This window comes from Labrus bergylta, chromosome 13 (genome assembly GCF_963930695.1).
Source record: "Labrus bergylta chromosome 13, fLabBer1.1, whole genome shotgun sequence".
NCBI lineage: Eukaryota > Metazoa > Chordata > Actinopteri > Labriformes > Labridae > Labrus > Labrus bergylta.
In genome coordinates this window covers 24395267-24971982 of record NC_089207.1, presented here as the reverse complement: position 1 = coordinate 24971982, position 576716 = coordinate 24395267, and the positions used below count along the sequence as shown (strand labels likewise).

General features: G+C 39.2%; 2 protein-coding genes across 6 annotated transcripts; both read left to right on the top strand.

The window, feature by feature from the left end:
- Positions 1-213733: 213733 nt before the first annotated feature.
- ikzf2 (IKAROS family zinc finger 2) lies at positions 213734-240874 on the top strand. Of its 4 annotated transcripts, none has more exons than XM_020635692.3 (9): positions 213738-214144; positions 215395-215478; positions 216676-216722; positions 222971-223072; positions 227253-227444; positions 229355-229522; positions 233874-234011; positions 234614-234745; positions 235599-240874. In XM_020635692.3, the coding sequence occupies exons 3-9, from the start codon at positions 216695-216697 to the stop codon at positions 236384-236386; spliced, it is 1548 nt and encodes a 515-aa protein (XP_020491348.2). In that variant the 5' UTR covers positions 213738-214144; positions 215395-215478; positions 216676-216694; the 3' UTR covers positions 236387-240874. The 4 variants fall into 4 exon arrangements, with proteins under 4 accessions (XP_029133520.2, XP_020491348.2, XP_065818452.1 ...); XM_065962380.1 differs by lacking the exon at positions 213738-214144 and adding an exon at positions 214280-215211; XM_029277687.2 differs by lacking the exon at positions 229355-229522 and having other exon boundaries at positions 213734-214144.
- Positions 240875-256595: 15721 nt separating this feature from the next.
- On the top strand, positions 256596-574097 carry erbb4b (erb-b2 receptor tyrosine kinase 4b). 2 transcript variants are annotated; one of them, XM_065962193.1, is made up of 28 exons: positions 256596-256980; positions 404667-404818; positions 435768-435954; positions 458891-459022; positions 463215-463280; positions 468970-469088; positions 470662-470803; positions 472086-472199; positions 472625-472751; positions 473503-473576; positions 478629-478719; positions 482125-482324; positions 489848-489980; positions 493790-493883; positions 501911-502065; positions 504094-504138; positions 506801-506933; positions 509732-509854; positions 512533-512631; positions 518345-518527; positions 553300-553455; positions 556579-556654; positions 558583-558729; positions 560626-560723; positions 561290-561460; positions 565359-565608; positions 566364-566492; positions 566656-574097. In XM_065962193.1, the coding sequence occupies exons 1-28, from the start codon at positions 256902-256904 to the stop codon at positions 567321-567323; spliced, it is 4143 nt and encodes a 1380-aa protein (XP_065818265.1). In that variant the 5' UTR covers positions 256596-256901; the 3' UTR covers positions 567324-574097. The 2 variants fall into 2 exon arrangements, with proteins under 2 accessions (XP_065818265.1, XP_065818264.1); XM_065962192.1 differs by having other exon boundaries at positions 518342-518527.
- Positions 574098-576716: the final 2619 nt, after the last annotated feature.

Below are 576716 nucleotides of genomic sequence, written 5' to 3'. Positions count from 1 at the left end.
CTCAACGGAAAGCAGACATTGATTATTGAGCATGTATCTTTCTTTTAGTAGTCATAATGCTTGTTTTTTCAGGTATTTTTAAAACTGCGCGCTTGGTTGTTGATGATGTACTGTGTGTACTGTACTGGACAGGTTTACATAGTAAATACAGAATCACATATGCTCATTTGAAGTTCAGTAAATACATCTGTTGGAACCTTACCATGGTTAAGCATGTTTAAGTTTAAAGGGATACTTCACCCATTTGCATTAAGCTTTGTGTCATTAGAAACCTGGTAGAATTTTTGAATGGTCGTGCATCCCGCCCTCATTTTCCCCTGAGATGGGAAATCTTTGTATTTCTGAGTCTGAAAAGGAGCTTCCAGTGACGCAAAATGACGATTTTTGCGTCACTGTTCCGGTTAGCCGGGTGAAACTACAACGCTAGTTCCTCATATTTTCGACCACTGAAGCTACAGACCAATCACAGATCAGTGGGTGGGAACTCACTCCCAGAATCGAAACTTAAAGTCCGCCATATTGCTTGCTATGCTAACAGGCTCTATCGAGAAAGCTGCCGGCCGCTAACGCTGCTGGCCGCTGACGCTGGGGCCACTCTCCGGGACACAAGACCGGCCTGTCGGCAGCAACTGTCTCGCGGCTATATTGCTATATTGCTGGCCGCCCGGGCCGGCTCTAGCTGGGGTGGACTGGTAGTGTTGGTGCTCTCACTGTTTGCCTTTGGACACAGACATAGAGTCTGTTTTCTGACAGGAATTTCCAAGATTAGAATTCCTTCTGGAAGAAATTTCTGAATCTGTTGAGGAAATGTCCGTATGTGTTGAAGTAAATATGTCTGTAAATGTTTTTATTATGATATTTCTACTGCTATATTGTATATTTTGGAGAAACTGTAACGATTTAATTTCCATCTGGGATTAATAAAGTATTTCTGATTCTGATTCGGACCTTAGTGGGAGTGGCTTGCGGTGCTGTGCATTCTGGGATTAGGTGTCTTTCATCCACATGAGCCAAAAATACACTTTCTGCCTTTTCTCAGCCAAGAAGACACCAACTTTAAAATGTATTTCACATTTCTACTACATATATGACCCAATGTCAATACAGATTCATGTTTCAACGGGTGAAGTATCCCTTTAAGCCATGGAAGGTGAGTGATGTGTGCACCATCTAGGTGATTATGAATGCTACATTTCATCGCCTGGTAACTGCTAGGAAAGAGAAGCTGTATCATTGGTCTGTCTTTTGTTTATGTTTATGTTTATTTCATGCATCAATTGATTTTTTCATTCCAGAGGTGCATTAAACACTGTTATTAAACTCATACAAGATTACTTTTCGTGCCTATAAACCAACCCACAATGCTGAGAGACGCACAAATGAGCACAAAACAAATGAATTGCTCAGCCCACACTGTGATTGCACTGAAGATGTGCTTGATTTGGCAGCCTGCAGTAAGTCTTTTCTTTTTGCAGGTCATAGGTTGTGAATCACATCTTTGACTTCTGAGTTTGTTTTTACTGAAATTAAAACTTTGTTTAAAGAGTTGTTTTGCTAAAAAAAAAAAAAAAGCTTTGCAAATAACTTTGAAACAAATGTACATTTTTATTAACTTACCAAGTATTTACTGTCTGAGTAATTTGGTAAAAATGTTATTTCTTATTCAAGTGAAATGCAGTAATATGAGATCAAGGGTTTCAAGGTTTATGTTTTTAATTGTATGTCTCTATCTGCTACAGAGGCTGAGAAGTAAAGCTGTTCATAAATGTTAAAATGTTAAATAGGCCGCCTCAGATCTGAATGGGTTAAAGATCCTATAAGATCCTATACTTTTGGTTTGCATTGAAGAAAGAACAATTTTCCAAAGCAAGCAAAGTGTATAATGCATAGGTTGAAGGTTCAGGGATTAATCACATAACAAAAGATGCTATCACAAAAATATATATTGATAGGATTAGCAATTCAACTTTGGTATTCCTGATATCTCCAGTGTTGTCTTTAAAGAGACAAGGTAAAGTTCAATACATTATATAAAACAGAAAGTGTTGCAGCACGTTCACTGCTAAGAAATGGAAATAATCAGCTGTCATTTAAACTTGACTTAGAGTCCAGCAGTTAATGGTGATTAAAGCTCTGATAAAATATCAACAGTTATATAAGTCAAGTATTCCAACAGAATGAAAAATTGATGTTTGGTCCTATTTGTCATTGTTTGTTTGTGTTTTTAGGCGAGGTAGGATTGGGGAACTGAGGACTGGCGCTGGGTACTTAACAGCCATAGCCTCAAGCTAAGCACTAAATGGATGGTCTACAAGGTAGCCTGCCAGGCAGCCACTTATAATAAATGGTCTTGAAGGCTGTTTACAATGCCAGCTTCCTTATTAATGAAATATACTTTAGTAGGTAGTCTGTTGGCACGTCTATTGTCTCCATATTGATTTGACCTTTGACCTTATTGTGAAGCTGCATGAACTGCACAATGCTCTAGTCAGTCAGTCATTGGCAATCGGTTCTCAGTATTGTATATTAACATAAAAACGTTTTTCTGCCAACATTTTTGAACAATTATTTACAATAGTAATAATCATTCTTTGCTTTTTTCAAGAGGAGTTGCTGTATTACCAGGTAGTCGTCAGGGGGTGCGATGGGGGTGAAGAAAGTTGAAGGTAAAGTGGGGGTAGAACAAATAAAAAATGAACCTAACATTATTTGAACAATAACATTTTAATAAATGTGTGTTTAGATGTTAATAATCACTGTAATATCTACGTGTTCTTTTTCGATGCCAACATCTTAATTAAAAGAAAAATGACAGAAACCACTCAAGCCAATTAGAATTGAGCAACTCCCATGTTATACTAGTATATCAGAAAGTTTAAATAAATGAATAAAAGAGAGAAGTACTACTATACCTGTTCATTATATTAAAGACCGAAACTAAAAAATATTATAATTTAAAAAATATGTTGAATTAAATGAATGACAAACACATTCATGAACTTGTTAAAAAAATTAGAAACTACATGAAAAAGTTGCTGTTTTATATATACTCTATATATTTGCCAATGTAAAGTACCAAGAGTTTCTAAAATTTTGCAAGGGGGGGGGGGGGGCGGCCTGTCAGGGGCTAATGCTAAGGAGGTCCTTGGCATGGCAAAGGCTGTTAACCCCTGACCTTGGAAACAATTTTTTCTTAACACTGTTTTACTAAATTACTCAGACAGTAAATACTTGGTAAGTTAATAAGCCTCTGTAGCAGATAGAGACATACAATTAAAAACATAAACCTTGAAACCCTTGATCTCATATTACTGCATTTCACTTGAATAAAAAATAACATTTTTACCAAATTACTCAGACAGTAAATACTTGGTAAGTTAATAAAAATGTACATTTGTTTCAAAGTTATTTGCAAAGCTTTTTTTTTTTTTTTTTTTAGCAAAACAGCTCTTTAAACAAAGTTTTAATTTCAGTAAAAACAAACTCAGAAGTCAAAGATGTGATTCACAACCTATTTGTTTTGTGCTCATTTGTGTGATTGTGTGTGTGAGTGTGAGTGTGAGTGTGTGTGTGTGTGTGTGTGTGTGTGTGTGTGTGTGTGTGTGTGTGTGTGTGTGGATATATTGATTGTTATAGTTTATTTATCGACGTTTTATTTCTATGTGATGTTTTAAGTTTGACCTGCCAGGGGGCTGCAGATGTAAGCTAGCTCTAAGCTAACTCTGGTACAATGCACCAAATGACAACATTTATGTTTAGTATTGTACATGGTCCCCAAAATTAAAATTAAATAAATAAAAATAAAGGTAGAAGCACGCCAGCATGTCATTCTGTCTCTTTACATGCAAATGTTATATCCCATCTTAAACTAAATGGCAGTAAAATGGTGATAACCAATAAAGTTAACTTTAGGTAAGCTTTGTAACAATAAACACTTTATTTTTGTACATTTAAGAGTAAAAATATTGTAATTATTGCTCAATGTCTGTTGTCAACACACGCATTGACCCACCTGACCTGCAACCATTAGGAAACCAGTTGCAAAAAAATGCAGTCTGTCTTTTGAATCTGGAGGAAAACCAATGAATATTTACTGTCCATTTTCTCTGTCAATCATGTTGAAAACACAATCTCTATCTGTTAACTTCTACGAAAACAATGTGTGTGTGTGTGTGTGTGTGTGTGTGTGTGAGAGAGAGAGAGAGACAGTGTGTGTTAAAATAATGAGATGTCTTCATGTAGTTGAAGTGGATTCTCTCCAAGTGTGAATAAATTATGATCCACTGTTGATTGGATTTCTGTCAAGAGATTGAACAGGAAATGAAAGCCTTTTTGCATTGGGAGGGTTACAGTAGGAGAGAAAATTGCATGCTGTGATTAATGGTTTTGTGCAATTTATGCAGCCATTTTCTGGCTTACGAATGCAGGAAGTAAACAAGGCGTTGGTGAAGACAGCTAATCCTCTGCATCATTCAGTCCTTGGTTTCCGTCTGAAAGGGTCAATGATTGACTCTGATTTAGACTGTTCCCAGTTCAGAGGAAATGAACAGATGCCAATCACACTCTCAGTTCTGTCAGCAGGACTGCCCGACTATGAATGGATGGTGCAAAATGCCTCCTTTATACCAGGCCAGAGTTATAATTACATGCAACCTTAAGTGTCGTGGCAAAAAATGCACTCCAACTGAGTGAGCTGTTATATTTTATTACAGGAAAAATATATTTAATGTGCCAGTTCAAAAGGCTGTCTAATATGTTACAGATTTATAAGAGCTGCAGATACAGCTGCACTACCTTTGTGTTCATTCACCAAATGTCCCCTCTTGTATTATGTATCTTTGCTGAAGCTTACATTAGCTTTGTTAAGTCATTACTTAAAGTTACAACAGCTTTGGCTTCATCTGTGATTTATAGTAAATATTCTGGAAATCCCAAGTGAAGCTGTTCTAGATCTCCTTGGCCTGTCCCATGTAACATTCACCTCTTGATGCAACAATCATTTTTTTTTAAATTCATCCAGCACTGAGGGTCAAGTTGCTTTGTCCTTCAATACTTCTGCTAACTTTTCAACACTGAGTTATTTCAATGTTTACAACACAGAGAGGCTACTCGTTATTCAGAAACTGGATTTATGCAGAACTTACTCATTACCTATCACCTTTTTGAACTGATACTGGATCTCACACACATGCATTTGCAGACTTAGTAGCATCATTAGATGATTTATCTATGCATACCATGGTAACTTTATGTCCCAAGGAGCTGTGGGAAGAACTGATGGCTGAATACTCTCTTTAAGAGGAACATAAAGTGTCTAATGTAAACACAACACATGCAACAATTAGATGTAGATGTCTCCCTTTCTGTTGTGTCACTGATGTCATGATAACACAAACGAGCTGTTTAGAAGATGCTTAGGGTGATTTCACATTAGTGACCCGGGTCCTGACCCCAAAGTCCAGTATATTTCATCAGTGTGAACAGAAATGTACTGTACTCGAGTCTGCTTGAAGAGGGGGTCTCTGGCACAATTTATTTTACTGGCCGCGGGAGATGTGAATTCAACAGTGCTCAGACAATTGACCACTATGATGTCATTCTAAATGGCTCCTGTCGCTCCAAAAACAGTTGTATTAAAGAAAGCACGGGCCCATTTTGTCCTCTGAGGTGCACGGTACATGTGGAAGTAGTAAGGGGGTCCTTTTTGGCGTCTCAGAAATAACATATAAGCAGGATTGACTCGGCCCGTGATTGGTTGCCATGTTGGCTTCTTCTACTTTCTGCTTCTTGGTGGATTTGCAAACCAACTGTGTGCGTTCTGCCGCCTGCTGTGTTGGACTGTGTACATCCACAAGTGATCTCAGGTATGGAACCATGTTACTAATGTGAATGCAGTCCAGCGGAGGAGAGGGAAGCGGGGAGCAAATAAAAAACGCCCTTAGTGTTTAATGACACATCGTGTGTAGGCCTCTGCAAGGCACACTTAATGTCAGTTGACTAATCCTTCACATTGCCCTTTGGAGACGCATTCTAGAAAAACAACACATAGTAAGTAACTTGTCACCAGCTGGCTGTTATCCAATGATGATATACTGCTGAGGAGCAACAGTCAATTTTTGGTGGCTTCCAGTCCTGCAAAAGATTATTTAGATAAGAGACGAAGGACTGCAGGCCCATGACTGTCTTTTTGAGTGTACTGTTCAGTGGTTACAATCCAACAAGCAACTTGAGATGGAGAATGCTGTAGGAGTCAACAAGGGGGCTATTAAGTGCAGTCAACCACAGTGTATGGATTGATCAAAAGCTAAATTGTCAGATGATGGCAATTGCTTCTGAGATTGCATTACAGTTAACATGTTCTGCCTCTTTCTCTTTCCATATGGACTGTTTCCCTGCATAAAAGGTCCATGTTCACTAGCCATCCACCAGCTTTTTCAAAGTGCTTTGGCAAAGGCACTATCCCGACAACAAAACCCTTGTCCCAACAGATTCTGTCTTCCAAAGCAGGATTTGTTTCTAGAGATTACAAAGTAAGAAATAAATTCTTATACTCAAGACACCTTATCATGTGACATGCTTCCATCATGCTGCATAGCAAAGCTTAGGCTACCAGGATTACTGCAATGCAGTCACTGCAAAGAGGGACAGATGTGAGCTTCCTAGATAGATATGGAGAATGCTCCTTCATTTGTTCAATTGAAAATCCCAGCCTGTCTGTGTTGCAGCATCAAATGGAGCATGATCAGCATGTCCTTTCCAGAGCATGACTCAGGATGATGATGCAGTCAAGGTAGAAGTGAACTGTCATAACAGCGTCCCTGGAACATTTGCTACAGGGCAAAGGGGCTTAGCTGTATAAATATATATCATATTAAATGGCCTACAAGGAACTCGCTGAGTAACAAGATATACGCATTTTTTCAAATCAACTGCAGCCATGAAAATGAGTTTCTCAGTATCATATCATGTTTTAAATTACCACACATGTATTAGATATATAAGGCTGTTAAAGACATTTTTATGTGAGGACAGAGGTATGTGTACATATGAAAACACCTTGTATGTTTAGTGTCAAAGTCACTTTGTGCTATCAGGCAGCATCACTGCAGAGAGCGAGAAGTGGACTTCATACAGTCCTGATTAGAAGTCTCATCACTGTGTGTCTACTGCTCCATCCTACTGTGATTTTTTTTTTTTTACTGGAGATCTTTGTACTCAAAGCTTTCCCATGTTTTGTATTCTGGTCCTGCCAAAAGCAACTCATACATACATTATACTGAGGCTATCGTGGGCATACTTATTTGTATGAATAAAAATACTGAGCCCAAGGTTCTTCAAAGTTCTCCTTTCAGTTCATGATGAAAAAAATGACATGCATCATCAGGAAACTAAGAGTGCTTCAAAGTTAGTTATTTCTTATATTTTAGGTGCAGTCAGAAACTAAATCTAAAAAGACAATTAAAAACAGGCAACAAATTCAGAATTGCTTAACTTCTTAACAGCACTTATAGAAGTAGTAGGGTAACATTTGATAGAATCTGAAATGTGCATCATTTATATGAAGTCATTTTTAACCTCCAAAGTTTTGAAGACTTTTCCAGACCTACCAACCAAAGATCTGCTACACCTTACTAAATGCATTAAAGCCTACCATCCAGGGGCGTCATGCAAGCCAGAATTCTGGGGGATGAGGCTAAGATAGAGTGGGTCAAGGAGTCCTTGAAAAATCCAGTCCCCCCAGTTTGAATGGGCATGAAGCCACTGCTACCATCCTCTAGTCCTCAAAATATGTTTAAACTCTCACAGGGTAAAACTCCAGATTATCTGAATCATCTACCTGACTAGTTCCAACCAGCCTTGTTCTGTCCTAATGTAGAATACGTCCTCATTGAAACACGTAATGTGGGGAGCTTAATAATGGTGAACTAAGGATGAAATTGCTGTCATGTCTGTTTACAAAAGCATTTCACATTTTAATGTTATCAGATGACCAATTGAGAGATGAGGAAATTATACACAGTTTTGTATATTATCATTGGCCCAATTTAATAACACAGATAAGGTAAACAAAGAAAAAAAACCCTAAGAAAATCCAAAGATTATACAACCAATAACAAAGCCCAAAACACACAAGACTTTAAAATGCCCTTTACAGATGTTAAGGTTAAACTGTAGGGTATGTATAAAAGCAGTTAAGTTTAATAAAACAAGATTATTTTGATCATTTTGATCTGTGCATCAATACTAAATGAGACAACAAGAGAGAATCTTTTTGTATCTGATACCTCTGAGAGTTGATTATTTACTTCTAGTTTGTGTTCAGGCCCGCCTGATGCTCCATCTCAGTTGGTTTGTGATGAAAGTAGAAAAATCTCTCATTTTCTTTTGGGTTAGGATATTTCCTTTTGACTTATTTATAAATATGTATAGTGGTTTGGAGTTTTTTGTTGTCAAAACTTGGAGAACAATGTTTCACAGTTGTTTTTATATTCATATTTCAGGATGGCAATCTGGGGGGAATCCTCCAAAGCCTTACAACAGCACCAGCTGTTTCATCAAGGCCCCAAAAGTCACACATTGTTTACAGGCAATTCACAAAGCCATTCTGAGTGGCAAAGCCAGCAAATGCAGAAGGATCTGTATTCAAAATATTGAACAAACCAGGTTTTGTGACTATGACTATGACCTCAAGCACGCCTACATAACTCAAAGTAATCATTTCAGTCCATACCATTATCTGTCCTTTAACCTAATGACATTTTGCATGGTATATGTACATGCATATAAAGATTAAACATACTTTGAGAACAGGTAAAACAACACCGCTTCATTGAAACCCTATTGTTTTAATCCTATTAAGTACTGTTTGCCAGTTTATTAATGTAATATTTTAATACAGGTAATAGTCCACGTGATTAATTTAGAATAAACAGGACTTATACTAAACCCTGTATTTTCTTAGAACCCTATTTCATAAACAACAAAATTAGGATGACACACACAGACACAAACAGTCCATCTCTGATTTCATTCTCAATTAATTAGAATACAGCTTTTCATCACGCTTAATTGTTTAATTTAAGATGTTTTAATTTCAAACTAATTTTCTGTCTCTCATACTGACTCATGCGCAAACACAAGTTCATGCACACACCAGCCATCACCATGTATGTTGTGCAACACAAAAGGGCCTGTCAATTTATGATTTTCTTTGTCAAATTCTGATTGGAAGGCCGTGCAGAATTTGCAGGAGATGATTGGATTTGCATTCATATTTGATATTATAATATCAAACTTCCTAGACCGACAGAGTCTAGGAAGGCCAAAGCCACCATACAGTAGTGTAGTACCGTATAGAATAGCATTGCATAGCATAGCATAGTAAAGTATTGTAGTCTAGACCTCCAAACTTCTGTTGGAGGTTAGGTACTGGCAGATTCTGACTTTTTTAAGAGGATTTATTTTAGAAGGTTATGATCTGCTTGTGGGCAAAAACAACTTAAGACTTTCTTAATTTCCTTAGTATGTCTCTGATGAATCAACTATCCACTCTGCAGCAATTTAGGATTGATTGATTAAAAGGCCTGGGAAACCAAGGGTACAGGTTGTGTCTCAATATCTCTAAAACTCAGAAATATTTTAACCCTGCTGGGCTGAATAAACATATTTTCGATCTAAATATGTGTCAAAGTGCGGTGAGGATAAGTAACAATGGCAGTTGTTTTACGTTTTGTTTTTTTCAATTGGGGGCCTGGATGAGAGGAATAAAGAAGGGCGGCATTCAGTTCTCACATCATTGTGATTATTTAAGTGGCCCCAAGTTGTTCTCACACAAGTGAGTGTTGTGAGACAAAACTAGATTTGAAACATATGTCCTCTTTATCGTTGATGTTTCTACCAGTGTTGAAATACTGGTCCAACCATGTCAGCGTAACTTGGAGGAATCCCTTTTAATGCTTATACCTTTCAGGGCTCTGCTTGTGTATTCAGCCTCACCTCACCTATAAAAGCCTGCTAAGCCATCTGTTGATGTAGTGATGTTTTGTGTAGACACTGCAGCACTTTGTTTTCCCCGCTATTTTGAAATCCTTGGAAATCTTTAACAGCAGCCATGAGTATTGGGAAAACCAAACATAGAGAGGGATACGAAGGCAAAGTTAAAAGCCCCATCTCGAGTTTAGAATTCACCTTTTGTGTTATTCATGTCAACGAGGCCTTCACATGTTGGAGGTTAGTTACTGGCAGATTCTGACTCTTCAAGAGGATTTATTTTACGAGGTTATGATCTGCTTGTGGGCAAAAACAGCTTAAATATTTCTTCCTTTTCCTTAGTCTGTCTCTGATGAATCAACTATCCACTCCGCAGCAATTTAGGGTGGATTGATTAAATGGCCTTGGACACCAGGGGTACAAGTTGTGTCTCAATATCTCTAAAACTCAGAAATGTTTTAATAGTCTGGGCTACATACAAACATTTTCAGATGTTCAGAAGAGGAATACAGAAGGGAGTCTTTGGGTTGTTTTATTATTGTCAATATTTAAGTAGACCAATGTTGTCCAAAAATATTACATTTCTCTTTAGTGCTGGAGGCAATAACAGATAAATAATAAAAGTACAAAACTAAACCAGAAACTCATGACAGCTTGTTGCCATGAACCTGGGTCCAACTGCTTCCATTTTTATTTTGAATCCTACACTTTCAATAGAATAGTTTTATTGATAAAATAAGTATTATTTTTCCAATATTAAGCTAGTCACAGTAGGTGGCTGCTCACCAGTGACTTGTCGCCCAGTGTTTGCTCATGACCTGCTCTATACTATAAAGTTTCATGAGAATACTTTTTCAAAACAAATTTGATTTATTTATGAAAATTTGAATTTAAATTGTCTTCATTGTCTGATTTGAAGTACCCACTGATTTACTGCAGAGTCGCAGCTGAGGAACATGCAACAAACAAACAACATTTTCCCATGCTTTTACCTGTTCACCCAGCCATAGGAATGTTTTTTCAAAGCTCAGGAGGGCAGCATATCAAATTCCTAAGGGTCACTGCCCCTGCATTTAAACGCAAGAGGAATGCCACAGCCTTTTTTCCCTTTGTTTGCTCTGCTATGTTTGTGCAATTTTCCCCCCATGGTGGCCCACATGTTTGTTGCCCTTATCTCCTGTGGCCAGGCCACTGCTTACAGGCAGACCTCTAGGGGAAAATATAGTTGACCTTAGTCGTGTACGCACTTGAGAGACCTGTGCGGCATGTCAGGTCTCCGAACCCACAGGCTACGTCTTGACTTTGCTAAAGACACGACTGATAATCACAAATCCTTCATCAGGGGGTTTAAATATCAAAATAAAGTTGGGAGTTTCCCTACAAAAAACAAATTAACCTTTAAGGTACACGATACAATGGAATGAAATGGATGGTTAAGAGTTCAGCCCATTGAATTTAGTTAGAGCCTCTTTACTTGCCATTGGAATAATAATAGCAAACACAAGCCAATTAATTCTAAGTAGCACTAATGGACATAGTTAAAAACATTTGCATGTCAAATCTGCAGCTTCCAAAAAATCCATTTATACAATATTATAAACATACATGTCCACTGATTGGTGGGATGGCAGGGGTGCTGGTGGGGGGGGGGGGGGGGGGGTTGGTTGCTTTCACAAAACAATTCAAGGCACTGGCCTTTTTCCAAACCATTGCCCAAACCCTCTAATGAGCCCCATAACAGCACAACAAGGATATTCAAAGCAACGCCTTTCTCCCAGCCTTGGCTTTGACATTTGATTTCATTGGGATTTTTGATTTGTATGCAAATGAAATAAATGTTTAATACCAAAACATTGGCACTGCATGGAGATTAATAACAGCTTTGCAGTACATTGGCTGATGATTTATTTCCCCCCTGTCCTCTGGGGTCTGCCCAGCTCCTGTTTGCCAATGAGTTTATTGGTCCGGCTCAGCAAACTGGGATTTCCATGAAAATGTGACACCGCCATTTCCGCATTAACTGTTAATACCTAACAAAGGCTGTGCTTGGACTGATGTCGGCATTGTATATTTAAATCACTGGGGACAAGTAGTCTATGCAGATGTCTAAATAAAGGTTTGGTGGTGCTATGTTGGAGCATTTTGTTAAAAAAAGAAACAAGCTGCATTCATGTAGCCGTGTTATAAGATCCCCTTTGGAATGTGTCTTTTAGAAAATATTTTGAAGCAACTCTTTACAGAGTTTTGCTGTGACAATCTCCTCCTCCATTTGTCTGTGCAGGGGGAAAAAATCCACCACTACTGTGTGAGATATTCTTTTTGTGCAGCACAATGATAGTTTGACAAAGAAAAAACCAATTACTTTGCAATCGGTGAGACACTGCAGGGAGTGTTACAGAATATTTTCAGAGGCGTTTCAGTCTTTTTAAACTTTAGTCCATATTCATTGTCCATTTACCAATACCCCTGTTCAATATTTCTTTTTTTACAGCATCTCTTTTGTTATTGCAAAGCTTGGGAGATAGGTGGTCGTCATTCTTTGTGTTCGCCGGGAGTTAAGGTATTCCTCAGGGGAAAAAAAGTCTGTATTAATTGGCTGTGAAATTAACAGTGCATGAAACAAAGTCAATATATTAGGTTGGCCCAGAGTAACAGGATTTTTTTGTTTTGTTTTGTTATCTTCCTGAACAACAGTGCGATGCAAAAAATAATAAATCACCTTGTAATAGAACCTGCTACCAAATCCCTTGCACATTCCTTTCTTCATTCTGTAGTGCAATACGTCAGACATACAGAACACAATATGGTGAACAATGGTGATCTCATAGTTTCTTTATTCGACGTGCTATTCTTGAATGGATAATGACCTTAAATGAGCTTCCTTAAAACATGTAACGAACTGAGTATATACTACACCTCACTCGCAACTTACAACTGACAAGAGACTTTGGATGTCTTTCTGCTGCTAATTCTTCCTGCCTTTTGTTTCCAGTTGTATCTGTCGTGTTTCTGAAACCGCTGTGCCTCGTCTTTAATTACCAAGTCTGTAAAGTCGTGAGGATTTTATTATTCATGAAAAAGCCAATTAGGCCTTTAACAATAGACTTCATGCAAGCAACATGATAGTGCATATCATACTGAATAATTCTGAAATGATTTAAAAGAAAATGTTGATCATTTTGGACACATTTTTCATATCTGTTTTAACTTTGAGGTTATTACCGTGCAGCTTACTTGATTTTAAATGTAGAAAATGGAAATATCACTTGTGAAACAAAGACAATACATACTTTTGTAGGAGGTTCTGTATTGGAGTCTGATGTGGATCAGATTGCTCTGAGAAGGCTGATAATCTTTTCATTACTAAACATAATAATATAGGCTACATACATTTGACAACAACAGATAAGACACAAAAAGCAATAAAGAGGTTTATGTTTTCAGTTGGCCTTTTGTGAGTAGAGAACAAACAATTTCAGTAAGTGAACACTCAACACTGCAGTTTCTCTCTGATCTTGGTCTCTTGGGAGTGGAGCCCTATTATAAGATTTACTGACTGGAAACCCGTAGAAGGTTGTCTCAGGATCTGCTGTCTGACACGACTTCCATTCTCGCCACTGAAATGGTCAAAGATTAAGGCAGTGAAGGACGAGAGAGTATGACACTGTAGGATTGTAGTAAGCAGAGCCTTGTGTACGCTGACCAATGGGAACTCACTCTGTCCTCAGAGAGTTGGCATTGCAGTGCTATAATCCTGAATGCATCAATCCTCAAATTTGGCTAGATTCAAGAAACAGGTTGGAGTAAAGGGAGGTAGTTTGGGAAAATACAGCTGCTCTGCTCAGCTTAGTTGTACAAGAACTGCAAAGTTTGTTGGACTTAGATACTAGTAAACATTATCAAAACGTAGCATTGCCACTATATGATCTCATTTTAGATGACCAGAACTGAACTGTTTCTTGTAAGGCTATTCCAGTGAAGACTTAAAGGAAATGGAATTGAAGCAAAACAAACATTAATCAAAATCAGTGTTCCTGAACTATGCAAACCCTTTACCTGAGGACACCGCGTCAAAGGGCCTGAATGATATGAATGAGCTTTTCTGGAAGACAGCTGCCCTGCAGCTTAGTCATCAAACACTCTAACGAAAAAAAATTTAGTCAACTACTCCACACAGTCACTCCCCAAACGTTAAGTCCATGGTTCACCTTAATAGCCCCCTGCTCGGGCAGATACTGTGCAAATTGCCTTGCTTAAATGATTAATGGAGAAGCTCTGTGTTGAGGTGAAGACTGAAACATGTGGGATCCAATTTAGCAAGGAAAATATGAAAACACTGAGGTCCCATTGGAGAAAACTACATTTTTTTCACTTGCAAGGCTAGCTTTGAGGATTTTCAGATGTTCATAAAGCAACCTCTGACTGATCAGCTAATTGACTCATCTGGCATTCACATGTAATGTCCTTTGACAGCGACAAACTTGTTGTGCCACCTCCACCAGATAATGCACAGGGGGCCTGTCAGTGTGTCCCATATAAACTCAGAAAGTCAGAATTTATGACAAAGTTAAGTTTCTTTTCTGATTCGACCAAAGCAGCAAGAATTCAGTAGAATAACAGGAAACTGTCTTTTACATGTTACCTTTGTTTGTTTCTTTTAACTTCAGCCCGGTGTTGTATTTTTGACAGCAAAAAAAACAATTGATAAAAATGGAAAAGGGTATGCTGAGAAAAACAAAAAAAACATATAAAAACTAAAGAAATAGAAACAAAGCATTCAGGAATAAAGAAAATAATTAAGGTAGATCACTTGTCAAGAACAGCCACAATGTTGTTGAGCAGGTATGGATAGAAGTTCCCTTCAAATTTCACTCAATCAATTTTTAATATGGTGCTAATTCACAAGAAAAGTGATCTCATGAAACTTTCCACACAGAGCTGGTTTATTTTATTTATCTTGAACTAACATTAACATTAGTTAAACAATATAAGCTTAAAAAAGGGGGGTCAGAGATACCAAGGGTCAAACTAAACTATATCCATCCAGCAGAGCTTCCTAAAGCAAGCTGCACCTGTAAGAGACTCAGATGCCGCAAACAAACATGTGTCACTCTTCTAGTGCCAGAAAACAACATAGCAAAGCATCTTCACAGTTGTGTTCGAACTGCGCATTTTGCATTATGAACTTAGCACATTTGTTTACTGCGTAACAACCCGTTTGCAGTTGACGTGGAAGAAGCTGCTGCAGAAATCCAAATGAACCAGAAAGAACTTCAAAGTAATGGCATGGTCAAGGTAAAGGATGACTGTGTGGACACTGCACAGTTCCCATGCTTTATCCTCGAAGCAATGCCCCAACTCCACCTACAACCTACTTGAATGCTCTTCATGTCTGAAAACATGTTTTCTCTCTAATGAAGATGAGCCAAATCTCACACAAGAGCGGTCTCTCTTCTGCACACCTTCACTTAATCCTGAGATCTTGAACAGCTTTTGCTGTTTTTGATTACCTATCATAGAACATTACAATAAAAATGTGTCATAACACATCTAAAACATGTTCAATTTCAGTATGTTGTGTAATAATTGTTGGCCGTTGTTTGGCCCTCAGAGTGTTGTTGCTTACATTCAAGTAGACTGCACTGCTACATGCCATTAGTAATTGCCCTCTGGAAAGACAGCCATGACCTCCTTTCCAGAAACTGTTCAGCAAACAAAGATCCAGGTATTTTTGATATAATCAAATATCAATAAAATACATCCTAAAATCAGCACCCCTTAGAGGCTGTTGAAGAACAGAAAGTCTGCATTTCAAGAAGTCAACAATAGTTTATTTTAACCATTAATTGTTTGACAATAGTAACCCAGTGTTTTATTACTCAACCAGGACAATGACGTGCCCCTAAATTCAATTATCCTAAGAGAGATTATAGCTTACAATGGTATATAAGATGCAGTCTGTTTTACTGAGGGTCTCCCAGAGGGAAAAAAAGGTTCATACCAGGTCTCCTGCATGATGAATTCCATTGTGTTCAGTCCACAACATGCAGTTTCTGTGCAGCTTTGTTGCTCTCTCTATAACATCTGTTTTCACAATAGGGGAGTTTGCAATCCTACTAGCTGCCGGTCCGCTATGTAGGTGAACTCCAAGCCTAGGTAACATTGATAGTTGTGAAGTATGGACTGACAGTCCGTGACCAATTTGAAGTCATGATGGGGCATGTCTCAGCATTTTACACTAGTTTATTGGTTGCACTGATAAACAGGACACAGGCAACTTTTTAGATGAAAAAAGGTATCATTGAAGTTGTAGTCGGTCGTCTCTCATCTGGAAGGTCAAGGGTTTGATTCCCAGCTCCTGCAACTGTCCGATGTGTCCCTGGACAAGACACTTAACCCTAAGTTGCTCCCGTTGCTTCGTCATTAGCGTGTGAATGTGTATGAATGGCTTAGCTACTACTGATGGACACTTTACAAAGCGATCACTGCCATCAGTGTGTGAATGGGCAGGTGTGACCTGAAGTGTAAAAGTGCTTTGAGAAGTCAACAGACTGGAAAAGCGCTATACAAGCTCAAGTCCATTTACCATTTATCAGTATATGCTAAATTCTTGAAAAATGTAAATACCCTGCTCATTTCCCAATCCCTATTTACAACAGTTTATTAGCCAAGGACATAATTGTGGTTGATGATGGTCCCGCTTACCTTGACAAAGTTATTTAACCAAAAAAAATATTTTTTGTTTAATCTGAAAAAGTGATGCCTAAATTAAACCACAGACTTTCACCACCACATTATACTTCTTTTTTCCCGGAAGGCAAACAGCTTCATGCTTTTGATAGTGTGTCAGATCGGATAATACAAAAATCTGCTATTCCGCAGGTTACTGACAAACAAATTATTATTAATTTGATGGACTTGTTGCTTTTCATATTAATCCAAATACAAGTTATATTTTACCTGCAGGGCATGCCTTGCATGTTGATGATGGAGTTTTTGAAATGTATCCATGCTTGCTTTTAGAAAATAAAAAGCCTTAGAAACTCCAGCAACAACTTTTTTCTGAACACTAAGGAAGGACCAAAACTTTTTTTCAAACCTCTTTGTGCTGTAGATCCTAGGGTATATTACATTTGTATTCCTCCATCATATTTCAAGAGTTGGGGTGATGTCTCTCATCAAGTAGCTGTCAACCCCCGCTGTCCTCGACACCTCCATTTCTGCAGTTACAAGAGGGCAGACTCTGACCATTACCCCTTTTTATGTGCGTGCCTGAGCTCCACTGTGAGGGCTTTGTAACTGCTGACATTCCTCTCCAGCAGAGGTTTTTATCTCACAGACACAAGCTGTCAGCACAGTCGTCTCTGGTCGCACTGTTCTCTCCAGCGCAGCAGTGGCCAGTAGTATGTATGTTCTCAAACTATAGATACATAGACATTATTGTGTGGACAGTAAAAGAAACCAGAGAACCCCATATTTAGTCTGTGTAAAGCCTATTCCACACCACAAACTCATGATGAAGGTTATTCCACTGTTTATGATAATAACATTGAATAAGCTTAAAATGGAAAAGGTCTGACTCTCTTATTAAAGGAGTGGAAACTGGCACAGTGAAAATTATTTACTATTTTGATGGGTAATGCATACAATTTTCCAAAAAATAATCTAGGTTATTATTTTGTATCCTTATCTTTTTGCCACTACAGGATGTCTGCCTTAAAGCTGCAAATAACATGAGAATCAGACTTTAGGCTTCTTCCTGTAGTGAAAGACTTTCCATTTTGAAAAGGACAACACTGTTTACAATGTCATTGGGACCCTTGGGATCCATTGGGAAATACTGTCCTGATCATTAGCTGTCAAAAATGTGAGTAGAAGCAGATTTTAAAGGAACTGCCCCTTAAAAAGGACTTGTCAAACCTGGTAAATCATTTGATGTGCTCAAGGCCCCAAACAGCCTTCTTACTAGGAGACTGGACCGATCACTTACATTGGGAAAGTCGTTCTCTAGACACACACTCTCTCTTTCCTTAAGAACAACTACTCTTACAACTCACGCTATGGCAAAATTAGAAATCTAAAAAAATATTCAGGGGCCCATCAAATACTGACAAAACTTTGTTCAATACCTAAGGAAAAGGTTCTTAGTAAAAGTAGATCATGAGGAAAAGAAACAGCAGCAAAAAAAAAAAAAAAAACTGAAAAAAATGTTGTTAACATAAGAAAAATATATAGAAAATAAAAATCTTATATTTATTTATTGTAAATACATTCTTATGGCCCCCCTGCATTATCCCTAGGACCCATATGGGGTTGCCACACTTTGAGAATCATTTTTCTAGACCAGGGGTTCTCAAACTTTCAGCTAACGACCCACAAAAAAATGGTGCACAATATTTTGGACCCCCAGTGTGCCTGGAGGTGATTAAGGCATACACACTAGCACCGCACTAATAGGCCTATCCAAACACTGTTACACAAAGGAACTACACAAAAGAATACAACAGCACAAAAAATAATTTAGAATAAGAGAGCTAAAAGACTTTAAATGTTACATGGACTTGTATAGCTTGTATAGCGCTTTTCTAGTCTTCTGACTACTACCTTCAGAAGTAACTAATCCCATTGAAGTGAAAAGATCTTGGAACGATCTTTCACAGTGAACCAGTTATGTTTTCATTCAGGGATGTTGTGTTGAAACTGTTGGAAGGTCTATTGACTCCATGTGAATGCTATTAAGCACATGCTGCGCGATCTGAAGGGTCTGTGCTGAGACGTCACATTAAGACAAATACTGTACATCTCAGCAAATCAGGAAAACCATGCACTGTGCACCATGTCCCAACTGTATCATGTAGGCCTAATCACTATTAGATTGCATTTAATATGACTGAGGGTAACCACTGAAAATACGCTCTTATCATCACCAGTAGCATAATCATCATCAGAATCATCATAGTCGTCGTTATCATCAAAACCATTATCATCAGTATGCACGGGCTCTATCAAAATAAAACAATAAAATTGTACTCAGTATCAGATAGTAATCCATCACAGACTGCTGAAAAAGACTTAAGCCATCACCTGCACTTATCAACAAAATGTATTTAAACAACACTCTCACCCACTCAGATAGCTTGTTAGAGGAGCTCAGAAATAGACAATGCTCAAGGCTAGGAAGAAGTGTTACTGCTGATGTCAGACATGGATGTGTTTCAGTGCATGCAATGTCTTCCTCTGCACTTGTAATTATGGAAGTGCGTGTGTATTTGTGTCTGTGTCTCTGTGTGTGAGTGTGTATGGGTGTTGTGGTCGGGAGAAAGGTTTTTTTTTTCTTCCTTGGGTTGGTAATCACAGGATAATGAGTGGCTGGCTACATCAGCTATGATTTTCTGCTCCTGCCAGGAGCCCTTTGGGAAGCTGTTGTGATTCACCATTGAACAATAGGAGATGGAGGATTTAGAGACATGGACTGCCTCACACAAACAAAGGGAGCAATCAACCCTGAGTCACAGGTCGCAGTTATGGGAGTCTCAGGTGATGAAACTACTTTAAGTCCCATTACAACTTTTCCTTTCGGCTTCTCATTTTAAAACAATGGGAAGTTTCTCAAAGTGTAATTGAAAATACGAAAGCATCTCATTCCATTTTGTTTTAATTGAAAGGGAATTTTTTTTTGCATCCTAAGGCTATATTAAACAGGGAACAGGTTGTTGCAACCTGTGTCTGAGGGGGATTTGCAGTTGTGTTGATCAATAGCGGTGCTTGAGATTAGGTTTCCCTTTCTTGCTTCTTTTTTCATCCCTACTCCTGTTTAACAATAAAAGGAATGAACAGAAAGGTGACAATACACCGCAAACACAAGCAGCAATATTGTCCTGATGTTTTGTGTTGAGTGAACTACCACAGTCAACTAGGCACTAATGGTTGTTTATCCAGCCTTACAGACATATTTTCTCACAAAATACACTCAAATCATTGAAACAGGATTAATCACACAATTAATTTAATCTAATAAAAATGAATTGTGGGTATAAATTGTGTTCTGGTTTCTGTCTGTAGAAAAAGTACTATTATCTACCGATGGCTCTGATTGGTTTGCAGGAACATTGTCACCCCCCAATTTCCGGGGGTCTGTGCACCCTACATTCTGTTAGTGTCGCGCTCTAATCAATACATGTGTTTCCACAGCATGCACAGTGGTCTGTCTCTATTTTGGCTATAGAGCCTGCTGTAGCCACACATCAAGCTGAACAGAGTAGATCTACCCGCACAGAGCAATCCGGTCAATTACAAAATAAAAACACAATTTACAGACTACGATCGTATATTCCATCACTTTGAATTCATTAAGTCCAAACAAGCACCAAATAAATAGCAAATCAAGCTTGGAACTTGGAAAGACAAAGCAACATGTTGTATACACGTTGTTCTGTTTATTTCTGCGCGATCTTGTAGTTCTCCTGTGATCTCATGAACCTGTGAGTATAACAGTGTCTGACTGCGTTGCTCTGCACTCACGCTCCAGAAACAGATCCAGTGGGGTAGGGCGGAGCAATACCATGGCCCTGACGGAACGCAGTGTGCACAGACTATGTGGAAAATACGAGTTAGTTAAACTAAAGTGCTCAGTCTTAAGGTGTGCAACAGTTTCCTTAAAGAGAGTCACACAGTGCACCCTGAAACATTACTTACACTGAGGTTTCAATTTGGTTCATGAGGAAACACACAGGTAAAGAATACATTGCACGTAATACAAGCATGGATCCCAAAAGCTAAAGATTTAGCTTTATATCGAACACAAGGAAGAGATATCTGCATGCAAGTGCAGCTAAAAATCCCCTTCTAAATGTCGCCTTTCAACTTGAACTCCTTCAATCGCTTCTAAAATAGCTAGTCGGATGTTAAACGATGGCGACACATGGAAAAGGAAGTCTTTGTGAGAAGCTCTGTATTACCAACTGCTGGCAAAAACCAGCTGCCCCGGAAAGTTGTGCTTCACTCCCAGAGGCTATTTCCTTGCAGACAATTGCTGATGGGTCATGAGGTTTCTGCCTGTCATTTTTACTTGCTGTGAAAACTGCTTGGTGATGATGGATTCATGTTTGGTCTCTGTACATAAAATGAGGGTATAGTTAGACCTTCTCTATATGTGTAATGTCATGAGAAAATACCTGTTTTGATTTGAATTGATTGATTGCTATGGAATGTTCTGCTGGTCTCTCATTGCATGCTCTCAGAATGAAAGGTTAAAAGTAATTTCATGCCTTAAAAGATCAATAATTAAACATTTGCATAATAACTATAGGAATCAGAAGCCAAACTCTCGAGTAAATCAATAACCAATAACTGGCACTTTTACATTTTGGACCCATCAGTTGGACTGCACAAGTGCTAAGAGAAAGTGAATCACCGACATCTTATTTGAGATGGTCTCACACAGCTTTTTGTAGACCACACCATATACTTTGGATTTTTAAATATTCTGAACTCTTGGAGAAAACTAACATGGTTTAAAAACAAATGAACAAAAAAAATGGAAAAACTCTTCAATCAGCCAACTGGTGAAAACACTGCTTCTCGTTTTCCATGGTACAAACATGTCCTTCACAGGCTATTGTGACTGAAGGTAATGAAAGTAAAAAAAAAAAAGATCAATGCCATCAATGATGAATTCCAACTAGTGGTCGATAGAAGCATCCTAGATTTCTTTCACAAACAAAAAACACTCACACACACACACACACATAAAAACAATACAATCATGGTGCCAGACATACCTTCATCCTAAAACTGCTTGGCATTTTTGTTGGGAAAAAATAAAATAAATAAATACATAAGAGAAGACAGAAATGTCAACAAAGCAGCTCCATTTATCAGATCATGTGTAATTTAAACTGCACTGACATTTCCTCAGCTGCCTTTTAAGATCCACAGAGGCGCCAGTCATCTATTGCAGCTGTTTGTTCTACTCATTTCCAAGCTGGGTCCGAGATGTCTGGGAACATCAAAGAGGTGTTTGGATTAAAGTCTGGTGATCAGAACTACGAGGGGCTGCATACAAACCACAGTAGACGGTGGTGAAATCACACAGAATTGCCAGTGAAGAGAAGAAGAGGCTTTGGAAAAACACACAGGCGCACAGATTGAGCGGAGGAGAGTGAGTGTGACTGTGTTGCTAAAATTACAAATCTGCCGAACATATGAAAAAAGTCTTTCATCTTTGTAATATTCTCAACAAAGACACAGCATGAATACTTAAGTAATTAAATTTTCATTTTTTTTTTTTCAACATAAACAGCCCTTTACTGAAATGAGAAGTCACAGCCTGGGAGTAGATGTATTTGTGCCTACAGCTACAAAATGGCACTCTTTGTAACCACCTTGGTGTGCAGTGATGGATATGTGAGAAATGCCACGAAGGCAACATCAAAGATGAATCCCCTCCCAAAGCCCATGAGTCCTGGGCACCTGAAGATCTCTTGTGTGTTAAATCCTGCAGGTCTAGCAACTTTATGAGCAGCTTTCCCTCTGTAATACTAAACTCAGTCCACACTGAGCTATCGTGGTGTTGTGCAACATGCAGCCTCAGGGAAAGGATCTGCAGTGATATGGTCCAAAAGTCTTTCAAACCTGCTGCAGTGTTTGAGCAGTGTGAAAATATTTCATTCTATTAAGGCTTGAATTAAAACTTTTCACTAAAAAAACCCGCTGTGGGATAAAAAAGAAGAAGTATAGATTGGTATACTTTGTCGTGGTTTATATTGCTCTCTAAGCTTGTTGCTGCCATACCCCTCTATTCAATAACTATATTTGACTTTATCGGTAACACACTCAATCTCTGCCATCATTGGGTATATCTGCTTCCAGTACCTCCGATGCAGGAGCTTTTTTATTACTATTTATAGAAGCAATTTGATTGCCCATATAGATCCAATCATTTCCACCACTGCTTCAGCAACCCTCAGCCGGACACAATCGATCTTTTCTCAAAACACTTTGCATGAGCCACTTGATGCAGTTTCATATATGATTCTCCTCCATGGTATGGATTTAATTTCCCCAAAATCGGGTAAGGAAAATTGTCCCTCCCACAGATTTCCATCATAGAAGCCCTAAATAATGATTTCATTTTGATTGTGGATAATGGTATAGGTCTTATGCTTTGTGTGTAGGTTTTAGGTTATTTAAGTTCAGCAAATGACTGTATCATTATTTGCAGCCACATGATGTTGAGGCACTCGGTGAAAATCTCTGGGATCTTAGACAGGTTCTCCCTTTTCATTTAAATGTAGTTATTTTGATTTCTCCATAACCCAAAATCAAGTTCAGATTGCCTCACAGAGAATTATGTTTGCTTTTATTCAACTTCATGTTCCATAAAGTAATTGTTCTCATGGAATCGTATTTCTCTATATGCAGATGATACAGGATTGTACCTCACATGTTGTTTACATTACAATTTTACTCTAATTTAGAATAATACAATAAAAAACAGACTAGAAAGCTTTAGCAGTTACACCAAATCCGAGATCCTTCTTTACATCGCTTAACCAAAAGCATGTAATATTGGTGTAACATTTGTTCCCATTTTAAATTCGAAAACATTTTAATATTTAATATTTCAGAATGTTTTACTTTTAGTAGCCACACTTGGTAATATGGTAATTTTTTATCACTATACATATCCTAGTGTAAGGCAGTTTTCATAAGTGAAGTGCTCATTTGACAAAAAGTCAATGAAAAACTCTGGTTTTTAACTAAAATTAAAAGGTGGTGATGATAATTAAATTAGTTGTCTTATTATTTATGTAAAGATATGATTAGCAGATTGATAACACTATTTTAATTTTGTCACTTCCCACAAAGCTTAAGCAAATTATGCTAATGAGACCATCTTGCCAACATGCAGGTATTATTAATAAAATGGCATTCTATTTTGACATTATTCATTGCAATTGTACTGCTCATATATATATGATACATCTTTGCAGAGCCTGAAAAAATTTGTATTGACACATTTTCTTCTAACTAAATTGAATGCACAGTCAGCCGCTGAGTGGGGTGCTACCTGTATATTGCAGCACCTTTCAAATTCCAAAACTGCGAGACACACCATGGTTGTACAGCTGACTCCAGTCTCTTCCAGAAGCAGCTGACATGTTTAACTCAAGACAGTGTTACTTACTGTAAGACACAGTGTGACTGCACTCATTACAGCAGCATGCATCTGTCACTGCTCCGACTGTGTTGTCATCTGAAGCTGCTGCTCTCAGAAATGAAGCACCATTAGAATATGCTCTTTTGTAGCTTGCTGCCTTTAGGTGCCACTGTAACCTTCCTTACCCAGTGGCATTTGCAGTATCTGGGTTATTAGTGATGAACTGAACATGATGTGAATTTTGATATTTCAGCCTCCTACAGCAGTGTCTTTCTTTGCTCTGAGCTGGATAATTGAGCAAATTGTCACAAGTATTCAAGACTTTTATAATTTAATGGGGATTAACCTCTTTTTTTCTCCACTGTATTCTCCTAAGTAATGGTTTTCATGTAACAATAGGTAGCTTTTCATATTCTAATGTAATTATTACAAATTCAGACAAAAAAATCATCATATGAAACAGCCTTCTAAATCTTTGTAGACATTTAAACTTAATTAATAATGGAATTTTTTGGCTGTTTTGCAAACATTTTAGAAGAATAAAAAGTATCAACATGAACAGCAGAGTCCTACATAGTAGACCAGAGGACAAGGTGATAGTTCAATGACCCTGTTTCCTATGCCATCACCATGAGTAAACAATGAGCAAGCAAACAAATGCATATATTCAGTGACTTTCCAGTTCCTTGATAAGCATTCTCCACATGTAAAAATAGCAACCATGCTTATGTGCAGAGACTTGTGTAGGCATCACATTGGAATAAATGATTCAAAAGTTTAAACTGTCACTGAACATCCTTTCAATTTCAAAACAAATTGGTGCAGAGCTTTGCTAGAGAAAGCACAGTCCTCTTTTTTTCTGTTGCAATGAGCCTTGAGGCTTAAAACTTTGCTGTTTTTATTCCTTTGTGTTGATATGACAGCGCTCGCCAATCATCTATGTTGTGTTTATTCTTTTGGCATTTCCCCAAGTGTCTATATGTATCTTACTGTAAAAGCAGCATCTGTTACATTGTCTTCTCTGTTATGTTTGTTGCCATCCACTTCTGTTGTTGTGTCAAACAGTTCAGGGGGGGGGGGGGGGGAGCCTCCCTGAGGAGACAGTGATATGTTGAAGAACATCCAACCTCCCTTTTGCCTATTACAAAAATGTAAAGGTGGGCGGCTTCTATTTCTCTGAATATACGTAAGTGTGGGTGTGGATTTTGAACTATGGTGCAACGTTTGAGATGACAAACCCATCCCAATTTCTACCTCGCACACTCAGCACAAGAAATGAAGCCATCATGGAATAAAGGCAGACACCCTGCATAAAATCAGGCTTTCCCAAGAGTCCTCAGATATACTTTAAGAGTCAGTATCAATGCTAACCTAAAAAAAAAAAGAATCCTGGCTTGCTGCAGAATAAAATTTCCTACATGCCTTTTAGCCTAATTGCTGAAACAAGCTGTTGAGACTGACTGTTTATATCAGAAAGTTAGTATGTACCAAAGTTGGCTCAGGTAACTGTTCCTTAAGCTCATAGTTGGCTCTATGAATGTTGCCTTTAGCTGTTCTTAATACAGTGCTGTGTTTCTCTATTTGAATATTGAGTAATTTATGAATTTTAAGTAAACTTTATGAGTGAGCGTGCCCTGTTTTCTTGCAAGGGATTAAAAAATGACTCCAATGATCCAGCAGGAAGCTTTGGAAAGTAGCAAATGTTCCTAATTGGGATAGCAGCCGTATGTGTTCTCAGCAGGACACAACTATTAAAACTAAAGTGCTCATTCTGAAACGTGTGCAACAGTTTACTTAAAGAGAATCACACAGTGCACCCTTACTTTGTTTACACTGAGTTTTCAATCTGGTTTATGAGGAAACACAAACCCTGTAAGTACATTTGACATTTGGTCTGCTGCCAACTTGTACACTGCCTGTAGCACGCGTATACAGCCATGCCTTTAACATTACAGGATTAGGTGAGCCATGTGACACATGTCATCACACAAAGTTATGTAGTATATAGTATCCAAGATGATGGTAAGACTTCAAGCAACCAGCAACTCCTTCTCTAGCTTGGCATGCAAATCAGTTTTATATTTAAAATACAGTACACCGATAACATGAGCTCTGACATAGAAGTCATTTATTATTTATACTGTCATGCTAATAAGGCTTTGTGCACTCGTATCCGTGAGTAAGAAGCCAAGTTCTGATTTATTTTTATTTTCTTTGTTTAGTTTGACATGGACAGTGTACAGCCTATTATCTGTACCAGAGTTAGCTGTACGCTAATTTATATCTGTAGTCCATGGGCAGGAGACGGAGGCAATGTGTCTGTTAAGAAACAAAACATACACTAAAAACATCTACACAGCAATGTGTACATAACGACTGTACAATGGTATTAAATCAATCAACTGTTAAATTCACTAATGATATTAAAACAGTAATAGGCTATGTGCACTTCCCTTTTTAAAAAAAACTACACAACAAAAACAGCTGTACCACAACATCTCCAAAGCAACACCTCAACAATACCATAATATCACATCAATACACTACAGCATTATCAAACAGAGTTCATGAAACTTCATGTGTGTTCATGTGTGATGAGGACATGATTGAATTGATATGAGCTGTGATTTCATTTTAGAATTAAATTCAGCAAAGCTATAACACGCTCTGATTTTACTCGGTATGCAGTTCCAAACATTTGCAGCTCTGATTGAAACAGCTGATTAACCAAACTCAGAATATCTGTGCAGTATAATCCCCTAGGCTGGAGGTCCTAAATAATCTTCCTCTATCTGTAAGCAGTGATATTAACTCTTTTAGTGGGGAAGGAGCCAGACCATTACACTAGACAAGCATCAGCAAGACCCACAAAATGTTCAAAGTTTAGGAGGTTATACCTCCTGAATGATGTTAGAGTAGTGGTAACTTGTTGGCTTTTTGTCCAGTGCCTTGAGTATTTGCTTGCACAGTGTTTGATGAGGGGTGAGTTTTGTTTAGGTTCTGTTTCAAAAGTCAAGATGGCGTCAATAAGGTGGCTTGAGTAATGGTCACTTTCAGTGAATTGAAAATAGACTGCATGTTTTACTAACCTAGCGGTCATGAAGGTTATGATGTGATGAGGATTAATATGAGATAAAAATGTACAATACTTAACTAATAAGTATGCATGTATCCTATGTAGTAGCCTACATTACTGTACTCTTCATCAATGGTACTTAGAACTTTGATTTGTTTGTAATCTTTCTCAGACCTGATCTATAAATGAAGCTCTAGTGTAAATTCAGTCAGTAAGACTTCTTCATTGCCTTCAGGATCGGATCTTTTTCAATTTAATCCCTTTTTGCATGCTCTCTTATCGAGCTGTCATTGGATAATCAGCTGTCTCGTCAGCAGTACTCATCTAACCAACTGCATGGCATTCCTCCCTCGTTGTCAGCCTATCATTGCTCTGCTCCCCTTTTAAATCTGACTCTCTCTCTGCCTCGGTTCCTTCATGCTGATGTTTTGTACGCCCCTCCACCGCCCCATCACCGCCTGTCTCTGCAGAATCATCATCCATCAATTCTCATCAAGTCATCGGCTTCACCACCACCAGTGTCTGGACTCCATGGGGGGATTTATTCTGTCGACGCTTATAATTATCATTCTCCAAACACATCAACCGACCCATAAAGTCCAAGTGCCAAACACCTTCTGTCAATTCACATTTCCATGTTATCTATTGTAATAAATACTTTTTTTTAATTCACTTGATTGTATGTATTCACTCATGATTGTACTGTGTATAGCACTTTCTTACTCAGAAACTTCAAATTATGACAAGCACCTAGTGTACTTTTTAAATATTTTTGTCTTCCTGATTGCTGCCAACTGCTTGGGTGCTCTTTCATGTGCAGCACCTCTCTCTGACATCTCTCCATTAGTGAATGTCCATAGGATCCTGTTTATGCATGTGTGTATTTTAGTCTATGTGTGTGTGTAGCATGGCTCAATATCAAAGTGGAGAAGTAATTTCCCCTCGTGGGATTAATAAAGGATATCTTCTGCCACTTCATTGCTTTAATTGAAAACAGCAACTATTGCTAAAAATGACCAACGCTAGCTCGATTTCAATGAAAATAGCCTGACATGAACAGCCAACACAACTGTACAAAAAAGCAGAGTTTAAAGATCACTGTCAAAATAGCACTGATATCTTAAAACTACATCATGTAGCCTGATTCCACCTGCAACTCCCTGCCAGCTGTTGTCATCTCATGCAGGCAGTTGGCAGTGTTTATGTGATTGTGATTGTTTTGCTGGGAGCAGCAGGGGCAGAAATGAGAATGTGCACATCTTTAATTCAGAGCAGATGGAATCTAAATGGATGTGCCACGGACTGTACCAGGTCACTTTGCAACTCTCAGTTGTAGTGTTTGGTTTATTCAATTAGCTGACTCCTCTGAGTCTCTATACAACCTGGTGTGGCGTCTGTAACTCTATTTCAGTCTACTACAGCAGATCACACAGCGTGCATTCACTATAAAAAAAAAGACAACTTGTTATATAAAAAAATGTGCTACACAATATTTCCAGTGCATTACAACAGTGCCTTCTCAACAGTGGTATCCTTTGTTGATGATGAATATATACGGATACTTAAAACAAAAAGTAGGCTCTCATTCCAAAGCGTAACACTAAAGTAAACTCAATTAAGTTTTGTTATTTTGCTAATATTATTCACTGAGTGTCCTCTGCCTTTGATGTACAGTTTGGCTGAGGCTGGTGATTGATTGCTGCAGATGTCCCTCCTAAACCAAACATCAGAACATCACATCAAATGTTAATAAAAATGCTAAAATAGGAATATTTTAATTGTTCAGCTAATGTTAAATGAGTTCATCACGCCTCCAAGCTATTTTTTTCCATTAGAAATTCAGTCATAAGGCTAATTAACTACAAAAACTTTAATTTCAGTTAATTCTCTATGGTTGGGAAATAAAGTACATGTTGGGCGAGAGATGGAAATCATTGTGTTTAAGCCATCTGCCATTAAGTTTTTTTTCTCTCTGAAGAATCACCACCACCAACAAAGCATGGCAGGCTTTTGCTTTTTGTTAGAATTTATTTTTTGTTGGATTACAGCCTATGAGAATGGTCTGACTGGATAGAAGGTACTACAGATAGGAAAAACACACCTGAACTTTTTGGAAACTTCGATAACAGCACAATGAAGTTTGACATTACTATTTAAAGGGTGAGAAAAAAAAAATATAATGACAACAAGGTGAATAAAATCAACTAAAAAATAGTGGAAGTACACTATTACTGACATGTATACATTATTAACATTATTAGGTGAAAAATTGGTTAGGTTTTTCCCCCGATTTGTCTTATTCAAAATGTCATGGGTTTTTTTAGGTCATAAATCAGTCCTATGTGATTTGTCTTATATATGTTTATAAATGACCCTCTTTTTTTTTTACAGCTGTGTACCGTGTTTCTCTTTCAGAGCTCATACATTTAAAAAGTGCATTTCATTGCTGCTCTTTTCATCTGACCTGATTCCAGGCTTAATAATAAAACAGTACTGTCTTGCTTCTCCAAACATTTCCTACCCATAAATCTAATTAGAACAAACATCCACCATTGCTAAATTTATTCACCAGCCCTGGAGCTAGCTCCCGCCTGCATGCGGAATGCAAAGAAATATCTCGGCTGCCAATGGGGGAAGGTTGGAGAGCTGAGGTCAGCAGCTTTAGTGGAGCTCAACTCTAGCCTGAAAGTTCTCTGGAAGCTGGTCTGCAGCCTGTAGGGACCGTCATAGAGTGCTTAGAGAGGTGGTCACTTAGGGATTGCCCTCATTGCGGGAGTGAAGAATGAGAGCATCTGGGAGACTTCTGCTGTGCATGAGTTATGCAAAAGGAGAAATGAGGGTATAAGTCCTGCTAGCAAGTAGTGGTGGATCCTTTAAATTAAGAATCCTGCTGCTAAGAAGGTCAAGTTATTTCCATCAAAGAGAACTTGAAGTTCCACAGCGATAACAACCCACTCATTGTACATTATCACGATTTTTACATGACTGTTTACATCTGGAATCAATCATTTTGGAAATTATGTTAGGGTTTTTTTTTTTGCCGAAGATTTCTGCCTCTTAATAAAAGGACGTTATTTATTGCCACTGTAACTTTGCGAAATGTTGTTCAGTGCTGTGCTCATGATGGATTAACGTAGGGTCTTTGTAATGTAGCAATGAGTAAGTTCTTTTACCTGCTTTTTGTTAAGTGTCTCGAGATAACATTTGTTGTGAATTGGCGCTATACCAAAAAAGATTGATTGATTGATTGATTAATGTGTAGAGGTTTCTCTATGTTGAAGGCTATATAACCTTTTGACTTGTGTCTCTTTAAGTTTCAAGTTCTCTTCCTTCATCTTCACTGTTTTTTATCATAGTGAACATGGAGACACTGACTCAAGCAGAGTTTTTGTTTTTGTCGTCTTTAGACGAATCCAGCGACTACTTTGTGTTCCACTAATTCATGTAGCTGCCATTGATTGTCAGGTTATAGATGAAAAGATGGCTATCCCTAGTTAAAAATGAAGGTACCTTAATCAGGCGATCTTAAAGAGCCCATATTATGCCCTTTTTGGGGTTCGTATATTTAATCTATGTACCTACTTTTGTACGTTCACAATAGCTAAAATCTGAAAAAAGTGTCTGTTTTCATGTACTGCTCCTCCTTTCTCCCTCTACACTCTGAGTCAGTCAGCTACGCTCTGCTGTGCCCACGCTGTCTGCTCTGATTGGTCTGCCAATCCGCTCAGTCGTTATTGGTCAGTTGCTCAGCACACTTATCGGAAATTTCAACATGAGCTGCAGAGCTTGCCACAACGAGCCAATGGGCTTAGATCAGTGATCTCACACTGACAATGACGCCGCACTGACAATTTTTTATCAAGGGGGGCTAGAACCGAGCGTTACATGCAGCTAATGCTACAGCTAACAGGAGGAGGTAGGAGAAGCCACGTTTCCGCGGACTTTGAATTTTTGCACATAGATGTGCCTAAACATGCACAGGACACTTGGAAAACACACTAAAGGGCATATAAAACCAGAAAAAGCATAAGATGGGACCTTTAACATTATTATGATTTTACACATTAGACTTCAGTTATAGCAGCCATAAAGGAGAAGTGTGGAACAAAATTGATCAATCCGCACCTTATTTGTGATGAAGCGCTGTGTCATATGACGTTACTATACTATCTAATTTGCTTACTGAATTAACAGCTACATATGTGTAAGGCACCTCACAGATCTATATTTCGATCGGAGCTAAGTGTATGGTGTAAGCTGAAAAGGAAATATGATTTGCAGAGGCGGAAGAAATATATACAGTATGTCCAACAGTTTCAAGTAAAGGTAATGTCTTCTTTCTAGACTATTAGAAGTGTTTGCAAAGGGAAAAGAATTTGTAGGCTGTACCGAAATACCCAGAATATAAGAAAGACTGTTAACATGAAAAGTTTGTCAGTCATCCATGCTGTTCTATACTTTGTCTGACCTCGGCCGAATAAACGGATAATCCACAGTCTGTCTCACGATTACATCATTGAATAGTTACAGAAGAAACACCCCCACCTAACAACTGGGCTGTAATGATTGAAGGCAGCTATTGTGTGATTATGTAGCGTATTGGTAAGAAAAACTTCATTGAAACTTTTGTACAGACAAGATCAATATAACAAAGAATACAGTCTTCTTTTTGTTTTGAAATGTCTTGAGATAACAGTTGTTATGATCACCTGGTGATGAAAACAAAATGCCATCTACAAGTCACTCATAGAGAACCAAATGAAATTGATAATTACTGATCCATTATAATGGTAAAATAAGTATTATATTCTTGGTCCAATGAAAAACACCTTTGTCATCTGCATGGCCAGTAAATCTACAGTATGTAAATGGTCTGGTCTCCATCAGGGGAACTCCTCATGAAATAAAGGCTTTTGTATGGTGCCCCTCCTTTTTTTTTAATCCAAAGTTTCAGTTTGTCCCGACTGTTAGCTAATTAAAACTCCACAGGCTCTTTCCAATGTATTTTACATTGTTGTTAGAGGTAAAGTTACATAGAATTTAATTGGAAGTAGAAGATGGTTTACTTCTTAGTGAAGCTTGCATTCAAATGCACAGATGGCTAGAAACAGCAGATCTCGGAATGCTGTAATCGACCAATCAGAATCACTTATTTTGCACTGCCATGTAATAAGATAATTAAAGGTAAGGTAAACCTTTATTTATCCCACAACGGGGAGATGTTAAGTGTTACAGCAGCAAAGAGCAAGAATAGGCATAATAAAGACCTATGATGTATTCACATCCATTCTAATCTCATCAGACCTTTGATTATTAGAGGGGCAATTAGTGAACATGCTGGATGAACAAAAAGTCCTTACATCACTGTGCATAAATATTAAGTAATGTAATGCAACTCTTTCAAGAAGCTGCATGGTTCAGCAAAGGAGTATTTAAAGCAAAAGTAGAGTATAAAAAATAGAGAAGCACACAGATCTGTCCTATATAAAACTCAGTATACTTCAAAATTGAACTATCTTCATTGGTCCAGACCAAATGTGTCCGGCTTCGAGCTGCTCATTACATTAGCTTTAAAAATGTATTTTCATGGAAAATTGAAATCATACATTTTTGATAGTTCTCTCAATTCTCTGGACTACTCTCTCTTGATCCTGTGCCAAATAAAATCCGTTTCTATGTTTTCATCATCAGATGGTCAAAATGACTTTGACATGAACACACAAGCCAGAGCAGAGTCTCTGTACGCCCGCTGGACATCAGTCTGCACAGCTGGCCATGAGAGGAAGCTAAGCTAACAGCCTGCCTGTGACTCAAGGACACGTGCTTATCATTATACTTGAGGGATCATTGCACTCATTTAGCATGATGTCATCATGTCAGGACACATTACCCATTTAACTTACATTATATTAGGGGGAAATCTATCAAGATACTTCCTTCTATGTTGTAAAGAGAGAAGTTTCAAATCTAAAACGTGGTAAAAAATCAAACGAAAAAAAAAACGAAATCTCTTTTTCTTATTGAAAAATTAGGTGAAACTCTTGGATTGGCTCCTGAGAGGAGGACACTAAATAATGCATGGGCCATTTTGCACAAGCAATCAATCATGCAAACACATTTATGAAACAAATGTGCCGTTGGAATTTGTGCACAGCCACAGATGGTGCATGTCATTGATCAGTGGATTCAGTACCAAAGTAAAGCCATTTATAATTACATCATTGATTTATAGCTTGCATATGCCATTATCCTCTTGACTTTTTAACGTTCAAACTGTGCTGTTTGTCATTTAAACAATAATAAGCTTGATGTTTAAAGCTTGCAAGGGTTTAAGATCTGATGAGGAGTGATAGAGGCAAATGTGGAGCCTGGTGGTCGAATCATTTCTCTCATTAAGAAAGGTCAAAGCATAATCTTTGATAAATCTAAAGAGGGACGAGTCCCTTGAGGTCTGTCCAGAATCCAGTGTGCTCTATTACACTACCAGACAAGAGGATGTCAGAGATAACTGAGAGTATACGTATACATCAGAAACACACATACTGTACAATAAAAGTTGTTTGGATGTCATATCTGTTTGATCTTAGTGCATGGGACATTCATTGCAACTTTGACCCGAGCAGTTTGGTCAAAGTAGGTTAGGCAAATTACAATTTTAGTGCTGAATGTGCTATAAATGCATGTTGAAAACTTTGCAATTTCCGATGCCATTGGCATTCATCTGAGGACAATATGGCCTCTGGAAGCCATGGAAAACCTATTGTGGCTTCGGATTTAGTTAGCGATAAAGGACTTTCTGCCAAATATTCCTTTTCCATGAATTGCCATGGTTTACATTCTGACTAGCAACATGAGAAGCCAGAGTAAGTGTGGGAGTAAGTGGTGTTTTAATAATATCTATGTGCAGAATTTTTAGTTGCACTTGCATGAGGGGTTCTGTTTAAAGGCATCAGGTTAATCATTGTTCATTGTGACCATCATTGTTAGATAATTGCTAATGGGCTTCAGGATTTTTATTATGTTCCATCCCTGTGGCTCACCACACTGCATGTTTTCTTGCATTCAGCCAAACCCTGCTGAAAATGCTACTGAACTTAATTGCCTGGACAACAAACAAAACTATGACACTTCCTAAAAAAAAGAAAAAAATCAATCCTGAACAGACAGATTCTGTATCATTATTCAGAATGCATCAATACAATTCTCAACGTTTCCTTGGAGTTTTTGTGCTTTCACAGGTTCCTGTGGCTCGTTGTTGTGGACCACCTCCCGTCTCAGACATGCATTTTAGTGCTTTTCAACCCTTGAACTTCCATTTCTTCTTCAAAGAAGCTACCTCGGTCTCTCCTCCATGACACATTAAATCCTGTGCTGCTTTTCAAACGGGTCGGCAGAGCATCTGATTTGATTTCACGTTATTGGAGCCACCCTGACTCCACCTAGTCATATTGTATTCCAACTTCCAATAATGTATTCCTCCTGCTCAGGCTGCTTCCCTGCAAAACCACATTGCACCATGCAGCAAAGGGAGATCACTTCCACCTGAAGGTCAACAGTATTGTAATTATTAGATGATCAAAACTGCACATTTATATTATAGCACTTGCAGTTCCAGCAAATTGTAGATCAAAAAGGTCTGGGTAAAGCAACAAGAAATAGGACTTATTGAAAGGCCTCCATTAAAGTCAATACAGAGCACTTGCAATCAAGGATGATTTCTTCCACGTCTGTCGACAGGAGGGTGGCTGAGCAGCAAATAATCTGTCCTGCTGCTGTTGAATTCTAGTTAAACAAATAAGACTACAATTTACATCAACAAATTTCTACTCCTGAAATATAGCCTGCCTCTCATTCAGTGAATGTAGATCTTCTACTCAGTTTCTTTGAACATAAGTGGTACCTAATGTCCAGGTCCATAGAAAGGTGTGATTTATTGTATGAGCTGGATTTGGCACGATTAAAGTCTTATTATTAACTACAATTCATCATGGAAACCAGGGGTATAGCAGCGAACAAAGAAAATCTAGAAGTTGTAGGGGTAGGACATGAGCACTGCAACATATGCCTTGGTCCCCCATTTCAATCTGAAAATTCCAGTTAATGCTATGCACTAGGGGTTTGCATCTCTCCTATACAAAATGATTCAATTCAACCACGGGATGATTCATTTAAATTATAGCAACATTTGGTGTGATTTGACATGATACAAATTTCTAACTCAATCCAAAGTATTTTTTGTACTTTGACTGAAAAAAGTAATAATTCCCAGTGTATCATTTAAGAATAAACATGTTCTTTTCAAAGAGAATGTACCATGCTTACATTATGACCATGCCCCGGTGTCTCACTTTGACAGGTAGCTGGGGGAAGAAATACATTGAGCATAATGTGTGGGAGGGAGTGCAGACCTGGATGAGGTTGTTTAGGTAAGGAGGAGCTGTTTTTGTGGCTGTTTTTTAAAAGAGCAGCAGGGTTTAAAATTGATGCGAGCATTAACTGGGAGCAAGTGTAGGGAGATGAACAGTGGAGTGACGTGTGCTCTTTTGGGTAGATCGAAGACCAGTCATGCTGCTGCGTTTTGTATCATCTGCAAGGGTTTGATAGTGCATGTAGGAAGACCTGCCAGTAGGGAGGTGCAATAGTCAATGCGTCATATCACAAGAGCCTGTAACAGGAGCTGTGTAGCATGTTCTGACAGGTAAGGTCTGATCTTCCTGATGTTGTACAGGGCAAACCAACTTGAAAGAACAATCGAAGCAACTTGAACCTTAAAAGTTAGCTGTTCATCAAGCATGACACTCAGGTTCCAGGCAGACTTTGTGGGCATGAGTTTGGTTTTACCAAGCTGGATATTGATCTCTGGTTGGGGACTGACTGGGATGACAAGAAGCTCAGTCTTTGAAAGGATTAGTTGAAGGTGGGTGTTCATTCATCCATTTAGAGATATCAGCAAGGCATGACGAGATTCTTGCTGAAACTGTAACATTGTCTGGCAGGAATAACAGGAAGAGCTGGGTATCGTCATTATAGTATGAGAAGCCTTGAGAGCGGATTATTGCACCAAGAGAGGTGGTGTATGTGGAGAAGGGGACCGAGCATCGACCCTTGGGGCACCCCAGTGGATAAACTGTGCCCTTCGGACACCTCTCTGTTCCACCACCCTCTAAAAGATCTCACTGAGAGGTAGGACAAACAGCAGAGGGCAGATCCTGAGATGGCAAGTTCAGAGAATGTGGATAGGAGGATTTGACGGTTAACAGTGTGAAAGGCAGCAGAGTGGTCTAGCAGCAATAGAACTGAGGACTGACCCACAGCTCTAGCCAATCCTAGCTATTCTGTTACTGACAGAAGTTCAGCCTCAGTAGAGGGGCCCCGCTTAAAGCCTGACTGATTTGTACTTACAAAAGTAATAGATGTATCGAAATGTCTGCATGATGTGATTCAATAATACGATGATTCGATAATAATATAGCTACTATCATTAACTTGCAGTAATCTTAGCTGACACATTATAAAAAGAGACAAATAATCAGAATCAAATTCAACATTACTTACACTTAAACATCTGTCGCTTACCTCGAAGCTTGTAACCCCCTATTCTGAGAGAGAGCAATGAGTGATAAGTTCTGTTTCTTCACTCGCCTGATGGGTTGGTAAAATAGCTTTGATTGGCTGGATCTTCATTCAGTCAGTCTTACTTACAAATTGTTTATTTTATCATTGACTCCTTCAGTAAACAGTTGGAGGAATGGTATTATGTTTCAATGCAAGTATGGGTGAATAATTTTAAATTGCCTTAATGCTTAAATGTGCTTAATAAATAAACTTGACTTGACTGTTGCAGCAACTCTAATATCCACAGGTGGAACCATTCTGAGTTTATTAATCAATTAAGGTAAAATGTTAGTGTTAATGCATCAAATGGAGTTGGATTCTTACTGTCAAGTGTATTCTCAAACCTCTTTGACACTTACTTAATGGTGACCGTTTCTTTTTTCAATGCCACTACAACATATATAGAGACCATTTTACAAAAGCCTCAAGGAGAAATACTTTACACCAGCAACTGAGGCAAGCAGGGAAGTGAATAAAGCAGCAAAAGGCTGCTTAACAGGAACAATATGAATTTCTCACCCACTTGCCTACTACAGTCACACATTGGCTCACCCTGACTTCACAAGGACTTTCTCACTGGGTGTATGAATTTGGCCATTTTGCATTCAAACGTGTAACCCACCTAGCTGCAGATTTTTTGGGGTGCAGTGCATGTTTAGATGTAACCTCTTATCAAGCAACTTTCTAATGCTAACATATATTTGGTTCGTGACATTCAGATATTACAAATAGTGTTTCTTATTATGATTTTAATTTTTCCAGTTTGATAATCATTATGTTTCTATTAAACCGATTATGATACAGGGTGTAATTTAGTCAAAGTTGCATTGTATTCTATTTGGCTTGCTCTGTCACACTGGTTGTTGCCCTTTCATTTTCTGATAATCTTAGATGATTGCTGTGCTAATCACTCTGTAATCACAAGCTTTGGCTGACACAGAATCCAAATGCCCCAATAAACAGGCCTCTTAAGACTGTGTGGTTTTGGTGTATGCTGACATAAGGTGCTGAAATGTCCCATTGTTTTGATCTGCGGACTCTTTGGATGCTGTGTTGTCAAGAGAAAGTGACCAGCGTGATATAGACAATCTTTATTTGCACCTGTGCATGTCTGTGGAACTGTGCTAGTATTTAGATCTAATCTCCACTTTGCACTTTACAACAAAGAAACACTTTACTCTTTTTGCATCTTCTAACACGTGCCTTGTGTGAGTTGTAAACATCTCTTTAAAAGTGCAAAGCAGTTTCCAGGTACAGCAAAAGTACAGATGAAGCAGAGAAACTTCAGCAAACTACTTTTGGCTGTTGATCTAACCAACAACCTCTGTGGTCTCATAGCCACATGTTAGAAAACGCTGTGTTTAAGACACCAAAACTCTAACACAGGGTATTTAATAGGGATGTAATGGTATTGTCCAAGAGTCTCCATACTGTTGTGGACAGTGGCCCTTTAATGTGGTCATGGGCCCCTAGACTATTATTTTTGAGGGGCCAAAATGACTCATTATGCTTTACCAGAAAAAGGTAAATTTTTGTGTAAAAGTATTCTAGGTACGTTACATGGCTGCACACTCCAGCCACACTGGCATACAGGTACACATTTAGTATGTGCCACAGAAAAAATGCAATTTGAAGTGCATCTGCAGCCATCTTTTTACTACAGTATATGGAACAATTCTAACGTCTTTTAAGATGCACAATTAAACAATTAGTAGATCAGATCAGAATAAAACTAAGCCAATAAAAATAAAACACAATAAATAATGCAGCCATGCAACCATAGCACAAGCAATCATTTACCTTTACAGGGGTTTCTTACGTTGTTTTCCTGGCAGAGAAGTCCTCAATGGGGCTGGTAAAATCTAGTTTGTACAGAATCTCACTTTTCACTGGACATCAGAGACAGATGCTTCAGTCTGGTTTGGCCCACTGTGGCTCTCATTCACTAGTCCCAGAAGAAAGCTGTTAAGGTATGTAGCTCAAGACCCTGTTATTCAGGATGTTGCCGGCAGTCTGGGAGATTTGGTGAAAGAAAAAAACAAATCACAAAAGTCCAGAAAAATTCGTTCCGAGCTCCAACTGACTCCAAAAAGCAACAAAATACTTAAGAAAACAGCAGCTAACACAAGGGGTTTTCCATCTGACTGACAAAGAGGTTGTGAGGACTAAAGAACAGCTTGAAATACTTCTTGGAATAATCAACCGGCTATCTGGTCAATCAGATGCTAAGTTATTCGTCTGCTGTTACAATTTCTTTGACTATTATTATTTTTAGGGGGCAAGATAAAATCTAAAAAAGGTCAATTTAAACTAAAACTTTCAGCAAAAACATCTAAACTGCTATTCTCAGTGGCTCTCGCACTAGATGATTATTTCTCAAACAGTATAAATGAACATCCACTCTACATTCAATTTCAGGCTTTGTACCAGGGAATGACAACACTCTCTCCAAAGGTTCTCTGAGAGTGCTCTCAAACATTGCCTGTAAAAACTTGAACAAGGTTTCGAGACTAAGTAGAATAAAACATGAAGTGCTACAACTTTTTTTCATTTGAAACAAAGTAAGAAGGCAACACAAATCAGCAGCTGGAGCCTAAGAATGGGTTCAATGTGATCAAACTGTATGAAGCCCTTTTCTTTTTGAACAAAATAATTTCCTTCCTTGTGCTAGATACATAACAATAAACACAACAAATGGAAAACTTTGACTGCTGCTAGTGCTTATAAAACGACTTAGTATGTCAAAGTTACTCCTTCAAAATGTATATTAGTCATTTAGTTTCAAGTATAAGTTAGTTCCATGAGATTCTCATCCTATTAAATTGGGATCAGTTATGGTTCAGGAATTTACTATAGGGCAATACATACTATAAAAAAGCAGTACTGATGATTGTACTGTAATTGTACTAATTGTTTGTTGTGATATGCATAATAAGCCACTATTACTATTCACATCCTCTCCCTCTGCACAATTAAAAGGTTTACCTGGACTTTAAAAATGCTTACCAAGATGTTGCAAACATGGATTAACCATTGCATGTCCAGAGCTAGATTCTATCTGTCAGGGTAGCTGCCTCAGTGTTTTTGTCTGTCAGACTAAAGAAGCTAAGAAAGCTTGTGGAACGCAGTGGATTCATTTCTTGCTCAACTCGATCTTCAGAACATGAGTAAACCCAAAGCGGGTTACCTCAAATAACTGTTCTCGTCATCACTCAGCCCATTGTCATCGTTGCCTGTTCCTTCATAAGTTAGGACAGCGGATAGAGACAGGAAACATGGGGAGATTGGGCAGAACATGCAGCAGAAGGCAAAGGGTCACATATATATAAAAGGGATGTGTGCACTCTCATGACTCCTAAGATGGGAATTTTGAGATGGGCCCTTACCGCAAAAAGTGTAAACAACACCATATTTAATGGACCAACACAAGAGGCCGTGTGACTTTTATACAGAGAACATATAAAGAGTTTTAAGGGTTTATCAGATAACACAAAAATATGTATGAAATAATGAAGTTAACATTACAAAGTTTTACCTTGCACATGCCTGCATGTATTTCACTGGCTAATGCAAGCTGACATTGTCCAACAACCCTGCAGTTTCTTGTATCTGCATCCACACTGTGCCGACACAGTGTTAGAAAGAATGAATGAAAAGTCTGCAATCATTTTAATCAAGCGTTAATGTATTTTTGAACACGGCCGTTGAATTTTGAGGCAATGACACAGAGAGGCGAGTAGAGCTCTACTTGACAGCGATGGAGGATTAATTATGTAATTATCTTCAAGCGTACTGAAATCTCCAGGCATAATTACAAAGACCCTTCATTTTTTTTCCTCTGCCAGTTTTTTTTCCAACAGCCATTCGAAGTCTCCTTGTTTTCCAAAAGATAGGATGACATATGGCTGGAGTTGAACATTTCATTTTTTGGAAAAACACCAAGTGAGCCTTTGCAGAGTCTTAATGGAAATGGGATAGGCCTGCAATTCAAGGCTAAACTTAGCGTCAGACCATTACAATGCTGAGTCACTGTTAGTTATGAAAGATAACACACAATGGGTTTTATTCTGGCCAGAGTACAAGAAGTTAATTTAAAGTGCCTGTTGTGCACTATTCTTTTTCTTTTTTTCAATTAGTTTCCAGAATGATTCCAGCATCAAAGCCCTTGATTTAACTTTGGTAACAAGTCAACCTCGTTCTCAGACTTCTCTTATCAATTCAGCAGGGGTTGGGGGTGAAGAAACAAAACACACAACTTGTGTGAGCTCAGTATTTGCAGGAAAGCCAGCTACCTACTCATTAATTCCCATTCTCTTTCATCCCACAAGCTCTGGGCCTTGTTTCTCTTGTCAGTCTCTGCCCTCTGGCAGTCCGTACCTGCTGTGCTGATGCTGACGTTTCTTTGGAGTGAGAGGCTGCACTCATCTCTCTCTGAGAGCGCTGAGGGTCGAGATTGTGCAGAGAAAACACAGGGAAAAGGTTGAGAATGAATAGCTTGTTGGAAAATAAGCATGTCGTATTGGTTTATTCCAATTTCAAGGTCTAAAAGATATCTACTGAATTAAATAATAAGACGACCTTACTATATCATCATACAATAAGGAAACATGCTAGGTCAAAGTGCTGGCTTCTCTGTCAACAACACAGCAGCCAGTATGTTCTCCTTCTAAGTTTTGATTCCGTTGCGGAATTGTTTGTTTTTGTTTTGACCAGAGAGGTAGGCGTCACCCGCACACGGCCTTTTGACGACCCTCAGTTTGCCAGACAAATGGCAAACCAACAGGTGTTGCAAGCGATGGAAGGGGGCAAGCAAAGTGGTTCAGATATAATTGATTCAACCTGACCTTAAAAGCCTCTGCAATTTTCTAAGAATCTCCACGATCAGAAACATGGTAAAGATAGGATAAATAATGGAGATGCTTTTGAAAAATGGAGAGAGGTTAGAACACAGAATGGTTTCAACACTGATGATGAGCTGGCTAAACACTGAAGCTTCAGTGTACGAGACATAGCAACCTGCATGAGCATCGGCACTAAGGAGGAAGGGCCAGGGGGAGACAGCTCTCTACAATGTTTTGAATTTGGACTGCAGTACCTATTTTAAACGCTAGGTTAGGAGTTACACAAAGGTCCTTTAAACAAAGATATTTAAGAGAAAATTAAACTGATCAGGGTTTACCATAATAAATGAGGAGGCTTATTTGAAATGAGTGCCATTTACAGGATTTATTTGAGGGCTTTTTATGCCTTGATTGTAGAGATAGGACAGTGGATAGAGTCTGGAATCAGGGACAGAAAGGGGAATGACATGTGGAAAAGGAGCCTTAGGTCAGATTTAAACACGGGCTGCCCTCTTTGGGGACTACAGCCTCAGTACATACGCCCTAACCAATCTGAAACCGACACCCACCATTCAATACATTTAGTTCAGTAATATTGTTCATATAATATTGTTGCATGCATGTCATTGACCATGGCTTCTGTTCATTATATCTTTCCTGCCAATTATAACAAACACTGCTCTGTAAAAAATATAAAACAAGAAACCAGGTACAGTGGTTTGTTCAAGATGTTTGTAGGATTTGTTTCCCCAATTGAAAGAAAAATGATATAGACTTCAGAGTTGCAGTGATGTTTTTAACATCTTGAAACAGTAGCATATTGGTCTTGGGATTTTCAATGTTCCTCTCCAAGAAAATAATCATCAAATAGGTGTTATGTATGTCAGCCGTGCCTCATACTTCTCAGCTTTATTTAAAAAAAGGATAACTTTGTCAGAGGTGATATATAGTTTTCCGTTCTCTTCCCTCACCTATAGGGTGGTGGTGGGCCATCAATTACCCGACAGTAGATGTAGAAGGTCAAAGGCTGGTACAGCAATGACCCACAATTATGGAGAAGAATGTGATCTTTGTCCCTGCCCTGCTCTACGGACTATGTTACAAAGCATTCACTTCATTCTTCTGCAAATGCTGTCCTTCACAGTCGTCACCTGCCCTTCACTAATTAGGACCGAACATTCTCATTCTGAGTGCTGTTTCAACTTGTCTCCGCTGTGGCAAGGTCACTGTCACTCACCTGCTGACTATGAAGACATTTACAACACTAAAGACACATTTAGTATTACAGGAAAAGTACTTCCATTAGATACCTGATTGACAGATTGAATATCAAACATTAATGAGATATGAGCAGTATCGTTCTGAGATGATTGTCACAATGCTCTTGATATATATTAGACCCCATTTTAACTCCCACCCCTATACCTAACTCTTCCTCTGATCGTATTGTATTTTTCCTTCCACTCCTGCACCCTGCATTCTAAGAGGGGCTAAATACCACACGGACAGGCAGATCTCGTTTTAATAATTTTTTTAGTATATTTGTCCAGCATCATGTTAAAGTCAGTATAAGTGAAAACAGCCTGCAAATAAACCTGAGCAATATGTTTACCTTGCAGCATATTTCATGTTGAGCATTTGTTCTTGCTTTTTGCTGCAGGTTTATTTATTTTTTTTCACTGACAGCTCCTTCTGCATGTGTTTTTTGAATTTGCATCATAACTACATATGCAACACGTCCCCTCTTCTGGATATCATCGTTGTAAAAAGCCAACATAGAATATGATCTGATCCCTGATTATGGAGCTTGTTATGACCTTCAAAAGAAGCATATTTGGAGAAACGTGCAAAATGTGGCTATTGGGGAAGTGACACAATAGCACATGGTCTTCATATTTAAGCAAAAGCCGAGGTGGGAGATGGAAGATAAATGGATGACACGTCTGATCCTCTGTAGACAAAGCAATCAGCATAGCAAGGAGATCTGATCGTGGGCTTGCCAATGCTCACAAAACCAGTTTAATGAAGACTTGTGCAAAGATTAAGAATCTGTCTTTGGTAAATTGTTAATTTCACACACAAATGCACCGTCATGTGGCACTCTCAAATTTGAGGTGGGATTTGAGCTTATTCGTCATGAAACATAATCACTTGGACAAACAACGTGATAACGAACATCAAATCTCCTCATTTTGAACAACAAATATCTCGTTAGTGAGTATTACTGATGCCAAATCACATTTTCTGTAAGCTAAAATATTTCTCCACAAATACTGACCAGATCTGGAGGCTGTCCTGGAGTTTAAAAGTTTTGACTTTTTATTAAAAAATACATTCGCTGCATTTGCTCTTTTGGTTTCTGTCTGTTTTTGTGGTGCTGAATGGAGAGCTCCAATAAAATGCTAATTCTGTTGATGTTGCTGTTGCATGTAAAGTCTGTTGTGCTGTTAGCACAGGTTTAATACTTCACATATGCATAATAGCCAGTTTTTTACGACGCCAGCAAAATCTACGACCAAATTGTTCATCAAACCCTGTTTTATTGTCGAATTAGTCGATGCTAATTGCTAAAAAAAAACTGCTACCAGGGGGTGTTATTTATTAACAACTCTGACCTTCAAGACAATTTATCTGCTTTTAATGGAGGTGAGAGAGCCTGACATCAAAGCCCTAGCAGTGGGTGTCTGATGATGAAAGCGAGGCTGATATACACATGCTATTTGATGTATCATTTTAAAATCGGAGCAGTGCTGTGAATTCAAACCGTGTCAGAACCCACTCAGGATGTTGTGCTCATAATGGCGTCCATTTGCGAGTTCTTGCTCCTGCTGTTATTTAAAACTCACGAGCTCAGGAGGAACCAAATGAAATGTCAGAGGACTCACATTCACATTCAAACCATTTCTTTGATAAGGAGAGCCCTTCCCTCAGAATTACCCAATAAATTAAAACGCTTTTGAATAATCCTCCACAGAGCTGTCCCCAAGAGGTTCTTTATGATCCTCTAAAAGTCATCACTCTCCCCTACAAACTCCAGTTCTCTCAGTCATCCATCAGTCAGACTCCATCAGACATATTTGTCAGCAGATAATGAAAGCTCCTAAAAGATTGTCAGTGGAATTTGACAGACATGCAATTATATACAGCTTTCCCCTGTTTTTTTGTGTTATTCTGTACCCATATTTCAGTTCTGAATTGTGTAAAGGCGGAAATACTTGGCCAATAAAACACAATACAATAAAAATCTAAAAATGTATTTTATTATCCGGACAAAATTCAAACCTCCCTCCTCTAAGATATGGCTGTCCTTTTAGTGTGAAGGGATTTGTGTGAAAATACCTCAGAGGTAGGCTGGTTCCCTTCCGTTCACTCTCTCTGCAGTGAGCTGCCTCTACTGCATGAATAAGTGGATGAATGAAACATCACACCCATGCACACCCAACACCGAAAACTAAACATACACTCCAGAAGATATGCGGGGCAGAATATTACCACTGCATTTGTTTTCCTGTTGGTTTGATTTTGACTAACACTTGACATTTTTATTAATAACACTATCAAATTGATGGACTTGGTAAATGGATTTAAGTGCTTTTTTACACCGCAGGTCACACCTCCCTATTCACACCACATTCACACACTGATGCCAGAGGCTGCTTTGGAAAGTGACTGTCAGAAGAAACTAATCCCATTCATACACATGCATACACCGCTGACAAAGCAGCGGGGCCAAGTTGGGGTTAAGTGTCTTGCCCAATGACACATCAGACATGTGGCTGCAGGAGCTAGGGCTAGAACCCCCAGACCTTTAGGTTGAGAGACTCTACCACTCATCCAAAGCCGCCCCTGATTGATCCAATGGTGTGAATCTGCCTTACTCTAGCTGCTACTACTATAAAACAGCCGTACATCTTTTATCATTCTAATAAATGTTAATGTGAGTTTAAGAGCTTCTTGACATCAACAAAATATATAATTAACATTTTCGGTCATCCACATTGCGTCATCATGATAGTTGCTAATGGGTTAGGGTTAGGGTTTAGGGTTAGGGTTAGGGGTTACTTTGTTGTTACTGCTAATTCTACACATAATTTTACTATGATTACTAAAATTGTAGCCCTTACATCTATTTGTTCTGTTAAACTTTTGATTACAGCATCTTGTTTGTATGTTAGAAGTCTTCAGCACTCCTGACCCACATTTTTGTACTTCTGATTTGTCTTGTGCAGATCCCATCACTCCAAAGTCAAATACAGAAGCTTGGTCCTGAGATAACCTTCTGTTGTGACTGAGTGCTATTTTAAAAAATGGAGTTATTGGTTGGTCAGTGGCAGTACACTTGACACAGTAGGTACACTTCTAGCAAATTTCCTTGGTGAATGATTCTGGCATTTTTCTTTTTCTTCTGTTTTCTCTCTGATGCATTGCTCAACCTTTTTCCTTTCATGCACTTTATAATTCATGCATTAAGATTTTATTTCGCTCTCTGTGTTGGGTTTCCATTTGTTTTTGTCTTCCCCTTGACCATTTACATAACATTGAAACATACAGTTGAAGGTTAAAGGGGACAATGAATACCACCGCACCTACCTTACAGCGCAGGTAACATCAGGTAACAGGGAGGCTGTAACCTTTCACTGTTCCAAACATCAAGTGGGACATGCTACAAGGCACCTTGATGATTGGTTGCCTTGGACAGCCTTTTGTAATGTCTGTATTGTGCTGTTCTCGACGATATAATATAAGTGACATTAAAAAAAAAAAAAGCATGGCTGCCTTGCAAATACGGTGTACCAGTCAATCAGGAATTGACGATAGTTGCCAGTCTGGTATCCAAGACAATGATGCTCAATAATTTCATATGAATCATTTTATTTAAAGTAAACTTTGAAAAGCCTGGATGCATCAACCTACTCACAAAGTGAAAACGATTTTTATCTGTGGTTTAAATGGATAAGTGAATCTAACTTCGTATCAAAGAAGCCTTGATAAAAATAAAAAAATCCATATCTCTAACTGTGTAACCATGAAAACGCCTGCATGCAGTATCTGTAAAAAAAACATGATCGTATGAGTGCAGAAATTCAACTAGTGTTTTGTGTGCAACAGGAGTGTTTGCTGTCTGTTAGAAATGTTTGCCTGCTATGCTAATTCACAGTGTGGGAGTGCAGCAGGTGTGAAGATGGTGGGCAAATATGTTCTTCATTTATTTTCTCATTGTCAAGCAAGCAGCCTACAGCTCACACAGCTTTGTTTACCTTTGTAGTCACCACAGATGGAAGGAGGAGTGTGTCGGTGTATGAATATTAACTGTCGAGATGGAAAGTAATTCTGTGGATAGACAGTGAAAAATACTGCTGATGCAAAATATCATGTATTGCTTAAGTTACAAACAACATGACATTGCACAACAGAAATATGAACTTATTATTTCATCCTGTTTTGTACTGGATGTATTTGTAAACGTAGGCACATTTTAACGAAAGCCTTAAGCCTCATCCATTGTATGGCTAGTTAATGTGTTACTGTTGAAGTCCTTAGTTGAGAGCAAGAAATGGTGCTTTTAGATGACAGGGAATCCGTCCCTATGCCCCCCTAATGCACCATCTGTTCCCACTACTTTACTGCGCATTCAAGTGAAAGGCAAAAAGAAGGAGGCTGCAGAAAATGATGATCTAATTGAATTGGAACAGTACAGTGATTCTCTTTCTTAAAAACACTGTTGCTTTAATGTCATAATTCAGTATCATGAATCAGATTGCAGCCACCTCCTGGATGATCAGTATGTGTAACTTGCAGTTTCTGAGCAGCGGGGTTTCTTTATGTTCCGAGAGTCCCCTGGAGTATTACTAATGGTTTTGAAGATTCTTTTTCATCTCTTAATTTTCTTTTAACACATTGTTTCTCAAGTAAGGGATTACATTATTATTTTATGTTTAATGCCAGAAGACATGTTTTTTTTCTGATCTTTAGTATTGAGTTTGATGAGATAATAGGTGATTACACAAAAATAATGTTTTTTATTGCTCTCAGATTGATGTCTCATTTCTTCAAAGCTGTATCTGAACACAGGGCTTTCTTTGACATTTTGAAATACTTAGATTTAACAGCATGACGTAAATTCTTGATTTACACCATCAAGTGAGCATGCAAGTGATTACAATCCATTGTGAAAGGTTCCCTGTATTAGGTAGGAAGTGGATGGAATTTCTTTTGTAGGTATAAGTCCAGGCTGCCCCCCTAAAAGACTGCAGTCCCCAAGCTTGTCTGCACAAGCCATTTGTCTTCTGATAAAACAGCCACACAATTGCAAAATCGATAGAGGCTATCAAATGCATTCAATCAGACCTTTGTGGCACTGAAGGCAACCAATATGTCGGCATTTCCTTACTTTGAATTTACTTGCTTTCTCTTATCATTAGGTGGGTTTGCGTCACATGTTTTGTGCTGCATTGTAACATTAGTACTTTTGAGTTAGATATGTAAGCTAATTGGTAAATTGACATGAGCTTGTATAGCGCTCTGCTAGTTGTCTCACTACTCAAAGCAGTTTTTACACGGCAGGTCACATTCACCCATTTACACACTGATAGCAGAGGCTGCTATGTGAAGAGTCCATCAGTGTTAGCAGGATTATTACCACATTCATACACATTCACACACCGCTGATGCAGGAGCAGCAAGGGGTTTGAACCCCCAACCTTCTGTTTGAGAGAAAACCAACTCTACCACTGATCCACAGCCGCCCTAAGGCTGAGAAAAATTGCAAAAGGGAATGGAAGATTCTCTGAAAGCCAGTATAGCTCTTAACATCTGATGCTTAAGAGAGTCATAATCCCAGAGTCAGATATGAAACATTAATTAAACATTTAAATTAGAGTTTTTAAGATCATGTAAAAGATTTGTTCGGATAAAGGGAAGCTTATTTTTCATCTACATTCACCATTACACTTTTTGGTGCCATTCAGACAGAATCTATAGCTTCCTCAAAACAACATTCACAAAGCAATTTTTCCTGTTTTAAACTGTGCATGTTTTTCCTTCATGGTAACTTTCTGTCAGACTTCTTTGCTCTGGCCCTTGGTGCAATGCAGCATTTTTTGTTATGTTACCGCGACCTGTCTGATGGTGGATTGGTGTGAAATCATGGCAGGGATGTCTATCACTTAATTCCCTGGGGTTGGCATGCAGTCTTCCTCTTTGTGAGCATGCATAATAACAAAAAAATGAACAAAAGAAAAGCTCCACAGTGCCCTTAGTGGTCAAAACTTATTACGAATTGTCTGTCCAGGCTCTGTTCATCTCCTTGAATGGTGACATGCTCCAGATGTTTTCAAGCTGAGAAAGAGAGAAATAATTAAACAACCCATTAAGATTTTATAGTGCTAAATTTGATGTCTCCCTATGTTAACAGACAACGTTCTGCTCATAACATGTGCAGTATGTTACTTCATATTAACCTGCCTCAACTGGGCTCTCCATCACAGTTAAGCAAATACTGTGAGAAAATGTCTTTAAACAGCATTAATAAAATCTGAAAAACAGCACAATGACTTGAAGCCCTTAGGAATGAAATGTTGCCAACGTTATGAAACATTCTGAGAAAGTATAAAGGACAATGGAAATCAGACAAAAATATATAATATCTCTATGATACGATGCAACACGATTAGATATACGATACGATGCACTTTTTTGTCCCCTTAGGGACATTTTTCTCAGATTCTAGCTCTTCACACATATGGCTCTACAGTAGAATCAATAAATAAGAACAATAAAAAGAAACAACAATCCACACATTATCAAATAGGCACATACCAATCAAATCTACAAACAAAATACTGCACAAGATCCATATGAAACACAACATTAATCAAACAGAAAGAGAAAAACAGATAAGAACTCCATGACGCTTTGGCCCAATCTAAACAGCTTAAAGAAACATTCAGAATTTAATGGAGATGGGCACAAAGAAGCGCCCAGAAACCTAGGACCTGTACATCTCTAGCAAGAATAGCGGCTATAATAATATATAATAATAATATAATATTTGCAGTATCCTGTTTTTGATGCTCAGCGATTTCCTTCATTAAATACTTAGGTTTTATATGCAACAGATTGTTACAGAAATTGACCTTCAATGTGAGATCATTTATATCGCAGCTGACATTTTATTTTAAGAATATCTTTGAACCTGTTTCCTCTGGATAATCAAAATAAATGTTGGCAAGTCAGCATAATCAATACAGAGTATTCTGAATGTCTCACTGTATTACAGTGGATGAATTATTGTGGACTCTTCTATGTATCCTGTGATAACTAGCTCAATGCAAACCCTTTCAAATGAAAATATGTATACTGTATATTTAGTTAAGAGCAAAGTGAGAGAAACAGAAACACAAAGTGTTGATAGAGGCAGATTTAATGACTAACATGGAGGAGAGAAATTAGATTTTGGCTCTGCGTCCAACTGGCACATTTCCCTGACTGATCCTTTCCTAACCTGCTGCCAACCAATCGATTATAAATGTTTGATCAATTGTAATGGAGTGAAACCATTAAGGGAGACAGCAGTCCGAACCCGGACGAGCAGTCCGCTGTTTAGCCTCTGGCTAGATTGAATTTTGTATTAAGCAAATTAAGTCCTGTAAACACATTACTTTATAAGTTAGCAGTGCACACACTCTGGATTTCTTATTAAGAAACCAGAAGGTACAGACCAAAACCACTGAGATGTGTAATTAACTCAGGTCTTTCATTCAAGGCCTCCAACCTCAAAAACAGGAAATTAAAAAAAAAAGGGCATTTCTGGAAAGGTAACTTTGAAATACTATTTAAAAATTGGAAAATCAAGCCAATAATCCACCTGGATCCTTTTCTAATAAATGTTCACTAACATTTCATGAAAAAAAGAAATTATATTCCACTTGCTGAGCTCAATGTATTCATGCATTGATTGAAAGCCTGTCTTTGTTTCGATGGCTTTTGGGTCTATCGTCAAGCAATGATGAGAACATCTATGTTTGAATGACATCATGAAATTAGACTGTGACGTCAGCAAACACAGGCCGTCTGAGCAACAGTTGAATCAATAAGTGTTACTGTACACCTCATCCAAAATGCCCTGAAGTACAATTGCATCTTTCATTAGGCCAATGTACGTTCTCTAGGATTGACAATACTAAAAAATAAAAACTGTCTGCATTTATAGCGCAGGGTTGAGAGAGAGGTGAAGAAATCAGTTTTCCTTCTGATTGCTGCCCTTGGTGGCTGCAGGAGAGACATTCAGGATAAGCAGCTAATCTGGGAGCCAATCTGTGCCTCGGCTTTCTTTATGTGATTTGAATTCTCAGCATGGCAGTGGTGAAGGTGAAAATGATTGGGGAACCATTACTGTGTCCCCGTGTCGCTGCGCCAAAGAACTGACGGAGCAGGAGGACACCAGGTCAGGATAATTACAGACATATTGCGCAGAGATAATGCTTTTTTATCAGACATCCGTCAGCAATAGAGGGTTTCTGCCTCTGAACTGTGGACATATGGCTGTTAAGGAGGGGATAGTTTTTCATATTTCATTCTTCAAAGCTATATTTTTTTCTAAATGAGCAGCATGGTAATGTGAACACTCCTGGCACGGTAAGCCTACCAATTTCTAAATTTAATCATTGCTGCCTGGCGGTGTGTGCATGGGCCACAAAGACACACACACACCTACACTTATACACACACACACACACACACACACACACACACACACACACACACACACACACACACACACACACACACACACACACACACACGCACACACTGCAGAGTGAGTCTTCAGCTTGGGGGAGACTTCTCCCTTCACTCACTTTCACGGCAGGGAGTCCCGTTTTTCAAAGTTAAAGGAGGATTGAACACAGGCTCAATGCTGGTCTCACACTCTGACTTGAACGTGTGCGCCTTAAGGAGCAGCTCCCCGCTGAAGGATCTAGAACAAATTGTCAATAAACATAAACATGATGACCCTGATGAAGGCCACGAGCCAAAACGCGTCAGTCTAAATTGTTAATAAAGTTAATCTTCTTACTACAAGTGCTGCTGGAGCATTTTGACCTATAACATAAACATGTCAAGACTGAGCAGTCCTCACTATTGTATTCATGGGTGCAAAGTGTTTAATGACCAAATTAACGAAATTTCCTCTCTGAATTAATAAAGTATTTTTGATTCTCATTCGGACACACACACAAACACACGTGGTTCTATGTATATCTCTGTGTCTGTGTCGGAAAGAAAATTGATTTACTCTTATTTATTGTCTATGAATATCTATTTTTGTTTTGTATTAACGTGTGTGTGTGTGTGTGTGTTTATATCTCTCCTATTCTTTATTCTTCTTATTAATTTGTATTTTTCATTACATTTCATTCAATTCTGAACTCATGATTTAAAAGATGTTTTTTTAAAGCTTAATGAGTATGACTTGTAAATTGCACACAATGAAAAAGATCTTGAAAATAAAGACGATATTTAAATGCTCTGTTTTTTGCCTTGTTATGAATTTATTCATAAAGAAATAAAAAAAAAATCAAATAACAAATTGGGCTTTTTTAACCCTCAGACACACTAGTGGGTCAAAAATGACCCAGTGACATTGTTTTCTTGTAATATCTTTATAATTGTAAGTTGCTGTAATTTCATATTCCAGGTATTCTTCAAAAAGCATGTTTCTGATATCATCTAATTTTTAATTGTTCTTTTAGGCTGCACTGTGGTGGAGTGGTTAGCACTGTTGCCTCACGGTGAGGAGGTTCCTGGTTCGACAGGGCCTCTCTTTGTGGTTTGCATGTTCTCCCCTCTGCATGCGTGGGTTCCCTCTGGGTACTCCGTCTTCCCCCCCACGGTCCAAAGACATATGAGTGTTGCTGGTTTCCTGTTTCTTAATGCCAGCCCTGTGATTGACAGGCGAACAGTCCAGCTGGGGTTAGCTCCAGCCCCTCCGCAACCCAGAACGGCAAAAAGTGGAATGGATGGATTTTTCTTTTATACATTTTAAGAAATTGTAGTTTTTGTACTACTTCCCCCAGCTTTCACAAGTTGGTCAAAAATAACCCGTATGCATTTCTTATAGAATATGATGAGAACCTTTGATTCTTATCAACTGTGTGTATCAGGGAGATTTTTACTGTCCACCACAAAGACAATATCAAGAAGTGTGAACCCTCAGGAAGATCACTGTACTCTGCAAGGTTGGATACATGTCAGTATTATCTATTTGATGTAATCAAGTTGATATAGTTCAACATTACAACATTGACGTATGTGACTTTCAACATTAATTTAGTATATCTTATCTTGTATCGTTTAGTATTTGAAAACAAATGACCAAGCACATGAATAATGAAATAATTCTAGTTAAATTGTGAGGAGAAATACTGTAGTGCTTTCAGCAGCAAAGCCGTTGTACCCAGAGGACAAGTCTGACATCTTTTCCTTGGAGAATGATTGAGTGCATTATTGGTTCTGAGATGTCTGAAATAAAACATCTTGAACCTTTGTATATTGCACTGATGTTAGTGGCATTGTTGATATTGGCACCAAGCTTATACACAAGGTTTTCTGATATTAAACGAAGACCTTGAAGTAAATTGTTTTATTCGCTTGTATATTTTCAAATACATTCAGAGGAGCATCCAAGTAAAGCAAGCAAATCACATCCTGACAATTTTAAGCAATGATATCTTCTGAAAAAGTTGCATCATGTCCCAGTTTAATGCCCTTAGAAGGCAAGTAAAAATCTGGGGTCCTAAGCTCCCCCTCATTTTCTTATGATACTTCATTGGTTGTTATATAACCTCAGCTCCGTTATGAAGGACTCCATACTCAGCAAAATGCACATGTGACACAATTCCCCCGGGCATTATTACACGGCTCCGTATCAATCTGAATCATGTTTTTGGATATTGGATAACACTTAATGTCTCAAGTTCAATACCAAGACAAAGTGCTGTTAGCACAAAGTGCTGTTAGCACAAAGTGCTTTTGCACGGTGTAAAATAATGAGCTCTTATTTCAGGGACTTGGAAAGTTTGTTTGTTGGGGACTGATGACTGACTTCTATTCAGGACAGCAAACTAATGTTAAAGACTGACTTTAAAGTTGTATCTATTCTTTTCTTGATTTTTGCTGTAGTTAAATGCAGAGTCCATTAGAAATATTAAGAGTCTAAAAGTCTAAAAAAAGTTTTTTTATGAGGAGAAGCACATTATGACCATGTTTAATATGGGGTTTTGCTGAATCATTTGAGATCATTGCCTGTCTGTAGGGCTGATATGGATTGTGGGTGATAATACGTGATCTGATCTGATATTAAAAGATATAATCATTCTATCTTTATGTTTATTTTTTAACTTGACAGAGTCAGGCAGAGTATTAGGGTCATGTTTAAAAAAAATAAATCTACAATTTTGAGATTAAAGTCCTAAAGTCACAAGAATTAAGTCATTAATTAGGATATTAAATTCCTAAATCGAGTTAAAGTAAGCTATGGTTTAAAGTATTATTCTGAAAGGTTGTATCAGAAAAGAAGCCATCCTCCGGCATGAAAATGATGAAAGGGGAACCCTCAAAGCCATTTCTCTGCCACAGAAGAGAGAATTTCCATCAAATCAGTGAGGCCCTTTCTTTGGAAAAGCCCCAGTTTCTTACAGTATCTTTTCAGAGTCCTGATGTGATGCTGATGTGCCAAAAAGAGTCAGTATCTCCTTATTTGTGAAACCTATAATCAAGTATAACTTCACAAGATGCTTCATGTTCCTCAGTATCGAACAGGCAGCTGCTGTTCTTCTGATACAAAGACTAAAATTATGACTTTATTCTCATAAATGTATTACTTTATTTTTGTAATTTCATGACTTTTTACTCGTAAATTTATTACTTTATTCTCATAAATTCAGTACTTTATTATCGTAAATGTATGACTTTTTACACTGTTTTTTTCCTCCTTAATGTGGCCCTACTACTTTGTACAACAGCAAATATTGTGTCAAACTTTTTTTTAACTAGCAGGAATTAAACAAGAAATCACATTTGAAGAGACATAAGGTTGATGTGCAGTTTTCTTTTGTTTCAATTTGAATTCCAATAAAAGAGATGCTTGAATACTAATGACTGAAAACACAAACAAAGATCTATGTTAACCAAGTCAATTATACATAAGAAAGATAAACTACAAATGCAAGTAGGGAAAAAAAGGCATGTTTTCACACATTTTCACTGCACCTACACATCATTAACAAAGACAAATAAACAAGATAAACAGCAGCCAAATCAGACACATTCTGCTATCTAGAAAAAAACAACTACTTACAGAAAACACAATAAATCAAAAGAAAGCAGACGCAAGTCATAGCGCGCATATAGTGGAGCACAACAGATGGTGCCAGGGGTCAATAACAGTTAAGCAATCCAGACACATGTGGAGCACTGAATTCATTATCCACTCATGGTATTTATCATTGTTTTAATGCTGCACATGCATACATCATTTGAGTAATATATGTTTTTGTCTGCATGTGTTTGAGGTGATAAAAAGCACCAGGTACACCTTCATTTTAAATATAATTAGTACTTAAATTTATAGTCCCTTCCAGACACATCCCTTATGAACCAATTAAAATAAACTGTTACCTGACTGTGATAAAGTAAATAGAAGGGAATAAGATGCTTTGAATACAGATCAAAGAGTAGATTTGCAAAGGAAGTCTCTAACTTATTGTTACTTATTGTCAACCACCACCATGTCCAGTGCACACAAAGACACACACTCAGTGCACACAGTCCACACAGTTGGGCTGTTCCTTTTATAAATCTTCACTCATTAATCATTTAGGGGAAGCAATTTGTGGAGCACCTGTCCCAAGCAGAAGGCCATTAGGGTTTTCGATGGAAGGAGCAGTGTGGGTCTAATGGCTTTTCAGTGGAACTTATTGGAAGACATATTGGATACTGTGCTACACATAGCCACTAGCTTTAAGAAAGTGGGTGCTGAGGCAAATCTCATAGTTTTAAATGCTGCAGTAAGTACAAAGATAAGTGGTCTTTAGCCCTCCATTTGCATAGAAATCATGGATGCAATTAGGTAATTGGTTATTTTCTTCTTACATCTATCTATCTCTATCCATCCATCCATCTGTCCCTCCATCCATTCATCCTTCCATCCGTCCGTCCATCCATCCATCCTTCCATCCATCCGTCCACCCACCCATCCATCTGTCCATCCATCCGTTCATCCATCCATCCATCCGTCCATCCATTCATCTGTCCATCCATCCATTCAGCCATCCATCCATCCATCCATCCATCCATCTGTCCATCCATTCATTCATCCATCCATCCATTCAGCCATCCATCCATCTGTCCATCCATCCATTCAGCCATCCATCCATCCATCCTTCCATCCATTCAGCCATCCATCCATTCAGCCATCCATCCATCCATCCATCTGTCCATCCATCCATTCAGCCATCCATCCATCCATCCAGCCATCTGTCCATCCATCCATCCAGTCATCTGTCCATCCATCCATTCAGCCATCCATCTATCCATCCATCCATCCATCCATCCATCCATCCATCCATCCATCCATCCGTTCATCCATCCATCCATCCATCCATCCATCCATCCATCCATCCATCCGTTCATCCATCCATCCGTTCATCCATCCATCCATCCATCCATCTGTCCATCCATCCATTCAGCCATCCATCTGTCCATCCATCCATCCATCCATCCATCCATCCATCTGTCCATTCATCCATCCATCCATCCATCCATCCATCTGTCCATCCATCCATTCAGCCATCCATCTGTCCATCCATCCATCCATCCATCCATCCATCCATCCGTCCATCCATCCATCCATCCATCCATCCATCCATCCGTCCATCCATCCATCCATCCATCCATCCATCCGTCCATCCATCCAGTCCCTATTAACAACTACAGGGCTTCTGAAGCCAATGCCAGGGTTAAATTGACTAAAGGTGGAGACACTGAAAGCAGGCGGATTCATTTGAATTTTTGAATTTTATATTTATTAATCCCTGAGGGGAAATTCCAGTTTATACTCTGTCATTGATAGACATGGTTTTCACACTCATAGGTCCGAATCACACACATGCACAAACAGGACCTGTGGACATGGATTCGTGAAGAGATGTCAGAGTGGGGCTGCTACACACTGCTACGCTGGGAGAAGTCATGGCCACCTCTTTATGGCATCCAAAAATAAAAATCTTTTTTGAAAGATAAAACCAACATTTAGATATAGATAAAAAAATTCAGATGTATCCATTTCAATTTGTCAGTGACAATTCGGAAAACATGATCAGAGGGAGCACCTGTTCAGTCACCCATGATGGATGCTCTTTTTGTGTACTGAACACAACAAGCAACAACTCTTCACAGGCCAAAGCACTGCTCCTGGACCTCATCAGGTGAAGGACATTTTGTCAATAATTGAAAAAATGTGCTTGCTATTCATTGCCTGGAATACAATGACCACATTACTTTGCCCAGATTCTCATTAACTATTCAGTCTGCATCCTCAGAGGATTATCCACCTGGAGCAGTTGTCTGTCACTCTGGCTGCATTGCAAAGCCGAGGGGAAGCCCTGGGGAAAGCTCCGGCCCTGCTTCACTGTTCACCGTACAGTATCAGCCTGAGCAAGGACAAGACCCATCAATATTAGTCTGTCATCTTATCTGATAGAGACAAGCCCAGTGCTGAATCACCATGCTCGAGAATGGGCTCCATGTTTTATAATGCACTTCATTTCACTCTCTATGAATATGAATGGCGCCTATGCTGCCCAACTTCAGAAACTTTTCTTCTACTTTGCGAAAGAAAAAAAAATTGATTTGACTGCAGCAAAAAAATAAACAAATACAGCAAAAGTTTGTAAAATGGAAAAGGCAATAAAGTTAAATTATGTATTCAATAATACATAATAATATTCAATAATAATATACTGTGTAGGTTGGTAAGGTTCTGTCTTATTTCACCTTTTCTAGAGAATAGGTTTTGTTGGCTGATTGCACAGTCTTACAGGCTGAATATGATATAATCCTTGACCTGTAACTGGTAGACTTCCGCTTCATATTGATTAGTGAGAAAGATGCCGTGTCACATTGATCCATTTATGGTTGACCACCGTTTATTCTGCTAAACAGATAGAAAAAGGGAGCCTCCATGTTAACTCTGCTGCCAGCTCCTGCTCCATTAAAATGGATATTCAAAACATTCCTTGGTCTAATGTCCCATAAGAATCACTCATGAAATGACCATTTCCAATGCCAATTCAAAGAAACTAATGCATTGTCATTTTCGGAAAGACTGTACAAAACTGAAGAAATCCAACAAACTGTTAAAAGTACTGACTTTTACATGATTTTATTGATTTAAAAAGACTATATATCTTTTCCTTAGAGAAATATGCAGCTACTTCCATAGCAATGGTTAATTTTGGAGCCTTTATAAAATCAGTCTTAGAAGATATAATTCACATTTACTAGAACATTCTCCCTGATTTTGTGAGTAAATGTGTTTTATAAAAACAGTACAGCAAAATATACATATGACCCTGTAACACACATTCATCCTCGACCCTTGTTAACTCTACATGTTGAACAAAAGGTGCACTAAGGTGCAATTACTGTACTTTCATTTAAGTCCAGATATGAGTCGTAACATAAATAGCATACTAGAACAAAAAAGTTGCAGCTCTATCCCGATTCCATGATTAAAAGCATCTGTCCCCAGCTTCTCACCCCCCCCCCCCCATTAAGAAATGTGCCTGACAGTAAGATGGAGGAGTTGCCCTGAACGCCCAACTTTGTTAAAGTCAGGCCCATCACCAGCCGTATGTCTCCTTTCTCGTTAAGCACTATTAATTGCCCACACATGTAGCATGCAGCGTTGTTTATTAATTCACATCCTGCGCCCATTAGGTCCCATCAAGCATCTGTAGATAAATAACCAACCATTTGACAGCTCAGTTGTCTAATGGGAGACATTCCTATATTTGGCTCCTGTTACAAACAAGTCTGGGATATAAAAGTTACATATCTAATTTATCAAGCCACAACAGATCAGGGAACTACAGTAATCGATCATGCTTCAATAAATAATTATTTACACTGAAAATGTGTTTCGTACACAAAATGCAAAACCTATCAAACAACAATACATGCATGCCGGGAGTATGACTTCAGAGAGTCATAAATAGCAGCAGATGAGTAGAAGAAGAAGATATTCTTTATTAATCCCGTGAGGGGAAATTAAATGTTTGTATGTTTAAATGTTCTTTGTTGTTGAGACATGCTTGGCACACAGAGGCTCAAATACACACACAAACAGGTCCTGTGGACATTCACTAATGGAGAGATGTCAGAGAAAGAGGTTTGCCCAAAAGTGAGTGCTTCTTAGCTGGTGGGGGTTAATTCTAACAGGCTTGTTGACTGGAATAATGTGATTTGCATAAAACATATCAATTTCTACAGTTAGTTACATACAGTACACACTAAAACTGTGGTGCAAAAATATGGAGCCTAGGTTCACCTTTGTGTGTATAATCTACACTAACTCAATCAATCAACCAATCTGTATTTGTTTAGGGCCAATTCATAACAAAGGTTATCGCATGGCACTATAATAGAGCAGGTGAAAGACCTTTCTCTTTGTTATGTCATTTACATAGACCACACATTCATCAATCATGAGCACAGCACTAAGCAACACTTAGAAAAGTTACAGTGGCAAGGAAAAACTACCTTTAAGAGGCAGAAACCTCAAGAAAAAACTCGACTCATGTTGAACAACCATGTGGCGACATTATGATGGGCTTAAAAAGTTTGGATAGAGATGCAAGAAGAAGAAATAGGATAGGGACAAACAGAGCAACAACAATAATAAATAAGATAGATTTATAGCTACAATGTCAGTAATAATGGTAAAGGTGTGTGTAGTATTAGCAGTACAACAGCTTTGGATGATAATAGAGTAATCTGTCTAAATCTAACATTAGCAACTGTAAAGGTGATGAAACAGGGTGTCCACCAGTGTTATGTGTATTACTATGCTACCTTACGCTGACATTAAACACTTCTTGCTTGTATTGGTTGCCATATTTTGTTTCAGAAATTTGCGTTTAGAGCAAATTGAACTTTGTATTCTAACATCTAACTAAAACAAGGATCGATTGAACAGATTGTTGTTGATTGTAGACCCTTTCATACAGATCCCATTTACTTCAGAAATAATAATAAGATTGGTTGGAAAACAAATAAGAAAACAATAAGAGATATCAATGGGAATATAAGTCCATCGCTCAGCTGTGTTTTAAAGGGTCATTGAGTTATGTTAATGATGCATAAGAATACGTTGACAAAGAAATAAGACATTAGAAACATCTTGACTAAACCAGGCTGTCGTTATGAGCACATAGCTTGGTTTACTAAGAGTGTTTGAAGATGGATTACGCGGAGAGGCCAGCATTCAAGCAACACTTGGTGTCATGATGGTGCTCATTGTGCCCATCAAACAGAGCTTTTACTCCACCATTGGGTTCTGTCATGTATCTGTGTTTAGCTTTAGTGGTCGAAGCAGGGTTAAAAGCCTGCATTATCTGAAAGCACTGATAATAAATATACAATGGGTCTCCTGTGATCCTTTTTTATATTCAATCACCGGTATTATTCATTCAATATCCCTAACCGGTTTAGCAGGGCTGGCTTCCATTGCATTAGGCTGTGTAAAATGGTAAATGAAAACAAGCCCATTCTTCCTGTAATGCACTGCAAGCCTGGCCACTCAATTTGACAGTTCCATCATTTTAAAAATTGCAACAAGGTCCACTTTATAACCCCTGCTGCAGGAGCAATTTCACTCGTAATGATGGTAGGGCAATTTGGCCATCCATCCACTCCGCAAGAGAAAATAAACAAGGGCTGCCAAAAGTGAGCGTGCATCAAATGAAGACAAAGACAGCAGCACTGCAGATTCGGGAGGATGATCTTTTTGTTTATGCAAACTCTACCTGACAATAATACTAAAATGATAAAAGACCTTTAGCAGTTATTGAACAGAATGTTTTGATTGCGTATGATTGGTAAAACTTTAGACCTAATCTTAATTAGCCATCAGAACAGAACTTGTACATTTTGATGAGGTGCCAAACACATCACAGTGCTATAGTTGGTTGTTTTGTGTGCTGGCAGGTATGTATCAATGTGTGGTATCACATGTTCACCATGTGTCTCCATGTGTATCACATGTTATGGTGCAGGGCTAGCTAAATACATCCGTTAGATCAGTGGTGCTCAACTGGTCTAGCCTAAGGACCCACCACAAACTCCTTAATGAGAAATCAAGACACCATTTCTGGATATTTTATAACCAATCATCTTTATTTGATGAGCAACTATTGCAGTTTGAACCTCAGTTCTGTCATAAAAGACAGTAGAAAGAGAGCACTAGATACTTTTTGACATAGTTTTGATTCCAGGCACACATCTTTGAAAAAGGCTCCATGACCCACTTTTGGGTCCCAACCCACCAGTTGAGAACTGCTGCCTTTAGATGATCTATACAGTGTGGTGTGGGTGTTATCCAAATGTACAAGCTCAAGCTATTGTTAGCTCCTTGTTTCTAAAAATCAAACATATGTTAAGTTGTTGGAAAAATCTTCCGGCAATATTTATATGGTTAAATGTTGAAGAAAAAAACATTATAACAAACTTACTCAATAGTACATTGAACTTTTTTCCTGACTTTTTGTCGGGCACTTCACCGACACTGTCGTAAAATTATAAAAGTAACAACTGTTTTACTTCTAAATAAAGAAAAGGAAATATATTTAAGTATCATTTAGTTGGGCATTTGTCAAACACAATTTATTTAACCCATTATGATCGGCCCAAGTTTGTGAAATCTGTATGAAAATTGTGCAATAAATAATGAATAAGGGTTTAAAATACAAACATATAGCCTGACCCCTCTTTCCAATTTTTTTTTAAATTTAGTATTCATGAAATCTGACAGGCTCCACTGCAACACAATTATAGAGACAACTTTCACTGTGATAAAAGAAAATTTTCTTGTACTAGAAAGAGGCAGAACAACATAAAAATGGTTGCCATCAATGCAAATTCTTCATGAAAAAGTAGGCTATCAATGTGACAAGGTTTTTCTGACCACGTTTTTTTCTCGCAGGCTTACAAAAATAGCTATTGAGTCTGTCACTTTCAATGAGAAAGTCATGTGGCCCTAGGCTCCAACATACAGCTACTCATCATCTTTCTACAGTTTGACTGCAGAACCCTGACCTTAAATTCATATGAGAAATGTATTCTTATCCAATAGTCCCTATACAACATTGAAAGAATGCATACTTCACAGTCAAGTCATGGTCATAGTTTTTTTTACTGCATTTTATTTTTCCAAAGACTTGGCTTAATGAGCAGTTTTAGTTGTGCATTTTAGCTGGTATGTATTTCTAACACTACCTAACATATTAACAGGGATATGTTTGGTAGTAGAAGGACCTGGGTCCACCTAGCGCTGGTGTCCTTTTATAATTGTTTTCAATGAATAGAGAGCTTTCGCAGCAGCAGTGCCCAGCGTCCTTTTTTCTGTGCGGCTGTTCCGCATCTTTAGGTTAAGGCAAATATTAGGTTAGTAAACAATTTATTAAGCTACGCAGATTAGTTTATTGGAGAGCGTCTGAGGCATAACGCTAGTGACGTGCGGCCGTTCCGAGTGCTCAAGTTGAAAATCTTTCAACTATTCACCTCCATGCATTTTACATTAAAGATGAGGTGTAACAGAGACACAACAGTCCCCCCTTGAATAGGCAATACCAACAGAGCAAAAAGTTGTTCAAAATTTCGAAGCCTTGGGGGCGATTTCACATTACATTGTTTTGTGTGCCAGAGCACCAATCCCAAGTTACTAAATGCTAATTAAATTTTGTTACCAACAGGGGCAATATGTTATCAAGGTTACAAAGTGGGGCCTATTTTGTACAATTTCTTAATAAAACGTTACAGTTGTCTATGACTAAGTGTAAACAACACTTAGTCAACTGCCACACAGATCTCTTTTAAGGTACAGTAATACTAATGTCAGCATGCTAATGACTTCAATGTTGACATGTTTTGTTTGCATTAGCCTGTTAATATATATTTTTTATTTAGCACGACTACAGCTTTATTTGTAAGAATAGCATTTTTGTGGGAGATGAGATTACAAATTAGATTGGCCCATTTTTTTTATTTAGATCTGCTGGTTATATAAGAAATTGTTTTTTTGGAATCATCAAAGTCAATAGATTTATTGTCGGGGAATTATAATACACAATAGACTTTGATGTCCACTTGCTGATAAGATGCTCAGCAATCAGTAATACGAATATATACATACTGAGGAGGGACCAGGGCAATGTAAGAGACAGAAGGATGAATGTTGGCATATCAATACTGCATGCTGCATGTATGATTTATGTGCTCTTTGTCTTTCCAGAGCTGCCCTCTGAAGATGGGTGTGTGCTGCTTATTGTTTGTGGCAATAGAGAACAAACCATACGACATATTTTTGTAGGCCAACCCGGAAGTAGCATCGCCATGGGGTCTAACGAGAATTTGCCTGTGGGATTTTTGCATTGGATTTTGGATCATTGCAGAAAATAATCTCTGTGCATGTTTCTGAAGCGTAGACGTTTTGTTCAGCAGTATAATCTTCACAAATGAACACCATTTTTATGATGTTTGAAGCGTTAATGCAGCTGACAGAAGTAAAAAGCTAATGTTATGCTACAAGCGAACTACACCACGGTCGGATGATTGTGACGTCGCTAGCGTTATGCCTCAGACGATCTCCAATAAACTAATCCGCGGAACTAAATAAATTGTTTACTAATCTAATATTTGCCTTAACCTAAAGATTAAACCTACATGAGACATCTCCGACTAGTGAGAGAGTTCCCGGCCTCTGTGTCCGGCGTGATGACGTTTAATGTCCCCGACAACCACTGTAGTCTCATTTAGCCACTTGTTAGCAACCGCCTTTTTAAAGACGCATAAAAACTTCAAAATTCACAAGTGGGGGTATTACCTAACGTAGTTTATGTGATCGAACAAAACGCCAACATCTCTTAAGCTTGTGTTAACCACAGACTTTATTTCAGGCGTCTAACCACAAACACATTCATAATCCCCATTGACTATTAGACGTTAGACCCCATGGCTCTCAAATGCTAACTTACTTCTGGGTTTTAGGACTCATTCCTGTGGCGCTCTTATGATAGCAATAGAAGCATCAAGAACATAGAAAAATGCCCTCTACCAAATACAGACATATATAACTTTTTTGAATGAAATTGTAGAAAGTTAGATGAACTAAACAAAATAAGTAATGAGATAAGTTGGGGAAAGTGCAAACAAGCGATCATAAATTAATCTACTGGGGAACACACATGCAGGTGATTCCTGAACAAGCTAACATAACAAACTCCTATTCAGGAAACCATTGCCATCTTTATATCCTCTTTGAGTGTTTGCTGCATGAAACAACTTTGATTAAGTTTTTAAACTTGGCATGGTTTTTCTTTTTTGTTTTTAAGCTCCTTGAACCATACAAAAAGAAAAAAAGAAACGCCATGACTGAGGATGAGATGTGTCTAAAAAACATGCAGCTATGGAAATTACCCCTTTATTACAGACTGAGTGAAGAACTGACTTAGATTAATGGCAGACATTATAGACAGGGAAGCTGAATGTTCATTTGCTGACCAACATCTTGCCCTTAGCACGGCTCATTCATTATAGTTAGAGAGACTACCGACTCTAATTATGATAAACAACCAGTAATTGAACGTGGTCTGTTGTCATTGCCGTTACGCCATATTGTCTGTCTAATAATATATAAAATCACACTTACACCAAAAAATGCAGTTGAAATATTGAAGGAAAAGCTGTTGGATGACCTGATTTTGTTTAAGGTCAAAGGACTGACCAATAGAAGTGCTGATGTGACTCCAGCAGTTTTTACAGCGATGTAATTCCATGTTGAAATGATGACTCGATAAAAAGTCCTCAAAAAGTCAACTTCATCCCTGCAAACAGGGGGGGTATTGTCCTCAGTGAGGTAGGATATTTCACCCCCTTTTTATGGGCTCAAGAGGCATTTGAAACAGGGCAGAATTGTTAACTCTAGTTTCTAGCATCTAGCTTTTGAGCTACCGGGCAATCAATTTCCTTATATGCTGCAACAGCTTTGGGCCTCATCCTACACCGTTTTAAGGAAAATGGAATGAGGCTTTACCCAGGTCGATGGAAACTACAAAAGACTTAATTCCGAGGCTTTTTGTCTATAGGTTTGCTCTCTTTAATTTTTTAGGAATCGTGGGAAGCTGTATTAAGCTGTAAATGAATGGGGAAAAGGCTCAAATGATCAGGTACGACGTGACTCCCTGTGCCTAGCACATATTTAAAATAATGCCTAACATACCTTACTCTCCCTGCTAGGGACAAAGGAAATAGAACACATATTCTAAAAAAATTATCTTCATTGGCATCCAGTTAAGAACAGAATCAAATTCTAATTAAAACCGCAAGCGGTGATAAAGGGCCCTCGCACCCCTATGCATGTCAGGGTGTGCTGCGACCGCGGGAGTGCAGCAGCAGCGGAACGTGGCTAAGCAGCAATCCGTGCAGTCCAATTTGTGTAAAAGTCGTTCTATGGTATGCTGAAATCGGCAGCGTAATGAAGATCCCAGAAAATGTTGACGTAGAGCAGTTCAGACTGGCACTGTCATGATAGCTATGAAATATGGAGCAAATTGAGCATTGTGTAGTACTTATTCCTTGCAGTAGGAGGCGCTATGGTTAAAGTTGACTATTGTTATGTCAGTGTGTTCAGAGGCCAACCCTGATCATACATGTGTAATTTGAAGTAGATCAGACAAAGTGTATAGGATGTAGTACTTACTCCTCGCAGGAGGGGGCACTATGGTTAAAGTTGACTATTGTTATGTCAATGTTTTCAGAGGCCAACCCTGATTATACCTGTGTAATTTGAGGCAGATCAGACAAAGTATATGAGAGTTACAGTCACTTCCTGTTTGACAGTGAATGATGCATCCGTATGGCGAGAGCGTTGGACGTAGGTGTTTGAGCTTGAAAGTGTTGTATGGCCAAGGTGTTTGAATGGTCCCCACCAATTCTGAGCGAGAAATGAGCTACCTTGTAGCAATGGCTAATGCTAACTGAGAAGCAGTAACTTCTTGTTATCAACAGGTGGCGCTGTGACCAAGCAAAAAATTTAAATCATGGCTGTGTTCAGGGCAGGCCCCGTATCATGTATAATAAATCTTAATATGATTGAACACTGCATGGCAGAGATATAACCATTTACTTTTTTGACAAGTAGTCAAAATACACATCAAACTTTGAACGCACGCCACGGCCATTGATGAAATAACGTGCAGAGCACAACGAGATATGCTGAGCCTGTCTAGAACGCACTGACACTGAGTTTGCGCCGATCAGATGAGCGCCCTCGGGCAAGATCCTTCAGATGGGAAGGCTGAAATCACAATTTTGGGCCATTATTGTGAAATTCAATTTTAATTTGTGGACTTCCTGTTGGGTTTTTAGAGACGCTGCAAGAAGATTTTTTGTCCGTCCTGACAAGCTTAATATGCGTAACAATTTTCATGAATGTACATGAAAAAACCCTCTATGGGAAGGCCATTTTAAAAATTTGAAGGGGGCGCCACTGAGCCATTAAGCCACGGCCACTTACTTAAACGATATGAAGTTTCGGGTCTGTACGACGATGTTAAGCCCGTAAAAAAACTACTTCCTGTTTGATGGCGAACAACGCGTCTGTAAAGAAACAGCTTTTCACGCAGGACTTTGTGCTTGTAAAGGTTGTATGGCCAAGATCTTTGGATGGTCAACAACAATTTTGAGGGAGATACAAGCAACTGTGTAACAATGGCTAGTGCAAAGGAAACAGTGCTCAGACGGAGTGACCTCCTGTTGTCAACAGGTGACGCTGTGACTAATTAAAGAAATTCAATCATGGATGTGTTCAGGGCGAACTCTTTGTCATGCATGATTTTTTTGGTGATGATTGAACACTGCACAGTAGACTTATAAGCATTTACTGTTTTGGCGCGATGCGAAAAACAACATCAAACTTTGACGTCACACCACGGCCACGCCTTATTTCGAAACCTTGTGATTTGAGCACAACTTTTATTCTTCAACTTGTCTACTTTCATTTGACACCAAACTTGAATTGATCAGATAAATGCTCTCAGGCAGATGCTTTCAAACAGGTACCCTGTAAACGGTGAAAATACAGACTTTTTAGACATTCAAAAAGAATGGACTTCCAGTTGAAATTAGACAATGACTTCCACTGACTTTTTTGTAGGTCTCAGCCTGCTCTAACATGTAAAAAAAATTAATGTATGTAGGCAAAAAAACCTATTCGTAAAAATCAAAAGGGGGCACCGTCGAGCTCATTTGCAAACTTCATTCATGAAAACGCCAAAATATAAAAATTTTCGCCGGACCCGATGACCGTGCAAATTTTGGTGAGTTTTCGGGCACGTAAAGTAGCGGAATAAAAATAAAAATAATAATCATTTGCATTCCAAGAGGGTCCTACTCACTTGTCAGTGCTTCGGGCCCTAAATATTACTTACAAATAATGCTTACAAAGCATTAAATGGAATGGCACCACACTATTTTTCTGACCTGCTCACTGACTACATCCCAATCAGATCCCTCAGATCAGCAGGTACGGGTTTGCTGAATTGACCTAAAGTCCAAACAAAATCTTGTGATGGTGCATTGAGTCACCATGGTGCCGTTTTATGGAACAAACTGCTTGCTGACCTGAGGTCTGTAGAAACTTTAAGTTCTATTAAGAGCGGTCTTAGCGTGCCTTTGGCTGCCAGTTTATCTTTGTGTGTGTGTGTGTGTCTGTCTGTGTGTGTGTGTGTGTGTGTGTGTGTGTGTGTGTGTGTGTGTGTGTGTGTGTGCGTGCGTGCGTGCGTGCGTGTGTGTGTCTATGTCTGTCTGTGTGTGTCTGTGTGTGTGCGTGTGTGCGTGTCTGCGTGTGTGTGTGTGCGTGTGTGTGTGTGTGTGTGTATGGTTGGTGTTCAGTCCCTGTGTGCACTCCAGGAACAGGTGTCGTATGGGATGGTGAATGCTCCTTTTATAAATGTTTTCTGGATTTAAAATGTGCTTTTGAATATATTTGTTCAATTTTTTAATCAGTGTGTAGTATGTTTGTTTATTTTTGACTTCTGTAACGCACATTGAGTCTACATTTGTATGAAATGTGCTATACAAATAAAATTGCATTACTGCATGAATTACTAAAAATATTGTAGTTGATTTTGTTGTTATTCCCTCAGTCTTTTTGTGGTTGTAAAATCCAATTACCAAAGCAACCACACCTCAGGTAGGCTTGGCTAAACTTTGCATATGCCAACTGCATTCAATTATTGAGTTTGAGCTGAGTTAGTAGGGAATTTATAATATGATTGTCACAGAACTGAACTTTTAGAATTCTATTCCATAAAAAGTAAATGACTCCCAACAAAGCGAGGGCCGATACATGACTTTGACATTCAAACTTAACTTTAAATTAGAGAACCTTTACTTTCTCTGTGTGCTTTGATAAGATCCTGTCTTTGGGTGTAAATGCATTCAACTGAAGTCCTGTCCAATGTTTAACTTTCACTAAATGAAGGAAGTCCTGAAGTTTGCATTGTGAGAAGCTCTGTACTCAACGGTACTGAATTTTTGAGTTGAAGGTTTGTGTCTGTAACTCTGCAGAATGAGTATAGCCGAGGTGAATAGAGGTTGGAAATGTTATCCTGTATGAGAAGTGTTTAACTGAGAGAAAAAAAACACAAAAAACAGTTTCTATTAAGGGCGATCTTAAAGCCCCCCCATACATTAACAGTTATATCCTGGGCAGAGGTAATGCTAGCTTAGCATATACGGGTGAGGGAGTGAAGGTCAAGGAGTAAAGTATCATTTGACTTGTAATGTTTAAATTCTGGTCACATACAGGTACTGAGTGTTTAAATATGTATTGTCTGAGCACATTTTCAAAGTCTGTTAGCTCAACCATACAATAATAGTCCTTAAGCTATGTGCTTGCACGAAAACAGCCCACTTATTTAAAAGAAAAAGACTACATGAACACTTGTTTTTCGAATCATTTTTTCATGTGGTGTTCTCCAATACCTAACCGTTGACCAAGACGTTGTCAAGACCGTTAAATTGCTCAGAAAGAGCTCAGAAATATTATCTCTGATAAAAAATAAAGAATCTGCAAAATGTCAGCAGTGAAAATGTGCAGGCATTGAAATGTCAATACAATACACAGACATTAGCTTCAAGCTATTGTTGAATGTTTCTTACACAACAAACCTATAAATGAGGTCATACAATCACAATTAAGGCAGTAAAAACGATGATATACTGTTATCATGGCTAATAATAAAAAAGAAACAGAATGATAAAATAAATCACTCTTGTACGCTGTTGAAATACACCCATCCACGAGTCTCACTAACACACTCTTCTTTGTTGCCATAAATATATTGCCCCTTCCTGCATTAGCACTAAATTGCTGATGCAGATTAGATGTATATGGAGACGATTAATCAGAGACAGGGTTGCATAAACAAGCAGAATATCAAACAGGGATCAAATTGCTGAGTCAAAAAACCTCTGATTAATGAATTAGGATTATGCAGTCTTGTCAGTTTATTCTGCACAAATAAGCCATTACAATGTTGCCTTAAAATAGATCTGCACAAGTGGTGTGCATGAGTTATGAATTGAAGTTGAGTTGTAGCCCTTTTTGCACGCCTTGCCAAGCTGTTCCATGTTCCTGCTGGTTGAATGAGAAACAGTCCTCTCTATGCCATTTCCAGAGCCGTGCCCTTTTTCTGATTACAAATGCGACGTGCTCGCCCTTTACTGGATGAAGACACACCAAGGACATGTGTAGGGTAAGTATCTTGGCTTCTCCACCAACAACATGCAGGCAAGCTAACAGATCTCAAGGACAGCAGCTTGCATGTTGCAGTGTTTTCAGATAAAGGGGATGGAGAGTTTATGGATGGATGTACTATTGAATCAACTGATGCAATTAAGCAAATAGAGGTCTGGACATAGAGTTTATTCTGAGTTCATCCTTCTAATGCAACTGAGCAGCTTATAGAATAAAGTAAAACAAAAAAAACTACACTAAATGAGTTCTTCGTTTCTTTCTTTTGCCCTTGAGCACCAGTATTTAACCAAAAACAAACTGCTGTTTGGCAACACCTTCGCTATTCTGAAGCCTCCGTTCTCCTCCAGCAGCACACCTACAACCCTTCTTCACTTCATATCGCACATTCTGCCTTTAAATAAAAATGAGATAGGCATAGTTTACATAGTTTACTTTAGTTTGTTCTTACAATTGGCGTTCCAAGGTCAAATAACATGCATATCACTTGTTCTTTCCCTGTATTATATGAATTCAAGATACAAGGACTAATGAATAATACAAAGAAAGCTGTTAAAAAGTCAGACAAAGCCCAGGGTTGAGTCCAAGGACATTTAGACAATACACAATTTAAAATGTGAATCGAACCAAAGTGCTAAAAAACAAACTAAGAAAACGTTGAATGTGTGCATGTTTTTTGTAATCATCTCTGGTTCACTTTGTGTAAGTGATTTTCAGGAGAAAAGGGAAAAAAAAACCTCTTTGCATCATTACACAGGATGGCTTTAAGTAAATATGTTCGGCCAATGCAAAGGATTGAATCAGTCTGCTGCGGTAAATGGCTGTCCACCAATGAGTCTATTTCTGGCTGACTTATCTGAACTGTGCCTAATACTGAAGGAGAGTTCATGCTGCAACAGCCCAAACGATTCTCCTATAAGAAGACACCTGCTGCAAATTCAGAAATTATGCACAAGTCAACTCATGCAAAAGTGTTACGTGCCGTAGTTTTGTGTGTTTGTGTTTTCTCTCTCTCCTGTGTGTGCTCCCCAGGTGTTGCTCCTCAGCCACACCTGTGGCTAATTACTAATCAGGGGCAAACTATAAAGAGCAGGAGAGAGGAGGCTCCCAGTGGGTTGTTGGGCTGTGTGTGTGTTTGATGTTGAGAAATTTAGTGTGATCCTTCTGTGGAAGGCTTGTGTTCTGATTAAGGCCTCATTGTTTATATTGTGATTGTTTTGGATTGTGTTTGAGATAGATTGGCTTCTCTTTTGTTTGGTGTTTTTTAGAAGAAGCTTGTTTTGTGTTGCACATTTTGCTTTAGTTTGTTAATAAATCCGTTTTAAACTCTGCTTATATTTTCTCAATTTCTTTTCCCTGGGTTACAATTTATTGTTACTCCCCCCGTCCCCTAGCCATCTTGGGGAACGTAACAAAAAGTCCAACACAAATTCAATGACAGGAACCAGCAGAAAATTGGAAAAAAAAAACTGTCATATTTAGTGTATTTTATGTTGAATTTGCATAGTTTTTTATTTGCAGTGGGATTGCTTTATTTACTCATTTAAGAGTTTTTCATCTGGTTTTCCTGTCTTCTACAGAAACACTAAATGAAGAGTACAAACAAACCTCCAGCGTAAAAGAGCATGGGCAGAGTATCTTCTCGACTAGATAAATAAATGAAAAAAAAAATGCACATCATCTTGTCTCTGAACATGAGTTCTGACATAGTCCTGTCAGGAAAACTTTTCATCTGCAAATGCGGATTGTTGAATAATTAATCTTTATGGAATTTTCAGCACATTTTTGCCTAATGGAAATTGTTTGGGCCTTTGCAGCGTGAATGCACTTGTTGGCCACCGTATGTCAGCCATCGTCTGTAAATAATAATACAATCTATACAGGCGCTATATGTAAATGCTCATGAGATACCTCTTTTATGTATTTGGCACTGTACAAATTAACATCTAGTTATTGAAAATTTCCTTTCAATCAGCCCCGTATTAAGGCCCAACATTACTAAGCTAAGATTTTAAGCTAAGATACATTTGTGAACAGCTGTTCCCTCCATTGCTATAAGCAATTAGGTCTTAAATAACTTTTGGTCTCATTCCAAAGACCTTCAGATGTTGGTGAAATGAGTTTTCATCATAAAGTAACATCATATTAGGATCATTTTGATCCAATTTGAGTTGACGGTAAACTTCCAGCACGCTGGCAGGTGAGCTCACCTCTAAGTACACATTGTTTCAGATGAGCACGGGCCTTGATTTGTGTGTCAGGAAAAGAGAAGTAAAGAAGACTAATGTTTTAAGTCACCAAGGAAATCCATTGATTTATAACAGGATAAAATGAAAAGCCCCCTGATTTATAATTACAGCGTGCTCCAAAAGGTGAGCAGCTGTCAGATCGCATTTGATTTTGTAAGCATTCCTCCTCCATTATTAGGTGTGATGATTAAAGCAGGAGGAGAGCCGGGGCCGTGAGGTGAAACTTCAAAAAGGTTTGATGTGGCTATATGAAGCCGAGACACAAGTCACGCACAGTTTATTGCCTTGTTGAGTTGCATTATTCATTTTTTTTTTTTTATGTGGCAGGGCTGGGTCTTATAAAAGGATAATGATTGAGCTGTATCCACTTAGAATGTTTTTAATTCATGAGTGTAAGATGTTTCAAGTGAACACATCAGGGTGAAAAAAATGTCACATGTGACTGCCATGCTAAACTCTGTGAGGGTAAAATTAATAAATAAAAACACATGTGGCCATTTTGATAGCTCGTCCAATAACACGTCATAGAACAAGACCACATTTTTTCTGAGGTTAAAATACTTTAGAAAAACATTGTTATTTTTAAAAGCCATACAGATATTGAAAATATATTGTTCATGGTTAAATAATGGCCCAGGTTTTTTTACAACCATTTTGATCTGTAAAGAGTATTTTTCCCGTACTGGAATGATGTCAAAAACATTCTCTTAACTAACAAGATTTGTATCTTTTTTGACTTTATTTGCAACACCCACTTTCCATTTTGCCCTTTCCTTCATAATTACTGGTAAGGTGGGACTTTCACTCCATAGGGATATCAAATTCTGGCCATTATCAATCAATCAATCAATCAATCAATCAATCAATCAATCAATCAATCAGTCAATCAATTAATATTGATTTTTTTATAATAGCAATTCATGACAAATGTTACCTCAAGACACTTTACAAAGAGCAGGTCTACACCTTACTCTTTGTTATATGATTTACAAAACTAGCATTAATCCACCATGAGCAAGGCACTAAGCAACATTTAGCAAAATAATAGCGACCAGGAAGAATTGACTTTTAGCAGGCAGAAACCTCGAGCAGCATCAGACTCATTACACAAACCATCTTTACACACATCAACTGTATATACAGGTCCCAACCATGCAGCTTTAAGAAATATTTTAAACAGAAATCCCATGTCCTATCATCCATGGTGTTCTTTCTTTTAACTTACATAATCTTTTTTAATTTCATACTACTGATTAAAGGTCTCAAGAGTAATAAAAACTCACTCTTGGGATGATGTTAAAATGTCCTTTTCCCTCCTATTTGTGGTTTTTTTAACTACCCTGCACCTACCCCACCCTCTTTCAGATCTAACTGGCCACCACCAGGATGTTCTCAATGCCTTTTTAGTACATGGTAGAATTAATGCAATTTTTCTGGAAATATTTAGCTATCTAAACATTCCAATATGCCTGCAGACTGTCACTGACATCTGTATAATGTTGCAGTGTTTGCTCTGATGGCACAGTGAACAGAAAGTGATGACATTGTACTCCGGAAAGGGTTAAATTCAGATTCATGGAGTCATGTTATCTTATCTGGCAGGTGTGTCACTTCTCTCGGGCACCAAATCAGTTTCTCTGCCTCAAGAAACCATTTCAGGTTTTTGCACAGCTAAATTGATCCATCTGAGAAATTGTTAAGTAGAGCATTGTCCCTGGCTGCAGACACCATTGGGAAATCACAGGATTGTCCTCAGCAATGACATGAATGACGGCTCCGGCAGCCACAAAGAGAGTTTTAATCAGGCATGATGACAGGGGGGGGAGATGAAGGTGCATGGAACAGAATACAGAGGCAACAATGTGTAAAAAAAATCATGACAATGATACTGATATAATGTTTATTCTGGACAATCACTGATTTGAGGATAGCAAATAGTTTCAGTGCACACTCATCTCAGGGAGGAGGGAGTACTGTTGATGCTATTTCTCTGTACGACAACGTTATTTATTTGTTCACTGAGGGATATAATTAGAAAAGAGGAAAAGGCTCCCTTGGGGTCTTTTTGACTATTTATTTTGGGAGTCACTCTTTGGTTACTTCAGGCAAAAAAAATAGATAAAAAACAATATTTCATGATGACAACTGCAAACTGTTGCTCTGTGAGGCAAAGTCTCGAAGACAACTTCTGTGCCGTACTTTGTTTTCTCGACCTTAACTTTACCCAAACAGTCAGCCTCTTGTAGAAGAGGGTGGATAACATCAGATTAAAGCTAAATTTGTACATGTATATTACATCAAACCTCAGCTTTACTCCTAAAACCTACAGAATAAAAGTTCAGTCGTTGGTGAATCTTTCAACAAAACATTAACAAAAAAACTTAGTCAATGGTATGAAATAGCAGGGGATCATGGGAGTTGCTGTCTTAATTATTTAACAAACTACATTGCAGAACATTATGTGACAAGACTATGTCGGAATTCATGTTAGCAGACCGTAAAACGTGTGTATGTTTTATTCACATTGCATTGAGTCGAGTAAATAGTCTTCCAACCCTCTTTTATGCTGGCGGCTGGATTCTTCTCAACATCTGGTGTATCTAATGGTCCCGTGAAAGACAGACAACCAGATGAAATCCAATGATACATGATGAAATGAACTCTTTGGGTATGAAAACTTTTGGAACAACCTGACTACACAATTCAACTAAATATTTAACATTGGTCTGGTTATTTTATATATTTTAACATGAACATGTTACAAATTATACTTTGTTTCATTAGGCTTTTTTCAGCCTAATGAAAAGCAGGAAATGTAACACAACAACACTTGGGGCTAGGCTTTTCTCTGATAATAAAATGCAGTGTTAAAGTTGGATTGAGTAATTTCTTGAACATTGTTATTATTATTTCAGACCAACATGAACAACTGGAGGACTTGATTTTGAAGATGAAGTAGGAACTTTATACTGTTGTATAATTTATTATGGTGTGCATTTAGAGGTTGTGAGTGATTTTCTGAAGATATAATTAAGAGTTGGCAATAGTTAAAGGTTTTATAGTAATTCATATTACTTTTACAATTACAACCTCCGTGCAAGCTCTAACAAAGGCAAACCATCCAACAATCCAAATGTCAAAGCAATTTTACATTTAGCCTCTCTCCCTTTTTTTGAAATGCAACATTTTCATGAGTGGATTGATTTGTTTTCGCAATACTTTTCACTGAACAACATCTTTTAGAACCCTCAGTAAAAGCTTCTTCTTTTGTGTGTGGAGGTAGTTTTATGTGGGCTCCCTCCATGTAGTTCAGCTCGATCTATTCAGTCAAGTATAACCTGAATTATGTCAGTTTGAGTGTCATGTCAGTTTAAAGTTTTCTGCATATGGTGCACTTTCTTTCAATCCCATACATTTCCAACTGACTGTATACTTACTGAAATAATTTTTGGTCTTCATGAATTCAGGATTAAAACAACGGTATGACAAATGCTTAAATATTGCCAGACATATTTCATGTCATTAAATATAAAAGTTGTCTGCTCATGAGAATACACTAGTGACTTTTTCCTGTAAAGCAATTTAATTCTGATGTTCTTCATGTTTTTTAAATAGCTATCAACAATTCATCCAGATAAACTTAACCACCCCCCAAATAAAATGTAATGTTTTGTTTAAAATCTCTCATGCAACTAGTCCTTTTTCTAAGGTTTATTTTTTTGATCATTGAATGCAAAAAGTGTTTAAATTGATCTAAAATAAAATCATCCAAGTTAGATAATCTTTTTTTTCCAATAAGACTCAGAAACATTAAGCCATGTTGTAAGGACTTAGGAAAGTATTGGAAAAAGACCCCTGAAATGATGTATAAAAAAGACCAAAATAGCATCTAATGGATCATTCTATTACATAGATTTGTGCAATACATGCACAAAGTTGGTCTGTGACTCTTTTGTGCCATTGTTCCAGGTTATCATTTGTCATTCAGTCAGACAATTCACGTTTTCAGCAGCAAAACATATTTTGAGTTTGATGGCTCTGACCTCTTCATGCAGATTGTTTTACATGCAAAAATGTGTGGAATGATGAGATATCTTCAACTCCACTTGTCAGAACATGAAGGTGAATGCTGGGGAGGTGGAGGGGAAAATAAGAGCACAGTACTGGTTAATGGCGGCACTGGGACTGACAGAGCAAAGGGAGACACCACAAATCTTGCTGCTTGAAAATACTTGAGTTTATTAGATAATCATGGAGAATGACGCATTTCAAGTGGGAAATCAGTGCAGCTCGAGTTGCCTGCATTAACTAAAGCTCACAGACATAATTCTGTTTGCGTTTAGTTGCCAACTCTCAAGAAGGTCTCCCATAAGTTAGGCCTTTGAGGGCACACATCAGACAATCGTAGAGTATGGAAAACTTCAAGCTGGAGATTGCAAGGAGCACATTTTTCCGAGAGATTGATTAGCAACCCTAGATTAGTTTGAACTAGCTAACGAGCTTAGCAGCCAACTGCTACTTCAAAGGTGAAGTTATTCTTATTGGTTTTAGCTTCCAGAGTCATTTTGGTCTGTTGCTGTTGAACACACTCCTTGGAAATGAAAACGAACCATTATGTTCAGCACAAATTTAAATAGTCTTTTTGGTCTGCAGATCAAGTCATAACTTGGTTTACTATGCTAAAATGTCAAAGGGGCATGGAAAAATGTATTTGTGACGATTTGACCAACAACCAACCCTGTGAGTCGGCCAAGGCAGGTAAAGTATGGCTTCTGATTGCTGGTACTATATATTTATTACATGTTGACAGGGGTAGATCCAGACTTTTTTTTGACTGAGGTGGTTCAAAGTATCATTTATATCTCCACTATAACATATACTTTAACTTCCAACATTGCACAAGTCAAATATGTTATATTATTGTGTATAATTTTAAAAAGTAACACAACAGAGCGGCAACTTTTATATCTTAACTTAATTCTTTAAGGACTCGAAGTGAACGTGTACGGCAACAGTCACCCTTTAAAGATCAAACAACAGTAAAAGCATTCATACAAAGACCAGCAGTATTTTGCAACACAACCCAAACACTCGATTTTAACACCACTGAGAAGGCAAAAAGTCAATGAATCACAGTTTATGAATTTAGGGTGGCTGATTTGAAGGGTGGCACCTGGCCTTCCCCTTGGATCCACCACTACATGTTTAGGCCCACATTTAGCTAGTGCACATTAAAGGCAAAATGCCCTGACCAAACAACCGCTGATTTTACTAGTGCTATCTGTGCTGTGACATTTAGTATCAGGTCAATTCTGTTTATTACCATAGATAAACTTTCTGCTATATGGCCCACTGGAGCTGCATAATCTGTGTCAGTGGTGCATCCATTGCTTATCAGGTGTTTAATCCAGCATACAGGTCACATTTGGTAATCTTTCTGATCTACTGCCTCGTCTGTCATTGCACATGCAGGAGATGTAACTTTTTGTTAAGAGGTCCTGATTACTCAGAAAATTCTTTACACATGTGTATGTCTTGAAAATCTAAATGTAGCCTAATAGAAACTTTTTTATGTATTACCTGTTCGCAAACAAGTCTTTCACCTTCAGTTTTCTTACCCTCTGAAGGTCCACTGTTCTCTGGTTAGTGACATTTCGTTTGTTTGACCCATCAGGACTTTCCATTCACGGTCTATTGATTCTATCGCCAATGAGAGCTTTGGTAAGTACTATTAGTAGTAGTACTTTCTTTCTCTACCCTCGGTGGCTGCATGACCATGATGCAGATGTTCAAGTTGAAAAAAATACATAACAACAGGCTCGTCTCTTTAAGGAGTCAGGAGCATATGAGGTCAGCTGACTTGAGGCGGCTAAAGTGAAGTCGATTATAAATAATAACATTAACATAAACCAAATTTCATAGAAGTTAAATGATCAGTTCCTAATTTTTCAAGGAAAGCTCCATGTTAACTTTTTTTAAAAATGAATTAACATCGAGAATGAACTGTTAACGGATTAATGGATGTGTAACCAGCTCGGATTATCTTGTTCTTTCAAAGATCATATCTGTAATTTCTTGATTGGATTTGATCAATAATTGACTTGAGGATAAACATAGCATTGTTCTATTCATGTGCATGGCAGAGTCCAGGGAAACTATTCAAATAATGCATTTCATGCTTAGGGAGATCCAGTCTTTTTAGCATTGTAAAATATTAATGCAGTTCTTATTGTTGGGACTATTCAGGGAAGAAGTGGGTATAATGGACAGATGGAAATTTTCACAAGGTAGCTTAAAGTTCACAGTTGAGAATGTTTCACACAACGGTAGAAGATATAGATGTCACAGCTGCGACAACCATGACAGCAAATAGCTTATCCCTGGTAAGTCTCCAAAGGGACAAAGAGAGGTGAGATACAAGCGGCTAAAGGAAATCTCTGTGTGAAGCTTAAGCCTTAGAAACTGATGTCCTTATAACTGTTCGTCTGTCCCACACAGTCAGACTGAGTCAGAAACCATGGAAAGCGGCTTACAGCTATTGTTGTGCTCTCAACTGTTAAAGGTTGTACGAAAGCCTAGCACAAGGAACGCTGGAATGATGCCATGCTTTCCATGTCTGTTCCGCTGAATAAGCCTGAAGTGTAACACATGAAGGTTTGATGTTGGCATTTAAAGTGAAGAGCAGGGTTTGACTGTTACATGTCTCAGTGCTGTTTTCTCATACGGAAACAATTATTTAGAAAGGTTCCTTGTCTCAGTGAGATGTTTTCACTTTTGAATGAGCTCCTTTTGACACTCCTATTCAATGCAGTACAACAATTTGACACATTGACAGTGCTAACAAAGGCAAAACTTACATCATTCTGCTCTGTAGGAGTGTGTTTGTGTGTATGTGTTTGCTTTTGTCAAGTATGTGGACCAAATAAATCTGGATCTAGAAAGGGAATTTATTTTAGATGTGAAACTACTCAACAAACTGAAGCTAAAGTCAATTGATAATAATGTAACATTAAACAATGCATTAGAGCAGAAAGCTTAATAATGTTGCTCTGCATATATACATGGCATCCCATGGAGTGATAGGCATGACAAACATCAGACAGGCTGTACATGATCCATCTTAGTTATACAGCAAGTAGTTGTCTATTTAAGCTTGGAGTAATGGCAGCAGCTTGAGGCAATTGTGTTATTCTGTCAAATATGTTAATTTACTCTTACACTATTACAACTCTTGAAAGGCCTATACATACAATACGCCAACACATTCATTTCAGAGTGTTTGCTACAGTGTCATTTATTGTCAATGACCTAAGATGAGCATTTTATGAAGATTTTATAGTAATTGACCTTGTTTGATGACACAGACTAGCTTTACAGTTATGATTTGATAAGCAAAAAAACATGTTTTGCTTATATGAAAGGGAACAGTACACTGAATTGAGTATTCAATCTGTATCAAACATTAGCCAATCTAACCATTAAGTCTTTGACATATATATAATATTATATAATGTATATTCAATTCAACTTAAACATAAAAGCGCTTATTGGTTGGCTTACCTCTCCTCTTTTTACATATATTTTTTGGGGGGGGCATTTTTGTCTTTATTGGACAGGACAGCTAAAGAGATCTGGAAATGTTGGAAATAGATAGTGGGGGATGACATGCAGCAAAGGACTGATGTCGGATTCAAGCCCACATCTGCTACGACAAGGACTATAGGGTCTGTACATTATTTGATTGTCTTTTTACCTCTTTTTATTAGTTTTTCATCCATCTTTATTTTATTGTTATTTTATTATATAATTATTGGTGTGCATAAGTCTCTCAATGATTTTTCAAACTACCTTTGTCAATCATTTTTTCTTCACTTTTGTAAAGCACATTGAACTGCAATTGTATTTGTCTGAAACGTGCTATATAAATAAAGTTTGACTGACTGATTGATTGAACAGTGGTCTTCATTATTCAACTCTAAATGACACCAATATGGCAAGACAGTAGAGAACAGCGTTCACTTTGTCTTTGTTGGATTGTGTAGGCACTTTACAATTGATCACCCTCTGTGATCACAACAACTACAGCATGCTAAAGCTGCACGAGTCACTGTCACACTTATCCATCTCGAAACTATGACAGATAGGAACTTATGTTCACAACAAAGCAAGGAGACATACAAAAGTAAGTAAAATGTTACACATGTAAACATAATAATTGAAGTGCAGTGGATGACAGTAAAATGCTAATTATATCTTATTGTAAACGTATCCTGCAAAGACAAAATAATTCGGTGGTTGCAGCAATATACAAAATCCAACACATTGTAGTGTAACAGAACAGTTGGAATCATCAGTAGGAATCATCGTATCCAAACGAGAGGAGCGATTTTGAAATTGGGAGTTCAACAAGCTAACACGAGAGCCGATGGCTGACTGGAAACTTTTCTGATGCTCCGTGAGGTGCCAGACTCCTCCGTAGACCGGGTCGTGCTGGGTCCTCTTGGCATGAGATGTGTTCCTCCTGCTCGTGTAGCGCAGCACAGAGAGGGTCTGAGCCAGCTGGTTCCATCCCATGTCCAGTTTTCACTAGCAGAACAGAACTAGACAGATATATGGACCCAAAAATGCGGTCTCACATGCAGAGCAATATGCGATAAAAACAGTTTATTTTAACATTCCAGGTCGGTACACTGGTAATCAAAATAGCAGAGCAAAGAAATCCAAAAAGGGGCAGGCAAAGGCAGAGGTCAAGAAGGGACGCAATGGTCAAACACAAACTAAACTCACGAGAAAGAATGCTGGAACGAGGTGACACGAGGGAACACACAACGAAGTGGCAACATGAGGGAGGACACACAAGGCTTGAATACACAGACAATCAGGGGATAACGAGACACAGGTGAGCACAATCAAGGTGGGGAGTAGAAGGTGGGAAAACACAGAGAACAGGATGTGAAACACAGAGACAGGGGTAAGTCCAAAATAAAACAGGAAATAACAATAATGACGGTGTCAGTACTGTACATCTAAACACACATAATAAATAAGTGTGATAAACTCAAGTTGTAAAAATAGCACCTTATGATAAACTGTCTTGACCAAAAACCAAACGACATTGCTTACAGTGAGATTATAGTAGGTGATACACGGCCACTTGATTAGCTGATCATTTGGCGAAACAACTGTAGGGTTACAGAATATGATGCAAAGAAACAAAGCGTTATTTGAATCAAGAAATGGTACATTTTGCTGACATTTTAAATTATTATAGACCAATTCTGGACTTAAAATGGCTGAGATTGGGAAGCTAAATGAGTTAGCCAGTTTGTAGATATTTGTATTATGTGTTAGCATCAAGCGAACCAACTAAGATGTACATTTCAGTCCATCCGTAAGAAATACTCCTCCCCAAGATGAATACAGTAAAGCAGCCACTGAACCGTGGTGTATAGCTGGTAAGCTAACTAAAACTTGCTAGGCTTTCTGGTCAGTCATAGCTTCTTTGTAGTGTTCTGAAAAGCCATACACTGAGTTCCCACCTTCATCAATAATTGCACAACATTTTTAAGACAAACTAAAGCTAAGCTTGGTTACTCATGGGACAAAAAGTTCACATCCATTTTTGTGTTTTACGGTCTGCAAACCATTGCTCTCTTGTGGAGCAGTTTTACTCTCACAGAGGAGGTAACAAGAAATGAAAGCTAATGTGCTTCAACAGCTTTCTAAATTTAAGACTCTCCGGTTCGCAGAGTTCACCACTGTGGAATTCCAATGGAATTGAAAATTTGCTTTTCTATGTCATTGTACACACAGTATTTAGGGCAATTCTTTTTGACTCTGGAACCGAGGTAAACAATAACACACTAAAACTGTCCATTCCTGTCTGAATAGATTTGACTTTGCTGTTGTATGTTATGGATAATGTATAAAAATGAATCTAGTGGTAGATATTTTGTCATTAGTTTTAAAGACATTCTATAGATGAAAGAACGGTTTAATTGCAGCTTGAAAATAAAGTAATTGTGGGGGTACCACTGTTGCATCATACAGGACTGGGATCTATCTGAATAATAATTTAACACTATTTTTTTTTACTGCAGCAGCAGTTCTGGAGGATATATGTTTTTTGTGCTCCAGTTAAAGCTCATATTTTCAGTCCCGTATAGTTTTTTTCCATACCATAAATAACATTATGTTCCCCCTCTCTGCACACAGACACACACACACACACGCACACACACACGCACACGCACACACACAAACACACACACTCCCTCAGTGTTTCACCACAAAGAAACTGAGCAATAGAGCCAAAGGGACTAACTGTCAGAGGAGTCTCCTACATGCATCAATGCAACCTGATGGGCCAGAACCTACATTTTTTTTTCACGCAGGCCTGGCTGGGAGGAAACACTTTCAGATCAGCTTCTGACTGTCCATCTCAGTTAGCAAACGTTCTTGCTAAGCGAGCGGGAGAGTGACAAATTAATTGGTTCACCCAGGTAGAGCAGAGATTGGCATATTACTACAATCAAATCAATGTTTGGACTAACAGAACACAGCGTCTTCAAACAGGCTTTTCAATCAAACGAGCACATTGAAGCAGGCATATATAGTGCTGCCTATTGCATGCACACACTCAAACCAAATCACACAGACTTATTTAGAATAAAGACACGTGTAAAGCAAACAAACATTGGACTCCATGCCCATATCCTTTTCATTCAGAATGCAACCAACTGTTCCAAACTCCCATCTGTTTTCCCTGTATTAGTCTGTTTACAATGTACATGCTTTGAAGAGTATATGCAAGAGTAATTCATCCATGGTCTGATGGTCACCAAGGCCCCAGGCTCCATTCCTATGAGACCACTCTCTTATTTGATGCACACTCATCCTGCTTGTCATTACATCTGGGTACATACAGTGTATTTTTCCTCACTGTCTCATGTGATGTGTGTGCCAGGAATAGGAGCATGAATACATTATTGATGCTGGACCCTATTCTGTATTTAGTTATCAGCCAAGCTTGATAATGCTGCTGTCTATTCAAGTTTTCCAGAGGCCTAAACTGCAGAGGCTGGGTACATTAAGTAACAAAAACTGCAGTAAAAAAAGGGGATTTTTTTTTTTCAAGACAGTGCTTTTGTCCCGTGCAGCCTGTTTGAGAGGCACATTGTTGTCTTCAGTGAAATACCAGAAGTCACACAAAAAAAAATATTTTTTGCATTAAACTTCTTCATAGTATAGGTTTGCATTAATATGGTTGGGACTATATGTATATTTTTCCAAAGCCAGAGGCACTCTGAAATGAAAAGCTTTTAGAAAAATCCTAAATGCTATGGAACATTTGCATAATTGTCTTGCTTGTTCTGAGAACAGCATAGATTAGACTGGCTTTGAAAGATGGACCTTTTCTCAGTTGGAGGAATTTGCAGAGCAAAGTGGGTTACTTGGAGATTTCCCTGAATACAGTGTCCATTGGATAAACAGCCTCCCAACCAAAGACCTTTCACACAAGGTTACTGGGTTTAATATTTTTAGTGTGTGATTGTTTTCATGTTAGTGCTTGCTCACATTTTCCTGGATTAACAAAAATTTTCTATGAACAAACGTCATCAATGATTGTTATTAAATTCACTGAAGAGGTAAAAATACATACATTTACATAAATCACACTTTATATGCTCACTTCTTCACTTAATATTGAAAAAAAACTAACACATATGACTTTTATGATAATAATTTTTTTTTTTCTTCAGTTTGAAAAACTGAAGCGCACAACATGAATTGTGTCAATTTTCTTGTCTTTAAAGATCTCCCTTATCCCTTCACTCCAGATTCCCATGATACACTGGATCTCAACTTCATTCAACTGACAGTCGGGCTAAGTATGGGATTCCTCTTCAAATATTTTAGCAGGATTCATATATTTTTGAGATCATCTTTGCAAAGAAACCAGAACTAGTCCCACCTTCACTAGTGGGTGTAATGATGCATGTTTCAAAGGACTTATAGATTTATGACCTGCAGTATAATCATCCTTTGAGGAAGTGTTCATCACAGTCAGATGCTCATTAGAACTTATTTATACATATGGATATGCGTTTCTATTCTTGGTAATGTACAAATTAAAAATGTTTGTAACTAACTATGACAAGGCTGATATAAAAATTGTCTGTAAATGAAACAAAATGAAGCTTTTTCTAGCTATTAAAAGAGACACCTTTGGTGAAAAAGTTTTTTTTTGTTTCATGACGATTACTGATTCACTAAGATAGTAGAGTAGTAGTAATAGTAGTACAGTAGTATTCATAATAGTAGCAATTAGCAATTTTCCACTTCCACAAAACAAATGAACCTGTTTTTTTAAGTGAAAGTCTCTGACTTAAATGCAGTTTCTGACTAATTTGTTGAAATATTTTGTAACATTAAATGTATGTATTATGTACAGTGTTTTCTAGCTTAACATACTGGAAGGGCTACGAGAGCATCAGGTGGTAAAATAGTAATGTTAGTTTTAAGAATAACATGATAACTTTTTTTAGCATTTCTTTATGGCCATTTTTCAGTATGGTTTTTGTTTCTTTGCTGAAATATCTTTTTTTTTACACCTAAGTGCTGTTAACTCTAACAGCCTGACTGAAGTAGGTGGCCCGTTGTGTCAAAAGAGGACAGCCCATAGACTGTAAATATTAATGGACAAAGCCTGAGTGACGTCAGCTATCTGTTACAGCAGAGCGTTCATCTGCAGCAGCCACCATGTTGGAAATGCTGTCTCAGCCTAACTTTCAGTCAACGTAACGACAGGCTGGAGTGCTGGAGCTGAGGCGGGTTTAAAGCCTACTGATGAAGCATTCGCCACCTGTCATTCATGTCAGCTATTCGCCGAGCTATGGATAACACTTATCGTTCATAAAAATCAAAACGGAGCCATTTAAAAAAAAATCTCATCCCCCGTGCTGTGTGTTTTTCAAGACTGGAGGTTGCCGCTTGGCACAGCCTCCTCTGAGAGTCTGAATCAGAAAGCCAGGGTTAACAAAGAAAGCTGTTACGTTCTTCGCAATACCTTTTATCTCCCTGTAGGACAGCCTTTAGCACTAATGCTCTTCTAAAATTAAATTGGACTGTTCTAAGCATCATTCAATCGAGATTCCCTGTTCATGAAATACACGTTTGTCACATTTGATTGTCAGTAACATGGGTATAAAAAAAGAACTCAAATGAAATAACCTCCAAACTCTCATGTTAAAGGGCAATGATAGTAGTAATAAACACATTCCCACACGTTTCATGTGTGGTCTTTGCGACAGCTCTTGAATAAAATATTAATAACTACATGTATATACAGCGCTGTGCATTTTTAAATACTTCTGTGCAGTAAGCAGAACTAAGGAGGCTGTTCAAAGTCATTGCTTATTCAGCAGAGTGTGAAGAGGTTGGATAAACAACTTTCTATTACCACCTTTAAAGAGCTAGACAAAGACAATGGCCATTTCCATAATCATCAGAATTGTCACTGGCTGCTGGCTTTTCAAATTATGATGGATTTTCATCTGGGTCTGAATAATTGACTGAGAGTGACTCTTTTTGGTTCGATGAGTTTGAAATATGATGACTACACATGGGCATTACTGAGAAAACCCTGCCTCCTATCTTCCTTAATTTTTTTTTTATTACACATGATAAGATGTGACAAGAGGTCTTTTTATCAGTTTAAATAATTTCCACAAGAGTATCGACTTTCAGAGCAGAACTTTGCAGAATAATACCCTCCAATGGAATCTGCAAAATATACAAGACAGATGGAAAATAACATTGTGAGATACAACTCTTTTTACTTGTCTCCAAAGGCAGCCACATCACATCCATCACCTGCAACACTTGGCACCTTTTTTTAAGGAGTAATACATCTTGGTTAGCACTCCCTGCAGCTTGGAAACATTTGCTCTCATTCTGGTTCAGCTCCAAGTGCATCCAAAGTCCCCTCCAGACAGACCCCAACACCTGATGAGGCAGAAGGGGGGCAGCATAGCTACATAGTGGGTCAGTGTCCAGAGCGCTGGTGCAGAGCATTAATTGCTGAATCAGAGTGTATAGCTCTGGTCTCTGCAGTGGCAGTAATTGGAAGAGGAAGCCTGCTGACAAGGCAGTTGGAACTTTGTTGAGGGGGTAATGGCTGGATAACTCAACCAGACATCAGGAGGAATAACCACCTTAAGGAGATTCTACATGTGGGTAAAACTGGAGTCAAGTTTTGTGCTGACTGGTCAGTGTGATAAAGACTCACTGAGATTCTGCTGTTCATAGTTAGAGCTGGGATTTTTCAACCTATGATTGGAATAAATGTTGAAATGAGGTCGAGATTGGAATGTTGTTAGTGCTCTTTGTAAGTGATGTTCATTTTATATGATTTTCATTGAGTTAAGATAAGATATCAGAGCATAAATCTTGTTATAAAGACAACAGTTTACAATTCTCTTGCAAGTATATTCAAAGTGGCAACAGATGTTAATGGATTTAAGAAACAACACATGCAGCTGCTCTTAACAGATATTTCCAAAGACATTAAAACAAACTGAATGTATTACACGCTATGCTTAGACAAAGTGTGGGGTTTAAATTTCAATTTTTTTTGCCCTAATGTATGATGAACTGGGAAGTGTTCCACAGCAGCTTTTGCAACTAACCCCCCAAAAATGAAACAAGCTAGCAGGGTGGATCCAACATTTAGCCATCATTGTGTAAAGTACATACTCTTTGCAAAGGTAAAACCAATCCATCTTGCTAAAAATGACAGTGACTGCTGAATTGTTTTGTTTTACCTGGAAGTCATCATATCACTCAATCAATCAATCAAGCTTTGAGCAGCTTTCATACAAAACTAATGCAATTCAAAGTGTTTTACAGCGACTGAAAATCAAGAAGAAACATAGAATAGTGACAAAACATGGTAGAAATAAAAATTGATTTAGAAGTAGAAGTTTAGAAGTATGCATCCTGGCATGTTAAAAAGACAATTATTTATGGATTGTATGTACGCTCTTTCTCCTTGAAGGACTAAGGTTGTAAAAGGGAATTTACTATTTTTACTCTTTTACTCTGAAAGCCGTGACAATAGTCATTTCTTAATCTGTGTTGTTGATTGGGTTTTACTACTTCTTCAAAGTGCTATTGAGGCATGTTTCATGACTTCATGTCTTAGAGAATTATACTGAATTGTATGCTGTCATTTAAAGTATAATATAATAGCTCTCCCCACTTCCAACTGACATTTAGCTACCATTTTAGCCAAATACAACCTGTATCTGTTTCTATTTAAACACTTAAGTGTGCAATAAATTAATTTACAATCAATCCAAAATGACATGGATACTTAAAATCTGCTAAATATAATTTCAATTTGACTTAAATTTACTGCACATTCCTAAAGTATATTGTATAAACTACCATTAGTGATGAGAGAACAGGTACGAAGAAAAGATCCAAATGCAGATGGTACAGGCAGGGTGATTGTATACACAGATTTATTGTCCATACAAAAGCTTTTGGCAGGTTTTAGCAGGCTGGCAGGTAAATTGGTAAAAGGAAAGAGATAAATGGGCAGGCAGTCAGGTCCAAGAAACTAAAACACGGGAAGCAAAAATCTAAGGGATGAAGCATAACAAAGAGGCACATAGCAGTTTCAAACCAACTTGCAAATGTATTGAGGAAATGGTAGATGTGGAGGGAGGCTGATGAGTGAGGTGGATACAGGTGGAAAGGTGTTGCAAAGACTGTTGAGTAACTGCATGGATGACTGTTATCTGGATCAGGTGTATGTGTGGGAAAAGGAGGGAAAGTAGAAGGGCATCTGGTGGACAGGTAGAGAACTGCAGCTAGAACAGGAAATGGCTCAGACCACAAACCTTTGGGCAATTAGGTTCCAGAGTTGAGATGATTTCAGGGATTAAGGATTGTCTTTCTCTTACAATTTAAAAAATGGCAGTTGAAATCATGCTAGAATGTGAAATACATGCAATGTGAGAATAAGATAATAATAATTTTAGAAATGTTTTTAAGTTGTCAGGCATGAGTTTGTTTGTTTTTATTAAGCCCAAGGCAAATAACTAGCATTTTATGACATTTTATGACACAGTGATACATTAAGCCCTGAGGTGCAGTAAAAAGAAAAAAAGTGTGGTCTTGGATGGATCGCCTTGGGCGCTTGTCCTATCCTAGATGACAGTTTCTTTCATAATGCACAAGGGACTATATGTGGCATCAACCAATATTTTACATACTCACATACAGTGGACATGTGCTAAGGCTAAGGATAGTTCAGGGCTTGTGCCTTTTTCTATACATAGGTTTTGGGGTTCAGTGGTGGCAGCTGAGGAAGAAGGAGGCAGAGAACTCAAAAGTTACAGGGCACATGCAGTCCAAGGCACCAAAATTAAATGAAAATAAACTATATGAAACATTCAAACAAAAAGGTCTATGAAAAATGTATGTTGTCAATTAATCTTGGTGTGTGCATGATGTGTTATATAATTTAATGTTCAGGTAGCAACTATTGGGTTATGGAGGGACGCGTTGCTAGGGGTTCTTTGCTCAGTTGCAGGATAAATGACAGGTGGGTTTTGACTATTTGTTCTGCTGCCATGATGGTTTTCCCGAGGGCAGGGTTGTTTCTGGCAGGTGATAGATACTTGAGGGCTATTGTTTGGTTGTCTTTGTGTAATGGTTTGTATACCAGATATGGAATGGGTGTAGTGGTGGATGTAGAGTTGAAGTCTATATGCCAGTTTCAGTGCTTTGTTTTGTATAAGCTGCAGGTGTTGAGGTTGATGGTCGGAGATGGTGATCCAGGCTGGGAAGGAGTATTCAAACGGTGGATGGATGTATGAAAGGTAGACTTTGATAGCTGTGGAGGGTGGTGTGCCATGCTTTCCGCGGATGGCTTTGAGATGGTTAAGTCTGTTGTTTGCTGTTTTTTTCCAGGTTATTGACTTGTTTGGCCCATCTCATGTTGTTTTTAAATGATATGCAGAGAAATCTTGCGTTCTTACTGATGTTTATCATCTGGTTGTGTAATGTGAGGTTGATGTGATTGAACTGCAGGTGTTGGATTTTGGTGAAGTTGACACATTGGGTTTTGATGGGGTTGAGGGTGATTCTCCAGAGGTTTGACCATTCTTCGATTTCTGTGATACATTGTTGAAGTTTGAAGTTGAAGTGGCAAGCTGTTGGGCTTTGGATTTGGACCAGTAACAAAGATCATTTGCAAACTGTGAAACTCTGGCTGTGGTGGTTGGGGGATAGTAGATGTCGGATGGATTGGGTGGGTTTTGGGAGTCTCAGGTTATTATTGTTGATTAATCTGTAGATGAGTCCATTATGCCATAGTTGGTTAACATGTTTTTCAATGTCAAAGAATATTGTCATGGTTATTTGTTTTATATTGAAATGTCTGTATATTTCTACTGAGAGTCTGAGAATGTTGTCTGTGGTGGTTCTGTCATTCCTGAAGCCAGCTTGGTGTATTGCGATGAGTCCTAGTGATATGATATTGTGAGACGGCAGGTGAGTATTCTTTCAAAGAGTTTTCCAATGTGGCTGAGGAGACTGATGAGTAGCTTATGGTTGTGAGGGTCTTTGCCAGGTTTATGGATCATTGTAACAATTGCTGCTTTCCAGGGTGATGGAAAGTGTCCAGTGGTGAGGCAGGTGGTGGAGAGCTGTCCAAGGTACTGAAGGTAAGATAACTGGGGCTTGTTTTATTAGTGTGGTGTCAATGCTGACTTCTCTGCATGCTTTATTTATCATTTTTTTAAGGTGCAGTTGTGCTTCTTGGGTTGTGACTGGTTTGTGAGGGTATGGTGCTCTGCAATGGGATTGTCTGTGTAGGTTTGTTTTGTGTCATGTTTTGATATTTCATTATCAACAAGGTTTTTCCAGGTGCTGTCAAAGTTTGGGTTATTTGTTCATGAGTGTATATTTTCCAGGTGGTTGCAGATGAGTGTGGCCTTTTCTTTATTGTTGCTGAAGATGGTGCCTGTGAATTTGAAAGGTGGTGTGTTTTGGTTGTTTTCTGTATTTCCGTTTATGCTCTTGATATTTTGCCAGAATGTCCTGGGGTTTGTGTCTTCGTCTAGTCTGTAAAATTGGTTCCATGTTTTCTGTCGGTGAAGGGCCAGTAAGGTTTTCATGGTGCTTTGTAGTCTGTTTATTTCTGTCTTGGTGTGGGGTGATCTGGATTGGTGAGATGGAGGAGATGGGGTGGTAATCACTGTGTAATGATTTTGTGGGTATGGTTTCTTCTTTGGCTTGGGTGAGTAAGTGGCTGAGGAGTGTTGCATGTTGATCCAGGTTCTGGGGAGTGGGAATTGGGGTGATATGCTTGAGTTTTTCTTCTATGACTGATCTGTAGGTGTCCCAGTTTGCTGCTCTGTAGTTGTATTTTGTCTTTGTGATAGATTGTACATGGTAGGAGAAAGTGGTGAGAATTGGTAGGTTGTCACTGGGGAGATTGTGGTGGAGAAACCTCTGGAGTCTTGTTGCCAGGTTGGGGGTGCATATCATGAGGTCCAGAATGTCTGTGTTGACGGTCTGAGGTAAGTGGGTTCATTTGAGTTGATTATTGATACAATTGTGTCCTGTAGAATCTGTCTGAGTGTTGTTCCGTTGTGTTTGATTTGCTGCAGTGAAAGTCTGTGTGTTTGGCATTGAGGTCGCCCATTATCAGAAAGTGGCTGGGGTTGGAAGTGGCTTTGAGCAGAGGGTTTTATTCCAGGGGGACAGTAAATGCTGTGTGATGGGATGATGTGGATGGATTTTGATTTGTATTGCAACATATTTGTTTCCGTTGAGTTCCTGTGATGAAAGACCAAAATCTGTTTGACTATATTCTATGCGAATTTTTTATTAAGATGGCGACATGTGCGTGTGTGTGTCTGTAATATATACATATATATATATATAAATATATATATATATATATATATATATATTACTGCCTTATCAAGTCTGGAGACACCTGCAGTTTTCTGAGAGGTCCTCATCAATCACAATGCAGGATCAAGGAGACCTTTCTCTCTCAGCCTTTTACAGTTTGTTGATTTTCACATGTGGTCCAATCTGTTTGTGACTGACACAAAGACGTGTTCACATTTGTGAAGATAAATTATCTGTGTTGTTTTGAAATGCTGATGCAGATATTTGGAACATAAAGAAAGGTATTGACTTTTTTCAGCTCCGTCTTCTCTCGACATAAGATTACTTGTTGATGTGTGTGTTTGATTGGGTGAATGCGCTGAAGAGATCTGCATGTATCTGTATTATATTTGTGGGATTACTTTTTGCTGTAGAAGTTTACTGATATGCTAGAGTTAGGGAAGGAAGTATTAAAGTGCTAAGTGTAATGATATGATCTCGATATGCAGATAAAAAAATGAAGAATCTGTACCAGGGTAACATGACTTTTGTAAAATAAGTGTTACGTTTGCAGTCCAACGGCAATATGAAGGATTTATTTCATGTTCCATATTCATTTCTCTGAATAGACAGGTTGAGCTTCATCCAAATGCAGAACAAGAGAGCCAATATCTTGGCCCAACAGTGCACAGTTCTATTGTGCGGCCACCGTCTGGGAATCTTTTTGACACAGCGTTTGGCACTGACAGCCTCTCTAGCATTATGTAGTGTAAGTGAATTAAACTAATGCACCCATCTACTTTCTGTTGTTGGACAGTATTTATTAGTCTGATCTTCATCCATAAGTCTTATTCGGTGTCACAACTCCATCTTTTATGCTGCTGCTGCTGCTGTGAGTGAAAAAGGCAAGTAAGGTGCAATAACAGCTCACTGCATGTGTGATCAACAGATACGTGTAACCTATCATCGTTAAAGTGTAGGCAAAGCGCTGCCCTGCCGTTGTGAACGTCTCGACCTGTTATTTTTTTACTCCGTCGTCATTCAATATTTATTACAGGTCTATCTTGGGCAGGGAAATTGTTCTCTTCCTCTTTAATTCCTGAGTTTAAAGCACATTTCATCCAACATAAAAAAGTCTGGTTTTATTTTCCATAAAATACCTACTTTAATACCTTCATATTAGAATGACATACAAGTAAAAACAGAGGCAAAAATTACTAAAAAAAATGGATCCATTAAAACAATGTAAACCAAGCTTTTTCCCTTGATGCATTGTAGTCTCCATCCCATTGTCTCTGTTGGGGAAAGATCACAGAGACTCAATTCAGTGAAAGTATCCCTTTTAGACAAGTGCACAGGAGCTGATGCAAGCACTGATAACCAACATGGATGTTCAGTATCTAGCAACAGCTGACTTAACCGTATATACCGTATGGCTTCAATTTGTCATAGGAGTCCATGTGCCAAAGAGCATTAGGCCCTTTAGTGTTGTACTTCCTGCGCCTGGAACGTTGTGGCTGCGCTCTCCTACGTTCCTCACCTTGAGGATCGATAAGTCGATAAGTCTTTCTACATGCAATATCAAACCCCTGCAGATGATACAAAATGCAGCTGGTCTTCAACCTTCCTAAAAGATCACATGTCACTGTGCTGTTCATCTCCTTACACTGGCTCCCAGTTATTGCTCGCATCAAATTTAAAACTCTGCTGCGAAAAAAAACGGCTCCTCCTTACTTTAACTCTCTCATCCAGGTCTTCCACTACACTCTGCTAATGAAAGGCGTCTGATTCAACCTTCACAACAGGGTCCAAAGACGCTGACCAGACTTTTCTCCTCTGTCGCCCCCCGGTGGTGGAATGAACTTCCAAACTCCATTCGATCTGCAGAGTCCCTCTGCACCTTTAAGAAAAAGATAAAGACCCAGCTCTTTCATGAATACCTACTAACTTAATGATGATGGTCTTTTATATTATTGATGATGATGATGGTTGTGACGATGGTTTTTGTTTGATAATGACGACTTATAAGATGGTTTCTATACTGATTAGAGCTCTCAAGAACTGCCGTCAATGTTGTGCTTTGCCTCTGGTCACTTCCTGTCAGCACCTGTGTGTCCAATCGGACTCAAAGCTGATCGTTTGCTCTTACTGACATTGTTCCCTTTTTTCTAGATCCTTGCTTGTGTTGTACTTACTCTCTGATGTACGTCGCTTTGGATAAAAGTGTCTGCTAAGTGAATTGTAGAATTGTAGAAGTTTGATGATCTGTCGTATAGTGTCCTGCTGTACCACAAATCCCATTTGAATTGCCCGTAGATGTAACCAGCGATACCCATGCATCTGTCCATTGTGTTGTAGTTCCTGAAGTACAAAAGCTATCGCATCATTTAAATCAGTGTGTTGTTTTCTTCCAATTCACAACGTCTCTTCAAAGTCTGCATGCTTATAAAAAGAAATTCTCAATCTGATTGCAAAGTTCAATTTGATTAAGTCGTCCACTGCATACAAAATGTATTGCAAGCAGTGGCGTAGTGTGATAGACCGATCCAGTGCTGAATCCAAAGTGAATCGAAATGGTTCCATGACCAGAAAACATTTTTTCAGAGTTTTTTTTCTCACAAATTTTTGACTTTATAATCTCAGAGAATATTCAAGTTTCATATGGTTGAGCATAAAAGATTTGAAAACAAAAAAATCAGAATTTATTAAATACAAAGTTTTATAGATTTTTATGGCAATGGCAACTCGGAGAAGTATTTTTTCACGGAGCAGAAATGGAACAGTTAATTGATCTGGTTGTGTAGCGTTCTCCTCTACTACACCACTGGATTTAATCTGGTATGCCCCCCCCCTCCCATTACCCACAACTATCCATGTATTTCTCCTTTGTTGGCAAATAATTGGATGTGAACAATTGATTTGGCAATAAAATGAATGGAAACATTAGTGCATAACTTCTGTACCGCATTCTTCTTTTCAGCTAACCTCTTTATGTAGAAAAACATTTGAAAGCTAACTGACTTTACCCTAATGGATTCTCTATGGAACCTGTATATGTCTTACAGGTGCCTATAGAGCCACATTTGTTGTAGCACTATGAGTTATTGTTGAATAATGATGTTTTCATATCTTTATTCTTTTATAGCATTTCTTGTCATGTACTTCTGAAGGACAGAGGGAGCAAAGCCTTCTCCTGCTTTTATAAATAGCTCCTTAACAAGCATCCCCCTCTGCAATGCAAGGTTAATACTCCCTGTCAGCAGCTCAAAGACAGGCCCTCTTGATTAAGATTGATTCTTATTGTTCTTTCTTATCAAGCCCCATTGTGTGACTACAGACATTTGAGGAACTGCTGCTGTGTTTTCCTACTTGGGACTACAACAGTCCTTGGAGAGAGATCAAGAGGTGCACCTACTGCGAGGAAAGCAACTACAAAGAAGAAAAAAGTTGTATCGCATCTACATCTTGATAAAGTTGTTTCAAACCAGGGGTTAGAGTAATGAGAAACTGCAGTGTTACTGCATTTTGATTGGCACTTTGACCTGGCAGGTTTGTTAATCGTCACAGATTCTTTCCGATTATAATCAGTCACTCGCGCCTCCTGCCGAGGTGATGGCAGATTTATGGAAATAAGGGCATCATAATCCTGCTCAGGTTGTGTCGGCATATTGTGAGCACACAGCTCCACAACCCAATGGTAATTGCCTCTTGCAATCTTCTTAATCTTGCTTGACATACCAGCAAATCCACGGGTCCCTGTTGTCTTTTAGCACTGACCTTGGCTTGGTGTCAAAGTTTTGGGGCGTTCTCACTCTGAACGTGGAAGGCATAAGGTTTTGGACTTAAGATTCCATGTGCATTACCCTGGCTTTTCTGTTGAATTTCTGAATAAAACTCTACATGCACAAGAAGACAGTTCAGTACTGCCAAAACCCCCAAAAAGTCTTTCTGAGAAGGACATTTAAGGTGGACACATATGACCTCAGAACCAGTCTGATGCTCAAACTGGGAGATGAATGAAATCAAAGGGAGGGGCTTAAATGTGAGTGCTCAAAAGGCAGACTAATTACCCTAAAACACTGATAACACTCAAATCCTCTTTTCCTGGAGGCTGTTCATTTATGAACTCTACATAATTGACCATAATTATAAAATTGCCTTAGATGTTTGGTGTAGGAAACGACAGTATTTGCCATAATATTGACTTATGATGGCGTGTTAGAAAATGTGCGTTTTTTGCAATACAAATGTTAATCAAGTGAATGCTTTATGGTAGCTCTAAGCACAAAAAACAATATTATATTCAAGGATGTTTTTTAATACATTAAAACAGTTCTGTTCATATAAGTTCCTCCCAGTGCCTTTATAAAGGTTCAGCTCGTATAATTAGAATATTGTGAAAAAGTTCATGTTTTTTTGTAATTTAATTCAAAAAGTGAAAGTTTCATGTAATCTAGATTAAAATAACAAAATGTGAAATATTCCATATTTTGTTCTTTTAATCTTGATGATTACAGTTTACATATCATGAAAATCAAAAATCCAGGATCTCAAAAGACCATCGCTTAAAAAAAAATTAGAATACTGAAATGTCAGCTCTTCTGAAAAGTATGTTCATTTATGCACTCAATACTTGGCCGGGGCTCATTTTGGATGAATTACTGCAGCAATGCGGCATGGCATGGAGGCAATCAGCCTGTGGCACTGCTGAGGTGTAATTGAAGCACCAGGTTGCTTTGACAGCGGCCTTAAGCTCGTCTGTTATGTTGGGTCTGGTGTCTATCTTCTTTCTCTTGACCCATAGATTCTCTTTAGGTGAATTTAAACCAGAGTTTATCAGACATAGGTCCATGTGCAAGCTGATGCACTGTACATGTTTATTGAGAGGTATAGCATACTACACTCCCACAAGGATTTCCGCATAGCTGTCAGGTCATACTTTTGCAGAGAACAAATTCCCTTGTGTGCTGTGCAGAAAGGTTTGCCACACAGAGAATGGCTCAGCAGGCGGAGATGTAAGTATAAATTCACGCAATTGTAAATTATGCAGCATAGTCATTAATGTCTGTTATTGATGTTGCCCTCACGAAGCCTTAGCAGCAAGCTCGCCATCTCTTCTGCTTCTGTTGTTTTGCTGTGCATACATGGCGTGAAAACATCTTTATATACTGCATGGGAGGACTTTCTCTAGTTGGCTGGACAATGGAGAGCCTCACATTAGTTTTTTGTCAGAATTCATTCAGATTGAATTTAACATTCGGCTAGCACGCAATCGATTTGTGTCTAAAAGTGAATATGTCTTGCAACCTTTAGTGAATGACCTTGCTGCTGAGGAAGATTTGAATCCTGCTTAACAGCAACAACAACAAAAAAAACACCAGTGTGGTATACTGTAAATGGCCATGTCTGCCTTTAAACACATTCCTATGGGTGACTATATCAAACATATGAAGGGTGCCTCAATAAAAAGGGTGACATTCACAAATGTACATGGATAAAACAAAGTATTTAAAAATCTTTAATTATTATTATTATTATTTTTTTAAAGATTTATTTTTGGGCTTTTTGTGCCTTTAATGGAAATATAGGACAGTGAATAGAGTTGGAAATCAGGAGGAGAGAGTAGGGAATGACATGTGGAAAAGGAGCCACAGGCTGGACTCGAACCTGAGCCGCACGCTTGGAAGACTACATCCTTCATACATGGGGCGCACATACTAACCACTGAGCCACCAGTACCTGTTAAATGTATTTTTTAAGAGCATTTTGAGTTGTTTTTTGGAACCAGAGGGACAGTCAGCCATTACGCTTCATTGAAGTTTTCAGTTGAAAAGTGTTTCCTGCAGACATAACAGCTTGTCTTTCAATCTGAAGTTCTACAAGAAGCACATGAGCAATAGCAATGGAATGTGCACCACTTAGTTCACCTGTGGAAAACACAGTCCAACATTGGTCTTCACTACCAACTTGTATTTGTTTTCTGCAGACAGTTTGTGTAACTACTACCTTCAGACTGTGAATTACCTTTAGGCCTGACTGGTGTCTTCTTACATTATGCCATATCCTCCTTTTAAACCCCTGCAGACACATTTGATGTGACCTTGAACATGAACTTGAGAAGGCCTTACCTGAACAACATTATTATTCAGGTAAAAAAAGATCATCAGTTTGTTGAACCTGATGACATAAACTCCTACCTACCTCCAGTCACGACTCATTCAAGCATTAAGAAAAAAAGATTTTCACTCCATTCTGGGCACTCCTGCAAGCCTTCAACATAAAGGTCAGATGTACAAGCAAATGTTCTTACCATCATGTCATCACCTTCGTATTCCACATCCCTAATGTTCACTTTCTAACAGTTTGTATGTTATATCTGAATACTGCCCACACCTAAGGAAGCCCTGAGTTTTCCTATTGGCTCAGTCTTACACTGGTGACAGGGCTCAAATGTGTACATACTACCAAACGCAAATGGGCAATTTTACTGCTAACCCAACTTGGTGCATGATTATTATCTCTGACTAAGGCTTCTAATTAGTGATACTGATTCTCTCGGGTCATTCTCAGAGGCATACATTGTATATTTTCCTAACACAGGACCATCGGAAATTAACAATTCAACATGTTTATTTGCTTTATATTGACCTTCTTGATGATGTCAGAACTTGTAATTGCTGTGTATTAAATGGATATATTTAAGATAAATAGAAAAAAAAGATATGCACGTCCCTCAAGCTCCCGTCTGAAGGATTTATTGATTAGTGATGTTTTTTTCTCCTAATCGTCACTCATCAAAAATTCACATTATCCTTTATATTTAAGATAAGAAATCTGATTTATGCAGGCCTCGCTTGTATTTTCCAGGAGTTTCAAGTTTGTAATACATTTATACAAACACAGTTGTAATAGCATTTTACACCCTTACACCACCCAGCTGAACACAAAGAGCTGATGAAAAAATTAACCCAACATGCTTTTTCATCACAGATGTGTGGTCGTGTTGCAAAAGGTTGACAGCGCCAAAGAACCTCGTGTATCTTTATAACATGTTGGGGGGAGTGGGGTGGGGTGGGGGTGTGTGTGTGTGTGTGGGGGGGGTGCAGTCTCTCATCTATGACTCAATTACAAGAAGACAACAAAGGAGCTCTAGGATCAGTTTTGTCTGGATTCCACATGGCAATCATATTTGCTGCTTGTAAATTGAATTAGAGGACAGGGATGGGAGCAGGTAAAAGGCAGGCACAAGAGGGCTCTTTGCTCGTCAAGACTAATTGTGTCTCTGAGTGTCACAAAGGCTTGAATAGAGAGAAAGAGCACTGCTGTAATCAGGGGCCTATGTGCTTGTTCATCAGCCCAGAACCTTTCTGCACCATTGGCTTCTTTCACTGAGCCCATGACAACAGAAGAAACAACAGAAAGCTGAGAACATTTTTGACCCTATAGCTGTGACATGCAGTATTTTTTTTAGGCAGTGTATGATCAGGAAACTGTCAGATATTATATGTTAAATGTGTACCTGAGAAATGTATCTTAATAGTATACTGATTGTACCCATTAACTGCTGTAAACATTACAGCCTTTACAATATGCACTTCATGAAGGTAAAATGTGTCACCCTGGGGTCATTGATTTATCTCAATGCTCTAGGACTAGAGCCCACCATTGGAAATGGTGCACGATTGCCTAAATAGAGTATGCTGCAGAGACAACCTCAAGTTCTGAGAAATGAAGCCAATGCAAAAGTGACAAAAAACTGCAGGTCCTTAAGTGGCCACTGAAGACTGGCTCCAAAAGCAAATAAATCTCCTTTAAGATCCATGATAAAATAACCAATGAATTATGCATGTTAACAGGGTGGTACAAACGTTTTTTTGATTTCAGTAGCTCATCCATCCATTAATAACAACTGTATAGGACCTGGAGTTTCATATAACTTCCTTAATTAAGTAACAGTAAAGGATAGAGTAATGATGTATCATGAGGACGTGATCACATTAAGTGAAAGTTTGATGCCCTATATCAACTTTTGGCTTGCTTTTTTGGTTAACTGTACTAACTGGCAAGTCTAGAAGTATTCTTTAATTATATTTAATATCATTTTATTAATTTTTCACCACTAATTAGCAGAAATGCTGCACTTACAAACCCTGACAAAACAGCTTTCTTTCCATGTTTATTATAAACCAATATACAGTACAATATGTGGTGGCTCTCGCATTGGTGTCAATATTTGTATTGGCTTTTATCTTATAGGTATTACAGCAGGCCGTAATAATGTGAAGACTGGTTAATTTTCCCACTTGAGATTTGGCCGAGCTTAGTCTTATAATAAACAGAGATAGCTGACTGCAACTGTAGCTTAAGCCACTGCTCAATACATTTCACCCATGTCATGTGAAAGCCTAGGACTCTATAAACGTATGTATTTTATTTTGTTGTTGTAATCGCTCTGTTTATTGTGTCATTGAGTTTACTGTGTGGTTCTCATCTCGGGACCTTGGCATAATGCCTTGACACAGCTATCTCATCACACTACATGGTTGTTGTCCTATAGGCTGAAAAAGTGTTTTAATCAATGACCCCACATTTGACCATACGTATCCTCATAGTACTTAAGAGATCAGTGACGAAACCCTCTTTTCTTACTTCACACTGGGATGGCTGTCTGGGTGGCTACAATCATCAATGCTGTAAAATATACAACAGCAAAGCACAAGGATTTAAAAGCACGGTATTGCTGCTACTACAGAATCATCTCGTTTAATATATGACAAAAGAGACTTCATCTCATTTTTTATACGAGAAAGGGAATATTTGATTTCTTCTCACCATGAAGTGAAACAAAATATCCATTATGTTTGTATCTGGGGGCTTAAGATATGAATTGCTGTGCCTCTAGCAATTGACTGCTTTTATTTTTAGAATTGCTATTTATGCTGCTTGTCTTGCTTCATTGGTTAGTACAGGGTAGGAGAAGAGCTCAGGATGAACTCTCAACAAGGACACAAACTGTAAAATGTACGCACTGGACCGTGGAGTGAACCTGCGTTATGTCATAGCCTAACCCAGTTGGATAAGTTAGGTACAGGGCCTCTGCATCTGTGTTGGTTAAACTGACTTTTTGCTCTTTCTCTTTATGGTTAAAGAACTCTGTCAACTCTGTGCCACTGTCATTCTGTGCACCTGATTTCCTATCTTTGCCTTCTGTGTATGCGAAATCATGCCTTTTAGCAGAGAATTATGAAATTGAAAATAAATCCTGTGTTGTTGGTGTTACAGATTTAAGAATGAAGCCACGCCCACTCTCGGTGCAACCCATTTATTTCCTGTAGGAAATATGAAAATACATTTCAGATCAGGAGCTTTCTCATCACGTACTGACTACTACTTCTGCTCTACCGGTGTCAGCTACTGATGCTCAGTCAAGTGTACAGCTTAGAGCGCCCTCTACTGGCGAAGCTGAGTTAAGCAGCAGTAACATCACCCATATGAAGCACATGCACTCAGAATACCCTGCGATAAAATATTAATACCGGTTAGTGAAACAGTAGTTTACTTATGTTTTCAGAGTTTAGCTTTCACTCAGATCAAGATTTAAAGGGGGGCAACTATTTAGTCTTTTCAAACACACAGTGCCACATTGGCAACACAAATACACCCAGCTTAAAGCCATACATAGATTTTTCCATCTGTATTGACAAGGAATGCAACATTTCTCCATGTAATATTGAGCCGTTCGGCAAATCATCCACTGTTCAAAATGCGTTTTTTACGGTTTTGGGTACAATAAAGCTTCAATGCAACGTATTTTGTCTCTGCATTGGCTCAGTTTGTGTATACCTCTGAGTCAATTGACAAATGAAGCCAATGCATTAGTTGGAAGGAAGTTTGGTTTGTAAAGAGGATTAAAACCCGCCTCAGCTCCAGCTCTATGTCTTTCGTTAGGTGGACTGAAATATGACAATATTTCCAGCATGGCGGCTGCTGCTGATGAGCCTGATGTCATTCAGGCTTCGTCCATTAACATTTACAGTCTATGCTCTGAGTCCATGGGCTGGGATTAGGACCTCCCCCCCAAAACAAAACTGTGACAAAAAAACAAAAAATGAGGAAGTATTGAACCGTAGGCTGACTGTATTGCTGCACCCCTAGTATTTACCCATGTATATATACAGCAGTGTCACTACAATATAAAGGTGATATCTCCAGTAAACAAGCCCCAGCCATATCATCTAATGATTCTCTGCTTCTAGAGTACATTTGATATGAAACAAACCTGTGGAACTGACCATAGAGGTCAGTGCATTAATGTGCATGCAATTCCCCTGGCAACTCAAATGACTAACTAGGTAGCAATAATTGCATTAGATTCAGTGAAGACTGGTGAGGCAGGCAGAAGTGCAGTCAGATATGAGCAAAATATGTCAAAACATTCAATCTGACATCCGTAACAAAATACTGGAACAGAGAAATACTAAGGCCATGTGATATAATGATATCAAGTTAAGAATAAAAAAATTATTGATGAAGTAGTCAAAATTCAACTCAACAGCGTATCTCTGCAGGATTATGACCTGTCTTTGATTTTCATTTTAAGTCCTCATTTTCTCTTATCTCATTCAATAGCATGAGTGATCTAAAAGATGAGTCTTGTGCAGCAAATTTAAATTTTCCCGATAATTTACAAGGTGTTGGTGTTAGCAAGTTGGTAGAGAAACAAAAGAACATTGTGTAAATAACTACTTACATTTTATTGTAGGAGATTCTGTTTCTGAAAGACTTTTACTTCTCTCGTGTAAGGAGGCCCTTCTCCTTCAAAGTCGAGTAACACAGCGGAGCATGACTTTGATATCTGATATAATTACATACGACACATGCCTGGACTAGAAAGATACCTTCCACTGAGAGCTTTCCAATAATCCTGCTGTGTTTCACTGAATCTGGTGTTATTTGTTAATATGACAACCTCATTCCGCTTTTGACATTAAGTATGTTTTCTTTTTTTTACCAGGTAAAACAATAAAGCAAGATATTCCCGTGGATGGAGCTTAATGAAGTAAAATGTATCTGAATCCCTAGATAGTAGCAAATGGGGAATGTACAGTATTTGTCTTTGAGGGATTAAATTCAAAATGATGAAATACAGAGGAAAACAAACAAGCTGTGTGACCTCAGCGAGAGTGACAAAGTTTCCTGAGGGACCGCGCTTTCTGATCTGCTTCTCTGTATTCTTCACAGTGTGAAAAGCCTTTTATGATTTTCCCCTGTTCCATTTCTCTGTTCTAAATTCTGCTTTACCACACCATCAACAGTTTATTCACAGTATTCTCCAGTTCAGTAATCCAATATAGTGATATCCTCAGATGTTCGGAAAAACAAGAATAGAAGATTGTGTCAAGAAAAAGTAATTTGCAATCATTTTAAAGATGCAGTGTCTCTAACAATTTTAAGTATCTATTTGTAATCGACAGCCGTTTTTAAATATGCACTCCGGAAAATATCTAGATCATTTCAGGAGGACCACTCCGGAGATTCTCCTGCCCTGGCTGTTCACATAATGCACCTCACAGCGGGGGGGCTATCACTGTCAGGGTTTGAGTCAAAAAGTTTAAAATCTGACTGAACAACAAATGGCCCAGTCCAAGATTTATTTTTTATTTTTTAGAATACTAACACATAAACTGCAATATATTCATGTATGGACTTGGTGCTGCCTTATTTGGATGTCAGCGTCAAAGCCAACTAAATGAATGGAAAGCAGTATTAGCATAGGTGACATGGGTGATTGTGAGTGTGAAAATTGATTCATAATTTACAAAAATGTATATATTTTTTTTTGGGCTAATCAGTCACTCCCTACTAAGTGCTAAGGCTAGCTCTTTAACTCAGTAGAATGCCACATAGAGCCACAAGAAATGCAGTCAGTCTCACAGATGACTGGAGTAGATCCTGAAGTATGTACTAATTCATATATAGACTTTGAATCCATGGATCAATTAATCCAGAATTATTTTGAATTGAAAATTGATTCTGAATCACATCGTGACCCCAATAATCGAAATCCAATCAAATTGCGAGACACCCAAAGATTCCCAGCCCTACGAGGTAGTGATCACAGACTATCCTTGTAGAATGGTGATCAAACAGCAGATGACTTCACATTAGGTAATGAAACATATCTAGCAAGGTTTAACCTTTTCAGCAGAAGTGGTCATTCATGGATGCTGGAGCTTGGGATAGAATATAATGTTACTCCCAAGTCTCCCCTAGTGTTTATTTCCTGTAGGATTGTCTGAATGAATGAAGCAAATGCTTCTACTTTACACAGGTGAACACACAGGTTCCTTCATCTCAAACTGTTGTGTGAAGACCAGACTTGGTGGTGGAGGGCTGAATGTTTGTGTTTAGCTGCTAACCCAGGTTACCTCTTTACATGATTCTGCCCTCACTTCTCTCCAGTTCTTCTCACTTTTGAACTTTCAGCTCTCTTCTTTCCAATTGCTATTGATTTCACTACTTTGTTCTCGTGTCTCACTGTTCTCTCTCTCCCTCATTTAGTTGAGCATTGTACTTAATCTAAATCCTCTCGATCTCTCCCCTCTCCTTGTTGACTTGATTCACCCTCAGCTGACACTAGACTTCCTTCTTCACTTCAAACACAGTTCTGGAATTTTCTAGTGTAGGGATTGAGAACTCATTATCATGAGCTGTATTCAGACTTCCGTTTTAAGACCTGATATTTACTGTGATGTTTCTCCTTCAATAAGATCATAATCCCAACTCTGTGCCAGCTTCAGAAGTAGTAACACATTTGTTAGAGGGGTGAGATGGGATTGGCAGAGCAAGGGGGAGGAAACAGCTATGTGTGAGTCTGCCGTTGCGGAATCAATATGAATGTCTTAATGCCTAATGACGACTGAGCTTCGTTATGGTGCTGTTTTATGTTTTATCTACTGCGTCAAAGGTCACAGAAACATACGATAAAAGGAAAAAATGTTGACGCCATGCCCTCCCTGCCCTGAAGTTTTATACTCTAATTGTCTAAAGTTTGGATCCTCCCGAGGTCATGCCTCTCCCTGTCCATGTGATGCTGCATTGTTGGAATCTTGAAGCAGCGAGCACTTCATTCATGACAGTAGAATGATACATAGAGACGAGGGCAGACCTTCTCTGAAGACACAGAGACAGATACAGACTCTTCAAGATGATGCAGGAGAGCATCAATGACAACTCTGGTGAAATTTGTATTCTTTATGTCAAATTATTTCAGAGGACATACAACTTTTTAATATACTGTTTTAAATTTCAAAAACAAAAATTTGTTCAATTTAAACAGTCAGACTGTTTTGTAATATCAGTTTGATGCTTTGGTTGTACTTAATACTCACACTTTTTTAAATCTTAGGCGTATAAATATTTCAGAAAGTTGATGGATTCTCTACATTAATCATTTAAAGTATTGCAAATGTATGTTAAAAGTTCATACTTTTGTATGATAATACATCATGTGGTTACTTTCCAAATGTAGTATAGTATTTCAACATCTATTTATCTCTCGAAATGAATGTCCCAGAGCTTATTGTTACAAATATTAGGCGATCATTTACAAGTAGTGAGCTGTGCTCATTTCTTATCAATGATGTAAAAACTCTGCAGACTAGGAAGAAGACCCCTACGAGGAATAGAAGCTTTCTGTTTTACAGGAAAGTCCAAGCCTGTCCCTGCTGGGTTCAGGGTTTACATGCTATGGCTTCATGTGTGTGAGTAGCACCGGTGAGATCAATCTTTCAGTAAAAATGCTTTGATTTATAGATGCTGGTATTTAGATAAATCAACAAATGTTCTGATTAGACACATAATTCACTGTAATATTTAAGTTTGAAGGGGAGGGGGCACATCACATGTCATGCAAAAATTAAAGCACAAGTGTCTGCTACTTTCACGATTACTTGTTCACAAGTTGATCAGTGACTAAAGTCCTTAAACCCCCTTCTAGGGTTATTTATTGCTTTATTGCTCTATTAAAGAAAATTAAAGCGATTTACGTATGAATCCCGTACAAACAAAAGCACTAGCATTGTAAACACAACATGACCTCTGGTTTAAGATACAGTTCAAACCATTTGTTCTTGTTTCTTTTTTACTTGTGATTTATTTATTTATTTAATACATTATAATGCATTTAATATAATACCAGACAGATTATGTTTTGAAAGTGTAAGATATTGTTTACAGAAGCGCATTGAGCTGGTAAAAACAACATTTACAACATAATTGGACTGAAAAGCATCAAGTAAGCCACTGGGCCGCTCCTGTGCCCAAGTGTTTCTGTAGTGAGAGCTCGGAGCTGGAGTTCTGGTTCACCTCTGGAGGCTTTATGTACGTCACAGGACAAAACAACAGCAAACAGAAGCTGATGAATGGAGTGGATCTCTGCCTGCCGCTGTGGGCCATGATCGACATCTATGGAAACACCTGCTCCATCTTTCTCCTGGGTAAGTTCACAAGTGCATAACAATGAGTGTGTGTCTGCTGCTAGGCTGGTCTTTCTTTATCTTGTGCACTGCAATCCGACAATTAAGGTTATTAATATCTCAACTTTTTGCTACAGGCTCTAAGAAAGTGACATGGTCAATGACAAAAAACTCCTGTCCTGCACCTGAACAAGACAAACCTTGACATCATGAGCCATAATGGAAACAACGATGAAGCCATCTCTTTTCTGGAAGTGGAAGACCAATAGTCCGGGAGCCAGGTCCCTCCTTCAGGATGATTTTTGCTACCTTATTTTTGACAATTATTTTTAGTAAGCCCATTCCTTGGGCCATCACAAGTTGAAAACAACCACTCCCAACTCGGGGTCAGTCCTGGGGGGCCAAAAACCCTCTTTTTGAAGAATGCTTCAGTCAAGATCATGTAAAGTCACAAATTACCTTTTTAAAATTGCACAGAGTATCCTGAAATATTGGGGAAAGTAGCAAAACAAAATTCTGGTACTTTCTGCCATTACATTTTAAGTTATCATCAAAAACTCACAAAAAGACAATAAAAATAGCTTCTGCTGCACAAAATCTAATGGAATATGATTGTTTTAAGCACTTCATTGTAAAAGGCAATTGTACCAAAATAACAACTGCAACTTCTGGGACTCTTGCATCAAGCGTCAAGCTGACATTTGAGGAACTGCAGTTTTTTACTCTTCATTGGCACATTGGCTTCATTTTAAAACACTGGAGGTTGATGCTTGACCCTAGCCTGCAAAGACATGAGAAGTTTTGAAGTTCACCTAAAGACAGATATTTAACACAGCGTAGGGTACAATCTAAAATATTAACCTTGAAGTTGAATTAGAAAATCCGATGCTGATGGATGGATGTCAAGCCAAAGGGAATCGAATTTCCCTCTACCTCTCAAATCAGAAGAGACTAGCTCATGTGATGAATGGTGACATTTATTTGATTTTGGGCGATATTACAGTAGGTAGTGTCAGGAAATATAAATGGATATATTTCACAATCATATTTTACCAGAAGGCTGATACTCTTTTGTGGATGTGCAGCAAAGGTGGAAGGGAAGAATTGGATTATAGAGGGGGGGAAAAGATTGTTGGATATTGCTCAAACATTAACTGTGTGAAAGTATCACATCCACCAAAAGGTGCTATGCGAAATGCAAGGATTTCTTTCTTCATAAAGTATTTGATCTAGAGTTTGAGTTTTCTTTAAATGTAAAGTGGTTTATTTGAATCCAAAAATATCAACAGTGAAGATCAGATCCCCTAAATTGATACAATATTTCGATTTCACCTCCAAACTGACCAGTTTTCAATCTGGTTCTATCAATAAGAATAATGCGTGGTTCAACACTTTCCATTCATTCTCTGCATTTAAGAATGAGTGGCACTTCCATTGCGGTGCGTTTCACCACTGGGGTTAAAGCCACTTCATCTGTCAAAGAAAGTGATGGCAGACACAGTCAATCTGCAAGGAAAGGTTTTGAATGTTTTTTCTGTTTTTCCTCCATTTAATGAATGCTCTCTGTGTATGTGGAGGCTGGGACACATGGATTAACCTTGTATGTTACTGTGTAACTTTATTCATTGGTTTTCAGAAAACCTGTTCTTCATTGTTGTATTATAGAGAATATTTCTGATTTTTCCTCTGATTTCCTAACTTTCTGATTTACAGGGTTTAATAGTGGACATATTGTTTGACATTACATGTTAATAATAATAATAATAATAATAATCAACTTTATTTATAAAGCACTTCTGAGAACCAACGTCACAAAGTGCTTTACAGCATGAAGAAATAAAAAAATCAAACAATAAAATCCTCGACCATCAAAATAAAACCAATGTAGCAATAAAACAATAAACCAGAGACCATGAAATAGAAACAACCAAGACAAAGAGTGGCTAAAGCTGACAGTAAAATAAATAACAAATTAAACACATGGCTTAAACAAGGATTTCAGAGAGGCCTTTTGATCAAAATAAGTCTATAAAAGAGATTTAAAAAAAACTACTGTTGTAATTAGTCTGAGATCGTCAGGCAGGTTGTTCCACAGTCGAGGAGCCTGAGCAGCAAATGCTTGGACTCCTTTGGTTTTGAAGTTGGAGGTTTAAACAGTGAGGAGGTTCCTGCCTGAGGATCTCAGGTTGCACACTGGATAACGGTTCCGATATATATTCTGGGGCCAGACCGTGAAGTGCCTTTTAAGTAAGAAGCAAAACCTTAAAGTCAATCCTAAAATAAATGGGTAACCAGTGTAAGGTCATTAAAACAGGAGTAATATGTTTTCTCTTCTCTTTCAGCAGCTGAATTTTGCACAATTTGGAGATGACAGATTAACTTTTGGTGTATATCTGTCAAAAGAACATTACAATAATCTAATTCCTGAGGTGGTAATAGCATGACTGGACAACTTGGTATGTAGATCTCTCAAAAAGTCAGATTGCTATCAAAGGTCACACACAGATTTATGATGTGTTGCTTCACATTATGTTCATATCAGAAAGTGTGTTCATCAACAACACACACTTGTTGTTCTACTTATACAGTAAAAGTTAGAGTTCAGCTGCTGAAAGAGTTTTGGATTGTGCATTTATCATCCTCACCCACCTGCCCTAATGCCAAGTCATTCAAGTTGACTTGACATTTACATGATGAATGCAGAGGCCAAACATTTGTTTGTCTAAAAACACTCTGAATCCTAAAATCCTATCCTAAAATTGCATTTACCAAAACACATTTCATACTCACCAAATAAAGTCATAATATATTATTTGCAAAAACATGAACTTACAATGAACTGTAAACTTTAAAGCTCAGGACACAACATGATTCTCTGTGTGTCTGTCTTACCTCAGTCTTTTAGCCTTGGTGGAGGAAAACACAGATGTGACATCTGATTTGTTATCAGCGTACCAGAAAGGAGACAGGTCCATCAGCATGTTTGTTCTCTTAGGACATTACAGCAATGACTTAATGAGTACTCCGGTCTTCCCACCCTCCCCCCTAGCCTCACTGAGTCTACAAACCCTGTAGACTCATGTCAATAACATCAGCCCTGTGTAAGTTATCCTTTAATCTCCAGCTTTCTAAAGATTAATATCACGGAATGCATCTTCTGTCCATTGCTTCTGATATGTGTTGGTTCAAATAAACATGGACAACCCTGTAAAGTGTTTCAGTATAGGGTAAAGGCCCTATAGGATCCTCTAACACAGCACCTTTGGAGAGGCAGCTTTCAGTTTTATGCCCAGAGCAATTAGCTTTAGGATCTGAGTGCAGCTGGAAGTCTTAACCCCACTTTTTGCCTAGCTTTACATTAAAGTTCATTTAAAGACATCATTTATTTTTTTTATTCTACTATGAACCAGAACCTTGACTCCAAGGCTACTAAACACACAGTGGATTCAGAACTTCCTGGTCATTCCCTGCCCGTCTACATGTATCCTGCCTCTTCTTTCAGTCCTCAACCTCACCTGTTAGCTCCCTGCCAGCTCGCTCAAGCCTTCCACACTGCCTTCATCTCTATTGTTAGAAAACAGCCTACTCACAACTAACCACTCCATTCAGTTAGACTCCAGTTTGTGTGCCTGCAAACTTTATATCCTAACCCACCTAGTATTCCACCTACCTGTACTGCCCTCACCTGTTGATAGGTGGCCAACTGTTTTGATCAAACACTCTCTGAATTCATTAAACTAACTGTGAACCAGTGACAGAGCTGCCCTGAAGTCAAACAGTGGTCATCCTTTGATCAGACTCCTCTTGCTTTCACAGATGGTGCCATAGAGTCCCAAAAGGAAGGTTTGGTGTCCATGGCTGCCGACATTGATGGCTCTTTCAAAGGTTCAGTGCCAAAATCCAAGCTGGGGAGCTGGACAGCACAGTTACCCAACACCAAAGATAAAGTATAATACATTTTGTATAAATACTGTTAGGTTTACCCGCACTTCATTATGGTTAATAGATAGCTCTTATGGATTTGATGCCAGAGTTTGGAATATGTGACTTCCAAACTTGCAGCTGAACATATGGAAGACTTTCCATGGTTAATCACAATCATTTGTCTCTGTCTGCTTGATGACTCCCTTCATCTCTAATCGACGTATTTATGAGTTAACACACATTTTCGAGGCAGTGGGCCATGGAACTTATGATCCATAACTGCAATCTGTACAGATTCTTCATAAGTTGGGGTATGCGAGGGCATCAAAGGGTTATAAAATCAATTAAAAGTTGTGAATCAAAATGCAAAAGTGTGCAATTTAAAAGGTAAGATCCGCTGTACAGTATGTGCTTAATAAAATATCTTTCCTGTTGTTGTCTTTAATTATATAACTCCTCAACCTCAACAGACAGGTTTTAGACTATAGACGTTGTGGATAGTGATTTGTTCGAAATATTTTGGGCAAAGTCTTTGTCTTCAACTCTTCGATTGAACTTTTTCTTTGGGAAATGGCCATGAAATGAGAAAGAAAACCACATATTTCACTAGGTTCTCCCCACATTTTGGCTGCAATTCAACACTGATCTCATGAAAATTCCAGTAAAGTGAGATAAAACTGACTATCAAGACGGCAATGGATGAAAATGAACAACCTTTCATTTCTCCTCTCTGCTGGTTTTGTAAAAATCCGCCTGCCTGTTCTGCCACAAAAAAAAAAAAATCAAGGTGTTTCAAAAAGCCTTGAAAGCTCCCAAATCCTCTCAAATAAAAGCTTGACGCAGCTTACTGGAATTACTGACTGCTACTTGTGAACAATGCATTGTTGTATGGCTACAGGAACACTGTATGTATGCATATGGTAAATGGACTTAATGGCGCTTGTATCCCTCTAGCACGTATAGAGTGATTCTTTATTTAGTTTCAGCTTTCAACATTTTTTATGATTAAAAAAGACGTACATTCAAATGTTAAACAGTAGAAATATTGTTTTGCTGAAACTACAGTTAACAAGTGAACATGTTCATCCCCACAGGCCAAGTGACACCGCGCCTAAATAGCATCTCACAGCGGACACTCGCTTTCCACACTGCATGTTCAGTATTTACTTCTCTGCTTTGTGAATTTTAGTTTCACCTGCAAATGACATGCAGTGCTTTTGTATTGAAGGTGGACAAATGGAAGTGTGGGGCTTTTTATTGACGAGCTCAAACCACAACACTCAAAAGGCTGGTTACTAGATGGCTCACAGTGAGCCAGATGAAGTTTTTGCATGTGTCACAGCACAACATTCAAACACAGGTATGGATATTTTCTTAATGTCTACTATCTCGTGGAATCGGGCGCTACTCAAATAAGAAACAATTAAATCAAGCTGGTTTTGTCGCTGCTGCTTGCTCGCTTCACATGCTGTTAGGACATGGTGGGAGTCAGAGATATATTCAAGATATTTCAATGCTTCAGGCAAAGAAGCCTGTCAAGGCCCTGAACTCAATTTTGAGTTTAACATCTCCACGATACAGGAACTGCATTTCCTACAAGGGGTGAATGGACATGCTGTTTCAGCTGTATTGCTGTGACAAAAACAGGCTGTGCTCCTTTCTACTGCTTCCTCACTTCTTTAACTGAAGTAGTAAAGTGTGAGAAGGAGAGAGACAGAGAGAAATCCGATGGAAACACATGGAGAGTGATCAGATGGAAACATAAAAAGGACGGCAGTTAGCGTAGGATGCATTGAATGAGTAGCTCGATGGAGATGGCGCCAGTGGCTGGAAAACTTTCAACTATCACCCCAGGGCCAAACATGATAAATTCAAGACAAACTGATTTTTTTTCACTTCTGGGTGGACTATGAACACATTAGTGAAAGCTACCTGCATAGAGCTCCACATCAACATAAATAGTCATAGCACAGCAGAAGAAAATGTGTTTAATAGTTTCTTTTTACAGAAGTACTCTGGAGAGATAGAGGCAAGAGACATTAAGGGACAATAGTGTATGAGGCTGCTTGCTGCAAGTTGCTGTGTGCATCTTGAACACGACGAAAGTAATGTTGGTTTTAGAGTCCTATCCTATCAGAGAACCTTTAGCCAAGGTACAACAAAGAATGCCACAGGTCCTTTCTAACTTTGGCCACCAAACTGTTTAACTCCTCCTTGTTCTGCAGGAGGAGCACCATAGCATGACTTATATTTAATTTCACATCTATATTATGTTCAATGTCATGTGCAATATTCATATTCAATAGCAGTTACAGTGTGCAAATACTGATCCACAACGGTTCCCAGCACGGGCTGAAATTTCCATTCACCACTGTCTTGATGCGGTTTGCCTGAAACATTTTGTAATCCTAACTCAAACCCTAAACCTTTTGTTTAATGGGGATTCATTATTGATGCATGTTCTAATTCCAAAGTCGTCATAGCTCTCATAACCTGTCCTAACAGCGCGTGATGCATGCGAGCGCCAGCGACGAAATCGGCTGCTTTTACCCCGATGCCCCATTTCCATATTCTGACAACGAGGAATGTGGGGGATTCTACAAAACTGATACTCGCTTTTCTCACTCAACAGAGCTTGTTAGCTTGTTGTACAAAGGGGAGATAATGGTGAATAAATAGTATACACCTCCATGAATGAAATGTTCAGCTCTGACTTGCCTCAACAACACCGGAGAAAAACGTTTTTTCTTTTTTTCTCAACGTGAACAATTCATTGACGAGCCTCTGTGTTGTGATTTGAGTCAACAGCTCCTAAATGCAAAGCACCACAGATCAACCTTCAATACAAAAGCACTAGACATCATTCTGTTTGCAAGGGGAAACTGAAATTCACAGAGCAAAGAATTTTATATTTAATGTATGCAGTGTGGACAGCCAGCTCGGATCATGCGCGATGCAACGCAATATAAAACGCTCGCATGCTGTTAGGACAGGAGGAGGGCTCTCATTTCAGTTAGACAAACACACATTTTGGAACACTTCAGGGAAAGTCATTAGATTTAAGGCCAATAGAATGACATTTAGAGGGTTGTCTGTTGTTTTAAATGCCAAAACTGGTAATATCTGACATGAACAGACTGTATGGATTAAAGATTTTTTTTTGTATGCATTTAAATCTTGTGCACTTTCCAACCTGCGAGCACAGAGTTGTGTAAGATGCTGGTTTTCATTTTTCTATGTACAGTATGCTTCTTGGGTGATTACAAACATCACATCAACCAGACAACAGCAACATTGAATGTAGATGCTGGAAAAGCTTTTTGTGTCATCAAAATGTATTAAATATAAAGCTTATAGTAGGTAATCTTCTGTCAAATGTGGTGGTTAAAGTGAAACAACTTCCCAGTGCTGAAACAAGAGATTTAAAATATCTAAGAAAAGGTCAAACAAAATGTAAACATCCACAGTCTCAACAGATGTCCGTGCACATTTGACAAAAAACATTACTAGAGACAGAGAGAGCGAGAGAGAGAGAGAGAGAGAGAGAGAGAGAGAGAGAGAAAGTAAAACACTGGGGGAAAAAAAAGGGGGGGGGGGTACTGTAGCTGATTGACAGCATGAAAACTTGTTTATCTTCGGTGTGCAGATGTGACTGCTGTGGCACCAGAGGGGCTGCTGTTCTGTAATGCTGGTCAGGTATACGCTCCATTTCCTAACCTGTCAGCATGGACAAGCTAAACACAGGGCTTTTTGACATCGGCATTTTACATCGCTCATTCTCACTGACAACTCCAATCGAAAGGAGCCTTGACATGGTGTCATTCCCAGTTGCCCCCCCCCGGCAACCTATGTGCTGTGCTTACAGTTTGAGAGGGAGATCAGTGCCGTCTATGACAGTTCTGTTTCTCCCAGGTATGCAGAGGAAAATGTCACGTTTGGCATCCACGCCACGAGCAGAAATGGTTCTTGCTTCAGATTGTTTTTTGATGTGCGATGAGATCACCCTTTGAATTCAGAGGTTGTTTTTTTTTTCTTCTGACAGCAGAAGGTCACAGTGTATGATGATTTTGCATGGGAGAATAAGAAAGACAATTTGGAAGTTGATTTTCTTCAAATGTGTGTTTTTTCCCCGGACTGTAGAAAGCATTTATACCAATATTTGGACATTAGGAAAATAATACTTTATAAATGCACACCCTCATAGCTAAATGCTAACCATGAAGCCAGAACTGACTGAACATAGTGATTATAGGAAAAGCTGAAAGTGGACTGTTGTCACAGGATTAAAGCCCATGTGATTGGTAGTAATCTGTGCGAGAGTGAGTTAAAGACATAGATAAGGGATTAGACCATAGACTGTCTAAAATGGACAACATGACAGATAAAGCCAAAACATTTGGAGCTTCCACTTCTGAATGGACGCAGTATAGGTAGAAAGCAGCCTCCTTCATGTTAACAGATGGCACGGCATGGGTCAAACTATGAAATGATATACGTCAAATACATTTTACTTAAACAGTTTCTATCAAACTATGTTCTTTCTGTTTTTCTATGGCTGTATTTCATCTGTCCACCTTTACCAGGTTTGTGCTTGTTTTGACATGTTGATGCATTGGGTCGATATTTTTGGTGTATAGTATGCATACGTGAGCATCACTGAGGCAGAAACAATGGTACATTGGGAAATAAAGCTTCTGTATTGTATATCTCAAGATAACAATTCAATTTTGGGTATAATAAGTAAAGCCAAAGGAGGGCCTCCAATGCACATGCGCACAATGCCCTGGTGGGTGAGTCAGCTTGTCTTAGAGGTTGTCAGGGAGAGAGGTTTTTTAGTAACAGGGTTTTATCACCTCTATTCAGTTCCTCACAACAAAGCACTCTGGCAATTTGAGTTCTAATGCACCTTTGGAAAAACAATTACTGTGGGTCCACTGTTATCAGCACAGTATGAAATTTTAGAAGAGCATTCAAAGGGTTACAGCTGGTTTGCAGCTAAATAGGACCAAATAGTTGAGGCCAATTTATTTTATTTTATTTTTTACAGCAGTAGCTTGCACTTTTTCTTAGTGGTAAAATGGTTTAAGGTAAGGTATGTTCATGAAAGGGGACCACGTGTGACATAGGACGTTGTACTACTAAAATGTGCAGCACTGCCCCAATTTAATGTAATTTTATAATTATAAATAAATAAATAAAAATTATACATATGATATATTATTAGCTCTTAATCATATTTTATATCGATTAATTGTGTATTGAATGTTTGCGTGTATACCTACCCAGCGACCAGGGTTGCCAGGTCTGTTTGACAAAGCAAGCCTAATAGCCAATCAAATCAGCCCAAAACAAGCCCAACAGCTAACAAAACCAGCCAAAAAACCATCCAAATACCACATATCAAAATAAGCCCATACAACCTATGTCACAACCTTCTGTGTGTGTCTGTGTGAGTACATGTGTATTTTGTTGTGGGACATATTCCATATTGTGGTACGTTTCTTGATTTGGTTGGATTTTTGCATTAATAAAGTAGTTTATTTCGTTTGTTGATATGTATTATTCATTTACATCAACTGCTGGAATGAAAACTAGATGGAATCTAAAAATCATCTAAATCCAGTGCAGTGCATCTCCTGTCGTTCATTGAGATTAATGTATATTTTTTAACACGGTCCCTGACAAGCTAAACAATAAACTAACAAACTAATAAGGTCACAAGCATCAATGCACATGCAATTCTATTTATTTCTTTTGTATTCAATAATGTTGAACTGCTGTGAGTTTGATACAATACCGCAACACTTAGAAAAGATTATGTTCATGTGTTGAGTACAATTGTACCTTACAAACCCAAGTTGAAGCAACAAACTTTCTATAACTATCTTGTATATGCTTGGCATATAAAACCTTGTCTACAAGGTCTACAGTGTATTCAGAAATGAAAAGAGTACAATAATATGTACTGAAAACACTTTTCACTTGAATACATGTCACTCAAGTGAAAGAACCTCTCTGAACTACAAGAGCATTTTAAAACAGTATAGCATTTCTATGTTCTACTTAAAATCATATGTTGAATAATTGCAGAGTGAATTAGTTTGATTATATATGAGGCAAGAAGTTGTCAAGGCTTCTTAAAGCAATGCTTCAGATGCCAATGTAGACACTAGTTCAACAACATTAAGACAGTTCCTTACTTTCAGACAAAAACTAAATCTAATTTCTAAAGGTGTTGGCAACTTTGCAACTTCATGTACAAATAGCCAAACTGTCCTTCAAGAAAGTTGGGACAAAACAAAGCTCAAAAACAAAACTGACAATCTACAGTATAAAAGGAGTATGCAATTGTAAACCACATACGCAAAATAACTTGATGATATCTAAGAGCAACAACAATAAATCCCTGGTTACTAGTCGTGTACTTACAAATGACATATCAACTCAGATGGGGCTGAAGCCACCAGGAACCAAATTATAAAGAGATAACACTTTTTACAAGTGGTAGCACACCAACACAAAACATGTAATGCATTGCTCTGTATTGCAGTAGTTGTTGAAGTTCTTTTCCGTACAGTTACAACATATTGCTGCACTCAAATGTCTGAAGAACATTCTGCGAGTCTAGGGCACTCAAAAGTTCTCCACAATATGCCCTGAGTGAAACAAATCTGCTGGATCATTTAGCGTCCGTCCCCCCTTTCCTCTTAAATTTAATAACTTTAGAGGAGGATGAGGGTCTAGAGTCACATAGGTAATCATCTTCCAAACAGCTGAAAGGCCTTACACATCCCACTAATTTTGAAAGCTCCAAAGTGAATACAGAAACCACCTGGAGGATAAACAATCTCAGATTTCCATTTAGCCAGACCCAGCATGCATCTGTTGGTTACTGGTTGGATTGTTGTATATGAGCATGCTTGCTGGCGAGTGCATCAAATCAGTGATTTACCAGATAAAACGCTTTGTTTCATGCACTGTGTGCTATAGACTGTGTGTCCAGTGTGTAGGCATTTACAGTAGTGATGCATGCTGGATAATTTATAAAGGTGTAACTGGGGTACGCAGGCTCTATGATGACAACAGCTACTGATGACACTTCTGACTGAATGAATGCTAACAACACTTTCTTACCTTGGCATGCCAATAAAGGAATCTAGTACTGCTAGCGTTACAGCCACATGCACTGTCCCTTGTGTAAACTAGTCTGTGGTTTAAAAAGGATTCCTAACAGAAGCTGTTGATAACCGTTTATACATTCTAATTCCTTTTTTGTTGTAATTTTGGCATGCCAAACATTGGGAAACACAATTTCACATGCACGAAGAAATAAAAGGGTGACTATGATCAAGTATGCAAAACATCTGCAGACAGAACATATAATGACACGTTCGACTCCAGGCAGCCTGTCTCCAGAAAGTTATCTTTAGTTGTTTTATGTACGGTTTATGCTTTGTTGAACTAGACTGCTGGTTTTGTCATATGTGAAACACAAGTTTGTGTTGAACTATTATTTTACCCAGATTTCCAAATTGCTGTGGTCTACAACCTGAACACCCCACACTTCTACAGTATTTGGCCTAAATACATAATGTGGTGGCTGGCTATAATATTCTCCACTGTTAATGTTCGTAAAAAATGTTTTACTGATTACTGTAAAAAATATATACTAAAAACTGACCTGGGACAGTGGGGGTCTCCAGTCTCGAAAACCTTTATTTTGGAGTCGCGGACTGAAAACTTGGGGAACCCCTGCACTAGCTCATGCATCAGCTCACTGAAAATGAAAAACGTCCCGCATAAGTGGACTCCAAAGGGTGTTGGGGGAAGCATAAGGAGCAAGGAGGCCTTTTCAGTGGGAAGAGAAACTAGGCAGCTGGGAACATTTCAATGAACATTCAGAATGGGATCCATCTGGGCGTCCTAGGAGGCCGAAAGTGGCTAGAGGAAGCAAATGGTCCCGAGGCCCCCGGCGATTAGCTGGAGCATTTCCCGGAAAGAAAGGAAGATAAAAGATGTGAGAGAGGCAGAGGGAGAGGAAATCGGCTCGCTCAGACTCAGGCATTAGTTTAGACTGTTTTGGAAAAGAAACCTGGGGGGAGACTCATCTGTTCAAAATTTCTTCAAGCTTCACCACCTCATTGTTTTATTTGTATTTGGATGTTGTTTTTATTTCCACTTGAGAGAGCAGCAAGTAGACAATGCAGTGTGGGACTTAGCAAAGGAAGGGGAAAGCCTCTTCTTCACTGTCATGCAATTTTTAGAAGTGCAAATAAATACATCTGTCGCTAGTAATGAAAAATGGCAACAGAATAAGGAACCTTTCTGAGAGTTTGACAATATGAGGACAGTCTTTTATAAGTCCCTTTTGTCTTGAATTAAAAAATGATTGAGACTCTATAAATTTACCGAATCTACCCATGGCTGAAATATGATACAAATTCTAGCACTATTACAAACAATGAAAGAATATGTATAATATTTAAACAAGAAAAGGACAATTGGCTCTGCCCCATGATTATTGTTATTTCAAGCAATGACAATTTACTATATTCAAATTGAGCCTGTCATTGTCCCTATGATATCACACAGGGGGTTGGAAGCACTCTTTTTACTGCACTGCTTTGATTCAGGTTTGAAAACTACACAAACAGGAATCTGCTTTTGGCTTAACATTTTTTTTTTCATTTTGTTATTATCAAAAGCCGGAGCAAGATAAAAAAAAATTGTATTGCATTATTTTATTTTAATTTTGATTTGAAAAACAACATTTGAACTTCCAACTCTTCACATTGAGTCAGAGGAGAATAGCTGAAATTTTGAATTTCGTGGCTTTTCATAAATTAAGAGAAGTAAGTTTTTTAATCACAATAATTAGTATTTAAAGAAACCTCATTAATTTACCAACATGAGATGAACCCTGGCACATCAACACATTAATGTCACAGTAACTTTCCCAAATAGTTCATTTATGTTGTGCTTTTGGAGGCTCCATCGAAAAGCTTGCAATAAACGTACACAAATAAAATAATCAATTTACATAGATAAGATTGGAGGGAGGGCCGGTGTTTGCAGATAAGCTGCATAGAGGTAATGGCTACATGATATGGTATATTAGGGCACATTCAAGGAGTTAATTTCTAGCTAACGTGTTAATGGACACCATTTTTGCACTGAAGGCATCTTATCAAGTGAACCAGCAGTTGACAGGTAAAGAGTTTGGCTTGTGTCACTGCTCTGTCTGTGCAGAATAGTTTTGTGTGATTAAAAGAGATTCATCTAATAACCCGGGGAAGAGTGTCGTCTTTGGAGGATTGAAGAGATTCTGATGTGATGAGGCGTGCTTGCTAGCTCTCTCTCCCTCCAGCTCCCTCTCTCTATTGAAAAGGCAATGGATCATTAGACAGGGTGTGGGAGACCAGTGCTAGATTGTCAAATTGGATTTCATTACATTTTCTTAAGCCTTAATTAGATTGGGGTCTAAGAGACTGATGCCATTTTGAATAATGGAGTGATTATGACAGGAAATTTGTTAGTGTAGAGGAGATATATTAACAGTTTATTGCAAGGTGGAGCTTTACCAAAATATGAGTTGTAAAAAAGTAGTAGTAAAGTGAAACTGTCAGAGCAGTTGATCACAGTAGTTAAAAGATGAAGGACGCAAATGTTTGGTTTGACAATCATGAGTCAATTGCAACGTGACAATATTTCCTTGGTTTCAATCTCATTTCGAGGAAGCTGATGGAAAATCTATTTTACAAAGCACACTATGGTGCATTGCACGGCCCATATATACTGCATTCTGAAGACGCTATACGCGCAGCAGCAGATGAAATAAAGCAGGGGAACCAGTAGTCTGCATTTCACAGGCTGAAATTGTTTCATGGACAATGAAGCAGCGGTTTTTATGACCGGGGAGACTGGGATGAAAAATTCAATGCCGGTTGGCTTGGAGTCCTCTTGGAGGGCAGGGGGTCCGTGTAGAATATACTGCCCTCCTGAGAACCCACATGCTGTATAAGATGGTATACAACCTACTGATAGAAGAGGCCATATATATAACCCTGGGAACAGCAGATTAGAAGTCACTCCAGGATGAATTTTCACAAGAATTTTCTCTTTCCTCTTGAGGACGAAGCACCCTGGAGACAGTGAGGATAAAGAGCTTCCTTGGAAGGAAAATCTGGACAATGACAGAGTGCCTATTAAACTAGATAAGCGCAAAGGTCTTGCTACACATTACACAGAGAGATACTGTGCCAAAGCTTTATGACTAAACCGCTTCAACAAATATGACAGAGTTATGCCTTCTTTCTTAACTAAGACACTTGGACAATTTACAAAGACAACTTTTAACAGCAATCAAATCATTATAGTGGATACTCATATAAATAGCTATTTGGCTTCACAGACTGTATCACCAAAGCAACAAATTGTCCTCAGTGGTCGCTTATCTTGTCCACTTTTGGTTCTGCTTGAAATAACAGAATGTGTCAAAACATGATACCGGGATATCAGGGAGCAAGGCTTGTTCGGTCAGGCAGAAATATGAATCCAAACATGGCCAAAAACAGCAATCCCTCACACTGATTTGATATGAGCCATGCAGGATTTATCCTGTTATTGCAGGATTTGTATCAGGGTTTGCATTTCTATTCCATTTCCTTGAACATCTATGGTCTTTTATTCTGTGAAATGAAACAGAGAGGGGATGAGAGGCACAATGGTGAAAGGAATTTTTGGTTTAATAATAGACAAAATCATAGAATTTGCTGTGTGTTTTTTTACAGTATGCTTCATTCCCGAAATGCAGGGAGAGGAGAAGAAATTGGAAAGTCTCGTTAAAATCCACAAAAATAACCAGAGTTGAATCAAAAGATTAATGATGCCATGTAAACACTCACCAATCTAAGCTTCCCGAATTGTAGAGGTGTATCAAAAGAACACTACACTACATTACATTACTACTGTATAAGGAGAGGCTGTAATTGAATTAATCATATATGTATGGAAAGCCAAACTAATCTTTCTGGATTTGTTCAATAGCTGGTCTCTGGAGTACGAAGAATTGTCCTGAGAAACTGTTCACCCTGAAGGTCACTGATGCCACGTTCTGTGACATGACAACAAAATAGAAAAGTCCCATGCTGTGTTCTAGATTGGACTGCACAGCTGGCAAAGAGGTGAGGTGGCAAATTGTTAGTTCACCTTAGATACCTTGAGCGTCAGTTCTCACTCCACAAACTTTACTTTGAGAGATTTAACATATCACAACAGGAAGAGACAATCTGGAAAAGGTCTAAGATGATCAAATGAACACTGTCTTACTTGAAAGGTAGTTAACATTTGCATGTCTCCTTCTTGGTACGTTTAATATTAATGTATTTATGATGTAATTTCCTGTGTTATTTTGTCATTTCTTGCATTGTGTGTCTTGTTTTACATGCTGTCTTTGTCTGCTTTCCTGCCTTAAATTTTTTCACCTGTTTCTTGTTAAGCATGGCCCACCCTAAAATACTTTAAAAGTCTTAACAGATTTTGAAATAGTGAAGAGACTTCACACATGATGAAAAGAAAAGATTGAATAGTTTTGTTCCTATAGTGTGTGGTGTACTGCTCTTGTAACATCCTTGCTCTCCACACACTAACAGAGAGTCCTGACTCTCGAAACTCGAAATTTCGCAAAATGTCTTACAGTCAAAAGTTACTTTAGAGGTTGTGCTTGTGCCACTCCCCCCCTTAGGCTACCCGCTTGGAAGACTATAGCCTCCGAACCCAGGGCAGACTCAATAGCTTGGCTATCAGTAACACAACTCAAACCTCAGGAAAATCTGACAAGATAATCTTTAGAAGGATTAAAAAATTGGGGCTTTTCTTAGGATTGTCAGAAGTGGGATATCTGGCCCAAAAAAATGACCCAATTATCTTGTGTACCCCACGTTAGTTTCCCAGGTGTCGCATACCCAGCCTGTATTTAGACACAGGAAGTAGTTTCAACCATGTGTAACATGTAGTGCCCTATTAGGATAGGCGCATGGCACAGAGCAGTCGCTGGTGAAGTGTCACAAAATCTGGCTGCAAAAAGACTTGTGGGGCATAAAGAGGTTGGAGAATGTCTCTCGATTGTGCTCGATTAGGCAAACAAAACAACTTCTGGGAGCTGTAGAAACCCACCAAAGCTCTCAGAGGAGAATCAGGTGTGGGATGAGGTGGCAGTTAACGTTTCATCGTGTTCTGGCATCCCCAGAAGGGCCACAGAGTTCTGTAATAGGTATAATAATGTCAGGAGACAGAGAAAACAAAAGCTTGCAGCTTACAGGAAACATCAGGTGGAAACAGGTGGACGACTTGCAAGGACAAAAACTGATTACCTCCAATGAGGACATCGCTGCCTTCACTCACCGTAACGATAGCATTGAGGGATTTGGAAGGCCAGAGATGTGCATTCAGCAATCAATCAAAGTGAACCTTCAAATAATGAGGTCTCATTGTAGTTTACTGAGAACCCACAAAAGCAAACCTTTACTTAGTAAAATTAGCAACTTTTTTTAGGTGAACCAAAATATTTTAATGAGCCAAACGACTAATAATCATATCAGTGTGATTGTATTTGTGCACAGAAAAACCAGAGGCAGCCACAAGACCAAGACTGTAAGAGGTGGACGTAGGCCACAAGGACACATAGTGCAAGAACCAGGTCAAGAGAGATAATCTTCAAGTAAGAGGACAACCTGTTCCTAAATGTCTAACAGACTGGATTCTGAACATGGCAGAGGAAGTTGGGTGGACTCAGGCGGCGTGTGTGCCACCTGAAAATTGCCTGAGCTGCATGGCGGTTTTGCTGCGGCCCCTGAAACGGATGGTCTAGGCAGGGAGGAGCGCCCGGTTCCATCTGCTCCGCTTTTGGCCACCAGCTCTCCTGCATCCACATGATGCACAACATGCTGCTAGTGAAGCTCCCTCTGCCCTGCCTGATTGTGCCTGCTATATTTATTTCATTGGGATATCTAAAACGCACGGCGATGTTATGGAAAACACAAAATGGCACAAAGATTATTCCAATCTTATAAGGGCTGATTTAAAACAAATCTGGCAACATAAATAATCAATTAATTATCCTCATAAACTTTTAAAACTTTTGCCATTGACTGTGACAAATGCTGTTTGAGAGCAGATCATCCAGGTAAGTTATCCATCTGCTGGACAGCCATCTCCTATACAAGCAATGTATCACTCAGCAGCATTGATAGACACCCAGTTGCCCTTACCATGAATACAAAAACTGTTGGGAGTCAGTGAAGTGACAGTATTGTGTGTTCAAAATCTGAATTTGGAATTTCTGTGCCCTGATCCTACTGTAAGATCTTAAAAAAAGGATCTTGAGACTGAAGTGTCAGTAGTCAAAGCTAAGATGTCCCATATTGGTGACAGTTTAGTCACAGGAAGACTGAACGCTGAAACAACAGGCTACAGCGGAATAGGATGAAGGCAGCTATGCACAAAACAGATGGAGCTTATAGTCTTGCTTTTTTTAGGCTGTATTGTGGGGAAAAGCTACTTTCTAAAAGCGCCCCTTTTACTTGATAATGTGGTAACACAAACCTGTGCTCCTGTCCCCTATTTTTGCAAAACTATAGTTTTACAATTACATCAGCCTGTCATGCTTAGGGAGACAACAGCAATATATAATGCCATTGTTGAGACATAAAATAACACCCCTGAGCAACATTAGATGGCCAAAGATCCAGAAGCACACCTGCTTCTTACAGAACATAGTGTGGTGAATTTATCCACAGTGATGTTCAAGAAATCAGAAATGTCCCCTTGTCTCCCTGAACATTGATAAGGGAACAAGCCAGACAAACAAAAAGTTACTGGTCCAAGAGGATGCATGTTAAAAACATAATGGTAACAACTGAATCTCTCTTCAATGGCTCTGATGCACTTGTTGAAAGGACGACATTCCCATAGCATAAAATGGTCATTCTCATTGACTCATCTGTTGTTATGAGGGGATCTAAAGATGACTTGGAGAAGACGATCTGACATCACTGCTCCTCAACTCCTCAGCACTGTTGATGACTAATGTCACCACCTTCATACTGCCAGCAAAAAGATTCTGTGATACTTTTGAGCTCTGAGTTAAGGCATTCAGACCACAGATGGTCATCCTCTGAGACATGTGCGGCATACTCTAATTCTGGCCATTTCTCATGGCCAGAGTGATCTCCCACACAGGTTGCTTTTAGTCTACAATGTCAGTCTGACACATTGAGCATGTGAGATGCATTGGTCACTTTTCCTTATTGCACAATGGAACAAGAGTACATACAAGAGCACTCTCTGTGCCTAGCTACAAAAGCAGGGTTTACAGAGGGCAGGCAGGCAGGACTCGAATAAGGAGTCGTGGAAGGAGTTAAAGAACAGTTACAGGAACTTCACATACAAGGGCAAGATGAGAAAAAGTAATGAGAGGAAAAAACTATTACATGGGAAGGAAGAAAGTGTAAAAAAAAAAGAAAAAAAAATGAGAAAAAACCTCCTTGAACAGCTTTTCTATTAGGCCAAATTGTAAAGATGTCAAAAATGGCCAAGCTGCCCTTTTGATTAATCTTTCAGTCACAAGCAAGTTGCATGTTGCACATTCAAATCTTGAAGTCACATTTTTAAACCAAAACAAAGAGATTAAAATCTTAAGTAAGACATGTTTCAAAGTATTTGGATGGACTACATGCTGCAGAATTTGGCTGAAGAAACCCGACATCGTTGACTCACCTGCTCATATAAGGGTACAGCTGCAACCTTTTTATTCCTGCCAACTCTGCTGATTAATCACTGCTTGCTAATAATTTAGCTCTGCTTAGTCTTAATCACAATTATCTCACTTGACATTTCAGCAGGGGGCAATGATAGTGGTATTCTCTAAATTCCTTGTGGAATTTTGAAACCAGAAATGACCATTTTCGGACGAGGGGTTGGAGTAGGAGAGGAGGGAGGGCTTTGTAAAATGGAAATTATCAAAACTATTATTATTTAGTCTATATTCAGAGCTTATATTCATGTCTGATACAGTGTTTCCATATTCATGAAAATCTATTTGTGGTAGTAGCTGGTAGCTTACTAGAGTTGTTAGACGAGAGCAACTGTGAGTAGGAGTCTCTACAGACCTTGAGCACTTCATATGTGGTCATAAGTAGCATAAAGATAATGCTTTTATTCCAAATTAAGGACATATCTCTTTTCTCATTTCTCTCTTTTACCTCTTATCTCCTTGCTCTTTTATCTTTTTAAGGTTTTCGTTCCTTCGTTTGAATCTTTTAATTTTAAGTGTTTTAATCTTTAATTTCTTGGTGGTTTTACAGTGTTTTATTCCCCCTCTTCTTTAAATGCCTTACTGGTTTTAAATAGTTTTATTTCCTTTTCATTTCTATCATTTGTGGAACTCCCACTGTTTTGTTTCTAATCATTAATCATTGTCTTCCTCACATTTCTCTGTTTTATTTTAATATTTCTTGTTATTTTTATTATATAGACAGTTTTGGCAGTTGGCTGTTCAACATAAATCTGGTTCTGCTCGAGGTTTCTGCCTGCCAAATTAAGTTTTTCCTTGCTGCTATTACTTAGTGATAGCTCATGATGGATTAATGTTGGGTCTTTGTAGGTAATATAACAAAGAGTCAGGTCTTTTACCTGCTCTTTTGTTAAGTGTCTTGAGATAACATTTGTTGTGAATTTCTGCTATAAAGATTGACTGATAGATTTTTTTATTCATTTACTGGTGCATTTGTTTTCTGGATTATTCTGACTTGGCTTCTTTTTTCTTTTTTTTAGTTTATACTATTTATTTTTTCTGTGCCAGTTTGTACTACCACATTTGAGAAAAACACAAAGGCGAGGACCTGAAGAGGAAGTCAATGATGGTTATCAATGAAAAAAGGAAAAACAAAAGACTGAGTCCATGAGAAACTGTGAAACTGTGTCCATGAAGTGAAAGCACAAAATCCAAAGAAAAAACAACAAAGCCCACCAATTTTTAAAAAAACAGCACAAGTAGAGCCACAAGCAAATCCACAAGGTTTGATGACAAACTTTGCAAAAGAAGAAACACAAGAGACTAAATGCACACTGGGTAATCAAAAGAGGAGTGAATAAAAAGACACAAGTGATTACAAAATAGCTGGATCCCTCCAAGTCCAGAAGTGACCAAACAAGGGTAATGAAAGACAAAATAGACAGTAATAATATCATACCTGTATAACCAAATATATGAAATGCTAAACCGAACGAGAATAACTTGTAACAAAAATATAAATCACTCTGATCTCTCATTTAATATAAGCTGGTTAGTAATATAGAAATTAACCATTCCCCAGTTTAAATGAAGAGGGATATGATTTTAACACGTTTATTTTTGGTAGGTAGGGTATTCAGATAGATAGGCTTTACTATCTATCCGGCTTAATGTAGCAAGTTAATTGATTTGCAGTTTTTGGCACTTACACATTTGCCTTTATTTTCAATCCTGGATATTTCAGCATAGTTTGAAGAACATTTTACCATCTAAGTAGCCAGCAAGACTTAACAAAAGCAGCATATAACTACAATATTGAAAAAATTCCTTTTTGACACTCATGATCATTTATTTTTCATCTTACTTTGCCTTCTGTACATTTCTTTTCTTACCCAAGTGATTGAGCCATAAATTAACCTTGAACGGAGCAAAGAATCCCCCATCAAAGTGAAATGATTTATTTTCAAATTTCCAGTTGAGTGTGAAAATGGAGACCCACATACACATGGCCTTTTTAATTTAGTGGCTGAGTGTAATGATAAGCAAGCAGGAGGGCTCTCTCCCTGCGATAAACTAAAGACTTTATTTATTGCACCCCAGAGAAGAGAGAAGTATTAATTTCACACTCTGGCTCACAACTCCCCCGTAGGAGCAGATTATATATTTGTTATATTGAGGAGGCGTCTCTGAGTCAGAACAGAAGACAATTACACCCTGGCTTGGCAATGAATGAATCTGTGTCAATACGAAAGGTCATGCCCTCGGTAAGTCAGTCTTTCTGATTAATGGAAACTCTATATTCAGGAATTCAAAGGTAAGGATTCGACCTCAGATCCAAAGTACAACCGAGATCCGCTCGTACAAATAACAATACATGCTGTAAAAAAGCGTATAAGCACATTAAAGCCTGACGTGTCGCAGATTACAACGAGCATGTCCACTTTGCTTTTCCTCCCTTTCCTCCAAACACTGCATGACAGCCTTCACTGATTCTAATTTTCAGCATCGAGCTTGTTTACTTTCTCCGATTGTGATTGCAGTCATCAGTCATTTGCTACTGTGACCATTTCTTTTTTTTTTTCAAGCACTGTGGACTTAATTATCAGTACAACAGGGGGCCTCCCTCCCTCTCCCTCAGTGCAGTTGTTTCACTGTGGTGTGACAACCCATTGCCCTCACAGCGGCAATAAATTGATTTTGTTACATGTTTGGTGGAGGTTCTCGTCAAACATAAAAAAAAGGGTGGGAATATATATAAGCGTACTCTGCTGTTTTCTGATCACTAGCATTTATTTTACTAAAAATTGCTTTTCCATTAACCTCACATCTGGGCTTACATCCAAATATATTCTGTGTCATGGTGTTTGAATAAAAAATGTTCACTATGGTATTGGAAAATCTCTAACTGAAGTGTTTTATTATTGTCCACATTCACATTCTAATTATTTACTTTAATGGCTTGGTTTAAGTTTAAATTTACCAATACTATCAAACTTGGGAAATGTTACTTTTACCATGGGCCTATTGTAACCTTAAAGGACCAATACTTATTGTAAGACATTAAGGAAACATGATATGTTGAAGTGTTGGCTTCCCTGTCAACAATGCAGCAGCCAGTACGTCCTCCTTCTAAGTTAAGATATAGGTCTGTAATGCTATGTAATCGTTTTGACCAGAGAAGGGAGGTGATTTTGATGCACCCCCACAAGGCTGTATTGGATGACCCTTGGTTTGCCATGCAAACGGAAAACCAATGGAGCGGTGGAAGCTTTCAAGCAAACTCGTTCAGTTATATCTGATTCTACACAACCTAAAAAGCCTCAGCATTTTCTAAAAAGAACCAAGACCAGAAACGTAGTAAAACCTGGATAAATATTGGAAATGCTTTTGCAAAATGGAGAGAGTTTGGAGTGCAGAGAGGTTTCAAGACTGATGCAGAGCTGGCTAAACACTGAAGCTTCCTTGTCCCTGACATGGCAACCTGTGTGTGCATCAACTCTAATGAGGTGGTGGCAGGTTGCCAATGTTTTGAATTTGGACTGCAGTACCCATTTTAGGTTACAATTCACTTAGCAGATGCTTTTATCCAAAGCGACATACATCAGAGAATAAGTACTACATTAATCCAGTCATACACTGCCACCAATGCAGCGGGAGCAATGCAGGGTTATGTGTTTTCAGACATGTTGCCCAACTGGGGATTGAACCCTTGCCCTTTCAGTTGAAAGGCGATGACTCTACCAACTGAGCCACAGCCGCCCCACTTTCAGACACTAAAAGTCTGAGTAACATATTGCACCTTTAATGTTCACAAAATAGAGTACACATTAATTTTGTGTTGCATTTTTGTTAAGAAGAGCAGAGTAGAGGAGGAATGTCAAGATTAAGCGTAACAAAGACTAACACAGTTGTCCTTGAACTTTCCATAACTGTGAGTGTCTGCTTCAATCTTGCACATGAATCTGTTCTGCGGTGGACTGTACCCACCTGAGGGATCTTTGCTGTTTTATTGGTAAGCTAAACTTGTGCTTTAGTATAAGCAGAAGGGGTGGGACAAGAGTTCTGCAGCTCTACCAGCCAGATGCCTTCTGTGCATGTCCTGGCTCCAAATGATGTTACAAGCTCATATATCCATGCTCGTCCCTGGGGGTATTTTGGCTTAAACTTTATGCAACAGGAGGAGATGGAGATGTGTTGTCAGTATTTATGCAGTCAAGGCTGTGTCACTTAAGAAATTAGACCCATGTGAACATGTACACAGATATTACAGCCAAAAAAACAATTTATACAAATAAAACAGGCTCCTTTCGATTTTGGTCCCATCAGGAGCCCAATTTAATTATTCTGATCAATTAGCAGAACCATACAAACCGTAACAATGGTATATGGTAATTAGAAACACTGATTTAAAATGTTACCCATTGCCAAGACATGGGGAAAATGGAATGATTGAATAATAATAATTGTCTCATAATCACATGAGACAAACAAAAAACAGCATGACTCCGGGGTCTGCAGGTACCCCAGTTGGTAGAATGTGGGTAAATGTGTCCCCCAGTGGATAGAAAAAAGCTGAAAACAACGAGATGGAGATTAAGTGATGCTGCCAATGTAATAGTTCTGTCATGATCTTAAATTGAGTCTCAGTGAAAGCTGTTTGATGTGTTTTCAGCTTGAACACCTGCAGCAAATGGAGCCAGGTTTTGAGATACAGTAATCCACTTTGCTCAAGGTAGCTTGCACTCAGGGGAACATCATCCGGGAATCACCCGACCATCACTTCATCATCCTGCCTGAACTACACTAGTCGGATGGCAGTCATTCGGCTTTAACGACCAGTGAAAACGACTGCAATAGTACAAGTAATCCAGAGGTAGTGACTGAGAAGATTGAGCTAATTAAAATAACGGGCGGTGTGAGTTCATGTACCAGACATTTTTCTCTTATGAACCTTTTGATAGATTAACATAGAATTACAATGTCTTCACATTCAACAGACAAAAGAATAACCTTTAATGAGATCTGGTACTGTCAAGTTAGGATAATAGAACTTCAGTGTGCCTTTTTGTTCATTTTCTGTTCCTTGAGTTAATTGTGATTTAATAAAAACTTTTTTTTAACATGCTACAGAATAATAATCTTCAAATTACTTTACAAAAAAGAGATTTTATTGTAACTCTACAAGTCAAAAAGTAGTTTTATTTATGTACTTTAACAAACACTGTGCTATTAACTCTAGTCTTTATCTATTTTGCAACATCCAAATAAAGAGGACACATTGTTCCAACTGTTAAATAATGAGATTCACTTTGTAGTAGAGTGATATAACCAGGATGATCTTCCAAAATGAAAAATGTATCTATCTGAATCTTACATGAATTTTGTAATTAAAGGTCACATATTATATTCCTTCCACACCTAGCTGTAGGAGTGTCACCAACCTGGGGGAGGGGTTCCTTCCCTTAGTGATGTCACAAAGGGAACATTTCCAAACCGCCTGTTTTGGCATACATTTTTTTTAAAGTGGAGCAGTCAAAAGACAGAGAAGCTGAATTCTTCTCATAATTGGGGGGTTTGTAGACAGGCTAGGAAAACATATCAGTGTTAGAAAACCATGGTTCAGTGTATTTACCATTATACATGACCTTAAAGATATAAAAAATATATATATTAAACGTACAATATGTTGAATTTTTACATTAAATATCTAAATTAATAAAAAGTTGACTAAACCTGTGTTATTTTGTTGTTGAGTACTTACATTACCTCAAATATTTCCAACGGTAATCAAAGCCAAAGAAATCCTTTATTTTATAGTTGTAACGGGTAGTGACTTGAAGTGGCCGCCACCACGACAGACACGACTTGTGTATTGTTGCCGTGGAAACACCTGATGTTAAGTCAAAGACCGCTGCATAAGGAAGCGGGAATTGCTATTGAGAATTTACACACTGTGCGTTTAAATCAAATTGTGAAACTTAATATGAAACCGGAATGAAAAATCAAGTTAATTGCAGTTGAACACAAGAAACGATAACATATTATACATTACACATTTTTCATTGCCCAGCCATCCAGCTCCTCCATTTCATGTAGAAAACTGCAGGAAAGAGTGATAGTTTTGATATTTGTGTTGCTTCCTAAAGGTCAATGATTCAGACGGAGATATTTAATAGTCCTTATCATGATCAGTGAATTGAACCAGATTCAAATGAGCACAGTCTCAGAATGAAAAATGAAGCCAGATCCCTGGAAAAGGTCAGGCTGATGTATGTTTTTTGTAGAATGCAAGAAGTAACCAACAGTGACAAGAAACAGCCATTAACAGAGAAAAAAAAAAAAAAAGCATCGCTCACTTCAAGCCACTTCAGTAAATGTTGGAGATACATTTTGGATACTTTTGGGTGCTTAAAACTAAGGTAAGTGCAAACAAACTTTTTAACTTTTTAAAATTTAAAAAACAGGCTGCTACTTCAGAAGTGAAAACCTTGTCACCGTAACTTAAGGTCTGTAGGGGCACCCAAAGAAAAAGGTCCATTATTAAAATAAGAGCTTAGTGTTGCGTCAGTTGGCTAAGGATTTAAGTTAGCTGTGACCTCGGCCTGATAAGTTAGTAAGTTACAGGAGGAGAAGCCACCACCACCCTGTGCTCACATCCCTCACACTTGGGAGAGGCATCTCGTATAACTACTAGCTGCAAGACTAAGATCTGCAGCTCAGTAGCAGTTACTGTATATGTCCAGCAGAAACCATTTCTCAACCAAGTTGTATGATATTTTTTTTTGCTCATGGTTTAAAGTTGTGTTCATGCACAGTTAACAGTGGGGCATTTCCAACAGAGACATTGTGCTTCAGAGGCATCTATTGCTATAACATGTGATCATAATATCACTGCCTCCCTTCTATCTCTCTTAGGCATTTTTTTGTTTGTTACTGACTAACATATTGTGCTATAAACAAAACATGTCAAAGTAAAAAAAAAATCACATGTTGTTAACGATACATTTGTGTTGAATCTAACAAGTGCTGATGATCTCACAATTTAATGTATCGCTTTTACTTTCACATCACATTTAATCACCTCAATTGTTGTCATCATTTTCTGTTACTTCCACCCCTAAGGCCCCTTTTCTGAAATTATAAATGAACATTTTGTTTTGTGATTGAAAAATGATGAATGAAAGACAATGAGAATGATTAAAAACGGCTCTTTATTCAAGAGTGTTCACTGAATGGACCTCAAATTACTCAAATCACTTATTATTTTATAACTAATTTTTTTATTTACATGCATTATCATAACCTAAGTTTATATAATTTAATTTATAATTAATTCTGTTATTGACTTCCACCCATAATTATTTGCTGCCAAATGCTCATATCTGTGGTGACAGGAGGTGGAAGACCCATCAAATAGGCATGCCTGCAGTTGCCATACTTTCATATGCCCTCAGAGAATCCATTGACGATTATTTTTTGTCAAACAAAATCATCTGACCGGTGGAGGTCAGATGAGCTGGCCATGATGGGCCTTGTGCTCCTGTACACTTCAAGTCAATGATGCGCTTTTATATATAACCCTAACCCATGGGAGCGACAGTATCCCAGTCTGTAGAGACTTGGGTTGGGAGGATTGCCAATTCAGAGCTTGGTGTGGACAAAACCTAGAAATTGGTCTGGTAGCTGGAGAGTTTCCAGTTCACTTATTTGACATAGCAGAGGGGGCCTTTTGCAAGACACTTAACCACAAAATGCTCCGGTTGCTTCGTCTGCGGTGTATGAATGGGATTAGTTACTTCCAATCCAAGTCCATTTAACATTTACACACGTACTGTATCAATAATGTTGCTGCAACAATTGACTCTCATGACACTGATAAATAATATTGTCTTTAGTGACTCTACACTTTGTCTGACACAGATATAAACACCATTTGAAAGATCTAGCACCAGCAATGTCAGGATAATCTAACCCATCTGTTAGTCAACAAAAGTGGGGTCAGAAATCAAGAAAGACCACTTGAAATCAATCTTCAACCCGTTGTGCTGCCTTACCAGCCCCCAAACTGCAATTGCTGTGATGCACAAGTTCCATCAGTCTCCAGTGGAATGGAAAAAGGGCCACATGTTGTTAAAGAAATGGACTAAGACGGGGCTGTCAGGCGTCCTGAGGAGGGAGTCACTCTTCTTATTACCCAGGTAGGGGGGCCTCGGCCCATCTGGCAGGAGACCTGACTTTAAGCCACCACAGCTTTTTCAAGTCCTCTCTCTCTCTCTCTTTATCTCTCTCTCTTATCGTACGCCCCCTTCTCTCTTTTTCACCTCTGTCTCTTTCCATCTTTCCCATGGCAATTGATCTCCTTCTCTTGTCTTTTTTCCCTGCAGCTGCCACTGCCCCGCGATGAGGGTATGTTTAATTAGAGCCGGTGATGAATGGTCTCCTGTCCTGACTCGGAAAAGAAGCATACGGTTGAAACAGAAACAGAGTCGGACTGACAGTCTTCAACATCATGATTAAAGCAGAATATTATACTGTTCAGGCTAGAGCATATTCACAGTCTGTGATAATATCCAACTACAGAAAAATAAGTATGTGCATTGGGTCTGATAGATGTTGAGTGAGTCAGTGACAAACACCTAATTAAATCATTTTCAGTGCTGAATCTAAGAAACAGAACCCAAAACAAATCTCAGCATCCATTGAGATAAAAAAAAAACATGGACTTGTTTTTTTGCATCCTCAGACATTCATGCAGAGTTTATTTTTACGTACAAGGATACGGTCAGTTTTTGCAATAGTTATAATAAGCCCAGGGTTGTGAATGAAAGGCAACTATTTTGTCTTAAAATGCTTCCTCATCGACTCAAGCAACAGCTTGTATTTGTTCCAACTCGAGGGGGTCTCAGACAGTATAGCTTAGCCGGCCATTCAGATTTCAAAGACCAAAGAGGAAAGATTGGAATAAGACTTAGTGTGTAAATCTGCAGCAGCCCATTCTGCTGTTAACAGGAGGCCGCTGCAACAAACATTTCACATCTTATTCTATCTGACTTCGATTACAGCCACAGGACTGCAATGTGCCCTGAAGGGTTGTTCTTAGGTGACCTCAGCAAATCTCTAGTGACTTAATAATCCACAGAGAGACCGGATCCATCTGGAGATGTGACTCCCGTAAAACCAAACAAGCCAGGGACGACATCTGATGTTTATATCTTAATTTCACATCAACTCTTTACTTTTGTGTTAAAGAGTAAACATGCCCACAGATATCTGTGTAGAATGGTGCTGCTGTGCCTTATTGGTCCTGTCAATTCACAGGATATAGTCTGGGCCTGTTTATGTTCCGACATGATTTTAGTATAGTCAAAAAGGATCTAATCTGAAAATATCTGAATCACTTTAAAGAGAACATATTGTGAATAATCCACTTTTACAGTGTTTTTGAACATATATTTGGGTAACTTGAGTGTCTACCGACCCACAAAATGTGAAATAAACTCATCCAGTCCTTTGTTTGTGGTCTGCATAAGTCTTACAACACAGAGAAAAAATGCTCTGTTTCAAATTTGCTCTCCTTGTGATGTCACAGTGGGATTCTGATTAAAAAAATACCCTCCACTCCCCTGGTATCTCCACCCATGGACTCCACCCCCAGCCTGGAACAAAACTTTTGCGCAGGTCTGCCATTTATATTCTAGCTAGCGAAGGAGTGATGTCTACTGGTCAAATTCAGGGGGGACTCATTGCATTTAAAGAGACACACACACCAAAACGGAGCGTTCTGAGAGAGCTGGTTTATACAGGGTCACAAGCCTCCTCTGGTGCTTGATTCATGATATATTTTGACCAAAGCACAGCACAGATGTTTCATTTAGACGACAGGGGACTGTCTTAAAACCAGGAAAAGGGGTATAATATGTCCTCTTTAAAATACTCAAATAGTACAAAGAAGAGAATAGTCATTTGAGCTGTATTCATTTTAATTTTTATCCCTTGATGTTCAGTTCTGCTGACATTTAATTATTTGAACTTGCCATGCTACTGTTTGAATGTAAGACATTCTCATGTTGAACAGCTTACCTATACCATTTTCTACTGTTAGGTTTTGATGTACATTTCCCTACACCCAACGACTTCTCTCCTAGCAGCCATTCTTAAGGGAGGGAATGTAGCTGTGTGTTCTGTGTCACACTGGTGTGGCTTCTGTAGTGCCTTCAGACCAGAAAATGGCATACATATTCAGATTTTTTTATCCCTTAACTGTTTTGAGAAATGTGTTTAAGTGTGGTCAGAATTGCAGGGAAGGCTTTAAATACATAACACTTGTTGGAAGTACTTGCTACCCTTCTTCCAAACTATGCAAAACAGATATACATTCCTTTTTATTTTCCTTATCCAATATGAATCTATTGACATTTCAAAACTGAATTACTGTTTTTAAATTTGTTTAAGACCAGCATGCTCATAGACATGAAAAAACAAAGCTATTTTAGGACAATGTCTCTTTTACCCTTTAGATTGGTTTCTTGCAGTTGCTAACTTGCACAAAGTTTACAAGAATAAGACCTTCAAAGTATTTTGAAGACACTGTTAAATGTCAGCAGATGCTTCTTTGTGCCCAAACAAAAACAAAAAGAGCAAACAGTGGCCGCTGTTAATATTTTTCCGCTCAATACACCTCGATTGAAATTCAAATGCCTCATTTGTATGCGGTCAAACAACATCTAAATTCATCTCACTGCCATTTAAACAAACCCTGCCTTTCAAATACAAGCAAGTTTATGAGCAGGTTAACGCTACAGCAGCTGGGGGCCCGGCTGAAGGATGAGTGAACGGCCGTAGAGAGCATCACTCAAGCACCTAGAGACTGCACACATTTTCTAAGCCAATCCTAAAACAACCTCTCTGCCTAAACTCTAGACACTGCTGCACAAGAACAAATTTGACAATTATCATTTGAAGTGTTTGTTCCAAAATGTATGTATTCCATAAATTAAGTTAATGAGACTCAATGAGAAACACATTCACAGAGGTGATGTTTTAGTGATTTCTAGATTCTCCTTATGAGAAAACGATGAGTTACGGATGCTATTTGTCCAAAAGTGATTGCACAGATGCTCTTTATCTCTGAGGTTCTATATGCATTACTGTCACACAATACAAACTAGATTAAAACACAACATGAAAGAGAGTTTCTAACACAAAGGAGACATATAGAGCTATTGTCTGCTCTCTTCACAAACAGCTACATATGTGCTTATTTCTACAATCAATTGAAATCCACAGAGTGTCTCTCAGCCTGCGTCTGACAGCTGGCAGTGACAAAGAAGAGGCCAAGTTCAACAGCAACACAAACAAACATTTTAAGCAGATTTGCAATGTGTGTTTTTTTTAGTTTCATCAATTTTTACGCTGGAATGTGCATGTAGCATCTGCAGCTGTCAACTCAGCTTTAAATGTGGTGCTTCATATACATTTCAACATTACAACGTAAATGTTTGCATACTTCAGTCTGACACTGTTAATGTGCAGAGTGTGACGATAAAAGACTTGTAGTTTGTTAAAAGTTTAAAGCACGGTCATTTGAGGACTGCTGTAGTGTTTAAATCAGGGAGGGGCTAGAGGATCAAAACCATACAATCGTTGATGAAGCTGGCTAAAACTCTGACATGCTTGTTTCTATTTCACATTGTTATTTTTAAATATTATTTTATTTAACTGCTAGAGTTAATCCATGATCGACAAAAATTGACTGATATAGCTAAGTAAGATGTCCATTGTGTGAATGTGTGTGTGTGTGTGTGCGTGTGTGTGTGTGTGTGTTTGTGTGTGTGTGTGCGTGCGTGCGTGCGTGTGTGTGTGTGTCTGTGTGCGTGTGTGTGTGCGGGTGTGTGTGTGCGTGTGCGTGTGTGTGTGTGTCTGTGTGCGTGTGTGTGTGCGTGTGTGTGTGTGCGTGCGAGACCCTGCTAGTTTATTGGATATCTTGAAGCTGTGTAATTGAGACTTGCATTATGTTGCACTGTTTACTCTGAAGTTACTTTTTATTTGAATGCATTTTGTGGTTATTGAGTTGGTTTAAACTTTCCATCCATCCTTTATCTATACCTTTCAGGGTCGTGGGGGCTGGAGCCGATCCCAGCTGTCATTGGACGAGAGGTGGGTAACACCCTGAACTGGTCGGCAGTCAATCACAGGGCTGACATATAGAGACACACAACCAGCCACACTCACATTCACACCTACATGCAATGTGCCATTTAACCTAACAAACAAGTCTTTGTACAGTTGGAGATAACCCCTGCATGCACAGAAAGAACATGTACAACTGTACATACAAATGGCCCTGTCCAACGGAGATTCAAACCGGGAACCCTTGCACTGTAAGGCAACAACGCTAATCACTGCACAGTTGTGCAGACCTAGTTTAAGCTTTATTCATTTCAATTGTTTTGCCTAAATATGATACAAAGAAAATATAAAGTTTCAGGTCAATTAATTTTCTATTATTGCAGCTGAAATTTGGTGCGTACGTTCTACTCTACAACTGTTTGCACTTTAACATTAGCTTGTCCAATAAATTTGATGACGTCCCACTATATGAGAGAAATATAGAGAAATATTCTTTTAGAGCAAATCAAACGCTCGCTCATCTACAACAAAAGGAATGTAAACAGTGCTTTTCAACATGATACTTATCTTATCTACACGTATCTATAATAATCACCACACTTCACTTCTTGAAGTTTCTTGAGAGCTTCATGACATACATGGGGACTAACTATTCATCATCCTCTCTTCAGTGACCAAACCACTCCTCTATGGCAGATTTCTAACCTGCCTATGCAGGAACCTTATACAGTGCATCAGTGTCACTCTTGGTTATGCTTGTGCACTTCAAAAACATGGGTTGTTTATCATGCCATGACCTTTACAGTAATATGCAAATTCCCTACAAACTTTACAAAAATGGGTAGAAGATATGAAAGCAAATATTTGGTTTCTATTTGTGAGAGTGCTACACATTGAAAACCTTTAAATAGCGTATCAGTTACAGCCACATTGCTGTTTAACACATGACATGTTCAAGGTTCAGCTGCTAAGTATGTTGTGTGTCATATAAAGATAGCATATATCTATTCATGACAGAGAAGCATCTCATTCCTCATTCATCTCCTCTCTCTCCTTACACACTGCACAGTCACACACAGATGTGCACAAGTCTTACTCCTGGGGTGATAGGAATTAATGGTCAAGCCTGGGAGCCTGAGCGAGGACAGGCCTTGAAGATTTACTCCTCCTCTCTCTGCCATAATTCTCTGCCTCTCTCGGCGTCCTCTGGTGCCGTGGTGATGAAGGCATGATGAGAGGAAGCCTCTTTTTCATCTCCCTCCCATCAGCAGAGTGTTGCCTCCAGCTTTTTTCAGCTGCCATAAAGCCTGCCTCTGCATTCCTTGGCTGGACTCGACTGCTGACTACTGATTTATTCACAAGCTAAGATGTTGCGCCATTAAATGGTATTGACTTCCAGTATATTACAGCATGGTGATATGGCCTTTATTTGAAAAGCAGAGCAGACATAAATTAACTTTGCATTCTATGACCTGCCAGTTTCTACATTACTTGAATTTACATGAGCAATCATCTAAGATTATAATTTTAAGTGAAAATGTTGCAGAAAAAAACAAGTGTGTAAAGTTAAATGTTTGTGCGGTTTATCCAATTCTTTGTATTTCCAAGATAAGGAAAAATTCTAATTTTCAGTTTTTAATTTCACAACCTCAGACGTACATTTTTACAATTGCAGACGTAAACATGTCTATAAAAATGGAAACATTAGCAAGACCTGTTAAATGTAAAAAATGTTTCGTTCTATGATTTAAAAAAATTAGTATGAGGTAGAAAATAATGACACAATTTTGGCTACACACCATGTTACTTTAGGCTGCAATTAGAAACCACCAGTGTTGAAAAATGAAGCACATGCGGGAGTGCAAAAACTGTGCTTCCTTGAGTGTTCACTGAAGGCTGGCTCCAAAACCAAAAGCTTGGCTGTGTTTGTGTAGTTGTCACTTTTAGGGATTTTCTTCAAGCAAAAAACAGACAAATAATATGGATCTGTGTTTTTACTGTATGGCTGACCAAGAAGTCTGGGTGCCAGCTTTTTCTATGATTGGAAATGATGTATTACTGTATTGACACATTTACATTTTAACTGCTTTTTTTGTTGGCAGGGATTACACAGTCCCCTTGTTGCTACTGTAATCTCATCTAAGGTAACCTGATACCTGTGGTTCACCTGTCGAACAACAGATTCCAGTGAGCGATTAGCGTGTCCACATTCAGTCTGAATGAACAACTGCAGTCAGCTGTTAAGGATAGAAACTGATTCTCTGGGAAAAAATGAATGTTAACTAGCTCATATGTCAGTGATAAATGCACTGTTGTATTCTGTTGAGCTTTCAGAGCTTTGTTGTGGTTCCTTCCAGCTCCACCCTCTCCTCCAGATACAGTCACTAGCTCCAGAAATCCAATATGGCGACACCAAATCCAACACTGGCTTCATAAACACAGTTGAGAAACCATTGGGTGATGTTATTGGGTGGCTATACATTATTTTTAGAGCCTATGTTTGTGTCAAGGCGGAACTGTTCATATTTTTGTTGCATCTGACGACTGTTTCTCAGGTATAACCCAGCCTCCCTCCTTGTCCTTCTCATTGACAAGAAGGTTATTTGGATGCATTGTTGGAGTCTGACAGCTGTCTGCTCCCTGACACCTTTCGCCATGCTGCTCTTCCAGAGGTACCCAAAGGTGCAGAGGATTTGGTCTGCACATCTGTCTTTCAGGGAAAATTGAGATGTTTTTTCCAGCAGATGAAATGTGTATGATGTTAGCAACCCAGTGGGAGTTGTAGTGATAGACACACACACACACAGGTGTATGACAGGAGTCGTCTGAGGCTTCGCTATTTGTTGTAAAGTGACAACTTTTCAGTTCTGATTGAGCTGATTTTCATGTTTCAAAAGTGCACCTAACTGTATTGTTTTTTTTGTTCAGTGTTATATAATAGATCCCTTAGTATCCTTTGAAATAATTCCCTTTAAGTTTAAAGAACTCGATTTGTGCGAGTGGTGAAAACAAGCTTTTTGAATAATGTGAATAAGTGGTCCTGAGGGATGTCAGAGGTGCAGGGTTAAGAACAAGGATTCAAATAAAGGTGTATAAAATACTGTGTCCAATGAATCCACAGGATTTATTCATGCTGCTCGACATCGTATTGATCTAGAAGTCAAACTACGATTTTATATATGTGTACACAGCTCTTATTTATTATACAAGACCATTAGTCCTGTACTTCATGTATTTATCCAAGAAGAACCTTTTAATTCATGTTGCAAAAGGAGGTCAAAAATGTTCGATTGATTTCAAGGTTTGACTTTGAACGCGACTCATGCCTGGCTACTAAATTTGATTTTAAATAAAGGTCTGTATTTCCATTAGTCTTCAAAAAGTTTTGCCATTCTTGGTGTATTGACTGACTTATCAAGGAGATTCCTTGTTCATGCACTGAATCATTGCAGCATTCAGAAGTTGTGAGTGAACGTCAAGTGCGGCCTGTCGAAGCTGAAACAACTTTTTGTATCTTTCAGCATTTGTTTCTGTTCTGAAGCGTTTTGAGAGATGTATACAATTGCGGTTAAAAAAACAAAACAGGTAGGTCGAGGCCCTCCTTAGATCATTTAAATGCTGGGCATGTTTGTACATTTCATCCTTTGGTGTGTCGTTTTTTCTTACGTTTCATTGCAAATTCAAAATTATTAAAATAGTATTTTTTTAAAAAGCAATCACCAAAAAGTCAAGGTCACGTGAATAAGTTTAAGTATGTTCCAACCTAAAACAGAAAGAGATGATCCAACACAATGACAAGCCAGCATGCACAAAACAAAATGATCTAACGTTTTACTCACATTCTGAGACTTTTTCATTTACAGATAATCATGAGCAGTAACATTTTAACAGTAAGGATCGTGCATGGCTATAAGATTGCTTTATTCAACGTTATTAAGATTTTTCCAACTTTTTGCAATTGTATTAAGACAATCTTCATAGCAAAAGAAGAAGCGTTGGTATCCATTCTTAAAATGTATTAATCATTAACACTAACAAGGCATTTTAGTGTGCTTAACCGAAAAGAGGGGGGGTTCTCATATTTAAATTTTGCCCTGCATTCTTTGTAAGCTTGCATGTACCAATGATGCATTTCTTGGTGTAAACTAATTGCAACCACTGCTAGATATTTCCTACAACTGAAACGCTCATTAGCTAACTCTAACTGCTGAATATTTTGCTGAATTTCCTCAAAAGCAATGTTGAGCCATAGTATGAAAGGTCATATAACCAATGCACTGAAAAACACAATCTATTGGCATTTAAATATAAGGATTTATGGTTTACCTATGTCAAGTGTAGAGTATCTAACCAACATTCCAATAGCTGCCTACTATCATCTCAGCAGAGAAAGGGGCCCACTGGGTGAGCTAGACGCTTGAGGTAATGGCAGCTTTGGATGGTTTCATGATTGTAAGGATTTTCTGCAGAGAGTCAGTAAAATAATACTTCTTGCAAACGATACAGTGTAACACAAGTGAAACATTGTCCTTGTTAAACAGCATGTGTCATGTTATGTATTAGAAGGTCTGTGTTTGTTTGCCCAATAGCTTTTCCTCAGTGTGGGAATGAAGACCTAATGCTTTTCTAACAGATTGCTGTGAACCAATTTTGGCACACCATGAAAGTAAGTATTTTGATTCCCTGTTACTTAACTTAAAACACATAAAATTGCCAGTCAGCGCTACAAGGCCTCTCTGAGAGCTAACCTTGCTCTCAGCTGGCTCAGCTAATATACATCTTATTTCTATTAGTCCTGGGAAACTTGGGCAGTGTTTTAAAGAAGGGGGGAATTGTGATGCTTTCAGCAACTCATCACCCTGAGATGCCCAATAATCCATGTTGTTTATCCAAAGAGTACTTTTGGCACAGCGTCCCACTGAGTTGCAAGGCTAATGCAAGAGCTGCAGCATAATTCTGCAGGCTGATATGTTTTGCCCTTTTATTTTCTTTCTCCCTTGTGGTGTAAATTACCCAGCTATGCTAATGTGTTTACCTTTGGAAGCATACATTGTTGGCATAGAAGCACAAGTCAAAAATATCCACAACAACTCATTTAAGCTTTTACACATTGCACAGAGTCGGGAACCCTGCATTCAATTTGTATTAATTAACTTGATTTACAAAGATGAACACATTGTAAGTATAATTGTTTTCCTTTTAGTGAAAATGGCATGATAATGAGTGTCAAGATGTAATGATTTCTTTGGATTTACAGCTGGAGGTACTTTGGGAGATGATGTTTTCTCCTGGTACAGGAGGCACTAACATGCATACAATTAGCAGAAGGACACCCTTTCTGTGCTTGCAGATCAATGAAGAGAAAAATGTATGGGTTTGTTTTTGGAATTGTTTGAACCGAACTCCATTTTCAAAGCAAAAACTCTGTCTTTCAAGAAATGGTACAAAGTAAACATTTGATAGGAATTGAGAAGAGGTCGTGATAGCTGACTACTTATTTTACTACCATTTGCACAGCCTCCATAAAATATGTGTAGCTGAGATGTAGACAGGGGATAAGACTAAATAAGTGTAAATAACTTCATCCTACTTCTTTTCAAACAGGCGTTCTACATTTTCAATTGTAAAGTTGAACAGATGTGCCATATATCAGTGGAGATTCTAGAGTCAGCTGGGGCCCTATAGGCCAAAATTTACAAGGGGCCCCTCCAACCAGCATTCATCAAAATTATGTCAAAATGATCTGACACCAACAAAATGTGAAATGAAAACAAAATTACAGACTTTATATATCAGCATTCTTTTCCAAATATAGATATATAAAAAAGTAAAATCCTTAATGTTCACGACTGTCGTTTAAACTTTGTCAGACCTGGGGGGCCCCTACTGGCCTTGGGCCCTGAGCGGTTGTCTGCCTTGTCTGTTGACAAGCAGTGCCCCTGCCATATATATGCATGCTGGGTAAAACTGTACTTTGGCGCACACGTAATCACTTGCATTTTGAATTGCTTGCCCATATTTATTATTATATTTATTATATTATTTTTTTTGCCCCCTAAATGGTAAATAGACTTGAGCTTATATAACGCTTTTCTAGTCTTCCGACTACTCAAAGCGCTTTTACACCGCAGGTCAGACCCACCCATTCACACCCTTTCACACATTGATGGTAGTGATCGCTATGTAGTATCATCAGAAGTAACTAATCCCATTCATACACCGCCACTGAAGCAGTGAGAGCAATTCAGGGTTAGGTGTCTTGCCCAAGGACACATCGGACATGTTGCCCAGGTGGGGATTGAACCCTTGACCTTCTGGTTGAGAAGCAACGACTCTACCAACTGAGCCACAGCCGCCCTACACCCCCTACACTGTACTACATTAGTCCTTTTTTATTAATAAACACAATATGTATCAGTATTATCATATTTAGACCTGGCACCACTTATTATCAAATGTAAACAAACTGTTGTGGTATCCTTGGCAGGAAACACAAATTAGATTTATGTTGATGAGTAATATGCCCCAGTGCATACCACGCTTATGCTCCCAGAGATGCTTAGACATTTTCTAAATCAGCACATTTTTTTTTTCTTTTTTTGGCTCTTTCTTACAGGATGAAGAAAAAACCCTGTAATGGTATTCATTTATGAATATTCAAGTCAGAGCTCTAGAAATAAAACCAATACACAAAAAAATAGAGTAAAAAGACGCACCCAACAGTTTCATTCCAGATTCACTTTTAGGCTCCTTACTTTCCACCAGACTATTTTATCAGCCACTTGTTCTGTGCTTGCTCAAAGCTACTCAATGGACATTACTTTTGAGTGCAATCACTGCAATATTTAGAGTTTTGTTGAGGCCCTTGAGTGCTACCGCGCTGCCAAGAAAATAAGCCAGGGGACACAGTGGCATTATATGTGCGAAGGTCAGCTTGTTAACCAAAGTAATTGGATTTTGCAATCCTCTCTGGGTGATGTGAGTATATAGCCGGCTTTTCCGCACAATCTTTTCCCTGACTCCAATTCTGGTATTGATTTGTCTTTCATTTGGATTCAGAGTGAAGACGACGGCAGGCATCAGTCAGACTCTGGATGTCATACAGCATGTGATTAATCAGCATCTATTGTTCAATTCCATGAATAATAAATTAAATAAATAAAAATCCCCTCTCCTCTGAAAGAACATCTTGCAATCACAGACAAATCTCAGTTGATTTTACATTCATTATTGGATATTAAGGTTACTTCATAATCTAACATTAGAGCTTGGTACTTGTTCTAGAAGGTGCAGATATCTTCTGTGGGCTTTGTTAGATTAGTGCTCCTACAGTAATGTTTTTCTTGCAAATATCGATTGTACTGTTACGAATAAGATAGGACAATGGAGTTGACTTTGATGTGCTCAGCTGTCAACTTTGTAAACTCCAACTCTGCACTGGGCAGGGTTTTAAGAGACCTCAAATTAAAGATCCTGGAAGAAGCAGGGAGGGTGAACATGAGCAATAAATCTGCAGACAAGGACATGCAAGTACATCTCTACTGGCAGAACCCTGCAGCAGGCCTGGCCATATGGACCTTCTCTGCCATTCATCCTGCTTTTTTACATGCATTGTTGGTCAGTGGGTGGGACTGCTTCTTCGCCTGTATCCTTCCCAGTTGCAAAACCATATATCTATTGAAATGATTCTTTCATATTAGCTTTTCACACACAAAACCTCCAACAATGTGAGCATGGGATCCAGAACATTGTTTGTCTCCAAAACTTGGCTGTACCATGTTGATTGTTTTTTTTGGCTTACTGATCCGACAGAGCAGAAGATCACGGAGGAGGCCTCTGCACGACCTTGCAAAAGACTGGCAATCCTTTTAGCTGGGTTCATTATTGTTGGAGCATAAATTAAAGAAAATGAACTTAACAGAATTTGCATTTCACTTTAAGTTTCCTTTCTCCATACATTAACCAGTGAGAAATAAATTGATATATGTTTAAGGCTTACATAAGTCATTGCACCTGCAGAGGAAATTGTGAAGATATTTTTTTAAATTAGTTTGAAAGACTCAACAGTAAGACCTTCCCACATGTTTTAAAGTTGGCTGAAAGGTAGATTAAATCTGTTCCAGCCAGAAAGGAAAGTGATGGAATGGCTGGAGAGGAAATATCAATAATTCACAACGATGAAATGTGAAAAGTTAGAGCCATGGCCTGCGAGAGAAAGAAAGAGAGAGAGAGAGAGAGAGGGAGTATAAATGTTGCTCTTGGCTGTTTTGTGTGACTTCGGAGAACTATCTATCAAACAGCTAAATAAAACTGCTGTGTGAACAGCACAATAACGACTAAGAGAGAGAGAAATGACAGTTTGAACTTTGGGTCAAATGTCTTGTCTCCTACTGATCCATAAATGTCATAGAACAAACACTGCTGTTAATATGCTGTTGTATTATTTGACTAATTTTAGAAGCAAAGCTTGTTCAATTGGGGGTCACAGCAGTGACACCCTACTGATCTTGTTCTATTATTATTTTTCTTTGTCTAATTTTCACCATCTATAACTATGGGTAGCAAAATCTGCAAGACCTACCAAATGACACTCATTGATCTCATGGTGGTACTGCAATATTCAAGTGAATGTTCCAGAAATGTTCTGTCATTATTCTAATTTCTTAATTGCACCTGGTCCCTCACATCAAATATGTTTTGTCTAAATTGTTTTTAAGACTATTTTTGTCAATAAAGCTTGGCTATTGATTCCAAAAAAGACAGTATTTATTTCAAGAATAATAACTCGTTTGAGATCATAAGCTATACAAACTTTGTTCTCAAACGATGCAAAAATGAAATATGAAAATAAAATGTACTGCTACTTGTAGTAAAAAAAAAACATGTCAAAGATGTCAAGAAAGTCCCAGTCTCCTTGGCTCCTGATCATAGCCACTCCTAAGAGGCAATACTTGTGTTATTGGATTTGATATTGTCAGGGGCGTGTCCAGAGGGGTGACCAGGGGTGGCATGGGCCCCCCTTGAAATCTGATTGGCCACCCAGGTGCCAACCCTAAATGCAAATCTATGATGGGCTATTTACCTAATCAGAGGCGGGACTTAAGTACATATTAACTATTCTGGCTGTTTGCAGGCAGCACGTCGTTTTCCGTAATGCAGTATGTCTTTTCGTTTGTACTTTCTGGTGTAAATTAATACTTTTAATTCTTTGCTTTTTTCACAAGAATTTCCAAGAACAAAACCTGTGCACAACTTGCAATGGATTTACTTTTCTATAAGGTATTTTTGCAAGTTTGACAGCTCACAATCATGCAAACCTTTACTTTACTTTAAATTTTGACTTTGCACATGCATCTTTGTTTTAAATTAGGGTTCTGTGCATGCAAGGGTCATAGTGAGCTAAACGAGAATATAAATAGACCAAATGCCAAAGCACTGATATTTATTTACTTGAGACAGTCTTTTAGCTAGAAAGCAATGAGAAACCACTACATGTCTTAATCTAATGTTATAGTACTGCAATTGTGCAGAGAGGCTTGCATTTTCACCCATACTCACATTTTGGAGCAATTTGGGGCTCAGTGTCCTTTGCTCCAGGCCAATCAAGAAGCAGGGAATGAAACCCTCCATTTACTGGCCTATACCTGCCCTACAAAGTGAGCTACAGCCTCCAGGGGCTGGATTAAGCCACCAGAGCACGCCACATCCCCCCCGGGCACTAATGAGCAATGAGCACCTTATGAGCCACATTGCTCATGTGCTGTTTTTAAATGTTGCCCTGCAACACATTTTGTGCTGAATGCCATGCTTGTAAGAGATGAACTTAACACAAACTTGAACATAATGTCAACATGATTAAATATTTAAAGGTATTAAAGAAGATTTAGCATCCAGCCCTTTACAGAGACAGTGTGTCAGAGTTGTTTTAAAAAAGCTAGAACAACCTCAGGCCCCTTCAACTGTTATTGAGCTTTAAGTATTCATATTATCCAGCAAATTGGCAACTTATAAAACCATAAACAAAAACATTGCCCTGCATCGAAGGTCTTTTGATCCTCTTGGGATCTTTGACACAGAGGCATCTGGCTGCTTAAGCCCTGATGAAAATGGAGCCTTTCACGAACCGAAACAACTAAACATTCAGACGTTTTACTGTAATCTTCATATTGAACCGAACCCCCTTCAGAATCACTTAAATTGAGGTAATTGTACAAATCTAAGAACAGGGGTCTTACGATTTTAAAGGATTAGTCACGGATCATTGTGTCCGCATGTCCTCTAACTAAAGCTGCGTTTAAAGTACTCTTAAAATGATATCAGCCGTACTGTACCTTTAAGGCAGGCCTACCTTCCAAGAAAGAAGGAATGTATGAATATGTTTCACAGATCAGGAGTACTCTAATAAAGGGTTCTTGAGCCATAATGTCAGACTTCTCATGCAACTTTAACTGACTCCCTCCTGCACACAGAAACATTACACACTCAGAAAAAGGTTCATCCAGTAGCTTTTTTCACAGTGAACATCAAAGACGTTTACCTTTGCCTATTAGGATAAGAAAGCAGCTCTGCCAGCTCTGCAGAAGACCAGACTTTCTTTATATGAAGGTTGTTTTGACTGTTTTTTTTCTCCCATATTTGCTTTAGTTGTATGACATAATATCAATACATTTAAAATAATAGAAGCTGAAGTCTAACCCAGGCTCCATGCTTTAAACCCCCAGGACTCCAGGCTCTCCTCTTTTACAAATCCCAGTTAAACCCCAGGCTCCAACACAGTCGTCTACACCACACATAAAAAAAGAAGAAGCATCTTTCTGTAGCGAGCAGAGAGCCACTCATCTGGGTTTTAAACTGGTCCATAAGCACATGCAGTTTGTAATGCTCTACACCAGTAAAGTCTTTGTCATTTACTTGTTGTTGTTTGAGTATTGACAGGATCTATGTTATAAATCCTCCCAATAGACCTGTCTGAAGCCAATATAAGCCTGCTCACCAAACTAAACCAATTATTGTATTTTTTGTACCAGTTTAAGAATTATGTGATCATCATGTGTTATTCATTGTAAATACTTTGCTTTTTAAAAACAAATTTAAAAAACAGCATCACAGTTAGGCCAAATAAATCTAATTTGGCTTCCTCCAACGAACTACAGTATCTTAAAGGCTTACTATGCGACTCTCACAAAAGATTTTCAGATAAACAAATGCTCTCTTCCAACCTTCACCCCCCCCCACCCACCCAAAAAAAGAAAATAGATCATTTTAAGGATATTTGTTGTTTTAACGATCATAATCACTGATGAAGACAGTCATATCTACACTATTCATCTCTGCTCTTCTAAAATCTACACAGGGGTCTCGGGAGCACTCTGCGACCTCAGCTAGTGCCAGTGGCAAAAATAATAAAAGGTGGCATGTGGTACCCTTTGTTCATATTAAAAAGACCCCAGCAGTGCAGTGGGCACCAGCACTGCTCCTAGAGAGTCACAACCTTAAATATAAGATACCTCCTTTTACTAGAACATTGAAATCAAATAATCTGCTCATTTACAAACTTAAGCTTGTGAGGGCTTCATAATAATTGAACAATTAGACTCATGATTTATTTTATTTTTTTAAGCAACTCCAGCTTAAACTGACAGAACCCTTTACTGCATTGCGAAACCTTGAGAGAGCCAAAACAGCAGTGGTTCAGGGTTCTGACTTCACGAGATAAGGAGGCACTCTGCCCAAAGCACTCAGACTGCTGTGAAATGCTGTGGACAGTACACAACGCTCTACAGGTCTTAGTGGGAAAAAAAGGAGTGTTGTTGGCAAGCACCAAACCCTTGCAGCAGAGAATATCTTTCTTCATAATGGCTTTTAAATAAGAGCATTAATGCACAGCAAGTGTCGATACATGCATACAGTCACCCACACATGCAAATGTATTAGGGTATGATTTATCAAATGCTTTACACTGCTGGGTTCCTAGCTCACTTTGGTTTACAAGGCACAAGTAACCTAATGAAGACAGGGAGAGGATTAAAAATATAAATGGACTCTATATAACTCGAGGGTGGTTATTTAAACAATTACATAAATATTTGATCAGCAGGTCAAACACTACTACGAGTCCGCCACAGATTTACCTTGCAGCCTCCTAATGGGAAGACATAAATATAAACTGATGCAAAGTGAAATATCAATATTTTTCTCAATTAAATATTTTTTTGGGGGTACTTTTCCTTAATTATATACATTGAATAATATTCTTATCTTAACAATCCAGGGGCTGAATCAACTACAGTGAACAAATATATGACCACAAAGATGCCCGATCAGCAGTTTCAGACTTAATTCTATAGCCTTTCAGGATTATAGCATTTGATATGGATGGGGTGTAATGTGTAACTTTATGTCTAATAATAAAGAAAAAGTAATGACTGCTATATAAGTGCTTCCTATTCCTCTTCGTTGAAGGTACACTTGTGTTTCACTCCCAGTGCCTCCCAACCTATGAGTAAAGAGATTCCTGAGTGAATATAAGAATCATATAAGTCTTTGTCTTTTATTTGTAAGATAATTGTTTTGCTGTTTATGTTATTTATTCTGTAAAAATTGGAAGTATAGTGACCACAAGGTTGAAGGGATTTCAACAGGAATGAAGCCTGACTGATACATTAAAATGAAAGGAAAACTCATATTGTGTGTCCACAATATAAAGAGTAAAAACCAAGACTCAAAAGGTAAATCAAAGGAAGCGAAAAAAGCTGTGGGGGAAGAAAAAAAAAAAAACATCACAGCAAGCTGCTGCAACAACAATTATGCCAATCAATGTGTCTTTTTATTTCTTTCCTTGGTACAAACCATTTTCTCTCTTTTCTTATTTTTTTTTTTGATTGAAAAGAGAAAAGAAAAAAAGCACTAAAGAGTTCTGGGCTCTGTCTTACGAGGCACAGGTGGCCCGACTCAGCCTGATGACCCAGCTGGCAGCTGGATGGTTAATCTGGGCATTTGAAAGGGTACTCGGGAAACCTTCAGACCTCTACTTCTGACTATACAGTATTTCTTTACATTTGCCACTGATTCTCTGCGTGTAGTAAAAAGTCCACATTTATAATAATGTAGATCATGTTAGTGATTTGTAAAAAGTTATGAGTAGAATGTGTTTGATTTTTTGAAGCATATCTGGCAGTTGGGCACACTGACCTACAGTATAGCCAACCTTTACTGTCTAAATAAGTCATGTGCATGATTGTGTCTTTTTCACATAACCTATAACCTGTCCCAATGTTCTACCCATGGCCCATTTGAACTTCATCCAGGTCCAGGATCTTTTTTTAAAGCAAGGATAGCATATGTGATTAGTAAGGGTTGATGATGAAGCAACTCAGGTTCAATACAGATAACAACTACATCGATCAATGCTGAATGTACAAAACGGTTGCTGTTTTTGTTAGAGGGCTCAGCACTGGTACAAAGACCTCGCTGTGTTCAGGGTTGTGTTCTTGTTTAAATTGCAGCAGTTTTAATACTCAATACAAACACTGCTTAGACATCAGCTCTCAGAAACTCTAAACATGGACAAAAATGTACTTTTGTTACCTTTGTAACAATTGGACCGAGCTCGTGCAGTGGTTGTTAACCTCACCCTTTGACAAACAGCAACATATAGAACTAAAGAACTGGTTGTGTCCTCTAAACATTAGCAAAACATGTAAATACTTTTTCATGGTTCTTCTTTTACAAGCAATGATTCATGCAAAGTTTTGCAACTTTATGTTGCTCCTTAAATTTGAGTTGACTGTTTTGCTCTAATAAAAACAAATAGTCAACTCATAGGGCACAGAAGAGATAGGCAGTTGCCCAGGGCGCCACAGTCTTCAATTTTTGAATGTAGAGCTGCATACAGTATGGTGTCAAATAAAAGCATACTATCAGATTAACACATCCTCTGCTCTGCTCACAAGCACCACTCGCCGTCTCTCACTCTCTCAACCGCCTAACACAGTTTGAAGAAGGAGCAGAGACGACGGTGCATTCAGGTACATGATGATCTCTAAATATTATGAAAGGTGAGGGTAGGAAGTTAGTCTCTAAAGTAACTTCACATTAAAGTTTGAATGATAACTTGATGCACATTTTCACTTTGAATCATGCATTCGGTTTCAGCCAACCAATATTGATTCCATTGAATTCTTGTTTTTTATACAGAAAGAGAGATAACAGTGTATGATGGAAAGAGAGACTATATGTCGATAACAGGTGAGCTTAGTATGAAATGTATCTGAAAATGCGTATCGTGAGTTTCTATGAGTGAAGATATAACCTATAAATGTATAAAATATACAAACACACTGTGTTGCAGAAAACACATTTCTAACACTGAGTATAATTTCTTAACCTTTCTGAGTTAATGCTGGGTGGTGCCAAATCAAAACCTCACCAATATGGCAAGAGCCCACCCTGGTTTTGTTATTCTGATCATCTTCCCATTACTAGAAAACTTGTATGCTTTTCACTAAGTGTTTCTGTGCTTTCCATACTAAGTCTCTTTCCCACTTCCTGGTTCTTGGCAATGATGATGTAAGAGACAAGAGACAGGAAAAAAAAAACCAAGGCCAGAGGAGCTGAAGCTGTGAAATTTATATATTTCACAAGTTACTTGTGACTGATGGATGGCTGGATGGATGGATCTTGGTTTATTGTGTTAATATGGAATAATTGGTGCGGAGGTGCAGCTCAGATGATAAAATATCAGTATTAACTCTCCACTCATTCACTGCAGGTGTATTTTGTGATTCCCCCAAAGAAGAGGGAGAGAGGATCAGAGGAAGTAAAGCGTGATGAATAGTCCCGCTTATCTTTAAATTTCCAGGTTTTTCTGGCATGCATCCTGTAAAGTGATTGCCCAGCACATGCTGACCTCAGCACCTCAGCAACATCCTCAGCACCCAAGGACCCTGTTCTGTTTCCGAGCATTGATAATCTTATTTCTTTTAAAAAAATCATACAACCATCATAGATGAACACATGCTGATCACTTTTTATATTCTTAAACTGAATGTCTAAATAATCACAGACTATCAAATGTGAATCAAACACTTGGATTTAAACTACATTCAAATTCAATTCAGACCTAAATAATGAGGAGTGGCCGCAGCTCAGAGGTAGAACAAGTCTTTGACCTAACTGAAGGTAAGAGATATGTTGCATATGTTGAGGATGGGGAAGTAGCTGAACTGTGAGCTCTTTCAATGGAACAGCCACCAACATTGTCTTGTATGTGACTGATTTTAATAATTATGAACGATGCATGGCATTGTTCTTAGAGTACGAATAAGTGTGTCAATAGATATAAGTATATATAGTGTAAGGCACTTAGTAACAGGAAGTGAAGTCCATTTACCATTCAGTTTCTTAAAATCCAAAAATGTAAAGTATTATTCAAAGACCACATCAGAAAATGTGGTTGAAATATACTGTATTTATCGTCTTAAGTTTCTTAATATTTCAACAAGTCCCATAGGATAGGTAAATGAATACTGCTCGGTGCAAGGACAGAAAATGCTTTGAAGGAAAGATCATTGATATCAAAGAGAATGAAATATGCATTGCAGTCGTATTGTACAGAATATACACATAACTAATTATTGTCCTGTTTCCCCTCATCTTCATTATTAAAAGAAGATGTTGCATCAATGTTGATAACGGCTGATTTCCTTACAGCACAGCAAACATTTTATACCCTGCAGTGTTTCATGAAACACACTTGTCAGACTCTGTAGAAACGCAACAAATTCACAACCCCCATGCACTTTATTTTGTTTGCTTTATATTTATTTTGATCCGAATCCCCCCCCCCCCACCCCCCCAAGCGCCAGTCGTGCTGTTTAAACGCCATCTGCATGCCGCCGCTTAATTACTGTCTGCATTCCCGTCGAGATCGTCTGCTTGAAATGCAGAGGCACGACATGCATATCACACTAATGCGGGGTTTTATGAAAGATGGGGGAGGAGAGTAATAGTAGCCTGTGTGGCATTTCATCTGTCACATATTGTAGGTGTCAAGCTGTGCTGTGTACAAGAATGGGATGCTGCGTTAAACGCTGAGCAAATCTCATTGCGGGGAAAGTGTTGAAGCTCATAATCCCCCTCAATAATCTCCAAGGAAGGCTGACAACAGGTGTTGGCTGTGCTACTGCTTGATAATCATCCGAAGACATACAGCTTCACATTAAGCTTTTCCTTTTTACGAGCATTATTTTCACTCAGAGGGGATGAATGTTCCCTCTTTTTTCAATGTTGACCGTGCAGAAATGAGATTAGCATTCTTGTTAAACATGGGACCTGACAAGATATCAAAAAAAGATTCGAAGCAGTTTTGAAGAAAAGCAGAGGAAAGTAAACGCAATTAAGTGTTAATTTACTTCCTCTTACAAAAGACATCCTGCTGAGATTTCATATTGAACCATCATGGTTTTGTTTACACATCATTATGTACCTTATTCACGACAAATTGTTTAGTTTGTCATTTTTGTTGATGTCCACATGGGGATTTGTTTCTTGCATAATATCTCACGAGCCAGTGATGTGGATTTCCTTGTTGTTGATATGTTTGATGATGAAGGAATTTGCTGTTGGGACTGACTTGCTTTCAAAGAGTATAATTTTTATTAACAAGCAGCATCTCCAGGCTCGCCATGGTTCGACCTGAGAGAGACCCAGCCAAAAATGATCTCCCCTGAACATACAGAGACAATCGCCTATATGCACCTAAACATCTGCTTTTCGTCATGGGTCATAAAAACCATCATGTAACACGTCCATATTTGGCAATTCCCTTACACAACACCTTAAGGTAAACATTCAATTTGAGGGGACTCCTAAATCTCCCTCAGCTACAAATTCTCTCCAGATGTATACGTTATAAACTTAAAGGAGCAGTATATTATCTCTGTCCTAGTAACGTCAGACACTTCACCAGACAACATAAATAAGACATATGTACACAGACCTCATGCTGTGGAGGGTGTTTATATTGTCTTAAAACAGATTTCTGTATTACAATTCAAAAAAACAATTTAAAAACTGTAACTATTTCGACTTTGAACAATTTATACACTCAGTCCAACAATAAGCCTTTGCACAGCCTCGTGAAGGCTTTGACTCTCCTTTCCTGTTTTAGTGATGCTCTTCTACCTTTAGGAGACCTTTACTGCCACCAGGTGATGATATGCATCACTGCCCTCTGCAATCAGCACACATTCTGCATCACCTCTGTGCAAGCTGGAAACTATTAAGGCTTCTCTTTTTCCACTTTTCTTATCCACTCTTTAACTATAGTTTCTATATGGTCTAATCACTATGTGTTCCCTATGCAGGTGCAAATGTTACCTTGTAAAACTTGTTATAAGAGACACTCTGCATATACATTTGTCTCTTTTATTTAGAATATTTTTTCTTTCATAATGTCACAACATAGCAAACACTTGTTTTTGTAATTCCTGAAAATGTCTACGCTTTGAGAGTGAGACAATAGCACTACATGCAAAAGGGCAGTCAAGCCATTGTGTTCAGTGAGGCCGCTGAGACCCTGCTGGTGCCCAGGCAGAGGACGCTGGCCAATAAATGTTCTCTAACAAAGTTTATCCTGGCTCAACTTTTTCTCCCCATGCAGAGCATTCTCATTCTGTGTGAGCCACTCAAATGTGCGCTTCTGTTCACCGTGGGTGGAGTACTGTCTAATGGAAAAAAGCATTGCATTGTGTCAATTCAACCTTTAAGAATGCTCTTATTATTGCAGAAATGAAATTGAATACATGTAAAATAGTATAGCTTGGCTGTGAACTGTCTTAGTATCTGATAAACCTTCAAAAGAGTCAAAAGCAAACTGAACTTTTTGGATTGCACTTTTTGTTCATAATGTAACATGCCCAACTTTGCCTTATTTCTTTTGACTGCAGTGCTATTTTTGGACGACGCATCTAGCCTCAAACATACATACATGATCAAATCATTGAATTCATACTTACTTGCCAGTTTTGACTGACTTGAGGGAGGTTCTTAATGAATCAGCTTTGTTGTAAAAGTTAAGTGAGGACAGCAACATTTCCGACTTCCTCCTCTGAAGTCAAATGTAAAGTAGGGCAGAGATTCATGAATTATGGAGTAAACCGCTTTGAGAGAAGACTCAAATGTGATTTAAATGTAAGTGTGAAATCTAAAGAAGTTTATATGTGTGTGTGTTTGTGTGTGTGTGCTCTCAGTGAGGCATTCCACACAACACTTTGAATGCCATTCAAAACACACTTTCTCTTAGAGCTAAGGCTTAAATCACTACTGGCTTATAAATACAGACATGCGACTAAATGCATTTGTTTCAAACTGGTTCCCATTAGACTGCATGTTGTATATATAGGTCAACATAAAAGTGAATCAGGGGTAAAGGGTTTCAAACAAGTAGTTGACTGTTTTTAGTGAGAATGTGAGTTGTACAAACTTTATTTTGTTCTCATCTCTTACCCCTACATACTTTATTAATCCCTGAGAGGGAATTCTGGATTCATACTTTGTTATTGACAGACATGTTTTTCCCACATATAAGCAGGAATTAGACACATGCACAAACAGGACCTGTGGACATGCATTAATGGAGAGATACCAGAGTGGCGCTGCTACAGAGGGAGTGCGCCTGAGCTGTTGGGGGTCCTCTACTTTGCCCAAGGGCACCTCAGAACTCTCAAGCAACCAGACCAACTTCCATGGTTTTTAGTCAGTACAGGGACTTGAACTGTCCCTCATGTTCCCAACCCAAGTCCCTACACACTAAGCTACTGCTGCCCCTATCATAATTTAGTCTAAATAGCAAGAGTGGGCTAAACAAGGAATTGATGTTTCATGCAAGTACATGTGTCTTGTTTTGTTGAGTGTGTCAACAGAAAGTATCTTAACACAGATTCTGCATACATTTGCATTGGCTGTTTGCAGGAAATCACTCCTGGGAGATCATAAAGGATGGAACAAAATATGCCATGATGCAATACCAAACCATTTAAGGTCATTTAGCCTTAATAAATGTCTAAGGACAGATATCTGCATGGAAGTGCAGATATCTGTCCTTCGAGGTCATCTCACAACACCAACTCTATTCTTGTTAAAATTCTTAATTTGACTTTACACAATGCAAACCACAGAAAAGGAAGTCTTGGCTGGAAGTCCTAAATTGCAGACTGTTAGATATAAACAAACCAAAGTGTAACCCAGGGTTACTAGTGCCGTTATCTTCTCACTTTTATTATTTAAATATTGAAAATAGTGTAATAAATTGATTTAACTTGTAACAAAACAGTTATTATTAATTAGACAATTAAACTAAAATGATCTGTAAAACGTCAGCTTTAATATAACAAAAGTGCTTTGATAAATACTGTTTTGTGTATTAAATGCTAATAAACATATGTAATCGGTCAAACCACCTGGTTACGCGTTCCAAAGAGCACCGTTCGTTTAACTAAACCCTTGGTAAGTCAAATTTAATTTAAGACTTGATAGTAATGTGTGTGAGCGAAATAAATGCTAACGTTAGCTACCGCTAGTTAGCTTGTTAGTTTGTTAGCTCGTGAAAGGAGCGTGCGGCTTTGATGTGTTGTGACTGGAGGTGGTAGGCAGTGAGAGGCTCATCGCTGGTTTTGGCGGTGGACTTGCTATTGTTTGTAGTCTGATGTTGTAGTATGTTCAAGTGGCGCTGATCACAAAAAATGAATTGTTTACATATGGTTATGAATGAGAGTACAAGCGCTGTAATCTAATGATCAAGCTAACTGTGTTAAATATAGGTTAATCTGAATAAGATGACAAATGATTTGGTGTTAAATTTGTTTATTGAAAAGAATGTGACATACAGTGTGTTTTACATTGTATTTCATCTGAGTCCTCTGTCATAGATGACAAACGCTGTTGATATTTAATGTATAATTTAAAGTTCAAGCATTAATTAGGCTTTTAACTGTTTTTGTCAAGGCCGGGTTTTTTTTGTGAGTTGGAGAAGAAAAATTCCATGATCCTTGTTTGTCTGCAACCTGCTCATCCTCCCTGGAGTGCTGTGGTTGTTTGCAGTCTGGCGAGCCATCCATCCATTTTCAAACCCTGAAATGAAGGAACAGTTTATTTTCCCAACTACGTTGGTGGTCGGACTATAAATTTTGATATAGTGGTTTAAACAACCATAAGGACCCAAGTACATCTTTGTTGTTTGTTTTTTTATTATTATTGTTGTCCATCTTGTGATTTGGGGATCTAGAAATATTTGGGGTTACAGTGATAAGTTTCCTTAATGCCATTGTAGAACGAATTTAAGTTTCAAAATAAAAGTCCTGGTTTCAAAATAAAAGATCTAAAATAGTAAATCAACTAACCCCCATAATATTTAAAACATTAATCAAAACAAACTAGTATTAAGAAGGTCTAAACATGATAATAAAACCAAAAGTACCATAAAGTAAACAGCTTTAAACTAAGTAATAGGACCAGGACCCCCAAAAAGATCAAAACAAAGGTTTTACTGTTTTCATATTGTTTTCATATTGTCTAATGTTTGTCTGTGTTGTGAGAGGAAAACATATTCTAACTGGTAAACCAACTAAAGTGGAAAAAAGAGAATAAATGTTCTAAATTGTACTAACCTTTCAATTGATCCCACGTCTGTGTCTTGTTTCACCTGTGTCTGGTTGGTATTCATTTTCTCCTGAGCGAACCTAACTTCTGATGCGCTGGTCCAAGCTGAAATTCCTCTCATTGGCAGTATAGAGGTTTGATTGAAGTTTATACTTTATTCATGTCTGTGCTCAGTATCCAAAATACGGAACCTTGGGTATATATAAAGGCTATATTTTCATCAGACAATAGCAAATGGTATGTGAAGTTGGCCGACAAATGGTCTTTTCCAGTTATAAATAAAACATGCTATATATGTCGGACATAAAGCTGCCCCCCTTCTGGCGATAAAAGGGGATATATTTTAAGGGAGAGAGATGGATATCATTAGAAGATGTCACAACAGACAAAAAAAACCCAAAAACTCTTGCACAAATAATTAAGCTGAATTCTGCAACCACAGAACTAACAGGGTGCACCCAGACAAGTCATTTTCTCTTCTATAACAAACCAGAAAGGCTTTAACTTTTGCATTAATTAATTTTTGAGAAGACATTGCACAGAGGAAACAGAAAAACAATGACTCTGCTTCTTAAGCCTTGGAATAGATTTGCTCAATTCTATCTCTGTCTCTGCGAAACTATGTTCATATACTTAATTATACAACTTTAGTTGTGCCAATTAAACCTTGAAAGTAATATCAAAGAGTACATAGAATCATGATAACTTTAGTACCATGGCTACCGACGCTTGTCTTGACCCATTCAAAGTCATATAATGTAAAGCTGTAACGTGGTATGTTGTGACTGTTTCATATATTCTCTGGTATGGTTTCACCATGTTTGAATCAATGGCTTTTTTACATTTCTGGTATAAAGCATAGGTGACATTTACATTATGCAAATGAAGAATAAGATTAGGCAACATGTAGCACTGCATAATGCAACATCATGTACAGTTATCATTGCCTTACTGTAAACCTTTTCAACATGTTATAGTTTGCGCAAAAACATCTATTGGGTTTGCAAAGCAATCAGATTTTCAAACAAATGAGGGAGACTCAACTTTTTCACTCTTGAACTGCCTCCAAGCAAGAAGCCATTTGTGAAATGGAAATCTTTTCCCTCTTCCTCTGTGTTGTATAATCTTTCCTTTCTCTATAGGGCTCCATCTGTGGCTGTGAAAAGGCCTCCAGTCTGTTCAATTGGACCCATTGTGTTTATATTTCCTGGTCACATCTGCCAAACAAGCCTTGTCAGCTGCCACTTGGACCCGTCCAATTACTTTCCAATTTGAGTGCAGAGGGATAGATGGAATGAAACGCAGATGGATTGACAGGCTGGATGGATCTGAAAATGAAACATGTTATAAGGATTATAGTTGTATGTGAATAATTGTTAAAGTAGCACTTAGGGCAGATCGAGTATAAGAGCAATGACATGGTAGTTTAAGGGGGAATATCAGGAAGCCTGAAAACCTATTTTGATCAATCTCTCTTGCTCAGTCACATTTATATAATGAAGATATATATGCAGTGTCTTACTGCTTGATCAAGTGCTGACTATAAGAAAGGTAACTTATACCTGCCCTCACCATAAATCTGATTATTAAGCTTTGCTACATGCTAGCAGATTGTCCTCGCATGTATGCAAGCCTCATCCGACGATTTATGGAGGCCAAGGCAATCCGTCTCGGAGACACACGTTTGCTTTCACTCTGTCTGCTTCATCAATCACAATGCAACACCAAGGACGTCCTGTTTTCTGTGACATCTGCTTTCTGCCAGACTCAAATTGACTGACACAGCATAGAGGTTTATTACCTTCTCTGCCTTTGTGCACGTTGGATGATCTACATGGTACTTTGCTCTGTGTGATCTTTGTTCCATATCCTTACTGGAATATGTATGAAAGATGATCATGTCAGGATACATTTGAGTTGTAAAGCTATGTATTTATAAACTTGCTCTTTATTTTGGGTTAAACTGTTCGTTTTTTTCAGCAAGCAGACACAACCATCGACTGTATAAAGAATGGACAGCATAAGAGCTCCCAAGAAAGTGAGTCCAAAATATTTAGAGCTCCCCCTGCTGACTGGATTCAGTACACGTCATAAACTCATCCTTCTAACTACACCTCAAATAATGTTTGTTCTCAAACATGGTTTTTGTCCTCTTAGTTAGTTCTTATCATGCTGGCTTATGTACAAGTTCAGTTTTAATTAGTCTAAAATAAATCGGGTGTAACGTCACGATTGACAGCGTTGTTGACAAAAGCAATATTTGAAACATTCTTCAATGGATCATCAGCATAGAGGAGGAGAAGGATTAGGAACAGGAAACGTAACAAACACAAAAACACAAGAGTCATTGAACTTTCCATAACTGTGAGTGTGTCTGTTGAAAGGCAACAGAAGAATCAGTAGGAAAAAAGGGGTATTGACTGGTTGCTCAACGTGGTCAAAGAAGATGAGAAAATGTGTGTGTGGGGCTCTTGGAAAACAGTGGTAAGCGATGTACACACACAAAAGGGGGCTGTAAAACACAAGAATCTATTGACCTGACCTGACCTGACCTGAACTGAGCTGACCTGAGGGGTCTTGGCCATTTTATCGTTAAATTTAATGTGTGCTCTGGTTTTTGGAAGGGATGATTTGTAATTGATATATGTCTCCACCAGCCAAATCCTTTCGGCACACATCTTGTCTCCAAAATGATGTCTAGTCTAATATCATCACCTGTTATTCATATATATGTATTTATATTTACAATATATTGTCTATGGACACATGTTAGGATTTTCCATGGAGTAAATTTCCAGTGTACAGAAAACTAAGGATTATTGGGTTTGATGCTTTACATATACTGGCATTGTACCCTGCTGACTTGAGCCACATCAATAAGTCTTTGTGCAGTCCATTCTCTCCTTACAGTACTGTTTATATCTTAATTTCTCTTACTCATGAAATGAATGTGTTAGATTCTCCTTATTATTGAGTGATTATATATAGTGTTGTGGAGATGTGAGTACAGTACACTAATACAGTTTTATTAACCTTACAGTTTTTTCTACATTATGCAACAAATCTGTTGAGGGTACGCCCTTGGCTAATTCATAATCTATGAATGTTAATCAGCCCACAGAGATGCAAGTCAGAGGCATTAACTGAAATAAGCTCAACACAAAACACTGCATAAAGCAAATAAAAATAGATACATAATAAAAGTTTGGATTTCTGTTAACCAGGGGCACATTGGATTTTGTTGTCTGCATTTCAACCCTTAAAAAGCTTAGTATGAATATTGATGGACTCGCCTCAATGATAAGCTCCCACGGCCCATAAAGGGATTGCAGCAGGCCCGGTTCTGGACTGCATTAAGGGGGGCACTAAGTAATGTTGACTGGTTATTTACTGCCAGACTTCAAGAACCCTTACTGGGGTACTCTATGAGTGGACTGTGAGCTATAACATGCATGGTTATAAGTTATCTAAATCTAAAGCCGTAGAATCAAAAAATACATAAGCGCATTATGTATTCATTCTGAAACCCATCACCCACACACCCACCTCCAAGGGAGGAAAACTTAATTTATATCTAATCATAAATTCTTACATGGTCTGGTTTAATTAGAGAGAGAGGAATAAAAGCACAGTGAGTTATTGAACACTAACACAGACGTGGCTAACAAGCTGATCGCTACCGATTGTGAGCAAAGTAGGGTAAGCAACTGAGTGGCGATGAAGTTACTAATCTACCCACTGTGTACAGATTCATATTACCCAAACAAAATAAACTAAATTTGAGTATTTCATTGTGGCATGTTTATGATGTTAAAATCGACAAGGTCAAAAGAAAATATTTTTCAGTTATTAGATTTGAATTTTGGGATGATGCATGATCATTTGGTGGGGCAGTCACAGCATTTCAGGGGGGCATTCCCCACCCTGCCCATGCCTAGAGCCGGCCCATGCAGAAGTATGTTATCTTTTTACAAACATCAATGATTTTGACAGGCCAGGACAGCTAATGCACGACATGCAGATGAATATATTCATAACTGTTTGCATAAAATATTGTCTCAACATTAGAAATAATTACTTGTTCTATCAATCATTACAGTAAGATATATGAAAATGTTTTTCATGAAACATTATAATAAATAATGTATGAATCACTCGCAGAGTGTTTCAAAGGTATTTTGCTGTTACTGTTGTTTGGATTCACTCATGAGAAAAGATGGAAAAAAATAAACTGTAGTTCTTATTTACTTTAGAGTTCTAGATGAATGATTTAGTGCCTTGGCAGAGAAGACATCTTATATGCTGTCTTTTGTAAGAACTTCTGAGTTTTTGTGTGTGCGACTGTGTATCTAACTGTGTGTGTGTGTGTGTGTGTGTGTGTGTGTGTGTGTGTGTGTGTGTGTGTGTGTGTGTGTGTGTGTGTGTGTGTGTGTGTGTGTGTGTGTGTGTATGTGAATGAATGACTGAGGGAGTGAGTGCGCATGCTTGTAATGAAAACGGTGCGGCTCTTGTAGTTCCATATGGCATGACTTAAAAAGACTTTGGGACATGCCGGGTTCATCAATAACCATTGGCCTCATGAAAAGTTAATTCATTCAGGGCTTGAGAACAGACACTATTTTCCCTGTAGGAAACATGTTGATGTAAGACATCCTCTAAAATCATCCACTCACTCTTGCTCTGACACTGCTAAAATATAGAGAAGAGAGACGGAAAGAGAAATTCCCCAAATTGCATGTCTAGACTAAGATACAGTGAAAAAGCAGAAATAAAAATATTTCCTTTTTATTATGTATCCATGACCTCTGTAACGCTATGAAAGTGCATATGATGTATTAAGTGGTGTTTTGCCATTGTTTTAATGTTAAAATTATTAATATATTAGAAGTACCACATTCTCAATCTCTAACAAACGGTTTCAGCTTAAACTTAAAACTGCATCAAGTCATGCATTGTAAATCAGCATAATTTATCATGAAGGGAAAAGTTCAATTGAACAGTCCGGCTGCCTTATCACTAAGTTATTATTATTATTTGTATTATTGCAAACTGAAAATGAAAGATAGCAAGCTGGGCTAATGGATATTTATGACACAAACGTAAAATTAGAAACTGCAATCTGAGGAGCCATTGGATAAGTCAGGAAAGATAGAACAATTGTTTAAAAGGTGTGTAGTGGATTTTTCACAAACATCTGTCTCACACTCTCATTGTGTTTGAAACTATTTGAAGAAAATACCTTGTGATAATTCTGTTGTATGGTTATTGAAGTAACAGTCATGATATAAAATAAGAATACATCGTATTTTTTACTTTTTTGGAAACATCCAGCCCTACTTTTTTGTTGCTATCACAATAGATTACAGAAAGCCCAAGAAGTCATGAGACGTCATCTGCTACTCTATTGTGTGGAGTTCCTCAAGGTTTGGTTCTTGGACCAATACTATTCTCTGTGTACATCCTTCCTTTTGGTAATTTGTTCTGTCATTTTTATATGATGTTATGCTGATGATACTGTCCTATCTTAATAATTGTTTAGCCACTATCCTAGAGTATCCATTTTGATCCTGACAAAAGTAGAATTTTAATAATAGGACTAAATAACTTTACTGCTTCAGTTGATCAGTTTTTTGGCCTACTTGATGTCACATCTTCTGCTCCTTGTTCTTTGAACTAATTACAATAAGACCAGATGAGCCAGTGCCACTGTACACTTTAAGTGTGATTTTAAATGGCAAGCACATTTAGCTGTAGATGTTCTGCCTGATATACTTATGTTTGCGGTCAATCTTGACAAATACTTTCTACTTTACTTTGTTATTTGATGTATTTTTCTAGTCATGTATCTTGTAAAGTATTAGTATGTATGGCATATTTTTAACTCATACTGTAATATTTGTATGTATATCATTGTTTGCCAGTTAACAGTGTTGATCCATGTCTTGGCCAGGACATCCTTGAAAGGCATGAGATTTTCCTAGTTAAAAAAAAGTCACATAAAAAATGAATAGAACAATCTCTGTATCTTCTGGGACCACTACATGTCGTGTGACCATTACATCACTAAATGTGTCCATTCTATTTTACTGCAACTTAAAGAAATTGCAAAAATCAGATCAACATTATCTCAAATATAGCTCGTAACACTCTTGCTTTTTCCTTTTTGTAATTTCCTCTATACTTGTCTGGTCTGAACATATATACATTGTTTACAATGAGTTTGAAATGCATCTGCCTGATTATTAACTCATCAGTCATATGCCTCCCCTATTCTTTCATCCCTCTACTGGCTTCCAGTAAAATTATGAATAAACTACAAGATCTTGAACTTAATATCATCTCTCACAAGAACTGCTGAATCTTTGGACAGCTTCAAAAGGCTTCTAAAATCTGTTCAGTATTGACAAACCTCACTTTCTTGTAACTCTTCATCCCTGTCTTATGATTGGTTTGTTTAAGGTTGTTTAACATAATGATTAATTCCTTTTGAGTGTTTTAAAGGTGCTTAAAATAAAGATTTACTTCCTCACCTTCTTCCACGGTCAAACAAGAAGAAAGGTAGAGGATAAAAAAACGTATCAGCAAAAAACTCAGTGGCTAATACCATACTCTGTCTTTGCAATGTTTTAAAGAGGCCAGCTCTAGAAGGTTAATCCAAAGTCAGGGAGCCTATAGAGTTCTTGAGGCTTATTCACATTTGGACTCGTTTTGATCTATACAAGCCAAAGTCCCTTGCAAAAGGACCTTGCTGTGACTTTGCTCAAAAGCTTCACAGAAGTAGATTTGGGCCATTTTGACTTTTTCTAGCCCTAGCGGTGAAGTACAGGTTAATTCATTTTTCTATCTTACCATTTGAGCTGGCTCCCCACAATGGCAAAACACAGTTGAGGTCAGCAGGATACAATTTGTATTACTATCAGCACAGAGGAAAGAGTTTAAATTCTGCAGGCCTGGATGCACGCATTTTTCCATAAGTGTTGAAAAAAGCCCGGAGGCAACTCATGTAAAATGCACAAAGGCCACATCATTTTCCAGGTATGACAGCACTGAATAAAACATCAATAAATATGATGATTAGGAGGCAAGAATACAGTGTTGCCTATTCGGTCAAGGAAGTTTACTATTTCTGATAAATAAGGACCTTGGCAAACAACTGAAAGTTTAATTTAGGTTATTAGATATAATCCCCCTGGGGAATGCTTCACTGGAAAGCTTGAATTTTGTAGATAGCAAGCTTGTCGGTCACTAATTTGCGCACAACATCCCAGGAGCATACAAATTGAGCTACTAGTAAAATAATCATTATATATTCTACGCAAGAAAGCAAAATGACTGTGTGTTTTGTGTTGTCTTGAATACAGAGCGTTTTTTTTAAAGGAATCCTTTCAAACAACAGAAGAACTCTAAAATTAGAGATGTGATCGGCAGGTACATTACTCCTCATTGTAGGATCAGACTGGGCACAAACTTGTGGAGCAAGAAACTCTTTACACATAAATCTGTTGTTACACTTGTCTCCCATCACTTCCTTATCTCTGACCAATGTGACCTGCAACCAGGTCGGGCTCCACTCTGCTGCCTATCACATTGCTTCATTGCATATTCAACACCTACACTATCCTGTTTTTGCTGTCACTGCACTTTGTTGGTTTTCAACTCCTCTTCTCCACTGTTTACTTGCACTGTTGTGGCCTATCAGAGGTTTGGAATGATCTCAAAAGCCCTGCAGTTAATGATTCTGCCACTTGTGTGGATCCAGGGCCCCGAGACAGTGCCAGATCAACATCAGTCGGCCTCCCAAACATGTTAAATAAATGCATGAGTCTTTCCACTTCAGCGTCAGGTGTCAACTGGTGCCAACTGAATTGCTTGTGCAGGATCAGTGGGGGTAGGGTGGGTGGGTGGGTGGAGGGGGGGCAACCCCTTAAACATCACATCATATACAAACCTTTTCCTCTACTCTTCCAGAAAAAAGAAAAAGATGGTATGGCAAAACTGTCAACAAACTTTCTTTATATACCTTCCCTGTAGCAATCACTCACTTCTATTTTGATATGCTTGTCCATGGTGGATTTGGGTGATTGCTGGGTTGAAAGCTGCACATTCCATATTCTGTCTCATATGAGAAAGTGACACGCCAATCCTCTGATCTTGGCAGTTTAAATTCAGACCATGATGCCATCCCTCAGACCACAAGGGAAATTAATAAATGATTAAAGTCTAGTGGAGTCAAGGGAGGGATGGTAAGGAGGAATAATGCTGTATTGGTGAATGATGCTATCTGACTGCACTCAGGGTTATGTCTCTTTCTGCTGGTGTGTGCTTAGAGTAGACAATGCCTGGAAGCTGTCTTGTTGACAGGTGTCTTATTTGATAAAAAGTACACTTTTAAGGATTCTGATGACATTATGAAGCTCTTTTAAATCACTTTCAAAATGTTCTGGGAAAAAAAAAAGGATTTTGGAACGCAGGTAGTGCTTTCTCTTCCAAAGTTAACTTTATTTTTCTACTGGTTTTGTAGTCACAAAAAAGCAAGGTTTCTCTAGAACTCCAGCATTTTAATATGAGACGTACAGAAATTCAACTGTGAATCTGTGTGGGAGGAATGAAATGGTTTCTGGTGGCAGAATATTATCTTCAACCTGCAGAAAGAAAAAAAAACAGCACACTGTTCAGCTCCCAATGGCAATTTCATTTAAACAGGGCAACATTTCAATCCACAAGATCTTTAGCCAGGTAATAGATATGTAAACACACAGCCAGAACAAAGCCCGAATTACAGCCTTTTTTTCGCTTTCACACCAAGAATGCATGCATATGAATAGATAATAAATATTCACACAAACACCAGCTATCATGTGTGCTACCTTGTGCCAAAAAAATGTCTATGGTGCATGTTGTAAAAACAACAAAGCAGACAATTAGGATCAATTAATTGTTCTTATTTTTTGTGTTTAGCATTTTCCAGTCTTATTAATCACACAGTTTTCTAAATGTCCTTCAGCCTTTCTGCCAACCACTCATTGTGTCTTATTTGACCTTCCATTTTCCCTCTGTCTGCCTTTTGTTCTCAGAATGTTTCAACCTTTGCCCGGAACCATTACGTGTAAACTGTGTACCAGCCAAGCAGTCATAGTTATCTGACTGATTTGCTAACACAATTTAGCAAATAACCTTGTTGGTCTCATCATTGCTTTGCTGTATTGTATAACCGATTGCCGGCATTGTCAAGACCGGCTTTCTCTTTTGGACTTTCTCACCCATCCTAAATGCAAATCTGCCTTACAAACATTTTCGTTGTCCAAGTCCAATTCAGTGATCCTTAAGATGTTTATCACTGCATAACTGCTAATAAGAATGTAGGACGCTAGTGATCTCAGTATTACATATAATCCAAACCATAAGGAAGAAGTATAACACTTGTAAGACTGTAAATTTGCAAAATGATGATTATAAATATGTTTGAAAGACTAGTATTTATTTAGGTTTTTATTCATTGTTGTGTAATGAATGTTTTTTTTCAGTATTTCTGTTTTGTTGTAAGGCTTTTGATGGAGAGTGGTAGAACAAAGAATTCTTGTCTTGTTTTTTTTCTCATTCAGTGACTGGAGGCTTTTATCATGTTGAAAGGCCCTGATCATGCTTTCACAGGCACAAATAGATCAATAATGCTATTTACTAGTCAGACCAATCCATTAGCCACTACTGCGCAAAGAAAAGCCTTGTGGAGAATGAAATCCTCAAAAGAGATGCTGATGGCTCAAAGCCACTGTTTGAATTACAATCGTCTATTCAATAAGGACGACATACAGCCGTGTTTTCCCATTTGATGAACTTTTCGGGGTATGACTAGGTTGCAACAACAGGTGCCATCTTCATTGAAAATGTTCCCCCTAATTCATATTAGTCTGTTCTCTGTCTCTCAACAAATCAGTGCAGGTCTAATGATTTGTTTCTGGGAAGTTGCTCTTTAAGTCCAGCTGAAAATGATGACCTGAGACTGCTGACTGTTAGAAAATATGATGTGACACCACAGATGAGCTCTGCCTCACTTCAAAACAGCAGCCAGTCCTTTGGGAGGGCTGGGGTTTTTTTTTGCTGCAGAGGCCTGCACACACTTCACAGCTAGAAAAGCCTTTTATCAGTCACTCAGGCTGCCTTTGAGAACGGGGGCATTTTGTGTAGGTTCTTTCAGGCCTGAAACAAACTGGAAGTTAGCATGAAGTACTGTCCTCTACAACAGAATGCTCACTGTAGCTCAGCCACGCCGGTGCCATTCACCGGAGGCACCACCCGTGAGAGCATTTTATTCTTGACCTACTTTGAACTCTCACACTATGGGACTGCCTGTGGACAGTCCTATTTTTACCTTCTCATTCTAAATATACCGTGAGTGTTCGTGCCAACTGAGTTTCCAAATCTCTTTCCTTTTGTGCAAAACAAACAGGATGGCAATAATATGTAAGTTACTCCACATTTTAAGGGCACAGGAACAAGGACGGTGACATCCTGGAGGTGCTTTTGGCACAGAAAGCCAATTGCCTCTGTTCAGAGAATCTCTGTATGAACAATATGGGTGAAAACAGTATGTATTTTCATTGAATTCATTGGAACTTTTTTGCTTCATTACAAAAATGATCCACGATATAAACAATGTGAGTTCAACCCAAGTGACACCACTATAATGATGAAATCATTATAAAATGTCTCCTATCCCAGTGTCTCTACCACACGGATGTTTTTTTTTTTCTTTCTTTTTAATTGCAAGACTTGACCTGGAAATTTCTATTAACAACATAAAATGTTTTTAATGACACTTGATAAAATTGAGCCATTCACGGGTAAAATGTATCTGGGTGCATTCTGTGTGTCGCTGTCATGACCTTGTTGAGCCACACCAAAGGTGCACTTTATATCTCAGCTGAACCAACAGAATGGAATTACCAAAACTCAAGGAATTCAGCTCAAGGTTATACCTCACAGAAATAAAGTTAGTCTTGAGTTACATTTCAAAAATGGTTACAGTGTAAAAAATGACCTTCGGTTTCTAATCGTTTTCTAATATCTCTAATTAAATGTAGTCACTCCAGTGAACTGGAGGACTCGAAATGTTTAAGAGATGCAGTTATAAATTAAATATTACTCAGAAACCAGTTACGCCTGACTTAGACACTGACCTTGTTAAATTTGAATTGGAGAGGATTTTACCTCTCAGTGACCTGGTGATCTCTTATTCATACAGGGGTGATTCAACCAGAGCTAAGCCCTTTCCTCTTAAGTTCTTTATAGCTGATGATGAACTTTGGACAACTTCTTCTCCTGAACAGAAAGTACAGAGCGCTGGCATTGATGAGGCCCCTTGGAGTATTACTGTGTGTTGAACCATGTGTGAGATGCTGGGGCTGGTGCTAAAATACTAGCATGTGTATCAGAATGTGGCAATGCATGCAGAATTACAGTTTGCTTTTCTTTTATTTGTATGGTTCATCAGCTTGAACATTCTGACATGGTGTTAATGTAACACCCCATAAAGCTATGAAAACTGATGAAAATTCACGGATTGGGCAAAAACACACACATATCTTCATTCACAAGTTATGCATACCAATGCAGAATCTAATGGTGGATGACTGGATTTTGGTATTTAAGGTGTTCTAGTATTGGTTTGTAGAAGGAGTATCATAATCTAGCACTTCAGTGGCTTCATGCTATACGCAGTAAACCAATTTGTGTGGAGAGAAAACGGACAAGAACACAAATTGAGGAAAGGCAATCCTACTGGCAGCCATCAAACACAGATTTATCTTTAATAAATGTCTGGGGGGAGGGAGGGGGAGGCAAAGTCCAAGATTTGCAAGTGTAACTAACCATCACCACTTAGATGTTTTTGTCAACACAAATTCCAGTCTTGCTTCGTTCTTAAGTTCATCGGCAGACTGTTAAATAAAAGGCAAAACACTGAAACGGACGTACACCAGGAAGCCCTGAAATGTTGGTCGTAGCTCCAAGGGTAGAAACCATCATCAGATAATATCAGATGGATTCTGAGATTGCTTTCACACATTCGAAATCCAGACAATTACCAGATACTTTCCTGACATGCAGGTCATGAGAGTTTCTAGACTTGCCCTATTAAACACATCCCAGACACACTGGGAGATTGGCATCACATGACATCACAACTAAAAACATGTAAGGGCATTTTCTCACTTCTAATATTAGCAGAAAAACTAATATATGAAACTTAGGGGGTAAGAAAAGAGTCCATAGCAAGAACTACGCTCAATGTGAAAAATATCATTAAAAACACCTCTTTTTCATACTCAATGTGAATGATCCTGACTATTTCCTATATTGGGTTCTCTCAATCCCTCACCAAGTCTCCTTGAAGTTTAAATGAACAGATGAAAACATTTGCATTCACATATGCAGCAAAAAAAAAGAAAAAAGAAAAACAGTCGGAAGTTTCTTTAGAGTTTAGTGGGTCTTAAGTATCTTGGTTAGGCCTCTAGAACACTTTCTTTTACTCCTTGGTACACATTGTGCCAGTCTCTAAAACTCTGCTAGAGAAATTGGGCAAATCTTTATAAGTAAACTCCCTGATCTGATGTTTTGATGACAGTGGTGGGAAGCCTTGATGTACAATTCTGTTAAGTAAGTGAATGTGAAGTCTGCAGAATATAGACTGTATGTTTCATCCTCACCAAACCACATTGTGACTACTGAAACATTTTAATTTATCTACACCAATTTATTTACAATTATCCTTAGCCCCATTGCTTTCTAAACACAGGCTGGCAACAGTGTTTTCATTTCTATAATAGGCTTTAAAGCATGAATATGTCCTTGATTTTGTTACTGCAATGCAGTAAATCCTGCTTTTCAAGCTTGCAGAATATAATAGTCATGAAATCTCCCTGCAATTTGGTATTTTCATATGGTTGAATGCCTGCCTCTAAAAGAGGTTTGCTCTGATAGACAGTCAGGTTGCCTGCTTGGACAGATTTCATCAAATATTCATCAAATCTTGAATATGAATTTCAAATTTCAGAATAAAGACATAAGTCAGTCCAGTAAACTGTAGGGAGAACAGGAGCTGTGGTCTATCGCGGAAATACTTTTGCTTCCTTCATGGCCAGCAGCATAGGCTCAACATAGTTTTCAAAGGTGAGCTATGGTGGCACTCTAAAGAGACCAGTATAAAAGTTATGGCGTTATAAAGCATTCCTAGACATAGTAAAACTAAAGAAAATATGATTACCCTTGAAGCCTGGATGTGCTGTAGATCTTCTTGCCCTCTGCCTTCCTGTGCTTACTGACTTTTCCTCTCTCTGGGTTTTTTAATAGTAACATCAATCAAATGAATGAATGAGAAAGTATTAATTATATATCTGACATCTCTGCATTTTTAGACAAATCATAGTGAAATTCTCTGACGTGTATTGTTTTTTCCCCGTTACCTAGCAGCCATACATAAATTGATTACAAATGCAGCATTTTCTACTTGATGAGTCCCTTTTCTGATTCATGTCCCTGCTGTAATCCAATCATTTTTTTAAACGCAGAAATGAAGTCCACATCTATCACTATAGCAACACAAAGGCAGGAAATTATAGCAATCTCATCCTCAACAGAAGTGAAGTATGCTCTAAGCCAAGTCTGCCCTTATTGAAACATTGAATTAGATTTAATGCTTTTGGAATTTCAAATACGTTTAATTTTCTCAACAGGATCACACTTAAAACTGGACATGATTAATTTCTTTAACACATATGTATACGCTACTTTGTTATTGCCAAAGTAAGCTTTTGCATATTTAGATACGTCAGAGTGAAGAAGAAACGGAAAAATAATAACCAGTCCAACTTAATACCCTGAGGTGCAGCTTGCAACAACAGACGCCTGGACTGAGACAAAAAAAAAAACATCTCCACAAGATTATTTGGCTGCTACAATAACACACATATATTCACATACACTTATGAGCTGTCAAGAGAGGGAGCAGTTAAAGACATAAGCATGATGACGACAATAAGTTGGAATGTTCAGAAAACATTATTTCCTTCCTACCTGATATTGAAATAAAGATAATCTTAAACCTGAACTTGTTAATCAGCCAACACTGTACAGTGCGGATTCCAGTGGGATAAACATACAATACATATATTACTAAACTTCTGCTTCACTCATCTTGTGTGGCATAACTAGTGCTACACTTTGCAACTACAGCCTTCTGATTACATTCTAGTTTTACAGCTTTGAAACATGTATCTCAGTTATCAACATTTGCAAGTTTAAAGTCTTAAATCATGCTATCTGATTTGTGAACTGACTTAAATAACAATCAATTCAACATCTTAGGTATTGGAGGTCTTTGGGGTACATCTATCTGAGTATCAGAACTAGAACAACTTAAGAACCGAAATACATCAACTTTGATATCATTTAGTGAAATGTACTGTTACTTTCCTCTGCAGCATATTCATCATCACATGACCAAACTCTGCACTCTGCTTCTGAATTGCTCATATTAGGAAGGGTTTTATCAGACAGCAATGGATGCAGATGTACGCTTCAACCTACACTGATGAACCCACACACACATGCACACACATACATAGACTTCTTACTCTCTGGAAAAGCAGTAGGAGTTTCTTCTTCTCAGACTGCAGTTAAACAAAACACAAGTATTCCCCGCCATTGATATGTATGTATTTTAAGCAAAAAGAGCTGCGCTTTGGGGAGCATATGAATCCAAGAGTTAAACAGAACACAGCCCACGGTGCAAATATTGGTAAAATAAATATTAAGCAGAATAAGAACAGAAGAAGAAACAAAATGTAGTTTGTGGCTATTGGTGCCACAGCGAGGCTGAGTTTCAAATCTGTGCCTTATACAATTGTATTTCAGATTATCTTTATCTTGAATTAAACAGTATAAATATTACAGGTGGGGGGAAATCGATACAGCATAATATTGCAATATTTCAAACTTTTATATATAAATTCATGGTCTCAAAGTATAAAAAGATGGAAAGCTTTTATGACATAAGAGAACAGTTGCAGAACTTAAGTCCTTGCTAAGTACAGCTATGATTCCCTCACTGACAGGTCACAGATTCTCATCCGCTCCGCCTTGAACACATACAGACACTTGATTTCTCTCTGATGTCTGTTGGGTTTTATGGAGAAATAACTGTCTTTATGGCCCCAAATCTCCTATCAGCAGCTCAGTGAATTAATAAGAACAGTCTGAATGAGTCTGAAATTCCTCTGATATTGCAGCCATTAAGTGCTGGTAATGATGACATTGATGAGTGTCAGATTAATGGAAGTCTCTAAGGAAGACTGTTTACCCATCCAAAGTCACAATGTTTGGTGGGCTCTAAAAAAAATGTTTACAAATGAAAAACCTCTGACATGCATATTGTCATCTATCCCTTAAAATGCCTTTAAGATTGTTAAGTTGGTTTGGGTTAAAATGATTTGACACAAAGAGTTGTGGCTGTGACAGTAATGACCAGACATAAGCACATCCTGCCCTCATTAGGAGGATCAATAGATTGAAACCACATGGGCCGAGATGAAACTTCATCACTCTCACTCCTGTCTTCTTAATTTTGCAAAGGCCACGACCCTTTGAGTCTGCCTTTAGAGCATTAAATGACTACATCAGTGTTTTGTTTATTCTTAAATCTGCACAAAAGGTAGCAGAAATTCCTTCAGGATTTGAGTGAGCGAGTGTAGTTTCTGTGTCATTTTATAGCTGCTATCCCCTTTCATTTGTATAGCAAGCCCTTCAAACAGGGCGAGTGTTTTTCACACCATTATATACCGTATTATTGGCTGTAAATCGACTCAACTGAAAGGGATATTCTACAACTATCAGTTGTGTTTTGTCATAAAGAATGCAGGCTTGACTGGTGTTCCTTTCTGTTTGGAGCTTTAGGCACTGTCTCCACCAGGGCCGGCCCGTGGCATAGGCAATAAATGCTAGGGGCGCCGGCCAACCATAGGGGGCACCGCTAGAAGACTATTCATGTGTTAAGTATTACTAGTTTTATGCACTTGTCTTTTGAGTATTTATGTCTGCATTCAGAGAAGTCCTCACTGAATAGATATTTGTTCATGGTGTAGGCGGGGTTGTAAGGCTTAGGAAAACGTTTTAGATAAGCTGAAAAACTATGCTGATGTTTTTGTTCAGGGATTGAATGTCTAATTGGCACCAGCTGCAATCTTCCCTAGGGCACCAAGTTGGTCAAGGCCAGGTGTGGTCTCCACCTAGTGTTTTTTTTTTTTTTTTTCCAGGCAGAAAAGCGCTGGCTGTGTGCTCGGGAGCACAATTGCCCTCAGAATAAAAGTGCTGCACATCCCTCGTGTCTCTATGACAACATTCTGTTCAGAACCACCGCTATATGGCCGACACCGTTGCTTATCACTGCATGTTTTATATTTGAGATCACTTTTGTCCCGATCAGACAAGGAGCAATGAGGACTTTGGTACAATACATGATCCATAGCAGGCATAAATATGGAGAATATCTCATATTTTTATAAGACCGCCAGTGACATCAACAGTGCCTTTCTGAAAAGTTGGAAGATTATGGCGGCACCAAAAAGGAGGCTCAATAAAAAAGAAGCTGGGCGCTATGCTTCTTGTCCTGGTGGCCGCCTGCTGCTTGCGAACGCTTTCTACCCATTCTTTATTAAAAAAATGCTAGGTGGCATTTATTTATGCAAAAAAAAAAAAAAATCTGTTCTGTATTAAGGACGTAAAAAGGGACTCTGTTATAGACAGAACTTGGAACTGAATGTGTTTGCAGACATTCATATCACTGACATGATATATCCTTTGGTGATCCTCTGACCTCACAGACTGTAAGCACGAGTACAAGCTAAAAAAAGATGTTGACCAAGGTAAACATACCTGCTAAGTTTTGTCACAGTGACTACGTCAGCTGCTAATGTTAGCAGCTAAAAGACACTGGAATGACCGATTGGTCATTAGTCTTTTATTTTCACTTCAAACAACCCCAATTATGAACTGTATTTATCTTCTTTTTATCCTACCTACATTTTAATGAATGTCAATCTTCTTGAATAAATATTTCAATATTCATGCACAATCATGAATAAGCTACTATACCTATTGCAGTACAAACTGGATGTGTTCTCATCAGTTTCTGAGAGTTGCCTTACTGATGTCTTATATTTTCAACTTCAACTCTCAATTATACATGCAGAGGAAATAGTTTCTAGGCAATGAACATAACATAATTAGATCTGGATGAGAGATACTTTAAGGCTACCACTGAGCCTCTAGCTGCTATTTTTATCACTGCATAAGATAATGAGTGAAAAAGTGAATAGCGGTGTCAATGCAGGCAGGAGAGAGGGAATGAATGAGCAGACGGATGAATGGGTAAGAACATTAGGCAGGCTATGAATCAGTGAATGTGCTGCTCTGAATGAGTGAGAAGGAGCAATTGATGGAGTCAGGGTGGGACTGAGTGAGTGACTAACAGTGCAAAGGAGACATTAAATGAGTGAGTAGATGGATGAGTGAATGAGTATAAGGGGAGGGGAGGCAGTTCTGATATATGTGTGTGAGTTGAACTCTTGTCTGGCTGACTCATCCACTGGATTCAATGAATCGCTGGATGAATAAAACCACATGTAGATCACAATCTCTCCATAAAAAACAACAACCTTAAGGAATCGAGTTTGTTCCTCGCAGCTCCAGAATGAACAGAGCTTCATTCAGTCTTGTTCACAGTCTGCTCTTGGCATGTGTCATGGAGTCCAACTAATTCTGCCTGAAATGATTCTGAGGAAACTGAAAGTAATATTGCTCCCAAAAAGGGTATAGCAGGGATTTGCGGGTAACAGCAGTGTCCAGCTGTCCAGGCACGGCTGCCAATATAATTTTAATGCAAATGGATCCCCATAAATGACTGAGACAATAAAAGCTTATGCGGATATAGGTGACAGAATACTGAAAGAAGGCAAAGTGTCACCAGGAGAGATGGGCCTTTACTTTTTCTTGGCCAAGGGGCAAATTTATACAGAGCCATTAAATTGTATTTCGGGGTTGGAAGGGAAAAAAAGTAAGGTTTTTGTATTGATTTAAAGAGGAGGAATGGTGGAGAATGTTAAGGGACATTCCTCGCTCTGTGATGTGCTCCATATCTCTTACCCCCCATCTCTCTTTTGCCCTTAATGCACTCTCATTTTACATTAGCTGTTGCTCAGAAAAGCTCCAGTTGTAGCATTAAAAAGCAGACATCATCTGTGGCATGGGGAAACATTTAATTGGGTACATGATGTATGTAGCGTGCATGTCATGAAAATGCACTTAAAGAAATTATATTCCATTAGGAGTAGTTAGCTGACTAACTTGGGGATATGCTGGAGAAACCAGTTGGCCTTGACCTTATTCATTGTCTTATTACTAAATCAGTTGTGCAGTCCAATGTGGATAGATCAAGATCGCTCCAGCATTTTTTAATAGTATTAAGCTTTCATAGGCTCATTCCTCACTGTAATCTGAAATGTTCACATTGCCGAGCTTCACACAACCTGTCAGCTGATGTTAGGACAATACTCCAACTGACGGACATTTTGAATTCTCTCTGTGCCCATAGCTTAACTTGCCCCTGTGACCATCTCTAGTCTGAGGCTTCAAATATTAACCTACCCCACACACAATCTCCTTGGAGACCAAAAAAAGGAAGGCCGCGTCAGCTGAACATTCATCATGATCAAAGTGAAACTTGTGTATCCTTACAATACCCTTTCTCTGACACACAGCTTCAACATTCCCTCTGTTCATCTACACCCAATCCCACACTTTGTCCTTTCTTACAGAGCGCAACCTCAGAGGAGAAGCTCACAAGGCAAGGGTTGGATGTCTAACGCAATTAACCCAAAGAGCATTCAACTCTTTACGTTCTCCTTTCATCTATCTTCACAGAGAGATTTCTGCAATCCTTCTCATGCAAGCTGTCACCCTCCTTTCCGTCTTTGTCCTTCGGGAGAGATTCGATCATGTCTTGGATTGGTTAAAGCAGAGTCTGAGATGTAGACGTTGAATATTATTATGCCAGCGTAACCTTTAAAACATAGAAGGTGATAGATAGCACATGACTAGGGGACGCAAGGTGTGAACAGCTTCTCCAAAAGGGTGCAAAAAGGGACTTGGAGCATTCCAAATCCCTGTGGACCCCTACATGGACCTTGACAGTTCAAACAAACAATGGGCCGTTTTAACTTTAAGTTGTAAAATGCAACTTGATACACAACAATGATAAACATCAAGGTATACATTGGCCCAATTTATTTTTCCTCCCAGTGGTATCCATGGTAAACAAAGCCGCCGATATTTCTAACTGCATGAGTGGTCAATGAAGACGAGCAAAACGAGGGAGGAAAAAGGCTACAGAAAAAAAAGAATGGGACAGCATGGGCTACTGAATACAATCTGACTATATCTGCCAAAATAGAATATGGCTTATGAGAAGCATCTGGATAATGAGTTGGCTAGCAGAGGTGCTAAGTTTGTATAAACCATTATATACTGTCAATAAAAAAAAATTAAAATGCTAAACCCAGTTGTTGTAGCTTACATTCATGTTGTTAGAGCACCAACATTAAGACATGCATTCTCAAATTGTATTTTTCCCATATGTAAGGGTTTTGCATACTTAATATTTCACATAATAATAGAAATATCAATAGGCCTACTAATTGAAATAAAGAAAAGGCTAGGCAGGCTGAAGGCTAGCTTGTTGAGTGCTGTATAGCTTGTTTACTGACAGTATGGACAGCTGGTGAGCCCATTTTGCTAGTTAGTTTTACTGGATGGATAAATGGTTGTATTGCGGGTTCAATCTGTTGCTTGGAAAACCATCTAGGTTGTTATTGTGCTTACTCGTAACCTTTTTGTTTTGAAATTGGCCTGCTGAATGGGTCCATTACTGCTTGTTGGCTAGCTACCATGATGATGGAATTCTGTGTTTTTTATTTGACTGGCTATGAAAATGATGAAATAAATGCTTAAGCTACCTAAAAGATAACTTGTAAGATAGGTTAAAGGGATTGCAGACTATTGAAACAGTTTTACATGTTTATTTTGCTAGCTGGCTGATTGGGTGTCTGCAAGGCTAATGAGGTTAATTGCTCTGTTGGACAATGGGTACTCTGCAGTTTTAAATGGAGGAAGCAGTGGACTTTGGTCGAAGCCCAGAATAAAAATGTCACATATAAATAGTTTATGATGTTTTGTCACATACTGTAATTAGACTTTGAGGAGTTTTTGAAATGTCCTTTCTTTTCTATATTTCCACTCATCTTTGTTCTTTACTTTTCTTCATTTTCACAAAAGCTCGCTTTAGACATTTGAGGCATTCCATTTTCTAAGAGATATTATGTACAGTATATCTGTCATTATACAGGAATTTCCCTGTCGGCACACTTCACAGACACAAGTGTCTGATTTTACTTTCAAGCCAGCTTTGCTGAATCATGCAAGGATCCCCTTGCACCGTTAAATATTAAGATGAGAGCTTTTTAGGGTAGGGTTTCTTAAGGTAGATATGTATGCTGCTATGTACTTTTATGTGTGCTTCTCCTTTTTCGCATTGTGTTTACTCATGTCTGTATGCTTCCATGTACCGACTCTATAAACTGTGACCTCAAATTTCGCAATAAAGTATTGTATTGTATTAATTTTAAACTGCATGATAAAAGTAAATGCATATAATCCAAAATGGAGAGGCCAAATAATTGAATGATTTGGTGACGTATGAAATATGTTAGCCTTCCAATACAAAAGGTACACATATAGCTTCCATGTTGGCTCAACTTGGAAGAAAGGATAGGATGTGTTGCTTTTTTCTGGTTTTAGGAATGTTACAATGATGGATGTCAGCTAGAATGTTCAAGCAGTATTTGTCAGAGAATATTCCAAATTTTAAAATGTACCATTACATTTTTCATGATTCACAGATATTTTTTTAATTACCTAAAGCATTAAGAGTTGAAAGGAAAGGTACTTTTAGATGTGACAAATATTTATATGGTCTTGACTGAGGTTTGTTTTGTTATTATATTATTCAATGTTTTTTTTCATACATTTATTTGTGCTCAGCTGATAGATGTATGCCTTCAAGCCCATTAGCCTGTGAATAGTTTCAGGGAGGAGCATTGTATGTTCCCATTTAGGTAAATGTCAGAGATCTGCGGTTATTCCAAGAATGCCTTCATGGTTCATGCATTCCAGAGAGAACACCAGCAGCTTCCTCCATGAGCACTGACGTTAGTTTGATTGAGTGCGTCACAGCTCCTTGCATGGTTCTGAATGGATGCAATGCCATTTACTTACTCGATGATCTTTCACGTCGTGTGTATATTAGATCTTTGTTGGGACAAAATGCCACTGCATTTCTGAAATATAACAGACCAGGTTTTTTTGTAAGGTGTACTGGAGGTCTTTTGAAGATGTTTATTTTTTCTTGGAAACGTAACCATGTGTAAATCAGTGATCAATGGAAGCTTCCATCCATCCATTAACTATACTGCTTGACCTGTTTGGGGTCGCAGGGGTCTGAGCCTAGCTGTCATTATTCAAGAAGAGAGGTAGACCCTTGACTGGTTGCTAGTAAATTAAATGGAAACATGGCAATGATAATTGGACTGTACTTGCATTGGTGTTTTATCCTTTATGTAAAGGATGTGTCATAGCTTTCAGTGTTTTCATTAGTCATACACAAGTGCAACAAACCTTCTACAGTCTCACAGGATTTGGCACTCTGAGATAACGGTTAGATTCTCTGCCCGAGTCCAGTCTCCCTCGGTTTGGACAAGAACAAAATTTTCACAAACAAAATACCGTTAAACAAGAGTTCAAAATATGTTATCCATCCCTTAAAATGTAGAGAAGGATCTGAGTGACAACCATGACAGGCACTGAGTTTGTGTCAAACAAGAAGCTTACGGTGTTGGTACAAGTTCTTATTCCAATGATGTCATGCATAATTTTACAGGGTTTAGAAGCAGCCTTCTCCACTCTGAATACCCGAACCCCATCCAGACATCCCAGTAGGATGAGCCAAGTTTCCGTCTCTTTCTCTGCCACACAGGGATTCTCAATTCATCTGTGGAAAATTGGCAGAGTTTTCACTTGGTGAGAGTGGTGAAGTCCTATTTCCTTCCTGGCATGCATTGAAAGGAGAAGTGCAGGGCCTTCAGAGATTTGCTCAACTGTCTCATAAAAAGATCATTTCTTGATGGTATTATGAAGGATATAGAGGCAACAACTCCACACAACAAAAAGATTTAGCATCATCTGTCTGCTGGCACACAAGGGGCTTCACGCTGGAAGTCAAGCCTATAGACGATAGTATTTAACCATTCTCTGGGTGAATACTTGATTCATGGTGCCAATTAATTCCTGAATATAGACTACTTCTAATAATTCTAGTGAAACTTCTCGTTCCGGTCTTTGTAGCAGCTGGTAAGGATGAAAATTATACACCGAGTAGAGACCTTATTAGCCGCACACTCTGTGAAAAAAAGTATAGAGACTACGACACAAACTATTAAATAATTGCTTCTAATTCTAATACTTTGGATGATATCAGCAATTCAAATGGGTATCCTAAATCAAGCCTTAACTGTATTTATAACATTTCTGCTGTAACTTTAATTTACAAAAGTTCTTTAGAAGATGTGGGCGATACCCAAGCTCTAAAGCTTGTTCCACTTCAGTGAATCACTGTTTCAATGCAAAATGTCAGAGCTTGTATGACAGATAGAATGTCATTTCTGAAAGCCCATTATTAACCAGCATTATGGAGGAATTCATAGTAGTGCACTTTGGCGCCCACCTTAGGTCTCTGAGGGCAACTGCACTGTAATAAAACACACAAAGTACTGTTATGCTCAAAATAAAACAAATAACATTTTCATCTGATCACAAGTCGTAATGTAATAAAAGGTATCACGATTGTGAGTTGCAGAAACAACCCATTGTGACAATGAACTGTTGATTGAGTAGTAACAACACAGTATAGTTTTTATTTCATGAGACACAGGCCTTTTCATTTTTTTCCCACATGTTTGACTAAATCTATAAATCTCAGGGAAGTATAATGGTGCTTCACTCTGTCATTAAAAGGGGAAGCTTTTATTTTATAAGATAACCCATTTTGTTGGCCAGGTTTGAAGCCCCAAAACTTCAAATCTTTTTAAGGCATGAATAGAAGGATAGCCGCAAAGCTGTATGAGGCTTCATCAGCCCATCACTATCTATACAGTGTAAGTACAGGTTATGTGGATTTCTTCATCTGACATCCCATTTGCTCTTCAACTTTCTACGTCAGACTGTGACTGACCCTAAACATCATAATGGCCCATTGTTTGCTGTATACAAACTGCATACAATGTTACTGACTTTAAAACTTGTGTTAACCAATTGCCTCATAGCCAAGATAAATTATTGTATGAGCTGAGTGGAAGTTTTTCGTGCGGCCAAGTTGTATCAAAGATCATTTACTAGATCAATGTTTCTTTTGCAGTTGAACCTTATGTGATATTTATGGCACACACACATTACATACGTTTTTTTTAATCCATGGTATCAACAGATTAATGCCCCCCAAGGTGTCCTTAATTAAATCTTTGTTATCAATTATTTCCTTACAATAGACATCTTATTTGTTGACATCTATTACATTTTGGAATGTCTTAAACTTTGGGAACATGTTGGGTTAGTATTATCAAAGATGCCACAGTAAACCATTGACTTTGACTATTCTAATGACATAATGCACACCCATTACTTATTCTTCATTTGGTTATTTGTCCATCTTATGAAAAGTATTATCATTGCATGATAGAAAAGAAGTAATGACCCCTTTCATAACTAATGTGCATTAATATTCAGAAATTAATGAATCCTCTGAAGAAAACACAGAACAACTAGAGCTATCCTGTGGCTGTCCATTTAGCCAGAAGTGTGAGGCTGTTTTTATCCTCTTTCAATGCAACGTACGCTATGATATTAGCTTCTCTGACTACTGACTATAGTAATTTTGTTGAAGTGGTCAACTAAAAGGCTTTAATGGAAGATAATCTGTGCCGCAAGCTCCACTGAGAAGCATCCTCACTACTGAACAGAATAAAGATAATTGGAAAGTGCTTAAAAAAATGTGTAAAAATACATTCATAGGTCACCCAAGGAATAAGAAATATTTCATCTTTAAATTTTGAATGTATGGGCAAACATGACATCTCCTTTAGGATTTAATATGCAAGTAGTGGTATGCATATTGAGCACATATACAATATCGCAAAACACCAAATTAATATTCAAAAAGGGAAATTCCTTCAGTGTGCTTTTAGTGATACTTTCAGAGTTCTACCCCAACATACAAGAGATGTCATGGCCCTTACTTAAGGTGTTTGGCAGGATTGCTTTGAAAAACAAAAAATGTAAAGGATTTAAAGTACAAATTCACTTATAATAGCTCATTTTCAAATCATAATCCAACAGGTAGGGGATGTGTTTTCTGCAGTTTCACCAGTGATAGGTTTGAGAGTATATTTAAATATTGTCTTTAATTGCTTGAAAGACAGATTGTTGGCTAGCCAATATGTCAACTTGCCATATCAATAGCTGGTCACGGTCATGTATATGAAAATAAATAAATAAAATAAACCAATTTGAATCTGGTCTTCATTGACCTATCCCTGTGGTCTTGTGGTTTGGCAAGGTTATGTTGCAGTGAGGCATGTAAAATTAAGATCATGTGCATTTTAACTGCAGTCCATCAGCAGGGACCCTTTAATGGTGTCTGCTATCAATCAATCAAACATATTTAGAGCTTTTTAACAGGAGTAGTTTTGTGAGGTTGAAATCTTCTGTCATTTTGGTATACTTTGGGGGTGAAGAGTTCCATCCTAAAAAAAAAACATGTTGTTCAAGGCTACATTAATCTGATAGGCAGGAAACCATGGAGTGCTTTTCTATGATTACTGGGTTGATTGGCATTGAAATGGAAGGTCCTACTGGACAAAAATACACAGCAGTAGAAGTCAAATTGTGAAATCCTGACTGGATAAGCTGGAAAACAGAACAATTACAGATGCTTTTGTCAAGGGCTGAATGATCAAATGTTTGATTATTATATGCTTAGGCCTTCATCAGATTTCAATTTTGGATTTTTTGGGTTACATGGGCACGACAACTACCATAATTAAAATATGAAGGCTTTGTCCATTCCTCTGGTGGAATACAGTACCGTTGTAGAACAGTACTGGAGATGTCCTGTTGGTAATGACTAAAGAAGACTATAGACAGTCATCTGTCTCTCTCTACAATGTATATCTTTTAGTTACTTTTATATTTAGTTCAAAGGTCTTCTTTTTGTAGAGATTTAGTCTTTTTAATGCCAGGGCTCACTGCCAATATGAAACTGATCCACCAAATTAAGTTTTCCTCTTTTCACTACTTTGTGAGAGTACTGTCACTTCATCTTTGCCAAGCAGCACACATGAAAATTGTTATTGGTTCAAAGAATTCAAACAAACCCAGAGCAGTTTTCCCAAAGCGTAAAATGATCAGCCAGATCCTGATCCAGTACTGGCACAATGCTGGAAGAGTAAAAAAGTTTTGTTTTGTTTCCTCTCTTGTTCCTCCTTCTGAATCTGCTACACCTCTTTTCTTCTCCTTTCCTGTACTGTCTCCAGTGACAAGATATTTTAATTTAAAGGTCTGATATGATTATATTAAATCATAAAATTACCCTACTATCATCAGACATTAAGAAAATGCCCCTCAGCTTGCCAGGAAAATGGCAAACCAACAGATGTTGCAGCAATGAAAGCAGTCAAGTAACTGGTTCAGATATAACTGATTTTACCTGACCTAAAAAGCCTAGGCATTTAGCTTATAAACTCCACTACCAGAAACTTGGTAAAACTAGGATAAATCTTGGTTATGCTTTTGAATAATGGAGAGAGGTTAAAGCTCAGAAAGGTTTCTATAGAGCTGGCTAAACACTGAAGCTGCCGTGACCCAAACAGATTTCATCATTTAAGGAAATGAATAGAAGTTGTTCTTTCCAAAAACGCAGTACAAACCATACAAAAATGTTTTCTGCATGGAATGATGCTGTAGACGATATGTTTCCTCCCACTGTGATTAAACCTAGATCGTTTTTATTCTTCCCATTGTTTGATTGCAACCACGGCATAAAACAAAAATCGTTCTTATGAGATATAGGCTTGTGTTTTTGTATGGGGAATAGATATTAGATTGAGTGCTGATAATACTGATAGATATGTGTGATGTTTAAGGATCGTTGATGAACTTATCATATCGGACCGGGCCATATAATGTGTTGCTCTTGGGGGGAAATTTCTACAATTTCTTCAGTCCTACATATGTCTTGAGTGACATAATAGTTTCTCCCCTGTCATTTCAAACCTCTATGACTGTGTCTCTAACAAACGGAAACAAGATTATCACTGATCATAAAGGTCTTGAGAATCACCATCAAATATAATGTGAAAGCAGTGTGGTGTGTTTCCATTGTTGCTGACGCAGTCAACCCATCAGTGATTCTCAGTAATTTTGGGACAGGACATGATGACGCACTTATCTAAAGGCTACTCTACCTGCTGTTTAGTTTAGTCACTCATTAAAAAAGTGTTTTATTGATTAGAGGCTGGAAAAATGCTTTTCAACCTTTCACATCTAAATATCAAGTGAGTGTCATAGAGGTCACATTGCATTCATGAGTCATGCCAGTTATATTTTGTATTATTGTGAAACTTAAGAACATGTTTCTGTTGTTGTGGGTTTTACATTAAAGATTATACAGAGCACAGTCTTATTCTGAAAGCATGGAGGTCTAATAATCTTCACCTTTTGTTCCAGCTTGTGGTGCCAGTCAAAAGGTAGGCAGTGAGCAGTGTGACTCCATATCAGACAGAAAGAAAAGAAACTGAGCAGACACATCTTTTTGGACACGGCTTGAATATTAATAAAAGAAAACAGTAGGCTCTTCAATAATCTCAGAAATCTTTTGTTTTTCAAACTGAGCCTTACAGTAAGAAAGATTGTTTTCACCTCAAAGCAGCCAAGGCAATGTGTTACATTGTGTGGAACAAGGAATGCACAGTTATACACCTGAGTTAAAGCTCCTGTGAGGAACTTCTGCTTTGTGTTGATTTTGGTGCCCCCTCAGGACAAACAAAACGTCTTATCTCTTTGCTGATCTTTTTTACATGTGCTGATAATGTTTCCTTACAAAATAACAAATCTATGCTTTCTCTTAATGGTCAAATGTATCAATAATTTGGAATCTTTGATGTCTTAATGAGGCGCACTCACTAACTACGAGGCTTCCAGCTCCTCTCATCTGGTCTTTCCTGTTGCTGTCCAGCCTGGACTTTCACACCGGGGATGAGACAGCTGAGTGAAAATTCTGTCAGGGCTGACCCGGGATACATGGAGCTAGTGCAAAGTGTAAGACGAACTGAGCCGTCTGCAAACCCACCCCCCCTTAACTCGACATTGGTCATCTAAATTTGGACAGTCGAGAGGTTGGAGTTAAGGGGGGAGACACGATTGTTCCCTGTGTTCCAATACACCCGAGACCAAATTAATCCGGTTTGACTTTAGAGAAGACAGTTGCTTGGTGGTTTTGTCATGTTTGGCTTCAGGGATCTCGGGGTTGCTCTTACTGAAGGTCTCTCGAGACGGGGAAGTGAATTCATTATCAGACCACATAACAATAAACGCCGCCGGAGCAGAATCTCCAAGGAGACCATGCCCCACTGTCTACTGTGCAAAACCACAACTTTGTAACATGTACAAAAACCCTCTGAGCTTTGGGAAATAGGTGTGATGTACCAATAGCTCTGTTATAATAGCAGAAAAACTAACAGTCAAACTATACAGCTTTCCCATCTAAAAATATTAAAATATCCCATGATTACTATTAATTAAGTTGTTCCTGCTTTTTTAAAGACTTTTCTTTAATATGCATCGCGTTGTAGTCATTGCATTTGTTTTGGACACTTGCTGCTGCTTTTGAGTTTATACTGTTTCATAATTTGATGTTAATTTTTCCTAATGTATGTTGTTTCATCTATTGCAGGCCAATCTACAGCTATTCATCTGAAACAATATTTCCCATAATGCAAAAATGTCAGACAATTATGACATAAGCCTTACATGAGATGTCCTTATTGAACTTTAACCCCTAAATGTACAAATGCTATGTGGGGTACACACTAGAAGATTTTAAGCTCTATCCCCTTTTCACAAGAAATGATAGCCAATTGGGAAGCAATCTGACAGAAGAGGGAAGCACTACAACATTGCAACCAACACCAGCAAATCATTTTCTTACTCTCCTCCAGCAACGTTACTTTTACTGTCCGTGTACATGTCTTGTCTTTGTTAATATTTTTTCTGTGTGAATTTATAGTTAAAAGTGGCCCAAAAACGATTAACTAATTCCCCCTGCCCATGTTATGTCATGTTTGTTTACTCTAAAGTCAGGTTTGACAGCAAGAGCTTTTGTGAGATTTCCAGTTTCTAGAGTGTGGCCTCTGGTTGTTCATGAATTGAATTTGGTGTGCTGATTTGTTCTCCACAAACTATAGGAAGTCAACTGTTTATTCTATCATTATGTGTCATCATGTGTGGGGTCTCTTACATTTTCAACATCTGTTATAGGTCTAATATTAGGTAGCACTGACACTAGGCAATCCTGAGCATGCTTTTCCCTTGAAAGTTCAGTTCTTTTGAGTAGTGTATGTGCTCCATTCTGTACTCATTACACACTTTCTTGGCCCTGGCACGGTTCAATGAGGTTTGCTTCAGCACGGTACAGTTACTCATGCAGGAGCACAAGTGCGGGTACACAACGTGGACATGAAGTACTGTATAATCGATCCCAGCCTCCATTGTTGAGAAATTCCGAATTGGTTTGGCTGGATCTGACATTGAAATAAGCCACGAAGTCTGTAAAGTAGTTGTCATGTTCTCTGTGTTGTTCTCTGATTTGTGGACACAGACCCGACAGCACGGCTGTGACGTTTCTTGCCAAAAAAATCCACTCTGACCCTATATTTTAACATGCCTTTAAACCGCTCTTTCATACCTGCTCGGAAGAGGCTATTTCTGTGTCTGTAGCTTTAAATGCAAATTAACTGTGCTTGACCACGCCCCTCTATAAGGGCTTGTGTGGCTTGGGCTTTCTTGCTCCATGCCCAATTGTTTACGGTGAGAAGGCAGACTCAGAGGGCAGAACAAACACCTATCTGTGAAAGTGTCACCCATCTGGGGGAGGGCTTTGTGATGTCACAAAGGGAAAATCTCCAAACGGCCTGTTTGAGTGCACATTTTCAGAACACTGGAGCAGGCCAAAGACAAAAAGGATGGAATTTTCTCATAATTTGGGGGTTAATCGACAGTCTAGTAACACTTATTCGTGTTTAGAAAACCATGTTGAAATGTATTTTGTAATATGTGACCTTTAAGATAAGTGTGGGCCCGGTGTTTACTGAGAGCAAACTTCACATTTATGTTGTTCAGAAGAAAGCCTGTTCATCATCATTAAGCGATTTAATATGGCTGTCTATTTATTCAATGCATAATGTCTCCTTTTACCCTCTTCCACAGGCTCAAGGAGCCACATGGTACAACAATAAATTGGAAGAACTGCAGTGAGATGGGAAAAAAACACTTGGCAAGGCATTAAAAATACATTAATTATGATGAGACCAGTACAGGACTTTTAATGCGCACATCACAGACTAAAACTTTCACTGAATAAAATCAGATGCTGCCCAAGTGGAAGTGTATTCCTGCCTGCCAGCTGATTATGGGGTTTTCATACCAAAACATTTTCTCAGCTGTTTCTGGTTTGGCTCCAACAGCAGTGAGTCTTTGCCTTTCAAATTCAGTGAGTTGGTCTCCAGTTAGTTTTGAGGCCGAAGAAAACTTGTGCAGAAGCAATAAATAGCCAGGGGGCAAAAATTCAGCTACATAAACTGGACAACTTCACAAGCCTCCAACTCCCCCGCCCCCCAAAAAATCATTAAAGAGACCATGTCATTCACGCTTTATTTTTTCTAAAAGGCACTGTCTTCAAAGAGAAGATAAGAGAGCAAGTTATTCAACTGAGCCTGAACCTAAGTCACTAGGTTTTTAATTTTATGTTTGCTTTAGTGATCTGATGTGACAACTTGAGCTTTGAGGATTCTTGTGTGTTTTCTTATTAATGCTATAAAGTAGTGGTGCATTACTTCAGACAAGTTTAGACTTCTGGTTTTCCAGCAGACTTGGTGCTGCTGTTTCTTTTTTTTGTGTGCCTTGCATTACTTGGTATCTAAAGTCTCTGCAGAGGAAAACAACACTGCTGGCCTCTGTCCTCAGCCTTTTCGGTCTTCAACCAGTCGTGAAGAAATGCTAAATAAAAAAAAAAGGGATTTTCTCCAGTCTGACTGAGCTGACCACTATCTCCTGGAACATGGCGGTAGGGTCATGCACAGAACTTTTCATCTATATTTCTGGTTATCAGTCAAAGCAGGAATCAGCAGATGTTCAAGCCCCCACCACACACTGCTAACCTAATATCATTTTAGCCATTTAGCATGAGTCATGGATTGTAGGGGAGAAAAAAAGATGCATGAATTATTGAAGCGAGGCCAGGCTCTGTTTTGCACACACAAGCAAATCCAACATATGTTTTAGAAAAGGAGGGCAAAAGATAAAAGAAATCATGGAACAGAAGTTTTTTATTTTAGTTATGGGGCTCTTAGGAGGATGGTAATGATGGTTGATTGGTCAGTCTGTAGTTTGGTCCATAGGGGAATATTTCATAAACTATTAAAGGGTTTGCTATTACATCTGGTACAGAGATTCAGAGGTTTCATCGTAATTCTGGGCTCTCCTGCTTAGCGTTTCTCACTCAACACTATTGGATGATCTGATTTTGTAGAGATATTTTGGATGAACAATAATGAATTTTGCTTAAAACAAAAGCCACCAAGATCAAATACACCATTCTAACCCTCTAATACTGTATCCAAACATGTGAGATGGATTAGCAAAACCGTTTACACAGACTTTTATTATTCCCAGACAGCAATCCTTGCCTCCTCTGAGAAGCATTAAAGGGATTGTTACTTTCATTAGAGATGATTCTGAACCAGCATGAACCATGCTCGAATGGAAGTGCCCTGAATTTAGAAAAGAAAACAACCAGCACCTGCAAGGCAGAAACAATACAAAGAAAATGTTTTCAGATCAGTGGATGTGATTTATCATCTGTATGTATTTCTGGCAATGATTTGCACACTCTTCCAACATAAATCAAACATGTTCACTCATATAGAACAATATCTCTTCAAGTCAACTATATACTAGGATCCTGTGATGGACACAGCCACACAATAGAAGATTGTAGGCCGCAACACGCATATCAACAATCACATGTTTTTATTTGCTGTCATTTAACAAGCATAACTCAGGCTATTAGTTTGGTGTAGCATTTGTTAATCAGAGTTTTGATTTAAGAACTGACAGTGAATTTATTTTGTCATTGTTTGCTGACTTGATTAAGTTGTATTTATTCCTCCTTTAGTTGAAGCACATGTAATCTCCTGGTTGAATTGCTGTTCCTTTGTGTTAACCTTTTGTTAGGGCTGTTTGTTAAGTTCATATTCTGTTCAGTTCACACTATTTTCTAGTAACATAATGTTATTTTGACCTATTTTAATAAGTCTTGTACTTATATATTTTGGCAGATTTACTATTTTGCTTTTGGTAAATATCATTTTTGAATACAGAAGCCTGATTTTTGAAATTTTAACCTGTGTTTCTCTTGCCTTGGTCCAAGATAAATCCCAACTAAAAAGGTGTTGACAATTTTGTATTGTATTCAAATAGAGACATAAGAAATTGTCAGCTACATTCTTATAAAAGTAGTGGAAATATTTTCAGTGGTCTGGTCAAGAATTCTCATGCTATTTACAGGATCAGGAGTTTGTGGCCCTTGAATGAGAAAATCATTGTTACTGCTCCTATTGAAATGTACATTGCCATCATTTCCTGCTCACCAGGGTGTTACCTGGAGGATTTTATTGTGGAACTGGACATGCTACTCTCAGAAATATCTGACAATGGAATACCATTGATTGTCATGGGAGACATAAACATCCACACTGATAAAGCCCAGGCAACAGACTTCCTAGCTCTCCTTTCCTCATTTGACCTCAAGCAGGTCCCAACTCCTCCTAACCACAAAGCAGGCAATACTCTTGATTTGATTCTGACTCAGAACTGCTCGGCAGAAAACCTGACTGTCACCCCTTTGCATCTATCAGACCACTTTTTCATTTAATTCGGGAACTTCCTCAGGCAACGCCACAAATGGTTTCATACCATCGAAACATTCGATCCCTTAAACCAACTCAGCTGTCTAACGAGGTCTTGGCTGCTGCCCATAAGGATTTTGCCACATTCTCTACAGACGAGGCTACAGACACACTCTGTTCCACACCAGCCTCATCTCTGAACAAACTCTGCCCTCTGGTGTCCAAACCTGCTCGCAGAACCTTCACTAGTCCATGGCTCACTGAAGTCATCAGAGAGCAAAGGGCAGGGCTCAGGGGCAGCAGGGAGAAAGTGGCAAAAATCCAAAGAGTCCACTGACCTCAGTGACTTTAAGCAAAGTCTTGCTTCATTTTCATTGAGCCTAAAAACGGCACAGACTACATATTATTAGAACAAGATCTGCAATGCCACATATTCAACAAAAATGTTTTCTGCTTTTAACTCACTACACCACCTACCTCCTCCTCCATCCTCCACTCTGCTCACACCAGACATGCTCCTCATATTTTACAGAAAAGGTTGCAACCATCAGTAACTGGTTTTCTGAGCCTGACCAACTCAGCCCAAAGGCACCAACCAAAAGTGCCTGACTCACCTCATCTTCCCCTCTTACTGAGGAGGAAGTCTCTAAGCGTATGCTAGACCCTCGGCCCACCACGTGTTCTCATTGACCCAATATCATCAAGCCTCTTGCAGACAATTTCCTCTACACTTAATGATGCACTTATGCATATCATCAACTCCTCTCTGTCAACGGGTGTGTTCCCCACTGCATTCAAGCAAGCATAAAAAGCCACACTGAACCCAGCTCCGGTTGAAATCTACAGACTGGATAATTTCTGCCCTTTCTGTTAAAAATACTCCAGCGCACTTTAATCAAGTCTCTGAGTTTCTTTACAGAAAGGACCTGTTAAACCCTAATCAGTCGGGCTTCAAGCAGGGCCACTCTACTGAGACTGCACTACTGTCAGTAAGATAATCGCTTCGAGTGGCTAGAACGGCGAGTTAGTCCTCAGTTCTATTGATGGTAGACCTGTCTGCTCCTCCTATCCACACTCTCTGAACTTGCCATCTCAGGATCTGCCCTCTGCTGTTTGTCCTCCCTCTCAGTGAGATCTTTTAGAGAGTGGTGGAACGGAGAGGTGTCCGAAGGGCACAGTTTATCCACAGGGGTGCCCCAAGGGCTGATGCTCGGTCCCCTTCTCTTCTCCACATACACCACCTCACATGGTGCAATAATCCGCTCTCATGGCTTCTGATACCACTGCTATGCTGACAATACCCAGCTCTTCCTGTCATTCCCACCAGACGATGTTACAGTCTCAGCAAGAATCACGTCATGCCTTGATGATATCTCTAAATGAATGAATGAACACCCACCTTCAACTTAACCTTTCCAAGACTGAGCTCCTTGTCATCCCAGCCAGTCCCTCCATGCAACCACAGAGCAATATCAAGCCTGGTACAACCAGACTCATGCCAACAAAGTCTGCCCGGTACCTGGGTGTCATGATTGACATGTTTAACAGAACCTGCACTTTGAAGTGCCAGTGATTTGGGAGCGGGATTATATGTACAATATATATCTATATCTATATATATATAGATATAGATATATATAAGATCCTGCCCCTGACTGACAAAGACCCTAATGACCTCTAGTCTCTTTCATTGTTTTTCTCTCTTTGTTATCTTTTTCACAACCACTATGCTTTCTTTGTAATCTTGTTTTATAAATGATTAATTTTACTAATCCAAGATCACAGCAATAACAATAAACAACTTTCTCCCTTTTAAATTTCTATTCACACAATACGATGGATTCTGCTAAAGTTCTTGTATTTGATGAGGGAATATCATACCACCTTTTTTTTTTTACATTGAACATAATAAAACAGAAGTGGTTCACTGTTGCATAATGTTTTCAGAGGGCAACCTTACATCTCTTTTAGGCTCGAATCTTGCACTGTTTGCTGTAAATGAGAAACAGTTTTCCTTTTTCTCCTCACTGGGTAATTCTCACAGTCAGTGTGAGGTCATTCATTCTGAGATGCTGGACCAATTTTGCCCCCTACTGACACATTTTAAACATGCTCATCTGCTCGTTGCATTTTATCCTCCACAAGCCTGCCTTAAAACCAAATATGTATATATTTCTTTATTTAAAAACTAGCCAAAAGTATTTTTTTATATTTCTTGGTTCATGACAACATTTTTATACAACCCCATTTAGAAGTGTATATGTCCTTAAGGGTCATCCACTAGACTGAAAACGTGGAGATGATTACACCAACAAGGTCATCATCCTAAAGTTCACCCTGAATATTTGTCAGTGCAGCTGGCCTTGAGGAGAATTAAGGAAGAATTACTTACATCAGGGTTCACACTCGTGTCATAAAAGACATTATTGGTGAGCTGTGTTCACTATAAAAGAAAGTTACCTCAATAAATTGTATAGCAGGTATACTGTGGCTTGATATTTTAGAGTTTAGACATATTTCACACCAACTGCCACATTTTCTGCTCCATATCCTTGGTGTTAGACTGCAACATTTTAAGAGTACATGTCCTAGTCCTGTGTCTGTTGTTTTTCATGACTTTAGCCATGAAAACAACACATGAAGCACCAGGTCCAGGAAGAGCACGACAACAGCGATGCATCATGTGCTAACAACCTGGACAGAGGAGATGACTCTGCCACAACCTGGTCCTAACAGTGATCTATCTTCTCTACCAGCTTTGACAGGAGTCATGATCAAGGAGTAAAGAGTCTATATGGGGCCTTTAGGGACTTTAAGTATAAAGCGGGGGAGGGGTGACTGAAGACTCTTACTGGTCGGGTAAGAGTTATGTAATGATTTACTGATTGGGTTATATTTCTGTTTTATTGTAATGGGGCCCTCAGTCTCACCCAGCAATAAAAGTATATATACTATTATTGTCCTACTGTTTCAGAGGCTTTAAGCAGCCAGTAAGGACAAAACCACTAAACAAACACTGAGTAGTTAATGCAGAAATATCAGCTTTAATTACAAACAAATAAGTATAAGTCACATCCTCCATTATGGCTTTAAATGTAGTTTAGAAGAACTATCTAACATGCAAGTCTAGTGGGGTTTCTTAAAGAAAAAGTTTCCCAGAGTTACACAATGATATAGGTCTTAAATGAGCTATTACATATTTTTTTAAAAGCTCACATGAGCTACGCAGGCAGAAACAATAATTTTCTTTAAGAATGAGCACCTCTATAATGTCCATAAATAGTTCATTGTCTTACAGCAAGCTTTCTCAAACTTGTTCTGCATGGATCTGATGTTTATTCAAGATTAAAGGTCTGAAAAGATTGATACTAATGACACAACATCCAATTAACTCACTCTTATCTTATAAGCAAGATGCAGTCAAGCTCAATGCATCTTCACCTCACCTCAGGTAGACTGGCGTTGTTGCTAATTAATTTACATCACATTTCTTGTCCTTTTGCCAGCGTGAAACTGAGGTGAACACAACTCAGACATAACACCGTTTATATTTGTAGAAATTGGGAAGAAGGAGATAAAAAAGGGAAAGTGTATGTGGCAGTGGTTTAGAAACTAGTTGCAAAGACATTGAGGAGCTCTGAGACTTATTGAAAAGGAGGATAATATATGACCTTTCATAGACTGACTGGGTCGGTAAACCAGGTTTACTTGCAGTCATGTCTGGAACAAAACTTTATTCCTGACTTTGAGAAGCCCTGCCTCATAGTGAAAGAATACTGATAGCACTGATACATATTCTAGAGCAGCATGTATAAGAAGCAAGCTCTACAGAAATATCTTCACTGTATATTTGATATGAGACTCAAAAACATGAGGAAACAATTTGTTTGGATAATGCTTAATGGCAAAGTTTGAATGACAATACATTGATGAAACTATATGTAAGCTTTAAAAGATAAGTTAATTCAAGCATTTGAGTTTAAGTTTTATATAGGTTTACAACATTTCTACTGGAACTCTTACACATTTAAGATTATACATTTATTATTTTAACATTTACATGTTAGAATATTTAAGACGCATTTTGTATCAGTAACATTACTGATAGGATTGTACTTTTGTGGGTTAAAGCTTTAAGCTTTCCTTAAGCTCAGCCATAGCCTCGGGTTGGTTAGTTTGCTGACATGTAATGAGCAACAAGGAAGTGTTGTTGTGTTGTTGTTAAACAGATACAAATTGGATGACCGGGCAGTGCTACCAAAAAACCGATCTGTCTCCATCATGGTGTTTCTCCTTAGAAGAGTGATCCAACCACCATGCATATCCCACATTAAATGCAAAAAAAAAAGACTTAAATAGATAAAGAATATTTTCCATTATTTAGGAAAAAAAGGAAGCAACTATTTATGCTTCTGGCTATCACAGTAGCAGTTATTGTACTTGTACTCTGTTTCAATAATGCAAACGAAAAATACCTTTCCCCTTCTTTAAAGGCTTTATATGCGGCGAATCCAGCAGATGTCGCCCTTGAGCACCAGCATAAAAACCAAAACAACTCGCGGTGCATTGTGGGTTAGCATGCTAATGCAATCTTTATTATGCTCGTATCTTCACACTGCATGTAAATTTACCCGAAATAAGCGTGATCTAGAAACACAGTTAAGCAGTGAGTACAGTATGTTATTCTTCTTTTCTCTAGTCCCTCAATTAAACAACTTTTATACATGAGGGGAGGAGTCTGCCGGCCAGGCAACAAACAAAAAAGATGACTCAGAAAACTCTGAAAGCATCACAGACAGTGGGACTCGGATGTTACACCCATTGTAGACAGTCATGACTCACAGAGTTATTTTCAGAGGATATACTTAATTTCTATTATATTTAAGTGTGAAAAATCGCATATAAAGCCTTTAAGCCAGCATTCCTCTGTTAAACATTTGTTTATCTTTAATAAAGCCTTAGCTGAGTATTTTTTACATCAAATTAACTGTATATTCTCTTCCTGTAAAGCGTTTTGAACGTCTGATGACTCATCCTGCACTCAGGGGTATTTACTAATTTCTGGACCAACTAAATAGCTTTTTTGAGGCTCACAATCCAATCACATTCCTCTCAAAATGATGTCCCGCCTTCTATCTTGAGATTGGTTCTTTCCCATTTCAGTTGGAAATACGTCACTACTTACTAATTACATACGCTCAAAGTTCTGTTTCATGGGGACTTTAAACGATTATTTGGCCTGAAAAGATGCAACATGAAGTGTGCAGTTTTACAACAGAAGGGTCGTAACTTGTGACATACTTGTGAACTTTTGGAATAAAGTCCTTCTGAAAAGATACATGGGAAGAGAAAGAAAAAAAAAGGCGTCGAAAACTAGAATTACAAGATGTACTTCTATAGCTTATCATCTTAAGCCCTTTATAACCCATTGTTCAGGCCAGAAGTATCTCAAGACAATGTACAAGTTCCCAGCAGTCAGTGCTGATAATAATAGAAATCTTCAAGAAATACCATCCAGTGAAGAATAATAGCACTGCTGTAGGAAATAACAGTGATTATCTTTCCTGTTACAATAGTCCCCCTTGGACCTTTTTTTGCTCTTAAGGGGTCAGTCCCTCTCGTGGTTTTTCCTAATTGACCCTTACACTCTACCAGGCTTTACCATCAATAACATCGTCCAGTCGCTCCCTCCATCCTGCTCATCTACTCATCTTCTCCTTTCAACTGTCAGGAGGTGATAAGAGTCGCTCCTCACTCGCTCTCCTCCAGATTGACAGGCTGACACCATCTCTAAGGTCAACCAGGCTAATTGGTTTGTGCACATCTTAGATGGACCATTAGGCCTCACAACTGATAAACTAAAAACATTCCCCTCCTCTCTCTCTTTTCTCTGTCTCTCTTCTCTTTTGCTCTCTCCCTCCCTCACTCTCTCTATGAGGGCGGCTGATGGAGGCAGTGATAGTGGTAAAGCGAGAAGTAATAACATCCAGTGCAATCTGTTGCTCCCATATAGCACCACAGAAAACGATTGGCTGTTTAATCTTTGGGTCAATTTTTCTTTTATTTCCTGGTCTAACTGAGGATATAGTGCTGTGGATTGGGGACTGGGGTGTGGATGACTGAGAATTCAAGAAAAGCTGGATTTATACTTGATGCAAGGTGTAAGTCATGTCGCGGTAGGTTCGATTTCTATTTTCGATTGATGGAACCACCACTTCCATGATTATACTGGCCCCAATAAATCGAAGTGTTACTTCACTTTGTGAATTCAAATTACAAGAACCATGAAGCTGGAGTTACAAACAGGGACATTTTTCCTACTGAGCAGGAAACTACTGTCATGGAGCCATCATGTTCTTTGACTTATTATTATGGTAATAGAGGGCTCTGATTGCAATTACAAATGATCTCCTTTGGAGACCACTTTGCTTAATGTTTAAAAATTAGCTGATTACAGGTGGTTTCTTGAACTTTCTGAAGGTTGCCTCCATTATAAAGAGTGATCATGCACTGGAAGCCTGAACAAGAAAAAACAGGTAGCAAATCCTGACCTAGTATCTCTCTTAACCCTACATGTTTTGTTGTCTTAACACAATTGAAGAAAAAGCCTGGTGAGCAGTTCCAGGATTTGTGAGGGTTTTTCTGTAATTGTTGTGGCCTAATATAGCTGATTTATTGAAGCAGATTTTTTGAAAAGTTATAATGCAAGATGTCATGTTTTGAGACTTTTTGGGGTTACTTTTTAATAACACACTGCATCTGGGACAAATGCTCCCAACATAGCTATGTATTGGCTGAGGGAGCTGTTTGTCTTTTGACATTGCTTACTTTCGATGTCCTTGTCAAGACGCCAATTCAAATAAAATCATGGCAACATGGATAGATAACCAAACAAAAAAAAGAGTATCGAGTTCATTCGTATGGATTTGCTGTATATACTCCATAACAACATTATTTTAAGGCCAGATCAGAAGCTCTTAAAAGAGAGTCGATTACACAGGTCTGCTTGACTGCAAACAAAAAGTTTGTCTCTTGAAAGCAGTGTAACAAATATATTGAAGCGACAGTTAATGCAACATTACAGGCCTAAGGAGATCAATATTTTAAATATTAAAGAACCATAGTTTTTGCAGATGGTGATGATACGAGTGGGGGATTGGTCAAAAGTGACCAGCAAAAATGGGCAATGTTGTGCAAAATGTCCATTTATTGGTTGAATTGTGTGGTAAGATGGGTGGAGGATGGTGTAAAAAGTGCATCATAAAATTCCCTGAGTGAACGTTATCTTTATCTTGAGCATAGTGGCTTTAAACAAATTAAGGATGGGCTAATTTTAAAGTAATAGGCAAACATTAACATGAACATTTTTACTGACTTGCTCAAGCTTCTATCATGTGAAAAATGTGGGGGCAGTTTTCAAGGTACTGGATTGTTTATACTGAGATTTAAGGTGCTCATTGTTCCTCTTGTTTTCTTGCATTCCTGTTGGACACTGTTGTACTGATCTTACCATGTTTCTAAAACTCTGCAACTACTTCACCAAGGACATTGCTATCATATTCAACAAACCAAATGATAAACTTACAAAAGAAAAGGGTGACACAGATTTAAGTAACTCCCCAATTTGACTTTAGATCTTTTCCTTCAGGCTGGGTGTGATAGTCGCATACAAAGCAAAGACAACTGCACAGGCATTCCTTCTAGCAAGCAAAGCAGACCCAGTGATGGTTATTATCTTTGACAGGCTGCCACTGACCAATGGTGCCCTATCTTGGGCTGTTTGAGTTGTGCCTGGTGGCAGAACACAAACATCTCTTTCTCGGTGTAGTGTGGGCTAAACAAGTGAAAAGTCCTTCAACCTAATCTGATACACAGCAGATAAACAGAGCATGGGGGGGGGGGGGGGGGGGGGGGGGGGGGGTGGTATTGTGAGGGCGTTCACATTTAACCTGTACAACAGTGAGTGGGCAAATTGCTGAAACAGACAACTCAACAATTAAATATTTGATTTAACAATTAAACACGTACGGTGTAAAGGCAAACACACTGTAATAACTCTTATGATTTGCACTGGAAGAAATACGCTGCAAGTTCAGAAATGATGTACATTTAAATCCACATAATAGTCTGAAACAAATGCAAACCTTCTTCATTAAATCTCATGTAAAGGACTTTCAGTTTGGGCCACTGTAGGCAACATCACAAGTTCATAGTTTTGCAGAGTTATACCAGTTCAATACTGGTGTACCCAAGTATAGTTCTCGCTCTGTTCCATATCAAATACTAATAATACCACTCTCCACCCCTCCCTCCCTTACTCACCCCCTGGTCATCCACCTCAGCCCGTCAGGGAGCTGCAGCCTGTAATTGGGTGTGGAGCCTGAGAGGCCATGTAGTGGACGGCTCAGCGGAGACTGCAAGAGTCAATTACGAGAGCTGACAGAGCTGGGGAGAGAAAGGTACACCAGACACACTGTAGTGATCTGTCTGAGCAGGATAAAGGAGACAGAGGGCTGTGTGCTAATGTGAGACCAACATGTTACATTTCTCACCTTACAGTCACAGTGACAGCTGTGGCCAATTTCTTACTTATGTGCACGGGTTGGAAGGCACAGAGAGAGGAAGAGTTTGAAATATGGGGCCAATTTATGTCGGTGAATCCAATTAGCTCACACTGTTCACTGCCATACTGTTATTAAATAACCCTTTTTTTTTATTACTGCAAACGATATGGCTTCTTGTAAGACAGATTTTAGGGTGGCTGACAGAAGGTAAATATTTAATAGAAGTCAAGACCATAGCGCAGTGCTGTCTTCCCTTGGCTTTCAGTGAAATACGTCCAAGATTTAAAAGTGGCAAAAGTTTTTGACCAAGTTGATTCCAGGAACCAAAAGGTCATTTTGGCCCCCATCACAACTGACAGGATTTAATTCAAGATGTCTTCATTCTCTCGGGAGCTCAGACAGGATGGAGCGGTCACTCTGACATCTTCTTCTCCCTCCTCAATTTAACTTATTTATGATTCTATGTTTCAGTCTCTCTGATAAACTCACAAAGGTTTTCTTCTTCTCATTTGTCTTTCAATTTGTTTTCAAGCATTCTGCTGGACTACATGTGGATATATTATGTTCATCCTATGCAAATGTACTGTGACAGGACAATAGATAGGGCTTGGGCTTTAATCAAATAATAAAAACCATAACTCTGTTTGTTGCTTATTGTCCTTGTGCTAATATAATGTATCAGCTATGTATTTGTTCTAACCAGGCCATAGTTGCCCTTTCTGTATTTATCCAATAAATGTATGAAAGCATTATGAGGCATTGTTCTGACCCTTACATGGAAGAATAAACCGTTTTAATTATCACCTCAGTGCCCTGTAGCTGCACTTGTCATGAAGCCCTATGCTCATGCATACAATGCAAACTTCCTCGAGGTAGTTTAATTGTCGGGTAGATAATTGTCTATTATCAACTTCTCCTCTGTAAGCCTTCATGCTCAACCAGGTGAAAGGAACATCTGTCTGTTTTTTATGGATCGCTGATATGATTGTGGTTACGAGCTGTGTGGAGATCAGCTGTGCAACCTCTTTAGCCTGTAACAGAAAAAAAGAAAACATTTAAATGCTGGGTTTAATAATCATCTGTGTCTCATTGGTTCTTGTTGAAGCTGAACAAATTCTTGAAACATATACATTTTTAAGATCAAGCAGTGTGGTAAGTTGTTTAAAGTTGCAATGTTCTGAGAGCCCTTAAACAAAGATGTCACAAAAAGGGCATGTGCACTTTATCTGGAACATGCTGCAACTTTACAAGTAGCAATTTAAACGATGAACAAAACGTATGAAAGCAAATGTGCAGCTTACAACTAATAAATACAGCAAAGGCACAAGATGCACAGACAAACCTAACCAGAAAACAAAGCAAGAGAAAAATGCTGCATATAAACTTTATGGACGCGATTTCTCACAAAATCAGAGACTTCTTTGCTGTTTTGGAGCACAACATATTTTATTGTTCCATAACCTAAGGTCTGATAAAACAACAAGACGTGGCCAAGTGGATTCAGGAAGATGTGTTGGTTTTTGATGACAGATATAAACATTGGGTTTCTTTATTTGCATTCTGTAGCGGCCTATCCGACTCCATAGAGGGCTAGATGATAATTTAGTTTTCACAGTGAGATGCATTGGATTCGCTTACAGTTGGCTTAGCTTAATAAAGTCAAATAGTGTTTGACAGTCGTTCTAATGTGATAACGGTTAGACAAAGTGAATGTACAGCTGTATATAGGAGTATTGCTTTTCCAGTTAATCTGCCAGAGGAAATGTAAGCGTTGGCATTGATAAGTGTGTGGGTTCATTTTATGTGCATCAAGTTTGTTTAGGAGACGTGCGTAGGAAACAATACAGAAAACACTGAACACCTCCTCTTAACCTATGAGGTTTCCTGCCAATCCTACATTTTGACATATTGAATACTGAAACGCCTCGTGTCATGATTGTAACTCCCCTTTTTAGAGGAGATAGAGATCAGCATGAGATTAGCATGCTGCAGTACATGAATTATCTCTGCAGGATTAAGATTAGTGGAATGTAATGAAAAGATTACCTGAGCACCTGTTTTTTTTCCCCAAACCATTAATGAGATTATCCATGTACAAATCAGTATTTCATTCTTAAACCATCTGAGCTGAGCAGGCAGGTGCAGCACAGAATATATTCATCTTATGAAGCTGAATTTAGCTTACTGTCTGCACTTCATTTTGATATCCTTAGGTATAAAGCCCCCTAAACTAGTGTTGTAGTACTCCAAATCAGTCTTGGTCCCGAGACACATTTTTGGAGGTCTCGGTCTAGTTTCAAAATTGAAAGTATTTGCACTCAGTCTTGTCTCGGTCTGAGACTGGGCGGACTATTTGAGCTATTTTCCACACCATTACTGTGATTAGAAGGAAAACGACTCTTTCCAAAAGAACAAATAATTTTGATCCCCCTGTTATGGCTGCAACTTTACCGGTGTTACGGTCTAAGTGAGTGACACGCCCCCTGCACACAAGATGATTTTTCATAGATATATAGGGTTGGTCTTGACTTGGTCTCAGTCCCTAAATGTATTGGCCTTGTCTCGGTCTTGGGGCGCTCTGGTCTCGTCAATGTCTTGGTCTCGGTTAGTGTGGTCTTGACTACAACTCTACCCTAAACAGACTAAAGGCCCTGACACACCAAGAGAGAGCTCTCCATACTATAGGGCGACGATCGCTCACTGATAACTGGGACCGATGGCCGACGATATCCTTGGTGTGTCAGGGCCTTCGAGTAAAGAATGTACATGTTGAGAAGATAACTTTATATCACTCAAAGGGAGGCCCTGAAGGGGCACTGGTGGCGCTTCAGGGCGGTGCGGTGGTTGGTGCGCGCGCCCCATGTATGGAGGCTGTGGTCCTCAAAGCAGGCGGCCCAGGTTCGAATCCAGCCTGTGGCTCTTTACCCTTATGTAATTCCCTACACTCTCTCCCTGATTTCCAGCTCAATCCACTGTCCTATCTCTCCATTAAAGGCCCAAAAAGCCCAAAAATAAATCTTAAAAAAAAAAGACATCATATCATAATTTCTCACACAGGTTTAAAATATTTGACTATTTTACTTTTTGGTAATATGAAAAAATCAGATTGTGTTGCTAAAATGTTGCTTCTTTGTACATTATCATTTCAGTTCTGTTTCTCTTTGAAAATTAATCCCTTAACTCCCTCCATACCTACACAAACTTGTTGCCTGCATATCACACATTCCCATTTATGTTTGTTCCTGTCTTAGAGATGAACCTATCACGCTGCAAAGCCATTGTGCGTATGCAGGATGTGTCAAGAGAATGTGAGGTTTCACTTCTCATCACAGTATATCTTACAGTTGTCTGGCATAGGGAAAAAAATAGTCCCCCACTGTACGGGAAATGGTGGTCGACAGATTGTAAACGCCCCCACTTGAAAAAGTTTCCAGTATGGTTTCTGTGGTTATTGAATGCGTAAGTGTAAGTGTGATATCTCTGAACACAGACGTGTAGGCATACCATCATCTGGTCTCACCCTGAACCATACCCCTATTACTCCAAGACACCTACATAGACAACACACAAAGTGGTTGAATTGTGGAACTATGATATCCGCATCTGCTGCACGTACACCTGACACCTTTGAAAACAGTCAAAGGTAATGGAAAAGTAACCTTACTGGTTTGGTTTAATCATCTAGCTATTTTTGGCTTTGAGACTTTTGTCATTTCAAAAGATAGAAAAGAGAAACATGCTATGTACTTTACCTTTACAAAGATCAGCATTTAAAAAGTTTAGAATGAACTCTTTGAAAGTATGAAGTGTACTTTCATTCGTCCATACAAATTGACAGTTCAGTGCAAACAGTACAAAGTTTCAGATGTCTGCATCAGCTATACACTCATATTCAGATGGGAAACCATACCCAGAATCAAAAGAAGTTTCTCCTCGGTGACTCCTGGGCTGAACCCTAATGTACTGACGCAACATTTTTCTGCTGGCGGTGTTATTTTCTGGTGATCCCCAGACTTCTCTACGAGCACTATCATAGGGTCAAAATACTGTGGTTCATCACCAAGTTTACTGAACTTAAAACTTTCCCATTTCTTCAGCAGCTCTTTTTGTGAATCAAAATGATGTGCATGCTAAAAGATATAAGCACTAAACTATAGCATGTACAAACTGTCAGTATGAAGTAATGTTAGCATTAACCTTAAAGCAACTGTTTAAAGTACCTAAGTTCAGCCTTACAGAGATGCAAATATGGCTGTAGAGCCACCTTAGACTATGTCATTGTATTCAAATATAATAATAGAGACACATCCCAAATTGCTCCTTGATATTTCACTTTATTTGCATGTTATGATCATTATCAGGCTGCCAGAGCTAGAAGGCTAACCTGGATGTCAACAGTTGTACCTTTTAATCGTAACATGTTGCGTACAATGTGCCATGAGAGTCATATCTAATCGATATCTTGTTACAGTGCACATCTGACAAAAATGGTCCTGAAATAGCAACTACTGTTTGATTGCTAATAGTGGGGCAAAAGAGAATGGAGCACAAGCTTTAAATATTTAACTTAAAGCTTCTGTGAGGAGATTTTTACTGGTTGGGAAACAGACTGGAAATAATACTGACGTCTCTTTATGAACTACAAGAGCAAAAGTGACCACCAGTGACATGATGAGATTTCTTGATGAGCGATACATTTGATTTTTAAGACATCAGGATTGTAATGTTTGGTAATATAACTGAAAATGAGCAAAAAGGTTAAGGTACTACAGGTAGCGCGTAAACTGACACAAACCTAAAGTTCCTCACACGAGCCCTGTGAGAAGGTACGTTATTACAGTCCATGACACTCTTATCTGAGCCAATATCTCACTTGTTTCAGATTTTTTTATAGCATGAGTTACATAGGCTCAAAGTAAACTAAGGGGGTAGAAAATAAATCTCAGGGGGCTTTGACTGTTTTTGGAGATTAAACACATCTCCTGTTAAGCAGTACACATACACCTGCACTGCCAATAACTCCTCTCAATGCATTTACATAATCGTAATATGTTACCCCTTGGTAATTTCCTCATTTAAAGAATTCATTGATGTCATTTAGCCCCACTACACACCAGCAGAGAACTCTGAGGTCGATTGCCACATATGAGCTGTGACCAATCAGATTCACAATGCTGCTGTAATGACATCGCTCATCCCGTGCCCTTCAGCTACTGCAGCTGAATTATGGGAGAGATTTCTCCTCAACCTCATGGAATACATTTCCCTTCCACTCTTAACAAAATCTGATAACTTTGTAGTGGAGGAATTATGGCAAACCCTTGATGGAACAAATGGAAAACATCTCATGTTTGAGTTGGTCTTTTGTTTACATCTCAACAATGGAATAATGTTAAGTTGTGTCATTTTTAAACAATATTAAGATGCAGATTTGTTTAAAAAAATAATAACTTGAACTTGTACACTTTGAGGCTTTTGCAATTTTTCTGGTCTCAAGCCAAAGTCTCTTCCTGCCAGTGCAGTAGAATGTCTTAAAATACTGCAGAACTCTGACACGCTGAAAGGTAATAGTAGAGTGCTGTGCTGCTGGAGGGTCATTAAAGTCCCTGCTCCCTGAGGTGGAAAAGCAGTGATCAACAGAAATGAAATGGTCGTACTGTCATCTGAGAGCGCAGATCAATCCGGGACAAAGTAATGAACACTGCGAGGGCTGCCTGACAAAGAGGTGAAGGGATACTCGGCGGTGGCTGCTCTCCAAGGCCCTGCCGACAAACAAAAAGACGAGTGTGAAAGTGGTCAGGACAAGGAGTGGGCGGACACGCATCGTCATATTTCTAAAAAGTGGAGAGCTTCTTGACCTTGGATGTGATGAACTGTCGGCTAGCTGTATGGTAATTCAGTTTGTTTGCCATGGAAGCCTCTAGCTGGATGTGCTGAGCCTCTGTGGGCTACTGAAGTCATGATTATAAATCCTGGGTAAACATTAAGCATCAAAACACCGTAAGAAATCCAGAGAATTATTGGGGCAGCACTATGAGGTCATGTGTGATTGAAGTCTTGTATAGTTCGGTCAGGTGATATGTCATGTCTACAAAACCCCTTTCACTAATCTGTAAAGGATTCTTCCACAAGGTCAAGGATGACTGACTGATATCTTTTCATGTGTGTGCGCACAAAACACAAATTCACACATTTGGATGCACACATGCACAACAACAACAAACAGCATAGGGGGCGAGAGTGGTGCGGGGGAAGCTCTTCAGGCAGATGTGTGCTCTCTGAATGTTTTCAAAGTCTCTGTATTGCCTCAGTTGCTGTTCTGCAATTTCACAGCTCAGGGTGTACAGACACGGTGAGAATAAATTAAACAGTCTATTGAGCTTACTTTGTCTGCATCCAACTTTAAAATGAATTGCACTCAATGAAAAATGAACCAAAGAGAGTCAAATCAACGTCAAAGAGGTACTCTATTTTATTATCCAGAAGATTGACAGAAGCAGTAAGAACAAGTAATGCTGTGACTATCTGCCTCAACCATGATGTTACTTTCCCTTCTTTATAATCTCAAACTCTTAAATAATTGTCAACAAAGGTTTATTTTATGTTCCAAAGTCAGAAATGTTATTTATACATTTTAGAAAAATCAGGGTTAGAGATTACGTAAAGAGTGTTAGAAGATTCTCTGGCCCAGTTGTTCAAAGTGATCTGAATGGTTGACAGCTATCAGATTGGATCAATTATTAAAATGGGTTGTTCAAAGGAGGACACAGGATTCTGAAATGGGATTAGATCTGGTAGCCCAGCTTCACTGTTTTTATTCCCATTGAAACACCTGGTTTGTGTTGTTCTAAACTTTTGAGTAGGATAAGTACAATGATGCAAAAAAAAAAAAAAAAAAAGAATTATCCTGGTCCAAGCAGAACTGAATTCTGTCTGGATTTTAAAAAAATAAAAGAAATTAAAAATTGAATGTCATCACACAACGCAACATTTGTTCAATGTAGTTCATACTATAGACATGGTTTCATTGTTTGCTCTTGAATTGCTGTATCAGTAGATAGAGTATAGACATTAGGGTTGAAATATAACAAAAAGATTTGCCCCATGCAATCATCCTCTGAAGCAGTGTTTCTTAACTGGTCGGGCATCAGGACCCTTTGCCTACTTTGTGAAAAATCATGACCCAAATTTCTGATATTTTCAACCAATCAAAAATTGTGCAGTTTGAACTTCAGATGGTAGAAAATATGTGACAGGGATTCACAGTTTTTTTTACACAATTGTTTTACAGGCACACATCAGCGACCAAATGAAAGCAGCTCAGTGACCCACTTTTGGAGTCCCTAGCCACTAGTTGAGAACCAATGCTCTCAAGATATTTCAATAATAACCAACTTGATATAATTTAAAGCTCCTGTTTATGAAACAGACTGAAGTAAATACTATTCTTCTGTGTGATCTATAAAAGCAAACCATATCACTAAGAAGACTTGTAATTTTAACATTACATTTGAATGCCTAAAATTGCTGCCACACGGTCAGCGTCAGACAAAGTGATTAACAGCACACTTCTGTAACAGGGAAATAGTTTTTAAAACGATACCACTTGCACTGGGGGACTCTGTATGGTCTGCCAGATGGTAAGAGCTCACATTCAGACTAGATGATGTGAGACTGCATGAGAACAGACTGCTCATACTGGAGGAAGAGGTTTTCAGTTCTCCCCTTAAACTTAATGGCTGTTGGTACCAGACAAGCAAACTTAGATTTTAACTGAACAGAGGGATAACCATATGACCTACCTGAGGATACCAAGAGGTCACTGGCTTCTTTAAAGTTGAAGTTTGTTGGGTATTATCTTAACATGTTCAATAAATTGACTAATAAAAAAACTATAATAAATTAGTGCTCTAAGGCTGAATGCACTCACCACCATAGAACCGTGGCCCACTGCCAAAGTTACATTGTGCTAAAAACAGGAGACCGGGGCGCTCTGTGGAAATGGAAAAGACCCTGTTCTCCCTGTTGAGAGTCAATAGACTATTAGGTCAACTTTGAAACTACTATTTTAAGGTGGAAAAGTTGGATTTGGATCAGGTTGGTCCCATCTATTTTTTGCTTTAAAAAAACAGAACAAAAGTTAAATGGATTACCTGATCTGGACAGTAAACAAGTGGCTTTCCAAATCTGGATCATTCATATCCTTGTTGAACTTTTTGGACAGCAGGACCGAAACCGAAAACAAAAAAAAAGTCCCTTTTGTATTAGGGCCAAGGGCATCCCCTTCACAATCTGAGTGAGGTCCTATTTGTGAACTAAGTGTGAAGCCATGAGCAGGAAGGTTTGTGTGTTAAATGTCATAAGAATCCTGCTCGTCTATAAACGGAGACATATAAAGATGTCTTAGTATAACTTACTGCATTCATATAGATCTAACTGACAATCATTGTTGTTGTCATTGGCATTGTGGATTCAGGTGGAAATTGATGTCTTCATAGAGATGTAGAAAACCTGACCCTGCATCGAATTCCACTTGAATCTGATGTTATATAAACATAAATCACAGCCAGCCTCTGTATACAGTGTGTCGTGTGTTGCTAAAATAACAGATGTAGCCGAGTTGTTATTGTACTGCAGCGGTCTGTTGAGCACTCTACTGTATATCGACCTCTTGCTTTCAGTTAATAGATTCAGTACAAAACCCTGGCAGGGTTTCAGAGGTGTTGGTGTTGTGTGGGGTTGAGCGGCTGTCGGTGACTGGGAATAGTTAGTCAGTCACCCATGCAGGTGTTGCCACTGGGACTAAAGCCTTACGGAGGCGCATGGGATCAGGTAAAGGCAAACATCTTCTTCTCTTCTGCCCAAACAGTTATCAGACAACACATCTTATTCTTATGAACACTTTCAAACAGCTTTTTCTCCTGTGGGAGCAAAATGTGCTCTATATATTGTCTGACAACTTGTCACTTTTATTTACCCTATAAAGAAAGATGGTGATTTAGCCTCTGGATTTTGGGTTTAACCCTTAGATGCATAAGTTGGTCAAAAATAACCTGGTGAAGTTTTCATGCAATGTCTCTGTAGTTATAAGTTGCTATTATTTCACATTCCGTTCATTCCTCAAAAAATATGTTTCTGATGTCACTTCATTTACATTTTTTACTTATCTTTTATACATTTTAAGAAAATGGAGTTTTTGTCTTTCCTACCCAAGCTTCCATAAGTGGGTCAAAAATGACCTTTATGCATTTCTGATGGAATATCATGAGAACCTCTAATTCTTACAAAGAAGAAGAAGACTACAGTTCCAAGTCCTACACCTACTTCTTTAGACAGCTGGATGTGTGAACAACTCTTTAAAAAAAAAAAATGATTTAACCAAAATAGGAAGTTTTGAGTTTCACATATTTGAAATATCATCCCTGATCATCGATTCATGATGAAAAACTTGCTGTTACCCATCTTTTGTCATAGCACAAATTCACACAAGTAAGCATAGTACGGCTACAACTGGGACATAGGAACCAAAACCACATCTGCTGCACCTACTGCCCACCTGAAAGCAGTGGCACAGTTTAGGCCTTGGTACTGTATGAGCCACAGAATAAACATAATTTTTTTTTAATCATTAATGGGCTGCCAAAAAAGCTGGACAAAGAGCAATGAGGGCTTTCAGCATGCAAAATAGCCACTTATTTCAATGCTTTGGCATAAATGTGTGCCATTTGTTAAGATAAGAAAAGTTGTATGTTGGTTCATAACATTAGCTGCAACAAAGGTTTGCAGCACTGTCAAAATATGTCAACGCTGTATGAGTATTCTATGAATTTTTAATGCGTCCAAAGCTCCTTTCTCCTTTGAAATGCTGCACCAGTGTTCAACAAAGTGCACAGAGCCCAGCAGGTAGTTCAGGAAGCCGGGGTGATTAGAGCAATCACAACGAAAAGCATAGCAGGATAAGCTTTGCCTGCTTAGAAAGTCTCAGCAGACACTGAGTAAACATATGATTGTCCAACCTTCATTAGCAACATAACCACTGGCTGCATCTTTAGATATCAGCATTAATAACTGTAAAAGCAGCTCAGATAACGGGCCATCCTCCACACATTATGCAAACACATAGACACATTCAAGCACTGCACCCTTAGCAGGCTGATCTTAACCACCCACCTACACACTGTTTAAAATGTAGGCTCTTAAAGTGTCCCTAAAGGATACTTCAGCTTTTACAACTCAGTAGTCTTATTTATAGCAAATGAATGCTGCAAACAGGTGATGCGTTCTTACATCTAAATGTTTGGGTTTCAGATATGAAGATTTGAAATGCAGTCACTTACCAAAAAGTGTCAAAGCTTTGACAGGATGCAAATGTAATTGATGTGGTGTTCAATTTATTTTCCACTGCAGATCTAAAGAAGAGATACTTTCAGAATATTGCTTGCAGTGTTCAACTCAACTTTTTACCACCAACCAAAGAGGGATAAGTGCTCGCATTGATGTTTACAGTCTTTATAAAGCAGATTTGTCCATGTTTACTTGTGAGTTTTTACAACAACAGTCATTAAATGTTCTGTATAAGCTCTGCACAGCTTAATGGCCTTTTGTGTAGAATAATTCATAGTCCACCAGTGCCCTCTGTCAGCCTGAGCCAGGATATCACATACTCAATGTTCTCATTCTCTAGGTGCATTTAGCTTCTTTATGTTTGAGTAGAGATGTAATTTTTAGGGGGTGTTGAGTTGCACATGACATATAATTGCATTAAGAATGTTCAGGATATTTACAGAGCCATACAATGGGCTATTTGAAAGTGAAAGGGTGCTAAGGCATGCTAACATGGTTGTCAGTTCATGTGTGTGAAACTGAAAACTGATTGTGAGAAAGTAACACTGCTATATGCCTGATGAGTTTATGTATTTACTACTGACCATGCTAGACGTTTTCCCCAGTCGGTAACCGTCCCTTTCAACTTTAGTCACCAACATAAACAAAAAGATGAAAAACTGCAACAAGATGTGGGTTCTGTAAAATGAGCTGGAGTATATTATACTCAGTACAATACGGTACATGTTTTTAAAGCCAAAAATCATGAGTAAACTTAGCAGCAACTAATTAACTCACAAAAATCTCACACAGAGTCAAGAACACTAAAAAAAACAGTCTGTGCTGTTTGATTATAAAGAAGGGATCATTACTCTGATTTAACTGGTTATAAAACGATACTCGTCCTTTTCTTAAGTTGTTGCAAGTGTTCTTTTCATTTGAGGAAAAGTTATATTAAGTATATTACTGATCTGAATGAGTTCTTCTTTGATTACACTTCAAAAGACTTGGCATAAACTAATCAAGAAGGAATTTAATGACAAAAAAAATGTATGACCTCCAATGATAAAATAAACAACACTCATAGATTTGAAAGGACACACGTTTTAGTTTTCTTATAGTTTATTGTAAGGTTCCCTTGAGTCAGTTGTCTTTATATTCTAAAAGGATGAGAATTCAAACATGCAGTATTTAAGGACAATGGTTAACTCTTAGATAACACCATTTTTCAACAGTTTTTTTAACTTGTAACACTTCTGATGGCTTCATGTCTTCAGGTATTTCAGTACTGGACCTCTGGTATAGTTCACTTTGGCTTAATGTTCTACTGACTGTTACACCTAAATAGAAATGAGTCATCATTGAAGTTGTAAGCTATACCTGTTCCTTGTGTATTTCACTTTTCTAACACACTCAGGAGTCCCTTTAATGGGATTTTAGGGCGAAGGGTGTTTCTGCTTGAGCACACAAAGGGGCTGTGTGGATTAGTTCTGTCTCTTACGGAAGTCATCCAATTCCTTTTCCCGGAATGAGAGAAACAGAATTTCTTGAGAAACACGATTTCCCTGGATTTCTCACTCTCTCATGTATAAAAATGGAGATGACTTTTCAGAGATATGAAACGTGCCTAATGCTCGGACAGTGCATTTTGAAGAGAAGAGAACGTGAGGCTCTTATTTTGACACAACTTCAAAAACTTCTCCACGCTTCCTCAGTGTTTCAGATGACAAAAACTTCTCTTTAAAGAAGAATATCTTACCTTATTACGGTGTAGCATGCTCTTCCTTTTTTTTTAAGATTGATTTTTGAGCTTTGTGTGCTTTTATTGTAGAGACAGGACAGTGGACAGAGTTGGAAACTGACGAGAGAGAGAGTAGAGAGTGACATGTGGGAAAATTAACCACAGATTTGAAGCATGGCCTCCCACTTTAAAAGACTACAGCCGCTGTACATGGTGCACGCAACCCTAAGCACTACTAAAGGAGAAATAATACTCCACTGTATCTCTGCCAAGAGGTTTAAAATGTAAGTCAGCAAACTGACACCAGGGGGAACCATTCAGCCACCTAATGAACATTAATAACCTCAGTATAGATAAAATGTTTCTTTATATTATTAATGTATAGCAGACTATTCACAATGATCATAAAGGGACACACTTGCCTGTCATTATATGCTATAGTGCTTTGATGTTATCCCTTTATAGACCACATGAGGAAGCTGTAGTGAAGGCAAGGTGATGTTAAAGAAGTGCAGTGTTACTTTAATTCATTATATTAGCATTCATTTAAAAAATGGCCGTTTATAAGCTAATGAATGTTTCTTTGTTTAGCTGACTAAATCTCCTGTATAATTGAAAGCTAATGTTTATTGATTTAGTAGTCATACTGTACTAGTCTCTCCTCTCTTAACCAGCAGGCCTATTGTCAATAACAAATACTGCAACTGCTACAACACTTCTAAATAGTATTTAGCACACGTTCAGCAACAAATGCCACTGCTAACTACCAGATCTACTGCTTCTATAACAACTGTAATTACAGCAATACTTCAGCCACCTCCATACTACTACTGCTCTACTACAGACTTCCACTTCAAATCAAATGCTGTTTCTTGAAGTGTGAATGGGAATGTGACAGCCACACAATCCACCTGTTGAATTTCATGGAGTAGGATGCTTAAACAAGACTGCAAAAACTTTATTCAATGTATCATCACTTAATGTGACTGTTGGTAATACAAATTCACAGACTCCTCCAGAAAAAAATGTTGTTCACTACTAAAGTCTACAGAAAAGATCAAGTGACATGACTACTGTTGAACCGACATTCAGCAGAGGTCCAAAAGTTGATTATAACTTAATACTATAATACTGATGACTTAATGTTGTGCTAACAGGTTATAGTTAATAGAATAGTCAGTAAAAGGAAGAATAATGACCTCAATGTTGACATGTTTCAAAAATGTGAATTCAAATAAAATGTAATATTGATGCTATAAAGACATTTCAATTTTATAAGAAGAGTCAGAGAAGAAAAATACGCATTAAGATAGCAGACACAGCATGGTATAAGAAAAACTTTATAGTACACTTTTTTAAGTCCAGCCTGTGCAGGGAGATTAAGCAATATCAATAAAAGTCATTGAGTCCAGGATATATTTGTGAACTTCAGCTGTGATTACATTTTTTTTATGTTTGTCCATTCTGCAGGGGTCTGTAAGGCTTCAAGTGACCAAAATCATAGATACAATCACTCACTGATGCCCTGGAGATGTAGTGAACATTGAAATGAACTCATAGTTCTTAATCTTGTTGTATGAAGTATCAAGACTGTACTAAATCACAGGAGCCGAGTACAGTACTGTGCTTTCACTTTGAATGCTCTACAAAATGTTGCTAAAATTATAAAATACTTCACTTGGGTTTTTTTTTGACTGAAGAATTATTTATTTTTACAAGATATTTTGTTTATTTGAAAACCTAAAAGTTTAATAGACAAGTAAAGGATATGAATACTATTTTGTCACTTGACAGTTGATAGTTTTCTCTTTTACTACGCTCATAACAGAAAACATAGAAGAAACTTGTTGTTTTTTCTTCAAATTTACCCTAAAAACATGGCATATGGATGGTGCCCTTTTTTTATTGATATTACAAAAAAAGTGAGTAGGCTATACATTTCCAGTATCCTACAAACGTAACTCACACTATTTGAGACAGCAGTGTATGTTGGAGACAGAGAGATGAAATAGAGTTGGAAGTTGATATGAGTTGAACAGTGCAGCACTCTGCTGCATGAACTGTAGCTGAAAAAAACTGTATTATTGAGTTCTCGACTGTGTTGTTAGGTTCTTGTGTTCCCTGTGTTCTGATGATGGGTTCTTGTGATGTTTGGGTTGAATATATTTATTTTACCGTATGGGTTCTTTAGATGTTCTGGTTATTTTGTTGTTATTTATGTTGTTTTGTGTTCGGGGTTATTTTGCCTTGTTTTTTGGAAGGTGCTATAAATAAATGTATTATTATTATTATTATTATTATTATTATTATTATTAATAATAATATTGATATACTGTATATGAAATTTACTATACAGCGTATAACTTCCTAATTTTCTGGTGATTTTTTATTTATTTTTTTTACCTTTACTTCATCAGGTAATAAAACCAATGCGATCAAGATCTCTTTCACAATGGTGACCGGGCAGCAGCAGCACACGTCCTAATAAACATTACATGATTGAGAAACAGTTCACAAACAACAAGTTAAGAGCAGACAACAATTAAAATGTGCAAATTGGTTATCAGATGAAGTGCAGAAGTTGTGATCACAGATTGGTCTCACGTATTTTTGTCTTTTAAGATGGAGGTAAAGGCTTCAAAGTGAAATAAGATCTGCCAGATTCCTGTCATGATGAGGTATAGGGTGGGGGGTGGGGGGTGGGGGGGCCACCAAATCATAATCTTGTATAGGTGCCAAGCTGGCCCTGGCTGTCCAAAAATTCAATCAACCTCAGAAGAAGAATGGCACAAAAAGGAGCAAACGTCAACAGTCTTTATTATGTGATGTCAGTTACTGCAACAAAACTATAGAATCAAATTCATATATTGGACATTATGGACACACGCTAATAACTTCCAATGAACAGATATATTTGTGCGGCTGCACTGGGTCAGACAACTAGATATTAAGCACCTCCATTAGAGTGTTGGAGCTGTCTGCATGAATTATTCACATATCCACATTTAAACTGCTCGTACAATTAACTGCCAAATATCTCAATGCGCTTACCTTAGAATAAAGTCGGGTATTTATATTCATTGACAATTCATTTTCATTTGCAATATTTGCCATTAGTTACTCACTGGGTACTCCTTGATATGAAACAATACTTTTAAAAAGTTAAGAATGGGTCTTAAAATGAACTATTGTAAGCATGTTGCTGTTTGCCCTCTGCTGGTATGACACTACAGTCACCTTTTAAGACCAATTCAATTATTTCTATACCATATAATTAAATAATTTTTAGCATCATAATGTATCACATTTTCTTCAGAAGGGCCATATTTCTGCAGATTTCAGCTTTCAAGGGTTTATCTAACTTTTAATGTGTTGTCTTTACACACAGTGTCCACCAGAGATGACAGGTTTATTTCTTCACAGTGCGGCTCATAACATATATCTTTGTCCTTAAAGTAATACATTTATTTTTCTCTTTTATGTCATACGCTTGGTATTTATTCATTTTGAAAAAATATATATATTTTGGACATTTTTATACCCTTTAATGTAGATTTTTGAAACTCTATTGATATAGAAATAGTTTTATCCAGTATTAGTCAGGGTTCATTTATTACAAAAGTCATAACAATTTGCATTCTTCACACTAAGTTCGCGGCATGTACAATTAAATCATTATTATAACTATTTATTATTGTAGTTATGTGTCACCAAAGCCAATCTAATAATGAGAAAGCTGCAGAATGTACATTGATGTTATGATGACTCTTTACAGCCTCCACTGTTAACACTTTGTGACGGTCATGCTTTTGTCTCCTCGGGGATTCAACCTGGTTGCAGCTCGGGGAATGGAGAGGCCCCTTGTAACCTAATCGATCGCCGAGCAGAGAGGCAGACTGGGTCCACACTATGTGATCGGTTTCTCTGTGTCAGACTTCCCAGAATAGCAACTCGGCCGTTTTTTTTTTTCTGCTGCTCTGCTGTGGACTGTGGAGGAGATGGAGGAGGAAGTCAGTACAGTGGTGGATTTAACAACTGTTGCTTTTCCTGCTGTTGCTGCTGCTGCTGCGGAACAAAACTAGCTCTCTGTCGGCGCTGCATGGCGCATGTCGGGCTAGAATGAAGTCTATTCCATGCCGAGACATTCAGTCTGGATCAATGTGCAAGTTCATGGGATTACATAAACTCCTACGTGTTTAAGGTAATTAAAAAAAGAGAGCGAGAGAAACACATGTGCATGAATCGGTTTCCTGAATCAACTAACCATTCTGTCGCTGCTTCAGCGCAACCATTCAATATTATTCGACATTTATAGAATTGAGACGCTTCAGAGCGGCTGGAGGCGCATGTCTGCGGCAAAGGCAGACAAGGAGCGTCTGTCTGATGAATGGAGAGCCAGACGGGCTCTGCTGTATAGACTGCGGTGATCGGGTAACCTGTTGAATCGAAGCTGTCAGTCAGCTCAATGCCAACACACAGCCGGCAAAAAAAAATCACTTAACACGAGAAACGCAGCGCATTGTCACAGTAACAACAGAACAAGCGTGTTTAGGTGATGACAAGCCTAATAACTGTGATGTTTTGTTGTCTGACAGGTGAATTTAATTCTGGGTTCACTGTTGTCATCCAAGTGGAGTTCTCGCATCTGTTATGCTTGTGACATTATTTTTAAATTCGGTTATCTAAAGTCATTTTGCACACGTACAAGGAAGTCGTATCAAAAGTAAATCCAGGAAGGGGTCACATTATTTAAATGTTGGAATAATTCATTGTTCTCATGTTGTCTTGGAAGTAGGGTGGTCCCATGCAGCAGCAGTTGAACGGTACTCGGTATTATTCCCAGCTGTCGTGAATAAAAACGCGCGAGGCTCTTGCCCACCAAACCCCGAGTCTCCTCTCCACAAGCAGCGTGTCAACATTTCCTGCCCACGGGTTTACAGTCACTTGCTTGTTGAAAATAGCTTGGCTGCTCCCAGTCGCTATGGCTAATTCCTTAGGAACCGGTGGATCCAGTTTGATCCATCCCTCTCTCTTTCTTTCCATTACCAACTTGTTGAGTCTTCTCCCCCCCTCAGTGTTCCTACTGTAAAGGTGCGTCGTGTTCGCTTTCAGCTAAAACCTTGTGGGACTTTTGAAGAAATGTCTCAAGTTTGAAGCAAGTGCAGCTGCTCGGGACGGTTGGGACGGTATCGGCGTCGTTTTTTGAGAGGGAGGAAAACTCGACGGGACGCGCGCAGAAGAGGTTTTGACGCAAACCAGCAGTCACCTGTAGGACACTATAGATGCGCACCTACATAACTTCCCTCTGCTTTTCAGAGCTTGCTCAAAGAAATTGCAAGTTTCTATTTAGGACTAAAATTTAAAAATACTGTAAAAAGTTGTGTTTTATTTCTGTGGGATACAATTGGACAAACTAGTCCAGTTAATTTAGACTTTTTCGTTTCCTTAAAGGGAGGTGGAGACAACTTAGCACCCCCTACCTCAGTCCTTGACTGAAATCACCGACCCAATTTTGCACAGGGGAGACGCTTTAAGGTAATAATATGAATCTTTTTTTCTATTATTTTTTTCACATTATATCTCGTTTTCCTCTCATGTTTCACTTTAAATTTGTAGTTAATAAAGTATAGCTACCAGTGTCAAACAGAAATAGTAAACTGTGAAGTGGCGGAAGCTTCAGAGGGAGTTGAAATCAAGAAGTCACTGACTTCACAAAATCTTTTTGACATAGTATAGGAGGAGAAAACTGAATAAATGATTCCAATTGGCTGTACGATTCAATTCAAATTCACATTTCCACACTGACACTTTTGAGTTGTAGTTTTGATTTCGTATGACAGTTGTCTTCTGTGATCTGACTCAGTATTTAAATGAACATTTCTTATTGAAATGATCTCTTAATTACAGGAATCATAATGAAAAGTACACTTTAACTTATGCATTGATTTGATCATTAATGGGGGGAGGGAGGAAAAAAAGGATAGTTTGCATTTCTTAAAAATTAGAAGTAGTATACCACTTCTTTACAACTTGCTTACTAACACCGTGATCTTCAATGTGGTCAAGTGTTAAGGAACGCACAGTGTTTAAAACAGAGACATGAGTAGAAGTTATATGCTGAATTTTCAGATTTGTATATAGGCTACCACATCTTTTTGAAATTCATTTTGAAGTCTTATAGCTCTTTGTCTCTGCAGTGAATACGCACATATATTTTTGTCATTTTCCTGCAAGAGGAATAGTTTAGCCTGAACAACCAGCAGTGTGATGAAAGTCAAACGCACTACATGTATAAACTGTGCATATTCTAATATTACTCTGTTTAAGTCAGGAGATGTAGAGAGAACATGAAACTAAAAGTCAACCGTTCAGCCTTTTAAAATAGTTTGTGGGGTTGTTTGCTAAATATATCTGACTACTTCTCTAATATGTAATCAGCACAGAGCAGAGCACATTTAGCTGCCTCACAATCTCTATTATTATTATTATTATTGTTGTTCAAACCAACTATTTGTGTGCAGGGTCATGCTGTTTGTAAAAACTCTATTCAAGGTTAGTTTTGAATTGTTACCGTATATTTGTACTTTTTAATTACTATGACAGAGGTAAGGTCGCAGTCTTTCAGAAGTAGCAACAAAAAAAGTGAGAAACGGACCGGAGGTGAACGTAGAACAAAATGCTACAAAACAGAAATGTAAAAGTCGCTGACATATCTGTTTTTGTTCCCTGCAGATCTCCCAAAGCACTTGAAATGGAGGCTCCTGATGGCCACCGAGCTAGTAAGTGATTTACACACTGCATACAGTGCACACTGACCCCTGCTTTTTAATAGGTTTTAATCTGCATCGTAACATTTGTCTGTGCTTGGTCGTACTGATGAGGGTGATAGCGATGGTTGATGGTTGCAGGGAAGTCTTTTGAAGTGATTGTGTCTTGGATGCTGTTACCTTATTTTGATTTTTACGTCTTTCAACTTTTTGATACAATGCCGTTCAAAAAAAAAAGATAAACTTTAGTTTTGCAAACGCAACACAATTATCATTTAAAGGGATTTTCCCCAAGTGCAGCTTTTCTTTCTCTTCACATCCTGTTGAACGCAACAGACGCAGGAGATACATTTTGTGGTCCTCAAGTGCCCTTTGCTTGTTTCCTCTGGGCAGGATTCCCCCCCACCCCCCCTGTTGTCTCTTGCTTTGTTATGAAGATCTGAAAACAGGTAGCATGTTGATTGGTGACATCATCGGACATTTCAGGTCTCCATTGGGGGTTCTTGCCTAAAAGGAACACTTGGGAGGCGGGGTAGGGGCGGTGGTGGAAGAAGCAATGGAGGCTCTTCATGTGTTGGTCCATCTGTGGGTCGCAATCTGAGGTGATACTTGCTTCCGTTAGCATGAAACATCGGAAAATGATTGCAGAAACAATCATCTTTCCTGAATACAGCAGGTCGAATCGTCACTGCTCTAATATATGTCATCATGTTCATCATATACTGACAAGGCTTTGCTTACTATGAGAGACAAGTAAACAAACGTCATAACTGTTGTAACCGACAGCCAAGCTTTAGAACAGACGTAAACCAACAACTATACTCTCCAACGCTACTAAATCCTAGCGTCTTCACTAACATGCAAACATACCTTAAATTCAAAATCATAAAATGTACAATTACACACCCTTATGTGCACAATCCTTATTTCCTAGAAGCCCCTCTAGCCAATTTGAAATAGAGAGAAAAGTTCAAGCTTGTACAATGAAAACTTCTTACAGTGGTTCCTAGTTTGTCGTGTCTTCTATCTATTGTGCTATTTTTTTGTATCATTGGATGAATTCAATTTTCAATGGGTAGCCAGTGATATTTTTATTAATTTCGCTGAGTTCTGTAGCCGTAACATGCAGGCAGGAAAAACTGAAAGGAAACCAAACCAAGTGTTATTTTAGCTTCTTACAGCTAGATTGAAACGTCTTTCCTATTATTATCATGCAGCTCAAAGTCAAAGTTCTGTGACAATAACTTCAAACATAGAGCACGCATCTGTTCACTTTAGAGGTACATTTTGCACTTTAATGTAACATTATCCAAAATTAGTTATAAAACATATTAAGACATACTGTAGGTGCTAAGTTTCATAGAAACTACATAAATGTTATTCCTTTATGTTGTTGTTAAATGTGAAAAGTTGTCTTGCTACAGGTGGATGATACTGTAGTTGTTTTTTTGCTGGTGTATGTGTGTTATTTCGACAATGCACTTGGAGATGGCGGGTTTGGCAGGTTTCTTGTTTGACCTTGACCACTTGCTTTAAGTCAAATCTGGCATCACAAGTTACCTGTTAGAGAGTTACCTGGAGAAAGTTAACAGAATGAGCTAAAGTTAATTCAGTTTATTGAAGGCTTTTCTGCCACATACAAACACATATACACCAACTGTGTGTTACAAGGCTAAACCAACTCACTATGGACTTTTTTTTTTTTTCGTAGTAAAAATATAGATCCAATAGAAAATTTTCTTTTAAGGTTATATACCATAATATTACTTTAGATCTAATTTGGTAAGGTGACATATATTTTCTACTAGCACCAGGGGCTCACACAAACAAGCACATCTTGTACGTTTCCTGTAAGTTTTTTGATGAAAAATGTTTGAAGTGATCCTGCTCGAGGCGACCGATTTTGGCAATTTTGCTGGTGTGTGTCTTAATGTGACGTTAATGTGCATGGATGATATGGGGTTTCTTTGTTTGAAGTTGACCTCTTGGTTTGAGTCAAATATGGTAACACTGTTGTTAAGTCCAGTTCATGAGCAGAAAAAATAGTTCATGGGTCCAGAGGATGTTAAACGAATGAACTGATGTTAAAGGTTTAGCTTACACACACGTACACACACATATGACCAACTGTGGACCTGAACATGCCATGAGCAAAACTTATTTTCTTGACATTAAAATAAAAATTTAAATTCAATTTTAAGATTTTTAGGCAAAATATAACCTAAAATATGGATTTTAATTGTAATTAGCAAGAGGGGACTCAAAGGCTTGAGCAAGTCACACGTACGTACACACACACACACACACACACACACACACACACGCGTCTTTTTGCTAGCTGTACTGTCCTTACGCTGGCTGTTTGGGTCACATAAACATACAGTTTGATAGTGGCCACAGTTGTGCACGGCAGGGTGTAAATGTATGCATGTGTGTGTATGTTCCACGCACAGCGGAAAATACATGAATTCCAACAGTTGTGTGGGAGAATAATGATGAGTCTCATTCATGGAGATGTTGTGTGTTTGTGACTCACAGTAGTAGTATGAGACATAAAGACTGATGGGTATACCATTGTATATGATTGATGATATTTCTGGTTTCGATTCCTGATTGTCTTTTATCTTTGTTTATAGCTTACACATGAAGAAAAAGTCATGTAACCTTTTTGAAAGCCCAGAGCGACTTTTGTTAATGATCCGACAAAATGCAGTGTGCATAAAAGATCTGTATCAGGATTTGAAAAAATCCTCTTGAATTGACTTACTGTCCTTTTGATATCAACACGCATCACACATCACATTATTGTTGTTCCCACAGGGGCTTGTCATAGCCATGGCACAGGATGTAACACTCGTGAAACACATCACTTTTCTGAAAAAAAGACGTCATTATACTTTATCACATATACTATTTTTTTCTCACGTATTTCATTCCACTCTATAATGTTTTCTCTTTTACATACACAGTCATGCCTTCTCATATGCTCATGGTCTCATAGATACACACAATTCTTGGAGACATTTGACATTTTCAATCTCTGTTCTAAACGCAATTGTTGTTTTATTATTCCTTACTTTGTATTGGTGGCAAGTATCAAAATCTACCAAACATTTAAAATAATCTCACCTCTCCTTTCTATACCATAATGGTGTGCAAATGTCGGGCTTTTGAACAAACTTTTTAATTGGGCTAATTGGAGTTCCAGTGGTATTTTGCACAGGTTTTTACCTCATGGACCTCATGAGCTTGGCTGTCTCACGGTTCTGACATTTTCAAATACAGTTTCCCTAATAGGAAAGACTGTAAATACACATGGTTTTCCAGAAGCAGGTTCACAATTTTAGCACGTAAGAATAACGTTTCGGTATGTTAAAAAAGACGGCAACTGGTTTGCAAAAAGTGATGACACTTCAAACACTTAACTTCACTAAACAACTATTAGTCTACAAAGTTCCCATCATTAAATCAATCCCACTTTCCAAAATGTAGATGTCATCTACCTGGTCAATCAATAAACTGATCAATTTTTGTTTTACACATTGCAACATCACAAAAAAAGTTATCTTATTACGTTTTCAGATAAAGGACTACATAAACTGGTTGTTGGTTGTACATGCTCCATTATAACTTTACTGGAAGCTAATTATGTTCATGACAATAGCATGATGTGGTCAGACTGTTTTTCTAAAAATAAATGCTATGTTGGTATCTTTAAACAGAGTATAGGACACAGCCCCCTCTAGATCGATGTCTAGTTGTGCTAGTCAAGTGACTTAAAAAAAGGCGAACACAGAGTCTGTGTTATCTGACTGAAAAGGTTAGACAAATTAAAATGAATTGCCTGCTTGAGTTATTCTTATACCAGACAAAATACTGCTATTGTAGCCAGTTTCAGAACCACTGGTCTTTCAACATAAAAAAAAGACATGTCTCATTCCTTCAAATTGCATCACCTAACAATTTCTCCATTTGCTTATTTATCCAAATTCTTATTTCATCACATGGAGTTGATTGGTGAAGAGGGCTGTTTCTTTCATCTGAGACCAAACGTAAAAAAAAGACAACATCCATGATTGTTACACATCATAAAGATTCAGTGATTTGCTTTAAAATGCATCACTAGTGCTTCCAATACAAACACTTGTTGTGAATGGATGTTTTGGCATTGTTCTTTCAGTGTAGGATTGTGTTTGCTTGGTCAGTGGTGTGTGTCTTTGCATGCGTATGTCTTAGTGATATGAATCTGTCTCTCTGGAAGGTTCAGGGTTTGACAGGAAAAACCAGCTTCCATACAGAGTGTATCCAGCAAGCCAGAAAGGAGGTTCGTCACTCAGGAAAAGAATCTCATTCAGTTCCTCCCACGCCACAAGGTGCTGCTGTGATATTTTCTGTGTTTCTTCTGTGTATTTCATCCATCACAAGGAGGCAGTTGGAGCTCGACCCTGGTTTAATTTAGATGTATTATCATTAAACACTGTTCCAGGACCTGAATACCATTTATAATTACTTGAGCTATCTTTTGAACAACTTGTAAGACAAGAAATTGTAATGACCCTTATTACATTCCTGAGAGGATGACTGTACTTTCGAAACTGAGTGATTATGTGGCGTCACTGATGAAGTCAGCATTTACTACACCTACAAAGTTTCATGCGCAGACATTTGTTCCTTTCCATTTGCCAGCACATAAAAATGATCCCATTTTGAGGTATAACTCAAAATAGCTTTCCCCCTCATGAGCCTTGACTGTTCAATGTCTGGATATTACTGTTCATACAAGACTGACTCAGCAAATGCGGGACACCAACGCAAAGTAGTCTGGGCAAAGCTAGCATGTTGGGTTTAATACTGAGTATCTCAGGTCCCCGTTTGAGTGTGTAAAAGCAGCCTCTTCATTAGCTGTGCAGGTTTATTTGACGATCATCAGCAACAGAGATGCATAACAGAAATGTGTGTTCTTTCTTTGATGGCCAGGGATTATCTAATGACCAGGGCAGTATGATAACTGACTTTTTTACATGATGTGATCCTGAATCAGCACACATTTATTACTTTTTTTAACCTTCTTCTTTTAGTATTTAATCCCAGACAGCCCAAAACGATCAGTTTGTGATTCATACAGCTTAGCCTTGGTGCTGCTAGGCAGCTGTCAGCATCTGCTACAGTAATGGAAAATCCTTCATGACAAATCTGGGCCACTCCTGTCTCCAGGACAGCAATGCCAAGGGATAGCCAGCGTTGGTTACCTGAGATTTCCTCCAACCCCAGCCGCTGCAACCCGAGCCCAGGCCCAGGGATTGTGTCATGGACAGCGTCTCCCAGTATGCTTCACTCAGTGGGGCCGCCACTACAATGGAACAATACCACTGAAGAGGTTGTCAAACTAAGAGGAGCTGTCACAGCAAAAGGAGATCTGACACAGATTTCTCTTTCATGTATGAGGGGTCATTACAGACATATTCAGCTCAAACAAATTATTACATGGCCTGCCTTGTAGCTGTTTCAGGTGTTGCATGTTGTCCATCCCATTTGATTTTAACAGAAACTTCCTTGGCTACAACTATCGCTTCATCCGATTCAAAAGCATGAGGCTGTCCAATCAAATAATAGCTAATTCTTTCCATTGCCATTAGCTAAAGGCTAACCTTTAATTGTGCTGCTGCTGAATGATGGCTCTCTGTGGTTCCTGAGGGATCTGACACCTGGGTCAGCAGGGGTGTTTGCCTGTTGCCACTGTATTGTTCCAGTGACCCTGACAGGGCTAGGGTGTAAGGGGATAAGGGATTGGTTTACTCTCCCTCTGAGTGGACACAGGGCTATCCATAGCAATGTTTCTGTACAGAATGCTGAGAGGATGCAATCGGATCCACATTTGCTGGACATAAGGATCCCATATACAGTGGGTGAATGGAGGCTGTTTAGTTAGTTGCTGACTGGATTCCATGTGACCATTTATGTCACACATAAGGGGACATTTGAATGTATCATTATTGAGGAGGAAACACAAGGCTACTGTTTGACTTGTGATTTGTTTTGCTGCAAAGAGCATTGTATTCACCACTATTCACATAGAATAAAAGAAAATAGATCATCAATATTTCTCCGGTCAGATATGGAGTGTGTTATATATTTCCTTTTTAATTGTGTTTTTGTGATGGTACACGTAGAAGGACTTCAGCATTGCATCGAATTCAATGTCACACCATAATATCTTGTTCAGCACAATGCCGACTGTTCTGTTTCTGTTTGTCTCCCAGGTAACGGCCAATGTTCTCCTGGTAAGGAGAACTCAAGAATGTCGGGAGAAATGTCAACACCTAATGGACAGACACTTCCTCAGGGTCCTAACTCCCCGAGTGGTGAGTGCTCAATCCATACATACAGATATCCTCAGACTGATAGCTATTGTATTACTACCCACGGTTTCTCCTTTAAACAAAATGTATCTCACTAGATCCGTTTTAAATTGACCTAAAATGCAACACTTTCATGATAACTGACCTCAGAGGAAATAATGGTGACTTTTCCTCCCCCCAAAAAAGCTGAAGGGCTTTCATTGTTAGATATATTTTATGTAAAGATTGGGTTAGTTGCTAAACCAGCTTCCTGCCATCTATGAGAAATGGTTTGTGAGACTGGGGGGCAAGGGGCTAAGCACTTTACATGAAAGCACTTTCAAATGCAGTCCAAATATCAAACAAGCAATGAGTTTACAAAGAATTGATTTCCCGAAAAGGTAATGGAGGATGATGTGAGTAACAGAAGGTTCCATTATGCATGCAAAATATGAGAAAAATATCTGATGTTTGATAACGTTTGATATTTCAATCACCATATGAAGTTTGATAAATACATAAAAAATCCAGTACCCAAAGTCATTCACAAATAATTTCACCACTAAATATTCTGAGGGTAGCTAATAGTCTAATAATAATAAGCTAATTTCTAAAAGCTCCTGTGATGATGTCATATCAGGAATATGGAAAAGACATTTACACTGATGCCAATTTATGACCTACCAAGACAATCAGAAGACATTTCATACAGCAAAGATCTTGATCAAGGTCGCTTGCAGTGGTTAGTTTGCACGCTTCATGTACAGAGGCTACAGTCCACAAAGCAGTCAGTGGATTCAGATCCAACCTGTGGATACTTTGTGGCATGTCATTCCCCACTCTCTTTTCAACTTTATCCACTGTCCTGTCTCTTAATAAAGGCACAAATAGCCTAAAAATAAATATTAAAAATAAGATCTTGATCAGAGAAACACTGAACTGTTTATTTAACATTTATCTCAGGCTTTTGTATGCCTTTATTTTAGAGACAGGACAGTGGATAGAGTCAGAAACTGAGGAGAGATAGAGCAGGGAAATTACATGTGGGATAGGAGACTGGTCAGATTCAAACCTAGGCCATCCTCCTCAAGGACTATAGCCTCCGCACATGCATTAGGCGAGCACACCAACCACCTGGCCACTGGCATCCTTACTTTTTACTGTGGACCGCTTTGTCCACAGGCGGCGCCAACATTGTCACAGAAAGAAAGCTCCTTACTGGAGCTTTAACGTTCATTTGACTGAATCAAAATGTAATTTCAACCAGGGCTCCTTAAATGTGTGAATGCTGAGTAAGAAAGTATTGATTGTTCACATTAAAAAACACATTTATTGGGATGAATTTCGACTTTTACTTTGAATACGGTGGTGAAAATGCCATTAAATGTGCCGCCACGAGTTGCCCTTTGGACAGATTTTGTACATAAAGGCCATATTGCAACTCTTTCTCAGAAGTGTTGCGTGGTTCCTCCTCTCAGCCCTTTTAACCTGATGCCTCAGATTATCTTAAGCAATGTCACTGTGAAGTGGCAAAGTGAGAGAAGGGGGAACTAAGAGAGACGAGGGAGAAAAAGAGAAGCCCGTCTCCCACAGGTTTTGAGAGACAGGTTGGCAGGCGGGGTGAGGATGTTCACAGGGAGATACTCTTCACCGATAAGAGCTGTTGTCATTCTGGAAGTTACCCAACATGGGTTTGCTATTTGAGTGTTGGTTACAAAAGAAGGGCTGCACCACATCATCTGAATGAAACGCCCAGGCCTAAACACAAACTGTACAGCAGTTGTCTTGGTAATGTGCACTGTGTCTTGTGATAAAAGGTAGAGGAGTAGAATTACATCCTTCGGGCATAAAGTGACAGTCTTGGTAGCGATTGTGACAGAATATTTTCTTTATAATGGATTGGTGCTGTTGGTCAACCTCTTCATCAAACGGGATCTTTCACCCTAATGTTAAATTGGTTATAAAAACAGATTGCAGACTAAACTGCGGTGAATCCAGACGAGGTGAATATAACAAAACTGCATCTTGAGAGACAGATGTAAAGATGCTGGAGCTGAATAGCAAGGACGTTCAGGTCTGCTCTGTGTTGCCAGGATACAGCTGACGAAGACAAAGCTCAACTGCATTGTGGGTATTGGGATAAGTGCTTCTTCTCTACAAATTGTGGCATTGGAAACATACTGTACTGCATCTGTCTAAAGAATCTGGTAGGTTGGAAATGATACCTGAATTTCTAAATTTCTTTTACAAGCCTGTGAGTGTTAAGTGCAAGCAGTTCCAAAGGCCTGAGGGGACGCTTGATGGATGCATTCACATGGGAGGCTTTGGTCAAACAATCTCATATGCTCACTCTGTGATTATTACCACTTAATTCCCTAAACTGGATTGTCAGTAAGGGTAGCCTGGAAGGTGTTCAGACTTTTTTCCCCAAGATATCTAAATCCCCTTTTACATCAATTTTAACCCATTAACAAGCCCAAGAGTTGTAAGTGTAAGCAGTCCCACATGCAGGATTATAACCCTGAGTGATTCTTGCAAAATCCGGTTCTGCTCAAGTGGAGGAAGTTACTCCAAGGTGAAGAATCACAGGTTGGTCTTCAAAGGGTTGTATAAAAAAAATAAAACAAAATTCAAGCAAGATAGGCAGTGTATCCCCATGAAAGTCTGCTAATGCAGTTAATAATGGTGCATACAATGGAAACACTAGTTTGTCATAATGTTTTCTGCTAAATCACAACCTGCATTGTGTTAATGGTTAAATCAAGTTGTAGTATTTGTGTAAAAATGGCGGAAAATAGTGCGACTACCTAAACCGTTTGGCTGAATTGTCTGAAACAAGGTTGAACATTTGAGAATTATGTTGACTATTGTGGAACAGATGACTCCAGCTGACTGTTGGTCTGTTGCATATGTATTTCTATCCTCTTGATTTATATGTGTGTGCTAGTTGTGTGATACTAGATGATAATTAGAGTGTCTTATTGCTGCTGACTGTCAGCTAGAGACTGCAGGTGGGGAATACTTTCCTGCCACTACCACACACACACACACACACACACACACACACACACACACAAACGCCCACGCACACAAACAATTATACAATCCCTCACCCTTGTCATCCAGCCGGTCTCCCATTGCCTGTCATGTGTTCTAAGCTACAGGGCCTCTGACACTCCCTTTCTCCCCAGGGACAGCCAGGAACCAGACCAGCCTGTTTCTCTTTCTCTCCCTCTCTCTCTCATGCGTCAGTCCATCCCAATGCAGTCTCCGAGTTACTGGGAGTTAATAGCATGCCCCCCTCTACTAGAGTTGTTCTGATATCAATACTATTATTAAGTTTGCCTCTGACACAGCCTGAAATCATTTAGGACTATCAGCTAATATGATAGCATATGCACCAATACAATACTGTAATATATTAGCCTTGCAAAAAAATAAGTTGTTACACCGGAAAACCAATTATCTCTATCGCTGCAAATCACTAGACAGAGTGTAAAAACGAATTTCCCCTTGTGGGATCAATAAAGTATACATTATTATTATTATTAAATAGTTACCTACACAACAAGTTTGCTACCATGGATGTTTGATGGCTGCCACTTGACACTACAGATTTAGAAGAGGGAAGAGTTTATGCCAGTGAATTTATCACTTGAAAATTAGCAAACAATGACAGTTTAATGGGTAGAACTAATATTGTCAGAATAGAAAGCATTATAGTCCCTCAATTTTTGAAACAGTAGTATTTTTAATAATTTGAATATAGTGGAATTGATCCAGGACTCAGTATCACCACAATGTTTAAAGGTATCAGAAAAACAAAATGGTATGGGAACTCTACCCTCACATGCCCCTTAATGAAACATAATTTTGCACAGCTTTCCCCTAACCCTAACCTATTAGTATTGCATATAAACTCATTTGACCTCCTGCCAACAGAGTTTATCGTCTTCTAACAAAGTTGATCTCAGGTCTTTACAACTCATTTCTACTATTCAGGCTTTCAGACCTCCAACCCTAACCTTTCATCCATTTTATCAAAACCTGAATCACTGGTAGTCCCAGGTTATTTAAATATAATCCATTCATAGTTGCTGTAATGGTTCTTCTTCTAACATAAGTTTCCCTTGAAAACCACCATACTTAGAATTTGACATTCTAAACTGTGCATCTAATGGTTGCTGTTGTTTGTGTTTTACAGAAGTGACAATTAAGCAAGAGGAAGACACAGCGGAGGAGGCTGACAACAGAAGCCCAGCACTTGAAGAAATAGGCCAAACAGGGGAGGAAGGAGACACATTGGAGGAGTCCATGACTGACAGCCCGAACAATCTACAGGATGGATTATCTGAATCAAATGTGTCAGCGGATTCAGGAAGTCGACAACCAAACGGTACTGATGGGTATTATTCCAGATGCCATTAAAAGCATGTTAAGCTTTAAGAAACGATCGGGTATAACTATTTCATTTCTTTTTCACGGACACCCTTTGGGCTTTCATAATCTACACAGGATATTTTGTTTATTTCGTATTCAATCAGGGAGGTATGTTATGTTTGTTGTTTTTTCCCATCTTAAGAGTGATTCAGAGATCATTTGTTTTCCTCGAGAGTGGGTGTGGAGTTCTTTCAGGGTTTATTCTTGTTTGCTTTTTTTTTTGTCCAAGACAATAGCTCAGACCTGGAATTATTATCAGGGAAAAAATATCTTTGGAATCCCCCGCAACCTGTTCCAACTGACGCCATGAGTGCGCTGGCTGTCACAGCGTTAGGATCATATTTCTCTTTTCCAACTGGCTTAAGATCAAAAGATTTACCTTTAGAAGAGAAGACAGCAGTTATTAAAGCCTTTACAATCAGGTGTGTGTTCTGAACTGTCTGGGTTCAGATAATGTAAAATCCATCAGTTACTTTGTGCAAGAAGATGGACACACGTACCGGTGCTTAATTATGGGAACATGTGTAAGATACAGTTTAGGAACTACTTTATTGGACAGTGTATATCCTTAGTTCTCTATGTGTTATAAAATAACTCAGCAGTATACAAACTAGGGATGTGCACCATTACTTGACTAAACATTTAAACCCTAGCCAATTTGCACCAGGATTAATAGCCACTGAAACTATTTATTCATATTTTTGTTAATGTAGGCCCACAAGACTAGTTGAATGTTGTGTCTAAGCTGTAACATAGCCACATGGTAACATAGTAACATCGTAACATAACATGGCTGCAGCTCAGGTTAATGTGCCTGCAGCTCTGTCCACTCTACAACCTGTCTATAAACTAGCACTGTGGACAATTGGCATCTTGTTGCAGCAGCTCAGGTAAACTGGCATAGAACCACTGAACTAGCAATGAATAACCACATTCAAAACAGGCATGTGGACGTCAACCTCCAAGGAGGATGGACGGCTGGTGGTGATGGCGTATAGCCTATGTGAGCAAAACAATTTGACATTATTTGGCAGAGCAATGCAAGTTGCAAAGTGCCACACATTTTAAGATTGTGATGAACTGTTTCAAATGGCAATTAAATAGGCTACATGCAATGTGGTTTGGGCAGTGTTTAGCCATGTTTAACTGGGTTATAATTTGGCTGATTTCTTGGTATTTTCTCACCTTTAGAATGTAGACTGGTCTGAATTTAAATTCATGTTTGATGACCAGCAAAATTACTCGCTAGGAACATCTTTACAAACTATGTCTTTGAAATTACGCAAACATGGGGAAATCTTTCGAGTTCAACTTGGAGAGTAATAGTTTGAGTCAGGCCAGCATCTCAATGCACACTGTGCCAAGGGGGGATCAACATGTGTGTGCTTTTACTACAAATAGGGCTGCTGTCTAAAATACGAAAAATATTACTGAGGTAATTATCATCCAGCCTTTCCCAAAGATGAGTTTTACCTGGGTATCACAACCATATAAATTTACAGTCAATCGGTCCATATTTATTTATTTTCAGAGTATTTTGGAGTATATTTACTCAGTTGAATTTAAAACAGTTTACTCAAAGTTACACTAGATTTCAATTAAGTTTGATACAAAGCCATTGATTTTAGTTAACTATTTAAAGAAAAAGTTGATGTCGTCATAAGTCATGTTAGGACTATATACAGTTTTATTTCTATGATATAAAGGTATATGAAGGTATCTGTTCTTAGTCCTTCTTGCACATGGGGAGACAAACTGTGTTGACAGTGACAGAAACATAAATATGGTCTTGAGGGTTGTTGATGCTTTCTAAAAACATCTTCCACCATGAGTGTGGTATTGACTTCCTGTGTCTGCCTCTATCAGGTGACAGGCCGTTCCAGTGCAACCAGTGTGGTGTCTCGTTCACCCAAAAGGGAAACCTGCTGCGACATATCAAGCTGCACACAGGCGAAAAACCCTTCAAATGCCCTTTTTGCAGCTATGCCTGCCGGCGGCGCGATGCTCTAACTGGTCATCTGCGCACTCATGCTGGTAAGACTCTACATCAACCTTCTTACTTCCTTTTTTTACTCATGCTCTCATGCATCTCAATCATTTTTTTAAATGCCTGATTAGGTTATACTCATAGTCAACCCCAGAATTAAATATAGTTTTACATTTAAAGCTCCTGTTCTGAGTTTTTAGCTGGTTGTGAAACAAACTGAAATGAATACTGATGCCTCTATATGACCTACAAAAGCAAACAAGAACTTCAGGAAGAAGTTCCATGATTTCTATATTGTTATTTTAATACCTAAAGCCACTGCCAGGGGGTAGGTTTTTAGATCAAGTGATTAGCAACACATGGAAGAAACAGATGTATTTTATTTTTTACTTTTCTATGGCAAAGATCTCAATGAGTGATACATTTCACTGTTACTAGAAAGAAGGATGGTATTTATTGTCAGCAAACACTACTTAACATATATAAGATGTACTGCTTTATCCTAAGGGGGGGTCCAAAATCAACTCTGCAGCTTAAAGAAATATCCCTGTTTCATTTTTTCTTTCTGCTTGTGTGTTTGTCTTACATGGTCAAACCCCTTCCACTTCACTCCGTGTCAGTTCTCGATCATGCTTGTCGGCCTCTAACACAAGGAAGGAGCCTTGAATTACGTTTTCTTTGCAAAATAAGATGTGATCTTAAAATAAAAATGTACCCTCAGAAAGACAAACTCACACATATCACCATTTTATGAAAAGCTTGAGCCAGGTTTATGAAAAAAATTGAAAACGACAATCTACAGGGTTTTTTTTAGGTATCTTTAATATTTGAGCTGAACACAGTTTTTGGGAACTAGTTAACTACAGCAGCCACAGTAGCCATGTGACCTGTATGCCCACTCCTCTGGCTGTTGAAACCACATACTACATACTCCTATTGAACGTAGTGTGCTGTATGTCAGGGGTCATCAAATACATTTGAACAAGGACCAGCTTTTTTCTTGAGAGGCACTGTCTAAATGACTAAAACATATTACATTCTCAATTGTGTTGGAGTTGCTTCAATAGATAGGAGTAAAAAGATGCCCTATACACAGTAACTTGTTTTTTCCTCCTTACATTTTTCTGAATTTAATTATATTCTGGGGGTCGGGCGGAAAGCTTCGGAGGGGCAGATTTGGCCACCAGTTTTTTGGTCACTGCTGTATGCACTGCATACTACGTTGGACAGTAGTATGAAGTATGACTGCCAGTTGGTGGCTTTTTTGCAGTAAACCAGGACGCAGAAGTGCAGAAGTAAACAACACCCCTAGCTGATGGCAAACACCACGACAGTGACACATCCACTTACGGTCTAAAATAGGTGAAAAGTGATTCATTTTGATTTGCATGTTTTTGAGAATGAAAAAGAGAATTAATGGTATCTTTGTGTGGTTTGGTCGGATTGGGATTAGCTCCCCGGTTATGATTACCGTTGCTGTCGGTCAATTCAGACTCTGACCTGTGCTTTGCATTGTGGGAAACAGTATGCAGTGATGACTGGTCTGATGCAAACTGTGAATTTTGTCCGAATTAGTACGACACCTGGATATTTTTGGCATACTGCATACTGCATGTACAAATGCGTACATACCACTAGTATAGTAGGCAGTTTCAAGAACAGCCTCTGTCTCATATTCTTTCTTGATAGAAACATTGATAAAGCACTGCGAGTGCTTTGTGGTTTAGTACCAAGGACAAGCTGTTCCATAGTTGCTACTGTCGCTAAGGAGGAAACTATCTGTCTGTTGAGAGACACATGGGGAGAGCTGGCTGTCTCTCTCAACTGTAACCCACTTTCCTATCAGAGTGCTCTCCTCTCGTGTGCGCTTTGAATCAAGGTCAGACAATACTGTCATTTCTGCCTTAAATACCCCCACAAGGGTTACTCATACACTATTCTCTTTTTTAGATAGAGGTAAAGTGTGCTTTTTGGAATCCGCCTGCCTGTCTGTAATCTCGGTTTCACTTTTTTACGTTGTTATTTCTTTATTGTATTTGTTTTTCACTCTACTTTCTCGTGAAATTATTTTATATGCAGGAAATCAGTACTCTGTGTTTTCAGGGGCTCTGAAACTAGTGTGGTGCTCTTTGAGGAAAACAGGTGTAACCAAAAGGTGGTTAATAACCATTAAAGAAAGAGGCCAGGAGAGGGGGGAAATATAAAACAAGCCAGGTAAATAGAAAGGTGAGGTAAATGTTGAATGTCAAATGTTTAAAGATGATATTATCTGATTGATTATAGAGGAAAAATAATGCAGTAAAGGCAACATGTGAGAGGCCAAGGATTTCATATTCTTTCATGAAAAACTGTTAAATTGAACAGGTTCCTTTTTTTTACTAGCCAAATGCGACCATTCAAGTGAATCTTAGCGCTGAGTGTTGATCATTTGCATGTATATGAATAGAAGCTGAAAGGTGGATTCATCGGGTCTATCCAACATCTGCACAAGGCTGTGTGTGGGCGGTTTTATAAATATGAGAAAAGTAATGAAGTCTGTGTAGTGAGTGTGGGTGAGAAAGTGTGTAGATGTGAGTTATTAAGAACAAGAGAGTGCGTATTGATTGACTAATGCCAAATGCTCTGTTTCCAGTGTATCTGGAAATCTGGAATTAAGTCATCTTTCTAAGCAAATTAATATCACCGCCTTGACCCTGCAGATACACTCACACATGCTTTGATTTACTGAAACCACTTTTTGGTCTGTATACTAGGAAACAAATGATAATGAAGCTCAGTTTTGTGTTCTGCTGATAGAATGTCATTTAGAGACCACAGCAACACTGAATGACGGATACAGCAGCAAACGTATTACCATTGTTCTGTGCACATGATTTACTGTAAACAAGTTCCTATCTATGCAAAGTGACCATGCAAACAAGTCAAACATACTGTCACTGCAATGTAACACTACAGCAAATGGAATATTCACTTGTGTTTCAGAAGAACACATAAGAGGTTTGGAAATCTACAACAACAAAATCGTTTTCTGGTGAAGAAAAAGTACTTCAGATCAGTGTGAACTGTAACCTATGAGCGTGTGTGCATGTGTGCATGGATGTGTGTAACAGCCTCTGTGCATCAGACTGAAACGTGTTTGGTTTCTCTGTTCTCACAGTGTTGATCACAGGATCATCTGCACACATCTTCCTCACCTAAAAGCTGTCACCGTTATAGCCATGAATGTCTTACTACATCACTCTGCTAATGCTGTTGTCTGGGTCACATAGGTGGGCTTATGCGGCCTCCAGTTTACTCGCCGAGTCCCTTTATGAGTCATTACATTAGTTTTTTCATAATACTCTGTCAGACCTATTTCCCCACCATGGCCTTGCTGAGTAGTGTTTTCACTTTAAATAATGCGGTATGTTTCAATTACATTTCAAGGCATTTTTAAATCAGCTCATTTAGGTTCATTGTTCAAAAGTAGTGACACAAGAGAGCTTAGCAAATAGTAGATTTTATCTTAAGTTAATGAAACTTGCTCAGTTTTTTGGGGGAAATTTGATGTTTATTTAGTTTAACCCATTCATCTGGAGATTAACTGCTCCTGCAAACTACAGTATACTGTATGGGTGGAAATAATAGAGGAGCTAATGTCTTCATTTTTCCACTGGTTGGGGTAGGAAGGAATGAAATGGAGAACAAATGGCACAATGAATCACAGTACACCTCCACAACAGTTAAACATCCTAGTTGGTTTCCTTCCACCACCTCCATGTAACACTAGTAGTGGAAGAAGCCATGATATCAGAGGCTGGTTTTGTTTCTACTTCTTACTCTTCACAGGATTTACTACTACTACACACTGTGGCAGGTTTCATTATCGCATTTGAGGCTAGAGGCAGCAAAACTTTCATTTTTTTGCAAGTCAACAATCATGTGATGATAGTCTAGTTGATGTTGACTAGTAGCTTATGAAAGTTATCAATAAAACCAAAACCAAAGGGATCCAGCCAAAACATTTATTTGCAAAATGCAATGCTTATGCTGCTGAAAGCAGACAGTTAGCATAGAAAGAAACAGCAGGTTGCAACAGCTGCAATAACGTATGCAACAAAACATGTGGGCTACAACCCCCATGTAAGTGAATGCAAAGAAAAAAAAGTCACACAAAGGAAAGAAAAGAACTCAGGGAAACAAAGCACTTTTTCATACTCACCGTCATAGTACTGCTCAGTCAGTCTTTTAGATTGTCGATTGCGAAAACCAACATCTGGCATAAAGCATCATCACACAGCTTTCAAGTCGACTAGTCGACAAGTCTGTGCAACCCCTATGAGACACTACCCACTCTTTCTGTCTGTACAGCAGTGAATGAAATGAATATGCTCTAATGTAATGTATTTTAATTTTTAGTTGGCAAACCACACAAGTGCAACTACTGTGGCCGGAGCTACAAACAACGCACTTCTCTGGAGGAACATAAAGAGCGCTGCCATAGTTACCTGCAGGGCATCAGTTTGGATCCGACGGCCAACACTGGCCTTTACACAGGTGAATAGTTCAACTGAAACCAGGAAAATTAAGATGGACTCTGGTGTAATTGTAAAAGTTATACAGAAATCCATGAAAAAAAGTAACATGTGTTATTATTAATGGTATACATTTTTGGGGTAAAAAAACACTGCATAGGAGTGGTGGGAGAACATTAGTCTTTAATGTGGGGAGGATGGTTATTAAGACAAAATGCTTACATAAAACAGATTTTTTTCTGTCAATTTATTTTTTTTTACTCTATTTTTTTTATCGTTTTTGCTTTTTCAATCAATGTAGAAAATCTTTGTCCTTCTCTTCTATTCTTTTTTTTATTCATGTTTAATAAAGTTATACCTTTAAAATGTTCTTTAATGAGGCTTTTTTTCGGGATAAATTAGTCAAAGATCAGTGTTTGATATTATTTCAGGAATTTTTACTTTTTAGGTTGGAGAAACGGAGGTTATGGATTAATTTTCAACTTGTTATTTTTTTATATACCAAGTAAAGCAATACAGTATGCTCTATTTATTTTCCAATGTGTGGGAGTTGCTCTTTTCAACAATCTGTCAGTAGCTGCATTCCTGCACTTTCTAAACCCATTGCCTTCTTCTTTCTTTCAGGTGAGGGTCCTAAAGAGCCGAGGCCCATGGCAGAGGCCAACAACCTTGGTAACTTTGATCGACCGCCTGTTATTGAGAGGCTGCAAAACAATGTGGGCAAAAGAAAGAGCACCACACCTCAGAAATTTGTGGGTGGGTATTTAAATATTTTCAATGTTTTTTTACACTATTTGCATCAGTGTCCACTTGGTACAGCCTGATAAATAGCATTTTTGATCTTTATAGTATTCAAGGCCTCTATTGGGATTGTATGTCTCTGAAGCTGATGTAGTGGTTGATTTTAATCTGTTTGTAGTGTTCTGCAATGATGGACTGGCATGCAAGTCACATTCGTTGTTTTGTGTGTAAAACCTCAAATTGAGTTCAACTCATTCAGTATTGGTGTTGATTTACATGATCAAGGTTAAAGAAATAATAATAATACTTGACACTGGAACGTTTGGAAAGAACCCTTGCTAAGATTGCATTACCTTTTGCTTCTGACTCCACTTTTTTTCTAAATTTGGTTTTATTTGCCACACTATTAGAAAAAAAAAAGATGTTGAACAAGCTAGAGCGAGCGGTTGACTGTAAGCAAGGAAATGTTTTTGACTTTGTGGTTAGGTACACCTGTAACGCTGCCATTGCTCTTATTGAGAGAAAACATCTCACCGCATCCCTGTTCTGGAGGGGTTAAACAGTGCAGTAGTAGATGGATGGGGCTTTCCACCGTATTAGACTCGTGCAAGAAGAACGTAATGTACAAAATATGAAAAACAAGCCCCAAATATCAGCAAAATACCTTTGACAGGCTAGAAAGAGTAATGTGTGAAGTCAAGCCAAGCTCACATCTGTGCTTTTGTTTTTTTCATTTCCAGCAAAAAAGCACGGCAGTTTCCTTCCACCCAGCTGTTGATTGATACTTTTTTGTTCTGTGTCTTTTGAAAACCATTTTATCATGTTAAATCAATCAATTCCATCAATTTATAGTGCTTTTTTTCTGCAGGTGAAAAAATGGTACGCTACAGCTACCCTGAACTAGGCTATGAGATGGGTCTTAAGTACGAGAAGCAAGCTGAACTGATGCCGCCCCATATGATGGACCAAGCCATCAGCAATGCCATGACATATCGGGGATCAGACGCCCATCGGCCCATGCTACACCATCCTCTTTCTATGGCAGATGTGGTGCCCATGGTCAACCCTCTCTTCCATCATATCCTTCCCATCAGTCAACGAACAGAGCGTCCAGGAAACTGTGAAACGCTTCCTCCCCAGCCCCACGACTTCCCCAGCCTTCCTACCACTAATGGCCCAACTGCTTTAACGAGACAGGGTAAGCCAAACCATCCAGGGCAAGACGAATCTCCTAACAACAGTGGACTTGACTCTGCTGACTCAGCTCGCAGCAGCCCTCAAGAAAGGCATGGCTACCATGGGGCACCTCAAGGCATCAGGTCTCGAGCCAGTCCAGCAGTGGTTTATCCAGGTGAGCGGGTGGCGGAAGCATCATCCAGAAGCGGGGCAGGGATTGGGCCTAGGATAATGCGAATGCCTGCAGAGAAGCCTATTGGACAGGAAGGAGTGCGGGTGTTCGGACGCGAAGGCCAGGAGTTGCAAGCCTTCCAATGCGAGCACTGTCGGGTGCTCTTCCTTGATCATGTCATGTACACCATCCACATGGGTTGCCATGGATACAGAGATCCTTTAGAGTGCAACATCTGTGGTCACCGCAGCAAAGACCGCTATGAGTTCTCCTCCCACATAGTCCGAGGTGAACACACCTTCCACTAAGAGGATGGAGTGGATTTCAGGGAAGGGCAAAGAAGAAAAGGGGAAATAGCCTGAGATACATCCTTGTCCCCCAGACGTCTAAAAACTGCACAGTTGAATGGCACTGTTTGAAAAGTGTAGCACAATCATAGCATAGACTACTTTTTAAGCTACTTTGTTGTGAATCTGAATCATATGAAGGTACGGGCCAAAGACACATTTTTTACATATTTAATTAAGAATAATGCAGAAGCAGGAAGGTAAGTTTTGTTTTCCTCTAAAATGTTCTTGAAATGTACACCAGAGCAGCTGTCAGATGACTTTTACTGGTTGTCATTTGAGTCCTCTTCACAAATGTCTACTTTTGTGCTTGTTCTGTCATCATGCTTTCCTACAATGTTTTTTTTTTTTTTAAACTTAAAATGAATTCGTAGATATGAAAATATGTTTATGTTTCTGCCTTGTGGGCCCAATGCATTAGATGACGTTTGACATGTTTTCATTCAATCAGACAGAATGCAATGATTAACACTGATGCCAGTAGTGAAGACTTCAGGTATTCACAAATGTTTTTTTTTCTGTTGAAATTTAACCATTTTGGAATCTTTCATGGAAAAAAAAATAAAAAAACAAACTATGAAACTGACCCAACAACCATGGCACATGATTTAGTATCCGTGTTGGTTGTGTCATTGCTGTGGCTCATAATTTTTGTTTGAACAATGGTGTGAAATCATATGGTCATTTGATACAGTGTTTGAACTGTGATTTGGTTTCCATTCGGACTTGACTTCGCATTGCTGTTGCATTGTTGGGATTGTCAAATTGTGTCTATCTGCAGATTGAAAATGTTCAGTCTTACCATCATATACGAGCTTTAGTTCTGCATTAGTTTTACCTTGTCTAACTGCATAATTTGAAATATTTAGCATACAAACATTAATGAAAAGATTGTGGTAATAAACATAAAAAATAGAAAGGGAAGAAAACTCACTCTGTATCCCCACTAATAGATACATCAAATACAATTTCTGAGACTTAAATTCCTGTAGTCTTTAAATACAAGTAAAGATAACTTAAATGCCACGATCAAAAATAGAGTGACGTTCAATTGCAATTAGCTAATAAATGTGTGATTAACAAAAAGCAAAAACTAGATCACAGTTGGACTGTTTGTAGCTCAATAACATTATGGCTTTAATGACTGTTATTGCCTATTCTCAGAAAATAACAATATTACTTTGCAAAAAAATTGCATTTATATTAATTTCTGTTTGTTGCTGTAGTTTAAGTTGAGGTTAGCCAAAAAGCTAATGCTAACTCAGTGGAAAAGCTTCATAGCTAGCTAATGGCAGACAACTACCTCTTTACGACTAGTTAGTGGCATTTTTCTGATGTGATAGCCTTCATCATTTAACCTTTACGGGTATTTTATTGTAGCTTACAAAATTGTTTATATATATATATATAATGAACATAATGAACATTTTTTATTTTCATTGATGTTTACTTTGCCGGAAAAAAAGACGACCCATAATTCAATGAGGCTTTTTTGCTATTGAATAATAGATGAATTAGTTCAAATCATGTTTAAATTGGATTTTAGTTCAGTTTTTGGAGAAGTAAAAAAACAATATTCTGACAATTGTGTCCACACTAAATATAGTATATCCAATGCAAATGTTGTTTTGTCTATTCAAATTGAATTAAGTACAATCATTAATTATACACTTAGATTGTAAAACCTTTCTTTCTCTGTCAATTGAAACTGCATTTGATGCACAAAATGAAAGTATTTTCTCCAAACACATCAGAATCTATTCACTTTGCACTTACAAGGTAGAACTATTGATCATAAAGAAAAACAACAATGAAAGGAAAACAGGGAAGTACACATAATCCAGTCTAATGGTTTCAGAAAGACCTGCCAACTCTAAAAAAGGTCGGCAACAAATGGCCATTTTTTCTCATCTTTTCATTCTATTATAACCTGCCAAGCTAATGCATTGTCCACAGAAATAACGGTCCATTTCTTTGTTTCTCTTTTGTTCTTATAATATCCCAGTGATTCATGGGGGGTGTTGCTTGCAGTCTGGCTACAAAGATGGCCTAAACTTTGAGTATCAGAGTTTGTCTGAAACTGGCAGCACTAAATGGCAAGGGCTACAGTACAGTAATGTATTAACTATGTGTCTGGAGTATGACATGCTATGGCAAAGGAAACAGAAAAGACAGCTGAAGTTACTGCATGGGTTTCTCTTCTGATGAAACTTAAGCAACTTTATTTTCCAGGATTTGTGTCCATATTGACTTTCTGATTAAGGCGAGATAGATGTGTTTTTTGTATCCATGCATGGCAATGGGTTCCTGTTGGCTCCTCATTATTGGTACTTTTTTCATGCTCAGCAAATTCATTGGCCCTAAATATGCACATATCAGGTCAGTCTAAATCATATTTGTATACCCTGACAAATACACAGAAACATTATAAACTACACATAAAGTGCTTATTTTGGTGCTGCTGAAAAAATGGTTTTCAGCAGGGATTCTTGATATCCATTGTGACCTATTGGCATAGATCATCTTGATGGCCTACTGTAGTAAGGTTCGAACCAGTTTACTTATTGTCTGCTTGTCACCAACACCATCATGCACACAAGCACACAAGCACACACACTCTAATCCGTCATATTTCCTCTCTCTGATCTTGCTTTTGCATTGCCATAATGTCATCTATACATGTATGAACCTAATACAGAGGGGGGGGGGGGGGGGGGTCAAGAATGGCACAGTGTGAGGAAGTTTTTCCACAGTACTGCTCTGAAGACACTTCCTTAATCTATAGCATTCCTTCTGAAAACATGCCAAACTCATGTATGCAAAATGTAAATGGGGAGTAGGAGAAAAGACACTTTCCAACTCTGAATCTCTGGTCCAACATTTACAGTAAGTTGAAGGAAAACAGACTTCATTTAAAAGAAGGCTATAGTTGCTGCTTTATGTTTTCTCTCCATTGTCTACCTGTGAAAAGACTCAGAGACTGACTCTGAGAATGTGCATTTTACAGTTGGCCCTGCACTTTATGTGGGTTTTATTTTTTTTATAGCTTTCAGATTGAATTGGAGAAACATTGGGAATCAATATTTAACCATATGAATGCTATTGTTTTCTCTCTTGGAGACATAAAGATTTGACTGTAAGACTTTACTTGTATTTTCTTTCCTATGCTGTAAGCTGTCTGATGAACATGCTTTTTAATGCTAATACTGCTCACAACAAGTTTTGCATTACTTGTGTCTTACTTGCAACATGAACGGTAATTCTCGAAGGTTACTTTTCTTTGTTCAATGTCTCCTTGTGATCAAAAGGCAGCTTCTTCTCTGTTTACATGTCGCTTCATTTAAGCACACCTGCAGCCCAGCATAGCATAAAATCTTACTGTTTGTAAAGTATTGGCATTGGAAGTTGTTTACACCTCACAGCTGTAATATGTACTTTCTACATTCCGCTATAAAGATAGCCCTGTATAAATGATTATTCAAAGCCCTTTATATATGGGTCCTGTAAAAGCCACACATCCTTCTAATTAATGTAATTAAATAGAAGTTATTATGACACAGATTTCATTTCTAATAATCATATTCCAGAACAACACTGTTAAAGACAAAAAAGAAGAATACAATATATTGCAATTGTCAAATTATATGATATGATTCTCAAATTTAAATACTTTTTTTTTTTACTCTTTTTTGTTTCTTCTCCACATTTTATTTGGTAAAACTTTGGGACACAGACTTATATTTTCTTGTACTCACAACTGTGTGACAAGCAGAGCCTTACTTGTTAACAACTTCTTTAAATGACGCAGCCATATGATCAAAACAGAAGTGACACAAAAAGGTCTATTGTCTGCCCTGTCAGGACTTTACTTGAAAATCAAAATGATCACTGTTGTATCACATTACGGGGATTCTTTTTTTACATTTTGAAAATGTCTCTGCTAAATGTCTATTTTTCTGCTGAAATAGTAATGCAAACAGTTTTGTGAACTTTGGTGTGTGTGGTTTTTTTTTTTTGTTTAAGTTTAAAAATGTTTACAGAAAATGTAAAAAAGGCTGGGTCACAGGTGTATTTTTTATGAAATAATATTTGAAAGGTGTATATTTTGGCACTGAATATTGAAATAATCCAGAAATGTGTGCTGGTTGATCAACTCTGATATCGATAAGGACTTTTCTAATGTGAGGGCTCTCAGGTATTTGCATAGCTTGTGTATTTTTATGTCCTAAAGTATGTGATTTATTTATCAATAACAAAAACAAAAAAAGATACACAGTCATTGAACCGTTCATGGCTTAAACCAGTCCAACATTGAATGTGGTGAAGGAAGTTTGCAGATTGTTCAGCTCTGTTTTACACATCAATGACTTTACATGAAGACAAACTGCAGTGAAGAACACAATGTATATTTTTAAGGCATGGGTTTCTCTCATTAAAGAATTGATTTGACTGTCTTGGTTGTTTTTTGAAGTTTGATATTATATATTTCATATGTTACACATTATTTTTAAAAGGTGCACTGTGTAGATTTGGTAGTGAAATTTGAAAGTTGGAGAAGTGAAACAATTCTATGCTATATTTTCTGAACTAAATACACAAAAAAAAATGGGTCCCTGGAACACTGTTTGGAGATAAAAAGCTACCAGGAGAGTTACGGTTTCACTGTCCCCCACCATAACTTCTCACGTAGCATTTTATCTCCAAACAGTTTTTCAGGGACCACATTTTCCTCTGAGGACAGTTTGTGTATCGAGTTATGAACATATACCACAGAATCTGTAATTTTCTCCTACTTGCACATCTCTCTACCAAAACGCCATAGTGCACCTTTAATGGACAAACTTACTAAACTAAGATATTAAGTCCATTCTAACAAAAAATGCCAGAATTTGTGGAAAACATGAAAAGGTTTACAACATGTTTTTGAAGGTAAAAGGACCTGTTTTGGGTGGTGTTACTTTTTTGATACAGTTTAAATGTGAGTTATTAAATGTTATCACTGTGACCATTACAGTATCAACAAAGAGACAAAAAACTGCACTGGTAGAATTTGTCTTCCTTTTTTTGGAGTGGTGAGATAAAATAGCAAAATAGTAACGTGAAGGACAAAACAAGAAGAGAATGAGACAATCGAGGACAAACAGTTTGATTTAAATGTAAGAGAAGAACTCTGAACAAAAAGTGAAGTTTGGCATGTGTGTTTGAATATTTGTGTGCCCACCTGTTTGGATGCCTGTGTTTGTTGGCAACAAGTCATTGTTAGGGGTAGAAAATGTATTCGTATTGGCCCAGTGTCTTGGTAATATACTTGATTTCAGTCTGGATTACTGCCTGCAGAGGATGATTTTTCAATCACCACAGTTTGTCTATATACTCTGATTTAACTTAACACTAAAACTTATCAACTGCTCCATACAATGTCATCTAAATCAGAATCAGAATCAGAATCTGGTTTTATTGCCAAGTACATTTACACATACAAGGAATTTGACTGGGTGTATTGGTGCTAAACAGTTAACAAGGAAATAAAGCAGAACTAGCAACAACTTAAATAATACAGTATAAGAAGCTTTTACAATATATAAAATAGAATTGAAAAATGTAAGATATAAAATATAAAAAAATAAAATTTAAAAATAAAAACACAAAATGTACAAAAGGTGCAATGTAGGAGCTGTGCAGTGGACTATGAGAAAAAATCACACAGTGTATGTAACCTACTCACAGAGTGCATGTAAAGAAAATACATTTAAAGTCCAGTGGGCGTTAATGTAACGTATAAAGAATATGCAGTTATGAAGTCTATTTTTATAGATTCCCAGTACAAGAACCATGACTTGACTTGTGACAGAATAAAATGAGGACTGTCAAACAATTAAAATGTTACAATTACATTAATTGCATTTAATCTCATTTTTAATTTCATGTTTGAAATTCCATTGTTTAGCATTTCAAAATAAACTGTTTCATGCTTTTATTTAGAACTTTTAGCTTTTATTTTTAACCTTAAGCTAAAGGTACTTTATTTCCTGTTTGGATGCAAACCTGATATTATTTTGAAAGAAACTAAAGAACGTCCAGAAGATTGAAGGTAAACGTAACCAGGGAAAAAGGAACTCATTACAGATCTTAAAGTAAATAAAACCAGCTTAGAGAGATGTTAAAAGTATTTTTTTTCACTTCATAAGGTGGATATGACTTTTGACTTGTCAACATAGTGGTCTGGGAGTTTTTTTAAAAGTAAAATTAGATATTCAAACGCACATCAGGGTCAGGCTTTTCCATCATAGGAAAGACTAGAGGGAGACGCTGCTGTGGCTTATACGGTGTGCTTAAAGGGACAAAAGAAAAAAGGGCAAAAATAGCATGGGATTAATGTGATTAAGAAAAATGAATGCGTACATTTCTGGACTTAATCTCATTGTGATTAATGTGTTAACGCTGACAGCCCTAACAAATATATAAATCAGGTAACTTCTGGTTGAAGAGGAGCAGAGTTACACCAAGCTTCTTCTCTAAAGGGACACGTTTGTCCATAAGAAGCTGTAGGAAAATGCATTGTTGTTTATAAAATGTTCTGTCTTTCTATGAACAGTCATTTCTAAAAAATTGTACTATGCAGCCGGAGTTTGATGTAGACAGCTTGATCCTAAGTTTGCAATATAATGACTGCTGTTTGTTCTACTCCAGGCTTTGTCTATGAACAGGTGGGCGCCAGAGCCTTTCAAAGCCTCTAAATGTCAGAGCAGTCTTCTTTACCCCCTTACTACTTTAATCTGTGTATCACACACACACACGCACACACGCATGCTTTCAATGCAAACACACAAAAAAAAATCAAAGCTGCCTGAAGGCGGTAGCAAAAGCGAGAAGTGTAAAGCCTGAGCAGACCCCAAACTGTATCTTTTCATCTTCAGATTCTACTATTTACCTGCATGTCAGTTGATTGTTTGTTCCTTTCCAGATCACATCTCTGTTTGACTCATACTTAAAACACAGGAGTGAAACACCTGCATCTCACTCTGCGGGGTTTCTTCTGGCAGGAAGCCGTTTCTCAGTCATTAAAAACACAAGTTTGAGTACCTTCATTTCTAATAACTGTTCATTTTGAGCAATAATTGTTGAAATTCTTTGATGCAGCTTTTGTCTTTAGTTCAGGAACACGGAATCTTTTATTGAGAATGAAAAAGTCTAATTGACAGTTATGAAGCAGTAGTGTTGTCACTAAGGACACATTAATCCCCATATAGTATAATAGAAGAATGTTTTCTTTGTAGAGAGACATTTCTCTTTGGGGCACAGCAAAGCTTTGGATTGATGTATTGTCCTCTTGCTGAAGGCCAAATGACAACTTTAATCAATAATGTCTGCACTGCAGCTCTGGGTTCAGGTGAGGATATTATTGACTGTGGGCAGTCGTATATACGCAACACATTTAAGGCGGGCAAATGACAGTACCAGTTAAAGATTATTAAAGAAATTATTGTTTTATTCAAAATATAAAACACTCAAAGGAATTCAAAGTTTAATGCATGAAGCGAATGTCTCTTTACCTTCTCCTTAGGAGTGGGACAAATTATCGACACGACAATATTTTGTGGTCCTGATGTGTGTGATACAGTTTTTGAATCACTCGTATCAAATATCCATATTTTGATTTACAATATACCGTGCTGTAAACAGATTTATCTGCCAGTTTGACTCACCACATCACTACTCCATGGCTCCTGACTAAGAGGTACTGATGACAGAAATGAGGGGTAACTTAAATGAAAATTGATTGGCCACAGCAGAAGTTGAGAGCGGGATAAAAAGAGAAGAAGAAATAGAAGATAGCGGGATCATTTGAGACAATGTTAAGAAATAGTGACGTAAGATACCAGGTAAAAGTGACACCAAGTTGCAGTGAATAAATATATTAATCCTGCAATTTTAAGGGGAATTTATTCTTCATCTGATATGTTATTGTGATGTAGATTTGTATTATTGTTTTGCAAATTACCAATTATCCAAAAATAATTGCTGTGTCTTGATATTGTTATCATGGACCCATACCAAGTTTTTTTTCATCCTGAGTTACCCTAAAATTCCCATCCATATTTAGAAGAAGATAATATACTTTATTTATCCAACAAGGGGCAATTCTATTTTACACATGCGTTGAACATGCTACACACACACAGGCTGAAATACACACACATGCACAAACATGATCCTATGGACATGTACGAATGGAGAGATGGAGTCAGAGTGAGGGGGCTCTTGAGCTGGTGGGGGTCTGGTGCCTTGCTCAAGGGCTGCTAGTCGCATTTCCAGACTTGGTCCACACTGGGATTTGAGCTGGTGACCCTCTGATTCCCAACCCAGGTCCCTGCAGACTGAACTACTGCTGCCCCATTAAGAGCTCAATAATGAATGTTAGCAGGATTTAAGTTGACTGACCTGTGTTGTTCCTCAAATTCAGACTTTCTTTACAATTCAGAAATTTGAATTTGAATTTCATTGCAATCCAGAAATAAATGGAGGAGGATTATAAAAACCCCTCATATCTCGCACGTGTCATATATATTGTGGAATTAAACATAGCCTCTACATTTCTGTTCGCCTTGTACTTGCACTATGCATTTAAAAAGTCAAAGTCCATTGTGCCATACATTCTGGACATACAGCAAAATATAAACAAATATACATTAACTAGTAGAAAAATCCTTTGTCACAGATTCAGATGAGAATATAACTGTTAGAATAATGTTGCTATAAACCTTTTTTTTTTGGCCAAAGTGGATGAAAGGCTCTTATTGTTTTTTTGTTTTTTTTATTGCCAGGACAGGGGGCTGAGGAAGCTTTGTGGTTCTGGTTGCAAGACTTCCTCTGTTGCGTTCCACTGAAAATGTTCAGTGTTCAGTTCAAATCTTCTGCACGTCGTGTTAGATGATGAGAACAGTTTGGGGTCGACAAAAGCAGCAAAAAAACACTTCAGACATCTAGACCCACATTATGCAGACCCACTTTACAACCTCAGACTAAGACGCAACAACTCACCACAACTTAACACTTGAGAGCCTAACATCCTCACAAGCACACTCTTGGTGGTACTACACAAAAAATAATGTATGCCTGTATGATCTCTGAGTTGAAAAGTGACAGCGTTGATGGTTGTTTTTCCTTTTTTTTTTTGAGCACTTAAGAATCAGTGTGTCTTTTGTCTTAGCAGTAAGTGGTGCAGCCTGTCCTCTGGGTTTCAGGTTACAGAGCAGGGAGCAGTTCACTTCCAGATCTTTTGCAGCCGAGTGAGAATCCTCGGCAACGTTGTGCAATCGCCCAGCGACAAGTCCCATTCCTGTTTTTCCTGCCAGGTGATGGTGGATGTTTGGACTGGTCTGTAAAGCCTCACACACACACCAGCAAAGACATGCACGCACACCTAGTTCGTTTCAGTTCCACACCCATAGTTTAGAAGTTAGTTAGGCCACTTTGAGCGCTGTAGAAATGTGGTACAACACTCTGTAGGTCCATTGCGTGTTTAATTTAGTCAACATAAATACATTTAAAAAAAGTGAAAATCTTTGCGTTTACTGCAAATAAACAGATGAAGACGTGCAACACTGCATAAACTACATTTGCACTAAGCTGAAAACAAGGCTGCTACTGTAGAGTTTTGTGGATATGCTTGTTGTGCACACAGACACCAAAATTACTTTGGTGTCATCGCAAAGGCCTCTGGGTAATGTTGGGCTGTTTTGTGGTTGGATTTCTTGATCGAGGTTGAATATTCATGTGGCGAGGAAGTAGAACTGTGGGGGAACTTCCACTTTCCTTCCTCCGCTTAGCCGCGCTATGCAGCCATGTCTGGTGAGGAGGAACCCGAAACAATATGCAGGAGAGATAAAGACGAGTTGAGAAAGGCATGTGAGTGTGCAAAAACAAGAGTTTGCAGAAGAAGAGAAGTTACAGAGAAGAGCAAAAGGAGCTATAGGGCAAGTACGGAAGGAATGAAGAGAAACAATAATAGAGAAACTAGCAGAGAGAGAGAGAGAGAAGGGATGAATGCGTCTGACACAGGAAGATAGAGAACCTGACACAGAGAGAAAGAAAGAGGGGTTTTGTAGAGCAGTGCACACCTGCTGATCAGAATGAGCAGTTAAAAAAAAAAAGAAAAAAAAGCAGTGGGGAGCGAGGTACATTTTGAGGGCTGTCGTGAAGGAAACATCGACGGGTTTGTTGGAGGAGTCTGGCGTCGGGATGATGTGGGGATACATGCACCGGTGGTTTGACAGAAATGGATGCACAGCTGCAAAGAGCTGAACCGAAAACAGGAAACAAATTCGAACACCCATAAACCTGCTTTTTGTTCCACAAAGACAAATAAAGAGGAAGAAGTTTAGTCAATCTAGCCATGAAGAATATATAATAACTGTCACGTCCCACACCCCGCCCCTTACCTAAAAATCTGCCCAACTTTTTACTTTTTTTTTTTTTTTTGTCATTTTCAGCTTCTTATCCTCCACAGAGCATATTCTCACTTTTTCAGGTGACGAACCTAAAAGGGGTCGACGAAAGGAGTCATGTTCAAAAATGATCACAAGTGATTTAAAGGGCAACCACACATACAGTAAACCGAAGTGCTGAAGTAAATGTCAGCCATTCGGCTTGTTCCATTTGCATCGCATTGTGTACAGCCGAAAGTCTGCTGGGGGGGAGACACAGTGTGTCGGCCCCTCCCTGTGTTTGTGTTGCTCTGCACTTTTCAGTCACATTACATTAGATCAAACTGCATCACTGTTCCACCAGAGGACTCGCATTGTCTCTCCGACGGCAGCATTTTGTCAGAACTCTAACACTCAGACTGAAATCTGTTTTTGAATTATGGCACCTTTTCTTTTTTTTTTTTTGGTCTGCTTTGTAGTCAAACTGAGTTTTACTTTCTATAAGGCATCACCACAGGGATCACACTCATACATGTCTCTTTGTACAATGGTCCCAAGGGGTTTTTAGAGAGTATTTTGGGGGGGTTTGCCATTGACTGCACTTCTTGGAAGAGGCTGGGACGACCATGTTACTCAACCTGACGAGGTGTCACTGCTGGTAATCCTGCAGTTATGATGTAAATACATATCCTAAATGAAAGAAAGGACGATAAGCAATGACTTAGCCTAGAGAATTTTCTAGGCTAAAGCATCTCAAATGTGTGGTTCTTTCTACACTTTTAATGTCTTGTTTTTATACAGTAACAACAGTTGGGTAGATCTCCAGAAAGAGGAGTGTTGTGGAAGTAAAACTCAACAGTAATTATAGTGCGCCTTGCTGTTGATTAGTTGCCGTTTGTCTTGCTGAGAAGCTGCTTTCTCTCGGCTCAGTATTTTACACATTCAGCTTATCTTGCACTTCAGGGAAAAAGGAGAGAAAAAAAGAAAGTCAAGACTTTTGCAAGTCATTTTGACACATTTTGTTTTTTCAATTGTCAGCACATCTCACGTGGTTGCAGACGCTGTGGTCAAGAATACAGTGGAGTGAGATTCTGGAAATACTGACACACTTCTAACCAGTACTGAGATCTTCCTCGCTCGGCCCCTCTTTTTAAATAAATCAAATCAGTTCTACTCCAGATATACATCATCAATGACATACATACAGCTATAGCTGAATACTTTGTCCCCATCTTTTTCATCATTATTGTGTGAATCACATCCAAGGTTAGTGCACTTTAAATACTTATTTCAGCTCTTTGTGTCAAGATTTTTTGAAAAATGTAAAAAAAAAAATATTTGAAAACAACTAGTAGCCTGCTGAAAGAAAAGGGACAGCAACATACCATTTGTAATTGATGTATTTTATGACTTCTGGTCTCTTTCTGAAAGGTGAAGTTTCTCCTTAGACATAGTCATCAGAGCTTTAAACAGGCATCATGTCATGTCAGCAACATGAATTATCTCTTGACTATTACAGAGCAGTGATTTGTAGAGAAATGTTTCCTCGGTCCTGCCACTCAAAGCTGTGTGGCTATATGAAAATGTCCTGGAAAATCCTTGTGAAACCGAGAAATGATCCTTGTATAATGCTGTCTAGCTGGTGAAACTGGTTTATAAGTCACGCTAAAGCTCCTTTTTTGCTTCAGTTATTTCTCCTACAGAATTTCAAAGCCTGTTTATGTCAATACAAAGTTGTGCTGAGCTCTTTGGACTTTAAAATGGGAGAGTAACCATCTGCAACAGAACATCGGTCTAATGGAATCAAGTATACATACAAATACTCTGACAAATCAAACCTTTTTCTGTTCTTATTTCACTGGAATGGAGCTAAAGTTGTTACCATTCATACTGATTTAACCAAGAATATAATAAACTGTAAAGGTGTTTTTTCTTTTGTTTTTTTTAAAGAACTTTATCACAATGACAGCCATGTATGTATACAGTGACTTCTGCTGCTGTATCTCCTTACATCTTTTCTTTCGATGGAAACAGAAATAGAATAAGCATTGCTTTTAGAGCAACTCTGGTGAAATTCTTTTTTTTTAAAAAGATTTATTTTTGGGCTTTTGTGCCTTTAATGCAGAGATAGGACAGTGGATAGAGTCGGAAATCAGGGAGAGAGAGTGGGGAACGAAATGTGGAGGGAGGCCATGGGTGGAGGCGAACCCCGGGCCTCCTGCTTGAGATGACAGCCTCAATGCATGAGGCACGTGCCCTAACCATTGCGCCACCAGCGCGCCCCCAGTTCTGGTGCAATTCTAAGACAAAAACTGGTTCCAAACCTGGGGCCTGGGACCCCTCTAGGGGTGTGCCCCTAATATCTTAGGGGGAAAGTGAGGCTCTGTCTGCTCTGAGGTTGTCAATATTAGATTTCCACATATTAAATAAAATCATAGTAAAACATTGCTGGGAAATGTATACAACGGGCTTTTGGTAAGAAGAAGTGTGTCGGCATATTCTGATGAAAATGTATGTTACTTTATGAAAGCAATGCATCACTTTGTTTCCTGAGGGTCCTGAGGGTGCTCACCTTTCCTTAGAAACAAGTAAGGACTAAATGTTAGGAAACACTGCCTTAGAAGCCCTGCATCCGTATGTTTGATGAAAAAGAAACACTTAAGATAGGCCTATGTGTGCTTAATGACACAGTGTAATTATTAAAGTTAGAAAGATGTTCTCTCTATCTGTACATTCTTTTTTTAATGGTTTATAGACCTGAAAAGTGGACCCCTGTAAAGTTTTTACGAGAGAACTAGATGTTCTATCTGGGTTTATAGCTTCACTCCATTTGTCCTTTATTGTCTGTCTTTCCACCCACATTTACAAAGAAACGCACTTCAGAACACACCTCAGCCCACAGCATGAGCAGTAACTCAGGCGGGAAACTACTTCAGTCCCTCTCGCTTACTGCCACCCAGTGGATACTTGCTGCAATCACACCACAAGGAGCCAAACTAGAGCAGCCTGTTAGGTGTTTTTTTTTTTTTTTCTCATAACATTTTCCAAATATTCTGACATAATTATCACTTGACTGAATATGCCAAAAAATTAATAAATTAATATTTTTATTTTGGTCATTCATTCATTAAAAAATAAGAATAGTCCAACATTTTGTGTGAATCTTCCACTCACAAGAACAAAAAAAAAACCTTTACATGTTTACACTAGTCCATTCAATACAACAAATTCAAACAATCAATTACCAAAAAAAGGAATAGGCTGAAGCCCAAGGTTTATTTCTTCTTTACCTATAGCCTACAATCCTAAATATAACCCCGGATCATCGACAATACAACAAAGAAAATAAAAAAGGTGACGAACTCCAAATTATTCCTAAATTATTGATCATTTTAAGTTTTAATCATTAATTAATTTGCATTTTAAGTTGTTTTTTTTACTTTTCAGAAAACTACACTATTTCATCTCATATGGCTGTTCCATGTTCCAAATCAGTTGCATAATTTTCTTCTCTATTATACACGGCTTCATGTTTGTGCGTGTATCTGTCTGTATACCATCTGTCTACAGCGTCCAAAACTCCCCAAACAGAAAGGATAAAGATACTCCCTCCACAGCAGTTATGATTGCACTTCCACCATTGTCCTGTAGATGTCAGCAGAGTAAAAGAAACCTCTGCTCCGTGCTTGATTATTCCTCACAAACCCATCAACCTCCCCAAGCAGTAACACAGCCCATTTCAGGGGCAGACATTAATAACTCCAGAAAGTTCCTCACTTCTTGCGTCACACTTGACATGGTCGACCTCATTTGAACTTTTACAAGCCTGTAATTTGCAATGTAAGCTCTATGTGGATGAGTGCTAATGATTATTCTTCACTGCAAGAGTTTGTTAGCGTGTGTGAATGATGCTACAGATGACTAGTAGGAAAGTTAGCTTCTGAAGAGACAGTGGCTACTTTCAAATTAAAACAAGTGTGCATTGAAGCAAATTTAGAGAGTATTTCATATGTTGAATAAGAATAAGAAAAAAAACACAGAAAAAATGTTCAAACATCCACACACTGCTATTTTTTTTAAAAACATCTGAGCTACGGTGGGCATTAGCGCTGCAGGCTCAGATATGACTGATAATAATGTTTCAAGTCTGGTGTCACTGCAGTGAATCAACAATCATGTGAACTCTTGCCCTGCAGTCCCTTTCTCACCAAACGAAGGAACAGTACTCATCGCTCTCACTCTCAAACGGATCTTCTGTTTTTTTTGGGGGAAGTTTTGAGCAATTCCATCTCAGCCCCCCACAGCAGAATGAGCCCGCTCCACTCGTTGGACAGCGAGCATTCGTCAGCAAACTCTGCAGAGAGATGCTACTCGATGGCAGTCAACGCTTCCCCTAATGGGAAACAATTACACACTCGGTGGCTTCTTCACTGACTTCTGATGAGACTCATTCACTGAGGAAATGGCCACGTAATCATGTGTGTGTAATGCGCTAACTCTGTTTATTGCTCACTGACTCAGGCTCATGCAGAGGCAGTCTGAGTTTCAGTCGACTCTTTAGCCACCAGATGAGTCTGGAGAGAGAAATGTGCAGGGGGAATGGCTGCAGGCTCTCAGTACACTTCCTCAGAGAATGAAATCTATTGTCAAGGATGTGTCCCTTTAAAATGCGTCGACGCAAACAAGTCTCCCACAAAGCCAGACACTTCCTGTTGCTTCCTTCTTCTCGGGAGAGTGAGTGTGCGTGTCGATTAAACTGGGAAAAAGGCAGTTTCTATGATTCATGCACGGCTAGACTACTGCACTAATAAAAAGCACCCAAATGTACACACATTTTTCCTCCATGGAGGCAGTTGGGTTGTAGTTTCTAGCTTTAGTGATAGATTCTGTAATTTGACAAAAACTCTTACTCTGATAGAAACTGGAGCTCTTGAAACCGATGTCAATCCTTCAAAAGTTTGAATGATTGAAAATTTTGAGTTACTTTCGGCGAGGTCTAATCTTGTGATTAATATTTTTTTTTAACCTTACTCTACTGAAAATGCTATTTTTTGTATTCAAATTTTGAAATTTAGCATATGATCATTATGTGTGAAGGAAATGTTTGTCAGGATTTGCTGGAAAGAACATCAAAATCTAATACTGACCCACTCTCCTGTACATTCTATATTGAAGCCCCCTTCCAGGAACAGTCATTGGAAATTAGCCTCGCCGTAAATGCTGTGAAGCAGTGCATTGAAAAACTGTTGTTCAATTCTTTATATACACTGCAGCTGTCTCTGCCAAACAAAGGGATAAAAAGTTCCATTGCATGAGAACAGAACATATGCAAGCAATGTCACTGCATACTGAGGATGCTTAACTACATAATCATGGCTTTTGATTAGAATCATAAATCTGCAGCGGATTATTTCTGGGGAAATTAAAGCTACTGTGTGTGAATAAAAAACACTCCTTATCTTCATTCAACTGATCCACTGATCTTCATTTTCATTCAGATCTGTTGAGATAAACTCATCTCTGATTGGCTCCCTGATCCAATCCAAGATACTTCATACTGTACAGGTTTCTTGTAAATAAAAAAGATTAAAAAAACCTAATTTAGGCTTGGTTACGCATAATTTCCTAGTTTGCTTACTACTGCTCTTGCATGTATAATAAGTTATGCATAAAAAACTGATGTAAATTGAGAGAAACAGCGACATTTGTCAAGTAGAGTGGTTGTCAAGTAGCCTCGGAAAGTTAGCCATAGAGCTGAAGGGTTCCAGGTTTATTTATTGTGCAGCAATTACAAGCATAGTGAAATGAAGTCGCCTTCCTCATCACCTTTGCCTCTACAAGAAGGAACAAGACACAATAAGGCAAATACATATCCACTGTAGCTTGCACTGAAAAATATGTAATTAAGAACATGTAAAAATATAATAATAAAGACGTCTGTTTTTCTTGATTAATGGAGCTACCACTTGACAACATAAGCATGGAAGTATACGATGACTTTTTAAAATAATCTGCTCTTCTGCTGTATATTTACATGAACTGAAGATAGAGGATGTGTTTTTGGGAGGCTATAGATGTTTCCACTCATATATACTTTTTCTTTTAAAGGACTTTGTTTTTCAGCCATATCATTTTGGGGAACAAAAAAGTTTGACTATCTTTGTTCCTTTAATAGTGTGATTTACAATATGACGACTCTAAGTGTATCAAGGCTGATAAAAACAAGGATCTTCATCAAAACAATATCAAGACAATTAATGAAAAATACAAATGGGACATGATGAAAAGAAACTACAATAACTTGTAAAGTATATTTACACTTCCCAACACAGGCGTAGTGATATTGATAAGAACGGGCAAGAGGACTCTCAGAGGTTTTAGTCTTGACGCTCTCACACTACTTCAGAATATCTATTCAATAAAAACATTTGGTTATGACAATAACAAATGCCTCTATGTTTGATTTTTTTTTTTTTTTGCCGTCCTTGCATCTAAGAAAATTGATTTATTTTGTCTTTTATTTTGAGAGAAGCATTCATCTTCTCTCTCTCTCTGCCTTATTTGGAGAGATAGACGCACTCAGAGATATGAAAGAAGGCCTGTGGTGCTAACTGTGATCACAGCGTCTTCTGTTGCAGATGCATATGATTTAAGTCGCTTTTGTTCTGCTCAAAAAGACGCAGATTAGTATTGAGTGCCGGGCTTTTATGTTTGCTCTTCAGACTCAGTTTTATCTGATGGATGTGCCACTATTATCTCAAGGACAGGCGTCTTTTTATGGCTTTAAACTACTCAAGTAAATAGTTAATTTTGTGCAAAGATGTGTGAGCTTTTGTGAAATCGTTTTTTTTCTTCTTAGGTTTTTCTGCAATCAACATACATTTTTCCTCTGCAATGGTAAGATATGTTCTCTAATGTGCGAGTACTGTGACTTCCAGAAATAGTTTGATTGTTCCTTTAAGACTAACTTTGTTCAATATGAAAGTATAGAATTCCTTAAATCACAAGAGATGCTTAATGAAGTCAATCAACAGCACAGGACACGTATTTTAACCTCAAACTTCCTTCATCTGCACGACATGCGCCTGGGACACTTTATCATACTGAAGGTTTATCTAAGTGTGGGGGAGAAGTGCTGTGCTGCAGGGAGAGATTGCCTTTACTTGCACGGCACCAGCAGAGCAAAACAATGTGCCGCATGATAAAAAATTGCTTCATAACTCTCACATTGTGTGTCTGGCATCATTATGAGGCACAATAGCCTCTGGAGGGCCCTGGCTTTTATTGGCGTGCCTCTTGCAGCAGCAAAGTCTCATCCATTAAACAAATCAGGGGGTTATGTATTAGATTAGCTATACAGCAGGCACCGGGGAACGCCTAGCCGAACACATGAAACCTCGTCTCATTCGCTGTCATAATCCCCTGGAATAAATTACCTAATTGACAGCATTAGGGGTGATACTGTCAGGAGGTGCCTCTTTAATGTATAATGAAAATACACAACGTTGGTAAATTGCATTTTTGGTATTAAAAATGATGAACGGCAGCCATTTGGGGGTGCATGCTTAGAGTGGGGCCCCTCCTCGTAGCTCGCTGCCAGATCTCATTTTTCCATATTTCTTAATAAATTTGCGGTGTCAGTGATATTAAAAGCTCATTTCTGCTGAGGAATATTTAATAACGCTCCTGTGTGATACGCAGCCAATGTCACGCAGAGAGTCAGCAAACTAGTCGGTGGCAGCTTGGATTGCCCACCCCACCCACTGCGTCACCCAGCAGGTCCCGTGACCTCAGAGGTGAGAAATGGAATGCCCCCTACTGGCGAAGGGTCAACACTGCAGCAGAGGTTCAACAAAAAAGAAGAAAAAAAAAAGTGCCCCTTTAACAGTTCAGTGCACTATTCATCCTGCAACCTAGGTGAAAAAACAACAGAGAGTGTTTGACTTTCTTCAAAGTGAAAACTGCGTGCATCCCATTTTCTTAAAGTGCAGAGTACACGTGGTACCGGAAAAGTTCACTAGACGAACCATGCCATGCGGTGTGTGTGTGTGTGTGTGTGTGTGTGTGTGTGTGTGTGTGTGTGTGTGTGTGTGTGTGTGTGTGCGTGTGTGTGTGTGTGTGTGTGTGTGTGTGTGTGCGTGTGTGTGTGTGTGTGTGTGTGTGTGTGTGTGTGTGTTTGTAAGTGTGTGAGCAATGGCATGAACAAGGAGCCTTCCAAGGGAGAAGTATAACCGGCCTATAGCTAACAGAAGAAGGATGTTTAATGGACTTGAGTGGATTATTATCGCTCAGGTATACACTTTGAAGTCATGAAGAATTAGAAGCAAGGTAAGCTACCTCCTCCAGCCATAATAAAGCCAACCATCATTTTAGAAAGAGCATAAATATCATTTTTGTCCCTTAAAAGACCCCGTAATGATTGATCTTTATGTTTGAAGTTGATAGTTCCTACCTAAGTGCTTGAATATTAAATCTTATATCAAGGGAATCCTGCGTATGCAGCTTTTCATGGCTTTGATTTTTTTTTTTTAATTTGAAGGTAAAATGTATTTATTTTAAAACCTTTGCATAAACCAATGTTAATCAGTTGTAACTCTAAATATTTAAAGTGAAGGACAAAGCTATAAATCAAGGAAATTATCAACAGCACTTATGTTTAATTACCGTATGTTGGTATTTCAATGACACAAAGACATACAGTTATACCTTTTGAGACTCTTGTTGTACTGTGTGTGTGCATGTGAACGTGTGTGGGTCTGTGTGTGTGTTTGGAGAGAGAACTTATGGTGAGGGGACAGCCAGAGTGCATGATTTCAGGCCAGATGTGCCGACATATTGTAACTCCAGGAGGCGTTCACCTTTTCTCCTAAAGTGCTAAAGTATGAGCAGCAGCTGGTTCAGAAAGTAATAACCTTTAGTAACATTGTTTCCTCTGCTCTCATTACCTCAGTTGTTTTTTTTTCTTTCTTTCTGTCACTGCAAAGTCAATGCTTTTCAAACTATTACAAATAGCTCAGCGAGCACAACAATATCACTATCTAAACGTTCTGTGTGACTTTTTTATTTGTGTCATTTATGCTGAGCCACCCCTGGGGAAATGATTATCCTGGATATGGAGAGATATTGCTTTCAACAGTAATGCACTCTGATAGCTGAAGGGGAAAAAAATAATTCTGTCCTTAAGATGCAGCATGAAAAATTATCTGCGGTTTTAATTTTCCAGATAAAATGCCTTTTTATTATTGATTAATCATGTTTTATTGCAGTCTCATGAGATTTTTTTGGAACTTTTGTTGGGGGAGCAGCCATTAAGATTCACGGGATTAACAGTAAAATTACACTTATTTCCACTGCTATAATGAAATCTCTGCTAGGCATATCTCCTTCAAAAGCACATCACTTATCAGTGCTGACAGTTCAGTTCAATAAATCAACAACACATCCAATATGTGACCATTTTTTTTCAAATCTGGATAGTATCTTCAAAAGCGAATGGGAAGCAAACTATGAGTGATATTCAGCTCATTTCTCACCTATAAATCCTTCTCGCAACATTTATCTCCTCGGTGTGACAGGTGCAACGGAGCCGACGCGCAGATTCATGGGGGTTTTGGCATCTTGTGCCAACCAATAGTAGCGCGCGCGGAGCTGTGGATGGCGGGGTTTAGGCTGATCGTCGGGCACCTGTGCCAATCAGACGCCCAGTAGGAGGAGTTCAAGAGACTAGGAGGTGTGTCTGAAGAATACGAGTCTACAGCTGCATACTGTATCCAAGTCGGGGAGTAATGGCATGAGTACTGCTTTATACTGTTTAGACAAGCTTTACTAATATTCCTCTATTACTGCTTTCAAATCAGTGGAAAATCTGACCAGGACGCGCTGAGAGGCGACGCGCAGGACTGTCAGACAAACTTAGTAGAAAGAGACTCAAGTCCTTAAAACTCAGAGGCTGAAGAGGCTTCAAACGATCCATCCTTTCTGGCTGCTTCAAGGAAGGATACTCCGCTGGACATGTGAATTTTAAAAGGAGATACTTGCCAAGCACAACCATGAAACCAACGACTGCCCCGTGTTGCTTCGGCTTTCTCCTGACTTGCGTCTTGTTCGGGTCCTGCTCTTCACAATCAGGTGAGTGAAGCCATCCGTGTGTGCACCCCGTGGTGCGCAGTTCTGTGGGTCCGTGGAGCTGATCGGCGCGCACTGAGCGCAGTGGCACAACTATCCATCGATCACACTTTTCACATCACTGTTATTCTTTTACGCATGAAACAACTGGTATTGGGTCTTGGCTGATTTATTCCGCAACTCGTGCTATAATTTTCCTGACCAGTCAACATCTCTATGAAAACGAAACGTCTAACACTCAGCCACTCATTTCACCTGCAAATGGGGCTGGAGGGTTTGGAATACTGAACACAGGTGTTGTTTTTTTACGAGACGGCAGGTTTTGAAGGATCATGTCTGTTGTGATCAACTGAATACATCCAGGCAGGTGACTCACTCTGACTTTCTCGCGCACAGAGCGGCACTGTTGAATTTGGAGGGAGAGAGTGAGAGGTGAGAGATTTAATGTCCATCACACGTGTCCTTTTAGACTCAGTGTGGACAAACACGGAGGAGTGACAGTCTCCCTTTACAACAGGCTACTGTGCTCCTGCCCTCCCTCCTGTGGATTCACAGGCTGTATGATGCACGTCTCGGTTTCAAAAGTTGCAGACAGACTCTGATCTTTCCTCCCATTACTAGTTTACAATGAAAAATCAAGGGATCACAAAACGCTGCAATCCTATTCATCGTTCCCTTATCTATTTGTATTATTGGATCTGCCCAAGTTTTAAGTCATACAGGGACTAGTTTGTTCGATGTTTTGTGTCACTGCTGATCTGTTTAACTCCCTCACCTGTGCAAAGGGTGATAACAGTGGTGAACATTCATCCATATGCATTCTGTAATCGGGATAAAAGCAAAGCCGATTACCGTGAAATTACATTATTCCTCGTTTTATGGCGAATCCCCTCAGGGAGCCTGTGAGCCACAATTTGACTATCAGCGATGTAGCGCAGAGGACTGCCACACAGTCAGAGGCAGTACCGTTTGTACAGTGCAGCGGCGCTCTCTACGCACAGGGGAGCATAGGTGCGCTCAGCACCCAGTGTGAGTGATAGATAGGGAGAGTTTGTATGTATGTTTATGTGTAGGTTACTGTATGGAAGAGAGAGAGGGGGGAGGGGGGGGATTAGGGGTTGTAGCCTCAGTAACCATTTTTTGCAGAACAGACAAAAGGAAAAAAAAAATGACGACCACCTTCATCACCCCCGCCGTGATCACCTTCAGCCGCTACGACTGCAGGAACCCAGAATACAACACGTGTACACGTTCACATCTTGTGTATCTGTACCATTTCTCTTCCATCCTTCAAAGTTGCATGTTACCCCTAACGAGTGTTAAATAGGACAAAAATCATTAAAGCTTTCGGTTCAAGAGAGTATTTAAAATCTGCAAAGGACCTCAGACTATTTCACTCCACTTTCCATTCTCAATGAATTGTTCTTCTTGACTTAGGTTTATATCGTTGGCACCTTATAGGTCTAGTGTTTAAAATCGTCAACGAAGTGAAATTGATTCGGTTGTCAGATTGCTTTGAATGATAAAAAATAAATAAATCTATGAATAAGACCTTTTGGCACTGTGTTCAGTCGGATTTCATGCGCAGAGTTTAAGGCCCATCACAGCACCATAATGTTTAGAAGACCCGCGCACAGCACAACCGTAACGGGAGCAGAAGTGTGATTGGATTTATAGTGTAGGATGCTGTTTAGAAGAGGAAGGCTGGAGGGAGATCCGTTTCCTTGTGTCATTTTACGCACACAACTTTGCAGTGCAACAATGATGAAAAGAGCAACAACGAGGAAAAATACTGCATCTCATTTGAAATATGTTGTTTATTGAATAGCTGTGCAGTTTGACATATTCGAGGGCTGTTTGGAAAATAGGTCCATGCGTAATTTGGACGCAGTTTAAGAGAATTTAAATGAGTAAGGGTCACATTATCTTACTTTGAAAATGCATTTATTTTCGTTTCCAAACAAGCTGCACGACAGAAAATGAAATACAATTAATTGATTTTATCATATCAGCATGAAGAGAAAATAAATATACCATTGCTGTAAGGATGGACTCACGTGCATTATGCTTCAAGACGGACTGATTCCATCTCCTGGCTGAGCCACAGATTTGTACAGTGCATCTTGTAAGTTGCAGAAGCACAAAGGGGAGTCACAGGGCCAATAACACACAAAGAAAGGGCGGATTATATTTTATTTTTGTAAACATGGATTTAATTCTATCTTTACGAAAGAAAGGCCACGTGATAATTAGTGTGTGTAAGCAAGTGTGTGTTTTTACGCGTGTCCACCTGCGTTAACGATGTGTGTGCATTTTAGCTCTCTCTTGCTCATGCTGTAAGAAGCGGTTTGTGTGAGAGGTGTACACACCTAACCCAAAAGTTTGGGTGAATGACTCATTAAAACGTCACTACTTGATTAAGTGGAGAAAAATCATTTTCTTTCACCAAAATGTCGTCTTCTTAACAGCTGTGAAAATCTGAACCTATTATCCGAACAGTTTTTCTTTGTTCCTTAAAAGCCTCCACATTTAGAAACTTCTAAAGTAAAACACAAACAATCTTCCAATTTGTTTACACAGGAAAACAGTGCGCATGTCTTAAAGGTTCATTTCATACTCTTCATTTCTCTGCAGCTGGAGGATGGAGGAAAGGAAATTCATACAGCTGCTGATTCTGAACCATATGGCTAAATTCCAAAAGTCCCTCTCTCTTTGTGTTTATGAATATTCATATAGTTTGTGCGCAGGAGTATGGTGAAGTCATCTGTTCCTAATGCAACCGTGTGTGTGTGTGTGTGTGTGTGTGTGTGTGTGTGTGTGTGTGTGTGTGTGTGTGTGTGTGTGTGTGTGTGTGTGGAGTGGGTGCTTTTTCAATTAGCATGTAGATGAGCATCCTTCCTAAATGACCCTGTTCTACAACTCAGAGAAGCTCCCTTTTACCCTTTTGAGTTGAGTTTGAAAGTTTTCTACTCAAAAGACGGACAGAGAAACCTCTAAAACTATTTAGAAGTTTAACAATACTTAATGTGGTCATATCCTCGTGCACTCGGCTCCTTGGTTTAATAGTTGCACCCACTGTTTACTGCACCCAACAGTGCAGTTCCAGAGTGTGGTTGTTATGGGAGTTCATAATATATCAAAATGTTTACAAGGGGTTGACTGAGGCACAGAGTGAGTCTGATCTTAGAATTAATGAGACATGATGATTTCTTAGTTCTTTTTTTTCTCTTTTTGTGCTCTCACCATGCTGCTGCAGAATGACACTACTTGTACACGATTCTTTGTTGTGTATCCTTTTTTTCCCCCTCTCAGTCTGAAGCATAGGGAAATAATGGTGTTACATTAAGTGGCCCACACATTCCCACTTTGTCACAAAGCCCTCTTACAGTCATATCTGTGCCTGCTGTTGCCTGATAAAGGCGCTTTGACCCTTCGCTGCCACTAGGTTTTTTATTAGAAGAATGGCGGTCTTTGATTAGGAGGTGATCCTCTTCCATTTGGTGGAAAAGGGAATGTGAACCTCGGTGCTTTCATCTCCTCTGTGTCTGTCTGGGTAAGAGATGAGCTGCAATTTAAGGCCATCAATCCTCTCTCTATATGGAAAATCTGTGATACTAACACGGCTGAACACTGGGTTCTTGTGTTTGGCTTTTACAAATGTGTTTCTCAAAGTGGATCAAAACCTAGTGCAGACAAATGTGATTATTTGGATAAAGGGATGAATTATTAGATGTCAATTTTTGGATGGAGATCACTGAATTTTCCTCCCCCTTAGACCTCGTCATACATTACTGACGGCCAAGAGCAAAGCACAATACCCGACAGACATTTTCCAAGGAGAAGAAATTCTTACCATTTTCATTGTGTTTTCCCCTCTGGGGATATCACCCTGCAGTCAGATAAAGAATAAAAACTCTTATGTTTGTTTTAGCTACACTGTGGTTTCATTGTGCGAGTAGTGGAAACCATTAAGTTTGCTGTAAATCTCCTCACTACTCAACAAACAAACTGCTTTTGAACCGCTGGCATCAATAATACATGTGTAGCACCCACAATGCAGCCCAGGAATCCCCAATGAAAAATCACTCTTAATATTCCAACAGGGACTGCAAGTGTGTGTGCAGTAGCCGGTTCAATAGTAAGTATATGACCCTGTTGTCACTAATGGTGCCTTTTTTCTTTTTGTTTTGAATCTGCTGTGATGTCGCAGTCTGTTCTTTAATTGCTTCCACTGGGACCTATAACCAACCAGCAACCTCCGGTGTTGAAAAATAAAGCCATAGCGGGAGTGCAAAATCCTGCTGTTCAATGAGTGTCCGCTTGAGGCTGGCTGCAGAAGCACAGGACGTCACATACACACCCCATTCAAAAAAAAGCCAAGCAGAAATGAACTCCTTTAAAGGCAGAATATGTGATTTTTCACACTTATATAATATAAATCAAGTATATCCTCTGAAAATAACTCTGTGAGTCATGACTGTCTACAATGGGTGTAACACCCGAGTCCCACTGTCTGTGATGCTTTCAGAGTTTTCCGAGTCCTATCTTCAGTTTGTTTACATCGCCCGGACGGCCGGCTGACTCCTCCCCTCACGTATAAAAGTTGTTTAATTGAGGGACTAGAGAAAAGAAGAACAACATACTGTACTCACTGCTTAACTGTGTTTCTAGATCACGCTCATTTCAGGTAAATTTACATGCAGTGTGAAGATACGAGCATAATAAAGATCGCTAGCATTAGCATGCTAACACAACAATGCAGCGCGAGTTGTTTTGGTTTCATGCTGGTGCTCAAGGGCGACATCTGCTGGATCAAAAAATCACATATAAAGCCTTTAACGGCCCAAAAGTTGGTCTGATTAGGTCATGTTTCTATCAGCACACACTGGACTTCTTCACGATAAGGTGGCTGGCTTGATTGAAAGGCATGTGCGGTGTAGCTGTTTGCCAAAAGGCTTAGAACTCGCCTCAGCTCACACTCTCAGCCTGTCACTCGGTTGACTAGGAAGTTAGGTTGAGACAGCATTTGAAGCATGGAGACCTCCACCAACGGGCATCCAATCCACCTGCAGTAACAGGAAGTTGACGTCACTCAGGCTTTATCCATTTATATTTACAGCCTCTGCCTATGAATTTTACATTTGTATTATATGCCTTTGAAATGTTTTAGATTACTGCAGATTTCTTTAAGGACAACAAAAGGGAATTATGATCAGCATTATCTGAAGGGGCAACTGCATACATTCTTTTCTAGTTGTTTTTTTTAAATGTCTTTTTCGGGTATTTATGCCTTTATTTAGAGACAGGATAGTGGATAGATTGGGAAACTGGGGGGAGATATAACAGGTAATGTTATGCGGGAATGAAGCCACAAGTCGGATTTGAATGTGGGCCGCCCGCTCAGGACTTCAGTCTCTGTACATTGGACGTGCAAACTAACCACTCGGCCACCGCGCCCCTTGTTTTCTAGTTTTTATATTTTGAGTATCTCATAACTAGTCGGACTGTCTGTGGCAGGCATGATTTGATCATATCCTACATGATCTTACATACAATGCACCCTCATTTATCACCTGCAGTTATACATGCACCATATATGTGAATGTGTTTTTTTTTTCATGCAGCATTGTCAGCTCAGCTATTAAATGTCTTTTTTCAGATTTACATTATAATTGGATAATAGAATCATCCATGCTTGTACATGCTTCATTGTACCATATGTGTGTTTCAAATGCTAAATCATTAACTGAAGCGTGGTTTACAGTTAGATTACTGCAGATTTGATAAGGTTTGTTAAAAAATGGAATGCTTCTTTGCTCCCCCCAGGCTCCTCTGCCTTTATGATTTCCTCTTTTTCATGTCTGTTAATAGAGCAAGCTTTCATATAAGTTTGCTTGAGAATGAAGAGAAGAGAGCCAAAGAGAGACACTTAAATAGACACACTGATAGCCTTTATGCATCACAAGCCCTGAGAGATGAATACACAGCAAAAAAAAACTCCCTTCATTAACAAGGTGGTGAAACAAACACAGATACACATAAATAAGCACACATGGCCCTGCTTGATATCTTCGACATTATACCACAGATAGTTTAGACAGGTTGGGGACTCAGCTTCAGCAGAGGGGAAATCAATCTGCTATGTTTTAATTAAGTCGGCAAATGTGTGTTTAGGGCCACCGAGAAGAGAGCTGCCGCATGAAAAAACAATAAAATCTGAGATGCTGCTGACATTTTTTCAGTCGTTTAGTTGAGAGGAAACAGGACAGACACGAACACTTAAAGAAAAGAGTCGATATGATGCCGTGTCATGCACAGAGCAGACAACCGTCAGTCAAAAATACCTGCTTACTGACTGACTGCCTCTGTATCATCATTGCTGCAAGGTTCAAGACTGCTTTCTGGGTATGTGAGATATTTGAACGAAAAGGAAATTATTTTGTGGTAAAAAAAAAGAGAAAAAAAATGAATGAAAGATTCAGTCAGCTCAACCACAGCAATGACAGCAACAGAGGCGTATCCAGACTTTGTGACTCAGGGGGCTCAACATGGGCTCTGACTTAAGCCTGGTTTAAACTTCCGAGTCAGATCTTCGTCGTAGCTAAGCTGCCTTGTGTTTACCCTTTAAGCTACCTGAGAATATTACATTTATTGTAATGGAAAAGCAGAGTAATTAAACATGCTAGCGCTAGCTGACCACCAGTGTTTGGCACCTGTCTGTCCAACAGAAAGCAGGCCAACTCCACACACCCAAAAAAAACAGACCAAATAACTCGACACAATCATGAAGTGAAAATTACCCCAAGCCCCCTCCCCTTAATTTGCCTGAAAACCTTGCAGTTGTGTCATTCTCTAATTACAGACAAACAGTTTCACTGAATTGTTACAGGAAATGTTATGATCTGATTATTTGTGTTTTTTTTGTTTTTTTCTACTAGTTTCACATTGTAATAATTGCTTTTTGTTCTGAGTTTTCTTGTAATATGTGCTCAATATTACTTCAAATCCTATTTTATTTAGAACCAGATCTAAATAAAGCTGTCAGTGCAAGGTGGTGCCAGTGTAACTCACACTCCACACACTCCACACAGCCTTCACGCTTGGCCATCACTCTGAAGTTTAAGGCAAATGTGCTCTGATCCCCGGCCCTTGAAAGCCTCACCCTTGTGTTCGCTAACCATCGCCGATGTCAAAGAGCCCGAAACACTTCATGTACGTCTGTCAGCTTTGGAGACTTTTGATCGGCTTTGTTGTTGCTCGCTCCTCATCTCTCGATAAGAGAAGCGCCGTCTGTCCTCCACGTCCTCCTGCAAGGGGCTGCGGGGAGGCTGTCAGGCACCGACCCTTTTGACAAGCACGTTTTGAGGCTTTCAAAATGTGGTGACAAAGGGGTCTGGGATAACATGCGCGTTATACTGTATGTGTGTTTGTGTGTGTGGTGACGGCGCCTGTCAGGGTTTGTTTGTATGGCTGCATGGTTGGAGGGATAGCGGGTGACTGACAGACTATAACCAAGCTCCAGAGACTCTCTCTCTCTCTCTCTCTCTCTTTTTCTTTGCTCCAGTGTCTGCCTGTTCCTCTTCCTCCGCCCACTCTCTGCCTTCATCTCTGCCTTTGTAAGCCTCCACATAATGTGGGAGCATTAAAATGACAATGGAAATTATGGCTAATCTTTGTTAAGACACAGTCATTACCGCTACGTTTTAGAAGCAGAGTCGGATGATAAGAGTCGGTCTGCCATGTTTTTTTGTTTTTTTTCTCCCTCTGAAAGCGACAGCCTGACATATTGGAGTGATGTGTTTTATTCTCACTTTTGTGTGTTATTTTTCTATTCGCCCAAGTTAATAATGGTGGCAAATGTATGAAAGGATGATAATAGGCTGACAACTTGGGCATGAAAGACTAGCCCCACCTTCAAACAAGCTTTTCATGCAGTCCTTGCATGTGGGTGTGTGTGTGTGTGTGTGTGTGTTAAAGGGCTGATTTCTCCAAACTCTCTCCCCACTCCGTCTCTTTTCCTCTTTTAGTAATCCCCTTATAAAATATTCATAGCTAATCTGCATTTACAATGTAATTACAGACAGGCTTTGAGTGATATCGGATATGGCCGGCGGAACACACACTTGACGCAAAATCTTGATTTGGTGATTTGTGTGGTTGAATAAATACGAAACAAGCCGTGGGGTGTGTTATGTGCGTTAAGGTTGAAGATAAATAATCAAAAGGTTTTTCATTTTTTTCTAACAATTTTTTTGCACAATATTGGTAATTTTGTTTCCTACCCAGAGCTCCATGTTGGCCTTGAATCCTAAAACTTACTGTACATTTTTTTTTCACTGACTCAGTTGTTGTGATAGCTCCTGCAGAAGGAAACATGTCTCAAAGCGATCTCCTCTGCTTTTCTGTTTTGTCCCCACCCTCTGCCCGAACCCTGTTCCCGTGTTTTTGGGTCCTGCTGGCCTCCGTTTAGTGCTAATGGAGCGGTGTGTGCCCCGTGTGCTATTCTTGCAGGTCGATTTTTCACTTGTGTTAGAGGAGAGGGGGGTTGGCGTCCTTTTAAATGAAGCACTTGGCGTTTGTGACCTGTAATAAATGAGTTTGCAGTCAGTCATGGCAGCTGTAAGGAGACATCTGGGAGCAAAGACAGAGAGAGAGAGAAAGAGAGAGAGAGAGAGACTGGGAGGCAGTTTATGCACAGATGAAAAATGGCTGCGACAAACATGTCATCACTTATACGTAATATAGACATTTTATTTTTAACAGACAATCAGACGCAGAGAAAGGACGACTCCATCTCCGTCTGAATGTTCAGAAAACTCTCATTTCTGCCAAGAAAGTAAACAAGGAGCTGCACAGAATAAACCACAGAGTCAGACAGGCAGACACTCAACATTATGAGACACAGAAATCATGAACAAGATTTTCTCCATGTCACAAATCACATTTATTTTAAGAAATCTATTCATGCTTCATTCAAACTTTTTGACATAATGCATGAAGGCAATTATCTTACTTGTGTTTTAAAAAAAGCATTTTTACAGACACCCTATGTGTTGTTCCTGAAGGTTTTGTTGATTTTAAGAAACTACCTGGAGATCTTCTATCGGGAAATAGATTTTTGTTCCAAAACAAAGAGTGCAACGAAGAAACAAAAGTGTCAGTGCTCAGTAGAATAATCATGAAGTGGTTAGTATTGATCAGCAGAATGTTACACTCAGAATTTACATCTTTTGCATGTTTTTTATTCTTTTTACATGATTACTTCAGCTCACTTGTGAAAGATATGATAAATATATGTCTGGAGTAAAACTGTAACATGGCATATGTACACTGTATATGTACTCTAATGCATTTCCCTTCAATTTAAAGGAAGTATGTGGCCCTCTTTCTAGCCTGTATTATTGCTGGTGTCGCTGGTGTGAAGCAGCAGTCACCTTGCAGCAGAGCAGAAATAGCGCAGCTCTCGTTCCCTGGATGTGAAGGTACATAAAGCACAGGATGAGAGGAGCAGAAAAGGCAATTGACCTTGGCTGCTTTTGGTGGTGGGTGGTGGTGGTGGGGGGGGCACCTATATAGCCATCATGGTGGATGCTAGGGTTCTGCAGCTTTGCAAAGAGGGAGGGGAAGAATAGGGAAACGCTTATTAGTGTAGAATGGAGGATTTTCATTTCTTTTAATTTATGCATATTTTAAACACAAAACGTGTTTTTTATGTATCTTCCTCTAAAGAAGTGATTGAGGATGCAATGTCTTTCAATGTCTTTACATTTTGTGACATCTTTCTTTGAATTGACACACTTTCTCTGAAATCTGTAATGACAAGATATACATTGTTCGTGTGTTAGTGAGTGTGTGTGTGTGTGTGTGTGTGTGTGTGTGTTGTAATCTGAGTGTATACAAAATGGATAAGCTGACTAAGTGCAACGGAGGCCTAAAGTCAGCCTTGTCATTTTTGCCCTGCTGTGCCAGACTGTTTACCTGCATCAGAGGTGCTTTATCTCAGCCAGTCTCACGTGCACATGTGAACACACAGAGAGGGGGGAGCACAGTGTATATCGTGCTGTTTTCAGACCCCCTGCCTTTGTTCCAAAACCTCTCGCCCACTGAGAAACATTATCCCCCGATGGCAAGGTGAATGGGGTGCTGATGTAAGATTATTTGTAGCAGCCAGAGTTAGATGGGGGGGGGGGGGGGGGGGGGGGAGTGAGAGAGAGTGAAATTCGGCTAATTTTAGCCAGAGAAGGGCAGGGAGACAGGCAGGGTACACGGGAGGAGAGGTGTCTGTTGGCGGGGAAGGGACATGGGTGAGTGTCCCGGGAGTTTTGGTTAAAGTGGTGGCTATCACAGGAGCTGGACGGACAATTAATCAGCGGCAGCCTGGAGGGGGAGCCTGGGCTCTGACAGAGACACTTCATTTTGCACAGGACACACACACACACACACACACACACACACACACACACACACACACACACACACACACACACACACACACACACATTTGCTGACAGGCAAACCTGCAGCTTATTCCCACCTCTCCCTTTTTTTGCTTATCTTCTTTCCTCCTCCTGGTTTTCTTTTCTTCTCCTATCTCCCTCTTTATGCTCCCTTTTCTTCTTCTCTCCTTTTCTCTCCTCCCTTTGTCATTCTTCTTCTTGCCTTCTTTGGCTCTTACATCCTTCCCGAACCTCTTTCCTTTCCCCCTTCCCTTTCTCTCCTAAAACATGTCTTTAGTTCTTGATTAGTCAACTTTAGAGTCCCTCTTGTGACCTGACAGCTAGCCCTAAACTCTGTCGGAGCGGTAGACAAGGATGTTATAAGAGAGGAGATATAGGGCGCGAGAGGGTGGACTCGTGGCTATACTTCACCCTAGCCCTCCCTCTCCCTTCTTCCTCTGCGCTCATCCCTCCATTTCTGCCTTTCCTCCCCCCCTCCTCTGTCTCCCCCCCCCCCCCGTCGGCTGCGCTGAGTGATTGATGGATTCGAGTTTGACATGGCCCGGTTCACCCGAGGGCGTTAGCAAGGACACTGGTGAGATTGAGCCGCCAGATGCTGGGGAAAGGCAGACAGTGAAAGTGAAAGACAAAGAAAGGGAGAGAGGGTGGGTTTACTCGACACTGTTGACCATCATGCCTTGCCAGGGTTGCCGGGGTGAGTAAGCCTTTCCTCAAAACGGTGCACCTGTTCTCAGTTTTCCATTGCATCACCCTGGAGATTTTTTTTTTTCTACTATGGCCAGGGTGTAATGAGATAATATGTTTGTAGCTGAATTAACACTAAAGGTAATGGGTTTCAATAATTGCGCAGGACAAAAATGTAGAGACATTTTTTTCCGGATGGAATTAGAGCAAATTGTCAGTGCTTACAGCTACACATTAGTGGTTTGGCATTTATGATAGGGATTTGAATGGTTTTAAAGCACTTAATGTTGAATTTTGCACACAGTGTAAGCCTTGAAGGGGATTAAGGCATTTAAAAAAAAAGCAACACATTTATACATGACAACATTAGGCTAATCATTCCTGTACATTCAGCTAATTGTATTTTGGCTGGAGAAGAATTAGGCTTCTATATATTATTTTTATAAAGCATAAAATCATAATGACATGATTAAAGTTTTACCAGACACTTAACATTTTAACGCAGGTTAACTGCACTGTTTGGGAAATTACCCACCGATGGGAAAGCACTCTGCAACAGTTAGCAAGAGAACACTTCCTGTAACAGGCGGAACCCTTAAATAGAACCAGACTCTTTGGTGAAGAGCCGGACGGGCCAAGAAGGTGGGGGGTGATGACATGTAAAGCAGACATACAGTAGGTATAGTATCTGGTCATAAATAAGTGTACACACTAAATCTAGTGTACGTGTGTGGCTCTCCGAGTTCAATCTAGTGGAAGCTGTACGCTGCGTTCCCCTCCAGGGGGGTCCCTCTCGGTCCTCCCAGTAAGCAAACACCCACTTGACATGGAGCCAAGCGGAGGGGAACAAGGCCCACAGTGTCTCTCCGCTCCGAGTGCTTTGTCCTGGAGGACGCTCCTGCAGTGGCTCCTGGCTCCTCGCTCCCACGTGACACGCCTGGAGATGAGGGAGGCACTTGTCTGAACTTTTTTCCGCACGAGGATGGATCATAGAAATAAACCTGAAGACTATTGAGCATGTGTTTTTTTTTTTTTCATTTGAAGAAATAGAAAAATGTATTTTCACATCTCATACGTAGTTTCTCACCCCGCACATCTCTTTAACATCTTTCTTTTTAATTGTGATTGGTCGATCAAGGTGATGATGGGTGAGCACAAATTACACGGGGGATCCTTTCCATCCTACCACTGAAGAAACCCTTACAGCTTTTTGGGGGGAAAATGACCAAAATCATCCCATTATAGAAATAAAGCCATGAAACCTGTTTGTGAGGAAGTTCTAATACTGTCATGGTTCACATGTTAGATGTTTTTTCCCAGTTTCAGGAGCTTAGTGAAACATGTTTTGTAACACTCTTAAGCTAACAAAGTAGCACACACATCCACTCAACACAATGATGGATCAGTTGTAAGTCTGAAAGAATAAAAAGGGGAATTATGAAAGAGCCAACTGTGCTTTGTGATTGCTATAAAAAAAAAAAAACACTGGAAAAGTTTGCTATTTTTACTTTACTGCCAATTATTTTATACAAATGTTCATTTCCCCTCATCACTACAACTCAAAGCTGTAATTTCCACTGTAAACACTCTGCAGACCATTAAGAACACCTCAGTTTTGAGTGGCAAAAAAATCCTGCTTGGCAAGGAGAGAAGGCCAAAATGAAGAATCTCGTTTTTTCATATCTTAACTGAGTGTGGATGTAGACGACTCCCACTTGCTTCAGGCATGATGCAGCAAAGTACTTAACTCCTTAGGGGATGTAATCCCTCGTCTGAAATGTACCTGCCTCAAGTCTTTTTCCAGCAAATAGGCAGTTTCATCCTCTCAGTGCTGGTAATATCTCCCGATCGCTCAGCCTGCATGGTGATGGGTATATTGTGTATGTGTCAGCCGGCTGTCTCAGAGCTGTGTTGGCCTATCTGAACAGTAAACACAACAACAACAGGTATCTCCTGCTCTCACTCTCACTGCTGCCTATACCACACCTTTGGGCTCTCTCGCACTGTGTCGGGCTTGGCAGCAGCGTGGAGTCAATAGGATGAATAAAACATACCTGAGTCGGAGCCCTCTACCCTGGGAAATGTCAGGCTGTCAGTATAGCTTAATGGGGAAACATAGAGGCAGTCCCAAGGGTCAGACAGTTTATATCATAGCAGCTGTAATAATGCAGTCAGGCCAATTGGTTCCTTTGTATTTGTCGGATACAAACTCAGGCTTTGAGTGTTCCCTAGATGCCACCCCCGTGTTATTTTTCCATGCAGTTTATGAATGACCAACATGATTAAGATGGTATTTCCTATAAAAATGATTATATTAGTCTGAGCATTTTTACTCCACCATAGTGTAATGATCCTGCATGTTTCCAAGAGAAACACTATTAAGTTTTGTCGTGCAGTTGGCTTAAAATAGCTTTTCCTTGCTTAGTTAGAGATTCAGTTTCCACTGGAGATTTCTGCTGTGAAAACTTGTGTGCACCCATGATATTGCAAAGCACCCTGGGTAAAAAAAAAAAGTCCTCTAAATTGCATATGGTTTGTGCATTTATTCAACAGACCAACTACCATTTAACACGCATTACTACACATATTACCCAGCACTCATCTCAGCCTTTGGTGGTGTTGGCTAACCCCTACAGCTAATTATCTCCAAATTAGGGCTGAGGTCTAGGTTTAATTAGGCCTAGCCATGAGCAGGTTTGAAGCTCAACACTAACTCCAGCAACTTCAGCTGCCAGATCTCATCAGCCTAATGGACACTCAAACGCAGAGGGCCCTCAGGGGCCCGACAGGCTAGCCTGACTTTCTGCCGTATGCCAAGTAAGACCCACACACACACACTGAGTACTATTCAAACATGAGGGAGATATTTAAGACCTGAGAAAATAGAACGAGGCAGATTTTGCATAAATGTGTGCGGCCAAGAAGTTTTTTTTAAATAACTTAACGCTCAACTTTTTTTATACACAGTCCAGCTTCCCATAAAGTCAAAATATTACAATCTTGACTGTATATAAAGATGGATAACACGCCTCCTCCTTCTCTTGTTGTATAAAAGTGAAGCTAAATCAAACATCACTGCCATCTTGTGATAAAGATTTTATTTCAGGCCAGAGTCTACACAATAAGGATTGGCTGATGGGCCGCAGTAATGATGTCCCGCCCTAACGCTACCAAGAACAGATGTTTAACTTACTGACAAAACAGTGAAGATCCCTCAGGTCTGCAAAGTCTAGAAGAACATGTTTCTGGAGCATACAACGTCAACAGAACTGCTAATGATGACGAACAGTGCCCATATGTATCAAGTATCATAGGAACTGATGGTAAAAACAAAAACTATGTTTGAGAAAAAAAATATTTCACATGTATTTTGATTTTGGCCCTTTGTTAACAATGTAGAGGCGGGCTTTATGACCTTTACTGCTGCCAGTCACCAGGGGGCGATCAAAATATTTTGGCGTCTCTTTTGAGGAGCGTCAGTCTATTGCGTCAACAGTGAATCTGGTTTCTATACTTACGTCCATAAAACAAAACCTGAATGGCCCATATTTGTCCTCAAACTTCTCTCCCTATTCAGCAAAATGTATTAACACAATTCGGTCTGCTGCTTCTTTGTAGCCATCTGGTGTTCGGTAGGGCCATTTGCCCTCTGAAAAAAAAAAAAAAAAAAATCTCCTCTTGGATGAAAGCAGGAGGCTGTAGCCAATCAGAGTACAGATCTCACTCTTCCATGCCAGTGCCTGTTCCTTACCTTTATTCCCCTGCCATCTCCTTCTGCTGAAGAAATCACAACTCAGCTGTTTACACTAGAAAGAAAAAAAAAAAAAAAGGAATCAAGCAGGGGATGTGTATGTGTAGGGATTCACATGTTCATGAGCTTTGCATAGAATAATTCACAATAACACACAATACACTGAGCTTTGTCTGAACCCTGTGTTCTGTGTTTGTGTTAACACTGACCTCACACGTACAGCACAGACATTACATGCAGGTCACATGTCATTTGGCCCAATGTATTAGTTGGGCTGCCAGAGGGGGGAAGGTCCATACTGTAGGATGTATTGTGATTTCTCCTCCTGTTCCCACCCACCATCTGCGCCTGCATTCCCCTTACCTGACTTATAAGGATCGGAAGAAGCCACCTGACAAAGCAGTCACTAGATCACTGGGAAAATGACAGCAGTTGAAGAGAGATTATATCGATAGAAAAGTTCAGAAGTGAAAAGAAATGAGGGTATAGATGGACAGTGCAAAGGAAGAATAAGCTGTAAGTATCAAACAGAGAGGAATAGTTATAGAGAAGAGTTTTCTAAAACCAAGTACACAGGGTTAGAACCTAAAGAAGCAAAAAAGAGAGAAATGCAAAACCATGGGGAAAAGCATGAAATTGCAAGCCACAAGAAAGTAGGCAAGCATGTGGTGTCATTCTAGGTATCTAATGTGTTTAAGGGGATTAGATAGAAGCAGAAGAAAGTGCCAGATGATCTGCATTCCCTTTCAGTCAGCCGTTCGTTTTTAGAAACAAGCTGTAGGGTGAGTTCCTGAGCCAGTAGCACAACAACACAACATTCCATGCAAGCACTTTCAGATCATAGTGAAAAAAAGTTCATCTCTCAAAAAAAAAAAAATAGGTAAAAAAAAAAAAAAAAAAAGAGGAGAGAACAGAGAGTGCCAGATAGTCAAGATGTTCACAGTCATAGGCAAAGAGAAAAATGTTTAGCTTGTGCATGCATGGCTCAAAAAGCTCTCAAAGTACTCTAGAGTTCAGTAATGAAAGAACAATGAAAAAAGAATTGATTGAGAGTTTGGTAATGTTCAAAATCCTCAGCAAGCCATAATTTGTCCTCAGATTGCTCCATCAACAGTGCCTTTTCATTCCGTCTGCTTCAGCTTCCAAATTTGACAACACAGTGATGTCTTAAACACCTCTACACACTAAACATTGTTGTTTTTTTTTGTGCAAAGGTGTTATGTTTAAAATGTTGATGTGAAGCTTGTGGCAACTTCATTATATCAGTTTGCATTGGGAAAAAGTCAAAGGCTAAATGTAGATTTCTTTAATGAGTCTGTGCTGCAGGTCTGCTTCATCAAGTTTAGAACTTTACACTTTAAACGTCCTTTAATCAAACACTTTGGTTGATTTTTTTTTTTTTTCAACCGTGGCATGTTTACGATTCATACGATGGCGCGGTTCATCTTCCTCGTCCATCTGTTGATATCTCTCCTTTATACTTGAGCAGCAGACGGACAAGCAAATGGATAAATAAAGACTGAACAGGAGAAATTGGCAGTGGGTGTGTTTGTTCTTATAGGGCATGTTGGCCGCCTCCCTGCGCTGACAGCCAGTCTGTCTCTGAGGATTGAGTGACGGAGCAGGGCAGCCAAACTGGCAGGACGCTAATGGCTGCAATGCTAATGAGGCTCCGAGCCAATAAACACGCCCCCCCCCCCCACCCCCACCCACGTTCCCCTTCCCTCACCTCTGATCCCCCTCTCTTGTTTGTTTAACACCCTCACAGGTAGAATGAGGTAAATTCGGCAGAGTTGAAGCTATGAAGACAGGCTTGAACAGCAATATATGAAGTGTTCAGTTTAATTTAAAACAGCCTCAAAACCGTACTTTCTTTTGTTTCTGTTACTAACAAGAGGATTGACTTGGATGGCAATGCCCCTCCCCACATATGTCAAAAGTCCACCCTCGCATGACTTAGAAACCCTGTCGGTTCCTCAGCATTCTAAGAAATAAAAATCTTAAAATGTACTAGACATCTAAGAGCCATTCAAATGTAAAAAAAGCGGAAGTCTGTCTACTTGAGAGCATTTTAAAAGCACTCAAGCACAATGAGTTGTACAACAAAAAAACATGCTGCCAGAGAGAATGCTCGGTAAAATCTCACAAAAGTGCTTTTTCAGGACACTTCACACTTGCGGAGATAACACAAAATTGACCTCAAAATAACCATCTTACCCTCGGTGCTTTATGCGTATGGACACTCTACTGTGCTTTTTACCTCTTTCTTCAACAACCTGTGATGGCTCACACTTATGTCCCCCCCTCTCTCTCCTACCCTGGAGAAATGTCACCCAGGCCGGCACCGTCCGTCAAACTGGCATCTCTGACAGAGCGCTCGGCTAAAAGTCCATGCTCCGATTGGCATGGGATCCCCTGGCTGTGCTGTGTCAGGGCTGCTGCCTCCTTTCCTCTCCTCTCCACGTTATTAGCATTCTCATACGGGGAAGATTTCCGATTGCCCTCAAATCCTCCCGACGTCTTCTTGTTCCTTTCTTTCTCTGAGCTAAACGTTGCTTCACCCTCTCAGAGGAGTTTATTTGTAGATTGTATTTTTTCGGTTGTGCATGATATGTTAAGATTCAGAGTAAGTCAGTTTATCTTTTTAGGTTTGGAGGAGATTGGGCTGGAGCGTAGGCAAAGCATGTTTTTTTTTATATTTAGAACAGATTGATGCCTGTTGTTTGGAAAAAAAAAGAAGAAATCTCTCGAACAATCAATGTGCTGACAAAGTGCAGCCAGACTTTTCTCAGTGGGCTGACAACACTATTAATTGCTCATCTCACTTTCTCTGCCGCCTTTAGCTAATCACAATTCAGTTTGATAGGAATGAGAAGTGACCACAGGCTGTTTGTACAACGTGGAGGGAGGCCTGAAGCCAATCTCGTTTTCCTTTTTTTTTTTTTTTTTTTTTAAATCCAGTGATTAATATTGATTACTTGCAGGAACCAATAAAGCTGACTCTCTTTGTGACTTTCAGTGCAGGTAAAGGGCCACTTGTTTTCTCTAGGAGTCACTCTAATTTAATTAAGTGCAAGCCACTTCATTTGGTCCGGTAAATGTTGTAAACGTGACATTTGAATTTTCTTAATTAAGGAAAAAATTAATTAATTTTTTTTTTTCAAACAGATGCAGCAGGATCATTTCTATCCTGATCACAGAAGTTGAACTTAAAAAAAAATAAAAAAAATAAAAAAAAATAAATAAAAATAATCAAAGATAGCTGTCTTCGGTTTGAGTGTGTTGACAGAGAGACCAAAAAGCGTCTGTTGTTTTTTTGGGGGGGCAAGCCTCTGCCGTGTCTCGGCCACTGATTGTGCTCGGTTCTGCATCTTCCCTCATACATATGAATCAGGGACAATACTGCTGGCCAGACCAAGAACAGGCCACAGAGGGCAGCTTCACATGTGTTCGTATTTGATCTAGTTTTTATGTGCATCCAAGTGCTCATGCATATTTTTTCCATTTGTCTGTGTGCATGCATACCCAAAATCAGAATGGTTTTTTTCTCCTTCTTTGCCAAGTAGGGTTTCATTCACAAGGAATTTGTCTCTGTTATTTTGGTTCTTAACATGGAAACAAATAAAAAGAAAATAAATGGGGAATATGAGACAATTAGTAAACTGAATGTTGAAAAACTTAAAAATATAAAATATATTAAAGAATACTATCTAAAAAGTATGTACAACATTTTTTAGGCAAAGTACCCTACGCTTGGTCCCTGTAGGGTAAAATAAGTTAGGGTAAATACAAAATAAAAGACAAACATGGTGCAAGAAATTCCAGCAGGCCTCTTTGATTAGAGTTAGTTTTAATTTGGGAGAAATGTAAAATCCAAGATGAAAATGAAGGGATATAAAAAGCTTTCTTTACTTGTTTCAAGCATTAAAAACACTTAACTTTTCAAAGGATCACAGTGGTTATGTATGCTTACAACTCTTTTTTATTTTCTCCAAACTAAGACTAAAATACCTTTATCCAATTTGTCATGGTGTGATTGTGTTGGCTCATTTGCAGAGTCTATTGCATAATTGTGCAATGTGTGAAGCCACAGAGCCCACAAATTGGCGGACAAAGGCGACGCTTTGCCGGATGTGTCCTTTTGATTATGTCAGCCGACGTTTGCTTGCGTCTCCGTGCTGAACTTGCTCACACAGTGCATTCATCCGTTTGTGCGTGTGCAGATGTGCGTGAGCCCATCATCATTTTGAGCTGGAGATTTTTTTTTTTTTGGGGGGGGGGGGGGGGGCTTTGCATCTGTTTGCAGCACGATACAGTATTTGCAGACACACGCTGCTGTGTGTTTTTGGGAGTTTGCAGATAATGTAGCTAATTTAGCAAATTTGGATGCAAGGTTAATACGTTCTGTTTGCATGTTCTCACCCAAAGCATCACACAGGCCTATAGTTCACAGAGGGACAGCTGACGATTTCTTTGTCTTTATGCCATTTTATTTTGTTTCCCATGTGCACACATACATGGATACACACAAGCACGCACACACACACACACACACACACACACACACACACACACACACACACACACACACACACACACACACACACACACACACACACACACACACACACACACACACACACACAAGTGCAGGGGAACTCATGGAGGTGGAAGGGAAACGTTTAACTTTGAAAGTTGGGCTCCTAATTAGCAGAATTAGCGCTAGATCAAAGAGGACAATTAAGGGGGGGGAGGGCGGGGGGGTGTTTTCGGTAGCGAGGTCTCATTAGCATCACAACACACGGACATGGCCATGAAAAAGAGAGCAGCAGAAGGAGTCTCATTACGGAGCACCGCTGTGCTTACGCCGGGCCACATGCAGGCAGATTGGCTGTCAGGAGAAAAGAGGAACAACCAGCTCCAACACACACACACAAAAAAACACCTATGGTTACAGATTGAAGAAATCATTCCCTCAAGCACACACACAAACACACACGTTCAAATATACAGCTCGTAATGTTTGCCGGCACAAAGGAAAACAAAAGCTAGTCCCTGCCCGCTCTCATCCAATTTCTGCTTAATTAAGAGGGGAATTAACTTTGATCTGCCGCAATGTAGAAGGAGCTCGGAAAGCCCAGCCTGTAGAAAAGCCCCAACCCATAAGTATTCTTCAACCTAACCCTCAAAGTCAGCCCCAGATTGTTTTTCTATTCATTCCACCCTGTTTGAAGTCAATACAGATAAGAGCAGGAAAGATTCTATTAGGACTACCTGAGCCTTCCTCGTTAGCCGGATCTAACAGAGTCCTGGCAGCGGGCCGCTGCGTGTGGCTCTCCACACTAATGGCATAAGCAGAACAAAAGATCAAAGGTTTTCAGGAATGGCCTTTATTTTAGCCTGTCCAGTCACTGGTGCCTGGTCTTTGAATCAGCGACATGGGTTAATGATGTCCTGATGCATATGATTTGGAAGAGGCCAGCGCTGAATGTTTTCTTCTCTTAATGAGGTTTGAATATGTTTTCAACCTAAAAGTTGGGTCCAGGAAGCGAAAATTTGTTCTGCGCGTATCACAATTAGGCCTCATTATATGTATCAGAGGCCTTTAGCTTTTTGGAAAACAAAGTCATCATACAAAAGAAAACACTTAAAAATATTGTTTTTATATATGCATAGAAGTGTTTGCTATTACTTCCTTCCTTTTTGAATGTCTAACCTACAACTTAGAGTGAAACTTTGCTGTAGAAAAACAAAAGCTTTTTGGTCTGCAACCTTTAAGCAATGATAGTGTTATCAAAATATGTATTACTATATATTATACAAATGTGATTCATCTTTTAACTGATAGTTTAGTTTGCATTTGTGGGACATACAGAGACATCAGTGTTATATTGAAACGGTTTCACATACAGTAAAAATAAACATCATTATATGCTAAAACAAGTGAATGGTCTCCGTGTAGGCCTCTTAAGGGGGCACTCACACTAGCACAGTTGTCCCATACCGTGCTCAACATGATTGCCCCCCCCCCCCCCCCCCCCCCATTCCCCCCTGCACTCACACTGCTCCAGGACTAACCGGACCTGAGCACCATTGGCGGTTTTGGACAGGGGCCAAGAGGGGCCAGCGTTCCTGTAACACTGAGCTTGGTCCTCCCATTTTAAGTCAGACATAATACTTGGGGATTACTCGATAATAAAAGCTCTCCACGTTGAGTACTCGTGCTCATGCATGTACTGTTCTCATGCCGAAGCACACCTCTTCCAAGCGTGCCAGGGCCAAGGAAGTGTACCATCAGAGCACTCACACCGGTGAAATCAACAAAACTTGAGGGGTGAAGCGTGCTTATGGCTTAGGATTGCCTATAGTTTGAGTGCGCCCTAAAAGATATTTGTAAAGAGGAAACAATGGGTGATTACTGGAAAGGAATCCAGTTTTAACGCAAGAGTGCTACTCATGCTTGTACAGCACCGGGTGAGCAAAGAGATAAGACAACCAGTTTTGTCTATACAGGCTAAGACAGTTAACACAATGAGAACGCTCCTCACTATCACTCTGAGATCAGCATTGTATTTTGAAAAACAGGAAGGGTAAAGTTGGTCGCTCTACTTGCAAAGAAAGACATTTGAGTAATCACCGCCTTCTTTTTCATTAGCCCTTTGCACTTTTATGAGCCTTGGGCATTACTTTTTGATGTTCCTGTTCTCTTTCACTGTTGCAAGAAAACGTATGGTGTACAGTTAGTGTGGTTACAACCGCAACGATACAAGGCTGCACGTGTGCAAAGATTCACAAGAAGTGGTTTGTCCTGGAACATCTGAGACGAGCAACATGATGACCAAAGACGGACAATGTGTTCCAAAAAAGTAAAACAAGCAGCACAACCAACTGTCCCTGACTACATTGGACACCGTCTTTTTCTTCGAGCTCTGTGGCCCTCGTCCATAGTGTTTGTATTCACCAGCAGGCAGTAGGCAGTTATGTTGCCGCTCTCCTCCTTCCCTTGCTTCCTTTGCTTTTCTTTCCTGTTGCGATGCTGAAAAGCTTCCTCTTCCTCCTGTCACAGCCTCCCTGCATTTCCGTTCCATCTCAGGGGATTGCCGATCTGTCTATCAACGCAGCACTCCGGGCCACAGGAGGGTGGGACAGCAGGATCGAGGGGTGCGAGGTGGGGGTGTAGAAGCGGGGAGGGGGGGGGGGTGAGCTGTGCTCTGACTGACAGTACTGATAATCACTGTAATGGGTGCAGGGTGAGGAAAGTGGGTGGTAAGCAGCTGTTTCCTAAATGCCAGCTTCAACTGAGGTGATGTGTTCAGTAGAGATCGAGGGACAGGAAGGACGGAGGGAGGGAAAAACCAAGAGGAAGTGGAGAGGTAGGAAGGAAGGATCGCATGGAGGGAAGCTCAGTGAGGGCTGGCAAAACACGCAGCCCGAGAAATCAAACCTCATTCATCTTCTTCAGTGTGGCTGTTAGATATCTGCTCTCAACGACCACAAGTTAACTCCAGTCCAGTGACAAAGTTAGGAGAGTCATTCTTATGTTTTAGATTCTTTCATTTATTAATATACTCAACAGTCAAAGCAGCAGACACCAATCCTGAAGTTTGTTTTGCTTGTGAAGGAGCTTGAGTTTGGTCCTGACATGATGGAATTATTGCTCTTATGTTCAAGGATACATTTGTGTGATCTTGTACAACACAAATACCATTCAGATCTGCATATTTAAATGTTACAACACTAATGAATCATGATTCCTTTTGTGATTTATCTTTGCAAATGAGAGCAGAGCCTGAATTCAATGGACTGTTCCGATGAACTAAGAAACTAAACTAAAAAGAATATTGGACAAAACAAATATCTTGGCATCCTTTTTAGTAACTGAGAAATATTTGATCATTATTTCAGCGTATGCAGATTTTTATCAATGATTAAAATTGTCAGAACTGAGGCAGGCAATTTATTAGACATGTATTATTTGACTTTTTAACAAATTCCTGACAAGCCTTCAGCAATCAATGAAAGAAAAAGATGGAGACTTTGTAGCTTTAACTGGCTTTGATTAAACAGCATAAGTTGGAACTTGTGCCTGTCATCCTGTGTGACTCCCGACTTGACAGTCTTTTAAAAGCTAAAACAAGCACCTACAGCTGAACAAGGATGGGGAAAAAGGAGTTTGGTCACTGTATGAAATTACAATGATGTGCGGCAGTGCCTTTATCATTTTGATGGTTGGATCTGTCGAAGTTGTACTGTTACTGGTTTATCCTACATTTGTGCAACCAAGCTTTAACTCACAGCATGCGCAATCTGGGTTTACTTGAATGAAATAGAGTAAATATTTAACATTTTCTGCAACTATTGTATATGGTAAATGGACTTGGGCTTATGTAACACTTTTCCAGTCTTTTAGACTACTCAAAGCACTTTTTACACACATAGCAGGTCACATATCCATTCACACACTGATGGCAGAGGCTGCTATGTAAAGTGGCCATCAGATGTAACTAATCACCTTCATACAGGTTTATATGCCGACTACAAAGCAGCCGAAGCAATTTGGGGTTAAGTGTCTCGGTTATGTAGCTGCAGGAGCTGGAGATCGAACCCGCAACCTTCTGGATGAGAGGCGATCGGCTCTGAGCCACATGCAATGAGTAAACATTCCTTAAATGTTTGCCATTTTCTTTCTTTGGACTGAATCTCCTTCAAATCCTTAGGCCCTCTTGTTTAATACACAAAGTTAAACTGAAGGATCTGTGGCTGCGTCGAGGAGCAGAGTGAATATTGTCAGCCTGCTTAAGACTGTTATTTTGAGAGAATAGGATTATTCCATAGTTTAGTCACTGCACAGTGTGATGAGAGTCTGACGCATTCAAGACAGAAAGAAAGTTGTTAATGACATTTCTTTTTTTTTTTCCAAAACCTTTCATGGGCTTAATGTCTTTATTTTCTCTTTATTCTACCTTTATCATTATTATTTTTCTGCCATTCTTTTCATCCCTGTCCCTCTGTTTTCCCTGTTTCTCATTTTCTCTTTAATATCTGCTCATTACACTGAATAAATAGTATTTGTGTGCGGCCCACATTGAATGTGGCAGTTATCTTTAAACACACAGCTGTGGAGGTACAGATATGCCTGCATAGGGGGACTACAATTTGTGCTGGGCCTTTGAACTACAAGCACAGCTAATCATATTTGGTCCACACCACTGCCAGGGCCTGATCACTGTTTATACAATACAAAAGTGCTGTTAAGTCCCTCAGTGTTTCCCTGACTGTCTGGATGTTTCTGTTTTTTTTTTTTTCCTCCGGCACATGGAGGGACTGCCAATAAAACTGACATGCAAATGAATTCAAAGTTTGACTTCAAACTCAGAAGGCTTCCTCTGATTTACTCTCACTCACAGACGATTCCTTTTTGTTTGGATTTTTGTTGTTTGCCCTTGATCCATGTTTCAGCTCACATACCTGCGCTAACTAATGCAAACATAACCTGTTACTGCAATACGTTTATTTGAACTTTCCACATGAGCATGGAGATATGTCATTGTCACTAAAAAAATCTATAATCTCATTTTATTTTTGATCCTGTCTCTAAAGGAATAAAACAAATAAAAAATAAGGAAACTTTAACACAACAAAATATATCAATATGCTGAAATGTGATTGGTTACTAACTTTGTTGTTGAACCTTGTAACAGAGTTATTTTGGGGGCCTTCTTTTAGCCATTGTTAGACAGGACAGCTGAAGAGACGCAGGAAATGTTGGAAGGAGATAGTGGGAAATGACCTCATCTCTTTGCGGCATACCCACCGCGATGAGGAATATAGCCTCTGTACATGGGGAACTCAGCAGAACCGCTAAGCCATCGGCGCACCTTGTAACTCAACTTTAACATGATGGCAGAACTTGTGGCCCACATGACTTGCAACAGGACTACGAGTTTAAACTTTTTTTAGCCAGCAGTGTTCCTTAATTGCCTCTCATATAATAGATGAAGTACTATACAATTTCTAAACAAAGTAAAACTCTTGAAAATGTACCTTCTGAAACTTTATTTGTTTGGTTCTCCATTAGCAAAGAAAAACTTTAATATTTATTTTTATTTTTTTGAACAAGTCTCCATCACAATTTGCAAAAGAATAGCAGATAATTCCAAGAGACTCTCGGTTAAAAATCTTTGATTAATTTTCCCTCCAGGCAGTTCAGTCCAGAGTTTCTAAATGTGCTAAATTCTGCAGCAGCACAACAAGCAACAATTAAGCTAAAGTGAATACTTTACTGAACTTTGGGTTTTCTTGATATCTTGACCTCTGCTGCTTTTATTTTGACCATGCAAATAGCAAGTCGAGTGGTTGTAATATTCACTTTTATTCCTTCTGTTTGTCAAACTGTTTCTTCAAAATGGTAAAAGTACTCATTAAAATTAAGCCGTTGGCTTCAGGCGGATGCTGTAGACTTCACTTCAGGAGACCAGCCTGTGCCTGACTGTCACATCAGTCAGCCACCAGGCCTGTCTGCCTGGAAAATCAGGATGGGTATATTAACGTTGATGCCTTGCAGTAATGTGTCAAATGAATTTGCAGTCGAGAATGAGAGAGAGAGAGAGACAGAGAGAGAGAGAGAGAGGAGAAGAAACACTGCGTATTTATTTGTGCACATGTCCAAAATAGCTTTCAGATACTTTGCACTGTCGTATGAAAATCAAAACACGCTGGATCCCTCGGTTCCAACTTCTTGCCTGCCCTGTTTTATTAATATTTCCTCACAGTAATGCCTACTTTCATATACTTCAAACTTGTTATCCCTGTCTTTTTGAATTCCATTTGCATCCATTTAGAAATAGATGAGACACCAGCTCTCACTACCTCTTTTTTTTTTGTCTCTAAGTGATGGGCAACTCTCAGCACCGCGTTTCTCTTCTTTATCCAGTGGTGATTAGTCTAGCCAAATAGCTGGAATTAGCAATGTAAAAATCTGCTTATCCACTGCCAGCTGGAGCAGATGCTCAAATTAAGCATCAGTGCCAGCTTCTTCTTTTTTTTTCTCCGACTGCCGTTGAGCTACGCTGGAAGGCCGGCGCTAAGGAGGGGAGAGAGAGAGGTGAAGAGAGAGAGAAAAAAAAGAAGAAAAACTAGAAAACAGGTTGAAAAAGTGGAGATGGAAAATGTGCTGTTGAGAGAAGGAGAGAAACAAAGACAGAAAGAGAGAGAGAGAGAGGGGGGTAGGGGAGAGTGAGCATGGGAATAAGAAATGGCAAATTCTTTAGTTTCAGCCAATTAGGCTGAGAAGCCACTGGTAATTAACTCTCGAGGGACCCACTGAACAGTCATGCACCTCGTTTACATAATGAGGATGAGAGGAGAAGCTCTTTTTCTCCTCTTTCTCTCTGCCTCTCTTTTTCTCATTCCTTTTCTGACTTTGGCCTGTTGAACCAAAGCAGGATAGCACTTATTTCTCTTCCCTATATGTCAAACAGCTCCCACTGACCTGTTACTGTATACCAGTGCATGTATTCAATGGAAATGTGAAATGGACATCTACGCTCTGGCTCTTTGCCACATTTTTTACACCCCCCCCCCCCCCCCCCCCCCATGTGTTTGACTTGTTTTCTACTTTTCCTAGATTTCCTAAACTTTGCATAAGAAGCCCAGAGTTTGATCATGTAAATTTATGATAATCCCTTTGACTCTCTCCTATCTGGCCTTTGCCCCACTCCGATACCTTCCATTCCCCCCCCCCTTCCCAGATATGGAAAGTGATGGACTCGGACTTAAGTCCAGAAGACTTTTTTTTTCCTTTCTTTTTGCTATACAGAAATGATTCTTAGTATGAAAGAAAACTGCCAAGCGTTGAAGGGCAAACTTCTAGCTCTCCACAGCTACAGGTTAAAGGGGCATTCTGACTAATATACTCTGAATACCTATGAATTCTTTTAAGCACAAATTCTTTTATCTACCCTTCAAGCTGCCTCTGCCCCAAATTGTATTTTCTGCTTAGCTATTAAGATTAAAGGATTTTTTTACTAGGTCTCTGACTTCATTACATATTTAGTGTGAGATTTCTTCTTATGAAGTGCTAAAAATTCAGACTCATCAACCTTAAAACATGTTTTCTTCCCCAGTAATAACAGCTGATAAGTGTTGAATGTGCAGAAAATTTTTTTGAAAGAAATAATCAAACCCAATTACATAAGGGTGGACCCATTTTTTCCCACATGCTCATTCTCGATACGTGTCATTCCAAGGCAAATACGCACATCCACAAAGTTAAAGCAGGGGTTTGTGATGTTAGGTTGGGTTGTGATGAGTTTCAACCAGATGCAAAAAAAATAAAAAAATACATTAGAACTACAAAGACATCCCCAAGCTGCAAGATGAGCAAAAGTTTGTCATGGTTTCTAAAGAGTTTTGGTCTTTCTGAACTCCCTCACTCTTAAAAAACAATTTACTTCTTCTTCATGTTTTTTTTTTTTCCCCCTCCACCGTGCGAGGTTGAATGTGGCTCAGGGGTAGTGCGAATGCAACGTAACAGGAAGAAATTCATATCTTCAGGTTGTGTGTTTTCCCCCCTCTCTCTGCCGCCTTTCCCTCTTCCTTTGATGGCGGAGTTGGGATAAAAGCGTTAAGTTCACTTCCTCTTTTATTAAAGGAGGCTTAATTTAATTAGCTTGCACCGCGTGAGCCTGCTATCAGGCCCTTCTGTTCCCCGTACCCAAGGTTTCTGACGCTCTGAGGAAGAGAAGGGAAGAAAAAAGGGAAACTGTCGGGTGGTCTCCAAGGAGGAAGTGTCCTTTTAATCAGACTTCTGCTAAGATCCCATTACCATCTCCTGAGAGAAGGAGGGCAACACATAGACAGATGGACAGGCTTACAGTCAAGGAAGACGGAAAATGTATTCAGATCCTCATACGTAGCGTTCTGCACAACTATATCAGAGGGAGGCCCGGGCGGTTTACTGATGACAAAAAAGAGCCTCAACTGAACTCTACTCAGAATTCTGGGTAGGGTAACTAGACTTGCTTGTGCCCTGGACTCTTAACAACACTTTGTTTTTCAGATCATGAGAACTTCTTAAGCATATTTAATAGGAGATCCAAGCTTTGCAGGCCAATTTAAAATCATTGCTGATGAAACGTCATGTGTTTAACAGAAGAGAAAATAAGGAATGTAAACAATATTTTGCATGCTGTAGTGATTCGCTTTAAATAGGACAGGGCTAAGCATTGAAAATAGCTGTTATGTCTGTCTGCTCATCACATTTAAAATGCCTGGCTGCTTCAAAAACAGCTTCAATGAAAATTCTAATCCCTGTCTACTCTGAGGAACATCCGGATCTTTGTGAAATGTGTTTTAAACCTTCCCATCACTGAAACTTGAAAATTCGAGAGGTTAATAATTATGCTCATGAGACTGATGACGACATGTGGGTGCTGATAAAATACACCCAGTATGATTACAGTGATTAAAAATCCCAGGTATCCAAAAGTTTTGTAGGTTATTTCTAAACCCCACTTGATGGAACAAACTGTAACTTGCAATTCTGTCACTTCAAACTAAATAAGAGAAACATAGAATAATGAATCTGGGACTTTTTGTTGCTTTTATCCTTTTGAACAGAACTTGTACCGAACTGCGACCAAAAAACAAAGTATATGATCTATGCTATGACCTCTGTGAACCGTTGCAGCCATGTTACTTACATAATTGCAGATCAAGATTAGCAAAAAGATAAATCCTCCCACTTTGTCCACAGGGGGCGCCAGAACTCAAAAGTTATTCATAGGAGCTTTAAAGGTATTTGTGTTATGACTTTTTGCCCAAAGTTGATTCTACAACCCTGACTTTGTCTTGCCATGTCATACCTTTTTGTGTGGTTCCTAAACTGAGAATACTTTTTTTTGTCAAAGCACTGTATACACACAGATGCTGATCATCTTTATCCATCTCAATATTTGCAAAAAATTGCACTAAAAATGTACGAATGAAGGGGTGCAGGTCAGCGCTTGTACCTCACGTATGAAATCCAACCTATGGCTTCGTTCTTGCCTGTCAATTTCCACTCTCTCTCTCTCACTCTCCAGTTTCTGACTAGCCTATCTTGAAATAAAGGCATACATTTCCCCCAAATAAACGTCCAATAAATGGACGTATGAATGGCAAAACTGATTGCACCAGTTCTGCCTGCCTTGTGTATTTTAAAATGCTTCTCAGGATCAAGATTTCAAACTGTGTGGAGCAGAATGGGCAGCCTTATTCTGTCAGCACAAGGACAGCTATAAGAATATATGGCCTCGTGATTGTCACTGTTAGCCCTTATACTGGGTTAAAATCCAGACTTTACACCGTCAGGACCTTTCAGATACTCGTGTTTCTGACAATGATACTTCTGCTACAGCGCTGCAGCAGGCCATAAATTCAGGTCAGCCTGTTGAAGGACAGAAAAGGACACTTTGATAGATGGAACGGTTTAGAAAGGTGAATAAAAGAATGCAGGGGTAGAGTGTATGTATGTTGGAGTTGTTTAAGTTTAATAAACACGTGGTGGAAATCACATTAAAAATCCAGAGGGAAATCCGACTTTAACAAATATCATTTGCAAATCCACTGTGCTGCGCTCCAAGCATTTCTCTTATTTACTTACCCATTTGAACTTGCGGTGCATAATCAGCATGTAATTTGGTTTCCTTTCCTATTTTTCACTTACTTTTTATGTTTTTGAAAGTAATTATGTGCTTACCAGTGGCTTCTCAGCCTAAATGTGCTATGCTTGTTGCAAACGGAGCACATTTAATTCTTGAAATGGATCCCAAACCACCATTCGGATGCATAAGGACTTAAAATCAATGTGTGAATCATCTTAAACCTTTCCGTTGTGTAACAATTTGATTTAGTGGCCGATGAAGAATCCATTTTTTGTGAAAGTATACTGGCTGTTATTCCACTTAACACACAGACATACCAATGTGTCAGAGTTTAGAAACAGCTGGGTGCTTATTGGGAGAACAAAAAAGGAAGGAGTGACTTTTACTGCACTAATAGCACAACATTTATATAATACAAGCCATCACAGCCATAAAGTAGAGTCAGGTGCAGTGCTTTCATTTGCACTGTCAATCATTTTTATGAGAAAATGCTAATGGAATGTCAGTTAGCAAACCCATTTGTGTGCCATGGGTTACATCACTCTTGAAAGGTGGTGTTTGTGTCTTCAGGTGTGAGAAGTGGCAAAGTCACTCATTAAGATGCCATTCCGGAGCAGTGAAAGTGACAACCTTATTTAATGGTAAACCTCTGTGGATAGTTCTTCAATATCTTGTCATGTGGTCCTTTCACTTTGACAAAATATGAATGTTAAAATTGGTGTTAATTTAGAGCCTCCAGATGTTTCAAAATGATCTCACACTACTTCTGTCCCGTGCTCTTTTTTTGACCTTGTCTTTTATACTTTAAAAAGACAATTATGGGAAGAATAACATTCATACACACCTTGTATCTATATGCCCGTGCGAATGCTGCGGACCATTCCGCTCACACTTCATTTTGTCGCAGAGTTATTGATTGTTAATGAGTATGAATGTCTCCTCCAAGCGGTGTCATTAAAGGACACTGAATCCTGGTCGAGTTAATTAAAACTTAATGGAATGAGAATTTAAGAAAAAAACAAAACTCTTTGTCCCTCATTATGGGAAAATATGTTTTTTTTTTAGTTAATTACACTTCTTTTATATACTAAGCCAAGAGAACATACTGTGTTAAAAACTACCATACATTAAGTGTTATAACCAGATATCTAATAATGAGACTGCTGAGGAAGCTGTTACTGCAGAATATGTGTAAAGCAATGAACCATACAGTTTTATTATAAATGAGTTGGCTCATTTATAAGTGCCACAGTGCTGTTTTTCATTACCTCACATAGTTACAATCCTCATGGGGAACCAAGGTGTCCACTCTCCCTCTATTTGTTATCTCCATTGAATATAGCAAGCCATCACTTAAACCTTAATTCATCTCCAGTAAGGAATACATTTATGTTAAGAACCCTCCCCCCCTCCAAAAAAAAAGTCCTCTATAAACATGTGGACCATTCACGTTCTTATAAAGTGTTAGGTAATAGACAATTGATTGGACCTAACTGTTCATCATGCATTATAGGAGGCTAGAGAGTACAGCCATTCTCAGTTAACACTCAGTTGGTAGTGACGACCTGACTGGTTAGGAACGACTATTTCAGACACAGGCCTAGTTTTCATTGTCTACTTAGGTTTCCATTAATTTTTTTCTGACCAGTGCTTTCCTAAGGGCATGGATTTGGTGGGCCTCTATGGGGTAGTTATCTAAACTGGATCCAGGAAATCAATGCAGGAGATCCCTTGATCGCCTGTCTGTGCTACTCACTAAAGTGGCTTGAAACATACTTAAGCCTGCTAGCTAAATACAAAGAAAAATGGGAGACTATGGAGGTGATATTCACTGACCCACACAACCAGTTTCCCTGTTGAGTTTCTTCTGGTGCTGCTGGAGTAACAGGAAGGTGACCCGTGACCACATTGTTCAATACAGATGGTGGTGAGAAATAATGAAAGGTGAACAATTGTTTAATTATTACATCCTAGATTCCTAGATTGAATGCGTCTTTTCGTTCATTTTATCCCCCACATTGTTTGTTCTTTACGACACAGACTAAGCTCTACTGTCTCACAAAAGGCACACACACATTATTTTTCCCCATGTAAATGCACACACAACACAAACACACACACGCACACACACAACTCAGCCCTGCCTATAACAATAGCCTTATGAAGCAGATCTAACCTCTACTTCAATCTCTCAACATGTCACCACATGCATCATAGTAACTGGTTTGTCTTACTGCCAGTATGTTTGCTCATTGTGTCTGTCTCCCATGACAATTAAATCCATGACCTCACCAGTTATAAGAAAAGAGAGAGAGAGGGAGAGAGAGACTGTGTACTATTCAAAGTCAGCTGTGTACTGCAGGTTCCTCATCCTCTCTATTTGCTGCAATAAATCTGGTCCATCTGTGTCGCCCTGGTAACCCTTTACTGATGCATGGTAACACTTAAAGTTACAAATCCCCACAGTTATTGGAAGGGCTGCAGGATATTTTATTTCCTCCAGTGAGACACACATACTGTACGTCTGGTGGGATATGAAAAACCCTCTGTACCTGTGGGACACCATGACGCCGGGCAGTAATCTGTTTCTGGGTTTCAGTTTTTTAATTCCCTATTGTTGTCAGCTCTGCAGTCCTGTGTGTTCACCTCTCCAGGGATCAGCATCAGGAGGTTAGAAAATCAAACCAAGAAGGGTTATAGCCAGTGCCAGAAATATTTGCATTTATGTATAAAAGCTGTTATTAACTCCCTTCTTTAAAGCAGTAATTGACACAAGGCGGCCATTTTTCTCTTTTGTCTTGCACAGGGTAGTAACCTTAAATCATGTGGTTATATGTCACTACTCTGTTCCAGGTTGTAAGTGCTATGAAATAAGGAAATCTCACATATTTTAATGATTTCAACGCTTCAGAGATTTATCTGCAAAACAAATGACGATTGATTTTGAAATGTCCGAGTGACCTTAGGCCATATTTTAAGAAATCAACCCCTTGTTCTTTTTTTAGCATGAGTTAGGAAGCGACTGAATGCTAACTCAAATATGTGAAAGTGTTTTATCAAAGGATATGAGAAGGTGTACCACATTGATAGCTAACAGAAATGTTTCAGCATCAAAGTGGTGGAATTCAAACCAAGCTGTTTCTGGGCAGTCAGTGTCCTACTCGAGCAACCGTAGTTATAAAATCCGGGACACACCTCTGATTGCTAAAGTTACCTGTTATATGATGGTAGTTAGTGAGTAATCAAATATTTTGTTTTGACAAAAATATTGCCCAATGCCCTCAGGGATTTTACTTTCCGTAACATTTCCATTTACTGTGTATTCTTGAAGCTTTAAAATGAGAACGATTTTGTTAGTGTGCTTAATTTTATATGACATACAACCTTTGGTGCAGCTGAAAAACACTAAAACTTCAAATTAGCCTTGAAGTCTGACACTAGAGGGAAATGGCCCAGTGTTAATGTAATGCATAATTTTGACTTTTTACTTGTAATTAAAAAGAGCTACATTTGATGAACCAATAGAGGGATGAACACACTGCAGTAGACCCCCTTTTTAAAACCATACTGTACACAACATGCTGTGCTTACTGGCTGTTAATTGAAGACAATACAACATTTAGCCTTTTTTTAATCTTATATTCATGTATTAAATGAGACAATAAAGCAAGTGCCTGCTTTAGGCAACTGAATTGGCCCTAAACTTTGCAGTACTATACACAACACACACACTGTTTAAACGATTATCCACCAGCACTGTCACGATCACTGTCCTCTTCTTGTACATCTTTCTTTAAAGGGCAACTGATTTTGTTTTATGCCACTGCACTGTCTTTTCTAAGCGACTTGACTTTTTCAGCTACAGAGAGTCTCTATCCTTTCTCCTCTATATCTCCCTCTCTCTGCGCTTTCAGTCACCACAGAGGCCCGGGGGCAGTCTGTCAGATATACGCCACTCCAGCGTTTTGTCTTTTTGATGTCTTGTGAATGCTAAGCTCAACAGCAGGTTCTACATTTTTTGACGTGAGATGACGAGGCTGATAGATTGATTTTCTACTCTCTCTCTCTTTTTTTTTTTTTGTTCTGGATGAAGACAGCTCAAAGCCCTTGTACTCTTTTTTCTTGAAGTCTGTTAAAGTAAAAAGGAGCTTGACCTTTGTGCTGTGCTGTGAGACTGTGAACATGGCCTTGTGAAGTCAGAGTGCAGTGGAGGATGCTTGTGCAAGTTTTTTCATAGCAGATTGGAAACAGGTTGCAGAGAATAGCATGATAGGTTGGAGAGCTTGTAGTGTGAATGTTCCGGAAGCTTAAGGTCATGACTGCACAAAAAAAAAAAAAGAAGATTTTAATCGACAGACTAAAGCACTCAGACCTGTTTGAAGCTTCATGAGGAGGCACAGAAGGAGAACTTGACATATTTATCTTGCACTGAAGAAAATCTGACTTTCAACCTGCAGCATCCATCTGTGTGTTCATCCACACGGACATGCTATCACAATTTCTGTTCACCCTTTAGGTATGTCTCCCAGGTGCAGCTTTGGTTTATCCCTCTCTGAGATATGTTGTGTGGCCGGGAAAGATAACTCTTCTTTGTATACAGTGGTTAGGTTAAAGTGTGCCAGAGTTTTAAGAGCGTAATCGATTCCTTAATTGCTGTGCAATCTCATCCAAATGTATTTCCAAATGTGTCAAATATTGTGGCATTAGGCTTTAAAGTCTAATGTTTTATGGTTATTCTTGGGGGTTAGTTAATCAAGAGCAGAGCAAATGCATTAAAAACCTGAAGGAAAAGGCATTCACATTAGCAACTTTAAGAAACTTGGCTCTTTACACATTGCCACTTCAAGGCAAAGTATTCACACCACTGCTTTGCATCGTCTGCTATGCTTAATGCACTAAGGAGGGAGGAATGGTGGGTTGAAGTTGTTTGGCTGCTGATCATCTGAGGTAGTAACAGAGGTGTAACAGGGGAGATGGTGGCAATGTGAATTGTATCTTTGGAGCCGGCAGGGTGGAAAATACTTGTGTGTGTGTGTGTATGTATAAGTGTGTGTATGTGAAGCTCCCGCTGTTTGTTTAAACATTTCGCCTCTCTTATGCTTTAGCATTGACATGTAAAATCATACAATGGGATCACCAAATATTATGCCGTTGAAAATGCATTCTTTAAATGCGCAGTGACGGCAGAATATCGTCGCACATCTGTCCCACCTTTTAGCCCCGCAATCAGGCTGTGAGGCTCTTTATGCTAAGCCACCTTCATTTTCATATATCAAATGAATAAGCTATAGGACGATCTAATGTCTAATGTCCCTCCAGCTGTCAGCTTTAAAAAGAGAAGATTGGAAAGCACAAAACAGTCTGTCCATAATAATCATTTAGTAGAATAATAGTGTTTAAGGAAAACAATTTAGCAAGTGTTCAAATGTTGATGATTCATTCAGAGTAATTAAAGCCACTTTGCCTACAGGATGTGATAAGAAGAGTAATACAATAGAGTCTCATATTATACATGAATGAATATGAATTTAATAATCCCCTGAAGGGAGAACAACCTAAAATGCGGTTAAAGTACGGGATCGGTGTAAGCCAACTGGAATGTTGATGAGTGAAATTATCGATGTTCCTGATCCACGGTGCCTTTTAAAGAGGTGCATGGTCACAGCATGCTGGTAATGCCCGCTGAGCTGTACAGACATTATTTCAGAGGGAGAATTTCAAGCTGTGAGTAAACTTGGAGCGGTTTCCTGTGATGCTGGATGCTTTGAGGACGGCCTAGTGCTCCAGAAATGAGGTCAGACTTCTCAGAAGCACACCTGGGATCTCAGATCAACAAGTTGAACGTAAATGTTCCTGACACTTGATGCTCCAAAAACTGACAGATAATGTGGAGCTTGGTGGTTGGTTACAACACATGAGTAATTGACGTATTGTTTCCTGCATCTTTCCTTGTCTTTGTTAATGACTTCTGCTTTCAATTTTCTTTTTTTTTGCACGGCAAGACTAGCATGGTATAAGTTATTGATTTTTCAGCTACCTCTTGCTTCTTACTGCTTTCTACTTGTCTGTTCTATATCTATCTCTTTCACCAGGCAGGTCAGGGTTTTGTAAACACCAATGTGTGTCTGTGTCTGCCTTGGTGTTTATTTCAGACACTGAGTGCCACATTCAATAGATGCACCAGACAGATCTCAAAAAATGGCTGGAGGAAAGTTGGTAATGTCTGTAGGTAAAAAAATAAAAAAAAAACAGTGATGTTTCTGTGACTGTTGCAAAACTTGACATTGCTGCTCTATTTTTGGCCCACAGAAGCATAATCTCCATGAGAGTTTCAAATTGCAACTATAAGCGATACAATTTTGCTGCATCTGTCACCATATGAGATCTATCAAGACAAATGGCAAATACAGTCTGGTTTTGCGGATTCATTTGAGTACAGGGCTTATAGAAACACACAATGGAGACAAATGAGTTTTAAATTGTGTGCATTTTTGGATTTGTCAAGTAGGCTGCAAAAAGATCCCAGTGTGTTGCTGCATTAGCATAGGATCAAGCCACCTGCACCACTGAGAATTGGAATCCGCCTCATTACCTGCAAGCAGCAGAACATGAACAGAATAAATGCAATGCAACAAAAAAAAGAAAAAAAAGACAAGATTTTCCTCATCGTTGACTTGTGCAGGAAGCAGCTAGTCAGAGTACCTAACCTCAGCTGATAAAATGTTTAACAAATGTATTAATTTGGAAACATATTCATGCCATTACCTCTGAAGTTTGAGTGACATACCTTACAATTAATAGGCCTGAAAATAATTCTGGAGGTGTAGCTCTCATTTTAATCTGCCTTTTCATTCCATCAATGTTTTGACTAAACCCTGCTCAGAGAGTGTGATAACTTGAATTAGCTTTTCCTTAGCTATTCATATTGTGTAATGTAGGAAATAATACAAGCATTTAGAGTACATGTGTGAACACAAGTAAACATGGGCCGATGAACAAACACAAATATACAAGACATACCCTGTCTCGAAACCCGTGTTTACTGTGCCTGTCCGTAACTTGCACTTGCTGTAACCAGCAGCAGCTGCCAGCTGACATAAAGCTGCAGTAAGAAGTCTCTTCATTGTGCCTTTATAGCCACTGTAAAGAAATGCTCAGCTTGGCCTCATCCTATCTTTCTAAAATGCCTGAGGCAGTGTAGAGCTAGCTGGCTGTCCCTGTAACTGACAAAGTCCACACAGTTGGCATCCCGTTTTTTTTTGCCAGCTGCAGTGCTCGAAAAACAACAGACAAAACAACAGAATAAAGACAGATAACACCCAAAGTGTAAGGCACTAGAGCAGAGTGCAGTTTTACCAAATAAGAAACATAGAGACCCAATATAAATCTTGGACCAACTCAGTGGGAAAAATCCTAAAACATGCTCATCCACATTCTCCGTGCAGGAGCCGCTACAGGGACAGCAGGCTTGTGTAAAGTGACTCATAAGGACACACAAAGAATGAACCATCATTTAATCTGTCAGCGAATGATACCAGAGGCCAACCACACCATCATGCAGAATGATCGCCTTTACAGATTGTTATGCCAACACGTCTGGCAGATTCATTCCTAACAGCCATCCAAACAAAATAATAGGCTGTGTTGGCCAACAGTTATGATGCCATTTCGTCAATTGCAGCGACACTTCTACTGAGTGTCTTGAGTTGTTTGTCACCTAGCTTGGGATGCAGAGGCCCTCTTTGAGCACCCTGTGAGCCCCTCCTAGATAAAACTCATTATCCCAGTCTGCTGCTCTTCAGGAAACTCATTATCCCATCCATCACCAGTGGACTCTCAGACACAGGATGAATATGCCCTCTCATCGTTTAATTAGATAGCTTTGCCTTGAGTTAGTGGGAGAGCACAACAACAGCCCACGCTTCTATATCAGCTGTAATTATCTATCTTATATGACAACTTTAGTTTGACATCTGATACCACTGATGGTTATTATCAACTTCCTATTTGGGGTATAAACACTCATACCTTCTGACAGCTACATTGCAAGTATGTTAGGTAGAAGGAATGCTAGATGATTTTGGCCTAGTCCTCATCCTGGTGCAATCTTATACAAGCTGGAAAATAAGTGGATAGAAATGGGTCCTTAATAGAAGTCAAAAACATTGTTATCAATAAATCTTGTAATGTTGGACTTCAGTGCAATTTTCAATTTGAGAGACCCTGACTAATACATGTAAACAATCTCAGAAATGGTAGTTTTAACTAGTAAAATGCTAATTTGGATCAAGCATAAATAATGAAATCTACTAGGTAAAACAGAAGGAAACTTTTGCAGAAAGTATAACTTAGGCATCCCAGCTAGAGGAAGCTATACCACAATCACAGTTGTTCTTGGTGTTTGCATCACTACATCTATCATGGGGCCACGCAGGGGCCCAAACCTGACCCTCGCCAGAGCATTGTGTGGGCCTTACACTGTGTGTGAAGCTGGGTTGCATCAGGAGCCATAATAGACTGTGGCCACAAGTCGTTGGTAGGATGGATGGCCACTGGTCTCTCAGCCTCCTATCCCCTCCCACCACTTCACTTTCTCCCTCTTCTATTCTATTTTTTTCAACCCCACCCCCCATTCATCGTCCCCCTGCCAAACGGATGTCTAATGACAATGGAGGGCCCTTGGACGAGTTTGAGAATAGATTATTGACTGGGGCAGGAGATTTACACTGGAGCCACGGGGCCAGGCGGCCCCAGCAGAGATAAATGGGACATGTAATTGAGTTTGGTCACTCAGTTGTGTTGGAGTGGCTAAGGCCGGCGTCGTACCAATGGCGGTGAAGGGTGGATGGTGGTACTTGCAGAGGCTTGAGAGACGTGGAGGTTTATGAGGCATACAAAGTAGCTGTGGAGGGTCAGACAAAGGGCAGTTGTACACTTGGGTTGTATAGACGTCAGGGCAATGTGGCAAAAGATGGAAAAGGGGAGGGGAAAATGTGGATATAGATCTTAACAGATCGTATTAAGAACAGTGGAGTCATTCAGGACAGTGACAAGACTAGACTTCTAAACATGACAAAATGCCCTGCAGTAACGTGTTTGACTACAAAGAATGTATGAAGAATGTTTATGTGCATACCAAAAAACACTGAACAGCATACATTTTGGTGCCTTTTGACTCCATACAAAAGCAAAGGAATTTAGGCAAGTCCCTCAATAAATCAAACCAATGGTAAAGTGACAGGAAATCAAGTTTTGGCTTTAAAAAACAAGTTTTGAATAATTTAAAATGTAAGCTAAGACAAGTATAACCCAACTAAGGAGGACCAAATGTTGGACAAACCAGCCAATAGCAAGTGGAGACCAATGGAGTTGATATATTGGGCAGCAGTAGCTCAGTCTGTAGGGACTTGGGTTGGGAATCAGAGGGTCACTGGTTCATGGACCAAGTCTTATTGGCCTGGTAGCTGGAGAGGTGTCAGTACACTTCCTGAGCACTGCCAAGGTTCCCTTGAGCAAGGCACCAAACCAGCTCAGGAGCACCCACTGTGGGCAGCCCCCTCACTCTGAAACCTTTCCATTAGTGCATGTCCATAGGATCATGTGTGTGTATTTCAGCCTATGTTTGTGTAGCATGTTAACTAGACAGGGTGTAAAAACAAATTTCCCCTCGTGGGATCAATAAAGTATACATTATTGTATTGGTTATTGCTGCAAATATGGGGAATAACAAACAGAGCATGAAATCCATTTAATGAATCCTTTGATTATTTCAAGTCTATCATCTGTAAAAGAAGTATGCCTCTGTCTCCAATGCACAAAAGGAAAAAAATGGTATCAGCAAAACTGGTACCAACAACAGCTAAATCAGTTGGACACAGACAACCCCTTTAATCTTTGGTGTCATCATCATCCTCTACAAAGGTGCCGGATCAGTGAGGATATACTTTGCTTTTACTCTTGTGTGGGGTTCACTTAGACCGATGGAAGAGATTCACTGTTACCACAGTAACCGGTGTGTGTGTATGTGTGTGTGTGTGTGTGTGTGTGTGTGTGTGTGTGTGTGTGTACATCCGTGTGTGTTAGTCTATGTTTAAGGGTAGAGACGGTCTTGGACTTGGTCTGCTAAAGAATTGAGGATGATGCTTGTTGAATGACAATAATCTCAGGAGGCTCTTCCCACACAAGTACTACCACAAGCACATGCATTTATATATGCACAGACACACACACTTAAGAAACATGATGAGTTAACTTAGGTGAAGATACACTCATATATGCTTCTTTGTATGAAGTGTTTTTATATTTTGTTGCACTTTGCTGTAGCATTTGACAGAGGAATATGCATTATTGTTTCATGTATGTAATGTATAACATATAATACAGTTTGAAGTGTTGAATGATATCACGTTTGTATCAGCAGTGGGGGAATCCTATGGTGCTATTTAAATCAGTTTTTGCCTTTAATCGGCTAATTCTACAGTATCACCGGAAGCTTAACATATGACATCTGATGTAGTGTCATGTCTCCTTTGGCTCTGTTAGCCATGTCACCTGGCATATATTTGTGTTAGCGTGCGTGTCCCACGGATATGAGTGAAAGGATTATCTAATGCCCTACTGAGACCATATGAGCACAACCCCTCTCTACAAATGATTTCTAAATTAAGTGAAACACTGTTCTTCCATAACAAAATGAACCCATTGTTCTGTTGTTGTGAATCAATTCTTTGTTCTTTGCAGAGTAACTTTGCTGCATAAGCTGCATACAGTTTTTCAATAATGATTGATGACTCGTGATATATTGATATTCAAAAAAATCAGCATTAATGTTGTACACTGTTTGTGCAAATTGTTGTGTTAAGCTTAATGAGTGATGCTAAGCTTGATCCTTACAAGGCTATTTTCTCAGCCTCTAATACAAGCCAAAAGGAGGACTATTGCAATTATTTTCTTCTTGGTTGCAGCTTTCCCACAGGACCGTGTTCATACACTTGGCTGGATGGAAGCCAGGCTTAGACATGTGAATACAAGTCCCCCTCTGATTGTGCATAGGTGGTATGGAAGGACTCAGCCCTAGTCAGACTGCCGTTTCAAGGCACTATATATTTACGTCCCTATTCACCTTCAATCTTAATGTCAATGAAAAGCATAATATAGCGACCAAGTCATCCCCCCCTCCCTTTGTACCATCTTGGCAGGTAGTAAGAGGCGAGCCGGTTTTAGCAGAGCCAGCAGGGTAGCACAGCACTATGTGTGCATGCATTTTATTTCATTCATTCATTTATTATACAAGAAAATAATAAAAGTAGCATTACAAAAGTTACTGTTAAACAGGCCTGACTGTCAAAAAGGTTTACAACATGTTCCTGTTCTGCAGCACATAAAAAAACGAAGATCCCACCAGACAAAGGACCCAACCAACAGAGATAAAACATTAGACTTAACTCCCACACAGACAATCAGTGGACGAAATAACTGAAAAAAATAAACAAAAAGTGTGTTAAATCAGTAATTGCAAGTTTTACCATTCATCAGCTGGTGTTTATATGCTTGCAAATGCATAACTGAAGAACGATCTCTGACCAGAGTCAGAGAGTGTTCTCGTCAAGCATTCCTGACTTGTGTTGGATCTTCAAGAAGTGCTGGATAGGAGATATTCTTGTGGATTTGATAGTAAAACATTAATGTTTATATAATTCTGAAAAGTCATGGTGTTACAGTGAGAAAGTGAATAGCAGTGTAGAGTGTAAGGGGAAAGGTGCCATAACACCAGGATTTGGACCACCAGGAAAAATTACAGTGTCATTAGCTGTAGGTATTTATACAAATCCAGGAGATCATTAATATACAGACAAAAGAGTAAGGGACCCAGGATGCTACCCTGAGGAACCCCCACATTACAGGTTACAGAGGGATATTTTACATGACCATTTAAATAGATACAGTATTAAGAGATCAACCCTACCACAGAAGAAGATAATTGAAATGAACTCAGTTTGTTCAGTAGAATCTGATGATTCACTGTATCAAAGGCTTTACTAAAATCAATTAAAATGGCTCCAGTGACTTGATACCTATTGAGCGAGGAACGGATGTGTTCATTGAATAATTATAATGCAGACTTGGTTGATCAGGTTGAACAGAAACCATATTGGAGGTCACCAAGCAAATTATTCCTTTCAAGTCGTATGCTTAGCTGATTATAAAGAATTTTATAGTAGATAATTAAGTACGTACTGGGAGAATGGATTTTGACCTGTAAATTAAACTAGAGTAGGAACATCCCATTTGTAAATGGTTGTGATTTGAGCAGTTTTCCAGCCGGGAAGAAAGAGAAAAAGCTTATAACAGAGATTGGTAAAAAAAACACAGATTTAAACCATAGATATCACAGGCAAGATAATGTATCAGAGAAATCAACATCTCAGACAATCTTGCTTGTGCTGTGTAATCTTAGAAAATTAGAAATGTGTAGAAGAATGGGCAGGTGGGGGACAAGAGGGAGTCTCAAAATTCCATGCTAATTCTCTAAGAGATGAAACAAAATAATCGAAGGAACTTACTTTATTTTCAGAGTCAGTGATAAGTCTGCTATGGACTCTGGACAGAAACTATTTAGATGGTTGCTTTTTAAAAAATAAGTTCCAGGACTGATATGCATGTGTTGCCAATTCTAGTAGGTACTGTCAATTTTTGTGAAGAAGTATGACAGGCATAATGGTACAATTGTAGCATGACCAATGACAGACCTGCAGACACCTGAATTTTCAGGTATTTGCTGTTAGTTTTTGCTGCAATAGTTCATAGCAACTGCTGCTGCTTGCAGCATCTTTCCTGTCTGACTGTGTGTATAAGTGGAGATCCCGCTGTGCCATGCCTCCTCAGCTCCCAAACATGATGTGAATTCACAGATTAGGACACCAATATTACGCCATCGTGGAATCAATATGAATGTACAACAACGTGTTGACGGCTGAGCATAGATCATGCGCTTTTACAGAATGACAGTCTGAATAGGGCTTTCTATTTTGAACAATAGGTCTATTAAGAACATTGTGTTGATATTTGTGTGCGTTTTGTGTGTTTGCACATCCCTTAATGTACTGTATACATCAAACTAAATTGTGGTGTCTTCTTAAAAAACACCCTCACGGCCAGTCACACAGTAGAATTATTGTGTGGATCATGAGTTTGTATTTGTACATGATTTCCATCATGGGATGGGTTGTCAGTTGATAGCAGTGGTGTACACCTTTTTTGCACTCTTTGCTGCCACCCTTGTTGACTTCTTCAGACAATTCAGTCATATAAACTATGTAAGATCTGTCTTCCACATTGTTTGGTTGTGATGCTAAATAAAAGGTAGAGAAGATAAATAAACTTACAAATGAATGGATTTAATAATTCACGGTAAGAACTTGTAGCACAACTGAAATTGTAAGGCAATGCTGTAAGTTGTTTTTGTTGTGCTGTTGGATGAAAAGTGATTATAAAATGTATCCATTTAGGTTTAAAATAATTCTGTTGGAAACTTTTCTGAGGTTAAGAGTTAAGATGAAGTCCATGCATGAGTGTAAGTGTGTCTGTGTGTGTGTGTTTGCAAAAGAAAGAAAATGAAATCTATTTTTACATGATTCAAAATGTCTGTTATTATGCAGACTTAACTTATTTGTTTCTGCCTATAAACCCTTTATGCTATACACTTTACCTTACAGAAATGGTGCTTTAAAATTGCGAACCCTCAGGGCTGCTCCTTCAAAGGACTCTTTGTATAGTTTGAGTTGTTGTTTAGTGTCAGGAGTGACTCTCTAGATGCATATTAGTTTGCCACAGTGCCTGCTCATAGGTTCCAATAAGACACGGAGGTCTGATTTATTCATTCATTCACACTTCTCATGCACAAGATGACCATTCTCCTCTGCAGCCAATTTGCAATGTCCTCTGAACTTGTTAATACCTCTACACAGAGCTGATACTGGATATTAGTAAAAGAAGGTTAGAGACAGGGTAATGGAGTTGCTCCTTGAAATTAACCTGTGTGCATCCTACATGCATACAGAAAGGCATCGGGGTTAAAAAAAAAAAAAGGAAAAAAAAAAACCATCAGTTCAAGAAGTTGCTGAGATTGCAAGAAGTGACCCCTTCATCCAGAGGACGTTTGTTTAATAATATTGACTATTTTCAGACTCTGCTGACTTTTAATGAACTCCGAAACAGCACTATTGAAATTCAAGTCAATACGGGGAAATATGTAATTAAACAACATGAGGTTTTTATTTGTGAATTGAATTGCCCTGTGAAAAGAGATTTAAGAGGAGAATGGGAGAGCCAATAAGTGCAGACAGAGCCATGGCTTAGCTAGATGGATAGCCTTGCAGGGGTTTTCTTGCTCTGACTTTTTGCTTTGGATGCTGCAGACAAATACAATGTACCCTAGGGCATGTTATTTATTTATTTTTTTTAGCTCTCCAGTTATGTCTACAAAATGCATTTTATTGTTTGATTTTAATAGCACAAAAAGCTGAATGTTGACTTAAGAAAGTTTTGGCTGTTGCTGAGTGCTTAAATTACCAATTTGTGTCAGCTGGCGGGTTTATGTGCGTCTATAAGCACTCATTGCACATTTCCATCCTTTACTGGCACTGACAATACTCGGCAATCATGAGGTCTTTCCTTCTGTTGACAGCAGGCAATCAAGACTCATTTCAATCACTTGCAACATCGTAAAGAAATGATTCCCATTAGTTGACTCACGCTGAATTAGTTCCAAAGGAGAAAAAAGGGTCTTTATCTTCTTCTCATCTGACTCTCAATATCCAATGGTCTTTCATACTCTGACAACCATTACAATGTAAGATAAATATCAATCAATGTGGACCATGAAATATTATAAAAATACATTTGCATTGTTTCTCCTGAATATATACTTTTCAATAAATCAGAAGGACTGGAATCCCTCAGCATTTCATATCTCAGGATTCAGAGCAAAATTACCTCTTTATCGTCTTTACAGCATCAGCAGCAGAAGGAGTTACAAATAAGCTCTTCTATTTCCCTTCTATAGCACAAGCTGCTGTATGCCTCTCTGTAGCAGACGGGACCTAATTTGGTGGAGTTAGAAGTGCTTTCTTCTGGGGTCCGTACTCAGAGCGTTTCACCAGGAGGTGTTATATTCTACCGCCATACTAAGGCAACTAAATTGGTCTCAGATCTAGCTTCTTTTGTCCGTGTCTCATTTTCCGTGCTAGTACCGAGCCAGAGCTTTGTTGCTTACTGAACTACATACGCTGCCTTTATTTCTCATCCTGAGTTGTGAGCTGATAGGGATTCCTCCAGCATGCCCTCAGACTACATGTACAGCACATGCATAGAGCCAGTCACCTGAAACCGAGTCGAGGCATTGTGCATTGGAAGAATAATGGCCCAGTGAACGGTGGATAAAAAAATGTTCTGGATGAGCATGTAACGGCTGCTTTGATTAATTTAAATGGAGATGGTACAGATGTGTTTCTTACAATGTCTCTAAGGCACCAAATGGGAGCAGGCTTAGATACAGACCAAATGTTTTTTTGGGTTCTCACTGGATTGGAGGAAGAGGGAAAACATCTGGAGAAATGATGCCAACACAAACATGATGCCAGGGCAAAGTCAAGCCTAAGTGATGACTTACTTGGCTTGTCCAGACAGCATGTCCATTAGATACACACCACTTGTGATCACAATCTGCCTTTCGGTCTATGAGGTTATGCAGACTGATTAATGTTGCAATAAAGACATAATAAATACACAAGGGTACTTCTGGAGAAAGAGAAACACTCATAGTCCACTCACTACGTACCCTCCTGCAGAGGATTTATCATTGTTATGCTAAACCAATACTCTTTCCATTGCAGCAATGTAACAGTGGTCAGACACTCTAAATACAGAGTTTTACTTATGTTGTCACAAGTTCATTTGGCATCTTTTGGTATTGTTCTGAGCCCAATTGGCAATAGAAAAGTCGTCTACACAAGAGAACACATTGCTTTCAACAGTTGACTTTGTCCCCATATGGAATATTTCTAAATGTTTAGATGAGCAAGACCCAAGAATATAAACACATACCCAAAAATGATCCAAGAAAAGCAATGTCAAACAAACACCCCTGCCAATCAGGGCCCATGCCCCATCTTCTACTCATTATAAATGGAGGTCTCGGTAAGATGTTTGCTCTGTACCAGAGCTAGGACGATGATAAAGTGATTTAAACAGATCCCGGCTGAGCATGGAGTAGAGTAGGTGAATCATTTTGGACAGATTCTGGCAGTTTTCCTCTGTGTGCCTTTGTGCCTAGCACTCTTGGGGAAAAAAGAAGATTGCATTTCTGCCCAAATACTCCAACTAAAGAGGCAAAAGCTGACATGGATCCTGGTGTCTGTTACAGTGGCATGCTGCTCTGCTGTGTTGCCAACTGAGAGTCGTTGGCATCTCTCAGGCGAGTCTATTTGTATAAATGCTCTATCGCGCAATCCATCTGGGAGTCACGCTGTCATTACTTGATGCGGTTCCAGAGTCTTATTCTTTACCAACAGCAAACAGGGATCAATAGCGTTTCAGTCTCACTGTATTATTTGCTTGTTAAACTGCACAGGGAAAATAAGCCTTGTTACAATACGAGGAACAGGATATCTGTCATTTCTATCAACATCATACAGATTCAGCATTTATATAGCACAAGCTGTAGGCTTACGACACGGTTCCTGGTGTCAGAAGGGTTTTGGTTTCAGTATTGTCTACAGAAAGGAAAAAAAAGAACTCAGGAAAGGCTGGACTTCCACTTCTCTGCGCCACTTGGTGCATGTAAGTGATTCTTAGTCCACTTCTAAATGAAAGAAAGCGCCTTGCTTATCCTGGATAAGCTGTCACAGAAAACACAATCTTTCACCACTCACAGTTGATAAGTCTTCAGTGTGCCTGTTTATCTACTTTATTCATATAGTAGAGAGGAAATTATCTTCTGAAGGGAAAAATAAAGGGGCACATCCCTCATTTTGAAGATTTTGGAGTCCAGCATGACATTTTTGGCAAGGCCTCTGTCTGCTCAAAAAGAGTTTGGATTCAGTTTGATCAGGGTAACATTTGAAGTAGCATAAAGGGCTCTGCATGGTCCCTGTGCCAAACAGCGGACCATCTCTACTGTGTCCACACTGTTTGCAACAATTACCGTGTACAAAGTCAGACAAGTCACTCTCTTGGCAGTGCTTTCCAATGCTTTAGAGAGGACTGTGGACAAACTCAAGAAAGCACAGTTAAAGTCGCAAACGCCATGTTTCTTTGATTAATCTTTCACGATCACTGCACTTTTCCATTGTATGCCACTGTCGCTGTGGTTGTTTTCTTTTTACTTTACTCCTACTTGTCCAAACTCTTGAATCCTATACTGACTCTAGTAGCCGCAGACCAAAACTTTTGGTGCTTTTTACAAAATCTTACATGTCAAAGTCAAATTTTTTACAACTTTGTCAATCAGTTTTGTTGTAATTAGTTGCCCCAATGTATAACACACAATTCTGTGCACACAAACTTTCTATAATGGAACTAGAATGTAATGAGTTCATGTCCGACAAGGCTTTGAGGCTGAAAAATCACAAACTATCAGATATAGTTGCACTTTCCTAATCTTTTTTGAGGTGACTGATTGATACAAGGTATTATATTCAAATTCATTGACTACATTATGCAAATTCACTTTAAATTAAAAAAAGGTTAATAGAAAATAGACTTATATACAGTAGGTCCTTTCCATTTTTCTGACTAGTTTCAACGCTTTGTAATATATGGCAAATTGGCCCATTCGCACACACAGTCATCCATTAGAGGCTGCCATGCAAAGTACCAACCTACCCATCGAGATCACACACTCTTTACTTTACACACACACCAATGGCTATGCCTTTGGCTTCAATTTCTGGGCCCTCTAAGGACATTTTGGCATATGAACTGTGAGCTAAGGATAGAACTTGCTAACCTGGTCTTTTGTAAACAATTAAAGAAATAAGTTTGAGAAATACATTTTTCATTTTACTAAGGTTCTTGACCAGGGAAGTCTTCATATGTTAGATTGTTTGTATCCTAAGGGATAAGAATAAACTCTGTAGGAGTTCATTGTGAGCACCATGTAGTGGCTCTTGTAGGTCTAGGTGTACCTGGGTTTTTGAGTAGTTCTATAAGGACTTTTGACAGTCTTAGGGACTCACTTCCCTTTGAAGTTCCTTACCTGTATAGGAATTCAAATGTGTATGCTATCACATTTCTGCTTGTTTTGGAATCCTGTAGGGAAGAAAAGAATAACCTGAATCACTTTTTGATGCTGAAATGAATCCAGATACAATCTCTCTCCGTCAAATTCAAAGCTCTCTCCCTCTCCCTCTCTCTGCCGCTTGCTTTCTCTATGAACACTGAATGGATGTGGTTTGTAATATGTCTCGGGGGAAACCGCATGAGTTTGCTCAAACCCCATCTGTTTAGCTGGCGAGTAAACCTGATGAATGAGATTCTCTGGTGTCTCATGCTTACTGAGCTTAGCAGAGGAAAGAACAGAAGGAGAGTTGTAGGGTGAGTGAGAGTGCATGTGTGCGAGTATGTGTCTGTTTATTTGCTGGAAAAGGTGATGGGGGCTTTGTGCACTTTGTTGAACCGCATCAAAGTTGAAGTTGTTTTTTTGTTATTACAAGTAGCTGAGCTCATAATTATATGGTACAGATAAAGACTGCACTTTCTTTAATAAGTCTGAAAAAAAGTTTTGGATGAAATTTCTCCATGGAACTCAGTCGTCAATTGATTAAACTATATAAGTTACAGTAAAAAAAAACACTTTTTTTGTTAATAAAAACTAAAATGATGCAAATTCTAGCTCTTTTGATTGACAGTCTCTCTTTGATTAACTGTTAAAGGGGGTTTTGAAATAAATGAGTTTAAACAAGGGATCAAGCAAACGCAGGAAAGCGAATATCTGCAGATCCTCAAGTGTCCATTTGAGCCAAGCTCAAGCCCAATGTTTAAATGCCCATTTTAAAGTAGAAAAACAACTTTACAGCCTGGTCCAAAAAAGGTTTTGGGATTTTTTTTAGTTAATTTCTTTATTGGTACAAAACTTCATGGGGGTGAATTTTTAGTTTGCTAAGATTTGCATAATAAGGAGTGTAGCTGATTTGACTGAGAAGTGATCGTATTGTAGCTGTTTGCCAGGAGGCTAAATGCCCACCTCATCTCCACCTCTTTGTCAATTGCTAAATAAAAGTTATGCTGAGTTTGTATTTTCAACTTGGTGACCATGATCCTTGGGCTTGAAACCACCTTCTCAGAAACCAATGGATGTCCTTGTTTCATATGGTCTATGGCATGGTTGGAGCATCACTACTACTAATATTTTTAACTTCAGAGATAATTAGTAGGTATTGTCTACTGAAGCCCTTATAGTACATTGCAGTATTGGGAGAGGGCAGCCTTGCAGCCCACATGACAACTTTTTATTTACCAGTAAACAGCCCTATGTTATGATTTCAAGGTGTTGGTGTAAAGGGGCTTTAAAATCCAGAACTCAAAACATTTTTCTGCCTGTTCCATGTCTTCACTTCATGAGTTGCCTTATTTATGAGGCGAACTCTCAAGTTGAAATCTGATCAAGACAGTGTTTGTAAGATAGTTTGCTCATAAATATCCACGTTGCCATAGAAACAACCAAAATGAACTCAGAAGTAGAATACATGTTGTAGTTAGCGAGACGTTTTTTTCTTTAATCCCATTCATACACACATTTCAACAACAGGCAGTACACAGTTAGAGCTCTACTTCCTCCCTTACTCAAGGAATGTGCTATAGTAAAAAGCAATGGGATCTGGTGCTATTAAACACAGAACATACTAGTTAAGCACTTTTACTATAAATTATCATAATATCTTGGGATATTGTATGACAAAATCTGTCCAGAGAGCCTAGGCATTATTCTTTCAATTTGCTGAACTTTGTGTTGGAATACCGCAGCAGATGCTGCTGCAGATGGTGGAGTGAGAGAAGGGTTGGTAGGGTTTATTTGGTGGGCTCTCAGAAACCTGTAACAGACTGTTTTTACTCTGAGGCCCACCAGGCTCTGGCCACTTCACCAACACTGCCTGTGACTCAGATCACCACAGACAAGCATGGAAAGACCAATTCCATGGGCTTCCTGTTGGAGAGAAAGCTTTGTGTCTATGGTAACATTATAACTAAATTATTTAAGACACATTCAATTACACTTAAGGAAAAGCCTCTTCCTATACCTGCCCACATGCTCACCACTGTCTATCACAGAAACACTTTCAGAAAAACAGTCTTTCGGCTCTCAGTGACTTTTTGTTTATATTTTTCACCTGTGTTTTCTCCTCAATCTTCACAGTTGTCATGGCCTGGATTTTTTTCTGCATCATTGTCGAGGGCAAAGTGATTTGTCACTCTTTGTGTGGACAAAAGAATTCTTTTTTTTTTTTTTTCCTCTGTGGATGCTCTGTCTAGACAGTGCGATCTGTGGGAGCGTTTTTCACTTTATGAACGTGGCAGATAGAATAACCGGGGGGGGGGGGACTTCAGGAACTATGCAGACCCATATTGTAAAGAAATAAAAAAAACACTGGACACTTGCATGGAATCAGCTTATTATTCTTAACATGATTTAAAAAATGAATATGCCCAACTTAAAGCTTAAAATGTGGCTGAACGAAAAAATCTTATTAAAACAGAAAAACACCCACATTTTGTATTTGTGACTATAAATATAAGAACCAATTTTATGTGGTATAATTTTAGTTTTACTAGATGGACCTTCAGCCAACTACACATAATCAATGTAATGTCTCAATTATGCCATTATTAATATTACATCAGACATTAGTCTTGAATAAGGAGCTATTCATCACTTTGTAGTTAAAAGAGCATAAACATGAACAATTCAAAAAAGCTAATGATGTTTTAATGATGATTACAGCTGAGTTGAAAGTCAACAGAATAACAGAATGTGTAAGCTGAGGAGTGAGTCTCTCCTGAAAGGAAGGCTGCAATTGAACAAGATTAATTTATTTAATGCTTTCAAAATCATATTGATGGCAGCCCATCAGAGCTTGTACTGTGGTAAACTTACATTCATAGCTGCATTGGATTGTGTGATTTCTTCATCTTGCTAAAACTCCATGAAATACAAAACGTAAAAAAAAAAGCATTTCTTCTTTCCAAAAGGAGGCCTTACATAGATGAATACAAATTTATGCATACTTGAGTGTGTTCTTTTTCTGGCAAACAAATTACATGTAATTTTAAAAAGTGGCTGAAAACTCTCCATTTCTTTCCACTTTGATCACCCCACTACTCAGAGGTGTGCAAATTTTGTTGGGAGAAAAAAAAAACACTATCATCCAGTCTCCCTAAAAAGTTCTGTTACAAAGACATATTGCAGATTTGAAATAGTTTGTTTTAAGTGCAAGCAGATGTTAAAAAAGTTCTAGGAGATGAGAGCTTAGTTTGTGATCAGGAAGCATTTCTAAAATGACTCTTGTATCCTCTTAAAGCGGCATCCCAAACATAAGGAGGCAAGGCAAGCCCCGTGCTGTAATTACACTTATTAGTGAGTCAGACTGCACATCCCACAGGGACTGGATCCCTGCTTAACACAAATATGTTCCTCTGTCAAACTCTCTCTCTTGGTATTGATCGGCTCTGTGAAAGTCCAATGACTTCAAGCCACTGCAAGTCTTATCTGATCTAATGCTTCTCTTTTTTATTCGGTCCCACATCACAGAAGTCTCTGCTTGGGCTCAGTGATGTGAGATTGCACTCATGCTTGTATATGTTCATTTATTTGTGTGTTTGTGTGTGGCAGGAGAGCAGCAAAGGAATCAATAACTACAGCACTACAGCACCGAACAATAGAGGTTAAGTGAATCAACACAGCACTTTGTTTCTGCTGCTTATGTCTCCATGGGAATGTAGTTGTAGGTAAATCAATCCCTGGCATTATGCTATTGTGTTTGTGCAGCCATTCATGTGTTCTAATACACCTTCAAATCGTCTTAACATTTGAATCCTTGAAGCTGTTATGAAGTAATGTGCACACTTCATCTGCAACCATAAAGGCAACAAATGCTGGCCTTTTTTTCATAAAAATTCAGTACATATTAGGGACCATTCAAGTATCGGCATCTTATCGTGGTGGAGGGGTTTGCATGAACCAGTGTGAATTTGGGATTCCTGGGGCCATTGCTATGGGTCATCCATTACCCTCTAAGAACAAATTGAGAGCTCTGTCCACATCCACGGCACAAAGTAAGAGACACGTGCCTGGTGTTCTATTTTTTGGTTTTCATGGACATGATCTCAAGGCTCAGCCGAGGGCTTCCAGTTTGGGGGGGGGCCTCAAAATCTCTTCTCGGCAACACAGGAGATCTACAAAGATCTACAAAGTAAAGCAAAAAACATGCAAACAACATGTCGCTTTGTCTTCCTGAGATTGCTTTGATGTTCATTCGGTGCCTGTTACGATGTCATGTTGATAAAGTGATGGAAAATATGACCGTGTGTCCGTATATTGGGTTTTATTTTGAAATTGTCTGGACGGGCTTGTGCGTTTCTTTGTCTGACTTCCTGTAAGAGATGTTCTGTCCAGCTTGTCGCATGACTGCAGCGTACTCCGTATTTGAAACAGAGCAGAGCGGCACTGCTGGCACGCTATGGAGACAATTCACAGCGCTTGTGGAAACACAATCATTGACGAGAGTGGCAGCCAACAGCAGTTAAGTGCTTGGGAGATACATAGGTCTTTGTAAGTGTTATTTAAAAAAAGTATATAACTTTCTAACTTTCTGGGAGATGCATGGTTTCTGTAGTAATTGTTTAATCTGCATTTTTCTGTTTCATAGTCAAAGACAAATCAGTATTTTGCACATTTTTTACCCGTACTTTTTCATTAATAATAATTGAATTAAACTTTTTCTTGAGTGATCCACGGGGTATTTGGAAATTGGGGTTGGAGACAGGGCGGGGGGGAGCTCCTAGTAGAGCCGTTTCTCCGACATATTGAAAGGAGCCGGTTGAGGTCTATTAGTCAACTGAATAGAGTACCTCTAGGACACCTCCCTTTGGAGGTTTTCTGGGCACACCCAACTCGGGGGAGACCCCAGGGTAGACTCAGAGCTCCCTTGAGAGATTATATGTTCTGTTTTGCTTTGGAATGTCTTAGGAACCCCTGAGAGAGGGATGTCTGGGTCGACTTGCTTTGCCTGTTGCTACCACGACCAAATCTTTGATAAGCAGAAAAGAATGGATAGATGATATAAATATAAGTACTTTTCTGCGTCCTGATAATATTTACTTCCTTGTAATTCAAGCTAACAATAAACTCCATTGTATTTTAAAGATAACCTTTTACATGGTTCCATGGGAGGTTTTCTAATCAAAAACTCATTAGACACAAACCTGAAGAAATAATATCCTTTATTTGACTTTTCTGCAATATGCAGTTTGTATTTCTGCAGTGGAAATATCCTGCTTGTAGTCGATGTGGCTTCTTTCTTGTTTATGCAGTAAACCCAGGGAGTCCTTTGAATACCAGATGATGGTTTATGACGACTGTTCAACCATAAAGAAGATCTAGTCTCCTGCAGAGGCTCTGGAGAGTGTTGTGTGATCATTCTTTATCTCCACTTGTGCTATCAGAGCAGATGCTTGCTGACATGATCTACAATAACTATAATAAGAGAGTTAGACAAATGAAGACTGACTGGATTTTCTATCGGTCGCATGGGGATTTCAGCAGACATTCACAGACTGTCGGTAGAAGAAAATGCTTCTTTACAAAAGGACCAGTTATAGTCCTCAGTGAGCACACATTGAAAGAAACAGTGAAGCTGGTGTCTTTTCTTTTTTTTTTTTGCTGTTTAGCAGGATTTTTAACCTTTCGCTGTTCACTTAACTGCTGCTGCTTCGTGATTGATGCAGCTTCTGGGTTTCACTTTTAAATGCCACTCCTTTCCTCAGAAACAATGGATGGCTAACCTTTCTGCTGGAGTTCCTCTTCAAAATGATTGTGGTTTATTGACACTCATTAGGACAACCTGCTAATGAGTCAGTGTATCCAAGTTCTTCTTGTTGGAGAGGAGGGCAATTCAATGATGCATTCAATAAAATGTACACCTTGAATATCCCCAGTTGTGTGCTGCCAATACCAAAATGCAAGTGTACCATCTTTGTTTTCATTTACTGTATATGGAAGGGAATTGCTTTTTTAATACATCAAACTCTTAGAGCTATAACAGTTTTGCATGTATTCCTTTTTAGGAAGAAACTTTCTTTTTATGTCAGTTCTGGCGCCCCTTGTGGTCAATAGTGTATGCCTCCTGCCCTAAAGACCTTAATCTGTTTCATAATGATATAACTTTTTTTTAAGAGGCTGTTTTCAGCATGCACAGTGACTATCATGTATCAAATTGGGACAATGTAAAATCAACAATTGTAATATGACAGAGATGAATTTGGTAAATGTTGTTTTGTCAGTGTAGATTTACCTCGTTTAGCCTGCAACATTCCCAAGTGATGCTATGACTCCATAATAAAAGGCAACGACAAAATATAACTCTGTGGCAAAGCCAACAGGAAGTTACGTCGTAGACCAGTTGATATGCAGTGATGTGTATTGTGACCTTAACCTTGAGGCACTGAAATACATAAAAAAGTGACATTCCTCTCAGAGGATTAAGAGGATGTTAAGAACTGTTACAGACCAACATGGACTCACTACTATGTTTTCACCTTCTCTCTAACACTATGTTTTTATGTTGTATTTCAGTCAATGTTTTGCTGACCCTGTCCTGTACACACTTATGTAGTATTGTCTGGTCCATTTCTGTACTTCTGATGAAGGCAGCTGTTTCATGACAAGGTCAAATCTCCTCACAGCAAGTGCAGCCTCCTGCAAAAACAAGGTTGTCACAGATTCACAAACTAGAAAATCGTTTTGAGGAACCAAACTCGCACAAACATAACCTCAAAGAGTCAAAGACATAATACAAGCTTGCAGATCTTTGGTATTGGTGCTTGTACATGTTGATGTGTTTCCAAAACAACAGCCTTGGATGTTAAGGTCAGTACATCTGCAGCCAGCTCTTAATTTCTTTGGGCCCTCTGAGAGATGTAACCTCAGAGGGAGAGTTAAGTGTTATCCTCTGTAAAGACAGAGTCATGTGAGGATGAACGGGCGACATTTGGATAACTGATGACAGAAACCCACTCCATCTGAACCCCAGGCCTTGCAGCCCATCCTTTCCCCCAAGAGAACGGCCTGCTTGTCGCCTGCTTGCCGGCTGACTGTAATACTGTATACAGCTGGGGAATTAACATCCACCTGTTTTGCTCTTTGTGTGGTAAGCTGATCATGCCAAAATATACTTATGTGCTTGGCTTGGGAACAGTACGTATTGCATGCAGCAGCCAAAAACAACACATTTGACAGAGCAGGGCCGAGTGAAGCTAACCATGTTCTGGCAAAAGTAAACACCGGGTGTAGACTTACAAGCTCCATGGTTTGATAACAAAGACCGTTTTCCTCAATAAATTTTGCTTTAATATCCGAGAGCAAAGCCGTGTCTGGACAAGTGGAGCTAGAATGTGGTTCCACAAAACAAAAATCCATTGTTTTTGGTGATTTCTGCTTAAAAAAAAAAAAAAAAAAAAAAAAGGTGAGAAAGAGGAGATTGAAATGTGTGAATTAATCCCACGCCTTGTAAAGGTGGAGCACAGAGATTTGATGCACACTGACAGTTCTGTGAAAAACAGTGAAACACCATGTGTGTTAGGCAGCGAGGTTAGAGAAAAACAAAAGTTATATCCATTCAAATGTTATCGAATCATTTATGAAGGATTGTTCATATATTCATTCTTGATTTAGTCACCATTATTAATTATTCACTTTAAATAAAGTCTTTGTTGTTGCTTAACTGATGTGATTCAGTGCTTTAAACACTTCCCCAATATATAAAAAATATGAAATGATCACATACACTACAGTAACATTGCATCAATGCGACACACGTTTTTTCTTTTTTTCTCTTGGAATATTATTTTATTGTTATTTTTGATAAAAGTCAATAATACCTTAAGTTTTGTCTTAGAGTATCATAGTTAAGAGATTGGAATATTAAGTATAAGTGAAAACTCATATATCATGATAGTGAGACAAATGCACTTCAATAAATTAATTTGTGTGGAATAAAGCTTGGACTTTGAAGCTTTGATGATATGAAACCAGGCACACAACAACATAAGCAGATATGATATCCATTGGGTGGATTAGCGTGAAACTATGACAAAGAAAATAAAGTATAATGAAAAAAATAAAGTTTAGACGCTATCAGGGTTGTTAGAGATGATGAAGAATTTCAATGGATACTGTCCATCATGATGTGTTTGCCACAGTTGGACAAGTAACAGATAGTGTTGACGGAGCTGTTGATGATTGATCTACTGACAGAGCTGGACACGTATTAATACGATGTCTTCAGATCAAGTTCCTTGGGGCCTAAAAAGCAATCTGTGTGTGCTTGGATGTGGCTTCTCCAAAAACCTCAAAGCAAGATAAAGACAACAAATCTCTCTTTTTTTACTCTGGCAACTTTTAAATCTCACTCCTCCAAGGCATCTTTTATTTATTCTTGGGGAGGTGTGCACACTGAGAAAACAACTCCCGAGAGATTTTTTGAAATAAAGTTGGTAAGGTCTTTCTTTCTTGCCTTGTTGAGGCTTTATTTCTATTCATGTCATGTCTTTGAGCTTGCCTTATTCTGCCATATCAGCTGTGAGGAGAAATACTGTATCTGATGTCAGATTTGGAAGCGGCTTTTTCCTTTTTCTGACAGTTTATTTTGTGGAAACCCTGACTTTTACAGAAATCTACTGGCCTACTGACTTCTCCTGTATCACGAATGAAGCTACAAACCTTTATGCTAATTCAAAGCTCAAGATCTCCTTCTATAATAAATGAGTTAGCGCAAGTTAACTGATTTTGATTCTGGAAGTGTGCACACTGTATCTCTATGTCTGAAAATAGAAATTGAAATGCAGTGTTGATGTCTGACCTGCAGGGTCTGCTGTCATTAGTAACCAGACATATCCCTGTGATCACATTTAACACAGATTATGAGGCTTCAGACTACCCTTCCTTGGCTTTGAAGTTAAAAGCACGTCATGTCCACTTTGACTTCATTTATGGCTATATCGATATTCATTTACTTGTATGTCTTGATCAAAGCATGTGAGTGCCTATGGTCTTTCCATTGGGATGCATTTGTTTTTAGACACAAAGCGTCACTGTAATTTGATCAAAGGAGCAAAACATCCCGATTGTTAGATATTCAAAGCATCTAATTGGAGATATGACCTCTAGTGTGTACTTTTCAAGGATGGAACCAGTGAATTTCAAGGCTCATGTCTTCTCTTTAGTGTTTTAGTGTTGTTTGAGTCTAAAGATGGATGAAAAACAAAGTCTCAATGGGGCAAAGCACAGACGTCAAAAGAGGTTTGAGACACTTAAGACAATCAATGTTGTATTTTTAAAGAATATGAATGCACACACAACAATAGAGCAGTGGAACATAACCCACTCATGTCTTTGAGTGTTATTTTTTTTTCTATATTTCTTATTGTACATTAATTGAAGACACAATATAGGCGCAAGGATTATGACCTGTAAGTTTTTCGCTGAGTCTTGAAAAGTCTAAGTGTAAACAAGTATAGACTAGTCTAGGGTGTAGATGGTCCATAGTGGTAAGGTCAAGTCCAATGTACTGAGGCTATAGTCCTCCAAGTGGGTGGCTGAGGATCAAGTCTGACCTGTGGCTCCTTTTCCACATATCATTCCCCAATCCCTCTCCCCAGTTTAACCACTATCCTCTCAAATAAATTAAATCAAAAATTAAGTCTTTTAAAAAGGAAAGAAAAAAATATAAAGTACAACAAAGTCATTAGTTACAACTGAGGCGACCTCTCAACTGATTGTCTGTGACTTTGGCGACACTTTTTCACCATGCAAGATCCACATTATGCATGTGGCGATCCACAAATGTGTGAGGCGAGGTTTGCATTCCCCAATCCCCTCAGCCCCTCAGCCTCACTGGTCACTTGTTGCATGAATTGGGGAGTGATTCAATCACAGCAGGAAACTGCCACTTGTGATACACAATGAATATTCATACAATGCATTATTCCCTTGAGAATTATCCCCCATATATTGTGCACTGCAAGCAGTCGATTAGCTGTGCAAAGCATGCTGGGACACCCAGTAATGCGCACCGTACTGAAGGTGCCAATTTTTAACAGCTTTTCTCTCTTGATGACAGGTGTTTTGATTGAAAGACTCCTGAATCACTTAATGTAATGTCAATGTGATAGTAGCTGCAAATGATCATCTTCTGCCAGGAAAAAACATTGTCTGGCTCATTCATATCTGTGTTTTAGACTCATTCCAGCCCTCTTCTCCTTTATCTCTCTTTCTTACACTCCCCCCTGTCAAACTATATTCTCTTCTCGTCATCTTCTCTAATCTTTTTTTCACTCTCGGTCATTATTATGCCATTCTTGAGATCATACCTGAATGTTTATGCTCATATCTCTGCTTCTATGAAGCTACTTCATTCCTCCATTTGTCTTCATGCCTCCTTCCTGTAACGTGAATTAAATCGTCCTTTAATTGTTTTTTCTACCTTCCTTGTTTTAAACTCTTTCTCCCCTGCTTTATGTTATCCTTTCCCTATTCTCTCTCTTCTTTACCCATTTTCTTCTTTCTCTCACCTGTGTCTTTCTTTTAAAACATCCCAAATTCCTTTCCTACTTCCATCCCTTTCTTTTCCTCTCCTCATCTCCTTTTCTCCCCTCCTCCTTTGCCCTCCCTTTCTCTATCTCCCTAACCCTCCCTGCACCTCTGAAATACAGCGATAACACCTAACGTTGCTCAACGCTGCTCAGTCAGTCAGGGTTATCTTGTTCTTCTGCCTTTATCGCTGTCATATGACACCGCCTCTTATTCCTACACAACAACCTCACATCAGCGCGAAAGGCTGCTTCTCTGAATATTGCACCCTATAAGACTGAAATAATTGTTTACGATCCAATGCCCAGTGAAATTCACTTTGAGAGAGTGTGAGCCATTTATTGAGGCAATGCTTGCAACATTGATATTTCTGCCAACCAAAGCGTCATGGGTGAATTCATTACAGGATTTTTTTTTCTTTATGTATGCTCTCCCTCTGCTGTTGATTTAGAAGCTCTGACAGATGCTGAGTGATCAATTGATGAATTTGAAAAGTAAGTAGCTGTGGTTATATGTAACTCCATCGAGCACAAGTCATTTAAAAAATAATTTTCCATTGAGTTTGCAAAGCAGACATGCTTAAAGGTTTTCACACAGACCTTAAATACACACATGCACAAACATGACCTAAGGACACACATTCATGGAGAGATGTATTTAACAATAAAATCATATAAAACAGATTAGAGGTAAAAACAAATCATAGACTGTAAAGTGAGTTCTTGAGCCACCTCAAGATCTCTCTCTTGCCTGCCATTCTTCCACAAGACATTTCCTAGTTCAATAGGGTTGAGAACTGGTGACCGTAAAGGCCAGTGCACATGATTCACATCATTTTTATCAATCCATTCGGTGAACCCTCCAGTTTTGTGAATGGAGCTGTTATCAGCCTGGGAGAGGTTGGACAGAATAGAAATGTAAGGTTAAAGGTGATAACTGAATTCTTTTGTATTGATTTTGCAGTGTCCCCTTAGTCACAAAAATGCCCCCTTGACATAATAATAGACCTACCAGCCTCCCTCATGGTAAAAGTCATACACTTAGGCTTGCAGCATTGATATGATGTAGATCTGAATGCACCTTAAAACACTTCATTTATTGTTCCCATTGGACATTTAGCAAATTTGATCAAGGTCATTTAATGTCTAAAATCAGATTCTGCACATCACATGCAGTTTGCAGTCAGAATAGAATCATCCACAAAGTGTTGAGGGGGCTTTGGGTTGTCTGGAAGAAAACAGTGACTGTGGAGAGCAATAGAATACAATGACACTCCAAAGGAAATAAAGACCGACAACACTTTATCACTCACTGCTGGCTCAACCAGAACTCCCTAAAAACCTACTATTTCTCCAAGACGGGATGGGTATATCAGGGGATTAACTGGTTTCTTCTGAGATTGAGGTCTCGTGGATCCTCTTTTTGCCACCTTGATCCAACATTAGGATCAACTGGCCCTGCACTGCACATGCATACAAGACTGTGATTTTATTTGTAATTTAATCAGAAACCTCTTGTTCATATTGTTGACAAATCTATCCATTTGATAGTGCTTTACTGGATGCATGCTAAGCGATTTGTTACCGTCACATTGGACTACAACTTGTTTTTAATGGTCAACAGTTTCCATAGCTGTAGTCTACAGCTAGACATGTCTTAAATGCATACTAACAGAATACTACAGTATGAAACCAGACATATCAAACCTCACTGCATGAAACCAGACCTAAAAAACCACTGACTATGTCCTTTTTTTAACATGCAACACAGCATGTTTTATTGGCATTCTAACAATAGTCATGATTATGATTGAAGGTGTTCCTGTTCAGTTGCATCAATGCGTCATGTGATATGTGTTTTATGTGTGCCTTGTCATACCATGCCCGCATCTAGCATCTTTGCATGATTTATTTGCCTGTCTGAGGTCTGTCAGCAGGGCGAGCAGTCACAAGGCATTTGGTTATGGCCTCCTAAATCTCAGGGGAGCGTATTGACTGGCTATAGTGAGCTAATTATTGATGCTAACTGCCTGTAATGCTGCCAATGCTTAAAGGATTACTGGCGCTACACAGACAAACCGCTCAACTGCTGCTACCTTGTCACTGTCAGACACTGTGGGCTCATGTGCTGATGTACAGCGTGTATGGGGATACACACAGGGAGGTATCACATAGGAGACTTATAGTATGGGCATAAATATGTGGTTACATAGATTGCAAAAACAAAATGTAAAAAATCATGAAAGGAAAAAGGATTTTTATTAGAATTTTAGATTGATGCTGAATACTTTGGTTCTCTCAATTTTAAAAGATGGTATCGAACATATTTAAAGATAAAGAGCAGCTTTAAAAAGAGTCAGTTTAATTCTGGGTTATTTAAACATTAAAGTGTTACCTGGACCTTATTTCCATAGATAACTCTTTAATTATTATCAGACATTCATTATGCTGACATTTATTTGTGCATTAAACGTGCCTTCACAGTTTGTGATTTTATGCTTCCATATTTCTTGACAGGCTGCAAACATGATGACATTGTTATTGTCATATTGTCATTTTGTTACACATTAACATTTTAAAATAATATAAAAGAGGCATATTCAAAGAGTACTTGTCTACAGTTTTCTTTACCAAGAATCCAAGGCCCTCTAACTAACATGTTCTCTCTCTCTATCACACACACCACACGCATTCACACACACACACACACACACACACAAGCATTCACACACACACACACACACACTGCTAATTTCACACTTAGATACCCCAGTTGTTGTTAACAGAGGTCACACTGACATGGGCCTCCAGTGGGACCTTTCCCCACAGTTCTCCTTTATGCTGATGACACCCATTTATACACAAACACACACATACACACACGCACACACACACACACACGCGCACACACACACACACACACACACACACACACACACACACACACACACACACACACACACACACACACACACACACACACACACACACACACACACACACACACACACACACACACACACACACACCTGTCTGTGTGCCTCGAAAAACATTTGTTTGCAGCTTTCGTTGCTTCATGGAAGTTTTAAAAATGATGCTGATCTTGATAACCCTTGCTCAGTGTTATAGACTATACATCCAGTCTGTCACACTGTTATCTGTCTCTCCCTCACACTCTCTCTGTCTAGCGCCAGTGATATACCATACTGATCTGTTGGCCCAGCAACACATTGGACCACCCCTCCATTTGACACCATTGACAAATAGATTGCCGGCCACTGAGTCAGGCCTGTGACCCTGTCATTCCATAGCTAGACTGATTGGATTCCATTTGTCCCCACAGAGGAAAGGCAGCGATTACAAACAGATAAACAGAGTGGGACTGCATGGCGGTCAGCCAGCACCGACTGCCTGAATCCCCCTGTGACAGGTGAGGAGATTGAGAGTGTGTGAAAGTGGAAGGCTTGAGAACAGGGAGTTTCAAGGCCGGTTGTTTACTGCGGCGGTGCGGCAAAGGATGATGGAGGTAGCGTCAGGCATGATGTGACCTAGGTGATTTTTTAGAGCTTGTGTGATTTTTCCCAATTGTTCTTAACACTTAACAAGTTCTGAAGCTGAACAAGAAACTGATTTGACTGTACTTGAGTGGGTATCGAATAAATTAAATCTGTGAAGCTTGTTTGATATGCCATATATGTAGTCCTCCTGCCCTGCATGCAATCGTAAAAACTAAAGTGAGAAATGAATCACAAAATGTTGTGGGCATTTAAAAAAAAAAATCATACTCAAAACATTTCATCCAACTTGTCTGTTTGTTTTTCTTACACATAAGTCTATAATAGCAGTTTTTTAATGCTTTTAAAAGCCGCATCACCACATACTTGAATTAGTCTGTACAGAATATATTAATGCAAACAAATATAATCAAAGTTTTTTTTTTAAAGTCTGTCTATGTTTTATCCCCTACTTCTTATCACATTTTTTCCCCTCACCTACTCTATAAAGGGCAGCAATCCTCCCTTAACCTTTTTGTTTTTAATATATATTTTCTGTTATCTTGTCATTACAAGAGCTATATTAAAAGAACTCTATTGATGTGCTTCTAAAAAATCTATTTGAGAATAGACTGAAAGTAGTTCTCCTTTCTAAGCATTGGGGGCTGCAAGATTAGATGCCACTGCAGGGACAGAAAATAAACCTTTATAGAAGGATGCAAAAGGTCCTTAAATATTCTCACCCAAACACTGGTTTGATTTGTGCTCATTTACAAAGTCATGCTAACAATACTGCAGGGATGCAATTTATAGTAATGTAATAGAAATGAGCTGAATGTATTGTCTTTTTTAATGTGCACGTCAATGGGAACATGTAGCTTACTTTGCCTCGTTTCCAAGTACGATTACTTAACCAAAAGTCTCCTGATTGCATTTTGGCCTTAAATAAAATAAATATTATCTTCTTCTTCCAAATGCAAGAATACGTGTTGTTTCCCTCAATGCAACTTGTTTGCTGTTGGTGAATGCATGGTGAACCTTGATAAAGTTCTGCGTCACTGCATGGATCACTGCATGATCTGCTTAGAATGTTTTAGTTACATAAGCAGATAGTGGAACAAACAGGGCGGGCAGGTTAGTGAAGGTGAGTTGTGTTGTTATTATAGCAGTTCTGGAATTATTTTGCACCTCAGCTGGGTAGTGTCACGTCTCCAAGGTGGGTTAATGATAAAAGGGAATATCTCCTGTGCTGCTGGGCCGAGGACAGGCCCTGTTAACTTGGCTCTTTGGCGAGTCCCAATGACAAGAGGCTTCACGGGCCATAAACTCAGAGGGATGAGCGAGAGTCGAAAATGGCCGACCGTCTCAATTTTCTGCCAGACTGCCTCTCTCACCCTGTCCCTTTTTTCCTCCTTTATGTGTGTGTGTGTGTGTGTGTGTGTGTGTATCTTTTTTTTTTATTATTATTTTTTTTTTTACAGATAATCTCATCCTCTTCTGTAATTCAGATTTTTCAGTTCATGTTGTCAGTCTCTTTCTCAATTTTCTCACATTCATTCTCAACACACAGCAGGACACTGATCCTGACAGAAGCTCCACCCTGAAGGTTAGGATAAGCATTTGAAGAGAATAGAATCAGAGCTTGAGCTAAGTGGTGCATACACACACACACACACACACACACACACACACACACACGCCAGTACAGGCACGTATGCGCTATCATGCGGTTACGCGTGGAGCATTACTAAGCCAGCTGAGCAGAATGGCAGCTTCATTATGATTGCTGCTGGCATATCAGGTCACAATTATCAACGCTGGCTTATTCACTCTTTAATTGCCTCATTTAATTTGTTCACATTTGGTGCCGAACAATGTCAACCTGCTGCAGTTGAAAGCAATTTGTTCCAAGGACATGTAACATACACGGCCACAAGCTCTTCTGTGTATGCGGGTGTTGGTGTAAACATATAACTCATCACATGTATTCACTGACTAACACTTGACCAGTTTTTCCTGCATATCTTTTTACATTACTTTTTCCTCATAGTCAGATATATTTATTTTTTTTGCATACTCAACAAGATGTTTGCTAAGCTCACTCATTTTTTTGCACTGCTCTCCTCCTCATTAATTAAACGCCTGTAGTTTGTGGAAATGTGCAAATGTAGACAAAGTGTTTAGGTTTCACTGTTAAATTGGACATAACTGTCAGTTGATCATGACCCCATAGAAAAAAAAAGGTTAAACAATGCAAATCAACGAATGTAAGAATTGCAAAATGCTTGTGTTCATGTATAGGATGAGCCCAGAGAATTGTCGTGAGAGTAACTCAGAGCAATAGTTAGTTGCCAAATGATACACATTTTGGATGCTGTAGTCATTTCTTTTTCAAGTATTTCATAAATACAAAGTGATTGGGAACATGACTAAAGAAGTTATTTGAATGATTGCATTGCAAAGGACTTAATGACAGTTTTCTAAAGTAAAGTAAAGAGGCTTTCCAGTTACTGCTACAAGTGGAAAAGCCTCAGCTCCATCTCTTAGCCAGTCATTAGGGTTGACTGAAAGCTGTGAGACATCATTTCCAGCATGGCTTCCAAAGCCCCCCCTACAGTAACAGATAGGTGACATCACTCAGGCTTCATCCATTAATATGTTCAGTCTATTGTGAGAAACCGTTCCATAGTGCTGAGGCCTTTTTTGTGAGCTTGTTGATAAAAAAAAAGAGGAGGCACAGATATTTTTTTTTAACAAGACAATAAATGGCCTGTACCTAGTGCAGAACTGAATAGGTTGCTTTATTGTCTGCAGGGAAGATTGAACATGATCCCAAACACAATAAAAAAGGATTTGCGAAATGTACTGCATATGAGTTGATCACCAAAAAGTCACTCACTGCAGCTTTAATGACCTTCCGTTCTCAATAAAAAATGCCCTAAGGCTTATAAATCGCTAAAAAAACACTAGCTAACAGCAGAAAAAATAAACACAAGCTTCAATCAATCAATCTATCACTTCTATTTATTTAGTGCCAATTCATAACAAAGGTTATCTCAAGATACTTAACAAAAAAGAGCAGATCTAGACTGTACTCTTGGTTATATTATTTACAAAGATCCATCATTAATCCACCTTTTAATTGGCGGAAACCTCAAGAGGAACCAGACTCCTGTTGAATAGCCATTTGCTGCATCTGTGATGGGGTATAGAGGGAAGAGAGGGAGAGACAGGGGGAGAGAGAGACAAACAAGCAGTGCAGAGTTTGAGTCCCATTGATACATTCTGGTGTATAATATGGATGGACATTTTTCAGTCACATTCCATTTCACATTTTTCTGTCATTGTCACTCACATTCACTCGTTACTGTGCTTGTCTAACGCACATTGTACCTCAGTGTATGCCGTCACAAGAACATGTAAAGCCACACAATGATTGGTGCATTTAAATTGTGTTTTTGGATGTCCATCACTCAGTCAACAACATACACATGAGCGTGCGCCTGTGTCACACAGGTCTTTGCATGTGTGGGAGTGGCTCTCATTGTTAAGTCTAGTGGTGATGTCGTCCTCATTAAGACGGATGAGGAGCGGCCAATGTCACGGCTGGGTTAGCAGCCCATTGGCAAGAAGAGAACCGCCCTACCACCGAGCTCTCGGCTCTGCAAACCACCACATAATTATGTGGTTAAACGTCAAATGAACGAGGTAATTTATTCACCTGGGTTATTTATGAGAGAAGGGAGAGGGGGGAGGGGGCAATAGAAATGTTTCTCCTTTGCCCTTTCGGAAAGGTGAAACAAACTGTTTTAGGATCATCTTGTTAAAAAAGAACAGCCAAGAGAGCCTAGTGTGTTTTTGTATGATTTCAAAATAGTCATATTAGTTAAACAGGAGATGACAGGTGTTGATTTTTCAGCCCATACTTTATATTAATAACATCTCTACTGACATACCAACACTGAACATTTTCATTCATCGAAATAGATGTAGGATTTATTTAAACTTGACCGTAACAATATGAAAATTATGTAAAAAAGTGTGTGTTGTTCTTTTAGAATAACCAAATAATGATTACATTTTCTCATCGAACTCAAACTAAATCAATTTGATCCAATGATAAAGTCAAACTGTCTTACTGTATGTATGTGAGTGTGTGTTTGACCTTTCAGCTCCCATTGCACAAAGAGTGACCCCATCCATAATAGAAGTACCCCAGCATACGTGTTGCACATGTAAAACAGACTTTCTACATTTTACTACAGACTCAAATACGTTTTTCATTCCCTGAAAGAGGTTTCTTACATCTGCATTCCAATGTGAGGATGACCTCTGATAAATTACCTGTAACCAGCCATCAGCAGCATCATTTGTGTAAACCTGTAAATGAATTTAGCAACATCTAAAGTGTGTTCAACTGTTCTCTCAACCGGAAGGTCGGAGCGTTCGATTCCAAAGCTTCTGAAGCTGTTTCCTTGGGCAAGACACTTAACCCCAAGTTGCTCCTGCTGCTTCGTCGGCAGAATGTGAATGTGTATAAATGGGATTAAATACTTCTGATGATCACTTTACATCGCAACATCTTCCATAAGTGTGTTAATGTATTGTGAATGTGTTGGTGTGACCTGTGGTATAAAATCGCTTTGAGGAGACACAAGACTAGAAAAGCGCTACACAAACTCAACTCCATTTCCATTTACGGCTTACAATCTCTGACAACCTCTTCTAACCGTGATATACGTTTTACTTAAGTTAGGGGTTAAGAGAGAAAAAACATATTCAAGTAGAAGGCCTTTTTGACAATATCCCTTTCTTTCACTGAAATCCTTTTGTAATGCTTCAGCTTGGCTAATAAGCTTCCCACAGTGTGCAGGGGATTGACTGAAACAGAAACTCACAGCTTCAGTGATTCAAGGAGACTTTCTCTTACAAAGTGGGCCAACAATGTGCGGAGAATTCCTCATGAGCTAGAGGGAGGGGGGGGAGGCGGGGGGGGGGGGGGGGGGGGGGTGGAGAATGATGGGGGTGGGGGGTGGGGGTCTTCCTGTGGGGAGAGGAAGTGAGAGTGGAATACTGATACCAGCACCCAGAACCTGCTCATTAACAAACACCATATGCTATTGCCACACAGATGCCTGTAAGCCAGTGGGCTGGAGAACCGCAACTGGGTTCACATTTTGTTAGCTTTTGGGACAATGATGGTGGAGTGTTTTTCAAACATGAGGTTCTCTTTAATTAAATTATTTAACATAGCTGCATCCCCCATACTTTGCTGACCAGTTTGATTGTACACATATGGTTAGGTTGGGAGAGCGTGGCGGATGGAATGAGAGGCGGTTTGGTTGCCAAGATATCCGACATCCTTGATCAAGCCCGGGTCTTCTCCTTTACTGGTGGGGATTGTTTTAGTTATACCATCTAGGTCACAATGATCAGGATCCAGACACAAGAGACAAGATCTCACTCACTGGTGGTCAAATACCATCACTTTGAGACGGCCCTTTGGAGTCTAATACAGACAGCAAAGGGTTTTATGTCAAATATAAGATGCACTGCTCGTCCAACTTCCTGTAAACAAAAATGCAGTACTAATAGACACTTAGAAAATCTGTCCGGGCCACCAACACAAATATATTTAAGTGACATTGTGGAAATACAAATACAGTCCACTTGAGGTTGAGTTCAAAAAACAATGTAAGACTTTCAACAAGAAAACCTGGTTTTGAGTCCCATGTGAAACAAAAAGTCAGCATGTCAACTCCAAGTATGTGTTTCTTAAATCCAACCAATCATTTTGGTTTTATCTAAATCTAACCAAACTGTAAATGGTTCAGAAGGTTAACCACAAGTTAGAAAGGTAAAACAGAGACCCTTAATCTGATACCAAAGGGTATCTTGGAACATAATAGACTATAGAGTGCATTGAGTGTCCGTATGAAATGCCAAAGGACTGTGACTGGACAAGCGTTTGGTATATAAAATAGGATGAGAGCACAATGGGAGTGAAGCTGAATTAATGCCACACTTGATTTGATTAGACTGCCAGATGGGAGGTTAACAGTGTGTCCCAGCTGCAACATTATGTTTTGATAGCAGGTTACTGGAATAATCACAGTAGTGGTCATATAGAGGGCAAGGACCGTTGTTTGGAAGGTATTGACAGGTTTTTTTGGGGGTGTATTCAGCTGAAGAAAATAAGATAAAGAAAAAAGGTTTTACCTGCAAATGCACAGAGCCTTACCAGAGACGTTATTTGTACTATTTGCCAGTGTGTTCTGACTACGTCATAGAATTGTGAGTACGTTTCTGTGATTCTGCTTCCTTCTGATCCACGCAGGGAATGGGACCCAGTATGGCAGAGAGGTTGAAAGGGAATTCTTAACTCAATTCATGCCCTTCAGCTGTTTTTCCTGTCGGACAGAGATGGGAGAAAAATAATAATATGGTTGGCATTATGTCTACATATCTTTTCTTTTTCATGGTTTGACCCACTGGCTGTCAGCTGTGCAACAACTAAGCCCTCCTCTGATAGATAATGAGACTATGGAGTCAAAGAATGTGTGTAGAAAAAAACCCCACTATCTCTTTCAACATGAGCACAGAGGACGTAACATCCATCTTAGCTGACCGGTGTTGCAGAAGGCTGCATCACTCAGACACGATGCCTTTCGGTTGAAGGCTTTGTGTTGCGTTTTGTAACTGTGAGAGTAACATTCACAGTTGTGGAGATCAAAAGCTTATCAAATGGCTTCAGAGAGAACTGGCAACCCAATTTCTCATTTCTTCACAGCTTCAGAAAATGAGCTTCAATTTTCTTTTTGAAGATCTACTCATGAGCAATTGTTATATGGCATAAAATGTGAAATATGCAGCGTATTTCATCTTAAAGATAGAGTCAGTAGCTTTTTCCTAAAAAATAAAATAAAGACTTATTCAAGAGTTATGCTGCTCAGTCATGACCTATGGGCCTCGATCCGAGTTAGGTGATGTGTCTTGGTTGACATGGGACAATTATGGCTGGGTAGCTGGTGTGTTCCCCCCCCCCAACCAATGACAGCGCACAGGTGAGTTAAGGAGTGGATACAATTCATTGATCAGATGCAATTCAAACCGGCAAAAATGATGGGCGGGGACATAGCGGTAAAGAAGAGAAAATGTTATCATAGGGAATCGAATGCAGCTCGTTGCGAAACAAGGCTGAACCATGTGTTGGCTTTTACCTGCGAAAACGGAGTTGGCCTGCTTTCTGGACAGGCATATGCCAAAAATCGTTACTTAGCTTGTGCTAGCATGCGGTAGCTTGCAGTGTAGGTACAAGAAGTAAATGAGTGTGAGCTTCTGGGTGTGATGAGCCCAGGAGGAGGCGCCCAGTTTGAATGTCCCGTTTACAAGATGCAACCAACAATGCTACTGACTCCTCCTTTAAATATATGACCTTCCCAATTTGACCATATACTATAAAACACTACTGTAAAACTATTTGGTAAGTAAACTATTACTTAATGTTGCATCACAGTGAGAATTAAATGCAATTTTTTTCTCAAAAAAAGATATAATGACATAATAGTTAAAATAATCCCAGAAATATTCAGAGTACTTCCTGGAAACAAAATGAGAAGTACTAAATCTTATTGAAGAAGGCTTTTCTTTGTCTGCATTCCCCATGACTGTCTCTAACAAAAAAACAAAAAACAAAAGCAAAGTTGATGCCAACAGAGCGAAACAGGAAGCATGTCTGCCTGTTGGACTCTTCAGATGCCAGACATTCCTACTAACCAAGGTGGGCTGAGAGTTGGAAGCCAAATGTAAACTTTCTCTCTGTTTCCTTCATAGGGGAATGCAGTGATTGTTCTGAAGATAAACGTTGTGCAACTGTGAGAAGGCTGCTAGCTGGCCATATTTAGACTCATATCTGTCGAGGCTGTTTACCACTTTCAACGGTAGAGTCGCCGTTCTCTTTTACATTGTCGATTTAGATTCAGTTTAATGATCATTAATTAAGTCTATATGCACTATATGTACAAATTCCAGGAGAAATCTAATAGACTTTGACATAATAAAGTATCATTTCGTGTTGGATTACACATACAGTCATGTCTAACAAACTTTGCAACTTGCTAACCTTGCAAAGTAAGTCACTTAAATGCACAGTTAATTTAGATTTGATTAGGAATTTAAACTTTTAATGGTCCCCACGGTAAAGTCTGGTCACCGCAGCTGCAAATGCTTAAATTGGCATTATCTCTTCACTGTGTCACAGCTCATACCATTTACTGCAGTGATGAAATAAGCGGTGGTAAATGAGCAGGTTCCCAATAAATGGAAGGCAGGCTCTGAGTTGTCCTTTTGTTATGCCTATCGCCGGTCTCTGAGGCATTGCCTGAGGACAAGCCCAATCCTGAAGCCATTTACCCCCCCAGGCGTACTGTGTGGGCACTCCTGAGCATTTGGCTTACACACATCATGCTGAGAGTTTTTATGACACTCATTGATTCCTCACACCCCAAACCCCCCCATCCCACAGGGAGAAAGGACCCGGACGGAGAATTGATTCTCATCATTATTGGTCCCGATCCCCCTGATGCAGCCACAGTCCTGTAGAAAGGTCAGAGAAATTACCTTCCAAACGACTCTCTGTTAGGAAGATTTTGCCTGCTCATGCCTGTATTGATTTGTGAATTTGATGAATTTTTCCAATATTTCAAACCATGCCTTATGCTCCTGTTTGTGATTTTTTTGTTTTCCAACAGGGGCACCCATTGGGGCCCATTTGCATCTCTGTGTTGGCGAGGGCACCCACTGTGCAGTTAAAGCTCTAGCATGCTCCCAGATGTGCTAAGTCCTGTGTAGTGGTTCATTTGAGAAACTTGGTTAATTAGTGTGTCTGTATTTGAGGGGATCTCCTTTGTGTTCTTCTCCTTCGAGTTTACACATGTATTTCTGAATGTGTGAATGCATGATTGGGGATAATATTCTCGTGTAAACGTGTGTGTGTGTGTGTCTGTGTGTGTGTGTGTGCCTGCATAATTGTGTCACAAGGAGCTCCCAGCCATCTCAGATTTCCAACTGAATTTATGGCGGAGTGTTTTTCCTGTAGCAGGCAGCATCAAAAGACAGGGATGCATTTTTCAACAGTCAGCCTTTTTATTCTTTGCTATGTCTCTGTACCCTCTCAATAATGCATCAAATATGTGCATATACACATTATTTATGTCCTTTCTCCTTTTATGTTGATGGAAGAATTGATTCACTGATGCCAGACTTTTATTTCCAATAAGCAATGCAAAAAAAAAGCTTCAGTACATAACATGGGGGACTCACTGTAAAGTGTTGAGCCATTATCCATAACTTGTAATTTTTCTTTATTATGTAGGTGCCCCTTTTTAAGCATAGAGACTGCAACTGTTGAATAAAGAAAAAAAATGTCTTCTTCTTCCTCTTACTGCCAAAAAAAGGAGAAGGCAGGACAACAGATGTTTGTTCACATGAACAATGCAAAGCGTACTGTAAAAGTGTTCTTTGTTTTTTTCCCAAGACACTGCTGTCTGTAAATTGGCTTAGCAGGCTTAGCAACATTCTGGCCCCATGCAAAAAGTGTTTGAAGTCAAGTTGTAGGAATTAACTGTAACTGCCATTTGTCCTTTTTTTTCTGTTAGTTCTGTCACTCTGTAATTAAGTGAATCCACTGCTCTTGCAAAATGCTTACTTGTCCTACTTGCCCTGTACAGGTTCCTCACACATTAAAATTTTTATTTTGCGTTTCTACTTATCCCCCAGAAAGCCAGCATTCTACGTCTTTTACCATATTCCTGCAACATTTCAGTGAAGAAAACGGTGTTGTGCATGCGTGTGCACAGATGCAGGGTGTACTTGCGTCCGCTGGAGTTGTCTCAGATCAATAGGTGGCGGACGGGGCAGTCATCGATCAGCTCAGTGCATGGAGGCTAATTTATGCCACTGCTCCGGCGATCCCTCCGCACTGAGGCACCAGGGCGTGAAATTCAAATTATTATTACAGCCAGGCAATTCCATTATCTGGGGGAAGGATATGTCGCTCTGGCACATATTGGCTGTCTTCCTTGTGTAAAGGGAAAGAGGAGAAGAGGAGGAATGGGGGCCAAGGCTAGCCCTCTGTGGCCATGGCAGTGGGGGGGAATTATTACTCCACTTTATCATAGTGGCCTCAGTTTCTCCTCTTACAGTATCCCCTGCAGCCCACTCGCCCACTATCAACAGAATTAAGGCAGCTGCGCAGCCATTCTATGGCTAGTTATGGTACTTTAATTTGATTGGAATTATGCATAACTTTTTTTTTTACCTCGGATCTTAAACTTCAGTTTCTTATTTTTAAGTCTAATGTATTATTTCAGTGAACAGAACTTTGTTTTCTAAATGTCAGTTAAAGCAGAGGCATGAGATTATGCGGCACTTGCACTGTGCACTACCAGCTTGCCAAACCGCTGTTTAACAGGGATGAGATGAAGCCAGAGAGGCATTTTCCAAAAGACACAGCAACAGAATTGAATGAACGTGAATTAAGATTGTGATGTAGTTGGTCCGGTTTCTTGAGCTATATCCCCAAATGTTTTCTCAGAATCCCCAAATCTGTCAGGTTGTTATTAAAACTATTTCCCCATGTCAATCCACGTCAGTCTTCTCCCTCACACAGTAAAGCCAATCCTGAAAGTTTTAATAGGGTCCCATCCTAATGACAGAAGATAACCTGCGTAATGTTGTCATATGTCAGTGTGAATGTGGGCGGTGAGTTTCATGTAATCATTTCACTTTACTGAGGACTAATGATAACTAGCAAGCTACTAAGTTTATGGACTACTGTGATGAACATTAGGGTTTTCGATAAGAGAAGTCAAAACACCATTTACAGAAAGTGGATCTTGGGTTTTTGGACACACTGAATAACGGGTATTTGTTTAAGGTGAGTGAATGTATTTGTAGCAGAGAGCCGGTGAGGTGATCACTGATTGTTTGCCATGTATTTCCATTACAAATAAAATCATCTTTGACACAGACTCACAGGACAGAGCTCGAGAAAGGAAGCATGAAAAAGCGTTGACATGTAGCATTGTTCTCGCATCATGAAGCCTTTATCAGTGTATGAATTGGGCAGACTGGAGCCACTGTTAAGGGTTAAGAATATAGACAAAAATACTATTTTGTGTTCTCCATGAGACATTTGAATTGTAACCATGCTTCAGTATTATTTTGACCTGCTAATGGATTAAATCTCTTGCCAAATTCCAAGAGAGGCCTCGCCAAATTCTCTCGTCCATATGTATGATTGTTGCGTATTCAAAAATAAAATGCACTGTCAAAACAAAATCAATACAACATGTTATATGAATTATATTTTTGTGCAGAGTCATCTATGAGAACATACTATATGTTTCACAATACATACAGCAGAGAAATATCTAATCAACCAAGAATGACTGGTAATTGATCCATCATTGTTGCCCTGGTTATGGGGAGTATAGGCAAGCTTTTCATTGGGGAACAAGTGTCTTTTGTTTATTTCAAATAAAGAATCATATCCCTATGCCTACTATATATATCTGAAATGCATTTTTCTTGCACTTATAGAGCTATTTAATTGTGTTCTTATCACAAACAGGGTCTTTGCTTTAGGGTGGACTTTGTGTTGGCTTTTGCTTTGGGGTCACAAAATGATGTTTTTGTCTGCTTTTCTGATGCAATCTGTGTTGTACTGATGGTTTTTCATTTCCCCACCTAAATTGAGTATTTTTCTTTTTCTTTTCGGAAAAACCGAACCTATCCTTGTGAACCTGCCGATCCATTGATTGTGTTGATGCAAGATGTAGCATTACTTTTTTTTCTCCACCTTTACTCCAGTAGGGTCTTAATAACTTAATCATCAAAACCAGTTCTACTGAATATGGAAATTTGAGTGCCCTGATCTGCAGGGGGCGAGTGGACAGGCTCCTGGGCCCATTAGAGGGTTCTGCCTCTGCTCTTATAAGTAGGGTTAATATGTTTAACCTTTGTTCTTTTAAGTGGAACCTGGGGAGATCTAACTGGATCTGAGAGGAGTATATTGTAGCTTTTATAGCCCGTGCTGGGCCTGTAAAATCAGCGTGATGTGTTGTGCTTTTGACTGTGAGCAGCAATGTAATTGTACTTTATTTCAATTGCGGAACCAATACGAAAAGCTTATATCCATTTTTATTCCAATACAGAAATGTTTTCTTTAATTGATTTTCCTATCAGATGGGTAAAGAATTAAAGTTTATTTACATTGAGACCTTCTCCCCTCAGTTCTCCACCAGCTGCCCATCTTCAGTTACAATGTAATTTACCTAACTAGTAGCCATCTTCTTGAACGGCTGTTTTAGTTTAATATTAGTTTGTAGCCTGACTCACTTTAATTTGCCTACTAAATTAGACATCCTGTGTCCTTGCATTTGGGTCCGATCTCCTGTTGCGAGCATTTGCAAACTGTGTCTGGTCTTGCTAAGAATGTTTCTGCTACACTTTGAACTTACCCAGAAAAAGTGAATACACATTGCACAAGGCAACCTTGAATTTTTGGGGCATGGTGTGATACTTCTGCAGAGAGATTTGATTAATGTTCAACTCCCTTTAATCCTGAGCCAAAAAGCAATCACTGACCGCACAATTGTGGAAGATGTTGTCCTGCTGATTAGGGCCTCAGATCAGAAAACGCTCATATGGGTCATTTTGGAAGCACATTAATTGGCAGAGAGCGAGAGAGAGATTAACTGAGGAAAAGTAGGAGTTTGGAGAAGAAATAAATGGTCCAACAGATAAAGAAACTGTGGAGGTGGAGGGACATTAGAAAGACTCATTTAAAAACCAAGAACAACGAGTGCTGGACAGTGGGTTGCTCAAGGTTGAAATGATGGGATTTGTTTATTGGCCTTGAGTCACAATTAAGCAGCACCACAAGGGGCATTAACACTGCTCTGCATCTACAGTTTTTGTGTTAAAAAAAGGAGGAAACAGAGATCAAAAAGATCTAGACACTTCAACAGAATCCTAAAATCACTCAGAGCTAATATCATTGTGAGTAAGCCTCATGGTCATAGCTTTGTTTTTTTGGAACATTCCGCTTTTTTGTGTGTGTGTGTGCTTTTCAGTTTCAGCATTTATAAGTCTTCAACTCTTATAATTGTCAATTCTGGAAATGTTGGACGTCCTTCAAAAAACATCCTCTTACTGATACGGCTTAGATAAAACAGTAGGATGCAGGCATATATTTAACCTAATGACTATGATTACCACTAAAAGGCACTTCTATAGGATATATAGATTCATGCAGAGAAAGGAGATGTCACTACTTGCGTGATTTGCTTTTCCCCTCACACTCTTCGCCTCATCTTTCCAGAATCAATCGCCTCTGGCTTTAAAGTCCACTGGAGCGAACGTTGAATCCATTCAGAACTCACCCAGATACTGCATGAATAGTAACACTTATTTGTAGATGCTTACATGTTCCGGCTGACATAAATTATGCACATGTGCATCACTTATGCAGAAGATGCAAATACACATTGACTGGGAGCCTTATGCATTAGTCCTACTCTGCCTCTCAAGTGGCAAAACTATCAAATGTGATCTAAATGAAATGTTAACGAGATTCAAACTAATCAAAATGCCTTAAAATTAATCAGCAGCTTACTGTAGGAAAAAATTCACACATACAAAAAACGTTTTTTTCATGTCAAACAACAATGTCGGTAGGAATTTTAAAGAGTTATATATCTGTGTGGTTATGACTTACTTTGTACACAACATTAAAGCTATAGTATAGGATATTGATATAATGGAAACAGGCCTAATTACTTCTAATCTAAAATAACTTTTAATTCCCCATTTGTTATAAAGAAAGCTCCCTTTCCACCACCACTACCACCAATTATTCACTCCTGCTTTCAACGTTGGTCTTCTTACTGTAGAAAGCAGATCCCTTGTGTTAAAGTGTTAAAGGCGTGCTAGATGTGCTGTTGTACATGATTTCATGTGCAAAAAGGGAGAATGCTACCTCAGGTTTGAAGGACTCTCCTGTTATGAGAAAGAAGAAGCAGCAGACTAGTTGCTGGTAAAAGACATCGGCCAAACTAATTACCTGTGCCAAATGAGTCACAGTGGAAGTTGTGAAAGAAGAGTACATAAGATATCATGTAAAAAAACAAACTTATTAGAGCTGGTCTAGATGCGTCTAAGCTTACCAATGATGTCTCTACTTATTTAATTCTGCACCAATTTGAAAAAAAGGTGACATTTCAATGTGCTTAATCTCTGCCCACTTGAGTAGTGGTTGTTACATTTCCAAAGACCAAAAGCACAAACATTTTAGGGGGGCCAACCATTTATACATGTTATTTTTCTGTGACATTTCCACATGGTTGCCTAAATGGGTTTGACCTCTTTCTACTCCCATGGGTTTCCTTTTCATGTCAGCCAACCACAGGAAATACGTGTTAAGGTAGCAGCTAGCAGGACCGGCTTTCCTTTTTTTTTTTACCTTGTGATTGATTCCCTGATCTCACCTCCCTGAATGGGTTAACCAGAACTAGGACCTCTGCTACAGAAAGATTGCATTTAGCTTGTGCTGCCAAACCAAATAGGCAACCTGTCTGTCTGGTAAACGAAGAATGTGAGAACCAAGGAAAGGGACGTTAATAGAAGGAAAACAAGAAGGGGAAAAAATGGAGGAGGAAGCATTTGGTTTCTACCTTCTGGTCACAAACCTCCGCTCCTCTTACCAACTCATTCCATGCCTGTTAGGAAAATAACAGCTGATTGCTTTGCCTTTTTTCTACATGTTAGCATCAATTTACTGAAAAACACCAATAAAATTGAATGTAAACACAGCAAATGCAGAATGGTTATCTAACAATGTTTTTTTTTTTTCTGTCTTGCAGGTACAGTAATCTGCTTTATCCATCCTCATTGGTGCAGCCTCAATGATGACGGCATATGATGAGTAACAAAGGTTTTCTATATGGTTTAAATATGCACATGGAGCAGGACTGATTCACCGAACTCAGAAAATGTACAACAACGCTTCATGTCCACCTTAACAATACATATGACACTCTCATAAAACATATATCTTCATGCACATACTGTACACAGGGTCACATATATGTATGTTCTGTACGACTTAACACATGAGCTGTGATTGAGTTAGCATTTGGCACTAAACATAACACCTTCATTGTGTTGTGGATTTTTTTTTTAACAGTTTGATGTACTTGTTTGAAGGGATGCTTATTGGTAGAACCTTGCATGCAATCCTTTACACATCCAGTATCCACCTGATGAGCCACAACGCCTGGTAGGACACCTTTTTGCCTACAGAACCTTTAGTTCTTAAATCTATACATTCCACGGGGCACTGCATACATTTTGAGATGTTGGTCCATAATAATATTAAACATCAAAAGGTTCCTGCAAATTTGTAAGCTGCTCATCAGTGGTGCAAATTACCCTGCTCCGCCTTAGCCGACAGGTTATCGTCAGGATGGATTGAGATCTGGTGACGGTGGAGGCCATTGGACTACAGAGAAGTTATTGTCATTTAGTTGTCATTATACTCTGCTGGGGATTCTGGTTCAGAGATGACCAACTCTACCACTGTGCCACAGTCGCCCATACCTACAATCCAGGATAGACACTTCCAAGTTGTTTTCCCTAAATTCTAATCTGACTTTACAGCCTTGGCAATTTATGTGGCAAGATTTACACATTTCCTGTTTAGTTTTGGCAAGCCTCTGACAACAGTAGCCTCTCTTTACAAGATGTCAAGAGTGACTTCTAGTGTGGTTCTCTTCTGCTGTACCATGATGACTCGAGGTCTTGTCCTATTTCATACTCTACAAAGCTCTTCTGCATACCTTGGTTGTAACTACTGGTTGTCGGTATTGCTGTTGCATTTCTGGAACAAGATATATCATTCTGCTTTGACCTGCCATCAACAAGATATTTTTTCTGCTGAAATGCAGGTGATTTATTGTTTTTGAAAATACTAAACCAGCCAAACAACAACGTCAACTCCTTCTCAATTCTAATACGTGTTTTAAAAAATAGAAGTTTATCTACATGCCTGATTGCATTCAACTGCTGATATACGTAATTGCCGGATTAGATATCTGAGTAAACACTTGAACTGGTGTTTGCTCCAAACACAACTTAACAGTATGCATAAACATCTGTATTTACACTGGCACATGTGCGTTTGCTTTCTAAACATGGGAAATCTGTGTAGAAGCTGTACACTCATGCGGGTGGTTGGGGCCAATATTTAGTTTGGTCCATTGCCGTCACTTGTATGTAATCCAATACAAATGTTATTGTTTTTCGTCATAAATTCATGTGCTATAGTAGTCAACAAATAGGCAATTCAATATATAAATAACATTTACATAACTGTCAGACTGTCATGGGTGTGACACACACATTTTGAGAGTTAACTGCCAGAGTTGTGCAACTGTTTTTCTTCCACTGCAATGCGGCGTAACTGGTTGAACGTACAGTTTAGCTGACTTGACTTGCACGAGCTTGACCTGCTGATTTTTGTAAGTCATGTGCATCTTTGTGCTCTTGATTTCTCCTCTTTTACGGTTGTTCTCTTTTTTTACATGCACATGTTGGCCCATACACTGATATAGTAGGCATATTTCTGTACTACAATGCTAAATGCATGCCATCATGCAACAAAAAAATAGGTAATTCAGTGGAGGTACAGGAAATATTTCTTATCCAGTGTCAGCCTATATTATGTAGGTGTATGGGTGCTGCTGAGCATCCAAGTAGGTGTATGTACAGAGACTGACTGTGGGTAGATGCAGACAGACAGGGAGATTAGTTGATCTGGGGTCGATCAGCGTTGGAGGTTGTCACAGTGTCTAATAAGAAGTAGATGAAAGAAAAGATAGGACAAAGTAAACCACAAAAAAAAGAAAAAAAAAGTTCAGATAGAAAGTAGAAAAGATGTGATACTCAAAGTGAGAACAAACAAAAAGACAAAGAGTCAGCCAGCCTCAATTCGTTTTAGTTGATAGAGAATTTCACAAGCCAATTAAAACCTTCTGTGGCTTACGCATGTCTTGGAGTAGAGGAGTGATTGCCAAGTAAATGGGTAGAAAACATTTTTGTGTCTGTATTGAGCTTGAACCAGAAGAGAAAATTAAAGCTTAGCACCGGGAAAAAAAAAGGCTGGAAGCATCTTGCCTTGCCAATCCAAAACTGAAAAACATAACTATACCAGAATCTCTAATCTCTTTTAAATTAATGCACATGTTGTTTCTTGTTTTATTAACTCATAAACACAAAACTGAATGTAAAACAGCATGTGGAGGTTTATCCTGGGAGTGTTCACTATGAGGACGGGAATCCAGGGAGTCAAAATGTAGGTTTAAATTATCAAAATATACAAAGTTGCAGAAACTGTATCTATAATGATTTTAGGCCAACGACAAAATAAAGCAGACTCATCCTCAAATCTGGTGACTAGTAGGCCTTCACACTATACGTAGGAGTTCACACAAACTCTAAGCGTTGTGTAACTTGATTAGACAACTCCGCAGAACAGGTCAAATGCATTTGCATTTTTACTGTATTTAAATGTTGATAGAAGTGTTTGTCTGCATTACTCAGGCAATATGCCCATGATTGGAGGTCAGCACAGACAAATCCTCGGCAGAGTTGACACTCAATATAACTTCTGTTCTGAATATTAACTCTACAGAATGTGATGGAGACCATTTTTAATCATCTCAAGAGAATATATCTTTTGAATCCTGAATCTCCCGGCATCCAATAACTAACTAAAAGTGCGTGGCTGATTTCTTTGATAAATATTCTCCTTCACTTTCTTAACAAGCAAAAAAAAAAAGGCAATCTCTGCTCTAACTGCGATATGTTAATTATTGTTGTCAGAATGTTTTCTTTGAGATCTTGGTGATATGTGAGGAGAGGTATCACTTGTCAGTCATTTCACAATCATCACAGCAAGATGACACTACATGTCTCCTCACAGGTGTCTCTCCAGAAATGACAGATGTAAAAATACCCCGGGTGGACACATTTTCTGTCGCACAATATTGTACATATATTTTGCAATATTGGGGCTTGACTCTGCCCACACGTCGCTCTTGTCAGTCAAAATCTGTCCAATGAAAGCAATGATGTGTCCCAACACACCCACGCACCAAATGCATAATTAGTCATTATGTCACTTGCGCATCCTTCTGTCCGTTGGGCATAATGTTTTATATATTGTGTACTGATTAGGATCTTGCATTTTGTGTTCAATCATTTCAATTAATTGTGTTTGAATCAACAAAAAAAGGTAACATTTATTTTTGTTTTTTCCAGGACACACACATTCTATATTTTGCTGTTTTCTTTTCCTTTACCAAATGACTTGTAAACAATCTTTTTCTAACAAAAACCACAACACACAGACAATGATGTAATGTCTGGTGTGTGCGTCTCAAAAGCAATGCTTGTTTGTGTTTCTGTGTGTGTCTGTGTAGGCGCATGTGAGAGAGTGTGTCACTGCGTGGCAAAGTGGTAATTCCAGCCATTGTAGCTCATAAAGATGTCAACACACTACACACCCTGTCATTACATTGTTGACTGTTGGCATAGTTACCTGGCTTTTAGCCAGGAGGCATTGCGTATTTGTGTGTGCATGTGATTGTGTGTGTGTTTGCTCAAAAGTAAACAGTGAGTGTGCAAAGCCCCAAAACTGCAGCAAAGGCAGCGAAGCAGAGAGAGATCCTGCAAGAAGAAAAAGTATATTAAGAAGAAGGAGGCAGAGAGACACACAAAAAGAGAGAGGGGGAGAGAGAGAGAGAGAGAGCACTGAGGAGGGATGACATAAAGCAAACTCAATCATGGCGAGTCAATTTGCACTGATTTGATCTTCATTCTCATCTGGAATTTAAAACATACTGTAGAGTGAGTGACACCTTGAATCATTGCATGCTATACAGTATGGCACATTAGGAACACTGTGACAACATTGTGTATGTTACATGGGAGTGTGCACTGAATAAATGAGTCTCCTGTTGTGATGAGCTCAGGGGAAATTGTAACTGTGACAAACTAATGCTTTACATTAAAAACAAATGATGGTTGAGTGAAGACAATAAATGATATAAGAGGATAAAATGGGAGAATCACAGAAAAGCCAGTGTGTGCATAGAAAAATGACATACTCACCCTCTGCCTGCTTTAGTGTATTTCATGATCGAACACACACACCATACATACGTCACACAAGTGTCAGGACAGTCAGGACCAATTATTCAAGCACAAATGGCTGGCAGACACATCTGTCAAATGTATTTAAGTCTCCTTCCTGCTGTGATTGGACCAACAATATCACACTTCACCTTACTCTAATCACCTTCATCCACATACTCCTCCACACAGAACAACCATATTCCATCTTTTGGGGGCATTTTTATTATAATTTTCCGTCTGAATTTGTTTTTTAATCAGGCAAAACATCAAAGGCTCGGCCTTCCCATTGGCAAGTTATGCAGCGTTGGCGGGGGAGTGTGTTTGTGTTAACGGGAGGTCACTGGGACCTTGGGTTGACCTGGCTTCCCACTCGAGCGACCTGCCACTCATTAGTGTTGACCCCAGGTTGGCCGGTGAGAAGGTGAGGGGGAAAGATCGCGACCTGAGTGGCTGCCAGGTGTGTGGCATCCAGGAGTGAATAAGCATTTAAAGAAAGAGGGACAGGAGCAGGTGACAGGAGCTGACAGACACTTGTTTCACAAGCGCTTAGAATGTACAGACATACAGACTGAAAAATGCATGCACATGCACATAATGTAGTTGAGATCTACTTTCAACACCGTTATTTATAGTTAAGCATAGCAATATCATAGTTAGTATCACAAACAAATACATGTGGTAGCAGTGATTGATTCCTTAGAGGAAAAGGGAAGGCTGTTAAGGTTTTTCTAGACTCCAAGTGGGAAACCCTGCTCTCTTTCACACAGTCATGACTTAATCCATGACATTTCTGCTTAAAGCCACTTTTTTTATATTTATATACCAAAAACCCTGGATTATTTTTCTGACTGAAGTCTTTCGAGAGGGAACAATGTTGGTTTCTGGATAGGATTTCTTGTATGATTGGTCAGACCGCTGTAGGTAAGACTTTTGCTCAAACTGTTGTAGTCTGCTGTATGTGCAAATATGTATAAAGATATGTCTTAGTTTGTGTGGTTTGGTCCAATCTGTTGTTGTTTGATTTGACTCGATTTCCCATTCTGTCTGCTGTCTGTACTCATAAAACTTGGCTTCTGGGGGGCTTTTACACAGTCTGCTGTGCTTTGCTTCGCCGCTGTTCATTCATTTTAAATACTTCCTCCTTTGTTTCATCACAGCTCAGCCATTGTGTAAAGTTTGGAGTTAACGGGTTTCTGCCTCTATGTGTAAGTTTACGGCAGTTAGAGTAACATTCAAAACATTTTTTTTTTCATAAACTTGAGAAGAATTCCAAAGGGAGAGAAAAGCAGAGAGAATATATCTCAAAAGTTCTGTGAGGATCTATCCTGCAACCACAAGTCTCTGATCTGTGTAAACCACTGGCTTGCTCTATTAGTATGATGAATGAACTTTTGGGGATATATGTACTATCATATATTTTTACCCCAGATATGTTCAACAAACCAAGATCACACAGTCAGGCTGTCTCGGCTAAAAATGAGCTTCACATGATCCAGTATGACTGCTCTCTCCAAAGATTGTTATCAGCTGTGTTTGTTAACCCCTGAGTTAACCCATCCAGTTATCGCCATGTTCACATGTGCAGTTTGTAATTACAATCATATGCAACATCAACAGATCAAGAGCTGCATGTTTAATACGAGATGAGATAAAAGTCACTATCCCTGAGGCTAAATTAGGTCGATGCGTGAGCTGAAAGCGATCTTCGGAGAGATAAAACACATAGAATGTGTGCGCGTGTGATAGCACAAAAACGCAATTACAATCAGAAAAATTACCTATAAATGTATGTTTGAGTTTTTATGTGTATGGGGAGATTTGTATCAAAAGCAAATGGTTCACTGACATCTACGCTGTATCTCTGAAGAAGACAGAGACAGAAGATGAGCTATGCAGATTGTGAAATCTAAAACAAATTATGAGTGTTGCTAAAACACAGATTAACAGTAGATAAATTTAGCTTTAATGAAACACGTTTGATTTACACATATTTAATTCTACCTGGCATTATGTATAGCTTACTGGTAGGAAACTGCAGTGAGAGAGATAAGATATGTTTCCCCTCAAAAGGATAAGGTTAAAATACTATAGAATCGTATCCCTCTCTGTTAGTATGAATTTTCATCAAATTCATTCATCTTGGTAACTTTGTGAAATGTACTATTTTAGTTTGTCTCCCACCTGTTAGTAACTTCTATTTTGGGTCTGTAAAGCTGTAACCATATATGGTAAAACACCTAAAAAGTATCAGATCTTTATTTGGGTAGGAGCCAACCATATGTTGTCAATACCTGTTTGCTAGACTGTTAAATGTGTGTATCTGTTAAGTACAAATCATGGTCATGTCCTCTTTATTGCCATTTAGTGATGTACCCAAATAGTAAGGAATTTGTGGTCTGTACCTTCTAACAGAATATAAGCCACACTGAAAGATCAATATGTTGTCAAACAATTGTCAGTGTATTGTGTTGTGCTGTTGTCTGACCTCGGCCGCAATAAATTGTGAAATAATCCACGGTCTGTTTCACGATTTCATCATTGGATTTATACAGCAGAAACAACCCCCACCTAACACTATCTCAGCGAGTTCTTAACAAAGTTCAAAGAGCAATAATTATTGTCACTTTAGCCATTATTGACAACTGAGAGGTCACTACTGTCCTGTTGTTATATATATATATATATATATATATATATATATATATATATATATATGTAGTGTAAAAGCTTTCCAATCCATTCACATCAATTTGTGCTCACTTGTTACATAAATGTATACGAGCTCATTAGTATATCAATGTAAAAATTAACACTAATTTCCCCAGAATGTTGATTGATAATCTGGCAGACCAATGCAACTCTTTGTATGTAATCCTGCACCTGTTCCAAAGCAGGTCAGGCAGGCATTGTTGGTTTCCATGGTGATCAACCAAAGGAGGAATAGTGCCAGTTTTTATGCTACCCGACATGCTGAGTAAAACCTTGCTGGCAAAAGCACTTTATCTTACTTTATGATACAGGAAAGTGTTCTGGGAGAGTGTGTGAGGATGCATGTCTGTACTTGTGACTACATGTGCATGTCACTGCAAGTTCTGGCTTTTGTGCATGGCAGGTTTGCAGATGTTTGCTGGCTTGTAATTAATTGTGTGTGTCCAGTGGTGTTAATTCTACATGAAGAGTGCAATAATAAGATGGCAGGATGCCAAAGCCCAAATGCCCCAGTGTTGAAAATTGGAAATCAGCTGGTTGAAAGTGGGGAACTCTATTAATACCTTGGAAACCAAACCTTCCAGTTCTATTGCCCGTATTGTTCTATCAACCGATCGCTAGTCAGGCTCGGTCTTTCTAATTTTGATGAAACATTTTGTGTTCCTTTTTTAAAGTGATTGAATCAAACATGTTCAGTCACACTGGATTAAATTCAGTGTTAAAAGTCAGACTTGATTTGATTTGTAGTATTAAAAGTGTCCCAGCTAACTCCATTACAAAAACATAAACCAATATTTATGACAAAGCACAGAACTTACATCAGCTAACTGATTGCCAGTACCTTGCTTGAATACTTCTAAAACCTCTTGTAGCTAGTTTACCAAACTTAGTTAATTGGAATTATGACAATAAGCTGTTAAGTCTGATGCATATTTAGGTTTCCTCCGTCTTAGCTAGGTATAAGCTACTTTTCCCCTTAATATGTTCTGTGTTCCTTTTCCGCCTACAGGAACTGCTGAGTCACTAAAGTGGAATTGTTCCTCCTAAACAGCAGTGGGCTGTATCCTAAGACAGAGAGAAACATTAGATAAAAACAGCTGTTTTGCCTTAGTTTGTCCTTTTGACGACTTCCAGTATGAAACATCCCAGACAAGGCAGGATGGTAAACAAGACACCAGCCTACAGTGTTGTCAAGGTTTCAAGTTCAGATTTTTTAAAGCTCTTGCCTCCTGCTCTGTCTGGGGCTTTTCTATGTGCAAGGTTGACAAAAGTCTAAAGCACACACTCTCACACTAAATGCAAACCATTGGAAGGAATTATTTATAACATAAAGAAAGTGAAAACCTAAATACAAAGAACACTGCAGATTTGATTTAGTTCACTGAAAAAAAAATCCTCTCGCTGTCTTCCACCTACTCATCTTATTTATGTGAGTAGTCTATCTGCTAGGGATCAAATGGCTACATTACAACCTTAAACTGTGTTATAAACAGAGGCGCTGCTTGTCAATAGGCAGGGCAGGCATCAGCTTAAAGCTGCAGGCCAGTGGGTCGCCATTGAGGGCTAACAAACTTTAAACCACAGCAGTGGCTCAAAAATGTGCAAATGTTGCATTGACAGTAGAAAACCTCCCTAAGGCGCCCCATCTCACAGCACTCCTTCTCCATGCTTCTCTAAGCGTAGACTAAAATTTGTCAATGAACGTCAGCAAAGGGAAATGAGAAGAGGAATTATCTGTGTGTGGGAGTGAAAAATGAAAGAGGAAAAAAAGAGGGAGACGAGAAAGGGCAGGACACTGGCAGGCATAATGCTGATGAACACTGGTTGGAGGGGCCCCCTATTAAATGTTGCTTAGGGCCCTGGCAGACTCTAGGATCGCCAATGGTTATAAACTCTCTCAAGTACCTTGTTTTTAAGTTTAGCCTGCTTAAAGAGGACATATTATACCCCTTTTCAACCTTTTCAAACAGTCCCCTGTGATCTAAATGAAACATCTGTGCTGTGCTTTGGTCAAAACATATAATATATGTTATATAATATTCATATAACATGAATCAAACACCAGAGGAGGTTTGTGACCCTGTATAAACCAGCTCTCTCAGAACGCTCCGTTTTGGTGTGTGTGTCTCTTTAAATGCAATAAGAGTTTTCCCTGTAGAAATCACTCCTCTGTAGCAAGACTACAAATGGCAAGACCTGCGCAAAAGTTTTGTTCTAGGGTGGAGTCCATGGGTGGAGATATCAGGTGAGGGGAGGATATTTTTTAACCAGGATCCCACTGTGACATCACAAGGAGAGAGCACTTTTATCTGTGTTGTAACACTTGTGCAGACCACAAACAAAGGACTGGATGGGTTTATTTCACATTTTGTGGGTTGGTCGACACTTAGGTTACCCAAATATATGTTCGAAAACACTGTGAAAGTGGATTTTTCATAATATGTCCCCTTTAAAATTGCACCACGTGAAAACAGATGCTTTTCTTTTTGTTGCTTACCATATATTTGTGCAAATGTAGCTGGAATTGTCAGATAACAAAAACTTATACAGTTGGCTAAAATCTGCGGCCGATAAGATTTCTGTTCATTCTTAAAACATAATATAAGTCAGGAAATAATGACTGACTGCATTAGATACATTATTTATATAGCCCACAGGTTATTTTTGAAAGATAATGAGGTATAACTGTCTTTTCTTCCACTCTGTATCCATACACATAGCAACATTTTATCTTAAATGTTAAACACGTTGATCCGTGTAGAGGTCTGGAAACAGGATTTCCAAGGTTTGCAATGCTGCTTCTATATTTTTTACAATGCATCCTGAAGTTATCTCTCCAGCTGCAACCATGTGTAACAGCCCAGTTCACTCCAGCTATCTTCTAATCTATTCTGATACCTATGTGCAAATGGAGAGGGACGCTTTGGATTTATTTTCCCTGTATGGATGTATCATCAAAAACCTTTCGGTAAACTGAAGTTGAGAACAGCGTTTTTAGAAAGCCGAACAACTTTTCGCTATTTATACTGTATGTGCGGAGCTTTATGGATTGTTTAGCCTTATGTAACATGTAGAGAGTGTCAAAGCTGATTTGTAGTCCACAACTTTAGCTCATAATGCAGAAGGAAAGAGGCAGGCGCCAGCTTCTCCTGTTAAAGCTGCTGGCCCTGCTTGTGTCTTGCTTGGCAGAAAGCAGCAGCGGAGGCGCTAACTCCAGTGATAAAGACAAAAGCCACCAGGAAAAGGTGGTGACTACTGCTTACAAAAAACAAGTCACTGTTCTAGGGATGTTTTTTTTTTCTTTTGTCTGGTGGAGTCAGTCATCATTTACTGTGCGGAGGGAGAGTTCAGCGATGTGTAACAGCAAGAAGCAATGAAGAGTTATATAAATGCTTCAGTTATTTGGGGAATAATCTGAGTTGATACACAGAGTGAAAGTTGGAAAAATCTAAACTTTTCTTATAGATGCTTAACTTTGTAGTTAAGACGGAGTCCCATGCTAGAAATAAGAATCTTGTTGAAGAGCTGGGTGCAGTGGACTCCCTGGACCCTGTGTTGTTAGAGTGAGGTTACCAGAATAACCCTTGTGTCTGAATTACATACAGTACCTTACTTAAATCTGTCTCCCTGACTTGCATACACCACCCACACTACAGCCCAAGATGCTGCACAAAACTGCTGGGCAGATGGATGAACTGATGCGTCACGCATTTCAAAGCACAATCAGCCTTTTTTTTTTTTTTTTACACATTTCTTTTGGTGCTCACATTAATTATAGCTACTGTGAGTTTGCTTTGTAACTTCCTAAATGTCAGAGAAGGATTCTTTAACAATTGTTACTGATTATTTCCTCAACTTTTATCCAGCTGCTGAAAAGAAGATGTTTTTCCAAACAATGATTCCCTACTTTTTTTTTAGGAACAGTTTCAGAACTTAGTCAAACGTAATGAGAGATTAATTATATAAGAGAGTATTTTTACAATGCAATGATTGAGCATAATGGCCAAAGAGTGGTTAAAATATTATTTAACTTCATCAGTTGCCAATGGGCTGCATGGTGGTGCAGGGGCTAGCACCGTTTCCTCATAGCAAGGAGGTTCCTGGTTCAAATCCCCGTCAATGTGGGGTTTGCATGTTCTCCCCATGCATGTGTGGGTTCTCTCTCCGAGTACTCCCGCTTCCTGCCGCAGTCCAAAGACATGCTTGTTGGGTTATAATTGGTGACTCTACAGGGTGTCAGCCCTGTTATTGACTGGCAAACAGTTCAGGGTGTATCCCACTTCTCACCCAATGACAGCTGGGATTGGCTCTAGCCCCCCCCCCACCCCACCCCGCGACACAGGACGGGAAAAGTGGTAGGGATAATGGAATGGAATTATTTAGACTAGCTGATGAATATCAACGGCCCAAAGACCAGAAACTCCCAGGAATCATCAACTTGGTTTTTAGATTACAGGCCACGCATTCTGTAGAACTACACCACAGGTTTTGAATACTTACTTTATGTAATAAAGCCTTATCTGGCTTTAAGGCTATGAAAAAAGCACCAGGAACTGAGTAACAATAAAATAAAAATGCAAGTAAACAAGCCATCATGCACCATAAATGAGAAACTAAAATATACATCATCTTCACCAACAGCTATCGCTTGTTTCAGGAGCCCCACAAAAAAAGGCTCGGAAGAGAATCAAGTAAATAGTACATAAACATGAGATAAACACATGCACATGAGAGCAAGTGGAAAATAAGGCAAGAAACAGCTGGATAGTAAGAGCTCATTATTTAATAGCTGAGTGTAGAAAATCCATTTTACGTGTGGGCTTTAGCAGGGGGGGGGTGGGCATTAGCATATGAGTAAACAGAACACCTAACTTGTGCATATTTTAAGCCTCCTCGGGGACTTGTATCCTTAGGTTCTGCTTTTAATTTCTTACCTTGTTGTGAAGTAATGAGTTATTGTGAATGCTGATATAGGAAGACAGAACGCCTCCATATTTAAATGCATTGCAAAGACTAGTTATACTGGAATGCCTTATAATGTGCACATTCCTTCACATGTGCAGTAAGAAACCGAAATAGATAGAATAGTACAACGTTAAACCCAGAAGGGATACATAGTACCAACAGTGGTGTAATACACACACACACACCGCAATCAATGAAATCCACTGGTCCACACAGAGGCTGCCTCTTTTGTTTCAGCTCTACTTGCCTTGACAAGGACAGACACATTTAGTTACATTACATCAGATGACAGACAGTCCGGCCCATCAAGGCCTCGCTCATATGTCCCCTCTAATGAACTAAAACAATGTGCTGTCTTGCCCTGATGAAAGGCAGCATATGGTCGGTGGAAGGCCTAACAAGTAAAGGGCTCAGGAAGAGCGGAGAGCAGCTAGCTTTCAGTGAGAAATACTTTCATAATCACATTTATTAGACCCTCATTCCCTGCTTTATATCACTCTTTTTTTTCCCGTTTCTAAATCATTGTGCTGCCAGACGACATTTTTTTTCATACAGTTGTCTCTTCCCAGTCTCCACTGTCTGTTTTTTATTCGGGCTATTTTCTACCAAAGCTTAGAAGGCCTTTCTTTTATTCTTCGTAGCCCCTCAGTTATGCCCCATTGTGCCAATACAATGTGCCTAGCATCAAGTCTTCTTTCTACGGTGACACTTATGTGCAGTGCTGCTTTTTTTCTTCTTCTTCCATCGATCAGCAACTTGTCTTTGGTCTGGGTTTTCTGGCGTCTTTTTTTATGCCTATCATTCAGCGGCTGAATTCATCTGTGTGAATAAAGGGACATTTCAAATGCAATCATTAACAACGGCCTTCAGACTCTCAATGGACACGTTAAAGAGAATCTTTCCTGGAGGCCGTATCATTATAAAGAAGTGTGAAAGCACCACATAGATCTACCAGCATGGTTCTCAACCAAGCAACTGAGCAATACAGAAAGTCCTCTGTAGTGTAAAAGGAGACTCTCGCTGCTCTTTTTTACTGTTTCAGATCCATTTATTCCGAGTTGCACAAAAACTCAGCAAGTAGGTAGGGAAACATGCTTCAGGAATATACAATAGCAATCTCATTTGTTCATGGAATCAGCATCTGAACCTTTTGGTTGCCTGTGATGATTGATGACCTCCATTGATATTTAATAACTGGGAGGGGTGACTCTGACTGACACATAGCCCGGAGACATGGACATGATGGAGGTCCGCAGGGACCGAAGTGCATAGTGCACAAGACAATGTTTGACAACTCACTAATCACACTTCTGTATTCCGGAGACACGGAGCTGGAGCCAATGGAACAGCTTGCTACTGTAAATGATCTATCAATTAGATGTATTGATCCCAAGCCTGACATTTGATTTTCTGTAGTTAATGATCCAAAAACATTTGAATCATCGTATGTGCTCAAATTGTATCAATACAGTGAAATACACGTTCTGCATTAGGAATTATTTAGTTAAACTTTAACGATCAGCCAAAACAGACTCCCATTGGATTCACAGTTGATTACGTGCAGACATATTGCATCTTTATAAATTGACTTGTAAAGCCCTTCTCTAGTCTTCTGACCACACAAAGCTCTATTGCCCCCAATCCCTACTCCGTGCGCGCTATGGCACACCTACATGTCACCTATTCATAGCACATTCATACACTGATGGCAGGAGCTGCTACGTAAACTGCCCAACAGTACTCCTCCATTCATACTCATTCACAAGCCACAGGCATTCAGTGTCTTGCCCAAGGACGCCTCAACATGTGCCTGCAGGAGATGGGGATCAAACCCCTGACCTTCCACTAACACTAATAGTCCTGTTTAATCATAAAGAGAAAGTATGATTTAATTTTCATCATTTTATCTAAAAAAAATTATAATCAGAAAGTATCAGTTGGAAAAACACGATGATGCATTATTTCTCTTACATCTTATAAAACATGCCCCTGCTCAGATTCCATCCATATTATTCAGTGGGTCCAGTATGATCAATAGCTGGGTGCTAATGCAAGAAACTGAATCAATTATATAGCCACGTTTACAAGAAAACGGTCCACTGAAAACTGAATAGTTATTTTATTTCCTTGTGAAAAAAAAGGTTTGCCTTCAGATGACGATGATTTGATAACAAGCACAGTGCACACGGATCAATAAAAACGACTAAAAAAGGATGTAGTTCACATGCCAGGCCAGTATTTGGTGGCGTGACTTTGTAGGAGAATGAGTATGTGAATGCACGTGTTGTTTTATTACAGAGCAGTTATAGGTGTAAATGTGTGAAAATGGCTAACGGCTAATCACCTTTTGGCTGCCCTTCGCAGATGTATACTGCAGGTTGATTCAGTATTTGGTGCGTAGTGATAGAGTAAGCTGCACAAACTCAACTGGAGAGTCCGCTACCGTTGTTATTGTCCACCTACTAGAGCATGGCTATTTCTCTGGAAGCGTTATGTGTATGTACAAGAAGTCTCCATTTTCAGAGGAACTGCATATTGCCAGTTTAAACGACGATGGAGACTGGGACATTTTCAAAAGTTTACAGTCTGGAACCCGTTTTCAAAACTTTACATTGTCAGGCACACAAACACTCTTGTCATGTACAACAAAAAGTCACTGTTTTAGGCTGAAATCGTTTTCATGGATACTGTATATGCAGGGCCTATGATTTATGATCCTTCTTTACTTGTCCTTCTTTAGATTCTGTCACTTTATATTGTCATGATACTGTACTGTCAGAGAGAGCATTGCATGTAAGCTTCACAAGTTACATTCTTCTCCATTCTTCTTGTTACTGACTATTTTTTAAACGTTTTTTTTTTTTTTTTTACTTCTTCTTACAATTTCGATCTTTTACAAAGACTCTTTTCATGAATGTGTTGTAAACTGGAAATGAGGTCCAAAAATTGAATCCGAACTGAGTAAATATTTACCTCAATTTAAAACAGAGGACATAAGGTCTTTTGCACTTTCTTTGTTGTAACCTCTGTTTCCCCAGAATATAAATAATTCTAGACATGACACATTTAACATTTGTCTCAAAGTCAACAGAAAATTGAGATTGAAGAGATATTTTCACCTTCCTCTACATGGTTATTGATGTTTGTGGCAATGGAATTTAACCCTTTTGGAGTATCTAGAAGTGATCACTATAATTACTCCGGAAAATAATTAGTAATAACTAAGACAAATAAGAATTTATGTGTCTCAGTGACTCTGGAGAACCTCCTCTTAAATCCCCTGAGGTTCATATGTTTGGAAAATTATCCAGACAATCCCTGAAACAGTTAAAGGCCTGTGGTCAGGGGTTTAGCGGGACACATAGGTTAGCAAGCTCAAAGCAGCACAGGAGTGGTCTATACAAACATGTTCATCATTCTAACTACTATGATATGTATTTACTTGATCTAGTCAAAGGAACGTAAAAAAAAATGCTTTTTGTCAATGCAAGCGAGTGGATGAAAAGGCTGGAAAGGACATTCAAAGGACATAAAAAGAAAACCCAGCAAAATAACAGAGCAGTGCATCAGATTGCACAAGCACTGTTCATGATTCTGGTTGCCTGAGGGTAAAAGCTGTCTCTTCAGAGGTGTGATGTGTGTTCCACGGCTCTGTTTATATTACTTCATTTATCATTTTGGGTGTTTTGGGTTATGGAAAGAATATTGAAGAGATTAGGAACACATTATTGTAGCCTGTTTGAATTCCCAACTGGTTGGAAAAAAAAAACTAATAAGTGCTCTGTTTTGTAGTTATTGTTTTAGCCATTTTTTCACAGTATTGAAAACAACACATTTGTCTCCTGATAAATTTGAATTTCCTCTTTTTATCATAATTTAAAACAGACTCCCCATTAGAATTCAGATCAGAAAAGTTTTCTCATTTTAACCTCATATTTAAATTGTTTTTGTGTTTTTTATAGACTACAACATCCTGCTGTTTCTTTCTTTGTCGCTGTCTATCGAATCACATTAATTTGGTTCTAACATCTGTTGTTGTTGACATTTGATATGTCTTAAATCTCATGCAACATTTTCTTACTCATCACTTTGAAGCTGTGCGATTTACAGACGCGTGTGCTTCTCAGCCTCCCGTGTTGGCTGACATGTTTGTAGTCGTTCAATCCTTCATCTGAGTGAAGCTATATGCTCAGGCTTCCCTCAATGCTATTATTTTGAAGGCATCCAGACTGACCTTTTTCATTGGCTGATGAGATATTACAGCGCCTGCACATGCATGAGATGCGCTTAGCTAATTTAGAAAGAAGTCTGAGTCATCGTAAATTGAGGACCCATAGCTTTGTGTCAGTGTTATTGTGTGCCAGTAGGCTTGCATTTGTTATATTTATGTACGGTTTGATACGTGAAAACCATGTGTGTGTGTGTGTGTGTGTGTGTGTGTGTGTGTGTGTGTGTGTGTGTGTGTGTGTGTGTGTGTGTGTGTGTGTGTGTGTGTGTGTGTGTGTGTGTGTGTGCGTGCGTGCGTGTGTGTGTGCATGCTGATAAGAGTGTATAGGCGCATGCATGCACTGTTTGACTATGTATTGCATGTGTTTGTTTGTGCGAGGGCGCCGTGATTGATAGCTCAGAGGCCGGGGTTGTTTGGTGGCGGGGTTTGAGTTTGACATGAAAAGTCGCCTGCAGCCATCAAACATGATGCATGTTGGTGTGATGCGGAGGGAAGATAACCCCCAGTAGGAAGGTGGACAAGTGCAGTGACACTAATTTATCTCTTTGACTGACTCGCCTGTATGACAAAAGGTTGGCGATGCGCTGGTAGTGTCTGCCACATATCCTACAGCGGAATGAGTAGAATGCAAAGAATTATATCAGATAATGGGAACTTCTTCTAAGACATTGACGAAAAGCTGCATCTAAAAGCAAACTGGAGAGAAAAAAAAAAGGCTATGGAATGTATTGTGATTACAAAGAGGTGGTTTCCACAGACACGATGCAAAGGAAGAGAATGTTCTGTCCTCTTTGGAAATAAAAGTGTGCTGTCTTGAAGAGATACATCATAATCAAACAAAACATATATACTACCAGAGCATCCGGATTTAGTGCCTGGAAAACTCTGCATGTTTTGTTGAAAAGATGAAGCTGCAGGGTCCTGGCTTTTTTTTTTTTTTTTCCAGTAGCTTCAGACAGCTAAGTGCTGGAAGTGAGTTGCTTTTTGATGTGTGAGATTAAAGGGATTTAGCACTTGAATACCTTCTCGTCTGGACGCTCCTGAGGGTTGTCTGAAAAGAGGACGGGAAGCTAAAAGCTCCTCTCTTTCTCCTCTCTCTTCCTGTCTGTCAATCTGATGAACTCACCCCAATTAAAAAAAAAAAAAAAAGAACTCCCACATTATCAACCTTGAATTTAAATGTAGGGCTTGCTGTGGGCTGCATGCAGATGCCTTGATGTGTGTTTGAGGGAGAGATTATCCCAGCGGTACTTTAGGATGTTATTTTAAGAGCTGCAAGAACAATTACAATGTCCAAAGAGCCGAACATCAGATCACTGGTGATGAGAGCAGGTCATTTTTAATCCAGGGGTTCCAAAGTGAATGTTTAGTATTGACTTCTAGTTTCTGACAAGAACCTTGTTTTAACCTCAGTAACAGTTTTTTTTTTTTTAAATCTGCTTCAAACACATTAAGTTTACTTAAAAATTAAAACACTTAGTGCTGATTATCAATACAGCTGTGGTTATAGGGCGTAGACACAATCAGAAGAACTAAAGGTAATAACAGCTGTGCTGAAATTAAGATAAGCGGAACAACATTAAGTGTGATATTCCTTTTTTAAAACAACGGGATAGTGGCATAATCCTGTAAACGGTCATCAGCAGCAATTATATCATGCTGCTGTGGCTCAGTGGTAGAGTTGGTCGTCTCTCAAACAGAAGGTCAGGGGTTCAATCCCCAACTCCTACATGATGTGTCCTTTGGCAAGACACTGAACCACAAGTTCCACCCGCTGCTTCATCAGTGATGTATGAATTTGAATGAATGGGATTAGTTACTTCTGATGTTCACTTTACATAACATGCCATCAGTGTGTGAATGTGTAGGTGTGACATGTGGAGTGAATAAAAAGACTAGAAAAGCACTATACAAGCTCAAGTCCATTTACCATGTTAAGTCCATTTATTAAGTTTAAGTTAAGTTCATCGTTTTCTTTGCTCCATGGACACAACTAGTTCCATAACATAAGTAGAACTGGACTATTGCTAAGCAACACAATTTCTTTAAACAAACGTATTCCCTTGTAAATGTATTCACTTTACAGATCATAGTTTATAACGAACGCTTTTTGAGAAAATATGTTTCTGTCTGCAAAGTTTGCGAGATTAAGCGTTTGCTGTATTGTTAATAAACAGTATTCAGATGAAGTCCAAGTGCTGCTGCCAGCTGTCATAGAATGCATCTTGTCCAATCAGATGTCTCGGTCAGAGGTATGTTTTTCATAGTAATATTATTTTTTTTAAATCCACGCCCCTTAAAGTGTTAAAGTAAATGCTCCACTCCACCACCTCATAGGAATTATTTACGGCAATTGAATTCATATTGAGATTTTGGGGTTATGTCAGCGCAGAGATGGCAACGATGATTATTCCATGGGAAGGTTAAAAGGCCACCATAAAAGGTGAGGCGGAGAGAGGAGCGCCGTGTTTAATCTTTGAAGAGAGGAATTAAGTCGAACACATTGGTATTCTTGTGAGCCTCTTTTGAAATGCATTAAAAAGCTAGCTTATAATCTCTCTGTCATCCTTATCTGCTGTGTGCTCACAAAGAGCAAACATAGCTCAGCAACCTTGAGTATAGGCTCAGGACTCCCGGGCCATTCCAGATTTTTCCCTTTAGTCTGATGTGCAGAATTCACACCAGTCTGACCACAGAATTCCGTTTGCTTTTTGGTTTTCTTGATCACACGTGATCATTTAGGTCAAACGAGAGCTCTGAAGACAACAATACTTTGAAGGTTCGACTTGAGGTATAGGAGATTGATTGTGCCCCGTGTTCTGTGCCGCTCTTTTTCATCTTCGTATTGATTTAGCACTGATTGATGAAAGCTCCCTCGTCTTCTCCCTTATGAGGATGGATCATATCGAGCGGTTCATACGGTCAGTTCTCATGGCCTATTTATGTACACGTATGAGCGAGGGCACAAATGCATCTTTGAGTTCATGAATGCATTTATGTGTTCTGCGTGTGGTTGCTGAAGCGTGTGTACTTATGTGTGTGCATGCACGCTTGGCTCCTTTGTTTTATACATTAACTACACTTTTAAGTGCGGCGTTCATGTATTTCCCAGGTTACCCGGTGCAGGCAGTTGTTGTAGGATGAGCGATGCTCGGCTCGGGTCCAACTGAGACTGTGCCAGATGGTCTAATCTTTGAGTGGGTGTGTAATACAGAGAGGGAGAGCGTGTGTGTTTGCAATTACAGATTGGGTATATGAAGCTGCGGAGGCTCCCTGTGCGCATTTTGTATGTGTGAGTGTTCTTTTACTTCTCCTTAAAGAGAGCTTCTTTAAGTTTAAGACCATGAGTGTGAGAATATTTTTGGAGTTAGTACATCTTGGTCAGCAGTCTCTGTTTTGCAGAGCTCAGTGGGTGTTAAGACTTACTGTAGGCATGGTAAAAGGTTCTTACATTAGCTTCAGGTGTGTCTGTGAGTGTTTCACATTTGCATAATCCCCAGGTCTGTTTTCCTCGAATGATAAATGGAAAGATGAACCATTAAGATAAACCAACAGACATGCACAGTGATCGCACACTAAAGCCCTGTTTCCACCAAGCGGTCCAGTTCAGTTCGGTTTGGTACGGTACCCATTTATTGCCGTTTTCACCGTCAAAAGTTGGGAATGGTACCAAATAAGGGAACGGTACCGTCCTGCTTTTTGGTACCATTCTGTTGGGGTGCCAAGGGTACTGATCTGACCCTAATGTTTACTGTGTGCCTGTTCTTCTTGAATGTTTAACTTATTTAATAGTTGGCTACACTGTGTTGGGCTGCTATGTTGTCACACTATTACAGTCGATGCAGTCTACCTCCAACTGGCTTACACTCTTACCAAATAAGGGTAGCCTAAGGTTGGCTGTGGAACGCAAGCAAGTTCAGGGTTTACCGTACCTAACTGTACCAAACTGTACCAAACTGTACTGAACCAAACCAAACCGGGCTAAACATCACACATCAGGGACCCTAAGTGCACTACAACACAGGGAACCCATCTAGCTTTCGATGAGTTGCTGCTTTGACATGGCTTTTCATATTTTTTCTTAATTCATTAAATGTAATACAACGATCCAGTTATATTTGAGTTGGTTAGCTGGAAATTAGATGTAATATGTGGAAGCAGAGCAGAGCTGTATCTGTTGGTTAAAACAGCATAATGCATTTGGAAAAGAGCATGTCCAAGATCAGCTTTTTAACATTTAATGGAGAGTAACTTTCAGCACTTCAAGCACTAGCTAATAAAAACAACACTGGTAAGCTAGCCAAATCTACCCTGAGTGAACAGGAAGAGACTGCACGCACCCTTGTGGCTCGACCAAAACCAAGAACAGTAGCTCTGCCTCAGCTCGCTGAGTGGTGGCAGTGATGCTGGAGAGCCTTTGGAAAACAAAAACAGCCAAGTATCTCTGGCATTTGTGTTGCAAAAGTAAGGGCAGATTTTATTTTTTTTTATTAGAGTGCCATCTCCTTAAACTTAATTTAATCCACTGCCTTTTTTTTTATAAGCAATGCATCAAAGTATGATTTCCTTATTTTCTAAGTTATTGATCACGCAACTATCTGAAAAAAGATTTATATACGTTTTGTGAAGTTAAGAAACTTGTGAAATATTAGGGCCTGCAGGCGCATGCTGTTGTGCCAGACTATGTTAAAAGATACTTGCCACCAGGCTCGACAGCTTTTCTGGAGAAAAGATTAAATGTGTATATCTCTTATATTTTCTTGCTCAGAAGAACATTTAGAAAACACTGCGATCTCTGATTTCCTTTGCCATTACCCTGGTGGAAACATCAATGTAGTCTCTGATTGTGTTGCTCCACTAACCCTCATACAGTGCCTTTTAAGTGCTGCGGTTTTATAGTTTTCCTCATTGCTACTGCCTGAAGTTTCTATCATTCATACTTCATACTAGACTTATAAATGCATCCTTTTTTATATATGTGCAAACACACAACAAAAAGTTCGATTGACATCTGCACCAATCAAAGTAAAAAATGCCCTTTGGCCAGTTGGTGCACTTGAAGCTATTGTGTGCGTGCGTGTGTGTGTGTGTTCCTCTCATATGAAGCTGTTTTTCCACTTTAGCAAGACCAGACATGTACATATCAAGTATGTGTCTGCCAACTGAGATTTGGGGTTTTATGTACAGTACACCGTTTTGCCTCAAGCTAAAATGACAGTGTGTGTGTGTGTGTGTGTGTGTGTGTGTGTGTGTGTTACACATGACACTTGGAACCTTGCCGACTTCTTGACTCTGTTCTCATGCCCTCGTTCTGTGACCCTTCAGAAGTAAAAGTTCATCTTACAGCCTACAGTACACACGTGTGTGGATGCTTATTGATGAATACTGCTTTTTCGTGTTTCATTGATAAAGGGACCCCCCCCCACATAAAAAGAGGGAAAAAAGTTTTACTTGGTATGTATTTTCATATATGATTTAGACTACAAATACTCATATGTTAAACAAGCGGGAGATTTGCTCCTAACAGATCCTCATCCAGATTTTATGCCCTCATGCATCCCAAATGTTTGGTGTATCTGTCTGCAAAGAATCACTGTGCACAGCAGTTTCATGTAAACAAGGTCCTAAGCAAGGACAGCTGTTTCATTCAAAGAAACTGAACATGTAATTTCATGTGTTTTTTTTTGCTTTGTTAGCTCTGTTCTACTGGTTAGGAACTTCATGCCCATGTTTTACTTTTCACAAAACTTAAACTTTCAGTTTTGTCAGCTCTACAGAAACAGGTCTGTCTGGCAAAGTTAGGTTTTTTGTTGACCTCACTGTCAGTTTGGATTTCAACAGGTATTCCACCTGAGAGTAAGGAAGACTTCTTTACATTTAGCAGTGTGATCTGATCCCTGACCTGCTCCACTACGCACTAGAGGCTTTGACTTCTGAAGGCTAATTAAGCTGTATATTCTGAGGGTGGAGAAAAAAGGAACCTGCAAGCTATTACCAGTCAACATAAAACTCTTTGATAATGTCTCTCAATAACTTATCAATGACCTTTCAAATAAACATTTTCTACACTAGGTTGCGTAGCAAATCGTCCATGCTAATTATTTAAACATGATTGTGCAGCTGCTATAAGGGAAAGCCAGATATAAAAACCTTAGGATTCAAATCATGCTGATCCGTCCAGAACAAGCTCAGGACTTAGTTTGATTCAGCATGGTACAAAGCTCGATACATAACTCTGTGCTTTGCTTCGTGGAACACACATTTTTGTTAGCTGCAAGAGGCAATTTCCCCACGTTAACAGCCCCAAAGAAGCAGCATTAAGGTAATGGACAGAAAAGTGACACCACTTCAAAACTCCAGAAGTCATACAATGTGATGTCAACCTGCACACTGCACAGACCTGAGGTGAGGGTGGAGGAGCTGAAAAGGTTTAACTATCAGTGGTATAATGTTGCCTCTATGTCTCTCTTATCCTCAATCATGTGATGAGTGCTGCCATTTACATATTTTTGGCACATATGTCTATTGGTATGCATTAATATATATTTCCACTGCCCACAAATGATGTAGCCAAGGGAAACACATTGCTTCAATAGTTATTCCTACTGACTGAAAATGAAAACTTAATATGACGCAGCATTTACTTCATCCATAGTTGAACAGCAGCAATTATATTATTCTCTTGCAAATAAAATTGAATAAAAACTTTGAAAAACTGCCTCCATTTATCTTTTGTATGCCTTGGTATACTATTTAAATTTAAAAAAATGATAATGATATTTGATTCATAAACCGAGCTCTAATGTTTTTGAACCTCAGTATTCCATTATATGGAATATTATTAATTTGCAGAGTGTATTACACCTACTTACAACCCTCCAGACCAAAAGGTACCTGAGTAATAACAGCAGGGACAGAGGAAGTGTGTATTTTGTGCTGTGTGTGTACAGCACATAAATAGTGTTGGCAAGCCAATTAATTTGTTTATGAGTGTGCTCGGCGGGCTATGTGACCTCGGTGCCAGCAAGAGTTAGAGTGCATTTAGCGAGCTGATGGCCTCCAAATTAGAAATGCTTTGCATCAACAAAAACAAGAGAGAGAGGGAGGACAGACAGACAGACAGACAGGCAGAGAGGCAGACAGACAGACAGACAGACACACAAACAGACATGCCATCTGAGGTTGAGGTAGTCCTTTTAAGTTTTTCAACCATTTCAAGGTTTGATGCTTTTTGGATGGATAGGTTTGGCGAATTGTAACTGGTTTCCTTAATGTTGTCACCATCAGCTGAAAATGCATCAAACATCTACTGAAAGGTAAAGGGGTCATTTGTAGAAATTATTATGTATTATCATGTCACTCTCTACCCTCATGCAGCCCTATGAGGTGTTTCAGCATCTTTCAGCTGAAGCTACTGGGGTTTCTGGTCTCTGCTGAGTCTCATTATATTGTTAAAGAATGTCTCCAGAAGCAGGAAGAATTAACAGAAAATTAGCCAAGAGCTATTAGACAGATTGAAGCATTAAGCCACTGAAAAGAAGACAACTATTTGTTGTTGTTTTCTGCTGGATGTGTACATTTACTTTTTCAAAAACATTCAAGAATTGACAATTAATTAATTAATTAAATACTGGCATTAAGGGTACTGGATGTTGTGTTAGCCTAAGAAATAAATAATAAAACAGGACCATGCTTTATGACAGAGGACAGACTACCCACCCTATAACTGTTTTAATGTATTTATTTATAAATATATGGTGGCCTATCTTGTGAACAACACAACCTCGCCCTGGCCATTCCACAGTTGTAATAGGAGAGTATATAACCGACCATTAGGAGTAAATTAAGTAGCCTACAGTATGAAAGTGTTTCTCCTGTTGTAAGTCACTGTCTTACAGTGTTTGGTTAAAACACCAAATGTCCAATGCTCCAAACAGTGAGTTATTTAGATTGTCTTGCTGCTGAATAAAGGTACTTTTGAGAGGCTAGCTAAAAACAAGGAGAAGGTTGCAGAGTTAGCTAAGAGCTAATGTGTAGCCTTCACCGACACATTCACTGACGCTTTACAGGGCTGTCAGAATAATTTGAATACATTTGATCCAGATTTCTGTTTGTGGTGTGTTCCCTCATTAAAGTGGTAAAAGGCTTAACGGATAAATGTGAGGTTAATGACTTTTGTGGCCATTTGAAAATTGCACAAAGGGATAGCTAGCTAACTTTTTAAGCTACTGTAGTTTGGAGAAGAACATAAAGCCACAATGTAAATACTTCTGCCAAGAGAAAAATAACAAAAACTTGGTTTAAGATAAGACATCTGATGTTGTTAGACACTTTTACTGTTTATTGATGTTTTAATGAGCAATCCAACAACACTGAACCTTTCCAATATGGAAGTCACGTGTCAGTACAGTTTTGTTGTGTAACTTGTAGGTGAAGGTTTAATGGAGGATGTGATGAATACATTAATAGGCCTATGCTGTATTTTGTTAGTTATTTAGAAACAGATTTATGTTAATGAGTGACTAATTTGCTGAGTAAATATTACATTAATGCATGGGCTACCATTACTTAAATTAAGCTTTGCCTGTTTATTTTATTCTGGTTTTATTTAACCATATGCGATTTTAGATTCCAACGCCTTGCAGGATTTCCTTCCAGGCCACCAATGTAGTTGTGTTTAAGTCCTGTCAATCTGTGGCAGAACAGCCGTGTGGTTCTTTTTACACAAGTATGACTTTTAGGAAAAATGTAGATTTGTGTGAAAAGACACTTTCAAAAAGTTTACATTGCTGCAAAATATTTCATCCCTTGGCAGTTCTGTGAACGCTTTATGAGTCTGAGCAGGGCTGCTTCTGTCATAGACTTTTAGATTTGTTGCAAAGATTTCCTGTATAGATCCCTGGTGAACAACCCAAGAAGAGTGAGCAAGTGATTATCAGATGTAATAATGTGTGTTCAAAGGTACCTCACAGAGCAGTAATAGCTTTTGTCTGTTCTATCTTTACTTTTAGTGATATCAGGAGATTCAAGGTATGAGAAATACCTTTCCAAATTGTTTTAGGCAAATGTCAGATACGTTATTAAAGGTGTGGATTGATTTCCTCTGTACATCTTTGTACAAACAGTGATGAGAACAGCATTCAGACCACTTGTCTCACACTCCAGGATCACCTTGTGATTGCTGCTAATCTTCAGGATGGTTTAGATCGTGTCTGGACAAAAACAGCATCCAGAATTAAAAAGCAGCACAAGGACGCAATCATACACAGAAAAATGCAAAGGTTATAGAACAAACTATTTCTGAATACAAAGCAGATCAACATTGATGTCAGGGTGTTTTCTTGAGTCTGTAGCTTTCACCATCTCCTGAGTGCACCATGTAAAAGCTGGAAAAGCATAAAAACACAGTTAAGAACCTATTTGATAGATTCCTAGGAGAAATGTGTGGCATGATGATGAACAGGTATTTTGTTTACATACAGTTCATCTTTGCTAATAATAACTACATTATGAAGCTGTTAGTTCCAGTTGTATCCGGCCAAGCAGACACGGAACTCATACAGTGTTGATACACTCATGCACATGTAATTCTATTTAATGTAATATTAATGGCTCGCTTCTAACATTAGCCATGTGTCACAGCACAAGGAGCTGAAGTGGTGTGTTAACAACAGAAGTTAAAAAATGTAACTGGAAGAGAATAAAAATTAAAGGAGCTGGTGACTAGAATGATTGTGCTGCAGAAGACACAAGTTGAATATCAAAAACCCTACCCAGTGATGCTTGGGGAGGCAGCAACTTTTTGAATGGCACGAGGGCCACTGTCAGCCATGGGACGGTGGATAATTGACAGTGTTTCTATCGGGGTGTGATGGATTGCCTGATTAGGCATCCTGGCAGAGGCACGCCTCGCAGATGGCAAATTGAACAGTAGACAGATGCCCCCGGTCCCCCTCCCACCCTCTTACCCACTGAACAAACTCAGTACCCCAACGGCCTCCCTGCATCCTATGGAGTGTTGACCTCTTCCCTGCTCTTCTTTGACCCACTCTCTCTGTCCTCCCATTTTTTATTGGCTACCATTCAGTTTTTTTTTTCCAGTCAAGGTTTTGACTGTCTTCAATCTGGTAAACGTTCTGTATATAGAGCTAGGATCTGTAGGCGTGGGACAATCTTTTGGTGTTGTAAGCATTCTGTTTTGTAGTCTGAGGAGTTTGGTCCACTTACATATCCAGAAGCATTAACTGTTAATCAGAGAGAACCTTTTCCAGAACCACCAAGCTGTCGATGGCTCAAGTTCTTATAAGTGTCTATAAACGGACCCTTGCTTATCACCACAAGTTGTTCTCAGCCCTAACTAAATTCTTTAACTGTCTTTGTTGCAAAAGTTACAATTTGTGCTTTTTAATTAAAACCAAAAAAGCAGGTTTTGGCTCAGTTATCCTTTAGTACTTACGTGAACAACCATTGGCTATACATCAGAAGTACCCCTAGCCTTCTAGCACATTATTAGTCACATCATCCAGTAAGCTATACATTATCTTTTAGATGAATCTACTTGTTGCTTAATTTACAAATTATAAGACATTTTATTGAATAAATGGCCAACACACATTGCCAAAGTTCAAAGGGACATCTTTAAATTGCTTGTTTATTACGAGATACTCAATTTACATTGATGTAAAGGAAATAGAATCAGCTTCTGTTTGTCTTCAGAGGTAGAAAATTAAGCATATCGTGTCTGGCAGCATTTTGTCTCCTGAGAACTTGAAATGTTTCCTCGTTTGATGACTTGACTAGGATGAAGCGAAGGGATTTTCAAACGTTATGCTTGCTTGTGTGCGTACAATTCTGTGTGTGTGTGTGTGTGTGTGTGTGTGTGTGTGTGTGTGTGTGTGTGTGTGTGTGTGTGTGTGTGTGTTGTTCAGCACTGGGGGAGCTTGTAACCACGGCCAGTGCATCATTAATACTGTCTCCCGCAGATGTACCATCATTCTTGACAAATCACCAGGGCCTGCCATCAGGAACATTACAATCCTCTCTACCGGCAGAAATACACATGTACCATGAAAGAGAACACAAGTTTTCTCTCTTTGCGATGCCAGAGGCTTGCGGGGTGAAAGGCTCTGGGGTGTCAGTGAGGGCTAAGTACTTGCAGAAAGAAAGTAAGCCTGCTTTCTAATGCACAGCTAATCAAGCTTTGATGCATTGCCTCGCCTTGTAGGTCCATGCATTTCCCTCTTTCTTCCCCGTCTCCAGCCTCAAAATGCCCTGCATGCTCGTCCAATTACCCTCAAGCATGTCTTTGTCTTATCTCGCTTGACTGACCGTGTGTTTTTTTTTTAAAATCCTTTTTCTCCCCAATAATGGCCCAGCACTCTAGCCAGCGAGTGGCCTCCCCTTCATGTAGGAGAAGATGTGGGCCTCTGTACGAACGCTAACGCTATATCGCACTAATGGTTTTTACCTGTGTGTGTAACTTTGGCCGCCTCGCCGCAGAAGTGTCCCAACGCTCCAGTGATTTGGAAAGCGTCTGTTATATTCAGTCCACGGAGCAATCGTGGGACACAGATGGAGCCAGAGCTTGTCATGTCTTAGGCTTCCTGCGAGTGCCCTTTGCAAATGCCACAGACAGTGAATGGTAGGAGGGAGCCGCGCCTCCTTCTCCATCTCCATATGCATGCCTGACCAACCCAGACGCTCGTGTGTCAAGTGTTAAACTCACGGTGAAATGAGCTTTGTAATCCAATGATATCTTGTCAGCTCAAATCTGCTACGTGGTACGTGAAGAGCACTTCTTTTTTGTTGTTGTTGCAAGAACACCAAGCTAAGGAGGAAATAGTTAGATAGGTGCCAAATTCCCAGGATCGATACAAGAAGGTAATACCCCTGCATAAAGAGAATTTGTAAGGGACACAGTGCCATGTTCACGTAAATTATCTGGCACAAATGAAACACAAAGCCAGACAGTTTAAAACAGGGAGAAAACAAAGCCCACAGTTTTGGTTCACTTCAGTAGTCACACAAATAAATTCAATGTGGTTCTGAACACAAAAACAAAACAAAACAGTCACACATCCATGTGCTGCAACTTTTACTGGTCACTCTGATTTTCTCGTTTAGTTTGTCCCCTTGAGTGAGTGTGTGTGTGTTCGTACACACTTCTCACTGTGAATGAACAGAGCACAGGTGGGGAAGACACAGGTGGGTCTGAAATGATCTCAGACACACACATGTACACACACATGATGTAAAGTCTGGAAGGTGCTATGGTCCATCTGCCATCATAGGTCTGTGAGTGGGTAGTGTGTGTGTGTGTGTGTGTGTGTGTGTGTGTGTGTGTGTGTGTGTGTGTGTGTGTGTGTGTGTGTGTGTGTGTGTGTGATCCTCCTCCGTTCCTTTCTTCTCTCTTACTGATCCTCCCACTCAATCACACCCACACACACACACACACACTCTTCCTCTCTTTTCAGACTCTAGCTCTACTTCCCCTTACTCTCTTTCAGTCCCTCCTTTTTTCCGTCCGTACCTTCCTGTCTCCCTCGTTCTCTCATGTTCATGTTTGTGATGCCAGGATCGATCAGTAGGTTCATCCTAATACCGGTTGAGAGCTGTTGGCTTTGGTTTCGATACACAAACACTTATGTACACACACACAGACACACACACGCGCGCACACGCACACACACACGCACACGCACACACACACAAACAAGAGCTGTGCTTGATTTTCTGTTTCAATTTGTGTCCGTGTGTGTGTGTAGTCTTCTCAGGGGTTTGGGTTTAGGTTTCTTTATGTTATCACTTTATTTTTGTATTTTTCCCTCTTTCTTCCACTTATACACACACATCCACACATCAAGTACACACACACACACACATTCACATGTAGAAGCACTCTGCTGATGCTTATTTATTCTTTTATTTTTTTGTATGTTAGGGCGTTCAAGGCCCTTACAAAATGAATTCTCTTCTTGTCCTGTCATGGGGGACCATGTCCTTCATGTTCTTCTAAATGGCATAATGAGGAAATGTTTGTGGACATGCATGTTCATGAGAGTGAAATACAATAACATGGAATTAAGAAGCTCAATGAGTGCGTTTACATGGCCTTGATTAACCTAGTTTAGATCAGGTTTTTGAAATATTCAGTGTTTCTGCTTCTGAATATCATATATCAATTTCAGGCACCTGTAAGCCCTACTCCCGATTTTGACAAACCAGATATTGGTACATGCTAAACTAAAAAAAATAAATCCATGATGTGGCATGTATACTCCATATGCAACTCTGACAGCTGCCAAAACCCTGTGTACGCGTGGCCTGACCCAAGTGACTTTGAGGCAACAAGAGTTTTTTACTTCTTGAGCGATGGAAAAAATTGTCTTTCGAAAGGACAGAATTAAACATAATTGGAAGTTTAGATTGATGAAAGCATCTAAATGCTGACCTATTCAATTCATTTTTTGTCAGATTTCAAATTTGCCTTGGTTTGGTTGGTAAAATATGAACTCACTTGAGTTGTTTTTATTCATAGACTTTGTCAACATGTTGGTCAGTCTAAGGTTAGTTTAATAACTATCATAGATAGAAATGCATGACACAGTTGCTTTTAGTAGAAGAAGATAGGCCCGCACACTTGCCACAAAAAGTTTGAATTCATCACAACGTTCTTCAGGTGATTCACCTATCTTCTTCCACAGTCTGCTGATTTTGCACTGCCCTACAGCTACGTGTTTTGCGTATAACCACCTCCTTTTTTCTCAGTTGCTATTTTAAATATTGTGGCTATCATGAAAACCATGTCATGAAGTCTTAGTCCCAAAACTCATCAAGATAATAAACATAATTCAAACATTGCATAACATATTGTGAGTTAATATGTAAACAAATATTGTGTCCAGATTTCAGTTAAAGGGAGGAACAACTGTGACTACACAAATATTGAGGTTCTTTTTTTACAGTATGTTACTGCTGTATCAAGCAATTCAAACTGGTTGTTACAGTATTGCTATTTGTGTCAATCATATGACCACTAGAGATTTCTTTAGAAATGCTCCTAGAGACGATGTGCAGTAAGAACTTCCTTGGAGTTCGTATATGCTACCGCCTACTTGGTTTGCCACATTTTCATACTGTATTATGACTCTCTGTAGACTCAGGTGGAAGACCAGCCAATAACCACTGGTTATTTTTGCTTTTTCGCCTGGTGAAATCTTCATACAGCTTCTCTGTCTTTCCTCGCTCTTTTTCTTTCTTACTTTCATCTGGTGGCTCCATGGAATTGATTTCTGCCCGCCTGTCTGCTGCCTTTGTGAGCAACAGAGAGGGAAAAAGAGTGAGATGGAAGGCCCTATTTTTCCTTCAAGGAGGGTTTCACACTCCTCCCTCGAAGGAGGCTTTTCGTGCTCACCCCTTTCGGTATTTGGACAAGATCAGAGAGAATATGTGGGCACAAATGCATCAGGTTCGGTCTGGCTTTTTTGGCTGGAGGATGCTAAGGAGACGGGTAGCCTTCAACCCACAGAATCAATTCACCAGGAGAAAAACTTCATCGTGCTAAATGATAACACACCTTGAGAGGCTTGGCCTCTGACACAGGAGAAAAATAGCAGCGTGAGAGAGCTGTCATGGGAGATATAAACATATTTTTGTTAGCAAGCCCAAAGTTGGCTCTATCATCTTGTGTAGGCAAACCGTACCTTTGGGGGCACTGCCGTTTTTTTCTTCTGAAGACAAAACTGTCTTGCTATGTCTACTGTAATTTTATTCTCAGCCTGAATAGTGCAAATCCTTATTGTCTGCATGCTTTGTTCTATATTTTCCCATAAAGGGAGTTCATCAAAACTTTTCTAATGGATATAATGTGCCTACTTTCTTATCCAGCATCCTACTCAGCTTGTCTTTTCAAGTGTAAATCCAGACTGATGACCATTATCTGAAAATGTTGTAACTTCAACGACTTTCCTTCTTGACAGTGTAAACAATAATAGTCTGGGTCAGAAATCCACCACTCTGTATAATATGGGTCATATAAGGTCATAATGTTACCATAGCAAAGAATAATTTGGATTAGTCAGCATATAGAGCCCTGCCTGAAACCCATTCACATGGGTGTACCCCTGATTTTTAACTTGATTCAGCCAAACCTAATTAACCTGTATTGGTACCTGAACTTACCAGTGCCCTATGTGATGGAATTGAGGCCAATTGTTGCATCTATGTTCCAAATATGTTCTACTAAGGCAGTCCATGTTATACCCCAGACATCAAATGCCAACGCTTTGTCATGTTCCTAGGTATCCCTTAAATAATTACAAGGAACCCTTTAGTGTGGGGCTCTATAGGTCTAACTTAAACCCTTACAAACCCTCTCACGACAACATGAGTTAAATGATCTGCTAAAAAAAGAGATTTTAAAAGGTCCTCTTAGGGTAGAAGTTGAGGGGGATGGATGAGCCCAATAACAAAAGACCTTCACCAAAGAGACCCAGGACTCTATCAGACATAAATGGATTATCTGTGAACCCAAATGATTGAATGACTTGTGAAAGGGTCATGATGAAGCACTGGTATTTGATGTCATGGGGTGACGCTGCTTTAGCGTAAATAACCAGTGGATGCTGTTACAGGGGCACTACATCATGGAGCACTGAAAAGACAAGACATTAGCATAAAATATTGGTGTCTTATCACACTCCATTTATGTCTCAAATTACTTAATGCATTCTCGTTTTGCTTTTTCAAACAGGATGATTTTCTAAAGAGCCGACAAATCAATTGTGACATTTTAACCCCCAACCATCTTTGCAGCCACTAACTTCAGACTTGATGAAAAATACATGTGAGAAAATACCTAATGATGATCGACACAGAAAATTTGACCTTGCATAGTGAGTCACAATTACATTCAGTTGGAATGTGTCTTCTGTCAAAGTACGGTCCATTAAATTAGCAGGTCGTCCTTCTAAAAACGGCTAATCCACAGCTCTCTGTGGTTGTCTCCATCGCCTCAGTATGATCTATCCTGGTGTGAAAGCATTTGCACAGCTCTCGTCGTGGCAAGAGATGCATGCTGTGCCCCCCTCCTGTCTAATCTTCCCACTGTTGGACATACAGCTATTCATCTACATCAATGTAATTCATTTAAGTCATGCGATCTGAGAGTGATAAGATATATATTTAGACTGTTTTGGCTGGGGATTCTTCAGATACTGGAAAATATCTTTAAAACATTGGCAACTCTCCAACATTTAATATAATCCCTACATATTTTATACAGATAATTGTTCTGATTTCTAAACTGGTGGTTTACAATGCATGATAAGTGTTCAACCTACAGTAATACTATTGCTTTTTTGTGTATATTATTGTGGGTGGAGGAAGAATTACATTTCTGCACAATTAGATGACAGACAGAAACTCTGCAAATTTCTAGTTTTGGCATTTATCTGCAGATAGTAGTGTTCATCATATTTTAATATTCAGTATATTTTCAATAATCAATTAATAGAAATTTCAGGCAACCCTATTTGAATTCCATGGGAGCCCATGTTGGTTTGGGACTCCAAGGTTGGAGTCGGTTACAGAATTTATCCAAAGTGTCACATTAGTTGAAATAGCATTGATATATTTTATGTTATGCTGCAATTTAAAGGCTGTAGCCAAATTAAGTAATAAGCTCAAGTTCTTTGTGAAGGGCTGAAGCATGTTCATGCTGTTGCTGCCGTTGTTTGAAAATCAATGCTGTTTCACCTGGAGAGTGTCAACAATTTTGGAAATAATTTAGCCGATGGTTGTGTGTTTTGGGGGGTTCGGATGTTTGCTGCTGCTTGCAATTTTCCGTCATGTGTGACTGGAATTCTTTTGGGAGATGAACCTCTATTAAATGTCAACCGGGAAAGAGCTGACGGAGCAATCACGTCTTCATGGGTCTCACCTTGTTTGACATTTTAAATGATGATGCTTTAAACTGAAGCTTACTCACGCATTTGTACTTTGTCTGTACTTTTTTTTTTTTTCAACCCACACAAACATACAGAATTGTTTGGCTCCATCATACTGAATGTACATAGTGCCTTATCCACAGTTTCTTTTAATGTCATTCCCGCTGTTTCTGCATTATTACTTTGAAAGTGACAGAAGAGGGAGGACAGGGGTGGAGATGAGAAGGTGGGCGAGAGGAATAATAATTGCTCTTTACTTTATGACATTTACTAAAATCATTTGACTGGAGTTGTTTAATCCATGTTGTTCTCAAAAAATGAAATTCTTACTATCTTCACTTGCATGTTTTTTGTATTAACGCAGAGTGATAACAAATATGTAAACCAATGTACTAGAGCTTTAATGCCATCAAATACATAAATCATAAAATTAGTAATGCAAATCGTTATTGATTCAACTGTAAGGTATAATGGAACATAAGGATTTCTGTTTTAGGATAACACAATATTCATAGTTTCAGTTTCGAGAAATACTTTATCTACCACCAAGGTTAAAAAAATGTGACTTAGTTTCATTCATCAGTGCCACTGGTTTGACTTTGGTCCTGAACTTTCAGCCACCCTGCAGCACTGGTGGAAAGACTCCATGATTTTTTTCTCAAAGTCATTGTGGTGAATTAGGGAGGTGGAGGGTTTACTGGGGCTGAGCATGCCAACGGTGGAGAAAGCTGTGATTGCTTAGATCTGTCGCCTTCTGCTTTGGTTCAGCGCCAGCTTTGTGGTTTTGACTTCCAATCGACTTCAGCTCCAGATGTTTGCAGCTGTATGCCTGGTGTGTTTGTGTGTGTATGAGTGAGGAGTTTAGGCTTGGGTGTGACCAAATGCATGCGTATAGGTTAAGTACTTTATGGATGAGTTTGTTCTTCAGTCTAGCTGTTGTCTCACTTTCACCTTGCGTTAATGATGTCTGAGTGGTGGAACAAAATGAATATCCGACATGTTGCGTTTATGGCACAAAATGTTAGAAATCAGTAATAGGAGATGAGTCACCTTAATACAAAGAAAATAGGTCACTTTTGCATCGGTATTCAAGTATCATACAAGAAGAGTCTGAGCTGCCATCAGTCGTAGTTTTAATAAACAAAAAGAAAATGCAACCACAAACACATATTTCTATTTCTTCAACACGGGACAACATCTCATCGTGATACAATCAGTTTTCACTTTGCATTCTTCACCTGCATGTATGTACCTTCACCTGCTGTATTCACAGCTGAATGCCACTAGCTCACAGTTGTTCTCAGGGGATTATGAGAGTGTGCTGTTGAAGTGCACCATGTGAAAAAAAAAAAAAAAAAGACAAAACAGACTGAGGGGAAAGATAGCACAGTAAAACAAACCAACTCCCTGGTGAGTTGAACATCACAAGTCGATATGTGTTACCTTATCCGCTCCTCTGCTCCTGTCACCAAACTTATTAAGCTTCAACGGCAACTTCCACTTTTAAATAGTAGCGAAATAAATCTCTGTTGTGGAAATGAATACAGGTTCAAGTCAAAACTGAGCAAAGTATGTTTTCTTTGTTGTGAATATTGTACATCCTGCAGTTATTCCAACTTCATTTCAGTGAAAAGCCAACTTCAAAATGTGTTCCTACCCAACTTTGTTCTCTTACCAATTAGCATACAGATTTAGGCTAAATGACCTAAATCACTTCCAGTTTCACGCCAACCGAGCCAATTACTGGTTAAATACACTGGAATGATGAGTTGCCTCGCAATTGTGGACTAATTTCCTGCAAAAGACTTAATTACTAATAGCTTTTATGTGGAGGACTTGGCTTTTCATTCAAGAATACACTAATTTATGTCTCTCTCTCTCTCTCTCTTTCTCTCTTTTTCGGTAACTCCTCATTGGACATCTAAAGGTAAGAGGATTGGAAGTTTTTCTCCCCCTTCCGTTAGAAAAAGTCTCATACTGAACCAGTCTGTGACAAATGATTCAAATGTTTAATCACTCCATTATCAGCTATTGTTTCATTTTGGTTACATTAAATGCAATATATTCATTGACTACACCATTGTACAATGTTAAGCACAAAAGATGAAACACATAACGCTATAGGAGAATGATAATGGGACAATATTATGAGAACTCCTTAAAGTCCTTTTAATGCAAAAGTAATGTTTAAGACACCATTGCTTTTTTTATTACCAAAAAACACAATAAAATCAATAAGAAAATATGTTTAAGATAGAAAGTAAAATCTTCTGTATGGTTTCAAAATGAGTGAGCTGGTTGCTAAACTTGCCAGAAAAGGAACAAATTTCTGCAATCTGCAGTATATACCAATCTTTCTATCACTGAGACAATAACTGTTGATCTTAAAGGACCAATATGTTAGATAGGAGCTCGTCGATGTTTTACATTTTGATTACAGTACCCTTTTTTTTACATATTGCTCCTTTATATGTTGCATCATTCTGAATATGCAGTTAATTTCTGACCTGTGGAAAAAATTAGATACTATGCATACATGTTGGTAATGATAGAGCAGGACAAAACTAGCGTGGTAATCTGATCCTGGATGTGCACATCTTATTCATGAATTATTTTGCAATACTAGCCTGTACTGTGTATTACATTTAGTCGACTACTAAAAAGCATGGATGGAATATCATGACCACAGGCCTTGAACACAAACTCGCAGTGGACCCCCAGCTTCACACACAAATTTTAGACATGCACTACATGTGCCCCCCCCCCCCTCCCCCAGCATACAGAGATTTGTTGCACAATATTTTATTTTTATTTATCCTTTCTTTTAGCAGGTAGGACCCACTGAGACCGAGGTCTCTTTTCTAGGGATGCCCTGCAGTAATAGAAAAATAAAGATATATAAACAGTTAAAAATAATGGTATTGACACTGAAACACATGCTCATACTTGCAAACCATGTAAATTTAAATTATTTCACATTTTAGCACAACCCCAAGTTCAAATTCTGTCATTTTTTGTTTAATACTTCAATTACCCTGCCTGGGTTCTTCGCAGGAAAAAAAGTAAATGCTGGAATGCTAACTTTCTGTTCCACATTATTACGTCTGTGGCACAATATTACCAGGTAAATCAGTCAACAAAATGTGTAACTTCCTTATATTATGACTCTTGTGAGCAGTCTCTCAAAGTAATTGTTCCTTCCATTTTTTTATATACTCAAAATAGAGCATAGTTGCCAGATCATTTTTAAGACAAGGGGTTCAGCTCCTTAGATAATGAAGGCTAACATTAATTTTGCAGAGACATTCTCCAGTTTGCTCCAGTTCAGCTTTGCTTCTGGCTATGAACCTGCATTTCAAGCTATTCTCAGTACTAGTGACACATTTAAGATAAGACCTTCAGGTGAAGCTTTAGGACTGAACATGTTTACAAGCGCTGAGCGAAATGTAATCGGACACAGGAAGAACATATTAGAAATGGCTGTGACAGAAGTATCCCAAATTACAGACTTAAGGTACAACGAGGTTGTTATACTTTTATAAAAAATGTATTGCAGAGATGATTGAGTCGGTTGGTAAATAATTGCAAATATTTTAAACTCACTTCCTCCTGTCCATGTGAAGGACTATGGTGAAGCATTTGAGCTATTTCAACTGCTGTCCTTAACTGCACTCACACAGAAAACTCCTTTAATGGCAACATGTCAAAGACATCATATTCATCTCAGAGCTTTACTTAGGTCGTGTGCTTAGCTAGCTTTTTTTCTTCATTACTGCTGCTACATCCCTCATATGAAAGCAATACTGTTTTTCAAAAGGAGTATTTCAAAAGCTTGACTTCCACCCCAGCATCCAGCGACTGGCTCCGTCTCTATGCTCCCCCCAGAGTGGAAGTTATTAGCGTAGCTCCCCCTGCTGTGCTGAGCTTGCTGCTTCTATGTTGGGAGCAAGGAGGTCAGAGACTGGACAACAAACAACTCTACTATTTTCCACATTCACATCAATAGCCTAGCTATGTAGATTGGTTAACTTGAACATTAAGCTGCTCCACATGAGCAGCCCAGAGTCCTGAATGGAAGGTTAGCCTCACATGTGAGTGTACATGTGGATGTATGTCCACATTTGTTGGTTCCATTTTTAAATCAATCTACCACATGTTGTTTTTCTTTCAGCTTAGGGTTAGGGTTAACAGGTAGAAGCCTCAAAAAGGACCCGGGTTCCTCATATTCTGAGTAAAATATCAAAATTCAACATTGCAATAACAATATGAGTTGTGACAAACATAAAAATATAGTGCATAATGTTATTTACAGTTTTTAAGCTGTTCTCGAATTATCACACAATACCTGTGTTTCAAATGGTTTCCTTTGAGCAAACGGTTGGAAACACAGATATTGTTCCAAAATTAATCCAATAAAAAGTTTTACTTCCCCCAAATTGGCAGCAATTCATCAGAGGACAGTTGTTAGCTAGCTTTAGGGTCATCCAACTGCATCAAAATGGTGTGAAAGAATGGCTTTTGAACGCTAGCCTCCATCCACTTAGTCACACGCTGGGTGAGAAAGTGTTAACATCTAATCATTTTCTTATTTTTGTGTGATTAGTTCTGACTTTTCAGATGTGTTGCTAGTGCTCATATCATGATAATAATTACATGTTGATTAATTGCACAGCCTTAGCGGGCAGCCATTGACCATTATTGATTATTGATAAGTCCATCAACTCTTAGGATATCTATAAATGTATGTATGTACAATACATAATGTAGGCTTTTCAATTATTTGTCAAAACGATCCCAAAGGGAAGGTGAACTTAACAGTGTTCTGCTGAGGACTTATGTACAGAAACATTAGTGGTTTAGCCGGGTTGTGCAGGTCAAGCATAGTTAGTTATTCCTAAAGAGAGTTGTTAAATTGTGAGGCCAAATTAAAATGCAAAATGAGAACTCTATGGAGTCACTGAAAGGTTTCAGAAACAGCATGCCAGTATATAAGATCACTGAATGCATGTACTTGTATTAGTGAATTCCTGTGGTGCAAACACCTTCCAGTATATTGGCAGCTTTTGTTTGTATGCACATCACACACTGCTAACAACTCTGGCACTTTTTGTATGCCTAACACTATTTTTTTTTTTTGTTCAATCTGTGTGGGAATATTCAGTTGTATGACTGCCAAAGATCATGAGAACACAGACATACACAACATGTTTACATTGTTTGCATCTGTTGTTGAGCAATCTCTATGTGCTGTCTAGTCAGAATGTGTAAGAGTGTTTTTGTGTCAGATTCAAAAAGCATGTGCCTTCATTGACATTAATTAAACAAATATGGTCTCCATCAGCTGATGGGTGCGGCTGTGTATTGTTATAGTTTTCCCTAACTCCAGTTTTGTACAGCCTCTAGTTCCTTTAAAACTCCATGCATGTGTGTGCCTGTGTGTTCATGTCAGTGTGTGTGTGTGTGTGTGTGTGTGTGTGTGTGTGTGTGTGTGTGTGTGTGTGTGTATGGGTGTGAGATCCAGATAAATAGGCCGACAAATAGAGATGATGAGAGAGAGTCGGACCCCAGAGGGAACAGTTGGCTTCGAATCGGCGGAAGTATTTGTCTTAAACAATCTCCCCTTTACAGGTTTACTCAAGCCATGCTTGCAGTAATGTGTTTTTGACTCCCATTGACTCTGAATTGCATTTCATTCGGCGCCCTGCAATCCACTTCCCTCTTGCTTTCTCTCTCTCTCTCTCTCCATCTCTCTCTCTTTTTATTGCATCTCATCAGCCGTAGGGAAACGGCCCAGCTGCTGCTGTGATGCCACTCACGGCCAATGCGCCCTGACAGATTCCAATTAAGTTGGAAAATGTAACGTATGAATATTAGAAAGTACTCTGACACAAACATCATCCCTTTCTTTTGTTGTATTATGCAGCTTGTAGTCAGGGGGTCTCCGCTGGTCCTCCATTTCCACGGAGTTTATGTCCCAGACTTCCTCCCTCTCCTCTGACTCTACCTCTCTTGTTCCCTCCATACTCTCCCTAAAGACTGTTTGTCTAACAGCTGTAAACATGCCCGCTATGCACACCTAAACTCTTCTTTTAAGCCCAAGATGTGGTTTTGTCAACTGGTGCATCTCTATTTGGCTTCCTGTGCTCATTCCAATAAACATTTGCAGGTGGGGGAGTGAAATAAATTGAGTCGACTCAGGAGAACAGATAAACAAATGCAAAACTGTATGGAATCTCATTTCTATGTGCATTGATTATATCAGTGGAGCTGAATTGCGAGAAATTGTCATTTTGTCAGACAAAAAAAATCTGAATAGATTCTACAGTATCGTCTCACTTTTTTTTCAGTCCGGTTCTTTACTTATTTACTTTGTCCTGTTTATGTGTATTTGTTTGTCTCAGACCGAACTGGCAATCCCCAAAAAATACCAGCTCTGTAGTTACATCAGTGCACAGCTCACTTGCTCGGCTTCATTATGACAGACTTCCGTTGCCCCTGTGCTGAATGAGAGCATTCCTCCAAGCTGCCAGTTCCTGCAACTGTGTGTATGTGGTGTGTCTCACTGTGAGAGCCATGAGGCAGAGCCAGAGCCCCTTTCGCTGGGCTGTAGACCATATGTGACCTCATCTCAACCTGGCAACACACTTCGCCTCAGATGGCGATAAGAGGGATAGCCAATCTTAATGTCTGTCTGGAGACTGGAAGGGAATTTGTCCATTTAAGTTAGTCTACTGTGTCTCTAACCCCCTTTTAAAATGTGTTGATAATGGACTTATAATGGCCATGGTCAGCACAGGAAGACATAGGAAGGAGAAAAGATGTGGAGAGTTTGCATGTAATGAAGGTCAAGAACACACTGTAATGGCTCAGATGTGAGAAATAATCTGAAATGCCCTTCATTTTTGTTTTTTTAAGTAGTGCTTCTTAATGTTCATAACCAAAAAATCTTTAATTCTAAGCCCCTTAGGACACCGTTTTTTGGTAGGTCAAGAGTGTTGCCTTAAAAAATTACATAAAGCAAACAGCTCTTACAGATAATTTCTTCATCCAACTGCAGTTTAGTGCATTTTGGATCTATGCACAGGATAATGTCCGGTTACAATTTGGCAAAGGGTCAAAGAAGGCTAATGTCGCTAATGCATAGCAAACCCTTTCAAACTGTGGTGATATCCTGCTGTATAAAGCTTTCTGCATCACTTATCTAGGAATTCCCTTTTCACAAACACACTACATTGTAGCTACTGAATCTTCTATCCACTAATTAGAAGCCTTTAAGAGTAAGAAAGTAAATCTGACCCTTTCTTGGTAGGATCCATAGCTACCTTATATGATTCAATGTTGGCTATCAGCTGAACAAGTTCTGGACTACAATTTGAAACTCCCATCTTCACTGCAAAAACTCAAGTCTTGACTTCTTGTCGGTCGAATTTCCAGCCATACATTTTGAATTGCACGTATAATATATGCAACAATCACTTGCTAAGTCCAGACAAACATCTTATTTCTTCAAGAAAAAGCAATAAAATGTAGTGCAAGTTTCATAAAACAAGACATTAACCTCATCTAAAGTAACTTAAGTACATTTTGTTTGCTGCATTGGCCACTCATTTTACGCATTGCAAACAATTCTGCCCTTTTTTTTTAGCTTATATCTTAAAATAAAATGTTTATCCTGACTTGCTACGTCAATATTGCTCTTGTGAAGTGTAATGAGATATTTTGACTATAGAAATGAGACAAATCTACTTGGTAAGATTTGAACTTTTGCAGAGTTGTTGAGCTCCTTCTCTATTAATACAAGGCGAAGCTCTCAAGCATGTCTACTGACTTTACAGGTGACAAAGAATCAAAGAAGCCTATCTTTCCAGTATAAGTGCATTGAACCTGAAAATAACCTAATTCAACACCTCTCTCCCGCCATGTGAGCAAAAGCTCAGCCTATTATATACACAGTACAGCTATGCTAATAAGTTGAGGTTTTTTTTTGTAAGTTGTCATTTGGGCTATTTTTGCCTTCATTGGACAGGAAAGCTTAAGAGAGACAGGAAACATCGGGAGAAGAGAGTGGGGGGTGACATGCAACACAGGGCCAAGGTCGGATTCAAAGCCATAGGAGCTGCAATAAATTTTTCACCTTTTTACCTGCTCAAAATCGGAGTTTTTCTCATATGAACACGAAACACATGTATGGACAAGCCCACCCGCAGTCTCACTCTCAAAAAAACACAGACAAAAACAGAATGACTATAATTTCTTACAAACACGTGGTCACAATTAAAAACACAAAATACTAAAAGTTAACTGGGATATTGATTATTATTGATCTGCTTGTCCTGTCTGTGGGAGTTTACTGTTTCTTAAGGGCAAAATCTTGTTGTTGTGGTTTCCTTGGGCTAATGATGTTAATATTAGTGTTGGCAATCAATACACGCAATGTGAAAGAGTGCAGTTTCCCAAATCTTTAAATAATGCTGCAAAAGCATTTGCATTTTTAATAAATTCCCATTTGGAAGTTGATTTTGGTCAAAATTTCTTAACGTGAATTTACTCCTGTTTCCATGACCCCTTTGCTGAACCTATTTCTTAAAATGTCTCCATTATGATCAAACGCTTTTGTAACTTAAGCCACTCAGTCATACTTGACGTCACTGTATAGTGATAGAATTATAGAATTATGGATTGAAGAAGAATAAAAATAAAGAAAAAGATTATTTTACTTTTCAAGCTTACTTAGCCAAAGCAACACAAATTATTTCTTTGGGTGATGACATGTTTTCCTTTATTTGTATTAGGCTCAGCAGAGTCAGTGAAACTTGTTTTTATAAAAATTCATATTTTATATAACGGCAGGGACCCAGATTTGGAGGAAACTTGTCAAAATATCTGTCTGAATTACATCCACCAGCCCTGACTTTGTCCCTGACCATGATCCTCAGCCTTTTTTTTTTACTTTCTCTCACAGTGATAGCACATGAAGTAAAGATATTGTGACTGGGGCTCCAGCAGGGTCAAGCCTGACAGCCTGGTAGCTATAGTTGGAGTGCCATCCATAGCGCCTGCAGCCAGAGCCTTGGCTCAGTACAACAGCCTGCACTCCCTTACTGTACATGCGTGGATGTGATGGCTGGTCTGACTGGACCAGAGAGAAAAGCTGCGAGATAGTCGGAGTCTTGCAGAGGGCAAATCGAAAAATAGCAGTTTATCATCTTCAAAAGCCTTCTGCACAGATATGGAGGAGAGAAGAGCGGAGGGAGGAGAATTTGTATGTTGGCAACATATCCTCCCCTTCTGGCTACAAGAACAGTGGATTGGAGTGTGAATACAAGTGTGAGCGTGCGTTCAGGGTGTGTGCGCTGTCCATCAGCGGAAAAATCAAGCAAACGGAGGATAGATTTTTCGAGGAACTTGAGTGCACTGCTCTAAAATAAAATCACCATTAATCTCTAATACTTGTAAATACTTATTTTACTTCAATCTGCTTTTTTGAGTCGTCCCTGTTGACATCCAATAATTGTAAAGGCATTCAACCACAGCATTTCCCAAAGCGAGTGTTGAGTAAAGACCATTGAATGCCACAATAATTGTGAGAGCTCTGTCACCTCAAGGCCCAAAAATTGCCTGTAGAAATGTTCAGTTTTGGTTCCGATACCAAATGGGGTTTGGGGAGATGAATGCGACTCTTAAACGTATAGCATTGTTTGTGCCTCAATCTCTACTACCATGGGCAGTTCATTATGTGTTGGAGGTATCCTACTGGTTTCAGCACTGCCCTGTCGTGATAGATTTGTAATTCCTTGGGAACATTCAGTAGACAAATTACAGGTTTGCCGTGGACTCTGTGGACATTTCTCTCAGTGCCCCGACTTTCCTGTTTTGTTCTATTGCTCTTTGATTCTCACTCGGTCTCAGTTTCTCGCCTTTTATTGCTCTTTGTCTTCCTGCCCGCTGGTCAATATTTCTCCCCTTGTATCTCTATGTTTCAATTGTTTCTCTCTCACCCCCCCCATTCTAGCCCCCATCAAGGGAGGGCGAGCAGAGTCCATCACCAGAATGAGAAAACAGCATCTGGATACACAGGGGTTGTTATTTGGGGGCCAGGAGTGCTTCAGTTGTAATACGTGGTCTGCTCTCTAACGTTAGCCCTTACCAAAGGTGGACCTCTACAGCCCATTAATCTTTTTGTAGCACGCAAACAACCATGTACTGTAGACTCACTTACATCAGCACTGTGTGTTTCCTCGAGCACACGCATGAAAAACATACATCCTCTCCTCTCTGCTTTTTCTTGCATCACTTGCTATACAGCCAGTTGACCGGAGCGCTGGGAAAACAGGTTTAGTAATGGGATCAGTGGCCACTGGCAGGCCCTTTCACCCGCAATCTCATCACCTCTGCTTACAGTAAGTGGATGAGAGATGGACTGAGAAGAAGAGCAATGGTGGGTGTGGAAATGCACTAATTCAAGGCTTCTGGTGGGCTGGCCGTTTTGCTCTTGGCAGTCTATGAACCAGCGGTAGCAGGAAAAAAAGACAGGGAAGAATTTCAGGAAGAAGTTCTTCTATTTGTTTTTGGATTGAAACACCCAAAGTAGATGCATATTTCATCACTGAAATAAAAACGACAACAACAAGACAACAATTTCAATTAAATAACATTGATTTTTCCCAGGCATGAGGAGCGTTTTTTAGGTATCAGTGGACAGAGTCAGGAACTGGTGAGGTAGAGAAAGGGGAGGTTGGAGTCAGACTGGAAAAAGCCCTTCATTCCATTTAGTCCACTTATTGTAAAGTTGTATATTATTGGGACATGTTTTGGGTATCGGGGGAACCTCTCACTTTATCATCTATCCATCACAACATTGGGAGTAAAGAGTGACAAAGAGAAGCTCTAGACACTGACCACATGAGAATTATCACTCCAGTCAGAGTTTGTCATGACTGTAAGAAAGGAGCACATGTCATTCCTTCATCACTACTCTAATGTGTTGGACCTTGTTAGAGGGTTAAGTAAGGAAACTGTTAACAGGGTGAGGACCAAGGTTTTGAGATAGGAGGAGGAGATAGGTTGTTTAATAGCTCAAGGGCTTTCTGCACACATCTCAAGAAACACAGTACCTCACCATTTGAACTCTGCGAGCAGACCGGCTCATTTCCATGTCGGCTATAGGCTTCACTTTAAAATACATCAGTCAGAGAGATAAAGGAGAAGGCCTTCAGAGACACTAGAAAAGAAGAACCAAACAGGGATTCACTGACAGATTTGCCCTTTGCTCCCAGCTGTTACACGAGTCCTTTAAAGAGGCTGCTCATAAAGGAAGCACAGCGTGTGTTTTTTAGTTTATTAATACGTTATTGAACACCAACGTTACACAAGCCTCTCTGCTCCCCTCAAACGGCCCGATTCCTTCCCCATGTTAGGTTCCCCTGGTGTTAACGATGGCTTGTTTTACTAAGGAGTTTGAAGAAGAAATCCCCATGGTGGGTTGAAAATTCCAATTGTGAAGTGAACTGTCGCGCATGAGATCAAGCGTTGCTGCAAGACAAAGAAAAAACGAAAAATGCAGGGCAGGAACAGTGAGGTTACAGACAAATCTAATTAGATGGAGAGAGGGGAAGTGATAGAAGGGAGAGTCGGAGAGATGGAAACAGGGAGAGACAACGCCGGAAGGGGAGATGACTCACTCGTCACCACATTCCTTATTTTGTCTTTAACTCCTCGGGACATTCATGGACTTCTGTAAACACGTCCCGAGTTTGTTGATTGAGCGGAGTTAAAAATAAATTGGAGGACGATTACGTTTCTTTTAAGACAGAAGGTGGCTTAACAGGAGGTGATTTCCCCCCCCCCCCAAAGCTTCTTTTTATATGCGGTGCTGCTTCATCAGGCTCCAGAAGGTTACTTTTGGGGTGGTTGAAAGAACCAAATCGAGCTTTCAAGTTATTAAGAGATACATTTCTCCCTAAGACGACAGTAAGGCTTTGATTTTAGTCCAAAGAACAAGGACAACGGCGGTTTCATCTGCCTTTTTATTGAATTAAAATGAAGTCTGCGTTCTGCTACATCCACCCTGAACCGGGTTGACTCGACCACAGAACTTTAACTTGTCCACAACTTGTTGAAGAAGCTGTTCAACAACCGCACAGTAAGGTCAGCTTGAGTCCATGCAACGATCCATCAAAAGTTTAGTATGCCTTCACTGATCATGAGAATCAAACAACGCCTGCAGGCTTTGGATTTGTGTGGCGTCTGTTCAGCTTTCCGTTGGCCCCACAAGTGCCCCTCGCCTTCTACATCAACAGTCGGGTGTTGCAAAATTAGCCTGTGGCAGCGGGTGGCTTTCTCAAATCCGGTACAGACAGCAAAATGTTATGCTGAGGTACATCTGCACACAGATGGAAACAGGGCAAACAAGTTTACACGGAAGCATATCCCTGTCATCCTTAGTTACATCAAAAGCTCTAACAAGACCTACAGAGAGTTGTGCAAAAATTTAGCAAATGATCTAACAGTTTTTGAGAAGTCCCCAAAAAAGAAAAAACAAGGCATCATGTAAGGATACTACAGAGACTGACTGAGAAACAGCTCAAACTGTTCACCCACCCAGGCCGTCAGCAAATGACTCCTTCTGTTTAGGAGACAACTGTACAGCAGTGGTGGCTGCAGGGCATTCTGGTAGTTGCAGTTTCCCGATCTTGAGTTTGAGCCTGCAGAATGGGTTCTTAGCGTAATGGAGCTGAAAAACAGCAAAGAAAAAAAAATGTGGACCTGCAACACATCAATTACTTCAGCCAACATCTGGCCCAAGTGCAACACTCAGCTCATTGTCCAAAACTAATCAATTGACACATGGATCACTTTTGATAATAATTACCTGTTTGTATATATCTTACTAAATACTTTGGTGTATTATCTGTTATTGTTGATGCTGTATAGCGTGTCTTTATCCATTTCTCTCTGTTTCTCAAAATGTCTCGGCCCATACGGTTGCAGCAGACGGCTGTCCACCAATGACTTTAGTTCTGCTCAAGGTTTCTGTCTGTTCCAAGGGGAAAAAACATGTTCCAAGGGAAAGTATGATGCTTCATCTGTTGTTGTGATTTGGAGCTATATAAAGAAAAATTGATTGATGAATTGGAATGATTTTGACAGTAAGTATTTATCTGACAACTCTGGCCAGTGTTACGGTAAAAGTTCATAACCGTACTTATCAGGATGCTTCCCCTTCTTTATAACTGGGCATTGAAGGTGAGTGTGCAACTCGTTTTGCTTGGTGTGTTGGAGAGGCACTTTATCAGTTTTTTTTTTCCTTAGTTTTTCATTGAGTATCATCATCAATTAGCATACGGTTGTCAGAGCCAGCTGCCATAAGGCAGTAATGTTGGCTGACAGCTAGCTTGTGATGGCAGAGTAGCCTTTTCGTTTGAGACTAAACCAGGAGGAAATTCCAGGCATCACCTTGTAAACAAGGTGTGGATTTGAATATAAGCTCGTAAAATACCGCTCAGCTGAGTCCGTGGCATTCTGTAAATAAGGAGACCAAAAGGGAGAAATGTCTAATCGCCCTTGAAAAGGAAGTGCCGCTAGTTTTTAATATCTTCTGCCCCGATGCCCAGAAGTATTGCAGGGTGGGTGGAGCGGGGAGGTGCTGTCGGGGTGGTGGGGGTGCTGTCTGTGCCGGGTGATGGGGCATTACTCTCGCACCATTGACTTCATTACAGTCCCTCTCACATATCCATCCCTCACCCTTCTCTAAATGCCCTTGCCAGCCTCTAATTCGCTTAATTCCTTGATTATCAATTCCGACCGCATTCAGGCAGAAAGGTCACGTTTTGTGCCGCGTACCTGAACTTTTACAACACTGACGCAAAAAAAAATGAAGCTACATGGAAAGCACAGCCAAAGTGATGGAAACATGATGCATTGCAATCAGACGCTACCAGTTGGTTCCATTAAATTTTCAATGTTCCCACACTCGCAGGCATATTGTAGGAGAACACACAGAAAGGTATGCACCAGCACACACAAGGACAAGGGAATAAAGAGCATGAACACCTCGCAAATGCAGTCATACCCCCGCTACAAACACCCATCTCTCTCTCTCTCTCTCTCTCTCTCTCTCCCCCCCCCCCCCCCCCCCCCCCATTTGCACATCCTTTTGATGAGATCGAGGTTGCCATGGCGTGACTGTACGAGGCAGACGCACGAACAAGTGTTTCCCCCTAAGGAGATGCGATCTAAATGGGAAAGCAACATGACAGCTTTGCTCTGAACGGCCACATAATCAAACACCACACCCACAGTTACACACCAGCACTTCTGTTTGTGAGGCTTTCCACTGTGCGCTTCCTGCCTGTAAAATATAAAGTACAATCTCTGAGCAATTGGAGAATCCTGCATCTGTGGCAGATTGTCCTTTTTGTCCTCAGTGGGATTATTTAAATTCCACTTTTTAAAGTTAAATTTGTTATTCCCTTTTAGTTCCTTTGTTTGTTTTCTGCACATCTTCCCTCGTGTGCGTTTCTCATAATTTGTGGAAGTTATTATGAGTTTGTTTTAGCTCAACTTCAAATTGCAAAAGTATTGATTGTGCATCCTGGACATCTGGAGTTTTTTCGCCCAAAGCTTTCACCAGTGTTATTCAAAGTCTAGCATTTCACATAATCTGCTCCACATCCAAAATTCTCAACACTCTGCTGACTGCTCTGATGCTCTTGCCACAGCAGCTGTATTGATGCAAACCGTCACAGTCTGCTGGGCTTTGGGCTTTTTTTTTTTTCTCGACTCCTGCTTGGTGTAGTATTGAGGTGGCGTGGGCTTCTCTGGCATGGCTGAGCAGATCTTAATGTTGGATGGTGAGGTCTAAATTTAAATTTTCAACACTATTCCCTTTCACTTTTAAGAACAAAAACGGAAGGTTTGAGAACACACTTAAAACACATTTGATGTATTTTAAAATAAATGCGCATGCGTCTAAAATGTTATTGTGAGATTCTTAGTTCATCCTTTTCATACATGTGCATTTGTGTTGAACGTCAGCCGATTTAATGAGGCATCCTTGTAGGTTTTTTTCTGTTGATTTGAACCAAATTGCTTCTGTTCTGTGAAGTATTTCCCATGTCTCCGGTGATATTTCATTGAGCAGTTGAGCATGAGGCGTTATGGCCAATTAAAATGTTTCCTAAAGCGGACTAAACGGTCGCAGAGGCACAATCTGGGCCAGTTTGGCAAAAGCTTAGCACCTAGAAAAAAAAAAAAATCTGCTGGCAAAGTGTGGCCTGCTGCATCATCCATGTGATCTATCATACATCTGCAAGCTGCTGTCTGGAAGGCGAAGATTTGACTAAGTCCATGTTCTGGAAGCTGTCATTTTAGGTGAACGCATTCAGCACTTGAGCATCTTGTTTAGTTTTTGCACACATACTATGTGGAGTGCAGACACAAGATAGACAGACGTGCATGTGAGTCTGAGAGTCTGTGTGACAGGTGGATGGTGTGTTTTTATGAGACAAGAGTGTGTGTCTCTGTGTTTCCTTGAGCATGAGTGGATAAGTGTGAATTTACTTAGATACAGTATGTAAAGAGTAAAGTTTGGCAGTATTAACTGACAGTCAGAGCTGGTAATCCCATGTTGACACACACACACACACACACACATACACACACACTCTATGCAAAGCCCTACCCAGCCGATGACAGCTTGGCTGGGATGATTTGGCTGATACGTCTGAATAGTTTTTGCCTCACATTCCCCTCTTGTTTCTTCTCCTCATGTTTTCTTCATCAATCTCATTTAATCAGTCTTATTCAACCTGAGGAGGATTCTACCCACCTGCTCCTTCCCCCCCCACCCCCACAAACTATAACCTGAGTAAAAACAATAATTGAAGTGAGCCTCAGTGTATCACTATTGGTTGTAGGCCAAGTTTTAGGAAAGTATTACAAGATTTAAAGCATTACACTGATGTAGTTTGTCACTCAAAATGGATAAGTGCATCCGTCACTGGTCAGGGCGTGTCCAGACTTTTATGACTGGGGTGGTGGCCCAACTGACGAGGGGTTGCATGAAATAGTTTGCACACACAACATTGTTCCAAAAGCATTTTTGTCTCCACTAAACATATCTAAAGATGAAGTGAGTAGCAATGTTTGTTGCAGTTTTTAAATACAACATATTGGGACCATCCACCTGGGCTTAACGCCACCAGAAGCGCAGGCCCACTGCAGGGTTAGTGTGTACATTATGGAAAAGATCATTTAGTAAGCTAGCACAAGGTAACCACAGGTGTTTGCCACCTGCCTGTCCAACAGAAAACAGGCCAACTCTGCGTCCCACAGGCGAAAGCAAAGGTTCTCCCTTTGTTTTGGAACTAGTTTGGTGTTTCGCCAAACTATGATTATATTTTTGTCTTTTTTTTAAGCGATGTACATGATTCGATATATAAAAGCCAGTTTGAAAGGCGTCCAATCACTGAAATGTATACACTCACAAACTCATTGGCTGGCGAAAACAAGTCTACTCCCCACCCAAAAACATCCCGAGTCAACCAACCAAAACATCAAAATCCAGGTAGAGGAAAGGCTCTCTGCAGACAGAGTGAGCACTACACATGTATGGAGGTCCATAAGTGATGATTGAGCAGCTTTACTTTTGTATATTAAAGCATCTTACTCTCTCTTTAACAGCTAGCATTCATTTAACTTAAATGTGACATTCTGGTGTATATTTAAAGCTCCTGTGAGTACTTTTTACTGGTTATTAAACAGGCAGAAAATAATACCTTTATTTGACTTATGGAGGCAAACAAATCCATCAGCAACAACAACCTTGTTTATTTTGATATAGTGATTATTAATGTCTGAAACATCTGCCACAGGGTAGGTGTCAGATGAAGTACATAACAGTATAGTGCTAAAAGCCGTTATTTACATTTCCGATGGCAAAGCTTCTTGTTAAGTGATACATTTGACTGGGAAATGACAGCAGAATGAGATTTTCTCTGAATAAACCTTAGTTATCGAGGAATGAACAAAGTGATAAGGGGAACTACGTAGTCCACAAAGGGCTCCCAACTTCCACATAGCCTAAACTAAGCCTCAGCCTCATCGTAGCATAAACTCTCTGCCCTTTTGCAACATTTAATCCCCCACTCTCTCCTCCGAAGAAATGTCCTGTGTCTCTTCAGCTGTCTTATCCTGAAAGGCAATAATAGCCCAAAAAGTCACTGACATAGTTAGTACCTTCTTGCAATCTTGCAAACAGCCCAGAGAATTGATCTTAACATAAGTACCACCTCTTGCTGGGAAGAAATCCAATCATAGTTTAGGATTACAGAGAAGCACCTGGGGTGGGGGTTTGAGGGCTTGGAAACACCCCTGTGTGCTGCAATTGTTGATGGGGGGCCAAATTCTTAATGATTGCTGGAAGCACAACGTTAAAGCCAAAGACATAATGATCACATACAAATCATTTAAAAAGTATCTTTTATGCCAATTGCCTTCATCCTCCAGAAGCTGCATGCAGAACTTTTGAAGTTTACACATAAGAGCAGTGATTTTCTGTTTGAATTCACATCGTGGCATTCACTATGGGCCTTGAGAGAAGGCTTTGTGCCCACACCCTCCTCTCCTGCTCAGGTGCTTAGTGCCAGGCACTTCATTAGGCTCGCTCTGCAGATGGACGCTGATGGATCCAGGCTTTTTGAGCTTCATTCTTTGTGACTTGTTGTTCATTAAAATCAAATTAAGTGTCAGGAAGCATAACTTGTGCGTTCTGTAGTGCAGTTATTGCTCAACAAGCTCTTTGTCTTGCATCAGTGCGTATCTGTGTTTATCTTACACGGTCTGCAAGGCCAATTTTGCTCATTCTGCAGATCTGAGGGCTCGACATTTGTGACAATTTTTTTTTTTTTTTTTTTAAGATACTGATTGTTTCCCTCTTCAATTAATTATTACACTACAGCACAACTGAATTGCATCCTGGCCAATTTCATTAGGGTCATGTATAACATCATCACAGTTTGTCATACTCCAAAGAGTCACTAAAGCTCTTGTAAGGAGATAGGGGATCACTTCTATCACGCCTTTTATCATCTAAAATGAAAGCAAAGAAAGGGATCCTGTAGTTTGGACTGGGCTCCAATGCAGGATTAGGGCATGGAATTAGGAGTTGTGAGTTAGGAATCAACGGTATAAAGAGCCCATTTAGTCTCCCATTCAGATCTTTGTTGTGCTTAACCCTCTTTGTCATTCAGGCTTCTTCAGTCTTTGTTTGCCGTTTTGGTGTCTGTCAATTTCAAATCCTTCCTGGTCTATGAAAACATGCGAAATAATGATTTCAATCTTTGTATTGTAAATACTTAACTAAAGTCTGAACCATGGGGCGCTGATGGTCTAGCAGTTAGGTCTCGCCCTTTGTAAAGAGGCTTTAATGTATGCTTTAAGCCCAGGTCTGAGTCCAACCGGTGGCTCCTTTCTCACATGGGGTTGACCCTCACTCTCTTCTGATTTCCAACTCTATTCACTGTCCTATCAAATACAGAAATAAAAGGCCAAAATAAAATAAAAATCACATTATCACTGTTGATAAAGAGCAAGACCTACCAAGTCATCAGTGAGAGTCAGAAGGAAGGACTTTTGTTTACATTGGGTATAAATATGTTTAGTTAGAACTGCACCAACGTTCTGATATCTACAAGGGTCTATACTGTAGGATTAAGTCATTCTTTGAGCATTTGGTTACGTTAAAGCTTCTTTGAGGAACTTTGCTTTGTGTTGATTTTGTCACAGAGGTCACAGCATTACATCTTGTCTCTTTGCTGAGCTTGTCCTGAACATGTGTAGGTAGTGTTTCCCAGAGGTGTAAAGAGTACTAATATATTCTACTCAAGTAAAAGTACTGTTACTTTGATAAAATTTTACTTAAGTACAAGTAAAAGTACCAGTTTAAAAATGTACTCAAGTAAAAGTAAAAAGTAACTCGTTTAAAATGTACTTTAAGTAAAAGTTACTTTTTTTAACAACGCTTCTCTTGTGTGTCGTAAAAAAAAGGACGAGAGGATATTAATCTCAAAGTTTTTTTTAATTAAAGGCCAATCTTTACAAAGATTTATCTTTTCAGATAAACATTTTTTTTCTACCCCATTGACAAAAACAAAATATACATAATGATGAATAAATAATCAAGGATTATATGTTCAAGTAATCAGCTGTTTTATGAAGGGAAATGTTTAAAGGCTTAATATTTGATGTTTTGATCCAGCAGATGTCGCCCTTGAGCACCAGCATTAAACCAAAACAACTCGCGCTGCATTGTTGTGTTAGCATGCTAATGCTAGTGATCTTCATTATGCTCGTATCTTCACACTGCATGTAAATTTACCTGAAATGAGCGTGATCTAAAAACACAGTTAAGCAGTGAGTACAGTATGTTATTCTTCTTTTCTCTAGTCCCTCAATTAAACAACTTTTATACGCGAGGGGAGGAGTCAGCCGGCCGTCCCGGCGATGTAAACAAACTGAAGATAGGACTCTGAAAACTCTGAAAACATCACAGACAGTGGGACTCGGGTGTTACACCCATTGTAGACAGTCATGACTCACAGAGTTATTTTCAGAGGATATACTTGATTTCTATTTAAGTGCAAAAAATCACATATTAAGCCTTTAAACTATTTAAGAAAATACTAAAAGGATCTTTGTCTCAATCATAAACAGTGTAAAGAGTATTTTAGTGTTTTTAGTTTTATTATTCTGACTTAGCTGCAACTTAACCTGAGATGAAAGATAATCCATTTATTGTTTTAAAATGAGCCTTTATGAGATTAAATATTAGATGTTTTAGTCACTGTTTGTTTACCTATTAGCTACTGAAGCTTCCAAGTATTTATTTTCACACATCTGAGATGTGTTAAGTTGCAGCAGCTTATAACTCCCAACTTCCTCATACGTCTGCTTCAAAATAAAAGCACATCAGAGAGATGCCAATTACGGACTTTTATTGTGAAAAACTTTCCGGAACTAAATGTGTTTATCGCTCGGAGCTTTCGCGCAGCTGCAGCGGCGATTGTAGTCGCGAACGCTGCAGTGAGAAAAAGCATCCTCAGCCACTTCTTTGTCAAAGAGTAAGAACCACAGCCAACTTATTTAAATCATCTTGGATTGAAGACAATGAGACATCAGTTTATAAACACCTTCAGCAGGTAGACCCACAGTAGTGGAGGAACTTATCCGTGCTGCACTATACTGAAGTGGCACCGATCCTACTTAAGTAAAAGTAAAAGTACAGATTTAAAAAACGACTTAAAAAGTAGTAAGTACAGCAAAAAACTACTCAATTACAGTAACGCGAGTAAATGTAATTCGTTACTTTAGACCTCTGGTGTTTCCTGACAAAAATGATCTTCCTGATTCTTATTAAAAAGTCGAATGAATCAGTCCATCAGCGTGCTGTTATTTTTTCTCATTGGACACCTACAGTACCCTACTTACAATCAAAATCAAAATCAAAATAATTATTTACGGATTCGTCACTGATGGTAATGTTTGGTTTTATTGCTCATTTAGAGACATCATTATCAGTCTGTTTTATAACGAGCTAAAAACTCCTCAAAGGAGCTTTAAGTAAAGAACACATGCACTGGAAAATATGCAAAAAAACAATGAGGGGTTTGGCTTGTTTAGCATAACCACAGTTCATGTACAAAAGGCATATTATGACACAGAAATAGTTAGTTTAAATACCTCAGAGTTAATGAAATATTTTTTTTCCCTTTTCCTGACAGCCAGACTGTATAATCCAATCAAATCACAGCAAAAGGTTCATTGGCCATGAACCTCTGCAGGCAACAGTTGTGAGACAAGGAAAAACACCCGTGCAGTTCTAAATACTAAATACAGTACAAACACACACTAACTGTTTATCTAATCAATCACTCGATTAACACCAACTGTTACCAGCATGACAGAAGCCATACATTATAAACAGTGCATCAATGTTATTGCCTTTGATTCAGCTGTATCCGCCATTATTGAATTAGCAAGCTCTAGCTAGCTCAGATCAACAGCAATGTTATCACAGGGCCCCAGGTGAGCAAGATATAAAGAGAATATTAGGTGTGACAACATCAATAGAGTTGCCTCTTCTCCTTTTCTTGCCATCGACCACATATTGACTGCTGATGAGGAAGAGAATTGATCTCCTCTCTCTCTCTCTCTCTCTCTCTCACTCTCGCTGAGAGGTGACTTAACACGGGCAGCGAGCACAAAGGCAATCAGAGGAAATGGGTGATAGATGGAGGATGGGAGACAAAGTGAGAGAGAGAGGTGCGAGGGAATTAAGTGATCCAGAGGGGAGTGAAGTTGTCTCTAATTGGAGGCATGCGGAGGCTTTGAGGTAATCAAGGAAAAGGAATACTGACTGCTCTGATAAAACTATTAGCAGCCCCAGAACAAAAAGTATCTGTTTACATCTTGATGCCAGTGAAAGCAATATGTGCAATGATGTCAAAACTTAAACCTTAAAGTGGAAAAAACAGAAAAGAAGTAGACAAATAATCAATTGTGTTACATTTAGAAGGTTCTCCAAAAACTAATCCAGTTGTCCATATTCAGTTTTGACAACACATTAAGGTTTTGTTAATTCACAACCAATATTGGCAGTTATAATAAAATGACGTTCAACATTCTTTATGATTGATTTAGTTTAAAACGTTCAGGGGCGCCAATCGCCTGTAGATTTTAAGTTGCACGGCATGTACAGATTGTTATCATCCTCCAAGCAGGTGGCCCGGGTTCAAATCCTCGTGGTTCCTTTCCTGCATTCCCCATTCTCTCCCTGGTTTCCTACTCTATCCACTTTCCCATCAAACAAAGGCCTAAAAAACAAAAATATTACTTTACAAAGCATGACATGAAGATAGCACTGATGTCTCTGATGTAAAGAAGTTTTTTGAAGAAACTCCACACTCAATTATGAATATTACGTTACAGTCAGTGTCTTTCAAATTTAAACTGCATTATGTAGTATTTGTGAATTGAGGATGGATGACCTATTTGATGTGTGAGGACAAGTGAAATGTATTGTTCCAAAACTATTTCATAAGTTGCTAAAATGGTCCTTTAAATAATTCTAGTACATCTCCTGCTTATATCATTGATTTTCAATCTAGAATATGTTGAAAAAGGAACATCGTTAAAAACGTACAAATGGGTTTGATGTGGTTTCTGAAGTTCTCACATGGTGATGTGCAGTTCTGTGCGGCACAAACTGTTCTGGCCACTGGCACTCTAGGTGATATCTCCCTCTGGCACACAGCAGTACCAACAGTTGGAGCAGACTGATAACTTAGAGGCAAAACAATCTGAGAAATCCATACCGTCGTATGATGAATGATGCAAAGCATTTCAAAATCAATCAGGATTTTAAACTGTGTTCTAATTCGCCGCCAGCTTTATTAAGAGTCCATTTCAACAGGATGACATTTTTATTTTCTCTGCTTTCCTTGCACCTTGATATTCATGTCATGTACTCAGAAAAGCCCTAACAGGGAATAATTGGGTCTTGTCAGCCAGCAGGAAAGTTAGACCATCAAAGATAATTGCATGCTAATGTTCAATAAGCCTTGTAAGTCGCTGCAGATAAGTGTGGCTGCCAAACAGTCTTGCCAGGGGAAAGCACATCTAATCCCTTGGCTGTGGCCGGGGAAAATTAATACTAAGCTCCTCTGGCCAGCCGACTTCCAGTTTGGTGTTAGAAACAATTACACAACGGTCCACCAGAGCACAATTAATGAATAACTGAGGAGCTGCCCAGATGTACACTTTATAACAAAGATGCATCTCCCCGCTAGCTGTACAAACAATTAAAAATTGCCCAGAAGAAGTAGAAATGTGTGTTCAAGTTCGCTGGACGGTGGAGTGTATGCAGAGGCACTGTGTTGTTGGAGGACTCTAGGAATTCATCATTTTCAGCTCTCCACTCTGCTGTATCCTCTGTTTGAATGTTGGCCTAGGTATCTGTGTAATAGCCTATTATAATATGCCACAAAATAAACCAGGCATAAAAAGCCAACATGGGTAAAAAACAGTTGAAATTGCTCCATTAGAAGATAATTTTATCATGCAGAAATATCAGTTAACAGTTGATATGCATGTTCATGGATTTTGCCCATCTACAATACGATTCATATCAGAGGCTTTATGATACCATGGGTATGGATACAATGAGTTACGGAAATGAGGGGAAAGAAAACCAAAAAGGTGTTTTTGGTCATTTATACCAATAAGTAAAAACTGTGAAACAAAAACAATGGTGAGGCAAAATGTAGCTGAAAAGGACCAATGACAAGCTCTTAATGGAGTGTGTCAGCAGGTGATTGGTTGACTGTTAAAGTTGCACGCCTGACAAGCTTCCCCAACCAGCAGCACAGTTGGATGTGATCTTCAGTGGATGATTTCAAGCTTGTGTACAGCACCATGTCCAAACACACACACACACACACACACACACACAAACAGTACATACATGCACTCCAAAAGAGAGGTCAATCATACTGCAGCAGTAACATATGATATGAACGATCCAATAGAATAGGATACATCCCTTTTAGTGTCAGTAAACAGTGTTTGTCTAGAGCTGGAGGAAAAACACTCCTCCTGACACGTAAGCTAATGCTAGCTTGAAAGTTTCAACATTGGTGGAAGATAATACGAGTATCTGAATTCATGAAGTCACTAACTCTCTCTTACCAAGACTGTTAAGTTAAAATGACAATAAAGCAGACTGGCCGACACCTTCACTCTTACTCAGTAGACGGAAGATTTAACAGGACTGCCAAAGGTAGAACGGCCGCCCGGCATTTAATCTATTTTGACTTTTGAAACCAAGCATGTTTTTAAAAACAAACTGAGGGCAAGTCCTTCGAAGCCTTTAACTATGTTCTGAACGGCCTTGTACAGGACTAAAATGCAACAACATAACTGGTGAGTTTTTTGTCGTACAGTCCAAAGTTCTGACCAACCAGAGACAGCCATCTACAGTACAAGGCTTGGTGTATTGTCAGTAGAGCAAACATTATGATAGGAAACTGCTCTTGCATGGCTGGGTATGTAGTGAACTGTTGGCATATATTTGAAAGTGGTTGTCAACCTATATTTGTATGACTGTTATAGTTGACATGTAATGAAACAGTCAAATGTGTAACCATTATAATAATTAGCCACACTTTTTATGTTAGCTATGTTATGAGGTTAGCAACATGTTGCATGTTGTTGATGGGCAGTGGTGGATGGTAAATGGTAGAATTTCAGTTTTGAGACATTCCTTCTATTCTGGCACCAAACACACCAAGAAGTCATTTCTCCTATGACTTCTATGTTGCCTTGTGGTGGTGATCCATGTTTCCCACTAGTTTAGCTTCATTTTGCCTCCGACTAACACATCATTCATTATCTCTTAATTGGCTGATAATATTGTCTAAGAAAGCTGGCATTGGGCTTGAATACAGGATTTGTGTTCTTATCAGCTTGGTCACACTTTAAAAAAAAAAAAAAGGTTTGTCACAAAGTGCCTTCAAGGCAACAGCACCTGCAGTGATTTCAACAGGATATTATAGAGCAAGAGGTAATAATAGTAGGAAATTGAAGAACACACTCAGACAAGAAGGAACAGTCTGTCTGTTTTTTTAAAAGGACAGCTGTGTTTTTCAAAAGTGTTTTTTCCCCCTTTTTGACATTTTAAAATCGGTTCAGGTTGTTTAAATCTAATCACTATATTAGAAATAGTGGTCAAGACAAGGGACACATGGAACTACATGGACAAAAACAGTCAAATAATGGCACAATTCAAAACCCATTCACCATTCTTTGCCCTTTCCCCCTTTTCTTTATTACTTGAGGGGACATATAATTAATAATTTATATAATTAGCAATCTAGCACACAATGTTTCAATGACCCCTTGGTTTTCCCTATACTCTATAAGATATTGATTTCTTACTTGTATTATTAGACTCAAAAGTCCAGTCACTGCTTCAAAAAACAAACCTCATTATACCAATGAGGTTTGTTTGGGGAAATCCCATATCAAATCTAATGTTGTGTTCATTATGGGATCTTGGAGAATGTAATTTGGATCAGGGTGTGCCTCAGTTTGATGAGATATAAGTTAATCAGGACAATACACCCTAATTATATTTGGCATTAAGCCATCTTCAACCCCTTTTTGCATACTTAATCCTCTACAATGCCACCAAACACAAAAACACATGAATAAACACGCACGCACTCACACACACACACACACACACACACACGCACACTGTGAGGTGCAATATACTTGGATTAAACCACACAACAACGGGAGAGTTAATTTTGCCTGACCACTGCAGGTCGGGGCCACCTGGTAATTTATTGCCGTGTCTGATATTGTATGACAAGATGTATTTGCTCTCCCTTCTAATAAGAACATAGATTACAGGCAACACTGCATTCACTATCTGCATCCCAGCTGATTGCCTGGCCTGCCTGTGCGTTAGCTTATATCTTTTTAAGCGTCAGCGCCTGGCTATTTACATTCATCCGCTAAGCCTTAAAACAAATTATAATCGATCCGGGCCCGTGATGAAAAGGGTGGTCCCGCTGCAAATTAAAAAGCAATGCAAGGTGAGAAGGACAGCAGAATCGCACTAGGCTTCTTTCAGAGCGTGTGGTATAATAAAAAAAAAAAGACCCATATGTCCAAGATGCATCAGCAGGATGAGACACATACCACAAGGCTAGAGATCTTTCATGTATCCTGCTTCTTGATCTCGCTTTGCCTTATGTTTATTGTGAGTTGTCTGTAGCTGTTTTTAAAGACACAGGCTGCAGATGCATTAACACATGCAAAAGTCTAGAATAATGTTTTAATCCCTATTTTTTTTTTTTAAGAAAGTTGACGACATAAGTCCTTATAATCATGAAGTTTCACAACTAAGGTTTATGCAAATGCAGATCTGAAAGTATGGTTATAGTCTTCTGAAAACAATTATTGTGGGAAAACTGGTGTAATGGTGTAATTTGAATTAGGAGTGCAAATGCACAATTTACTTTTTAATTTTTAGTTTTGTTGCTCCCATTATGCGAGTTTTGTCAAATACACTGTAGTTCTAAATTGCCTGTTTTTTTTTAATTTGCAGCATCACACGCAGAGGCTGCATAGTTCGAAGTCACACTCTTCCAAAACTGTCAGATACATAAATGCTTTACATTCAAAATAAAAGCAGGGACATTTAAATGTAGTTACTACAGATCTACTCTTCAAAACCCTACGCTCAGGCTTATTAGGTCTTTAACAAGTTGGATTTGTGTGTTCTCACAGGCTTTGCCCTCAAGCGATGCCTGAAGGTATCTGGAGTTGCTGAAGTGCATTTCAAGGAAAGGTTCAAACCAATAGTGCAGAACCTTAACGGAAAAATATGAGGGTATATGTCATAGATATAAAAATGTAAACTTTACAAATGATGAAGTGGAACTCCTTAGTGAACTGCGTTTTAAATCTCATTACTGGCTGCAGTGACAGTATAGGTAACTGCAGTGTGACCAATGAGGAGCAATAATTCACTCAGACAATGGAATGCCTCCAGCAGTGTCTTCTTGTCATCTTGACGTCTTTCACACACAAACATTGAGCCTGTCTGCCCGTCAGTGTGTTCCAGCGCTTTAATGGAATAAATTATCTCACCGGGCTGACAGCTTCAGACGTGTCTTTTGTATGTAACATGCATTTTCCTGAATGACAAATCATGTCACTATCTGACAGGCTGAGAAAAGAAAGATACCCACAAGATGTTTGCCCATGGAATAAGACATCCGTTTTGGGTGCTAAAATGATTACAATGGGCTTGTGTTAAACTGAGACAAAAAAAAAAATTGCCTCTCTTTTTTCTTAAGATAGATTGTTTAATCGTTTAACACAGCCTTTCAGACATTTACTGTAGTATTTATAATCTGGGGCTTTGGTATGGACCAAGCTCTGTGCCCTGAATTTTGTCTTGCAGGGAAATTGATTTGGAAAAACCATTTATATTACCCTCCTGCCAAATCACCTCCCACACACAAATACATACACATGCACGCTTTCTTTTCAATAAATACAGGAATACACACATGCATCCATCCCTACCTTCCACCTGTGGAAACCATGAGGTCCACAAGCCTGCTGAGAAATCATTTCCCGGGTAAGAGAGCGAGGCAATTCCATCGCAGCGAGGAGGAGAAAAAGGCTTTTTTTAATGGGGAAAAATGGGAGGCAGGGGAAGAGTTAGCAGTAGCAGCCGGGATAATTGATGGCAACTGTTTGGGTACAAGATTAAGATTCATGGGTAGGACCACACATGGGGCCTGGAAACCCGGCAGGCGCTAGAGGCATGAAGGATATGAGGCAACACCTTGACCGGCCCTGCTGGCTTAATTGATAGAGTGTCGTCCCAGATGCATTGGGGGGAAAAAAAAGAAAAACTATCAGAAAGGATTTCACTCACTGTTAGAATGGATCCAGCACCTGGGCCCAAATTGAGAAAGACTGCGAGATAAAAAAAAAAAAGGATGGAGTAGAGTGGGGAAAAAGTGGTGGAAGCCCAGAGGCAAGAGGCATGTTTGCATGTGGAAGGTCGACTGTTTCCATCCCCAGACTTGCTGGGGGAAAATGAAAAAAAAGCCTGTGAGGGAAAGTATGAGTTACACTCTCCCACTCTTCAACAACTGCCCTTGAGGAGCCTTTCAGCAGTTTGCTTAACACACAACCTCCCCGACGGGGCTGCTCCATGGCCAGGAGGAGAATCTATAGACGCTGCAGTGAATGTGGAACGTGTATGAATGGGAAGTAAGTTGTTATATGGAGCCAAATGGACTTTTCTGGATACAGGGACTTATTCTTAACCAACATATTACCCTTGCACATGATGATGATGACAACGACCCTTTAGTAACTTTCTGAAGCTTACTAAAGAGCTATAACTCCTGGAGTTGCAGATATGAAATTAGTAAATTTGTATCTTGCAGTAATATGCAAGTTAGGCCATTGTCAATATCTGACCTACTGAACTGATTATGATTTAAGCTTGGGAGGGAAGGAAGTTTTGCACAAAGTCCAAAATGGGATAGATCCAACTTGAGTGGACATGGCGAAATAGGGTTTACAAATGATTTGAGAATGAATGAGAAAAGGTAGAGTCCAATGTAAAAGGTCTGGATACTGCAGGATACTGCAGAGCATCAAATCCAAGGGAATGTCAATATCCATAAGTTCACTGGCCCCTGGGTTGAACACTGCTTCTTGTATTGTGTGCCACACGTCATCATTTGAGTTCAACACAAAGTCATTACTAATTTGAGGGAAAAAAAATGAAAAGGAGGAGGAATTAAAAAAAAAAAAAAACACATTCAAAAGACACAAAGTACTCTGCCTCTTTTCATGACTGAAAGGAAATATTTCAACGTTACATTTATTTGACTAGTATGTACAAGCTATAAATATTTTCAAATGATCATGATACAATAAATAATTGATAGCTGACGCTCACCCTTGTTATTGAGTGCTGGTTTGAAGAGGTCAGACACTGTATATGACCGATATTCCGCTCATACAGCCAGAGTTGCCGCTGATGCCTTTAATTTTGATAAACTGTCATATTTCTGATATAATCAAACCAATGCTTGTGATGTAAGTCATATCGAGGTATTGTTATGTTACGGCTAATGTGTGCACCTGTACAATCTCAATTCAGAAAAGAAAAACATTTGATTCCTACATCTCAGCAGTGTGTGTGTGTGTGTGTGTGTGTGTGTGTGTGTGTGTGTGTGTGTGTGTGTGTGTGTGTGTGTGTGTGTGTGTGTGTGCATGTGTGTGTGCGTGTGTGTGTGTTTTACTGATCAGGGCCAAATACCCATTCAGGTTGCTATGTATGTTGATTTACATAGAAATGCCCAAAGGCCACATATCCAGATTCACTGAGTATTGTCTCTTTTCACACATATCTAACACTGCCCCATACACACACACACACACACACACACACACACACACAGACACACCCACCCACACACACCAATTTCGGAAGTGAGCCGTTCATTTGACCCCATTGCTCAGCCTATCTGGCGTCTCTCTCTGGCAGACTACTGGGATATGGAGCACCTCAGGGGTTTACTGTGTCTACTATTAGCATATAAAGAGCATAAATTTAACTGCACCCTGTGTTAGCAGGAAGCTTCTGAGACTGCAGGAGAGCAAAGGCAAAGTCTCTCTGGGAAAACTGAAAAACTGTCTGCGTTTGGAGCGGCTCCGCCTGAAGCTGAAGGAAAGTCAGGTGGTTTGGAATTTGTTAATCACAAAATTCAGGCCTTAAAATTCCATATGCAGGTACATGAACAGAGACTGAGAAACATTCAATTTATTCATAATGTGCCTGCACACACAAACACATGCATTGTAACAAACCAGCATGCAACATGAATACAAATTAATTCAATAGCAAGTTCAGGAAGTAAGTCAAGAAACATTAATGGTGAAATGTTAGCATGCTTGATTAATGCTTGGAATCAACGACTAAGTCAACTACAAAACCTAACCATTAAGGGAAGATAAGTCTAGCTACTAGTAACCCTGTTGTTCCATGTGTTGAGTTATTCTTACACTCACAACACCAACACAGTCAGCTGTGATAGCATGCTGTGGTTGGCTTAGCTGTTAGAGCTCTTTATATTGAGAGGTCATAATCAGGAAGCCTGCTGTGGCTGTACAAGAGAGAATGCAAGTGCCTGACAAGGGGGTCAACAAGTCCTCTCTGCTCAACAAGCTGAACCTGCTGTACATCAGCTTTTTGAGAGGTCTTCAAAGAGGAGGTTAAAAATATTCTACCATCATCCATCCACTCGCACAAAAGCCAAGCTCTTAAGCAAAACACTGTCTGTGGGCGAACCTGAAAGCACCGTCCTTTAATGTCGATTCCATCTTTGCTTGAGCAGCAGCAGATTCCTCCGCCTGGAAAAAAATCTCCTCCCGCCACCATAGTTACATTATATATGCACTGCAATAGATGCGTTAATGTTATTTCAAGAATATTACTTAAGCTGTTTCTTTTAGTCTTTCAGTGGTTGGAGCTTGATTTGTATGATGGTGTCAGCAGCTGTTGGTCATGCAATCATGCTCAGGGACAATTGTTCGAGTTAATGTCCGAGTAACAAAAAAAAGGCCCCATGTGCAGTCTCCACAAAAATGAGAGATATTCAATCCTTTCCTCTTCTCATCAACCCAGCAAAAAAAGCACAAAAAAACTCTCTTAAACTCTGTCAATGCCACCAGCATTTTTTTATTTTCAAATTCCGCAGTTGTGGCCTTTTACTAAGTCACATACTTGAGGGAAGACATGTCTGCAGTTTGTGCTATAATCTACAAACCAAACTGTTCTCTCTCTAGAGGAATGCAGTCTGCTCAGAGTTAATGTGTTCCAAGGGTGTGCTAAGAATGAGGCTTCATGCGAGTGCATTGAGACATATACCCAGATTGGGACCAATAAGTCTATTCATTTGAAAAGCAGAATTTAAAAGGAAGGAATAATTTAAATTAAAGGTTGATTTTTTAATGTCAAACTATAAAAAATTAAAAAAATGCACACAATTAAAAATAAAGGAAGACAATTTAATCAGTTCAGATATGATTTGGACAAAGTCCATGAATTGTTTTGAATGAAGACCTTCTTGTATAGTTTGCAATTTGAAGTCTCCTTTTTTGACACTGCCTGTTTTCTGTTTCAGGTTCAGGTGTTCATTTTATTATTCAAGAAATCTGTAAAAGTTCCTTGCAGTTCAACACGTTTAAACTGCTCAGTTTAGAGACTTAAAAAAAAGAGTTTTGACTAGCCCTTCTGTCAGCACAGCTTTCAGTCAAGGAGCAGCAGCCAGAGGATTCAGGGTAATGAGGTTTGTGTCAGTGTCAGCCAATCACTCCCCTGTGACATGGATGGATTTTTCTTGTCCAGCGAAAAGTTGAAATCCTACAGAGACACAGAGAGCTCATTGTAAGAGAGAGTAAATGGTGGTTTCTTCATACTTTGAAAGCAATGGTCTGTCCAAGGCTTTACATTTTCAATATGGGGAGACCTCTGAATATGGAAAAAAAAACACCTCATGGTCTATATCCTGATTGTCCACAACTATTTATGAGACGATTATGCAGATTTCATACCCCACATATTTGATGTGCACAATATGCTACACAAATGTTAATCTACTCCTTTAGTAGCAGGAGTGACCATAAACATCTGCACCAAGAAACAGAGACAGAGGTGACAGTCGTGTACTACCAGTATAGGTGCCTGAAAGTGTTTGCGTGCTTAGTCTTGCAACTACCAATCCAGCTTTCTTTTTTCCTTCAATCAACACCAGACACATTCAATTTCAGCATTGTTTCACTGAGCAGACTCTTACTGCAAAGAAATTCCACGACGTGTGAGTGAATGAGAAGTTAAATAGTTTTATGGACTGTTGAAAACGATTCATGAAAAATATACAGATGTGTTGCAGGTAATGGGAATCAAAACAGAGATGTAAGTGAAGTTATTCAAATGTTGATACACTTTCCAAGTGGTCTTCTATACATATGTTGCTTTGGACATGGGTGAAGAAAGTGCTTTTTATATCTTAATTTCAGTTTTTTAACGTTTTGGACAAGTTTGAGAGGGACCAAAACGTTGTGATTTTTCTAATAAATTGTTGATACTTAGCAAGAGTAGGTTGCAGGAATTTTTAATTTTCAAGTGATATTTTCATTTCATAAAACCAGTAATGTTTTGTCTGCCTTTTGTTGTCGGCCATTTTTTAATTCCTTACTAAATTGGTATTTATAGTTTATTGCTAGATTAGCTAGCGAATAGCACATTTTGGGGATAGAAACTGACAATGGTAATATTGTTAACCTACTAAGTAATATCATTGTGTTTTATAACCTATGGCAGAACAGCAGCAAGTACAATAAAAACACAACAATGACATTATATCACCTCTGTATAAGTTGCCATGGCTATTAGTTAGGAAACAACTGCCATTTACACCTCCAGAAGGCAGGGAGTTGCATTTTTATCTGAACCTAGCAAATAAATGAATATTTACTCTCCCTCTCTTTATTTAGCTCCTTTGAGGCATCTGCCATCTGCCATCTGCCAATTTCTGAGAAGAAAATCTAAGTTTTAGCTGAAACCACTATTGGCTTGTTTTTGACTTTATTGCGTTCTGTAACATTCAGTCTGTTGTAAGAGCTTGTTTATTGAAAATGGCTATCGCTGCAGGAAGAATTTGTTAATAAAAATGGTGAAACTAAACAAAACAATAAAAGGAGGAATGATACCCTGAGACCAATTATTAGTGGGACTTTATCTGATACGTGCTATGCAGTCAGGTTTCTGTGAGGTGCACACTCTCTAGCTGCAGGCTATCCTCTGTCAAACACTCGCACATGATGTTTGAGCTCCGTGCAACACAGAGGACAGGAATGCTAATTCATGGTCGCCCATATGGAGACAGCGACAGAATCGTTGGTAGGCGACCAAAGCTCGTAGGGCAGTGAGAGGTTATTGTCGCTGCACTGTGCCGCCATCAAGAAACACTTATCTAGTTATTGTTTCTGATGCTTATTAAGCCGCTCGGCAGATGGACAATAATCTGAGCCATGATTAGCATCAGAATAGCTGGCTTGTAACTCATACTTAGCCAGCAGGGCTCATGTGGAGGACATTAGGGGACAAATGCGACACTGAACTCAAATGTGGCAATCTATATCCAATGTCTGACAGAAAATTAAGAGTTTGAATGCAACTTCTCAAAGGTCCTCCTGTATATTCAAAGCACGTTAGTCGAGCTCAGCTATCGATGTTTACTTATGGAAGTGACATTTGCAACTTTATTTAATTCAGTCAGTTACTGGCTATTGGGATGACCTTTTGCCGGCTTCCCTGACAGGAGCCTATAAACCTCCAAGACTCGCCAGCTTTATAGGCATTCAATAATCGCACAAGGCACTATTGATGAAGTTGTTGTGTGCACTACCTATGAAATGAATTGGCCGAGAAGCAGAAACCACAGCACCGCAGTGCCCATGTCATCCTGATGAGGGTGTTTATGAAATTAGAATTGATGGAAATACAGCTCAGGGGCTTTTCAGACTTTTTTGCAAACTCTTTTTTTCTCCTGTATTTACGTAAATAACTCACTCTTTTCACATTCCCTCTATAGCTGACTGTGGCACTGTGATTGTGTCAGAGACAGTGATTGATGCATCCTGCTCTTGTCTGGTGGTTGTCTGTTAAAGACACATTGGGGCCTGCAAGCCATTTAGAAGCAACCACCGACCAACATATTCCTCAGAAAGTTTTGTGACGGATTTGTTAAAGAAGAATAGATGGATGGATGGATGGATGGACGGATAGATGGAGAATTGAGAGGCAGCGTCTCTTCTCTTGCTTACAGGAAGTGGAAGGAAGTCTGAATCTCACACTTTATGTATCGTGGGATCGATTTATGTTCCTGAAAGATAAGCATTTCTGCCTTATCTTAATAATTTTGTTATCACTTCAATGCATAGGATAAACAAAGATACTTATTTTTTCCATTGTCAACGTTGAAGCATTGCAGGAGAAAAAAAAACGTAAAATCCCTTTTTAGCCATAGTAATTGAAACAGATATTCATTTCCACCCATCTGCTCATAATCTTCTCATTAATTACATATATTGGAAAATCCTGAATAATGATGATTCCTTGCCTTTATCCATCACTCCTAAGATGAAATTCCCTGCAAGCAAATTCAATCAATTTACTTGAAAAGACAAATATATGATATGTAAGGAACGGAGACAATGAATTGCATTTGCATTCCTGCACTAAGAGTGCTGCGTAGTGAAATCCATCAAAAAGACAAGATGAATGATCTTGAACAGAACTGCCTTAAGTTTAAAACAATATGAAGGTTCTTGTATTTTTGTAGTCCTAGGCAGTGTGCTGTACTGTTGGCGAGTCGGTGTCGTGGCTATGCAGGACGTGCAAACAAAAGAGCAGATTATGTGCTTTATACAATGATAACAGTGATATTAAGCTTCAGGTGTATATCACAATGTGCATACATCAAATAGATCTAAATATTGAAGGAGGACAATACATCCTGAGGCCTTTTGTTTCCAGCCTGCTAATGTTCATGCAGACATATCACCAGTAGTATCGCCGAGCTCTGCATTAAACGTGCAGCATTTCACACGTCCTCTACACACACTCCACTCGGCACAGATGGTTTTGCCGTGGGTCACTTGGCAGTCAGAGCCATCTCATACTCATACAATGCTATAGGATTTTATAGGGTGCTATCAGAAATGACTCATGGAAATATAACATATAGTCTCCACAAAGCCGCATTCAGATTTCAAAAGTCACTGGACTCGCTGATGGCATGCTTGAGGAAGAAAATGTGAATAAAATAGTAAATTTCACTAGACATCACATGCCACAGTGCCCCTTCCATCTGATCTGTGCGCCCTGCCCCAAGGGTGCAATAACAGTTTATTACACCTATCTTCACTTTATGACCCCCCCACCAACCCTCCGCCCTGCTCCCCTCAAGCCCACGCTAACTGTTATTGAAAACACCCAGGTCTGCCATATATCATTCCTGAGCAGCATGTTATGCTATGCAGCCTAGCTAATCACCAGCAGCTCGTAAGGGTATTGTCCAGGGCCAAAGCGGGAACAGTTCCACTTATCTAATATCTGCTTTAGATGTTGAAGTGTTAAAACACAATCCCATTCGTCTTTACAAGCCTCCATTGCCTTAAGGCTAAATCCTCTTCTTTCCCATATGTATCTGTGGAGTAATGATGGTGAGTAAAAAGAAAATAGAATTGAAAGATTCTTCCACCGAGTGCCTGTGTGGAGATAAAGGGCAAATGAGTTTGCCCTTGTTTATTGCTAGCCGAGAGGGTAGAATGCAAAGATTCAGGTTGGACTGAAGGGAATATATGGTATAAAAAAAAATAAAGCATGGTAGTATATAGGAGGATCACATTGCAATTCAATTCTAGTGAATATCTTTCAAGGTGGAGGTGTTCAGAGAGAGAGGTAACAGCTCATGGGTGACAGTGTGACAAGAGTAAGGGAAGGACCTGTCACCCCTTCGTCACACAGATTGCTCCTCTGTCATCAGGAGGGTGCAGGTGGGAGAAACAATACCGCCAAATGACACTAAATTGTAATGCTTCAGAGGGACAGATGTCAGTGTCATATCTATACAGTGTCTGTCATTTTGGTCCAGTGCTTTTGGATAAAAAAATTTAAAAAACACAACAGAGCATGTATGCTGGGTAAATGGATTGTGTCTCTTTCAAATCCAGAGGAATACATTTACAAATTTCACAAAATCTCTATAAAGAACTGCTGTTATAGTTGTTTTGGTGGTGGTTGGTTGCGTATTTACTTAGATTAAAAACTGTCTGATTCCACATCAACTCAAGACCAAGCAGCAATCTCGATGGCTGAGATATGAAGCCATATCAGTGTTAGCACCAAAAACTGCAGTTCTGCAATTGGCCACTCGTGGCTAGCTCAAAGGCAAGTCAATCTCCATTTAACCCCATGAAAAGAAAAATGAGTGCTGTCAGCATTAACGCCTGAATCTGGATGTGATTATGATCCAAAAATAATGCATTTTAAAAAAAAACACATTAATCCCATCTCCTTTCGTCTACTTGCACATCGTAGTTAAGCAACCGCAACGTCTTCCTGGTCAAACAGTAAATGACAATCGTGCACCTTTGAAGTCATCTCCCAGTCAGCTCAGTTGACAAATGTGATATGCACCTTGTGAAACTAAATATTGTACATTTTACCGTTCAGATCCACTAATTTAATTTACTCTGGTAACGTTTCGATCTCTACCAAGTTCCTTTTTCTGCTGATGAATTGATGTCATAAATTTTGAGCTGCTGAAAGTTCCTTTGTAATTTTCAAAATAAAAGCAGGGATTGTTTTTATCCCAACAGGAAGTAAATTACATTTGGCCTAAGACAAAATATAAAATAAAAATCTCACAAAGAGTAGTTAACCTTCAGTGGATTACATAAAAGGAACTACATTGGAGGTGCAAATGATGTTGCATCAATTGGGAACCATTGGACGTCAGTCAGTCATTTTTGACCTCCCGCATATTTATTTTTTTCTAAGAGTAGTTACACCTTACAAATAATAAAAATCCACACTGTATGTTAAAGAAAAGGCACTTTTAAGTTATCTCCTACTGTCATGTCAAGATTTCAGCCCACACTGGTGTAGCAGTGCAACACTTATTTAAATATATAAATCTTAATATCAAGATCATAGAGTACATTTATTTGCATTCATTTGATTGCTTAATCAATGTTCTAGTAAGAATTGTCTAACATTGTTAATATTGATTAGAAAACTGTTGTAACATACAAAACAACATAATTTACATGCAATTAAAATTCAGGAGTTAAGGGCCGTTTCAAAAATGTTCATTAATCATTTGGGCGCTCGACTAAAAACGTTACACCATGACAGTCAGGATTTGTTGATGACTTTTCCCCGCAGAGAAGATTGCAGAACAGAATGATTAGAAGGCTTCTTCTTTTAAAGGTTTTGGTAGAGAAATGTGAAGTAATGGTGGGGGGTCCGCAGAAGTGAAATCATAACTCTACTAGTAGCTTTAAAGCTCTCTTGGGTGTTTCTTTTGAGTAAAGTTTGTGTACTCAGTTCAGAAAATATAGCACAGAATCGTTTCACTTCTCCAACTTTCAAATTTCACTACCAAAACTCCATAGTGCACCTTTAAGTTTCCAACATGTCATTCATCTACTGCTCTTTTAACAAAGACTAGGGTTTGTGAGCATCAACAATTTCACATTCTGTGGGAATATACAAAGGTGTATTAGCTCATTTACCCACTAATAAAATTAGCTGTGGGTGCAGACTAAAATACTTTTTATTATCCTTTAGTGTTTTGAAAGCCCTCGCTTATAATCTTGTCCAAAATCTGATCACATCTGGCTCTGAGAAAATCAAAGTTTTGACAACCATTATGCCTGCCTATGCTTTAGAAAGGCAGCCAACAAGTCAACAGGTGATGATAGGTTGTAATTTATTACGCAGTGGATGCTAAGAAAACTACTGAAGCAACTCTTTATTAGCTTTTTATCGTATTTGAGTTCATGTGTATGTATTTGTGTGTTTTCATGCTAGATTGGGCAGCTACAGCTTATTGGGCAGATGACTCGTGCTGTCATGTAAGGGGGGGCAGGAGGGGGGGCAACGTGTATGATGGGCAGAAATGGGTCTGTTTAATTACTTGTCAAGCGAGCAGCATGGCTAGCTGCTAAAGAGCCTTCCTGCGCTCAGCGTGCCCTGAGGGGTGATGTGAGGGTGCAGCAGGGTCCAGTGACTTTCTAGTCTTACATGACGAGGCCAGCTGGGCAGGTGCTGAAGTTCCATGTCCATGGTTTACCTTGCATTCTCTGAAGGGCATTCGTACCACAGGCCCCTTTTTTTTTTTTTATACATACATTTATACAAAAAATTGGAATGCAATAACTTATTTTTTATCCATTTAAAAGTCACGGAAATCATCCCAATTGTTATATTTAACTATGCTGTCTCTTCTCTTTCCAGTATGTGCTGGTACAGAGAACAAATTGAGCACACTGTCGGACCTGGAGCAGCAGTATCGCACCCTGAGGAAGTACTACGAGAGCTGTGAAGTGGTAATGGGCAACCTGGAGATCACAAGCATCGATCGCAGTCGGGACCTCACCTTCCTCAGAGTAAGAGCTAACCACATTACTTGTGCAAAAATAGACTGAAATGTGCTTTAATCATTCAATGGCATGCTCCACTAATTTAACGGATCATGTCACAGATTATAGTAAATGAAGTATTTTCTTGCAAAGTCTGTAGTTTATAGAAGATATGTGAAACTATCCCAACATCCCAGTCTCCTTTGATCCGAGTTTGTAAAAGTGATTTCCTAAAATCTGAGTACGAAGTTCAGATTTTGAACTTTTTCATCACTCATCTCATTGACCTTGTTGTCCAGATAATGCCCTCTGCTCAAATCCGTTGTAACCAATCAGGACTCAGACTAACTGTCTGAATCTTGCCTATGATTAGAGAAGTTCTTCTAATCAGGTGTAATCAGGCTTCATGTCTTCTCAGACGAACCGTTAACTGATTGTACGCTTGCAACGTTGCGGAGGCACAAGAGTAATCAAATCCCAGTAACTTGATCTGACTAATCTCCTTTTGATTCAGCAAGAATTACAGACGAAGGCAGAAAAGTAGGCATTTCGACATGAACTCATACCTTTCAGAAAACGATAAGGATACGATCTGATATTCATCCTTGAACTTTTGCATTAACTTGTTCAAGCAGTGGAGAAGAGGAACTGCAACATGCCGAGAAGAGAACCTGAAGGGGAATTGCCAACGTTTATTGTTACTTCCATTACATATTGATGGAAACATGCATACACACACAAAACAGCGTGTCGACAGCAATGATTCCTTCAGGGGACAGAGAAGTAATAATGTGGTAATGAGAGGTCAGACAAGGCAAGAAAAATTACCATAGTGGAATTTGCAGGAGAGAGGAAAATAGGAGGGACTTTCTTTTTTTGGGGGGTGAAATCAGCTGTTACCGTTGACCTTTGTTAGCCTTCCTCTACTCAAAAACATCACCCGAGACTGTTTTGTCTGCACCTTGCACTGACAGCACCATCCAACTCCAATTGATTCCAGTCTTTCAAGTGGGGGGCCTGGGGAGCTCCCCTGGTGAATTGCTAAAGTGCTGACTTGCATTAAAGACCCGGGATTGCTGTGAGAATGAACTAGACTATGGAGGCCTTTGCAGAGAGAGCCAGAGAAATCAATGTTTTTTTTTTTTTTGGTGTTGTTTTTTTTCATATTTTGCTTTTAACTGCGATGATTTCAAGTTAATAAGAGAGAAAATGGTTTGTTTACATCAGGTAAAAGTAACGGAGTAGCTCGTGTGCCGTTTGTATGGACCACAATACAATCATGGATGAAAGCAGTAAAATAAAACAGAGTCATTAAGAGTTCTACATTGTGCAGAGCAATACTGACAGCACCCCCTGGGATGCAAAACAAAAACCAAGATGATATTAAGAACGAGGGAGCAATGGATGGTAATGTGCTACCATTAGACCCCTGCAGGGGCAATAGGCCCCACTGACTCAGATAGAAAAAAGGAAGGTGGAGGGGGAATGCGTTTGCAAAAACAAAATGTGATTGTTGTTTAAGTACACAGAACCAATTTGCACTTTAGAATAACATTCATACTTCCAGTTTGCCTTTAATATGTCACTTCTGTTCAAACTAATATACATAAAGGATAACGAGGCTGATGATGCATTTGACTACCTGCTTCTACATCACACCACCTCTCATTTAAGAAAGGGCTCCCTGTGGCACTGACTTGCCAGGTTCCTCCACCTTTCCATGCTTGGCAATTAACATGGGTTAATTGAAGATGCTAATTAGGAACACAGGGTGCTAAACAGCAAGGGAGCAGAGGGCAGGGTGCAGCGTGTATTTTTAGGGGGTATTATTATTATTATGATAAAGCACATTAATAATACGCTTCCCTCGGGAAGGGAAAACTTCACCTTGAGGTAAAGAAGAAAGGAAGGTGAGGGGGGAGGGGAGGAAAGAAAAAACAAAACAATTCTGCTGCAGTTTACTATAGCACCTGTCTCTTGGAGGTGATGGAAACTGATGCCTGTGCATTGGCTCCTTCTTTTTCAAGATAGCCAAAAGATTGATGGCTGCCTCCCAAAGCCCCTCAAACAGCTTTAGCAGTAAATAGAGTCCATCTTCCAAACTGCCTCCACGACAGATGAATCAACGCTCGCACTGTGATTAATAACTGCGTTTGTACTGCATTGAGGCTTTTCTCGCCCTCCTCCGTGTGCGCACAATCCAACCAATAGCTCTGAAACCACACGCAGTGTTTACCTTGTCAATGTTTAAATCACTTCTGAATCCATATTCTTTGTCCTGTCTTCAATTTAGAAGCCACACATCATCTGCATACAGAATTAGTGCACATCAAGAAACTGAAAAGGCAATTGTACCTGGCTCAACATTATCCTAGTGCGACGTTCTCTTTTGTGAATGGAACACAGAGGAAAGCAAACACACACTTTGGCTTCTCTCTTTTCCCTCATGTCACTTTCTGGTGTGTGCTCACAAACAGATCTGTGATTATGAAATATTAATTTCTCCCTCTCCTCCGCTCATCCTGGTCTCAGTTGGAACTCACAGCCTGCGCAGTCAGATTGGATTGTTTGTCTAGCCACTGCAACCATTAGTAAACATGTAATTTTCCCCTCAATATTAATGCGCTGATCAGATGGCTTACCAGCCCAGCGCCAATTCACTGGCTCCCCACCTCTGTTCCTGTAGTCGCAAATACATTTGTGAATAATCAGTTACCAAAGGAAACATTTAATTATTGTGTTATGACAGGAGAAGAGCAGTCTTAAAGCCAACGACTGTATATAAACATGGGCACAGTCTCAGTGAAGTCACCCTTTGGTTTCTGAAGGCAATATGGTGGTTGCCATGTTGTAAATGTTGACTCTATGAAACTGTCAATCAACTTAACAACATGCAAAGAACTGGAGCTAAGGCGGGCCTTAAGCTTCCTGACAAACTACAAACAAAATATGTTTCTCTTTTAGCCATTTGTATAAAGCAAGAAAAAAAACCCACACACATTCAACACAAATTAACAATTTATAAAATGATGTTGATATACTGTGTTTCTCTTTACATGTCTAATTTTAAGAGAAGAGGAAATGGCTGCAAGACTTTATTTATCACTTCAACTTTCTGTCTTTTACTGTGAAGGCTCTAACATACGTGTGCTAAAGGGGCCTTGTGGAAGATGTGTCTGTGTGTTAATGTGACCCTCAATGACACTCGTGTGAAGTGTCCACTTGACCTCTGCTTAGCTGTCATGGTGACTGGCACTAGACAGAAACCACTCCGAGTGCACAAATGAGCATGAATAACAGAGACTGAAGCGCTGCCAGTAACAAAAACATGCATGGTCCTTTAAATTAGCTCAAGTAATGATTATTTACAATTATCTGCTGACATCCAGATGTGCGCAGTCTATGTTATTTTGCATTTTCAGTCATTTTCTCTATGGCACTTGTGGAGGGAATGTAGTAGAGGTGTCGCCCCTCTTTTCACTTTTTAGTCCCAGTTGTCTTAACCCTTCTCTGCTTTATAGTGAAGGAGCCAGTACAAGGTTAATAATAGCGCTTTTACACCTGCAGAATTCTCAAAAAAACTCTAGGAGGATATTTCCAGGAGGGGCTGTATCTGTGAACGCAAACAGCCAAATTTTCCGCTCTGACTTCACCCGGAGTTTCTCCTGCCAGACCCCTAGTATTTTTTTCCGCATGAAGTCTGATTAAGCTGATGTGAGCAGGATATTATTCGGAGAATTCATGTAATTATCCAGATATTGTCCGGAGTGCATATGTGAAAACAGCTTAAGTATTTTTGGGGCGAGCAACTATTTTGCTCAAGGGAATCACTTCCTTGCATAACAGGAATAAGCATATAGTACCAAGGGATAGTGAATAATCTTCAGCTGAGCCCATTTCTTTACTGTATGTAAACTTTAACCCTTTACGTCATGATCAGATGATTGTTTTGCCCACTGAAGTCACACCATAGACATATTATACATACAGGTTTACAAAACTCTTCAGTATTATCTAGCTCAAGATTTAACTTTGGGTACTTTGATTGGGGGAAAATAGTTTTTGATCACAATGATTGTTCCTGTAAGAGGACTACTTCTTACACAGAGGATGCATTAAAAGTTTAAGAGACCCTTCTCCCTCCAGACATGAGATTTGATTTATTTTTTTAAAGTTGTTTTTAAGCCACAAAACTGTGGGGAATAAAAAGTAACAAACTACAAGAGCGTCTTGTGAATGACTTTAGGGCGCACTCACACCAGGCAATCTGTACCGTGCTCAAGACCGCTTGACCCCCAAAGTTCAGTTGGTTTGATTAGTGTGAGTGCTCCGTATCGTGCTCACAGCAGCACACTTCCTTAGCCCTGGCATGGTTGGAAGAGGTGTGCTTCAGCACGGTACAGTACTCATGAACGAGCAAGAGCACAGGAACGCAATGTGGAGATGACGTGATCGATCCCTGTCTGGCATAATCAAGAAATAAAGGAGTGTAAGAGGGTTGTATATGAGCAAAATGACTCAAAATATGCCACAAAGGTATTTGCAGTTGTGTTCCCCTTGCTGTTCTCCATTGTTAGACTAGATCTAGAAAATTCACAGTGCCACAATCATACAGTCTTTGGCAGCTATTTGATAGCTACTGGAAATTCAAAGATGGAGTGTTTTAATTTTTGTTACCTAGTGCATGAGTTGATGTTGAGAATCAATCAATCAAGCCACCTTAAATGTCAAAACTATAACTGAGCATTGATTTTTTTTTTTTCTATGCTCTCTCATGCATGACAAACACTTTAGTGATCATTCGATCTTGAAGTGTTCAAAAAAGTGTACATGGATTTTAACCAGATTATGCAAAATGCAAATATATCCAGTTTGGCCCAGAGCTGTATGAGTGCAGGCCAGCAGGTGACTGGGGAGGGGAGGTAGGGGTGGGGGGTACACGGGGACGCTCTCAGACGAGGGTGCCTAGTCTGAGTGCACCTCGTTAACTGCTCACTTGGTAAAGCAGGTTTGGCTTGCTAGAGGAGGTGAGCTAACCATCTGGCTCCGTGGACAAGAACCATGTGGTGACCCTGCTGTGCAAAGACCAGTTGACACATTAATTGGCTCCACGAGTTGTGTGTCCTTCTGTGGCTGTGTAGCTCTGTTCCTGGAAAGAGTTGTAAATTCGCACAACTCATCAGTCCATCTTTCCTCCCTCGCCATTTCGTCTTGATTTACTCGTCCTCTCTCAAACTGCAGTCTGAGCTCCCAGTGGCTGACAGATTGCTGGTTTTCATAAATTGACTGAGTAGGCCTAACAAATTAACATTATGTTGCTTTCAGGTGTCTGTCAGGAATAATCAGTAGCGATGTATGCGCGTAGGAAAACGATAAAAGCGTAGATGTTATGGTAATGACAGCTGTTGCATACACTGAAAGCAATATCAATTTGAATACGAGCACAACACTAGACCATTATTTATATATGAATATTTTTTGACAAGGAAAAGCAGCGAATGTTATAAAATGCAAAGTGTTTAAACAGCACCTACCTCTTTAAGGTGAAAAGTTAGACATGAAGTTGCCTTCACAAGGTTTTTTCTTACAGCATTTGAATGCAGCATCTATTCCTGCACTCCATCCTCGTCTTCTGACATCTTTCTTCATACTTCTTCCTGACTGGCATATTTGTCCCTCGGGCGCCATCGCTTGCTGCCCTCCCCAGCTTCCTAATTGTTGATGCACTGTTGAGAGAGTGCAGATTACGTTGCCCCCCCCTCCTCTTCTCCTCAGCAAAACTCCTTCAATATTAATGAAGACTGATGAAGTGCTAGGGAGCCCCTGTCTTTCAGGCCCGACCTAGATTGGATTGACAATTGCAATTAGCGTCCCCTCAAGTTCATTTCCATCACTTAAATTTGACATGAAGAAGGACAGTGTGGGGTGGGCCTGTGAGACCATTGAGAGAATAAAATAAAAATCCTGAGGAGAGAAGGTTGGAAGGAGGGAAATGGGGTGAAAGGGATTGACCAGGAACTAGTTTGAAGGCTGGACCGCAGAGAGAGGAGGAGCACGATTTAGCGGACATGAAGGAAATTGAAGAGTCCCTGGAAATCTGGAGTGATTGTTGGCAGCTTACCTTTGAAATATCTTACCTGCTGCTTTTTATCATTTAGTCTGAGCCAGATGTCTGTCTGTTTTAGTTTCAAATCCACCTTTTAGACCTTCTACCCGATGAGGCTTAGACTGTGCTCTCCTTTATGTGAATTCGTCTCGTACCTATGAAGCTCAGCATGTTCTTTTAGTATTTGCCTAAAAGCAGTTTTTAAGGTACCGCATTTCTCCTCTTATGTGAAAGAGTCACTTAATGGATCGCTCACCTGTGTGTGTGTGTGTGTGTGTGTGCGCGCGCGTGTGCATGTGCGTGTGTGTGTGTTGAATAGTGTGAGAGAGAGAGATCAGAGTGTGAGATACAGGTAAAATGAATGATCCTCCATCCTTTTGCAGGGAGGAAAGCAATAGGTGATAGTCAGAGGTTGATGATGTGTCATGTTTGTGTGTATTTCTGGACACGTGTGTGCTTGCGTGAATGTGTGTGAGAATGAGCACTTGTTGGGTTTTTGTAACTGAGAGGAAATGTGACATCAGAAAACTTCTTCTTTGTCAGAGTGACATTCACTTTCAACCTATATCATTACTCAAATTGACTGAGGCAATTGGTTCGTCTGTGCAGATAGGGACGTGTGTGTGTGTGTGTGTGTGTGTGTGTGTGTGTCTGCGATTGTACGCAGGGTTAGTAGGGTAGGGTTAGCCTGTCTGCCTGTTTGACTGACAGTTACATTTTCTGGCTCCCCTTCCCACTGTTGGTCAGCTCACATCATTTTCTTCTCCTGTCTCCGGAAAATGTTTCAGATCTGACAGAGCAGTGGTTAGAAAATAACAGAAATGCAGAGGTTAAAATGTCCGTTCACCAACAACAACAACAACGACAAAAACAACAACAACAACAAAAAGGAACTCTTTTCTGCCTCCATTTGCCATCCCTCAAACATGCCAATACACAGTTACCATTTGCACTGACCTGTGGCCCTCTGGAGGGCAATATGAGAAAATCAGCTAAATAAACACACATCTAACCCTGGAGCTGTGCTGACCTGTTCTGTGTTGATACTGACTGTAAAAAAAAAAAAAGAAGAGATTTTGATCACAGAGGGCTGAAAACAGCTGGTGAATCACCCTTTATGTATTGGAGCTAAGGAAGCACGTTGCCTCCACTGAAAATACTATAAGTCCTTAATTATGTGCGTTTCAAAATGACCTCAGATTATTACATTTTAACAGACAACCTTAAGTTTTATTGGTACAATATGAAGAATTTATCTGAAATATATGACCAAAACTGTTATTTATACTTTTAGATTGAACACTTACATGAGGTCAAATATTTTCAGCAGTTAGCAAAGCCAGATAAATCCATATTGTTTTAGTTACAACTGGATGTGTCTTGTCGTGGCGGCTGCTATGTTTTTTTTTTTATTGTTGCCAAGGAAACACCAGATGTTATGCCAAAGGCCGCTACATAAGGAAGTGGGCACTGCTGCTGTTCTGTTGTTGTATGTGCTGCAGTTAGAAACATTTTATGTAAATGATTCTCGGATACATTAGCTTGTTGGTGAACACATTCTCTTCCTCAGTTCTGTTTCGCCCGTTCGTCTTGACTACGGTCAACTCAGAGTTTGTTTTTATCGGGGATAGGGGTGGAGGAGCCAAGAGAATCACTGTCATGTTTCACTGCCAGCCTTGACATTGTCTTTTGTTATTTTTTCAATTGAGAGACCCCTGGGGGCGGAATTGGCAGAATTGGCATATTGTTCATTTTAAATAAAAAAAATATACAATGTAAATTTGTGTCGTTCCCAAGTGCAGCCTAAAATGTGGATATGTGTGAGTGTGTTAGTCAATGGACCAATCACATACCATGATTTGGTACCTTGCCAAATAAAGGAACAAAATTAAAGTGAATTGATTGATAATAAGACTGAGGTGCTAGTAGTTAGTTTAAAAGAAAACTGTTATCAACCAGTGTTTTTACATTAGTGATATGGATGTTTTAAATCATACACAAGCCAAAGGGATACTTGGTGGGCAATATTCAGAATCAGTTCTGGAAAGAAAAACAACACCGAAATTGAGTGAAGTGGAAAATACATTGCTGTATAAAATATATTGACTGAAATTGCTGCAAGTTTAAATTGCATTTGAATTGCAGAATCATGAGTAAAAGGGTGTATGAGCTAAGAGTATTGTCAATAAAATGATGTATTTCATTTTATGGAGTGCATTTGACATTTATTGCAAAAAGTGAACCACTCTGCTTGAACTTTCTGTACATATTATCTGTGCCTTTAGATAACTATTTCTACCCAACAGTTTTTCCTGTTTACATGTATTTGTGCAAATGTCCTACTGGTTGTTATGTACGGTGCAGGAACGCCCATTTAAAGGCTGGGAAACTAAGTCCTGCTCAGGAGATGTAACTGCACTTGGACATCTTAGAGAAAAAAAAAAAAATCACACCGTCTCAGAGAAGACAGCGTAGTGGATGTAGATGCATGATACTTCCTCACTGCAAACACACACACAAACACACACACGCACACATCATAGGTGATAAAACTTATCGTAACAGAGCAATGGCAGACTGAATAGAGAGGCAGTAGAGGGTAGAGGCAGAACTGCTCCCTGACAATAGCCCACCCTGCTCCTCTGATGCCTTTCAAACTTCATATCTGCCTCCCTCTGCAGCCTGCCAAAAAAAAAAAAAGAAGAAAAGTGAGCGATATGGACCGACCTCTCAGGAGGATTGAAATCAATTTCTACCCGCTGAGAATTAGATGAAGGAGTCCTTTTCAAGAGCAGCTGGTATTAAGGCTTAGATGCCCCAAGTAGAACCAGACTTTATCGTCCTCATTAACAACAGCCTTTTGATAACAGTACCTATGAAAAACAGCCACCAGCACATCTTATCAACTCGTTCAACCTGTGCTCGTTAGTCTGTGCATGATAATGAGGAAACAGAGTAGGTTTGGCTTCCAGGTTTCAAAAGCCAGTATTCTGGTATATATTTATATACACCTGTTTATGTAGATTTCCTCGTATCTTTTTATTTCTATGGTAAAAAATTTGTATGTTGCACAGAGGTCACAATATTATCACATCATTCTTTAGTCTCTCTTGCTGTCACCATATGTGGCTGAACTTCTTACTCTGTTTAGCTTGCCTGAAAGAAATACAGAGAGTGTTATTCCATGCAGGAGTTTTTTTTTTTTTTCATGAGAATAAATTACTTGTTTTAAAAAGCTTTTTTCCACCTCTATGAAAATCCAACCTAGAAAAGTCTACCATCCGGTACTGCGGCACATGTAAAAGTCATTATGTTCTAGTTGTATTGTCACCATGGAGAAGAAAAGTACTGCAAGTCTATAATAAGATGGATAGATAAGATGGAAGCCAAAGTCAAAGTGAGTGGTGTGTGCAACTTAACATACAGAAAAAAACAGCCACTTAAAAACATCACTGTTGTAAAAAATGCACTGCTAGGATATTGACCCCTCAGCTTGGCACAAGCTTATTTTACATAAATCGTGTAGTTCAACGACATCCAGTATTCCCTATCCAGTTCTATCCAGTATCCAATGACTTGAAAAATAGCCTTAACACTAGTTTGCGCTCTCTGATTGCACTTAAAGTAAAGAGAAAAACTAGAAGTGTATCTTTTTTCAATTCAGTTTTATTTCAATCCAATTTCAAAATTAAACATTACAGGATCATTTCAGACAAAGGGTTGACGAGGTTTTACCATGCATGCTTACATTTCTTAAGTAGGAAGTCAATCCTAGAAGGAATGGTATTACAGTTTTGTGCCCATTTGTGTTCAATGATAAGTGAAGAATCAGCAAACTGTGAAGTATGAGGAAGCCTTTATACTCTTTTTGTTGTATCGAGTGTGAGAGTTAATATAAAACTATGTGTCCCTGTTAAAATACCTCCATCTTATCTAAACCACATTATGCATACTTCTCTTAAAACTAACAGCATACAGATTGTAATTTGCATTCAAAGTGCCCTGCATCTCAAACCACCCAGTCTGTGTTTACTGTCCGTATTACATCGCTGAAAAGAGCAACACACAATGCAATTTAAGCTTCCTCCTGCAATTCCATCCTCTCCTCCCTTCTATCTCAACCCCCAGCTCTGCGTGCGCTAACTAGTCAGTGTTTGAATAAAAACTCATTAGGATTACATAGCCATTTAGCTAAGTGACACAGGGTATAATTGTACCATCCATCAATTGCTGTGTAATAACACACTCGGAGGAGCTAAATGTTGATTAGCCCTCAGCCAATTCCTCCAGTTGGTTTGGGGAATAAATAGCAAGAGGAGATTGGGTGGGGTGGTGGGTGGCCTCCGAGGGGTTTTGAGGTCAGAGGCACTGACCCATGCGAGACAAATTAACTGGGAAAGGGATGAAAATGAAGTGTCAAAGACGAGCAAAGTATCACTTTCTGTCTCGGTTGGCCTCCTTGTCCTGCTCACACTCATCACACTGAACGTCTCGACACCACACACGATGATCTGTACAAACAAGGACTTTTGGATACAAGCCAGTGATATCAGGGGCCCTGATGTAGACCTGGGTTTGTTGTGAGGCATTTTTAATTTTAAACAATTCCTACAGTGCGCCCTTGGATTGTTTTAGTAGGATAGTTTCAGTTTGTATCTTTTGACCTGACCCCATTCACAAGATGAATGAAACATTAAAAAAAGAAAATCTGTTGGTTCTGTAATCATCATTAAATGTCAAGTAATCCCAAATTTGATTGCTTGAATTTCAGTCCAAGATAGCGTTTAAGATCAGTGCATGACACTTAACCCATTTTCTATTCAAGACTACTAAATGCCAAAGGACACCACATGATGAGAGGAACGGAGTTGGTGAGTCAGCTCCCCTCTCTGCAGAGTGCTGGCTCATTGCTGTTCATGAGACCCTTTATTTAACCTCCCTGTCACCTATCACTGTCTTACGTTTTCATCTTTCAACGCCATCTCTGTTGCTACGGTAATAGATACCTATCTCGCTTTACTTCAACACTGCTTTCAGGCACAAGTGCACAACGGCTTGTCTTTTATTTCCCCCCATTTTGCTGGTAACCTTTCACTGTTCTTAATCCTTTAATTTACCCTCGCATTCAATGCCATTTAGAATATTGTCTTTCCAATTGAATTTGTCCAACTCTCAGTTATCTCTGGCCTGGAATGTGTTGGCTGCATTATAATACTGATTTGACATAAAAAAAAAAAAAAAGCAAGGCAGAATTCAACCTCCTGCTTCCTCCACAAACATCTATTCACTTCCTTTACGCTTCCTGTTTCAGAATAAAATATTATAACTTTTTACAAAAAAGCACCCAAACCTTGAAAAAGTTGAAAATGTATTAATAAATTGTTCTGCTAAGTTGTATTCTGGTGTTTGTTATTTTTCTTAGCCCCTTTCACATACGCATACAGTAGCAATAGGTGAGGGAAACATTTTAAAACTCCTGTGAGGAACAGGTATATGTTGATTTTGGCGGCCTCTGTGGACAAAGCTTTTTTATTTTATTTTGTCCTGTACATTTGTCATTATTATTATTACAAAAAATCTCATCATGCTTTCTTGCAACAGTCAAATGTATCACCCATTAAGAATGATGCATTAATCCCTCAGAAAAAGGCAACTGCTATCATTTAACAGCGGTGACCTCTACAAGCAGACATGTTGCATGTACATGCAGCCACGATGAAGTTTAGCACGGTAAAGTAGACAATGCTTGGCAACCGTTTGTGCAGTTTAATTTCTGATTCCCTTCTCCAACAGTTCCAACAATTTTCTTCTCTGTTTTCTTTTGAGTACATGTGTGCCTCCTATTTTCAACACAATCCTTCATAACCCCCTGAAACACTACGGGTGTATGACTTGTTTTGGCTGAAGGGACAAAAATATGTCCTTTTTTTGTGATTCAAACATACACAAGGCTGCTTATACTCAAGCCCAGCAACAGGAGATTTCATTGTTCACACTATCTGTCTTCCAAAGTACTGCTGTGTCTTCTTAGGAAGAATTACAAAGGAAGTAAAAAAGTACCCAATTAGAACACAAGTCGCAAATGTGACAGAGCTGTGGGGGAGAAGTTTTTTTTCTTTTTTTGTTCTATTGAGAATGTCCTGATTTTTTTCCTCCAAATAGATGACAGAATAACTTAATTGCTCATTGAGTTGATAATACTCTTCTATGCAGATAATATCCCGTTGCTTGACATTGACAGTGCAGATAAAGGGACGCCAAAGAATATGAGAAAGGGTAGAGAGAGAAAGTGTGTATATAAAAAGAGCAACATGAAGGAAAAAAGAGCAAGCGATAGAGGATTAGAAAGACAGTCTCTTTTAGTATAATTGCTGCTTTTACCATTAAATAAATGCATTGTGGGGAGCTAACTGTGCCAGCTCCACCCATATGAGCCATCATGTCTTTATCACTAATGTAGCAGTGACTACTACTGTAATTACATAGGCTTTTGTCTACTTCTGTGCACAACTATCTGGGAGGTGAAAATTGCTCTGACTTTCACTGCTCTTTCTTTGACATCTATACGAGCAAGTTCCTAAAAAAAGGACAGAGCAAAAGAGTCTTATTAATGCAATGAGAGACACAAAGCCACAGAATCAGAAAGGAAAGTTGAAAGGGGAAATGGTAATAGTTCAAGCTGGGGAGTCTTTTTTGTTAGTTCATGTAGTTCAGATTTAATATAAACTCCTCACATACTTACAGCATGCTAAACCATAACATATAAGCAGGGTTTGGAAGTAACGGATTACATGTAACGGCGTTACGTATTTAAAATACAAAATAAGAGTAACTGTATTCCGTTATAGTTACAGTTTAAATTGGTGTATTCTGAATACAGTTACTTTCTCAAAAAAGGATTACTTGTAGGGATTACTTTATGGCACTACACGCAGGTTGCAGGTGGCATTATGTGCGCAGGTACGCTGCAAGTCAATGCGCGAGAGCACTTTCCACACAACCGAATGACAATGGCAGAGGATGAGAAAAACGACCAGGAGGAGGACAAAAATGCATTTTTGGCATGGAAATTCAGAAAACATTTTACCTACAAACCTGGTCAAGAAGGCCGCAACATCACAGTGTTTACATGTTTCAAATGAAAATAAATGGCATGCATTCATTTTTTAATTTGATTAAATATTGGAATCGTTAAGGAAGAGTAACACCATGATTAAACTACAGGCTATTGTTGCCATAAAGCCAAACAGAACTGAACATTCACAGCCTCTGCATTGTATAGAATTTCAACATTGACATTTATGTCTTCCTATTTCCCTATTTTCACCAACATTACATTTTAAACTGGGGATTTTCTTTTTCTCGGGCTGCGCGTCTCTCCCCCAGCTCGTCCCCTCCGGTGCGCTCCTCTCCATAATGCACTCGTCACCTCCCTCTAAAGCCCGCTGCTGCTACTCTGTAGGACGCTTGGATTGGGGGACCTCACCACTGTTTGTACCCCCGTCTTCGATACTTCTTTCCAGGGCATTTATGTCCGATCAGACACAGCGCTGGCCAGCTGTCTGGTGCGCAACAACGGCCCGAGTGTATAGCGCCCGTGCCACAGAGGACACAGCTCGCACGTCCTGTGCAATGTATGACACTTCATTCTTAAGATTAAGGGAAGAAAAGAGAGGCCCTGTTTAATGCCGAGGGTTTCTTATAACCAAAATGTTCTTTGTAATATTCAGATTTATCTCCTATAACTCAAAAGTATTGTGCGTTTATTTGCCTCTCCCACTAATACCTATTTTGCGCTTGCAGTCGTCCTGCTTTCTGTCCAAACTCTCCGTGATGTAAACCAGTAAAACACGTAAATGCCTAACTTAAACCTACACAAGGTTTGCACCTGGTGTCATTCACGCACATTTTCTTAGTAGATCACCCGCAAAACGCCCACCAACCAAACGTGCAAACTTTTGGTGTGAACACGCAATTTAGTACTCTTTACTTGGGAGCTTAATAAATCTGACCCTTAGAGTTTAACAAGTGGCAAAATGAATGCTGAATGATGACGGAAAGCACATTTGGCAGAATTAAAAACAATCCACTAGTGGTGGAACTCTTCTGTTGTACATGCCAGCAGCCGACCATTTAGTCCATAAATGTATTGGCACCACTAGGTTGCAGGACAAAATTGACCACATTTGTGTTTTGTGTACTTGCATATTTTTTTCTCTGAAGACAGCAATTAGATCGTTCTCTAAAGCATGTACTAACTAAATTCAGTGTTCCAGATAAACACGCTCAGCTAGACGATTTTGAAGTAAGCTAAAAGGAATCCAAAAGTATTTAGAATACATTACTTTACTTGAGTAATCCAAGGGAATACATTACAGATTACATTTTAGGACATGTAATCAGTAATCTGTAGGGGAATACATTTTAAAAGTAACCCTCCCAACACTGCATTTAAACCAGTGTTACTAGACTAGAAGGTCTTTCAAAGTTGGATTGCAAAGAGCTTAAGAGGGCTTTTTTTCTCTTTTGGCCAACCTCAATCAAACCCCAGACCATAGTTTGATTAAAAAAAAAAGTTTCAACATTTTTATTAAACTAAGGTGCAATAAGTAAATACAACATGTTTGTTGCTGTGCTAATTTAAGCCTCATTTGCATTGTCGGCAAACAAGCCTGCTACCAGGAGCAGGAACTGAGTATAACTTCACATGTTAACATACACTTAGTAGTGGTTAAGGAGTGACAAAGTCACTGCACTGACTTGGTCCCATATGAGCTGTATCCAAAGTTTAGGGTAACAATAGTGATAAGACTCCTTAGACAAACCATCTTTCAACCACAGTATCTTATCGAACAAGTCAGGCTGAAGAGCTATGGCCTTTATAACACTAAATCCAACTGTCTGCAGTTGAAGTTCAACCTTCCTTGATAGAGTTGTTTGGATTACGATACCAGGATCTGAATTAGCCTCACATACAGCCCCCCCAAAAATGTGATTTTGGAGAATATGTCATTTGAGGGACTAACATCTTTAAGCCCCAGAAAACAAAATTGTTGTTGGCCAACACTAAAGCTCAGGTGTTGAAATCAGAAGCCTATTGGAAAAGCACACATTGTTTTCACTGTGAGAAGTTTGACTTACGGTTGTAGTGATCTTCTTCATTAAGATACCACTTATAAGGGAGATGACCATTGAAACCATTTAAAATTCCTCATTATTTCGTTGGGTAACTACTCCACATTTAGCCCCAAATATCTTATATATCCAAGAAAAAGCTCCCCAAACCCATATTAAGTGAAAGACACACGTACTGTATACACAGCTGTGTGGTACGTTATAGCAGCATCAGCAAAAAGCAGGGAAATATTTAACAAAAAGCACAGAGGTATTTTTTCCACCTTTGATTTGGCTAAGGTAAGTATTTCTATATTTATTTTATTTCTCAGAGTTCTAGAATAATTTGAGAAAGTTCTACAGATGCTGAGTTTGAGCTTTACTCTGGGTTTTACAGTTTCACTTTAAGAATGAAACTAAATAGTCGGCTTTTTTCCCCCAGCAGACATTTCAACATTCCCTGGGAAGAGCAAAGGTGTAATTGATAAAATTGACGAGGACATCATTATATTCAGGTGTGTCAATTTCAGGATCCAGCAGGTTATATGCAGGCTGGCCATATTGGGACATTTAAATGGAGCAAAGCCATAATTAATGGCATTAATTTCCCCTGTGTTCAAACTTGGAAAAAAATAAAGGTTTAACACGAGAACCGCCATTGTTTCAAATTTATCCGAGACTGTTATTCAATTGCGTCGCACTTAGCACCAGTCTCTTAAAGCTAAACAAAGTGTGGTAATTCACACCAGTCGATAAACAGTAGACGTTACTATGACAACACCTTCTGTCTACTACTGCACTGCTGATTCACAAGTAATTAACTAATGTTCAACATGGATACCACAGGTAAAAGGAAACGATTTATGAATGTGAAGCAGGCATTATATGATCAATTGATTGAGTGAAGAAGAATCTGATAGTGTGGGAGGTTCAGGACTATAAGCGGTCATGCCCTAGAGGATTCTGGAGCTGATGCAGCCAGGTCTCTGCCTGTTGTAAGTCAGTAGTTGTTTTTTCACCTGCGCTTTTTTTATCAGCTGTTTGCTGTGTTTTTCACCTGCTGGCCGTTTAAGGTACAGTATACAGCGACCCCGGGAAATTTTAAGAGTAACATTTCATCAAGGATATTTAGTGTGACAGCTAAGAAAACCTTTTGCCAAAATAATCTTAATTAAGTCCACCAATGTCCCAAAGAGTCCATTTGCAACAACGCACTATGACACTTTTAGAGAAGCAGCAGTTGAGAGTTTTCTGACCTATCTGTAGTAAGGATTGTTTCAACTTCCTCATTAAACATGATTGTTATCTGGGTTTGTTTGATTCCTAAAATTGTGTGCAACTCTGGCTGCCAAATAAAACTCCAAGGGCTGTATACGGAGCGTGTGGGGGTGTGTGCATGCATGCATGTGTGTGTTTGTGTGGAGAGAGAGTGAGAGAGAGAGAGAGAGGGTAAGCCAAGTGGGTCAGAAAACTGATTCCTTGGTTCCCTCGTGGAGAGCAAGACCTTTATCTTCCATTTCAGATTGCCTCTGTAGTCAGAATAAGAGGCCACATCACCTATTTTCTCTTCCACTCTTTACTAGTAATATGGGCCATCACTTAACCCAAGTTATAAGGAGCACATTATGTTCTGTCAAATTATTATCCATATTCACCTCCTCTAACTTTAGCCACATTTATTTGATCTGCTTCTTTTTCTGTTGTTTGGACTTTGATTTTCTCAGTAGTGAGTGCAGTTTGCTATGGAATCAAAGTTTTTTTTAAATGGCAAGACTGTAGCTCCAACTGTTTTGTTATTATGTGCACATTGTGTCCATGCACAAAAACCCGCTTACTCAAAAAAGAGAAGGGAATAGGCCGAGCCTTCGTTGTCATTATACCATGCTGGATACATGAAAGAAGTGTCAATCTGAGGAAATTCATGAAAAAAATGAATTCACCATGTTTGACACATACAGAGATGTCTTTCAAATCCAGAATCAAATGTATATGTATACTGAGAACCACAAGCTCCAACACTGAATTCAATAAAGTGACTTAACTGTCCTTCCCACTATAACTACTGTGTTCCTTTTTTTTCAACATTTGAATCCCACTCCTATGACTTCTGAAACTTCAACACATAAACATGAAACAACTTTGAATACTTGAAAGTCCTTTCGTGATCCCATTGCAGGTTCTGCCCCAGTGCACTGCATAAATTCCCAGACCGTAACCTCACCTTTACACGGCCACTGCTTCTTCCTTTCCTGTCCTACCAAATTTATCGAGTCGTGAGGCCCATCAACCTTTATTAGCTAATAATGCTGTTAGGGCCATTAAGCGTGGCCAAGGCTCCCCCACAGCAACACTTAACAGCCTCACAGGGGTACTAGTGCAGGACTAAAGTAACAGACCTGCTGTGTGATAACCCCGCAGCACTCACTTGTCTGACTGGTCTACTCATTTTTATAATGTTAAGGGTAGTATAGCACCCCCGATGGCTGGATTGGTATGTCCCTTAAATCCAGCCAAAAAGTTAAATATTTGAAATTTGAAGACAGATAGTGTCACTGATCAGGATCTCTTTTGCAAGACAGTCCTGCATGTGTGCAAAGACAGAAAACAAACACTTTTACAGACCCACAGACATACTACACAATTTCATGATGTGGATGAATATGATTGCAAGTTTAAACTGTGAGTTTAACAACTTTGCTTGAATAATTGAGTCAGTTAATCAATGAGTCGTCATTATTTCGGCTAATCAAACTTTTTTTTTCTTCCCTCTTGTAAGATTTTCCAAATTATTTGATCAACAGTAAAGTTTTGTTTACTTCAAGGAGCATTGTTGTGCTATGTTCCATGTTGTAAACCTCTAAAAAGTGAGATTTGACCCATCAAGGTATCCTTAAAATGTGCAGTCATACACAGAGGTGTTAAGGTGCAAAAAATAACATAACACAAAAGTACATCTGTCACATTCAGGGATCCTTTCCAGGCCCCTGCTGAACATTCCCATAATGTTTCCAAAGATGCCTGAACCTCAGTTTATGATCGACTGGTTTTTTATGTTTCTGTTCAAGTGCCCTGTCCAGAAAAATAAGTGAATGTGCCCCATCGAGAGAAGACTGTCGATGATTTAAAGCTCCTTTGGGCGCTTTTTAGATTGCCGCTCTGAAATATGCAGTGAAGGGCACAATGGAGTCTGGTTTCTCCCAGGGCCATGGGTGTTGTTTTTTGTTGTGTTGGTCCAAACTCTTAGAGAATGGTTAGGGGATGGCGGCCGTAGATCAAAGCAGAAGTATAATCAACTGTTAGGGAGAGAGTGAGAGAGTCCCATTTTATCTCCCCTTCCCTTGCTCAGGGGCTGAGAAGAGAGTGTTGTCAGGCTTAAAGTTAGTAAAAGGAGAAATGATCATACAGTGTTCGCTCTCCTCTTGTTTTGTAAGGATAAAAATGTAACACATGGTGCGTTTTGATGAGTCATATGGACAACACTCAGTTCTCTGAAATCTGCCATTTCTTTTTTACAGTCCTCAGTAAACCCTATGCTGCTTACTCTGTAGTCTTTTTTTATCAACGTACATCATGATGTTGTACTTGAGGATAAAAAAGCGCATTGATCATGGCAAAGAAACGTCCCTGTCGCTCACAAACACTCAACTTCAAACACATGCAAACACACTGGTTGGTTGAAAATATTCTTCTTATATAATTAAAGAGGGAATCAACTTTGAACCAATCATACTTGAGTGCTTCGGCAATTAAGGTGTTTGTGCCTCAGCGAGAGAGTTTTACCCATGAGGCAAAGTGTCATCACCTCTCATCTAATATGCTGTAATCTAAGAACAGCACTCAAAGACAGAGCATATAGGATGTGGCAGCATTACCTACCCAGCAGCAACAGCCATCTGAGTTCTTACTAATGAAGGTTACATTACACCGATTTTTAAAAATGTGTTAATGTTAATCAAGAACATTTTTCATATTTTTGTCTATTTCTAAATACACATCTAAAAAAGGAATGACTTCAGAAATGCTGAAACACACAAAGAAATGCATTCTGACAACCCTATATGAAAACTATTGCATTAGTTCTAATACAGACTGTAAAATAGTTGTTTATTATCACTCAGAGACTGGCCTAAATAACTTTATTACTATACTGTATATAATGTATACTGCATATTATACGGTTAGTTGAAAGAACCAGCAGTAAGCAGAATGGCCAATTGTACTTTTTTTCCTGATTCAGCAAACTTCAAATGTCATCTTTAAGCAAACAAATAAAGGAGGGGGATGGAAGAGCAATAGTTGGGTGTATAATTTATGATTCATGAATAAACTTAAAGCTCAGTATGGTATGCTCTTGTATGAAGATATTATTGAATCTCTTGCAACCTCATTTTGTGCCACTATGAAGCCACCTAGGGCCATAATACTTTGATGTTTTAAAATATTTTATATCTTTATTACAATGTGCTTTGAACCCTACAGTATGTTTACAAGCAAAACAGCTGTTTTTGAAATGACAAATTTGGTTTGAAATGTTTAAACATTGCACAAAATCAATCTGTCTCCCCTATCTATAAGACAAGTAGAATTAAAAAGGATGAAGAGTCATACAAGAACACTGGAACCAAGACACATACTACCAAACCCAGTGCTAATTCTTTCTACTGCAAGATAACTTTACAATACCTCAGGGATTTGGTTCCCAGGCCTGATTAAGAAGCCAACCATGGGCGAGATGGATCTAAGACTACTTCCCATCCCCAACACCCACCCACACACACACACACACACACACACACACACACGTGCACACACACACACACATAAGCTCATAGTAGGGGAGCGCAGGGAAGTGATTACTCTCGGATTAAGACTTGCCTCGTCGCCGATATGCGCAGGCATAATTGAATAATGGCTGCCTCACCCGAACAGTCCCCATGCAGAAGAGTCTGCCTGCCCCCCAGCCTCGTCAGATCGGCACAATATTAACCATGACACAGGCGTAACCAGGCCGGTAATTAATACACTGAATCAATTACAAATTAGTCCATTTGGAGAATTCCCCACAGGAGTCCACTCATTACCAGTGCTCTGATGGAGTTGCAAGTTCTCCTCATGGGAAGGAGTGTCACTCTACTGTTCTCCTTTCCTATCTGTCTTTATCTTTTTTTTTTCTCAAGGTAGGATGCAGAAGACAAATAGAGGATTAAATGAATGTTGTCTGCTTGTTAGCGTTACAGTGAAAATTAAAATGTCAGTTTTGCAACATTGGTTTTTAGTATTGTTCAGCTAGAGAAGCTAATTGAAGGTAGAAAGTAGCTGGAAATAACCATTGAAGAAAATAACTAAGACAAACACACTTACACTACATACATTATCTTGTACAGGTACCTTTCACATGTAACTTTCACAAATGAATATTTTTTGGTGGTCTTGAATGATCAACATTGAGCGTTAGGAATAAAAAAGGTTGTCAATTTACAACAACAAAAAAGGGAAAAATTTAAACTAAAAGGAAAAATAGCATTCTGTGTATAGCATCCATGTTGGTTTCACATGTAACTTTCACATGAAGCTTGATAAAGCTGTTTGTTAGTTGTAATGCAAATTGGATTAACTTTTCATTTTTTGCAATGTAAGTCTTTAAAGAGTCCTACCTTCCCCAGGAAAAAGGTAAATGTGTATGTTACATTTCAATAGTTTTTAGGTCTATGTATTCTAGTTATTGGTGTTGGCTACAGCACTGTTGGCGTTCTGCTGATGTCCACTGCTCCTCAATAGATATGGATCAAAGAAATTTACACCGATATAAAGCTGGTAAAATGTGAAGAATACGGTCCTCTCCCTCCAGTCTGTATTAATGGTGGCTATAGCAAAAGGTGAACGCCACACTTTTCATTTTCATGCCAAAAGGTGAAAGTCAGTCTTAATGACAGAGTGTTCTTAAACCCAATCCAGGAACTGTCAGGGAAGTGAAAAGACACAGTTTGAGATAGAGAGAGAGAGAAAAAATGTGTCTTTGTGTGTGTGGTATAAATTTATCTGCCTACAAACCCTTGAAAGTCAAGAAGCATTCAGGGGTTAACTGAATACATTTGAAAAAGAAACACTTGATATATTCCAAGAACTGCACTTAAAAGACAGTTTTGTTGAAATATTAGTTCCCCCCCCCCCCCCCCGGACAGCTAAACTGAAACCATTTCACTTAATATTTCTTAAAACACTTTTCAAAAACCGAACAAAACAAATCACTAAAAGCACATTTGGACAGATGACTAATGACAGCAGAACCTGACTGTTGAACCATTCCACTTGTCACACAAATGTATTAAAAAAGTTGTTTCAAGGGATCACTTTAAACTGAAATGATTTGTTTCTCTATGATGATAATGCCCCAATGGAATTGGCATGTTATGTTGCTGTGATTTGTGCATACATGCTCACAGTGTCCCTCAATGTTGAGGATGCAGATACTGTATTGTTTCACTGCAGCAGGATTGCTGTTACAATTGCAATTTTAAGACAAATATAATAGAACGGTTTGTATGTGATCTCTAAGTTCAAAGACACAATAGAAAAAGAGAAGTTAAGTAAGCCTGGGTTCAATGTCTTTACATTGCACCCACAGTGATTGCCGTTTTACCAGAAAATGTTTGCTGGGCAGCTTCCAAACACCTTTGGGCCACATACTTTAGACCATGCACTGTGATTTGTTGAAATAGGGCTCCAATAGCTCAGTGGTTTGAGTTTAAAAGTTGAAGTGGATAAAGAACCTGTTTATTACATTTTGACTTTCAGCCTCACATGGATATTTCAAGGTTTGGTGTCTGCTCCATGTCTCCCATCAGCTTCATAGCACAGCAGACTGATGGTAAGACCAAGGGGAAATGACCAAACTGGGCTGTCAAAGTTGGTGTAATCTAAAAAGTCTCCTCTGCACTGTGGCCCAGAAACATTGCTAGAAATATGACAAAAGTGTTGGACGATGTTGGCTACCCTTTGCTGCTTACACCCTTCTCTGTTGGTCTTAGACTAATGGAGGTTTAGCTCAGAAAAGTATTAAAGGCATGATAACCTTTTCATGCTAAAAAGTGTTCACAGGATTTACAGTACATCTATTCTGGCTTCAATTCAGGTGTTGACAGATAAAATGAGCTGTTGATTCTTTGTCTCAGATGGAATTTATGCTAGGTTTCTGTGTTTATTCTTTATTGTAGTACTCCCTTGCATTTAAAGGAACACTCCTTTACGCGGATCCAATACTGGATATATGTGTATGATTGAAGACTTTCTACCACAGTAATGAACTACTCACTTGTTTGGTTTTTACACTGTAAGCAAACTACCGGTGCAAGACTGAGTGGTAGAACGATGCATTCAGTGGTTTGAACAGAAACAATAGACAGAACAAGGAGAGAGAAAGAGACAAGATACATGTGTTTCCTTAATTACTGTGTTAGTAAATCAATAGGAGTTGTGCCATGCCTCATTGTCTGGGCTGTGACGAAGGGAGAGGAGTTAAATAAGCTGAGAGGCATCAGGCAGAAATTGTTGGCGAAAAATCAGCCTTATTCAACCTTTGACTACTAACCATCCACCCACCGCTTGCACTCCAACCATCCTCCATATTTTAATCATCACACTACTTTCCTTAGATTTATAAGGTGCATTAGAATAAGATGCTTCACGGACTATCTTACCTCTCTCATTTATCATTTTGAACTCTGTGACTGGAGAGAACACTGCTCACCCAAAACATTGCCACATCTCAACATTACTCATAAGGTCCCACTGGGATTTTCACACCCAATTTTACCACAGTAAGAATTGAGTTTTGGTATAAAAAGAAATGCATAGTAATGCCAAGTACTACTGTAACTGTATAATGTGACCTTCCTTTCAAAGTCAATAATCAGATATCAGACATCATAGTATCCATTGGATTTGTATTAATTTGTTCTGATGTGGGTCTTTATGAATAGTCACATTACCCAAATGTTATTGAGCAGCAGGTGACAGAGTTGGAAAAATTGCATTTTATGCTGAATTCCAGAAGAGCCTGATGTTTGTGAAATTTAGCAAGAATTGGAGGTATCCTGGAAACATTTAACACTACACTAAAGAATTCAGTAAGGACTAGAGGTAGCTGTGGCTCAGTGGTAAACTCATCAGTCTCTCAAACAGATGGTTGGTTGTATGATCCCCAGGTCCTGTAGTTTACATGTTGAAATGTATTTGGGTAAGACACTGAACCACTAATTGGTCCTTGTGGTATAGCCAGTGGTGTGTAAAAGTGCATGGATGGGATAAGTAAAAACGGATGGACACTTTTCAATAGCAATCTCTAACATCAGTGTGTGTGTGTGTGTGTCTGTGAATGGTGAATGGTGAATTGACTTTTCTAGTCTTCTGACTACTCAAAGCGCTTTTACACCACATGTCACACCAACCCATTCACACACTTATGGCAGAAGTTGCTATGTAAAGTGACCATCAGAAGTAACTAATCCAGTTCACATCCATATGCTGCAGACGAAGCAGTGGGAGCAAATTGGGGTTAAGTGTCTTGTCCAATGACGCATTGGACATGTAGCTGCAGGAGCTGGGGATCGAACCCCCCACCTTCCAGTTAGACCGACGACCGGAGGTAGAGCGGATCGTCCTCTCATTGTGGAAAATCTAACTCACGCCATAGACATTACAGTTAATGATTGCTTATATTCTCATGTGTTATTAGAGTCACATGATTTTACTCATCTTTTGTGAACCAACTCCCCCGAGGGAGGCCTCTGGAACTGTAAGGTGGTGGATGGTAAATACATCTAGCTAGAAGGACAACTGTTAGATTAGGAACTCATCTGAACGCAATGTGCTAATCAATGTTGTGACATTGACGTTTTTGATGACATCAATCTAGATAACTTTGGGAAACTTTTGTGCAAAATGGGGCACCAAGGCCAGTAGAGAGACATGACAAGATAGGATGTCTGACAATAATGCAGGGGGGTTGCAATGGGTGAAGTGTAATACACATCGGTCCCAACTGGGGTGCAAGGCCATGCTGGGAATAGCTATGACATAAAGGCAACTAGATATATGAAACAGTTGCAGTTTAAGAAGGAGCTTTATCTGCATCATCTGCTTTTGCTTCTAGTTCCTTTCTGTCGCTAAGTGCTTCAGATGTCACACAGGTTGCCGGGGGCCTCTGGGTTGGGTAGAGCAAATTCTAAGACAACTCAGATTTGATAGTAACCTAGAGACTGTTAAAATAAACACACAGAGTATGAAAGAATACCATCTACTAGTGTTTTCTGAGTCGAGTGTCTAAGTGGTAAGCATCCTGAAGTCAGGAGACAGAGCAAATAAGTTGTAAACATCACTTCCTTCTTATATACGTCTGTTAGAAATTCCTTTACTTCTCATGTCTTACTGGAGTGAAATGATTTATTTAATCTTTTGTAAATTGACTTCAGTAAATGTGGCATCTGAAACTTTAAAGCCTGTAACAGCATAGTGTCATTCTCTATCTGAATTGAGAAGGGTATCCCCACTTCGACTTAATATTCACTTATAGGGTGTTTCTGTATCTTTTTTCCACCACTGCCTGTTTCCATGTATCTCTCCTTCTATACTTGACCAGCAGGGGTGTTGTCTGTCGATGATGAATGCACCTTACGGGGCTTACTTGTCATCATATTTGACAAGTACACTGTCATACTGTCGCTATGGATGATACTCAAGCATCAACTTAACACCACACGTTGCCTGGGCATACATGACATGTAAACTCTGGGCAGGGAATTTTTTGAAAGTCACTCATTCATTCCGCTACTGTCAATATCAAACAAAAGCCTCAATGTTACTCTGATTCAAATAACTTATGTCATAAAATGTCTATTCTACTTAATTCTCTTCAATCCCTGTCACTTTATACCTATGATTTGATATTTGATGATTTTGTTCTTACTATAAAGGGAATTTTAATTGTTTCTCCTCGTTAAAATCCTCTGTGAAATCCTTCAGCAACAAAGTGTTCCTAGAAAGCAACTGGCATTGACCCCATACAGACTCCAGGGAAGGACATGGAATGGCAACAGAGAGGTCTCAAATCTTTCATGTTGTTTTTTTTTTTTTTTTTCAGAAACAAATGTCTAATCTCACATGAGATTCCATGTGTACAGCAGCGAAAAACACACACAGATTTGGTTCATGGGAACAGCAGAGGTGTGATGTACACACCAGAAGGGATAGTTTCTCTTCATCTTCAAAGATGAGTCATCATCATCATCTTGTCCAAGCAATAAAAGACACTTGAGTGTTGCACAAACACACACTCTTGTGCACACACAAACTCATGTTCAAACACACACACACACACACACACACACACACACACACACACACACACACACACACACACACACACACACACACACACACACACACACACACACACTCAATCTCCCTCTAACACACACATCAAAAGCAGCATCATCTGTAGGTGTATGAAATGGCTCATATTTGGTTTAAGCCACTCCAAGGGGATTGAGGTGTTACCAGGGAGCTGGCAGGTTGCAGGACTGGAGGAGGGCTCGTCTTCGATTTAAAGTGAAGTAAAATGTCATCTGTGAATTTGGATATGAAGAAAAGACTCTTGAACCCCGTCAGGGATGCTTCTCCTCCTGATAAATACTGCACTGAAGCAGCGCAAATATGATGGTATCATGAAATTATCTACAAACACCATGTGAATGATACACATGAGTAATTCACAAAGGAGGGTTAACTCTCATTTAGATGATTAATGTCAGAAATTGATGCCAAAATTGTAATGAAGCCGTCACTTTGGAAACTACAGGCAATATTTCCTGTAGGTTGTCAGTTACATTGAGGATGAGCTTCTGGGAAAACTCTTGACGGATTTTCTCACTTATACTTGTAGACACCCCATCCGGATTGTGTGTCTGTTTACAGATGTGGATGTGAGCTCAGGCAGAGGCTTTAGGGAAGCGATATGGAAATCAAGGATGAGGGCTTAGTGATGCAAGGCAAACCTTAAGCCCTCCCAGTGCACTCCTGTGTATCAGACTTCAATGACCGCAGCCCCGCGGAGCCCCAACGCTACGCCTCAATATGTATGGAAATGAGAGGCAATCATGCTAAAGTGTGTTCAGTCTCTTCAAACATGCTAATGGTGTCATTGCACATTTGGGCCTGCAAAACCCAGCCGAACATTTCACCCCTTCTCTGACATTTTGCTGCATCTCTTTCTCTCTCCTGACTTGGAACAGGTGTGGTTTTAATTATGCATGAAAGTAAACCAAGCCTGATCAACTCGACTGAACTCCTCCTCCTGCAGTGTGTATCCCACCCTCTCTGTCTTCATTTCCTTCTTTATCCCTTTTCCTTCCCTCCGTCAGTAACCCTCCCTCCCCTCTCCTCTTCTTTCAGAAGTTGGGGATTGAAGGACTTGATTTCAAAACTGCGCACGTCTCGGTGACTCAAGTGAGGGGTTTGTTCCGCTACCCCACTTCCGTTCACAAATGCTCCAGCTCAGGGAAGGAGGGTGGAGCGGGGGGAGGGAGAAATCCTTGTTAATCTAGTGAATCTGGCTCTCTCTGTCTTTTTTGTTCGCTGTTACTGGGACTCTGACGCATTACTCTCTTGGGAGTCGTCCGGGGGTACATTGTTGGGGGAGTTGGGGGCTTGCTACACAGTTCAGTCTATATGCAGGAAAGAAGTCAAACATCCCACTCTCTTTACAATCTCAGTTCAAACAAAAGCTATCCTTGTTCACTGGAGGGATTATAGATAATCAACAGTTTGCACCTTCTTGTTTAAATCTTAAAAGGGGTGCCTATTCCACCGTAAGAAATGACCTTGTAGACTAAGAAACTTCAGGCTAGAATAGAGATAAGAACAGAAAGAGCCTATACGAACTTTGGTTTGAACATTAAAAGGCTTGTTCCTTATCGAAGTGTGCCCCATACACCTGTATCGAGGAAGTTAAAGAAGCTATTTTTACAGCATGGAATCCAGGACATTGTGCTGTGTTGTTATTTTTAGCAGTTAATTTACTGTTAGAATTGCACTGTAGCTATATAGAGGTCATGAAAATGACTCAGGAATAAAGTTAGTTAAAGCATAATGCTAACAAACTAATTGTTTACATTGTAGTCATGGCAGTTTCCAAGGGAGGCATGAGGTGGAATGAGCCTTTGTTTTCTGATTGGCCACCCAAGGGGCCATCCTACAAAATCTGATTAGCTATCTTCAGAGGCAGGATTTAAAGTTAAACAAAAATGATTGGACTTTGATGCAGTAGTAGCATTGTAATGTAGCAGAATTTATTGTGTTAGTATACTTTATGTTGTTATGGAAATAGACATCTTTAAAACTTCTTACAGCAAGTAATGATTTTTATGTTGCCATTAAGTTGTGCATTTTTAATAAAGAAAAAAAACTGTATATAAGCATGTACTATCTGTGTGATAGCTCAACGTTATTTGATTGGTGGTGACAGATAAATGTCATCTGGACTGCATTTGGCCACTGCTGCATAAGTCAGTGACCAAGACCCCAGTCCAAAAAATTCTGGACATGCCCCTGACTGCTGCATGTGCCTAACTCAGTATTGCTAATCCCATCACACACTGTGGCCTCTTGTGTATTGATTTTCATATTGTAGCTGTTCTTCCTCAGGTACCTGCATGTGTAAAAGCTCGCTGTATTCTAAGTACCGGTTTCACAATGTGCTTCGCCTTCAACAGTAGAGTTGCGGTGGGGGGTTTGCTTGTTTTGTTGATTTGTGTTTAATGAAAGTGACCACTGAGCGCAGGTTTGGCCATTAGCTCAGCAAGGGCCTGTAATCACCACAAGTTGTTTCCCTTTTTTCATGCAGTTCATTATTGAAGAAACAATCTGTGGGGAGAAAAAGTGTGTGTACCTGCCATCTTCTTTCTACCTCGTTTTATTTCCCTCTGCAAGGCTGTACTCTGAAGGTATTGATTTGGTGGCTTGGAAATAACAAACCGGCAACAGTGCGAGTTGGGTAATAAACTGGCTCTGGGTGGGAAAAAATAATGTGGAAAAAAGCACCCATGAAGTGTGTGCCCTGGAATAATTACCAGCTCCTGTATACACTCAGATACATGTAAAGTCAGCCAGAGTTGAAACTACACTACCCGCACAAAAAGTACCTGAGTGTAGATTGGGAGGATGTGTTATGGCACAGTGCCCAGGGCAATGTCACCAGACTACATAGACTTGGAGCTATTCAGTGGTGTAGCAGGGTTGAAAAGACCTTCAAACCCCCAGCAGGGTGAAGATGAGTCATCAAACAGACTTCAGCTCTTGGCTAATGAATAAAGTCTAGTACGGCCATGATTGGCTCAGTCTGTGTTCACACTGATGCCACAAGAAAGAACAACACAGACACGTATCAAAGACACTCATCATACTGGGCTGTTACTGTTTTTTTCTCCCTTATCTTGATCTGAGCTACAGAGTCACCTAGAATTAGATAAAGGCGAAATTGGGGTTGGTTCATCAGTGACTGTACATGTACTTGTTCTATATGAGAAATTGATTTATGCTACTGTTATGGGCAGGACTCCATTGTCCAAGATGTTTTATCTCAATTGGAATAACATGGTAAAGTAAATTGTTAAATTAAAAAAAGAAAGATTTGTAATTCTATGGAATCATACTCACAGACAAATCTATCATGACCATATGGAAGAATCATTGTTACTCCAAGGAATGTCATTATCCTCAGGGATTCTCAGACTGTTAGCTTATTTTAATCAACTAAAAGCAAGAACTTGATCTTCTTTTCCAAGTAGTTTCTAAACTGATACACACTTGCACAAACACCCCGAATGTAAGTTCCCATCACATGAATACACAAAGACTCACCAGACTTGGGCCTGTCTGTTTCTATTAATGGTAATCAGCAGGGTAATGATGACGGAGCTGTGACTGCAGCTAACTTACTGGTGGCTGACGGCCATGCTCTCTGACAGCTGTCAGCCGCCATGACTACGCTAGCAGGGCCCTCCATAGGACTTGTTTCGGCTCGCCACATCAACAGCACTTCACACACAGACTTGTTGATCAGTGGGTCGACGTGGAAAGTCTTCTCCGACTGCCTGACTGCTAATGACAGCCACCATGATGGCGAATGGGAGAAAGAGGACACAGCCTGTCACTTTGATTCATGCAACTTTGACTCCAACTGGGTGGCTCTATGCCAAAGTCTCGACAGTGGTTATACTCCCTCCTAAATGACATTTAAAGTGTGAAGCAATGGCTGTCCTTGTGGCTCAGTCACCCAGGGTCGCACCCCGAACATGAGTGCTGAACCGGGTGCCAAGTTTTGCGTTGAGGTCACAAACCCTACAGCAAGTTCATCTAGCTTAGATGTTATAACGCCAATCGCATGCATGATTGAATGGGTGGAAAGTGACCTTGAAGACTGGTGTTGTGAATGATCTAAAGATTTATTTCGTTTTGAATCCATTTTTTTTTTTTTTTACGTCTTTAGTTTCTCTTGAGTTATTATTCTACTTAATGTGATTGCAATGTAATATATATTTTCTGTACACGTTTTAAGCTCAAGATGCAACAGGGTAAAAATAATTCATGAAGGTCGGCAGCATGACAACAAAAAACGTTTCTATTAAAAGACTGATTATTTGTTTTTCTACAACCTCTTTAAATGCAGTAAATTGTGCAGTGCCGTTGTACCCTTCTACAAGGAAAACTGAGTAGATTGTACTCGGTAAAAATAAACGACCTGCTGATACATTTCAACAGTTCCATTTTCAGCCAAACACAGGAAAATGTATATTTTAAGTTTTAGGGAAAAGTTACATTTTATAAGTTATGCAATGCATGACATGGGTCTGCTGGTTCTGCAGGCTTATTTATGGCAAAGGTTTAAATATGCATGGTTTAATTGTTTGCAATGAAATTAAAACTAGGGTTCAAAATGTCATCATGTATCATAAAATATTGCAAGATGTTTTTGTTGTTGTTGGAGCTGGCATAGTAAGAAGCATACAAGGTCCTAATACTGTCTAATTAATATTTCAAATGCATATGCTTGAATATTTTAAAGGAGGTCAGACAACATTTTACAACAAACTTTAAAGTACATGATGGACTCATTTTTTAGGATGTTGAATGTCTGGAGAAGAGAAAAGAATGGAAATAAGATAGCATACAGGTTTACAGATATTGGAAGCAATCATGTTTTAATGTCTAATCTTTCCACATAGGACAGAGCATCCAATTTCTACAGGGCAGAGACAGACACAGATTTGTCAAGAAGAGCTAGTAATAAGTGCTTTTATTCTTTCTGCCACATCTGCGTACATATAGCAGACCTGGAATTTGAAAAAGTTTCATTTTAAACTGCTTGCTGCCATCACATGTTCATAGAAGAGTTTAACATTGCAAGACTTGTACGTTCAAGGTAATCAACATGCTGCAAATGTGAAAGAAACCCAGATAAAGCAGCATGCACTTTATCAGCGTCAAATAATTGTGAGTTGTTTTCTCTCCATATTCAAGATATATGATCATGGACGATGATGCGTCTTTATTGCACCATTTCAGATTCACCTTCAGAAATATGTTCTTTACAATTTTTTTTCTTTTACAGAACAATGAATTTGTTTCCTTGGTGTCCTTGTTTATGCAACAATACTATCCACATTAAAAATACACTCTCACACCCCCTCCATCTCTTCACAGTCTATTCGAGAAGTAACCGGGTACGTGTTGGTGGCTCTGAACCAGTTTGACTACCTGCCTTTGGAGAACTTGAGGATCATCAGGGGAACCAAGTTGTATGAGGACAGATACTCCCTCGCCATCTTCCTAAACTACAGACGTGATGGAAACTTTGGCCTGCGTCAGTTGGGTCTAAAAAATCTCACAGGTATGTTTATTTTATTTTATTTTTTTGTGCTGTGGCTTGCTGTGGGTATTTGTGAGTATCCTAAGTGTATTTGGCTCTTACCATGAAGATGTGACATGTAAGTTGATACTGTTGGTGCCAGTGAACCTCAGTCCATTTTTTGAAAAAGCTTGTTTTCATATGAGATCAAATATTTAACATTCCATGTTTCAATGCCTCCTGCTGTTTGCAGCTTGTTACCTGCCTTCAATTCAGCAGGAGATAGGACTCATTTGTAGGTTAATTCACCTGATACAAATATAAGAAAAATTATGAAATGCTTCAAAATGTATTTAAGCTGATGTTGAATGTGAGTGAGGCACACAGCCCAGAGTGTGTAAAGTAATCTGCCCTTTTGACAGACTCTTACCGAAGACTTCTAAAGCATTAAACACTTAAAGCACATCATTACCTAGTTTCAAATGTACCATCCCTGCAGCTAATGATTAAAAAAAAATGCCTGCAACTGAATTCATCAGGTAGGAACTGGATTTTGCCATCTCAGATTTAGACAGTAAGTTACTTTGCAAGCACTTACTGTCTAAATCTGTTTTTGAAAAAAATGTGAGGCAGCATGTTTAATTTTCAAAGCTCTCAGCAGATTTGCATCCACAAATTTTACTTGATCTGTTTTCTCATTATGAAGCGTAATTCCTAATTTTGTCTCAAGAACTCAACTTATTTTTCTCTAATCTCACAAAACTAGCTTTGATATCACGAGATAAAAAAAAAATGTGTATATATATCTTGGGAAAACAACTGAAACTAACTTGGAAGCTCAGGAAAACTTGCATTATGTCTAGATCTTTCATAGTCTAGATCTTGAGAAAATTATCAGAAATTACTTATTAATACAGGAAAACTGAGGAAATTCAATGCAGATCAATTTCCTCTAAGGGCCTTCTTAACTTATTGATTCAGGTTGATGCAACCATAAGTGGCAGGGATATCATCACTTTCATTTGGAAAAAAAATTCAACTTCAATCACACAAGATGTTAATCCAGTGTTGTAGTCAAGACAACAGTAACCGAGACCAAGTCATACTCGAGACCTGAGTGCTCTGAGACTGAGACCAAGTCATTTAGTAATTGAGGCCAAGTCAAGACCAAGACCAAAGTGGAGCGAGGGAACACTGGGAAGATTGCAGCCATATCCGGGAATACAAGTCGAATTATGAATGAATTGAAGTTATCTGTTCTTTTAGAAAGGGGTGTTTCCCTTCCGGAGTAAGGAAAAATAGTTTATCAGGAGTGGTCTTGACCGGTCTTGATTTACAATCCCAATTCTGCCCAGTCTGAGACTGAGACAAGACCGAGCCTTCGATTCCAAGACAAGACGACTGAGACCTTCTAAAAGTGGTCTGAAGACCGTTTTCGAGTACTACAGTGAGTGAATTCAGAGTCTGTGTTTTCTTCACTAACTGGTACTATTAACCCTGTTGGGATATAATACTGACTTCACATGTTGTGAAAGACTCTTCTGCCTCACCATTACTTTTCTTCTTTCCATCCATCGTTCCAGCTCTCACACACAAACACATCTTTAATACAACCCACACTGCAGTGGACCCAAGCATGTTCCCTCAGAAGTTGTGGAGGACATTGTATTTGATTGTTGATTAATAGTGCACTAAGCAGGAAAATAATGTGTGGGCGGCTCTGCCTCTTCATGAACAATGGATCTTGATGCAGCTTGGTTTCCTCCAGGCATCCTGACCCCGAGGTCAGTAAGAAATGAAGCTCTTGACTTGCAAAAAATATGTAGAGCTTTTCCAATAGAGGGCTAAGTGGGACATACAAGGGCCAGGCCTAGCTCATGATGTGTGCAACACAAGGTCAGAGGTGTTATTTACTCATTTTAAAGCTAAATCCTCCAACTTTACAAATCTTCTGAGCGAGTAAAAATAAGAGTTGATGTGTTTCTTTGCTGACTAACAGTAAATATGAGCGTTATCAGATAGTCACGGTCATTCTAGTTTAGTCCCATGGTGCAGACCCTGCTGTTTTTTTTCTATTTTCTTGCCCTGCAGTGCCATCATGACATAAATTATTTCTCTTATTATCTTTTACACGTAGGGAAGCATGAGGAATGAGATTTGAATGATTTATTAGGTAGCACAGCAAAGTGCCATGCATGTCCTCGTTGATGAAGAATGTCAGTAAAATGTGCTTTGAAATGAATTTCGCTGTTTAATTCTCAAAGGGGATGAGCTCCCGGTGCATTCGGGCTTGACTGCTGGGACAAAGTGCACTGAAGCTTGTTTCCATCCAACGATTTATTGGGAGATATTACACAAATGTTGGACATATTTTATATAAAAGCATGAAAATAAGTGTGTCAAGGAGATACCAGGGCAACATGAGAAAGACAATGTCATCAGTTTGCAGGAAAGTTTAATAATTCTCTCTGTGCTGAGAGGTTACAATTTATTCAGAGACTCAAATTTATTTAGATTTGTAAGGCACAAGCTTGGCACTGAGCTTGTCTCTGCTGCTTCCAAACCCTCTTTCTAAATAATTCAGTCATTTCTCATTGTTCTCTTCAACTCTTCCTTCCCTGTGATCCCCAAGAGCCGAAGGAAACAACACACCCTTTCCATGTGTGTTTGTGCTGCAGCAGTTTGAGTGTTGTGTTCCATCTTTGTATTCTTTCTGGTATGTTGCGCCATACTTTGGGAATTGCATTTGTCCAGCACCACTCACAGCTTCTTCTTCTTCTTCTTCTTTTTTGCCAAGCCAGTCTCTTCATTGTGGTGCCAAGTTGAAGCCAGTGCTCAGGGAGCCGGGGCTGGACTCTGTGAGAAGCTGCTGTTTGATGTGCCATCCGTGGCCTCGAGCCATGAAGTAGAGGGGAAGTTATGCACAGCAGCCATGGCCTGAATCTGCTCTCCTTCATAACTCTGACTGTTTGTGTTTCACCCTAGAATTTTTCGTCTTACTAACAAGTGGGATCGAACAGAAGGGGAGAATGCAATCTGCTCACTTTTTGTTATAGCCTTTGGAAATTTGGATTTAAATAGTAAAAGCTCATAAATGATATCAAAGATCAGATTCGCCTTTTAGAAAAAAATAAGTTTGAATCTGTGAGGAAAACGAGTAAAAAAAAAAAGTACCCCATTTTACAGTGGAGACCACATTTCAAGACTTGTGTGGCAGGTCAAGTTTTGATTGTATCGTATCTGAGTCAGACTCAGAGGAAGAATCAGGCATCCTGCCGATGGACATTTTCAGTTCAGTTGGTCACTGAATGATGAGTTACAAAATGCTTTACTATCCATATCATAGTTCGTCATAGTTAGCATACACATTAGCTGTACTGTTAGCTGGGATAGCCCAATTGTTCCAAAACTTTGGATTCAATGCTAAATGAAGGTTCAATCGGGGTGTCACTTTTGTTTTTAAAATAGTAGCCTTGTTACCATTCCTGTGATTGGCTTGTTTAAATAAGTAATGCCAAATTTCCATTATACATATCTGAACAATGCAAAATCCAAATCAAATCCACTATCAAGACAGCTTACCGATACTTGACAATTGTACTGCTTAGATTCTTACTATCACAATAGAACATACTTGACATAGTTAGATGACTATTGTGGAATTTTGTTTCCATTGGCTTTCATGGGGTTAATAGTTTTGTGAACAGTTTATTTTGTCTTCAGAGGTTTTGCTGGTTTAAATCTAACTAAATAAAGGTCTGCAGGGATCTGTTTGATTCCTTATGACCAAGTCCTGATCTGCGCTCCAAATCTACTTGAACTTACATTATTCCTCATAATGTCAATAAGGGTTTTTGTTCCTATACTCAAAGGTTCTATTATCTAGTGACTGAGTAGGTCCAAGCTGTCTTGATATAAGTCTTGGTAATGTATTTGTCAAATGTGTCTTGAGAGGACTAGGTTAGACAGTGAACTGTTAAAGCTCCCCTTTTTATCTACTGTTGCTCATTAATTGATGGTACATCCTGGTAATTCCAATGTTAGCATTCTCTCTGTTTGGTCTGATCAGTTCAACCACATTTTGGATTAGATCTGATCATCTTGAAGTCCTTTTTATGCCACTTTTGACTTTTTGCAGGTCTTATATCATCTAAGTATGGGAGCTATTGGAAATCTGATCCTAAGTTGTAGACCTCCAAAGTCCTTGAATTCCAACTTCTATCTTTGGAAGAGTAAACTTGTCATGGAGGGTTCTATCATATCACTGCATTCTGCACAGATGGTCCTGACAGTTTAACATGCTCTTGCTAGGGGTGGAGTAATAAGTCACTTGTGTCCTAGTTTGTTGTGTTGCAGTTGTCATATTCCTTCAGTGTACTACTGAGGAAGGATATAAGCTTGAACCATCAGGATAGGTCCAGTTTTAAACTCTTTCCTTTCTCACTTGTGCTTTAGACCGGCCGTCTCATTCATTACAAGGCCTTTGAAATGTCCTCCGTTCTTCTGCAACGACTCCCAGGAGCAGTATAAAATGATCAATATAATCCATGAGCAACAATATATAAGAGGATAAAAAAATATTAACTACATAGGGGGCTAATCGAAAGAAGGCACAGTAAAAAGACCCCTTCTGTGATGAAACCCACCCACATTTCTACTTGCCCCGAAAATTGCCTTAGGATGAAATCAATTTGTCGCTAGTATATTGTTGCATTACACTTATTGATTTCTCTGGTGCACTCTCTGTGAGCTGCGAATGGACTGTGGATTTGAGGGGACTGGAGGATGGGGTGAATGAGACCTTCTGGCTGAGCAGGGATAGGACTCCCTCGGATGCACCTTTCAATCAAGCTTAGCTAAGTTATCCTCATGAATATGAAATATAAGGCACAGTCAAGCAGGGAAGAGTTGGGGAATGGTGTTTGTGCAGAGGGGTGTATTGGAGTGAATAAGAAATTTTAAAGGCTGTGTGGAAAGTTTAGTTTCTGCGTTTGTTTGGAAGGAGTTTGTGGGGACACAAGAGTTTAAAAAGTGAGGACTAAAGTTGGATCTAAAGACAAAAACCTTGTCTCTAAAGGTAACCCACTTTCCGCTTAGAAGCAAACCGCCTGATTGCTACAAAGGGAAGTTTGGATTATGTACTTCTGTAAAGTTTCTGCTCCCATGCAAGAGAACGGTTCAACTGAGCCGCCTCTTGACATTTTCAAAGCTCTGGCTCTGTATTTTGATGCGTTTTGACCTGCAGCATCTTCCATCCCACTTGAGTCAAACATTTCCAGCACTTCCGCTCACATGAACCCTGGCCACACACATGCACACTCTTTGCTTTCACATGGTAATTACAGCCTGCTTCTCTGGCAAAAATAATAACAGCCTCAATAAGGAGCCCAACGCAGATGAGCTTTCTCATTTAACACATTTTACTGCCACCCCTCCCTTTTCTCATTTCACTCAGTATCCTTGTTTTTGCTCAGATTTGTTTAGTGTTGTTGATTCATTTTCCTAACCACCCTACGCCTGCACCGCGTCCGTCCAAAATGAAGCATCCAATCTGAGGCCCCATCTGCTGAATGATCCTCTCTCGTCTCATGCATGTACACAAGCCTGTGTTTTACGCCAAGGCGTTATTCACTTCTTCATGGCCCATCTGCTCTCTCTTTATCTATCCCACTTTCTGTCTTTCTTCCATCTCTTTATCCCTTTCTCTTTGGCAAGTGTCTCCAGTCATATTTTAGTTGGCCGTCTTGATTTGTCACATTGATTCCTTTTACACAAAAGCAGACAATGTGATGTATTTGTACCATTTTGTACTGTACACCCTTTTGAGTACTGTCTTCCTCAAAGCTTCTGCAGTTAGTTCGATGGGGAAATCTCAGCGAATGAACGCTATCATCCGCTGAGCGTGTCGTGTTCGGCGCCTTGTGACGATCATGCACAAGGGAGGCAAACAAAGAATGGATGGGGCAAGGTGAAAGGGACGATTTGTGTCAGTGTTTCCCCCCAGACAAGGGACTGCCGAGGGTAGGGGAGGCATAAAATTGCTGCCTCCTCTGATCGCCAAAGCCTTCCATTCTCCGTCCAACTTCTTGGGGAAAAGAGCAATTCTGCCACTGGGGGCAGGCGTGATTGGTTCAGTGAACGTCACCAGAATTCAGTCAGGCCTCTTGCCTGGCAGCCCACAGACCTCAGGTCTCTTTCAATTGTGTGTCTAATTGATTACTTCCCAAGCAATTACTCCCATGTCACACTCAATATTTCACCGCTCCAGGAAGGGGGCAAGAGGGACTTTCTTTTTGAAGGACGACATTCATATTGTCACATTTGTGAACCACTAATGTGGATCGCAAGGAGGCGCATGTTAAATTGAAGTCCGGGACGGGCCATCAGTGGTTCTTGGTGTTAATTGATTGCTCTGTAATACCACTGTGTGACAGAGATAGTGAGACTTTCAGAGCCAAAGGTAGGGTTTTTATGCAAAGGAACAACGGAGATGAATTTCTGAGGGAAGTTTCTCCTAGTTTGGTTCATTTTTGAGCCACTATGACTAACAAGCTAAACATGCCATAATGTTCTTCATGTGCACTCTGTGAGTTGAATGAATGATATTTTCCATACTTTTGGCTGCTTCTGCACATGATACACCCAGATTTCTCCAAATATCATGTCCAGGATTAAATCTTCCATAATATATTCATTTGAATGATCTCTTCATTTTATAAACCTTCTTTCTATCCACTTCTTCCATATTCTCTTCATTTTTAAATGTGTAATTCAGCTGTAAAATATAACCTGGACAATATACTGGATTTTATTTTAGCTCCAGGGCCATCCCCGACTGTTGCTCACAGCTTGACCTTTATAAAAGTGTTGCTGCTTTGCTTTTCTTTGAGATTTTTTTGGGGGTATTATTATGTTTAATAATACAATGTTTGAGATTTCATAAGCAGGACAAGGCCTTATGAAATATTAATGGACAACAACAGTACAACCTGCCATGGGGAAAGAAGAAGTGGTAATTCAAAATGGATTTTTGCCAATTAAAAAATGTTTGTCTGTGTGTGTCTTTGTGTGTGTTGCATATATTAGATTACTGGACTGTATCTGCAGCATTTTAAGTTTTTGCTCAATATTCCCCAGTGCCAACCAAGCAACCCTTTTTCTCGATTTACCTGTTGCAAAACAATGTGAAACAACAGTCAGAACAACCAGCACTGCACTGCTCTGTTTTTATAACGGATTTTTGGCTGTCATATATGCTTTATTATATGAGGCCGCTGTGGATCAGTGGTAGAGTTGGTCATCTCTCAACCGGAAGGTCGGGGGTTTGGTCCCCAGCTCCTGCAGCCACAGGTCCGATGTGTCCTTGGGGCGAGAAACTTAACCCCAAGTATTCTCCCGCTGCTTTGTCTGTGGCGTATGAATGTGTATGAATGGGATTAGTTTCTTCTGATGGACACTTTACATAGTGCCATCAGTATGTGAATGGGTGGGTGTGACCTGCAGTGTAAAAGCGCTTTGCGTAGTCAGAAGACTAGAAAAGCGCTATACAAGCTCAAGTCCTTTTACCATTTACCATGTCAAGCAGACCAGTGGCTGCAACATTTCAGTCTTTATAATGTATTTATTTTTGCTGCATGGTTAAAGTCTTGCATGGACAAATATTTAAGCAGCTAAAACTAAACTCTAGAAATTGTTAATCTATCATTCATTTTGTAAATGTGAAAAAAACCGCCTCTGTTTAATTATAAAGGTTGGTACAGAGTCTTTTTAGAGTTTTATCTAAACTAAAGAGCTGGAAGTCCTTTTATCTATTCTGGGACATCTACATCTTTGTTTTTTTTATACATGCAACTATGCTTGTATGTGGCTCCATTTGTACATTAACATTCACATGTGGTTCGTGTGTCTGTTTCCAGTAAATCATTTAGATTTTTCACACCCATGTATGCATCAGTGACCTGCCCAGGAGGACTATTTACTTTCTCCCTGATCGTCTGCTCCTCTGACTCAACTTTCCTCAGCTGGAACAATATCCAGACTCGCCAAAACATGACTACATACCCTCTATAACCAATCTGAGCCTCTGCGGCACACTGGAAGTGCAAGTCGACTTTCACCTCATTAAAAGTTTAAGTAGGCGTGGAAAGAATTTTAATGCCAATTAATAATCAAAACACAGTGCTCTCCTCTCCATCTCCAGCATCCCCATACCCCCAGGCTAAATATTAGATCAAGCTAAGAAACTGCCATGATGTAGCTGTTAAACTAGCTCAGACACCAATAGGATGATGTTCACTTAAGTTCAGCTCTCTTCTGAATTCCACCCTGTTGTTGCAGCAGGGTTCTACAGGGACAGAATGGGTGTGAAGGTAATGCAAATGTCCATGTGTTTTGCAGCGATTCAAACCATGTGATGTTTCAGAACAGACACTGCTACGATATCGCTTTAAATAAGAATGTGGTGAATACAAAATGTGCTTGTTTTGAAGTAATAAGCATATCCTGCAGCTCTCATTTTCAGTGTGAAGCCTGATAAGAGATTCTCAAATGTTTGACGACAGAAATGGAATTCACACATTACACCTGGAACTTACTCATTCCCTGTGATAGCTGAATGACAATAATGTTTAAGTTACAATGACATGTATAGCATTGGATTATGATATCTTAACCTTTATATAGCTGCTGAAGTTATTTTGTTTTGTGTACATTGTTTAAGGTGTTTCTTTACTCATTTCTTTCTGTCTTATACTTTGTTTGCAGAAAATTATTCAAATACATTTCTTGCAAGAACTGGTAAAATCATCTATATTGCTTATGGACTACTTCAGGCTGTGACTTTACAGGTACCACTTGTCAAAAAGATGAAGTTGTTGCTTTTTTTGGTTAACTGGTTAAGCTGGAATTGCTTAACTGGTTTACCGCAACAACAAAAAAAAGTATTTTACTCATTTTAACTTTTACATGTTGAGGAAACACGACATTAACTTAAAGAATCCAATACTCACTTCTTGTGTCGAAATAGCTTTTTTTATGCCAAAGCATCTACTATGACAGTGGTTCTCAAAATGTTTTTGTCTTTGGGGGGGATGGCAAATTTCTGTGCGCCCGCCCATCTCCTCAACAAAATGGTAACTAAAAGGCCAAAGTCCAATTGTATTTAAATATCATTAATATTGTGAAACTTCAGTTCCCTGTTAAATATGTGTGTGCAAAAACAGGAATCAATAACATTTATTTTATCTTTATATGAACTAATCATATCTTCTTCAAATACTAATACAATTACTTAAGTATTTCATATTGTTGTTGTTGTTGTTGTTGTTGTTTTCTTAACTTGAAATAGTTATCAAAAAAGACTGGCCAAATTTGTATCTTCTAGGCTTCTTTTCTTTAAGAACTCAAAGAAAATATGTTTGTCCAAAGTCTAAATTTAAAGTTCAAAGAAAAGGAAGTGTACCACATTGAAATACAAACGAAGCAACTAAGCAGCCTGTTGCAACACAGCCCAAATAGTTGACTTGAAAATAAATCCCAAATTTAACAAATTGAATAGCAAAATTATGTGGAGCAAACCTTCCCAATGGATGAACATGTCAAAAGATGAGCTGAGCTTTCTATTGACATTTACCATACAAGCACAATTAAAAAATACACATCTATACCTTTAAATAGATTAATCCATTGAACACTGTTGAAAATTATGTTTTTATGTCTTAATTCAAACTTCCATCATGTTTATGTAAAGCTTGTGCATTACAAGAAGTTTATTGAGTATGGATACTTCCATGTATTGCACATATATTCAAATTCAATGGACAAAAAAAGCAAATGTTCAAATGTGATCAAATATTCCTCTTAATCCAGTATACACTACACACTTCATTTATATGTTATTCTGATTTTTGAAATGGGCCATAGATATGAATGCAGATTCAAACAAACCCCTCACACTGTGATTGTCATGTTCACTTTCTGTCACTGACTGTCTGTCATCCTGACTTTACCACATCAGTGTGTGACTGTGCAGCCTTGACGTGCAGTTCTTCCTTTGATTTCGAAGGCCAGACTGTGTTTCAGACAGGGCTTTGATGTCAGAGCCACTCAGTGCTTGTCTCAGAGGAAGAGCAAAATGAGTGGGAAAGCAAATAAAATAGGAGCTGACTGGCAGCTCTGTGGCTCTCAAAAGCCATTGAGGAAAATGTCATTTTCTATCAACTTATTTATGGGGCCTAAACGGACACTTGTGGATGTAAAGTGATAAGAGTGTTTTTACTGTAGAAGACACAAGGTGTTTATAAGTATTACCAAAATCAAACTATGTTTCTCTACACTCAAAGAATATATTTGAATTGTGTGTTCAATTGCTCTAAACAGTGTTGCCCTAAAGTTGTGGCTTTATTAGTTCTGTAAAATGATACTAAGAAAAAACTTCTGTATTATACAAATCATTAATCCTGGTGCTACAGAAAAAAAACAAAAAACATTCAGTTATATTTCTTAAGTATGCCGTACTTGTCGTACATAATATTAGAAAATGAAGCCATTTCAGTCACAGAAAAAATGTGTAGTTATGAGAGTCTGCATTGAAAGTTAAGCTGAAATAAGTTTTGTGTTTTTTCTATAACTCGATGTAAGACAAGGGTACATATGCCAGTGCTTTCTGATTCTCACACACATACACTGGGTTTTTTTTGACTGGACTATCCAATGCTTCTTTTATTAACAGCTCTTGATAAATACTATCTTATCCTCATCTTTGATTGTATTCCCCAGTGCTTGCAACTTGAGTGGAGTTTTAGCCACTATGTATGTAGACCAATGCAAGAAAGTCTTCTGTGCATGCCCAGTGGTTCCCAACCTTTTGGGGCTCGTGACCCCACTTTGACTTCACAAGACTCTGGCAAACCCAGACATCCAAAACACACACAGCTGTGTGCAAAAAAATGTGTTTTCAATCATGTAATAGTTTTTATCTACTGTGTTGCAAGTAAACATTCATTTAAGACCTCATTAAGGCTGGGATGACATTTTTGCTCAATGGATTGAATTGAGAATTTGATGGTTTCTTGTTTTGGCACTGGCTATGGTTGAATGTTGAATATATATATATATATATATATATATATGTATACAAGAATTTTTATTGATCAATAAATACAAAAATCTGGGTGTAGACTGGCCCTGAGAGAGGTGACACTTTTAAATGTTTCCTATTCTACAACCTTCACACTACTCACATACATATGTTACAATTTACACAAAAGGCAGCTCTTCTGAGCCATGGGCTATGCCCTTCAATGGCAGCACTGGTAGCCAGAAGAACAGAAATCGCAGCTCAAGGAACACCTATGCGGACACAACAACATCAGCGACTACAGCAGGGGATTTTCTCACCTGTTTTAGGTATAATGTGTTAGAAAATACAAATGGAGATAAATTGTTATATTTTTCTTTAGTGCTTCAAAGCTTCATGGTCTGAATCGGAGTCTTCTACTAACGTTGACATGAAAAAAAAGGACATGTTCTTTCATGGCATTTGATATCCGATGTCTCACATTCCCAGAAGTCTTCCCACATGCCTTTGAAGTGAAGGTTTATACTCACATAAAAGACTTGATTCATATGAAAGATGGATGACTTCGATACACAGTAAATTACTGTAATTGAACTGACCCACTTTTAGAACAGTTTGTATTACCATATTGACATTTTGATAGTCGACTGGTTTATTCTATATGGATTTAATAATCATGGTGATGTTTTATGAGCTGAGCATGATATAAAACTAAAAAAGCTGAAATACTAAACCTTAGTATCTCACCTGTTAGAGCGCCTGCCATTTAAAAGTCATTCCTTACCGTTTCTGCTGGGGTTAAATTCTGGCCTTTTTCCTGACAGTCACAGTCTTCCTCTAACTCTGAGTTTGCTGTCAATCTTCAGTGATTACTCTCCGACAAATGCAAAAATTGAAATTGAAAATCCATTTGAATACCGCTCTCCCTGACAACAGAGCTTTGGGAGCACCAATCTGTGAAAATGAAATGAACAATAACGATTTCACATATCCATTCCACAACAAATGTGAGCATTTCTCCAAACAAAGCAGAGATCAGTCGATTCTCCTGGACTGAAGGACAATTGTCTTCTTTCACAAAGAACACATGTTCACAAATGGAAAAACATTGTAATTCTGACAGCTGCTCTGATTTGATGTCTCCTTTTATGAAAGACTCTTTTTTTTCCTCACACAGATCAAATCTATTTTGACTGAGATGATTGCCTCTTCTTGTCCTAACTTGATACTAGAGTAGAATGTAAGACTGTAAAACTGTTTTTTTATAATTGCAAACACTCTCACTGACACTGGATAGAAAAGTGTTAGAAATGTGGATAAGCCAATAGCTGTTGTTGAGAATGTTTTCAAGGTGACTTAGCTTTACTGCCAATTTCCACATAGTCTGTGCACGCCATCCAATGGAGCAAAGAAAAGACTTTGTGGAAATTGGCAGTTTCCTTGTGAACCAAAGATAACCTATTTAGTTAAAATAACAAATAATTAAATCAAAAGATGTGCCAAACAAGGAATGGTTTTTTATACCATGTACGTTTTTAGATGAATAACTCCATATCTACCTTTTATTCTAACCTGACCCAACGTTTTCAAATGTGTTGTTCACCTTAGAAATATTTAGAATGGAAATCAAATTTTAAATTCCTGAAACCATAAATTGTGGTGAACACACATATCCTTTACAAAGACAGGTGATAGAAATGTATAGAAAGCAATACTGCAACTACTAAATCCAAGTAGTGCCAAAACCAAACCAAACAGAAAACACTAACCCATTGTTACTACCACCTCAACGCTGGGTTTGAGGTGGTAGAAGACGATTTCAGAGGTGAAGTTAAGGTGATGGTGTCTTTAGGCATGTATGAAATGCTGACATAACATGTTACATGTTTGAAGAGCTGGAAAAAAGGACGGACGTTTTCAGCAAGTCGCTGCCGTTTGACATTGTTATGATTAAGCTCTGAAGGAAGCCGTGTACCCCAAAAGCAATTTCATAACCTTGGCTTTTGACACACACATTACCCTTGAACCTTTCAACTCCACCCATCTCCCCTGTGGAAGCTTAATAATTAATATGCTTATTTTTTTGCCTCTTAGGCCAAAGCTTCCATTAAGTGGAGCAGCTATTGATGGGAGCAGTGGTGGGTAATGGAACATGAAAAGGTCCTTTCTGTTCAGTCTCTACAGAGATATGGTGGATGTTACATCAACAGTCATGACCATACAGCATTTGAGTAAAGCATTCCTTTGCTTCTCTTTCACTTTTCCATTGCACAGATCAGATTGTTATCTTTTTTTTGAGGATCTGTAAATCTCAATCAAATCGAATGACTGGTCCCTTTTTGATAATCTCACCTTCAGTGTGTCTGTTAATGTAACAAGCAAGCTTATTGGCCAATTTAGTGATGATGAACAGATTTCTGTTGGCTCTGAAAGCATTTGAGTTTTCATGCAATATAAAGCTAACTGAATTGATTCACTTGGTTTGGAATCTGGCCCTAAAGTCTATACAGTAAATGCAGATCAAAACAACAGGTAAGCGTCCTTTGCTTCCGCCCAACCCTCCTTCCTGTGTAAGCTTCTATTTTATGGTAGGATGCAAATGTCTCAATCAAAAATTGGCTTATTCTTCATTTATCTTTCTTGTTTGAAGACATTTGATTATATAAACTGCTCTAAATAGCACATAGGGTGTAATGTTACAACTTCATTCGTTGGCATCACTTACATTTACATTCTAGGGGCTAATAAGAAGTCAGACCCACACCCCCTTTTTGGATCCAGCAAATTTCTGATTTATAGACTCATCATTTCTTCAATGTCAGGTCAACAGATTGATTCGACTGTTTGCAGCTTTTGCAAAGGTGCATGCTCCTAAATTGTTCTGTAGTTTCCCTTCAAATTGGCTCTACAGTATTCTGGATGGACTTGACCACCTTGGCTGAGGCACACATAAGAAGCACTGTGTTCACAAAGTGAGTGCCATGGCCTGTAGTGTGTTTCTGAATGTCTCTCAGTAGGCTTGGAAAAACAAGGCCTCACTGACGTGTTGTTGCCTTAGCAAATCACACTCTGACCGAGAACCAACTTCCTCTGTGGCAAAACCAACATACTTGGTATGCTTGTGGTAAGATATGGTCTCCCTCTCTTTCTCTCTCTGCAGTCTTTCCATCTTTTCTCCTCTCGCTCTCTCTCTCTCTCTCTCTCTCTCTGCCTCTCTCAGGCCCTGTTTTGTTTCACCCATTCCAGAGAGCATGGCTCATTTTCATTCAACTGGCAGGCTGATCACACATCAGCCTTGATAAGCTAAGTGGCCCTCAGCAGCAGCAATTGAAGGTCTTTTACTCTTTTTTAATCGCTCACTTGTTTGTCCCCTTGATAATCTCTTCTGCCTTACTTTTTTGGTTTCTCTGCTCATTTGTTTTTTATTTTGTTTTTTTCTTTCTTGCTAATAGATTTGTCTTATCTCAAGGAATTGTAATATGATTTTCTTCTCCTTCTCCTCCCCATCCCTCTCTATCCATTAAGCTCAGATTACCAGGGTTTTATCACAGTTTAAGTTGAAAATAAGCAAGGATGCCCCCCCCCATACACACACACACACACACACACACACACACCCTCCACCATAACCATGCTGTCATGATTTTATTTTTCCTCTTCTCATCTTTAAGCAGATGCTCTGCCTTGCTCGCGTATAATTCCATAATCCCTAAATCTCACCCATTTTTCATAAAGACTCAGAGGAAACAATTGCGTGAGGGATGGGCCAAATTTAATCAGCAGCCTGTGAATCCAATTACCTTGGCGGGAAAGAGGCGTGTGTTTGGGGGGGGGGAAGGGGCCACAGACGACACCCCCTGCCATCGTCTTTACTACAGCAGAGATACAAGACACAAGGATAAAGAAAAGCAGGTTTACAGCAATGTTTTGATCATAAGTGCTGAAAAATAGCACAATGTGTTCTTCTTTTCTATACTACACCTTTACTCCGGAACATGTTTAAATAAGTAAGGTGGTCTTTTAGACTGTAATTGACCCTTTATAAACTTGAAAAGAGCCGGTAGAAAATGTTTTTATTTTTTTTCTAATATAGTGACTAAAGTATGTCAAGACATTTAAAGCTTCTGTGAGGAGTTTTTAGATGGTTATGAAATAACCTGAAATGAATACTGATGTCTCTATATGGCCTGTAAAAGCAAACAAGACAATCAGATAACAGATTTTATATTTCTATGTTGTTTTTTTATATGACTGTAATCCCTGTTGCGAGGTAGGTGTCAGTTGATATGATTTACAGCACGCTGCCTAATTAATTTAGATTTTATAAAGTCAAAGAGTGCGTTTTAAACATTAAAGTTAAAGGAGGATGATGTTTTTTTTAAATGAGAAAACACTACAGTACCATGTACAGTAGAAGATAAGCAAATGAGATGAAATGTCCCGCTTTGCCCACAGGGGTCGCCAAAATCAACACAACCTTAGAGTTCCTCACATCAGCTTTAATGACATTTTTCTTTTTTTATTTAATTGTCAGGTAATTTAAATCTTTCTAATATTGAAATGTATTAAGTTTAAATATTATTTCAGACCTTTATAAATTGCTATGATCCATGTTCAATGTGTAGTATATTCACCTACCATCTTTTGTATACCCACATTAAGGTATATACTGCTCTAATACTCCAGTTGTGTCTTCTTCTGTCCCCTCAAAGACAGCCAATTTTCTAACACCCCTCCCCCTTTTTCATACGTTTCTATTCTGTTCTATTCATAGTCCTATACCACACCTAAGACAATCTCTGTCTTCTTCACGGCCATATTTGTTTCTCTTTTCAATGTCACTTTTTTAAACTGCTTTAATGGAGGCTCTGAGACTTGTTTACCACCCAAACACTTAACTGCCAGGCAGGGGGAAATAGAGCTTTTGGTATGAATGCAATAACGGCCTTGTTGAGCCTAACAGTTTCAATCAGTGGTTTTTGCATTAAGATGGAATAGGTTGTTCATTACCACAAAAAAATCATTGTGCACGTGCTGCTGTGTGCTGCTGTAGCCGCTCAGCCATGAATGTCAGTTGCCATGTTGAAATTAAATGTGCATTTAATTTGTGAGGTCCCTCAACATACAGTACATGTGCAGGCAAGAATATTTATGGGGATACAACCAAGGACGGATGTTCTGGACAAGAAAACACTCAACTGTGGCTCAGTCTTTGTCTATGTGTAATCTTTATAATCTTCCCTCGCAGTCGAGTTTTAATTCCATCTCTTGTTGCCACCTATTTGTTTTCTTCTTCTGATGCCTTTCTCTCCATAAATCTTCACCATTTCTTAATTTTCTTCAACCAACTCAACACACACACACACACACACACATATAAAGGCACACACACACACACACACACACACACACACATATAAAGGCACACACACACACACACACACACACACACACACACACACACACACACCGCCCACGCTTCTGCTCCTGACCGCAGTGTGTTCAGAGACAGTGAAATCCCATTGCTGCCGTCTCTCTGGTGAACCTCTCATAAAGCGCTTTTATGTAGTTGAATTAATGCAGTTGTTCTTTTCAGGTCAATAGTTAAACACATAAAAGTGCAATTACATTTGAATGGGTACAACCATTTTGCTGAGGAACAGTCTTAACAGCGTTAGAATTGCATGCTGTTCCTGTGGGAGGTGATCCATCCATTGACCTTATAGAAAACATGAAGTTCGTGATGCATGCTATAGGACAGATATTAGAGTAGGATACGACACTGGATTGCAGTTCATTCAATATCGATCACGACTGGGAGATCCCGACAGGAGAGCATTACAATCTCAATGCCTGTTTGATATATAGATGTGTGTGTTTGCCTCTCTGTAAAGACAGTAAGGAGAAAAATGTCCGCACTTACAATAAAGTCTTTTAATAAGAAAACCTAACAGCAGCTGAGCTAATTCTTAATTTGTTTCTCTTTGAAAAAATAAGTATTCTGATTTGTTGACATGGCCATAGGAGCGTTGAAGTTTAGTCCTTCAAAATAAAACCAATGTCTCTTCCTTGTTGGCCAAGGATTTTTACTAGAGAATTTAGTTTTGTTGACATTTTCTAAAGCTCAGAACCAAAAGTTGTCTTTTATTTATTTATCATCATTCAGGGTCTAATATCTCTCTCAAAGTTCATTATTGGCCATGTCTTATTAAAAGAGACTAAGTGTTTCTTACTTCAGACTTGCCAAATACAGCACCCTGGTCAGTTTCCCTATACTTCAAAAAATGAATATGTAACGGCTTGCAAGTTAGCCAACTTTACTAGCTAAATGTAGTTGCACACACCTAACACAATCATGCAGTAGACCGGGCCCTTTAGATTGTTCAATAGGGCCTTCAGAGTATGTGTATCTGTAGTGGTATAATAGCTGTATGGACAGGCCTAAGAATGTTCTGTTTGTCTTTTCCATTTCTATGTTGTACAAATGCGCACAAATTCATGTACTCATGCGAACACATTCCCTAATTTCTATTAACCAAAAATGCAAGTAAACTTATTGACTCACAAATGCAAACTCTCATGCCCACTTACATATACTTTTGAGATCTGCAAGCATTTCTTTGGCAACTGTGGGGACACAAGTGTCTGGATGGAACCGGGCAGGTGCCGCAGATAATGGATGGGAGAGGGGATCACCTATTTGTAGAGCAAAGGCAGAGATTTGCTGTCCTGACAGCTCCTGTCAACAAACTAGCAACTGGGTGCACAGTGATTGACGCAGCAGTGTGTGGCAACATAAGCTGTGTCGGAAAACTCAGGAAATGTCTTCTTTTTTTTGTTGTTTTTAAAGCTTATTGTTGGTTGTTTATAAGGGGCTGTGACCTTCAAAGTGGATCAGTTTAATCAAGTGACTCCCTTCGCTAATCCCCAATCATCCATTCAACATTTGTGGCCATATTCAAGGCAACATTTTCCTTTTCTCTCTTTCTTTTGGTCTTTCTGTCTTTCTGTCATTCTTTCTTCCTTATTATTTTTCAGTAGCCATCATCTATCTTGACTGATGAGCGGATCTGCTGATGGATGACAGTTGATAAAATAGATGTCATTCATTCTCCCATCATTTAACATCCATCACGCCAAGTCATCTATTCATCATCTATCCAAACGGCATGTACATTCTTTAATTTGCCCATCATCATTCTCCCACTCATTATTTAATTTATTCAGTGTTTGAGATGAACTAAGAAGAAGAAGCCCACTTCAGTCGGCTGCATGAACTGTCTTTACTTAATGCATTCTTTTTTTTTTTTTTGCAACCTTTGAAAGCTTCCTCATAAAAACTTCCGACTTATTAGATTCCTTCTTCTCCTAATGCAAAATTTGTAGGATGGAAGACGCAGTTATTTCCAAGCAATATAGCTATTTTAACTGTAAACAAGCTTATTTGGAATTTAGACAAACTTCAGAGTTCCAGTTAATGTGAGAAACAGCCCTAAGATGTTTTACAGCAAAGCCAGGCATACTTTGCTTTTCAGTTACGCTAAAGAGCTTTTCTCTAAGACATAGTTTTTTTCTCTTGATTCCCAATGCAAGAGTCTGTGGTCAAAGAGTCGATCTTAAGGGAACAATAGTGACATTGCAGGGATTCAAATTATTGACCTTCTGGTTATGAGATAAAGCACATTAGTAATTAATTTGATGCTTAAAGCATGTATATAATGGGGGCCTTGTTACTGCAAATCCTGATTCCTTTGTGTAAGCATGTGTGTCTATGTTTTATTAAACAGCCTTCCTTCTCTGTGTGGACAGTTCAAGTACATTCATGACTGCCAGTCTCAATGTTGAGTCCAGCTTAGCAACAATTTTATCCTTCCACTGCTGCTGCTGAGGGTTACAGCAGGATCTGTGCCCTCGCATTTAGCCCCTTCGACCCACAATGCATCCCCAGCCTTCCTTGATAGTTTCTCACTTCTGTTCCAGTGAGTTGATAACAGTACTGAGCCAAAACCAAGTGTCAGCTCTCAGGGTCAATAAGACAGAGAAGAGAACACCCAGGGTAAAATCCCTTATCCCACTGGTAAGCGAGAGTACAGTAGAAACTCTTCTGGAATTTCTGATTGAATACCTGTCCGTCTACTGTAACTGCCAGACTGCTTGAGTGTTTTCCTAATCTCAGAACTCAATGGCTTTTGACTTTTGACTTTTGACAAAGTCTGTAAAGCAGTACAGCCTCTGGTTTGAACAGTGGTTAGCTATGAATGATCTCTGGTCAAGACTTTCTTTTCGATGAGCTCCATTGCTTATAGTCTGACAAGTTACCTGGGAAGAAAAGTGGAGTGGGAGTTGAGACACAACTGGTTGCAGTGGATTGTTAGGTACACTTGCATGCATATATATGCATATTTAAAGACATTAATTCAAGTTTAACCATACCGTAGTTAGATGTTGCTGATAAGCTGCTGTATTGCATTTGAGCTGATGAGTTTTCAACTTTTTGCTCTCCACATGGGATATTGTCCTGTATTTTCCAAAAGATGTATTTGGGGTCTTTGTATTTCTTTAATGTAGAGACAGCACAGTGGATGGATTTGGAAATCAGGATCAGAGAGAGGCGGACTTGAACCCGGGCAACCGGTCTTGAGGACTACGGCCCATACAGCCTCTTAAAACTTGGCAAACCAGGCCCCATGTTGTCCTGCATTTAACCAATCGCTATAACACTAGTGGATGATACAAAGTGAAACAAAAGTAAACCAGAATGATTCTGAGTGTTATCTGTCTACAGATTCTTATCAAGCCTAAGTCCATGTGTTCTCATCAGTACATATTTGCCCCAAGTAAACACTATGAAGGCTGACAGAAGCAGAGACATTGAGTGAATCTCTTCCCTTGTTTGTATTGATGGTAAAAGTTCTGCACATGACTCTTTCTTCATTACAGGAGAATAAACGACATTGGGGATTTTCGATAACGCAGTTCTCCAACACATAATCCATTTGTTATAGTGCTTCTGTTGTCCTACATATTTCTTCATTAAACAATCCACACAACCCTGATTAATTCTCTCACGAACTCATTAATATGTGTTTTTCTCTGATCATTGGTTTGCTATTTGCCTCCCAGTCTTAATCAAACTCATCCCCACATAGCAATAAAGAAAAAAAAAACCAGCACAATAACCTCTTACCATCAAAATAATTGCCTGCATACATTTGTTCTGCCCGCCTGAATTTCATATTGTTTTCCTCCAATGGTCATGCGATCTGAAAGTGAAGATTGCTGTGCCTTATGAAGGCAAACGCTCATGCAGAGACATTTGGAGTAGCTCTCGGGATGAAGCATGAAGGAAGGGAGAAGTGCGTGTGTGTGTGTGTGTGTGTGTGTGTGTGGGGGGGGGGGAGGGGGGGGTGTCTTGAAATACGAGCTGTGGCTACGTGGAAGAACTAATTAAGGCATTTTCTCTACCCACTAAACAATCAACAGCAAGGTTTAACCATTGATCTGCCCCTGGCCACCAACTCCACATGCAGCTAATGTGCAAGCCAATCATTTACTTCTAATGAAAGCTGAATGTGTTTTGCACATTATCGTAAGTATTATGTAATATCTGTTAATTATTCATATCTTGGTGACAGAAGCCATGGGAAATACTTTAACTGTCCTGGGCAACGCACCAAAAAAGAAAAAAAGAGCCAATTAAACTGTTACCCGTCTTCTCGAACTTTGTCATGTCACTCTGCAAATGAGTGTGTTCTGTGTGAAATGCAAACCCTAATGTGGGTGTTAGAAGCCTTAGAAGATGGTGGAGCCATTCGGTTGGCATTGAGGGTCTCTTGTTGTGACAGTGCTGAACAGAGAGGGTTTTATTTCCTGGTCTGTGTTTATACACTGTGTTCGAGAGTGTGAATGCTGCTCACGTCCAGCCAGGATTAGTGGGAACATCTTCTCTCCCTTGTTTACCTCACCTGAGAATCCTGGCAATTTCTCTTCAAGTTCAACTCCTTTTGTTTTTTTTTTCCACCTTAAATCTCTGAAAAAACAGAGGATGTAGACGTGCTGTCTGCTTATAAGTGTGGCCTAATTTTAAAGACGTGAGGACACATTTTTTTTGATTGATGATGGATGGCAACAGCGCTTAATGTTACTTTCAAAAAAATCAAATATGGAATCGTTTTTGATCTGCGTATTTGTCATCCAACTGAACATTATCTTCTTTTTCAAGTGTATTGTTAGCTTGAATTGTATTTTCTAAAATGAAAATGTAATGACTGCAAAAAATGTCCACGTATTGTTTCTTGAGGTTCATATGCCTAGAAATTAAACTATAGTGATATAGTCATAATAATTTTGACTTGATGTCAAGTTTTGGTAAAAGGGTCAAATAATGATATATGGATCAATGAAAACTGCTTCTGTACAGAACATATCTTTTACATTTCTTCCTCAGCGTTGAAGCCAACTTAACTTAGCTATGAATTAATCTACTTATTTACATATAAATGATTCTTTTGCATAGGGGACAGTAATACAATACCTACATTTCTAAGGACCCTCAAAGCCCATTGCACCCTGTTTGAACTGTGGCTAAATATGTATTGGATGTGTTTCCACCTAAATCTGATATTTGTTTGGCTGCAATTACATTTCACCCAGCCGATATAAAGGTAAACACCCCAAGGATGTACTGGTGTCTTTTTTTAACCAGGGTTAAGACATCCTGCTAGCATGTTTGTCATAATCACTGCCTTGCTTTGTCTGATGGTTTGTCCATTGCCCTACTTTGCCAGCAGCATCCCCATTGTGCAAACAATTTGAATTTGAGACGTGGCCTGCTCCTAGAAGAGTGATATCCCTCCTGTGGTGAGAAGAAGGATTAATTTCTCTCTCTGACTCCCGGTGCACAAGCAGAAAGATAGGGAGGGAGAGCTGAGGTTGTGGGGTGGGGGTGGGCGGGAGGATTTGGGGGCTTGTGTAGGTAATACAACCACCACCTATTATCCGAGGAGTATCATTTAATCGGGCTTTTGTGGGACAATATTGTATTTGGCTGTTGGTGTGTGGTGCTGGCGGGGCACCTCCTGTATGATTATGTGTCTCATCAGTTTCAGCCCTGTGTCAGTAATCTGTTTGTAAGGAGATAGAGAACACACAAGCTCTGTAAATAATGCAAATCTGCTACTGGGCTTCACTCTGTCTTTCTTCACTGCCACCCTTCTCTCTGTGGCTTTCTCCCATCTGTATTTGTCTCTCTTTCTGTCTCATTCCCATTCATTGTCTTTTGTATAAGCGTCGGGATTAAGTATTCTCTAAACTTCTGCAGAGAAATAATCAGAGCCACCGTCTTTATCCAATCAGGTGTATTTGTGTGTGACTTCAATCACCTTGGACAATCATTGTTTGGACAAGGTAATGCCTATTATGATGGAGAGAAACCTGACTCCCCACCCCCACCCCCCCAGCACCTTGTCAAAATATCAAACTAAAAGATTGTTCAAACTGCTGTCCTGTACCGGGTTCAGCTCCCAGATGGATTTTGTGTTGTGACGGTTGTGACTTATAATTGATTCTGTCCGGTCACAGCATGGGAACCGGAGGATCAGGGCGAAAAAAAAATAAAGCAAGAATATGAGAGGCGGGAAGAATAGCAATATGATATGGCTTTTTCCAGGCTACCTCAGGACAACAGCCGTGATTTGACGTGTGTTGTCCGATCAGCTGCTCACCACAAACTTATAAGCGTTAGTGATTTAGACAGGGACGGGTTTTTTCTTCTGTAGGGCGTTAAAAATCACACGTGAATCATCATACAAGATTGCTTAGTTTGGTGCATCCCCATGGCAGAGTCTCAGGAAGTCTAGTGTGAAAATGTATTGACTCTGAGCTTTGTTTTTGTCTCCACAGAGATCCTGAGTGGTGGTGTGTATGTTGACAAGAACAAGTTCCTGTGTCATGCAGACACAATCCACTGGCAGGATATCGTCAAAAACCCACGGCAACATTCAGTGGTGGTGCCGACCAACAGCAGTGTCACATGTAAGTAACACAGCAAGCCAGAAGACATTTTGATTTGACTGTAACCCTTATTTACAGGAATGTCTCATTAGAATTGTTGCTGTTGCTCCACATGTGCACAGGTACACTCATTCAAACTAACAGCAGCATTGATTTAGTTGGGGCTCAGAGGAGGACTTCATCGATTTTGCGTTGCGCTTCTGTGAAATAGTCAGACACACAATGACCATTTTAAAAAAAGCATCTTTAAATCAATGCGTCAACCTTTTACAGTGTAAATCCCTGAACCTTTTTAAAACCTGGCAAAGAAGTGGCATCACTTCAGACCAAGCTGGTTGATTGCTGTTAACACCATGTTCTGTTATCAGATCATCCCGTTCTTATAAATATAATATCTCAGAATTGGTGCAATTTCTCCAAATTTAGCACTCAAAGGAAAAGAAAGGTCCAAATGAACCGGGATGAACTTTGCAAATTTGATGCTAAATGCTGGTGACTGGTAGTTTGGTTACAACTCAAAAAACTGGGACAATTCAACTGTCTAACAATATGATATAGTGAAGTGATGGCACTTATCTCGAATGGATGCTTGCTGTTAATGTAATGAATGAAACGTTTACATTTGTTCACATTCTCTAGCTCTTCTTTTTTTCATTATAGACAACCTATTCCTTGACTTTAGAGAGCAGTCTCCCCGTGCACACCCAGCTAATTAAGATAGCTCACGTCTAAAGATGTTATGACTCATTTGCTTAACAATCTTCATAAAAACAAAAACCCAAAAAAGAAAAAAAGAAAAAAAGAAAAACGCCAAGTCTGCCTGCAGGTTCCTGGAAGTCAAGAGCAAACTCAGTGAGGGCTTTTCAAGTCAATTATACCATTCCATTAACATTTCCTTAGCCTTTTATAAAACAGCCAGGAATCTAAGTTTTGAACATGATGAACAGGAAGACCTCTATTTTGAAGTGCTTCTTTCATAATAAGAGATTGCGATGCAAAACACTGTCTTTACAAATAACCCTTTGACCCCATTCTTTCTCTGTGCTGGCCATAACAATACACAATACATACAGCTCCAATCTCATTTAATCTTCAGTGTAGCCTTTTTTTTTCACAAAGTGTTAATAAAAGTATGGAATTATAAAGGATTTAGTCGGGCTGAATAAATACACTTAATCGGTCTGGAGGTATGGGGGTGACAGTTGAGGTAGAAGCCACCTCCTCTGACCCCCCCTTTTTTTTGTTCATTCACTGACTTAACCTCTTAACATGCTCAGCTTTCATAAATAATAAGCACTCTAAGCTGTTTGACATTTTAAAATCTGTTGTTTTTCTTGAAGCTGTTTTAGCCCTTCGTCTGCAGATACAAAACCACAGAACGAAATGCATTATCATGGTGGACAAAAATAAAAAGGTCTCCACGAGTGTCCTCAGATTTTCCTCTCACAGCCCTCGCTTAAGACTTCAAATGCAGATTAGCAGCTCGGAACATTGATATTCTAACCAACTACCCTTCTTTCTGCAGCCCTGTTAGCCCTTGATCGACCCTTACTCCTGTGTGAGTCCTTTTCTCCGCCGAAAAGATCAAGCATCTCCAGACCTGTAATCCACAATTGAGAGCTAAATCTCCATTTCATCTATTGAGGAGCACAAGCTTTACATTGTTATCGGCTATGAATCATTTGTGCCACAGATGTTGTTTTAATTGCTCTCTTTTCAAAAATAGGACATTCATTTTCAAATCCCTGCCCTGTTGGTCGAGTTAAATCCCCACGCGTATGTCTTTTGCCCCTCACCAGCCGCAGTAGTTAACCTTTTGGGGGTTGTTTTTAAGGAGGCTGTAAAAGATTATGGTGCAGGAAGAGGGGTGGGGACAGGTTTATTCTAGGTCAGTGAGAATTTATAAGCTGAGATAGTGAACAACCTTGGGCGCAAAATGAAAAGTCTTTAGCTTGACTTCACAGGGCACCAGGTCTCAAAGGAGAAGAGAGCCATAACAAAGTGCAGCAGAGGTGCTGGACACTTGGCAAACGCTTACAGCTGGCTGACATCTGTATTATTATTAGTATTTGTAGGCTTCCTTTCGTAAACTACCAGTTGCTGAACTCTCATTCTTAAACCTTGTCAAAGCACTACGCTGCAAAACAGAACATTTATCGACATTTCTTTTTGTCCGACTAATCAGTTTATCCATGATTTTCACCAGACGTGAAACACATACTAAAATTAAAATCAAAATGTGTCTTTTCAAATGACAGAAAAATACTTTTTAAATTAAAAAAAGTTCAAATATCTCTTTTTAATCCCAACATTAAGATGAAAAATCTTCCTTTAAAGGAAGAATTTGCGACTTTTTGATCCAGTAGATGTCCCCCTTGAGCACCAGCACAAAACAAACTGCTGTTGGGCGACGCCTCTGCTATTCTGAGGCCTCCGCTCTCCACTCGAGTTCACACGAAGGAGTTATGAATTAGAACACACCATCATTAAACACCTTTAATAAGCGCATGGTCTGCATTGCTGTGTTAGCAGGCTAATGTTAGCACACTTCGTTGAACTCATGTAGCTCCACATTGAACATAAGTGGACACGGGATGACCGTGATCTAAACACACTAACCTGACATCCAAATAAGCAGTGAGTAGGCCATGTTATTGTTTTTTTCTCTAGTCCTTGACTAAAACAGCTTCATACATAAGGCTGTCCGGTTCATGTAAACATGATGTAAACACGGCTCTGACAACAGTACAGCTGGAGGGGCGGGACTTGGGCTTCATACTCATTGAAGAGAGTCATGACTCAGAGAGACATTTACATATTATATACCTGATTTCTGCTGTATTTATGTATAAAATATTGCACATACTTCCTTTAAAAAAGTAAAAAATGTATAAAAGTTGCATATTCTGTAAATTGCTAAGACATTTCTTAATTGCACTATAAAACTGTAAATTACATTAAATTGCAGTTACACATTACTTAAAAAAGTATAAATGCAATAAAATGTCTTACTTTAAAATATGACTTTGTCATTTTGCATGTGTTGTCCACTATTGTAAATATATAGAAACCAGTTATCAATGGGTATTACCTAACAGAGTTCCCTACAGTCACTCAATTAATGCTCTAATTTAGCAACTGGCTACAGGGCGACAGCCAGAGGTACATCTGAGCCAAAAGAGACATTCAGGAGAGAAAAAAAAGACAAAGAAAGACAAGGACGGGACATGAAGTGAAAGAGAAAAAGGGAGTGATGAATCAGTGAGGGCTGGATTTAGAAAGAAAGAGATGAAATGTGCGTTGGAGAGGGGAACAAACGAGGAAGAAGAGCAGGGGCAGAGGAGAGAGAGAGGCTCGTGTTGGGGAGTAGAGTCGGTCTCATTGCTAATAGCTCTCATCTGGAGAGGCTGATGGACATAGGACAGCACTTATCCAGGCTCACGTCCCCCGCAGTCAATTACCAGACAGTCAATTAAGTCCTCCAAAAATCTCTGAGAGTATGATGTTGCTTTACTGCTTTTATCTCAACCTGATGATGTGTGCTGGTTTCATGCTGGGCTGGATTTGGAGAGAAGTGACATGAAGAATTGTCTAATTGTTACAGAACAACCTGTGCCGATGCAAGGGTATTCAAGGATTTCATGACTGGAACAGCATGTAACAGTCAGGGGAGACGCCGTGTTGCTACTCGAACACTGAAAGCTTCATTATCGTTCTTATATAATAATTAAACTAACTGGGAAACACATGCTTACATTTTAGTAAAAGTGTTTTACAATCAATTACAATCAATTTAGAATTACAAGTGTAGTAGGGTGTTTTTAAGTTACTTCTTAATTTAATGAATTACTAAACAAATAATAATAATCATGATCATTTGTTCTTTTTAATAATTACACCAAAGGTCTTGTTTCTTAAGAACTAAAGTGCATACTATACAGTATCATTCTGTGGAGAAGACACAGCACACACAGGCACACACAGGTTTGAAGGTAAGTCAAAGGAACCGTTACATCCTCGCTCAACACTTGGATCACTTTCTGGCCTCGGTGGAATGCTTGATGGCACACAGCAGACTCAGCAAACCTTCTCTATCGCACTTTAAGGTTCAACTGTTATGGATTTTTTTTTTTTTTTGTTCAGGCCGATCATATTTTGGGATTAAGTGATCATTACAAATGCCAATCATCCCTCTCCTTGAACTTTTATGCAGGTCAAAAGTGCCATCGTTCCTGTAATGGTCGCTGCTGGGGACCTAAAGAGGACCAGTGTCAGAGCTGTAAGTACACTTATTAGCTGTTTATCCGTGCACATGGCTAGATAGTGACTTCCTATAAGAGGCAGGTACAGCAGCTTTAATGGATTGTTTTAACAAATATACATGCACATGATTTATTAACATATTGATATATTAATTATGTTGTTATCGTTTTAATCTAGTTAGCTGTTTTTCTTTTTTACATTTTTCTTAATTGATATCCTTCAAAAAATAAAACATTCAAGAGAGAGCTCAGGCTTTATTATTGATAGTAAGAAATCAGGCTTGCTTTCATGTGAATATAAAGCAAATGGTAAATGGACTTGAGTTTGTATAGTGCTTTTCAAAGCAGCGGGAGCAACTTGGGGTTAAGTGTCTTGCCCAAAGATGCTTTTGACATGGGACTTCAGGAACTGGGAATCAAACCCCCGACCTTCTGGTTGAGAGACCAACTGAGTCACAGCAACCACAGCTGTCAAAACAAGTCAATATGTAATGCGGTTCTCACATGTACATGAGTCACTATTGCAGAGCAGAATATATATTGACGATGAATGCAAATATAACCACTCTTGTTTTAGAGTTACAAAATCTTATTTTTCAGTGTTAGAATAATTCATTGAAATGCATGCCACAATTAACTGGGGACAAAATATAATTACAAATAAGCATCTGTTGACTATTGGCTCTCAGATAATGGTTCATTTTATCAGTTTGACTTTACTACGATCTGGATTTGATCAGAAATGTCGCTCATTTCCTGATTCTAGAGTTGTTTTAATTAAATCGTATCCGAACTTTTATCATGTGATATAGTAACAGTTTGTAAGGCGTCAAGTAGATTTAACTTACTACAAGTCTTCACAAGCACATCATGTCTATGGAGAAATGGATTCATACACAAACAACACACATTCAAAACCTTAGAATATTCCCAGAGCCCAAACACATTCACCTCAAACTCTCCTGCTGGGCCCTCCCACCCGTCATAGCAGCTAATGGCACCTGGGGAAGAGTGTGAAAATGATGCACTACTGAGTCAATCAGCAGGGGAGGGGAGGAGAGCTCCATGTTATTCCCTCCTCTTCACTCATCTTTCCAAAGTGCTCAAGCTCTCTGTCTCTCTCAGGCTCGACCAGTCCTGCCATGTCAGTCTACCTTTTAACCCCCCCCCCCCCTCTTTTTCTCTATTCCTCTCTCACCTTCAGACACCAAGACAACAAGATTTAAGAGGTGTAGGCCAAATACCACCAGTTCTCAAACATAGGAATACAAGGAGTAAAATACAATCACTTCATTTTAGTGCCAATAGATCCCATCTGGTCTTTAAAAAATAGATTTTCTTAATGGATGCAGCTGTGTTTAAGGACTGGATATGTCTTGGCAAAATAAGGTTCATTAAGGTCATCTTTATAGGAAAAGGCTGTTTATAAGAAACACATCTTGATTAACAAAAAAACATCACTCCAGTGTATCCCTCAAACCAAAAAGGTTCACACTTCTTGTTGGTCCATCGTACCCAGAACCACATTCACATTCAAACATTTCTGCACTTATATCATTACAGAAGTATTTCAAATACATAGGTTGACCTAATTACACAAAGGTAAGATGTGATACTGCTTTGTCAAGAGGTCCTTCTCTATCTCATGCACATGTGTTGGGAAATCATTAAAGGCATTTTAGGCACAAATTAATCATGCTGGTGTTCTTTGTACTGCAGGATTATCAGTCTTCACAGATTAGATAAGAAATAAATGCATCTCCTTTGTAGACTCTGTTTTTTTTCTTAAAGATGTTTAGTATTTTAAAATAGATTTTTGTTCATAAATAAAATGTATCCAATGTACAATGCATAGATCTTTTGTCATAGTGAAAAGACGACTAAATACACCAAATGTTCCATTGGAAGTTTGGTATTATAAACAACATGCCCATACTTAAGTGAAACTTCTACTTTTATTTCAAATCTTTTAAGTCTAACTTCATAGTTTCTAACTTAGAAACACTGTTGTTGGAGACCTTTTTTAATTCTTAGAGGTTTATTTTGGGGCATTTAAGCCTTTAGTTAAGAGATAGGAGAGTATAGAGTCAGACATTGGGGCGAGAGAGAGTTGGGAGTGACATGCACGAAAGGAGCCACAGGTTGGATTCAAACTCAGACAACTGAGAGGACCATGGCATCTTGGAGTGTGCATACTATCCACTTGGCTATCAAGGCCCCCATTGTAGACCTTTTTTTCTAGCTCATTATGGTCTAGAACATAATTCTACTGTCACTAAAGCTTTGGCATCAAGCAAACAAAGCCATTAAAGATCCATGAAAAACACATTTCTAAGTCTGTTTCTGCAGCCTTTGATAAGTAATCAGAACAACCTGCCCAAAACATCAGCAAGGTTCTTTTAGCAGGAAATATGAAAAGTGTGAAGTCATCGTCCTTCTGCCTGCAATTTATCAACCTGCTGTTGCTCTGTTTCTGCATATGTCTGTCCATCCATTTTCATCATCCCTCCATCTGTGTCTAACACACCTCTCCACCAGCACAACAAACACACCCACAAAGGGAAGTTTGTTGATTAATAAGACAAGTTTGGTTTTCTGTAGCTTTCTGTGAAACTTTACAACTTCGTATACTGCATGCGCAAATCCAAAAACACCCAAATTGTTTTGTCCATCTTCAATTAAATATCTCTGGCTTTTACAACCTTCCCTCTTCTGGAGTAAATGCACCACCCTCAACATCAGTTCCATCCTCTTTACATCACTTTACATCACTCTGTGCCCAAACCACTTCATCTTTGACTTCCAACCCCAGCATGTCTCATTGTATTTGTTCTGCAGTCGCAATCTCATTAAGATAATGAGGAATGAACTGTTTGACCAGGATCTGTTAACAACACGTCACAGACCAACCCCCAGATAAGCCCTGGCCTGTCTTCCTGCATTCTACTGCTATCTCACCATCTTGGTCCATACGTGGATGTCATGATTCATCCTCCTTCTCCCTTGTTTTTTTTTTTTCATCTCACAACCTTCAATTTGAATCTGCTGAAATACATAACATAGAATAAATGTAAAAATGTCAAATGAAAGAAAAAAGACTTCAAAGATCCTTTTGTGACATTTTCATGAATAATTATTCAACTGTCTCAAAGTCAACAGTGAACAGCCGCTTTTTGTGTCAGTACCTCAGGAAGGAGGTGCAAAATGGTCAGGAAGGAAAAAACAGCTCAACAAAACTCTTGCCATTAAATATCACTGATTTAGAAGAGTGTGCCCCCACATGTATTTTTTTGTAAGAAGTAGGTGTAGAAAGCATCTCAAGTGCAGACTGAGAGCTTATGTGGACACTTGAAGCATAGCTGTCTAAGTGCTTCTTTAGTGATTTAAGTTGTAATATAAAGTTAGTAACATGCAAAAATGAGGAAGCGTATAATAACATTTGATGTTTTTATTGAGTTTGCAATGTGCGTTATGTAGAAGAAAAATTACGATTAATTTCATTTTGTTTTAGGTATTTATACATTTCCAAATAGAAAAATGTTTTCAGGTAAACCTTGATCTACCTTGGACACATTACTGACACAACCACAGCATACTGTATAGAGCAGCCACCAACGTATTCATTCTTTACAACTACTCAGCTCCTTTTTGTAAATCAAAATGTCAATATGTCAAACATTTACATTTTTTTAAAACATGATGTAATACTGAAAATCATCCAAATTTCTTCATCTTTCTTTCTTTATCCTGTTTGGATTCAAACATGCTTAAAAGGGGACATATTGTGAAAAATCCACTTTCACAGTGTTTTTGAACATATATTTGGCTAACCTGAGTATCTACCGACCCACAAAATGTGAACTAAAACCATCCAGTCCTTTGTCTTGCTCCAGCCTAGAGCAAAACTTTAGCGCACCCCCCCTTTATTAATGATGTTTCTTAGGAAACCAAATGTGAAAAAGCACATTTCTGCTGATGTAAATAGGAACCGAGTGGTTCCTGTGACTGATGCTGCTGTCCCCCGGTTGTTCAAAAGGAAGCTTCTGGGCATATTTTATGAGATGGATTCCTTTTGTGTTTGCTGTTACCAGCCTTTTTTTCTTTCTTTAAAGTAGAAGTTTAAAGCTAAATTGATCAACAACATTGCGTCACTCTGTTGGCATGGTCATTTGTTTGACAAAGTGTCTTTTGGGTAAGGTAGGCTGTTTCATTTTAACCCAGGCAGCGTTAATGGAATGCTGCTGATGATATGTTAGGCGTCGGGTGAAATATGCGAATGTGTTTGCATGTGTGTGTTCGGGAGGTCGTCTGTAGCTTGTATCCATCACTTTGATAGTATCTCTGCACCACAATGCCCAAAGGGAAACAGAACACATCAAAAAACTGTGTGAATACACTAACAAATACATGCACATTGGCAAACCTGTATTGGTTTTATGATGAACTATATTTCCTTTTTTATTTTGAAAACTCATTGATAATATATGGGACTAAGGTTCTTTATTTTGAGGCTTGAAAAATAAACTATATGAAGCATTAACTAAATTACATTTGGTTTCCATTATTATTGGTTGGTTTCTAGAAAGTTAGAATCAATAAATAAGCCAAAAAGTTGTCATTTTGGGATTTGAACTATTTCATACACTAAGTGGAGCAAGAAAATCGGATATCAGAGTGTGTCATTGTCAGGAAATAGGATGCTCATGTTTCAGGAAGGAAGGGATTTTCAGGGTGTGATGAAAGCATAATTTAACAAGTTCTGAAACAAATTTCCTCCTTTGGGGTAAAATGACATAACAATAATTAATTGGAATAAACAGCAGCAAAGCATCTCTAGAAATAAACAAAGTATTATCAGATCCATTGAATGACAACCAGTCAAGCCACCCAATAAACAGCCAAGTAATCACCGGTGGTTTTCAAATAAGCCTTGTGAAATACGCTTCTGGTGCATACTAATACACAATCCAAGCAGCGTCAACTTTTCTTGTAGTAATTTTCTCACTTGTCTGATCCCAAAAGCTTTTCATTTGGTATGGTGTTTTTGCTTGTGTGCTTAAAAATGCCACTGCAGACACTTTAGCTGTGTCTTTCACCAGCTGTCTTTATCTGAAATGCCAGAGTCCTGCACACATTTACATATGGCTGTCAAGAAGTGAGGCACGCTAGCATACGGCGTCCCATATGACTACGACAGGCGTACGAGGGAAGGCTGGACAAACTCTCACCATGAGGAGAAAGCAATACACTGAGTCATATAGGAATCACTATGTCTCTGTCGAATCCAGACTGAAAGGCCCTGAGAGTAGCATGCAGGGAGACAAACAAAATGATGAAGGTAGCTGGTGGGTGGCAGACATGCTTTGGTTTTAGCTGAACATCTAGTGAAGGATGCACATGTGTCCTCGCATGGCAATTTGAGATCGAAGCCTCCTTGTCTAAATGCATTTTGCCTCCATTTCCATTCAGGAAGCTTTACCTACATGGTGCTCATTCCACAAATTACCAGAGCAGAGGGTGACAAATTTAATCACACTCACCTTTGATCAAAGACTATACTATATGAACAAATTAGACGCTTTTATGCAACCCTCATTCAGAGTCCCTTTTTTTGTGCAGTGATTGGGATGACCCACTGTTTGCTTGTTATATGATATGTGTTTTGTCTTTTTCTGTCTCTTTTTGTCCGCATCTGTCACGCCACAGTAACTAAGACAGTGTGCGCAGAGCAGTGTGACGGCCGGTGCTTTGGTCCCTATGTGAGTGACTGCTGCCATCGTGAGTGTGCAGGTGGCTGCTATGGACCAAAAGACACAGACTGCTTTGTAAGTGAACACACACACACACACACACACACACACACACACACACACACACACACACACACACACACACACACACACACACAAACTCACACGCTTGCATATGCAGAAGGGGACTGCAAAACAGGTCCCCTGTTGGCTGGGTAGTCCATTTTAAGTGAATGTATAATGATGCTGAGGTCTGCTGTAAGATACACAAGTGGACACACACACACACGCACACACACACACACACACACACACACACACACACACACACACACACACACACACAATATCATAACATAAAACTAAGTGCCTATTCCTTATTGACATGATTGTTGTTGTGCAATATGAACTCCTCCCCTTCCATTGTGACTCTTCACTATTTGCTTTATCAATTTTATTTTTATCCCTCTGAATGTTAAGATTGTTTCTGCGCTTGTAATTCAATCCCCATCACTTCTGAAGCCCCTCTGTCTAACTTGGGGACAGGCACAAGTTCTTGCTCATTACTTTCTGCTCTTGGTGATTCTTCACACTTCATCTCTTATGATTGTCAAGATTGGATAAATTAGCAAGGCACTTTGAAAGACTCCCAAAACGAGAGAGGGCCGTCATGTAATGTCTCTGTTCTATTGCATACATTTTCTCACCATATAAGAACTCATCTCAAAAAGATTAACATTCATGTTTTTTAAACGTACTTCATTGACAGCAAACTAAACACACACTTTACAGTTACTGTTTGGATTAATTCTATTTCAACCTGCCTGTCTCCCTTCCCTTCGTCCCTATATATAATGCCTCACATTAAGTATTTTTCTTCATCTGCATCTATCAGAAATGTCACCTATTGGTTGTCGCAAAATATTGAAATTCTCTAATACTGTTTAAAGGAAGAATGTGCAACTTTTTGACGCAGTAGATGTCGCCCTTGAGCACGAGCATTGAACCAAAACAAACTGCTGTTTGGCGACACCTCCGCTATTCTTAAGCCTCCGCTCTCCTCCAGCGCCTCCCGCCAACTCCTTTCCCCTCGCATTCACACAAAGGAGTTATCAATTGGAACGCACCAGAATTAAGCACCATTAAGCGCAAGCGGCGGACAAAATTGTCCTTTGCTTGAGCTGCAAGTGCCTGTGGCCTGCATTGTTGTGTTAGCAGGCTAATGTTAGCACACTTTGGTTAACTCATGACTTCATATTGCACATACATTAACAGAAAGAAACTGATCTAAAGACACTTACTTGACATCCAAAACGTGAGTAGGGCTATGTTAATCTTCTTTTCTCTAGTCCTTGACTAAAACAGCTTTATACATAAGGCCGTCCGTTTATGTAAACATTATGTGAACACAGCTCTGACAACAGTACAGCGGGCGGGACTCAAGCTTCTCACTCATTGTAGACAGTCATGACTCAGAGAGACATTTACAGAGGATATACTGGATTTCTGCTGTATTTATGTGTCAAATGTTGCACATTCATCCTTTAAACAGAAACACAAGTGTTTTTCTAAAGACTAATTCCACTTCTTCTTATGCTCTCTAATGTCGAGTATGTGTAATTGTGTGTGTATGTGTGTGTGTTTGAAGGCTTGCACCAACTTCAATGACAGTGGGGCATGTGTGACCCAGTGCCCACAGCCTTTTGTCTACAACCCCACCACCTTCCAATTGGAGCACAACCCCAGGGCCAAGTACTCCTACGGAGCCTTCTGTGTCAAAAAGTGTCCACGTACGTCTCACCTTGACACATGCAAAACACACAAACATACCTCATTTTCCTCTATACTTGTAAAGATATTTTGCTTTCTGTTATTGAAATGCATTTTCTGTGAAGAGGTTAATACAGAAGAAATACAGAGACGTTGAATTGGTTTTGTGTCCCTTTGCTAAATTCCTTTCAAGTGTTTCTTGCATATGGCTATGAATCTGTGTTGAATAACAGGCTGGTTAGAGCCATACTCAAACTATTCTGTGTTTTGCATCATTTTCTCATGAATATTTAGCCAAAGAAAGCAGATGATACATGGTGATTTCATGAATTAGATCCGACTAGGCTTATCATTCTATCGCTAAAAGAGAAGTATCAGACAGGGGGTTCGGTGTAAGTAAAACTCTGCACAGTCAGCCTGACAGAGGTTATCTGTTTTATCACTCCATTAGGAGACTAAAATTCAACCATGAAGGGGTGAACAAGAGGTAGCACTTTGCGGAGACACGTGTTACAGTTGTACCGTTCATCAAGGTCTCAACCTGACACTCATTCATCTTGATGAGCCGTTTACCTTGAAACAGCCGCTGTCCTTAGCTTAAGGTAACAAAGCTTGTTCAGGTGATGAAGAAGAAGAGGGTTTGCTGTGCATCCACATTATATCTCCCTCTGTTGTGTAGCATTGTTAGTCTCCGTATTACCCCTCATCTGTGACCACCACCCAGTTAACCACTAACCTTTAACCACACCTACAGCTAAATGTTGTGGATGCCACATGCGGCGGTCAATGTATGTGAAAAGGCCAACCAGCAGGGGGGAGAGAGGGAGGTCTGCTTAAGGACAGTGTTATGTATACACTGCCATAATGTACAATAATCAAACCATTTCAATTCATTTCATTCACATTTTAGCCAAAGGGACATGCTAGAGCCAAATAAAGCTGTACGAGATTATTGAGCTTCCAAGTTATTCCAACAATACACAGAGTCCACTTTAAAATCAATTAAATTCCATTATGTCATGATTTTATTTATTCATGAATATTAAACACTGAGCTTAACATTTTTTCATGAATTAATGTAATCTTTAATAACATCTCGTACATTTCTGAAAGGCTTAAAACACCTAATGCTTTAATACTCTCCACCAGTAAGCCAGGAGAGCATCAGTCTGCAGACAAAGTGAAGGAAAGTGACTTTCAGCACTTTTATATGTGACTGACCTCACCAAGTGCCACTTATTTCCAGCGTGACAAACAACAGCTGTATCTGTACTTGACATTTACAATGAAATGTTTTTCCAGATAACTTTGTGGTGGACCATAGCTCCTGTGTGAGAGCGTGCCCCAGCAACAAGATGGAGGTGGAGGAGAACCGCATTAAGATGTGCATTCCATGCACTGACATCTGCCCCAAAGGTAAAACCTATAAAGACATTTATAGATACTGTAACTTCAACAAATCAAGGCTCCTTTAATTACACTACTTATTTTATTTTGAAGGAATAGTTATTATTTAACTACTTCTGTTAATATTTGGCTTGCAAGGAAGATGCAATGAATTTGTTTTAAGAGCCATGAAATGATAACAACATTATCTGAGGCCTTATAACCACAATAACTTCACTGTAACTGGTCCTTTGCACTGCATTATTCATTGAGATACAGACAACTCATTTTAATTGTGGCTCAACTATGCAGTATGGGAAACACTGCTCCTTACTGGAAATGGTCCCTTCTACTTATATTGTACAACATAAACTGATATTTTATCACACAGCATATCTTCACTCTTGTTTTGTTGTTTAAATCAATGCACTTCACTTCCTCATTGTGTGTTCCAGCGTGTGACGGCATTGGTACAGCGAGCCTGCAGACGGCTCAGACGGTTGACTCCAGCAACATAGACAAGTTTGTGAACTGCACCAAGATCAACGGCAACCTGGTGTTCCTCATCACTGGGATCAAAGGGTGAGAGACATTAGAAAGGGGAACCGGGGGAATTGTAAAACTGTTACTCTATTTGGACATTTAATATGTTCTCTGGTCCTGTCTAGAGAATCAAGTTCCTCATGAAAAAAAGTCACTTAATAAGATAGTGAAAGGAAATGTATTCATAGATCTGGAAAAACAGATCATGTTTCTCTCCTTTTTTATATACTCCACTCAAAATGTCAATGTGTCACCTAATTGCCAGATTTAAAGAAAAAAAATGCACAGAGTTAATTGCTTGAATGAATAGAAATAATCTTTTGTAATAATCCAGTGTCAGTGATGTCAAGTGGGAAATGAGTACACTGTAAGTGCCTTGAGAATAAAAAAGAATGCTGGTAAATGTAAAGGCTCATGAATTAATCTATAAGGAGTGTGAAAGGATTTTGCTGTTGGGAGCGAGAGTGTCATGTTCAGTAAGAGTTTTACTGGTGACCGTGGAAGACAAAGCAAGCATGTATATAATATTCATGAATGAGTGAATAGTATGTACGCCTGCAAGCAATCATTCACATTATCATATTCATAATTTAGAAACTTGAGTGAGATAAACCTACTTTAATATGGATTTATTACTGTATGATTATTTATTATACTGGGTATTTGCAGCTCATTTTCATTATTGTTGTGATAAGGGAAGCACATTGCTTATCTGTGCGGCATATTATTTGCTTTCTATAGGGTTTCTTATTTTGTTTGCGTTGTTCTGATCTGCTATGTTGCCTCGCAGGGATGTCTACCACAATATCGAAGCTTTGGACCCAGAAAAACTCAACGTATTCCGCACTGTTCGAGAAGTAACAGGTTGGTAACATCAAGGGAACATTATGCATCTCTGCACATGCATACACACTCAAAAAACAGTATTTCAAAAAGAGAATAAACAAAATGTACCCTCTTACTTTTATCCCTTTCCTTCCACTTAAATGTCCTATTCAGTGTGCACGTGTGATAGTGTGTGTCTGTGTGTGTTTGCCAAAGATCATCCTCCCCCCCCCCCCCGCCCTCCTCATCCTCCCCCCCCCCCCCCCCCCCGAGACTGTCCATAGCAAGGACAGACATCACAGCATAAGATGAATATCAGATGAGTCTTTCAATCTCCTCTGTGTCTCTGCTGCCTCTCCCTCAGGGAGTCCCTAGCCTTGAGTCTCACAGTCCCAGCTCTCCCTTCACGCACCATGAAGAAAAGATCCAGAACATGTGGTGCGCATCGCTAATCCTCCAGCTCCCCCTCTGCAACCACGGCTCCTCAGCTGCATGTATACTGTCATCTTTCCAGACATTTGACAATACCATCAGAAAGAAATCTTGTATCTCCACCGTATCGTAAAGAAAATGGGCACATATTGCTGTTGAAATTTGTTTGACGTTTTCAAGTTGTGAAGGATAATCATGATACTTTTTGTCTCTTTCCCCTAAAAATACACAATTGACGTGTTAACATCTGATGATTTAGCAATGTTATTCATCTGAACAGAAGAAGGCAGCACGGAAGTGCATTTAAACTTCTTTTAACTGACTATATAGAAATCTTGAACAGCAACGATATTAGTATTATTATTGGCTGTTTGATATCTGTATTGTATCTTCAGAACTGTTTAGTCTAAATTTATTCCAAGCAAACACGTTCTTAATGGAAAATCTTAGTCATTTAAGCCCAAAATAAATGTAGTTCTGTTTTTTGAGTGAGCCGCTGAGTAACTCTTGACCAAAAACTGAATCGACCATCTTAACGTACTTCAGACTTTTTTTGTACCTTGGATTGGAAAGAAGCAAATGACCACAGAAGTCAATTACAGCTTAGAAGTTTCCCTCCTTAAAAGGTCGGCCGGCAAATCACATCCACTCAGTCTGGGTTTGTTTGACTTCCCAACAAGTTGCAATTACGAGATCATTAATGGATTGATCTTTTTTCTTCAAATGGAACCTTTAAGAGGAAAAACTAATAAGAAAAAGAATTGACAGGAAGCACATAAAAATAGGCTCAGATGTAACAACCAAACAAGAAGAAGACATAACAAGATAATGAATCTCAGTCCATCTTTAAAGAGTAAACACACCTGGATTCATTTCCGTACAGATTTTATATCCATGTTGGGAAACATGAATTAAGTAATTCATTTAATTTCTCGAATAGGGTATGGACTACAAGCACAGGTAGGGTCTCTTCTGACGCTAATAATCTGTAGTTTCAGAAGGTGTTGAAAGTCTTGTAGAAATCATTAAAATGTGCAAAGTGCAGCTGATAAAATGCAAGGCTTCGTCACAGATCGTGGTATGGGTTTAAATAACGGTTTTCCTGTTTTCAAGATGTGAGATATTGATTGAAGCAGCATATTCACAAAGTAACGTCAGTCATCAGCACAGTTGCGAGCATTTGGCCTGGTGTACAGACGTCGGAATAAGGGCAGACATCTTTTTTCAACTCAGACTCTCATTGGCTATCATAGGTTGGCACCAGTGACTGGAAGCTTGTAATTGGACAAATGAGGTACCATGCCAGAGCTCTTCTAGAGCATGCATCAACATGGCTTGGAAGCGAAAAAAGATGAATTCTTTAATGGAATATTTCTGAAATATAGTGAAATATCAAGATGGTAGTGGACCTATATGGATAGAATGTGATTTGAATTAAATCTTTCAATGGATCTGAAATTCTGGGAGTCTTGACTATGAAGCAGGACAATTTTTGTTGGAGTATTATGCCCAGAAACGTACAGTAAAACTTCAAATGTTGAGTCAGTATATACAGTCATTTATTATTTTTTTTGTTTGTGGATGGTCTGACAGATGCGTAGATTGTGGCTGCTCTGTTGGTTGGGTCTTGAAATGGTTTACATGGTCATTATCACAATAAACACAGCTTCATATGATGGATGGCACAAGTTATACTGTACTTACACACAGCTGTTGTGTACACAAATGTTGCAAATGCTTAGCTTATGCATAACCCATGCTAAATAGCATGTAGTTATGTAGCAAGTTTTTAAAGAATCTATAGCGAGAGTCAAAATACAAGTGCAATAACAATAAGGATCAAAACTTTATCACCAGCGTTCTTATCTTTTTTTTTTTTCTATTACTGTAAGTGAATTCAAGTGATGGGAACAAACCATTGTCCCATTCCCATGTAGCCCGAGATGTGTGTCATCTCAGCTTGTCATCTCTCTGAGCTGTCAGGAGAATGTGACTTCTGACAGAGGAAGCCAACCTGCCTCTGTGGCCCCAAGGTCACCACCAGCATTGCTCCAGCTTTCAAATGAGATGTGTAGGAGGACAGCTCTCATCCCACACACCAACGCACCCACCTGTCACCATTTCTCTTCTTTTTTTTGTTATATTTTTGATTTTTTTCTTTCTCCTTTTCTTTCTCTATCTTTCCCTGACTTCTCTCTCTCTCTCTCTCTCTCTCTCTCTCTCTCTCTCTCTCTCTCTCTCTCTCTTTCAGCTTCTTCACATACATATTACTAAATGAGGGGGCGATTGAGTCATGCAATTTCGCACAAGTGGGTTCCTCTAAGTGTTGTGACTCAGTTTGAAATCACCACAACTTAAGCACTCTTAACCTTTGCCTGCGAGCTCATGGCCTTCTTCTCCTTGTGGTCCTGTGTTGTCATTTGCTTATTTCACTGGTGTGCCACTGGTGTGCCACTGTTGTGGCTTTTTGTGGCACACAAGTCACATATTATACTCTCATTTCTATTCAACAAATCAGTCCTTGACATAGACGGGAAGAAGGTGTAAGAAGTTCAAATATTACTTTTTGACTTAAATCATCCATTTCTCTTTTTTTGTGTCTTATTATTTGTCTAACTCTCCTTTTCTCAGAATGTCTTTTAATAAGGATGATTCCAATGTTGACCATGTGTATTCATATGATCTGTCCAGAAAATGCCCATACCATAGGAGTCGATGTGATTTTTCCTGCATTCAGAATAGTTGCATTAAATCTGTCAGTCAGCAGTTTGTATCGATAGTTTTGAATTTTTGCATCACTACCCCAGAACTCAGAGTGTGTAGTTCAGGATATTGAGGACCATTCGTAGTCTAGAGGCAGAAGTTCCTAGATCCCATCTATTTAGGCTATTCAAAATGATTACTGACCAGTTTTCACTAATTACAATCAGGAGAATGGTAGGACTAAATATTTTCTTTCTTGACCACTATTGGTGAACCTCAGTAATGCATATTGTCTCCATGATTGGAACAGGGACTTAAAAGGGCAACTTCCAGTCAGTGAATCAATAAAAATAAAAAAATTGTTGTTTTCAGGTGAAAAACGATTACACTTAATACTATTCGAGCCATACAAATATGTCATTTAAAGTAAGAAAACTCACACGGAATCTGCAAAACTCTTAAGCACACTCATGTGCTGCTAGATAACTATCACAGGGTCACAGGCTTGCAAAATGTGCAGCAGGCAGTAGCTTGTTATCCCCCCCTGGAAAACACACTGCAGTTAGGCTGTGAGGTGCACTGCCCGGAAGGTCTTGTGGTTGAGACCATTAGTGACTCAAAGTAGAAGTCTGACAATTCTGTGGCACTGCTGGCTCTGGTCATCGAGGCCCCTCAGTATCCTGAAGTACCTAACAAGACGTCTGAGAGATTATATTAACTGTTCTATAATATAGCTTTTATTAGTTTAGCGATACTTTATCAACCCTGAGGGGAGATGAGCATTACACATTACTTGAGGAAGGATGATTTTTCATTCTAGAATGCTATGAAGGGCAGGATTATTTTTTTCACATGTTTGGTCATTATCATTGTGCTCTTGCATAAGAAAATCTCTAGTATCAAACTTGGCTCGTGTGAATTTGTCCCGGTGAGTCTCGGTTTGTATTTCCTTCCAATGACCTGAAATTTCTTTTCATTGCCTTATCCACCACTATTAATAGGAATCAGCTCAGATCCTGTCTGCCTTCAGCTGGGGTTCACATAACAAACACAACTATATCAATAAATATGTACCTTATATCCATCAGATAGAAATGCTTTTGAAGGTTGTTGCTCTCTAATGGACAGGCCATGTGCACCCTTCTCCTCTGCAACCCTGCTCACCTGCCCACCACCATCCCTCCCTTTCTCGATAACCACATTAATGCTTCATGTGGGAGGAACATAGGTATTTTGTTGGTTTCAGGAAGCACCACACTTCCCACGACACCACCTCTACTTCCTTCCCCTTCTCTTTTGTCTGCAAGGCATTATACATCAGTAGCTTGTGGCATCTGTTTTCTTTCAATCTTCATGTAGCATTTTGAGTTTGAGTCATTTTACCAACCAGGAATTCCCCTTGCTTCCATCTTCTTCTTCTTCCTCGCTTCTTATACCTTCACTCTTCCTCCCTCTGTGTGTTTTTTCCTTGGTCTGATAGCCTCATCCAACTGTTTTGTTTGTCCTCTGGTGTTGGCTTGGGGATTGTACTCCCTGCCGTTTCTCTACTAAATATTTTATATTTCTGAATCCATTATTGATCATTCTAAATGAGCCACCGCCGTCCTCTCAGCTATTCATTTAATCATCTAAATGATTTAATAGTAGGGGAGGGTGGATAAAGAAAATGCAAAAATATTGATATAGAAACTTAGCACATGTCATAGCTGGCACCGAACTCCTCTGTCAGATTATTTTTCTGGCTGAGGAGAGCTTGGCATCCTTCAGATGAGGCTCAGGTGGTGTGGTTACTGTGTGCCTGGAATGTTGCTAATTCCAGAAAAATACCAGCACTTTCTTCCCATTTTCTTCCTGTCACTGTGTGAAATAGAGGGGATGATTGACAGCTCTAGTCTGGCAGTTCTGTTGACTCATTATAACCTCTCTGCCCATCTGCTTGTCTGTGTCTCTATATAGGCTTTCTGAATATCCAGTCGTGGCCGGACAACATGACGGATCTCAGCGTTTTCTCCAACCTGGTTACTATTGGGGGAAGAGCGTTGTACAGGTACACTAACTCACAACTTAACAGCTCTGCGCTGATTGTGGTCATTTCTTTGTTTTTGTTTTTTTACCAAAAGTGGAGCAGTTTTCTCTGAAGGAATCTCTCCTTCCAAAAAAAAAAGGTGAAATTCAAGTGTGATTCAATTTCCAAATAAATCAAAACATTCCCACTTAAGCTTACAACAATGCTATCCCAATTCTTTATAGTTAACGGTTCCTCTGTTGAGACACAAGGAACTTTGGTGAACTGTGCTCTCTTTGTACAAAGGTATAACATACCAACAATAAACACAAAAATAAACAAATGAGCAAAGACTAATATGTACAAGACTTAATAAGATAATGGTGCAGTGGTGAGTAGTGCAAAAGCAAGTTTAAACCCAGCATTTGGTACCAGAACTTATTATGTTGATCCCGTATTTTATTCCTTAAAAAAAACTTTAGCCAAGACAACTTTCTAAACAGAACCTACATGGTTAACCCATTAGACTTGTTATTTCTCTTTGCCTTGTCGAGACACTACTTGGTATCTCGGTTCACTTATGTATACCCATGTGCATCATGGTGAATAGTGTAAAACCATTGGCTGGAGAATTGCGCCCTTTAATTGTGAAAGCATGAGTGTATATGATTGTGCACGAGACAAACAATAAGGGGACCCACTAATAGGAAACTTGAGCATAACCAGAGCCCCCAAAACTCTACTGGATACTTTAACTATACTGTACATGTTTGTAACACTGTTATGTTACAAATAAACTCAAAGATAACCCAAACCGACAAACATAAACAGTCAAAGCATTCAAAGGTTTTATTTACATACAATGTTTGACATTATTTCAGTGTGTTTTCCAGGTATTTTATTTTTAATTGTATGCATATATTAACAGCATAGGGCGATATGGTTGCGCATGGAGTGTGACTTACCCTGACACTTTAATAAATGTTAACTCTACAACATGTAAGATTGACGGGAGTAAAGCTTAAAAGGGTATTGGCTAAAAAGGTATACAGTTTTGGTTTTAAATATAAACTTTTAAAAATGCATATTAAAAGTACATGTGGATTGGTTGTTGTGCCTCCTGTGTACGTGTAATTATTTATTTCTGTCTGACATTAGCTAGAAGAACCTGCTGCTACTAAAACAGATTTTAACGTTGGTTTTGTTCTGACATTTAAGAGGGTAACTTTTTCTAACCCAGCTCATAGTGCGTAATTATTTATCATTACATTTTTTGTGTGTTTTCTCCAAAGGCGCTCTAAAAACTTGCTGTGACATTTAGAAGGAAACAAAGTGTGTGTCTTTGCAGCTGAATGCAGTGTGGATGCCGTGTGACTTGGATGTTGTGTGTCTGTGTGTGCATGAGGGAGCTGAGTGTGTGTGTGTGTGAAGGCACTTGTGTGTCATGCACCTGCAGATGGAAACAGCAGGCTGCCATACAAATTACAGCCTGCCACCTTCCCTTATCCTGTGCTTGATCCTGCATTGTACCCCGTCTACCTGATGGCTCTGACACCCCACTGGCCTCCTGTCATTTTTTAAACTGTGCAAGCGGGACATATGGGGAAGGGTGAGCGTAGGCTTTAATGTATGATTTAAAAAAAAAAGAAGAGAATAGATTAAGTCACGTTGCTGCAGTAGATTATAGAGAAAATGTGGCAACTATGAGAGGTAGATACTGAGAGTTACATTGTATTCATTCAAGTTTTACACAATAGACAATTAAAGGTTTAGATCATCATACTGTATTACACAGCAGTGCATTTATTTGACATAAATAATACCATGTTGAAGATAATTGGGAGCCTTTATTTGTCTCCTGTGGGGTTGTTTTAACATTAGAATATTTTGAGTTGGATTTTGCGATGCAATCTGTGTGACTATACACAGATTATTTGAATCCATGGGCTATATGTCTGCTGTTATGTTACTTTTGTTATCCAACCACTCGTGATATTAATTCAATTCATATAATTTACTTTAAATCCTCAAATAATAACCAATAGTCAATAAGGTGCAGGACCTCCTATTATGGCCAGTTCAAGGCCTGCATAATATAGCACTAGAATTATGCTATATGGCCACATTTCCATTTTAAATAGTGCAACTTTTAATACTTTTGAACTATAGTCTCTTTTAAATGCCGCTGCTTTTCTTGCCTTTATGGTAGCAATCATCACCCGTGATACTACTCAACCAATCAAATGAGAGATTTTGCCTCAATATAACTAAAAGCAATATATTTGCAAGAGTATTTAGGCCACTGGAAAAAAAAAGTGGGTTCTGACTTTTTGGGGGGAATTCTGACATTAATCTCAGGAAAGATTCTCTGAATTCTGACTTTTTGCTAAATATTCTGAGAAGTCAGAATTCTAAAAAAAAAAAATCAGATACCCCCCATAACAATTTTTAAGTGGCCCTAATCCTCTTCCGTATATATGCATCTTTTCTTGATGAAAAGTCTTACTAAGTGCTACTTCCATTACAACAGTATTATAACGTCAGCCACTCAGTTTCATTTTGTAACGGACCTGATTGCTTATTTGTGTTGTGTTAGTTAAGATAAGGACTGTTATGAAAGTGAGTTCTCTCTAAAGTCAGTGAATGTGTTAGATTGACAGCTGTGTTCTGAGAGATCGTAAACCTATCAGTTACTCCAAGTGCCTGTGGCAGTGCTCCATGCAGGTTGACGTGTGTGATTGGTGGAGAGCTTCAGGAAGAGTTGGGTGTGTGTGAACATGTGTGTGTGTGCATTATATTCTGTAGTGCAAGTTTTGTGTGTTAGCAGTAGCTAACCTCACAAGTACCGTTACTGATAGACAGACTGTAGGTTTGTTATTTTGGCGTTGGCTACGTCCACAGCAGCCTGTGTAAAGTTTGGGAAATAAAACCCTTACAGGCTTCATTTTAGCAGAACACAACAAATCATACAAACGGAGGAACAGAGAGATTGTGTCAAATGAATCTCACAGCAGTAAGAGCAACAATCAATGACTTTTGCACCATTGTCAAAGACAGACGACGAGAAAACAGAGAAAAATGTGGAAATGTGAAAATAAATGCACTTTCAAATTAATATTTTAAAATAAAAGTCTCTTAATATAATCTCTAAACGTAAAGAATTCACACCAAGAATAATAAGTGCGGATTAGCATTACATTTCCAAGGTACATCTACACAGTGCTATTTGTATTAGATACAATTGTTGTTGTGCAAATGCATCCTTCATAACTAGGTGTCATGATAAAAAGTTCAGATTTGCATAGGAAACCTGACTTATGCATCAAAACTTTGAAATAAACTCATCTCTTCACCTCCCCCTGCCCTCCTCGCCCTTCTTCTCCATCTTCCTCCCCCTCCTTGTCTGGCCTTCCCCTCCTCTCACCTCCACCTGCTCTCGCCCCTCAGTGGGATCTCTCTGTTGGTGTTAAAGCAGCAGGGCATCTCATCACTGCAGCTCCAGTCCCTGAGAGAGATCAGTGCTGGGAACGTCCACATCGCTGAGAACAGCCAGCTCTGCTACTACAACACCGTCAACTGGACGCGACTGTTCCGCGCTGCAAACCAGAAGGTTCTCATCCGCAACAACAGAAGCCCGCAGGGCTGCTGTAAGTCCAAACCCCAAACCTTTATTTAACACTTACACTAAAACTATCATCTAGCGTGTTCCTGTATTAAAACAGGAATGAAAATTAATCTAAACAACTCGGCCTTGCAGCGTCACCAGTCTGATTTTGATGGTTTTGTTATTCACTTATGACTTATTATTATTTTAATTATTATTATAATTATTTCCAAATAGTGTATTTAAGCATGAAAAGCATCTGTATGAACCCAAAACACCAGTTGGAAGTTCCCATAATAAAAGTCCACTTAACGTGAAGCATTAGTTTTGAAAATTCAAACAACTGTCATTACAAACCTGCCTATTAACACAACACTATCGTATCATTACAACATCACCATCCTTGAAGGCAGAAATGGAGCGACCTTTCCATGTCTAGCACCTCATCATAATATGAAGTTTTTGTTGTATTCAGTTTCAGACCGAAACGTGGTCTATGAATCTGTAAAAAAAGGTTGATAAAATGTTACAAAGAAAAACAAACAAACAAACAAACTCACAGTCATTGATGAATTCTCATTCAGGAACTTAAAAAAAAAGAGAAAACTATAGATTCATGAAACAGTGCAGTAATCACAAACTAATGAGCATACTTAATGGCTCAACAGACCCTGCCAAACCTGGCCCTAATCGTTTTTAGTGCCCAAATTACCATAAAGAGGCGTCCTCACTTTTATCCCCATTTAATGGAGGCATCATACTGGTAACAGCTGTAACGTTTAACCCTAAGTCAAAAGTTCATGCAATAAGTAATGGGATTCGCAACTCCTGCTACTAAAAGCAAAATGATGCATGACACCATCTTCTTAAGCTCTTATCTGGAGTATCATGTAACCAACTTTGAGACAGTTCGGTGACACTGAATACAGTAGTGTGCTGTTATTTAATGGTTCTGCTATGCTCTTATGAGCTGCCGTGTATTTTGTATTTGAGTCATATTTTAAACATCAGTGGTGCTGCTCCAGGCACCACAGAGAGTTTCCCCTTTTCTTCCATTTCAAAAGTTTCTCATAAAAAATAAAAAAATAAAAAAGGGTTTGAAAAATGTTTGGGGATGTGGCTTTAAAGAAAAGGCTCCAACACTCATAGTTTGAAAAACAGTTGGATCCCTGACCTGATACAAATTCCACCATAGAAAAAAAACCTATTAAACTGTTGGATCAATGCTCAGGCTTCAAAACAAAGTCAGCTATTTGATGCACACTTTTCCAACTGAGACTAACAGGTTTCACCACTTCATCGTGCCTCTGCAACAGACAGCAAACATTCTCATTTTGATTTTGATTTTTCTACTGAATGAGCAGAAAGATAATACCACTAACTTCTAAAACTAAAAACAATAACCCCATGATCAGTCTAATTAACCAAGTGCATCATTCACAGAAGGGAAAGGTTTGGCCAAATTAAATGAGGCAGATCTCTGACATGAGGAGACAAAAATTGCGTCTCTAAAAATGGAAGTGCTTTTATTATATTACTGCCACAAGTGTTAGGACATTATTCATTTATGTATAATGTTCATTAATGAGCCAGTATTTGCATTATTGAGTTGGCCCCTTTTCACTGTTCATGTGCTCCTTTCCCCTGGGCAGTTCCTTAGTGTCGGGCATACACACACACACACACACACACACATACACTATCTCTCAGTGACTTTGAAGACTTTGGGTGAGACTCAAAAGTCACACACTGCTCTCCTTGACACAGCTCTGCATGTGTGCATCAGAGTGTGTATGTGTGTGCATCAACACTTGAGTGAGCCTAGCAGGGACTGGAAAAGGGCAGGACTGCTTCCTTACAGGGCCACAAAGACAGAGGACAATGGGTCTGCATGTACCCTTTTATTCATATTTTTAGCGTGTGTGTGTGTGTGTGTGTATGTATTTGTTTGTGTAGTTGCAATGAAATCAAAATGTAATTTTTAAACTAAAATAAAACCTCATTTATACAGATAGCACAAGTTCAATAAAAAACGTCTTCTGCACTGATGGTGTGCACATTTCAAAGTCCTTTTAAGATCTTGAAGTTCAAAGCATGTCATATTTGTCTCAAATAAGTAGGCCACACATTTAGGCCTGTGTCTACTTACAGTGTTTTTTTGCACTGGCAGGCCCTTCAATTTCAGAGCTCCCCTCATTGTTGCTTACTGTAGCTAGGTTACGAATGTTGTCTCATGTCACTTTGACTTCCCTTGGAGCTTTTACACTGCATGTCAAACCTACCCATTCACACACATTCACAAACTGATGGCAGAGGTTGCTATGTGAAGTGACCATCAGAAGTAACAAATCCCATTCATACATATTCATATGCCACTGACAAAGCAGCAGAAGCAACTTTGGGTTAAGGGTCTTGCCCAAAGACAAATTGGACATGTGGCTGAAGGAGCTGGGGTCCGAACCACCAACCTTCTGGTTGAGAGACCTCTGACATTAGCTCAAGTTGGTAGAGTGACCCTATGAATGTTTTTCATATTGCCTTATATACTTGTTTATTTTTCTCTTCAAAAGAAGTATAAAATGAAAAAGTAAATCAATAAAAGGAATAGTGTCCAAGCAAGAGCAGCAGCTCTCGACCAGGAAACTATAACTTTGAAAAAAACAAGACTGGGTATACAAGCTCTTAGTTTCACTCCACCATTGTTGTTGTGCAGTGACAATAAAGCGTGTTCTAAAAAGTTAGTTATTTTCAACTGAAGGCGCTGTAATAGCTGATGGTTTTTTTTTTCTTTTTAAACTTAGGACACTTGGTCTACCACTGAAACACTGAACTGAATTGGTTTTGAATGGAAAACAAAAATGTGTGTAGAAGAAAAAGGCTCTCACTGTACATTTTTAATCTGGAGTTCAGTGTTTTTGGTTATTTCCGTTCATTTCACATTCTGTCTTAAAGTTGATTGGATTGTCGTCAGATTGAATGCACAAGTCAGCCTGGTTCTACTTTGTAATTAAAATGAATCTTCTTCAGAAGTACCCTGAATCAGCTCAGTCTCACTTCGCTATAATTTGACATCTAGAACTGAACCAAAGCCTTGAAATAAAAACAGTATTACCCCATGGCTTTATAGAGTTGTAGTAAAAGCTTGTTATACATAGCACTCTACATAGAGTCAGTATCTGGAAAAGTTAAGCATTAATATGCAAAACCAACAGACATGTAAAGAATCTGTTCGTCTGCTCGGTCAAAAGTATCGGAACAGAAAACAACTGGAACTTTACAGGGACAAGTATTTGACAAGAGAGAGTCCCAGAGCAATTTATAGGCAGCAAAACATACTGTAGAGCCGTGGCTCATTAGCAATAAAATGTCAGTGTTTTATAATGACATTTTTACAGTACAGGCCTTGGGGTAAAATGTGAGAGAGAGAAAAGTGTTTTGTTTTCTTCACACATTTCTTCAAAAGGTCAAGTCTTGAGAAAGAAAATGAGCTGTTATTAGAGCCATCAATGCAATTGTGGTGATCATTTTGAAGCACAAGAACAGCTTGTTTCATAACTTTGCCTGTCTGAGCAATGTCTTTAAGGGTCATGGACGGCACTGAATTTTTAAATAAGCACAGGTGATTCCCTCAGTCCCTCAAGATTTGACTAAACTCAGGCAGAAGAATTACTACACACAGACTCGTCTGCTAGCTCTGCTGCATGTTTGAAGAAGCAATATGTAACTCTGACACGTAGCGTTTAAAATGGGTACTGCAGACCAAATTCTAAACATTGGAGAGAGCCGTCTCCACCCTGCCCCATTCTCCCTACAGTCAATGTGCATCCAGGTTACCATGTCCCAGACACGGAAGCTTCAGTGTTTAACCAGCTCTGCGTCAAGTTTGAAATGTTTTTGTCTTCTAACCTCTCTTCATTTTGCAAATATTAGTTTTACAGTGTTTCTGGTCGTGTTGCTTATTAGAAAAATTCTGAGGCTTTTGAGATAAGGTAGAACCAGTTATATCTGAACCAGTTACCTGGCAAACCGAGGGGCATCCAAAACATCCATTTTTGAGGGGGGTGCCTTAAAACCGCATTTTTCTCTGGTCAAAACAAAAACAAACCATTCCACACCAGAATCAAAATTTAGAAGGACATACGGGCTGCTGCATTGTTGTCATTGTCATTGCTGATCACTCAAAAATGATTTTCTTGTGCAGTAGATGGGACTTACTCCTGTTTAGAAACAGTTTCAGGCTGATGTGGTAACAAGTTATGATCAATTTTCTGATATTTTCCCTCTGTTACCTCTCATAGATCAGAGCCATCATTGATTATGTCAAGAGCACCTGCGCTTTCCCAAAATGTCTCAGGGTGCTCTTTATAACTGACGAACAAGTTGGTGGTATTTGGCTCAAATATGAGTACATGTTTTGAAGGAAATACAACATCTCCAGGAAGCTAATGAAGTCCAATGTAGTCAATTTTAGCCGATCATTGTAAGTGAAGATGCAGAGTTTATAGTGGCTGCAACATATTCAATCAGAGAGAGATGTACAGTAGGTAAGTTGGTTGGAAGGTAGCTAGGTGTGTGCGTAATGCAGATATGTAGTTGGATACTTTAATGATTCTGAGAGAAATTCACGCATCCAGTAGCTTACAAGACATGTGACATGGCACATCTGTCACATTTAACACCCCTCTCCCTTTTATTCATGTTAAACCAGTACATTATATTAAAAAAAGGTCTATTCTATGAAGATACACTGAAACATTAATCTAGAACGGCACAGCAGTTGTTGTACAGAGATAGTTTTAAATTTAAGGTGCTGGTGGTGATGCCAAAAAGGCTAAAAATATAATATTCATGGTTGATTTTTGTCATCTCAAACATCCCTGTGCACTGCAGAGGGCGGCTGTAGCTCAGTGGTGGAGTCGGTCATCTCTCAACCGGAAGGTCAGGGGTTCAATCCCCAGCTCTTGCAGCTACACTTCCAATGTGTCCCTGGGCAAGACACTTAACCTGAAAGGTGCTCCTCCTGCTTGGGAGGCATCTGAATGTGTGTGGATAGATTAGTTAATCCTGACTTTACATAGCAGCCTCTGCAGTCAGTTTTAAAGTGCACGTGTGACCTGTGTTCTAAAAGCACTTTGAGTAATCAGAGGACTTGAAAAGCGTTCAACTAGCTAAAGTCCTGAAGTACCGCAGACATTTTGGGTTGCTCAAGTCATCTCAAAATCATCAGTTGATGTTAGTATTTGGGAAGGATCCTTCAAGCTTCACATACTTTAGGTTTTACCCTTACCGCCAAAGTTATCACACACTTTATGCAATGCTGTGTAGCACACTGGTGAGGATGATTTCCTCAGCTGCATATACTATTTAGCATCTTCAATGGCCTGCCCTGCGTTCAATGCAGCCTTTGATGGAGAAGAAAGAGATGCAGCAAACTAATGCAAGAGTTGAGTTTCAGAAAAACCTCTCCCCACTACTCTTTATTCTTTAACCCCATTCAAGTTCTCTGACAGGTATTTCTTTGGTCAGAAATGTTTCATGTCCTGTTGGGTTTTTTTTTGCTTTTGCTTTCTTTAATTTGACAGACATGTTTCACCTCTTTCTTTCTCACTCTTTTTCAATTTGTTTTTCTCCTTCCTCCTTTCGAGTAACAAGCCCCAATCATAATCATTATCATAGCCTCTGTTCCTGCCACCCAGGGGACTCAACAGGGCACCCTTTGGGCTCGAGCCCCAAGGGCTTTTGTTTTCCAGCCGTGTCAGAAACATCTGAAGTCGGTATTGTTTTGATCTTACGATTGCTATGTAGTTGAAAAGCATCCAACCTCTCCTGCCCCCTTGTTTTTTTTTCTTTTCATTTCCCATCATTCCTCCTTCTCATCGTCTTTTCCCTTTGCCTGGTCAGTTTACCTAAGGCACTGGAAGCCCAACAGTGGTGGTTCTGTCTCTTGTGAAGGGGAATGCTTTCATCCTCTGCCCTTAAAAGAATTCCCCCCCCCCCCCCCCCCATGTATCTGCATACATCTGTTTAACTCTTGAGCGTGGGTTATGGCTGACACTGAGGTAGCCCCTGGCGTACATGTGGCCAGGCCCTCAGAAAAACAGACAGTTGCTATTGAAGGGAGAATAAAAAAAAAGAATCTCTGTAAAGATCACGTCGGATGCAGATGGGACGATAAAAGTTCCACAGTTTTGTCACCGCGCTACTTCAACACTCTGAATTCGCCACTGTATTAGTCTCAGATGTAGCGACCTTTGTACAACAGAGGGCTTAAAGGGGAACAACGTGCAAGAGAGAGAGAGAGAGAGCGATAACAGATCCACACAAGAAGAGAACAGAGTGGATGTAATGGCCTGAGCAGGTATACTGCTTTAATATGAGGAGAGAGAGAGAGAGAGCAGAATACAGATTTCTCACTGTAAATGGGCCGGAAGAAAAGGGGCATTGTACCAATTGTACCAACCCACACTTTCCACACCTATGTCTTTGTAATCATTGGCTTTTTATGGCTTTGAAGGACTCCAAAAAACTAACAATAAAAAAACATGTTTGTACTGTTCATTAGTCTTTTGACCTTTATTGGATAGTGTAGGAAATCAAGAGAGAGAGTGGGGAATGGCATGCGGGAAAGGAGCCACAGGTCCGAACAAAACCCAGACTCAGTACGTGGGGCTCGACCTAACTGTTGGGCCATCTGCGCCCCATATAGAAAATCTTGACTTATTATATCCATAATCAATATATTTCAGCCTTTTGAGTTGTGTCATAAGATGATTTAAAAGGCAGTGATCGGCTCAAACTCTTCAAAATAAAAGACACAAAAATTGCCGAGGTTTATTTTACTCCTTCTCTCTTTGAAGTTAAATCAACAAGTCTGCAAGCAGGTGCAGGGGCTTTCTGTTTCCCACAAGTGCATTGTCACTGTTGACTCAGCATTTTTTATAATGAAACCACACAGCCCCCTCCTTTTCTAGCTCCGCAGTGAAACCGACCACGCAAAATTCTGTCTATGCAAAAGAAACAGAAAAACAGACTTTATTCCAGATACGGAACAAACGGTACTATATAAACACAACTGCAATGAGCCAATAAACGTAATGTCTTAAAAACTCTTGCCTGGCTTGAGTGGGAGCATTCTGTGGGAGGAACTAGGTTGTCTTGCAGTTCGTCCCCAGGGCTAATTATTGTGTGACTGTTCAGTACGTTTTGTTTCGTCTTTGAGGCTCACACCTCCTCCTCTGTCTTGTGGCAATTAATCCAACCGTTGTTTAGGAAACTCAACCCCACAAAAACGCCTTTTATAGACCACTGCAAATTAACAGCTGCTCCGTGGAGGCGGGGAAATTTAATGCAGAGATGAACCCCTGCAAATTGCCCGGGCCTTAGTAACATCCAGCTCTGTCTCTTCTATAAATAATTGGACTATTTCAGCTAATTTCATAACCAGCTAATTAAGGGAAATTTGGGTTTAATATCTGCACCTGCACTGAGTCATCAGAGCAAAACTCCATTCTACATGATTGTAATTCTGTGCTTGTTCTCTTGTTTTTCTTTGTGTTTATTGAGCAGCTAAGCATCGCATGGTGTGTGACCCACTGTGTTCAGACGCGGGGTGTTGGGGTCCTGGCCCAGACCAGTGCCTCTCATGCAGATACTATAGCCGGGGAAGAACCTGCGTGGATATGTGCAACCTTTATGAAGGGTGAGTTATGCAGGAGCATGCACACATACACTCCAATACATAAACACAGTGTTCCCATCATCCTAACCAGGAGATTATATGAGGTTGGTTAGATGCAGCAACTGGTTGTAAATTTGTATCTTTATCCATGAAAAAAAAAAAAAAGACAGAGAAAAAAGGTTGCTGGGTGAAAGAGTGTTTAGCGCTATCACCTCATAGCCAGAAGGTTCCTGGTTCAGATCACCGGGCAGGGTCTTTCTCTGTGGAGTTGCATGTTCTCCCAGAGCATTCATTGGTTCTCACCGGGTACTCCAACTTCCTCCCAAAATAAATGCTAGTTAGGTTTGTCTCTATTTGGTCAGCCCTGTGATTGACTGGTGACAACTCCAGGGTGGTGCCCCCTCGCCTAATGACAGCTGGGACCCCGAACAATAATACTTCTTTTTTTTCAAAATGTCACCAGGGTCCCACTAGTATTAAAAAGTTTTGGATTTTCCTTTTACTTTAGAAAACTTGCGTCTGTCCTCTTTTTCCCTATTTAACGGCCAATAAATAAAACAAAGCTCTTCATCACAAAGGTTGCATTCTTGTTCATTGTGCCATCTCGAGGTTGTGATAAAACTTTAATTCAAACTCAAACTGAATTACTTACCCAAAGTGATAAAATGAAGATTGGTGAAGAAGACTTGTCACATTTCTGGTTTATATTTCAGGTCAGTCTTAATAGGTTTAATCAAAAATGAGAAGAATCAAAAATGAGGAACTATTCATCCTCCCCCCCTCTTTGATAATGTGCAGCTTCTATACTTGCCAACTCTTTTCTCTACCTCTACTGATAACACATGGTTCATCATTCAGAGAGCAAGGTTCATTTACAAATAGAGAAAGAAAATGAAAAACAGCTGACAAAGATCACAGTCGAGCTGCATGCACTCTTAATTTGGACAAGTTCATACAGCCTTCAATTATTCATTCTGTTCTTTGCTATTTTTGATGATCAAGACAGATCACAATGAGTTGCTCGTTTAGGAATCAAAAAAAAAAACATGCAGAAGCATTTTTGATAAGTTTCAGGAGCATGAAACAACAGGTAAACATGTTCCGCTGATCAAATCAAGGAAGTGTATTGATGCATGAATCAGCTTATCCTGTCCTGCGACTCATTTTAAGAACCTTTTTAAGCAATCCTGTCCAATAAGAAGACCTGCTGCACAACCTGCTCATCAAAAGTTCAACATCCCTAGGCTCTTTGTAACAGCTTTCAAGTTCAGCTTCTTTTTTTTCCTAATGCATATTATTTCAGTGCCAGAGGTGAAAATAACAATTTGAGCTGAAGTGTTAACTCTCAGTTTAAAAGGCACCCCTGTAGAGTTTCCAAACAACAGGGGTCCCTTGATTTTAAAGCAGAGTATAGAGTGATAACATCTACCTCAGAATAGGAGGTGACAAGACCTGCTTCCCTGGTGGGTTTAATTAATAACAATTTAGATTATTTTTTTATTTTTTTGCCATGCAGAACCGTTTTGAAAGATGCTTTTAAGTTCACTTTTGAGACTCATTTATCCAAACTTCTTCGGTGGCTGCATCGGAGAGATATGAGGAGGACCAGAGGGTGCTGTTAGGGCAGGGGGGCTAGGCGTGTCACTGCGTGTCACAGTCACTGCTTGCGCACGGGGCCACGCCCTGCCTACCTGTCCACCTGCACATGAGCACCTCCAACACTGTCAGCGTCACCGGCATCGCCAGCATGTTTGTCGTAGATCCTCTCTGAATGCAACACCTGACCCTATTCCTCCAATTCTTTACTGTTTTCTTTTTCTCCAAGTCACCCTGTTGTGTGAAATAGTCTAGCAGTTGAATTCAAGCAAATCCACCTTCACGAAGGATCCAATGAAAATGGGCAGAACTTATTTTATGACATGTGTTTCTAACACAAAGACAGATCATGCAATGCTTTCTGTAAGTATAGATACAGTCGCGTCATAGTTGGGGGCAGGGCCTCCCATGGGGGAAAAGAACCCTTTCCCCTAGCCACCAATAATGCAAACCTGAACTCTGATGCTAACGCTTACAAGCTGTCATGTCCCATATTGACTCATGACTGTCAATTGAAAAAGAAAGATATATTCATAAACTGAATAGAATAGGACAGAGTTTGGATAAGGCATAAAATTACGTTAAATTTAACTGTACTGCAGTGCTGACTATCGGCATACTGTGATATTTGTTGGAGTGAACATGCAGCTTTGGCGTTAGTAAATTTATTAAAAACGCTGTTAGCAATGAATTTTTATCCTGCTTCAAATCCATATAAAGGTTTTTTTTTAGTAGCTGCAAATTAAAATGATTAACCTGTTAGATATTTATCCTGCATATAGAAAAAAAGCAGTATACATCAGGACTGTGGAGTCTTTAGCATCAGTGATGTCTTCCAGCTACACTTGTTATTATTTCAACCAGCACTCACCCAGACAAAGTCTCACCTCCCCCACCTCCTGGAAGGTTTTATGAAGGCCAGATGAAGCATAATTAATACTAATTTGATTTAGATCCCACTGGGCCAGTGACACTTTTTTTTCTTTTATTGCTGAGATTGAACATTCTGTTTTCCCTCACTGACCAAAAGAGAAGAACCTGAAATTCATTCTCCTTGTCTTGCCGTGACAAAGGCAAAGTGCCAACTCAGCCGCTCTGTGGTCAGATTTAATGACTTTTCCGGGCCACTCTGGTGTTCTACTATTATAAGGGGATTGCAGAAATTGAATAACAAGGCACTTAATTTAATTGATTTTTGAAAATGCTGCTACCCTCGCAGGTACTGCTGCACCTTTAAACTGTGTCGACCTCCCGCGTGATGGTATCAGTGTTACGGTTATCTGATTAGCTGCAATGCTTGTGGGTGCAACAGGAGTGTGTGTGTGTGTGTGTGTGTGTGTGTGTGTGTCTGTGTCTGTGTGTGTAAGTATGTCTGAGATTGTTTCTAATGACAACATCCAGTGACCTTTACATCATTTATACACACTGTAACAAACAATGCTCATAGCAGATTGAAATTGGCAGACATGAGCACTATTAATAATTCTTCCATTCTTCTCAATCCTTTCATCAGTCTTCTTTACATCCGAAATGGCATCCTGACCTCTGAATTGATTCAGACTTTATTGAAGATTCTGGGAAAATGAAATAGCACAGCAACATTCAGGCCGGATCAGTTTTAAGCAGCATTACAACAGATCATTGCTATTATATGTTTTTTTTTCTTCTGCTGAATACACAAAGATCTAATCTGATTTTGAAAAAACAGAACTCAAATGCATGAAGTCATAATGTGATTTCACAATAAAAAATAGTTTTTGTAAATTTTGTAAATCTTTCTTCATTTTCAGTACACTCTGAAAAAGGTTTAACTTGTTTGTAGTGTTTTTTTTAATTAACTTTTCCTCTTGATTTGTTAGCGTTTAACTCAACCTTATTAGCAACTAATGAAAACATTATAATATAAGACAAACATCTATTTTACAAGCCATTTGGTGTGATCATGTGTTTTTCACCCTAATGTTTCGTCAAAGCCGCTTTATTTACTGGCTGATAAATGTGTTGATTTATATTAGATTATAATTGGAGTGCAGTTAGTGAATGCATACTGATATACTCTGTAACATTTAGCACCCATATTGACTGTTAAAACATACACATGATATGACTCTACTTTGCAAATAACCTGTTGTTGCCCCTTCTTCTCGTCTCTCATCCCTGTTTCCCTCTCTGTACCCCTCCCACCTTAATCCCTTTCTTCTTCTTCCTCTTCCCTTCTCCCCCTTTGCTCTTAGGGATATTCGAGAGTATGCCAATGGGTCAGTGTGTGTGGAGTGTGATGCCCAGTGTGAACGAGCTGACAATAACTCTTTGATCTGCAACGGTCCGGTAAGAAAACCCCTGTTGACAAATAGCCTGAGGGAAACTTAAAGGGGACGTGTTATGAGAAATCCACTTTCACAGTGTTTTTGAACATATATTTGGGTAACCTGAGTGTCTACAGACCCACAAAATGTGAAATAAACCCATCCAGTCCTTTGTTTGTGGTCTGCAAAAGTCTTACAACACAGAAAATTTGCTCTCCTTGTGACATCACAGTGGGATTCTGATAATCAAAAAATCCCTTCCCCTCCCCTGATGTCTCCACCCATGAACCCGCCCCCACCAGCCTAGAGCAAAACTTTTACGCAGGTCTGCCATGGGAAAACTCGGGGGGGGCTCATTGCATTTAAAGAGACACACACACCAAAACGGAGCGTTCTGAGAGAGCTGGTTTATACAGGGTCACAAACATTGTAAATGTAAATCAATACAAGATTTGGTCTTAATTTAAATAAACCTGGTTTGAGTTATTTCAAAATTCACAATATTCCCCTTGAGCTGCACAGGACGGAAAGTAACAATAAGAGGGAAACTGTGGTTTCAGATAAAAGCCTCAAGGCACATAAGTTATGCATTAGTTCAAATATCCCTTAGTTACCCGTATGAACGAGGGGGGTGATTACAACAAGAGAAACCTCACCTGTTATAATTGAATCCTTTTTTTAAATATTGTTTGAAACAGTGGCAACAAATATGAACCTTATCCTTTAATGACAAGTATACCAAAGAATGAGGATGCTTTTACTTTAGGTTAATTTCCCTACAACAAACAAATCCATGAAAACACTCTAAGCAATACAAAAATTCAACCAGTTACATGTGAAGTGGCTGAAAGGGTTAAAATTTGCTGTTTTCCGTTTTTGGAACCTGTGAAGAAAAGAAGTCAAGGCCAGAGTATTGCGTCACTCACCACAAACCGAATGACTTGGAGCTGCAGACGTTCCCTGTGGTCATCTCAGACAATGATTAATTATTGTATTAGCAAACAAAGTGTGCCTTTCAGCCGTTCTATTGATTATGTCTCGTGTTCAGACTCAAAGGGTAAAACTGATTGTTTTAGCCCAGATCTGCAGGATATCGCATGCTAATTGACTGCATGTTCGTTTGCAGTTCATGAACATGTTGTTGCTTTTTTTTTTACATTTTATTTGAAGCTTCAGATGTGTATTCAGGGACAGCCGTTTATTTCCCTTTCTTTTATGAAAAGTAATTGAGTTCCAGAACGCACATGTACTCTTTACAAACTTTGTTCTTTGAAATCAGCTCACTGGGAAGCACAGAAGCAGTTTGAAGGATTGTTTGGTCGCAGCTGTACATTTGAAGAACCTGACCTTCATTTCCGTCTGTCTCTCCTACACACTACACCCACAGCCACGTGAGGCCCCTGACCCTGTGCTTTCTCTTAAAATCTTATCTCACAGTTTTGATCGAGAGGGATGATTTGCGACAGAAGCAAGCCAGAGGGGCTGTGTACTGTCTTTTGTGTCCCATCACACCCTGTCACATAGTTTGCCAGATGTAGTTTAGAAGGGTGGAACATTTGTCCCCCTCCCCCTACACTAAAAGCACTGGAGTGTTTGTGTGTAAGTGTACAAGCTTCTGAAGTACACACTTAAGTTAGCATCTTTTGGTTGCTTGGTATCGTGTGTTTGTGTGAGATGAGTTGGTTTGATTATCTTTAGTGTCCGCTTGTCACCTCCCGGCCCTGAACTTCACCTTCAGGACAAGTGAAAGGAAGGTAGGACACAAATGTGTGAGTAAGGGTACATCTCGGTTCCCTTAATTGCATCCAAGCGTCCTACAATTTGCCTCCTCCACTTGTGTCTCAGTCCCTCCCACCAGAGATGCATGGAGAGATGCAACAAAACGAAGCGGAGGAGAGAGGAACGAGGAAATATGTTTTAAGAGACACGAGACACGTCCTTTCCTCTACAGCGTCACAGACTGACTCTGATGTTACACAGATTTTAACAGTCTGTTAATATGTCCAATGTGTCCGTTTAGTGTCTTTTTAATGTCCATCTTTTCTCAGTTATTAAACTCCACTGATGTTGATGAATTTCATTGAAGTCTGATCCGCTGCAGTGTCCAATCAATGAGTGATATTCGATCAAGGGGCGTGCCTGTCAGTAAAAAGACTTCCATAAAGTCAGCTCTCGTGTATCCTCGGTCATCGCTCCTCAGATCTCTCTCCTCTCTCCTTGATCGTCTCTCCTCCCTTTAGTTACGCAAGCTTTGGGACGCTCCTTAACATGGCGGGTCTCGAACTACTTCCGGTTCGGCTGAGGAGTGAGGATCGAGGGAACAGCTTTTAAGAGAACTCAGATGCAGGGTTAGATTACATGCAAACTCACAAACTCAATTGGGTGGCAGTGGCTCAGTTGGTCGAGTCGGTCATATGGGGGGGTGCGATCTCGAGCTCCTGCAGGCACATGTCCGATGTGTAGGAAGACACTTTAACCCCAAGTTGCTCCCAGCAGCGTATGAGTGTGTATGAATGGGATTAGTTACTTCTGATGGTCACTTTACTCACCAACCTCTGCCTTCAGTGTGTGAATGGGTAGATGTGACTTGTAGTGAGTAGTCAGAACAGTAGAAAAGCACTACACAAGCCCAAATCCATAATGGCAATGTCTCAGGGCCACAGGCAGCTGGACCTCACGTAGATGCGGCATGCCCACCACACTCACACAAATGGATTATAGCAATCATATTAAGGCCATGGCAATTACATTAGAGCTTACACACAGTGATTTAATAGGTTTAATGCCCTCTGCGAGAGAGATGGAGATGTGATGATAGGCATGAACACAAGCTACATTCTACACAGAGTAGGTGATAATAGTAGATCCAAAGAAGGTTCTGATGATGACCAGCGAGACTAACAGGATTGATTTGCTTATTTCATCTCCTACAAGCCAATTGATTGCTGTGTCTATACTGAGGGAATAGAGCATATTTACAGGTGATTACAGGAACTGAAGACCACAGCTCAGCTCAGCTCAACTCTGGGAATCAATTAAATGCAGACATTTTCAGAAAGAAATACAAGATTTGAGTGATTTGTGATCCTCATGCAAAATGTAGAGTTGAAGTTTAAAACATAGACGACAACCGACATATTTCATCCAGGGCTTACTGACAGGACGTCCACCACTTGTAGCATTATATCATAATGTTTTTATGGGGTTGGTGGGGCAGTGGTTAGTACTCGCATCCCACACTCTCGCTCTCTCCCTGATTTCTGACTCTATCCGATCTCTCCAATAAAGGCAAAAAATATATAATAAATATCACAATATTGTGTTGTATTTCCGCAATGCAATGTTAGCTTGTGATCAATCTCATCAGTATAGGTAAAGAGACAGATTTTTATTAGATTGGTATTATCATTATTATTTATTTAACCAGGTTATTAACCCATTGATCTATTTCACAAGGGTGACCTGGCCAAAGAGCGCAGCAGCAGCACACGTCCTAATAAATTTGACATGATTAAGAAACAGTTCACATACAACAAGTTAAGCGCAAACAACAATTAAAATGTGTGCGGACGTTGTAATCACAGATTACACTTTAAAATCACAGGCACTGTCTGAAGGTCTTTTAAAAGGTATAGTATGTAGAAGTTTATGACAATGTTTACATTGTCTAAATAAATATCTAAATAAAAATATAAATTGACTAAGCCTATGTTATACCTTTTTGTTGAGTACTTACATTACCTCAAATATTTCAGACAGTTATCAAAGCCAAATTTTATAAATGTAACGGGATCTGCCGTCTTATCGTTGCCAAGGGAACACCGGGTGTTACGTCAAAGACCGCCACATAAGGAAGCGTGAGCCCCCTGGCGGCGGATTTTAAATACTGTGCGTTTAAGATAGTCAAAGGGTCAAAGGCTTCCAGTGAAATGAGATCTGCCAGTTTCAAGTCATGCTGGAGAAAGTTTCATGCATTCTTCGCTTATTTTTCTAAATACACTGAAGGTAATTTGTCATTGTATTTAAAAAGATTGATTTTTCCTTTTAAACTAGTGGAGGTCTGTGTTGGTTGAATCTGTGCCTGTCCACTTAAAAAAATGACTCAAAAAGTGTCACTGCACCTCCTGATAGACTGTGGTATTTCTTTCAATAAAAGAAATACGACAAGGAATTGGTAGAATTAGGAGCTTTTGATGAGGGTTTCCTAGAACCTCAATAAATGTGAATTTCTGGAGAGAAAAAAAAACTTGGCAAAACAGAAACAGACAACAGAGATGTAAAGAGATTGACGGACTACTGAAAAGTTGAGATGATGGAATAAAGCACCTCTAAGATGTGAAAAAAAGGATGGTGTCAGTGGGTATCCTGGGTAGTAAGATAGAGCTAATGTTATCTCAAAGCTCCAGGAAAAAAAAATTAAAGTTGCTTCTGCTGAATTGGCTTCCACGCTGTTGTACGTGTTTAGATGAGATAAAGAAAGAAAGTGGAGCAAATCAAGTCTCCAGAATTCCTCCGTCCTCATCCTGTATTTACAGACTTCACTATTCACACTCTGCTGACAACTTTTGCTTTTCCTCTATCTCTTTTCCCCTTTCCCACACATCAAATATATGCTTAACGTTTTTTTTTTCAAAAGTTATGAAGACGTGTAATAATGAACTCTATTAACATTATCTTCTTTAACGAATGTGATTTGCACCAGCTGCATATCACTTTCTACAAAGTGACCACATGTTCTTGGAACGTCAAACACATTGTAGCTTGCACACACACACTCGCACGCCACCACAAACTCTTGTGTAAAACTGTTCACTTTAATAAAACAGATAATATCCAAATACAACTAGGAGCTGCTGGATGCTCTATAAAGTATACCGTATGCTGCTGAATGGAATTGCAGAGTTTGGTATCGGCAGGGTCCATCTGTTTTCTACTTGTCCCTCTGTTTCCACACCACCTCCTTTACATTTTTTATCCCTCCGCCTCATCATTAATGCTTAAACATTGTTATTATGGTTGTGACTTTTTAGTGAGGGAGTATATTAAAAGGAGTCCAGTGAGGGGAGCAGCACGTGATGACTTGGTCGCTGCATTATATCACAGTGAAGTATCTTGTAAATCTTTGCTGATGTACCTGATCATGCCTGGGAAAAGCCTTTTATGTGGCTGTCTGTGAAAAGTCTTGACTGTGAGCTCTGACACAGAGAAGATTAATTGCCAATCCTCCTGAGCATGGTTTGTGCATAAAAAAGGGGAAGGGGTGGGGGGTAGATAGAAGTGATGGAATTATTCATACACGCACACCAATCCAGCAAGATCACACACAAACTTGCAGAAGCAGACCAATTTAAAATACACAACAGGGGACTCCGGTCGTGACATTGTGCATCACCGCTATGACTTCGATGTTAAAATACCCTGCTGGACCAAGCAATGTTTGTTTAGCCTTGTCACATAATTTAGCTTGCTGATATGATGAGATTATTGGATACACACAAACACACACACACACACACACACACACACACACACACACACACACACACACACACACACACACACACACACACATACACACACACACACACGCACACACACACGCACACCAGTAACCACAGGAGGGAAGACACTCATAAAAGTAAAGAGCCAGACTGAACGCTAAAGCCAGCAGAAGCTGAGAGACTTTCAATTTGCATAATTATACCGGAGTGAATGTATGTTCACACACACACACACACACACACACACACACACACATGACTGCTAGCATGCCAATGCATACACTCTGTTTTAGGCTATGAACTAACAAGCACTCAGCCACACTTCTTCAGGATAGGATAGGTTTCTGCTTCTGCAGTCACCTTTTCTCCTTGTGATCCATTGTTTAGCAAGAAAAGTACTTGTGGTATTGATAATATTGATGATGATGACGATGGTTTTGTTTGATAATGACGATTTTAAGGTGGTTTCTATACTGATTAGAACTCTCAAGAATAGCCGTCGATGTTGTGCTTTGCCCGTCAGCACCTGTGTTTCCGATCGGACTCAAAGCTCTTACTTGGCACTGACTGACCGTGTTTCCTCTTTTCTATATCCTTGCTTGTGTTGTACTTACTCTCTGATATACGTCGCTGGATAAAAGCGTCTGCTAAGTGAACTGTAGAAATTGTAGAACTGTGTGTCATCAATCAAGCCTACTATACAACTCCCCTCCTGGCAATTGCTTAAAAACAAAAAAATTAAAACGATGTAGCACTTTGATTAAAGGCTGTGAAGTAGATTTTCAATTGTATTTTCTCAAAAGACCAGAAGCAGCTGCAGCCCTCACTTGGTTGGCGTAGTTTTTATGGTGAGCTGTTTGTACTATAGGGAAGTGTGTGTGTGTGTCTTATCCTTTTCAGTAATGTCTACACTACAGTATATGTTAATGCATGCTTGTTACATTATATTGTACTGTGAGTGTGAGTGTTTCTGTGCTCAGAGGCATCATTGTTGATTAACTCTCCCCTCGTCCATTGTGTGTGTGTGTGAATGTTGTTTGTCAGTGAGATGTTCTTAAGGTCTGTTGATGATGCGAAGCCCGTCTTGAAGAGCTCTTTCGCCCCTCATCCTCCCCTCCCCTGCCTCCTCCTTTGCCTATATTAGCTCCATAAATCCTGTTCTCAGCGAATTGTTATGGTCATTGTGTATGCTGTGAGCGATGGTTATTATCTGCCTGCTCCGCTCACACTGCTTTATACGTCTTGTCTGCTCTCTCCTTCCCATCCCTCTTTCTCTCTCTCTTGTTCACTCTGTATCTCACTCGCTCTTAATGCCTGTTTTCCCATTGGTGTACTATTCTGCATCCACGTCCACTTTCTAGCTCGCTCACTTTCACTTATTACTCTACAGTACCTTTTTTTTTTTCCAACTGTTCTCATCTCTCTTTTCGCTCTGTTCACCTCCTGTCTTTAGCTCCCCGTTATCTCACTTCCGCTCTCCAGCCTCAGCTCCTCTTTGGATCAAAGCACAACAATTTAATCCATAAAGCTGCTAAGGCCTGCACATGGCAAGTTATTGATGTAGAAATATACCCATCAATCAGTCTATATAACAAACTGAGGCAACAGCAGATACATCATCTTGTTGATGTGTGCCACAGTTTTGTCCTTTCCGCCAAACTTCAGGTTGTCAGGTATTGTAATAGCATCCTCGCTACAACAACTTTTAAATAACGAGAGTGAAAACTGTCAGCTGAACACCTATGACTGAAATGAGTCAAGGGTAGAGTAGACTCAGCAGTTCAATCTTTAACTTCTGCAAAAAGACATGTTTCGGTCTCCGACGCAACAGCACATGAAAATAGGAGAAGGAATTCTGGGAGTTGTCATGACCTCCACTTGCCACAAACTACAAACATTTATCATGTCTTTAATCTAATACTCTAAGTATCATTGCTGTCGTTTGAATGATTGAAGCATAACAGAAACACACAATCTGGACAGCAACAGGCACAAACCAATAGTTATCTAACCTCTGAATTTAGTCAAGTCATATGATCGTGTTCTGATACACAAGACACACGTACACACATACCCACACAGTCTTTCATGTTAAGAGACCAGTTGTCTGTCCATGCAACTTCTAGGAAATGGTCTTTATATAGCACACGTGTTGTAATTGCTCAGTTTGATGATTGCCCATAAAAGGATGATTGGGATGTTATAAAAGAACGGCTCAGACAGAAATAAACAGATCCTCGATTCACAAGCCGTATGTGTCTGTCTGATTGTTCAAGAGCATTTACTCTTCTACATCATACGTGCTGGAATCAGGCTTAGTCAAACTTATTTTTCTCATCATCTTCATCATAATGAGAAATTATATATTTATATATATATAATTGTGAGTAGTAAGATCCTTGCTACAAATCAAATGAATACCTTGCTGATAGGGAAATCAAAATGTACCATACACATTTCTCATCAGAGCCATTGTCTTTTTTTTTTTTTTAAATGAAAAATGCACATCCGTAAAAAAACAACACCTTTTCTCCACACTTTCCCTTAGGGCCCAGAGCATTGTGTGAAATGCCTCCATTTTAAGGACGGCCCTAATTGTGTGGAGAAGTGTCCCGATGGCCTGCAAGGCGCCAACAGCTTCATCTTCAAGTACGCAGAAGCTAACAATGAATGTCATCCGTGCCATTCCAACTGCACCCAGGGGTGAGTACAGTCAGGACACGGAAGGGACATCGTCCACAACTCAAAAGTCAGTGTCTGTTGATTTATTTTTGACAGGGAAATTTGGACCATTGGCCCGTTGCAAAGTGCCTTGACCCTGCTCCATTGAGAGTACAGTATTGGTTGTGTTGCAGAATACAACTTTATTAAGAGACCAGGCTGACAAACTGACAAAATGCATTTGCTAATTTATTAATCTCCATTTTTTTTTCAAGTGGGAAGCATTGCTAGTGTACTGGTGGTCTTCTCAGCTAACTAACACCTAAACAGTCTTAAAACAACAGGATTCCCACACCTTCTACTTTACGATGATGCTTGTATGAATCTCCAAAAGCCAATTTCTGCAGTGACTACAGGGATGTTCTTATGAAGACATCTTTCTTTCATCGTTCATTAATTTGTAACATATAGTTGTTAGAGGATACTCGTGTAAAACATGAGAATATGATCCAACATCTTGCAAGAAAAGACGGACACATAGCAAGGCAAACAGAGAATGAGAAACAACAGAGGAAGAATGAAGCAGAGGGGAATCAGTGAAGTGCCATGCTACTCTCCGCTGCTCAATAGCCACTGATTGCTCACTATAATATTCAACAAGGGTTGGTACGACATGATTTTGTATTTAACTCCACGGGGAGTTTATGTCACTTGCTCGAGTGTTATTTCTCCTCTATGGAGTGACAGCCTCCAGCTCGCCCAAGCATAGCAATGTAGTCGTAAATGGAAAACACCAGGCTGACACTTTGTCACAGGTATAGCTTCATAAGCAGCTCAGACTCTCAAAAAAACAAGCAGTGGGAGGCAGAGATAAGAGAAATAGACAAAAAAGGGAAAGAGGACATAGAGGAGAATGTAACCACTACCTCTTCCTTCTAAACATTCAATCCAGCCGACAAATTCTGAATGTCGTATTGAGTCTGGCAGATGTATTTTACGATGCCATTGGTGTGCAGTGCACATGGGAGGACTGGTGAAATTGTCAACGTTTATGGATAAGATGAGGAGCTATTGTGATACAACACGTAACATCCTCTCTTTGTGACTTAAATGCGTCCACACACAGGTGCAGGCATGCTATGTTTTTGACAGATTGCAACAGAGGATTATGTGTAAAGATAAGAAGAATCTATTGATTCTGGCCTGTGTTAGCTTGTCGAGTCGCAGCACGAGCACGAGCAGCACAAGTCGAATAAGTGAATCAATCACATTTCTGATACAAAGTGATGATGTTCAGTTCGCTGTCCTCAAGGTACCGCTAGAGACACAAAGAAATACCTACGCTTTGATGGCAGATTGTCTCTCTTTCTGAAGGTGCCTGCACAGTAGGCTAAAGACCTTTTAAAACAGCTACCTGTGACCAAATCACAGAACATCCTGTTGTTTCACATATTGTTTCTCTTAATATGCAATTTAACAAATTCCATTCCCTAGTACGTAAGACATTTTTCATATATTCAAATATTGTTAATATTGACAGCTGCCAAAGATGTGTCCAGGCGTACAAAAGATCTGTCTTCATGTTGTTAGTCATTTTAAGTCACCTTTCATAGGCTTGCTGAAGTTTATACTTATCGTAACATGGGTTGCAATATAAAATGCAAAAGAGTAGAAAAAGGATACCGGGAGCATTTATTTCGGAGATGTGCAGTATTCCATTGTGGGTGTCAGTTTGGTCTTCTTCGTTCTATATGAAAGACCACGATGTGTTTGCCTATAGTACTAGTGTAGGTGGACTGTAGAGAAGAATCACCCATTTATGTAACACACTCCTACAAAATCTTTACATACCCAAATCTTATGTAAAAGGGTTTACAAAATAGATTTTTATTTTATTTGTTTAAGAAGACCAAAAAGCAGTAATTCAGTGCTCGAACCTCAGGGTATGCTGTTATACTACTTGTTATTTTGATTTGCTCATTGACAACAGGTTCTCTTAATTGTAAAGTTCATGGTAAACTATGAAGTTTGTTTGTTTAACCTTTGTTTGTCCTGTATTTGTTTACTTAGGTGCATTGGACCAAGACTGCAAGACTGTATTGGATGGATGGACAGGTACAAAATTGTTTTCTGTGGATTGCCTCTATTCAATAGTATATAAACACACACACATACACATACACAAACACAAACACACCAGTAACCACAGGAGGGAGCACACTTCTGGACGCATGCACAGGTGCGCACGCACACACACACACACACACACACACACACACACACAGACAAGCACAAAAGAATCAAAGTACGCAAAGTATCAGATTAATGGAGCCCTCTAAGGCCCAAAATCCCTGTCAGTGTCCTTAATGCTCATTGTGCATGCTTTCTTGTTTGTGCATGTGTGTGTGTGTATCAGTGTGTATCAGTGTGTGTGTGTGTGTGTGTGTATGTGCACAAGGAATTTGCCTGGTTCTTGATATATTGATAGCGCTTTAGCTTTTGTTCTGTGGCCTGGGGGAAAGAAGGCGGATAAAATGCCGATAACAGTTTACAGCAAATGGAATGCAAGATTTCATAACAGAAACAGTTTGGCATCAAGTGCCGCTTAGGGTGAGTGTTGTTTATAGGAGGACTTTAAAAGAGCAAAAAAAGAAAAGGCTGATTGGCAGAGGGACAGCCAGGAGAGTGAAATGCTGATAGAGGATTTGACTTCAAATGTCCTCAATCAGTGTGCAATGATGGAAACATATTTGTTCTGATACGGTGCCTGTTAGATATAACAAACTGGTATTTACTGATCAATACTAAGTGTCAGGAACTTTTAATGAGGCCATCAGTTGTGCTATTTGTCTGTGTTGACACTAACTGTGCTGTGTAGAAGAATTTCCCCATGGGGACAAGAAAGTCTGAAGTCTAAAAATAATAATATAACTTCCAAAGATACATTCTTGGCCGATATGAATTTTTCAAACCTGCATTTTTGAGCACTACCAACAGGATAGAGAGGAACTGCAGCCAGAGGGAAACTCTAGCTATCAGCAGACCTGGTCAACAGATCAGCTCGTAATCAGATCTTAGATAGCCGTATAGCTGTGATACAGCAGAGACCACCTAGCAAACCTCCAGTTGTGCTGTGTGCTATAAAACCTTGTAGATCTGTAACCTGTTGGAGGCATCAGCTTTGGAGCATCACAGATAGTGGCTTATCAGTAATACATGATTAAACTAAGCCTTAAACCTGGCATTTACATGTGTCTTTTAGAAGGATTGTGTGTATATTATGACTAAGCTGGGTTAATCACTCCCAGTCACTTACTTATGTAGTATTCTGAATAGATAAAAGTTACAAGTAATATCTTATCTCATATGTCTACATGTGTTAGTACCTTAAATGTTTGATTCAAAATCAGAGCTGCCTGCTGTCTTATATCTCTCCCTGATTGGCTATTTGTGCATGTATTTATAGATTCTGGAGTAATGGTGGAGAAAGATTGCATTAAATGTGCTCACATGCATCACTGACCATATACAGAGGACGCGTGCTGGGTGATCTTTAGAATTCGATGTCTTGGGTTAATTTAGAGAGAAGACCTGAGTCTTATCCTGTCTGTTGGAAAGAATATGTATTTTGAAGCGTGCAGATTGAATTAGTCATCAACAGAGGCTCTTTATGTGCTGAAATGACGTTTGGTCATGTGTCATAATGTCAGTGGCCTTTCTTGCTAGCTGATATCTGGGTATTCATAGTGGATGGACACATAAAGAAGCTCTCTGGGATGTGATAAATGACAAAGTGTGCTCTTAAATGTAATATGTATTCATTCTGTAGCAATACAGCTGCAGATCTCTCAGGATCTTCTGTCAAAATGACCTCAAACAGGGGTTCTGAGTTTTTTGTTGTTTATCGTCTGTGTGAACATATCTGCAGTAAGAATACACATCTGCTAATTTATCCATCCAGCATGTTTTTTGCTATGGGATCTAATTTTCAGCAGCTCTGTACCAAATCCCATTACAGGTCTTCAGAGTAGTGTCCCCCCCCTGTGTAGAGGAGAGATATGGGGGATATACAGAGTTCTTCACTTCCCATGAAGCTAGCTAACTGTGATAACATTTAATGGGCTGAATCCTTGCAGTCCGTGGTGTAAAGTCCTGAATAACAGCCCGAATGATCCGACCAAATGAAGGTCTTTTATTAAAGCCTGAAGGGGGCAGTGGGCTGGTAAAGCCAACTCTTCCAGGTCGTTTGTGCAGCAGCTCTGTAGACATTTTTTGTTTTTGTTTTTGTTTTTTGGGGGGGGGGGGAGTGCATATCAGGGAAATTATTTAGAGACTTGATTTCCAATGACAGCAATGGTGTGTTTCTGCAAACTCGCTTTGATGGTTATTTCCATGTTTTTGATCTCAGCCTCAATTTTAATGAGAGGGCACCGAGGGATATTTGTAGGCAGATGAAGCGTAGTGCAAAAAACAGAGAAAAACGAAAGGTGAAAAAGCTTTCAAGGATCCCCCAACATGAGCATATGCTTTACCGACATGGTCTCTCTGTGTGTCTTCGTTTATTTGCTAGCTTGTTTTGTTGTGCTTGTGGCTATGAGCATGACGCCAACCAGTACCCCCCAATTCCTCCATTTTCCATTTCTGTCCTTGTGCTGATAATGTGTCATGCTCCCTTATTCCCTGCAACCTCTTCTGTCTTCTTCATCTACTCATCCCCCCCCCCCCCCTTCCCCTCTCTTTTGCCCCCACCTTCCTTTTTTTTTTGTCTTGTCGTCAGAACCCCTCTGATCGCAGCGTGGGTGATCGGTGGCCTCTTCATGGTGGTGATCATGGTGCTGAGCGTAGCGGTGTCTGTGCGGCGGAAGAACATTAAGAAGAAGAGAGCCCTCCGCCGCTTCCTGGAGACAGAGGTAAGCAGGGAAGTGGAGGAAAAAGAGAATTTGCTGCCTGCAGCCCTGCAAGATAATGTCATAAGACTGGGCATGACTGAGAATCATTGGTGACATTTTTAAGGGGGAACTTCTTTCTTTTCTGCCCAACTCTGAAGTTAACCCCGTGCAGATGCTTCCTAAGAAATCTAGCCGTACCAAATACAATATAAAGCTCTTATATCGCATCATACCGGCATTATAATTTAACTGTAGCCTAGGGACTACTGTATCAGAGGCATTGACATTATAGTGAGGAATGAGAGGTGGAAAATATTAAAGAAAATCAGTTTAAAGAGCACTCAAAACTGCAAGATTTATCCAACAAGGGTGATTATTTTGACAAATTTGGCGCACAAGTGACAGTTTTAAAAGACAAATATCCCACAAGTCTTATTAGAAAACAAGATCAAAACATAGCATGAGCTGGAAGAATGTGTCTGAAGCTGTAAGGTTCCATCCTTGTGTGCACTCACCAGTCTGGATGTCTTAGTGTAGCAGTGTGTGTGTGTGTGTGTGTGTGTGTGTGTGTGTGTGTGTGTATTTTACTTATAGAAAATACTGTACGGAAAAAAACCAGAGGGAGAAAAGGGAATGAGACTCCATGTCCCCAGATGATGCCTGCAGAGGAGGAGAAAGTGTCAGAAACTCAAGGGGCTCAGGTGTTGGCTTCACCATACTGTACTGTAGAGGACACTTGTGTCAGAGAGAGGTATACGGGACCACACCATTAGGGGAGAGGAGAAAGCACTCTTTCTTCCAGTTAAAACAAGAAGAGTACATCATCTGATGCACTTGTGTGTGCATTGTGAGAATAAGGTCCTGTTTCGCTGCTTCTCTCTCTTAAGAGTGCACAAGTATCAGTCAAGTATCTGAGCTGGTAGCTTTAACAATATGATGACAAAAAAGCACTGAAACAATATCCCCTCTTATATTATTTGACTTTTTTTTTTTACTTATGGCTTCCACTTATACTCTTACCATTTAATTATATGTACGCTTGTTAAAGTAATAAATCCTGGCAAAAAAACAAAACAGATTGAGTATCTTGCATCACCTTAAAGCTAATGAATAAAGCTTTTAAAACAGCCCTCTATGAGAGAGAGGCGTGCTGTTTTTCTTAGTTTTAAGACATAATGTGCCACTAACTGCCAAAACTGATGCAATTTCATTAAGTAGGCGATATTAAGTAAATGTGTTTTTTTTCAGAGAGCAATCAGGAGCAAGGTGCACATTAAAGCACTTTTATTAATGGCAGCTGTATCTCACTTCTACTCAGGCAGCAATGCTGTATTATATGAAGATTATTCCACTTTCACTGCTTTTTATCTTATTTGAATGCAACTAATGCCTGGAGGATTCCCCACCATTAAGTCTGTTGTTACCCGTCTGTTCTCAATTGTAGCTCAATAAAACAACTAAAGAAAGGTCATAGTTTGAAGGACTGGGCTACACATTTCTTGGTTTGTTTCAGCACTGTCTTTTACAGCCAGAAGTTGGACAGCTCCAATGCGCTGCCTTATGGCTGCTATACGGCCTGAACATTTTCAGTACCCTGGACAGCTCCCTGCACAATGGAATAGCATCCAATGGGGTTTTCTGTGGGTGTGTGCATGGATGTTTTTTAAAGACATCTGTATCGTCTCATGTATCTTTGTGTGTTTATGTGTTTGCCCCCCCTCGTCTTGTTCAACACCCCACAGAAGCTGATTTGTTATTCTATTTAAATGAAGAATGGCCATTTTCTTTTTAATCAAACGGTAGCCACGAGCCAGAGGGACAGAAGCTGCCGACCACAGCCAGGCTGATTTACACTCCCTCCCTGTTTTCCTCCCTCTGCCCTCCCTCACTAATCTACCACTCTTCTTCTTAATTCTCCTAATATTGCTCCCTCTCTCATGCTTTTGCATCCTCGGCCTAATTCAGCAGCTCGCTTCTTCTTTGCCGTGTTGCCTTGTTGTTGTTGTTTTCTGCAACAGTTCCTTCCCTCTTCATCTTCCCCTGCGAGATACGAGACTTTCCCCTCTCATGCCATTAAATCTGCTCATTCCTCCACTTGAGCAGTAATGAGACAACAAAAGTGTCAACTTCTTCTCAGGCTGCACAATTATCATCCTCCCCCACCTATTTCCTTTCCTCTTCCATCTCCTATTTCCATGTCCCTCCTCTGATCACATTAAATCTTTCACTTGTAAAAATGGAAATGGCACTGCAGGGTTTAGGTTTTTCCTGTCGAAAAACAAAGCTGCATTTTAACCCTGAAGTAGTCATCTGAAGTGTTGGGTGGATACTTGTTGAGACTTAAGTTTGGAAGCAAAAGGCACTGGGAAATTAAATGTAATTGCAACTCATGATCTGACAGTAATTACAGAAATTCAAATTACTACTACTAGCATAACTTCCTGAAAATGATGTCACTTTTTTCTAAAGTTGGGTTTTGCCGCAGTTTCAAGGGAACATTGTTGAAATGTTGAATATTGACAAAAAATCATAAAGAGTGTGTTTTGGGGATTGATTTTATGGGATTTTGAGTTATAACATTTAACTGTGTATACACCTGAACATAGTATTTTATTCACTATATTGTGATTGATTGCTTGACAACATCAGCAATATCATAATTCATATTGATTTTCTATTTACAAATGGTGTGTTTTGACTCATTTGTAAAAGGCCATAATGACTGCTTTTATGAGATCATCTCATTGGGTGGGCTCGTGTTACAGGGTCTGGGTTGCAGTGACTGACTGACTGACTGTCTTCTGTGTTTCTGTCTTTAGCTGGTGGAGCCTTTGACACCCAGTGGAACAGCACCAAACCAAGCCCAGCTTCGCATCCTGAAAGAGACAGAACTGAAAAGAGTCAAGATCCTGGGCTCTGGGGCCTTTGGGACTGTTTACAAGGTAAAGCATGCGCAAAAAAAGGGTAAGGGGTTAGGGTTTGCATGCGTTTCAGTTGCTACTAGTCCAGAATAATCTTAAATATCCCATTATATAGAGTGTTCTTGAAAAGAGGAAAAGATGGATTGCAGTATAATTAGTGATCGGAAATGAGATGGAAGGCTGGAGGCACGGGAAGAAAAGGATAAGAAATAGCAGACACTTAGACCCCTGGGGTTACAGTGAAGAGGGAGCTGAGGTCACAACTAGTGTGATGATTTGTTGGGGAGAGGTTAAGACAGACACTGCTGGAATTAGAAAGAACAGACTGTGTCTTACTAAAATGCGTATTGGTCATCTTGTTAATCCATGCTTTCACATTAAAGCACATTTCTGGGTCAGAGGTTTTAGTAGCAGGAGCGCAGATGTCCTTTTTCAAACCTCCCTCTTGCACATATCCCTTGGGAATCTCCTCTCAGTGTGTAAGACTATATGGTCCTCTCAGAGTCTCACGGGTGAGCCCAAGGACCCATGAAGTTTTCCTTGGTGGCCATAGGCATCAGAGAGGTACATGAATTTCCCCTGCATCTGCATCCTCTAAGGGTTGAGGAACAGTTGGTTGGTGCTCAGATCCAGTAGCCAGTGTGAGTGGAATAAAAAATAACTGAAATGAAGCAGCTTGGTTGTATTATCTTATTATTTCAGGCACATCTCAGAGGTCACATCACTCAAGGGTCAGCATTCAGATTAACTTGTCAGTTGAGTGTTTTGTTGTGCAGCTCATCTCTCTTTTATGAATGTGATTATATAATTATAAGAGCTTAAACCCTTGAAGATGACCTGTGGGATTTTGACCACTAGTAGAGCCATTAAAGCAATGTTCCTCTGTTATATGTGCACAAAAGTATGCAGGAAGAGGTGGAACATGTACACTAGAAAACACTGTGAAGTCAATGAAAAGGTAATTCAAGATGCAATGAAGGTTTTTGCTTAAACTTAGAGATTTGCAAGATGTAAAGGTTCACCACATGTCCCACCTTTAGATGGGGAATGTTTGACCTTAGATTCACACTAACGCAGAGTTAACAGCATTACCTTGTAAAGATACACAGTTGTAGACAACTGGGGTTTATAAGATGCATTTCCTAATGTTTTTTTTTTTTTGGTAACCAAAAACAAAAGTGAAATGTTTTATTGCTTAAAGGGTTGCTTTCACAGGATATTGATCAATTTGACCACCAAAGCAAAGAGGCATTTGCTTGCGCCTCACATAGCTGAGTTGAACAATTGACCTTGACCTGGAAGAGATGTGCTTTGATTGGGAAGTGTTGACATGTTGACTTAAATCCACCCCAGAGACAACCTCTATTCAAAAAGCCCTCCAAACCCAAAAGCTATGCCAAGAAAAGAGTCCTTTATGTCACTTAGTGCTGAGGCTGACCGCCCCCCAAGACACACTCTGACCAGCCTCACAGCAACATTAAGGAATTAGATTTGGCACATTGGAAAGAACAAAGTAAAGCCCAAGTAGATTGGTATAGATAGGAATTGACAGATTGTGAATTGTCAGGATTTCTCTTTACAGTCAGAGATAGAAAGCACATCTACGTTCAGACTTGGTGAACACAAACAGGAAAATATATCAGGAAAAAAAATCCTGGAGGCATAGTGTAAGGCTATAGCAGAAATGCAATTCATACGACAGCACCAACTGTGACAAGTTCAACTCCATTAGTTCAAGTTCAGAGATCTTAATGACCTCTCTGAGTTAAAAATACTCAGAGGAGAGGGATATGGGGCATATCTTGCCGCCCAATGCATGCCAACACAACCTGAGGCACAATGAATGACACAAACACACACACAAACACACTTACATCCACTCAATCAACCGGTCAACCGTCATCAGGCAGACGAGAAAACAGGCATGCATGCCTTGGTAACACACTCCCTTAGCATAGTCAATGTAATTTAGCAACGATCAGTGACTGAACATGCTCTAAATATAAACATGTTCCGGTAACGATACTCTTAGGATCATTACAGTGATTTGAGAATTGATAGAATATTGTGGCTTGATGTATATCATATCATAGAAGAGCATGCGCATGAGTCAGGTCTTTTACCTGCTCTTTTGTAACATAACATGAGTCAGGTCTTTTACCTGCTCTTTTGTAACATAACATGAGTCAGGTCTTTTACCTGCTCTTTTGTAAAGTGTCTTGAGATAACAATTGTTATGAATTGCTGCTATACAGAAAAAGATGAACTGATTTATTACATGTTATGTTAAGCCTGCTGTCACCTGGGATATGTAGTTATACAAGGGCAGAACAAAAGTTGAACACGTTAAAAATATTTGGCGAAAGTCAAATGGCACTTGATTCTTTGGTTGTCTCTGACCACTTCGGCAGCTGCTGAATCACTGTAGTCCCACCTGACCCTAGACATTTCAAAAGGATTTAATAGTTTTTGCCCAAGTACTTTTGAAGGACAAAATAGCCTTTAATAACCCTGAATTCAGAATATTATCATTGACATGAGAATATGGGAGATTATTTTATCGTCAAAATCCTCAGTCAGGATTTTTCCTGTTTCTAACAAATTTTTGTTGTTGTTGTTGTGAATTGTTGGTGAATGGGAGTTTTGTGCCTTTTCTTTTCATATAAAAGCTCATCATCTTGTTGTGTTTGTTCCTTTAGGGTATTTGGATCCCAGAGGGTGAAACAGTGAAGATTCCAGTTGCTATTAAAATCCTAAATGAGGCCACAGGACCCAAGGCTAACGTGGAGTTCATGGACGTGAGTATCTTGAAAATTCAAATTACAACAAAACCTGTTCCCTTTTTGTTGTTTTTCATTGCTAGTTTTCCATTGGCTGGAACTTGTAAATCCACAGTTAAACAAAGACCCTGGTTTAACCAAATAACCTTCTTTCTCAAGGCACACTTTCTTATTTTGTGGTATTTAAAATGGTGATTGATTGGTCAAGTGAGTCCAGTAAATACAACATTAAGGGAACAAATGATACTTTTACACATAGTAATGTCAGGATATCAGAATTGTGAACGTATTAATGGGAAGACTAAAACAAATACCCAGTAATTTGTTGAGACCAAAGCTGAGACACCAGAGCTGAAACCATCAGTGGCCCCAAGGACCCCTCCATACAACCACATTCACACATACTCTACCCAATGCTCCCAGCAGAGTGCACAAGGCCCTATTTATAAAACATTCACAGCTCGGCTCGGAAAGTGGAGAAAAAAAAAATCAAAATTATTACCCTGTGATGATGCAATGCAGATGAAATAACACCCATCAACACTCGCAGACGCACACACACACACGCGCACACACTGAAAGTGACCCAATTGCACTCATGTTTTGCACTTAGTTTGACAGTCTAACAGGGAGAGTTTTGGAGTGTTAGCATTTCTATTTTTATCAGGACATCTTTGATGAAAATCCTACGTGTGTGTAATTTAATGTTCTATGCGCTGGGACAGCTTGTCTGACAATCAGAGGGCAAGATATCTGCAATGATAGGTCAACGTGTAGGGAGACAACAGATGGTGTCGTCAAGTTATCCCATAATAAGGGAGAGAGATTTAGATCTATACAGAATGCACATCAATTCTCAAATAAAGGTGCATCTACGTAGAGGAAGTGATAAGGATAAGGTGGTGTACCCAAATGAACCCCAGACAGGATGAGCATTCATCCTCTGCTATAACAACCCACTCACTGTATTTTATCCCCACTGTTACATGAGAACCTAGTAAAGACAATAATCATTTTCACCAGGACATGTTTTAACGATTCAAAAAGGATATAATTTGTCCACTCAAGAAATAGTTCTTTAGACTCTGCTTGAACTGATTCCATGGCAACAGACTACTCAGCTGTTATAACTCAAATTTAACAGAACATTTCCACTGATGGTGAGTGTGATCTATATCAGAGCTGCATCCCCAGGAGCATCTTCGATGGAGAAATGTCAGACCTTTATAAATGCAGTAATTGTCCAGATCAGAATTGTGTATTAAAAACAGCACCTATATATCACCTGCTTCTTTCTTTGTGTGTGTGTATAACATGACACAAAGCCAGATTCTCACCCACAGCCCCCAGTGGAACATTCACCCAGATGGGTTGTGTGACAGGATGTGCATGCAAAGCTAAGGATGCTTATTTACATGGCGTGTTGGGCATCCTTACAGTGACAGTCTGAATGCATAGTAGATGAGTGGAGTACACATCTGCATGAGATATCGTTCCCTTTTCTATACAGGCAGAGATAGTGTTAACATGTTAGGTTGCATTACTGGTGGCAATGTCTTATCTTAGTGACACTCAGTACATTTACACAGTGTAAAAAAAAAAGCAAATTTGTTGTGGTACTCCAACTAAAACGGGACTTTTAAAGATGGAGTCAGTAGCTATTTATTATAAAAAATTAAATACAGAAATATAATGCTGAAAAGTAATGCTGTTCAGTCATCACTTATGGGTCTCCATGCATGTGTGGTGGTGTCTATGTCTGCACAAACCCTCTCCTGTGTCTGTATTATGATGCTTTGCTTGTCTCTGGATGTTACTGGGTGGGCAGTGGATGTGTTTTCCCCAGTCGATGACGCTGGTGAGTTTGGGAGAGGATACAATTCAGCAATAGGATGCCATTGAAACTGGCAAATATGGCGGATGATGACATAGTGGCAAATAAGAGAAAATCTAATCATAGTGAGGCAAAATGCCACATAGATACAGCTTGTTCCAAAAATGAGGGTGAACCTTCGGCTGGCTTTTACCCATGGAGTTGTATTGCTTTCTATTGGACAGGAAGGTGCCGAACTACAGTTAACGTCTGCTAGCATGCTAAATTATCAGCTTTTCAATTCAAACACATATATGTTATATTCTCAGGTAGCTTGCTGTGAAGGTACAAGCAATAGACACTTGCACGTCCTGCAGTGGGCGAGTGCTAACTGGTGACGATGAGCCCAGGAGGAGGGGCCCAATCAGGATGTTGTTTTTACAAGCCGCAACAAACAATGCTACTGACTCTACCTGTAAAATACATGTAAACATCTTAAACCAACTGAAATTGTATGAAGCGGAATTTCTTGAAGTCAGACTAGCACACCTGGATTATGCAGCTGGAGTTAGAGTTCACCCTTGCATGTATACACCTCAATGTGCCCCTTCCTAACATACGCATTCTGACAATGTTCCACAGATCCTGTGCTGGGCTCTGACAAACAAAACAAAAATGTGTGAAAGAAAGCGGCAGCGAAACAAAGATGACCATATCAACATGGCATAGATTGTTTACCCAATGTAGAAAGGTAGAAAGTTGTCCAAGTTTGCCACTTGCTACATGGTTTGTCAATTGTTTGGTTTCCCCCCATTGCTTGTTACTGGGATGAGGAATGTAAGGAAGTCAGTAAAATGGCCCTGTTGAGCTATACAATAGCTTTACTTAACATTAACAATAGTAAAAGTTTTTACTTTGATGAGACTGGCTATTCAGAGCTGGAAATATAACAGCAGGAGATTAGTGTCAGATTATTATATAACCAAAGAGGGGAAACTCATATATTAGTGGATTCATTTTGTGTTTTTACCAGTTAAAACATTTGTTTCAGTTTATTTTCTAGTGATACCTTAGTTTAAATTCACCCAGTTACACGGCCTTCCTTTATTGACTACAGATCAGCTGGGGGCTCAGCTTCTGCTCCAGGGAGCATCAGTGGTAGTTAGAGGGGGAGAGAAGAATGCCATTCATTTACTCTAACTGTCCATATTCTCCCAGCTGGACTGGGAATTCTGACTGGTGACCTTCTAGCCGCAGGCCACACTCACTTGCCACTGGCTGTTTGAAGAATGTCACTGAGGATTGATTGTCCTTTAGCCTGTGTAGATTTGTCTGTCTGTTTGTGTTTGTGTTTGTGTGTGTGTGTGTGTGTGTGTGTGTGTGTGTGTGTGTGTGTGTGTGTGTGTGTGTGTGTGTGTGTGTGTGTGTGTGTGTGTGTGTGTGCGTTTGGGTGTGTGCTTTCTGCTGTGAAGAGTTCCAACTCTTTCCCCTTAGGGCATTAAGAATATGAAGGCTCCGTCTTTCAAACAGAGTTAAAATGTCCCTTAAAGCAAAAGAAACCAGCTCCAAACACAATACACACTTAAACTGAAAAGCATGTACGTATACATGTGTGTCAGATTGTGCATGTTTGTGAGAGCATTTAATCATAATATTAGCTGCAGGGAAACAGGGCACGCTACAGTATGTTATTCCTTTTCAAAGCCAAACTTCTGCTCAAGGCTTGTTTTCACTGAAGCAGGATAAACCCTTGTGGTCTGTCCTTGGAAAACGCATTCAGAACTACTGTTTCCCCTGTGTACCAAGATTACCTTCTGTTCTTTTCATTAAGGTTTCGCTCACTAATTGTTCTCCACAAGTATGAAAAATACAAAGAGCACCGACATAAACTCAATACAAAATAAGCATACAATGGAAATAGAAATGAAGCGTAAACCTTATTTCTGAAAAAGTGTTACCGTGTCCCAATACGTAGTTAAAAAAACAAAACAAATCCTACTTGAATATTTCACGTTTTGTCGCATTTATACTTATTTTACTTTTATTTTCGAATATGAATGTTTATGACGAAACAAGGGTTTACTACAGAGCCACAGATTTATTTATTTTCTACTTTTTGGGACATCAGGGGCCCCGTAGTTTATGCCTACAATTATTAAAGACAATAAAATACATCTCACCCATCGTTAGTTTGTCAAAGAGAAGTGGGTAAACTCTTTTTAAAGCACAGTATTTATATGGGTTTTTAGTTTTGATGTAATACTAACACATTAATAATCTTTATTTTATTTAATTCCATTGAGTTATTGAAATAATAGATACTAATTTGTTGAACTTTCCATTAAGTTTTAATTTGTTTAACATGAAAACTGACAAAGGAAGAAGGGTGTGATAATCGTATTTGTAATGTTCTTATTTCCATGATTGAATTTAAAATACTAAAAAGGAATCAGGCAAATCAAAATACATGCAATAGCTTAATCTTAAACCCACAGTATACTCTGTCAGTGAACTACTAAGATGTAAACGTTGGACTAAAATACTTTGCGTTTAAGGTAGAATTAAGTGTAGAAAACTAATAGGCTTTAATTAATATGAATGGAATGGAAAAATTCCCACAAGGGATGTCGAGGTGGGTTCTTTCATTTATTTATTTATGGTCCTTGGCTCTCATTTTTTTTAATCTAGATAAGCTAACCCCTCAGCCTTATTTGAAACATGTCCATGTGTACAAACGTTAAGATATCATCAGTTACATTAAGATTACCATGAACCAACATTTCTAGGCCACATTATATGAAATGGATCGTGTTGGGCAGTCAAACAGTCCCTCACAAACTTTGGACTGATTTACACTCATTATTACTCTCTTTCTACTGCCATCAATTCCCGTCTCAAGCACATGAGCAGGCGCAAGTAAGTGCAAGAACAAATTATGCGAGTGGTTTGATACATGGGATTGGTTGTAACTCTGTCAGTGATCAGTAAACCTCTACACAGTGTATATCTCCTCAACACACACACGTTGCATATTTATGTGTCTTGGTTTGCTTCATAGTTGCATCGTTAAACAAAAACAGCTGAGGGTCTATTTTTAGCTTTGGTAGTTTCTGTATCATTTGAATGATACATCTTTGTATGCTACAGTCGTATGTTTTATTGCAGACTAATATAGATGTACATGTGCTCTTGTTCCAGAAATGTCACACGTAATACCATTTAGTCTAAGCAAGTTTCAGCTTTATAAATAATATTCTGGAGCAGCTTCTTCATATGTACATATATTATATACCACATTTCTAGTCCCCTGCAAATCACACCGACAGTGTTGCGAAGCAGCGACTCACTTTGATGTTAAGGTTTTGAACAAGATCTACTATTTCTGACTTAGTTGAGCCTCACAGTCCACTTCAAAAAAAAACATCCTCCTTAAACAGAAAAAGGAGTCGATGAATTCTTTGCCAGTTTGTCGGGTGTTTGAACCTATGCTCTGGCATTTGGCTTTTGGGACTGCCTCTGTGCACTGCCTGTCAGCACCTGTGTCCAATCTAACTTGAAGCTGTTTGTTGGCACTGACGTTGTTTCCTCTTGTCGAGATCCTTGCCTGTGTGGTACTTACTCTCCCTCTCTCTATGTGTTTCTTTGGATAAATGTGTCTGCTGAAAGAAACTATAACATTATTTAATTGTTACTACGTGATCAAGAAGAATAAAACACATGACGGATTTGGTACTTAACTGCAAAAGGATAGGCTTTCTTGTTCTCAATATGCAAATGAAAACACAGCTGAGTTTCTGACAGTCAGCTGAGGAAAGGAGCCTAATCGTGTTGAGTTTTACAGTATGTGTCGTATGTTAAATTATATACCCAAACCCTTCCCACCCACATGCCTCAGTGTTAATCTGTCTCGTCCAGGAGGCCCTGATCATGGCTAGCATGGAGCATCCCCACTTGGTCCGCCTGCTGGGCGTCTGCCTGAGTCCCACCATCCAGCTGGTCACACAACTGATGCCTCACGGCTGCCTGCTCGACTATGTCCACGAGCACAAGGACAACATCGGATCCCAGCTGTTGCTCAACTGGTGTGTCCAGATTGCAAAGGTAAGACTGCACAAAAGTTGCTTATAAATTGTTGTACTGGCTGTTTGCTTGGTTAGTTTTGTGATGGTCTGGATGCTCTGCTGGATGTCTGCCTGGCTGGTCGATTGAAAGATTACTTTTGGGATCTTTATTCCGGATATGTTTTTATCATTGTTGCTTTATTTTGTTCCTTGACTGTTGAAACAAATAACTAAATCAGTAAGGTGTAATAATCTGGAAAGCCCTCAAACTTTTAGAATATATCTTCTGCAGATTGTGGATTCACTACAGTATATTGAGAAATTGCTCTTAAAACTTTGCTTGTATTTGGCAAATTTTGCATGATTCAGTCTTTAAGGAGTCATTATTGGCTGTTGTTTCCTGACCTTTAGTATTGATCCACCTACTGTCATTGCTGTTTTTTATCGTATATCATCCGTTGTTGTTGTTTTTTTTTACCAGTTTCTCCCTCTGCCCTTACTTTACAGACAAAAGTTATGTCTGTTTTTCTCCAACTCTTTGTGTGCCTTATGGCGTTTTAATATTACTTAATCTCTGCCCAATATACAGTATAGTGCTTTCTTTAGTTAACATGAAAATGCGACTTGCCTTATACTTTTACAAACATGCTCTAAATGCCAAGATCCTCATTATATTGCTTCAACAGAGAAAGTAGTCTGTGTCCATGTCGACAAAATGACTTCAAGTCAGACACGAGAATCTGATATTGGGTGAGGTCTGTGAATGTGTGGAGGATTCAAGTCCAGACAGTGGCACCCTTTGCCAGCCTCTCCGCAGAACCAAAGTAAATAATTCAAGGCCTTGCTTGACTTTAGTGGGGAAAGTATTGAGTGCAGGGAGCTCAGTGTTACAGGATCATTGGTGTTGGAGTGCATAATAATATTTTTTTTTAAATCTAGTCGTCAATATTAATAGGTGACAGATACCAGTGGTGCAGCCAGGATTCAATTTCATTGTACACACACGATCCAGTCCAGTGTGTGTGGGACACCTATGTCTCCTAGGTTCCCAAGCGCACATAAACGATCAAAGTGAATGAGCGAGCAAGAGCGAGAAAGAGAGAGAGAGAGACAGTGCACTGATGCTACATATAAAGCACCTAATCAGTGTGTAAAAAAAAAATGTTTGCTGCTATGTGGGGGAAATATCTGATATATCCAGGGATATCTGTGATCTTAGATTGCGCCTGGACTTTATCTTGGACTAGCTGGCTAATGTGACAAAACTCTTCCCAGCACACACAATAAACTGAATTCAGCATAGCTAACTTTACAGGTCAGCACCATACATGTTTTGATATAAAAGCATGTAGTTATTGTTACTAGTTACAATATGTTACACCAATCATATGTCTTCAAATGTATTTGGGTCATGAAGATGGTGAGTGAACACAGTCAAAGACGGCAACTCAACAAAAAAAAGTTAAATAATAACATTTAAAAAACAGGATCTGAAGCTGTAACAGTTAAGTTTCTGTTGAAAGAAAGTTATATAATATTGTATATTATAAGAAAATGTCCACACAGGGTGCACAGGATTACGGTTGGCAGCACTACTGACAGATACCACAATGATCTCCCGTTCTCTGAATCTGTCTACAAATATGTAAGGTATGGGTACAAACTACCACAAAACCTCCACAGAGGTGAACCAACATCTCTGACAATGTGAAAACAACAATAGCAATATAAGCGCTACAAACTATTGTTACATAATCTGTATATACATTTTTTAAAGCTATACATTACAAGGCCATTGTTTTTTAAGGTGGTATATGTCTGTAAGATTATATATTTGTAGCTCCAAATGTGCTATGTTTTTTGAGGAATTACACACAGAGGAATAAGTAATGGGTTAAAAAATGAAGAGGTGCAGAATAAAAAATGACTCAGCAATCAGTGCAGCCCCAGATTTAATATTTCAGACAAATGTTGCTGTTGCCATTTTTTTGGGCTGAACCGTCAAAAGCCGGTTCTCCAGTGATGTTGCATGAGAAAATATTAACCCATCAATAAAAAGTGTTTTTCATATATTTATATTAAAGGCAATGGGAGCATGCAATACATCTTGCCACATCGACAAACCTCCCATGCTGCGCAACACAAATACTTGCAAAGTATGAAATTCATCACACAAATGACTTTGTGGAAAATGGATGTCGACAGGATATATATACACATGAGCAAATATATGCCCACTGTGAACAGTTGTCAGCATGGAGTGATTTATAATTCATAAAGTGTATACATGAGGATTTATTATTTACCACAGTATGTTTCAAGCATGTTTCTTTATAGTGTTTCCAATAATTGGCTGCAGCTCCTTTAGTGTTCACACAGTCCTCAAGGGCTATGGTTAATAAGTTTGAGTTTATTAGAAATGACCAACAGCATACCTTGTGCACAACCAACCTTTGTTCTCAGGTGCTGGTTGGTTGCAGGAACATATGATGAAAAAATAAATGGCACAATGAAAACGACTTAACTGTCACTGTAGTGTGAGTGAACAACAGTTGATATTTCAAGTATATTTATACTGTTTAAATCAGAAGAAACTGTTCTATATGTCCACAAGCTCCATGAAGAGTAGACTAAGAAGTTCAAGTATGGGAACTTTGAGCGTGTAAGTAAAAATAACACAAGATATAAAGGGTCCTTAAAGAGGACTTTTCTAAAAAACTTGAATGTGAATTGGGTCCCTTAGCCGTTGCTAATTACATCATCAATAATCCCACCTGTTGTACTAGCAATAACTCATCCCACACTTGGCTGTAACCCCTATAATCTGCAGACTATTTTCCTTTTTTTTTTTAAATCATAGATATATATGTACATTACCTCTGCAGTCTCTTACAGAACTCCCAAGGCTCTGACAAGTGACAGGCCTCCTCTCTCGGAGGCGACACCCCTGTGGCCCTCCCTCTCTGTCATGGCCACCGTCACAGCCATAGATTATTAATGGAGTGATCCGTCAGGAGAGTCATACTAATGAGCAGATTCATTAGAGGTGCTATGCATGCAGGGCTGCAGTGCCATAGGATTTTATTTTTTATTTTTTTCACCTGCTGACTTTTTTTCTTGTTTTTATCTTTTCATATCTTTCTACTATAGCCTACAATATCACTTTCTCCTCATTATGTCTCCTTGCTTTTAGGCCCCAGCTCTGTGGTCCTCTTGTCCATGTATAAAGTATTGTGATGCTGTAGATATATCAAAATGATTAACTGCAAAAGCATGAATAGAAAAGGTAACATGTGTATAGTCAATCTAGCCCCATTATACAATAGACGTTTCACTACGTGAGGATGTATTGTCACAAGTTTACAGGCATGGTTATTTTTTTTAATTGTTAAGTGGTGTAATTTCTGATTACTATACAAGTATGAATACTACAGTCTGTCAGTACCAGTCTAACACCAAAAAATCATAGAACAGAAGAACCTTACATCATATGTGACTATGAAAACATTTTCCATTTACTTCAACCAGCTGCCAACACGCTGTAGACGAATATGAACATGACGTTATCCTGAAAGTCCTTTATAATGATAAGCACTTAACTTGCTCAAATTAGTTTGACTTGCAATGTGTTAACTTCCTCTCCTTTGCTGCAACAATGGATGGATTCTATTATCTGTGAGCCACGTGAGCCCCATGTTTTCGGGAGCTCTGATACTTATTTAAACTGGTTGAAAAGGAGGATAACATGTGACCTTTAAATTAGCATCAAAGTTCAAATGAACTCTGTTCTTACTATTTTATTAAGTGTAAAATAGTCACTACCCACTGTGTGTAGCAGCTTTGGAATTAGTTTTTGTATACATTTTGTAAAAACATACGAAAAATGATCACAAGAGCATGAATAATAATTTTGCAGCCTTGGTTATCCCTTGGCGTTCTTAAAGTGCCTTAAAGAAAGCAAAGTTCTTACATTGGCACAACATACCGTGACATTCATCATGGATGACGCCAAATAATTAAGGAAAATCCTTTTAACCATGTTTATTGTGCCATTTTGAGGGAAGGATGAATTTGTCTTATTTCATTCACCTCTGATTGGGGATATAAAAACAACAGGAGAGTAGGCAACATATAGCACAAACATAAGAACTGATAAAAGGGGAAAGTGAACGTACTGATCTGAAGTTTAAAATGCTATATGTAGTAAAATAAATAAAAATAAAACCATAAGGCACTCTGATGATGTCACGACCTGCGTTAATTATGTACCCAAGAGTTTTTGTTGCTATGGTGATTCTTCTTCATGGTAAATATTTGTGAACCCTACACATTCTGCGTGTGCTTTGAAGGAAAACTTAACGACCTACTACCTGAGAGTTGTTCCAGTTTTACACGATGTGATACACCTTCAACCTTTAAACAAGTCATAGAAAACATAGCAAGAGTTTTTGTTTAGTTTTTCAGCAAACCTGCCTTCTACCTTCTCCTCATTTAGAGCTCTGGATCGTGTCCAAGTCAGGTATTGTGTATCTGTATGTCCGTGTCTGTACACATTCAGTAGGAGGGTCCCACAGTGTGTTTCTCAGGGTCATTTCTCTGTGTAAACAAGACAGGCAAACATGTCTCTCTCGGACTCATTACAGACATCTCCAGAGTGCCAATGAAAACTCAGACCCCTCCTCCCTTATTCCCACTCCGCTTTGTTCATTCTCCTTGCCCAGCTTCTGCTTGTATGTATTTTGGCCTGTGATTTTAGATTCTATCTAAACTATCGTGTAGGTGGAGAATACCGCTGTCTCCCAAAGATGCTCATCTCGGCGCTCTAACCTAAGCAGTTATTAGGCTTTCACCATTCTCATGTCAGTAATAAGGCAGAGATGACTCACAGTAATGTGAACCACTGGCTGCTACTTATCTATTCTATCCCTGCGCCCACTTTATAAACATTTGTTTGGACATAGAAATCTCTGCCGAAATCTCTGCCAGTGCTGGAAGGCAGGCCTATGTCCCTCATTTGTTGATTCTTGTTTGGATAGATTTGAACAATCTGAAGGTGCTAGTGTTTCCCTGTTTTTGTGGAAATGTTGGCATGCACAAAGTAGAAAAAGGATCTCTTGGGACTGATTTTTATTAAGGTTTTAACCATACCTTAACCGCTGGAACAAGAAATACAATATTCATTATAAAATAAAGAAATTATGAAAACGTCATGAAGATGATAACAAAATGACCATGTGTTAATATGACTGTGTGATGTAGTAAAGTCAGTGAATCCATCGTGTCGCTCCAGCGATTGTACAATGTCTTGAGCGACTTGAAATCTAACTCCTCTTTCAAGTTTCAAACTGATTGTCCGTATCGGTGTAATCTTCGTCCCCAAATGTCCTGTAGAAAACCCTCAATTTGCTTTCAGATTTTTGAATCCAACCAGCTCTGGCAGATAGCATGCCTGCTCCAACGCCTGCATGTTAACACACAGAGCCAGGGGTAGATCACAGGACCGAAGCCTTTGATTCCAGCAACCCTTAGAAATGTCAACAAGTGTCCGCCTATCTCCCCCTCCCCCTCTCAGTCTCTCTCTCTCTAGCTGCCTACCTCATTTTCATTTCCAAACTAATTAAATCGGAAGCGTTTTTTTTTTTTTTGGCGGTTGTCTTTCATGACTGCATAAGTAAGTGTATGATTTAATGTTCCCAGCCAGAATACCTCCTCTCCCCTGGGTAAATATCAGCCAGAAAGGCTTGTTTGATATGTGGGAGAAGCTTCATGCCTTTTTCATCTGCTGCAATATCTCTGGTGAGGACTGGTGAGGTAGAACTCATTGATTTTTTTTTTTTGTTTGTTTGAATGTTTATTTTTTTATGAAAGTGGTACTGAAGCGCAATGTACTGTATCATCTATTGCATGTTGTTGAAGTTGTCGGGGACTGAAGATGATCATAACAAATGAAGTAATTGATTAAATGATCACATTGATACACCAAAGTGTGTTTCATATACTGCTGAGCCAATATCCTGTTAGATGAAAAGACAATCAGTGCTGGAATTCTTGGTCTGAATCTAAACTGGTGACAGGTATAAATAGGCTCTTAAAGGTATAGTATTAACCTGAAACTGTTTTATAGCAAAGCTTACAGCGGGTTTTAATCAATCACCTTGGAACAAGCAAAGACAACACTTGATGAGAAAACTTTCAAGAGTGTGAAAAGACAAAAGAGGTAATGAACTGACAACACAACCTGCAGACTTTTGATTCACATCACACACTTTTGGCAACACTATTGCATGTATATTAAGTCCCCACAGCCTTCCGTTGTACAAAAATGAATCCCACTTGTGACAGATCCTGACATATTCTTAGATTCAGCTAATGGGACAGTTAGATGTCTACTTGCAGGAGGTAGGATCACTCTTGACACTGGATAAAACTTAACGATTGCTCGGACCTGCACAGTCCAAAAGCAAGACTAATTCTTGTGAAGCCAAAACTCAATGACTCTTGTGTTGGCGAGTGTTACATGCTCCTTACCTCCTTTACTCTGCTGTTCTGAGGCACCCTGCACTGCAGGAGCCACATTGGTCAAGAGGGCTGTCAATCACAGCATCATACCAGTTATACTTCATAGCATCAACTAGCTCATTTAAAAGAAACTTCTCAAAGAAAAATAACACTTTGACATACATGAGCATAATAAAAACGAATACATGTGAAAGAAAATCATATTTTATTTAAAATGATACATTTATAGTTTGACCCATGTCCAATCTGTTATGGAGGAGGCATGCTTTGAGACCTGTAATGCAGCCCGTCAACAGGAGGTGTTTGAATGGTTTTTGGCTTCACTTTTCGGTAGTGACGTGTTTTTTAATGTTTTTATACAGTCTGTATGTGTAGCCAAGTCTTTAGTCACCCTTCCATCAGCCTGGTGTTGTGAGATCAAGACAGCAGCCTTATAATATTCATAGACAGAACTTTTAGCCGTCATTTAGTTCAGCTTGGCTTTCTTGCCACCCTTTAAAATCTACCTTTGGCTATAAAGAATTAAATCAATCAGTCTTTATTCATATAGCACCAACTCATAACAAATATTATCTCAAGACATTTCACAAAAAGAGCAGATCTTGATTGTACTTTTTGTTAATGAAATAATAGCCTGTTTCATGCTTAAACCCTTCAATACCTTTTTTAAAAAAAGGTGCAGATTATTTTCACACAGATTCTAATCATTTGTCATTTGATTAAAACAGGGGTCTCATATTATGTTGATCTCCTTCTGCCTCTTTTATTTCTAATGTATCAAACTTTGTATTTATTTTTACCTAAATGTTCAAGCATCCAAGCCCTTGCAAAGTATGTGACCTTGTGCTCTGCTATGTTTTCTGTGTGGAAAATGCAAATCAGTTGTGTTTGTTCCTGTCTCTGAATAAGAGATAGACAAGGTAAAGCATAACCAGGTTCCATTCATCTCTCCTGACCCTAATATATCCTCAAAGGTTTGCTCCTGCCCCTTTAATTCAGTTTCCTCTTAAACTGCCACTATCATGTATGAACACTGTGACCTCACTGAAGAGGATCCTGTCAGTATTTGTGAAAGGTTCTACTCAGACATCTTCTGTCAGACAAAAAAAAAGAACAATTATCCTTTTATGCCATGGTTAAGTAAAGAAATATGACATATAGAAGAATGATGCAGGAAGGCAGAAAATACATTTGAACACCACAAACATTGGGATCAATTGTATGTTTAAATAAGATGATTGAATCCTTACCAGAGAGATTTGAGTAAAATAGAAAGTGGAGATTCAGCAGCAAGTTATATCGCGTCCGAACGACAGGCGAGCGTTGGCTGTTCGAAGGATTGCCTGCTATTCTGCATCCGTTAAATATTCAAAGCTTTGCTCTGTGAATTTCAGTTTCACCTTGCAAAACAATATGACATCCAGTGCTACGGTATTAAAGGTGGATAAACAGAAGTGTGTTCCAGATCTGTATTGACAAGCTTTTGACTCAAATCCCAACCCTCAAAGGCTCCTCATTAAACGTCTCACATGTGAGCAGATTTAAGTCAAAGCATAACATTTCAACATGGATGGTTATAAGTAATGCACCATAAGCTAACAAGCTGTGTTCCTCGTTCCTTTTCCACGTCTACGGGAGCGACAGAGTGAAAAATAGAAAACAGGGGGGTCAAGGTAAAAAAATCGCTCACGAGCAGTTAGGGGACTCCAATAGGAAGCAATTAAATCAAGCTGATTTTGTAACCGACATTCACATTGCATGCTGTTAAGACAGGCTTTTAGACTCTGACCCACGTTTGACACAAACCCACTTCAGTGAACTCTCTGTGAATCCTGAAACACACTGTTGCACTTTTAAAGCTATGCACCTGGCCTTCAACCTGAATTCTCATTTAATTTTAAAAGCTGTATTTCAGACAGTTGGTCTGGACATTTTACCCTTTTATTAACCATTCTCTCGTTGCTTTCGCCCTGCAATTTTAAACATGTCCCATTTTTTTTCTACCTCCTCTAAAGAAGCCCTCTTTGGAAACCTTTGTTTGATTAATAATGGACCCATCTCTAAGCAACCATACAAGATTATAAAAAAAGAAAAGAAAAGGAAAAAAGATCATACAATTTCTTGATTTAATAGTTCAGATGCAAAGCATCTCAGGTTGAAGTTGTCAAAGGCTTAATGCTTACCCCAGAGGCCTGTTCATCCTTTACATTCTTCTATACCTTTGCACAGCCTTTGACACAGCGGATGTCAGCTGTCTGAGAGTGTTGCATTCATCATTTTATATTCTCATTTGCTTCTGTGTCGAGTTTAAAGCTGCCTCTCATTCTCTTTTGTAGTGCCCCACTGGCTTACAGCATATGTTAGATTCGCTCTTGTAAACTACCCCTTGAGCAAATTGTATACAGACAGTCTTGTTTTTCATTTTAACACAGGTGATACTCAACTGCATGCTGTATAAAAACCTGGAACCAGACCTGTTTTATTCATTACAGCTCTTCATTAATGTGTAAGTGAATGAATGTTACGTCGCAAAAGTAACCTGCAGTTGATGACCCAGTATTATAAATAATTATTGTGAGCTTCATTATTAATAGCTTATGTTTTGAATAGGCTAAGTGCCTGAAATGTAGAGAGAGAGAATGATTAGCATGGTGTATGTACCCAGAGTGTTTTTTTATTTTTTATTCTCAGGTTAACAAAGTTGAAACTGCCCTCAGGTCTCAAACTCCTTGACAGAGATTCTTAATATCCGATTAAACTTAATAAAATATTTATTTATTATGATATTATAATAGCATAACAGCTACAAATTACTATCGGAAATCATGACTCTCAATTGGACCCTTGAAAAGTGAGCTGAGACTGAATTGAAACCGTTTATTTGCCAGATCATTTTCCAAACTTCAGGTAAGTTTGTGCTCTGCAGTGAGAAATAGGATTGTGGATACACGGCCCTGCCCTCAGAGAAAGGTTGTTGAGCTTGGAAATCCAGACAAAGCTTAGGATAATGTCTGATACTTTGTGTTAAAAATGAGTCCGTCGAGAGGTTTCAGCTCTCTTATCCCTTTTCGACACCTTTCTTTCGGGTCAGTGCAGGCAAAGAACAAGATGACACAACTCTGCGTTTGGAATACATACTCCATTTGGACTTACAATTACCTGGAACTTTAAATTGTATTTTTTATTCTTAGAAAATTGGTGATTCTTTGTTTTTTTGTGAAACTTGGTCAACTAGGAAGGCTCCTGAATGCAAAAGCAAAAACCCTCAAGGTACCAGACAGATGAATGGTCACCACAAAGGAAAGAAAGGATGCACAACAACTATTAGAACTGCACTGACTCATGGTTGCCATGTTGTCAATCAAAAACACACAAGAAGATTACACTCGCTCTGTCTCTGTCTGGCTCACTCCGCACAGACAGACACACACACACACACACACACACACACACACACACACAGTGACACAATTTCAACAGTGTCTGGCTGAGTAAGGATGGATGTGGCCACGTAGGGCAGTCAGGAAAATGGATGACTGCAGGCAGTCCACACAATGGATGAGACTGGCAGCTCAGGGAGACGGGTCTACACTAATAAGTGACACACATAAACACAAACACACACAAACACACACACTGACACGGAAATAGGGGTTAGGGATTCAAAGTGGCAAACAAATTATTTAAATTAAACAGGAACATGTAATTTGATTGGTTCCTGTTCAGAAATAGTGTGTTACCCTTGTACAAACAACAAAGTAACCTCCGGTGTTGAAAAATGAAGCCAATGTGGACATGCAAAAACTGCAATTATTTGAGTGTCCATTTGAGGCTGCCTCCAAGAGCCCCAGAAGTCACATACACACCTCATCAAAAAAGTCAGTTTTTATAGCAGAAATTAAAACATTTTACAACCTGGTACAAAAAAATGATATTGGTCTTATTGACTATTGGACTCATGGGCACACACTTTATGTTTTTTTTCTAATGCATCCATTTTGATTTCATAAACGATACGAGTTATGCTAATAAGGCGCAAAGCTGACCTGACAGGTGGGCTCAGTGTAGCGGTTTGACAGGATGGTCAAAACCCCCCTCAGCTCCAGCTCTCAGCCTGTCGTTATGGTGACTAAAAGTTAGGCTGAGACAGGATTTCCAGCATGACGGCTGCCGCCTATGAGCCTCCAGAGCACCCTGCAGTAACAGATGGGTGAAGTCACTGCAGGCATTGTCCATTTATAGCCTACAGCCCATAGGCCTAAACACCCCCAAGCCCCCAAGCCCCCCAAACACACACAGTAACATAAACACAAATGTATAAAGTATGTTTGCAGTTTTCCTTCACTTTTCCTCACACTCATTCTCTCAGTGTCAAACTACAAATGTTCTCCCAGCTTCTTTAAATTTTCTCAAAGACTCATGCATGAACATGCGCTCAGAGGCTGAGTTTGAGCTACGTATCTTTATCTACTGCTTCATGTCAAGTCTTTGCCCCGGATTTTTGTCCTTCACTACTCATTACAGATCAGGTTCACCTTTTGATTTCATATTTATTTCTTGGAGGAGGCAGATACACCAGTACTTCAATAAACATTTCAAGAAGAGAGATCAGTTCTCAGTGAATGTGTGTGTGTGTGTGTGTGTGTGTGTGTGTGTGTGTGTGTGTGTGTGTGTGTGTGTGTGTGTGTGTGTGTGTGTGTGTGCGCGTGCGTGCGTGCGTGTGTTTAAGCTTTTTCTGGTATTTTTGTTAGCGATTTTAGAAAAGGGCTCACTCAACAAGTCAGTTTCTTCATTTTTTCTTATACCTATAGGACCTATACAAGAGCCTGCCAAGTTTTGGGAGGATTTCAGACTTTAAAATCAATTGACTAATTTGCCGTTTTAATTGCTATTGATTACCCTTGAGTACCAATATATCGATTAGTTTAAGATCAAGGATGCATTTAAGTGTGGCATCAAGGCTCTTTTCACTTTAAGCAAGCCTCTTCATTAGCTTCTATGTTTCTTTGTTTTCTGGACTGGACAGCTTCAGCAGGATATATTAGTGTCTAAACCATTTGATTTGTACATAATTGAAGGCAGACAGGATGAAGACTGCCACAAAATATATTTCTTCAACATCACCCAGTTCAGAGCATATGCTGACCTGTACCTCTAGGTGCATTCATCCAAAAAAGCTTTTCCCTGACTTGAGTTAATACTAATGCACCAAATTCAATCCACCCAAGTGCTCAATTTCCGTTCATGTCATAAGCTTTGAGTTTATTCTTGCCATCTTTAAAGTTCAAATGTTCTTCTCCTTTTCTGCAATTTGAAATAAGTTTCAAAGCTCTCCAAAACAAGTCAAACAAAGTGTATTGCTTTTCTCCTCTGGGTTTTATGCACCATGCCATAGTGTTTACAGTGGAAGGTAGCAGGGCAGAACAATCACCATAGCTGTGGGGGTGTAATCCACATGGGGGAGGGGCTACTGCCCTTTGTGATGTCTTAAAGGGAAAATCTCCAAACAGCCTGTTTGAGCACTTTTCTGAAAAGTGGAGCAGACAAAAGATGGAGAGGATGGACTTTTATCATAACTCTGGGGTTTGTAGACAGGCACACATATTAGTGTTAGTGTTAGAAAGTTTATTTTGCATGATATGTGACCTATGAGAAAACTTTTGAGGCCGAGAGTTTTGAATTTATCTGAGGTAAAGAATTGAGCTTCATTAGGTTTTGATGTAAAAACAGTAATAGGTAATGAATTAATCATTTGTTTTAATGATATGAATGATCTATGGTGGACATTTTTGTGTTTAATATCAATTATTTGTCCAGTACTTAATTTATTGATATATATTTCAGGTTGTAGATGAGTCCAATTCATACATATTTTCACTCAGATAAATTGGCTCATATGTTGATTATGTTAAACTAATTTATAGCTTCTTTGATAAATGATCATTCTTACATTTATGCAACATCTTGATTATATGTGATCAATCATTTTCGCTCTTATTTCTTTCACAAATTGTAACACTATAATTGGTTTGGAATGCAAAGACACGGCTCAGCAGATTGTTATAATGTATGACTGTTAAACATGTCTTCATGCTATGGCAGCTGGTAATATGGCATTATTGTGAGAATAAACCATTTTATGGAATTCTTGGACTTTAATGTGGGGGGCTAATGCAGTTTTATGTATTTATGTATGTGCTATCATGAATATTCATATATATAAGTGCATGTTTTGTAATCATGTGTGAATATATTTTTAAGCCTTGAGAGTTGTGTTGTGTTTGTTCAGGCTGCTGGTGCTATCGCTGGTAGATAGCTTGTCATCTCTTAGCCACGTAGGCGGAAGGCCAACGCTGCGACAGCTTGGACCCACTTCACTTTCAATTAGTCGCCTGCCACTGTAGATGCCTGCTCACCAGCCTCTCTGGAACTGACCCAAACCCTGTGTGTGTGTATGAAACAATGAGCAGCCGAGAGTGTGTGTGAGGAGGATGCTAATGGGAATTTAGTATATAAACGTGATTTGTTTGAGTCTTTAATTGGCTTTATGAATTTCTGGTTGGCAGATTGATGAATGATTGATGTATTTGTGCGTTTAAGACACTGTTAATATCTTTGCTAGAGGCTTACCGCCACATAGACTGTGCGTGCCGTGTTTCGTTAGTGGCACCGATTTGCTTTGTCCTATGGTGCGGCCGCGGACCCTTCCCTATTGGGTCTGTTTGTGGAGCATGAGTGCAGTGTAGCACATCCATGAGCAGCTGTACTCACGGATTCAGAAGATCACAGGAGAACTACAAGATCACATAAAGACAGGAATGTGCAAACGATATGTTGCTTTGTTTTTCTTTCTGAGGTTGATTTACTTTTCATTTAGATGTAATATTGATTAAATGATGGGATACCACTGTACCTGCTAAATGCTGTGCTCATGATGGATTTACGTTGGGTATTTTATCATAACAAAGACCTGCTTTTTGTACAGTAGTGTCATTGCTATATTACAATTGGCGTTATACAAATAAAGACTGACTGATATTGATGGGGAGTCTCTATTTTATGCTTTATTTTGAAATTGACCGGAAGTTCTGTCTGTTTCCTTGTCTGACTTCCTGTCCGGGTCGATCTACTTTGTTTAACTTGACGCGTGCTGCCAGGGGGGTTTGTCGAAAATAGACTTGGTGCGTATTTGGAGTGGAGCATAACAGAGTGGTGCTGCTGGCACGCTCCTGACCATGGTGCTGTTAAAACATAAGCATTGACTGGAGAGAGAGATATCAGCTCTGTAGTGTGTAAAAAAATTGCCTTTTGGTTATGCTGGCCTGCTTGACATCTCACCTCTCCATGTTGCCAGTTGTCTGCCTGACCATTGACTAAAGGACTTTTGGCAAATACTGGTTCATAGTTTGCTGTTTGGTAATACCATAACTTAAGTTGTGTTTCAAGTTGATGAACGACTGCTCTATTAATCCATCCGTTATTCATGTATAAAACTGTTACAAAAATGCAACAAAAATGAAAGATAAAATACTAAACATGACACTCGAAAAAAAAATCCAGAGGACCCCCTACCACACAAATAGACCCACTGTATTACTCATTATAGAATAAATTATCTTTACTGTGTTTCAACAAATACAGGCATGTTAAGGAGGAAACTTATTTTCCCTCTCTAATGTTATGAAATATGGATTCCATATTCATGGCTATAATTTTATGTGGAGACAAGGACATTGTAAATAGAAAACTTTGGTAATTACTTCATTAATTACACTGCCCTCATTTGCATAAAAGTTAGTTTAGCATGTCATGTTTATTGTGGCAAGACATTTTGCATTTAAATGCCTCTTGTTTTTTTTTGTAATTGAAATACTCTCAAAGCTATGACCATGACTTTACATAATTGTGATCTTTTTTTAACTTTAAGCCAAACGTATTCCAGAAAGCTCTTGATAGAGAGTTTGATTTGTTCATTTCTTACCATCAACCTGATGCAGTATTGTAATAATGCACTTAACTTACATGAAAGAGGGAGACAGTGAGGGGAGAAAAGCAATCAAAGTCAAGCACAACTAACATGCCATTAAACCTTTTCATGATCTCAACCTCTCCATATTCCGGTTCACTGCAATTAGCAATAAAATTGTTAAAGGGTGTGGACTCATAATGTAGCTGTCGGAGTGCAGGTCAAGTTCTACGGTCATGCATAAGGACATGCACCATCTGTTATATTGTGTGGTGTCTGACTCATACCGAGGGCATTGTTACATATGTGCCGTGGCCCTACTTTGCAATTTATCTCCCCTTTCTCTCTCTCTCTCTCTCTCTCTCTCTCTGTTCCTTTTCTGCGAGCAAGAAGTACGAGCAGGCACACTACAGGGCATGAGTCAGAGATGAGTTTGACTTGTGTGTCTATGTTTTAACTTCATTTAAATGTAGTTAATCATAATTTAGCTATGTTTTCTTTTTTTAAATGTATGTTTATTTTAAAACCACGCATATCAAGTTAGATCAATTGTTTTTTCATGATATGGCCATGTAAATGCTGAAATATGCATTTCAATGTTTGTAAATGTGGCATTGAGAAATACTTGATCATTGACTCATTTATTCAATTGTGGAGCGTTTATGTTATTAAGGCTGTACCCGAATATTTGGCTATTTGAATATTCGTTTGTCGGGTTGGCAATTGATTATTACTTTTGGGATTCAAATATTTGTTTGTTTGTTTTTTTGGGGGGGGGTTTTAGGGGTTCCTGATATTCCTGTCCTCACAGCAGTCAGTGAGCGTCACACTTCAGTTCACCTTGGCCGTTAAAGGGAAGACAAAATGCCGAAAATTTCAGCTGTGTGGGAACACTTTGTCTTGTCTTCACTTAATTTAAAGGCAGTGTGCCAAATATGCAATTTGAAACACAACAAGCATGAAAAGTCACCTGAATGCTGTAAGTAATTTGTTATATTTTGACGGTGTAAAAAACCGAGACCATACAAACGATTGTAAGAATATTTCTTACATTCTTTGGGATTGTGGGGTTTTTCAAGTATATTCTTCTGAATGAGGTCTGCTTTTGATGAATGGCTTTTTTCCCACAGTATCAGATATAACACTGGCATTAGTTGTGAAGGTGTGTGGGCTTTTTAATTAAAAATTAAAATGGCTATAACATAAAGTACAACAATAATGAAGAACATAACCTACACTGACTCTGCTTATCTCATCCGAACTTTGTTAGCATGCAAATGTGTGTGTTTGAGTCAAATTTGAATATGAATCCAAATTGTTTGGTTTTTCACTTTCCTTGTCCTTACCCAGTCCTGCACCCCTGTGCCTGTGGACCCTGCTCGTGCAGATTCATATCCAAACATATCAGAAAAGCCAAAACGGCAAATTGTGAAAGCTCACTGCTTTTCTTAACTTCCCCCTGCATGCCCTCTGGAATTGTCACAGCTCAAGGTTGTTTTGGAGTGTCATCGGTATCATCTGAGAAATGAAGCAAGTGGAACAAAACTAGAAAAAAATTGTCTCTCCCGTTTGTCCATATCGGGGCAAAGAGTTGAGCATTGTTGCAGCTCTTATCGCGGCCAAGACAGGATCCTTTCATTATAATATGGCTTTTGTTATACATATCGATGAGACACAGACACGACTCGCACTCCCTTCGGCAAGCTGAGGTTGGCTTCAAAGGCCACACAGACGCACACTCGTGATTAGACACACTAAATACATCCCAAATCTCAGTAGAAAAGTTGTACACTGTCGATAGCAGCTTCCTGTCCTAAGGCTATCCAAGGCCTCCCATAAAAAAAACCTCCTACAGCCTAACTCACACTTTAAAACGTACCTGGGTGCACACAGACAAGAACCCATACTAATACACTTGTTAAATATATTTATATATATCATGCATACACTTCCTATCGTCTGGGAACTTGAGGGACTATGTGCATTATTGACTAGAAAGACAGGCTACACAGCACAGCAGAAAAACACTGTGGCTGAACTCTAGGAACAGACAAAGTAGTTCTATTCTTACTCTGCAGACGTGTTGCAGACATGTTTTTTTCTGAGTATCTGGTCAGTAAACCAGAACCAAGTGTTTTCACCAGGAGAAACCCACATAGATAAAAAATGTAATAAACTAACATCTCCTTACCTGGAAGCATTTCTATGTTTTGTCTGATGGGTTCGTTCATTATATAAAAACATATCTTTTCACTTTCCTCCACATGTTTCACTGTCCTTGGGCAAGACTCCGAACCCTTATCTGTCATTGGCTGTTATGCCAGGACCTCAGTTCGCAGGTCTCTAACATCCATGTATTTGGGGGGGATCTCTTGATAGAAGGGCATGGTGCAGCACATTTGAAATTTACCATGCACATAGTTTGTTGGTTTACTTGTCTTTATCAGATATCTAAATCTGACAAGTCCAATAACCGAAGTAGTATCATGTAAATGCATGGCCCTTCAGTAAAATCATTCATGATGGCTTCCCCCCAAAATCCCCACATACTCTGTGTGCGCTGCTGTCGAACGCCGCGCCCTGCCCCACTGGATTCGTTTCTGGAACGTGAGTGCTGCCATGATGAGCTGTACACACATCACCGGTGTATGGCGCTGACGGACAGCGCCGAGCACAAAGTATGTGGAAATTAGGGGCTAATGTTATTATAGCTCTATTAGACATTCCAAGGTTTTTATGGCAGTATCTGAGTGCTTTCCCACTTGTACCAAACTGCTGAAAAGCTCATTCCGTTTTAAGGGTGAGTTGCATGTTTGAATGCAGAGGGATGTAACCAGGCTAATTCACCTCAAGTGAATGGTACCATAGGGACCGAGTTCACATTCTTAAACTGCTGCATTACATTTCCTGTTGAACAGCATGTTGTTCTCCGCTCTTCTGTTGATACTGGGATTCTGCTGAACTACACATAGCATTGATGTAAAGACAAATACTCTCATTATAGTGTTGTATAGAGGACACCCTTGTATCGTCCACCTGAAGCTTCATTTCATTCATTTTACGTCATGTTTTGCCTGTCCAACATGGATAGTCTCCTGTTGTGAGGTGTGAACAACCAGATCAGATGGATTTCAGGGGAGAGTCCTAATGAAATTCTCCCAAAAATTTCAGGAATGCATACGTGAAAAAGGCTTCTGTGTGTGACTGACTGTGCCGAGCTACAATACAACCCTTCCTGTAGGTTTGTTAATGTTTTTAAATGACATCCACAAACACACTTGGATACACACTCCGCATGACGCCGGAACTCCCGCTCAATTGCCAAGCTGCCAGCCTAGTAACAGATCAATCATAGATCACAGTTAATGTCTCCCGTTATGGCACCCTGTGATTGCCCTGTTATTATCCCACTAATTATGACTATCATCATTATTATCATTTCTCTATTACAGTTCATTACTTCAGACCCGAAAGAGGATGGTATAATGGTCTAAGTGGCAGTTATTTCACTTATCGATTGGTGGGAAGTTGGGAGCCTTGTTGCATGCTGTTTTCTCTTTTCACTTAAGCTGTGTGAGCGCTGACAAGGCTCGCAGCTGACTCTACCAGTTAGACCCACAGGATCCTACCAAGAGGGTTGGAAATGTGCAAATACCATCAAAGGATGGATAGGATTACACAGGAGAAGAACAAGGCAAAAACACAAAGAAGATCAGTCTACCTTTGTGGCTATCATTTGCTAAAGAACTACAAATCCTTTAAAGAACACAGTGAAAGAAATCAATGGGAAATATGGGATTTATTTGCTCATAGTCTTAAAGAAAAGGCCTGTAGTTAATTATATTTTTTTACTTCAAGGAAAAATGCTTTTTGCAAAACATTTTTTGAATTTCTTCATTCCATTGAGCTAATTTGCTGCTGAAACAAATTTACCAGCAGATTCTTGTAGAGGTTTTTACCACCACACATTCTTATACTTGTTTTGGTAACACAACAATCTGCTACCCATCCATCATTTTTAGAAATGAATCAGTGGGAATAATTTTTCCTTTTTAGGAATAGCTAACAATTTGACAACACTCATGTACCACACCACATATTTAAACAAGAAGGGTTTTCTTCTGCCATATTTCTGCCTTTGACTTTGTGTTTCAGGATGTCAAGACTGCTCATTGCTTGTATTAATCATCGCATTGGAGCTTCCATTTTGTATTATTTTAAATACATCTCATAAACGCCTGACAGTTAATGCTCAAAATGAAGAAGCGTACACATTTCATGGCCCCTCCTCTGGGCTATATTGCAGATCAAATCAAGCACGGTTGATGTTTACTCGAGAGATGTCTCAGTGGTTTGTTTCAACACACCCACCCCTACACAAACAACCTGAGGCCATCTCCACACACTCCCTCACTGGAAAGCACCAACAGACCGGGGCCTGCCTACACTCCAACACAAGCAGACGGATGGCTCGCCAGATATGGAGGACTGTCCTGTCTCATAAAAGTGAAGACATTAGTATGAACGTACATATCGCTCCAAATAGCTGCTGTCTCTCACGGTCTGCAACCTCACTCAGTGCCTGACTCATAACCTCGTTTGTCGTATGCCAGACGCACAAGCTGTACCAATGTGATTAAAGACAGAAAGAATGTCGCATCACACTGCTGCTGCTGCTGCTGCTGCTGCTGCTGGCAGAACATAATTTCTCTCCAGAAATATCAAGTTTTCATGAATCAGACAAGAACATGTTGGGTTATAGTGACAACCATGCATTTTAGTAAAGGCTTTGAAACTGTTTCATAAGGCAAAAGGTCGTACACTTTCCCAGCTCCTAAAATACAATCTGTTCAAATTAAGTTGCACATAAAGGAATCATCCTTATGGGAAAGGTTGGGTACGGGTTTACTTGTATGTGTGTGTCCAAGTAACATTACTTTGCTATTTGATTTTAAAATTCCAAACATGCACATGGAAATGCAAGATGGATTTATTTTTTTCAGACATTTCTGAGGTGGGATACACTTTTCAAGACAATGACTCAACGGATTCATGTTTCTCCTGTTTAATATGAGTCCTAGGCCTGAACAAAGTTTATATGCTTTAAATTAAAGGAATATTTGAATACATGGGGTCAAAAAGTGAACATTTTAGTCTCTCTTCTCTTCTTTCCCATTCTCCTTTCTCCCTCCCTCTCTCTTTAGATAGGGTTACTTTTGTGAACTTGTCCATCTTGACAGAGTAAAGAGTAAATGACTGACAGTTGAAAAGAAAAGCTTACACCTAGCTTAAGCTTATTTAGAAAAAAATCACATGCACAGAAACAGATCACTACTTTGTTTCATTATGGAGGAGCACGCTGACAGAAGCTGCAAAACCTTAACAAAATAAGAGAAAAACAATTATCCAAAATCCAGCGAGCATTATCCCCATAGAGCAAAACCTGAAAAACAGACCAAATTAAAAATAACTTTAATTTTGTTTCTCTTCTCTGGAACTGAATTTATGTTCGTTTGTGTCTTCAATGGCTAAGTGAGCAGGTGATTTTAGGTTTGTTTTTCACTCTGATCCGACCCCTGTAATGCAGTTGCAAAAGCTACAGCATGCAGTAAATTCCCAAGTTATACACAAACTTTCCATCTTCTGTGGTAACTCAGAAATGCTTCAACATATTCGCCTGACAGTTTGGTGACATCATCATCTGTTGAGCGCAGAAATCTTGCCAAGTTGCCATGGTAGCAGCAGATGCATCACTCAAAGTGAACATCAACAGTGATGGGTCAATCACTTTGGCTTTTTACCTTCCCATTTTAGATCACAAAAGCCTGACAGAACACAAAACGTCCAGCTGGCATGACCTACTGGGTGTTTACCTGAACAAGTTATTTTCTTGTTTGTTTGCATGTGTGAAGTTACACACTCCTAACATTTTGCAAACATTGTGTGACAACATATCAAAAACAGATTTAACACCTTTTGGTATGGTAATTCCACACCAGCAACATTTGGTTTCATACATTTGATATAATGCAAATAATTATCAAAATTGAAATGAAATGAAATCTTTCTAAATTGAGTGAGCTCATTGTTTTATTGCTTACATGTAGCTGTAAGCAACATTCATACACACATGTTATATTTAGCTACCACGTCATAAGAATATTCTAAGGGCATTAAAGTCTAACATTGGTTTAAGTATTAAATTATCATAGCAGCCCTTGCAAATAAAAACTACAAATATGTCTACCCATTATAACAGTATTTAGCCTGTTTTTTAATACTACTTCATCAAAAATGTGGTTGGCTCTCCACTGTAATTAGCCAGTTTAGCTCCTTCTGTTGTGATTTACCCACTGCAAATTACAGACTCCTTTAATTGAGGAGGACACAAATTGAGTGGGTCTGTTCCAGAGAGCTGATCATGTGGCTGCCGCTTTTTTGGCAGTCGATAGAAGCTGACCACTCATATATTTCATTATGGCACTTTAAGAATGACATTTTTCTGCTGTGTGTACTCATTGGCAGAGAGCGTAAGAGAGACGGAGACAGACTGAAATTGAGAAAGAGCAGGACAGAGAGGGACGGCAGTAGATTACACCATGCCAAGTGCATTAACATCTCCATCTGGTGTCTCATTCTTCCTCCTCTCCCGCTAACCCCGTTGGCCCTGCTTGCCCCCGTCACTGGGCATGTGCGGGCCCTTCCAGGACAAGGTCATGTTGTTGGCGTGTGTTATGAATATGCCACCTGATCCCAAACGTGCCTGTGGGGGCATGGCGCACCCGCATGCTGGCAGTAGTGACTCTGTAGCGGTAAACTGACAGGAAGCAAGGCAGCATCCCACAATCTGTGTAACACATGCATTCAGACACATGGAGAAACACTTTTTTTGTTTTTACCTGGCGTTACTCTTCTCTCGCCATTAAACTATCTTGCTACGTGTTTGCTTCTCTGCATTGCAACACAACATTTATACTCATAGCAACAATATTGGGATGTGTTTGAATTATTTACAGGCATGTGTCTGCCACAGGAGTTGGCTGTTCCTAAAATCCCACAGCCAGGTTCTATGCTGGCCCAGAATGAGCAAGTGTTCAATATTGTGCAATGTTGCCACCATTGGCTCAGGCAGAGAGAGACAAAGGACAGTCATTAAATAATAACAGTGCAACATTTAAACATATATATAAAAGTAAGAAAAAAAGAGATATGCCAAAATAGAAAAAAAAAAAATTCAAATTTCAAATAAATCCATGCTGTCTGTACTGTTATCATTATAATAGAGAGCAAAAATCAAGTATAATCTAAAATTAAATCACATCACTGGACAAATCAGGCTAAATTTCACTTTTATCTCTCTTCATAGCGTTGAACAAGTAACTGTCATTTTTCATCCCAGCAGCTATAGGCGCAGATTTTGTATGTATAGTAGCTACTAAAATTATAATAAAAGTTGAGTTTAAGGTATGCAAGGTAATAAATACAAAGTGATATCCATTTGGTTTACATGGCAGTGAGAAAGCCCTCCATCTCTTTGACATTTTGCCACAAAGTGTTGCTGCACGACACACTGTTTCCTCCATCTGTTGCCCTGCATGAACTTTGAACCCGCTGCTTCTAGCCCTTGTATCCTTTTGCTATGTGAAAGTTAAATTGTCCCTAGAGGATTTTTGATGCTGGGAATTCACTTTGAATTTAGTGAACTGATGCCCCTGCAGAGACAGAGACTGAAAGAATGAGTTGCGGAATCGCGCCCTTTCCAAACCATGGCCTAGTCTTTCATTCTGACCCATCAGTATGAGATGATTCAATTATGAAGAGGAAAAGACGGACGTGTTTCTGCTGAGTGTTTGTATTTTCCCTGCCCTCACGGCGTGTGATCTTTATGTGTCCTTTTTCTATTTTGGTCTTAAACGTATTATTCTGCAGATCCTGCCCTTTGCACCCTCTCAACCAAACCCCTCAGACCCCAACAGACCATAGATGTCGATGATATGCCGTCATATCTCTTCTATTTTTGCCCAGCTTCCTACCTTCTTTATATACGTCAGACACAACACAGAGCTGCACACCCCCATAGAGTAAAATAATCTAGATCAAGGAAAGAGACGAAGTAAGAACATTTTTTTGAAAGGGGGATTCTTCACATATGCATGATGCAGATATTCCTGCTTTGCCTGTTGTCAGTGCAAACTTTATTATAAAAACATCAGGAAGTGATCATGTTCAAAAACAAAAATAATCAAATTGCATCATCAGAATTGAAGACAACCACAACAAATTGACTGGGTAAAATATTGCAAATATTACTTCATGATTTATTGGACAGTTTGGCAGATCTGACATTTCTAATTTTGACAAAAGCATCACCCACACATGCTGTTGAGACAGGAGAATCCCACCTTCTTCCCTCATGCGCTCTCATGGGGAGGGGGTGATGTGCAGACTTTAGTTTAGTTTAATCTTTACCCCTTTGCACAAAGTGATACCACAAAAATGCTATAAAGGTGCTCCTCCATTGTAATACGTTTGTACTGTTACACTGATTCTTCAATGCCTATAAAGGTGTCCTAGACTGTGATTTTACGATGCGTCCTGGCAGTACGGAAACAGATGGGAGGCGACAGGCATGACATAAAATATAGCGTCATCATCATCATCGAGAGTGAGGCATACAAAAGGCAACAGCAGCGGCAAGTGCTTGAAATATACAATAATGTTTGTGGCGCCAGTTTAGTACAATAGGTAGATACACCACAGAGTAATTAGGTGCCCAGTATACAGAGACTACAGTCCTGTACGCATTGGATGCAAGTTAGACACCACTTTGATGCAAATCTAACCCCCAGAATTTTTTTTAAATCCATTGTCCACTGTCAAGTTTGAATTCATCTCAGTGTACAGAATCTGCTCTGCATTTTGAACAACATGGTACAAAGAGACAGACTCCTTCAACTTTTGTTGTTGGTCACACAAATAATACGTCATCAGACATCACAAATCTTTTTTCGGCATAGAGATTCCACCAGGTTATATTGATCAACATTTGGCCCCATGTCAGGCCTCTGTTACTACGAAGCCATCTATGTTAAGAGGGATAAACCATCCCTTAGCAGAGGGACACCATCTATCACCAACTTACAATGCTGTTTTGAATTCTCTCTCAAATCAACCGAAGCCATGTGACCCCAATGACCCACACACGGGACCATCCTTGATTATTAGCATGCTAATGCCTCACAGAGGCTTACATTTCTAGCTCCGTCCACCAGTTAGTTTAGAACTGAAGAAGCCTTTTGGAGCTGAGGTGAAACATGTTAAAGATCTTTCTAAGGCCAGTTGCCTTTGGATCAAGCTTTGATTTAGCCTCCATCACTACCTCTGATAGGGGCTCAGTGGCTGGACAACTACATCCCATCTTTATGCATCTGACAGCTACATTGATAGACACGTCATAGTGGCATAAAAGTCCCACATTGAACTAGAAATGTACAGTAAAAAAGGCTTTTTAGGTGAATGCTTGAGAATGTTGCTCATTTAAAATAACGTTTATACATTTGTTCTTGTCTTATTATTTTATTGTAAGCTGAAACTCATTTGAACCGTTGAATCTGTGAGCCTCCCGCTGGCCCCGTCTTAAATAAAACACAAAATGAAACACAACACTTTGGTTCTGTATATTACATCACAATGAATGCTGTAAAGGTGATTTGGAAACCGCACCTTTTCAGCATTCATCATGAATGTAGAAGCTTGACCTGCCAAGTTACAAGTTAATGTATTCACACTGCAAAAAACCAGTTGGCATGAGTGTGTATTTAAAATTACCATACACAAGTGACCATAACTGTCATCAAAATGGATTATAAATATGGCCAGAAATACTGAATGTGTTGGATTGTTCAACAACCTCTGTGTTACTGCCAACAATTATGACTGTGAGCAAACTAGAAAATTACAATTTACACACAATTCTGACCTAAAAAAGCTTTAAATGAGTGTTTTTACATTGCAGTCCCGTAGTTCTTTGCCTCACTATCTCTACTTTGGCTTTTCTCTTTGTCCCTCCTCCTGTGGCTGCTGAGGTCAAAGGGTCTTCATACATTCATTCATAGGAGCCAGCTGGATGAAGGGCTTCGAATATATAAGCCTGACTTTTCTCAATAGGCACTGTTTTACTCCTATTAACTGTCTCAGGTTTTTGTTTATTTCACAATTGCAATTACAGGTAACTCATATCTAAACACTAATTTAACTTGAAACAAAATGAGATTATTTTCTTTCTTCAAGCCTAAACATAACAAGTATAGAGGTAGAGACCAAATATTTCGTAGAACCCATTAGAGAAAGTATGTGGATACTTGATGGAAAGTTGATGAGGATTTTTCTGTTATTCCCTCGGTCCCTCCATTCTTTAATTTGTATTGCCAATCGTACTTTCTTCAGAAGTTATATCATGAAACCTGTTTTAACTGTTCCTTTCTTTCCCTGGTGTAAAGAAAGCAATTAATACAATTTTATTTCAAAAAAGTCTGACTCCACACAAAACTTCGCAATTCTGCAAGATCTCAGACCAAGCACTTAGATTCATGGGATGAAATTTAATTCAGACTTTATTATTCAACAGGAAGCCGAAGATATGAATTCTATGACAGCAGGAATGTTAACTGGAAAGAATCAACAGCCGTGGCCAAGGGAGGTCAATCCCTGCTCAGCTACCACAGTGACAGATACAGGGAAGAGGTTGAATCCTATTTGGAGTGATGTCTGCTTGACAGTTCTGCTGCAAAAACACAACTGGAATCAATTTCTCCTTCAGAATCATAACCTGGTCCCCCAAGTTGGCTACCACTGCCATTCAATTTTACACAATCTTTCCGAGCACCACATGTCATTTCACCTTTTTGTTTCAACAAATCAGTTTCCTGTTATCCCCATTCACGGGTCCCAAAGTATCAATCGATCTATCTAATGTTATCAAAAACTATTACAGTTTTTAGTAGGCCTATTGATTGTTTAAACTGAACTGAATTAATTCATTAAATGATATGATATGGCTTGTATTTATGTTAACCAAAGATTCATGATTAAACTCCATGCCAACAAACATCAACTCTGCTGAATGAACTTATGCATATCTGTTGATGAAACTTGTGTCTGGCCAAGATCTGGACAGAGAAAATCAAATAGTAAAGCCAACTAGTTAGAGCTAACCTGCGGCACAATATATATTCAACATTATGACAAAGTTATTCACAAATGTTATGTTACCATTAACCTAATTAGGAACATGTTGAATTTATCATGTGATGTCAATCAAAGAAGAGCCCCAAATATTGAAGGCCTTATGTTGGCTGTGTCGTAGGAAGTATGGCAGACGTAACGCGATGCCTGTGGTACAGCGGGTCCACCACTCATCTGAATATTGGTGGTTTGTTCCGGGCCCTTTGGCCCTCATGTCCTGTAACCCTGGGCAAGATATGGAAGCCCAAATTGCTCCAATTGGTGAGAGTGTCAATGTAATGATAGATGGCATCAAGAGCATGAAAGAAAAGTGCAGTATATGTTTGAATAGGTTAATGTTGACATTACTTAAAAGCATCTTGAGTGTTAGGAAGACCACAAAGGCCCCATATAGTTGCAGTCCATTTACAATTTGCAATGGCCCAGCTCCGCCATATCCAGGAAAAAAGCGAATGAACTAAGTTATAGGAGTAGCTACGTTCTTCATTGTCTCTGCATGATAGTGCATACAAACAGCTTTGTTTTGCCAGAGTTGATAAATGGGTGGTTTAAAAAGCTGAATTCAGTTGTGCACAAAAATACAAAAGACTTAACTCTGAAACATTTTTACATGAGTACCAATGTTTTCATCATGGTTTGCTGTTGTAACGCAGTGAGAGAGCTAAAACTGAATTCCACATAAAACGTTCTACACATCAGACAGTATGTGTTAAGCAGACCTAGTTTTGAAAAAAAAAGGCTTACTAGTTGGATAGGTTGGTCCTGAGAGAGTAGTAATTCAAATTTGAGATTAGGTTCAGTGTGTCTGATCCATATTTTTCATGTAAACAATTGGTTCTCATATCATATAGCTTGATTGAGTTAATTAAACATGTGTGCATGTGGGTTTTCTTTTCATTCTTTGGAGTGATATCAAATTAAATTTTCAAGAGATTGTTTCTTGAGGGATATTAAAGAAACTGAAACTACTGGTACCATAGTATTGGTTGTTGTATGCGTTTAATGGATAATATTTACTCCCAAACAGCAGCTCTTGAATACCGTCTAAAATCAAGTGGTTAGTTGATATATTCTGTAATTGGTGGTTATTTTGAGTTTCTTCATGAGGAAGTTAATGTTTTTATCAGAGTTAAAAATGGATGGAGATTCATAGAATTTAGGCCGAAAGTAAGAGGCCACATTTTTTTTCCGATTAGAGTTACATGTCTTTTGGCATCTGATGCTTAATTGAAAAAAGGTTAAAGCATATTGTGAATAGTTGGTTTCACTCTTGAGTCTATTTGTGTATGTTTCCACATAAGAGGGACAATTCCTGCAATATGCTACAAGTACTCAGGTAGTGGATTAAGCATTGATCAGAGGGAATAAATGTATACGGACAAGGTTTCCCATCACACTCTGCTAACACAGTCTGAGCAGAGACAAATTGTTCATATTCAAGCTGCCCCCTAATGTCATTTGCTAAATTCATTCTGACACGGGAGCTCAAAATGAAATGAAAGCCTCCTGCTTTCATCATTATTGTGTTATCATTTCTCCCCCCTTTCTCTCAGCTTCTCCTCCACGCTGATCTGATTCGTTTCACCTCATTCCTTAAACAGTGATTCACCTTCTCCCCTGCCTACTGGGATCTTTTTATATCACAACCATACATTAAACATGCACTACGTCAAGCAGACACTGCACCAGTGTAAAAAATCCCAAAAATCTGCAACGATACTCACAATATGACAAAACAGAAGTAGACAGTCACCAAACACCCTGTGCCCTCCAGAAATACTGGAAGCCCAGTTAAAAACAACAAATGAGGCTGTACAATACAACAGAAAAAACAACAAAGATGAGTCATACACTCATGATTCTGAGTCTTTGGTGTTTAGAATGTAATTACTCTCATTCACAGCTGTTTTTTACAGGTCTTTTATTGTGTGCTTGAAATTAAACGTATAGTATTCCACTACAACGAATCTCTATTATAATATCCTTATTTAAAAAATATAGCCTTTGATGATCTAAATCTTTTATATGGTGAGAGAAATGAAGGTAATTGTAAGGACAGGGGTAAGGCCAGCATTTGATTAGCTAAGCTTAGCTTAGCACTCTGACTGGTAACAAGTACAGTCAGAGCTGACAAGAATGACCAGAGTTCAGTATTACCAGTGGAGCTTCTTAATGAATCTGTTGTTTGACAGTACTAAAGACAAACAACTCCTGAAGATGAATTTACGGGGTAATCAGTAAACATTGACTGTATATAAAGATGGACAACATGCCCCCCACCTCCAGTTGTACATAAGTGAAGGCAAATTATTTTTGCTGAAAAGCTGCTCTGGTGACATAATTTGGAGCCAGAGTTGCCCCATAGACTCTGCCTCGGAAGTCACATTCAATCCCTTCCAATAAACAAAACACACGTTTAACTTACCAATTAAGGTCCGTCAGCATGTAAATATACAGTCAACAGAAGAATAGATGCTTGTGTCGCTTTGAAGCAGCATTGTTAGTGTAAGCTCAATGACTCTTGTTTAAGTGTTTATATTTTCTCTTGTCGTCGTTCCTACTCTAGTATGCTAATCTGGTCCACACAGCATCGCAGGAGACACATTTGACAGTTGTCAATCATGTGGTTGTACTCCTTTTGATGGCACAAGAAAACTAATTACAAGTAACATTTTCTGAAAATGGATCACTTGAACTTAAATCAGTTTATGAAGAGCTAACTCTTAAGCTAGAAACTTTTTTTTTTTTTTTTTTTACTTTTTAGTTTGACAGTTTAACATGGAGGCCGGCTTTGTGACCTATGCAGCAGCCAGTCACTAGGAGGAGCTCAAAATATTTTGGCTTCACTTTTCAGAAGCTTTCATGTCGACAAACTTTTAACAGTCTTTGGCTGCAACCAAACCTTCATCAGCCAAGTGCAGTTTCTTCCTTTACGGACCCCAGCAGATATAAAAACATACTCAAGTTCAAGACAATGGACTTTTATCCTTGATAGTAGCTCTATTACTGGTTATAGTTTCAGCAAAAGTGTTTGGAAATGTGATGGCTTTTTTGATGGCATGCATGAGTAAGGCTTTACTAAAATCTTGGGTGCTCATTACCCGACAAAAAAAGGGTTGAGTCTAAACCCAAAATATTGGACTGGTTTTAATGAACATCTTTACTTGCCAGCATGAGTCTCATTAGTCACTTTGGAAATAATGCTAACCAAAAGAAAAAGCCTTGTAGATTGTGTCAATTATCATGATAAATGACACTCAAATGTAAGCATGTGCCAAATGTATGGCAAACGTAACAGTAAGTGAACAGACTGCAAGCAGTGTAGTGCTTTCATCTCTACCATGGAATCAATATAATAAAAATAAACATGACTCACCTAACACATTCACAGACACACAGAACACACAAGAGGTTTAGAGCCTCAGTAGGATGTTCTATCTCATTAAAAATGTTTCCTCATGAATAACATTGAATCAGGATGAATCACAAGATTATAGATTTCTCTGTGTGTTTGTGTGTGTGTGTGTGTGTGTGTGTGTGTGTGTGCCCTTGCATGTTGACAGCCTCTGTGTGAAAGGGTGTTTGTGTGTGTGTTTGTCCCCCTTGCCCAAGTAAATAACAGGGGAAAGTGCCAGTTGGTGAAAAATAAATGCCACATCTCCTCACTCTCCTCCTATTGATTTAATCCGTTGTCCCTTGCCATCCCTTCAAAATCTGTCTTCACAAAACATCTGGGGACTGTGTCATTGATTCAGGTTCTGTTCACGAGTCTGTGAAATCAACATAAAAACCACGGCTGGTCAGGGTATTTTCTGAGAGAGTAGTTATTTTCCTCGTCTGTCTTGTAATGGGACACTTACGCAAACTGCGTACTGACCAATAGCACTTCTTTAGCCCTTTTCACCTTCCCTTCATCTTCTTAAGTTTTTCTTTTTGATACAGTTTCTCACTATTTCATTGAACACAGTTACTGAAACTAGGGCCCTATTTGTCAAAACCCCACACATAAAAATCTAAAATATGTACAAAAAGCACAAAACGTCAAGCACTACAATATAAACTAAAATCTTCAGAAAATTATACTTCTGCTTCCAAACTCCAAAAAATTAGATCTTTCCAACGCCAACTGCACACAGCTGTGCTAAATCTAAAACATGTTCAACATTTCTACTTTTCTAATGATACATGCTAAGTAAAATACCAACATTACTGTATGTCTTTGACATTTCCAAGGATGATCTTATGAACATGCAAGCATTGAGTAAAAACATAGTTGACCAAGCAGCTCTGACTTAATCTGTAAGAACACTGTCGCGTCTTGTCCTCTAGCCACAACTCTTCCTCTTTATTCTCATTTCCTTCTTCCTATTTGTCTTCCTATGCTGCCTTTTTCTCCTCTGTCTGTGCTCCTTCTCATCTTCCTCTTTTTCCTCTTGTTCCTCATCCTTCTCTTACGCAAACACCTCATCCTCCAACTCGTTCTTCAAAGTTGTCCTCCATTGTTGTGCACAAACCTGCCTCCTGTGTTAGAGCTCTGATTTCTGTGTGGTATGATGGTTACAGGTGTCTTCACTAGTGCTTGTGAAATTGCTAATTGATTGTGCTCTTTCAGTGTCACTGTTGATGTGTTAACACACACTGCCTTTCAGTTTTGAATGTGTCTAATGAAGATGATTGTGTTTGGTATTTTGTAAACGCTGTGTGTAGTGTAAGGCTGAGAATGTGTAGTTAGTAGTTGTGCAAATTGTGCAAATCTGGGTGGACGTTTTGCTCCTCGTATGTGGAGTTTTAACCACTGTGTGTCACTTTAAGTGTGTAAGTAATCTTTAAAAACTGTTATTTACATTAATAATTATGTTTATTTGCTTTGTTTTAGAGAAAGTGACCATAAGTCAGGAAGAAATCAGTCACTCAGTATCTCTTTGGAAAACAGTTCATTGTTGATTTTGAAAATATATGAGAATGGTTTAAAATTGCACCTTTTTTGGCTCAGGTAGTTATTGCATAAAAATATAAACATTGTCTAAATATTGATCCTTCAGTGTGCAAAAACTAAAATAAATACAACTGTTCAGAATGTGAAAATGTATTGCTGTGGTCGTAAAAAGCCTGGAACATTCTGTTGTTTTTTGTGACAAACCTGACATTTTATTTAGTAATATTTTAGTATTTTTCTGAAATTCTTTGTCATTCAAAGAATGCCTTGTCTTAGCATAGATATATTTTCCTTGGTTTGCTATTCCATAAAAATTCCCCTTGCAGAGGATGTAAGGCACAAGCCTGATCCTTTCTGATTGGATAGCAGCTGTAGTCTGGAGGTGCGATCATAACAGAGTCTGTCTGAAGCCCACTGATTTCCTCCGGTGGTGAGCTTACCTAAAATGCAGTTTCTACAGCTAGGATTTCCCTGGTTGTCACATTCAGGTTTGATGCAATTACAAACCTCTGGCAGTAACTTCTTCTCACCATGTCCACATGGGAGGGCAGTAAACGAGAGCGACCGAGTAGAAAAAGAAGAAAAAAAAAAGGTCGCCCACGCATGTCTGCAGCCACTTCCCTCCCTGCACACTTCCATCAATTCCCCCTTTCAATCTCATTGTGCTGGCAAATTAAAAATCACGGTTTGCCAAGTCGTCCGCTCTCCCTCTACTGCTTAATTGTCTTGAAAATTGAGGAGATTACCGGGCACGATTTATGTACAAATAAGAATCTGTCACAAAGCTGGCAGTGGCACACACATTCATAGACTCAATGATGTGGGAAAAGGGCATCATGTGATCTTTTCAAATCTTAAGTATTTTACTCTCCTTATGTATACCACGTTGAGCTATGAGGGCTTGCAAGATCTGATGTGTTTTCATGTTGATCAGCTTTACAGGGGTCTATTTATGTGCGCCTTTTCCTGACATGTATTCTTCCTTGACTTTGAACATCTGGTCACACAGCAGCACTACCCCCCCCCCCCCGTCACTGTGACGGTCAGTGTCAGGTGAGGTCATTAGCTTATTTACATATGAACCTCTGCTACATTGAGATCCTCTGTTGCAAACTAATGCATCAGGTTCCTTTGGGTCAGACATGTAATCAGCAAACTTTTGCAGAAGTCATACAGGATGTTCATCAATGAATGTCAACACTCCTTTTATTAAAGTTTTATAAAAGAGATATATAGACTTTAGAAATGTGTATTAAGCTGTTCTTACATGTACTATATGTTGGAAGCAAAAATAAGCAGCTGAGTAAACATGTTTACTAAAGCCTGTTCAGCTTGTAGCAAATTAAATGTAGTTAAATGCCTAGTTAAAAATGATTGACTACTGGGCGCTGGTAGTGGTTAGTGCGCATGCCCAATATATGGAGGCTGTGGACTTCAAATAGGGCGGCCCAGGTTCAAATCCGACCTGTGTCTCCTTTCCCGCATGTCATTCCCCACTCTCTCTCCCCAATTTCTGACTCTATCCACTGTCCTGTCTCTAAATACAGGCATACTTAGCTCCTAAAATAAACCTATACAAAACTACTACTCAATATGATATATATATATATATATACATATATTTAGAAGCTAATAGTAGAGCACTTCATGCAACAGTTTGCTTAACGAGACCTGACCAGCAGACATGCAGAACAAAATAAAACACCCAAACAGAAATAATCCATCCCTCCATCTCTGCTCGCTATATAACACGCAAGTGGCAAGAAACACACGAGGAACCAGGGAAACTGCAAAATTGCCATTGATAGCTACAACGAGAACAGAATTTTGACTGTCTGATGGTTACAAACAGGACCTTTGCTCGGTTATCCATCCAGCCATCAAACAGGCATCTCAAAAATGATGTCAGAATGAATTATAAAATAAGAGACATTTTTGTTTTTTCAGATTAAAATCATTATCTTAAAATAGCATGACAAAATCTTCAACCGTTTTGGAGGCCAGTCTGTTGGATATATCTGTATGGTCTGACTAAATGTGCATGAGTCATCACGATTACTGTTGCAATTGTGGTTTGGAAGTCCATGAAGGGTTTGAATGGGATCCATTCTCAGTGGATTAAAGGGATATAAAAGGGTGTATGAGTGAAATGCATCAGAACATAATTTAAGTGCTTTGAGATTCATTTTCCAGCCCAACAAAGATTTTCCTTTTCTAACCCTCGTAACACACAGACCCACAGATACACACACATGTAGGTGTATCTCCACAGGAGTAGCATTTCTGCAAGTATGCATGAGTCTGTGTGTAAATGTGCAGGTGTGTGTTGGAAATACATGTCCTCCCCCGGGAGGTAGCCAAATGAGGCATTGTGATTATAGCCTGAGCAATGTAATCTCACCTCTCAGACTGCCACCGCTCGACTCCGCCAATTCCAACCCCTCCTCTCGCTCCTCCTCCCTCCACTCCTCCTTTCATTCCATTGCATCCCATTCAGGTAAACCTAATCTGTAATGGTTTCAATAGAGGCCTTGTTTTGCTGTTCTAAATCCAAGTAGCTTCTGTTACTTGTCACATTTAAATGTTTTTCCCTCTCTTCTTTTGGACCCTTCAAGTTTTTATCTTTCTTTCTCTTTAGAGCGCCTTCTGAAAGTGATGTAGTTTAGAGGTTTGACTCTAGATCCATGGCAGACGATGTCAATAAGCTTTTACACATGATACAGAGCAGTTCTTAAATCACTTTGTGGCTATTCGGATACCCATATTTCTATCTACATTTATACCTGGATTTATTTATGTGCGACAGTTTTATATTGTTTTTTTAAGGCTGACACGTCAAAGTTTATGAAAAGCTCTCCAAATGGAAAATGTTTTTCTTACTATCAACAATACTCATTTTTATGAATTGTTATTCGGGCTGTCAGACGATCAAAAAATGTCATTGTGATTAATCACATTTTTAATTTCATGTTTGAAATTCCACTATTTCACATTCTAAAATAAGAATTGTTAGGCTTTTATTTTGAATTTTTGTACTTTCTTTCGCTGAGAGTACTTTACTTGCTGATTTAATTCAACTCTGCTTTTATTTTGAAATAAAGTAAGGACCTTCTGGTAGATCGTAGGTTACGACATTAACTTAACCACGGAAAATGGAACTGATTACGGATCCACAAGTAAAATGTGTGATGTCATAAGGTGGATATTACTTTTGACTCGTCAACTGAGCTATCTGAGATCGTTTTACTTTGAAATGAGACATTCAAATGCATTCAGCAGCGCCATTCTTTTCCATCACTGTGACTACGGGGAGAGGCTTATCTACGGTGCACCTAAAGGGACAAAATAGCATGTGATTAATCGTGATAACCTTAATTAATCGTGATTAACTAGTTAGTGCTGATAGTCCTAATAACACATTCCAATGTACAAAGAGTAAATATAGCTCCTTTAATGGAAATATATATTCAAAAGAAAGTGTTTTTGTGGGTGATTAATTTATATATTCATGTTTGGCCTTTAAAAAACAGGAGCAAAGATCCCATAGAAATACATCTCGTACTTTAATGATAAGGAATTTTGGTAGAACATCCAAGAATATCAGAGGAAAACGTCTTTGCCTTTGTTGAAGGCAAACAATCAATTAATTAATTAAAGTGCGGACAGGGAGAAAGAGCACGGTGATGTTTTTTTTTTTCTTCTCTCGATTGTCCAGTGAACGTATTGAATGAAAAGTTTTACTCCAACATTCGTCATTCCTCTGGGTCCCGTTTATAATTGAAAACCTGCCTCTGGGTTGATGCTTATGGATTCAGCTGTTATTGCATCGTCAAGCATTTGGCATTAAAGAGGGGCTTTTCCACACTCTAGTTGTTGATTGATGAGAATTATAACCATAAAAAAAACAATGTGGTGGTAATGATGATAACATATAATTATAGAAAATCTAATGGGGTCTTTATGTTCTTAGTGATGATGATGAAGACACATGGTGGTGTGGAACAGGAGTCATACATGCATGTGTGTCCGTGCTGGTTATGGCTTAAGCAGAGCAAACTCATGACTGCAGATAGGTGCATTGTTTGGAATTGAACATCATAGAAAATAATAGCTCCTTGTGTTTTTGTTTTTTGTGTGTGTGTTTCAGGGGATGATGTATCTGGAAGAGCGTAGGCTGGTCCACAGAGATCTGGCGGCCCGAAATGTCCTTGTCAAATCTCCCAACCACATCAAGATCACAGACTTTGGCCTGGCTCGTCTTCTGGATGTCAATGAAAAAGAGTACAATGCTGATGGAGGAAAGGTAAATCCATTGCTTCTGTGACACGCTTACTTTACACTATCAGATCATTAATCCCACAAATAAACATAAAGCTGGTTTGTCTACATTTGATAACTTTGACATCTAACAGTGCAAAATACTGAGGAGGCTAGGATGAGCTCCTGAAACAGTATATGATGTGAATAGCTAATTGCAGCATATTTAATCCCTGATGAATTTAGACAATGGCTTTAAAAAAGGGACAGATTGACATTCAAGAGTTTCTCCAAGAGTTCATTGGTGGATACAACACACATAACTGTTAAAAATAGTGAAGCCTGAACAAGCAGCCTTATCAATTTACTGTCCAAGCACAGTGATTTCCTGCTGTGGGTTTGGAGGTGAAGGGGAACCAAGGTTCAAAGGCTGCACGAATAGCCTGCAGGTTAAAGAGGACTTGACCTTAGTTACTTAGCTCAACACATGTGAATAAAGACTAAAGACTTGCGTTAACCTGTTAATTTATACAGGCTAGGTATAATGTATTGAACTACCGTATTTTCCGCACTATAAGGCGCACCGGATTATAAAGCGCACCTTCAATGAATGGCCTATTTTAGAACTGTTTTCATATATAGGGCGCACCGGATTATAAGGCGCATAGAATAGAACGTGTTTACAACTGAACAAGGCTGGGAGATATTGTGAATATATAAATATAGTGCATTCACAATAACTCAACGTTGTTCAAACGTTAATGTGCATATTCACAATATCTCCCGGCCTTGTTCAGTTGTAAACACGTAAAAGAAACACAGTCTGATACCGCTAATTCAAACGTTAGTGCGTAACTCAACATTGTTCAGTTACGTATAACACGTAAAGCTCACTTTTTCAGTTCATTCCCCGTCCACGAATCCCTCGAATTCTTCTTCTTCAGTGTCCGAATTGAACAGTTGGGCGAGTACGGCATCCAACATGCCCGGCTCCCTCTCGTCATTATCCGAGTCAGTGTCGCTGAGTGCCGTGTACAACCAGTATGGATCAACCAATTAACCAATTGATCCATATATAAGGCGCTCCGGATTATAAGGCGCACTGTCGTTTTTTGAGAAAATTAAAGGCTTTTAAGTGCGCCTTATAGTGCGGAAAATACGGTAATTGAATCTGGACATGACGCATTAATCGACATAACAGCAGCACGTGTCATTTAGCATCAAAGCTAAATTGCATCCGTAATCCTAAAGCAGGTATTTAACACACATTTTACAACAGGACTGACCACAACACAGTGCACCGAAAAACTCACAAAAAGTTTTACAAACAACATGTACACATAACTAGTAACAGAACCACATACACTATGCTGGAAAAACAATAGAGCATGAGCCAGAAGCCCCTCGGGAATGGTCATCAGAGGAGGGAAATACAAAATATTTTAATGTTTTTGTTTTTGTTTTAGCCTAAGTAGTTGTCGGAGTCTGATAAGTGCTGGTAATTTGTTCCATAAATGTGTGACACCACCATTTGACGATAATTAGTTTGATGCCTATAGGTACGTAACAGTCTCTCCTAGTTTGTGCTCTGGTATTTATCCTGCTATTCTGTGTTTTTGTTGGATACAATGGTTTAATGGTGAGAGGGCAGGTCGTTTAAAAACAAGAAAAACATCCATGACAGTTTGGTAACTGTCTATGTTAAAAATGTCATACCCAAGGGGAACCAGTGGCCTGATGGTTAGTTTGCGTGACCCATGTACAGAAGCTACAGTCCTCAAAGCGATCAGCCTGCGATTGAATCTGTCATACCCACTTACTATATACAGTAGCAATACAGGAAATAAAAGGGTTTCCTGTCCAACAATTTGACTGACTTCTTGAAGAGAGAGAACTGATGGCTTTTACTTTCGTGTTGTGTGTGACCAAGGTGTAAAGCCGTATGTTAGGAAAGAAAATAGACCTGGAAATGAGTGAGCTTTAAAACTACCAGTTCAAATTATTGGCGGGTTATTTCTTTTGTCGTCATTGTTATTAATGAGCTCCCCTGGTGCTTGCTGTATCCATATCAATGGGCGGGATTGAAAGTTATTTTTCTATTGTAAGTCTCAACAAGAATATGGAAAAACTAAATTGCACAAAACCATCAGTTGGTTGATTTTAAATTTTGGAATGAATGCAGTAAAGGTAATGTTACAATGTGATATTTGTACTAGTATGACTAGAGTGATTAATCCAGTCCTGTCAGTGATAGAAGTCATTGTGGTGGTAAAGTGGCCTTGTCTATATTTACAATAGAAATGTTTTAGCCTGAATATCATGTGTTTGGTTATAGAGACTCATTGACATACATTATCGTTGAATTATTATTTTGCACCATACCATTAACATGCTGTAAAATACAACATCAGACATTAATTAGGGTTTTATATCCTGAGAGATGAAATAAGCTCCTCACAAAGGACGGTTTTAGTGGAGTCAGTTAGATTCAATTCTGCTCTATTGGACCGTTTAATTTACTTTGGGGAAGAGGGATCTCAAAACCCTATAAACAAAGTAAACAGATACATCCTTGGAGCTCTGTATACATGGGCGTTTGGCCTCTCCAAATCTTTGTTCATCATTTTCCTCTCTCTTTTTTTCTTTTCTTTTGCTTTCAAACCACCTCTTCTCAGGAAAGCCTTTTTCATCCTCTCTTAGCCTGCTTAAGTGTGTCTATCATGGTTTGTGTCAATGCTGAGCGTTCTGGTATTATCCCCTCCACTGAGAGAAAGACAGACACACACTTACCCTCGACACTCACCTCCCTTCACCCTCCATCACTGTAATCAATAGAATTGGCCTTCAAATCTAATCACAGCACTAAGCTGCATCCTAGACCGTCCTGCCGTTTGCTCCACCTTATTCCAGTACAGCTGGTAGCTGGTTAGTGTGTGTGTGTGTGTGTGTGTGTGTGTGTGTGTGGGCGGGGGGGGGGGGGGGGGGGTGTACATCCAACCTTGTTTTCTCCATTGAGGTGTTCCTCTCTGGTTTTCAAGACCAGATCTGCCCAATCATTCTGGTTCCATCTGAACCCAAATCTTTTGTTTCATTTGAAGAAATGTTAATTTATTTTATGTTTATTCAACATTTGTATTATATATTGATGTTTTGTGCTTTTACCTGGCAGATGCCAATCAAATGGATGGCCCTGGAGTGTATCCATTACAGGAAGTTCACTCATCAGAGTGACGTCTGGAGTTACGGTAAGCCTGAAGTTTCCTTTTTTATGGAAATGCATAATTTATGAAAACGCTTAAGGACCAAGCGTTTTCATATACCAGAGAGCAAACATATTAATTTAGTGAACTTACTTCATTGTGAGAAGGTTATTAAAGTGTACTTTAAGAAAAAGAACAACTTGTGCAACATCATCTATAGGTTGTTTTTATTTCATTCATTCATTTTCAAGAGTTTGATCATTAACAACATATGTATTGTTATTGCGAGTTATAACTTTTACATATTCTCACATTTGGGCAACAAACACAAAAACCTCTCTATTTGAGAGATACTTATTGAAGTCTTATGTGCCTTTTTCTTGTCATGAGGATCTTATTCATGTTTCTTACTTGCAGCTTGTTTAAAAGACCCGTCACTGGTACTAGTAGAGACCGATTATTTGACCCCTATATTACCCTCCCTTTACTGGTTACTTGTGAACAATAAATTGAAAGACTATTTTATGTGTTTTTTTTTACCTACCTAAGCTGGCACCAGTATTCTTCTCTATGTTCCTCCTTCTATCAAAATCCTTTAAATGGGCTAAAAATGCTCCCTTGCTTTCCCAAGACTTTAGTTTCCCCTTAACATGACATCTCTTTGTCCACAATGTTAAATTCCGTCTTAGAATCCATTTGTTCAACCAATTTAGAATTTTTTTAAATGATAAATTAAACTCTTATCTCTTGCATTTATTGTCCTCTTTAGTTTACATTTTGATTAAGTTTTATTGTGAACTTTCTCTGAAAAGCACATTCATCAGCACTTAAGCACATCACAACTTTATTATATGGAATAACTTTGAATTTTTTATTGGAAATGCAAAACAGTAAACGCCTTCATTTGTGTCTGAACAGAAAACCTGGGTGTTGAGCCTGTGTCAGTAGAAGGACAGTGACTCTGCTTTGGACTTTGTGTTAGTGAACATTAGTAACATTGTTCCCTGACTGACATGGATGCCGATAGTCCAGGCAGAAGAGTGCGGTGGTTACATTGAAAGTAATGACAGGATATATGAACAGATATGAACAGGAAGACCGCAGATTGCAGAAGCAAGTTTGCCTTTTTAAAGCCACTAGACTCTTAACTACTTTCTGGCTGATTGTTATTGCTACATTGCATAGAACAGTTTCCTGTCCAACAGTGACTCTTGAAGCCAGAAATAAATTATTTCCCCCCCAAAAAAAAATATGCAAGAGGGGTCATATCAAAGGGAATAATGTGCGTTTGATTAAGAGTATGAGTATGGTTTAGTGCCTCCATGTCCCCAGTGGTCCTCTATGACCGTGGGCTATTATCCATCTCTCCATCTGATAGAGTGCATTTACTCTTCTTACCACTCATTAGCTCATTAACACTAACACGATTAAGACTGAAGAGTGCCAAAAGTTCAGATTGACTGATGACTTTCAAGGCTGTGATTAGTTCCACTCCTCCACTCATCTTCTGTCCTCTGTTGACTTATGTTCTCTTATCTTGTCCTCTCTTCCTTACTCTCTGTTTTTTTTTTTTTTTGGCTTCCTTTTTTTCTTCTACACACTCGCACTCTCCCCTGTCTCTACATCCCCTCTGATCTCTTCGGCTTCCTCACATCTTTGCTTTTCCTCCTCATTCCACTTTCTTCTCCTCTTTTTTCTTGTCCTGGTCTGTCTCTCCCGTTTTCCCTCTGCAACTATCTCACTTCTTTTTCCATGTCTTTGCTTGTCTCTTCTCGAACCCCCCCCCCCTCTTTTTACCCAACTTTAATCATATGTACTCTTTACCCTTCTTCTGATTTCTTCTCATCTTTATTCTATTTACTTGCTCCTTTCTCTGGGAGCTTCTTTATCACTTTGCTGTACTATGCTGATTTCTCTCTTTATCTTCTTTTTTTCTTTTGTGTCTTTTCTTCCGTGCCTCTTGCTCTTTTAAGGTGTAACTATCTGGGAGGTGATGACCTTTGGTGGGAAGCCATTCGACGGGATATCCACCAGAGACATCCCGGACCTTCTAGAGAAAGGAGAGCGTCTTCCACAGCCGCCAATCTGCACCATTGACGTCTACATGGTCATGGTCAAATGTAAGTAGAGAATCAGAGTGCCCAAATATCAAGTTACATTATATGTTGAAACAAACACCGCCAAAGAAAAGCCACAAAAATTTGATTGCTTCTATTACAAGTAATTTTTCGTTTTTATGCCCATCCATTGGGTTTCCAAAAGAATAAAAGTCCATGAGTTTTTAAGGGTGAAGTGAGGGTCAACTGACTTTTAGTTGAAGCACACAAAGTGACACTTTTTATTCAGTGATTTTCAAAATGCCACAACAGTGTTTGAGTACAAGAGAGTCAAAGTGGAGTCAAGGATGAAGTTTTTTGTGAAATCCTAAATGATACTCTTCTCAGATTTAACCGAGTTTGCCTTTTAAAGTTGTTCTTGTCACAATTTTGAAGCTTTTGTGTCGCAGCGAAAGCGATACATTCCGGAAAAGTCAACTCATTATTCTGGGCCGGCTTTGACCCCTAGTCCGAACATGTTGGTTTGGTCACTGCTGTCGTGCAGTCAGTGCCCCCAGGGGTCACAGGTGGCGTTGTAACCTCTGGCCGAGGCTGCCAGGACAAAGACTCGATGCCAGGGCCACCCCGGCCTTGTCCTCTATAGCTGCAGCCTCTGGCCCTCACTGTCACCTTGGCTCTTTTGACACCCTGAACCTGAGCCAACCTGGCAAGCTAACACACACACACTCACACTGCAGGGGGGAGGTCACTGTCACCTGCCTTTTACCTGCCTCTCTTTTTCTTTTCTTTTTTTCCAACACTACTTTCAGTCTTCATAAGCCCAAGCACACTGATACACATAGTACTGCACACGTGTGATTGCAGTGCACTTCCTCGTAATCACTGCAGACTTTGTTAGCATAAAACTAGTTACCAAGATAAAAACATTCTAATTTGACATGTTTCCTTATTCATACACTTGTATATGAATCCATGTATCTCAATATCTGTCTCTTATTTCCCTAGATATGTAGAACAGGCTCCACTCAGGGCCGATTACATGATTGCTCTGGCATTGTCCCCATGTGTTCAAGGGGAAATTGGCAGCAGTGCACATTTCTCCATATGGCCATTTTAATGATGAAACAGTGTTTATCTTTAGATTGGATGAAAAAAGGAAATTACAATTAAGATAACTTCAGTAAAAAAAACAAAAAACATGTAATTGTTCATTATGGAATAAATAAGAGTGTTACACTAATGGAAATTGGTTTGAATGGAAAATCTTTTGAGACCATTTCAAATGGGAAATATTGTTTCAAGTATTTGCACATGTCATAATTCAAATTCTATGACATTTTGAGATTATTTATTATGGTCATTTGGTACATAGGCTGAAAGATACATGTGTGACCTACTTTCAGTACGCATTCACCTTTATCTTGGCACATCAGGAATGAAGGGGAGGGTTGAATAAGTAAGGAAGAATACTTATCTGGCTAATAAGGTCGAGATGCTGCAATACTATCATTGTAGTCATTTATACAGCAGCCATATCAGTATTTTCTTATCATGAAAAATGTATGTTTATGTAAGACTCAAATGATTTGTATCACTGCCAAATTATCATGAATGTTTTTTTCATGGCGTACCTATTTGACATTGTCGGCGTAGGAAGAACCCTTGACAGCAAAGTGTGAAGACTACAGAAATGCTCCTCTTGATCATCACTGACAAATACCCTATGCATGCACCTTCCCTCCCACTTATGTGCACTTAAGTTCTCAGAGAGGCAGGATAGAAAGTGATCTTGATGGATGTGGATGAGGCTCTTGCTCACTGTTGAGAATGACATGCTGTGGGGGGAACTTGGACATACAAAAATATATTACACATTCCAAGGGGTTTGAATGTCAGTATCTACAGCGTGTATTTTAAACCTCGCATTGGTCAGAGTCTAAGGGCAAACATGTTTTTCAGGCTGGATGATTGATGCAGACAGTCGGCCCAAGTTCAAGGAGCTGGCTGCGGAGTTTACTCGGATGGCTCGTGATCCACAGAGATACCTTGTAATACAGGTGAGTAAATCTTAATGACAGGAAAAAAAAATCATCGATATTAAATATAAACCTTTTTTTTAACTTTGTATGAAAAACAGAATATGTCCACTACCATCAAAGTGAACTTCCAAGTCTTCCTTTGTGATTATCAATGTGTCAGTGTCTAATATTTTTCAAACGGTTAAGAAAAGGTGTTGATAATATAGCACTTTGGTTAACTTCTTGAGATAAAATAGCCCATCTTTTCAATACATACTTGTTTGTTTTACCATAAACTGATTGTTCTGGGCTCAGATCAATAGCCAGTGGAAAAGCCTATATCAAAAGCAGAAGTTATATAAAATGACAGACTTTAAAAGCTTCCTAATCAAGCACCTAGATATTTGATTCTCCTTTTAATCACCACTTTGCTTTTTTATGTGTGAAAGTCAAATAATTTATAAATACTTACAAAGTAACCTGAGAGGGGACATGCTGGTATTAGGATATTTGTAAGTTATGCAAATATGTGTAAAAAGCCTTCCAAGTGTCTAAATGAACATTAATTCCACTTGTGCAATACATGGACACACATTTTCTCCTAGGGCGATGACCGCATGAAGCTGCCTAGCCCAAATGACAGCAAGTTCTTCCAGAGCCTCCTGGACGAGGAGGAGCTGGAGGACCTGATGGATGCTGAAGAGTACCTAGTGCCGCACTCCTTCAACATTCCACCTCTGGCATACACCCCCCGCACACGCATAGACTCCAACAAGGTACTTTCTATTAACCATGCCACTTTTTCCTGTCTTAAAAATGATATTAGTACACTGAAAACTGTTTTGGTTTGTTGTAATAAATTAATTGCATCCATGTATCCCCATTGAGGGTCCCATCCTTAAGTGCTTAAAATACACAAGATGGATAGTAAAAAACAAAATTCTGTTTTGAGGTGCATACAAATATTTAAAAGTCAGAATTAGTCAAATCAAGCATTTCTCTTCATAATTTAGACCTCTTTGTTTTCCTTGAAAGTGTTTATTTTTTTAGACGCAAAGAGGATAGGCTCTCAAAAAAGGAATATTTTGTACCAAAAACATTTCCACATTATTTGTCATATTTAAAAACAAGGGCTGTGATTTTGTTCCCTATCACCTACATTAAGTTCAATAGAAAAGGGCCAATTATTGGCAAGAATGGGAGCCAGTAGCCTAGCAGTTAGTCCACTGGCCCCATGAATGCCGGATATACTGTAGTCCTCCAAGTGGGCGGCCCAGGTTCGAATCCGACCTGGGTCTCCTTTCCCGCATGTCATTCCCCACTGTCTCTCTCTCTCTCTCTCTCTCTCTCTCTCTCGCTCTCTCTCTCTCTCTCTCTCTCTCTCTCTCTGTCTCTCTCTCCTCGGTTCTTGACTCTATCCATTCTGCTGTCTAAAATAAAGGCACGGAAAAGCCCCAAAATAAAAACCTTTAAAATTGATGGTAAGAACATTGCACAACTGTTTCTTAAAAATATGCAGATTATTATTAAAAATTAGAAATAAATTAAAGATTGGACCCAGTGAAGCCAGTGATTATAGTGTTGATATTCAGCTTGATACACTGTCCTTAGTTAGTTTTTATTCTTAGAATGATTAAGAGTTAATCTTTTTTTAATTGTACATCAACTCATTCATATATGATCATCTATTTTTTTTTTTAACTTGAGCAGCAGGATGATTGCACCATGATGAAACAGGATGCACTATAAATTCAAAGTAGTCGTTCAGACAGAGTTGAGATGAGTTTTCTCAGCATGTAGTCGACTTCACGACTCTCCTGTAAAAAGCTCAAACAATTGATCTTAATCTAAAGTCACAGCTTTCTCACTTTCACTCTCATCTCCCTGTCGCTCAGTCTCTCTCTCTCTCTCTGTGTTCATTGCTCGGTCTCCATTGTGAAACTATGGTAATTGCCTTCTTCAAAATTGGCGTTTTCAGCCAGATTCCCTCAGTTCTTCACTTGTTCAAACGTTCCTTGTCTATCTTTGGACTTAAATCTATCACAAAACCAGTCACACAGCCAGGCAACTCAACCATTTTGTATTCCAGCATCCCCCTGTGTATGTGTCAGGATAATACTGCCTGCTGAATGCCAATGAGACATGACTCCTTTCACTAACTCTGTTTGGTGATTCTCAGGGGACGATAGATTATTCATTTTGCATGTTTGTAAAAATTAAAATAACCAAAAAGAATACATAATATTTATGTGAAATAATATCATTCATCAGTAACAGCTGAAAGGCATTTGAAATTATCTCTCTCACACACTCATCCAATATAACATGAACCTTATTAGGAAAATAAAAACACATGGATTTGGCAGAACGGTCTTCTAATTTTGCAGAGAATCAATATATTTGGACACTTTGCTTACCTCCTAAATATTCAAGTGTAATCGTTTTTTCCCTACAGTTCACCTTGTATTCAAAAAAAGACTCATTAAGCCAAAGATTGCTTGATGGCCAACATTAAAACAGTATAAAGTGATTCTGACCTTGGCAGTTTTGGCATTTTTATTTTTTACTTGTGTGCTCTGGTTAGGAATGATTTTCTGATATAATACTGAGACAGGGGAGGAGGGGGACCGAGGACCTTTAACTTCCTGTAAATATGATTTCCGTTAATGTCCAAACCCCGCTCTTTCATAGTAAGAGGACAACTTGAGCAAGAGTATGCCTCCTTTTGTACTTTAGAGTGCTTATTGAATAACGAGGCAAAATACCCATCTCTGCACCGAGAGCTTTTATTGTGAAATGCTGCTTGACCTACATGAAAGAACTTCTGGAGTGCGGCTAGAGTGAAGACAGTGGTGATAGATCAAAAAAGTTTCTTTTTTTCATAGATTTTCCATTAGGACAAATGTGTAATGTTGAGTTTTCTAAGTCATTGCGTCTTTAAGAATTAGAATCTATTGACATGGCAAAAAGCTGATGTATTTGTTGTTTATTGATAATACTGGTTAAAGTTAAATTCAGTTAATAATTAACGGTATGAACTGATTAACTACTTTCAAGGTTAACGACTTTGTTGAGTGATTAAAAGTTAACAAAGTTTCATTTTTTTATTAAGTATGACCACCTCTAACTAACGATGCACACACACAATCCAGAACTGCATAAAATGTCAACCCCTCTGTATCCACGACCTGGCAACCCACAACATGTTTCAAGAGGTGTTTGCATGGCTGCACTCTGCACAAGTGAAAAGGCAAGACCATGTTGGCAGGATTGATCTTGGTACAGGCCTGAGGAATCCCTTTTTGTTCAATGGGACATATTATGTAAAATCAAATTTGACAGTGTTTTTGAACATATATTTGGGTAACCTGAGTGTCTACCGACCCACAAAATGTAAAATAAACCTATCCAGCCCTTTGTTTGTGGTCTGCATAAGCCTTACAACACAGAGAAAAATGCTCCGTTTAAAATGTACTCTTCTTGTGATATCACAGTGGGATTCTGGTAAAAGAAAATCCCCTCCCCTCCCCTGGTGTCTCCACCCATGAACTCCACCCTCAGCCTAGAGCAACACTTTTGCGCAAGTCTGCCATTTGTAGTCTCGCTAGCGAAGGAGTGATGTCTACCGGGAAAATGTAGGGGGGGGGCTCATTGCATTTAAAGAGACACACACACCAAAACGGAGCGTTCTGAGAGAGCTGGTTTATACAGGGTCACAAACCTCCTCTGGTGCTTAATTCATGTTGTATTTTTACCAAAGCAGAGCACCGATGTTTCATTTAGACCACAGGAGACTGTTAGAAAAGGTAGAAAAAGGGGTATAATATGTCCTCTTTAAGAACAGGATGCCAAAGACATAAATTACTTGAGAATGTAATCCATAAATGATGGTAAAACTGTGACTCAGGAGTATGCTTTTAATGTATTTATCCATAGGCCCAGAAATCCATGAGAAATGCCATTAACCAGTCTTTCAACTTCTGTGTTCAGGAAGAAGAAAATTACAGAATTTCTATTTAATTGGGACCATTACAGACTTTTCACACACCATGTAATGGACAGTGAAGCGAGGGGATTTAAAACCTAGAAAGAAACCTCTTTCCGGATACATAAAGAAAGAAAAGATAACGCAGAATAAAGCACCCTGTGAGGTTCTAAAATAGCCATTTTTTGTTATAAGCGTGGAAACAAATGCACACAGCAGGGCAGGGCTGATATAGCTACTATAGTTTGCTGCATGGAGCCTTTTAATTAAAATCCCTTTTAATTAAATTGTCCTTGGCAGTCACGCTGCCATATCATTGTGTGGCACTGCCGTTTATCTCCCCTGCCTGTCACAGTTAAATATTTCTGATGAACAATGGTACAATAGACGTTTTTTGGACAATATACATAAATACGTTTTACAATTCAGATTGGTACTTAGTATGATTTTATTACAATTAGTATTCTGTTGCGGGTTTGTACTTTGTTGTATTTTGTTCTTCATGAGCAAAACTAATAATCAACATATTTTTCTCACTTGGAGAATAACCTGAACTAATCATAGAAGAGCTGTAAAACTCTAGGCTTCTCAGAGGGTTTGTGATGGGTTTGGTAAATAGATATCCTTGTAATTTCTGCAATGCCCCTGATCCTCTGTCTTTATTTTCCCCATTCTCCTCTTCTACACAGAACCAGTTTAGCTACCAGGATCCCAGTTTCAGCATGGAGGACATGCTGGCCACCCTCCCAAGAGTGGTCTCTGTTCCACCAGTGTCTGCAGGCTGCCTCCCGTCGCAGGATCTGGCCCCTGGGGGACAGATTGGTGGTGGCTTTGGACGAGGAAACCAGGATGACCCTCGCTGCAATGGCACCCTGAGGAAGCAGGCCTCCCCAAGGTCAAGTATGCTTGGGGCTGGCTCAATCCTCACTGCGGGACAAGGTAAAGCAACAACTATTCCCAAAGTGTGGAAAGCTGGGCGAATGTTTGCTCCTTGCTAACAGTGATTGCCTGAAACCAGCTTGGAAAGTAGAAGACAGTGTGAGATGAATATAGCAACAGGAACAGAGCCTACAGATGTGTCTGTTCAATCAGCTGTTCAAAATGTGTTTTCACCTGTGCTTACAGATCAATATGTAAGTCTTCAATGAAAACCACGTTCAAGCTAACAGCTTGTCACGCTTTTTAGACTGACACAATCTTCCTTTTTTTTTTCTCCTTTGTATCGTACTGTGACTCTTGACCACTCACTAGCAGAAGATTTGAGAGATGAGAACAAAAATATAAAACTAAAACTAATATCTAACAGCTGTCTGGAAAAACTAAACCACATAGAACACCTTTCTGGGAAACAAGAGAAATGCAGCAGCTGTGTTGTCTTGTTGTTCTGTTGATTCCAGCAACACATTTGTTGGACTCATGTATTCCATATTTCAAGATTTGATGTGGTAAAATTAGGGGGAAATCCTTGAGTAGGCTGTGTTTTAAAATCTTCATTTACAGAATGTGCATTGGATAGAACATTTTGTAATTATGTTTGTGTTGTCTTTTGTTCACAAATATATTGATTGAAATAAAAGGCTTGCATATCCCTTTTACCTCTAAATCCTAACCTTTCAATCAGGATGATAGGGATTGTACAGTCCCATTTGATCAATCTATTTGCTTTTCCTTGTCTGTCTTTTGTGCTTCATAAGGTGGAGGAGAGGATAGTAGTGGACAACGCTACAGTGCTGATCCAACCGGTCTTTTGGCAGAACGTGGAGCAAAAGGCGACAAAGACCAGGAATGTTACATGACTGCCAAGAGAGACAAAAACAGCTCAGGTTAACTTGATAATTTTAAGAAACTACTGAGTTCTTGCATGACATTTCCAGAAGCAAGGTTGGAAGCTGGCCTGGAACAGAAATAATTAAATATCAGTAAATGACTTCTAAGTAGGTGTGCCTTTGTTTAATGCTAATCCAACCATTCCCTTCTTGTTTCCAGATTACCTAAACCCAGTCGAGGAAAACCCCTTTGTCACACGTCGTAGGAATGGTGATGCCCACTCAGCAATCAATGGAGCAGGTTGCCACACCCTGCACATGCCAGGGGCTGCTATTGCCACCAAGAACCAGTCTTCCCATGGGGACGATGAGTATGTCAATGAGCCACTGTACCTAAATACCTTACTTAACCAAGGGGACAAGAACGGATTGGCTGGCGCAGTCTCAATCTCTGGCCCTGGGTCCTCTTCTGCCCAGTCGGTATCGCAGACAGTCAACCCACCACCATCTAGCCACACAGTCTCCTCCTCTGGATATGTTCTGCCCCCTGGCCACCTCCCACACCCATATCCATCACACACCCTGCATCCGGGGCATTCAGGACACACTCTACACTCAGGCATTACCAGCAGCACCATCATGTTTGATAAGAAAGGCAAGAAGGCCACTTTTGACAATCCTGAGTACTGGCAGCACAGTCTACCCCCGAAGTCTTCACTGCACAACCCAGAGTACCTACAAGACTGCAGCACGCGCTTCTTCTACCGGCAGAATGGACGCATTCGCCCTGCTGTGGCTGAGAACCAGGAGTACTTGTCCGAGGCTGCTATGAAAGCGGGCAATGTATTGCCACCACCTCCATACAGACAGAGGAACACTGTGGTGTAGTGACCCATCTGTAGCGCAATGAAGGGATGACTAGAGGGAAAGGGAATGGAGATTTGGGAATGTTTGACAGTCCTCCTATTTCCCTGTTCTACTTCTTCAACTGGGTTCTTCTAGCACCCTCCCTGAACACGTCTCTCTGTTTTGTCTGATTTCAAGTCTTTTCTTCTCAACCATACAGTAGGTTCTGCCTTTTCTTCGGAAGGACTACAATAAAAGTTACTGGCAGCCTTGATTGACATTCAAACTCTATTTTTAGCTCCATCCTTGGCCATGACCCGTTGCGTGAGATGACACGTCTCTTCAAAGTTGGTGTTGTTCTGGAGCACAATGTCCTGCCATCTTTAGTATCAGAAAGGCACAAAAACAATAAATGATCGAAATGATTTGTTTGAGAGATAAAGGGTATAAATAGACTGTGGTAAGCCCAAAGAGAAGATTTCCACTATGATTTATACACCCACAAATTACTCTTCGCCCATGTCCTTTGAGCTCTTTTGTTCCCACCAGCTTCATGTACACATTGCTGTTTCTTTTGTGCAGTCAAATAACACATGCACATGGAGTTGTGTCGTGACTTAACCAGCAAATCTGCAGTCATGCTGATGAACCCAGATGTGGCTTGCATGCCTGCCTACATGCTTCTTGGACGTTTACATGTTGCTGCACAAGTAATGGCATTCAAACATTCATCACACACAGCTCATGTCATATCTTAACCATGTTAACATGCCTGCAGCCTTGACACACCAATATAACCATACATCAATGCATAAGTAAATATACACACAGGGACAGATAAGCCTGCTGCCACTTGAAATATATTCGAGAGGACAAGCTCAATTGACCTTGCACTAGAAGACAGAGTGTCCCGATAATGGCAGTCAGTGGTGCAGCGAAGAGAAAGGGTCAACAGAAAAGTAAATGTCACCGCGGTTTTATGGGAAGCTGTGATATCACCCAGTGCCTGGTGGAAAGCATTGGAAAGATTATTGGCATAACTAGGATGGGATTCAAAAGGTTGATCATTCAGAAGATGTCCCTTATGTTTCCCGATCAGTATTCAACTACACCAATCCAGTTCAAAGAGCCAGCAAACTAGCCGCCTACATGTTACCTTCATATAAGACCATTGCAAGCAGCATTGTGACTGACATAACCAATTGTTACTCAAGTAAAATGAATGGTTTGTCAATGGAACTGGTGCTTCAGAATCGACTGATTTTGTTTTACCGTAAAAGGATTGTGAGGGAATTGGAGAGCATACAAACAAAACATAAGGGAAACACATTATATATTAGAATCTGCATCAGAGCAATTTCTGTATGTTTTTTTCAAGCATCAGGGATCTGTTTACTTTGTCAGCTTGTCTTAAACTACTTAAGCAAACAGCACAGACACCCAGCCACGAAACAGCACTGAGGAGAGGGCAAAGAAGCTAACCCTGCAGAGCCGTAAATAAGCCAATTACATGTCATTATCAGACAGACACGATCCCAGAAAAAGGCTCTGTGGACCAAGCTGTGTCTGGGACGATTTTCAAGTATATTAACAGACAAGGATAATAGATGTTTTTCCTCCTCTGTTGTTCATAATATTTTACGTCATAAGAACATAAAAATTCACTCTGTCCAAGCAGTCACCACTTTCCAGACCATGCTGTGTCTCTAAGGGTTGGATGGTTCAGAAGCAGAGACTATCAAAAACGCCTCTGAGCAAACAATATTTTCTTTGGTTTGGGGTGTTGCATTAGTGTATTGACACATTACAAATACCCCTTCATCCAAAGTACATCTTCCTGTACTGAAACAAATACTGCCAGATGCCACTGCAAACTCTGATGGAGACCAGTAGCATCTGTCGTCAAATAAACTTGAAGCCCAGTTTTGTCCAGAGTTGATAACTCAATAGCACTTAATGCTTTGACACAGCCAAATGGCTTTGCTGTTATTCCGTGATAAGCATCATCTTGTTTGTTTTTTTTCCTCATGTTGCAACTATAATTCAGTGAAATGAGACAATGGTTTACAGCAACACATTGCTTGTTTCATAAGACATTTTGTCAAAATAAGGAGCACCCTTTCGCATTGAAAAATATGGTAGGTGAGATCTTAAAATTAAATGGATTTATAAATTAAAGTGACAGAAATTGGCCATTTTTTTATATACCATATACCTGCACTTTTGTAGATTCTGCTGATAATAGTTGATTAAATGTTGTTTTTCATCAAATTACTCTGATACCATGACTGTTTAGATTTGTAACTTAATTGAAGGGGACATCCATACATTTTTTTAGGGGGAGGGGGGGATGCTTCCACCAAGCTTGAGACCAATTGCAAAGACAGATTTGTTCTAATTGAAGGAGGTAAAAAAAAGTAAGGTTTAAGCTTAATAACGCAAAACCGTACTTTTACCATAATACAGCTAAATAGATCTTAAGCAGCTTACGCCATTGAACTATTTCTACCTCCCCACAACTTCAGTTTGAAATGAAGGCTTTTCTGTGAAAATGTCTTAGGCTTATGCCCAACAAAAGATGACATTGTCAAAGACATCACCAGGGTTATTTTCTGAGGCATGCAGTGGCTCACTAGAAATGCAGAGGGGGAACTGAACTGAGCTCTGTTTTGAAATTGGTGGCCTGCCCCTTGAATCAAAAGCATCTAAACAGAATGATGACATGAGCTTTGATTCAAACAGCCGCCCTTAAGTAATGGATGATACTAGCATTCAAATTGAAGACTGACCAATGGCTGTGCATGTCTCTCAACTGACATAACAATGCATAACCACTGTTAACCACAACCTTGTGCCTCTACACTAAAACAACATGGCTGAAAGGAGTCAGACATGCAGGGCTGATGTTGTACTTTGCGACACCCAGATATTTCACTGGCAGAGTGTTTTTCCACCTCTCAGGTTTTATGGGGAATAATAATCATCCAGTTGAGCTCCAGCTGAGGCACAAGTTACCACATCATCAAGCGAAGTCAAACCTATAGTAATAAAATTACATTTGAAGACAGATTTGTGCCAATATCTCAGTCAGTGCACAGCTGACAAGTGTAACTTTATTTTATAGGTTGGGGTGGGCAGAGTTTGATTGGTCAGACTCGAGGTACCATTGACATTGCTCTGTTGCTAATGGATTAAGCTGTAACAGATCTGTTCTTTGACACTTCCTGAGATCTTGGTACTTCTGCTTATTCCAGGTTGACTACCTTGAGCTTACACTTGTGTGTATTTCTTGTGTAAATGTGTGCAATGGAAGTATCCTCTCCATGTTTTTTAGAGCTAAAAGTCAGTTATGTAAGTCTATTTTCACCATCACCTATAAGGTATTAGTTGTAGTGCTTGTTGACTACTGTATGGCCATGGTGTTGAAGTGCAATGACAGCAGTGGAGAGTCACCCAAAGGCTTCGTAATGGATCTCTATGGAAAAATAAAGCCAATCTTCTGGAGGAGAAAACCTGCTGGCACTTTCAGCCGACAAGCATCACAAGGGGCTTTTAGCTTTTTGAATGCTAATTCATCCACTTTCCCTTGTTGTTCTGTGGGGAAATCATGTTATCCAACCCCTCACCCACAGCATCAGCTGAGAAACGCTGAACGACAGGCAATAGGTTGTAATCCTGCAGTGGGGTTAAACCTAAGGTATTAGCATTCCAGAAATGTTACCCGACCAATGCATCAATGTTACAAAAGCTAGCAGGGGAGAGGGTGTAAGTGCACTGTAACTGGCAGAGGAGACCAAAGTTGATTGCCATTCTTTCTCTCTCCTCAAGGGTGACTATAGAAATGTATGTAGCAAACACTGTTCTGCAGCTGAAGCAGTAAAAAGAACTAAACGAAAAAGCAGCTATATCTGGAGTGAATACAAACAAAGACTAAAGCAATCTTGTAATGGAAAGGGATTGTGGTCAAACAGTAATGTGAGACTAGTTTCATGTAAAATGATTTTTTTTTTAAAGGTACACCTCATACTGTAGGTACAGTACTTATTTAAAGGAGCACAATTAATCCCTCTCAGTACAGACTGCTCATCCAGTACATTGTATTTATTTGTGCATCTACTTTCTTTTGGGGTTTATTGTATTTTAAAACACATGTTAACAGTTTTGTAAATTGTGTGCTATAAGTTTGGACTTTTTTCTTGTTTTTGTACTTCAGGGTGCCATTTTGGTGACAGAGTTGTTTTTTTTATATGCAGCTTGAAGGCTTGATTGTCTTATATCTGCCATCTTCTCTAATTAACTTAAAAGCAATTACTATGTCCCAGCTCAGGGGCTTGATGTTTTCACTACAGAGGAACTGAAGTCCAGGCCGAGCCTGCATATCATTGTCGCATGTGTGAGATTCTCTTAAAGGCACAGTTTGATTTGACACATGAGGTTAAAAATTGAAAGCAGCACAATTGCCTAGACTGTTCCCTCTTAAAATAAAGCAGGCCTCATTTTTCTGCCACATTTTGGGACCTTTGAAATGGGACAGCACTTGTAAGACCGTTTAGAGACTTCCGGCCCAGATATGAGGACTTTGGAGGGTCCAGCCACTGAACTGGGACAAAGCAAATGTATTTATAGGGTTTGCTCTATTTCACGTTACTATACTTTGATTATTCACATCATGAGCTCAACTTTCACAGCATCAGTGATATGAATCCACTGAAAGGATTTTGCTGTATTGAATAAAAACAGAGGAAACAGCTATTATCTAACTAGTAATATATTTGGTCAATGCATTAACCAATTCTTATTTTTTTAAGGGAAATATAAATCATCTGACAAACACATGTTCTACCTTTGCAATAGAATCAAACTGTGTATGGCTGTCACTCTTTTTACACTGATTCATACATGTATATTCTACCAGACCATGACAACTGGGCTAGATGACAGTGGTTGCTTAAGCACAGTTTACAATCTTTTGAATTGATGGGAAACTGTAAAATGGAGACAATTGTCTTTTGACAGAATGACAAAGATAATGAGTCAGCAGTTTTACCATTGTAAAAAATAACATTAAAAAAGTGGATAGTATTTTTATAGGTAGGTTAACAGTGGACAGATGCATCTGTAAATACAACAATGATGCTTCTTTTTTCAGCTGAAGTTTGGTTTAATTTCTCCTTGCATCATTGCTTTTAAGTGATACCTTTCTTTTTCTTTTCTTTGGGGAATATATTTTTTGTATGTATATAAATATATATACAGTGTAAATGTAATTTGAAGAGTGAACTCTTATTTTAAAAACGCTTGCAGGGTCTTGTGTCACCCACACCTCATCATTTTCCCTGTGATTGTGTGATTGTGTTTTCAACACATCTTGATGGATTTTGTGTTTTGACCTCTGCTCTTGCTCACTTTGTAGGAGTGAATTTTTATCATTCCTATTTTTTTATTTTACTGAGTATATTATTCCTTCACAACCCTCCACAATTCTCTCAGTATTATCCACCTCTGGAGATTTTTTTTTTTTTTTTAAGATTTTGTACACACTTAAAAATGATGTTGCAATACTGATGAATATTCAATATTTCACCTACTTTCCTCTCAGTCTTTTCCTAATCAATGTTGTGAATCCACCAGTGTCACTTTATACCATGAATTTTAAGGACCTATTGTAGATTTCCTTGAGAAGTTTGATTTCCATTTGCACTGCACTCAGTCATTGTTTACTTTCAGATGATATTCAGCTCTTTATCCATTTGGGACATTACTGGATGAATGGTGTAGCAATATTATGTTACAGCCCCCGGAGTGGTTTTGTTGTGTCTGAGAGACAGAACTGAAGACAGTGTGCATGGGCTGAACTGACCATTAAAACTACTGACATTTACTTGTACAGAGGTGAATAGATGATCTGGGTTTTTTTTTTGGCTTCATTAAGCTAAAATATTTAGGGGGTCTTTCCAAACACAATTTAACAAAGTATACAGATTATTAAAAGACATTTCGGGATCGTAAATCATATTTATTGTGAGGACTGACACCCAAATCATCAAGCTGATCTGTTTTCCTTTTATGTTGCAGATGCTTATTAACTGAAGCTAAATTGTTTGCTTCATTCGCTTTCCATATCGGGGAGAATACAATTCTAGGAAAACGTATGGAGGCTCAATTTTTGAAATTATTCCATAGTTATATAGCATATTTAAGCAGTAGAAGACTCAACTTGTGATGTTTATGCAGGCAGCAGGCTTAACAATTAAAGCTTTGTGAAGTTTTTGATGATACAGTTTACTGCATTATAAAGTTGTTAACAGGAGTAAGGATTTAAACCAGTCAAATTTTGGGGGGGATTTCTAACTTTTTATATTGCCCATAAGCTACAAAATACTAAAGGCCCGTTGCACGCTTACAACTGGAGAGTGTATGGGCACTTTTACTGATGATTCTAGTGTCAGTCCTGTCTTTAATGATACCAAGCATTTCCATTTTGTTTAAGAGACCTTTTGGCAAGCTTCCCAAAAGTCCATGTGTGTGTTTAATACTACATAACAGTTTGGATGAAAGCAGCTTCTTCTTAAAAAGATCTCAAAAAGGATCTTTAAATATCATCGCTTTGTATCGACTCATCTGAACGATTGAGAAAATAAGTTTTATAAACCATACCTTGTCTAATATTACCAGTTTGAAAAGTTTCTCTTCACTTGTTGATCGACACATTTCCCAAGCTAGAACATTTAAATACGTATTCCCTCTGTTTTGTTACATGAACCTGTCAAAAGTATATTTTTAATTCAATATGAATAAAGATCAGTCAATATTTAATGATGTATTGTGCTCATTTGTAAGGCTTAAACAAACCTCTAGTGTCATTAGTAAGTGTTGGACGCCAGTTGGCGCCCAAATGGACATACCACATTTTCATTGGGGCACCAATGGAAAATAACAAAACCCCTGTTTCTTTGGCTGTCAATTATCACTGGATCTCACAATCCTCCTGTGAGGTAAACACACATTCAAATGAGTTTGAAATAATGATCACCTTTCAATCGTTGTGTTGGAAATAACCTGTCAGCTTTAAAAAAAAATGGAGGACACACATGTGTTTTGTACTTTTGGTAAGAAACTGATAGTTCCCATAAATTATTTAATAAATCCTTCAAGTTGTGATCGGCACCACTGTTGCCATCATTCTTTAAAACCCTATAGATGTGCTACTTCAAATTCAGCCTTTGGTTTTGAGGACACTTTACACCTCCTTACTTGAAATGTCAGACGGTTCTCAAGTAGTTCAGCCAGACACACAACACAGAGCAGTGTTGTGTAACCTGAAGTCACAGCATGATATCTTCATTCTGCCCAGATGAGGGCAGGCTGCAGACATCTCCCACCATTCAGCATACTTTGCCTTTAGGCACAAAAGATTAAGAAGTCAGACATTACTCGAATTTTAGCACCACAACCTCTATTAGTTACCCTGCTTTTCCAAAGCCACTTATATACACACACAAACTTGTACACTTGCAGGAAAATCACGAGCGCCAATAATAAAGTGTCATTACATCTGACACTTGCCTGTGTATGATAGATGCGTCTCTTTCCAGCTGATGACATTTTATGGCATTATCATAGGAAATCCAATAACGAGATCGGTGTCTTGGAGCCTTTGCCCCATGCAAAGTCAAATCACTTGCCTGAAGATGGTAATAGAGTGTGAGCGCAACGATCTGTCACTGCCTCTACTCTCACTCTGGCACACCAACCCCTCTGACAAACTGTATGGATTTTTACCTGATATGAGGAATGATCAGCCCAGTTGAATGTAAATGATCCTAAATGTCTTCAGGTGAATCCATTGACTGACGTTTCTCAACAGATAAAAGTGGAGGCGGGGTATGACAATGCATCAATCTTTACCTCAACATCTCAACAGCACAACAAAACCATTTCACTCTCTAAATGTTTCCGAGTGAAGCTATTCTAATTGCTGTTGTAAACACTTCCAAAGACAGATATTAAGAATTGGCTGCCAGCCCAAAGTGCAGTTTTGCTTACTCGAGCAGAAGTGATTTTTGTTCTGAATGCAATTTGGTTTTGTGTAAACACCGTTCTCTCCTGTCAAAATAGTTTTTTAGTCTTTTCCAAGCTGGGGAAAATTATAGTCACAGTAACTATGTATTACAACCTTCACCAATGAAAAGACATGGTGTGGACAAGGGGCAACCTCCAGTCTTGAAACGTGAAGCCAATGCGGAAGTGCAACATCCTGCAGTTTGTCGAGTGTCTGCTTGAGGCCGGGAACACCGAAAGTCAACACAACAGGCAAAAAAGTTGTTTATGGAGTAAAAATGACCATGTTAAAAACCTGGTACAAAAAAAAGAAATAGGTCTGATGAGTTATGTCATGACTGGCACACACTGTAAGGGGGGGTGATTTTTTTTTTAAAAGGCTACCTTTTGATTTTGGGGAACAATACACGTTATCCATAATTAGGCATGTAGCTGACATGATTGACAGGTGGGCGCAATGTAACGGTTCGTCAGGAGGCTCAAAACCCGCCTCAGCTCCAACTCTCAGCCTGTTGTTAGGTTGACTGAAAGTTAGGGTGAGACAGCATTTCCAGCTTGGGGGCTACTGCCGAAGAGCCTCCTCAGCCCCCTGCCTTAACAGATGGAAGACATCACTCAGGCTTCATCCATTAATATTTACTACGGGTGTGGATGTTTGACAGAATGTTACTAGCTTCTAATAACAATACCAGTATATATTTTTAAACTGGCTACTGGCAAGTACCCCCATTAGCATCAATATGGTAATTTATTAGCTCAGATACATTTTTCAGTGGAAATCTGTAATAATTCACCCTTCCCAAACAGTGGCCAGCACATCAATCAATGCTTCACTTTCAGATGTATTCTAGCTGCCACTGTTCACAACTGTTTTATAGAAGCCAAGAAGAATCTGAATCCCTTGTTTTATTAATTACGATAGGAAACAACAACATTGTAGTGCTGGGGTGCGTAGCATTAGTTAGAGCTTCCCTCTATGAAGCAGTGAACAGTAAAAAAGGGGTTTCTCTGACACATCGGCAAACAAGACATATCAAAACTGACTGCTTTTTTTTTTTTTTTTATATATAGGATTTCGTTACCATACCATTATTAACAATACAATGTTTCTAAAAGATCCAAATCATCAATAGAGGTCAACTTTCGAAATCATACTGATCTGGTAACAACTCAAAAACTCGACTTCAAGTTTAAAGTTTGATTTTCTCCAAAGTTCAGATGCAGACACAAGTAAGACAGACGGGTCAAACATCCATGCAAAACAATGCAAAATTATAGAAATAACATTACGTACACAAAGGGCTAATGGTATACAAACTGTTCTTATTATGTCACACATGGTATAAGATTGGTACTCAGTATCATCCCATGCAG

Bases quoted from the DNA above. Each gene is read 5' to 3' on its own strand.
- ikzf2 (XM_020635692.3), top strand. From the start codon at position 216,695: ATGGAGGCTCCTGATGGCCACCGAGCTA. The intron at 227,445-229,354 runs GTACTGATGGGT...TGCCTCTATCAG, and splicing joins AGGAAGTCGACAACCAAACG to GTGACAGGCCGTTCCAGTGC. The intron at 234,746-235,598 runs GTGGGTATTTAA...TTTTTTCTGCAG, and splicing joins CACACCTCAGAAATTTGTGG to GTGAAAAAATGGTACGCTAC.
- erbb4b (XM_065962192.1), top strand. From the start codon at position 256,902: ATGAAACCAACGACTGCCCCGTGTTGCTTCGGCTTTCTCCTGACTTGC. The intron at 435,955-458,890 runs GTATGTTTATTT...TTGTCTCCACAG, and splicing joins GGGTCTAAAAAATCTCACAG to AGATCCTGAGTGGTGGTGTG. The intron at 459,023-463,214 runs GTAAGTAACACA...ACTTTTATGCAG, and splicing joins GACCAACAGCAGTGTCACAT to GTCAAAAGTGCCATCGTTCC.